We start from the raw sequence: 512,740 nt of genomic DNA on the forward strand, positions 1-512,740 counted from the left end.
GTGCAAATACAGCGCAAAGATCAGTGGAAAAGCTATTTGTCAATATTAAAAATATTAAAATTTCTAGAATGCAGCTGTTCATAAATTGTGGTAACCCAAAATTCACAAATGCAAGAAAAATATATCACAGCGCAAACAATAGTGGATCATATAAAATATTTAAGTAATTAAGGTTCTACCCAAAAAACTCATAAAGTGCACCGTGCAAATATGTGCAAAAAGGGCTGGAGTGTAAAAACCATGTAAACATATAATAAGTAAATAAAGTGCCAGTCCAGATAAAATAGTTCTTTAGGATCTCAGTAGATGATAAGATATAAAAAGTCCCAAAAAGGTGTCCCACGAAAGTGCTGGAGTGCCAGGAAGAAAGTGCACAAACATGCAATCTTTTGCGGTGCAGTGAGCAAGTGCCGGTCCTCCCCCTTTGGGTGTTCACTTACCGGACAATGATGACCCCTATGCTGTATAGCTATAGAGATCGACAGGGCTTATGTCCTAGTAAGGAACCGACTATCACAACTCCTCCAAGGCGGATGTATCTCCACAGATGTAAATACCCCGATACATGTATTGGAGAAGATTGTATTGCTCACATAGTGTAAATCCGATAAAAGGATGTTTATTTGTGCAAATAGTAAAAACAAACTCACATTTCGTTGCTGTATTTAAGGCGTATATGGTAAAAAATCTCGTCCTTCCTAGTAGCTGGTGCCGCTAGAACGCCCCGTGGTTTCGGCGTGCGTTCCACCGCACCGGAAGTGACGTATCGCTAAGACGTAGACCGGAAGTGCGTCGACGCGTTTCGCCCTCCTCTTCCGGGCGTTTTCAAATACGTCTGTGAAAACGCCCGGAAGAGGAGGGCGAAACGCGTCGACGCATCCTTTTATCGGATTTACACTATGTGAGCATCCTTTTCTCCAATACATGTATCGGGGTATTTACATCTGTGGAGATACATCCGCCTTGGAGGAGTTGTGATAGTCGGTTCCTTACTAGGACATAAGCCCTGTCTATCTCTATAGCTATACAGCATAGGGGTCATCATTGTCCGGTAAGTGAACACCCAAAGGGGGAGGACCGGCACTTGCTCACTGCACCGCAAAAGATTGCATGTTTGTGCACTTTCTTCCTGGCACTCCAGCACTTTCGTGGGACACATTTTTGGGACTTTTTATACATGAAGATTACCCAGGTATTCCGTGAAGTTGCTTCAAGTCACTTCAAGTTGCCTGGCAAAGTGGCACTATAAGTCATGCGACTTTCAGGTCACGGCAGTGTAAACCAAGCCTTATATCTGCTATTTAGAGTGGGACTCTGCTCACCTCGACTCCAATTATGTGATGTCCATGAGCACGCTCGTCAGCTGCTGACATCCTTTACCTGTCTTCTTCTGGGTTCAGATCTTCTGCTGTTTTGACTGGTTGAGTGGGGATGACATCAATCCCAGGTGTACGCTGGTTCAGCATGAGCACCACCTGTGGATCATCCACACTCTGCACCAAAGCCTTTGCAGCCAGTTATGACAACCCACCCATCACCAGGGAACCCGAGACCAAGGATACAGTTGTCTCCACCTCTACATTGACCAATGACGTTGGCTAAGTTTATTTTGGTTCCACAACTATGTGCTACACACGGGTCAACTTAACTCACACAAGAATCAAGGAGCCTTCCCACCACTCAACCACTATAGCACAGGAGAGTCCAAGGGCTCAGCAATGTCAGTGATCTCTAATAAAAGGATAGACTTCATTCTCAGTGCTGTCAGCAGTCTCTAGTGAATGGATAGGCTGTATTCTCAGTGATATCACCGGTCTCTAGTGAATGGATAGGCTGTATTCTCAGTGCTGTCAGCAGTGTCTAGTGAATGGATAGGCTGTATTCTCAGTGATATCACCGGTCTCTAGTGAATGGATAGGCTGTATTCTCAGTGATGTCACTGGTCTCTAGTGAATGGATAGGATATATTCTCAGTGATGTCACTGGTCTCTAGTGAATGGATAGGCTGTTTTCTCAGTGCTGTCAGCAGTGTCTAGTGAATGGATAGGCTGTATTCTCAGTGATATCACCGGTCTCTAGTGAATGGATAGGCTGTATTCTCAGTGATGTCACTGGTCTCTAGTGAATGGATAGGATATATTCTCAGTGATGTCACTGGTCTCTAGTGAATGGATAGGCTGTATTCTCAGTGCTGTCAGCAGTCTCTAGTGAATGGATAGGCTGTATTCTCAGTGATATCACCAGTCTCTAGTGAATGGATAGGCTGTATTCTCAGTGATGTCACTGGTCTCTAGTGAATGGATAGGCTGTATTCTCAGTGATGTCACTGGTCTCTAGTGAATGGATAGGCTGTATTCTCAGTGATGTCACTGGTCTCTAGTGAATGAATAGGCTGTATTCTCAGTGATGTCACTGGTCTCTAGTGAATGGATGGGATATATTCTCAGTGATGTCACCGGTCTCTAGTGAATGGATGAGCTGTATTCTCAGTGATGTCACTGGTCTCTAGTGAATGGATAGGCTGCATTCTCAGTGATGTCACTGGTCTCTAGTGAATGAATAGGCTCTATTCTCAGTGATGTCACTGGTCTCTTGTGAATGGATAGGCTGTATTCTCAGTGATGTCACCGGTCTCTAGTGAATGGATGAGCTGTATTCTCAGTGATGTCACTGGTCTCTAGTGAATGGATAGGATATATTCTCAGTGATGTCACTGGTCTCTAGTGAATGGATAGGCTGTATTCTCAGTGATGTCACTGGTCTCTAGTGAATGGATAGGCTGTATTCTCAGTGATGTCACTGGTCTCTAGTGAATGGATAGGCTGTATTATCAGTGATGCACTGGTCTCTAGTGAATGAATAGGCTCTATTCTCAGTGATGTCACTGGTCTTTCTGAAATTCTAATATTTCATTGCGTTACGTGCCATTTAGCGCAGCATATTTCTGTGCGTTACATGGCGTTTTCCGCAGTATAGTTCTGTGCATTAGTGCACGTTTAACGCAGTATATTATTGTGCGTTACGTGCTGTTTAATGCAGTATATTTCAGTGCATTACGTGATGTTTGGCGCAGTATATTTCTGTACGTTACATGCCGTTTAACGCAGTATATTTCTGTGCGTTACATGCCATTTAAACGCAGTATATTTCAGTGCGTTACGTGCCGTTTAAACGCAGTATATTTCAGTGCCTTACGTGCCGCTTAGCGCAGTATGTTCTGTGCGTTACATGCCATTTAACACAGTAGATTTCTGTGCGTTACGTGCTGTTTAATGCAATATATTTCAATGTGTTATCGCATGTTTACAGCAGTATATTTCTGTGCGTAGTGCACTTTTAATGTAGTATATCTCTGTGCGTTACATGCTGTGTAATGTAGTATATTTCTGTGCGTTACTGCGCATTTACCGCAGTATATTTCTGTGAGTTACTTCTATCCAACGTCTGCGGGAGAGACACCAGAATTTATCCAAAAAATCTCTCAAGCCGTTGCCTGCAAAATAAAGAAAGCTTGCAGGAAAAATGTCATAATTTTTTTGGCTTTATAAATGCAATTATTTCTGCAGCAGCTTCTATACACATTACAGATGCGCCACTTTACAGGTAGACTAAGAGGACCCCCCAGGCATTATATTTAAAGGAATTTTTCATTTTTGTTGTTATTTCTCATTTTGATGCATTCACTTTAGGCATCAATAAAACACTGCTCATTTAAAAATGACGTTTTTTACAAACCTTTTTTTCATTGATAGATGTCCCCAAGGGCAGTACCCGGACCCCCATAACAATTGTATGCCCAATTACTTGCATATAAACCTTCAAAATGGGCACTTTTGATTTTTCCAGTTCTGGTCCCATAGACTTCACAGGGGTTTGTTACTCGGTTCCAAACTTTCGCGATGTTCAAAAGTTCTGGTGCAAACCGAACAGGGGGTTGTTCGGCCCATCCCTACTATAGACCTGTGAGAGAAACCTCAGATAGAAGTTACCATCCTTTGCCCTGAGATGTGACTTCAGAGCCCTCAAACTGAAATAAAACCTAGCAAGGCATGGCAGCTTCTATCGGAGGCTTCTCTCACAGGTCTAAAACTTTGTGGAAGTTTCACTTAATGCCTTGACAGTCATGATGAAGGCCGGCTGGGGCTTGGTCACTTCCTAGCTTCAGTCAGGTTAGGTTGTACTCTGAAAAGACAATAGGTCATTGTAAATGCTACAGCTCAGTGATTTGTTTAAAGGAAGATTTCAGTTATAAAACATTGCTTTAAAATTGTCTCTCTCCAGCTGAAAATCTGAAATGCAGCAGTACTCATGTATTATAGCTGTGCGTGTAATCTGAGCTCCAGCTATTTAGTTACATAAACCGGCTACAATACACATTCAATTTAAAGTGGACCTTTCACAAAAACATCAAGTTCCCCTAATTTAGTGAGGGACACCTTCCCCTTGCTGCATACAGTAGGAGGCAGTGCTGCATACAGTAAGGTGCAGTGCTGCATACAGTAGGAGGCAATATAGCATACAGTAGGGGGCAGTTCTGCAAACAGTAAGGCGCAGTGCTGCATACAGTAAGAGGCAATGCTGCATACAGTAAGGTGCAGTAGGGGATATGGTATACCTGTGCTATGGAGTTATACCAACAATTCATCACCCCTATTTAGTAAGGCACAGTGCAGCATACAGTAGGGGGCAGTGCTGCATACAGTAAGAGGCAGTGCTGCATATTGTAGTGGGCAATGCTGCATACTGTAAGGTGCAGTGCTGCATACAGTAGGAGGCAGTGCTGCATACAGTATGGGGCAGTGCTGCATCCAGTAGGAGGCAATGCTGCATACAGTAGGATGCAGTGCTGCATACAGTAAGGTGCAGTGCTGCATACAGTAGGAGGCAATACTGCATACAGTAGGGGGCAGTGCTGCATACAGTAAGGCACAGTGCTGCATACAGTAAGAGGCAATGCTGCATACAGTAAGGTGCAGTGCTACATACAGTTGAGAGCAGTGCTGCATACAGTAAGGCACAGTGCTGCATACAGTAGGAGACAGTGCTGCATACAGTAAGAGGCAATGCTGCATACAGTAAGGTGCAGTGCTACATACAGTTGAGAGCAGTGCTGCATACAGTAAGGCACAGTGCTGCATACAGTAGGAGACAGTGCTGCATACAGTAAGGTGCAGTGCTGCATACAGTAGGAGGCAATATTGCATACAGTAGGGGGCAGTGCTGCATACTGTAAGGTGCAGTGCTGCATACAGTAGAAGGGCAGTGCTGCATACAGAAAGGCGCATTGCTGCATACAGTAGGGGGCATAGAAAAGTGATGGCAGAAAAAGACAGAGTAGCTCATCGAGTCTGCGCATTTTTTTTTTCGTTAACTTTTTTGTCTGAGTATAGATCTATGTTTGTCCCAAGTATGTTTGAAGCCATTTTAGTGTGGACTGTCTCGCTACTGCTGGTATTTTATTCCAAGCATCAACTACCATTTGTTCTTGATTTTGGATTCATTTTGAAAAAACTGCCCTCCTGAACCTTATTCACCCACTTGATGTATTTAAAGGTTTCAATCAAGTCTCCCCTTTCCCCCTTTCCCTTCTTTCCCCAGACTGCCATTTTATGCGGTTGCAAGGTGGTTGTGGCTTGCTCCTAATCACTTGAATGTTTGCATGTTCTCCCTGAGTTTGCCTGGGTTTCCTCCGGCACACCGGTTTCCTTTCCCACTCCAAAGACATGCTAGTAGGTTAATTGGATGGATCCTACTAGCATCCCAGTCTTAGTCCGTAGGGTTTAATATTGAGTTGGCCCACCCTTTGCAGCTATAACAGCTGCAAAGAGTAGGCCAACTCAAAGGGCTGTCCACAAGGTTTAGGAGTGTGTCTATGGGAATGTATGAGCATTCATCCAGAAACGCATTTGTAAAGGTCAGGCACAGTCTCCGCTTTAACCACTTGCCGACCGCCGCACGACTATCTACGTCGGCGGTCAGCCCCTCACAGGCAAAGTGACGTAGGGCTACGTCACTAGCTTGTGAGGGTCTAGGGAGCGAGCGCGCGCCCCCGGAGGCGCGCTCCCGCTCCCGAGTGGTCACGGACCCCCCCGCGCGTGTGACCGGCGGACCCGATGTCCGCCGGCCACTCTGCGATCGGCGGGGGAGAGGGAGAAAGTCAGGCAGCTTGTGTAAACAAGCTGCCTGTCATTCTCCTCGCTGTATGAGAGCTGATCACATGGATCTACTATGTAGATCCGTTGATCACTCTGCATACAGCTGAAGCCCCAGCCAATCACAGTTAGAATCACGCCCCTAGGGACACACACAGCCCCTCCCTCTCAAATAAAGTTAACCCCTTCACTACCAGTGTATTTTTACAGTAACAGTGCATATGTATAGCACTGATTACTGTAGAAATGTCACTGGTAACCCCAAAAGTGTCAAAAATGTCAGTCAAGGGTCCGATCTGTCCGCCGCAAAAAAAATCGCAGATCGCCGCCATTACGCGTTAAAAAAAAAAACAACAAAAATGACAAAAATCTTTCCCTTAGTTAGTAAACGCAATAACTTTTGCGCAAACCAATCAAAATACGCTTTTTGCGATTTTTTTTTACCAAACATAGGTAGCATAAAACAAATTGGCCGAAAATTTTAAAAAATTTTGATTTTTACATTTTTTTTTGGGGGAATTTCATATAAAAAAAAGGGAAAAATATTGCTATTTTTGCAAAATGGACGCTCTTTTTTTGTTTATAGCGCGTGATCAAAAAATCGCACAGGTGATCAAATACCGCCAAAAGAAAGCTCTGTTTGTGGGAAAAAAAGGACGCCAAATTCGTTTAGGTACAGCGTCGCACGACCGCGCAATTCTCCGTTAAAGTCACGCAGTGCCGAATCGCAAAATACCCCCTGGTCGGAATGGGGGTAAAATCTTCCGGGGCTTAAGTGGTTAATTCATCCTAAAGGTGTTCTATCGAGTTGAGGTCAGGACAGTCAAGTTCCTCCACCCCAAACTTGCTCATCCATGTCTTTATGGACCTTGCTTTGTGCACTGGTCCAAATCATTTGGTGGAGGGGGGATTATGGTGTGGGGTTGTTTTTCAGGGGTTGGGCTTGGCCCCTTAGTCCCAGTGAAAGGAACTCTTAAGGTGTCAGCATACTAAGATATTTTGGACAATTTAATTCTCCCAACTTTGTGGGAACAGTTTGGGGATGGCCCCTTCCTGTTCCAACATGACTGCACACCAGTGCACATAGCAAGGTCCAGAAAGACATGGATGAGCGAGTTTTGGGTGGAGGAACCGGAGTGGCCTGCACAGAGTCCTGACTTCAACCTGATTGAACACCTTTGGGATGAATTAGGGCGGAGACTGCGAGCCAGGCCTTCTTGTCCAACATCAGTGCCTTACCCCACAAATGCGCTTCTGGAAGAATGGTCAAACATTTCCATAGACACACTCCTATATCTTGTGGACAGCCTTCCAAGAAGAGTTGAAGCTGTTCTAGCTGCAAAGTGTGGGCTAACTCAATATTGAACCCTATGGACTCAGACTGGGATGCCATTAAAATTCATGTGTGTGTAAAGGCAGGCGTCCTAATACTTTTGACAATATAGTATATATGTAAAGCGCTGCGTAAATGCAACATGAAGTATAATTTTTGTTGTGGCACGTGTGCAATCTTCTTCAGTCAATGTGTTCAGTTAAGGGGGTGATAAGATCGCAGCTCAACCACCTGTTTTCACTACCATCCGGTGGCCGCAAGTGTAACCTAAGCCTAAGTACAACTGAAAAGCACCCTGATGTGTATTATAAATATGCGCTTTTTTGTTTGGTATGGCTGCTGTGTAAGTTTAAGGCAATTTTTATACTAGATACACAATGCTATTCTGGTCACTGGATTTTTTTGCAGAAAATACAGTAAGTCCCCTACTTACGAACGAGTTCTGTTCCGGGAGCTCATTCGTAAGTCCAACAAAGATCAGTGCTTGCAGACAAAGGCTGAGAGCGCTGATCACTGGGTACTGGCGGGGCGAGTCAGAACACAATAGCACAGCTTGGGAGATCGCTGCATCAACATTGCTTGTGTTGGTACGGCGATCTGTCAGTTTCTTTTCGTTCAGAAACCACATGTTCGCATCTTTGAAAGTTTGCAACTCAAAAGTTCGTATGTAGGGGAACTTACTGTACTAAGTAATTGAAAGTAAAAGCAGGGGAAACAGATACTGCATTATGCCCTGTGATTGCACTGCCCTCTTGTGGTGCTTCACAGATTGTGCACTTAGATCATCACCTGCTATCCTCAGAATGTTTCATTGATGTGAGGTCAGGTTCATTTCTCCCTAGATAACACTATAAAATCATAGAAATGTTCCTTAACAAATTCCAAAATGAAGCAAGAGATTTGTGGTGAAGGGTTATGCCCCGTCCGCTCTGCATATTAAATAGACAGTCACAGGAGGTCCTCTTTTTGAAAGTTACAACTGTGATTGAATCAGCAGAGGAGGACCCCCTAAAGCTTTTTGTTTTGAATAGCATAGGGAAGGGTTAGATCCTCTGTTAGTCCCTACTGAGGACATTTTTTACCACTTCCTGTCCCCACCAAAAAATATTTTAATAGTGTGAAGAAGAGTTAAATTTACTGACATATTTTTATTGCTTGTGTCCCAAGGCAGGAAGTGAGGGAAAATCTCCCCAACAGGATCTCAAAAAACAACATAACCAAAATGTTAAATCTGACATTTTAGCTGGAGCTGAGCTTTTTGGAATGGTATGATAATAAAATTAAGGCTCCAATGCTAGGAAGCTTTGCGTCATGTTTCAGATCCAGTCCTTGACATGTCTCAGCTCCAGTCATTGACAGTTCTCAGCTCCAGTCATTGACAGGTCTCAGCTCCAGTCATTGACATGTCACACGTCTCAGCTCCAGTCATTGACATGCCTCAGCTCCAGTCATTGACATGTCTCAGCTCCAGTCATTGACATGTCTCAGCTCCAGTCATTGACATGTCACATGTCTCAGCTCCAGTCATTAACATGTCTCAGCTCCAGTCATTGACAATGTCTTAGCTCCAGTCATTGACATGTCATACGTCTCAGCTGCAGTCATTGACATGCCTCAGCTCCAGTCATTGACATGTCTCAGCTAAAGTCATTGACATGTCTCAGCTCCAGTCATTGAAATGTCACATGTCTCAGCTCCAGTCATTGACATGTCTCAGCTCAGTCATTGACATGTCTCAGCTCCAGTCATTGACAGGTCTCAGCTCCAGTCATTGACATGTCTCAGCTTCAGTCATTGACATGTCTCAGCTACAGTCATTGATATGTCACATGTCTCAGCTCCAGTCCTTGACAATGTCTTAGCTCCAGCCATTGACAGGTCTCAGCTCCAGTCATTAACATGTCTCAGCTCCAGTCATTAACATGTCTCAGCTCCAGTCATTGACATGTCTCAGCTCCAGTCATTGACATGTCTCAGCTCCAGTCATTGACATGTCTCAGCTCCAGTCATTGACATGTCTCAGCTCCAGTCATTGACATGTCACATGTCTCAGCTCCAGTCATTGACATGTCACATGTCTCAGCTCCAGTCATTGACATGTCTCAGCTCCAGTCATTGACATGTCACATGTCTCAGCTCCAGTCCTTGACAATGTCTTAGCTCCAGTCATTGACAGGTCTCAGCTCCAGTCATTAACATGTCTCAGCTCCAGTCATTGACATGTCTCAGCTCCAGTCATTGACAGGTCTCAGCTCCAGTCATTGACAGGTCTCAGCTCCAGTCATTGACATGTTTCAGATCCAGTCATTGACAAGTCTCAGCTCCAGTCATTGACAGGTCTCAGCTCCAGTCATTGACATATCTCAGCTCCAGTCATTGACAGGTCTCAGCTCCAGTCATTGACATGTATCAGCTCCAGTCATTGACATGTCACACGTCTCAGCTCCAGTCATTGACTTGCCTCAGCTCCAGTCATTGACATGTCTCAGCTAAAGTCATTGACATGTCTCAGCTCCAGTCATTGAAATGTCACATGTCTCAGCTCCAGTCATTGACATGTCTCAGCTCCAGTCATTGACAGGTCTCAGCACCAGTCATTGACAGGTCTCAGCTCCAGTCATTGACATGTCTCAGCTCCAGTCATTGACATGTCACATGTCTCAGCTCCAGTCCTTGACAATGTCTTAGCTCAAGACATTGACAGGTCTCAGCTCCAGTCATTAACATGTCTCAGCTCCAGTCATTAACATGTCTCAGCTCCAGTCATTGACATGTCTCAGCTCCAGTCATTGACATGTCTCAGCTCCAGTCCTTGACATGTCTCAGCTCCAGTCATTGACATGTCTCAGCTCCAGTCATTGACATGTCACATGTCTCAGCTCCAGTCATTGACATGTCACATGTCTCAGCTCCAGTCATTGACATGTCTCAGCTCCAGAGATTGACATGTCACATGTCTCAGCTCCAGTCCTTGACAATGTCTTAGCTCCAGTCATTGACAGGTCTCAGCTCCAGTCATTAACATGTCTCAGCTCCAGTCATTGACAGGTCTCAGCTCCAGTCATTGACAGGTCTCAGCTCCAGTCATTGACAGGTCTCAGCTCCAGTCATTGACAGGTCTCAGCTCCAGTAATTGAAATGTCTCAGATCCAGTCATTGACAGGTCTCAGCTCCAGTCATTGACAGGTCTCAGCTCCAGTCATTGACAGGTCTCAGCTCCAGTCATTGACATGTCTCAGCTCCAGTCATTGACATGTCACATGTCTCAGCTCCAGTCCTTGACAATGTCTTAGCTCCAGTCATTGACAGGTCTCAGCTCCAGTCATTAACATGTCTCAGCTCCAGTCATTGACAGGTCTCAGCTCCAGTCATTGACATGTCTCAGCTCCAGTCATTGACAGGTCTCAACTCCAGTCATTGACAGGTCTCAGCTCCAGTCATTGACAGGTCTCAGCTCCAGTCATTGACATGTCTCAGCTCCAGTCATTGACAGGTCTCAGCTCCAGTCATTGACAGGTCTCAGCTCCAGTCATTGACATGTCTCAGCTCCAGTCATTGACAGGAATCAGCTCCAGTCCTTGACATGTCTAAGCTCCAGTCCTTGACATGTCTCAGCTCCAGTCATTGACAGGTCTCAGCTCCAGTCATTGACAGGTCTCAGCTCCAGTCATTGACATGTCTCAGCTCCAGTCATTGACAGGTCTCAGCTCCAGTCATTGACATGTCTCAGCTCCAGTCATTGACATGTCTCAGCTCCAGTCATTGACATGTCTCAGCTCCAGTCCTTGACATGTCTCAGCTCCAGTCCTTGACATGTCTCAGCTCCAGTCCTTGACAGGTCTCAGCTCCAGTCATTGACATGTCTCAGCTCCAGTCATTGACATGTCTCAGCTCCAGTCATTGACATGTCTCAGCTCCAGTCATTCACAGGTCTCAGCTCCAGTCATTGACATGTCTCAGCTCCAGTCATTCACAGGTCTCAGCTCCAGTCCTTGACATGTCTCAGCTCCAGTCATTGAGATGTCTCAGCTCCAGTCATTGACAGGTCTCAGCTCCAGTCATTGACAGGTCTCAGCTCCAGTCATTGACATGTCTCAGATCCAGTCATTGACATGCCTCAGCTCCAGTCATTGACAGGTCTCAGCCCCAGTCATTGACATGTCACACGTCTCAGCTCCAGTCATTGACATGCCTCAGCTCCAGTCATTGACATGTCTCAGCTCCAGTCATTGACATGTCTCAGCTCCAGTCATTGACATGTCACATGTCTCAGCTCCAGTCATTGACATGTCTCAGCTCCAGTCCTTGACAATGTCTTAGCTCCAGTCATTGACATGTCACACGTCTCAGCTCCAGTCATTGACATGTCTCAGCTCCAGTCATTGACATGTCTCAGCTCCAGTCATTGACATGTCACATGTCTCAGCTCCAGTAATTGACATGTCTCAGCTCCAGTCCTTGACAATGTCTTAGCTCCAGTCATTGACATGTCACACGTCTCAGCTCCAGTCATTGACATGCCTCAGCTCCAGTCATTGACATGTCTCAGCTCCAGTCATTGACATGTCACATGTCTCAGCTCCAGTCATTGACATGTCTCAGCTCCAGTCATTGACATGTCTTAGCTCCAGTCATTGACAGGTCTCAGCTCCAGTCATTGACATGTCTCAGCTCCAGTCATTGACATGTCTCAGCTCCAGTCATTGACATGTCTCAGCTGCAGTCATTGACATGTCACATGTCTCAGCTCCAGTCATTGACATGTCACATGTCTCAGCTCCAGTCCTTGACAATGTCTTAGCTCCAGCCATTGACAGGTCTCAGCTCCAGTCATTAACACGTCTCAGCTCCAGTCATTAACATGTCTCAGCTCCAGTCATTGACAGGTCTCAGCTCCAGTCATTGACAGGTCTCAGCTCCAGTCATTGACAGGTCTCAGCTCCAGTCATTGACAGGTCTCAGCTCCAGTCATTGACAGGTCTCAGCTCCAGTCATTGACAGGTCTCAGCTCCAGTCATTCACAGGTCTCAGCTCCAGTCCTTGACATGTCTCAGCTCCAGTCCTTGACATGTCTCAGCTCCAGTCCTTGACATGTCTCAGCTCCAGTCATTGACAGGTCTCAGCTCCAGTCATTGACATGCCTCAGCTCCAGTCATTGACATGTCTCAGCTAAAGTCATTGACATGTCTCAGCTCCAGTCATTGACATGTCACATGTCTCAGCTCCAGTCATTGACATGTCTCAGCTCCAGTCATTGACATGTCTTAGCTCCAGTCATTGACAGGTCTCAGCTCCAGTCATTGACATGTCTCAGCTCCAGTCATCGACATGTCTCAGCTCCAGTCATTGACATGTCTCAGCTCCAGTCATTGACATGTCACATGTCTCAGCTCCAGTCATTGACATGTCACATGTCTCAGCTCCAGTCCTTTACAATGTCTTAGCTACAGCCATTGACAGGTCTCAGCTCCAGTCATTAACATGTCTCAGCTCCAGTCATTGACATGTCTCAGCTCCAGTCATTGACATGTCTCAGCTCCAGTCATTGACATGTCACATGTCTCAGCTCCAGTTATTGACATGTCTCAGCTCCAGTCATTGACATGTCTTAGCTCCAGTCATTGACAGGTCTCAGCTCCAGTCATTGACATGTCTCAGCTCCAGTCATTGACATGTCTCAGCTGCAGTCATTGACATGTCACATGTCTCAGCTCCAGTCATTGACATGTCACATGTCTCAGCTCCAGTCCTTGACAATGTCTTAGCTCCAGCCATTGACAGGTCTCAGCTCCAGTCATTAACACGTCTCAGCTCCAGTTATTAACATGTCTCAGCTCCAGTCATTGACAGGTCTCAGCTCCAGTCATTGACAGGTCTCAGCTCCAGTCATTGACAGGTCTCAGCTCCAGTCATTGACATGTCTCAGCTCCAGTCATTGACAGGTCTCAGCTCCAGTCCTTGACATGTCTCAGCTCCAGTCCTTGACATGTCTCAGCTCCAGTCCTTGACATGTCTCAGCTCCAGTCATTGACAGGTCTCAGCTCCAGTCATTGACATGCCTCAGCTCCAGTCATTGACATGTCTCAGCTAAAGTCATTGACATGTCTCAGCTCCAGTCATTGACATGTCACATGTCTCAGCTCCAGTCATTGACATGTCTCAGCTCCAGTCATTGACATGTCTTAGCTCCAGTCATTGACAGGTCTCAGCTCCAGTCATTGACATGTCTCAGCTCCAGTCATTGACATGTCTCAGCTCCAGTCATTGACATGTCACATGTCTCAGCTCCAGTCATTGACATGTCACATGTCTCAGCTCCAGTCCTTGACAATGTCTTAGCTCCAGCCATTGACAGGTCTCAGCTCCAGTCATTAACATGTCTCAGCTCCAGTCATTGACATGTCTCAGCTCCAGTCATTGACAGGTCTCAGCTCCAGTCATTGACAGGTCTCAGCTCCAGTCATTGACAGGTCTCAGCTCCAGTCATTGACATGTCTCAGCTCCAGTCATTCACAGGTCTCAGCTCCAGTCCTTGACACGTCTCAGCTCCAGTCATTCACAGGTCTCAGCTCCAGTCATTGACATGTCTCAGCTCCAGTCATTCACAGGTCTCAGCTCCAGTCATTGACATGTCTCAGCTCCAGTCATTGACATGTCACGTCTCAGCTCCAGTCATTGACATGTCTCAGCTCCAGTCATTCACAGGTCTCAGCTCCAATCCTTGACATGTCTCAGCTCCAGTCATTGACATGTCTCAGCTCCAGTCATTGACAGGTCTCAGCTCCAGTCCTTGACAGGTCTCAGCTCCAGTCATTGACATGTCTAAGCTCCAGTCATTGACATGTCTCAGCTTCAGTCATTGACATGTCTCAGCTTCAGTCATTGACATGTCTCAGCTCCAGTCATTGACAGGTCTCAGCTCCAGTCATTGACAGGTCTCAGCTCCAGTCATTGACATGTCTCAGCTCCAGTCATTGACATGCCTCAGCTCCAGTCATTGACAGGTCTAAGCTCCAGTCATTGACATGTCACAAGTCTCAGCTCCAGTCATTGACATGCCTCAGCTCCAGTCATTGACATGTCTCAGCTCCAGTCATTGACATGTCTCAGCTCCAGTCATTGACAGGTCTCAGCTCCAGTCATTGACATGTCTCAGCTCCAGTCATTAACATGTTTCAGCTCCAGTCATTGACAGGTCTCAGCTCCAGTCATTGACATGTCTCAGCTCCAGTCATTGACAGGTCTCAGCTCCAGTCATTGACAGGTCTCAGCTCCAGTCATTGACAGGTCTCAGCTCCAGTCATTGACATGTCTCAGCTCCAGTCATTGACAGGTCTCAGCCCCAGTCATTGACATGTCACACGTCTCAGCTCCAGTCATTGACATGCCTCAGCTCCAGTCATTGACATGTCTCAGCTCCAGTCATTAACATGTCTCAGCTCCAGTCATTGACAGGTCTCAGCTCCAGTCATTGACAGGTCTCAGCTCCAGTCATTGACAGGTCTCAGCTCCAGTCATTGACAGGTCTCAGCTCCAGTCATTCACAGGTCTCAGCTCCAGTCCTTGACATGTCTCAGCTCCAGTCCTTGACATGTCTCAGCTCCAGTCCTTGACATGTCTCAGCTCCAGTCCTTGACATGTCTCAGCTCCAGTCATTGACAGGTCTCAGCTCCAGTCATTGACATGCCTCAGCTCCAGTCATTGACATGTCTCAGCTAAAGTCATTGACATGTCTCAGCTCCAGTCATTGACATGTCACATGTCTCAGCTCTAGTCATTGACATGTCTCAGCTCCAGTCATTGACATGTCTTAGCTCCAGTCATTGACAGGTCTCAGCTCCAGTCATTGACATGTCTCAGCTCCAGTCATCGACATGTCTCAGCTCCAGTCATTGACATGTCTCAGCTCCAGTCATTGACATGTCACATGTCTCAGCTCCAGTCATTGACATGTCACATGTCTCAGCTCCAGTCCTTTACAATGTCTTAGCTACAGCCATTGACAGGTCTCAGCTCCAGTCATTAACATGTCTCAGCTCCAGTCATTGACATGTCTCAGCTCCAGTCATTGACATGTCTCAGCTCCAGTCATTGACATGTCACATGTCTCAGCTCCAGTTATTGACATGTCTCAGCTCCAGTCATTGACATGTCTTAGCTCCAGTCATTGACAGGTCTCAGCTCCAGTCATTGACATGTCTCAGCTCCAGTCATTGACATGTCTCAGCTGCAGTCATTGACATGTCACATGTCTCAGCTCCAGTCATTGACATGTCACATGTCTCAGCTCCAGTCCTTGACAATGTCTTAGCTCCAGCCATTGACAGGTCTCAGCTCCAGTCATTAACACGTCTCAGCTCCAGTTATTAACATGTCTCAGCTCCAGTCATTGACAGGTCTCAGCTCCAGTCATTGACAGGTCTCAGCTCCAGTCATTGACAGGTCTCAGCTCCAGTCATTGACATGTCTCAGCTCCAGTCATTGACAGGTCTCAGCTCCAGTCCTTGACATGTCTCAGCTCCAGTCCTTGACATGTCTCAGCTCCAGTCCTTGACATGTCTCAGCTCCAGTCATTGACAGGTCTCAGCTCCAGTCATTGACATGCCTCAGCTCCAGTCATTGACATGTCTCAGCTAAAGTCATTGACATGTCTCAGCTCCAGTCATTGACATGTCACATGTCTCAGCTCCAGTCATTGACATGTCTCAGCTCCAGTCATTGACATGTCTTAGCTCCAGTCATTGACAGGTCTCAGCTCCAGTCATTGACATGTCTCAGCTCCAGTCATTGACATGTCTCAGCTCCAGTCATTGACATGTCACATGTCTCAGCTCCAGTCATTGACATGTCACATGTCTCAGCTCCAGTCCTTGACAATGTCTTAGCTCCAGCCATTGACAGGTCTCAGCTCCAGTCATTAACATGTCTCAGCTCCAGTCATTGACATGTCTCAGCTCCAGTCATTGACAGGTCTCAGCTCCAGTCATTGACAGGTCTCAGCTCCAGTCATTGACATGTCTCAGCTCCAGTCATTCACAGGTCTCAGCTCCAGTCCTTGACACGTCTCAGCTCCAGTCATTCACAGGTCTCAGCTCCAGTCATTGACATGTCTCAGCTCCAGTCATTCACAGGTCTCAGCTCCAGTCATTGACATGTCTCAGCTCCAGTCATTGACATGTCACGTCTCAGCTCCAGTCATTGACATGTCTCAGCTCCAGTCATTCACAGGTCTCAGCTCCAATCCTTGACATGTCTCAGCTCCAGTCATTGACATGTCTCAGCTCCAGTCATTGACAGGTCTCAGCTCCAGTCCTTGACAGGTCTCAGCTCCAGTCATTGACATGTCTAAGCTCCAGTCATTGACATGTCTCAGCTTCAGTCATTGACATGTCTCAGCTTCAGTCATTGACATGTCTCAGCTCCAGTCATTGACAGGTCTCAGCTCCAGTCATTGACAGGTCTCAGCTCCAGTCATTGACATGTCTCAGCTCCAGTCATTGACATGCCTCAGCTCCAGTCATTGACAGGTCTCAGCTCCAGTCATTGACATGTCACAAGTCTCAGCTCCAGTCATTGACATGCCTCAGCTCCAGTCATTGACATGTCTCAGCTCCAGTCATTGACATGTCTCAGCTCCAGTCATTGACAGGTCTCAGCTCCAGTCATTGACATGTCTCAGCTCCAGTCATTAACATGTTTCAGCTCCAGTCATTGACAGGTCTCAGCTCCAGTCATTGACATGTCTCAGCTCCAGTCATTGACAGGTCTCAGCTCCAGTCATTGACAGGTCTCAGCTCCAGTCATTGACAGGTCTCAGCTCCAGTCATTGACATGTCTCAGCTCCAGTCATTGACAGGTCTCAGCCCCAGTCATTGACATGTCACACGTCTCAGCTCCAGTCATTGACATGCCTCAGCTCCAGTCATTGACATGTCTCAGCTCCAGTCATTGACATGTCTCAGCTCCAGTCATTGACATGTCTCAGCTCCAGTCATTGACATGTCTCAGCTCCAGTCATTGACATGTCACATGTCTCAGCTCCAGTCATTGACATGTCTCAGCTTCAGTCCTTGACAATGTCTTAGCTCCAGCCATTGACAGGTCTCAGCTCCAGTCATTAACACGTCTCAGCTCCAGTCATTAACATGTCTCAGCTCCAGTCATTGACAGGTCTCAGCTCCAGTCATTGACAGGTCTCAGCTCCAGTCATTGACATGTCTCAGCTAAAGTCATTGACATGTCTCAGCTCCTGTCATTGACATGTCACATGTCTCAGCTCCAGTCATTGACATGTCTCAGCTCCAGTCATTGACATGTCTTAGCTCCAGTCATTGACAGGTCTCAGCTCCAGTCATTGACATGTCTCAGCTCCAGTCATTGACATGTCTCAGCTCCAGTCATTGACATGTCACATGTCTCAGCTCCAGTCATTGACATGTCACATGTCACATGTCTCAGCTCCAGTCCTTGACAATGTCTTAGCTCCAGCCATTGACAGGTCTCAGCTCCAGTCATTAACATGTCTCAGCTCCAGTCATTGACATGTCTCAGCTCCAGTCATTGACAGGTCTCAGCTCCAGTCATTCACAGGTCTCAGCTCCAGTCATTCACAGGTCTCAGCTCCAGTCCTTGACATGTCTCAGCTCCAGTCATTGACAGGTCTCAGCTCCAGTCATTGACAGGTCTCAGCTCCAGTCATTCACAGGTCTCAGCTCCAGTCATTGACATGTCTCAGCTCCAGTCATTGACATGTCACATGTCTCAGCTCCAGTCATTGACATGTCTCAGCTCCAGTCATTCACAGGTCTCAGCTCCGGTCCTTGACATGTCTCAGCTCCAGTCATTGACATGTCTCAGCTCCAGTCATTGACATGTCTCAGCTCCAGTCATTGACAGGTCTCAGCTCCAGTCCTTGACAGGTCTCAGCTCCAGTCATTGACATGTCTCAGCTAAAGTCATTGACATGTCTCAGCTCCAGTCATTTACATGTCACATGTCTCAGCTCCAGTCATTGACATGTCTCAGCTCCAGTCATTGACATGTCTCAGCTCCAGTCATTGACATGTCACATGTCTCAGCTCCAGTCATTGACATGTCACATGTCTCAGCTCCAGTCCTTGACAATGTCTTAGCTCCAGCCATTGACAGGTCTCAGCTCCAGTCATTGACATGTCTCAGCTCCAGTCATTGACATGTCTCAGCTCCAGTCATTGACAGGTCTCAGCTCCAGTCATTCACAGGTCTCAGCTCCAGTCATTCACAGGTCTCAGCTCCAGTCATTCACAGGTCTCAGCTCCAGTCCTTGACATGTCTCAGCTCCAGTCATTGACAGGTCTCAGCTCCAGTCATTGACAGGTCTCAGCTCCAGTCATTCACAGGTCTCAGCCCCAGTCATTGACATGTCTCAGCTCCAGTCATTGACATGTCACATGTCTCAGCTCCAGTCATTGACATGTCTCAGCTCCAGTCATTGACATGTCACATGTCTCAGCTCCAGTCATTGACATGTCACATGTCTCAGCTCCAGTCATTGACATGTCTCAGCTCCAGTCATTGACATGTCACATGTCTCAGCTCCAGTCCTTGACAATGTCTTAGCTCCAGTCATTGACAGGTCTCAGCTCCAGTCATTAACATGTCTCAGCTCCAGTCATTGACATGTCTCAGCTCCAGTCATTGACAGGTCTCAGCTCCAGTCATTGACAGGTCTCAGCTCCAGTCATTGACAGGTCTCAGCTCCAGTCATTGACATGTCTCAGATCCAGTCATTGACAAGTCTCAGCTCCAGTCATTGACATATCTCAGCTCCAGTCATTGACAGGTCTCAGCTCCAGTCATTGACATGTCTCAGCTCCAGTCATTGACATGTCACACGTCTCAGCTCCAGTCATTGACATGCCTCAGCTCCAGTCATTGACATGTCTCAGCTCCAGTCATTGACATGTCTCATCTCCAGTCATTGACATGTCACATGTCTCAGCTCCAGTCATTGACATGTCTCAGCTCCAGTCCTTGACAATGTCTTAGCTCCAGTCATTGACATGTCACACGTCTCAGCTCCAGTCATTGACATGCCTCAGCTCCAGTCATTGACATGTCTCAGCTAAAGTCATTGACATATCTCAGCTCCAGTCATTGAAATGTCACATGTCTCAGCTCCAGCCATTGACAGGTCTCAGCACCAGTCATTGACAGGTCTCAGCTCCAGTCATTGACATGTCTCAGCTCCAGTCATTGACATGTCTCAGCTCCAGTCATTGATATGTCACATGTCTCAGCTCCAGTCCTTGACAATGTCTTAGCTCCAGACATTGACAGGTCTCAGCTCCAGTCATTAACATGTCTCAGCTCCAGTCATTAACATGTCTCAGCTCCAGTCATTGACATGTCTCAGCTCCAGTCATTGACATGTCTCAGCTCCAGTCCTTGACATGTCTCAGCTCCAGTCATTGACATGTCTCAGCTCCAGTCATTGACATGTCACATGTCTCAGCTCCAGTCATTGACATGTCACATGTCTCAGCTCCAGTCATTGACATGTCTCAGATCCAGAGATTGACATGTCACATGTCTCAGCTCCAGTCCTTGACAATGTCTTAGCTCCAGTCATTGACAGGTCTCAGCTCCAGTCATTAACATGTCTCAGCTCCAGTCATTGACAGGTCTCAGCTCCAGTCATTGACAGGTCTCAGCTCCAGTCATTGACAGGTCTCAGCTCCAGTCATTGACAGGTCTCAGCTCCAGTCATTGAAATGTCTCAGATCCAGTCATTGACAGGTCTCAGCTCCAGTCATTGACAGGTCTCAGCTCCAGTCATTGACAGGTCTCAGCTCCAGTCATTGACAGGTCTCAGCTCCAGTCATTGACATGTCTCAGCTCCAGTCATTGACATGTCACATGTCTCAGCTCCAGTCCTTGACAATGTCTTAGCTCCAGTCATTGACAGGTCTCAGCTCCAGTCATTAACATGTCTCAGCTCCAGTCATTGACAGGTCTCAGCTCCAGTCATTGCCATGTCTCAGCTCCAGTCATTGACAGGTCTCAACTCCAGTCATTGACAGGTCTCAGCTCCAGTCATTGACATGTCTCAGCTCCAGTCATTGACAGGTCTTAGCTCCAGTCATTGACAGGTCTCAGCTCCAGTCATTGACATGTCTCAGCTCCAGTCATTGACAGGAATCAGCTCCAGTCCTTGACATGTCTCAGCTCCAGTCCTTGACATGTCTCAGCTCCAGTCATTGACAGGTCTCAGCTCCAGTCATTGACAGGTCTCAGCTCCAGTCATTGACATGTCTCAGCTCCAGTCATTGACAGGTCTCAGCTCCAGTCATTGACATGTCTCAGCTCCAGTCATTGACATGTCTCAGCTCCAGTCATTGACATGTCTCAGCTCCAGTCCTTGACATGTCTCAGCTCCAGTCCTTGACATGTCTCAGCTCCAGTCCTTGACAGGTCTCAGCTCCAGTCATTGACATGTCTCAGCTCCAGTCATTGACATGTCTCAGCTCCAGTCATTGACATGTCTCAGCTCCAGTCATTCACAGGTTTCAGCTCCAGTCCTTGACATGTCTCAGCTCCAGTCATTGACAGGTCTCAGCTCCAATCATTGACATGTCTCAGCTCCAGTCATTCACAGGTCTCAGCTCCAGTCATTGACATGTCTCAGCTCCAGTCATTCACAGGTCTCAGCTCCAGTCCTTGACATGTCTCAGCTCCAGTCATTGAGATGTCTCAGCTCCAGTCATTGACAGGTCTCAGCTCCAGTCATTGACAGGTCTCAGCTCCAGTCATTGACATGTCTCAGATCCAGTCATTGACATGCCTCAGCTCCAGTCATTGAAAGGTCTCAGCCCCTGTCATTGACATGTCACACGTCTCAGCTCCAGTCATTGACATGCCTCAGCTCCAGTCATTGACATGTCTCAGCTCCAGTCATTGACATGTCTCAGCTCCAGTCATTGACATGTCTCAGCTCCAGTCATTGACATGTCACATGTCTCAGCTCCAGTCATTGACATGTCTCAGCTCCAGTCCTTGACAATGTCTTAGCTCCAGTCATTGACATGTCACACGTCTCAGCTCCAGTCATTGACATGTCTCAGCTCCAGTCATTGACATGTCTCAGCTCCAGTCATTGACCTGTCACATGTCTCAGCTCCAGTCATTGACATGTCTCAGCTCCAGTCCTTGACAATGTCTTAGCTCCAATCATTGACATGTCACACGTCTCAGCTCCAGTCATTGACATGCCTCAGCTCCAGTCATTGACATGTCTCAGCTCCAGTCATTGACATGTCACATGTCTCAGCTCCAGTCATTGACATGTCTCAGCTCCAGTCATTGACATGTCTTAGCTCCAGTCATTGACAGGTCTCAGCTCCAGTCATTGACATGTCTCAGCTCCAGTCATTGACATGTCTCAGCTGCAGTCATTGACATGTCTCAGCTGCAGTCATTGACATGTCACATGTCTCAGCTCCAGTCATTGACATGTCACATGTCTCAGCTCCAGTCCTTGACAATGTCTTAGCTCCAGTCATTGACAGGTCTCAGCTCCAGTCATTAACACGTCTCAGCTCCAGTCATTAACATGTCTCAGCTCCAGTCATTGACAGGTCTCAGCTCCAGTCATTGACAGGTCTCAGCTCCAGTCATTGACAGGTCTCAGCTCCAGTCATTGACAGGTCTCAGCTCCAGTCCTTGACAGGTCTCAGCTCCAGTCCTTGACATGTCTCAGCTCCAGTCCTTGACATGTCTCAGCTCCAGTCCTTGACATGTCTCAGCTCCAGTCATTGACAGGTATCAGCTCCAGTCATTGACATGCCTCAGCTCCAGTCATTGACATGTCTCAGCTAAAGTCATTGACATGTCTCAGCTCCTGTCATTGATATTGTCACATGTCTCAGCTCCATTCATTGACATGTCTCAGCTCCAGTCATTGACATGTCTTAGCTCCAGTCATTGACAGGTCTCAGCTCCAGTCATTGACATGTCTTAGCTCCAGTCATTGACATGTCTCAGCTCCAGTCATTGACATGTCTCAGCTCCAGTCATTGACATGTCACATGTCTCAGCTCCAGTCATTGACATGTCACATGTCTCAGCTCCAGTCCTTTACAATGTCTTAGCTCCAGCCATTGACAGGTCTCAGCTCCAGTCATTAACATGTCTCAGCTCCAGTCATTGACATGTCTCAGCTCCAGTCATTGACATGTCTCAGCTCCAGTCATTGACATGTCACATGTCTCAGCTCCAGTTATTGACATGTCTCAGCTCCAGTCATTGACATGTCTTAGCTCCAGTCATTGACAGGTCTCAGCTCCAGTCATTGACATGTCTCAGCTCCAGTCATTGACATGTCTCAGCTCCAGTCATTGACATGTCTCAGCTGCAGTCATTGACATGTCACATGTCTCAGCTCCAGTCATTGACATGTCACATGTCTCAGCTCCAGTCCTTGACAATGTCTTAGCTCCAGCCATTGACAGGTCTCAGCTCCAGTCATTAACACGTCTCAGCTCCAGTTATTAACATGTCTCAGCTCCAGTCATTGACAGGTCTCAGCTCCAGTCATTGACAGGTCTCAGCTCCAGTCATTGACAGGTCTCAGCTCCAGTCATTGACATGTCTCAGCTCCAGTCATTCACAGGTCTCAGCTCCAGTCCTTGACATGTCTCAGCTCCAGTCCTTGACATGTCTCAGCTCCAGTCCTTGACATGTCTCAGCTCCAGTCATTGACAGGTCTCAGCTCCAGTCATTGACATGCCTCAGCTCCAGTCATTGACATGTCTCAGCCAAAGTCATTGACATGTCTCAGCTCCAGTCATTGACATGTCACATGTCTCAGCTCCAGTCATTGACATGTCTCAGCTCCAGTCATTGACATGTCTTAGCTCCAGTCATTGACAGGTCTCAGCTCCAGTCATTGACATGTCTCAGCTCCAGTCATTGACATGTCTCAGCTCCAGTCATTGACATGTCACATGTCTCAGCTCCAGTCATTGACATGTCACATGTCTCAGCTCCAGTCCTTGACAATGTCTTAGCTCCAGCCATTGACAGGTCTCAGCTCCAGTCATTAACATGTCTCAGCTCCAGTCATTGACATGTCTCAGCTCCAGTCATTGACAGGTCTCAGCTCCAGTCATTGACAGGTCTCAGCTCCAGTCATTGACATGTCTCAGCTCCAGTCATTCACAGGTCTCAGCTCCAGTCCTTGACATGTCTCAGCTCCAGTCATTCACAGGTCTCAGCTCCAGTCATTGACATGTCTCAGCTCCAGTCATTCACAGGTCTCAGCTCCAGTCCTTGACATGTCTCAGCTCCAGTCATTGACATGTCTCAGCTCCAGTCATTGACAGGTCTCAGCTCCAGTCCTTGACAGGTCTCAGCTCCAGTCATTGACATGTCTCAGCTCCAGTCATTGACATGTCTCAGCTTCAGTCATTGACATGTCTCAGCTTCAGTCATTGACATGTCTCAGCTCCAGTCATTGACAGGTCTCAGCTCCAGTCATTGACAGGTCTCAGCTCCAGTCATTGACATGTCTCAGCTCCAGTCATTGACATGCCTCAGCTCCAGTCATTGACAGGTCTCAGCTCCAGTCATTGACATGTCACAAGTCTCAGCTCCAGTCATTGACATGCCTCAGCTCCAGTCATTGACATGCCTCAGCTCCAGTCATTGACATGTCTCAGCTCCAGTCATTGACATGTCTCAGCTCCAGTTATTGACAGGTCTCAGCTCCAGTCATTAACATGTTTCAGCTCCAGTCATTGACATGTCTCAGCTCCAGTCATTGACATGTCTCAGCTCCAGTCATTGACAGGTCTCAGCTCCAGTCATTGACAGGTCTCAGCTCCAGTCATTGACAGGTCTCAGCTCCAGTCATTGACATGTCTCAGCTCCAGTCATTGACAGGTCTCAGCCCCAGTCATTGACATGTCACACGTCTCAGCTCCAGTCATTGACATGCCTCAGCTCCAGTCATTGACATGTCTCAGCTCCAGTCATTGACATGTCTCAGCTCCAGTCATTGACATGTCTCAGCTCCAGTCATTGACATGTCTCAGCTCCAGTCATTGACATGTCACATGTCTCAGCTCCAGTCATTGACATGTCTCAGCTTCAGTCCTTGACAATGTCTTAGCTCCAGCCATTGACAGGTCTCAGCTCCAGTCATTAACACGTCTCAGCTCCAGTCATTAACATGTCTCAGCTCCAGTCATTGACAGGTCTCAGCTCCAGTCATTGACAGGTCTCAGCTCCAGTCATTGACATGTCTCAGCTAAAGTCATTGACATGTCTCAGCTCCAGTCATTGACATGTCACATGTCTCAGCTCCAGTCATTGACATGTCTCAGCTCCAGTCATTGACATGTCTTAGCTCCAGTCATTGACAGGTCTCAGCTCCAGTCATTGACATGTCTCAGCTCCAGTCATTGACATGTCTCAGCTCCAGTCATTGACATGTCACATGTCTCAGCTCCAGTCATTGACATGTCACATGTCTCAGCTCCAGTCCTTGACAATGTCTTAGCTCCAGCCATTGACAGGTCTCAGCTCCAGTCATTAACATGTCTCAGCTCCAGTCATTGACATGTCTCAGCTCCAGTCATTGACAGGTCTCAGCTCCAGTCATTCACAGGTCTCAGCTCCAGTCATTCACAGGTCTCAGCTCCAGTCCTTGACATGTCTCAGCTCCAGTCATTGACAGGTCTCAGCTCCAGTCATTGACAGGTCTCAGCTCCAGTCATTCACAGGTCTCAGCTCCAGTCATTGACATGTCTCAGCTCCAGTCATTGACATGTCACATGTCTCAGCTCCAGTCATTGACATGTCTCAGCTCCAGTCATTCACAGGTCTCAGCTCCGGTCCTTGACATGTCTCAGCTCCAGTCATTGACATGTCTCAGCTCCAGTCATTGACAGGTCTCAGCTCCAGTCCTTGACAGGTCTCAGCTCCAGTCCTTGACAGGTCTCAGCTCCAGTCATTGACATGTCTCAGCTCCAGTCATTGACATGTCTCAGCTTCAGTCATTGACATGTCTCAGCTTCAGTCATTGACATGTCTCAGCTTCAGTCATTGACAGGTCTCAGCTCCAGTCATTGACAGGTCTCAGCTCCAGTCATTGACAGGTCTCAGCTCCAGTCATTGACATGCCTCAGCTCCAGTCATTGACATGCCTCAGCTCCAGTCATTGACAGGTCTCAGCTCCAGTCATTGACATGTCACAAGTCTCAGCTCCAGTCATTGACATGCCTCAGCTCCAGTCATTGACATGCCTCAGCTCCAGTCATTGACATGTCTCAGCTCCAGTAATTGACATGTCTCAGCTCCAGTCATTGACAGGTCTCAGCTCCAGTCATTGACATGTCTCAGCTCCAGTCATTAACATGTTTCAGCTCCAGTCATTGACAGGTCTCAGCTCCAGTCATTGACATGTCTCAGCTCCAGTCATTGACAGGTCTCAGCTCCAGTCATTGACAGGTCTCAGCTCCAGTCATTGACAGGTCTCAGCTCCAGTCATTGACAGGTCTCAGCTCCAGTCATTGACATGTCTCAGCTCCAGTCATTGACAGGTCTCAGCCCCAGTCATTGACATGTCACACGTCTCAGCTCCAGTCATTGACATGCCTCAGCTCCAGTCATTGACATGTCTCAGCTCCAGTCATTGACATGTCTCAGCTCCAGTCATTGACATGTCACATGTCTCAGCTCCAGTCATTGACATGTCTCAGCTTCAGTCCTTGACAATGTCTTAGCTCCAGCCATTGACAGGTCTCAGCTCCAGTCATTAACACGTCTCAGCTCCAGTCATTAACATGTCTCAGCTCCAGTCATTGACAGGTCTCAGCTCCAGTCATTGACAGGTCTCAGCTCCAGTCATTGACATGTCTCAGCTAAAGTCATTGACATGTCTCAGCTCCAGTCATTGACATGTCACATGTCTCAGCTCCAGTCATTGACATGTCTCAGCTCCAGTCATTGACATGTCTTAGCTCCAGTCATTGACAGGTCTCAGCTCCAGTCATTGACATGTCTCAGCTCCAGTCATTGACATGTCTCAGCTCCAGTCATTGACATGTCACATGTCTCAGCTCCAGTCATTGACATGTCACATGTCTCAGCTCCAGTCCTTGACAATGTCTTAGCTCCAGCCATTGACAGGTCTCAGCTCCAGTCATTGACATGTCTCAGCTCCAGTCATTGACAGGTCTCAGCTCCAGTCATTCACAGGTCTCAGCTCCAGTCATTCACAGGTCTCAGCTCCAGTCATTCACAGGTCTCAGCTCCAGTCCTTGACATGTCTCAGCTCCAGTCATTGACAGGTCTCAGCTCCAGTCATTGACAGGTCTCAGCTCCAGTCATTCACAGGTCTCAGCTCCAGTCATTGACATGTCTCAGCTCCAGTCATTGACATGTCACATGTCTCAGCTCCAGTCATTGACATGTCTCAGCTCCAGTCATTCACAGGTCTCTGCTCCGGTCCTTGACATGTCTCAGCTCCAGTCATTGACATGTCTCAGCTCCAGTCATTGACAGGTCTCAGCTCCAGTCCTTGACAGGTCTCAGCTCCAGTCATTGACATGTCTCAGCTCCAGTCATTGACATGTCTCAGCTCCAGTCATTGACAGGTCTCAGCTCCAGTCATTGACAGGTCTCAGCTCCAGTCATTGACATGTCTCAGCTCCAGTCATTGACATGCCTCAGCTCCAGTCATTGACATGTCTCAGCTCCAGTCATTGACATGTCACAAGTCTCAGCTCCAGTCATTGACTTGCCTCAGCTCCAGTCATTGACATGTCTCAGCTCCAGTCATTGACATGTCTCAGCTCCAGTCATTGACAGGTCTCAGCTCCAGTCATTGACATGTCTCAGCTCCAGTCATTAACATGTCTCAGCTCCAGTCATTGACAGGTCTCAGCTCCAGTCATTGACATGTCACAGCTCCAGTCATTGACAGGTCTCAGCTCCAGTCATTGACATGTCTCAGCTCCAGTCATTGACATGTCTCAGCTCCAGTCATTGACATTTCTCAGCTCCAGTCATTGACAGGTCTCAGCTCCAGTCATTGACATGTCTCAGCTCCAGTTATTAACATGTCTCAGCTCCAGTCATTGACAGGTCTCAGCTCCAGTCATTGACATGTCTCAGCTCCAGTCATTCACAGGTCTCAGCTCCAGTCCTTGACATGTCTCAGCTCCAGTTATTGACATGTCTCATGTCTCAGCTCCAGTCATTGACATGTCACATGTCTCAGCTCCAGTCATTGACATGTCACATGTCTCAGCTCCAGTCATTGACATGTCTCAGCTCCAGTCATTATCATGTCTCAGCTCCAGTCATTGACATGTCTCAGCTCCAGTCATTGACATGTCACATATCTCAGCTCCAGTCATTGACATGTCTCAGCTCCAGTCATTAACATGTCTCAGCTCCAGTCATTGACATGTCTCAGCTCCAGTCCTTGACATGTCTCAGCTCCAGTCATTAACATGTCTCAGCTCCAGTCCTTGACATGTCTCAGCTCCAGTCATTGACATGTCTCAGCTCCAGTCATTAACATGTCTCAGCTCCAGTCATTGACATGTCTCAGCTCCAGTCCTTGACATGTCTCAGCTCCAGTCATTGACATGTCTCAGCTCCAGTCATTGACATGTCTCAGCTCCAGTCCTTGACATGTCACAGCTCCAGTCATTGACATGTCTCAGCTCCAGTCATTGACATGTCACATGTCTCAGCTCCAGTCCTTGACATGTCTCAGCTCCAGTCATTGACATGTCTCAGCTCCAGTCATTGACATGTCTCAGCTCCAGTCATTGACATGTCTCAGCTCCAGTCCTAACATGTCATGTTTAAAATATCCCTCAGATGGGACGGTTGTGTTCATTACTGAACTGATGTGGAATGGCACAATGTAAAGGGGGCCTATAAAAAAATATTCAGATTTATTTTTAAAGGGGTTAGAGGAGCTACAGATTAAAAAAAAAAAAAAAGAAATCACAAACAGGCCACATTGCAGGCGCTTTCAAATAAGCCATATCCTGTATAATTGTTTAGAGATGGTCAGTGTCTTGTGGAAAAACACACGTACTGTGCGATGTGCGATGTGGGAAGGCTGCGAATATGCAGCGTGATCCCGCATCGCAAACGCACCCCTGGCAGTTCACACTGCCATATGCAATACGCAGGGGGTGTCAATTAAATGTTAACGACACCCCCAGTTTGATCGCATATCGCAGTGCGATCTGACAGTTCGTAAAGGATCGGATCGCACAAGTGTGAACCACTGTGCGATCCGATCCTGATGCGGCTGAAAAAAAGGGTCCTGTGCGACTTTTTTGCGGGTGCAGTGTGAATTTAGCCATACAAAGTGTATGGCTGAATTCGCACTGCACATCCGATCGCATGTAATGAAGGAGCAGTGCGCTCTGATATTACATGCGATTGCCGCACACACTATAGTGTGAACCGGCACTAACACTCTCTATTTGTCCTGTTTACTGTTATCCCTGACAGTAATAGGAAATCCCAAATTTCAGGTAGTCACCAGCACAAGAATAAAAGGAAAATCTTCCAAAACTGTCCCTAATTCTGTAACCACCAGGAATCCCTCATTTTAGAGGGATTTCCTCTTCTGGCTATAGGACAGGAAGTAAAGAGAAATCTGGCCAACAGAACACAGATGGCAAAAAGAAACTGACAGGGGTTACATCCTCCCTTACACTATCCAAATTGGAAAAAAGTGTGTGTTACCCCAACATTTCATATTCCTGATATGTGCCTGCTGTACCATGTTCTTGTATAAAAAAAAAAAGGATCATGTTGTCTTTGTATTCCTTTCTTTATGTGAAATCCCTGGTGTTCCTGCCAGTCTCTCTGCTTTCCTATTTCCCTGCACAAGCTCAGTGTGCTGCTGTTTCTTCTCCCCTAGCCATTATGCAGCTGAGAAGACAGAGAACAGATGGAATGTGATCAGTTATAGAAAAGGGGAAAAAGGTATGCATAATGTTTTTTTTATCTATATCTTATATATATTTTATCTATACACAAATGTTTTGCTTTTCATTTCTATTTAAACAAAATGAGTTGCTTTACAAAGTGATCATTTACAATCACTTTAATTCTATTTTGATTCATGTGCTGGTTATAGGTATCATACAGAAAACCTCATCGATAGGAACAGATATACACTATATTATCAAAAGTATTGGGACACCTGCCTTTACATGCACATGATCTTTAATGGCACCCCAGTCTTAGTCCGTAGGGTTCAATATTGAGTTGGCCCACCCTTTTGCAGCTATAACAGCTTCAACTCTCCTGGGAAGGCTGTCCAAAAGGTTTAGGTGTGTGTCTATGGGAATGTTTGACCATTCTTCCAGAAGCATATTTGTGAGGTCAGGTACTGATGTTGGGAGAGAAGGCCTGGCTTGCAGACTGCGCTCTAATTCAGCACAAAGGTATTTTATCGGGTTGAGGTCAGGACTCTATGCAGGCCAGTCAAGTTCCTCCACCCCAAACTCGCTCATCCATGTCTTTACGGGCGTTGCTTGTGCACTGGTGCGCAGTCATGTTGGAACAGGAAGGGGCCAAACATGTGCTATATGTTTTTTTTTTTTAACTATTTACGATCGATTTCCCTACTAATGTTTAGAAAATTGTTTGATTATGCAACAAAATTCCGAAATGCCGGATCTTTCTTTTGGCATAAAAGTGCATTTCGAGAATTGAAACGCAGCCACTAAAGTCAAACAATCGGGCTTATCAAATGCTTTTTTAAACAATTTTCTATCCATGTATGGCCAGCTTCTGTCTCTAAGACCAATTTACACCTATTCCAGCATGTTATGGCAACACACTATGTACCTGTTAGGCAATGAGCCTCCAAAACATACATGTAGTGCACCACAACACATGATAACGCACTACCGCACATTGTGTTGTGCTGCAGCAGACAAAATGCTGAATCCTCTTTATAATGGGCTGCTTTAACCACTTCTGGAGCAGAAGGTTTTTTTTTGCGATACGGCATTGAGTTACTTTAACTGACAATTGCGCTGCTGCGATGCTGTACCCAAATAAAATTGATGTCCTTTTTTTCCCACAAATAGAGCTTTTTTTTTTGGTGGTATTTGATCACCGCTGCGATTTACCCCGTGTGACCCAGGCCTTATATGCAAGAATAACAGCAGTTACTATATACCCCTACAGGGCTAAGGGTGCGTTTAAAGCTCTGCCCTGTTTGACCATCTTATTAATTTAGGTTCTCAATGTTATAAGGTAAGTCCATCACTATTTAGGTGTCCCTGAGAGAGGAGTGGTAACCAGCTGGAATAATTGGAGGGGGAGGGGGGGTATGCCATCTTTGTCAGGACCTTGATAATGACCTTGGCATGTGTTGGACACTGATTTGCACTGGAATGCTTTTATATTTAAAATTAAAGTGATTGTAAACTATCCCCTTGTAAAAAATACCCATTTAATTAAAAATAGAAATGAACGGTAAAACATTTGTGTATAGATATAAAAAATGTTATAAATACCTTTTTCCCCCTTTTATAAGTGATCACATTCCCTCTGTTCTCAGCTGCATAAGAGCTGGGGGGGGGGAAGAAACAGCAGCACAATGAGCTTCCGAGTGAATAGCTGTGAGGAGGAGGGCGTGTCAGGAAAAGTCTGATCATTGGAGGAGAGCAGCATAGCTAGAGAATTGACCATGGTCTGCTCTCCTGCTTAGTGTGGTTGGTTTTTAATAAGAAAGCAGAGGGACTGACAGGAACACCAGGAATTTCACAAAAAATAAGCAATACAAATAGAACAGGATACTTTCTCATACAAGTGCATGATACAGCAGGCACATATCAGGAATATGAAATGTTGGGGTAACAAACACTTTAAAGTGTTACTAAACCCACAACAGTAAAATCAGTCTATATGTGCAGTAAAGCATGCTTGTTATATTAACTGTTGAACCTAAGGGGTTAATCCTCTGCATTGTGTAAAAAAGGCTGTTTTATCCGGTCTTCTCTTATCCTCCCCTTCTTTTACTGTCCTCCCCATCCATCTCCTGACAAGACAGAGCCTTTGGAGTCACTCTGCACATGCTCAGTTTGGTGTTTATTGCTATAGATTTTTTTTCTTGGGAAGGGTGCATGTAATTAGCACAGGGCCAATCAGCACTGTCCAGACAGAGGGCCAGGGGTCCTGCAGCCTCAGAGGACAGTCAGAGGAGAATGAAAACTAACCAGACACTGATAGAAGTCACAAGACTGCTATATACTGCTAATGAGAAAATGTATTTAACAGTTTATATTTATTAAAAATATTGCATTTCCATGTTCTGTGTACTGTGGGTATAATAATAATAACTCACTATTAAAGAGTCTAGTGTCTAGCTCAACATTTCATATAGGATCAGAACAAAAATGAGCCCCCCGCCCCCCATGGAGTAAGGACTTTTTCATCTTTTTCCCATTTTGCTATATCGCTGATTCGTTTTACCACACTGGTCCCATCTGGAACTACACCGGCTTCCATGACATAGTATATTGGTATAGCCTCTTCCCCCCATGTCAGCTTGGTGGGAACCTTTTTGATGCCTTAAACATTTATTGTTGTAATGTGCAATGTCACAGTATGTGCCCCTTTAATCGTATCCTCTACCAACAGAAACAATATGAACGCATACAATCTCCTTATGATACACCCCTGATGAAGGGTATGAACCTGAAACGCGTCAGATGCCATGGAGACAAGTGCACTTTCATTGTCCTAAACAACCAGAATGTGTAATTTTACATTTTTTATGAATTGTGGTATATTTTTTTGTATTTGTGTCAATATGACATGTTATCCATATTTTTTATGTGAATTAATAAATGTATAAACTTTTTATTATGTTGGTGCCTTTATTGCCCTTAAAGTCCCTACTCATAGGGGGGGATCATTTTTGTTCTGTGTACTGTGGGGGACCAGATATAGTGAATGCAGGCTACTGGGTTTAGTAACACTAAGAATGAATAGAAACGATATACTGGGTTTGGGCTAAATATATCAATTTAACTGGCATTTTGTATGTATTTACCTCTTCCTGACCGTGTAATGCATATGTAGCAGCAGAAAAAGTGGACTTTAATGCCCATCTGCCGCACATTTGCGTATATGGTAGTCTGAGGTTGTTTGCTGAGAGCATGCTCCAAGTACACTGGCTGAGCTGTCTCTGACAGCTTAAGGTCACAGCTTCTGATTGGACGGGCTCCTAATTATGTGAACACTGTAAGACCCAACTGCAACGGTCGCATGGTCGCATGGTCGGGAAACTTCCAATATCAAAACCCACCTAAAGGGCTGCCGGGAAGGGGTTAACCTTCATTATTTGTTTATTCATATAGTTATTAGCATCATATAGTCCTTTTATTTGTATTATCCACAACAGTAAAGTGCCTGGAGTGGCCAATCGGGTTTTCTGTTTTTCCAGGGAAAAAGAAATACAACATCTGGTTGGTCAATATAAGTTCTCTGGTCTTCTAGGTTTTCCCAATTTTTGGGGGATGAGATTTGAGTCCTGAACTAGATAAAGAATGCAATTTACAGTGTGAAGTGCACTTATAACACAACAAAAATGAAGGGTATGGTTAACTTGTCAACACACAAATACTTATAGGCCTTCTAGAACAGCAAAATACACTACAAAGGAATAATATGGTTTTGGTGTCCACACTCATACAAGTTACTTATAGGCCTTCCAGAACAGCAATATACACTACAAAGGAAGGATAAGGTTACGTTGTCCACACACATACACTTACAGGCCTTCCAGAACAGCACTATACACTACAAAGGAAGGGTATGGTTCCGTTGTCCACACACATACACTTACAGGCCTTCCAGAACAGCAATATACACTACAAAGGAAGGGTATGGTTACGTTGTCCGCACACATACACTTATAGGCCTTCTAGAACAGCAAAATACACTACAAAGGAATAATATGGTTGTGTTGTCCACACTCATACACTTATAGGCCTTCCAGAACAGCAATATACACTACAAAGGAAGGGTATGGTTACGTTGTCCACACACATACACTTATAGGCCTTCCAGAACAGCAATATACACTACAAAGGAAGGGTATGGTTACGTTGTCCACACACATACACTTATAGGCCTTCTAGAACAGCAATATACACTACAAAGGAAGGGTATGGTTACGTTGTCCACACATATTCCTTTTATAGGCCTTTCCGGAACAGCAATATACACTACAAAGGAAGGGTATGGTTACGTTGTCCACACACATACACTTAAAGGCCTTCTAGAACAGCAATATACACTACAAAGGAAGGATATGGTTAAGTTGTCCACACACACATACACTTATAGGCCTTCCAGAACAGCAATATACACTACAAAGGAAGGATATGGTTACGTTGTCCACACACATACACTTATAGGCCTTCTAGAACAGCAATATACACTACAAAGGAAGGGTATGGTTACGTTGTCCACACACATTCCTTTTATAGGCCTTTCCGGAACAGCAATATACACTACAAAGGAAGGGTATGGTTACGTTGTCCACACACATACACTTAAAGGCCTTCTAGAACAGCAATATACACTACAAAGGAAGGATATGGTTAAGTTGTCCACACACACATACACTTATAGGCCTTTCCGGAACAGCAATATACACTACAAAGGAAGGGTATGGGTACGTTGTCCACACACATACACTTATAGGCCTTCCAGAACAGCAATATACACTACAAAAGGAAGGGTATGGTTACGTTGTCCACACACATACACTTATAGGCCTTCTAGAACAGCAATATACACTACAAAGGAAGGGTATGGTTACGTTGTCAACACACACACACATACACTTATAGGCCTTCCAGAACAGCAATATACACTACAAAGGAAGGGTATGGTTACGTTGTCCACACACATACACTTATAGGCCTTCTAGAACAGCAATATACACTACAAAGGAAGGGTATGGTTACGTTGTCCACACACATACACTTATAGGCCTTCCAGAACAGCAATATACACTACAAAGGAAGGATATGGTTACGTTGTCCACACACATACACTTACACTTATAGGCCTTCCAGAACAGCAATATACACTACAAAGGAAGGGTGTGGTTACGTTGTCCACACGCATACACTTATAGGACTTTCCAGAACAGCAATATGTACTACAAAGGAAGGGTGTGGTTACGTTGTCCACACACATACACTTATAAGACTTTCCAGAACAGCAATATGTACTACAAAGGAAGGGTATGGTTACGTTGTCCACACACATACACTTATAGGCCTTCTAGAACAGCAATATACACTACAAAGGAAGGGTATGGTTACGTTGTCCACACACATACACTTATAGGGCTTCTAGAACAGTAATATACACTACAAAGGAAGGGTATGGTTACGTTGTCCACACACATACACTTATAGGCCTTTCCGGAACAGCAATATACACTACAAAGGAAGGGTATGGTTACGTTGTCCACACACATACACTTATAGGCCTTCCAGAACAGCAATATACACTACAAAGGAAGGGTATGGTTACGTTGTCCACACACATACACTTATAGGCCTTCCAGAACAGCAATATACACTACAAAGGAAGGGTATGGTTACGTTGTCCACACACATACACTTATAGGCCTTGCAGAACAGCAATATACACTACAAAGGAAGGGTATGGTTACGTTGTCCACACACATACACTTATAGGCCTTCCAGAACAGCAATATACACTACAAAGGAACAGTATGGTTACCTTGTCCACACACATACACTTATAGGCCTTCCAGAACAGCAATATACACTACAAAGGAAGGGTATGGTTACGTTGTCCACACACATACACTTATAGGCCTTCTAGAACAGCAATATACACTACAAAGGAAGGGTATGGTTACGTTGTCCACACACATTTCTTTTATAGGCCTTTCCGGAACAGCAATATACACTACAAAGGAAGGGTATGGTTACGTTGTCCACACACATACACTTAAAGGCCTTCTAGAACAGCAATATACACTACAAAGGAAGGATATGGTTAAGTTGTCCACACACACATACACTTATAGGCCTTCCAGAACAGCAATATACACTACAAAGGAAGGGTATGGTTACATTGTCCACACACATACACTTATAGGCCTTTCCGGAACAGCAATATACACTACAAAGGAAGGGTATGGGTACGTTGTCCACACACATACACTTATAGGCCTTCTAGAACAGCAATATACACTACAAAGGAAGGGTATGGTTACGTTGTCCACACACACACACATACACTTATAGGCCTTCCAGAACAGCAATATACACTACAAAGGAAGGGTATGGTTACGTTGTCCACACACATACACTTATAGGCCTTCTAGAACAGCAATATACACTACAAAGGAAGGGTATGGTTACGTTGTCCACACACATACACTTATAGGCCTTCCAGAACAGCAATATACACTACAAAGGAAGGATATGGTTACGTTGTCCACACACATACACTTATAGGCCTTCCAGAACAGCAATATACACTACAAAGGAAGGGTGTGGTTACGTTGTCCACACGCATACACTTATAGGACTTTCCAGAACAGCAATATGTACTACAAAGGAAGGGTGTGGTTACGTTGTCCACACACATACACTTATAAGACTTTCCAGAACAGCAATATGTACTACAAAGGAAGGGTATGGTTACGTTGTCCACACACATACACTTATAGGCCTTCTAGAACAGCAATATACACTACAAAGGAAGGGTATGGTTACGTTGTCCACACACATACACTTATAGGGCCTCTAGAAAAGTAATATACACTACAAAGGAAGGGTATGGTTACGTTGTCCACACACATACACTTATAGGCCTTTCCGGAACAGCAATATACACTACAAAGGAAGGGTATGGTTACGTTGTCCACACACATACACTTATAGGCCTTCTAGAACAGCAATATACACTACAAAGGAAGGGTATGGTTACGTTGTCCACACACATACACTTATAGGCCTTCCAGAACAGCAATATACACTACAAAGGAAGGGTATGGTTATGTTGTCCACACACATACTTATAGGCCTTGCAGAACAGCAATATACACTACAAAGGAAGGGTATGGCTACGTTGTCCACACACATACACTTATAGGCCTTCTAGAACAGCAATATACACTACAAAGGAAGGATATGGTTACGTTGTCCACACACATACACTTATAGGCCTTGCAGAACAGCAATATACACTACAAAGGAAGGGTATGGCTACGTTGTCCACACACATACACTTATAGGCCTTCTAGAACAGCAATATGCACTACAAAGGAAGGGTATGGTTACATTGTCCACACACATACACTTATAGGCCTTCCAGAACAGCAATATACACTACAAAGGAAGGTTATGGTTACGTTGTCCACACACATACACTTATAGGCCTTCTAGAACAGCAATATGCACTACAAAGGAAGGGTATGGTTACATTGTCCACACACATACACTTATAGGCCTTTCCGGAACAGCAATATACACTACAAAGGAAGGTTATGGTTACGTTGTCCACACACATACACTTATATGACTTTCCAGAACAGCAATATGTACTACAAAGGAAGGATATGGTTACCTTGTCCACACACATACACTTATAGGCCTTCCAGAACAGCAATATACACTACAAAGGAAGGGTGTGGTTACGTTGTCCACACACATACACTTATAGGACTTTCCGGAACAGCAATATGTACTAAAAAAACACAACTTTATTAATTCTGCTATTGCTTTTTATTAGAATGAAGAGTTACAAATGTTCAGGCATATAAGAGGAACTATTAATTACCTTATTAAAAAAAAAATAATAAATATGCAACCTAGTAACAATTTCAGTAACAGTGTTGTATATTTCTGTGTGAAACATTACAGGGTAAATACAACATTTTAAACATTTTATTAAAATAAAAATGTAACAAAATATTTAGCTACATAAAAGCTCTGACCTCAGAGGACAATTTAAAGTGATATGAAATATTGCAGCATACCAATTGTAAGGGCTCCGCTCCCCTTGTGTGACTTATCATGCGATTTGGACTTTAAAGTCGCATGACAAGTCGCAGCGTATTCTTTTCAATGGCACCCGTTCAAATAGGTGCAACTTATAAAGTCCCAGCAACTTTGAAAAGGAGCCTGCACTACTCTAATGCAACTTTTGATGTGACTGATCCAGAGGATGTAACGTCAGATCAAAGTCGCACTCAAAGGCGCACTGGAAATTATGCAACTTTGGACTTGTGCTAGGTTGAATGGAGCCTAAATTTTATGGCTCTATTGGTTTTCTTTTTTTTTTTCCCTTTATTTTCACCTAGTGATCCAATCAGTAACACACTTAGGGTGTCTCCACTCTGGATAGAGGGGGAACGGAGACACCCTTGGACAGCAGCATTGTTACCTCGGGGAGAGGGTAGTGTTAGAACCACTAACTGATTTAGATGGACTGGACTAATAAATTGAATTTGAACTCCAACTAACACATTTTAAGCAGTCACAGACACAGTGTTTTTCCTTTTGGGATAAAGGTTTTATATAAATCAATAAACGTTGATCATTGTAAGCACTCATGTCAGTGTTAAATGGTTTGTCTCAACACTCTGTTACTTTTGCTGGGCGGCTTGTTCTGGTAAAGGACATTGTAAAATAACAGACTTACTGGCCAGATCATCAGGTAAAAATATAGGAAAAAAGACTAAAAAAAGAAAACCAAAGCAGCCACTACATTTACGAACTGATAATCTGTAATATAATACATTTTTGTTTTTTTGGTTTGCTACTTTAACTTTTAATGAGGTCTTCTACAGACAGGCTTACAAATTATTTATCATTTATTTATTAGAGATAATTAGGACATGTTTAAGGTTACTAATGGCCAAAGATTGATCATTATTTTTGCTACCCATGTTACTATTAAGAAAAGTCCCCTTAGCCTCCTGTTTTGGTGACACCTCGGCATTTTCTGTGATCTAAACTTCCTGTTTCTTTCCTCCGTAATGCATTCTCTACATACTGCTTTTAGTTCTAAGGCTCGGTTCACATCTATAGGTTTTTTGGTGTCTTTTGCAGAAACGCACTACAGTCCATTTAAGATAGTTTCCTATGGGACACGTTTACATCTGTGCTTTTTTCAGCCACCGCGTTTTTGGAAAGGGTCAGGGACTGTTTTGAAAGCAAAAGGGTGCGTTTTTGGTTCAATACACTTCAATGGAGAAGGCGCAGAACAGCATGTAGTGTGTTTTTGTTGTGATTTTGCCACGATTTGCGTTTTAGGACCAGGCCCATTTCAGACATTTGTTGTTTACAAGTTAAAATCAGTATTTTTTGCTAGAAAATTACTTAGAACCCCCAAACATGATATTTTTTTTTAGCAGAGACCTTAGAAAAAAAAATTGAGATTGTTGCAATACTTTATGTCAAAACATATTTTGCGCAGTGGTCTTTCAAACGTAATTTTTTTTGGAAAGAATACACTTTTTTTAATTAAAAAATAAGAAAACAGTAAAGTTAGCCAAATTTTTTTTCTATAATGTGAAAGATAATGTTACAGCAAGGAAATTGATACCTAACATGTCATGCTTCAAAACTGCGCACGCTCATGAAAGCTTTGGTACTCAAAAATCTCCATAGGCGACACTTTAAAAATGTCTACAGGTTACCAGTTTAGAGATACAGAGGAGGTCTAGAGCTAGATTTTACTTTTTTTTTTTTTTTTTTTATACGATCGCTTTAAAAAAAGCTTTTTTGATCACTTTTATTCCTATTACAAGGAGTGTAAACATCCATTGTAACAGAAATAAGTAGGACAGGTCCTCTTTAATGTGAGATCTGGGGCCTTTAAGGCAGTTGGGCGGAAGTGACGCTTGACACCGCTTTGGTCCTCCAAGGGCATAGATCAGGGGTCTTCAAACTATGGCCCTCTAGTTGTTCAGGAACTACAATTCCCATCATGCCTAGTCATTTCTGTGAATATCAGAGTTTTACAATGCCTCATGGGACATGTAGTTCCACAACAGCTGGAGGGCCGTAGTTTGAGGATTCCTGGCATAGAGGACCACTTGACTGCCTTCCCATCAGACAAGGTGATCGGATCATTTTCCCCACTACTGACAGCTCCAGTAAGTGGGAAAAATGACCAGGAAGGGGTGGGATGGGGGTGGGCCCCTCTTTCATTGCCCATAAAAGCGATCTGCCGCTGGGACCACTTTTATGTGAAAGAGGACCTCCAGCCATGTAAGTAAATACTGGGTTTATGACAGCTATTTGCTGCCATAACCCTGGTATTTAACATCAAAGTAGCAACATAAATACACGGTGGGCGGTCAAGTGGTGGTTAATCCATCCAACAACAAGTTGGCCAAAAAAAAGCATAGAAAATGCAAAACGCATCAAAAAAATGTATGAAAAAATGCATCAAAATCAGGCGTGGAAAATGCACCGCAAAAAGCACAGCAGAAACAGATCAAAAGCAAACTGCATAGGTGTGAACCGAGCCTTATGCAACTAATGAATTAATGCAAAGACAGAGGAATTTGCATTAGGTCAAGTACTGATTGTCATGGACCTTTCCAAGGGGACAAATTTCAAGGCACAATTCTTTATAACTTAAGAATGTTTCTAGAAATCCTGGACGGTTAGCAACCATGGATAATATTGTATGCACAGTATGGTTAAATAATAAGGCATAGGCAATTAACTTTATTAAAAAAAAAAAAAAAAATATTCTACTGTGTACATTGTACTATAAGGGAGAAAAGTGACCATCTATGGCAGAAATAAGGCACCTGGCTGGATAAAAAACATTTTGGTAGATGGATAAACATGCTTCAAAATCTCTCTAGATCCAACCAGCATCTATGCATTCCCTAATCTACACTGAATGCACCCACAATGTGTAACAATATCCTTTTTCAGCTACAACGAGAACGTTCTCCTTTACCATGAACTGCAGGGGATTTATGCAAATACAAGGCTCGCATACTCTAACCAGAAAACTGAAAACAATGTTGGCAGCTTGTGACTGAGCTCAGTCACTTGGCTTCTTGACCTCAGGGCCGTCTTTAACACAGGGCAAAAGGGGCAGCTGCCCTGGGTCCAGTCATTGTTGTGGGGCCCAAAGCAGCTGCCCCTTGAGCCCGCACCGGCTGCAAATAGTTAAAGCGGTTGTAAACCCTATTAAAAAAAAAAAAAAAAAACCTGCAAGACAAAGGCATAATGAGCTAGTATGCATCGCATACTAGCCCATTATGTTTAACTTACCTTAAAACGAAGCCCCGACACGGACCCCCAGACATCGATGCGGGCGCTGCCATGATCCCTCGTCGTCTCTTCCGGGTTCGGCGGCTCCGGCGCGCTGATTGGCCGAAAGAGACGGCTCCAGCGCGCTGATTGGCCGGAGCCGCGATGACGTCACTCCCGCGCATGCGCGCGGGAGTGATTTTTCCGGCAAGCTCCCGGCAAGTTAATTGAAGGTCCCCCCGGACCTTCAGAGCGCATGCGCCGCTCGCGCGAGCGGCTGCATGCACTGTAAATATCTCCTAAACCGTGCCGGTTTAGGAGATATTATTTGTACCTACAGGTAAGCCTTATTATAGGCTTACCTGTAGGTAAAAGTGTCAAAAAGCGGGATACAACCGCTTTAATAAGTGGTTTTGGGAGGGCCCAAGAAAATATTTGTCCAGGGTCCAATCATAATTAAAGACGGCCCTGCTTGACCTACAGTGCTGCAAACCCTAATGGTTCACATTCATTGCATAACACTCTCTCCTGCCACCTACTAAATGACATACTCAACAAAGCTAAACACTATCAGGCAGTGATGGCGAACCTTGGCACCCCAGATGTTTTGGAACTACATTTCCCATGATGCTCATACGCTCTGCCGTGTAGTTGAGCATCATGGGAAACGTAGTTCCAAAACATCTGGGGTGCCAAGGTATAAGGCGTATTCTTCAAGTATTTTCAGGAGGTATTCATCCTGTAAAACTGCATGTACATACAATCTGTGTGAATGGAGGCAAATCCAAACATACACAAGCTATTTTCTCTCCAGGATGAATGTTCTTTCTTAAAAAAAATAAAAAAGAGTTGGTCATGAAAATAACACATTTTGGCCAATAGAGGGAAATGGCAATTATAAAAAATAATAGTAATGAAAAAATAAACTGAGCTAAACTATGTGTGTTCTGGAGCAGCAACTATAAAGTGAGATATACACCAAAAAAAACAAAAATCAAAACATAAGTTGCGCTAATACTGTGAATATTGAAAATCATAAAACATAAAAGTAATAAAACATTGAAAGAAATGAAAAATTGTTGTTGGATTAGTCCAAAAAACAAAAATTTGGGATGTTTAAATTTTTTTATTACTTTTATGTTTATATAATCTTTTATGATTGTCAATATTCACAGTATAGTCCATTCACATTGATCCGACTTGTCAGGCGACTTGTCAGCCTGACAAGTCGCGGTCCTCACGCTCCCACTGTGTAATACAGGAACCGTTCTAATAGGAGCGACACAAGTCGCTCCAACTTAGAAAAAGGGTCCTGTACTACTTTGGGGCAACCTGAAGGCGACTTGCATAGACATTCATGTTATGAAGTCCGTGCAAGTCGCGCTGAAGTCACGCTGCATGCGACTTCCCTAAGTTGGAGCGACCTAATGTGAACGGGGGCTTAGCGCAACTTATGTTTTGATTCTTATTTATAGAAAATAAGTATTTCCTATAAGCACAGACTCCATCTGCTGGCCATAATGCTGTATGTTCCTGATTCACCTGGAAAGAAAATAGCCTAATAACATTCAAATTTGTCCTCATTCACACAGAATGGATGTACATGAACTTTCACTGGACGTATAGCCATTTCTTTAAATTTATACCCCAAAATGGTATGATCAGAAGCAACCAATAAGAGTTCACTTTACTGAAGCTTGCCCAGTATAAAAGGCATTCTTACTGGTACACCGTTTTACTAAACAACCCAATAATGATTTATTTGAGCAATTCAGACTTGCAGCAAAGAGACTGAAGGAGGTAGGTGGTGCATAGTAACATAAAGGGGATTCTTTCTGGCTCTGAGGTCAGGTCACAGAAATCAAGATTCAAGGCACCTTACAAAAAAACACTGTATGGTATCAGCACAGCAAAATGTACAAAACCCTTAAAGTAAGAAAGTAAAATTAAACTAAAGAACCTGTACGGAGACAAAAACAGGGGCTGACATTGTTAGCCTATTTCTATGATTTATAAAGGAAAAATAAGCAGCGGTCCTTTTTTTTTATTTTTCCTTTAAGATTTATTAGCTGGTATCACTGTTTGTTAAGTGGCTGCTATTTTTCCTTATTTACACCAAGCGTGGGTTTTACATTCTTTTACTATTTCTATGATTTAGTCGCCTGGCCATCGCTGTCTGATCAGTACATGCAGGCAGATTAGAAAAATGGAGTGAAGTCAGCTCTCCTGCAAATTTAATTCAGGTCAGTGTGAGAAAATATTGAAGCCTTTGGATCAGCATGACCACCAGGAAATTAGCAGGTTTAGGAGGTCAGCAATAGCAACCCTGTCTTCTCTCTCTACAAGCTTTGGAAAATTTGATATGACGCAGGTACAATTTGAATACATTGCCTGGAAAATAGATATTTGATGCTTTTTTTCAGACCAGTCTATGGGATCACTTTAGATGTATATTATTAATGCATGAAGATCTTTGTATAGGTTTTTACTGTTTTGCCAGCAACCAAACCTCATTGTGTCTATTTAACAGTTTAAATGGGCTGTCGTAGCCAGCAGTGTAGTAGACATTCTCATCAAAACCTTTTCCATCCCGTTTAAGGCATTCGGAGAGCTGTAGGATCTGCTCCTGGTTTTTTGCTGCACTCGTAAATCCTGAAAAAGTCCTTTAAAGAAATATAATGATGGATTAGTACCGTTTTTTTTTATATACATATACACACACAGTATTTCACAAAAGTGAGTACACCCCTCATACTTTTGTAAATATTTTATTCTATCTTTTCATGTGACAATACTGAAGAAATGACACTTTGCTACAATGTAAAGTAGTGAGTGTACAGCTTGTATAACAGTGTAAATTTGCTGTCCCCTCAAAATAACAACACACAGCCATTAATGTCTAAACCGCTGGCAACAAAAGTGAGTACACCCCTAAGTGAAAGTGTCCAAATTGGGCCCAATTAGCCATTTTCCCACTCCAATGTCATTTGACTCAGTTACAAGGTCTCAGGTGTGAATGGGTATATTATATATATATATATATATACATACATACATACATACATACATACACACACACATTATATACAGTATATATAGTTTTCTAGCTTTTGATATAAAAGCAGGGTACATTCTATATAACATATGCACCATAGTTAAAAATGTAAAAGCTTTAATTGCAATTGAGCTGCAAAACAAGTTGATAAAATAACAAGTAAATCCGTGAAAAAGGTGCTATGCCAAAAATATGTTCTAACACATTTTAAAAGGATTTAAAATGTTCATTTATTTTTTAAATAAATAGAGTTATCCCCTCCCCTCCCCTAGCCCCTCCTTCCCTTAGGGTTAGGGTCAATGTGCCCCCCCCCCCCTTACCTGCAATAAACCATAGTGCCCAGGGCAAACACCGCTCCTGCCCACCCCTTGTCCAGGCCCTGCACAGAAAGGTTACTTTCCCCCATCTTTTGGCAGTCCCCTGCAGTGCTGTCGGCTTCTACCTCCCCTAGCTGCCTCCTGTAGCAAACCAGGTGCTAAGGTGGCACATGTGCATGCATGCATGCTCCCACTGGGTCCCAAGCATTTACAGATGCCTGTGTGCATCTATAGACACCCTGATACTGTAAGCCATGTCCTCACTCCCTCATCACAGGAGTTACCTGTGCAAGCAGGAAGCAAAGGGAGCGGTGAAACAGCACCAGAATAGTGACATAGAGCCAGGTAAGTGTTTAGGGACAGAGAGTGTTAGGACAGGTAATGGGACATTTTTTGTCTTATTGCAGAGAATGCATTAGGGTAAAAAAAGGTTTAGAGTTTGGTACCACTTTAAATCAGCTCATAAAGAATATCACGTAAGTTTCAAACTTTTTGCATTAATCAGTGACTAACATGGTACAACACCTACTACTGCCATTATAAAAATGATGTAACTTATATTGATTGTCTACATAAATAAAGTTATGAAAAAAAAGAAACAAGTAAGTTTACCTGACATAGACAGTAATCTCTGGCCTTTCTGTAATAAATACATTACTTTCAGTAGGTTTGGGTGGATCACTCTGGTGCTCGGATGGGATATAAAATGAAACGGTAATAGTGGATTCACATGCTGGCCCTTCTCCTGGCTGTACATATGTGGTCACAGGGGCAGTCATGGCAACACTCATTTCTGCATAAAATAAACAGAAGGTTTACATTTTTTCATAAAATATAACATAATATACATCTTTCACTTCAAATATTTCCAATATTAAGTAGTGTGAGACAGGGGAATTGGAAAGATCCTGCACAGCAGATCATCAAGGATGGCACTGGAGAGCACAATGCTGCCATCTAGTGCTGCTACTGAAAACTGCTGCTCTCTTACACTATCATACAATATAGAAGCAGCAACAAGCAGGTATGGCCAGTTTCACTAAGAAAAAGCCAACTTCACAATTTTTCTTATCTGTTTCTCGACAAATACGTTAGCAGCCAAATGTGAATGGGGTGTACTATCTGAAACACCACAACTGCTGACAACCCAGGACAGATGATGGTGCCAGTCAGATAGTATGCAAGGAAGAATTCAGAAAGATATGCAGTTGTCTTTTTTTTTTTTTTTTTTTTTACAATGCATAACATTTTTCTACTCCATTAATTATTTATTTTCCATAAATATAAAGACACAGAATCTAGATGTGTATACACATTCGTTTACAGCCACATAACTTCTGGTACCGCATAGCAGTTTTTTTTTTTTTTTTTAGATAGTATTTTCTCTGCTTATTTAATTTTCAATTAATTTAAAACCAAAATATATATATATATTATATATATATATATATATATTTCTTCTTCTTCTTCTTCTGGAAATTGATCATTTTAAAAACAAAATTCCTGTAGCTACAAGGTTGAAATTTTATACACTGACCTGTCTCGCAACGCTTAAATTATGTAGCGGGTACATATCTCTTTACAGAATAAATAATAGAAATTCTTTGCAATATTAAAAAGAAAAGAGAAAAAAAAAGAATAGCAGAAGAGAAAGAAGGTAGATTGGATTTTGGGTTATTTATGACATACAAAAAAAAAAGAAAAAAGTTAATTTTTTTTTTCAGTTCACAGAACACATAATCTGCCTTCGCTTCTAGACCAGAACTGCAACTGTCAAGCTGACAACATAGATATTGTTGGGGCGGGGTGTTGGCGTGCACTCAGCAAGGGGGAATCAATGAAATCATATAAGCATCCAGGACACATGTATACTGTGCAACGTCCTTAAGTAATTAACTCAGCATATTTAATCAGCCGTTTTGCTCTTCCTAATTAGTGCATTAATAATATATGGATTAGAGGGTAGTTACTTTTTTCATTGTTCCCCTGAATAAAGTTGAAGAGACGCATGAAGCCTGTACTAACAGCGTTGTCCCATTCTTTCACCGATGACACCTCAGTGCTCACCCACTTTGCAGGCTCATATTGTCGCAATTCATAATCTGAAGCCTGCAAGAAGAAAAAGAAAAAGGGATTGACTCAACACAATTTGTCTTACATTTTAAAAAGCTGCAGATTTAAAAGAAAACCAGCAAGAAACGGACATTTGTAAAACTCTGAATATCAACACTTTATATTAGGACTCATTTACACATGAGCCACCCTCTGAAGAGTGATTCATTGTAGATCGCTTTTTTGAGGACTTTTGACAGGCAGTGAGGAGGCGTTATGCTGCCTCTGCAGCACCTGTTTTAACCCCTACAAATCTGCGCCATAACCACATGCATTGCAGGCCACGGCTTGTTTACACACTGCTTTGCAGCTTACAGGAGAGGCATTGGGGTTATACAAGGCATTATAGTGCATAGTGCAGCATTTCCTCTAATGCAGAGGTGTGTGCTGCATAAACAAAGTCTCCTGTCAGGCTGTAAGGCACCTAGAGAGGCTAACCTGACAACTGACATGTTTTTCAGTGCTGCTGGAGGATAGTAAACCTGACAATTATTAGGGCCCTTGGGACCATTTTACACAAGCTGTGTTAAGCTAAACTGCTCAGCACAGCCCAAGCACAAGAACAAGGCAAATTGCATGTTTCTAATGTGCTCATTACATTTTCAACCCAATTTATGTGCGATCAAAAAAAGAGAATATTGAATTTAAAGAGGTTGTAAACCTTCATTTTTTATTAAAATAAAAAAGAAGTTTTACTTACCTGCTCTGTGCAATGGTGTAGCACAGAGCAGCCCTGAACCTCCTCCACTGGGGTCCCCCCACTGATGCTGTCTGTTCCTCCTTCCCAGACTGTGCCCCCATAGTAAGCTGTGTGATATGGTGGCACATGTGCGGGTGTACTCCTCAGCACACACAGCACGGCCCAGCCACGTAGCCTGCTCCCTCCTCCTATGATTTGATTGAAAGCAGCAGGAGCCAATGGAATCCCTTATCAGGTAAGGATACACTATTGTAATAATTTAGAAGTGGAGGCTCAGATTATCATGCTAGGGAAAGAAAAAATAGAAGAAGAAATACTAGGACTGTCATTGCTGACCTGTTTCAGAAAATGCTAGTTGTCATACTGATCTTCTGACATCTGAATTTTTAGTTAGTGACCCAGGACCAACATACTGTTTTTTTTGTTTTTTATGTAATTATATGTGTATGTTGATAAAATCAATAAAAGACTTAATTAAAAAAAAAAAAAAAAAAAACATACAGCAAGTGAAATTACATTAATACAAGAACTTTTAATCTGCATACTTATTCCAGGCTGAGTCAGTCACAGGGAGGTATTAGCAAGCAATGCCTTCCCAAGCACCCTTCCTTGCCTGGGATTCCAAACATTGGTAAGTAATTGTACTGTAATGTATGGAAAAGCATCACTCGCAGTCGCAGAGCAAGCTGTTGAACTGGCAACCCCTAATTACAAGAGATAAGAACTGGTGAATCAGAAGTGACCCTACTGTTCTATATTGCTAGAGTTCTATCACCAAGATGTGGCCGGTTCACTGAAGAATTGTGAGTGCTGCTGTATGATACATTACAATCTACTGATCTGCTGCCTATTTACAGTTAAGCGTAACCTTCATATCACCATTTTCATATTACATTTTTCATATTTGCTGTAAGTCCCGGTTCGCACTATAGCAATGACAGACATTGCATGTGATTCGGAGCGCACTGCTCTGAAAATCACATGCGATGTCTGTGCGATGTGAATTCAGCCATACAGATTGTATGGCTGAATTCACATTGGAGAACACGCACAGGACTCCTTTATGGGTCCGCAGTAGAATTGGATCGCATGGTGGTTCACACAAATGAGATCCGATTCATGTCCGAACTGTCAGTTCGCACTGCGATATGCAAACTGACCTGGGGGTGTCATTAACTTTGTATTGACACCCCCAGCGATTTGCATATGGCAATGTGAACTGCCTGCGATTTGAATGCGATGCGGGAACCCGCAGTGGATTCGCAGGGTTTCCGCATCGCATATGTGTGAACCAGCACTTAAGGTTTTGTTTACTATATATACCCGTTTTCTATTGTTTTGAGAAATTTGCATATTTTGCAAATCATAAAATGAACTTTTATTAATCTTAGCCTATGTCCCAGGTTAAATAGTTACATAGTTAGTCTGGTTGAAAAAAAGACACAGGTCCATCTAGTTCAACTAATAAAAAATGACTAAGTTGGTGCAGTGACTTCTGCTCTAAAACTTCTGTTTTAGGGGGCTTCTTTCTCTTGCTGCATCTTATGGTGTCACCTTTGAATGCAGGGACTAAAGTTGTGTCTCCCTACGCTGTGTGCATCAATAGAAATGCACATAACCTAGGATGGAAAAGCACACCCCTTCTCCAAACTAACATATTGGCTGCAGACTGTACTGTCCAACTGTTGAAGAACTATAGGCAAAACTTTTTTTTCATGTTGGACAGATTAAGGGCGGGTTATAACCCCTGTAAGGTTTATTTTTGCCATCTTTGTGCCATTGGGGAGAATTACCTTAACTTCCTGTCCCATAGCCTAAACAGGAAGTGAGGCGAAATTCCTGCAAATTAAGAGAATCTATTGGGGCCCCCAGGTCTCCAGAACTAGTGTCCCCATTGGAAGATTTCCCCTATATTAATTTTGAGATTTTCTTTAATTTTCACTATCAGTGATAATGGTAAACAGGATAAATAGACAGGGTGCATCTACTTAAGCCCTCATTCACATTGGATGAACTTCATCTGAAATCGCACAATTTCAAAGCCCCATGTCAGTGCGACTTTAGGTGTGACTTGAAAGACATCTGTGCGGCTTCATGCACAGATGTCTATGCAAGTCGTACCTGAAAATGCCAAAAGTAGCGCAGGAACTACTTTTTCAAATCGATGCGGCACCGCAAAGTCGGCGTCGCACCGATTTGAACACTGCCATTGCCGACAATAGGGTGCGACTTGTCATTTATCTATTTTATTTATTTCAGGTACTTATAAAGCGCTGTCAATTTATGCAGCGCTTTACATATACATTGTACATTCACATCAGTCCCTGCCCTCAAGGAGCTTACAATCTAAGGTGATTTGACCTGTCAAATCGCATGCCAAGTGGCTCCAGTGTGAACGTGGCTGCAGTGTGAACGGGGGCTAACAGACAGCAAAAAATGCTGATAGGTTTTCTAATCCCTCTCCACTTTATCCGAATTGAAAAAAAAAAAAAAAGATTTGCCTTTAGTTATTCTTTAAATTGGTTGTAAAGGCAGCTAGTTTTTTTATCTTAATGCTTACTTAATCCCACTCTCTATCCAGCGATGTTGCACGAGGCTCAGCTGCCCGGAACTCTTTTTCCTCATTGGCTCCCCTGCTGTCAATCCAGCAATGCTGTCAGTAAGCCAATGAGGAGAGAAAGGGGGCACAGGCTGTGCCACAGCTCCGTGTCTGAATGGACAAAGGGAGCTGCAGCTCTGCTCGGGTGCCCCCATAGCAAGCCGCTTGTTGTGGGGACACTCAACAGGAGGAAGGGGCCAGGAGCGCCAAAGGAGGACCCCAGAAGAGGAGGATCTGGGCTGCACTGTGCAAAACCACTGCAACAGAGCAGGTAAGTATAACTCTTTCCTGTGACGACTGGAAGTTCGGGGAAGCAACACTGAGAATGCAGAAGCCAGCTGAACTGAAAGTTGTAAACTGCAGGTGCTGGAGTAAGAAATTTTTATTTTATTGTGTTTAATTTGTTATGCTAAAAACACTGAGGGTTTAATAGTGCTTTAACCACTTCCGGACTGCCCCACGTACATGTAATCTGGCAGGGCGGCCCTTCAGCGCGAAAATCACGTACCTGTACATCATCTTTACTTCCGGGTCTGGAGCGCACATGCACGCTGCCGATGACCCACTTCCACTGTGATTGGACATAGTGGGAGCCAATCAGCAGAACCATGTTCGCCGGCACCCAGCGATTGTTCATTAGAGAGGCAGAGCGGCGGTCTGCCTATGTAAATGAGGCAGGTCTCCGTTCTGTGAGAAGAGATACTGCACTTCTGCTAAGCAGGAACACGGATCTCTGTCTTTCCCCCAGTCAAAGCATCCCCCACACAGTTAGAAAGCACTCCCAGGGAACACATTTAACCCTTTGCACTCCTGATGTTAACCCCTTCCCTGTCAGTGTCATAAGTACAGTGACAGTGCATATTTTTTAGCACTGATCACTGTATTAGTGTCAATGGTCCCCAAATAAAGTGTCAAAAATTTCACTTAGTGTCTGATTTGTCTGCTGCAATGTCGCAGTCCAGCTATAAGTTGCTGATCGCCAACCATTACTATTACATAAATAAAAAAAATTCCATAAGTTTGTAGACGCTATAACTTTTGTGCAAACCAATCAAAATACACTTATTGGGATTTTTTTTTTTTTTTACCAGAAACATGTAGCAGAATACATATTGGCCTAAATTAATGAAGAAATTTGATTTTTTTTCATTTTTTACATTTATTATTGGATATGTTTTATAGCAGAGAGAAAAAAATATTGTTTTTTGGTTTTCAAAATTGCCGGTCTTTTTTTGTTTATAGCGCAACAAAAAAAAAAAAAATGCAGAGGTGATCAAATACCACCAAAAGAAAGTTCTAATTGTGGGGAAAAAAAAGGACATCAATTTTATTCAGGTACAGAGTCTCAAGACTATGCAATTTTCAGTTAAAGCGGAGTTCCACCCAAAAGTGGAGCTTCTGCTTATATGCTTCCTCCACCCCCCCTCTGGTGCCATATTTGGCATCTTTCATGGGAGAGGGGGGGAACAGGTTCCTGTTTTTGACAGATAACCTTCCCCTCTTTCTGCGGGGGAAAAAGCGCCGCAGCGCTGTCCCTCAGAAGTTCCTTCTTCCTCCACCGCCGGGCCAATTAGAAAGCGCAGCGCGCTTTGCGCATGCGCAGTAGGGAACCAGCTGTGAAGCAGAAAGGCTTCACTGCCAGGTTCCCCTCACCCTGAATGGCGTTGGCAGCACCTGAGACCCAATACGAAAATCGGCTTCGGGTGCTGACATCGTGGGAACCCTAGACAGGTAGCTGCTGACTTAACTTTTTCTCGAGGGGGGGGGGGGGAACTCCTCTTTAAAGTAACGCAGTCCTGTTTCGCAAAAAAAGCTGGGTCAGGAAGGGGGGTAAACCTTCCAGGGCTGACGTGGTGGAAACCCAACTGCAGCCAAGGATAAGAGCTTGGGCTACAGGCTCTGCCAGGTTGTTTGCCATCTGTATTTCTATTACACCTCACCTTACACAGGTTACCGCTTGGTTCTTGGAAAAGGAGAAATATATTATTATGTGTTGGTGGATAAGTACCATTAAATAATTAAAATGTGGGCAACTGCTTTATTTTAGAAACATTCAACTGACTGTACCTGAGTCTCCAAAACTTTCCACTTTGGGTTCTCAATTCCAGAGGAAAATAAAACTTGCTTCATCGTCTTAAACATTTTTGGCTGAAAGAAAAATATATATATATATGTTATATAAAATCTGAAAAAATATACTCAACACAAGTTACATAATTATGTAAACTAGATAATGGAAATAAACTTTATATTACAATAACAGGAGCCTTTATATATATATATATATATATATATATATATATATATATATATATATATATATATACACACACACACACATATATATATATATATATATATATTTGTATACTTTGGTAAGGGTACATGGGTAATGAAATGGAATTTGCTTTGTTTCAGGTGTAGTTCATTCACCTTAGGATGAATAAAGTTCAGCCAGTATAGAAGGTAGATAAGAACATTTGTCGCTGGCACTCATGGATCCATAACCAATAGTCCAAACATTCATTAAAGTCACCACAGGAGCAGAATTTTGAGGCTATGCAGGACCTCTTCATCAGACATGTGAACCATCACATTCCTAAAAGAGAGAATCTGCATGACCCCGAAATTTTTCACTTACACTAACTGTGATGAGCTCACTTTATTAAAAGTTTAGACTATTGATTATGTGGTGTATTGGCAACATACAGTGGATCCGGAAAGTATTCACAGAACTTCACTTTTTCCACATTTTGTTATGTTACAGCCTTATTCCAAAATGGATTAAAATCATTATTTTCCTAAAAACTCTACAAACAATACCCCATAATGACAACGTGAAAGTAGCTTGTTTGATATCTTTGCAAATTTATTAAAAATAAAAACCAAAAAAATCCCATGTACATAGTATTCACAGCCTTTGCCATGACACTCAAAATTGAGCTCAGGTGCACCGTTTCCACTGATCATCCTTGATTGGAGTCCACCTGTGGTAAATTCAGTTAAATAGACATGATTTGGAAAGGCACACACCTGTCTATATAAGGTCTCACAGTTAACAGTGCAGGTCAGAGCACAAACCAAGCCATGAAGTCCAAGGAATTGTCTGTAGACCTCCAAGACAGGATTGTATTGAGGCACAGATCTGGGGAAGGGTACAGAAACATTTCTGCAGCATTGAAGATCCAATGAGCACAGTGGCCTCCATCACCCATAAATAGAAGAAGTTTGAAACAACCAGGACTCTTCCTAGAGCGGGCCGTGTGGCCAAACTGCGAGATCGGGGGAAAAGGGCCTTAGTTAGGGAGGTGACTAAGAACCCAATGGTCAGTCTGACAGAGCTTCAACTTTGCTCTGTGGAGAGAGGAGAACCTTCTAGAAGAACAACCAACTCTGTAGCACTCCATTAACCTGTATAGTAGCGTGGCCAAATGGAAGCCACTCCTCAGTAAAAGGCACATGAAATCCCACCTGGAGTTTGCCAAAAGGCACCTGAAGGACTCCTAGATGATGAGAACCAAATTCTCTGGTCTAATAAAACAAAGTTTGAACTTTTTGGCCTGAATGGCAAGCTTCATGCCTGGAGGAAACCAAGCACCGCTCATCTCCTGGCCAATACCACCCTTACAGTGAAGTATGGTGGTGGCATCATCATGTTATGGGGATGTTTTTCGGTAGCAGGAACTGGGGGACTAGTCAGGATAGAAGGAAAGATGACTGCAGCAATGTACAGAGACACCCTTGATGAAAACCTGCTCCAGAGAGCTCTAGACCTCAGATTGGGGTGAAGGTTCATCTTCCAACAGGACAACGACACTAAGCACACAGCCAACATAACAAAGGAGTGGCTATGGGACAATAATGTGAATGTCTTTGAGTGGCCCAGCCAGAGCCCAGACTTGAACCTGATTGAACATCTCTGGAGAGATCTGAAAATGGCTGTGCATCAACGCTCCCCATCTAACCTTATGGAGCTTGAGAGGTCCTGCAAAGAAGAATGGGAGAAACTGCCCAAAAATAGGTGTGCCAAGCTTTGTAGCATCACTCAAAAAGACTTGAGGCTGTAATTGGTGCCAAAGGTACTTCAACAAAGTATTGAGCAAAGGCTGTGAATACTTATGCACATGGGATTTTTTTATTCTAATACATTTGCAAAGATTTCAAACAAACCTCTTTCACGTTGCCATTATGGGGTATTGTTTGTAGAATTTTGAGGAAAATAACGACTTTAGTCCATTTTGGAATAAGGCTGTAACATAACAAAATGTTCTAAAAGTGAAGCGCTGTGAATACTTTCCAGGTGCACTGCATGTTCTTATCTATGCTGATTCCAGTCAATTTGCTAGCAGTTGTAACTTAACCCTATTACCCTAGGCCACATATTAGTTGTTATTGGTTACTGAACTGAACGTATTTCATGAACCAGAGTTCACTTCTTCAGAAGGAATGGTGTGTATATATATATATATATATTTATATTTATCACACACACGCTCACTATATTACCAAAAGTAAAGTCACTCTGTCATCCCATGGACATGTGTACTCAAAGAGCACCTTGTAATGGATCAGGCTTTTTACATACGTTTCCAGCAGCCTGTTTACTAAAATGCTGCCACTTTGCCTCTACGCAGTATTTGACACTTCATGTTGGTTGAATACCTGTTACCCGCGCCATGCACTTTCATTCTTCCCGTCTCTTTGTATATCCTGTAGCAAGGTATGAACTGGCAGGAGGAACCACAGTGTTTGGAGAGGGAGTAGGTAATCTATGCATCTGGAAGTCTGCAATACCTTCTGTAGCCAAGAGAGGGCAGCATTTTAAAACAGAGGCTGGCACATATAAGCCTGATTTTACAAAGTGTTCTTTCGGGCAAGTGACCTGAGGTCACTTGGGGACAGGGTCACTTTCTATGCAACGCAAGTTTCAATCAGTAGCCGTACAGGCAGTTTTTAAAGTGTATCTAAACTGAAGAACAAAAATGTAATATATTGCAGCTTATCTGTCCATATATGTGGTGTCTGCTTAGTTTTCCTTTATTAGTCTTTTCTCCTTTATTTTCACCTGGTGATCCTGCCAGTAACACACATTTGCCCTTATGTATCTATGAAGGAGCAGCATTGTCACTGTAGGCTGCTCGTCCGATCTGGACTACAAATACCTCCCTCTCTCATCTCATCTCATATGGGGGAGGTGCTCTGTAGTTCAGAACATATAGCTAGCTGATTACATTGTCTGAGATTTCATCTCACAGGAAATTACAACGACAGGTTATGTCTGGTAGGATCAACAGGCTTTTTTTCTGTACTTGCAGAAAACATACATAGACTAAAAAAACGAAAACTAAAGCAAACACCACATCTAAAGACAGGTAAACTGCAATATATTCCATTTTCCTTCTTGGGGTTAGATATCCTTTAATACAATAAAAGCAGTAAATGCTTATTGTGTTTATAAACTCTAACAATACATTTATCCTATTTGCCCCCTTTTGATCTGTTGAATATACAGTTGAAAGTGTTTTATGATTTCTGTTCAATAAGTGCAAAAAATATATGTTCATCCAGGCAATAATCTGATAACTTCCCGACCTCTCTGCCTCTGGCATTGTTCTCTGCTGTTTCCGTGGACTACAAAAAACTAAGCAGGCTTTCAAAAGACTCTTAGACATACATCTCAAGGATCAGAACATTCAAGGGTATGAGAGATGATTACGGCCACACACACCTACACAGGTTGAACTGGATGGACTATTGTCTTTATTCAACCTCACCTACTATGTAAAATACCTCTCCCTGGGTGGGATCCAAGAGGAAGGTGTTATGTAGTCCCGACAAACTCCCTGCCCTAGAGTGACAATGCGGATCGGTACCATTGTCACCATAGGGCAAGAAGTGACTTATTTGTAGGATTAAAATAAAGGAAAAAAAGCAATTGGCCCTTTGCCTGTCACTCTGTTCCTCCTCTCTTCTCATTCCGACTTATATATTTTTTTCCCCTTTTTTCGGACCTCTGCTCCCTTTACCCACCTTAGTGCCAGTTCACACTACAGCTATGTCAGACATCGCATGTGATTCGCAACGCACTGCTCTGCAAATCACATGCGATTTCTGTGCGCTGCAAATTCAGCCATGCAGATTGTATGGCTGAATTCGCATCGCATTCAGGCCAAAGTCGCGCAGGACCCTTTTTTTGGTCCACACCAGAATCGGATCGCATGGGTGCGATCCGATTCCTGTCCAAATTGACAGTTTGCACTGCGATATGCAAACCAATCTGGGGGTGTCCTTAACTTTGTATTGACACTCCCAGCAGTTCGCATATGGCAGTGTAAACTGCCTGCGAGTTATGTGCGATTCGGGAACCTGCAGTGGATTCGCAGGGTTCCCACATCTCACCAATGTGAACTAGCACTTAGCCCCTGAGTCCTAAGGCTCAGTAACTACCGTATGCATTGACCCCTGACCTGGGTCATTGTTCTTTAATAGTTTACACTCAATGACACATTTTTTCCTGTGTTTTCGCATGAAATCCTGCATTGCGCCTAATGTTCATATCCCCTGCGTTGGAATTTTGCATCCGTTTTCTCTTTATATTTCATTAAAATAATTGTTCTGAAAATAAATGAAAAAAATAATTGTTCTGAAAATAAATGAAAAAGGGAAACAAATGCAGCCATCACATCACATCTAAGGACCAGTATGCTGCAATACTATCAGGTTTTGTTCTCATGGTTCAGATAGGCTGTAACTTTGTGCTAATGTAGCCATCAACAATATAAAAAGTTGCAGAGGATCCTGGTAACAAATGCTCCAGGCTCGAATGTGTCCCTGGAAATCCCAGCCTGCTGTCATCATGCACACAAACAACCCCTCGCCCCTGAAAAGTATATCCCATTGTAGTGTATAAGGTCTGACCTGCAGAGCTGACACCCGATGAGATCGTTCCTGTTAGTGACTCGGTGCTGTGGGCGGGGCAGCTGTCACTGCTGTCTTATAGATTGGGCTGAGGGGGCGGGGCCTGTGTGGTTAGATAAGCTCTGCTACACCGCCCAACTCTCTGCTCCTTACATAAAGACAGGCGGGGCCGCGCCCCCTCCCCACTCCACCCAACTCCTCTGTGTCACTGATATAGGCCATTGTCAACAGAGAAACAGACGAAGGTTTGTGTACTCTGGTGTTGTGGGATCCTTAACCACTTAAGGACCATGCCGATTTCTGACACTTGTTGTTAAAAATCAGTATTTTTTGCTGGAAAATGACTTACAACCCCCAAACATTATACATATTTTTTTTTAGCAAAGACTTTGACGGCCGATGCAATATTTTTCGTCACGCGGTATTTGCGCAGTGGTCTTTCAAACGTAATTTTTTCAGAAAAAATACATTTCACTGTATTAAAAAAAAAAACTAAACAGTAAAGTTAGCCCAATACTTTTTCTATTCCGAAAAAAATGCATTTGAAAGACCGCTGCGCAAATACCATGTGACAAAAAATATTGAAAGATAATGTGACGCTGAGTAACATTGCTTCTAAATTGCGCACGTTCGTGGAATGGCGACAAACATTGGCACTTAATCTCCATATGGGGATGCCTAAAATTTTTTATACAGGTTACCAGTTTAGAGTAACAGAGAAGGTCTAGTGCTAGAATTATTGCTCTCACTCTAATGATTGCGGCGATACTTCACATGTGTGGTTTGAACACCGTTTACATATGTGGGCGCAACTTGCGTATGCGTTCGCTTCTGCGCGCGGGCTCGGAGGAACGGGGCGCTTTCAATTTTTTTTTTTCCTTATTTATTTTACCTTTTATTTTTACACTGATTTACATCAAAATGTTTTTTGATCACTTTTATTCCTATTACAAGGAATGTAAACATCCCTTGTAATAGAAATAAGCAGGACAGGACTTCTTTAATGAAAGATCTGGGGTCAAAAAGACCTCAGATCTCACATCTACACTAAAAAGTAGAGATCGACCGATTATCAGCAATGCCGATATATTGAGGGCTGATATGCACTTTCCCCGATATATCGGAATCGGCCCCTGAGGTTACTGGTATTGCTGATATTCCAGGAAAGTGCTTGTACCGGAGTGATGCCTGCAGCTAGAGGCATCACCCCGGTACCGGCGTCCATAGGCGACGGTCGGCTGTCTTGTAATGACAACCGATGCGGCTGAGAAGCCGCTCGACTGTCATTACAAGGAGCATTACAAGGAGCGGGACGTCTCCCCCCTCCCGCCGCCTTCCACGACTCGCGCGGGTCTCTCGTCTCACCGGGAGACCCGGGCACCCTACCTCCACCGCCACCAAAGAGAAGACCCGATCAAAGCCGCATTCGGCTGTGATTGGGTCTCCATGTAAAAAACCCGGAAGTAATGTCATGACATCACTTCTGGGTACTCGGCAGCAAATTAAAAAAAATGTGAGCATTCACAACAGCCAAACTTGGCGTTTTGAATGCTTTTAAGTGCAGAGGAGGGATTTGGGGTATTTTAGACCCCCAGATCCCTCCACAACAGTACCTGTGTTAAAAATAAAAAAAAAACATTTTTTTTTAAATGTCCCAAAATACCGGCCAATATCAGCAGATACCGATATCCGAAGACCAAAAAAACCCGATACCGGTCGATCACTACTAAAAAGCAAACAAAAATGTAACGTGTCATTTTTTTTCATCATGAAAAAAAAATGGGCCCTTTAAGGCCGTTAGGAGGAAGCGTTGTATGGCATGGCTCTGGTCCTCCAAGGCCATAGAGTAGAGTGGGGACCAGCTTGCCCTCACTCAACTTCCTGCCTGGGAGGGGAAAGGAACGGATCATTTTCCTTGCTACTGACGGCTATGGTAAGAGGGAAAAATGACGAGAGGGGGGGCACCTCTCCCGCCACCCATAAAAGTGATCCCGCGGCGAATCCTTCACTGGGACCACTTTTATATGAAAGAGAAACGCCCGCCCTGTAAAAAAATACCGGGGTTATGGCAGCTATCTGCTGCCATAACTCCGGTATTTAACGTCAAAATAGCAACATAAAACTGCGGCAGGCGGTCAGAAGTGGTTAAAGCCGGTACACACAATCAGAAAATCATACAAAAAATACAGCTTTTGAAGCGATCGTACAATAATCTGATTGTTAGTACACAGCTTTCGTCTGAAATTTTATAAAGGCACAAACACAAAAAATTTTCTCGTGACTCGTCTGATATCAGATCGTATGAATTCTGTTTAATCAGTACAGTTTTCATCTGAAAATACAATACAAATACACTACAACACATGACATCACTTCCAAATTTTTATTCTGTCCTATTAGAATTGTCTTACTTTAGTAACCTATTTATTTTTGATCTAGAGATTAGCATGCAAAAATAACAAAACGTAATGATGCGGCCTGCAGGAGCCTCGGTTCTCTCCCTCTTCTCCCTGCGGCTCCGGCATATCTAGTGTTGGCACCCGGCTGTGACAGCTTGCGGCTTCACAGACAGGTGCAGACTGTGCGAGTGGCACTGCGCATCCTGAGTGGATGGGCAATCTTCTGGGACCTGTGAAGTGCCCCAAAAGATTGCAGAGAGGGAGGGGAGAGGAGAACTTCCCCTCGAGCCGCATAGGCAGCCTGAGCGGAGGTGGTAGCGGGTACCTGACAATTCTAGGTACCCGGTCCCCCCCCCCCCCCCAGTAAAAATGACATGCCAAATGTGGCATGTCATGGGGTCAGGAGGCCCTAGAGTGGAAGTTGACACCGCTGACATCCGATTTTGCATCCGTTCCATTTTTTAAACGGAAGAAAAATAGGGTTCTGTTCCGTTCCAAAAAACGGAAAAGAACTGAAAGGACGCAAATCGGATGTCAGCGGATGGTCATCCACTGACATCCGCAATCCCATTGACTTACATTATCTCCGTATATCATCCGCAAACGGATGGGGTGATATACAGTCATACGGAACGCCCGTGTGAAAGAGGCCAAAGAAAGACATTTGATTTTTTTACATTTTTTTCATTGGATATGTTTAATAGCAGAAAGTAGAAAATTTTGGGCTTTTGTTCAATATATTGGATCTTTTTTCATAAATAAAAAACCCAGTGGTGATTAAATACCACAAGAAAAAAAGCTATACTTGTGAAAAAAGAATGATACAAATTTTGTTTGGGTACAGCATTGCATGACCACGCAATTACTAGTTAAAGTAGCGCAGTGCCGAATAGCAAAAAAGGGTCTAGTCATGAAGGGGGTAAAATCTTCTGGAGCTCAAAAGGTTAAGTTAAGGACAGCTACATGCAGATCACAAACGCAGCACGTTTGTCCAATACTGAATCGCATGATACAGAATTAACCATGAGATCCAGTTGCAGTGAGTTTCCAAAAGTTGGAAATGCACTATTTTTCATGCGGTATGGTGCCCAAAATGGTCAAAATGAATGGACAGAAATCACACCGCACAGGACTGCGTGTGAATCACACAGGAACGCACGGCACGTTTCGGTGTGAACCGACTACTTATCGCTCCCCATCGGAGTGCGTTAAGAGCGATGTTATTACACGCATTGTAAGCAAAAGCTGAACATGTTACGTCAGTGAATGCCTGAGAGATCTTACATTTCTATTGTGACTTGTTCACACTAGACTGAACACTAAACTGCGTGGACACTAGTACATTGTATAGGGGGGTTGCGATGTGTTGTTACTTTTTTTTTTTTCAGCTTTATTAAAATGTCACAATGTGTAAAAGAAGAGTTGACAGATACATAAGGATATCCATCACTGGTCTGGTATTAGCTGATATCCACTTGACAACCAGAGACGTGCCAGTTTGTCGTTGGATTTCAAGTGGTTATTCTGGGATGATGCTTGCATCATCCTGGTATTGTTTTTTAGAGCCGACAGTCAGCTTTCTTGTAAAAGCAATCTTAGTGGATAACTAGCCACTTGATTGATTTTACAAGCAGCAGGAGGGACTCCCAGACCCCTCACCCCCTGCAGCTTTCCCCGGATCTCTCATCCCACCTGGAGTCCCGACTGACCAGCCAGTGCTTCCACCAGCTGATGATATGGGCAAACAGAGTCCGGTATGGCTCTGTTCGCCTCTATGATATAGGAACCTGGAAGGGATGAGCATACATCACTTCGGGTGTCCCCGGATGTAGACGCCGACCTTTTTAAAAATTAAAGCATTTGAGCACACTGATCTTGATCAATTGCTTTTGAGAGCAGAGTAGGAATCTGGGGTCTAATAGACCCCAGATCTCTCAAAAAAAGAGTACCTGTCACTGCCTAGTGCGATCACAGGAGATATTTATATTCTTGGTGATAATAATAAAAGTGATTTAAAAATAAAATAAATTTATGAAAAAAAAAAATAGTGCAAAAATAAAATAATAAATATATTTTTTTTAAATGTTAAAGCTCCCCCGTTCTCAAGCGCAAAGACGAACACACATAAACAGCCATCATGCCACACATGTGAGGTATCAGCGCGAACGCCAGATCATGGACAGGAATGCTAGCACCAGTACTCCTGTGTAAATCTAAAATGGTAACCTGTAAAGGTTTTTAACGCATCACCTATGGATAGTAAAATTGATGTCATTTGTCGAGTGTGCCCAGTTTTATAGCGTGACAGGTTTGGTACCTATTTACTCGGCAATTATCTTTAAAGTTTTACCAAACAATTGGGTATAATATTGCGTTTTTGTGCATTCAATTTTAAAAATGTTATTTTTTTCCCAAAAAAATTGTGTTTGAAAAATCGCTGCGACAATACCGTGTGACATAAAAAATTGCAAACCCACCCATTTATTCTCTAAGGCCTCTGCTGTAAAAATATATAATGTTTGAGGGTTCTAAGTATTTTTCTAGCAAAAAATACTGATGTTTACATGTAAACAAAAGTGTCAGAAAAAGGCTTGGTCAGCAGGTGGATATTTGGCATGCAATTTGTTCAGTTTCAGTTCAGTTTCCAGTTGTTTTCTGCTCGGGGTACATCATGTGTAATTATACTGTAAGCTGACATTGTGCTTTTTTTCTACACAGAGCTTGTCCAACATGCACTGGAAAAAGATAAATTAGTAAAGGATGTTTCTTTCATTTCATTTCATCATGAGCACACATATTATGAACGTACCACCAGTTTGGGATTGTCAGCCTACAAATCCAAGCTCTTCCTATGAGAGCAAAAATGTAGCAGCATAGGTTACTTAACAGGAACATCAAGTATACAGGCGAGGCCGATTATTTCCATAGGAACCTGTCAGCTAGTTACCAGAAAAACCTGAGAGCCACTACTCGGCACATGGGAATTTACATGACAGCGATGTCAACATTATATAAGGAAGGTTTTTGATTCACACTGCTTGATGTTACACAAGCTTCCATGCTAAAATGGTATGTAATTCATGAATTACTGGAATACATTCTGTAGGGATTACCTGCAGATAATTATTAAATTGCCAGAAAATGGGAACACTGTAAATAAGCCTTTCTCATGTCTTTTTTACTACGAAGGAACCCTTGAAATAATTTTCAGGTCTTTGGGTGCCCCTGCAAAAAAGTTTAAACCTACAACTAGGATGTAGAAATTTTTAAATATAAGATAAAGGCTAAGGCCTAGTTAGCGTATTAAAATTACATTAAGGTGTAGCTATGATCAAAAACGTAAATCTAAATTTCCACATTGAATTTCAATTATTTCTAGCCTACCCTATTAATCTGAATGATCTTTAAAGCCGTAGTATCAGAGTATACTTAACTGTTACCTACAGGTAAGCCTATAATAAGGCTTACCTATAGGTAAAAATAATATCTTCTAAACCTGCACGGTTTAGGAGATATTCGCCCTGCATGCAGCCACTGACACCAGCAGTGAATAAGCTCTGAAGGTCCGGAGTACCTTCAGAGCTCCTTGTCAGAAAGTGATCTCCAGCACGCATGCGCGGGAGTGACGTCATCGTGGCTCAGCCACTCACAGCGCCGGAGCCGACTAACCCGGAAGAGACGCCGAGGGAACATTACAGCTCCCTCAGCGGTGTCCAGGCGACCGTGTCGGGTTTTGCATACTAGCTCATTATGCCTTTGTCCTGCTGGGTTTTTTTTTTTTTTTTTTTTGTGAGGATACAACCGTTTTAAGTGTAAATTTTCTTTGCGACGATCCACACATTTACTTCCTTGAATTCTGTGACATGTATTTACTATGCCCTGTGGGTAAGTACTGCTGTGTCACGCATTTCACAGAGGCTACCTTCTGAACTACAGAGGTGCTGACAGGAGAAGTTTCAGGAGGCGGAGTTAGTACAGGAAATACTGCTTGCAGGCAGCATGTAAGCAGGTGCTTACAGTGTTGGTGGTGTTCAGTTAAGTGTATTTTCTTCTGTGTTAATTGTACTGCTTAATACTGCCAGCAGAAGTGGTGGTTCCTGAGAAGCTGGGGTTAACTCTTCTAGCCAGACTTTCCCGGGCTTTTTCTGCAGAGGCTTGCCCCCTTCTGGAGAAGAATATAAAAAAGAGACCAGTGTCCCTCCAGGTAGCAGCTTCACTCTTCAGTGTACAAGTGAGTCACTCTGCTTGTACACTGAAGAATGAAGCTGATACCTGCGCCCGGGACAGAGGCCCCTCCCCTCTCCACTGTACAGGGGGGGGGGGTTGGGGATACAGATGTCAGTTTTTCAGGCGGACCCGATTGGTCTATCCGTAGCTCACCATGGAGCAGTTGGTGTCGAGCTGAAAAAAAGCTAAAAAAGCTTGCTGGGCGTATGAAAGCAAACTTGGGGAATAAAAAGGATTCTAGAAGGTGCAGAGCTATGTGGGGGTGTAGAGGTGTGCTGGGGTGGGGTTCAGAGGTTGCTAGGGGATGTAGAGATGTGCAAAGGTGTATAGCAGTAGATGGTTCTTGTAGATCCACGTGCATTTTAAATGGCGTACAATGGCTGGCTGAACACATAGAAAAAAAGGTGTACCTGAAATTTTTTTGGAAAGGTTGGCAACTATGCAGGAAGGGGTCACGCTAGAAAACACGTGAAAGGGTCCTGCTGTAGGACAACAATAAAGGACCCCACAATGGGAGTAAGGGGCCCTGGATCAGTGGCAAGCGCCCTGGGACAGGTTCAGGAGGGCCCTTCATGGTTTCTTGCACTGGAGCCCTAAAGGTTCAAGTACGCCTCTGTCTGGAAAATATGATTTGAGCAGCCTAAGGTAAAGTGTTTGTAAATAATTCTGTTTGCCAACTCTGTGTATTATAGACATAAACAGACCTCCCTACTTTTCTCGTTGGTTTTCTTTCTGGGCCCAAAGAATAGAGTATTGCGATCACTCTGCATTTAGCCATCTGTCCTTATACTGTACCCCCAAATGTGGAATCTGTGTTGTAATTCCCTTGCCTCTAATTTAAAATCTTTCAGGTCAGAGCTATTCCTTTGGGCCCTCAAGTATTCCCAACTTGATCATCAAAACCACCAACAAGGGGGGCAAAATTGTTGTGATGGATAGGGAAAAGTATATTGTCATGTGTAAAAAGATCTTGAGTAACCCATCCAAAGGATGTTTGCATGATTTATCGGCAGCTGCTGACCAGTGACTTAACAGTGATAAAGTTCATTTCAAACCATCCACACATTCTGTTTAGGAAGACAAACTCACTGGCTGATCTACTGGTCTACAGTGATTTACAGGGGAAGCCCCCAATATGACATAGGAATGTTGGGATGCGCAGGTGTGGTACATGTGATTATTGTACTAACATGATAGAGGGGGACAGGGTGGTCTTGCCCACTCGAAGGACCCTCAGGTGCAATTACCAAATGACATGTGACACCACGGGGGTAGTCTACGTCATTTTATGCACCTGGGGTCCCTCTGTGTTGGGAAGAGCATCCGTACTGTCTGAAATAGTTTACAGAAACACATTTGTGAGATTTCAACGTACCATCTGAAAGCCCCCTTTGCCCTTCATGTATGTTTACAGCATGATAGGGATCCAAAATGCATGAGCTGCTGGGTAGTGGGAGTAGTCCCCTGTAAAAATAAGGGGGGGGGACTTTAATTGCTTATTATTACAACATGGGGCCAGGTAGATCTGGGAGCTGGAGGCAGCCAAACCACCTGGCCTCAAGAACAGTCCAATGTTAATTTCGTCGACTAAAACCGACTAAAACGTTTTAGTCGACTAAATTCGACTAAAACGTTTTAGTCGACTAAATTAACACAATTTTAGTCGACTAAAATACGACTAAAACTAAAACAATTCAGATGACTAAAATACGACTAAAACTAAAATGGCATTTTAGTCTTAAGACTAAAATACGACTAAAACTAAAATGGCATTTTAGTCAAAAGACTATAACTAAAACTAAATCGAAATTTGCTGCCAAAATTAACACTGGTGTAGTGCTGTGCTAGTGCATGCTCAAAGCTTAATACCATAAATAATAACATATTAGATTTTTCACTCCAGGACCAGCAGTAGTATATAATGAGTTTGGAAATTGTAGAGAAATGCTTAAATAATGCATTACAATTTACAATTGAACTACACCCCCCATTCGATTACAGATGACTAAAATGAGTTTTAGTCGACTAAAATGTAGGACGTTTTTGTCGACTAAAATGTAGGATGTTTTAGTCAACTAAAATGTACTGGAGTTTTAGTCGACTAAATACAACTAAAACTAAAACACTTGCAGAAGACTAAAATGGGACTAAAACTAAAATGCCATTTTAGTCCTAAGACTAAGACTAAAACTAAATTGAAATTTGCTGCCAAAATTAACACTGGAACAGTCTACATTTTTTCCCATTTTTATCTTAAATATCTTTTTTTTTTTTTCTCTGATGCCCTGTTTTTGGGTCAGTGTTTATAGAATAGTTTTGAGAAGTTTCAAAATTAATGATCTGGCTGACACGGAAATTACTTTTGATTAAACAAAAAGGCATACACACAGTAAATAGAGGGAAAAGAGTAAATGTGAAAGGTGGTCTGCTCCCATTTTTTATACATCTATATGTTTGCAATGGATGTGGTATTTTGGGCATGAGGAGCATGAGTGAGCCTTTGGGGAGGATGAGCTATTGTATATGATAGAAATATGTATATTTGTAGCATTTTCTACATGACAACAGCAATGCATATGTCTATGATAACAGCAATGCGAATATCTGTGGGGAGACATCTAGTGGAAGGTTGAGCAACAGCTTCTCCTCCCCTCTGGCTCTTTCCTCTCTCTTTCCCTTATGCTTTCTATAGGTTGACATTGTCAGGTATCAAAGAGGCGTACCAGCATACATCAATGACAGTTTCAAGTTCTTACTTTATCCTATATTGGCTCACTCCAATAATCAGTCCATGGGGTATTTGTTTGCTGTTTTTGTTTTATTTTGAAGGGGATAGGAGAAGGGAATAGTGGGATACTCCAACATGAACTATAGACAAAGTTGAGGACTCCTATTTTACGATATAGTCAGGCTGTTGTTTCACCCTGCCACTATGGATGAACTTAGATTGAGTCTCTTTCCTTAAGACGACTTGGGTGAACTGACAATTATCTTCAGGACACTCTCACTAGCGTCCTCTTTCTTCTTCACTGCTGACACCAATCCACTGACTATCCTACATTTAGGGGTGGCCTCCCTCAGGTCAGACCTCCTGACACAAATCAATGTACTCATGATACTGTGGTTCCAGGGTCTCCAGTGTCTCCCCTCTCAGTCAGCTCTCCTGGACCTCCGGGTTCAGCTCTTCTCATCTATTCCTCCGGCCCTCAGGACGACCTCCTGGCACCTCTACAGAAGAGGAGGCAGCCGCCCCCTCCCTCCAGGACTCTGCTTTCCAGCCAAAGACCCCACAGCACATGTGCTCCTGGCTTTTATACAGTATCCCAGAATGCACTGAGGCAACCTGCCCTTTGCCAATCACCAGGACTGTATCAAAAGCCTATGCACCCATTTGTCAGGTTTCCTTCCACTGTCCAACATGCCTCCCTATTGGACTAGCGTGAAACACTCTCTAGACTGAATGAATAGCATATTGAGCACAACAAGCAGACCTTACTAACAGATCCTGCTCTCTGGTAGGCAGAAAGCAATATAGATTTGCAGCCCCTCTGGTAAGCAGACAGGGCTCAAAACTATACTCTCTCACTAGCACCTACCTAGGAGGGTGCTACATTTTTTTGTACATTTTTTTCCGAAAATTTTTAATAAGAAATTGGCATATCAAAAAGCACAACAAATCCCTACTAAAGAACTTTTATTGTCGGGGTGACAGGCCTGTTATAAAAATTGCTTATAGCTATGGGCGTCATTGAGGCCAGGTGGAGAGGTGGCATTTAATTTAAATATCCACCCCGCCTCTCGTTGTAATAATTTTCTATCAAAATGTTCTCTTCTTGGGTCTCCCAAGACTTTTCAGGTTAACTGAACCATGGACGTATCATGTTTATATTGCAGTACTACGTGTATCCTATCGGGGTATATAGGAGATTTTTAATGGCACATAGTGAGGTTGTGTGTGGAGCAGTCTCACTTACCTGTTCCTAAAGGGCGCCGCCCGGCGCCAAAAAAAAAGGTATGCGGCCGACCTGACATGCACACTGCGCATGCCGCCGCTGCTCAGTAAAGTCCATACATGTTCGGCTATTCCCGGAAATAGCCGAACGTTTACGGGCTTTTCCAAGCGGCAGCGGCGCATGCGCAGTGTGCATGTCAGGCCGGCCGCGGACCTTTTTTTTTTTTTTTAGCTAGCCGACAAAGAGAAGAGACGGCCGGGGGCCGCCCCTCTCTAAGTGCCACCTGGGTCCCATGGTCCCACCGGGACCCATGGTAGGGCCGGACCTGTCTGTGTGCCTAGCTAATGTTTCGGTGTAGCGGGGGAGGTGCTTTTACTATTGGAAGACATGGATTGGTATTTCTGCTTTACAGAAATACAGGATCCATGCCTTCTGTACTCACAGAATCTCTGCCTTGTTTACATAGGCAGACTGGCATTCTGTCAGTGAAATGAACAATTGGTGGGTCTGTGGCCCTGCTGATCAGCACCCACTCGCCCCCAAATCCCAGAATTGCAGAATATATATACGTGATTCTGCACGAAGCGGCCACCCTGTAGCAGTAAATCTGCTATGGGGCAGTCAGGAAGCGGTTAAAGAGCATTTTCTCCCAAAAAATCGCTGCGCAAATGTAGTGTGACATAACAAATTGCAACACCCAACATTTTTCTCCAGGGCCTTTGCTTTCAGAAAATATGTAATGTTTGTGAATTTTAAAGAGGTTGTAAACCCTGGGGAAACACAGGGAACGGGAGCTGCCGGTCATGGCACAGGGCTCTGAAGAAACAGCACGGGTGACCGTTCCTTCAGAGCGCATGCTCCGACGTAATCAGCGGCGTATACAGTAAATATCTCCTAAACGGTGCATGTTTAAGAGATATTTACAGTACCTATAGGTAAGCTTGTAAGCCTTTCACACGGGCAGTGCGCCCGGCGGACTCCGTTTTGCTCAGCGGGGATCGATCGGCCGATCCCCGCTGAGCAGGCGGTTGACAGGTCCGTCTCCGCTTACTTTGCAGAGATTGACCTGTCAGAGCCCCACTCTTCTCTATGGGAGATCGGATGATAACGGACCGCCTGTCCGTTTTCATCCGATCTTTTCCGATCCTCCAGACAGATGGAAAGTAGGGTTTCCATCCGTCCGGATTTTACAGACAGGATCAGATCGGAGAGCAGCGGGTGTCAGTGGAGATGTCTCCGCTGACATCCACCTCCCCATAGAGGTGCATGGAGCATTGGAACAGGTCCACCTGAAAGACTGACAGGCGGGCCGGATAGGAAAGCCTATGTCAAAGGGGCCTTATAGGCTTACCTATAGGTACAAACAAACCAGGAAAGTTTACTTCCTCTTTAAGTAATTATCTCAACAACATCCTGATTTTTACATGTATGTGAGAAGTGTCAGAATTGGCCTGGGGGTCAGGTGGTAAAAAAATGATTCAAAATCACCATGAACACGCTCTGCTCAGGAGTGAATGATAAGAGTTGCACACATTGCCTTAGGCCAGGGCTTCCCAAACTTTTTTGGGCTGAGACCCACTTCTGAATACAGTTATTTTTTGGGACTCACTTGCTTGTAATTGAATATTGTAAAGCGCTACAAAATTTGTTGGCGCTATATAAATGCAAATATTAATAATAATAATGCATATTTTAAAGGGAGGGGGGGATGTTAAATTAAAAATATCAATTTACTACTTTTCAATTTATCAATGAATACACTTGCCAGATGTTCTAAGTGAGCAGTCAGAAACCTGTGGCATGTGTGGCATAAAAGCGGAGTTGTAAGTAATCAGCACCCTCATAGACAGTATAAGGCAGGCAGAGGACAGAAATCAACCAACCCAGGACAGTGATCAGCAGGCTATATGGCACTCACCCTCCTTTCTCTCCCAGCGATCCACAGTGAAGGTGAAGCCCCTGTTTGCCCTCCCCAGGGCCCAGCACACCTCACCTAGAGTCTCCATGATGAGGAGCTCTATGCTGGTCTTGGTGTCCTGGCTCTTCTCCTTCAGATCCTCTACTGGGGTCACAAAAGCTGCCATGAACTCCTGACACTGCTGGGCCACCTGGTTCTTCTATGACACCGAAGCTGCCTTCTCTACCCACTATAGCTGAGAGAATCCCGCCGCCAGTCTTGCCACCACCGCTGCCACCAGCAGGACCGAGGAACTGGCTCTGCACCCCATGAACATATCCTACATAACAGCCCACATACGTACTCACTGGTGCAAGTATCCGCCTCGCGGGAAATGCAGACCAGCCTCCGTAATCCATTGCGATTTGACTGCTCTGGCTCTCTGTAATTTTAACGGGCTTGCACAGCACAATTTAAGAGGGCCGCGCTCAGTGATTTCCTGTGACCCACTTAAATGCAGCTCCCGACCCACATTTTGGGAACTCCTGCCTTAGGCCATTGACAGGACACCTTGCTTGACAAATGCCTATGGCCAACATCTTGTTAACAACTAACATATAATCGGCCTGCCTGAAGGATCGGAGGGAGAGTCCCCGGCGGAGTTTGCGGAGGGGTTCTTCAGGCAACTTCTATACCTCCGGGAGGTGTCGCTACCGGCAAAAAGATCCCCGGAGCCCCCCCGAGGCCCTTCCTGGTTCGATTCCTAAACTACCGGGACCGGGATCGCATTCTGGGTGAGGCCCGAAAACACCCGGAACTGCGATTCGAGAATGCCTCTATCCAGCTCTATGCAGACTTTTCGGCGGACCTTCAGAGAAAGAGAAAGTCCTTCACCGATGTGAGACGCCGGCTACGTGAGAAGGGGGTCCAATACGGCATGCTGTACCCGAGTCGGCTTCGGGTCACTCATGGTGGCACAGTGCGGTTTTTCAACACCCCGGACGACGCGGATGCCTGGCTGCTGACCATTCGTTGAGCGGCGTGAGTAATGGCTCCTGTCTGCAATGATGTCCTTCCCTCATCCTGTCTGGATCCGAGCTGCTTCATCTCTGTTTTTCCCCTTCCTTCCCTGGATGGCTGTTTTTCATTATTTTTCTCCCTCCCGGATCCTTGGATTGTCCTCCCCCTGTTTTTGCTCTGTCCCCATTTTGTTTCCTGGCTGGACTTGTTGGACTTGTTGGAGGCTGGGCACTAGATGGCTGCGGGATTCTGGAGTGGAGGAGGCGATGCAGGGCAAGATCTCTCAGTATTGGGAACTTAATGATAATACCTCCTCACCTTTGATTTGCTGGGACGCTTTTAAGGCCACTATTCGTGGGGATTACATTAGTGCTATCAAGGCGGCCAGGGTGGAGGGCGCTGCGGAGCTGCTGGCATTGGAGGAGGGGGTGTCGCTAGCTGAATCCGAATTTGCCTTGGATCCGACTCCTGGGGCGCACTCCTCCCTGGCCCAGGCCCAGAGGGCGCTACATCTGCATGTGTCCTCGGCCGCGCTGGCTGAGGTTGGCTCACTCAAAGCTAAAATATTTGAAAGTGGAGACAAGAACGGGAGACTCCTGGCTAACCTGGTGGCGGATTCTAAATCACAGACAGTTGTTCCCCTCATCCGAACGGAGGCGGGGGGCACCACTGCTGATCCTGATGCTATCTTGGAGGAATTTCGGACATACTATCAGCGGTTGTACTCTGTGCCCTCCTCTCTGCGGGACGTGGTGGACCTAGGGGCTCTTGGGGATCTCTCCTTGCCGCACTTGGATGCGGAGGAGGCCGCTTCCTTAGAGGCGGACTTCTCCCTGGAGGAGGTGGAGGCAGCCATTCGCTCTCTCCCCCCTGAGAAGACCCCGGGTCCGGATGGCCTGCCGGGGGACTGGTACAAAATGTACATTGCGGATCTGGCCCCCAGGCTGTGTAGTCTATACCGAGCGAGCCTGGAGGCTGGGGTGCTGCCAGACTCATTGTTACAGGCCCACATAGTGTTGATTTTGAAACCTGGCAAGGACCCCACACTTTGCTCGGCTTATCGGCCGATTTCCCTACTTAATTATGATTTAAAGATCCTTACAAAAATCCTCGCCACCAGGTTGATGAAGGTGCTTCCACTCTTAGTCGACATTGACCAAACGGGCTTCATGCCGGGGAAATCCACTGACATCAATATCCGCCGGGTTTATACGCATTTGCAGGTATCTGCGGAGGAACGGAGTCGGCGAGTCTTGGTGTCATTGGATCTAGAGAAGGCCTTTGACTCTGTGGCCTGGCCCTATCTTAGTGAGGTACTCCGATCGTTTGGTTTTGGTCCTACATTCCGTAAATGGATTGATATTCTATATAGTCAGCCTCGAGCCCGGATCAAACTGGGGGGCAGGGTCTCTCCTGCATTTGATATCCGGCGCGGTACCCGCCAGGGGTGTCCACTGTCACCGGCGTTGTTTTCGCTGGCGGTGGAGCCCCTGGCGAGGGCTGTTCGGGGGTCCGGCGAGATCGGGGGGATTCGGGTGGGGTCCCTGGAGGAAAAATTGGCGTTGTACGCGGATGATATCATTCTGTTCCTCCGGGACCCGGGCCCCTCCCTCCGGGCTGTCCTGACCCTGCTGTCGCGCTTTACGGAGATATCGGGTCTCCGAGTAAACTGGAAGAAATCTCTCTTGCTCCCGGTGGACGCGGATTCCCGGGCGCAGGCGGACCCCTCTCTTCCCTTGTGCTGGGTGGACAGTGTCAGGTACCTGGGAGTTACGATCTCCCCGAGGGTGCAGGATTTCTGTGCCCTAAATCTCTACCCTCGCCTTCAGTCCTTCAAGGACAGGCTCCGGGCGTGGGCGAACCTCCCACTGACTTTGATAGGGCGAATAAATCTCGTCAAAATGAAGCTGTTGCCTCCCCTGTTGTATATTCTGCGACAGTCCCCAGTGTGGATCCCGAAGTGGATCTTTAGAGCATTTCATTCCCAGATGACCACCTTCATATGGGGGGCTCGCCCCCCGAGACTGCGGCTATCTTTCTTGCAGCGGCCCTGGACTCATGGGGGTCTGGCTGGACCAGACTTTTTCATGTACTTCATTGCTGGTCTACTGACCCAAGCACACAACTGGCTTATATCTGATGATACGAACTCTGCGGTGGTGCTCGAGGCGGCGCTGCTGGGGTCTTACGAGGCACTACGCAATGTCCTATTCCGTGGCCCCCGAGCTCCCTATCCCCTTACAAACTCTATGAAGGCGGTCATTAGGGCTTGGACACTGGTCTCTCCCTATGCTAAATCTGACCCACGCGGGCTCTCTCCGAACACTCCCCTATGGCGCAATCCGGAGTTTTTATCCATTCCTGACCCGTCTCTGTGGGCCTCTAGGGGTATACGGTATCTTTCCCATATTTGTCAGGGGGATGGCCTACTGAGCTTCGATGTGCTGAAAGACAAATTTGCTCTACCTAACTCCTACTTTTTCAGGTTCCTGCAGCTCCGCCATGCCTTCCGGACTCAGTTTGGGGGTTCTCCCCCTGATGTGACTCCGACGGATTTCGAGCTCCTCCTTCGGGATGGAGACCTTCAGAAACCGCTGTCCTCAATCTACAGATCCTTGATGCCGAGTGTGCATGTGGGTCTGGAGAGATTGCAGGAGTTCTGGGCGGCTGAGGTGCGGGAACTGGATTCGGAGGACTGGGAAGACGTCTGGGACTATCCGTTCAAGTATTTGGTCTCCTCGAGGGACCGGCTAGTCCAATTCAAAATTGTTCATAAGTTCCACCTTACGCCCTCCAGATTACACAGGGTGTCTGCTGACATCCCGGATGCCTGCTGGCGCTGTGGCTCTGGCGCCCCGTCCTATACCCATATGATCTGGCACTGTCTTTCCTTACAGGGGTTTTGGTCTGAGGTCTTGGGCTTCATAACTAGACTAACTACTATCTCTATTCCGGCTGAGATTGAGACCTGTATCTTGGGGCTTGTGAATGCGTTGGCCCATACTGTTGCTACCCGTACCCTTCTGGGGCTTCTGCTCTTTTATTCTTTTATGCCAGGAAGCTGGTGGTGATGCGCTGGAGGGCACCTGGGGTTCCGACGTTATCACAATGGAAGACGCTGGTGAATTCCATGATACCTTTGTATAAAGCAGTGTACAAGTTCAGGGGATGCCCCAAAAAATTCCACAAAGTGTGGGACCTGTGGTTGGACGCTGCTGATACTGCAGATGATTCCTCGGCTCCGGCCGTTGATGGGTCCCAGCAGGCTATGTAGGTTACTCATGTGTATACCTTGTAATGTGTTCATTCTCTGTTTTACTGACCACACCGGACCATAGTTCCAGGAGCACCAGTGATTAGATGTCTCTGTACTTTAACCTGTGATACTTTTGACTACCCTTGAGCTGCAGCCACCGTTAGGGGGTTAGTGGGGGTTGTTTTTCTTTGTTGTTCTGTGTTTGTTGAGCCTGGGTATGCCCAAATGGCTCTGTTTTGTATGTTGTTTATAAAAATTTAATAAATATAATTTTCAAAAAAAACAACTGCAGCGTCCCACTCATGACACGTGGGAACTGCAAATGTATTATTTCTTTGTCATCGCTGTATTGCATGTCATTTTGCATTTGACATTTGTTAATCCCTGTTCATAGGCTGGTCAAGTGTGCTTCATACTTCCCACCACAAGATGGGGATAGCACCACTTTGGGATATCTATCCCAGCTCAGGTTTATCTGTGGTCAAGTGTTCAGTTCAGGAAGTCAGTGTACAGGAGAGAAGCACCATGTAGAGGTTAGTGAAGGTCAGTCCTAAGAAGGGACAAATTGGAACTGCTTAAAATCAAAGGGTAAAAGCCACCAAAAGGCAGCAAGACCTTTGAGAATAAAGGTGAAGGATTTCCTTAGCCACTGGCAATCTCACCAAATTTCCCTGGATTTAAAAGGTACCAGAAACCAAATCACTTACAAGTAAGCACTATACTGAGTCACAGCCTGAGTCCAGCATTACTAAAGCCTATTAACAGTGGATCAGCAGAATTCCTCTATTTACCAAGAGACTGTATTCTATCTGGATGTTTATGCTGCAACCAAAACCAGTCACAGTAAAAGTTGTGAGTTGTATCCTACCACTGTCTACCTCATTCTTCACTATTGCTATTACAACTGGTTGTACCACCATTAACGGTACTGGCGTCACGACAAATACCACCAAGGGACCCAGCCACCACAAGCACTCTAAACACCCCTGTCATCATGGGCACCTCAACCACCATCTTGGCTGGCGTTTCCCTATCACAGAGCGTGCCCCGGAGGATTTCGTGCTGTCTTCCTCTTCACTGTGCGACCGGCCCAGGGAGGCTTTCTGCTAACCGTGAGTAAACCGATGAACTGTATTATTGCTGTCTCTCATCGGCCCACCGTGCACCTCACGTGTCGCCCCTGCGGTTCTGGCTCGTCGCATAAAAATTTGGCGTCACGAACAGGATATTAACCCCTGCGCCTTATCTAAAAGACTGTCGCATCAGAATAAGCCCCTTTGCTTTATTGAGAGACTGTTTACTTATTGCACACTATGTGGGGCCACAGAACTGTTTAAACTGTTTCAAAGTCGCATGGAAGTGTTTTCCCAGTTATCAGCATAAAAATCGCAGCATCCAAAGTGAGAAAATCAGACGTTTGTGTGTCAACAAAACTGCTTGCTGTATTTGAATTGACTGTTTCTATTCACTTAAAATGGCTGCCGGAGGCCTTCTTGTTTAAAAATTTCTGCGCCATCACTGTGGATAAGTTAGTGACACTCCCTGAAGAGCGGGAAATTTTGGTGCCACCCATTTATGCAAAATTGTCCAGCCAGCCCGCCTTACCTTTCCTGTGTCAATCCTGGGAGGAGAGTGTCACAAGCGCACGTCCCAGAAGTCACGAGACTTTGCAGGCGAGCAAAAGAGAAAATAATCGCATTGCTTGCCGTCCGAGCAGTAATCGCAACCTGTCAGCTGCCTCTACTAACTATAAGGAGCACTAATAGCAGGAACTCTGCCAGAGACCCAAAAGCAACATTGCTGCAGCAGTGTATTCAGCCAGCATTAAATTCTTAAAGGGCCATACACCCGCAAGACAGCAGTCGCCCATAGCAACACCGCACAAAAAGTGTCTAAAAACGCATTTGACTTACCTAACTATGATTCACCTGCTGTCACCATGTCTGTGCAGGAAGATGACGTGCAGCCTGACCTCAGCGGACCCCCTGCATCAGCCGCAGTAAGTCGCAGTGCAATACCAACCGCTGCAGCACCAAGCTTAATGCCTTTAACCATGCCTTATTATTTTGGGGCCCCCTGGTTCCCACGATATTCTGGAGAAATTCATACTTTAAGGGACTTTAAAGAAAAAATTCTTGCTGTGTTCAGATTGTACCCTGTATCCTCAGAGCAACAGATGGAGATTCTTCTTGCGCAATTGGAAGGAGCTGCGCTCAGAGAAGTGAAATCTTGGCCGAGCTCAGAGAGAAAGACCATGGAGCAGATTTTTGAACGTCTCTACACCACCTTTGAACCCAGAACCGTGTCAGAGGTCAAGATGAGGTTCTTCAGCAAGAAACAGCAATCTGGTGAGTCACTCAGAGACTTTGCATTATCTTTGCAGGAATCCCTTAGAGCTGTTATCCAAGTAGACCCCCGTGAGGCAGAGAATCAGGACAAAACCCTGAAAGAACAATTTATTGAAGGAGTCAATACAGACAATCTAAAGAGCCAACTAAGAATGTTAGCCGCCCAACATCCAAGAGCTACCTTCTTAGATTTTAAAGAATTAGCCATCAGCATACTGGGAAAAAGCCCACCAACAGAACCTGTTAGATCTGTTGAAGTGCCTGTATCACAGCTGGTTACCCCTGTAAAGTCCTTACCTATAGTCAGTCAGGCAACCCAAGCTCCAGTTCCTGACGCAGTTGCCGCCTTGACTGAGCAAGTCCATTTCCTGACTAAAAGTCTGGAGAAAGTCCACCAAAAGTTGGAACAATGGGAGAAACCATTAATGCTAGATGATGAGAAACCTGTGTCCAGAAGACTCTTCCCCTCTAATTATAGAGAGACTTATTCCAGAAACTCTGGCGGACGCCCCCCTGACCGCACTAGTACCCCTAAGCGGCCAATCTGCACGTACTGTCACAAACCAGGCCATACAGAAGCAACCTGCTGGCAGTTAAACGGGAAACCCCCGAGGCCAAGGACCACCCCTCGGGAGGTAAACCAATAGGTCCAGAAGATCCCCACTGGATGCCAAGATACGTAGGATCCCGTCCAGAAGTGGCACTTCAAATAAATGGAGTTCCTTTTATTGCCCTAGTTGACACCGGATCCCAAGTCACCACTATCCAACAAGCAGCCTTTGAAAAATACTGGGATCAAAATCAGCTTACCCAGCCTCCAGAATCCTGGCTGAGTCTCATAGCCAGTAACGGCAAACCCATACCAGTCCATGGTTATTGGGAACCTACCATCCAAGTAGGAGGAACTACACTACCTCAACAAGGCCTTATTGTGGTACGAATCAGCGACAATAACCCTAACCCTCCAATAGTCCTAGGAATGAATGTCCTCAGGAACTGTTATGTTGAGATGCTAGAAGCCTTGCACCAGTTAGTGCCTACTGCCTCTCCTGATTCTAAGAAGGTGATCCAACAAACCATCCGTGTACTAAATGCCCAACAGAGATTCGCCAACGAAAAAGGAGAAATTTGCTGTGCCCGCATCCGGGATAAGCAACCTGTGATCCTCAAACCCAACACCGAAACTCTCCTGTGGTGCCGAGCTGTAGTCGGAATTCAAGGTCAAGACTACCAAGCCCTGGTAGAGCCTGTTGTTTTGGAAGACTATCCTCTAGTTAGAGCTGCAAGGAGCCTAGTAACCGTCTCTGAAGGTAAAGTGCCTATTCGACTCCTAAACTTGAGTGATAGCAGTGTAACACTAACAAAACACCGTCCTATCGCACAGCTAATCCAAGTCACTTTTCAAGATGTCATCAGTGTGGCTACAGCTACCACAGAAGAAATTACCAAGAGACAGAACCCACAGGACAAAAATGTAAACACATCCTGGTGGAAAGAACTTCATGTGGGAGATGCTTCCACACCAGCAAACCAAATTGAGGGAGTACTAAAAATTGTGAAGGAGCTTCACCGTGCCTTCAGTAAGCATTCCACAGACTATGGAGAAGTGGATATCATCAAGCACTCCATCCCTACAGGTTCACACCCACCGATCAAGGAAAGATATCGGCCTATACCACCAACTATGTACCAATCAGTAAAGCAAATGATCCAAGAGATGAAGGACTCCAATGTCATTAGAGACAGCCATAGTCCATGGGCTGCACCTCTAGTCCTTGTCCGTAAAAAGGATGGTAACATCAGATTCTGTGTGGATTACAGAAAAATTAACCAAATCACCCACAAGGATGCTTACCCTTTACCACGCATAGAGGAATCTTTGACAGCTTTAGGATCTTCAGCCTACTTCTCTACCCTTGATTTAACCAGTGGATACTGGCAAGTACCAATGGCACCTGAAGATCGTGAGAAGACTGCATTTACCACTCCTATGGGCCTATTTGAGTTCAACTGCATGCCTTTTGGACTTTGCAATGCGCCCGGAACTTTTCAAAGATTAATGGAGCGTTGTTTAGGACACAAAAATGTTGAAACCGTCCTGCTGTACTTAGACGATGTCATCATCTACTCCAAATCTTATGAAGATCACTTGAAACATTTGGCCGAAGTTTTTCAAGTCCTCATTAAACATGGACTCAAAGTCAAACCATCTAAGTGCTATCTACTGAAGTCAGAAGTCAAATACTTAGGGCATATTGTAAGCTCTGAAGGTGTTAAACCGGATCCAGAGAAGATAGCCGCAGTCCGAAATTGGCCTACTCCTACTACAGTGAAAGAAGTGAGGAGTTTTCTCAGTTTCGCAGGATACTACAGATGCTTTATTCCTCATTTTGCCCAAATTGCGGGGCCAATACTAGAACTTCTGAGAGGACATCCTAAGAGGTACCAAAAGTCTCCAATACCAGTTGAATGGAACACAGAAAGAGAAATTGCCTTCCAGCTCCTAAAGAAGAAGTTGACAGAACCACCAATCCTAGGCTATCCAGATTACCAGCAGCCATTTCATCTTTACACAGATGCTAGTAAGAAAGGTCTGGGAGCTGTCCTGTCGCAAGTACAACAAGGTAAAGAAAGAGTTATTTCCTACGTTAGTAGATCTCTTAGAGGTACTGAAAGAAACGACCAAAACTATAGTTCCTTCAAATTGGAATTCCTCGCACTCGTGTGGGCTGTTACAGAAAAATTTAAAGATTACCTTGCCGCAACACCATTTGTGGCCTTCACAGATAATAACCCACTAGCACATCTTAATACCGCTAAGTTGGGAGCATTGGAACAAAGATGGGCCTCACGCCTAGCCAACTACGATTTCACCATAAAATACAGAACAGGAAAAGCAAATGAAAATGCGGATGCATTATCCCGTCTGCCTACCCAAGAAGACCCTACTACACAGGAAGATGTTTGGGAAGAGGTAGAAATGCCAGCTTTTTACAAAAATTTTGCCCAACAAGACATTATCACCATCAAAGGAAGAAAAGTCCTTAACCTTCAACAACAAGTGGATCCAAGATCCCAAGTGGACAAAGAAAGGTGGATCAAGCTGCAAAATGAAAGCAGAGTGTTGGGAGAACTGCAAGATTTCTTCACCAGCGGAAGAACACCTGAAAGAATTCGCAGAAGAAATGCTGATCCAGAATTGTCAAAACTTTGGAGACACAGAAAACATCTCTTCCTACAGAAGGGCCTACTATTAAGAAGAACTTTAGACCCAATTACCTGGGATCGTCTATACCAAATCTTAATACCACGCCGAGATGCAAGAATCATTCTTGAAATGTATCATGATCAATCAGGACACTTTGGCGTGCAGAAGACAGAAGCTACCATCCGTAGAAGATTCTATTGGATTGGGATGAGAGGAGACATTGAAAAGTGGTGTCGAGAATGTTCCACCTGTGCTGTTGGAAGAAATGAAAAACATGACCAAAAAGCACCCTTACATCCCATTGTAAGCAGAACACCGCTAGAAATAGTTGCAATTGACCATGTTAAGCTGGAACCAAGTCGCTCAGGTTACACATACGCCATGACCATCATTGATCATTATACCAAATTTGTTGTAGCCGTACCTGTCAAGGACTTGACCGCTAAAACAACTGCAGATGCTTTCTGGAAACATTTCCTATTGCCATATGGATGCCCAGAAAGAATCCTTACAGATCAGGGATCTGCCTTTGAGTCGCAACTCTTCAAAGAACTGTGTACACTTCACAATTGTCAGAAAATCAGGACCACAGCCTACCACCCCCAAGGGAATGGACTTTGTGAGAAAATGAACCAAACTTTAATTGAGATGTTAAGAGCAGTACCACCTGCTACAAGAAGTGATTGGCCTACTCTATTGCCTCAATTGATGTACACCTACAATAACACCATTCACTGTTCTACTGGATATACACCTTACTATCTCATGTTTGGCCGACAAGGTAAACTACCTGCTGACCATACTTTGGGCGTACAAGTGCCTGATGCAATCAACCCTCTACCAAAGACTGATTGGGTGAGTGAACACCAAAGACGTTTAATTGATGCACAAGAAATTGTTCAACATCGCATGGAACATGCTCATGAAAAGCAACAAAAAGATTATAACCAATCTGCCAAAGCAGAACCTCTCAAAATTGGTGACCATGTATGGTTAAAAAACGACCATCGCACCAGCAAGTTAGATAGCAAATGGGAGAGAGAACCTTACACCATTACAGCTATTCTCAATCCAGAGACTCATACTTATGAGATCACTAAAGAAAACAAATCACGTGTAGTACATCGCAATCGCCTTAAGTTATGTCTCAAGGAAAGTACTCAAGAAGAAACTCTTCAAGAAGAAGCTGTCCAAGAGGAAACACAATCCATAGAACCAGAGCCTACAAAATCATCCGATTCAGAGGGTCCACTACAGTCTTTTGGAAAAGCATTATTAGACTCTGATCCTTTACAGTGGTTCCTTACACCATGGTTCAATATCTTAGTGCCTGCCAAGACCAATACAACCGCACTTCAACCAGAAGAGCTATCTCAAGAAGTGTCTACGACAGCTCAAGAGACACCAAGTTCCCTTGAAACAAGGCCTGTAGAAACTCAGCCACTACGAAGATCTGACAGGACTACAAGAGGACAACCACCTGTCCGTTATAAGGATTTCCTACACCAGCAGCGGAGAAGACAACTACCAGCCCTGCCATCTCATCGTTAAATGCATCCTTACATCGTTTGAAGTTCCAGAGTGAGAAGAAGACTTACTTGTGATATGTTCATTTCCTTTAAAGGACTTTTTAAAAGGACTACTTACCTACTGTTTTGCAACGTTCAAGCTTGCACCCGGAGATAGACTTTCACGTACCTGAGCCTCCGTGATATTCGTCTGTTGACATTTTCCTGTGCCCAGGGAACGGACTCATTGTTTTCCTTTTTCCATCTCATCGTGGACTATTCTGGTTTTGCCATACATCACCAGTCTTCAGAGGAAAAACTACACCCCTTTTTGTCACCTTTTTGACACATTCCGTTGTTGCCTGAGATATGTTTGCCTAACCCATTTTACTTTCAGATACAAGAAGTACAAGAATGGGGTTATGTTGTTATTTCCTATGCATGCATGCTTTTCCCTTTCTCTTATATCTTACAGGAAGACACAACATCGAGTCAAAAATGTGTCGAGGTCGACACACGTTTTACCATGGGGGTATGCAGCGTCCCACTCATGACACGTGGGAACTGCAAATGTATTATTTCTTTGTCATCGCTGTATTGCATGTCATTTTGCATTTGACATTTGTTAATCCCTGTTCATAGGCTGGTCAAGTGTGCTTCATACTTCCCACCACAAGATGGGGATAGCACCACTTTGGGATATCTATCCCAGCTCAGGTTTATCTGTGGTCAAGTGTTCAGTTCAGGAAGTCAGTGTACAGGAGAGAAGCACCATGTAGAGGTTAGTGAAGGTCAGTCCTAAGAAGGGACAAATTGGAACTGCTTAAAATCAAAGGGTAAAAGCCACCAAAAGGCAGCAAGACCTTTGAGAATAAAGGTGAAGGATTTCCTTAGCCACTGGCAATCTCACCAAATTTCCCTGGATTTAAAAGGTACCAGAAGCCAAATCACTTACAAGTAAGCACTATACTGAGTCACAGCCTGAGTCCAGCATTACTAAAGCCTATTAACAGTGGATCAGCAGAATTCCTCTATTTACCAAGAGACTGTATTCTATCTGGATGTTTATGCTGCAATCAAAACCAGTGACAGTAAAAGTTGTGAGTTGTATCCTACCACTGTCTACCTCATTCTTCACTATTGCTATTACAACTGGTTGTGCCACCATTAACGGTACTGGCGTCACCACAAATACCACCAAGGGACCCAGCCACCACAAGCACTCTAAACACCCCTGTCATCACGGGCACCTCAACCACCATCTTGGCTGGCGTTTCCCTATCACAGAGCGTGCCCCGGAGGATTTCGTGCTGTCTTCCTCTTCACTGTGCGACCAGCCCAGGGAGGCTTTCTGCTAACCGTGAGTAAACCGATGAACTGTATTATTGCTGTCTCTCATCGGCCCACCGTGCACCTCACGTGTCGCCCCTGCGGTTCTGGCTCGTCGCACAACTAACATATAAAATGACCTTTTCTCAACCTCTTTTTAAACATTTCTTCCACAGACCGGTTTTTCCTGTGTCACTACTGGGCAACTAAAAGCCACATCAATTGTAAAGAACAAAACTGTGAAATGTTGAAAAAACACAACAATACAAAATTAAACATCATTCTGAAAAACTGTTTGCTTATTGCTTGGAGCTTCCATGATTTTTTAATTCTTTTTCATAAACTTTCACATATTATTCTAAACTTTTAACTTTTTTAATCACTTTGCTTTCCTTACAAGTAAATTCCCGTTTTAGGTGTCTGTTTTCAAATAAGATGAATATGAACTGAGAAGGGCGGATTTGTACAAGTCTATTTTCTGGATTCTTTAAACAGCTCATGAAAACCATCTTCCATTTGTTTCTCGTTTTTTAATGCTTTCTTGATATTTTTAAAGGGAGTGTATAGCAGTTTTGAGCAGATTTTTTTATCTTTATGTACAACCCCCTAGTGTTGTTAGAGTACTAGAGTTCATTTTTTTGTACAGAGTAGGTAAATTGTTCAAGCTTGGCTGGTAGCCAAGCCTGCGTTTTTTTTTTCTGGGTTGGATGAGTGTCTCATCTCTAAGACCTCCCCCTACTTCTAGAAACATGGAGAAGTTTCTAGAAGAATGGGAGTGGAAGGGAGGAGGAGCTACCTGGAGTATTCATGAGGGCCCTGACCAATCCCCAACAGATGGGTCAAACACTGAGGGCCAGCCCAGAGGGCAGTGGGGTTCACGTGGAAGATGGAGATGGAGTGTAAGGATGTTGGAGGCCTTTGAGAGTAACCCCCTAGTCTGGGGGGGTGAACTCAGACCTGGGCTCGAGTGCAGAAGGGGCCCCTTTTCAAGACACACAGGGGGATCCTGACCAGGAGGCATGGGAGCAAACAGAGGACAGCTGGAGGACACTGCCGGGCAATTCTCCAGGGAGGAAGACAACCAGGAGGGATTAAGAGTGATACACAGTCAAGAGGACTGGGAAAGATCAGTCTGGGATGGATGCAGAGTCAGTCAGGAGGACTGTATGGAACGGGCGGGAGAAAGGGGCAGCTGCAGCCAGGTGGGCTGGCAGTGCCTGAAGAGGTGGTACTAGGATCAGTAGCCACAGGAATAGGACAGCTAAGCACTAAGACCTCTTTTCTGCTACACTACCAAAGGGGACCGCGGTCCCCGCCTGCAAAGGACAATTGCTCTGGATCTGACTGAGTCTGCTTTGGATCATCTTTTCAGTGCTAGCTCGTCTTGAGTGTTGCAGTTCCATAAGCAAACTCCAGTTGTGCTGTAGGAAAAGGAGTAGATCTGCAAGCAAGTTTGTGCAGGAGGCAGAGACGTGTATATACTGGATGTATATACTGTAGTTGTCCCTGAAGAATTGATTACCTTGATCAAGTGGGCATCCCATAATCCCCTTAACCCTATCCAAGTTTAAATCCCCTAATAAAATACAAAAACAAAGCTGCAAGGACTGTTTTCTGACTACAGTGTGCTTGGAAGATTTGTGTGTCTGGCCATGCAGGGTGGGAGAGGCCATATTTACCAGTGGCTCCTACAGGGGTAGCGCGACATTTATTATGGCCAGCTCAATAGCACAAGCTGAAACGTACACACAAAAGTAAAAGGTTATACAAAGTTTTACCTATTCACACCAATAGCACAAGCTGATGCACATGGTACTGCAATGTGTGGAAATACAAGTCACATAAGTTGGTGTTCAATTTGAATGGCAACCCAACACAGCTCCACAATAAATTTGTATTGTGGCATATGATATTGTGCACTGTGGTTTGCTGCGTTGGAAAAAATACCTCAGGTACATCTAACTATCTGCTCTGATAGCCCATTGAAAACACACATGCATTAACCACCTCCCACCCGGGCCATAGTACATATACGGCCGGGTGGGAGTCTCGTCCTTCTGAATGGACCTTCCGGAACGTCCTTCAGAAGGAGAGAGATCGCGCCGCCGCGGGCACGAGCAGCGGCGCAATCTCGATGTGCCTGTGTCCCTAGGACACAGAGCAACAAGACTCGGCAGGAGGGCCCTGTGATTGGCCCTTCTGATCACATGACGGCTGTGACCAATCACAGCCGTCATGTAATGTCAATACAGCCGTTGTAACGGCTTCGATCTCTTCTCCTCCTGACAGATCCTGTCAGTGAGGAGAAGATCAGAGGATCGATTCTGCAGCCGGGGTGATCAGTGAGTATTTCTAATTACTCACTGATCACAGGGGGGGTCTGTGCTGGTAATCAGATGATTGATTACCAGTGCAGCCCTGGGGGGAGGGGATGCCACTAGAGCCACCAGGGATGCCCACCATGGCCACCAGGGATGGCAAACAGGGCTCAGAGAGCCTGCCAGTGGTGCCCCCCTATCAGTGCTGCCCACCAATGCCATCTATCAGTGCTGCCCACCAGTGCCCGTTATTGCCATCTATCAGTGCCGCCCACCAGTGCCCATTATTGCCCACCAGTGCTGCCTATCAGTGCCCCCCATCAGTGCCGATCAGTGCCGCCCATCAGTGCCACCCATCAGTGCCCATCAGTGCCGCCTATCAGTGCCCATCAGTGCCGCCCATCAGTGCTGCCTATCAGTGTCCATCAGCGCTGCCTATCAGTGCCCACCAATGCTGCATATCAGTGCTATCTATCAGTGCCACATATCAGTGCCCATCAGTGCTGCATATCAGTGCTACCTATCAGTGCCCATCAGTGCTGCATATCAGTGCCACCCCATCAGTGCCACCCCATCAGTGTCTCCTCATCAGTGCCTGTCTGTGCGGTGTCATCAGTGCTCATCAGTGCAGGAAAAAACTTATCTATTTACAAAATTTTATAACCTAAACAAAAAAACTTTTTTTTTTTTCAAACTTTTCAGTCTTTTTTTATTTGTGCACCAAAAAAGAAAAAACCTGGCGGTGATCAAATACCACCAAAAGAAAGCTCTATTTGTGGGGAAAAAATGACATACATTTGGTTTAGGTACAGTGTTGCATGACCGCGCAATTGTCATTCAAACTGCAACAGCGCTAAAAGCTGAAAATTGGTCTGGGAAGGAAGGGGGTTTAAGTGCCCAGTATTGAGGTGGTTAAAGTGGTTTTTAAGCCACTTTTTTTCTTTTTATTGTTCCCTCTATTGGATAACATTAAGCTCCCCAGTGAGTGTCATTTATAAAAAATATGCTGTATAATACCTAATTTACGAGTGGCGCTAAGCGCTCACGTGACTGCCTGCTGGCCTACTCTCCCAATCTGATAGCTGCAGGGGGAGGTGCTGGGTATCCCCCGCTGACGTCAGATGGCATGAGGAGAGGAGGAGACTGGCGGGCAGTCACGTGAGCGCCGAGTGGCGCTGGGAAAAAAGGTATTATACAGCATATTTTTAAAAATGACATCCACTGGGGAGCTTAATGTTATATAACAGAGGGAACTATAGAAAGCGCAAACTGTTTTTTTTACAGCAGGAGGGGAGGATTGGGGAGCTGACAGGCAGGGAGGGGAGGGGGGAGGAGGACAGAGGAGACAGAGAGCAGGGCTGCGGTTGACGGAGGCATGTACACTGACCACGGTGTCAGGGCTCAGCAGCCATGATATACCGTGGTCAGTTTACAGAGGGGAGGGTATAGTTAGGCAGGATCAGCCAGGAATTACAGGTGTTACAGGGGGCCAAATTACACAGCACAACCACTGTGCTATATAGCATGCTTTAACCGGTTAAGGACCGCCCGTCGCAGTTATACTGCGGCAGGCAGCCCCTCCTGCGCGAACCGGCGTAGGTATACGTTGGTCGCACGCCTGCAGCTAGGGGGCGAGCACGGGGCAGACGGCTCCAATTGCCATTGTATAGGAAATGGTTTGACAGCACTCCAGTGTCAGCGGATAAAAAGTCTTTATTTCTCAGTGGATAAAAAGTCTTTATTTCTCCAAAAACATAACAGCACAATGAACAGATGCCTCAAACAGCAGATGCATTTCACAAATCAGAATAATGAATAAGCAAACCTGATTCGTGAAACGCATCTGCTGTTTGAGGCATCTGTTCATTCTGCTGTCATGTTTTTGGAGAAATAAAGACTTTTTATCCACTGACACTGGAGTGCTGTCAAACCATTTCCTATACAATTACTACTTCCATGGTCCACGGACTAGACGTGCACTGCGCACAGATTGGATACTTATCTCTCACCTGGAGCGGCATCAACCCCTTTGTGATAGTGGCTCCAATTGCCGCCTGACACCCGCGATCCCTCCCTGCTGAGAGAAAAAGACTGGCAGCTGTTTTAAACACAGCTGACCATTCTTCTCCCTGGAATGATCACAGAGTGCCTGTGATCCTTTTATGTAGGATTACAGGTCTCTATGATCATTTCACAAGCCACACCCACTTACAGTTAGAATCACTCCCCTAGGCTCACATTTAACCCCTTGATCACCCACAGTGTTAACCCCTTCCCTGCCAGTGTCATTATTACTGTAACAGTGCAAATTTTTAAATGTCAGTTAGGGGTAAAAATCGCAGAATGCCGCCATTAATAGAAAAAAAAAAAAACAATAAAAATGACATAAATCTTTCCCCTAGTTTGTAGACGCGATAACATTTTTTTTTACCAAAAATATGTAGCACAAAACAAATTGGCCTAAAATGTTAAAAACATTTTGATTTTTTAATTTTTTTTTTTGGGAATGTTATATAGCAGAAAGTGAAAAATATTGGTTTTTTTTTCAGAATTGTTGCTCTTTTTTTATTTATAGCGCAAAAAAAATAAAAATCGCAGAGGTGATCAAACACCACCAAAAGAAAGCTCTATTTATGGGAAAAAAAGGATATCAATTTCATTTAGGTACAGCATCGTACGACCGCGCAATTGTCCGTTAAAGTAACGCAGTGCCGAATCGCAAAATATGGCCTGGTCATTAAGGGGGCAAATCCTTCCGGTCCAGAAGTGGTTAAACGAACAGGATCTAATTTTTTTTGTTTTTTAGGGTAACAAACACTTTTACACAACACACCAAAGTGGACAAGAGAAATGGTCAATTTAGTTTTCTTTAGGTCCCCTACACATTTGTGTGTTTCACTTCGTGTTACCGCAATGCACAGTGATGTTCACACCACAGTGTGGTACGTTGTGGTACCATTTATTTGGAATGGCTCCCCCACACAGATTCATTAGTTACCATGCATTTCTTTGGGGTACATTAAATGAAAAAAGGGTCAGCCAATTCAAAATGGATGGGCTGCTTTAACATGGTTGCACGCATACGAATTACATTAACGTTTGAGTATTAATGTAACAGCGGGGGCCTTAAAGGGAGTTTAAACAATCACCTCATAAAACAAACCATTCAGTTTAAAACAGAAATGGAAGGGAAAATATTTTAGTATAGATATAAAAAATAAAATAAAAAATAAAAATACCTTATTTTCCCCCTTTTTATAAATGATAATGTACAGTGATATGTAGAAAAAGTGCGCTGGAACATAGCGCTGGAAAATAAATAAAAAAGCTGCACTTGCATGTTGGATTCATATGGACTTTCATATTCATTTATGGACTTAATTTTTGAATTCACCATTGTAGCCAATCATATTATTGTTCACTCTTTGTTCACTTATTGCTGAAGCACATGTTATCTACTGTTTAGTTTTTGATTTGTTTTGATGTGGAGGGAGTTGTCCTCCAATCTATATTTCACTTGTTCATTATATCATCAATTTTTATCATTGATATATCACTATATTATTAGCTATTAGATATAAGTTAACAGTGAGTAGCCCCGGATGTTATGCGGTTTATATTTTTTTATTACATGAGATGTATGTTCTATACCCCCCCCCCCTTTTTTGGGGGGTGGGTACCTGGAGGTAGGGGAAGGTGTGATTATGGTTGTGTTGGTGTGTATGGTGTGGTTAGTCTTGTTGGTGTGTTCTTTTCTCCCTCCCCCCCCCCCCCTCCATCACTGTGACAACCGGTTGGTAGTGATGTCGCGAACCTAAAATTCGCCGTTCGCGAACGGTGAACGCGAACATCGGCAAATGTTCGCGAACCGGCGAGCCGGGCGAACCGCCATAGACTTCAATAGGCAGGCGAATTTTAAAACACACAGGGACTCTTTCTGGCCACAATAGTGATGGAAGTGATGTGAAGTTGTTTCAAGGGGACTAACACCTGGACTGTGGCATGCCGGAGAGGGATCACGCAAAAAAAAGTTCTTAAAAATTATAATTTTTTGATAGAGAGCCAATTATTGGAAAAATTAAAAAAAAATAAAAAAAAATAAAAATAAAAAATTTCTTTGGATTTAGCATCTGGGGGGTCTAAAAAGTGTACCTGTCAAGTTTCAGCTCTGTAGCATGTCCAGAACCCCTAAAAAACAGCATTTTTCTTATATTTTCAGGAATACGGCTTCTCTGCGGCTGGCTTTTTCTCTTGCAGGCATTTTTTTAGGCAGGCATGTCATTTTTTGTATTTAGTGTCTGGGGGGTCTAAAAAGTGTACCTGTCAAGTTTCAGCTCTGTAGCATGTCCAGAACCCCTAAAAAACAGCATTTTTCTTATATTTTCAGGAATACGGCTTCTCTGCGGCTGGCTTTTTCTCTTGCAGGCATTTAGCGGGCATTTTTTTAGGCAGGCATGTCATTTTTTGTATTTAGTGTCTGGGGGGTCTAAAAAGTGTACCTGTCAAGTTTCAGCTCTGTAGCATGTCCAGAACCCCTAAAAAACAGCATTTTTCTTATATTTTCAGGAATACAGTTTCTCTGCGGCTGGCTTTTTTTCTTGCAGGCATTTAGCGGGCATTTTTTTAGGCAGGCATGTCATTTTTTGTATTCAGTGTCTGGGGGGTCTAAAAAGTGTACCTGTCAAGTTTCAGCTCTGTAGCATGTCCAGAACCCCTAAAAAAACAGCATTTTTCTTATATTTTCAGGAATACGGCTTCTCTGCGGCTGGCTTTTTCTCTTGCAGGCATTTAGCGGGCATTTTTTTAGGCAGGCATGTCATTTTTTGTATTTAGTGTCTGGGGGGTCTAAAAAGTGTACCTGTCAAGTTTCAGCTCTGTAGCATGTCCAGAACCCCTAAAAAACAGCATTTTTCTTATATTTTCAGGAATACGGCTTCTCTGCGGCTGGCTTTTTCTCTTGCAGGCATTTAGCGGGCATTTTTTTAGGCAGGCATGTCATTTTTTGTATTTAGTGTCTGGGGGGTCTAAAAAGTGTACCTGTCAAGTTTCAGCTCTGTAGCATGTCCAGAACCCCTAAAAAACAGCATTTTTCTTATATTTTCAGGAATACAGTTTCTCTGCGGCTGGCTTTTTTTCTTGCAGGCATTTAGCGGGCATTTTTTTAGGCAGGCATGTCATTTTTTGTATTCAGTGTCTGGGGAGTCTAAAAAGTGTACCGGTCAAGTTTCAGCTCTGTAGCATGTCCAGAACCCCTAAAAAAACAGCATTTTTCTTATATTTTCAGGAATACGGCTTCTCTGCGGCTGGCTTTTTCTCTTGCAGGCATTTAGCGGGCATTTTTTTAGGCAGGCATGTCATTTTTTGTATTTAGTGTCTGGGGGGTCTAAAAAGTGTACCTGTCAAGTTTCAGCTCTGTAGCATGTCCAGAACCCCTAAAAAACAGCATTTTTCTTATATTTTCAGGAATACGGCTTCTCTGCGGCTGGCTTTTTCTCTTGCAGGCATTTAGCGGGCATTTTTTTAGGCAGGCATGTCATTTTTTGTATTTAGTGTCTGGGGGGTCTAAAAAGTGTACCTGTCAAGTTTCAGCTCTGTAGCATGTCCAGAACCCCTAAAAAACAGCATTTTTCTTATATTTTCAGGAATACGGCTTCTCTGCGGCTGGCTTTTTCTCTTGCAGGCATATATATCAGTGGTGGGTGGGCAGTGGCACAGTACACTCTCTGTGGACCTGACAGCAGTCACTGGCACCCAGGCAACTGCAATTTAAAAAAATATATATTTTTTTTTACTTTGCAAGCTGCTGTGCCACCTTATATATCAGTGGTGGGTGGGCAGTGGCACAGTACACTCTCTGTGGACCTGACAGCAGTCACTGGCACCCAGGCAACTGCAATTTAAAAAAATATATTTTTTTTTTTACTTTGCAAGCTGCTGTGCCACCTTATATATCAGTGGTGGGTGGGCAGTGGCACAGTACACTCTCTGTGGACCTGACAGCAGTCACTGGCACCCAGGCAACTGCAATTTAAAAAAATATATATTTTTTTTTACTTTGCAAGCTGCTGTGCCACCTTATATATCAGTGGTGGGTGGGCAGTGGCACAGTACACTCTCTGTGGACCTGACAGCAGTCACTGGCACCCAGGCAACTGCAATTTAAAAAAAATATATATTTTTTTTACTTTGCAAGCTGCTGTGCCACCTTATATATCAGTGGTGGGTGGGCACACAGTGGCACTGCAGTGGGCACAGTACACTCTGTGGACCTGACAGTCACTGGCAGCCCAGGCAACTGCAATAATAAAAAATATATATTTTTTTTCAATTTATTGCAACAAGATGCTGTGCCACCGTATATATATCAGTGGTGGGCAGTGCACTGCAGTGGGTACAGTGCACTCTGTGGACCTGACACAGCACTCACTGCAATTATGACAGAGGAAAAAAAAAATATTTTTTAAAATGCCAGGTACTGTGCCTGTGCCACCCGAAATGAGTGTGGTGTGCACACAGTACAGTCTGTGGTAGGTCTGTGGCCTCTCACACACAGCGGGCAGGCAACTGCAGTGTACAATAGATATATATATATATATATATATATATATATATATATATATATAGGAAAAACTCTATTACCAGTTACCAGCCCTTAAAAGGGCTTTTGGGGACGCTAAATATATATATATGTATATATATAAATAAAAAAAAAAAACCTCAATTACCAGCCCTTAAAAGGGCTTTTGGGGACACTAGATAGATAGATATATATATATATATATATATATATAAGAAGAAACAACTCAATTACCAGCCCTTTAAAGGGCTTTTGGGGACGCTAGATATATATATATATATATATAAAAAAAAAATTACACAAATACCAGCCCTTAGAAGGGCTTTTTGGGGTGCTGTCCTTACAGCAGTAGTGGACCAAGAACACTGCAAGACCAGGAACACTGACTAACTGTCCCTAGCTTAACAGCAGCAGCAGCAGCAGCAGCTCTCTCCCTACTCTCACTACACACACTGCTTCAGAATGATCTAAGATGGATGCTGCCCTTGCTTATTTATAGGAGGTGGGAGGGTGTGGGAGGGAGGTATGCTGATTGGCTGGAAATGTGTCTGCTGACTGTGAGGTTCAGGGTCAAAGTTTGCCTCAATGATGTATTATGGGGGGCGGACCGAACATCGCATATGTTCGCCCGCAGCGGCGAACGCGAACATGCGAAGTTCGCCGGGAACTGTTCGCTGGCGAACAGTTCTATACATCTCTACCGGTTGGGAGTGTAGCCTCGCAGTTGCTTGGTCCTCCTGGCTCTTTGTGGTACGCATCCCATTTTTTCCCCTTTCCCCCCCCTTGGTTTGGGCCGTGTGGTCCCTCTCTATTCCCCCCCTTCCCCCCTCCTGTGGTGTTAGGTTAAGATGTCTTCTGATACCCTTGTGTAATTTACATGCTTGCCTTACACTTGTTTTATGGGCGATGTTTGCACTTGTGTTTTCTTTTTGTTACTGTTATGCAAAAATTTAAATAAACACCTTTTAAAAAAAAGATATAAGTTAACAGATTAGCGCACCTGATACACACTATTCATTGATAATGTACTTTAGCACCCTACAGGTAGGTGCTAGGTAAATGTATAGTGGGTCTTGTCTGCTTAACAGCATGGCCATGATTTCTTTTGGTTAGGGTGTCATGGTTTCCAGGCATGCCTGCTGAAGGGGAAGTCTCCCCACTGACTCCTGTGAGAGGCTTCTCATAGGGCAGTGGAGGAAACCCAATTAGGGGACACATTCAAGCTTGTAACTACCCCAGAAGGCAGATTATGCTGCAAAGGATTCTGGGAGTGGGTATAAGTTTGGGGAAAGCGCGTGACCCGGCATCTTTGGCGGGAGCAGTGTCCCAGGAGGGAGAGGAGTACGGCTGTCTCTCCTCCTGTCAAGAGTGTCGCTCGAGAATCCAGAGAGTGCTGAGTTGAGCTGAGGGGATCCAGTGTGCCGAGAACCTGTGGAGAGCGAGAGGGGTCCAGTCCCAGGAAAGCCTACACAGGGCGTGAGTACTGAGGATTGCCCCTGGGGGTCTGCCTGGAGAGTTAGAGGAGACCACTCCGGAGGAGGTTCTGGGATCCAGTGTCAGCTAGCAATAAAGGGGGTGCCTAGGTTGAGGACCCTGAAGTAGCAAAGGGGGTAAATAGTCAGTGGACCCTGAAGAGCTAAAAGTGTAAAGGGGGCGCCTGCGGTTGGGGCCCTGAATTGTACAGAGTACCAGTTGAGAGTTGCAGTCATACAGTAATTCACAGCAAGCTACCTCCAGCCAGTGCCAGGCTGGAGAGAGTGGTCAGAGACTTTGCATTACAGCAGTGTCAGTAGTTCTATGCTCCACAGTCCTGAGTCTTCTGGACCTAGAGTCGAGGATTCAGCACTTCAGTCAAATTACAGTGTGTTCTGAGAGTCAGTGAGCGCTGGCTGGCGTCAAGGCAGCGTTAACAGACATTTTTCTGGATAAAGTCCCGAATTGTATTTCCTTAGGCCTAAAGGAGTATCCCACTCATTCCCTTCTCCCATCCCCTTTATCTACAATAAAACCACAAAACCAAGATGCCGGAGTTGTCAATGTCTCAGTTCTCACACCCAGGGTCACAGCTCACATGGGTTGGAGAGGTAACCGGTAACAATGGCAGACCCACATCAGGCCACAGGCCTGGAAAACCTGCTACAATAACATTTCCTCTTTTCTCAGCTCCATAAGAGCTGGGGGAGAAGAAGCAGCGTCACACTGAGCTTGCCAGTGAATGGCTGTGCAGCGGGGGTGTTTTAGGACAAGTCTGATTATTGGAGGCATAGCTAGAGAACTGACCATGCTGTGTTCTCCTGCTTACTGTGGTCAGTTTTTAATAGGAAAGCAGAGGGACTGGCAGGAACACCAGGGATTTCACACAAAGGCAGCAATAGAAAGAGAACAGGATACTTTCTCATACAAGTACATGGTACAGCAGGCACATATCAGGAATATGAAGTGTTGGGGTAAAAAATGCTTTAAGCTGCCCTATGTTGATCCGTGTGTGTCCGTCCCTACCATGCTAGAAAATTGTATATGTTACAGTGGGGGGATTCCTCCATCCACCTTTTTTCTTTTTTTTTTTTTGTTCAGCCCACTGGCAGAGCAAAAATAAATTACCCATCTCTGGCCAGCTTTAAAGTTTGCATTACATTTGGACTCTTTACTAATTCAGTGTATCAAAGTAAATGTACGCCTGTGAATTACAAATCATCATTACATGTTTAATTCAGTGCGGTTCACATAGCTCACTGAATTTGTTTTCATTTTTGCACAGGAAATTCCTACTTTTTTTTTTTATTCCTTTTGATCAGGTGTTCAAATTAAAACAGGTTAATTTAGCTGTGTGAAAAATGCACTCATTTAGTAAATAAGCCCAAATGCTTTTAATAGCAGGGTCCATAAAGTGATGATTTTTATATACCATTTTTCTGTGATATAATGTGCGAAAGCTTATGCAGAGCAATGAAAGTTCATATGAGTGTTAACCAGGGATAGACAAACAGAGTTTGAGTACAGTCCAAAAGTTCACCCAAAGTAATCAGTCTGGTGTTGGACAGAACCTTTGATCGGACACAAGTAGAATGTCTATTTAAAGCCGAACTAAACTTTTACAAAATGCTTAGTGCTTTGTAAGTAAAACAAGATCACACGCTTTTTGTCAAAATAATAGTTTTCCTCTGAGGGCTTGTTCACACAGGTGCCCAGGGTGCAGTAAAAGCAGGTGGTTGAGCCCTGCTTTTACCGCTCCCGCTCAGTCACCTATACTCTGACATGTGGTTGCTCAGGGCTGTACACATGCTGCAGCTCTGATACTTTGCTTCATGGCTGCGGCAAAAATAACACCTAGTCACGTCAGCAGGCAGTACCACAGCCAAACGCAACCCATTCAAGTGAATGGGGAAACTACACCACGGTTGCGGTACAGTGGTTCGGCCTTTTGAGGGTTAAAGCAGGCTTCCCAACCATCTGCAATCACCTCTGAAATGCAAACCATGGTGAATCTCTTTTCAGAGGGATAGCAAACGCTGCCACATGTCTAAAGAAGCCTTACTATGTTCAGATATTCTCTCCTTGCTTTGGACACATCCTGTAAACTGTTTATATGGATTACCTGTGAATGGGTACATATTCTAGCAGTAGCTGAGCATTGCAGTTTTATTGCAGTGACTACAGCAGAATGTATCAGGGCAACTGTGCATTGGGCATGGCTGTTTGTAGTACAACTCAGCTGCCTGCATTGTCTACCTAGGAAAAAAAAAAAGTCCTTCTGAATACAATACCTTTGTTTTACATGTGCAATAATATACAGGTTCATCTCATAAAATTGGAGCGTGCTTACAGCTAGTTGTTTTACATATTGCAGTTTATCAATAGACAATGTAAGGACGGTTTGGGTTTCCCAAGGCACTTCAGGGGAGGATACTGCAAATGTTCCCTGCATGGTGCCCCCCAAAACATGCTTTAAAGCATCATATTGGCAAATCACAATATATGCACATTTCACAATGTTTGTACTATTCAGTGTTTGAAAAGTGCATGCTATCCTGCTAGAGATCCAGTGAGCTTCCTGTAGTGTTGCCTCTGCGGCACTGAAATTCACCTAGTATTGTCCGCTATGCTTGAGTTATTCCCTACTTGGACTACAGAGCAGCTTCCCCTCTCCTACTTACCATAACATATGAGAAAGGAGAGGTGCTCTTTGGCCAAGAAGAAAAGATCTGGGCAGGGCTACCAACACCGATTGAAAATTAATTGCAGTAGAGGCAGCATTGTTGCTTGGAAAATAGCAGTGCAAATGTGATCAGGCTCCTTAACCACTTCAAGAGCAGGCAAATTTCTGACATTTGTTGTTCACAAGTTAAAATCAGTATTTTTTGCTAGAAAATTACTTAGAACCCCCAAACATTTTATATATATACACACAGTATCTCACAAAAGTGAATACACCCCTCACATTTCTGTAAATATTTTATTTTTCATGTGACCACACTGAAGAAATGACACTTTGCTACAATGTAAAGTAGTGAGGGCACAGCTTGTATAACAGTGTAAATTTGCTGTCCCCTCAAAATAACTCAACACACAGCCATTACTGTCTAAACTGCTGGCAACAAAAGTGAGTACACCCCCTAAGGGAAAATGTCCAAATTGGGCCCAATTTACAATTTTACCTCTCCGGTGTCATGTGACTCGTTAGTGTTACAAGGACTCAGGTGTTTTTGGGGAGCAGGTGTGTTCAATTTGGTGTTATTGCTCTCACTCTCTCATACTGGTCACTGGAAGTTCAACATGGCACCTCATGGTAAAGAACTCTCTGAGCATCTGAAAAAAAAGAATTGTTGCTCTACATAAAGATGACCTAGGCTATAAGAAGATTGCCAAGAACCTGAAACTGAGCTGCAGCATGGTGGCCAAGACCATACAGCGGTTTAACAGGACAGGTTCCACTCAAAACAGGCCTCACCATGGTCAACCAAAGGAGTTGAGTGCAAGTGCCCAGCGTCATGTCCAGAGGTTGTGTTTGGGAAATAGGTGTATGAGTGCTGCCAGCATTGCTGCAGAGGTTGAAGAGGTGGGGGGTCAGCCTGCCAGTGCTCAGACCATACGCCGCACACTGCATCAAATTGGTCTGCATGGCTGTTGTCCCAGATGGAAGTCTTTTCTAAAGATGATGAACAAGAAAGCCGCAAACAGTTTGCTGATGACAAGCAGACTAAGGACATGGATTACTGGAACCTTGTCCTGTGGTCTGATGAGACCGAGATAAACTTATTTGGTTCAGATGGGGTCAAACGTGTGTGGCAGCAACCAGGTGAGGAGTACAAAGACAAGTGTGTCTTGCCTACAGTCAAGCATGGTGGTGTCATGGTCTGGGGCTGCATGAGTGCTGCCGGCACTGGGGAGCTATAGTTCATTGAGGGAACCCTGAATGCCAACATATACTGTGACATACTTAAGCAGAACATGATCCTCTCCCTTTGGAGACTGGGCCGCAGGGTAGTATTCCAACATGACAACAACCCCTAAATAGTAGGAACACAGGATCCCTGTGTTCATCTGTGACAGAACGGCAGTCTGCTTTGTTTATATAGGCAGACCGCAGTTCTGTCTCCATGGGGAGAGATCGTGTCCGTCAGACCTGCTGATTGGCTCCCCCTCTGGTCAATCACGGCGCGAATGCATGTGCCCCCCACTGTCTTTTACACAAAGCGATGTACAGGTACGTCATTTTGCGCAATAGAGCCGATCTGCCACAGTAAAACTATGGCAGCTGGTCGGCAAGTAGTTAAAATCTTACAAAAAAGGAGCGCGATTGGCCAGCTATAAGGGGAGGAGGAGGCTGTTTTTTTTTTTTTTTTTTTTTTTTTTACACTACACCATATCCTTATTTTTCAAAGATAATTTATACACATCCACTAGTTATCATGTGGGCAGGAGTAGGTGCAGGAATCTGAACGCACACGATGTACACCTGGAATTAAGTTATAAGGAATTCTTAAAGAGGAACTCCAGGCCCCCCTAAAAATTAAAGGTTAGCAGCTACAAAAAAATGTAGCTGCTTACTAATTATTCAGGCACTTACCTGTCTAGGAGTCCAGTGGTATCCTCACCTAAGACACCAGCAGATAATGCCCAGCGTCTCCATCCCTGTATCAGGGAGTATATGTTGAGTTATTTTGAGGGGACAGCAAATTTACACTGTTATACAAGCTGTACACTCACTACTTTACATTGTAGCAAAGTGTCATTTCTTCAGTGTTGTCACATGAAAAGGTATAATAAAATATTTACAAAAATGTGAGGGGGTGTACTCACTTTTGTAAGTTACTGTGTGTGTTTTTATCATAGGTATATTTTAAATGATAGAGACAGAATATCAACCAAAAATCCAGAAAAAACACACGATACAAATGTTAGAAATTTAATTGCAGTTCAGTGAGTAAAATAAGTATTTGATCCCCAAGTAAAACATCACTTAGTATTTGGTGGAGAAACCCTTGTTGGCAAGTACAGAGGTAAGATGTTTCCTGTAGTTGGTTACCAGGTTTGCACACATCTCAAGAGGAATTTATTTCCACTCTTCTTTACAAATCTTCTTAAAATCATTCGCTTGGCAATTCAAAGTTTAAGCTCCCTCCATAAATTTTCTATAGAATTAAGGTCTGGAGACCTAAAATATAAAAACATGAAGTGCTTGATATAAGTCTGTGAGACAAAATATAAAAAAAAGTACTTGGGGAAAAAAGCCGTAAGAGAGAGTATCCCAGTACCAGCCTCGGTGTGACAGATGGAGCCACACACCACCACAGTGATCAAGCAATTCCCCTTACTGGAAAAAGTGGACCCTCATAATATAGAGAGGTCAAACTCACTGGATGAAGATCAGATGGAACCCTCAATCCAGAGGAGCAGTGACACTTCATATGGGAGACTCCAACAGGGATAATAAAGCCAGTACCCTAAGAACCAGCTCATAAACCTCCAACCTTCAGCAGTCAAGCACACATCCACTCCTGATAAAATTGCAATTTACCTCATAAGAGCATAACAAGTATCTTTGCGCAGTATGTACTAAAATCGATGGTATCTTCATTGCAAAAAAATGCACACTCACGTGTAGTACAATCAATAAGCAGTTTGTATAAAAAATCGTAAAAGACACGGCACCTGGCATGCTTGCGTCATGCGTAGGGTCCCACTACACGTTTCGTCATGAAGTGACATTGTGAGATGTGTGCCAAGCACTCGCAAGCATGCTATAAATAACATGAAACCAGAAGTGACTAAACCAGAAATTATGTGCAGCCACAGATGCGTTCCAAGGACAGGATGAGGGATTCCATATATCTCTTAGGATCATGATCACCAGAGACCAGTGGCGGCCGGTCTATTGAGGGCGCAGGGGCGCCGCCCCCCCATCCATGCGTCCGGCCCCCTAATCTGCATGCAGGGGCGCCGGAGGCATGGAGCTTAATGTTTTTTTTTTTTTATTTAAATCACCTGATTAGAGCCAGAGGCTCTAATAGGGTGATGCAAAGGGTGGAGCCGGGGTGCAGAGCAGTGTGCCCTGAACCCACCCATTCTGTGACAATAGCGAATTAAAATTCGCTATTGCCACACCGTTCCTCCTCCTGGCCAATCAGGAAGCGCGTCCGATACGCGCTTCCTGATTGGTCGCAAGGCAAACCCCATGCCATTGGTCGAGGAGGAGGCGGGAGCGAGAGGACCCAAGGAGACGCGCCGCCGGGACTGATGAGAAGCCAACGCCGGGACACTGATGAGAAGCCGCCCGCCACCGCTGCTGCTCCAGGTAAGTAAGGGGGCACGCACGCTGATCTCTGCATTGGAGGCATGTATGCTGGTCACTGCATTGGGGGCATGTATGCTGGTCACTGCATTGGGGGCACGCACGCTGATCTCTGCATTGGGGGCATGTATGCTGGTCACTGCATTGGGGCACGCACGCTGATCTCTGCATTGGGGGCACGCACCCTGATCTCTGCATTGGGGGCATGTATGCTGGTCACTGCATTGGGGCATGCACGCTGATCTCTGCATTGGGAGCATGTATGCTGGTCACTGCATTGGGGGCATGTACGCTGGTCACTGCATTGAAAGGGGGCATCTACGCTGGTCACTGCATTGAAGGGGGCATCTACGCTGGTCACTGCATTGAAGGGGGCATCTACGCTGGTCACTGCATTGAAAGGGGGCATGTATGCTGGTCACTGCATTGAAGGGGGCACGCACGCTGATCTCTACATTAGGGGCATGTATGCTGGTCACTGCATTGGGGGCATGTACACTGGTCACTGTATTGAAAGGGGGTATGTACGCTGGTCACTGCATTGAAAGGGGGCATGTATGCTGGTCACTGCATTGAAAGGGGGCATGTATGCTGGTCACTGCATTGAAAGGGGGCATGTACGCTGGTCACTGCATTGAAAGGGGCATGTATGCTGGTCACTGCATTGAAGTGGGCACGCATGCTGATCTCTGCATTGGGGGAATTTACGCTGATCACTGCATTGAAAGGGGGCATGTATGCTGGTCACTGCATTGAAGGGGGCATGCACGCTGATCTCTGCATTAGGGGCATATATGCTGGTCACTGCTTTGGGGGCATGTACGCTGGTCACTGCATTGAAAGGGGGTATGTACGCTGGTCACTGCATTGAAAGGGGGCATGTATGCTGGTCACTGCATTGAAAGGGGGCATGTATGCTGGTCACTGCATTGAAAGGGGGCATGTACGCTGGTCACTGCATTGAAAGGAGGCATGTATGCTGGTCACTGCATTGAAGTGGGCATGTACGCTGGTCACTGCATTGAAAGGGGACATGTACGCTGGTCACTGCATTGAAAGGAGACATGTACGCTGGTCACTGCATTGAAAGGGGGCATGTATGCTGGTCACTGCATTGAAAGGGGGCATGTACGCTGGTCACTGCATTGAAAGGGGGTATGCTGGTCACTGTGCATTGAAAGGGGGCACGCTGGTCACTGTGCATTGAAAGGGGGCAAGCTGGTCACTGTGCATTGAAAGGGGGCACGCTGGTCACTGTGCATTGAAAGGGGGCACGCTGGTCACTGTGCATTGAAAGGGGGCACGCTGGTCTCTCTGCATTGGAAGGGGGCACGCTGGTCACTTTGCATTGAAAGGGGGCACACTATACCTTATTTACTGAGGGCCCCTTTCACACTTTTGCGACTTCAAAGTCACGCAATTTTTTACAGCGGTTTTTGCCGCAAAGCAATGCCTATTACATTTTTCTGTTTGCGCCCCCCCCCCCAAAAAAAATTTTGAGCACCAGCCGCCACTGTCAAAGACATCAGAAAGAAAAATCATTCATGATGTCATTGGCTATATAAAAATCTGTGATCACTGCTGATCAGAAGAGGAGAAGATCAAAAAGTAAAAAAATATATAATAAAAAAAAAAACAACAATAGATAATCTCTTCCTCATTCAAGACCACATAGAGGAGATCCTTTTGGCGCCATCTTGTGGATGCAACATAAACTACCTCGCCTTTATACAATACAAATTTAATAATGACATCAAAATTAAATCATGCCATCAAAACTAAACAAACTAAACATTTTATTTACATACCCTACTAAGAAAGAAATAAGAATAAATAAACAATAGGTAAATGGAAAAAAGGTAAAATAATGCAGACAGTGAAAGATAATAAAATATATGAAAACACATGAACCTATAATTAGCTTAGCGGTTATACAGGAAACAATTAACGTCCTATTCTACATTGAGCCCAAATGGAACATAGGAGTTCATAAATCCAGCGGGTTTCATCCTAGAAATCTCCCGCTGGATAAAGCTCCCCCTCTAATGAGGAGTAAACCTATCTAAAGCAAGAAAAATGGTACCCTCAGGATTTTTTTTTTAATCATTTTTATTGTTTTTTATTTAAAACATAAAACTGTACAGGTATACCTCAAATAAGACTGTCAAGAGCAGATAGAAAGCCCACACAGGGGCACAAAAAAATAAAAATAAACAATACAACAGAAGTAAGACAAAATAAATTTTGAAGGTCATTAAGCTATGCAATCCAAACGAGTGGATAGACCTGTGTCTGTGGGTCAGCGTTTGCAATTTTGAGCAAAGACAATATGTTTTATTGTCAAAAACAACTGTTAACCGCCCACAGCCGCGAAGGGCACCGCTAACCATATGGCCCAAACTCTATCATACTTTTTAGGGCAGCACCTATGGAAATATGTTTCTTTGTAGAAGGGGAGAGCGTTATTCACTAATTTTTTCCAGTAAGGTTGACAAGGAGGGTTCCATTTTTTCCAATGAAGCGTGATTGCTTTTCTCACATAAAACAGCAAGAGTCAAGAGACCAATAAGAGTCCTATCTGCCACTCTGGGAGCCAAATCTCCCACTAGACCCCAAAAAAAACCTTCGGGGAGGGAGTGACGGAGATACAGTATTAGTCACTAGTTGGGTCGTTTCTAGCACCTGAGACCAAAACACACTGATCGCAGGGCAGGACCAAAATATATGTGTAAAATCTCCAAAAGAAAGCTTACAGAACCCACCGAAACCTAAAGTAACCAAAAGTAAGCCGCCCCAAGCGCTAGATAAGGACAATACTCAGATAAATTTAAATGGCAATGCTGCTACTTGACAAAAAAGTATGGGACAATGGAAAATTAGAAGGCAATCAATGATAACCTCTAAATGAACCAGTAGCGCAAAACTAAACCAGAGGTTAGTGCCGTATATATGTATATGCTAAAACATACACCACTAGTAAGACTATACAAAGTCCAATACTGCACAAATGTCACAGAAGCATCAGAAAAATAATATTGATCTCAATCAGTCCATGAATCTTCAACATAAATCCTGGGATGGTTAGATTAATAGGTGTAGCTTTCACAGGGTCACCACCACCACCGTGCTCCAAGGGGGGAGGAGAAATTCCCACTCACCAGATGCTGTGGCCCAAAACACTCTCGTGCCTGAGCGATAAAAGCCTGAAGGATTAGTCTTTGAGTGTGGGATAACTGTAAATATCGAAAAAGGTATAGAGGGCGGACGTTGTGAAAAGAAACAAAGTAATCAAAATAGGCTGATGGATAAATCTGAGGAGATGTCTTGAACTATGATGAAGGAACATATGATTCTTCCATATTGGGGCTTTTGGAGAGAATGCGGTGCGTAGGTAGCACTTGGAGTTAAGCCCAGCCCTCCAGGCTGTAAGGGTAGTCATCATAAAGGGTGTGAGGTCATAAGGAGCTTTAGGACCATGGAATGGAAAACATCTAAGGGCTTTCATTGGCCCTACCACCGCAGCCTCCAGGACAGTAGAGGGGTTGAACAAATCTACTAGGAGACAGTAACTAATTGGGCCGCTAAGTAATATTTGTGGCAGTCTGGAAGCGCTAACCCACCTTGGGAGGTGGGAAGTATCAATATGGACATCTTAAACCAAGGAGAGGGTGAGGACCCCACAGAAAAGATAAAAAGAAACTATTCAGCTGCGAGAAGAAGGACTTAGGGATCCACTGTGGGGAGTTTCGAAACAAGTAGCTTAATTTGGGAATAATATTCATTTTAATAAGATTAATCCACCCCAGGAGGGACAGAGGGGGGTTCTGCCATGCTTTCAGTTTAGCTCTAACCTGCTAAACCACCAGAGATAAATTCTGTGACACGTAGTCATTTATATCTCTACAGATTAGTACCCCAAGATATGTAAATGTATCTACCTATTGCAATTGCAGGTCAGACATCACACTGTCCCTAGCCTCTGAGTCAATAACAAATAACAGGGACTTTGACCAATTCACCTTGAGACCCTTCACCTCAGAGAATGAGTTTAGAATCCCCAATGCACCCTGTAAAGATGGGCCGGCATCATTGAGAAATAACAGGAGGTCAACAGCGTACAGAGCTACCCTCTCCTCCAGCCACTCCAGCCTAAGGCCCCTAATAAGGAAATATATATATGAAGAGCTTCGGCTACTGGTTCCATGGTAATAGCAAAGTGAGCTGGAGAGAGAGGACAGCCCTGCCGGGTACCTCCGTGTAGCAGAAATGGGGGTGATAAAAGACCTCCCAGCCTATTGACAGCCGTCGGGAAGCGGTATATCACTTTTAGCCATAGAATGAAATCTAAGGGGAACCCCATTCTCTGAAGGGTCTCCCACAGGAAAGGCCACTCCATGGTATCAAATGCCTTCCCTATATCCAGGGAAGCGATGACTCTAGAGCCCTGATTGTCATGTTTGGCATGAATATTTGTAACTGGCCTGCAAAAGTGGATATCAGTTGATTTATGAGCCATAAATCCAGTTTGATCTGAATCAATTATGGAGGGTAGAACGTAAATTTAAACACAAGGAGTTCAGTTAAAATCTTAAGATCGTTATTGAGGAGTGCAATAGGTCTATATGAGGCACATTGTTTGGGATCCTTAGGGGATTTATATATGAGAATAACTTGAGCTGACATTGAAGGAGGGAGGGCACCCTTTGCTAGGCAGTGTGAATAAAGGGAAGCAAGTAAGGGGGCTAACAGAGCACTGTGGGCTTTATAAAACTCAGTGGGAAGAATGTCAGTGCCCGGGGATTTGCCCCCAGAGAGGGATTGGATTACTGATAAAACCTCACCCAAGGTGATCGGATGCACTAAGTGCAACCACTCCTCATCGGAAAGCCATCCCAGAGCTACCAGGTCCAGTAGTGAGGCTAAAGAGGATGGGTCAAAGTCAAATGGTAGCGTGGAATTATAAAGGTGTTGGTAGAAATTTTGAAACTCACTAATGATATTTACGTAGGAGAAGTAATGGCTTCCACTGTGGGGGAGGTAACCTCAGAGACCACTGTGAGAGGGGTATCACAATGTGACAACATGACTAACAATTTCCCATTTTTGTCCCCTTGTTTGAATATTCGTTGTTTGGATGATATAACTCTGAACGGGTAACCTCTAACATATTTGGATGCAATGCCCTCTTAGTAGTCTACAGTATATAAAAATTAACAGTTGAAGGGTCTGAGGCATATCCATCAGACATGTTCTGAACTTTACATATTCTATAACAGAATATGTAAAAAGGAAATCAGGTACGCAAAAATTCAGAATGAACAACAGATTGCAAAAGATAGGACAAACCCCCAAAAATTCTTCAAATATATTAACAATAAAAAGGTTTGGTCTGAGCATGTAGGCCCTTTACAAAATAATCAGGAGTGGGTGACTGGGGACAAAGAGAAGGCAAATGTATTAAATACTTTCTTCAACTCTGCATATACAAAGGAGCATGGGGGAGCTCATGACGATAATGAGGATGGTATTGACACAGCCCCAAATGATCCACAATAGCTCAAAAGTGATATGGTCCAGAAATTTTAGACAGAATAAGAGTGGATAAAGCACCTGAACCAGATGGCATTCACCCACGCATCCTAAAAAAATTGAGCGCTGTAATTTCAAACCCTTTGTTTCTAATTTTAGGGACTCGTTAAGGACTGGAATAGTACCACTGAATTGGCGTAGGGCCATTGTGGTGCCTATATTTAAAAAGGGAACAAAGTCTTTGCCAAATAACTATAAACCTGTTAGTTTAACTTCTATAGTCGGGACGATATTGGAGAGTTTAAAAAAAAGACCACATAGATGAGTTCTTGCTGAAAAAAAATATTTTAAGCAACAGACAGCATGGATTCATAAAAGAAAGAAGGTGTCAAACAAACCTGATTTCTTTTTATGAGGTGGTAAGTAAAACCTTGGACAGAGGGGTGGCTGTGGACTTGGATTTTGCAAAAGCGTTTGACACAGTTCCCCACACACGGCTAATGTGTAAGGTAAAGTCTACTGGCTTGGAAAGATTGGTTTGTAATTGGATAGAAAATTGGCTAAAAGATAGAATTCAGAGAGTAGTGGTTAATGATTCTTACTCTGAATCATCTAGAGTTATCAGTGGTGTACCCCAAGGTTCAGTGTTGGGACCCTTACTTTTAATATCTTTATAAATGATATACTGTCTAGGATTAATTAATTACCATTTCAGTCTTTGCAGATGACACCAAGCTTTGCAGTGGAATAACTTCTTTACAGGATGTCTCCACCTTACAAGCTGACCTCAATGCAATGTTTCATTGGGCAACTATGTGGCAAATGAGGTTTAATGTTGATAAATGTAAAGTTATGCACTTGGGGCTAAGAATATTCATGCATCATACATACTAGGTGGAATAGAACTGGAGGAATCCATAGCGGAGAAGGATCTGGGTGTTCTGGTAGATCATAAGCTTGATAATAGCATGCAATGCCAAGCTGCTGTTTCTAAAGCAAGCAAAGTCCTTTCTTGTATTAACAGAGACATGGACTCCAGAGAGAGATATCATTTTGCCCCTGTACAAATCATTAGTAAGACCTCATCTGGAATATGCAGTTCAGTTTTGGGCACCAGTTCTTAAAAAGGATATCGGGGAACTGGAGAAAGTGCATAGAAGGGCAACCAAACTGATAAGAGGCATAGAGGACCTCAGCTATGAGAAAAGATTAGAGGAACTGAATTTATTCTCTCTTGAGAAGAGGAGATTAATGGGGGATATGATCAACATGTATAAATACAAAAGGGGTTCATATAGAAAACTTGGTGTTGATTTGTTCACTTTAAGGTCAACACAGAGGACAAGGGGGCACTCTTTACGTCCAGAGGAAAACAGATTTCGTCTCCAAATACGGAAAGGTTTTTTTCACCGTAAGAGCTGTGAAAATGTGGAATGGACTTCCTCCAGAGGTGGTTCTGGCTAGCTCACTAGATTGCTTTAAAAAAAGGCCTGGATTCTTTCCTAGGTGTACATAATATAAATGGGTACTAACATTTTTTTAGGTAAAGTTGATCCAGGGAATATCCGATTGCCTCTCAGGAAGGAATACTTTTCCCCTGCTGTAGCAAATTGGATCATGCTTTGCTGGGATTTTGTTTGCCTTCCTCTGTATCAACTGTGGGTATAGGGTTGTTTATATGGGATTGTATCTTTGGGTTTTCAATACAGTTTTTTTTAGGTTGAACCAGATAGACTTGTGTCTTTTTTCAACCTTACTAACTATGTAACTGTGAACTTCTGCTTGTAAGGTAGGTGTGGCTGTTTGGTTATTCAGCTTGACTGCCTTGATGAGCAAGATAAAATTACCTCTAGTGAATGCCTTAAAGGCATCCCAGACTGATTCTGGGAAGGAGGACCCCGCATTTATGTCCCAATATTCTTTCAAGGCAGGCGGGGATTGATCAGTTATGTCGGGATGGGAGATCCAGTGAGCGCCAAGACGTCACTACTCACCGAATGGGATCTCAGAGTCAAGGCCAAAGGACTATGGTCTAATAATCCACTGGGTAGGTAGTCCATGGACACAATAACAGCTAACATAGTGGGGTTAGCAAACGCCAAGTCAATTCTAGAGGAGGTCTTATATGAGGTGGAGAAACATGAATATGACCTGGTAGTGGAATGTTTCCATCTCCAGACCTCCGTCAGATCCACTGATAAAGCACATCTGGGTAAATCACCAGTGGATGACTTTGTGGGATTGGGTTTATCTAGGTCTGGTGATAGCACATTATTAAAGTCATGCATTAGAGGTTAATTGGTGGGACAGTAGGGGGCGATCCTCTACAGAATCAAGTACAACAAAGCTGGTTGAAATGGTGGAGGGATGTAAATACCAACAAAAACATAGCACTTATGCCATAATTGTACCACTAATATTACGTATTTCCCTTGTAGGTCTGTGTGAACTGCTTCAATCACACAAGCCAATGATTTGTTCACAAGTATAGATACACCCCTAGCACAAGTGGAATATGAAGCATGAAATGCCGTTTGAACCCACAGTCTTTTGAGCATAGCCCCCAACAATCCCTGATTTTGAGGGACTATCCCTAATTTGGAACAAAGTCCCTCTTCCTCCTCATTTGTCCCTCATTTTGGTCTGATCTCCATTGTTGTATATAAAATGCACTATTTACTGTATCTTTCAGAAAGTCTTTCCCAGTGCTAAACCTTTCATTCAAATTCTAAATTGCTGCATTTGTAAATTTTAAAAGCCAGGATAAAAGAATAGTAGTGGCAAAAAAAAAACTTGTGGGTTTACCTAATATTTTTTTATATAATTCTCCTTTAAGGGGGCGTGGCAGGGTGTGTGTCCTGACTACATACTTTTCCTAATAGGTGTCCCTCATTCCCATCTCAAAAAGTTGGGAGGTATGTTTGAGAGTCATCAACTTACTGCCCATCAAGTGCGTCTCCTGTAAGATAAGTATGTGGGGGTTATATGTTTTGACATATTGAAAGAGCAGTGCTCTCTTGAATTTGGAATTGAGGGTTCTTAAGTTCCAGGAGAGAACCAAAATCATCTCAGCATCACGGGGTGCCATAGATATCCGATAAATAGCCCTTTTGCAGGATATGACATGGACAGGGTGCAACGGATCAAGCAAGTGGCATCTGAGAAGAGGGCCCAGAAAGTTTGGTGCCAAAACAATAAAAAGGAGGTAGAAAAAAGGAAAAGGGGGTCACCATAACAGAACCAAAAAAGGTGCCCTAGAGCCTCAATACTTGCTGTAGCCCCTTGCGTGGAAAACCACTTGTTAGGAGATCATGTGGGAATTCCGTTTCAACGACCATCCAGCCAGGACACTGCTGCTGCAGGGGGGTCAATGAATCCCTTTGTTGCCGTCAATCACTAGGTAATAGGAAACTGTATTTGAGGCATTGATCATGGAGTCACTTGCGAACTTCTGTGAAGGAGAGGTGTCTCTGTTGGATTTCAGGTGAGTAGTCAGGAAAGAGAAGGATCTTTGCATTCTCATAACGCAGATCTTGTTTTGTGCATGCCCCAGCTAGGATTCGATCCCTGTCCCGATAGTTAAGTAGTAGGAGCAGGAAGGGTCTTGCTGGTGCTCCGGGAATTTGAGGAGCCGGGGGAACTCTTTGGGCCCTTTCCACCACAAAATTGGATAGCATGGCAGGGAGATCCAGTAGCTTGATTAGGAACGACTCTGTAAACTCAGCAGACCTGAGGCCCTCCGCCTTTACTGGCACAGAAAGCGAATATTGTTCTGTCTAAGCCTATTTTTGGTATCAACCACTTTTTCTTGCGATGCTTTTACTTGCAATTGTAGGGCATGAAGCTCCCAGGAGTCTGATCTAGTGGAATCATCCAGCTGGGATATGAGCTCCTCAACTTCAGAGACCCTGGATCTGAATTTATCCGTATAAAGGCAAATCAGACTGATATCGGTCGCCAGGTAGTCAATCTTAGTAGTGAGGGATTCTTACATGCTTTGATAGCCTCTAGGATGTCAGCTGAGGTAGGGCCAGTCTGTGCCCTGGGTTCTGGGGTAGTCTGCGTGCTCACCGATATTGCTGGCCTCGTGTCCAAGATGGCCGCAGCTGGAGGAGAAGAGCGAGGGATACTCGCAGCGCTGGACGATTTCAGTCTGATGGGTGAGTGCGACAAGCCTGACACCTTCCTGAAGCCCAGGGTGAAGATCGGTGCCGCTGTGAGGAAAAGATGTGTCCCAGGATTATTGTAGGATTACCGTCAGGATCGGAGCTCAGCCGCTGCACGTCTTCTCCAGCTCACATCCCAACCATGCCCCCTACCCTCAGGATTTTTTGCATGATACTGGGCATACTGCCCGGAAACACCGTGCCCAGGAAAGCCCTTCCTGATGTTAGCTATGTGTTCCTTCACTCTGACATGCATCATTCTGCAGGTACGGTCCCCATCCTGTAAACCACAAAGGTAGAGGATAAGATAGACCACATTAAGGGACAAGCAAGTTATGAAAGAATTAATATCGTTGGACTTGCGATTGAAACTTGCACACTCCTCTCTCATAATATATTCAGTTGACATACCGCACATTTGCGGCATGGAAAATAACCCTTCAAATCTTGGAGGAAATAAGTTCTATTAGGGACATGTACCACTTAGGGAGCAACTTGCAGCCTCAATGGTGATACATCTTGATAAATAACCTGATGTCCAGGAGTCTATCATTTTTCAAGATCTTCCAATGTTTGGAAATAATATTTTTCATGGCATAATACTGATGTAAGTAGTTATTTATCCTTATTTCTTTGCTAGTAGGGTATTTCTATTTAATTTTTGGTTTGTTTATTTTGATGGCATGTTTTAATTTTGATGTCATTATTTAATTTATATTGTATAAGGGCGAGGTAGTTTATGTTACATCCACAAGATGGCACCAAAAGTATCTCCACTGTATGAGGTCTTAAATGATGAAGAGGTTATCATTAAGAGGTTATCATTAGTTATTTTATTATATTTTTTTACTTTTGATCTGATCTTCTCATTCAATATTTTTCACATTCTGCTTTATAACATCCCCCCCCCCAAAAAAAAAAATGTAAAAATCAACATTTTTTTTACATTTTAGGCCAATTTGTTTTCTGCTACATATTTTTGGTAAAAAAAAAAATCGCAATAAGCGTATTTTGATTGCTTTGTGCAAAAGTTATTGCGTTTACTAACTATGGGAAAGATTTATGTCATTTCTATTGTTTTTTTTTTTTTACTAGTAATGGCGGCGATCTGCGATTTTTTGCGGGACTGCGACATTGCGGCGGACAGATCGGATCCCTAACTGACATTTTTGACACTTTTGGGGGTACTAGTGACATTACTACAGTAATCAGTGCTAAAAATATGCACTGTTACTGTAATAATGCCATCGGCAAGGAAGGGGTTAATACTATGGGTGATCAATGGGTTAAATGTCAGCCTAGGGGAGTGATTCTAAATGTGGGGGGGTTGGGCTTGTGAGATGAACATAGAGACATGCAATCCTATATAGCAGGATTGCATGGTCTCTGTGATCATCTCAGGGAGGACAGACGATGTGTTTACATCAGCCGTCCGTCCTTCTCTGTCTGAGGGGGGAGATCGCGAATGGCCAGCGGCCATCGGAGCCACCTGTCACACGCACTGGCTCCCCAGCTGACGAGCGGGGGCGCGTTGAAGAGCGGGGGCGCGCCGCCGCATGCTCGCCGGCGCACGCTCGCCCTCTAGCTCCTCCAAGGCCAGCGCCTTACATGTACAGGACTTTGCCTGGGAGAGTACATCTGCGGCGACTGGACATAAAGTGGTTAAAGGGCTGGAGACTGGCTAGGCCCCTTCATAACCTTAATCTTACCATATATATATATATATATATATATATTATTATACACTATATTGCCAAAAGTATTGGGACATCTGCCTTTACACCCACATGAACTTTAATGGCATCCCAGTCTTAGTCTGTAGGGTTCAATATTGATTTGGCCCACCCTTTGCAGCTATAACAGCTTCAACTCTTCTGAGAAAAAGACTGTCCACAGGGTTTTTTTTTGTCCACAAGGTTTAGGAGTGTATCTATGGGAACGTTTGGTCATTCTTCCAGAAGCGCATTTGTGAGGTCAGGCGAGAAGGCAGGGGAGAGGAGAGGATGAGAAGGCCTGGCTCGAAGGCCTGTTCTAATTTATCCCAAAGGTGTTCTTTGAGGTCAGGACTCTGTGCAGGTCAGTCAAGTGCCTCCACCCAAAAACTGTTCAACATAAATTAAAGCTGCTCATTGCAAGCACCCCTGCTGGTGGTAAATGGTTTGTCTCATTCTTGTAACTGATATATCTGCAGGAGAGATTGTTCTATTGAAAAACATACTAGCAAGATCACCAGATAAAATTGGACAAAAAAAAAAAGCAAATGAATGCAGACATCGCAATTTATTATTGGTAAGATGCAATATAACTTTTGCTTTTGGGTTTAATACCTATCATGTATATCTATATCTAAACGTTTACCTCTAAAAAAACAAAAAAAAAGCCCTTAACTCTAAGCCCTGGTTTATGCCAGTATGAATTGTCATACACTTTGGCGATTTAAAATCCCATGACATTCTATCTGTGCCTATGGAATCAAATAGGTGCCGCTTGTGCTGAACTTCCAGTGACTAGTATGAGAGAGTGAGAGTGATAACACCAAATTTAACACACCTGAGACCTTGTAGCACTAACGAGACACATGAAGGAAAATGGCTAATTGGGCCCAATTTGGACATTTTCACTTAAGGGTGTACTCATTTTTGTTGCCAGCGGTATAGACATTAATGGTGACGTGTTGAGTTATTTTGAGGGGACAGCAAATTTACAGTTATACAAGCTGTACACTCACTACTTCACATTGTAGCAACGTGTCATTTCTTCAGTGTTGTCACATTAAAAGATATAATAAAATATTTACAAAAATGTGTGGGGTGTACTCACTTTTGTGAGATGCTGTGTGTACCACCAATAGCCTTCAGGGGACTATCAGCCTCAGGTCAGGAGCTGACAGAGCGTTAGGGTCCATTCACATGGGAATATGCATATGTAGCAGGTTTTCCAGGCCTGTGGCCTGATGTGGGTCTGCCATTGTCACCGGTTACCTCTCCAGCCCATGTGAGCTGCGGCCCTGGGTGTGAGAACTGAGACATTGACAACTCCGGCATCTTTGTTTGGTTGTTTTATTGTAGTTTTATGGGATGGGAGAAGGGAATGAGTGGGATACTCCTTTGGCTCGACTATGTACAATTCTGGGACTTTTATAGTAAAAATGCCCGTTAGCACAGTCTTGACGCTAGCCAACGCTTAGTGACGCTTTGAACACACTGTATCTCCGAAAGCTGTGCTGGAACTCCGACTTAAGTCTAGCAGATCCAGGACTGTGGAACATTGAACATTTGACACTGCTTGCACTGCAAAGTCACTGACTACTCTCTCCAGCCTTGCCCTGGCTTGAGGTAGTTTGCTGTGTATTCCTGTATGGCTGTAACTCTCAACTGATGCACTCACACTGTGCATTAACTCTTTAGGGCCCAAACTGCAGGCACCCCCTTTTCCATTTAAGGGTCCTCAACCTAGGTACCCCCTCTATCACTTCAGGGTCCTCTGACTAGGTACCCCCTTTCAGCTAGCTGACTTTTGGATCCTAGAATCTTCTCCGGAGTGGTCCCCACTGACTCTAGGCCAGTGATGGCGAACCTTGGCACCCCAGATGTTTTGGAACCACATTAGCCATGATGCCCAACTACACTGTGGAGGGCATGAGCATCATGGGAAATGCAGTTCCAAAACATCTGGGGTGCCAAGGTTCACCATCACTGCTCTAGGCAGACCCCCAGGGGCAATCCTCAGTACTCACGACCTGTGTAGGCTTTCCTGGGACTGGACCCCTCTCGCTCTCCACTGGTTCTCGGCACACCGGATCCCCTCAGTTCAACTCTGCACTCTCTGGATTCTTCTCTTCCTCTGACAGAAGGAGAGGCAGCCGTCCTCTCCCTCCTGGGACTCTGCTTCCCGCCCAAAGACAATGAGTCATGCCCTCCCTCAAAATTATACCCACTCCCAGAATCCTTTGCGGCAGAATCTGCCTTCTGGGGTAGTTACAAGTCTGAATGTATCCCTGATTGGGTTTCCTCCACTGCCCTATGAGAAGCCTCTCACAGAGCCAGTGGGGAGACTCCCCCTTCAGCAGACACACCTGGAAGCCACGACACCCTACCAAAAATAAATCATGGCCCTGCTGTTAGGCAGACAGAGCCCACGATACATTTACCTAGCACCTACCTGTAGGGTGCTACACATACTTTCTGCATGAACGAATAATCTGCATGTAAAGTACTCGCATTTAGACTAGGGATGATCGAACGGTTCGGGTCGACCATCGGTTCGACCCGAACATTGGATGTTCGATATTCGGCCGAATACCGAACTTTTTGCGGCAAAAGTTCGGTATTCGGCCACCAGAACCGCCCAAAATGCACTGGGACAGGAACTGGGCTTTAAAAGCCCGTGATTGGCCCAGAAACGTCTGCAAAAGCCAATGAGGGGGCAGGAGTCTCCTAGGAACGTGATTGGAGTGACTACGGGGACCAGAGGCCAATCAGGAGTGAATACGCCCCACACTATATAAGATGGCCCCGCCTAACCCCTAGCACAGTTATCCAGAGCCTGTTGAAGAGAGTTGAAGCAGTTCTGTCTGACTCCTGCTTGCTACACTACATTTCCTACATATCGAGTGGTTCTAAAGCTCCATATAGCAGAATTGTATTTAGCTTACAGCCAGTGTAGTTAGATACAGCGATTGTGCTGGTTCTTAGAGTTAAAAAAAAAAAAAAAAAAAAAACTTAAGGGACAGTGTCAGTCTTCTGCTGTATGGAGCTTTCTATTTAGTGGAAAGGGATATCTAGTGTAGTTAGGGAACTTTGTACTACATTAGTTAGATTTGAAAATTTAGTTTCTTTAGGGAAAGTGTGAGGGTTCTGTTTAGTGAGCACGTGGCACAGTGCTGCTGTATCACAGCAGGTATACGTGCTTGCTAGGCAGCAAAATACAGTGACAACTTAACGCCTGTTGTTCAAAGCGTTAGGTGCACTGTACAAAAGCCTTTGCAACTGTGCGTGACACGCAACTGCTGTGCTGTATCCAGCGACAACTGTGGGTCGCATAGCAGTGTGCGTTTTTCACCGCACACAGTTGCCAACGCATCAGTGACAACCTAACGCCTGTTGTTCAAAGCGTTAGGTCCACTGTGCAAAAGGCTTTGCTACTGTGCGTGAACCGCAACTGCTGTGCTGTATCCAGCGACAACTGTGGGTCGCATAGCAGTGTGCGTTTTTCACCGCACACAGTTGCCAACGCATCAGTGACAACTTAACGCCTGTTGTTCAAAGCGTTAGGTGCACTGTACAAAAGCCTTTGCAACTGTGCGTGACACGCAACTGCTGTGCTGTATCCAGCGACAACTGTGGGTCGCATAGCAGTGTGCGTTTTTCACCGCACACAGTTGCCAACGCATCAGTGACAACCTAACGCCTGTTGTTCAAAGCGTTAGGTCCACTGTGCAAAAGGCTTTGCTACTGTGCGTGAACCGCAACTGCTGTGCTGTATCCAGCGACAACTGTGGGTCGCATAGCAGTGTGCGTTTTTCACCGCACACAGTTGCCAACGCATCAGTGACAAATATGCCTGGTAGACCAAGAAAAGGCATACGTGGCCCTGCTGCGGAAAGGGGCACAGCTTCTAGGGTGTCTAGAGGCAGGGGTGGACGTGGTGGTCAGTCCTCAGCCAGGCCACCATTTGGATTGTTCTCCGGCAGTGGCCAAGCTATACGTCCACAGTATGTACAGGAGGTGGTGGACTATATGAACAAACCCTCATCATCGGCATCATCTGCAACTACAGTGACCCAGGCAGAGAAAAGTGGTCAGTCTTCTGCAGTTGTCAGAACAAATACAGATGAGTCCATGTCCACCTCATGTCCTCCCTTAGACCCAATTTCAGACATGGCAGAGGAGTCAGCTGAGCTGTTTGACCACAGTGTCGGCCATCTACTCCAGCCTGATGCTCAGTCCTTTATGGAGTCTGATGTTGGGTCTGAGTTTGAGGAGGAGGCAGAGCAAACAAGAGGGGAGAGCAGACGGCCCGCTCCATCTAAGGCCGCACCTGTTGTCTCCCAGGCCAGGCCTGATGCTCAGTCTTTGATAGAATCAGATGTTGGGTCTGAGGTTGAGGAGGAGGCAGAGCAAACAAGAGGGGAGAGCAGACGGCCCGCTCCATCTAAGGCCGCACCTGTTGTCTCCCAGGCCAGGCCTGATGCTCAGTCTTTGATGGAGTCAGATGTTGGGTCTGAGGTTGAGGAGGAGGCAGAGCAAGCAAGAGGGGAGAGCAGACGGCCTACTCCATCTAAGGCCGCACCTGTTGTCTCCCGGGCCACTATACACACCTCATCTTGCTGGGCCTTTTTTGAGACATCCCATGCAGATAAAACAGTTGCGATCTGCAAGATTTGTAAGAAGGGTATAAAACGTGGCAAAAATGTCAACCACCTGGGTACAAGCTGCCTAAACAGGCATTTGACAACCCACCACTCGGCCCGTTGGCAGGAGCATTTAAAGAACCCACAAAAGGGCCAAAGATTGGTCAGTCGGCCTCCTAGTTCTCCTCGCGCTCCTCCTCATGCTCCATCTGCTCCACCTGCTCCACCTGCACATCAGTCTGTTCCTGGCCCTGCTATAGTCACTCGTCACCTGTTGGCAGCCTCCACTGGCAGGGATGATGATATAGCAGGCAGTGTCGCATCTACCTCCAGCACACCACCAGCTGTATCATCTAGACGCCAAATTTCGATTCCACACATGCTGGAACGAAAAAAAATGTATACTCCCCGCCACCCACATGCCCAGCGTCTAAACAGTAGTTTGGCTAAACTACTGGCTCTGCAACTATTACCATTTAACCTGGTAGAGTCTGCTCCCTTCCGTGACTTCGCAAAATGTGCAGTTCCACAGTGGCAGGTGCCAAGTCGGCATTACTTTTCCCGTAAGGCCCTGCCATCCCTATACCAACATGTGGAAGGCAATGTAGTGTCATCCCTGGCCAAGTCAGTCAGCCGTAAGATACACTTGACGGCTGACACTTGGTCAAGCAAACATGGGCAGGGACGGTACATTTCTGTCACTGCTCACTGGGTGACACTGCTTGCCAGTGGAAGGGATTGTAGCCAGGGCTCGGTGCTGCAGCCAGTGTTGCCCCCACGTCTGCAAACAGCTGGTGGTGTCGCTGATCCGGGTAGATCGATCACTTCTACCCCCTCCTGCTCCTCCTCCTCTACCTCCTCCATGCCCTCCTCTGCAGAATGGTCCTTTGAATATGATGAGATACCACGTAAACGTTCAAAGGGCTATTCTATGTCTCAGGCCAAAAGGTGTCACGCAGTGCTGCAGCTTGTGTGTCTAGGGGACAGGCAGCACACTGCCCCTCAGATTCTTGGGGCTCTGCAGGCACAGGCCCAGAGGTGGTTGACACCACGCCAGCTGCAGCCAGGGATGGTGGTTACTGATAATGGGTCAAACCTCCTGGCCGCCCTTCGTCAGGGAAAGTTAACCCATGTGCCATGCCTGGCGCATGTCCTGAATCTCGTGGTACAGCGGTTTTTGAACTCGTACCCGGGAATGCAGGATGTGCTAAGGATGGCAAGAAGGGTGTGCAGTCACTTCAGGCGGTCGTACAGTGCCACTGCACGTTTGGCCGAAGTGCAGCGCGAGTTTCACCTGCCGGTACACCGCCTCATCTGTGACATGCCCACCCGCTGGAACTCCACCTTGGCTATGCTGCAGCGCCTGTACACGCAGCAGAGGGCCCTCAATGAATACCTATGCGAGTACGGCACCAGCACTGGCTCTGCGCGCCTGGGCTTCTTTTCACCACGGCAGTGGCTTTTGATTAAGGATGCATGCGCTGTCCTCTCGCCATTTGAGGAGGCCACAAGGATGGTCAGCCGGGACAGCGCATGCATCAGTGACACCCTACCGGTACTGTTTTTGTTGGAGCACACTCTGCGTGGCATTATGGACAGGGCACTGGAGGCAGAGCAGCAGGAGGAAGAGGAGGACTTCCTTGCCTCTCAAGGCCCCCTTTATCCTGAGAATCCTGACCCCATTATGCCTAGCTCCCAGAGGCCCGAGCAGGATCCAGGGGTGGAAGAGGAGGAGGAGGACGATTCTGCGGGAACTTTTGCAGGGTTTGAGGAGGAGGAGGAGGAAGACATGCGGCAATCTGCAAGGCCTAGTTTGACTCCCTCGGGACACTTTGGAGTAGTACGTGGCTGGGAGGAGGAGGAGCCCGTTGAAGATAATGTCGTTATGAGTGACCCCGAGGAGTCAGCTTCTCAGGCCTTCGCTAATTTGCGACGCATGGGAAACATCATGCTCCAGAGCCTGCGAAAGGACCCCAGAATCAAGGCCATTAAAGAGACTAACCACTATTGGTTGGCCACCCTACTTGACCCCCGGTACAAGTGTAAAGTCTCGGAGCTTTTCCCATCCACCCATAGAGTCCACAGGATCAAATCCCTTGAGGACAGTCTCAAGAGGAATCTGGTGAACATGTTCCCCGACTCCCGTAGGGTGCAGGGGCGGGGACAACCTACCATGGATTCTACTGGTGGTCACGAGAGGAGCGTTGGAGAAGGCGTGCGGTTGACGGATGCCTTTCGGTCTTTTTTTAGTCCTCACCGCCCAGGCCTCTCAGCTGCCACATCGCATCGACAGCGTCTGCATCACATGGTGGACGATTACGTGAGGGCACAAAGTGACACAGAGGGCTTTTCATGTGACGAATCCGATCCACTGGCATACTGGGTCTTAAGATTAGACCACTGGCCAGAACTGGCCCAGTATGCCATGGAGTTGTTGGCCTGCCCTGCTTCCAGTGTCCTATCGGAACGGGCATTCAGCGCAGCAGGAGGATTCGTCACAGACCATCGAACTAGACTCTCCACCGACTCAGTCGACCGTTTGACATTCATTAAGATGAATCAGTCGTGGATATCAAGCTTTGATGCACCTGATGCAGACCTTGTAGACTAGGCTATCGTTGTGATGTGGCAGTTGAGCCTCAGTTTAAGCCTGGACCATGGTGCCACCCTCAAACCCTCCTCTCATTCTCTTTACGTTCACAGAACCTCATTTTGGTTATGACAAAAACGACAATGTTTGCGCACCTGTTCCACAGGTGCACACCTTTACAATTTTTGGGCCTCCTTCAACACCAGCTCTTTGGGGTTAAGGTGGGGAGGCTATGCTAAAACAAAAACGACAATGTTTGCGCACCTGTTCCACAGGTGCACACCTTTACAATTTTTGGGCCTCCTTCAACACCAGCTCTTTGGGGTTAAGGTGGGGAGGCTATGCTAAAACAAAAACGACAATGTTTGCGCACCTGTTCCACAGGTGCACACCTTTACAATTTTTGGGCCTCCTTCAACACCAGCTCTTTGGGGTTAAGGTGGGGAGGCTATGCTAAAACAAAAACGACAATGTTTGCGCACCTGTTCCACAGGTGCACACCTTTACAATTTTTGGGCCTCCTTCAACACCAGCTCTTTGGGGTTAAGGTGGGGAGGCTATGCTAAAACAAAAACGACAATGTTTGCGCACCTGTTCCACAGGTGCACACCTTTACAATTTTTGGGCCTCCTTCAACGCCAGCTCTTTGGGGTTAAGGTGGGGAGGCTATGCTAAAACAAAAACGACAATGTTTGCGCACCTGTTCCACAGGTGCACACCTTTACAATTTTTGGGCCTCCTTCAACACCAGCTCTTTGGGGTTAAGGTGGGGAGGCTATGCTAAACAAAAACGACAATGTTTGCGCACCTGTTCCACAGGTGCACACCTTTACAATTTTTGGGCCTCCTTCAACACCAGCTCTTTGGGGTTAAGGTGGGGAGGCTATGCTAAACAAAAACTACCATGTTTGCGAACCTGTTCCACAGGTGCACACCTTTACAATTTTTGGGCCTCCTTCAACACCAGCTCTTTGGGGTTAAGGTGGGGAGGCTATGCTAAAACAAAAACTACCATGTTTGCGAACCTGTTCCACAGGTGCACACCTTTACAATTTTTGGGCCTCCTTCAACACCAGCTCTTTGGGGTTAAGGTGGGGAGGCTATGCTAAAACAAAAACGACAATGTTTGCGCACCTGTTCCACAGGTGCACACCTTTACAATTTTTGGGCCTCCTTCAACACCAGCTCTTTGGGGTTAAGGTGGGGAGGCTATGCTAAACAAAAACTACCATGTTTGCGAACCTGTTCCACAGGTGCACACCTTTACAATTTTTGGGCCTCCTTCAACACCAGCTCTTTGGGGTTAAGGTGGGGAGGCTATGCTAAACAAAAACTACCATGTTTGCGAACCTGTTCCACAGGTGCACACCTTTACAATTTTTGGGCCTCCTTCAACACCAGCTCTTTGGGGTTAAGGTGGGGAGGCTATGCTAAACAAAAACTACCATGTTTGCGAACCTGTTCCACAGGTGCACACCTTTACAATTTTTGGGCCTCCTTCAACACCAGCTCTTTGGGGTTAAGGTGGGGAGGCTATGCTAAACAAAAACTACCATGTTTGCGAACCTGTTCCACAGGTGCACACCTTTACAATTTTTGGGCCTCCTTCAAAGCCAGCTCTTTGGGGTTATGGTGGGGAGGCTCCGCCAACACCAAAACTACCATGTTTGCGCACCTGTTCCACAGGTGCACACCTTCATAATTTTTACGCCTTCTTCAACACCAGCTCTTTGGGCTTACAGTGGTATGGCTCCGCCAACACCCAAACAACAATTTTTGCGCACCTGTCACACAGATGCATATCATTGTAATTTTTTTCCTTACAAAGGCAATTATTGCTTTCATTACCAGCACTTTCATAGGGATATGGTGTCAAGGCATCGTCCGCACCACCAAATGCCCAATTTTTAAGCATCCTTTACTTCTATTCAAAGTCAAGAGACAACAGTATTCATCCAAAACATCTCTAATCTTGTTCACTCTGCACTACATTGTGGCCCCTACCCCTAACCCTCAATGTATCCGTGCATATATGTCTGTTTCTTGTGAGATTTCAAGTTAAAGTGCACCAAACACCATTTTACATGAAATAAAGTGCAATTACATACATCTTTGGACTTCTTGAAACATTTGGTAATAAAAGCCCCATTGTGGAAATACACCCGTTAATTATATGCACATTTAAAGAGACAGCACCTTTTTCCAAAAAAACCTCTAATCTTGTTCCCAGTGCACTGCATTATGTCCCCATCATACACATTGGCTGAGCCGTTGATTAGGAGCAAAAGAAAGGTGCGGTTAAGCAAAAAAGTCATTTTTGAAGGTTTGGTATGCTGTAATTCTGGTTCTGGACATGCTACAGAGCTGAAACTTCACAGGTACAACTTTTAGACCCCCCAGACACTAAATCCAAAGAAATCTCTTTTTTTTTTTTTTTTTTTATTTTTTCAATAATTGGCTATCTATCAAAAACGACAATTTTTAAGAACTTTTTTTTGTGTGATTAATAGTCCCTGGGGCATGACCCAGAACCCTAGGCACTTTTTAGGGGCATTTATTGGGTTTTAGGGCTTAAAAATGGTGTTTTTTGATTACAGAAGTTCGGGTCCCATTGATTTCAATGGGGTTCTGAAATCCGAACCGAACTTTCGTGAAGTTCGGGTGTTCTGGTCGAACCGAACTTTTCAAAAGTTCGATCATCCCTACGTGTACAATTCTTCTTCCATTAAAATGAATGGCTACACATTTACTTGTGAACCCATTTAGGCGCTTTTATGAACGTACGTGAATAAAATATGCAGATGTGTGCATCCCTGGATTTAGAGGTATCCCACTTTTTTTTACTGCACAGTTAAACACAGGGACCTCCTGTGAACAAAGGAGGTCGGCCGCTGAGCACTGACGCCTTTTGGAGATCACTTTGTATTTTCTCAATGATTGCAAAGCATTCTCTGATTGGATGAGGTGAAGAGTGTGACGTTACCCCTTCTCCCTTCATTCCTTCATATATCCTCTCCTCTCCCCGCTTTATCCAAAACTCATCCAGGGCTTCCACAGCAGAACACCTTTAAGTGGCTGAAGATTATGCGCTCTTCCCCTCCCTATGCTTATATTGTTATGTTTTTGTAAACTATTGTTGGAAATTGAATACTGGCAATGACTACCTCTGTTGACAATACTAAATGGATCCCACCCTGGGAGACTCTGTATTCTGCTTTCTGCAAGCGTAACTGAACCCAAAACAAAAATGTTATATATTGTAGCTCATAAATCATTGATTGTGGTTGCTGAATTAGTGTTCATTTTTTAATTTTCATCTGAAGGTTTGCCAGAAACACACTTCCTGTATTAGGGTGTCTACATTTACTATTCCACTGTATCTATGGAGGAGCAACATAGCCACCTTTGGACAGCACCATTGTCAACCTCTAGAGAGGGTGGTTTTGGAGGGACTAGATGATTTATGGACATTACTATGTTGATTGGTATTGTGCATTGGCTTGGGTGAACAAAATCCAGAAGAGTCACTGAGGAAGGCTCTATAGATGAATGTTGCTCCTCTAGATAGGTATTGAGTCCATAAGTGACTAACAATTTAAAGCCGAACTCCAACTAACACTCATTAAGCAGTTGCAGTGCTGTATTTTGGCCTAGGCCAACAAGGCCCAGGCCTAGGGCGGCGCTTTGCAGGGGGGCAGCAAAATAGCCACCCTCGCCTCCATCTGAGACTCCATTAACCAATGGTTGCTAGAGCCGCCAGGCGTCTAGCAATCAGTGACATCACACCTTCTTCCACTCCCCTTCTTCTCTCTCCCACTCTTCTTCCTCCCACCCTCTCTTCCTCTCTCTCTCCCACTCCCATCTCTATCTCTCCCACCACCCCCTCTCTCCCACCATCCCCCCTCTCTCTCTCTCTCCCCCTCTCTTTCTCTTACCTCTCGCTCTCTCTTTTCCCTCGCTCTCTCTCTATTCCCCCCTCTCTCTCACCCTCCTCTCTCTCTTACCCTCCTCTCTCCTCTCCTCTCTCTCATCCCCCCTCTTTCTCTCATCCCCCTCTCTCTCTCCGAACACCGGTCTCTCTATTTCCCAACACCCTCTCTATCTCTCTCTCTCCCCCATCACCCTCTCTCTCTCTCTCCCACCAGCTTCTCCCTATCTCATCCTCCCTCACCCTCCCTTACCCACCCCCCTCTCTCTCTCCCACCCCCTCTTGTGAGATGGGTTCTTGCTGGGACTTGTAGTCCTTCAATTTTGGTGTTTTGTTAAACAGGAAGGGGTGGGGCAAATTTACATAGGAGGGGGGCGCCCAATTTTAGTCTTGCCTAGGGCAGCCCAAAACCAAAATACACCACTGAGCAGTTGCAATAACTTTTTTTTTCCTTTTGGGAAAAAAAGTTTTTACATAAATTAATAAAAGCTGATCTTCGTAAACACCCATCAGTCTTAAATAGTTTGTCTCTAAGGCCCTTTTCACACTTGCAGATCGTTCAGATCCACCTGTCAGTTTTTCAGGCGAATCTGAACGGATGTCCCATGCATCTCTATGGGGCATCAGATGTCAGCTGAGAAATGTCCGCTGACATCCGATCCGATCCTGTCAATCAAATCTGGACCGATGGAAACCCTATTTTCCATCCATCAGGCGGATCGGATGGGATCAGATGAGAATGGTCAGGCGGTCCGTTCCCATCCGATTTCTTCCATAGAGAATAGTGGAGACCTGACAGCTCTGTCTCCACACACAGCCTGGCGACAGAGCTGCCATCCGCCTGCTCAGCGGGGTATCCCCCGCTGAGATAAATGGAGTCCGCTGACGGAGCAGCAAGTGTGAAAGGGGCCTAAGGGTGCAGTGCGGATCTCAATGCAGCGTATTTCTGCCTGTGTGAATCTGCCTGGCTCCCATTGCTGGCTTCAGTGTAGAGGAGGGAAAGCTGACCACGGATGCCCCATAGAAAGTCTATTGGTGACTTCACCAGCCAGGCATTTCAGCTTTTGTCACTACTCTCTACCCCCCCCCCCCCCGAAGCCAGCCGCTATGGAGATCAGGTGACCAGAGTGCCCTAACAGAATAGTTAGTATAGGGATTAGAATGGGGGTGAAGCAGGTTTAAGCTTAGATAATATTTGTCTTCCACTTTTAAGTATACCTAAAGGCAAACATTTTTTTTGTTTTGGATAGAGTAGAGAGGGATTAAAACCCCTGTAAATTTTGTATTGCCGATTTGTGCTCTCGTTAAGGAGATTCCCCCTCTCTATTTGTCCTGTTTACTGAAAGTGAAAGAAAATCCCACATTTTGGGTTGTCACAGAACAGTAATAGAGGGAAAATCTTCCAATGGGGACATTATTCTGGTGACCAGGGTGGGCCCCAATGGATTACTTTTATTTGCAGGGCTTTCCTCTCACTTCCTGTTTTGGCAATTGAACAGGAAGTGAAGGGAAAGCACCCCAAAGGCAAAAAAAAAAAAAAAAAAAGACAGGGGTTGTAACCCTAACTTACTCTATACAAAATAAAAAATAGAAAAAGTTTTGCCTACAGTTCTACTTCTAACCTCCTCCCACCCTGCCACTGTATATAAACAGCCGGGTGGGAGCTCCGTTATTCTGAGTGGACATTCCCATACCTCCCTCAGAATGAGCGCCTGCTCGCGGCCGCAAGGCTACGCAGCGGCGCAATCCCCTGAAGGCTGTGATCACAGGACACAGCCAAGACGAGATCGAGATATGGGCGCTGTGTCTGGCCCTTCCGATCAAATGGCGGCTGTGTCCAACCACAGCCTTTACAATGCAAACAGAGACGCTTGTCTCTGTGACGGTTATCCCCGCTGAGCTCAGTGAGAGCTCAGTGCCAGGGGGGAATCAGCAAGATGTCTGACAGCTTTGTGTGTAAGGATGATTTTGCACACAGAGCTGTCACAGATCCCCCACAAACAGTGCACCAAGCATCACTGTCACCCCTGTCCCCATACACATCTGTCAGTGTCCCCGTAAAACATCTGTACCAGTGCAAAAAACATCTGTCAGTCCCCCATCACATCTGTACCAGTGCACAAAACATGTCAGTGTCCCATCACATCTGTACCAGTGCACAAAACATATACAATAGTGCACCGTTGTGACATCAACATCTGCCAGTGTCCACTAGGGGCCGATCAAAATCTGTCAGTGTACCAGTGTCCCACTAATAAATAAATAAAACATTTAAAGCGCCCCCATGCTCGCGTGTAAGGGCGAACGCACACGTTGGTCCCGTACGCATACGTAAACAGCAATAACACCACTCATGTGAGGTATTGCCGCAAACCTCAGAGTGAGAGCAATAATTCTAGTATCAGACCACCTGTGTAACTCTAAACTGGTAACCAATAAAGGCTTATAAAGCATCGCCTATGGAGATTTTCAAATACCAAAGTTTGGCGCCATTTTACTAGCGTACGCAATTTTTTAAAGTGTGATATGTTTGGTATCTATTTACTCAGTGCAACATCATGTTTCATATTTTACTGAAAATGTGGGTATTATATTGTCTCTGTGTGCATTGAAATTTATTAAAATGTATTTATGCATTAGTGTGTAAAATTGCGTTTGCTGCGCAAATACCGTGTCACATAAAAATTTTAAAAACCCACCATTTTTTTCTCCAGGGCCTCTGCTACAAAAATATATATATTTGGGGGTTCTAAGTCATTTTCTAGCAAAAATACAAACTTTTACTTGTAAACAAAAAAGGGTCTAAAGAAGGCCTGGTCTTAAAGTGGATTATGGCTGAAGGTGCTATTTGGATGTTGCACTTATCTATGCAGCCAGACTGTGAAAAAGTCTCACACATGTGGTATCGCCATACTCAGGAGGAGTAGCAGAATGTGATTTGGGGTGTAGTTACAAGTATGGCAATGCCGTGTCTGAGAAATAATTTAGTAATATGACATTTAAAAATAATTTCTTAATTTCTTAAAAGAATTATGGGAAAAAATTACAACTTCAAAAAACTCGCCATGCCTCTTACTATATACCCTGGACTGTCTACTTTCCATAAAGGGGTAGTTTGGGGGGTATTTGTACTGTCTTGACATGTTAGGGCCTCAAGAAATGAGATAGGCCGCCAGTACATCTGGTTTGATTAATTTTCAGTGATTGGTACCATAGCTTCTAGAGTGACTCTATAACTTTCACACAGACCAAATAATATACCCTGATTTGGGTTATTTTTGCCAAAGAAATGTGGCAGTATAAATTTTGGTCAAAATGTATAAAGAGAAATTACTTATTTGCAAAATTGTATAACAGAAACAAAAAAAAAAACATTTTTTTTTTCAAAATTTTCGGTCTTTTTTTCATTAAATAAATACCACCAAAAGAAAGCTCTATTTGTGTAAAGAAAAAAATATATAAAAATGTAATTTGGGTATAGTGTTGCATGACCACGCAAATGTTATTCAAATTGTAAGAGCGCTGAAAGCTGAAAATTGGCCTGGGAAGGAAAGGGGACAAAGTGCCCAGTATTGAGGTGGTTAAACTTCCATGACGTTACTGGTATTAGCATCTTGTATCGGGGATGTGGTGTTGTAAATATTTATTAGCCACTTTATTTTTGGGGTATATTCTTATTAGCACTGCCAATGAATGTAAACATAATCATTTTTTTCCATGTCTCCTCCTTCAGCACACCCTACAGTCGTGATGGAAGTCGACGTCCAAATGATTCATTTCCCAGTGGATAGGACAGAAAACATCACAGGTAGTTCTTTCTGTGTGTCATAAAGCATGTCTTTATTGTCTACAAGGGCTATAAGGATAAACTCCACCCAAAATTATTATTTTTTATATAATGGATGAGAACTGCCTTGCTGTGGCAAATGCAGGAAGAAAAATAGAAGGGTTGAAGTACCTACCTAGCCCAAAGAATCCACAGACGTGGGCTTCCATGGAGGCCAGTAACATGACCTAGTAAAAACATCTGGTCACATATCCTTAATAGAATGGCCATGTGAAAAATGGATTTTTGTAAAATCTTACCGTAAAATCCTTTTCTCTTAGCTCATCGACAGACGTAGTCCTCGGTGATACACCACCTTCGGGTTATGTTACCTCCGCAGGAGCAGGACTAGACAGGAAATTAAAAAGCTCTGGCCACACCCTAGGGGCAGTCCCAGAGGGTATATCCTCTCTCTCTCTCTGCCTCAGCAAATCAGTTATGTGAAAAAGCAGTGCTTAGAGAATTTAACCCAACCCAACTCCAAAACAGAGGGGCGGGGACTACGTCTGTCGATGAGCTAAGAGAAAAGGATTTTACGGTAAGATTTTACAAAAATCCATTTTTCTCTAGCGCTCATCGACAGACGTAGTCCTCGGTGATACACCACCTTCGGGACGTCCCAGAGCAGTATCACAACTGAGGGGTGGGAAAATGGAAATCAAATCCCAATCTAGAAGGCCCAACCGGTGCCAACTAGAAGTTTACAATGCTCATCCTTAATGATGAGACTCAACAAAAAAATTTTCAAACAGAAAAAAACCCTCGAGGTAGACCACCGGTCTCCTCAAATTGCGGCCTGCAAAACCTTGCGACCAAATGAGGCATCCGCCGATGCCGTCACATCAATTTTATAGAATTTAGTAAAGGTATGTACCGACGACCAAGTGGCCGCCTTACATACCTGGACCACTGACGCCTGATGGCGAAAGGCCCAGGAAGTACTGAGCGCTCGAGTGGAGTGCGCCCTAACAGGGAACGGAGGACTCTGACCCTTAATAGAATAAGCCTGTACCACCGTTTGTCTAATCCATTTGGCAATGGTCGCGGCAGATGCAGGCAAACCCTTTCTGGGGCCATCCGTGATCACAAAAAGTGAATCCGTCTTACGGAATGATTCCGTAGCTTTCAGGTATACCCTGATTGCCCGAACCACATCCAAGGAATGCAACGCATGTTCCCGATGATGCTTGGGCTGAGGACACAAGGAAGGTAGTACAATATCTTCATTCAGATGAAAATCTGAAACCACCTTAGGAAGAAAAGATGGCTTAGGATGAAGTACTACCTTATCCCTATGAATCACTAGGTATGGGGACTGGCATGATAATGCAGCCAGTTCTGACACCCTGCGAGCAGAAGTAATAGCCACCAAGAAGACCACCTTCTGGGATAAAGTAAGCAAGGGAATCTCCCTGATGTTTTCAAAGGGAGGTTTCTGTAGAACCGACAAAACCAAATTAAGATCCCAGGGCGGTAAGGGCGCGCGGACTGGAGGAGCCAGGTGCCGCACCCCCTGGATGAAATTCCGCACCAAGGATTTGGTAGCTAAAGGTTTCTGAAAGAAGATTGCTAATGCTGAAACTTGACCCTTGATGGTGCTCAAGGCTAGCTTCTGCTCAACCCCTTGTTGCAAAAAGGCCAATATTCGAGACACCGAATAGGTACGTGGAGGAAATCCTAAAGATTCGCACCACGCAATATAAGTCTTCCATGTGTGATAATAGACTTTGCTGGAAGTCGCTTTCCTTGCTTTAATAAGGGTAGGAATGACTGAAGTAGACAAACCTCTGTCCTTCAGTACTTGGGTCTCAATGGCCAGGCCATTAAAACCAGCGACTGTAAAGCACGAAGGTAAATAGGTCCTTGAGACTACAGACACTCCCTGAGACGAAGTTCCCACGGAACGTCTGCGACTAACATGTCCAAATCGGCCAGGCCGGCTTGAAGAGGCCAGCCTAGAATTTCTAGGACCACTGGCGCTGATTGGATCTGAACCAGGCGTCCCTAGAGCTATCTGGCCCCGACCATCCGAGAAAGTCTGGTCGTTTTCTGTTCCCACACATTTATCAGGTACCTGATAGTTATCAGGAAAGGTGATCTTTTCTGGTTGAACCTCAGGGACCGAAGTCACCCGACTAGAGGCTACTTGGCCTATCTGGTCAATCAGATCCGATTCCTGTGAGGTATCGGGACTAATCTTAGGAAAAGGTAAAGGAAAAGATCTATACAGGGAACGGTAACTACCGCTTCCTGTACTTAAATGTTGGAAGGGAAGAATCGCACCGGTAGTAGTGGTAGATGCTCGATCTAATGTCCTGAATACCGGTGAAAACGTCCCCCCACCCTGAAATCGGGTGGGGGCGCACCTTCAGGCTGTGTACTCCTTTACTTCGGGTTTGGCTGGGTTGGTCCTCTGCTTGTCCGACCAGCCCTTCTTGAACCCTCCTGGAGGAGTCTTGCCTTTCCCGGGAGTACCAGCCGGGCGCCCTTTATGGGCGGTAAAGAAAGGTCCTCGCTTGTTGCGAGGTCCCTTAGCTTTTGCAGCCTGTGGCAAAAAAGTACTCTTGCCCCCGGTGGCATCCTTAATGATTTCATCTAGGTTGGCTCCAAATAGACGATTCCCCTGGAAAGGGAGATTGGTCAAAGTCTTTTTGGAACCTAGGTCAGCTGACCAGCATTTTAACCACAGCACACGTCTGAGGATCACTGCTAACTTAGATGCATGCCCTAACAAGGGAGTAGTGTCCAAGGCTGCGTCACAGATAAACCGTAGCCCTTGTATGATCTGTTCTATCAAATCAGATGTCTCCTGGGGAATATCTTTTCCCCTAAGATCTTGGCGTACCATTTTCGCCCATTCCGTAAGTGTCTGGGAAACTAGACCAATAACAATTACTGGTCTAAATGCTGACCCTATCAGAGAAAAGATAGTGCGGGACTCCGCTTCTATCTTTCGATCCACCGGATCCTTAAAGGACGAAGTGTCCTCCACTGGAATAACCGTGGCTTTATTCAGCCTGGAAATAGGCGGATCCACGACTGGTGGTACCGTCCATTTCTTAATGATGGATTCCTCAAACGGATAGCGTCTAGCAATACGCTTGGAAATAGTAAAGGTACGTTTAGAATGCTCCCATTCTCCTTTAATCTGATTACCAAAACATTTAGGTACAGGAAAAGCCTTCGCCGTCTTGATGGGCTTATTAGTCCCAAAAGGCCTCTCTGTTTCAGTTGCCTCTGCCGGTAAAGCCTCAAGTTTTAAGGTTTCTTGCACTGCCACAACTAGTGCGTCCACCAATGCTTCTTCCTGAATTATAGCAGGAGAAGAAGCGCCCTCCTCACTGTCTGAGGGGGCTTTACCTGGGATAACAGCCCTTGCAGAGGAACCTGCAACTGCAGTGACCATCTCTGAATCAGAGTCAGAGGTGTCAGATAGTATAGGGGTAGGCGGGGGTCGCTTCCTTGACCCCCGTCCCTGACAGACCGCCTCCACCCGAGCCACCATAGACTCCATAATTGCTGTAAATGACTCTATACTCTGTGCACCGGCGGGTCCCGAGGCCCCCTCGAGGGAAACAGGTGGGGGAATATGTGTGGCAGGGTCCATAATAACTCCAGTTACTTCCTGGATGATATAATTCAAAGTAAAGAAAAAACTTTTTTTTTTTTTTTTTGACCCTCAGCGCCACAAAAAAACCCCTTAGTGTTACCTGCTAGGGATCCCTATCGATCGAGAGAGAGAGAGATAGACCCCCAGGCTCACCACTTGATGTTCAGAGTTGAACTGCAACAGCTTACAGCGCTGTCTTAGACAAACAGGAAGTCTTTTGGCTGGCTGCCCAGGAAGAAAGGAGGCGGCTCCGCCCCTCTGCACGCCTTCCGGCGCCTCCCCCAAGCTCCACGAGGTGTAGAATCACCTCAAACATGGCCGCCCCCATGCTGGAGACACGAGGCTACGCCAAAATGGCGGCTCGTGCGATCCAGCAAAAAAAAAAAAATGGCGGCGGCCTGTGCTGACTAGCGGTGTGCTGCAGGCACACAACACTCTCTCTGCATGGGGATATGGCGTGGTTGGCGGTACCGGCCCTGGCGGACCGCATGGCCGTTCGGGAGGCCTGCTATTAGCTGGAGATCTGACTTGGAAGGCAGTCTACATGTCCATGGCTTCTGACTGGTAGGTAGCTTATACTTAACCCATAAGATTCCCAGAATGCCACAGATTACATCTTTAAAACATGTATGTGTAGCGGGGTTAAACATGCCTAAAGACACTGTTTGATATGTGGGCAGGAACTAGGCTCCCTCTAGTGGTAGCTGCATGGAATTTCCCGGGCTGTGACTTCCTTTTCACAAGATGAAGAAACTACATCTCCCAGGCTGCTTTGCAAGATCCAGGAACTAGGCTCCCTCTAGTGGTAGCTGCATGGAATTTCCCGGGCTGTGACTTCCTTTTCACAAGATGAAGAAACTACATCTCCCAGGCTGCTTTGCAAGATCCAGGGTGCACGGCTGCACCGCACGGCACTATGGGGGAGGTTATTTAAAGGAAGAGAGAAGCGCGCGAAGGGGGGGGGCCTTTCTGCGCTGGACTCTGAGGAACCAGCGAGCAAGAGTGAAGGACTGACACTGGATATTGGGCCAGAGCCTTTTAGCCTGGAGGGACGACGTGGAACCGTCCCATCTCAAGCACGAGGCACATTCCTGGAGGTCATACTGCTGTTTGCCGAGACCGGAAGTCATCCGCCAGAAGGACCCCGCGCGGCTGGCATATAGCCAAAGGACTGAGACCGCAGTGGAAGCGCGCGAAGGAGAAACTTCTGTTGGTGAGAGGGCACATGCCCAATAACTGACTTTATCTGCTGAAGAGACAGTTTTATCTACAGATAGCGGTAGCGCAGCAGGAGGTGATAAAACCCCGGGGTTTATCACCATACTCTCTCAGGAGACTCATAGACAAACAATACGGTCTGTAAAGGAGTCGCCAGAGGCTTATCTCTCTCGCAGAAGTTATTGCTTAGTTACGCAGACACCCTGCGGTGACAACTAACAGCTCGTTGTTTTCTCTCTCTTGATCTTTATTCCTAATCTGGATTACAAATGAGCTCTCTTCAATAACCTTGCTAGCGAAGATCAACAAGAAAGAAGAGAACTCTGGGGGAGGGACTCAGATAGGCCCACCTACCTGGTACTGTGTCTAGCCTTAATGCAGGAGGAGTGTGGGGGTATTCTTTTACCTTTTTAAAGCTGTTTTAAATAACCTTTTATGGACTTGTATTGTATTGTATTGTATCTCCCCTATTCAATTTGATATATAGTAAACTAAGTTTGGTTAATTACAATCTTGTGCGTTGTTCCATTGTGTCACCCAGAAGGACTACTATTCAAGAAGGTAACAAGGTATTGTTGCATAGTGAAGTATTGTATTCCAACCTGTGTATCTATTTGATAGTCCAGTCCTATTCTGGGTCAGTTGTGCCTGAGGAGGGATCGAGCCAATTTGATTGGGTTGTTAGGCAGGGTGTAGACCCAATAATATAATCAGCAGCTCCTGCGGGGGTGGTGCTACACGTGGGGGCTCGTCCGGGATTTCTACAGTCCTGCAATACAACCCTCTCAGCCATAGAATCCCCTCCCACGCAGAAATGGATCCTGTCGCTGCTGCTGAGTGGTGCAAGGAAGAGAATGTCATAGTGGAAAATGGCCTGGTGGTTGAAATCAAGGGAGAAGCCTGGACTGAAGAAAAGCTCCTCCCTGTTTTGAGGGCACTATCCACAGACAGGAAATTTTGGGTGATTGACATGAAAACTGACACCACTGTCCCACACACGTATGCACTGTGTGAGTGGAGGAAGGGGGTCCCTGATTATTTCAACGGAAACAGTGTAAAAACTACTGACCAAACAGAACTTTTCCTGATACATCCAGGAGTTCCTATTGCGGGTCCCTCATCCACCACCCCTGGGGTATCCAGCCAAGAAAAAGGTGTCCAAGAAGGGCATCCTGAGTCATCACCTTTGTCGACTTTTAGCTCAGAACTGTGTGCTGTTCTTGGGGAGATTGTGGCAAAATGTAGTAGGGACTCCTCAAGCTATTTGATGACTGGATATAGGAAGCTCCGGACATTCTCTGGGAAACAGCCTGTGCCTTCAGCAGAAGATGGGTTCGAAGAGTGGTTAGATACCGCCACTCAGGCTTTGGAGGAATGGGAGGTACCAGAACAGCACAAGAAGCAGAGAATCACAGAGAGTTTAAGGGGACCTGCATTAGAGGCTGTACGTAATCTAAAGCTTAGCAAGAAGAACTGCACTGCACAGGATTATTTGGACATTCTGCAAGATGTGTTTGGTCGGACGGAGAACGCGGCTGAACTTCTCTACCAGTTGGACCACTGTTATCAAGAAGAGGGGGAGAAGTTGTCCGAATTCATTAAACGTCTGGATAGGATTATCCACCAGATTCTGTTAAAGAAAGGAATAGACCACCGGAAAATAGATGAGACTCGTGCACGACAGGTTCTGAAAGGGGCTCAACCTTTAGATCCCATTGCCATACTGTTACGAACTCGTCGAGATGGCGGCATTCTAGAATATCCCGATCTGATTCGAATGGTCAGAGAGGAAGAGGTTATGTTGGACAACAAGAAGAAAAGTCGGCAGTTTGACTCAACTGCCCGGGTTGGAGTGATAAGTGTGGAAGAGGGTGACTCTCAAGTTGAACTCCTAAAGACCCAAGTGTCTCAGTTGATAGAAATGGTGTCCATCCTGACTGGTCAGGTATCCACTCTACCCAAGGGGAGTATATCGGAGAGGCCAGATGAACCTGTTAGTCTCAGCACAGATCCAGAGCCACGGCCTGCAAGATTGTTAACTTGTTTCAACTGCGGGGGAGTTGGGCATGTTAGAAGGGTATGTCCCAGCTCAGGAAATGCTGCCGCGAAACCTCGCGAGCCAGCGGGAAACTTCAGAGGACACCGGTGAAGGAGTCAACCGGGTGTCCGCCAGTCTTAAGGGACTCCAGAAGTGGTGCAGGATCAGGGAAACTGAGTCAGGGGGTCAGACCCAAATATAATACCCCCAGTTCTAGACTCCGGGTTACTGAGGGAAGGAAAGTCAATGCACACCGGGTTCAGCGGGGGCCCAGATCAAGGAAGAAAAAGGAGAAGAGGGCCAGGGTACAGAGAACTGAATCAGACAACCAGGCTACATCAAGAGAATTCCCAACTAACTTGGTCGGGCCCTCCCCAGTGGTCTCGGTTCAGGTGGAAGGAATTTACACAAGAGCCCTCCTTGACACAGGGGCCCAGGTGACTCTTTTGTATAGAGACTTCTATGATAAATATCTTACCCATCTACCTTTGCAGAAGTTGGAAGATCTGGAGATATGGGGTATTGGGACCCAAAGTTTTCCCTATGACGGGTATCTGCCAATCAAGTTGACCTTTGATCCATCAGTGGCTGGTGAAGCGGAAACCTTTGACACCTTAGCGGTGGTCTGTCCTCGTCCACCAGGGGCCAACAAAAGCTCTCTCATCGTAGGAACAAACACTGACCTGGTAAGGCGCCTTCTGATACAACTGGTCCAGGGACAAGATGCTCAGGCGCCAAGGATCCATCCCATGCTACGGCAGGCCTACCAACGATTAGTGTTGGAGCAAGAGACCCCCGCAGAAGGAGTTGGACGACTCTGGAAGCTGGATAGAGCAGAAAAGGTCTTACAGCCAGGAGAGGTGGCCTGTTTTAAGGCTTCTGTTAAACTCACATGGCAACAGCCGGGTCCCTTCATTATCTTTGAATCAGGTCAAAAGGAGAGACAGAGAGGGATAGAAGTGATCCCTGAGGTGATCCCTTTGAAGGTGTTACAGGAAAACCGTGGAAGGGTTTTAGTGAGTGTCAGAAACACCTCTATTACACCAGTGAAGGTACCGGCCAGAGTGCTCCTGGGCCAAGTCAACCCGGCTACCCCAGTTGCCCCCATTGATTTCAAAGAAAAGGAACAGGGTGAAGCGGTTATAGAGGAGCTTTGCTCTGGAAACGCTGCCCTCCCGCCGGAATGGGTGAAGAGGGCCAAGGCACAACTTGCTCGATGTAGGGAAATATTCTCTAAGGACGAGTTTGACGTGGGATGTGCCAGGAGCGCTACTCATAAGATCCGCCTGAGTGAGGACAAGCCTTTCAGGGAGAGAGTCCGGCGAGTCCCCTTAGGTGACTTAGAAGATCTACGTCAACAGCTGGCAGAGCTCAAAAAGATCGGGATTATCCGAGAATCCAGGAGCCCGTATGCTTCCCCGATAGTGGTAGTCCGGAAGAAAAATGGATCTTTGAGGCTTTGTATCGACTACCGAACGCTGAACAGAAGAACCATCCCAGACCAGTATACCACTCCTCGAATCGAAGATGCCCTACAGAGTCTGTCAGGGGCGAAGTGGTTCAGTGTGATGGACTTAAAGAGTGGGTATTATCAGATCCCCATGCACCCTGAAGATCGGGAGAAAACAGCCTTCATCACCCCTGTGGGGTTCTTTGAGTTCAATCGCATGCCTCAGGGGTTGTCCGGGGCCCCTGCTACCTTCCAAAGGCTGATGGAGAGGACCGTTGGAGATATGAATTTGATAGAGGTACTGGTATACTTGGATGATGTTATCGTGTTTGGCAGAACTTTAGAAGAACATGAGGAGAGGTTGGAAAAGGTCTTGAAGAGGCTACATGAAGAAGGTCTGAAACTTTCTCCTGAGAAGTGCCAATTCTATCAGTCCTCGGTCCATTACCTGGGCCATATCGTGTCTGAAGAAGGGGTGGCCACTGACCCGGACAAGCTGGATGCTGTTGCTTCCTGGCCGAGACCCACAAATGTGACCGAACTCCGGTCATTCTTGGGTTTTTGCTCCTATTACAGGAGGTTTGTGGAGGGGTTCGCCCAGATTGCCCGACCCCTAAATGAGCTCCTGAAGAATGAAGAAGATGATGTCCCTGAGTTGGTAAAGCCGGCGAAGTCCACCATAGGCCCCCGGAAGGCTAAGGAATCCATCCAGGATCAGTGGACCCCGGAATGCGAAGGGGCCTTTGTCCAGCTGAAGGAAACCCTAACCACTGCCCCTGTGTTGGCCTATGCGGACCCCACGAAACCATATGAACTGCATGTTGATGCCAGCCGAGATGGGCTGGGGGGGGTACTTTATCAGGAGCATGAGGGTCATCTGCGACCTGTTGCCTATGTGAGCAGAAGCCTATTGCCTGCTGAAAGGAATTATCCTACTCACAAACTTGAATTCTTGGCCTTGAAGTGGGCAGTGGTTGACAAATTGAAAGACTACCTGTACGGAGCTGAATTCATTGTCAAGACAGATAATAATCCCCTCACCTATCTGTTGACTACGGCCAAGCTGGATGCAACAGGACATCGATGGTTGGCTGCCCTCTCTAGCTTCAATTTTAGCCTGAAGTATCGGCCAGGAATCGGAAATAGGGATGCAGATGCCCTATCCAGAAGGTTGCATGTTCCACAGGAACCTGCGGAAGAATGGACTCATTTGGCTCCAGAAGGGGTGCGTGCCCTATATCAGGGAACTGAATTTCGATCCCGAGGAGGGTCAAGAGCAGAAGAGATTGGGGTTTCGGCTATCGGAGTACCCAAATGCTACTGCCAGGTGACCCAAGTTGAAGGGGAGGGTTTGCCCCGGCTGTCCAAAAGGGACTTGCGGAAGGAGCAGTTGGAAGACCCTTTGGGAAAACTTCTCTTGGAAGCTCTGGAGATCCAGAGCCCTGAGTTGCTTCTAACTGACTCCCCTCAGGGGGCCCGTCTGTTGCATAGAGAGTGGACCCGGTTACAGATCAGAGAAGGAGTGGCCTACCGGAGAGGTCCATCTGAAGATCTGGAGGAGAAGTGGCAACTGTTCTTACCAGCTAAATACAGAGAGGGAGTTCTGGCCGCTCTTCATGATAATCATGGCCATCTGGGGCCCGAAAGAACCTTTCAGCTTGTCAGGGACAGGTTCTACTGGCCTTGTATGAGGGCCGAAGTTGAAGGATACTGTCATTCTTGTGTCCGGTGTATACAGAGGAAGACTCTGCCACGTCAAGCAGCCCCAATGGGCCATCTACAAAGTCAGGGACCCATGGAGCTGGTGTGCATTGATTTCCTTTGCTTAGAGCCTGATCTGAGTGGCCAGGGGAATGTCCTTGTGGTAACAGACCATTTTACCAGATATGCTCAAGCATTCCCAACAAGGGATCAGAAGGCCTCAACGGTAGCCAAAGTTCTTGTAGAGAAGTTCTTTGTACATTATGGGTTACCACAATGCCTCCATTCTGATCAGGGAAGGGACTTTGAAAGCAGACTGATCAAGAGACTGTTAGATATGTTAGGCATTCAAAAGACTAGAACCACTCCCTACCATCCACAGGGGGATGCCCAGCCTGAACGATTTAACAGGACTCTTTTGGATATGTTGGGGACTTTGAGCTCAGAGAAGAAACAGCATTGGGGCAAGCACGTAGCTGCCATTGTGCATGCCTACAACAGCACTGTCAGTGATGCTACTGGATATTCCCCTTATCGGCTGATGTTTGGAAGGGAGGCTCGGTTGCCAGTGGATTTGGCCTTTGGCATTTCGCCTGATCATACCTCTTCAGCATCGCATAGAGGATATGTGGACCGACTGCGGAAGAGTCTGAAAGCGGCCTATGACAAGGCTCAGGCCACATCTGATCAACGTGGACTGCGGAATAAAAAAAATTTCGACCTAAAAGTTCGGATCCATGACCTGCAACCAGGGGACAGGGTTTTGTTGAGAAACTTGGGTGTCCCGGGAAAACACAAGTTGGCAGACCGCTGGAAGTCCCAACCTTATGTTATCTGCAAGCAACTGCCAAACCTTCCTGTGTACCAAATTCGGCCTGAAGGAAGTGTGGGTCCATTGAAGGCTTGGCATCGGAACCATTTGCTGCCTCTCTCTGAAGCGGTTCGTATGCCCCCTGTGGAAGACTTGTCAGAGGCCCCTTCGACTTCTCGCCGGTCCAGACCAGTTACCAGATCTCAGACGACGCTCCCAGATGAGGGAGAGGGAAGTTCTCCATCTGAAGATTTGGAAGATGAAGAGGAGGTACCCGACTGGTTGTGGTCATCTCAGTTGCCAGAACCCACACCTGCCTCCCTGTCTTCATCTGACTTGGCTGATAGAGGAGCCCTTCGGGCAGAAGCCCCTGAATTCATACCCTTTCATATGCTTCCAGAAGAAGCAGCTGAGGATGAAGATCCTGAGGAGGAGGTTGCACCCTTCTCTGAAGAAGAACTGACCTCTCTTGAACCATCAGGTTCCTCTGTGTTGGAACATGAGGAGGGGGACATTGAAGAATCCTCAGAAGTGCCTGATCCTAGCACCTCTGAGAGCATGCCTCCACGGGAACAGAGGGAAAGGAGAGTCATTCACCCACCTAAGAGACTGACCTATGATCAATTGGGTGAATGTTCGGAAGAAGCTGTTTTTACCTCCAAAAGATCTCCTGACCAGCCTAGTTCCTCCACTGTAGATTTGGTGGGGGACAACCCTAGCTCACCCCCAGGCACAACTGTACAAGCCACCCAAGTTTTGGGGGGTCTGTGAGAGATCATGAGAACAAAGTATTGAAGTAGAAAACGTTTGCATTTAAGTTTGTACATAAGGATATTGGGTTTGGCCATTATAATAAGCACAGTTTTTGATGTTCACAATTTGGTTTACTTTGTGAGTTAATGTTTGCGCACATTTTGTTGCTCTGACCTCACTATATGTTTTTTTCTCTTTCTCACCTTTTGATGTTTTTTTTTCAACACAAACTTTAAGATGTAAGTGTTTAAGAAATTGCAAAGGCACATGTGCTTTTTAAAGGAGCACTATATAAAAGCACTAGAAATCAGCACTATATTAACACTGTAGAAATCACTTATTTGCTTATTAATTGCACTTTATTGTTTTACTGTTGCACTGCTATTAGAATACCAAATTGGATGTATTCAGATTGACTTATTTCAGCAAAATATTAATGTTTTTGTTGTATAATGCCAACCTATGCACTAGGGTACATACTGTTGACCTCTTTGGGGACCAAAGTTTCTCAAGTGGGGGGAGTGTGTAGCGGGGTTAAACATGCCTAAAGACACTGTTTGATATGTGGGCAGGAACTAGGCTCCCTCTAGTGGTAGCTGCATGGAATTTCCCGGGCTGTGACTTCCTTTTCACAAGATGAAGAAACTACATCTCCCAGGCTGCTTTGCAAGATCCAGGAACTAGGCTCCCTCTAGTGGTAGCTGCATGGAATTTCCCGGGCTGTGACTTCCTTTTCACAAGATGAAGAAACTACATCTCCCAGGCTGCTTTGCAAGATCCAGGGTGCACGGCTGCACCGCACGGCACTATGGGGGAGGTTATTTAAAGGAAGAGAGAAGCGCGCGAAGGGGGGGGGCCTTTCTGCGCTGGACTCTGAGGAACCAGCGAGCAAGAGTGAAGGACTGACACTGGATATTGGGCCAGAGCCTTTTAGCCTGGAGGGACGACGTGGAACCGTCCCATCTCAAGCACGAGGCACATTCCTGGAGGTCATACTGCTGTTTGCCGAGACCGGAAGTCATCCGCCAGAAGGACCCCGCGCGGCTGGCATATAGCCAAAGGACTGAGACCGCAGTGGAAGCGCGCGAAGGAGAAACTTCTGTTGGTGAGAGGGCACATGCCCAATAACTGACTTTATCTGCTGAAGAGACAGTTTTATCTACAGATAGCGGTAGCGCAGCAGGAGGTGATAAAACCCCGGGGTTTATCACCATACTCTCTCAGGAGACTCATAGACAAACAATACGGTCTGTAAAGGAGTCGCCAGAGGCTTATCTCTCTCGCAGAAGTTATTGCTTAGTTACGCAGACACCCTGCGGTGACAACTAACAGCTCGTTGTTTTCTCTCTCTTGATCTTTATTCCTAATCTGGATTACAAATGAGCTCTCTTCAATAACCTTGCTAGCGAAGATCAACAAGAAAGAAGAGAACTCTGGGGGAGGGACTCAGATAGGCCCACCTACCTGGTACTGTGTCTAGCCTTAATGCAGGAGGAGTGTGGGGGTATTCTTTTACCTTTTTAAAGCTGTTTTAAATAACCTTTTATGGACTTGTATTGTATTGTATTGTATCTCCCCTATTCAATTTGATATATAGTAAACTAAGTTTGGTTAATTACAATCTTGTGCGTTGTTCCATTGTGTCACCCAGAAGGACTACTATTCAAGAAGGTAACAAGGTATTGTTGCATAGTGAAGTATTGTATTCCAACCTGTGTATCTATTTGATAGTCCAGTCCTATTCTGGGTCAGTTGTGCCTGAGGAGGGATCGAGCCAATTTGATTGGGTTGTTAGGCAGGGTGTAGACCCAATAATATAATCAGCAGCTCCTGCGGGGGTGGTGCTACATATACAATAGATTGTTAGCTCCCAAACCAAGCCTCCTGGCTTTTTGCACACATAAAATCACACTCAAAGTAGGAGGATTTGTGACATGTTATAGGATAGAAAGAACTCTTTCTTACCATACAGAGAGGGGCCCGCGTTCACCACAAAACCCATCAGGGAAAAAGGGGGAACATACTACTCACCATACCGGAACCAGGCGGGCACCAACTCCTGACAGTACCCCTCTCCACCGGGGCGGGAGGGCTGTCGACCGATACGGACGCCGTGACTCATGGTCTTTGGCGTTTCAGCGAGACGTTTAACTCGCGGGTTCAGTCCTTTTAATGGGACTTTGTCGCGGCCGACCCAGCGCGGAGCTATGGCCTGCACGCGCTCGTAGGCTGAACTGGGGTGACCACCGGATCTCAACATCCAGCCCGTCGCCCAGTTCAGCTTTCTTGCTTGAAGATCTCACAGGAACACTGGAGAAAAAAAGCTGTCCAAAAATCCTTTTAGAAAAAAATTCTTGCCAGGACCTAAGATCCCAGCAAGGTATCTAGGTCCTTACTCCTAACTAGACAGAAAATAACTGATTTGCTGAGGCAGAGAGAGAGAGGATATACCCTCTGGGACTGCCCCTAGGGTGTGGCCAGAGCTTTTTAATTTCCTGTCTAGTCCTGCTCCTGCGGAGGTAACATAACCCGAAGGTGGTGTATCACCGAGGACTACGTCTGTCGATGAGCGCTAGAGAAATTATTTTACTTTGTATCCTAGCCATCACACACCATTTATACAGTAGACAGTAGCTCTGTTACGGGTTACATATTTAGGGACTAGGCTATTGTTTTGTTTATGACTCCGCCGTATACCATCTGAGGGATGTTATTAATGCAAAAAAACTAGAAAAGACAGCTGGTCATCCTTCTGGGGCTTCACAATCTAGTAGGACCCAAAGAAAATGCAATGTTTGGGTTGAACGGCGATCTAAACTGTATGCTCTGGGGTTGGATGACAGTCAGGTGGAGATACAATAGATCGGGATTCGTGGTACAACCTGTAACAGGTTGCGCCCTGTGGTAGAGGATAATATGCACCAGTGGGGATCCCCGGATAGTTTAGTTGTACACGCTGGAGGAAATGACCTTCACAACGTGCCTAAGGGAACCTTAATCTATCAGATCAGAAATTACTTCATGATTTTCTGAACTGTGCCCATCCCTTGTCCTTGTATGGACTGAGATTGTCCCAAGGGTGTCCTGGAGGGGGTCCAATTCCCAGGAGGCCACTTCACATGACAGAATCCTGGTGAACAGGACAGTCTCCAGTTTTGTTCATGAGACAGGTGGAGTGGTGGTGCGACACCTTTATTTGGAAGGAGACACATCATACATTGTTTGAGATGGGGCTCACCTTATAAAAGTCGGTTTGGATGTCTTCAACAAAGGTCTGTTGAAGTACCAGTGCAATCCGGTGCCAATACCAAGCTTATGAACCCTGTTTTAGAGAGACTATATATATATATATATATATATATATATATACCCTATCTCTTTGAAGGCTTCAAAGAGACTTGAGTGGGAAAAGCCTTTAATCCAGTGGCCAGGTCTTAGGCTGGCTATACTGTACATTATGCAGTTTCCTTTCCTTCAGCCAAGAGTGGAAGGAAAGAAAATTGATCGATTCCCCCATCAACACAGTCAGTGTTGATGGGGGAATCCCTCCCACAGAGCTATTGTGTTCTGCAAGCAATGATCAAACAAAACATCCTGATAGGCTGGTTGCACTGAAGTCCATCGATAGATCAACTTCAGTACAACCAGCCTGCCCATAGATTAACTGAAATTTCTGTCTCTCTATATAGGCCACTCAGCCATCACCAGCTGTAAACGGCCACAACAATGCAGGTTGCTGAATTGGAGGGCGTGACCTGTATCAAGGTGGTAAATAAAGTAAAGAGGGGAAAATGGAAAAGCAAAAAGGCATCAAGACCAAAGATAAATTAAACTATCTGAACATACTGTCTAGAACAGGGGTCTTCAAACTATGGCCCTCCAGTTGTTCAGGAACTACAATTCCCATCATGCCTAGTCATGTATGTGAATGTCAGAGTTATACAATGCCTCATGGGATGTGTAGTTCCGCAACATCTGGAGGGCCTTAGTTTAAAGATCTCTGGTCTAGAAGAATAAGAAAGAGCAAAAAAAGAAAAAAACATTTGAGAGAAAAAAAAAAGAGACACAGGAAAAGGAAGGAGAAAAAAGTGGAAAGAAGAAAATCAAAAAAAGAAGACAGAAGAAGCCCTCCTAATACCCAAGCCCTCCTGATGCCTTCCTGACACCCAGCCCTTTTGATGCCTTCCAGACACCCAGCCCTCCTGATTCCCCCAAAACCACTGTCCTGATCCCACTGTACTGTACCCTCCTAACCTTTCAGTACCGTGTTCTCCTGACCCCCCAGTACCGTTCCCCCCTGACCCCTCTGCACCAGGCCCTCCTGACTCCAGTACTACCTACTACTGACCTCTGTATGCTGCCCTACCTACTTCTGACCCCTGTACACTGCCATACCTACTAGTGTCCACTGCACACTGCCCTACATACTATTGACCCCTTTACGCTTCCCTACATCCTACTGACCTCTGTACACTGCCCTACTTACTACTGACCTCTGTACACTGGTCTACACCTTACTGACCTCTGTATGCTGCTCGACCTACTACTTACACTGGCCAGAAATCAGAGCAGATAGCCAGGTCTGAAACTAGTCAAGAAAATCAGTCTGCATTTCCAGATGTTCTGTTTTCATGATTAGATTTGTGGGGGTTTCTCGCTGAAGTTATCTTTTAAGGTAGGCTAAACGTATATTTTAAAGTGACATTAGTTTTATTCGATTTTTCTAGGTTTTCTTCATGCCTTTATTGAGGGGGGGGGGATGTACCTTGGGAAAGTAAAAAAAAAAAAAAAAAAGTGGGGGGAGGGGCACTGCACCATGGTGATCTTCGATTTCTTCAATGTTGTCCAGGTAGATCTCCATCTCTCAAAGGTTGCCTACTCCTGGTCTAATACTTCCAAGTTTCCATTGTTGTAACATGCTTTGCATGTGTTGCCTGTCTGGCCTGAGATTCGAGTAGTCACCTTATTCAAGTCCCTTTTGCAGTGTACTGTTCCTGTTGCACCAAAGCTTGGTGGTCCAGATATTTCCTCTGTAACGGTTAGCTGCATTTGCCATAACAGCCCTAGTAGTAGTGATCTTCCAGAGAGTGGTCAAGTACCATATGTACCTTGCCATGACCCAGATGCAATTACTGTGATGTTAGTTGCACTAGGGGACCTTGGTGGTCCACACATTTCCTCCTAAATGGTAGCTGCATTTACCATAAAAGCCCAGGAAGTAGCAATCGTCCCATGGTATGCCAGAGGTATGTCCTTTCTTGAGGGCCTTTGCAAAATTGAGTTTTGTATCTCTGTGAGAATCCAAGTAGTTAGACCCTGGCAAGGATGCACCTATCCACCTGCTAGATCAGAGTGGTGGGGCATCTAGCCTGTTATATGACCCGGCGGCAGAACATCCTGCTTGTTTCCAGACTTTAGAAGTAGGGAATCTGGCACATCTTCTGACAATGTGAGATTTTCTCTTTGGACTTTTTTGGCATGTGGATCTCTCATATAAACGTGTATAACCAGGTCTAATTGGGACATGTGGTGATTACTCCTTGGGGGGTTGCTGTCAGGAAATGGATCACCTGCTGGTGGCACTGTGGTTCCCAGACCTGAAGGATATAGTTCCACTGTCCACCAGTTATTAGTCTTCACCTAATCCTGGCTGCTGGGAAAGTATTTAGTTCCTCATCTACTATTCCATATTGCCATACTGTTCTGCCTGTATGCCCCATGTACTTTGCTCCCTGTGACTCCCCATTATTCCTCATCCCTTGCGCCTCAGTCTGATTCTGCTCTGCCCTGTTTACCCCATCATATGCACATAGTTTGGTTAGTTAGGTTTGCTTTATTGTTCTCACTTCCACCCATTAGGTTCACCTTGTGTATAGCAGTGTGCAGAGAATTAACTTTTTTTGGTATTCATGTGGTTCTACCTCATCGTATATAAACTTTATGGGTATATACTGTATATGTAAACTTATTTGGATTTGAGCACAGACATATTGTATCTTACTTTTTCTGCAAGTAAGTACTTGGCATTTTTTAAAGTAGAGTAGTGGAGCAGAGAGGAGAAAAGAATAATGGTGAGAAAAAAAGTGCCTAGTAGCACTAGGGTTGTCATTTTGAATCCCAAACACGGCACTACCTGCATGGAGTTTGCATCTTCTCCCTGTACCTGCATGGGTATTCTCCGGTTTGCTCCCACACTCCAAAGACATTCTGGTAGGGTAATTGACCCTAGTAGGTATGAATGTGGGACCTATAATATACTGTATATGTAAAGTGCTGCAAAAATTGATAGGGCTATACAAGTACCTGTAATATTAATATTAAAGGGATTGTAAAGTTTTGTTAAATAACAAACATGTTATACATACCTTCTCTGTGCAGTCGGTTTTGCACAGGGCAGCCTGGATCCTCCTCTTCTCGGGTCCCTCGTTGCTGCTCCTGGTCTTTCTTCACAGTAAGAGCTGTAAAAATGTGGGATAGACTCCTTCCAAAGGTGGTTCTGGCCAGCTCAGTAGATTGCTTTAAAAAAGGCCTGGATTCTTTCCTAAATGTACATGATATAACTGAATACTAATATTCATAGGTAAAGTTGATCCAGGGAAAATCCGATTGCCTCTTGGGGGAATTAAGAGGGAATATTTTCACCTGCTGGTTCATGCTTTGCCTGGGTTTTTTTGCCTTCCTCTGGATCAGCTGTGGGCATAAGATTGTGTATATGGGATTGTATGTTTTTTTTGTTTTTTTTTATTGGTTAAGCTAGATGGACTTGTGTCTTTTTTCAACCTGACTAACTATGTAACTATAGTTGTACTGTATAGTAATAGTGAAGAGAATAAAGTAGAATAGAGTAGTGTAGGGACTTGCCAGAGGGGGATTACTTTGACGCAATTGTCCAGCTTAAACATGTATTGCAATGCATGTGAACCAAAAATCCCTATTTTCATGCCATGTTCGCAAGAAATGTGTAAGAGTGTATAGCAGTGTACAGAGAGTTGATGTACATGATGGATTATGTATACCTGTATGTGTAAAGCTATTCGGATTTGGGCACAGACATATCGTATTTCAATTTCTGTTCTACAGAGAAGTTAGTTTGATAGAAACCACCAAGCTTATGTACCCTGTTTGTAGCCCCCTCCTAGGTAGGTGCTAGTGAGAGAGTATAGTTTGGGCTCTGTCTGCTTACCAAAGGGGCTGCAGGTAAATCTATATTGTTTTCTGCCTAAAGAGCAGGATCTGTTAGTGATGTCTGCTCATTGTGCTCAGTATGCGATTCATTCAGTCTGGAGAGTGTTTCACGTTAGTCCAATAGGAAGGATGATTGGCAGAAGGCAGGTCTCCTCGGTGCATGCTGTGATACTGTATAAAAGCCAGGAGCACATGTGCTTGGGGTCTGTCGTAGAGGGGTCCAAGGAGGACATACTGAGGAGCGGCTGAGAGGAGCTGAACACGGAGGTCCAAGGAAGCTGTCTGAGAGGGGAGACACTGGAGACCCTGTTGCTGCAGTATCGGGAGTACAGGAATTCATGTCAATGGGCCTGACCTGAGGGGGGGCACCCCTGCTCATAGGATAGTCAGTGGAGGGGTGTCAGCAGAAAGAGGGTGCCAGGGATAGTATCCTGAAGATAAGATATTGTTCACCAAGTTGGCTTGAGAGAAAGCAAGAGACTTAACCCCATTTAACCAAAATGGCAGGATGAATTAACAGCCTGGCTGTTCCATACCTACTAGTGGAGTAATGAAGATAGAAGTCCTCAGATATTGTGAATAGTTAAATTGGAGTATCCCACTATTCCCTTCTCTTATCCCCATTACAAAATAAACAACAACAAAAAACAGTAACCCTGGACTGTTTATTGAAGTGAAGAGCTATGAGGAATGTAAGAATTGCATTTGCTTATAACTGTGTGTTGGTAATCAGGGGAGCCCGCAGAGTTAACATTCAGCAGTCCCTACGGGGGCAGTGCTACATGTTCTACAATGAATGTACTGTAAATTATTCTAATAAATGGTCAGAAAATACATTTTACATTTATTTTTTGTGTGTGTTTATTGATCTGAAGCAAAATGTCAACATCCTTAAAATGTTCACTAAAAAAATAAATTATTACCCACAAAAGAATTCTCAGACATTTAATGATCCATACATTGGGGAATGTAAAATATTTGCACCTAGTGTGAATTGTAAAGTTAAATCAGGAATTAAACTTGACACTGAGTACAGGTTCTTTTTGGCCCCCATGACAGATCCTGGCCTACAGTAAACAGAGCTCGACATGTGCGGTTCATTTTGTTCTAAATTGAAATTAATTCTGACAAATTTTTAGTTATTCGGAAATTTGTAACGAATTTAAATAAATCTAAAATAACATAAATTCGAATTTAAATAGTTGATGAAGACAATAAAATAGAAAAGAATAGAATAAAAAAGAATAGAAAAAATAGAATGGAAATTTAAGGGATAGAATAGAAAATAAAAACAGAATAAAATAAAATAGAAAAAAAAAAGGAATAGAAGAGAATAGAATAAAATAGAAACAATATAACCATCTTCTGACATTCAAATTTCAAATAGAACAAATTTGAACTCCAATACAATGGAAAAGTATTGAATAGAAAAAAGAATAGAATAGAAAAAAAAAAAAAGAATAGCATAGAATAGAAAGAATATAACCTTCTTTCGAAATTCAGAGAATAAATAAAAATTTGAAAAGAATAGAAAACAATTAAATAGAAAATATATAAATAGAAAATATATAAAATAAAAGAATATAATAGAAAGAATATTACCATTTCCCAAAATTCAAAAAGAATTCAAATTTGAATAGAAAATAATAATAGATTAGAATAGTATAGAATAGAAAAAGAATATAGAATAGAAACCATCTTCTGAAATTCAAATTTCGAATAGAATAAAAAAAGAATAGAATAGTATGGAATAACAAAAAAGAATAGGATAGAAAAGAAAATAGATAGAAAAGAAAATAGAAAAAAAAAAAAAGAACAGGACCTAGGGCCCGGCAGGGAGATTAGGTCCTACTCCTGAACTAGGCAAACAAAAGAGTATCTCTAAGCAGAGGAGGAGGTTATGTCAGCTGAGGACGGCCTACAGGGCATAGCCAAGCTTTTGTGTTGTCTGCTAATCTGATTCCTGTAGAGGGCAGCATAACCCTATGGTGAAGAATATGGAGCTGTGTCTGTCAATGAAGAGAAAATAGATTAGAATAGTATAGAATAGAAAGAATATAACCATCTTCTGAAATTCAAATTTCAAACAGAATAAATGTGAACAGAATAAAAAAAGAATAGAATAGAAAATAGGATAGAAAAGAACAATAGAAAAGAATAGAATAGAAAGAATATAACAATATAACTTTTTCCCGAAATTCGGATAGAATAAATTAAAATTTGAAAAGAATAAAAAAGGAATAGAATATAAAAAAAAAAAAGAATATAATATAAAAGAATATAGAAGAAAACGAAAAGGCAGGGCGCTGAGGTCAGAATAAAAAAAAAAAGAAAAACACTTTATTAAAATAAGCAGCACACTTAAATAGACGTTAGCATGAAACAGCATGGATAGGGAACACCTGAGACCAAGCAGCTGTAATCAGTGTGAGGCTGTAGGCATCACTGGGGAAACAGAGACCAAGGATGACAGAGAGCCAGCCAGCTCAAATTATGGATATTAGTAGTGGTGTTCTAGGCTGCACACGAGAATGACAGCTGTCAAAATGCCTGGTGGATGTCGGGAGAGGGGGTATGCATGACGCTTTTCCAGGGACTTGCCCCTCTTCTTCAAATGCATACAATACACAGTATTAAAAACTAAGGGTGTGCAGACTCTTGAACAGGGGTCATTTCATTTGTCTACTTGTTGCCATGTTTTGTTTTAGGATTGTGCCATTCTGTACAACCTACAGTTGAAGATGAATCTCATAAGAAACAAAACAAATGTGTTTTGCCTGCTTAACCACATTTTCTTCAAAGAAAAATAGATTACTAATTCTCCAAGGGGATACAAAGTTTTGAGCACAACTGTATGATGAAAGATACACAAACAAAGTTACCCTACTATATGTAAATATGAGTAGCTTCTTCACTTGCTGCCCTCTAAATCACCTTCAGTGAGGTCAAACATAACCCCCCCTATAGGAAGATCATATACTCCTCCATAGCTAGAAGCCAATGAAGATGCGTGGATGGGCAAGTATACCTTGTTGGGGGTGAGCTATCAGGCTGCACTGGAAATGTCTTTTTAAGCACTTAAGCCCTGGGAAAATTTGACCCCCTTCCTGAGCAGGGCCTATTTTGCGATTCGGCACTGCGTGACTTTAACGGACAATTGTGCGGTCGTGCGACGCTGTACCTAAACAAATTTGACGTCCTTTTTTTCCCACAAACAGAGCTTTCTTTTGGTGGTATTTGATCACCTGTGCGATTTTTGATCATGCGCTATAAACAAAAAAAAGTGCGTCAATTTTGAAAAAATAACAATATTTTTCACATTTTTTATATGAAATTCCCCATAAAAAAAATGTAAAAATCTAAATTTTTCAACATTTTAGGCCAATTTGTTTTCTGCTACATATGTTTGGTAAAAAAAAAAAAAAAGAAATCGCAAAAAGCGTATTTTGATTGGTTTGCGCAAAAGTTATTGCGTTTACTAACTATGGAAAAGATTTTTGTCATTTTTGTTGTTTTTTTTTTTACGAGTAATGGCGGCGATCTGCGATTTTTTTTGCGGGACTGCGACATTGCGGCGGACAGATCGAACCCTTGACTGACATTTTTGACACTTTTGGGGTTACCAGTGACATTACTACAGTAATCAGTGCTATACATATGAACTGTTACTGTAAAAATGACACTGGCAGTGAAGGGGTTAACTTTTTTTGAGAGGGAGGGGTTAAGTGTGTCCCTAGGGGCGTGATTCTAAATGTGATTGGATGTGGCTAATGGTGTAAGAACAGAGATCAACGGTCCTACATAGCAGAACCGTGTGATCTCCATTCTTACACAGGGGAGAATGACAGGCGGCTTTGTTTACATTAGCCGCCCTATCTTTCTCCCGGTGTAACGGACAATCGCGAGTGCCCGGCGGACATCGGGTCCGCCGGGCACACGCGCGGGGGGGGGTCCGTGACCCGCGCTAGCTCCCCAGAGCCTCACAGGCTAGCGACGTAGCCCTACGTCACTTTGCCTGTGAAGGGCTGACCGCCGCCGTAATTGTCGTGCGGCGGTCGGCAAGTGGTTAACCACTTCCCGCCCATAGGACATCATATGATGTCCTTAGGTTGAAGTGGTGATATCTGGATGATGCCTGCGGCTACAGGCATCATTAAGATATCTTTGTTTTCAGATGGAGATTTCCCTATTTAGCTGCTGGGTTGCTTTTTCAGGCAGCGAGGGCAGACATCCCCTTCCTCCCGCCACCATCTGGTGCCTCTACAGGCTCTCCCGTGTGATTGGGAAGCCAGGGATCTGATCCAGTGACGGTTCCAGATTACCATGAAGCTGGTCCCCGGCCATCAATATGACCCTGGGAGACTGAAAGTGATGTCATGACGTCACTTCTGGCTCTGGCAGATGTATACACTACCATTTTCCCTGAAAAGCAGAGATCAATGTTTTTATTTATTTTTTTATCTCATGCTTTCCAGGGTAGAGGAGATATCTGGGGTCCTATTGACCTCAGATCTCTCCACAAAGAGGACCTGCCATGCCTCATTCCTATTACATTGAGAAAAATTTAAAAGGATAGTGTAAAAATAAAAAATAAAAATGTTAAAGCGCCCCTGTCCTCTCATGCTCGTACGCAGAAGCGAATGCATACGTAAGTTGCGCCCGCATATGTAAATGGCGCTGGCACTACATATGGCAGGTATCCCTGCGAACATTAGAGTGAGAGCAATAATTCTACAACTGGACCTCCTCTGTAACTTTAAACTGGTAACCTATACATTTTTTTTAAAGCATGGCCTATGGAGATTTTTGAGTACCAAAGTTTGGTACCATTTCACCAGTGTGCGCAATTTTAAAGTGTGATAGTTATCCATTTACCCGGCCTAATATCATCTTTTATATTCTAACAAATAACTGGGTTATATATTGTGAATTTTATGAAGTGTATGTGTTCCCCAAAAAATTGCATTCGAAAAATTGCTGTGCAAATACCCTGTGACCTAACAATTTGCAACGACCATCAATTTATTCTCTAGGTTCTCTGCTAAAGAAAATATATATAATGTTTGGGGGTTCTGAGAGGAGAAATGTCAGAGTTGGCCTAAGTGGAAAGTGGATAAGAAAGGTAGAATTGTTGGCTTTACCACAAACTGTATTATTTCTCTTGATAAAATTGCTAAAGCTTTTTCCGTTATATTTTTCACAAACACAAAAAAAGCATAAAAGACATACTCTGTTTTCTTTCAGCCTTGCTTTATTTGAAGCACAGTCACAGCATTGTCATTGTCTAGTAAATTGAAGGCCCCTGAATGTGTACAGTATTACAAAGGTTGAGGGTCACAGCCACATGTCACAGAAGTACTGAAATAAATTAAGCATTTTATGTAGCCTGCTGCAGGAGGCTTCAGCATACTGCATTGCATTATTATGTAACCTCCTCCAGCAGCCTATGGGTTAACTACACCTGTTTTTTTTGTTTTTTTTTTTCCTGTCTAAAATTCTCAAAAATGTACAAATTTTAAACGCAGGTTAAAAAGTAAGGATTTAAAAGTCCTATTATATACAAATAATATAAAAACTACACAAGACGTCAAAATTATGCTATAAAACAGTACAAAAGAAACTCAGTCTATCCAAATTGTAAAATGCCTTTTTCCACATGTAAAAACTGTTAAGAAATTGTACAGGCATATTGCTTTTAAAACTAAAAAGAGACTAAAACTATTCTTTGGTAACCAAAATTTAGCATTTTTAGATAAGAAACAAACATTGGCATTCATTTTGTTTGTTGTATTTAGTCTTTTGTGTCAGCATGTTAAAATGAATGTCAAGCAATAAAATATGTGGTTACACAAACATCTTTGTAGTGCAAGTTACACAGTCTGAGAAAAGAAACAAGTGGAAAATGTAGTGTTTATTAACAAAAACCCTATAGTGTAACTAAATGGACTAGCAATTCAGCAGAGTGCACTGCAACCTATTGCAGCATCATGTAGGGTCCTGTACATTTGCAGTATTGTTACAAAAATGCTGCACTGTATATTTGCATTTAAAATGACATTTTTTTTGCTGAGTTTTATGAAGTGGCTATATACCTCTATGGCTGATTGTATAATATTTTCTTTGCTGCATTTTTTTTTCTACATAAGTAAAATCTAGGCTTGTACGGCTGCACAGCAGCTGAAAATATTCAAGAGAGGTGACTCAACTGCGATATTAATAGAAAAGAAAAATAAAACCAGAAACCAAAAACAGTACCAAAGAAATCATAAACCAGCAATTTGATTGGGTTAGTTTACCAAGCCCACTACCAGCCCACTAAATGCACTCAGTGTAATAAACTCTGGTTGATGTCCAGAAAAAGTCGTGCCAGCAGTGCATCTATGACCCATTATACCCTGTTTAGTAGATGTCACTAAGTTTTAGAAACCTAAATACAGACAGCATTTCCAACCCATTACCTCATGCCTGGATGCATGTTCTTGGCAGCTGTTTCTTTGAGATGTGTTTTAAAAGCTCCAATGCAGGCATTGGGGTTCTAGATCTCTTTCCCAACTTTGGTTTCACCGCTCTGTCTTGCAGGTGCTGCATACTAAATCAATCCCACTAAATGCTAACTCACAGAGGCTGCAATGTTAAAGCATTTACTATACAGACACCAAGTGCATGGCAATGTGCAACATTGCTTTTGTGATCATAGCATTCTCTATGCTTTCTAGGGATTTGCTTGATACATTTCATGACACACCACCATTCCTCGGCTATTTGCTTACGAAGAGTCATTGTCTTTGCTTGGGCTGACATCTGAAAATCTACTCATCAAGTCTATGTGAACTCTGGGATTGGAACTGTCAGCACCAACAGAGTAATTACGCTCAGAGTCCCTTCTCTGAAACCTGTCCAGGCTCATTGTGTTCATAAGTGGTGCTTTTGTACAGCTATTTTCTACAGCATCAGCCGTCTCTCCTTCCCCTTCACAAATCACTGTCATGGGACTGCTTTGAAGGCGGCTCCGGACGTTGTATTTACTGCTAGCTGCAGATGGTGGTGTTCTGGAGCGGCTGTACCTAGTCCCAGAAACTGACATGCTTCTTGGCATTATTCCCTCACTCTTGGCCCATTCCTCCTGAGCTCTTTTATTCTTGCTCGGGGAACTCAATGTTGGACTGTCTGGCAGCTCCAGAGATGAATCCGATTGTGATCTTTGAAACCTCGGGTCAGTGTGTTTCAGCATTTCCGCAGCAGACATACGAAAACCACACTCCGACCTGCTTCCCTTTTTTAGTAACAAAGCTTTGAAACTATCATTGCTGGTACTAGTCTTTCGCATACTTCTTTGGATTGCTCCAGGCTGCTTAAAGGAGCTCACGTTTGGGACTCCTGCTGTTGGTGTGACTGGTGGGGAAGGCGAGTGATTTCTACATCGATCATCATCAGAATCCTTGCGACCAAGGACCTTCCTTTTGGATCTAGAAGTAAAAAAAATATATATATATTAAATGGCTGCAACAGAAAAGTTATTTACCATGTGCTACAAATATCTGTGGGTAAACATGGGCGTTATATTGTTTTCAATGTTGAACGTGCAGTTCAATTCTAGAAATGGTATATATTTTTCTTTCATTTCCAACAATATCTACACATTTTCCAGCCATTTTCTAATGCATCTGAATTCTCGACCCCCTGATATCTAATAAATAGCTGCCTGTGAGCAGGTCAGAGAACAGGAAAGGTACAGAGAGAAAAGATGTGTCCTTCAGAAACCCACTCAACCCTGACATATGTCATGTAAGTCTCCTCCAATGCCAAGCCATTGGACACTGTTTTATTCATCAGTAGTTAATTCTTTCTTCAATATCTACATGAAATATCTGGATAGAAACAGTTTCTGTTGACTACAAAATTCATTATTGTGTTGTAAAATTTCTATTAAAAATGGAAAATAAAAAACAAAGAAAGCATTAAGGGTGGGCTTCTAATTTATATTTTTTTATTTATTTTTCTATGTTACAATATTGTTGTCCACAATTACGTCCACAATTTGTACAGAACTAGATTTAGAAAACAGCTAATTGTCAGGCAAACTTCTACCACAAGATGGCGCTAAACTGCACTCAGACATTCACAAGTAAAAGAATAGCTTACATAGTTGTATAATACACTAGCTTCTGTCAAATGTTAAGGCGTGAAATTTCAACTCCACTCATGAGGCCTAAATAAGATACACAATGGTATCTCCACCACCTGCTGCTCTGCATTAAAGCATTTTGTTTTCATTAAAACAAAAAAAAAAAACCAGGCCATGCATATGAACTATAAGTTCTGGTCTTTAGAGAAACCCTATCAATGGAAAAGGTATTGGGGATGCTGCTACTGTCTTTAAATGAAAGTTCTGATGCTTGAGCCAGTCAAGTATCGAGCATTTTTAAGGAGGAGGTAAGCCATTGCCTATGTATTTCTCTCTTGAGATGTGCATTTTATCTCTAAGCTGGTACTGTAGTGTGCCCAGTTGTGTCCCCCACAATGTGCCCAACAGTCTGTCCCATGCTTTGTGCCTTGTCCCATTCAATGTGCCCTGGTGCTCTGTCCCCTGTCTCATATAATGTGCCTTGTTTCCACATAATTTGCTATGCCCTCATGTAATGTGCCTTGTTCCCACGTAATGTGCCTTGTTCCCACGTAATGTGCCTTGTTCCCACGTAATGTGCCCTACCCTCATGTAATGTGCCCTGCTTCCCCCTCATGTAGTGTGCTCTTCTGAGCCCCTGTACCATGCCCTCCTGCCAAGGCCCGGACTGGCCATAGGGCAAACCGAGCATTTTCCCGGTGGGCCGGGCTGGAAGAGGCTGTGACATGCAGAGTGGATGTGCTGCATAACTGAATGCATAAATCATAGCTGGACAAGTACACTGACAGTACACACCTGCCGCGCTACATGGCTAGTAATAGCTGCAACATGTTCCGGGTGCGATCCTGTACTGGGGCACGCCTAAGCCCAGCCCCGCCTTTCACTCCCCTGTCAGGTGGAGTAATCTTGGCCCGACAGGCACTTCCCTGTCCTGGCCAGCGTGAAATCACTGAGAGGCGGGATGGGAAAGGACTGGAGCATAGAATGCTGCTGCCTGCCGGAGCTGCGACATGCAAGTGTGATCGAGGAGGAAGCAAGCAGTGCATCACACAAGTAAGCATCTGAAGATGACGTAATTAACTCTTTGAATGGACCTCTGAAGTGAATAGTGTTTGGGGGGGACCTCTGAAGTGAATAGTGTTTGGGGGAGACCTCTGAAGTGAATAGTGTTTGGGGGAGGACCTGAAGTGAATAGTGTTTGGGGGGGACCTCTGAAGTGAATAGTGTTTGTGGGGGACCTCTGAAGTGAATAGTGTTTGGGGGAGACCTCTGAAGTGAATAGTGACAGGGGAGACCTCTGAAGTGAATAGTGACGGGGGAGACCTCTGAAGTGAATAGTGACGGGGGAGACCTCTGAAGTGAATAGTGACGGGGGAGACCTCTGAAGTGAATAGTGATTGGGGGGACCTCTGAAGTGAATAGTGATGGGGAGACCTCTGAAGTGAATAGTGATGGGGGGAGACCTCTGAAGTGAATAGCGATGGGGGAGACCTCTGAAGTGAATAGTGATGGGGGAGACCTCTGAAGTGAATAGTGTTTGGGGGGGACCTCTGAAGTGAATAGTGATGGTGGGGGACCTCTGAAGTGAAAAGTGATTGGGGGGATCTCTGAAGTGAATAGTGATTGGGGGGACCTCTGAAGTGAATAGCGTTTGGGGGGGGGTCGCTGCTTGTTTCAGGGTTTTCAGACGTATGCCTCGCTCACCTACACCCCTGTGATTGTACACAGCGGGAGTCTGTCAGCAATTTTCAGCTAATAATCTATGGCTGGGACCTGATCTGGGTTGTGAAGGTGCAGAAATTGGGGCTGATCTGAGTTGTGAAGGTGCAGGAACTGAGGCTAATTGGAGGTGTGAAGGTGCAGGAATTGGGGTGATCTGGGGTGTGATAGTGCAGGAATTGGGGCTGATCTGATGTGTGAAGGTGCAGGAATTGGGGTGATCTGAGGTGTGATAGTGCAGGAATTGGGGCTGATTTGATGTGTGAAGGTGCAGGAATTGGGGTGATCTGGGGTGTGATAGTGCAGGAATTGGGGCTGATCTGATGTGTGAAGGTGCAGGAATTGGGGTGATCTGGGGTGTGATAGTGCAGGAATTGGGGCTGATCTGATGTGTGAAGATGCAGGAATTGGGGTGATCTGAGGTGTGATAGTGCAGGAATTGGGGCTGATCTGATGTGTGAAGGTGCAGGAATTGGGGTGATCTGAGGTGTGATAGTGCAGGAATTTGGGTGATCTGATGTGTGAAGGTGCAGGAATTGGGGCTGATCTGAAGTGTGAAGGTGCAGGAATTGGGGCTAATCCGATGTGTGAAGGTGCAGGAATTGGGGCTGATCTGAAGTGTGAAGGTGCAGGAATTGGGGCTAATCCGATGTGTGAAGGTGCAGGAATTGGACTGATCTGAGGTGTGATAGTGCAGGAATTGGGGTGATCTGATGTGTGAAGGTGCAGGAATTAGGGCTGATCTGATGTGTGAAGGTGCAAAGCTCACTTGATTTCTTACTATTATTCAAGTGGTTTACAGCAGTTACTTTATATGAAGTTGACAGTTGTTTTTTATGTATCTGGCACTCCCAATTTCTTTGAAAACATTTTTCGGCACACTGTGCCCAAAAAGGTTGTCTACCCCTTGATTAGAGTAACCCTCATCTTGTGCTGCTTCATACTATTTTTAGGACTCAACCATCAAAACAGGATTTAAAGACAAAAAAAAAAAAACAGCATCATATGGCAGCTCTGATCTAAATTGGACCCAGTCTGTCAGATTAAACTAAAAAAGGTACCGTAATCGAATCCACACATCCTGGAACATTAAATACTATCATCAACCGTCCTGACGAACTCCCCCCCCCCCCCCCCCGGCTGCTCAGTCTAAAATGCCCGAGCCTATTATTTTGTCCCAGTCCGGGCCTGCTCCTGCCCCATCCACACACTGTTTATCTCAAGGACCCTGTACAAATTTCACATTAAATAGGTGCCTTTTAATAGTTATTCTTTTATTTAAAGCTATTTCTAAAAATAATTGTTATCATAAACAGCTCGCTGATCATACCAATGTTCCGTGAGCTGTAGATGTGAACATTACTCCAGGGGTTCCCCGAGATCTCTTTTTGCCAGAGGTTCCTCGAAGGTAAAAAGGATGCGAAACACTGCTCTAAACAGTATATCTAATTGATAAAGATTAATCATCTCATGTTAAATAGGGCAGGAGTCCAAAAGGAGAAAAAAACTCAGTGGTGCTTTTTCTATTATCACTTAACCACTTCCCGTCGGCGCACTGTCTATTTACGTTGGCAGTGTGGCTCTCCTAGGCAAAATCACGTTAATAGACGGCATCTGCCTGGGAGGCCACTAGGGGGTGAGTGCGCACCCCTGATCGTCAGCGAGGAAGCCAGTGCGGGTGTTAGGCAGCTCCGATTGCCGCCTGACACCGGCGATCTCTCCCCACTGACAGAGAAAGACGGACGGCTGATGTAAACACAACTGTCCGTTCTTCTCCCTGCAATGATCACAGAGACCATGTGATCCTGTTATATAGGATTGCATGTCTCTATGTTCAGTTCAAAAGCCCACAGTTAGAATCACTCCCCTAGGCTTACATTTAACCCCTTGATCACCAATAGTATTCCCAATGGCATTATTACAGTAACAGTGGATATTTTTAGCACTGATTACTGTAGTAATGTCACTGGTACCCCCAAAAGTGTCAAAAATGTCAGTTAAGGGTCCGATCTGTCTGCCGCAATGTCGCAGTCCCGCAAAAAAAAAAAAATCACAGATCGCTGCCATTACTAGTTAAATAAATAAAAAATGACATAAATCTTTCCCTTAGTTAGTAGACGCAATAACTTTTGCGCAAACCAATCAAAATACGCTTATTATGATTTTTTTTACCAAAAACATGTAGCAGAAAACAAATTGGCCTAAACTGTTAAAAAATTTTGATTTTTTCATTTTTTTTGGGAATGTTGTATAGCAGAATGTGAAAAATATTTTTTTTTTTTTTTCAAAATTGTTGCTCTTTATTTTTGTGCAAAAAATAAAAATCGCATAGGTGATCAAATACCACCAAAAGAAAGCTCTACTTGTGGGGAAAAAAATGACGTCAATTTAGTTTGGGTACAGTGCTGCACAACCGCGCAATTGTCTGTTAAAATAATGCAGTGCAGAATCGCAAGTTAGGGCTTGGTCATTAAGCAGGAAAATCTTCCGGTCTTAAAGTGGTTAACATCACAGGGTAATCAGTGCCTAATTCACTAAAAACTATGAAGAGAAAATTCATATGCAGTGTTAAGCAATGATTACCATGCTTTACATAAATCTGATCCTAAATTTACCATCAAATTTAAAGCAAGTGTCAGTCTTAAAACAAACATGCTGAGCTGTCCAAGGCTGATTTAGTGTTCTTATGAGAATATTTTTACAATTTTTACTATTAAAATTGTTTAATGGATAAGTTCACTTTTTGGAAAAAAATTATAAATGCACATTTTTTTGCAGGTAAAGAAATAGCATTTTTTGTAGCCTGTAAAGCATTGCACCAGTGATTAGCAGATCTGCAGCAGATCTCTCAGTGTATCTGCTTGCCTGTACATCCCATAGGGGTAGATTCTGACAGGAACGCAGGCCGCAAAAGCTGCTGGACCTTGTCGTTTTCCATGCACAGAGCCCTGTCATTCAGTGACGTGGCCAGGCGGGCTAGCGGGGAGGGAGTAGAATGCCTGTCACAGCAGGGATCGAGGAGGTGTGGGGGCCGTTCCGTTGGTAACATGCAACACCCTGAATATGGGTGTAACATGTTACGAAAGGTGAACTTATCCTTTAATTCATAATTAAAAGGCTGTAAAAACAAATTTTGATAAAACAAAATTAACTGGATATAAAACATATAATAAATGTTGAGAGGAGCTATCTTAGCACCCCTCTATTTACTGTGAATTTAAATACCACTCAATGTCTAAAATAAAAGTGCTAAACCAAGGCAGTTCCCCTGCACACATTCACAGGGCAACAACATACCTTCACTATGCTACGCCACTTATTTCCTCTAAATAGAACTGCACCGTTAACATGAAAACGTATTGAGAGAACATAGTTTGCATCTGCATGGTAAGGAAAATGTATAAAAACTTGTTTTTTTTTTTTTTTCTATTACAGCAAATGCATGACGATTAATGAGTGAAAATGTTCCCAAGTACAGAACTGTCTGGGGCATACAACTAGGTCCACAATGTCATAACAGAGGGAATTTTGGATGACGTTGGAATGAATTAGACATACAATAATCCAACACTGGTCATACACTGAGCAGTATGGGTCCTTGGTATATTTTTACTTGCCAGATTCAGCCATGCTTGCCAAGAGGCATTGGCGTTGACACTCTGTCCAAAACTGTGTTATAGAACCAGTAGAGAGTAGAATGGGGTATTGACAGTGGTAATTGAAAGAAGGGAGTATCAAACAGACAAAAAAAAGAAAGAAAAAAAAAAACAGAAAAATAAAAGAGAGACATGTATAATAAACATTAGCTACAAGTAAGGCATTATTTTTGTATACAGGATCATCATACATGTAACAGTTGCAATAAGTATAAAGTAAATCTAGACATGAACATCAAAAATGTTGTCATGTGTTGTATATCTGATACTGCCAGATGAATGGCCAGATATCCCAATTAAAATTTGAGAAACACAACAGACTATCTACTGGTAGGGTACAAATGACTGTCCCCAATATCTACTGCCATTTTTTTTTGCAGACTTCACTGTAGCTGCATGTTATCTAAAAAAAATGTTTTACGGCTAAAAAACGGGCACCTTGCTGCTCCTGTCATCAATGTTTATTAAAAAGGTGATCAGACTTCTGATTGATTGATATGGGCATAAGTTCCATCTTTCAAAAATCAGCTTCTATGCGTGAATAAGTTATTCGGAGTAAAATTTTGAAGATATGTAAATTCTTATTTACCAGTTACATGGTATAGAATATATCAATCATTCATGTATCGCTTAGACATAAGCAGTAAAGAAGTAAGGCGATTGGGATTACGAATAGAGAGAATATCATCTCATTTTAAAAACCCTTCGGTGAATTGGGGGTCTCACATTTAACTGTATATTGCTGGGTTTAGTTAAGCCTGTCCCCTTCCTATTAATATTATATGTGTCCCCAGAAGAGATGCCTACTGTTTGCATTGCCTCTGCCACCAAGTACGTTTAGTGTCTTTTCTCTCACCAGCTTCGGGCTCAACTAAAGGGCCCATTTCATCTGCATGGTGGGAAAACTGGTTGTGTTAAGGCACCCAAACATATTTCAAACTTTCAAAACTAAAATAATATGACCTCTTCAGTATTCCAAATCAAGGAACTAACAATGGGGGTATTCAAGGGCATTTTTTATAACCTCACTTTCCAATAGTTTATATGTCACATTTAATAGGAAACTAGAAGACAATGTTTTTTGAAATGTTTTCTCTTGCTTAAGGTATCTTAAAGTTCATGAGAGCAGACAAGAGTTGCAGAGTTCTTTATAGAGGCCCTGACCACACGTAAGTGGTGCTTGTACATTGTTAAACTGTGTTTGTGCCCACTGGAATTACAAAGTGAGTGGATTAATTGCTGAATTGGGAAGCCCTTAAATAGAACCTTATTAAATGAAAAATAGTGCATTATGTCCTTAGTACTTTTTTTTAAATAATAAATGAACTAATAAGCAGTTTAATGTAAAATGGAAACAAAGTAAAAAGCAGCATAAATATAACATACATAACAGAACACAAAACTGGAAAACATAAATAACCTTGTAAAAACGTATTGCTGTTCTTTGCAAAAAACAGATTGCATCATATAGCATGTATTTGCAGAGTTAGTGGGGAAAAAAACAAAAAAAGAGCAAAGATGCCCTCTTTAAAAACAACTAGAGACCTGACTTACCTATGGATGGCTGCAAACAGATCCTCAGTAGTCCTTGGCCTCGTTGGAGTTAATATTTCCCCACTGCCATTGAATCTGTCATTGGTCTGTAGAAGGGGTGAACTTGAAGTTTCTGCTTCAAAAACATCAGCTACAAAAGGAATAAAATGAATGTTCAACTAAAGTGTCAAAACTATGTACTAATAGCATTAGTTTAGTGGCTAATAAATTGTGAAGAACTTTGATCATTAGAGAAAACTATTTATGCATTCAGAAAAGCTTGCTAATAAGCCACTAGAGAAATTAAACATACCCTCATAAAGCTGTCATACTTTTAGGAACTAGCAAAATGATCCCATAAAGAAGTGGAATAGTATAGAAAAATTACTTCTCTTACCATTTTCATCTTCCTGGAATATATTTTGGTCACAGTTTGTGCTCCCATTCTTGCCATCTGGGACGCTGGCCTCATCAGACATTGTGAGCTGCTCCTCCTCTTCCTGGTGATTTGGGCTTTCCAGAGCAGGAGTAAAAATTGTGATGTCCTCGGCAACTTTACAGGAGGACACAGTCTCTTCTTCGGCTTGGCAATTTAAACTTGCAGACTCTTCTGAACTGTTCTCTTCTGCTACACGACCATTTACCTCCTCACAATGTTCGCTTACAGAATCCTTCTCAGAGGCTTTTGGCATGCTTCTCACATTTTCTTTGACTTGAGCTATTTTTTCTGCTGCCAAATCAAGCTGCGGAGGTGGAACGATAAGAAACAATTTGGGCTTCTTTGAAACAGGAGGAGGCTTCTTGTTGGGAGATGCATTTGGCGGACATTGGGAAGTACTTGCTTTCTCTTGTGGCGATGACATTTTGGACAACATAGTTTTGTCTCCATTGTGTGCTGAATTCTGATATTTCTCTTCTCTGCATCCACCGTTCGTATTTTCAACAGTAGTAAATCTAGCTGACTTGTTGGGAGAATCAGAGTACTGTAGCTGCTCATCTTGCAAGTTCAGATTTTTATTTTCTCTGATGCTTTCACTGTAACTGAGATCTGAAGAGACAGATGGCACGGAAGATGGCCGTGAAAATAAGGGTGACGTTTCATTCTGAAGTTTTGGCTCTTGCACCTGCTCAGCTTTATTTTCAGCTTCTGGTTTTGATGCTTTTTTAACAGACCTTAACTGCACCATTTGTAGTGCCTGAGCAGTAATAATAGGAGCTATTGGACTTAATAATTCTTGTTTATTTGGGGAGTTATTTCGTGGATTAACCAGGAAAGAGTCCTCCTTTCTTTGAGGCAAGAGCTCCTTTTTCAATTTTAGTGTTTCTGTGTTAAAAGGGATAACATTGGGAGCAGCCTTGGAGTGTAAAGTGGGAAGAGGAGGAGGGGGAGGAGGAAGAGCTGGTGGGGGAAAGGCCCGTTGTGTACATTTGTCAGTATTTTCTGAACGTGATAGCCACAGATTGTCACCAGGTGATAAAAACAGTGCTGCCTCTGGAGGTGGCGGTGGAAGATTCGGAGATGGTGGCAAAGTACCATTGTCAACCATATCTATCATGGGTGGAGGGGGTAGGTCTGGTGTAAGTGGGGGTGTTGGAGAGGATGGCAAGACCATGGTAGCTTTTCTGATAGTCTGCTGTGCAGAGTCTGATGTGTTTGATGAAAGAGAAGTTGACGATGAAGAAATAGAGACTGATGAGATCAGAGAAGATCTTCTTTCAGGCACTTTGGGCTTTACTTTATTTTTTCCAGTTCCTGGAGACATACTTCTTAAGAGTAGTGGTACAGGTGTTAGATTGGTTGGGGTGTTCGATTGGCTTGAATATCCACTAGAAGGTGAAGTGACTCTGCAAGACTTTTCAGGTGATGCATTAATTGGTTTGGATATGCCACTATGCATTTGTTGTTCAGAAGAATGTAATGATTTCTTAGGGGAGTGCAATGTCGATTTTGGTTGTTCATCAATGTAATAACTCCACTGATCAGCATACTCAGATTTTATGCTGCTTGTCTCACTCTGAGAGGGAGTAACAGGACAAATAGAGTACATGTTGGCAGCTGTGGCAGACAGCCCACTACTACTTGCACTTACTGTGCTCTGACTGCGAGACCGCAGCACCCAAGGATCCTCGTAGTCGCTGCATGGACTCTGTGATGGTGAGCTGCCACTTTTACTCTTCAAGTTTAACTGCAATGATTGCTGGAGAGTGGCAATAAGCTTTTCATTAAGCACCTGGCCATTAGATTGGAGATCTTTCTTAGGTGGACGCCTGAGAGAGTCCGTCCTTGACGGAGGCGGAGGAGGTTTTTTTGGCTTTTTCAGAGATATGCTGCGGGTAAGAGATTTGTCACTATAACTTGAAGAATCATCCTGGTTCAGAGTGTCTTTCTTATCAATGACATTGAGGACGCTGTGACGGGGATTCTGAACACCATTGTGTTGTCTCTGGTTACCAGATCCAACTCCAGAATCCATGTGCATTGAAGTGTAGTAGCCATCATGGTCCAGAGAATAGAGTGAGCTGGAGTCAGCTTTCCTGTCTGAACTACAAGTGCTCATATTACTAACAGGAGAGCCAGAAACAGCGGATGATGGTTTCCTTAAAGAGACATTACTGTAATTTTCCCTAGTTTCACATGGCCACTGGTCTGCACTGTTAATGCTGCTTGTTATGCTCCCATTTCTTTGTCGACCATCTGAGTAGCTCCATTCGCTGTGTGTATCACTGTCATGTGAGTGGCTATTTAAGGCAGCATTCATTTTGTATGGTGTTTGTGGACTATTGTTCATGCTATTTGTATTGTTGGGAGGCATTACATGATCAGTCAAGTTAATAATCATCATGGCACCTGGTGATATTGCATCTGAGGCCTGGGAATGCCTCAATGAACTGTTCTCACTCCATTTAGCACTACAGAAGCGGTGATCCCCCTTAATGTTGACACTGAGCTCTCGACATACACCTTTACTATTGGAAGATGAGCCATGGGATGTTGGTTTAAGGTCCAGTTGCCCACTGCTCTGAGATGTGTTAATGGCAATCACCTCTGAAGAAGAGGACAACATGGCATTGGGGATGACACTTGTAGAGTAAGCTGCATGAGGTGAAACTACACAAGCTGGGTTTGAAAAGGCCTCTCTTTCTGAACCCCTGACTTCTTGGGATTTTGGCCTTGGGAGTGTTCCAGTTCTATGGTTATTCCTGAGGTGAATAACACTGTCATCCACCTGCAACTTGCTTAGCTGACGTGGCAACGTAATAAAAGAATCTTCTATCCTGCTGGTTTTTTCTGTCCTTTGCTCAAGGGACTGCAAGCAGACCCGAGCTCCTGTCCTTGGTAAACTGCGGAAATTCAGATCGCCATTGGGTCGTAAAGTACATCCTGCCGGGTCACTCAGGGTAGACATATTTCCAGAAGAACTAGACATTAGAGCTGTTATGCCTTGTCCTTTCTGGGCTCGAATTCTTCGGACAGAGGGGGGTACTATCTTTATCTCTTCAGTTTGGCAACTGAAGTCCCTGGTTTCAGACCGCTGCGAAAGCGAGAGGCATGGCTCTAGATTGTCCAGTGCATTATAGCTCTCCGGTATGTGCATTGAATGTCCTCTGAAACCTATCTGGCCAGTAACCGCTGTTGGAACAGAATGAAAACAGTTAGGAGAGCTGCAAAGAAGGAATTGCTAAATTCTTTTGCTTATGTTGCTTTGTAAACAATTTACCCCAATCATAAAGCATAAAATTATATAAAGTAATATTATTCAATCAAAAATGATTTCTGAATTCAACAGGCAATGATTGAAAAGTTAATGGCAGCACTACATCATGCAAAACTAAAAGGATTGGACAGTCAAAAAACAAAGGAAAACTTTAGAGGTAGCAGAATAATTGCCCCGGCTTCAATATATTAGCAGCGTAAACAAGTAATATTATTTGTAATTGATTGCATTGTTTTGCTTTTGACTGTTCCATTCAAAAACTAAAATTTAAGATTCAAATCAGCAAAAATAGCAAGGCTAATAAAAAAAATGAATAATTCCTAATATAGCTACATACTACTTCTGTACACACAAACCAGTGACTACCACCTCATGCTCAACACATACAGTAATTACAAACCATGCCAATTTTAGGATACGTTACAGTAAAGTCAAACCCACACAGACACCACTGCTTTCATGAGAGTAGTATGTGCTAGGCTCATATATGTTTTCCCTTGCCACAGTACCATAAAGCAGAGCTGATGCAGCACATCACCAGACAGTTCAGCGGCATTTCGTAGTTGATATTAGTTAGAGTTCAGATATTAATGTGGGTCAGAACAATACAACAGGAAAGGAATTGTAAGTATGACACTTTAGTGATATATTTCAGTGTAAGTAGTTAGTAAACTTTCCATTTTACCATGACTGTAACCGATTGTTTTTACAATTACACTGTTTGGAAGGCTATCAGACTGTATTGCTTGATGGCTGGCGATATATGTAATTAGGCTGGTAGTGATGAGCAATGAGGATGATGGTTGCTGGTGGAATACAGATCTGATGAGCCATACCTAGCTCCTTTTGTATGTTGTCTGGGACGCCTGTTATAGTCTTTCTCCTTTTGACCTTCTTTGGACGTCTTACCACAGTGTCAGTGTGAATAAGTGACCGCCTCAAGCTGGCTTGGCGGTCGAAATTCTCCCCTGATACAGAGTAGTAGAATAAGCAAGGCAACATTAATTCCAAGCACGCTAACATCATGCATCGGTTACCTCTAAATTATTGGGACAATAACAGAGAAGGTATTAATGGATGATGATGTTAGTATTAGTTTCTAGCAAAGGCATACATTGAAGACCGTACACTTTGTCACAATAAGGTAGTCAAAATGCTAAGCAAGTGTATTGGTGATTTATTTATTAAATCAATTGAACATCAGTGGATAAACTGAATACCAGAATCCAGAAGGTTACACTGCCGAAACTGACATATTTTAGTTCATTCAAAAGTGGTACTTTACTTATAGTGAAGGTTGATTAGACAAGTAAGCCCTTGGTTTCTTATTTGTCTTATATTTTTTATGAGTGAAATCTCCCTGCCATTATTCCTGACTCCTCCAGTTCACTTGGGAGTATTGGGTGGGCCTTTTTATGTTCCAGAACCACATGTTGCGCTCTCCATAATATTGGAAAAAAGAAAAAACTCCTCGAAAATAAGGAACAGGAACGCCTCAGAATGGCAACTCTCCAGAATCTACCAAACATTAACTGTTTTGGGTGGATTGGGTGTCATCTTGCCCGAAAAAGGCAAGGCCACTGTGTCTCTGTATAGGGTATTCCCCAAACATTCATATACTTCCCTTGCCTGCACTCCATTAAAGCTCCTTGCAAATCTGAAGCTAGTGGTGAGACCTGCTGTTTTGGTGAAATCACTCCCCTGTTTATTTGACAGTGCTTGAGCCTAGTGATTGGCTGCTAAGACTGTGCACTGTCAGAGGGAAGCAGGTCACATGTTTCTCCATACCCAGAAGAGCTGGCAATGGCTGCAGATAGGGAAGAGGCTGCAGGGTGCACATTTAAGCCTAACTCCAGCTTTATGTCATTTGAGCTTGGATTCACACTATTGCAAACACAGACATTGCATGTGATTCGCACCACATTGCTGTGCAGATCACATGCGATGTCTGTGCATTACGAATTCACTCGTACAGTTGTATGGCTGAACTTGAATTGAATTTGCACAAAAATATGCAGGAACCTATTCCCCCCCCCCCTCGCTGGAATCAAATTGCATGGGTGTGAACACCCATGTGATCCGATTGCTGTCCAAATTCACAGTTTGCACTGCGATCTGCAAACCGATCTGGGGGCGTCATTAACTGTGTACTGACACCCACAGCGCTTTGCAGAGGGCAGTGTGAACTGCCTGTGAGAGAGATGCGATGCGGGAACTGACACTGGAATTGCGCTGGTTCAAACATCGCAATAGTGTGAACCCAGGCTAAAGGCCTGTTTCACACAGGCTTCAGCTTGTATAAGAGCAGCAAGCTCTTATGAAACTTTCAGCAAGCTTTTCCAAAGCTTTCAACAAGCTTCAAGGAGCAAACAAGCAGCTTTCTCTAAGCCTTTAAAGTGTCCTTAAGCACCTGTTTAGAAATGTTATACACAGATCCTAATGGTAGTGCTAATTGTCACTTTTAACAAGCTGCTAGTAGGCTTCAGCAGGCTTTCAACAAGCCTCAGGTAGTGTAGAAATCTGTTAGCAGCATGTTTAAAGTGACAATCAGCACTCCCATTAGGATTTGTGTTCAACATTTACAAGCTGGAGCTGAATGGTACTTTAAGGCCTCAGGGGGCGGCAAAACCCCATGGTTAAGCCACATTTTTACCGCCCCTCAATCGCTTTCCCCCTTTTTGCTGAGGCATCGGTCGGGGATGTACACATACTGTAGCAGGAATTATACCCCCTCGACGGTTGATACCATCCGCCAAGCACAACCTATTCAAGTGATTAGTGCCATGCTGCAACAGCACACAATGTGCCTGGTTGTCCAGTAATTAGGGGGTTAAAGTGCCCAGTAAGGAGGAGATACAATGACTCCTCACTGCCTGTATCTGAAGTGTGATCCCAACACAGATTGCACTTCAGAAAGCAAAGTATAAACAATGCCCAGCTTGGTCCAAATTAACTAACTTTTCCGGTTCAAATAAAAAAACAACCGACATTCGGCCTGTGTGTATGTCGATTTGTCCAACAGAAGCCAGCCAATTGGGGGGAGGGTGCCCCTGTCAGAACACAACAGCTCAACAGGGGACAGCGCTATACTAACTTCGCATAGTTAGTATACAGGTTTTTTTTTTTTTTTTGTTTAACTAGAAAAAAGGAATAGTGTGTACCCGGCTTAATTATCTATAGCGGGAAGGACTACACTTATTGTCCATAGTGGGAATAACTACTTTGATTGCTTATAGCAACAAGATCCTCCCTTGCAGTCTTCTAGAGGCAGCACAGCTCCTGCTTAAGACAATTGGACAATTAGTTATATGGTACCTTTGTAAATTGTAATGCCTGCAATAAAAACAGCCTTATTGTGACAGCATGTACTAAGGTTTTTAAGAAAGCTTAACAAGAACTTAAAGTTTATCTAAAGCCAAAACAATGGGATTTTTTGACTTACCGTAAAATCTAATTCTCTGATGTCCATTGACGGACACAGCTCCAGATTCATCTTAACCATTGGGTTATACTGCCCCCTACAGGAGTAGGACACTAGGCAGGGAAAAGCTTGAGCATGCCTATGGGCAGTCCCAGGGGGTATACTCCCACTCTCAGCTATAGGTACTCAGTTTTGTTACAAGAAGTGTCAGAAGAATTACAATTCCACAGAGGGGTGGGTGCTATGTCTGTCAATGAACATCAGGGAATTGGATTTTACAGTAAAGTCAAAAATCCCATTTTCTCTTTCGTTCATTGATGGTCACAGCTCCTGATTCTTCCTAACCATTGGAACGTCCCAAAGAAGTGTTAAACATGAGGAGTGGGAAAAAAGCTGAAAAAAATTCCCAAGGCTAACCATAGCCAACCAGGTAACATGTAGCTCAACCATGGAGCTCACCTGAAAAAAATAATACACCCTCAAAGAGGACCAGGTCCTCTAAGCAGCAGCCAGAAAAACCTTGTGGCCAAAAGAAGCATCCGCAGATACCAACACAACCACTTTACATTTTTTTTGTAAAAGTGTGCACAGACGAACAGATGGATGCCTTGCAAACCTGCGTCACTGGACGCTTGATGACGGAAGGCCAGGAGACACTAAGCGCCCTAGTAGAGTGCTCCTTGACAGGGAAAGGAGGAACCTGACCCCTGATGCAATAGGCCTGAACCACCGTCTGTCTGATCCATCTGGAAATGGTCGCAGAAGAAGCAGACAACACTTTGTGAGGTCCATCCGTGAGCAAGAATAGAGAGCTTGACTTTCAAAAAGACTCCATAGCTGCCAGGTACACCCTAATTGCCCAGACCACATCCAAGGCATGCAAGGCAATTTCATTCGGATGTTTTGCCTGGGACACAGGGAAGGCAACACAACATCTTCATTCAAGTCAGAGACCACCTTAGGAAGGAATGACGGACAGGGGCGAAGCACCACCTTATCCTTGTGAATCACCAATAAGGTGAATGACAGGATAACCCTGCCAGTTCCGACACCCTGCTCGAGGTAATAGCCCACAGAAAAGGCCACTTCTGGAGTAGCGCAAGCAGGGAAACCTCTCGAATATTTTCAAAGGGAGGATTCTGTAGAGTTGAAAGCACCACATTAAGATTCCAGGACGGCAACGGAGCCCGCACTGAAGGAACAAAATATATCAGTCACCCTGAAAAAAGGTATGCACCAGGGAGTGTGAGGCCAAAGGTCATTGGAAAAAGACCACCAAAGCCGATACATGGCCCTTGATGGTACTCAAGGCCAATTTTTGTGCAACCCCCGTGGAAGGAAGGTTAAGATCCGATCCACTGAGGAGGAGCGAGGATGAACCCCAAGAGACTCACACCAGGCAATGTACGTCTTCCATGTATGATTTCCAGTGCGGAGCTGTAGTCTGCATGCGCTCGTTGGCCAGACTGGGGAACCCTCTGGATCTAGATTATCCAGTCCGTCGCCCAGCCTGGCAATTGATTGTAGATTTCCACAGGAACAAAATAACAAAGATAGGAAAAAATTAAATTTAAAAAATAAAAAAAATAAAATAAATCGCCAGGACCAGAAATCCCAGCAAGGAACTAGGTCCTTACTCCAGACTAGGCAGAAAATAACCTCTCAGAATAGTGCCTATAGCTGAGAGTGGGTGTATACCCCCTCTGACTGCCCGTAGGCGTTGTCAAGCTTTTTCCTGCCTAGTGTCCTACTCCTGTAGGGGGCAGTATACCCCAATGGTTAAGAATAATCAGGAGCTGTGTCCGTCAATGAGCAAAAGAGAAATATATTTTTTTAATATTGGATACAGTAGTGAGGGATTACTACCACTGTCAGGTTTTTGTTGCTGTCTGTGTAAACATTTGAGTTGCCATCAGAACAAGAATAGAATGGAATTTTCCAGGGACACCTGTTCTGGTGACACTTGTCTCAGAGGAGATTGTCCACACATTGGAGAGATTTCATCTCACTTCCTGTTGTCTTCACAGGACAGGTAGTTAAGGGAAAACTTTCCAGTAGGGAAATGGGATATAGGAAACCTGAGAGGGGTTTTAATCATTCCCTACTCTACCCAAAATTGTAAACATTTTGCCTTTAGTTATACTTTAATAAGAGAACTGTCAGGGTGTGTCCAGTGACCTTGACCACAGTACAACAATGCATGCAGCAGTTTAAAATCCATTCATGGCATGCGTTTTTAATAAGCACCCTTCAATAACTATAGACCTGGTCACTTCTTTTAAATATTGAAAAAAACATGCAGTGGGTAATATCAAGCACCATAAATGCAGCATGCAAACGACCGAAAGACACCAGGAAATGGCAATGTGCTAATAGCTACGATGTATGCTAGGCCAACATGAAAAAAAAAATAAATGTTTTACGTATTGTTTCAATCTGGTGCCCACACAGTATGTTGGAGCTCTTGGAAGGCATCTGTCAATGAATTTCACTTGCAGCAGTAGCAGCAATTTCCCAGAGGAGGCATGAGCTATATGCCGCTCTCCAATAACCCAGCATAGTCTAACAGATGGTGAATTACATAGCTAGCTGAGATTTGTAGTTCCTACAGGTGCACTCACACCTGTGTATTTTCATGCATGATGAGCTAAGTGTCATTCTTCTGAATTTAAACATTCTAACCTTTAGGTTTTAGGCTCTGTTCACATGTAGGCGTTTTGGGGGAGATTTTCTGCTCTAGGATCAGCTCTCAAAACGCCCAACAAGACAAATCCTATTCATTTCAATGGCCCCTGTTCACATCTGAGCATTTTGACACTGTGAGCAAAACGCCCAACGCTCTAAAAAGTACATGAGCTTCTTTTTGGGCAGATTACAGACGTTTTCCATTGGTCTCTATTCAATCTAAAAACACCTGCACAAAAAACACCTGTAAATCGCAGTAAACATCGCAGTAAAAAATGCGCGAAAACGCTACGCTCAGGTGTGAATGTAGCCTTAGTGTGGTGTGTCAAAAATGATTAATAAATGTCACAGAAGTCTTAACTAAAACAGCAACCAGTTTTTCTACTAGTGTTAAACATTTAATAACAAAATACTAATGCCTCTTGCACACTGGCGTCATAATTTACTGATGTTTACCTAGGAACTTAAGACGCACGAGTGCAAGGAGCCAAAAACTGTGTGTAAAGACCTGAGTATTGTTGAGTATAAACGAGTAAGCTATCCTTCATATTGAACGCGTGTTTGTAATTGTGCAAGTTCAGCTGAACTCGAACCATTTTAAACACACATTTCCATGCGAGTTTGAGGGCGATTTGAAAGACATCTGTGCAGGTTCATGCACAGATGTCTACTGAAATCGCCCCCCAAGTCACCAAATATAGTGCAGGAACTACTTTTGGAAATCGGTGCAGGGCCGCAAAGTCGGTGTTGCACCGATTGGGACGTTACTGGCAATTGGCGCAATTTCACATGTCGAATCGCAGCCTATGTGAACAGGGGCTAAAGGTACGTAAGCTTATAGACCAGTAAATTTCTTCTTCATTGCCAGTATTGTAATCTACTCATTTATACTCGCATAAACATGCTTATAGAACGCATTAAACACGTGTATGCAAGTAAATGACTGCACTCAAATGTAAAATTTTCTATTTCTGTTTTACTGCTCTGCCGCTAGTAAGCTGTATTACTGATCTTTACTCAGCTGTGTGCAATGTTCCAAAGGCTTGGTTCACACTTATGCATTTTGCTTTTGATCAATTTCTGCAGTGCTTTTTGCCTGTTTTTGATGCATTTTTTAATGCGTTTTGCATCTTTTATGCTTTTTTTTTGGCCAATTTGTTGTTGTGTAAATTAGAAAATGCAAATCGCTGCAAAAATGCATTACATGCTGTTCTGCAGCTTCTCCATTGATGTCTATTGAACCAAAAATGCACTGCTTTGCTTTTAATAAAGTCCCCGACCCTTTCCAAAAACGCAGCGGCTCAAAAAAGCATAGATGTGAATGTGTCCCTTAGAAAACCATGTTAAGGGCTCTTTCACACGGGCGTTCCGTATGTCCGTTTTTCATCCCATCCGTTTGCGGATGAAAAACGGACATAATGTATCTCTATGTAAATACGGATGTCAGCGGATGACACCACTGACATCCGTTTTTCGTCCGTTCAGTTCAGTTTTTTTGAACGGAAGAGAACCCTATTTTTTCTTCCGTTCAAAAAACGGAACGGACGCAAAAACGGATGTCAGTGGTGTCATCCGCTGACATCCGTATTTACATAGAGATACATTATGTCCGTTTTTCATCCGCAAACGGATGGGATGAAACACGGACATACGGACCAGATGACACACGTGTCATCCGTGTCAGTTTCAAAAAAAAAAAAAAAAAGGAACTCATCGGGCATAAAAAACTGAACGCCCGTGTGAAAGAGCCCTAAATGAACTGTAGTGCGTTTTTGCAAAAGGCAATAAAAAACACATAGGTGTGAACCAGGCTATAGACAACAATGCATCTCATTTCAGATCAGTAAAAGAAAAAACTCCCATGTGCAAGAGGCCTAAATATTCCAATCCTTGTAAAATATTTTTATGTATCATTGCAAATCAAACCCAACGAGTTACATTTTGACACTTGATCAATATTCTATTAGTTGCCAAGCTCTTATATATAAAAAGTGTGCAGACAATCCTTATTTTAAACCCGGTACTACAGAAATGACAGTTACTATAGGCAACAAGCTCTTTTCTTGATAGCACACTTTTCATGCATAAGGCCCCAGACTCCTGATCTATATAAAACTGTCAAAGGAAAGACTTATTTCAGACAATTCAAAGCAACGGAGCAATCACCAATTGTCACTGTCTAGTGCAGACCTGAATTTAATTATTTTGCTGCGATTCAGCTGATACAGGTATTCATTTGGACGGTTCAATATTTTAATTTCCCATAGCATACCTCTATTACTAAAATAGAACATATCACATACCACTATGCCTGCATGTTAAGCTTTCATTCTCAATATAGTATTAAATCTGTCAATATCCTTTGATGGCACAGCTTATAGATCTGAAGCTTTATATTGGGAAATATGCCCAAACCAAGCTGGTGGTGTAATGGTTGTCAACGCCATTGGTATTTAAAACAGATCCTTCATTTTTTTACCTTTTCCACAGGGCTACCCTTTCATTTTATATGACATTGTGATAGTATAGTGTGTTGGGGGAGGGCAGGAGCGATACATTAGTCACTACATTCTGGCAGTGTGTCAGCTAGCCCTGGGTCCTATAGAATGAGCATACACACAAGGCCTCACTTCTCATGCTGCACAGCTGTCACCCTTCCCCCAGTATTAAAACCACTCCCAAAGCTCAATTCACACCATTGTCTTTTAAAGGGAACTGAATGAGCATGCATTCTAAATGCAGCTCCATAAAACAGCCCTTCAATGTGCAATTCTTCTCTATTTAGACTAAGAAATATATATATATATATATATATATAGCGCTAACAAAGCTTACATTGACCATTTAAGTATTTTATGTTACCCAGAAAACTGGAAAGACTGATCTCCGTTAAATATACAAGTGTCATTGCACTTTGCCAATTTTATTGTGGGCACTGCCACATTCCAATCATGACTGTTACTGACCCGTTAAAAAAACCCATTCTCTTTATTTTTACCGCAGGCATAGTCTACGAAGTTTCATGTGTTGCCCATAGCAACCATTTATATTCAACATGCATTTTCTAAAGTAAAACTGAACCTACAAGGAATTAATGGGGCATTATTTCAACCTACATCAACAATGGGGCATTATTTGTCCCACTGACACCAACGATGGGGCACTATTCCTTTAAACTAGTATCAATAATAGGGAGTATGGGCAAAACCTCTTGATTGCCATACACTTATTACACTACACTTATATACGTGGTTCTGCTTATTTATTAGTTCTGTATTTTCTGTTACAAGTCAATGTATACTGCGGCACTGTACTGCATGCGTTTATTGATTTTGTGTGTATGTGTCTTTCTCCCCTTTTTGCGTGCCTTGTTACTAGGATCCAATCATCTAATGCCTCGTACACACGCATCGATTATTGGCCAACGTCCGATCGGCCGATTTTCGGCTTGTTAGTATGATGCTTTCGACAACCGACTCCGACTTTTCGGCCAAATAAAATCTGGTGTGCAGGCTATAAAATTTTTGTTGGCCGTCAACACAACGGCCGATTTTCCGTCAGTCAGCACAGATTTTGGCAGACAAAAATCTGATGAGCAAGACTGGGCATGCTCAGAGAAGAAAAAACACACGGAAAGTAAACCAGCACATGACATCACTTCTGAAGTAGAATTTTGTTGGCCGAGAAAATTCGTGTGCAGTCTAGGCACATTCCAACCAACAAAACACAACTTGGACAAAAGACGGCCGATAATCGTTGCGTGTGTACGAGGCATAAGTCAGTGGTCTCCAAACTGTGGCCCTCTGCTTGCCTTTATCCGGCCCTTGGAGCACTATTCCTCCCCACTGACACCAACAATGGGGCATAATTCTCGCCACTGGCATCAACAATGGGGCATTATTTGCCCCACTGGCATCAACAATGGGGCATTATTTGTCCCACTGGCATCCCCAATGGGGCATTATTTGTCCCACTGACACCAACGATGGGGCACTATTCCTTAAACTAATACCATTAATGGGGAGGTATTCCTTCCACTAATACCAATGATTGGTCACTAATCCTCCCACTTATCAATGGTGGGTTGCTAATCCTCCGACTGACACCAATGATGGGAAACTATTCCTCTCACTGACACCAATGATGGGGCACTGTTCTTTCCACCGACACCAAAAAAGGGCACTATTCCTCCCACTGATATCAAAGATGCAGTCTAATGTCTGAGGGACAGTAAACAGGCCCTTTGTTTAGAAAGTCTGGAGACCCCTGAACTAGGCCTATAGTTTTTAATCAGGCGCTGGATCCCCAAAAATATAGGACTACATGGGCTGATCACTAATTCTGAAAATTCTAACTGCCTGGCTGTCATGGTGATCCAAAATACCACTTTTTGATTAAGTTACCTGGAATATGTATACAGAGCAGAATTCCTGACTTCACTCTAATATTCTAATCTGCACTCAAATTTAGCATTTGCAAAAGGTCAACAATGGCAGCCCCTATGCTTCTCTCATGAGCACCTCATTTTTTATCTGTTATTTTCAAGGCCTTTTATGCTGATGCTGAGTCACTGGAACACACAGGCAGAATAGGAGTTGGGACTTTACTGGTTGCAAGCTTGTTGCAGATCAATGACTCACTAAGTAGTGATGACAGGGCAGGGACTCACACCTTAAGAAAGGAAAAACTTCTCAAAAGGTTGCTTGTAGCCTTTGGGGGTTATTTACTAAAACTGCACGGTGCAAAATCTGGTTTCTATGCAGAGCTGCACCAATCCGCTTTCAGGTTTTATTGGTAAACCTTAATTGAACTAACTGCTTTTAGAAGCTATCTGGCTACCATGCACAGATGTAGCAAATACTGAGTGCACCACTTTTAGTAAAATTCCCTGTGTGTGTGCTAGCTTGGGTTTTTTGATGGGATCCATGCAGTTTCTGTGGGTGAACAACAGTAATGACGTAAACCCAAAGGAAGTGCCTTTATAAGCTGTATGGAAATCACAGTGAGCTGTACACATTGCAATCCTACAGAACCCCTATGCACTACATTTGTATTGTTTAGCAAGTTAAATCTGCCCCATTTGTTTTACCTTACTTCTAGGATGTATATACAGCATGTGGAATTTAGATAACTACTTTTAATGCAGCTAAGATTCTATTTTCACCTTTTGTGTGTGATTTTTGTTGTCATAGGTGTGCCCATTCATTTTCACTGGGCCCTTAACACATTAAGCCCTGGTTCACACGACTGTGGTTTTGTATGCATTCCAGAACGCATAGAATGGCATGACAAGTGAAATAACATGACTTTCTATGGTGGCTGTCCACATATTTGCAGTCCAAACGCAATGTGATTTTTAAAAGGGCCCTGTGCATGTTTGGTGAGGTACAATGATATTTTTATCTTCATAGAGTCTAATGGAAACTGCATAAAAAAACCCATAGGTGTTCAAAGACTAAGCGATCAGTTGTGGCTATAGTGTTTTTCTGAGCGGATTTACAGAGAGAATCACAGCTGTATCTAAATTGCATTGAAAAAAACACTAAAAACCTTAGCCAAATCGCACTGCATAAGTGTGAACCTAGGCTTACAGGTCCAAAAATGTACCGGTCTAATTCTTTTTCAGCATTGTTTGCTGCATTTGTGTGTTGATTGCACCTAAACATGGGCACACACAGCATATTGTTACACTACACATTAATAAACACACAACAGTGTGAATGTGGCCTAAGGTACATAGCTGCAGGTTGTTTCCTATCAGGACTGCAGTATCACCAATACTACAAATTGGAATTCCCATTAGCCACTAATCAAATGCAGACAAGCTTAAAGACACAGATGATAAGAAAATCTGTAGGGAAAATTAGTCCGATGACCGATCTGTCGATTTTTGGCTTGTTAATATGGTGCTTTTGACAGCCGACTCCGACTTTTCGGCTGACAAAATCCTGATGTGCAGGCTATATCATTTTTGTCGTCTGTCAAAACAACGTCCGATTTTCGTCTCATTAGTACAGATTTTGACAGAAAAAAATCTTAAGAGCAAGACTAAGCATGCTCAGAGACGAAAGAACACATACAAAGCAATCCAGCACATGACATCACTTCTGAAGTAGAATTCTGTCATACGGGAAAATTCGTATGAAAATAACCTCTTCACTTTCTACACCAGACTAGCATGCTACAAAAAACGGACGACAGATCGTTCGATAATCTGATCGTGTGTACGGGGCTTTAGGCTGGGTTCACATATGTGTGGCCTGGGCTCCAGTGTGTTCCTGTTCACCGGATTTTTGCCTTAATTCGCCCCTGAAGCGGACCCAAAAAGGCACAGGGCCCTTTTGGAATTCACACCGCAGCCATCATATTTGCAGAAGATGCGGTGAAAACTGAATCCAATTCGCACATATGTAAACCCAGCCTAAATCTAATAAATGGTTGTGGGAGTGTAATTCACAGACTCATAGATCCCACTATCTGTTATAAAATGTATACAGAGAGGCATTGTAAAAGCTGAAATGAGTATCCTCATTTCTCTAATAGCTGTGTTCCCCAGCAGAGGGCTCATGGAAAGTGGGGTTTATTTATTAAAACTGGAGTGTGCAAAATCTGGTACAGCTGTGCATAGAAACTAATCAGCATCCAGGTTATATTGTCAACGCCTAAATGAACAAGCTGCAGCTGATTGGCTACCATGCACAGCTGCACAAGATTTTGCACTCTCCTGTTTTTAGTAAACCCCACAATGTCTGACACTTAAATGTTTTTTTCTACAAACCTCACCTAGAATGTAACTGATATCTACTATATTGCATACAATTATTTTACTGAATGGAAACTGATCATGCATTACCCTAGCTGAGCCAATAGTGAGTCATTAGGAAGAGATTTGGAAAGTGAAGATCTTTTTATTAGATCTGGAAATCTATCCAAGAAATGTTGCACTTGCATTGGCGGATTCTGATTGTACTATCTGATGCGTGACACAATAGAGTAGTTCCTATCCAACTCATTGCTCAGATAATATTGTGCTTTCATTTATGGTGATTTTCAGATCCGAGAACGTTGTTTTGCACAATATTTGACTAAACAAGACCTTTAGCAAACTCACCTTCTAGCTAGACTAATTAGGCTAAGAAGAAGAAAAAAGGAATATAACGGAACACTGTTAATAGGAAGAAAATGATCATACCAGTAACATTTATGGGCACCACATCAGTCTGTATTGCTTGTGCCTCTTGACGCATTTTCTCTTCTGGAGTGGGTAATGGAAGCGCCTTGGACCAGTTGGTATGCGTGTCAGAGAACTCCTGAGGGACTGGGGTTTTAGGTCTCTTCCCAGTCAGGAGCCTTTCCTCTTCATTTGAAGAGACTGAAAACTGTAAGAAAATAAGGTTCCATTAGCTGATCTACCAAAGCAGATGCATGTAAGGTGGACTTGTATTTATAAGAAGGGAGCTTCATTGGTTCGGTAATTGTGTTTAAAAATGATGCAAAGGAAGGTGGTCTCTTCCTCGTAAGCTAGTCAGATGAGTGAATTTGTGTATCTGTACCTCATGTAATATTTTCTGCTATGGCAATACTTTTTATTGTTCTGCTTTGAAAAAATGAGCCTTGTACTTCAAATGTACAGTATTATAAAACCAATTACCGTAAAAGTAACTCATTTAATATGTAGTAAATACACTTTAAGAGTCCATGCACACTGGGCATACAGAATCGCTGCTTCTACAGACGTTTTGTGTTTTGATTGTAGAAGCAGCTCAATGCTGTCCTAAGTGATCATGCACAATAGTACGTCTAGAGGCATATGTTAAGCTCCGCATATAGATGAAGAAATAAACTTTCTGGTCTGCATTTTTCAGCAGAAAAAAAGGCCTCCTAAACACCTGTACAAGAACGCTCTATACGAGCCTTTTTTTTGTGTCACAAGAACTGGCGTTTTTTTTTAGTTTTTTAAGCCCAGTGTGCATGGACCCTTATACCTCGTACACACGCATCGATTATTGGCAGAATTTTCGGCCAACGTCCGATCGCCCGATTTTCGGCTTGTTAGTATGATGCTTTCGACAACCGACTCAGACTTTTCGGCCAAAAAAAATCTGGTGTGCAGGCTATAAAATTTTTGTTGGCCGTCAACACAACGGCCGATTTTCCGTCAGTCAGTACAGATTTCGGCAGACAAAAATCTGATGCGCAAGACTGGGCATGCTCAGAGAAGAAAAAACACACGGAAAGTAAAACAGCACATGACATCACTTCTGAAGTAGATTTTTGTTGGCCGAGAAAATTCGTGTGCAGTCTAGGCACATTCCAACCAACAAAACACAACTCTGGACAAAAGTCGGACGATCGGTCGGCCGATAATCGTTGCGTGTGTACGAGGCATTAGGCCCCTTTCACACAGGCTCCAGATCAGTTTTTTTGGCTGATCTGAACAGTCACCCCATACATCTCTATGGGGCATTGGATGTCAGCGGAGACATGTCCGATGACATCCGATCCGTCAAATCTGGAAGGATGGAAACCTGATGGACTCCGTGTGTGAATGGGGCCTTAACCAACTTTTTTAGTAAATTTCAAAGGCAACATTAACAGAGGTGCATGAAACCATAAGTATGACAGTTAGCAGTCATAAAGTATGTTGGTTACAGGGTGTAAATACACTTTAAATACAGCAGTTGCACAATTTTCCTAATTACCATAAAAATACCTAACCTAATATTTTGTAAAAGATAAAGTGAAGAGTTTCCACACATATGTCAGCATTTTGATTGTTCTTTTTTTTCTTGAAACCAACTAGCTATCCTATCTCGTGTAAGAATCCAAAGGTTCATATGAATCTACTCTCCACTGGCCAAAAAGTCTAGTCATATGTTAAAAGAACAAGAGCGCTGCCAAATGAGACTTTATAGAAGACCTCCTAAACAGAAGTTTACATAAACAGTCACTAGCTTGAACATGGGTAGAAATGCTTAAAAAGGGCTCAGGAGTACTTGTATGCAGCTTTTATTAATGTAGAGTTTACTGGGGACTCGGAGGTACAGAAGAACACATCCTAGTCACCTTGTTCTTGGCTCAGGACCATAGATGCGTGTACATAGGACAAATAAATAAATGAAACAGAGCTCTGGTGCCAGTATTGTCTATTTTTTCCAAACAAATGGTCCAGTTCTCAGATGTTCCAGATTAATAGCTAAAATGTTCTCATAATTTGACTTGCAAGAAGCTGTTTCGGCATCTCAGACAAGTTCGATAATCTTTTTAGCCATCTGCAAGAGGATATTCTTCCCTATGACCACAAATGTAAGGAGCATTCTTCCCACTGACCATCATGTACATGAAGCTACACATAAATCTAGTCATATTCAACAGTGGTTCCCCCTGAGACCAGGAAGTCATTTTAAGGGTTCTTCTGTGTTAAAAAGTTTGAGAAATGCTGGTTTTGGGCTCAGATGCCTGGGGGGGGGGAGAGATGGGTGTTACAGCAGGCTGTGAAGCCACGGTTTTATTGCACACCACCTGTCAAAGTGGCCCACTGAGTTCAATAGGGCTGCACAGCGCAACCGCAGGAATCGCAGTTTCGGAGTGGTCCTGCAATGTAAAATTGCGGTTAAGCTATATTAAAAAAATAAAATGGGCATCAGGGGCGGGCAGTAATACCTGTCACGGAACACCCTGTCAGTCGCTGCTATACCACCCTCTGAAAAGTGATCCTCTTTGTATTGCTTTTTAGAAGGCGGTAAGCTTACCACCTGACAGAGATACATTTGAGTAAACGGGCCATTAACCTGAAGCCTGGGATACTTTTTGGCTACTTGAGTTCTAGCATTGAGAAAATGCTGAACTATCATTAGTGATCTTAGCTGCTTCCCTTGAATAAATAACGGTCTATGTGAAAACAGAACATTACTTATATTTACTGTAAGGCCACTTATTGTAGTGTTACTTTAAAATGAATGTATTCCCATTAATAAAATAAATGAATATGTTCTATGATGGAAAACATAAGGAGGTGTTTTGTCACCAGTGTTTGGAGTCCTCTGGGATTTGTAACTGTTCCAGCATTTGCTTATTAAATCTGATTGCACATGCTGGCTCGTGTCAAGCACAGATGGAGACAGGATTCGGGATACAGGACACAAACACCTTTTTAAATTATTTTATAATGCTTTTGGGCAATTAAGACTATGTTGTAATTCATCTATTACATTTTGTTCCAAAAGGTTAATTTATACATTTATGAAACGTTTTTTTTTTGTGTTAAATCACAAGCATTGTGATTAAAGAACACAAGATGGATTATATTAGACAAATGATGTTCCAGTGTAAGATGAACAGTTTGCATAAAGGCTTTTACTTGTGCAAGTCACAATTATAAAATCACTTTGTATTATGTAAGTTCACAGACAGTGCTCTTTAAAACACCTTTCAGCTCCAGTCCAGGAGTGGTGAATACAGATTTTTATGGTGGTGTTGGCTTTAAACAAGCTTTCAGCAAATTTCAAAAAGCATCAAGTACGGATAGACCCTGGATGTAAGATTTTTTAAAACTATAGACAACACTGCCCTAATATAAAATATAAATAATCCACAAAAACTGCTCAAAACTAAAGCCTATTAACGTTTACAAGCAAGCAAAGACTATAATAAGCCGCATGCTTGCGACCTTTTGTGCACCAGCAGAGGGCACTGTTGTCTTAGATGCTTTCTGAAAGCTTTTATAATGAAATGTGTACAAGTCACAAAGTACGCAAGGACTGTTCACTTTACATAGGTAAATTATTTGGTTCAATCTTTACATAGGTAAATCTAGTTCAACCCATCCAAAGACATGTAATTAACATGCTTGTTGATCTGACGTTTCCTGTCCTTTTAAATGCTAATTGACCGGTTATGTGTATGCAATAAGTCTGACTCAGAAATAATGATGCAATCTGATAAATAACACACAAGACCCAAAATATAATCTAATAGTGCTTGACTGGGGGTTGATTTACTAAAAGTGGAGAGTGCAAAACCCGGTGCAGCCTTTGACAAAAAAAAAAAGCAGCAGGAAGCTGATTGATTTCTATGCAGAGTTGCACCAGATTTTGCATTCTTCAGTTTTATTAAATTAACCCCATGATTTCTCATAGGCCCTTTTCACACATTTGCCTGTCTGTTTTTGATGTGGATCTGAACGGATGCCCCATGCATCTCTATGGGGCGTCGGATGTAAGCGGAGACATGTCCGCTGACATCCGATCCGTCAAATCCGGACGGATGGGAACCCTATTTTCCATCCGTCTGGCGGATCGGATCGGATGAGAACGGATTCCCCCATAGAGAAGAATGAGGACCTGACAGCTCTGTCTCCACACACGCGGATTGATCCCCCGCTGAGAAAAACGGAGTCCGTCTGACAAACTCCCTGTGTGAAAGGGGCCTATTCCAAGGGGCATGAGTAATCAAAGCAGCCCAACTGATGGTCTGAGTTGCCTCTGATGCCTGCCTTCCATCCCATATTTGCCCAGATTTCAGAACTACGCTCCAGCTGAAAAATATAGGTTGTAGATCAGTGGTGTTTAAGTGCCGATTCACATTTGTGAGATGCAGGAACGATGCGAATATACAGCGTGTTCCTGCATCGCATCCGCACCCCCTGGCAGTTCACACTGCCATATGCGATACGCTGGGGGTGTCAATTAAAAGTTAACGACACCCCCAGATCAGATCGCATATCGCAGTGCGATCTGAAAGTTCGCACAGAATCGGACTAGTGTGAACCACCATGCGATCCGATTCTGCTCCGGACCAAAAAAAGTGCCCTGTGCGTCTTTTAGTGCGATTGCGGTGCAAATTCAGCCATACAAACTGTATGGCTGAATTTGCACCGCACAGAGATCGCATGTAATTTAGGAGCAGTGCCCTCCGAATTACATGCGATCTCTGTGATCGCACTAATGTGAACCGGCACTTACTCTGCTATACAAGGTTGGCCAACCCTATCCCCACTTCTGGTTGTGAGGTTGTCCACACACTACCAAAAGGAGAGCAGAGGGCAACTGTAACATTTCTGCTAGAGAGTGGATAAACATGCACTGCTGGTGGTCCATGAGGACCAGAACCGAACACACTCTGCCGGGAGTTAGAAAGTTCTTCGGATCTCAAAACTGCCATATTTATGGAGGTCAAGTAATAAACACCATTTGTTATCCTTAATGGGGTATTTTTTTTCGAAAATTTTTACCAAAATTCTACTAAAATATTGGGATGCTAAAATTGTGTTGAAGTGTTTGTAAATATAACATCAAGGATCATCTATTATTTTTTTTGCCAATACTGAAAATTTGCATAGATTGTCATCACTCTCCCATATACCTTGTAGTGGGAATTGGCCCCAAATTTACCTTATTGAATACCTTATTGATTTTATTGAGCATCCTCCTACTTCTGAAACTCGAAAGGACTATGAAGATTAAATCCTTGCAAGAATATTGTGGATTACCAAGGGGTAGATTCATGCTATTGAGTTATTTTTAAAGCAATACATTATTATATTGTATACTAATGACAAGCACAGCAGCATTCCTAGAAAAGGGTCAAGACTGAACTAGGCAATAAGCATCACTAATTGATAAACTAACTACTAATTAAGACTGAAGATTGCTTTTTGCTCTATAATTTGATCCTGCAGCAGTGTATGCATTAGATAATATAATCCACAACCAGTGTATGCATTGGATAATATAATCCACAACCAATCTGAATCTTCCTTTCATCTCCTATGCTACATAAGAATAATGAAAGGACAGAGCCTGTTTCTCTCAGATGCTTTGATAAATGGAATTCATATTGATAAAGATTATAGCTATGTACAGCAAATCGTGTTTTGCAACATAATGTATGATTATCAAGAAAACAATGAGGAACATAAATATTTTAGAGGTTGTAGTAAAGTTTCCCAATTACAGAGGAAAGAACTTCAAGGCCATAGGCTATTACACAGGCCACAGGTCTCTTTACTGCTCTTCAAATACAGGCAACATCACTGTGCTTCAAAGTAATTATTATATTTTTTTACATATTTTTACAAAATAATTTAGTATATCTACTATTAATAACACCACAGGATCAAAAAGTAGATTAATATCACCAAACAGTGCTTTTAGGGTTAAAGGACCACTAAACCTAAAATACAAGTTGTCATAGATAAAAAAGACATTTCTAATAATGTCTTCAAATTTCAATACAATATGTCATTCAATTAGAACAAAAGAAATAGAACATTAGGTTTACACTATTCAGCGCCGAATGACTGACGTTAAAGGACAGCTGTATAAGTTATTATGTGATTGTGACTCTTTTTTTCCATAGGCTCGGAAAAAGTTTTAGTTAAGTTAATAAATTTTTTTACTATAAGTTATATATTGGAATTACTACAAATGACCACTATGGGGTCTCTTTATAATGAGCTGGCGTGCTGATGTTTATAAGTCACTTTTTTGAGCCAGTAGACCAGCAATATCTGACCATGAACTGGCATGCTGGAAAATAGTGAGCTAGTCCTTAAAAACTGAGATGGGATCATATACCACTCATGAATAGTCCATGCAATGCGTTGAAACTATGGTATGTACTTTTACCTATACTTGAATCAATGCAATATTTATTTTGGGATTAGTGGCCCCTTACATTGGTTAAATTTTGAGGGTGAATTATTAGAAAAATGAAAGCATTGTAGATTTTCTAATTCTACAGCCCTTACACCTATCTGACTAGGTGTGTCTAAGCTACTGCCTCTGTACCTTAATGTTCCAGGGCACCAAGCAACAGCATACACTATGGCAAGATTGACAGATGCATCCTAACACATTAGACTGTGTGGAGAAGAGAGAGAATGTAAAAGCATGCCACAGACAATAGTTTATGAAATAAGCTAAGCATTAAATGTTCAGTGTGTGTATACCAAAAATGTGTTCATATTGGCTATTACTGATTAAGGTCAGAGACTGATTTAGGGCAGAATGGGGCCCCTATCCCTTAAAAGTGGCATTGACAAGGATTGCAATAGGTATAGAGCAGTGGTGGCGAACCTTGGCACCCCAGATGTTTTTGAACTACATTTCCCACGATGCTCAACTATACTGCAGAGTGCATAAGCATCATGGGAAATGTAGTTCCAAAACATCTGGGGTGCCAAGGTTCGCCATCACTGGTATAGAGAATCTGCTTACTGGCATAGCCTGCTCCAGCAGACACCGCTGTCTGCCAAAGCATTCTCCCGTGCGAAGTGACAAGCAGATGCACAGCCTTGACTGAATACGCTATGCCCCTTATTTACTTCAAGATTATAAAAAGCTATGCCCCTGGTTTACTCCAAGAGCATGAAGAGCTATGCCACTGGTTTGCTTAAATAGCATGAAGAGCTATGCCCGTGGTTTGCTCAAAGAGCACGAAGAGCTATGCCTCTGGTTTGCTCAAAGAGCATAAAGAGGTATGCCCCTGGTTTGCTCAAAGAGCACGAAGAGCTATGCCCCTGGTTTGCTCAAAGAGCATGAAGAGCTATGACCCTGGTTTGCTCAAAGAGCACGAAGAGCTGTGCCCCTGGTTTGCGCAAAGAGCATGAAGAGCTATGCCCCTGGTTTGCTCAAAGCGTATGAAGAGCTATGCCCCTGGTTTGCTCAAAGCGTATGAAGAGCTATGCCCCTGGTTTGCGCAAAGCGTATGAAGAGCTATGCCCCTGGTTTGCGCAAAGCGCATGAAGAGCTATGACCCTGGTTTGCTCAAAGAGCATGAAGAGCTATGACCCTGGTTTGCTCAAAGAGCATGAAGAGCTATGCCCTGGTTTGCTCAAAGAGCATGAAGAGCTATGACCCTGGTTTGCTCAAAGCGTATGAAGAGCTATGCCCCTGGTTTGCGCAAAGCGTATGAAGAGCTATGCCCCTGGTTTGCGCAAAGCGTATGAAGAGCTATGACCCTGGTTTGCTCAAAGAGCATGAAGAGCTATGACCCTGGTTTGCTCAAAGAGCATGAAGAGCTATGCCCCTGGTTTGCTCAAAGAGCATGAAGAGCTATGACCCTGGTTTGCTCAAAGAGCATGAAGACCTATGCCCCTGGTTTGCTCAAAGAGCCTGAAGAGCTATGCCCCTGGTTTACTCCAAAAGCATGAAGAGCTATGCCCCTGGTTTCCTTCAAGAGCATGAAGAGCTAAGGCCCTGGTTTCCTTCAAGAGCATGAAGAGCTAAGGCCCTGGTATCCTCCAAGAGCATTAAGAGCTATGGCCCCTGGTTTCCTCCAAGATCATGAAGAACTATGGCCCCTGGTTTCCTCCAAGATCATGAAGAGCTATGGCCCCTGGTTTCCTCCAAGAGAATGAAGAGCTATGCCCCTGGTTTCCTCCAAGCTTATGAGGGTTGTAACTGGGTCTCATAGACATAGTTGGGCACTATGATTCAGCCTTGCATGTCTTGTGGATGTTCTGGTTCAGGGTGTTACTTTACAAAGCTTCTACTGCAGTTATCATTTATCAAACTGTTATTTTATGGTATGCAAAAGTTGTCTCACCTACAGCTGCCTCATCATAGGCAATACAACCGCTTTTAGTTAGTAACTGGATTGATGTTTACGCGTTGCTACATTTCATCTTGGAATATAGCTTTAGCCAGTGTAATTACAGATCAATACCAGAAATGACACAGCTGTTGCTGTGGCTCTTGAAAATATCACACTAAAGAGAACCTACACATAGTTCATCCTTTCTAAGGTTAATTTAACTAATGGAAAAAACCCTGCTCCAAATGAAGCTTTAGTGATAACTGTGTACAATGCATACCAATCCCATCTGTCACCAGACAGGAACTGAAAACAGCAGGATGACCGGCTAAAAACCAGCGAAAATAACACGACAAAGGCACCTATCAGGATTTAAAATGCTTTCCATAAGCTCGTCTACCTGTTAATTTCTTACCCAAATCTCTTCTATCCTTCCATCACACCCTCCCCCAGCCCTCATTCATCAGCTATACAGCTTGGTAAAATGAGTTCTGGAAAAAGCTGCGCACACAAAGCAGGTGTTTCAATATATTCAGATGTGCATCATGAAAGCTCATCAAAGAATTCTTTAATGAAAATAAAGCCATCCTTTTTAACCACTTCAAAATCAGTGATTAGTAAAATATACAAAGGTCATGTCAGTCGATAAAATGACAGCTCTGTTCTACAGTTTTGGATAGCAGGTAGTTCGATTCATTTTTATTGTTTCTTTTTTGCCATGAACCACTCTTTTTCCACCACTCTTTTCTACCAAAGGGCTGTTTTAGTTTGAATGCTACAAAAGTAGGGTCCAGGGCGGTAACATTTTCAGACCAAGCCTGCTTAACTGGATTCCAATGTTATCCATTACCTTACTGGAGTGTTATACGAGTTGTATTGTTAATATAATATGTATCTCCACTAAATTAGCCTAGTGTTCCATGTGCTAATAATGAATATAACTATGGTAGTGGAATTACCCAGGGATATGTATGATTCACTAAACATTTCATTAGTGGATAAATGGTACAATAAATCATTGACTGGGATACCTTTCGACTGTATTCTTCATCATCTTCTGGATAGCTTGTGCAAACCATGTCTGGAGAGGAGGAGAATGTTGGTCCTTGGGAATAGTACTGGGAGCTGCGATAGCCATCCCTTCGAAGCTTGTCACATTCTGCTCAAAGAGGTACAAGGAAACATATGGTTACCAACCTGGTCATTACACACCACAGAATAATTTTCTTTAGTAGAACTCCTAAGGGTCACCAAGAAATGTTATTATATAAAAATTATGCAAACTGAGGGATTACACTAAAGAATAATAATCACTTTGACTTTACTTTTTCTCCCAGAGTTAAAGCAAAGGTCCAAGTACAAGGTAAATATGCTGTTGAGATACATATTTGTTTATGGTTTACCTGCCACAGAGTATGAAATTCTGTACAACCAATCCTTTAATTTACATAGGTCCAACTCACTACACCACATATGTCAAACACAAGGCCATGACGGGCCGAATGCAGCCAAACAGGCCATCTTATGTGGCCCTCGCACCCAGAACGTGGTGGAATGGAGTTCTGCCACCTCTGGCTCTCACTCCCTGCTGTCACTAATAAACACAGAAGTCTTCTGTGTTTACAATAGACCTCTTTGCACTCAGTGGCTCCTGGAACAAACAGATTCCTGCACATACTCAGGGCAGGGACAGATCTCAACGATCTAAGATAGAACAATCTCCCTGCAAGGCGAGGCAGAACTGCATACAAAGGGAGGTACTATAGCAAGGCCAGGTAGGAGAGAGAGATGCAAGGAAACTTTGGGGTTGCACACTGTGCATAGGGCACCCTAAACCCTTCACTCTGTAAATAGTGTGCCCCTAAACCCTGCCCTCTGTACATAGCATGTCCCTAAACCCTACCCTCTGTACATAGCATGCCCCTAAACCCTGCCCTCTGTACATAGCGTGTCCCTAAACCCTGCCCTCTGTACATAGCGTGTCCCTAAACCCTGCCCTATGTACATAGCATGTCCTTAAACCCTAGCCTCTGTACATAGGGTGTCCCTAAACCCTACCCTCTGTACATAGCATGCCCCTAAACCCTGCCCTCTGTACATAGCGTGTCCCTAAACCCTGCCCTCTGTACATAGCGTGTCCCTAAACCCTACCCTCTGTACATAGCATGCCCCTAAACCCTGCCCTCTGTACATAGCGTGTCCCTAAACCCTGCCCTCTGTACATAGCGTGTCCCTAAACCCTGCCCTCTGTAATAGCGTGTCCCTAAACCCTACCCTCTGTACATAGCATGCCCCTAAACCCTACCCTCTGTACTCTGTAGCGTGTCCCTAAACCCTGCACATGACACACTCCTGAACCCTACACTGGGATTGTATAGTTTGTGTTTTCTTTACTGTTTTTTTATTGGTTGAACCAGATGGACTTGTGCCTTTTTTCAACCTGACTAACTATGTAACTCAGTACGTAGCACACCCTATATACAACCAGCCCTAAGAGGGCAACCATACTGTTGATGCGGCCTATGATAAAATAGAGTTTGACACCCCTGCACTACACAGTCAGGATCATTATTGCTACTTCATGATGCAGTTTTACCACCCTGTATCACCTCCCTGTTAGGAGATAGGTTACAATGACATTGATTCCATGTCAACCAAACAATCTGGAGGCAGAGAGAAGATGTAGGAGGCTCAATTGTTGAACCAGAAAATTAATGTCAACTGCCAGCTTGTCTGTGGGGGTGTAAATCAGAAAACGGACTTACAGACCTAAAAACCTTTTAGGCAGGTTTTTAGTCAAAAAACGATATACATTTATGTATTTTAATTTTGTATTAAAGTGTAACTAAAGGCAAAACTTTTTCTCTTCATTTTAGATAGAGTAAGAGAGGGTCGTAACCCCTGTCAATTTTATATTTCCATCTGTGTCACATAGGGGAGATTTCCCTTCACTTTCTGTTCCATAGCCAAAACAGGAAGTGAGAGAAAATCTCTCCAAAGTTCCAAAGTGAGGGAATCTCTGGGTGTCACCAGGGGCAACGGTACTAGTGTCCCCATTGGAAGATTTCCCCTCTATTACTGTTCTGATGTCAACCCAAAATCTGGGATTTTCTGTTACCTTCACTTTCGATGATAATGATAAACAGGAAAAATAGAGAGGGTGAATCTCCCTAATAGGGACAAGGTGTTCTAATTCACCTCCACTCTATCCTAAACTATAAAGAAAAAAAGTTTTGCCCTTAGTTACACTTTAAGCTGTTTTTCTGTGAATCCCACTTTTATACAGAAGACGTATTCTGCTACGATGATAATGTAAGATATGAATGTCCTTAAAGTATATTTCTACATTCCGGTCAATGTAGGAATTTACAGCACATACAGTTTTGTTCAGTATATACACTATATTGTCAAAAGTATTGGGAGGCCTGTCTTTACACGCACATGAACTCTAGTGGCATCACAGTCTTAATCCGTAGGGTTCAATATTGAGTTGGCCCACCCTTTTCAGCTATAACAGATTCAACTCTTCTGCGAGGGCTGTTCACAAGATTTAGGAGTGTGTCTATGGGAATGGTTGACCATTCTTCCAGAAGTGCATTTGTGAGGTCAGACACTGATGTTGGACAAGAAGGCATGGATTGCAGTCTCCGCTGTAATTCATCCCAAAGATGTTCTATCAAGTTGAAGTCAGGACTCTGTGCAGGCCAGTCAAGTTCCTCCACTCTAGGGCTCGAGTCCTGACGGAACGTATGGGAACGGCGTTCCTGTACTTTTTCCACAGCAGGAACGCCGTTCCTGTCAGCAGCCGTGTCCTTCAGGACTGACTGTCACTGGCCTTTGTATGCGAGCTGTCTGTGGGATCTGTGTGTGAGAAGAACGGAGCCGCTCAGCCGACACTAGAGGAAGCAGAGCTGATGATTCATGTATAGCGCCGGCTCCTGTCACAGGTGGAGTGATACCAAATGTACCTCACCTCCGCCGGTGACAGGAGCGATACAGGAAGCATCAGCTCTACTCTCTACTGCAACCACAAGCTTCCTCCAGCACCACAGTGTATAAAAACCAAGGACAAGTTTGGAAATTTTCTGCTGAAGGAACAATAAATTGAAAGGTTAATGTGTTTCTCATCCAAATTGTTTGCACTAGGCATATGTGAAAAACGAACAAAAATGGATTCATTTATGTCCATTGCATGATTTAAACGTCATTACATGATGGCACGATCGTTTGCTCTCACAGCCGAGTGTTCGTTCGAACGATTTTTGGTATAGTGTATGGCCAGCATAGGACTGGGATGCCATTAAAGTTTGTGTGTGTAAAGGCAGATGTCCCAAAATTTTTGGTAATATAATGTGTATTTTAGTACATCCTAAATGCAGCTCATAGCTGTCATCTTTAATAAGACATAATACACATCTTTTGTCACTGTCCAGCAAATTTGCATCCCTAAGCCGGAAATTCTTCTTGCAAAACCCATAACATGTACTAGATGTTATGTCTGAATCATTTGTGAACGGTTGGTAAATCAAAGCCATAGAGAAGACGCTTGACCTGAACTGTGTCTTACAGATGCATCTGAATTAAATTTAATATATCTGTAAAAGCACACTAAACCCCTTATTCAATTCAATCCAGATCATTATGTCATCACATCTGTCTGAAGTAACTGAACTGGACCCTTTATGAATGGGCTCATTGTACAAATATCCAGCACTTGTATTTCCTATTGACCTATTCATAAAGATCACAGTAAGTGATACTGAATTTAAGTATACGGGTTCATGTAAGCTCACTTCTCACAAACTATGCTTGTTTTTAGGCCTGAATAATATCCTATGTGCTTAGTCACTTGGTTTCCGGCCCTTTGTAATCCAGACTTCCTCCATGCCATGTACTCCCTGGAAAAGGTTAAGTAGTGTAATTTGTTTTCTATTAGTTGTAGGTACTAAGATCTCTAAAGCATGCAGGTGGACTAAGTCATAAGAAGGTTTACAATGTCACAATTGCTTGTGGATACTTCATAAATTCCTGGCCCTCTACGGAAGTACACCTCGAGGGGATAATTGTGCTGGCATGACATAAACACCCAATGTATACAAAATAAAAGATTAAAAATCTTCCCTGTTGACAATGACATACGATCATCATTTTTATTTTATAATTCAGCAAGTGCTGTAAGTAAAGATGTTTTTCGAGCAGGTAGGTGACACAGTCAGTTCAAAACAAACTCCATGCAGATAAAGTTTTTGGAGGGAAATTAACTCCGAAACCAGTGCTACAGGATTGTTGACCCCCTTCGTCACAATGGAGATTGGTCAGTGTTTTACAAAAATTTTTTGTCTGTGAAAAATTCTAAATTGCTCAACAAAAAACCACCGTGAACAAACATTCCTATTAATTCTTATTAAAATATGTTTGCCACTGTGATAGCTCCTATGTATACAAATCTTTAGGATTCTTGTTTACCATTAAAATATCTCGCATTTGCAAATGCATATCCCTCATGCAAAGATTTCCGTCTTCCTGGGTGTTACACAGATTTGCATTGCAGATGTTGCTCTACAGATCTGACTCAGCAGATTACACAGCAATCCAGAAGTTATTTGAAAGAACAGACTTTTCAGTTTGAGCTTGAGGGAACAGGGGCATCTGGAGTAGTATGCATGATGTGTTGGTTGGTCTCCATCAATTGACCGTGTACTTACAAACAACCTAAATGATGCCATTAACCACTTAAGCTCCGGAAGATTTTACCCGCTTCCTGACCAGGCCCTATTTTGCGATTCGGCACTGCGTGACTTTAACGGACAATTGCGCGGTCGTGCGACGCTGTACCTAAACTAATTTGAAGTCCTTTTTTTCCCCACAAACAGAGCTTTCTTTTGGTGGTATTTGATCACCTGTGTGATTTTTTTTGATCATGCGCTATAAACAAAAAAAGAGCGACAATTTTGCAAAAATAACAATATTTTTCACATTTTTTTTATATGAAATTCCCCCAAAAAAATGTAAAAATCTAAATTTTTTAACATTTTAACATTTTTGGCCAATTTGTTCTCTGCTACATATGTTTGAAAAAAAATCACAATAAGCGTATTTTGATTGGTTTGCGCAAAAGTTATTGCGTTTACTAACTAAGGGAAAGATCTTTGTCGTTTTTTTTTTTTTAACGAGTAATGGCGGCTATCTGCGATTTTTTTTTTTTGCGGGATTGTTGCGGACAGATCGGACCCTGACATTTTTGACACTTTTGGGGGTACCAGTGACATTACTACAGTAATCAGTGCTATACATATGCACTGTTACTGTAAAAATGACACTGGCAGGGAAGGGTTTAACTTTATTGGAGAAGGAGGGGTTAAGTGTGTCCCTAGGGGCGTGTTTCTAACTGTGCAGGGATGTGGCTTTACATGTAACAGCAGAGATCTACGGTCCTACATAGCAGGACCGTTAGATCTCTGCTGTTACACAGGGAAGAATGACAGGCGGCTTTGTTTATATTAGCCGCCTGCCTTTCTCCCTTCACAGTGGACGATCGCGAGTGACCGTCGGACATCGGGTCCGCCGGTCACTCGCACGGAGGTGTCCGTGAACGAGTGGGGGCGGGAGTGCGCCTCCGGCGGCCACGCTCGCCCCCTATTGGCTCACAGACTAGTGACGTACAGGTACGTCACTTTGCCTGGCCGGGGCTGACCGCCGCAGTATATGTACTTGCGGCGGTCGGCAAGCGGTTAATAGGTGAAATATTATGTGGTGGGCTTTGTTGTTTTTTTTTTTGGGCACATGCTGTACATATAGGGGTTGATTAAATAAAACTGGAGAGTGCAAAATCTGGTGCAGCTGTGCATGGTAGGTAATCAGCTTCTAACTTTAGCTTGTTCAATTAGGCTTCGAAAAAAAAAAAAAAAAAAATGGAAGCTGATTGGTTTCTATGCAAAGCTGCACCAGATTTTGCACTTTCCAGTTCTAGTAAATCAACCCGATTGTGATCCTCATAGATGCTGGCCTAAATGTGCATCCACATAAGAGAACAATGATGAATCTAAAAAAGAAAAATTCCATGGCTCTATTGATTTTTGTGTCTTGTGTTGTGAGCATATCGGTTTTGGTAATTTTTTATCACTGAATGCCAAACAAATATTGGTTTTAATCAGTTAGGTTTTACTTGCTCCATGTGTATCTTCTGCAAGCTGAAACCATCAATCTTTTACCCCTTACAGCCTATGCATGCATTAATTAGCTGTTACAGTGGCCCCATTTGCCCACTTGTGAAAGAATGAGGATATATCCAGGAGGGCCATAGTGTACCTTGCCCCACCAATGTGATGCCATTGCAAGGAAGAACATCAACCGGTAGGCACCAGTCAAGTCCTGCACTATAACTCTACAACACAGAGGAGACCCCTTGTACTTTGGTGACAAGATCACTGTGAATGACCTCACCTCTTACTCTGCTTAGGTTGTCATCGGGAACATGCACAGAAACATGAGACCAGAGACCACCCAGCCTTAAAAAAAAGCCCCTCTTCTGTAAGTAATCACAGTGATCTGAGCGGAGATGGTGGGTGGAGGCACCTTCAGCTTGCGTTACAACGGTGGTACCTATCAACTTGCAAGTCTGAGTTGATATTTGCAGGGAACAAATATTTCCTATTACTCAATGGGAGAAATAAATAGATCCAACATCACTGGTTAGCTGTATTGTTGTACTACAAAGCCATGCTTTTACAAAACCTTGCTTTAGTTGGCTCCAGGTGCACTCAGTGTTGTATATTATGGAAAGAGTAAGAATAGCTAATAAACTTCTATACCTCACTCACTCAGCGCTATGGATATACAATGTTAAAATAACACAACAAATAGAATAAAATTCATATAAATAAAGCAGCTGCTATTAATGGCATATAGATCAAATAAAAGTTGTGTAAATGTTCAAAAACGGGGAGTCCCCTGAAAAAACAAATTTACACTAGCAGCGCTAAAGACTTAGTCTCTTAAGTCCCAGTAAATAATTGAATAAACAGGAGATCTTCAAAGTTAGTGATATTGCAGTCTGTAGACAGTATAGGTGAATAAGTCCTCCGTGCTCAATATTAAAAAAAAGTGCACCTTCACCGCATCTCTGTGGTCCCCCTAGGTAGTACTCACGTACCCAAAGGAAATATACACTGTGCCTTCATGGGGCTCATAGGTTTATGTGCTGGCGTGTCTCCCAGGAACCGACCCCTTTATCAGCAGCACCCGTACTAGGGCATGGACCCCTTGCCACAAATACCACTGACTCTCCCGATATCTCCCAACCATAGAAGTATCATGCAATCAAAAAGGTGGGGACTCATAGTGTAAATCGTACAAACAAATTTATTACACCAAACCCCACTCCATATACATTGCACTCACATTACTTGCATCAAATACAGGCATTGCTTAAAATTACAGCACCCTTACGGCTGTGTAATCAGACATTGCTTACGTCCCTCGTACATCCCCGCGGCTTGGTACCAGTCAGCGGAGTTCCGGGTGTGACGTCAGACGCTTGGGTTGCCGGGGTGACCGCATGCTCACGTCTAACGAGTTTCGTCATCAAAGGACTTCAACAGAGGGCTCTCCGTTGAAGTCCTTTGATGACGAAACGCGTTACAAACCATACATTATGGGGGACTAACTAAGAACAAGTCAGCAGTTCAGGAAAGTCAGAAAGCATTTTCTGTATACATGTTCCAGGTCAAACTACTGAAGCCAGGAGACCAGCAAATATGTAAGGAGAGGTGTGGCAGCCTACATGTTTCTCTGGTGTCAGCTTTGCTTTAGGCTCCATTAACACCTGAGCGTATTGTTTCAGGTGATTTTTGGGCTTCTTTCATGTGTTTTTGCAGGTGTTAGGAGGCAGGCATTGACATCCAACAAAAATGCTTGTCATCTGCCAAAAAGAAGCTCATGTTCTTTTTTGAGCTTCAGGCGTTTTGCTTCAGGCGGCAAAACGCTCATATGTGAACAGGGGTCATTGAAATGAATAGGATTTTGAGCCGAGACATTGGCTCGCTCTGGGTTGAACAAAATAAAAACTAGCAGTATGTGTACTAAGCTTAAGAGTAGATCTCCCAAAGTGAGGGCAACTTCCCTCTTAGGCAGGCCATACACAGTGCAAAATTTCCTGCCCATGGTTGCAGGAAAGAAATTTGCATGATTCCCCCATCAACACAGACAGTGCTGAATGGGCAATCCCTCCTCCCGAACAATTGTTTGCTCCCGGCGGGGGGGGGGGGTGGTAGGGAGAAGACAGTGAGAATCCAGCAGGCTGGTTGTACCCAATAATTGACTGATTTATCTATCAAATTGGTACATTCAGCCTGCCTATTAACGGCTCGAATCTCGGCTGGTTCCTGATGAATCGGAAGAGATTCGACCCGTGTATGGCCGGCCTAAGACTGCATTGGCACTGTATATGTTACTTGGGATATAGGGAACTATGATAGACATTTCATATTTTGCACTGTTATTAAAAAATGAATAAATACAATTTTTTTAAAAAAATGATGGACATTCCATCATTGGTCAGTTTATAAACTATACTCCAAACAGCCAGGACCACATTACAGAGGCCTGAAGCCAGAGAATGAGGCAATTGGGAGGTGGATAGCATGTCTGGGCAGGTGTGGTGGATTTCTTTAGGGGTATATAAAGCAATAAAACCTTTTACAATAACTCATTAGCTCATGCTTTGTGGCATGAGGCAGTCATTCCCACGCACACAAATTCCATGCCTACATACAAATGACAAAGGCCGCATGAGGTGAATATATTGTCCCTTTCTGGGAAAGCACAAACTCCTAACATAAAGACAGTTCAAAGACAAGCTGACATTTTATGTTATTGTAAAAACAAGGAATCGTTTTCACATGACAGGAGAATAAGATGAGCCTGCTTTCATGTTTGCACCTGTAAACGCCAAGAGTTTAGTAATTCTATCCCTCAGCTTCTGGCCTCCATATTATCGGTGGAAGTCTTCATCCATTTAGGGAAAGTTTTAAATACTTTAGTAGTGGGCAACAATTAAAGGGCAAATTGTGCACCTGGTGGCTTCTTTGAGTATGTTTACCTTGATTTCGCCCAATGAAAAAATTACCTTGAGTTAATCATATTGGACAAACTTTCAGTTATTTTATGGGGTTTCATTTTAATCTATAAGCATGTGGAAAATCTACATTTTACCAGAACAATTACCATTGTTCTGGTAAAATGAAGAAGCTGCGGGTTTGCTTCTTTTCAACTCCTGATGATAATTTGTTAATTCTGTAATTCTGGGGGGAGAAGGGCTTTTATAGAGATTTATAATAATCATGTTATCGCTAACATCTTCTCCCATTTTAGTCTAGCAGAACTTTAGACAAAAATAAGATAAAAATAATTGCCTATCAAACAAGAACATATCAAAACTAGCCTTTTCTGCAATACGCAGATTGAGTACAGAGGTTTCTCCTGCAGTAATTTTTTTTGCCATTAGCTGCCCACTGACTGATAACCAGCATCATTTAACCCACTTCCTCTGAGCCCAGGCTTACATGAACCCAACCCAGCCTGTTTTTGCCCAGGCTTCCATGAACCCAACCCAGCCTGTTTTTTTAGACACTGAAAAAAGAAGTAGCTCATTAATTAACTCTGTCCTTCTGATTTCTCTTCCTATCAGCATGGCTTCTTGTACTGCTTCTTTCTCTCAAACTCCAGCCCTGCTGTACAAGTACTGCAAAAGACTGATACCAGGTCACATTCAGGTACTTGCATAGCTTTGTGTCTTTCGCTTTATCTGCCTAGAGTTTAGCTTTAATATCACACAGGGGTTGATTTACTAAAACTGGAGAGTACAAAATCTGGTGCAGCTGTGCCCAATCGGACTCTAAAGCCTAGTACACATGGGCCAAATGTCAGGTGGCATTGGCCAGTTCAACAGAAACCGGCTGACATTCGGACGTGTACTGGAGACAGGCCGGCATCTGCAGAAGGGGCATGCCCAAAAAAGGTCTGCCGATCGGCTCCCAATGGCTGAAAGTGCTGACCGGAGTGTTCTGCCAGGGGCGTCCCCCTGGCAGAACACAATAGTACAGCAGGGGAGATCACTGTACTAACATCGGATTTTTAGTACAGCGGCTCTGACCTGAGCTGTCAGTTTTTTGTTTGTTTTTTTCAACCCGGGAGGTTGAAATAAAAAACTAGCTTAACTTTAGCTTGTTCAATTAGGCTTTGACAAAAAAAAAACTGGAAGCTGATTGGTTTCTATGCAGAACTGCCCCAGATTTTTTACTCTCCAGTTTTAGTAAAACAACCCCACAGTGTCTAGAGTCTGTGTATTTTTTTATTGGTTGAGGAGGCCTTGATTAAGTATTTTTTCCTGGTCTATTATATGTAAACTAAATGCTTTTTTGTCCACATAGATTTATATGTCTGAATAACTGGGTGTGCCAAATGAGAACTGGTGATAGAAAGATGCATACATTAATCAGCAGAATGACTTTATTGACACATGACTTAACAGAGGGCAGTCTGGGGCAAGTCATATAATAAAATATTCATAATCTACCCTTTCATGGCCATCCTTCTGCAGAGGAGATCTGCAAACTCTATCCTTTCCTTTAACTAAGAAAAAAAAAACATGTGCGTAACAAAACAAGAGTTGATTGATGAACCCAGAGCACAATGTCTTTCTATGAACTCCTCTTTGTGTGCTTTGGCTCTGTTTATAACCAGCATAAAGCAAAATGACAGGTAGTTTTCAGATATTGTTACAGGAGAATTACCAGAGGTTGCCAGCCATAATCAATGGTCATTTCCTGTCACTGTTGCAGTCTGCTGAACAACACAGCTTTTTTGAAAAGTCACTAAAGTTTGAGTTTTCCAAGAACAAGACTAAATCCAGGACAAGTACAATCTAAATTCTGCCAATCTTGTTTATACAGTATGCTGCATAACTGTTTGTGGCACCAGCCACAGTATTGTTAGGCTTACAAATGAATGTACAAGATATTTAACAGCCAATATTTAAAATGTGAAGTAATGCCTCGTTTCCACTGAGCGGATCGGTTCGGGTCGGTTTGGTACGGTATGCTAATTTGAGTGTTTCCATTATGAAAGTGGCCCATACAACCGAACCAAACCGCACCATTCCTGGTCCTGCTTCAGATGTAGGGCCATAGGAAATGATACGGTACGGTTAGGGCGGAGCTACTGGCGTCACACGATAGATTCCACTGATTGGCGGACAGGAAAACTTCAATGCTCACGTCAAATGAAAGAGCAAAACAAACACCACATTTAGTGTAAACCCCGCGTGGTCCCTAGTGGCCTGACTTGCAGTGGAAACGCTCACCTGAATAGACCGGACCATTCTAAGCCTTCCAAACTGTACCGACCCGAACTGTTCCGCTCAGTGGAAACGAGGCATAAGTGAACCCAAAGACTAATTAATTAAATGAAAGTTATTGTAATTGGTAATTTGCACACCTGGAGTCCAAATAATGAAGTTAGTTTGGAGGTGTGGTTTTGATAAAAGACATTCGAACATTTTAAGATTGCTGTTCATAAGAAGCATCAGCTGCTCTCTGTAGACATATGATGAAGACTAGATGGATCTGCATAAGGCTGGAAAGGGATACAAAGCAATCTGAACATATTTAGGCATCCATCGGTCAACAGTCAAATTGTCTATAAATGGAGACAGTTTAGTACTGTGGCTACTCCTCCTGGGCACCCAGCCAAGATGACTCCCAAGGCATAATGCAGAATCCTCAATGAGGTAAAGAACCCACGAGTAACAACTAAAGGCTTTGTATCCCTATCCAGGCTGATGCAGATCTCTCTAGTCTTGATCATATGTCTTCAGAGAGCTCCTTTTTGTGAGTCATGGTTTACATCAGCTGATGCTTTCAATAAACATCAATCCTAAAATGCTTGAATGTATTTATTAATGAAACTAGCTCTAAAACACACTTCCAAACTCAGTTCATTATTTAGACTCCATGTGTGCAAACTGCAGACTCCATTTAGCTTGTGTTGAAGTAATTAGTCTATGGATTCATTTACTTTTTCCTCCAGCATTGTGAGTGTTTAATGGGTGTGTTCAATAAACACATGAGAAACTAGAATTATTTGTAAATTATCAGCTTAAGCACATTGAGGTTGATTTACTACAGGCAAATATACTGTACATTGCATGTGTAGTTGCTCTAGATCTGCGGGGAAGCTATGAAATGAGGAGAAGCTCTGCTGATATTTTCAAGTATGAGCAAGCAAAAATGCTGTTTTTTTTGTTTTTTTTTTCCCCCTTGCATGGAATTGAGTATTCTTTGCAAAAAAGAAGCTTAAAGTGGAGTTCCACCCTATTTTTATACTTACCTCCATCTTCTCGCTCCGGGTCACCTGAAAAAGAAATGGATAATCGCATATTTTTTTTTTTTTTACTTACCTCGTAGCGAAGAAAATACACTTACCTTACTTCCTTCTTCCTCCTTCCTCGGCCGCGGCCCGTCGTCACTTCCTGGCTCTGCAATGATTCCTGGGAGCTGGACGTCATAGCTCCCAGGAATCATTGCGCCTGCACCGGCCCCGACGTCAGTTCCGGGTCGCGCACGTCATCCCCTTCTAAACAGCTTCTGGGCATGCCCAGAAGCTGTGGAGGGGTGACGCGCGCGACCCGGAAGTGACGTCGGGGCCGGCGCAGAGCATCGTGGGACCACAGAAGGCGGAAGAAGACGCCGAAGAGGACGCGCTGGCTTCAAGCTGCCCACATCTGAGATGGCAGCGCTGGACAAGACGTTTGCAAGGTAAGTATTTCGTCTTGCAGGTAAGTGCAACCCGGGACAGATCAGAGGCTAGCCATTGTGGAATGCACTAGCCCTGACTGTCCCGGGGGTATTAAAAAAAAAAAAAAAAAAATCCAGGGTGGAACTCCGCTTTAACCTCATTTACTAAGCTCTGGAGCAAGTGCCCTTGCAGTGCACAGTATATTTGCCTTTAATAAATCAACCCCATTGTGTTTGTCTACTGTTGTGGCTTAGATAAGGATCAGATCACATTTCATGGCAAACTACTGCAGAAAACCAGTAAATGCCAAGGTGTTCGCATACTTTTTCTTGCCACTTTATTTATGTGTGTGTGTCCATATCTTATAAGATCCAGATTAGATCAGGTTCTGCATCTGCTGGTGCATGGCAGCATAATGCTGCCAATCTTCCTATCTTTATATGCAAGCCATTGTGAATTTTTTTTTTTATCTTGTCTGACAATATATTCACCACCTGCCCAGTGAAAAGATATTTTTTTCTCTCACGGGGAACAGAAAAATGAAATGATCAGTCATGGAGATTTTATAGCATGCGACCAATGTTCAGCTTAGGGCTGGTTGCTATGATTAATGGGATTGATGCTCAAAAGGATGCATCCACCATGAAAAGTAAGTATTGTGTGATCCGACTTTTTTCATTCCAATGCCACCTTCAAAATGAATACTAAGCAAAGCCAAAATGTTGGGCAATTCAAACTAAGGAACAAGAATCATAAACAGAGGTTTTCTATAAAGAAAACAACAAATCAGAGTATATGGGGAAATTACATTAAATGCAATTAGGTTTTTTTTGTACAAGTAATGCTTGCAATTTTTATCCCAGCCACTGGAGTTGATTTACTAAAACTGGAGAGTGCAAAATCTGGTGCAACTCTGCATAGACACCAATCAACTTCCAAGTTTTTTTTTTGTTGTCAAAGCTAAATTGAACAAGCTGAAGTTAGAAGCTGGTTGGCTACCATGCACAACTGCACCAGATTTTGCACTCTCTAGTTTTATAAATCAACCCCATTGTGTCTCCATATCAGCCCTTTATTATTGAGCAGCATAACTGACCAATAGTGATGATCAGGTAGTGGGAGGGATGAGAAGAAGCCTAATGTCTTCTAGATCAGTGTTTTTCAACCTTTTTTCAGTCAAGGCACCCTTTAAAAACTTTGAACAATCTTGAGGCACCCTTTAAAAATTTTGGACAGTCTAGAGGCACCCCATTCTAAAATGTAAAAGCTTTTCTAATAGTTTTACATAATGCAGCAACATCCACAAGTCCAAGTAGGACATTCAACATTAGATATTGATATATACTATACATCACATAGTTATAGTTATTAGCGGCCGCTCCCCCCGCCCCCCCGCCCGGTGTCAGTTCATTCACACAGTACCGCTGACAGGGAAGTGAAGGATCACATAGTTATATCTATTAGCGGCCGCTCGCCCGCCCTCCCGGCCGGTGTGTCACTTCATTCATACACAGATCGTAGTAGTAGTGACATCACTGGGAGGTGGGCCGCCGGCCAGAGGCGGGACTTTTGAATGAAGTACACCGGAGGAGCACTCAGCAGAGTGAGTAGGAGATTGGATCGTTGGGATGGGGAGGGACGCTGAGCCAGAGGGGGGGAGGGTGTACTGCCGAGGGGGACGCTGAGGCAGTGGGGGGGATGGGGGAGAGCTGAGGCAGCTTGCCAATGGTATTTGTATTATGCAGCATGAGGGGTTAATGTATTGTCACTGCTGGTCACTGATGCATTAGTGACCGACCAGTTGCAGTTATTTAACCCCTTTGTGCAGCATTAGTGCAACCAGTATCAGTGCAACCAGTGTTAATTAACACTGATACTGGTTGCACTAATGCAGCACAAAGGGGTTAATTAACTGCCACTGGTCGGTCACTAATTCATCAGTGACCAGCAGTGGCAATACATTAACCCCCTCATGCTGCATAATACAAATACCATTGGTAATTAAATTAACCTCTTGCCAACCCATCACAGTACATATACTGTGACAGGGTGGCAGCGACAGGTGTACGTCGCTGCCTGTTTTTGGTGTATGCCCCTCTTCTACCTATTTTAAAAAAAAAATTTGGGGAAAAAGTCATTTTCGGTTTCGGTTTTCGGCCAAGGGCATCCTGCATTTTCGGTTTCGGCCCAGAATTTTCATTTCGGTGCATCCCTAGCATTTTGAGTCCTATCGTTCTGGTGAGCACATTATATCTCTATATCTTGTTGGTGTTGGGATCCAGTGGGCACTTCAATTATCACCGTTGTGGACTGTTTTTTTCACTTCACATATGGGACTGTTGAATTTATGTTCACTTTTATTTAGTTTGCAATTTATTTGTATTGACCTTTCTTGGTTTATATATATACACGTTTGTATTGCTAGTATTTATTAGCGCTGCACTTTTTTCCTCATTTTGTTATTCACAATTTTCTTGTCAGTTGTTTGGTGTAGCAGCTTTTTTATGGTTAGCGCAATATTTTTGCTTTTCACTTTTTAGTATTCCAATGTTTCTGTTCTCCCTCAATCTTTCTTCATCACTCAGCTAATATGATGCCAACGCTGATGGAGAGGGGCAGGGGAGGGTCAAACAAGGATGCTATGCAGACGACTGACATCCTCCTTACCAACTGATGTTGCAAATCTGTGACTTAGTGTAACTAAAAGGCTAACACGCTGGCTCATATACAATTTTTGGGCAATTTTTAGGTCTTTTGCCAAGGCACTCCTGAAGGAACCATAAGGCACACCAGGGTGCCTGGGCACCCTGGTTGAAAAAGGCTGTACTGGATTAATCAAAATTTACACAGCTGAATATATCACCAGATCTTTTGATCAACTGGACATGGTTTTCTCTTAGATAACCTGCGACCATGTATTTTTAATCACATCCTAAACTTAAGTTTCCCAAGCTTGTGGCATGTTTATTTTAAAAAGTAATATAATATGGTAAAAAAAAAAAAAGCAAAGCTACCTCTATACTATTTGCAAATATAATATTATCACATGTTGGATAGGTGTAAAATCTATTTGGTCACAGCAGTACATTCACTTTATAGACAAATACCCTATACCAGGGTTTCTCAACCAGGGTTCCTCCTGAGGTTGTTAGGGGTTCCTTGAGCAATGGGCAATTTCTACCTCTCCGATAAGTTTCCAATGACACCAATGTTCCTTTTAACTATCTGTAAGGGGGTAATTCTTCCCAATGATGACAAGAGTAAGGAGCATTCTTCCCACGGACTATCACACTAATGTGTCATGAATTGTAGATTTTTAATTTTTAGCAGGGGTTCCAGAGACCGGAAATTTATTTCAAGAGTTCCTCTGTGTTAAAAAAGGTTGAGAAAGGCTGCCCTATACAGTATAACCATATGGGCATATTTCATAGATCAGACAGGATTTTCCCAATCAATACAATTTCATGATGACAGATTTAAAACAAGTGGGAAGACAAATCTCTTCTGTGCAAACCTGACTGTGACCCCTCAATCTCATAGCAAACACCCTAATACATTACAATCCAACATTGGTCACAGCAGTTCACCCAGTCATACCCAGTCATGCATTACAGACAAATGTCTGCTACAGGTAAGCTGACTATATGTGATAACGTGGACACATTTGATGGATCAGACTGGATTTTCCAAAGCAGCACGTTTCCATTTCGACAGATTTTAAACATGTGGGAAAACCAGAGGGCATCTGTGCAAACCCAACTGACCCCTCCACCTCACAAAGAACGCCCTGTTACCTTCCAGCCCACCAATGCAATGTGAGATTAGTAATAAGACAGCATAAGCTCTTAAGAAGGATTAGAATCCACAGTGCTGAGACAAGACATATAAACCTACACAGTAGTTAGATATTCAGTATAATCAGTGACAGCTATACATGTATCTTTCTTTAAATTAATTACCTTGATTAATTGGGCTTTAACCTAAACCTAGAGCTGCAAACAGTGCATTCTACAGTGGTCTCAAATGATAAGTCATAAAAAAGAAAATCTTTTGAAAGGTGTCCTAATTTCTAACATTAACATTTACAAAATATTATCTGGTCAGCAGTTATCGGTTTCCTGGTATTCAACGACTAACCCAATTTTAAAGCATAACTTCATAATTTTGGTAAATGTGATATTATGCAAAGCGTGCAATAGTTTGTAAACACAATATCTGTTTCATTATGCCTGCAAAGCTTTTCAAGAATCCATTGTCCCAGGTGAGAAATGTAATGTGCTATAGTATTCTATCCACAGGTGTCATATATTACTATCTTTACTAGTAAGTGAAAGATTCACCCAGCTTTCCCACAGTAAAGATATTCAGTGGGTCCAAATGATACTTGAAAAACTATAAGGAAACAAGATAGTCTACGGTTACATGTAAGAAAAACAGAATGTCCTGTCATACAGAATTCTGCTCACATTTTGGAATGAGACCCTGATAAGCCACAGTTGATTGGTTACTACTTACCTCGCAGCACAGTTTTCAGGTTCACTTTGGCTTGCTTGTGCAAATCCTCTACACATGGTGGTCTGGATGAGGGAAGGAAGACATTTTCTTGTTGGTGCCAAGCTGCCGTATAGTGTACTGTCCACTTATTTTCTTCATCTAAATTGGAAACAGCTGCAAAGATGAAAAGAATGCTCTTATTAGTTATTGTTCAAATCCGATAAACACTTTAACAAAGTAGAATACTTTGACTATATAATAAATTATAATATTTATTTATCATATAAATAAGTATAATAAGTGATAAGGACTGGCAGACATCTCCCTGAGAAGGATAGATTTATCTAATGGGCTGAAGCAGAGCTTGAGCAGTGAGCACCTTCAAGTACGGGGTAAGGTTTGGCCAAGGTGAGCACCTTCAAGTACAGGGGAAGGATTGGCCAAGGTGAGCACCTTCAAGTACGAGGGGAAGATTGGCCAAGGTGAGCACCTTCAAGTACAGGGGAAGGATTGGCCAAGGTGAGCACCTTCAAGTACGAGGGAAAGATTGGCCAAGGTGAGCACCTTCAAGTACAGGGGAAGGATTGGCCAAGGTGAGCACCTTCAAGTACGAGGGAAGGATTGGCCAAGGTGAGCACCTTCAAGTACAGAGGAAGGATTGGCCAAGGGGAGCACCTTCAAGTACAGGGGAAGGATTGGCCAAGGTGAGCACCTTCAAGTACGAGGGAAGGATTGGCCAAGGTGAGCACCTTCAAGTAAAGGGGAAGGATTGGCCAAGGTGAGCACCTTCAAGTACAGGGGAAGGATTGGCCAAGGTGAGCACCTTCAAGTACTGGGGAAGGATTGGCCAAGGTGAGCACCTTCAAGTACAGGGGAAGGATTGGCCAAGGTGAGCACCTTCAAGTAGGGGGAAAGGATTGGCCAAGTTCTACAGAAACTTTTCCAATTTTTAGATGTACCACTGAATGGCTTAATCCTCATTTAAGCATCATATCCATCCATGGAGCAAGGTGAAATAGTACAATTTATGGGAAGTTTACATGCCAAAATAATAATCAGATATTGTGTACATATAGAGTCTAGGAGTCTTTTTTGTTTAGTGCTTTAACTTTAGGATGCCTAAAGATGATTTTTCATTTTCATCTCCCTAGTCAGCATTCTGCTTTATTAAACTTATAAATAACAAACATCTGGTACTATTTCCTTTAAGCAGATGGCACAACTGTCCACTGAGCTGTGGCAAAGATTTGGCCTTTGGCATATGGGTAATTTTAAAACGAATGGCCCAGGTAAGCATTTCTGCTCATTGCTTCAAGGTTATCATTTCATTATATTAGTGAAATGAAAAACACAAAACAACATAAAATATATACTAAAATGTTTCCATTGACATTGGACCACTAAATAACAGCTTACAGGTAACAACATTTTCAGAAATTTTTTTATGGATGTGCAGTAGTCCTTAGCAATCAGATTTAATTTTTCTGGAACCTGCTGAGTAAAAGCGTAATTCTCATTGGATGCTATGGGTTAATCCTCTGAGCACTTTGTCTTAATAAAGTGTATCTCTAGGTAAAACCAGTTTTTTTAAAATAATTTCAGTATCGTGATGAAGGTTTAGACCCCCTTTATGGTTTTTTTTTCTCTCTGTGTCCCAACTGAGGATTTTTACTACTCTTTTTGAACGGGTGACTATTGTTCTCTAGAAAGAAAGGGGGAATTCAAAACTGTAGAATTTTCTTCAAAACAAGGAGGGGGAAAAAGGAGAAATCTCCAATGGGAACAACTGTCGAAGGCTGGCCATATATTCAGCAGGAACTGGCCGAGATCCAAGCTGTGAATGGGCCGGTTGAATGTTGATCAATCGATCAACTGGGGTACAACCAGCCTGCTGGATTCTCTTACGATTATCGCTAGCGGCTACTATAGCCACTAGCGATAATCACTGTCTTCTCCCGGCGAGGACGGATTCCCCCTCCCGCCCCACTAGGTGCAGAAAATTGCTCGACAGGAGAAATTCTCCTGTCAGCACTGTCTGTGTTAATAGGGGAGCCGTGCAAATTTCTTTCCTGCAACCCGTGGTTGCAGGAAAGAAATTTGCACTGTGTATGGCCTGCCGAAGAGGGAAGTTGCCCTCACTTTGGGAGATCTACACTTAAGCCTAGTACACACTGCTAGTTTTTTTTCTTTCAACCCAGTGGGCTGAATGAAAAAAAGCTGACAGCTCAGGTCGGAGCTACTGCACTAACAATCCGATGTTAGTACAGGAATTTCCCCTGCTTTTCTATTGTGTTCTGACAGGGGGTGCGGTCCCCTCGTCAGAACACTCTGGTCAGCGCCTGCAGCCATTGGCTGACAGCGCTGACCGGGAGCCAGCCTGCAGACCTTTTTCAGTCATGCCTCTTCAACAGAGGCCAGTGAGCGGTCAGCTTCTGTCAGACTGGCTGCAGCACACACAGGCCAAATGTCGGGCGGTTTCTTTTGCCGCCCGATATTTGGCCCGTGTGTACAGGGCTTAAAGCTGTCCACTTAGGATATGATTTTCTTCTTGCAACCACAGGGGGAAACACCTGCGGAGTTATTGCGTTCTCCCGGTCGGGGGGCGGGGATTGATGGATCGACTAGGGTACAATTTGCCTGTCCATACATGGCTTGAATGTCGGCTGGCCCTGCTGAACCGGCCAAGATTCCAGCCATCTATGGCTGGCTTTGCTTTCTGCTGAATTTCTGGGAAGGGAAATTTCCCCAAGTGTATATAGACAGCGAATAAAAAAAAAGGGCAGCGGTTTTAACTCTTGCCTACACTGTCAAAAACGTAAAAAAAAATTTGACCCTTACATACATTTTAAATAGTCACAGTTGTTACTTTAGTACTAGGATTCGATAGTAGAATTACAAATCCCCCCATGCACATTAACCTTTGTCCTATTAAATTTGCCAAATAAAGGTATCCTAAAAGCTGATGAACTGGTTAACTGTGAAGAAACTAGATAATTAATGCAATTACACACTAAAACCAAGATTAGAAGGATTAAGGGATGGAAGTGGGCCAGCATCCATTGCCTCCATTTCTATAACCAATCCTCGGTCACAAAAACAACTTTGTTTTAACTTCATTTAGTACATAGTGCATTGTCAATAGAACTTTAGCTTTCTAGAGCACTGTTCTGGTATAAAATGAAGTATGTGCAGTTTCCTTGCCAACAAAGTAGCAAGCACATTATGCTAATATACTACAGAGAACAAAGATAGATTTTAAACTGAGCTGTCATGTACTGAAGGCTTAACATGTTCCTGAGACAGCTCCGTAAAGTGATCATACCAAATTATTTCTCAAGACCAACAATACCATCTGCTACAACATTCTCTCCAATAAGACAACTGATATGAAATGAGGAACAAAGCATCATACTCAAGGAAGGCCAGTTTCATTTGCTTATAAAATTGTCACCTCCTCTGGTGCCTAGGTAACAACACTAATATCCTTTTCACAAGCCATGCCTGAAATCTGCTGCCATGGATATACACAGCAAGAAATGGAGCCCCACCATCCCCAGGGACACGTGTCAGGTGCAGACAGCAAGTGGCAATACGTGCTAACATGTAGCCATATGGATACAAAGATAGAGGTTATCATATTGCATTACGTAATGGACAGCAGCATTGGACTGAATTAAACCAGCTGGAAAATAATAAAAGCCGTATCAGTGAACAAATGAGTTTGTTCATAAGGAGACCTGCGCCCAACAAAGGATTTGCATTGTGCTTGTTACAAGCTCCTCCATATTTTACGACATAGCTGAAAAGTTTTGCAACTCCATAATGGTTAAGCTGGTTGTAAAATGGATACAAAAGTAAGTTCAAAGAGAAGAAGCTTTAATTGTTTATCATTAAAAGAGATAAAGGTTAATCATTAGGATACAGAAGCAAATTATCAATTAGCCAACAACAACAGAGGGATCAGCATGGACAAACCTCAGACTACTAAAACCACAGGAGGGCTAAAGAGCCTCTGGACATTCACTACTTCTTTTATTCATGTTTATTATTCCTTTTGCCCAAGAGACCCATAGTTAAGTGACAGTGGTAGGAAAGATTAACTGCAAAACAAATGTTTTTTATAAAGAAGAATCCATTGAACAAACTCAAGCACTTTAATGGTCAAAGGTGTGTACATTCGTAGTGCTGACCCCTTCCTGAAAGAGAAATAATGATGGTGGTAAAAATCCAACCTGGGCAATGGATTCCTTAGGTCCACCAGTGGGTTATGCAGAGATAACATGTAGATGTAATTTCTAGATTTTGCAGACAAGTAGAGCAACCCTAGTATTGTATGTTGCTAGGCAGTATTGGTCAACCCATAGTATGGAAGCTGAAAAAAAAAAATTGGAAAATTGTATTCGCTATCAATATGTGCCCTTCATGGCTGGCCACATATTAAACCTCATGGAGTAAATCCAAGGGGATGAATATTTTTTGTCCATTATAGGTGGAATGTTGGACAGAAAATGAAAATACACCCCTATGTTTTGTAGCCTGAACATGTAAAGGGATCATTCCAGAGACACAGCTATATCTTCATGTATAGCTACTACTAAGGTAATATATCATGTGCTACTAACCAGAACCACAATGAGTACCTCCAGAGCCTCTGTAAGCATAAGCAAGGTTGAAGAGATATGTCAGTGTTGACACAATGAAGCCAGTACTCTAGACGCTCTCGTCAGGGTGGCTCTTACCCTTTGAATCCAAAGGTTAAAGTGCTTAAATCGCAGAAACGCCATGCACATCACTATGGCAACCTTTACCATTACATTTTGTGATTTCTATTGCTAAAAGCAATACTAAATTATACAATAAGGAAAAACAATCTCTTAAAAATATTGCTAGTTATTGTAATTTAGTCATTTTTAGGCCAATTAATGTTACATCAATGATACGAATGACAAGTCTCCTAGCAAGTGTATGGTCCGTTTTCTGTAAAGCTTTCAATAGCATGCTGCTCCCACTCTATTGTTCAATAACTTGTGCTTAGGCTAGCTCTCAAAACAGAGCTGGTGTAAGCTGCAGTACAAATCCTAATTCAACAAAGCTTTTCCTAGGCATGTTGAGAGGATCGGGGGAAAGCCTGCAAATTAATTACAGCTATTAGTTATCTGCACTGCAGAAACTACACAATTCCGACATAGACACTGAGGAAGAAAAAGGCAACCTCTATTAACAATGTTTTAAACCACTACTCAATACTTTACATTGAATTCAGTAAAGGTCTACAATATTCTATACAGAATAAACAATAGTACAAAACATTGACCTTGATATTTACCAGGGTAACTGTCAAAACTCTGTTCATCTAGAAGCTTGGTATAAAAGGAATTGTTCTATTCTACAAATATAGCAATGCTTATCCTAACAACACATAAAAAATGTCTGCAACCGCAAACACAAAGAACTATGAAAGCCAGAAAAGGTTTTTTTTTTCTTAGGAACTCTCCAGATTTCAAAAGAATAGCCATAACATTGTAAGTTGAAACAACAGAATGTTAGCTCAAAGAGTTTAACAAAGGCTTGTGCATCCTGGGAAAAAGACTGCATGCCAAGAAAGCGCAAGGTGGAGGAGTGCTTGTACGCAAACACATGACAGCGACTCCTGCAGATCTGCATTGCCAAGCAGTAATTCAACACAAAGTATACTAATAGTATTACGCTCTAGCATGCTAGGCAATTTCACCACTTAAAAAATAAAGAGTATGCTGCATTTGTATAGCTACTTACTCTTCTTCTTGAAGAGGCTAATGAGAGATTTCAGCTTCGTATTGATAAACACCACCATTTCCAATGAGTTAGTTTCCAAGTTAGAAGGCCATAGAAAACATGCAGGTTTGCCAAGGTCTGGTGTCCACAAGCGTCTTCTGATGATCCTTCCTGGCAACTTCTTGCTTCTGTTATAACACTACAGTATAAAGATTCCTGCTAAGCCTTGACCCTGAAATCCCTCTTCCATAGTTTAATCTCCGAGCCAAAAGAGCAGATGCGGGGAGAAGATGCCTGGATGTGAAGATGTGACCCATGTACTAGCTCACTTCAGACTTTCTGCCTCATTGCATCTTCACTGAAGACTTCTTTTTCTGTCTTGTAGAAGATTGTCATTTCTCTTCCTCTTTCCCCACCTCCCTACCATTCCCAGATCTGCCTGTTTGCTCTATTCTCTGTTGAAGTTCCTAAGCTATAGTGCAAGGCTCAGCACTCTGAAAGGGGCAGTATTGGCTTTCAGCTATTGTTATTCAAACGCCCCCACCTCCCTGAAACCCTGCCACCGAAACCAATGAGAAGCACTTTGCTCAGTGGGGCTGTTAAAAGATGATTATTTTTCTGTTTGTTTACGTCTACACTTACCTGGGCACAAAGGTATTGTTTGGATTGCTTTTGCTTTTTTGGCTGTTGTTGACAATCTTTAGTTGTTGCACAATGGTCATGCAAGTTGAGCTAAGTAAACCTTGTTTAAATACAATGCACTTTTAATTCATAATTCTCACTTTCAGACTCAAGGGAAAAAAAAGTAAGAGCCCCTCCCTATTTATTAACAGACGACAAAATTTCACCAACATAAACTCGATCTACATACAATGGTACATTAATTGATTTTGCATACAAGATCTAAATAATACAGTGTTTATTAGGTAGAATTTCCACTGTGCCTTCTGGCTATATGATTTGGTCTTTTCCATTTCTTCGTGAAAAAAAAAAAAACATGTTTGTATCTGCTTATCTACAGTTATAAGTAGGTAACTATTTTTAAGCTGTCATAATAATAAATTACACAACACAGTTATTTTTTGGCATATTAACCCAAGATGAAGCTGAGTTTTTGAGTAATAAAAATACAAAAATAAGCCCCACACGTGCTCTGAGAAGAAGCTGATTCTTTACACGGTAGCTGGGCTGCAATGCATGTGTCACTCAAACAGTTGGGAAGCAATGGATTCCCAGACAGCGAGGGGGCACAAGGTCAACCAAGTAGACCCATTCTGGCAAGTGCAAGTTTCTTGGTGCATAGCTAGACATGGTGAGACAAGTGAGGCTTTTCTTTCTTTATCAAACTCCATTTATTTTCTGATTTTTAAGCTTCTAGACTTGAAAATGTTCTTCCAATAGGACCAATCTTCTCTACTACAAAGACTTTAAGAATACACATATGACGGTACCAGCAAGATTTAAACCATGTTTATAGGTAGAGGAAATGTGCGTGGAAATTGCAAATTATCATTTAAAGATAATAAATTGGATAGGTGAACATATTACAGAAAAAAATTGTAGATGCTCAGAACAGACTTCCAACAGAGGTAGAGAGTCAGACAACAGTAATAAACACACTTGGAAAAAAACATAGATCTATCCTCAGACAAAAAAAGGGAAAAAAAAAGGCAGGCCCTTTGAACATTAAAGTGGAGTTCCACCCTAAAATTGAACTTCCGTCCATCTTCTTGCTCCGGGTCACCTGAAAAATAAATGGATAATCGCAATTTTTTTTTTTTACTTACCTTGTTTTAGAAGATAGTATACTTACCTTACTTCCTCTTCCTCCCTCGGCGGCCACGGCCCGTCGTCACTTCCTGGCTTGCAATGATTCCTGGGAGCTGAATGTCATCGCCCCCAGGAATCAATGCGCCTGCACCGGCCGCGACGTCATTTCCGGTGCAGGCTTCGTCATACCTTGCTGAACAGCTTCTGAGCATGTGTATGGATGACGCTGCAGTGGGGCCGGTGCAGTGCATTGTGGGACCGAAGAAGACGGAAGAGGACGCAGAAGAGGATCGCGATGGCTTCAAGCTGCCCACACCTGAAATGTCAGCGCTGGACAATACATTTTCAAGGTAAGTATTTCTTCTTGCAGGTAAGTGCAACCCGGGACAGTTCAGAGGCTATCCATTGTGGAATGCACTAGCCCTGACTGTCCCGGGGGTACTTTTATGTATTTTTTTTTGGTTTTAGGTGGAACTCCGCTTTAACTTTAAAAAAATACAATCTCTCTACGATCTATCTGGGAAAAGTATTTTATTTAAAACCAAACGTTTCTAAACACTCTTTGCTTGTCTATGGCTAGCCCTAAAGGCTAATACACACATAGAACTTTCGTACGATTTTCGTGTAGTGTGTACACAACTTTCTACAGCCGATTCTGACTAAAAATTGCCAAAAGGAACAGAACAAACAATTTCCATTTAATGTGTACCGGTTTCATACTATTTTCATACAAGAAAAGTCAGAAAAGTCAGAAAAGAAAGACTGCGCATGTTTAGAAGCAATAAACAACAACAAAAAAAAGCCTTTGCCGTACAAGAATCTTCGTACAAATTTTCATTCATTGGTTTCAATTTGCTGTGAAACAACGAGGAAAATTGGACGATGGTTCACCCAATTTTCTTATTGTGTGTACCCCATCTAAGCTACCCACAAACATTAGACAGCAATCTGAATAAACGTATAATTTCGAGCCGAAACCTGCTATGTACTGCCATACATGGCACCATAGTTGCAAGTGCTGCAGTTAAATTGGAATATGCAACAGGGAAGTGGGTTAACGCCAGGGAATACTGTATACAGGTATGTGCATTTGTTAACATTTTAAATGTTTGTTATCAATTGCAGAGATTTTCCAACATGTTGGAGAATTTCTGAGACCAATAATTCCCTTTTCTCTATAGTCCATCCACCCTAAGTTCCTTGCACTAGTGTGGAGACAGCACATGCATTTTTAATGATGCCTTTGCCTGGTAGCATTGATAATGTCACACACATTATCTCTTCTCCCACCCATCACCCCTCTCCTACAGTCACATTTCCAGTTGACCTACTCAGTGCAGCCATCTGGGGCAGACACTTCCATAATCATTCACACTGGATGCCTGCAGCCTGCCTATGTGAAATGACAATCGACCCAGCAACAGTGCAGCTAGTAGATTCAGCAGGTTGCTATGTGCTACCCCACCTCAAGTGTTCAACAAAAACCTGACAATAACTGTGGGAATAACAAATAACATAAGTGGAATGTAATCTTAAATCTCAAGAAAAAAAAAAAAAATTCAAAGGTATAATAAGATTAGTAGTAGTATATGATAACCGCAATAGCATAATCATTATACAGTACATGTTGCATATCCAACTAAACGAAACAAGGCAACGTTTTAATATTTGCATGTAACAATTATTAAATAATTAATTAATTGTGGCCGACTCGTTCCATCTATGTGTTTATAACTGCCCATTCATCTGCAGAAGAGTCTGATATATCTCCTTTTCAGCAGCAAGTATCCCGATCTGGAACAGATTTAGCCTTCCATAGCCAATGGAAAATAGAAGATTACTTGAAAGTCATGTATAGATGCCAATCGCATTCGTCATCTTAGGGATATCTGAACGAATAATTATCAAACATGGAACATAGTCCACAAAAATGCTAAATGTTTGCAGGTATAATATCAAATGAGCCAAATCTCAAATGAGCTGACTTGTGTAGAACATTTGCATATACACCTAAGAAAAGGCAATTTACTAAAATGTATGTATATATTTTTTTATATCTGTTCAATAGGTGCAAAAAAAAAAAAAACTGTTGATCCTGCCAGAAATTTTATCAGCTATAATTCCTGTGCACTCCGCCTGTGCTACTCTTATCATGTAGCATTGTTCCCAACTTTCTCTGAGAACTTCAAAATTCCTCCCTCTATGTTATAAAGGAGAGGAAAGGGGGAAGTTATTGTAAAGCCGGCCATAGGTATAGATGGATCGAATCTCAGCTGGTTCAGCAGGGACCGCTCGAGATCCAATCCATCTATGGGCAGGCTGATTGTACCCAAGTTGATCCGTTGATCGACTTGGGTACAACCAGAATGTTGGATTTTTAGCATGCGATTATTGCTAGTGGCTATAGCCACTAGCAATAATCACTGTGTTCTCCTGTCAGGGATGGCTCCCCCCCCGCCAGCAGAACACAATAGTTCTGCAGTCAGTGTTGATGGGAGAATCAAGTGATTTTTATTCCTGCAACAGAAAGAAAATCGCATCATCTATAACCTGCTTAATCCTCAGATGACAACATTGCTTCTCCATTGATATAGTACAGTGAGTGTTGTCACCCTAGGACAGGAAGTGCATTATTGACAGGATCACCAGGTGAAAATAAAGAAAAAAAAATCTGAAAAAAAGGAAAATGGATGCAGCTACATCTAAGGACTGGTACGATTCACTATATATATTGTCTTGGGTTTACATGCACTGTAAGATAGACATGCAGAATAACTGTAGAGCTGATTCAACGTAGTCCTTCTGTGTAGATAGTTGTCACATGTATGGGTTTGGATTGCTCCAGCTTTGTTTATATGGAAGAAACGTTCATCCATATGGCCATCAGCAGGGGAGGACTGGGCCAGGGGGCAGGGGGGCAATTGCCCCCTGGGCCACTCTGATGTCCTGTAAAAAGGCTGCACTGCTTCTGCCACAGACATGCCTAAAGGATTCCTGGTGAAGAGAAGTAAAAATTCCCCACCGCTGACCTACTGAGTGCGGGTTGAAGACAAGGACAGAGCGCAGGCCTCCCCCCCCCTAGCATGGATAGTGTAAACTTTGTCTGCGAAGAGGTTAGTTCCATGCCCCACTGGAGACTCTCCTCCCCTGGCCAGCCCCAACCGAGCTGTCCCAGCTCCCCCCAACTACCCCCTGCTGGCCAGGTTGGGAACCCGGATTCAGCCAGTGAGTAGAGAGAACCTGGAGAAGGGCTTCAGCTTGGGGGTCAGGAGGAGGACGGGAAGAGGGGGAGTGGGAGGGAGCCCGAGTTGCTGCACCATGGGCCTCTGGTTTGTACCTGCCCCCTGGGCCGAAAGTTGCCAGTCTGCCCCTGGCCATCAGCCAATGCGTACAACTCCCAAATGACCGTTTATATCATTCCCTGCCTGACATAGATGGTTGGAACTAGTCTTGATATACCTGTTAATTCTGGACAGTTTTATAAATGCTCAGATGACCACATGTCACTGAGAAGGAGACTCCTCAGAGGGTTTAACCTGAATGTGTATGGCAGCTACACAAATGCTCTCTAGATTCGGCTGGTCCCTTATCACCAATGTCAGAGGTCCACAAAAGCCTCTTTCATATCACATCCCCCATGTTTATATTCATTCTGTGAGTATCCATGCCTCTGACAATTGACAAATCACAAAAGCAGCACTGAAAGGGAGTGAGTGATAAAGGAGAACTGAATTAGTTATCAGGAAGCACATGCAAACCAAACCAAAAGACTTCTTGTCTGTTCACTATGGCAATAAAGATATACAGTATTTCCATTGCTCTGCTAAGAGATACTGAGTATGACTGTGAAAATATACGTCATTTATCAACAGTCATGAGTCACCTATTATTAAAACTGAAATTAAGAATCAATAACCTTTTGGCAGTATTTAGAATTTAAGGATTTTCTCAATTTATGTTTTCCCATTGAATCTCACCTGGCCTACAAATGAAGGCATCAATAGCACTCTTCTGTTGCCAGCACATGCCAGTGGTAGATGCCTAAAATGTCCTAAGTTCCATACCAACAAAGAACCAAGAACGCACAGGTGTGAAAAGAGCCACATGCTGGCTATTTTGTGCTCAATCCATGTTCAACTCAATGAAAAAAAAAAAAAAAACTGAAGCGCTTGGGAGGAGATCCTGTACTAACAATCCGATGTTAGTACAGTGATCTCACCCGCTGAGCTATTGTGTTCTGATAGGGGGACAGCCCACCAGCCATAACACACCAGTCAGTGCTCTCAGCCATTGGCTGAGAACGCTGATCAGACACCGATCAGCAGACCTTTTTTGGTCATGCCCCTTTGACAGAAGCCAGACGTTCGGCTGGCTTCTGTTGGACCGACTGCGGTACATATGGTCAGAGTGTCAGCCGGTTTCTATTGAACCAGCCAATACCATTCGATATTCGGCCCGTGTGTACGGCCCTGAACTGCACAATTTCCATTAAACTGAAGAGCTTGGGAGGAGGCTGTGTACTAACAATCCGATGTTAGTACAGCAATCGCACCCACTGAGCTATTGTGTTCTGACAGGGGGAAGGCCCCTCCAGCCAGAACACACAAGACAGCACTCTCAGCCATTGGCTGAGAATGCTGATTAGATGCCCATCAGCAGACCTTTTTCAGTCATGCCCCTTCGACAGAAGTGGCATGACTGACAGGGGGACGGCCCCTCAGCCAGAACACACAAGCCAGCGCTCTCAGCCATTGGCTGAGAACGCTGATTAGATGCCCATCAGAAGACCCTTTTCAGTCATGCCCCTTCGACAGAAGCCAGGCATCTGGCTGGATTCTCTCAGACCGACTGCCTTACATACGGACCAAATTTTGGCCGGCTTCCACTGAACCAGGCGATACCATCTGATATTTGGCCCGTGTGTACGGCCCTGAACTGTACAAATTCCATTAAACTGAAGAGCTTGGGAGAAGATCCTGTACTAACAATCTAATGTTAGTACAGCGATCTCACCCACTGAGCTATTGTGTTCTGACAGGAGGACGCCCCCCCCCCAGCCAGAATACATTTGTCAGTGCTCTCAGCCATTGGCTAAAAATGCTGATCAAATGCCGATCGGCAGACATTTTTCAGTCATGCCCCTTTGACAGAAGCCAGATGTTCGGCTGGCTTCTGTCGGACCTACTGCCGTACACACGGCTGAATGTCACCCAATGAACCTGCCGATACCATCCAATTTTCGGCCTGTGTGTACAGCCCCCAAGTGTACAATTTCCATTAGATCTGCCAACAACCATGTAGTACAAGGGCCTGTCTGACTGAAATTGCCTAAAACTGAAAAAACTGTTAAGACAGACCCTCATATTATATAGGTTTCGTAGCTCTAAAGGATACCGTACAATAGACACAGCAAGTCAAAAGTCATTCATTTCTATTTGGCCCGTTCTAACTGCCGAGTTGTTTCGACTTGAAAAGTAGTTTGTGCACTACTTTTGGGCCGACTTCAGTGCGACTTCCTTCTATAAGGAGGGACAAGTCGCACTGAAAGCCGTGAACAAGTAACACTACAGAGTCGGGCTAGAAGTAGCACGACTCTGTAGCCGCAGCAGTGGAAACGAAACGCTAAAGGCCAACAGGAACACGCTGGCACCTGATTTAAAGCACACAGATGGATGAAAAATTATAACTGTTAAACTATAGACAAAATACAATATAACACTATCAGACAATAATTAGCTAAACAGATATAGCAGTTCTGTTTTTCACCAAGGACTAGACCCTTTTCCTTCTGGCAGCAGAGTTTTGCCAGATAAAACGATGGACACTTGTAAACTCGTGCAACGCGTTAAGGTGCGTCAAGCATTCAGACGGTTATTCATTTCATTGGCCATAATAATAGTTAATAAATTATTATCTATGGGATTTTTTCTGCCTCTAAATGCCTATGTGTGCATGGACACATAGGCTAATATACAGGGTTTTTTTGGAGCAGGGAAAAATGCGAAAAACCCCTAGGAGCAGCAGAAAAAACGTCCAGGGTGCATAAGGCTTCTTCTTTCAGATTAAAAAATTAACACATACCTACCGTCCTTTAATACGCGACTATAGACTATTGAAGTCTTGTTTATTTCTGTGTATATTTTGTACCAGTCTAGAGACGTTACAACCCCTCCTGCTGCACTTTGTGCAATTTTGTAATGTTTTTGTATTCAATTCTAGTAAAATTGCAAACTTTCAATAAAAATGTACTGAACCAAAAAAATAAATAAATAAATGAACATTTCTAAATAGCTCTATAATCAGCTTAAGAAATTGGAATTGGCGCCAGTGTTCCCAACCCCTATTGACCAGTTAAGATGACGATAGCAGACCTGACTTATTGCATACGGTTTATCTTGATATAAAGCATCAGTGATGCATGCCATCATTTGAAACATAGTGTTTGTGCCATTGCATATCTTAATTGATTATACACAGACAGGCACAGAGTGGTCACGTCATAGATGAAAATCACGTTGTGTCCCAATTTGATCTGAGAAGCATTTAATTAACACAGGCAGCAGGAAAGGTTATGTGTCCTTTAAATGTCAGAGCCAGTATATTCGTGCATTTAAAACAATACAACCATGGTTAAGCACTACACTTTTAAACTGAATATGAACAATAAAGATGTTTTCAGTAAATATTAAATCCGTGATTATGGCTAGACAAGGTGCAATTCAACACTGAATAAACAGAAAATGGATCACAGAACCAGATACGGGAAAAAAATATGTCTTCTAAGCAGCCAGGAAAGCAAATACAAGAAACTTGTGAAGTGCCACATAAAGTACAGGTAAAGGAACCCATTATCATTAGATAAAAAGCCAACTGATACTGATTCAAAATACTCAGATGATAAGTACTCTTGATGCAAATGATTGCAACAGATAAGTTTGCGGCACCAAAGTTGAAAGTAAGTTCAATCACTCAGACTGGAAATGTATTATCAAATTTAATCTGTAATCAAAGATAACCAAAAGATAAGGCTGCTGCCTTTTTTTCCAGTGTATACATCAGATATCTGCCAGTCTGTGACCACTTATGTGCTAGACATAGAAGTTAAAGGTCTTTCTTAAAAGGAAAAAAAAGTGTTTCAATTGGAAGTGGTTAAAGCGGAGTTCCGGGCACAAAAACGATATTTTTTTTTTTGTGCCCCTCCGCTAGTTCGACATTACCTGAAAAGGAATTGGATAGTTATTTTTTTTTTTGTTCACTCACCTTTTAATTGCAGATCGTAAATACTCACCTCAGAGTACTTCCTCCCTCTGCGCCGCGGCTCACCCCATCACTTCCTGTCTCGCTATGATTCCTGGGAGCTGAATGTCATCGCTCCCAGGAATCAATGCGACGGCACCGGCCCCGCTCGTCACTTCCGGGCGACGCCCAGAAGCTGTGGAGGAATGCGGCGCCGCACCGGAAGTGACGAGAGGGGCCGGTGCAGGCGCATTCTGGGACAAGAAGATGCGGAAGAAGACACAGAAGAGGAACGCGCCGGCTTCAGCTGCCCACAAGAGAGATAGAAACGCTGTGGAAGAAATTTTATAAGTAAGTATTTCTTCTAAAAGGTAAGTGTGAACCGGGACAGATCAGAGGCTAGCCATTGTGGAATGTGCTAGCCCTGACTGTCCCGGGGGTATGTTTATTAAAAAATGACTTCTGTGCCCAGGACCCCGCTTTAACCAGACATGAGTCGCCCTTCCATGTGCTCCTTCCTGCGAAGGCCAGGTATAGGATGGGGTGGTTGCCATTTGTTTGTACTTTGGTGAATCAATGAGGGAACGCACTGGATACCTTCACTGCCATTGTGTTATTGCTGGGTGTCCAGTGTGATCCTATACCTTTAGGGAGGGGTGGGCACTCTCTGGTAAAACCTGCCCTTAATCTGTCCATTTTTTTTATATGTGCTCCAATTCTGGAAACTCTCAAAATTGATAGGACTGCAGTACACTGTCGTGAAGTGGCCCTCCAGTTTACGCATATATATTTGCAAATGTGTGCAAACTAAACCCCTGATTTTAACGTGAACTGTTAAAACCAGTTAAGAGGACAATTCATTTGTTGCAGGCTGGTTGGCAAGTGAGCTGGGAATTTTTCCTTTGTTTTTTTTTAACCAGAAACAAGTGTCTACTAAAATTAGATTGGTCCTAATCTTCTAGATACTGACATTTTAAAAAATAACTAAAGGCAAAGAGTAAAAATCAGCATATTAATGTAGCATTATTAAAAAACAAAGTTCCAAAATTGCAGCCCAGGTTTTGCGCCACCATCTTTTCCTGGCAAACCCACTGGTCACTGCTCAAGCAGCTTTTGAGATATGTGACATGGTACATGGAGCTGGTACATGTCATTCTCGCCTAGGCCTTAATGGTGGCAAGGGTCGGTGACAGAATAAATAAAATGTAAAGAAATATATATATATATATAGTCAGGTTGAAAAAAGACACAAGTCCATCTGGTTCAACCAATATATAAGCAAAAAAATAAATAATTAAAAATTGCCATTTAAGATTGTACATGATGGGGGGATGTTGCAGAGGGGAAAACTCCCTTTTGAGACTGAAGGTCCTCTTTAAGTTGCTTAAGCTCCTTTATTCTCCTAATAAATACGTGGTGATCCTGTCTATTTAAAGGGCTTTTTTTCTGTAGGGCGACCATGCCATTTGGCATGCAGTTGTCACCCTGTGCAGCAGCATTATTACTTAAGCTGATGAATAGGGTTATTAGCATTGTCACTCTATCTCCTTGCCAATTTGCACAGCATATATATAATACAACAGGGGACCCTGCATTCTGCAGTAAGTGATGTAGCACCCTCTTGAATCCTGCCTATTGGGTTCTTGGTGGATCTTGTAATAATGTCACTGGGGCAAAAAATAGAGAATTTATTACTCCTTAGGAATGTAAGTATAAAATACAGGATGGAATTTACAGGGGAGTGAGAGAATTTTAGAAGAAAACTGTTAAGACTATACATTGACCTAAAGTCTATAGGTAGTATTATTTCCTAGAAGGCAACACAAAGAAGGTAATTCATGGGTCTAGAACAACTGGAATGGGCAACTTTAGACAGCAGCAAATGATTAGCTTCCTGATCTTCATGACTTTGTTGCTGACAAATGTGTCTGACAACATCCTCCACATTTATAAAACACATCCGCCAAGTAGAATCACCTCCATGTTTGAGCCACATTCACCTTTGTGCAGCATCTGGATTTCCTATTTTTCACTAGGGAGACTAAATCTAATTAAGGGTTAAGGTATTCATCCTACAACCTAAATTACATTCATCAGCCTAAATCTACCACCTACTCCGACAACTAGATCCTCATTTGTTACATATTCAACAAACTGCAAAGGAAGATTTTAGCATACAGCCCTAATCTGCATCTGGTCCTGCATCACATATTGCTACAAAGAGTATATTTTTTTTGCATACTGGAACCAACCATATGGTCAAAAAGGTGCTGCACTGACTCCTGAATGGTCATGGTGGTTAACATAAATAAGAGGTCTTCATCGCCCCCAGAAACTTGTTGAAAAGTGCAAAGCTTTTCTTTATTGCATGATCACATAGAAGGACAAGGTCACAAAACCATGTTGGGAACTGCAATGGCCGATGTAGGATCTATGCCCCATCATATCTTAGTATGCAATAAGAAGGAGCTTTGCGCCTAATGTTTCAATTCCAGAATACAGCAGAATATAGCAGGGCTAAAGCAGGAGAAGGGTATATTTTATATATGCATCTATGAGACAGGAAGACATCAGGTACTAGAAAATTCAGTTTACAGTTTATATGTGATAAAATGCATGTTTCAAATGTTTGCCCTGTTATACCTTGTGATTATAATCTTTCTTAGTTACTAATACCATTTTATTTCTCACTGGCTCTTATGGACAATGATGCACACCATTTATTTCAACAAAGTGCAAATTTTTATAAAAGCTGGTGATACAAATGAATTCACTGTGGGAGAGCTGACATCAACAAGAAGAGTTTAATCCTAGGAATGTCTTGTTTGAATCAAATTGGTGGAAAAAATCAATGATGCAATCAGTGTGAATGAACTTTCAACCTTACAAAAAAAGAAATCAATAAGGTTTTAGCTCCTCTGTCCCAAGATATAGCATTTCTAAACCACTCAGACCTATGAAGTAGGAAAGAGGTTTATTTCTTCTATAAATAATGAAGCTCGTTCATACAAACATGCTTACTTAATAAGGTAGCACAAAGAGTAACGACCATGGAAAAGTAAAGTAACTGATAGCAAGCAGTAAAGAGAGAATGGAAGGAATCCCCGATGCCCACATCTATGCGTGTAGTGTAATGGTGAGTGTAAGGGTGGAAGAGACAACCTCAGCCTGGGCTCCTGCCAGGCCGCGCTAGAAATGATAGCAACAGTACTGTTGAAAATAAATAACTTAATACGTTTAAGGCCTAGTTTACACTTTTGGTTGGGGGCCGAGTTTTTACCACACCATCTGACCCTCCTTCCCCATTCCCAACTGCAGAGGTCCTGCCACGGAAAACATTTTGGCAGCTGCTTGATCCCTACTAAAAATTTGGCCATAATTGTGAATTAAGAGATTCTTCCGCCGCTTGAGTCCCAGGGCTGGGGTGGAATCAGCTTATTTTACTGGGTTTCCTTCCTTCCTTGTCCCTTTTCACTGGGTGGAGCAGCTGATATCTTACTGTATTTATGACATATTATTGGAATCTCCTCATTGTTTCACAGAAGCTGAAGAAGTTCTGAACCCACAAAACACATTGACTATCTGCCAACAGGGCCCCCCAAATTCAACAGCATGGAGGAAAAGGGGAGATACCTTTTTTTTTATTTTAATAAAGGATAAATATAAACAATGCTGGAGGGTTTGGGCATTGAGGGCAGAGAGTGAACCTTTTTTTACACTTGTGGTGGAATTCATTGCTTTGTAATATTGCATTGGCCTTCGGTGGCACATATACATGCATTTTAAAGATTTAATGATCATTTTTTTTAGGTCAATATGAATCAAAGTATAAAGAACTTTACGCTAAATGAAGTTGATGTCTTATACCATGGGTGGCCACCTTTAAAGTGTTTTATTTATAATGTTATGAGGGCAGCTGGGGCCTGATTGTGTGATCCCAGCAATCTCTGACTGCCCATAAAATAAAAGATGAAATATGAATGGTTGATCATGACAACAGTTTACATCTTGGGCTTATTTTCTTTTTTCAAGCTTTTAAATAGATTTAAGTCCTAACTAGGTCCTAATTTAGTTCGCCAAATGTTGTGCATCATAAACAATTGCATTTTTTTAATATATTTTTTTACTTCTTTCATCCTTTTTGCATCCCAGTTCTGCTTTCCAGCCACTTCCTATCCAGCGTCAGCAGCAAATCATTGCTTTGAACTGGCTTCCAAATTGTGACATCAGTGGACCATGTTTGTTCAATGTGTGTAAACCCAGTCACTCTAGCCCCATCATGAAAGCATGTGACAACTCAAGAACACAGAAGCCAGTTGCAATTCTTAGATTGTAAGCACTAATGAGCATAGCCCTCTGATTCCTAAATGTATTGTATTGTACTGTCTACTCCCAAGTTGTAAAGCGCTGTGTAAACTGTCGGCGCTGTATAAATCCTATATAATATTATTAATAATCCCACAACAGAAAGCGCCTGAAAAGGGGTCTCCATGGCAGAATCACCAGGTATTCCTATTATGCATTCTGCAGACTTAAAAGGACTAAAGGAACATTTGAACTGGCGTAAAACTTTCATGAAATTTTAGGAATTTAGATCCAATCTCTAGGTGTGTGTTAAATGTAAGGTCACAATGACAAGTTGAGCTAATAAATCATTTGCATAAGACAGAACCACGAACACTTAGGATAGACATTTATATAGTGAAAGAAATCCTGTCCTGAGCAAATGTTCATTTACATATAGCTGAATGTGGCAGGCCTGGCAGGTCAAGATTCCAGCACATTATAAAAAGCTTTGAAAGGGTGGGCAGGCCATTCAGGTCCTGTGACTGGCGAGCGCCATCTATCACAGCTAGCACGCCGTAATTAAATACACTTACTTCAACAAAGCTTTTCACCTCTTCTCTGACTGTCTAATCATTTAATGTGTTTGTATGCTAACCATCTGCTCATCATGTGTTTTAGGATGTTTTCCATTACTGGTATTTATGCCAAAGTGAGGACAACCGAATCAACAAAAGCACTTGTCTTACGGTGTGAAGGAAGAAAACTGACTGTCCCTGTGTCTGGAGGAACACACGTAAAAAAAAAATTAGATAAAAAAAGGATAAAGAATACATATGCTGTGTTGGGGATGTTAATATAGCCAATGAATGAAGCCATGGCATCTTCTCTATCATGCATGTCAGATGGCTTCTAAAGTTGGAGCACAGAATCTGGAGCAGCCGTACATAGTAACTAATCAGCTTGTAGGTTTTATAGTCAAAGTTTATTTGAACAAGCTGAGGCTGGAAGCTTATTGGTTACTATGCAGATTCTTTGTTCTTCAGCTTTAGTAAATCCCTCCTGTAGTTAAACTAAAGGTTTGTGCTTTGAGTCTAAATATGAATCTGGCTACGAAATGAATAGCAAATTATTCAGAGCTGAAAAACAGAAAGGCACGCTAAAAAGACAAATTTGGGTCTTGGTAATGGTGTAGTTAGAAAACTTTTGCATCTGCCTGTTGTAGGAATATATTACATTGACGTTCACACGAGCGATTAGGAGCAGACAGTGGAATCTTGCTGCAGGAGTCACAGATGTATGGGAATAGCTGCAGCTTGGATGTGTAAAGCAATGAAAGGCTGACATCGACCACATCTGTCCACATATAATTGCACATAAACCAATCACCTGTGCTTCAGGTGATCATCCCTGAATGCAATCCAAAGCTGAACCACGGGTAATCTCTCCACATGCGGTTGCCTGCCGTCAGCAATGGACGGATACAGCCGCTGTCATCCTGTCATTGCTTTGCATGTTTCCAGGCCGCAGCTTGTTCACATATACCTGTGATTCCTGACGCAGGAATCAGTTCTCTGTTCCTAATCATCCATGTGAATGTACTATCATAGCAGAGTAGTATCGCCATGTACACACTGGGGTAAAGTGTGCCCTGCTATAATATTTTCCACTTAGAGCTGTGAATGTTTATATGACTGCAGGTAACACAGAACAGTAAAAAGGACACATGTCCTTTGTCTGCATCCAGCCACGATAACTACAGTAATTGCTAGCTGTGTGAACATTCACAAATAGCTGCGGCTGCCGACAACCTGTCATTGAACTGTACAGGCTCTGTGGCTGCAGCTATCCACACACAGCTGTCAATTCCAGCTTCAGGATTTAGTAGATTCTTACTGCTGGGATATGCCCATGCAAATGCAGCCTTAAACACAGTAGTAAGGCAGCAAACTAAATTTGTGAACTTTAATTGCTTTATTATTAAGAATAATAAACATTATATACCTTATTCTTTTGTCTTTATTTGGCAGTCATGTGACTGCCTCCATCCTGCACATCACAAATACTGTAATTGCTGACTTTTAATATGCTGATTTTTAATATAAGGATACTTACCTGTCCAGGGATCCAACTTTTAATATGCTGACTTTTAATATAAGGATACTTACCTGCCCAGGGATCCAGCACCATCCTCATCCAAGCCAGTTCTTCACTGGGCTTTGGGTCCCTAGCACCAGCATCTTAACTAAGGGACACCGGCTGTGAAGCCTTGCAGCTTCACACACCTACGGGGGAATGTGTGAACTCCTGCTCAGATCACCTAGGCCAGTGATTGGGAACCTTGGCATCACAGATGTTTTGAAATTACATTTCCCATTGTGCTCAACTACACTGCAGAGTGCATGAGCATGATAGCAAATGTAGTTCCAAAACATCTGGGGTGCTAAGGTTCGCCATCACTGACCTAGGCAATCCGGCCCACAGATGGATCAAAATTCTGCCGGTTCAGCAGGGATGGTAGGAACTTCAATCCATCTATGGCCATTCCTGCTCAACATAAGTGAATGTTGGAAAACTTTCATTTAATAAGTGGCTGCAGAACTGATCAGTGCATTCTGACAGCAAGGGAGTCTCTGCTGTCAGAATACAATAGAACAGTGGGGAGCATTCCTCCATCCGCCTCATTTGTGTGGATGGGGGAATCTGTTTTGTTTTCTTTTTGATCAGCCCACTGGCCGATCATAAAAACATCTAATACCAACCTTACAATGGGAGGCATGGCTCTAGAGCAGCAAGGCTGCCAGAGAATTATATCATACAGTACATAGCAAGGAAGTACACTCCATATCTGTGTTGCTGCACTCCTAAAGGCTGGGGAAGCAAAAGACTGGGTGGGGGGACATGGCCTTCATACTGACTACAGTAGATGCAGGAACACTGTGTGGGTATAGTGTCCTGAATCTCCAAGAAGGGAGCTCTGATACGCCAACTGATTACACCAGAATGGATCTGCTTCCTTTCTTGCTGTGGTCAGATTGCAAAAAAGAGTTCTGGCAATTGACAGGTATTGACAGCAATCAAAGATATGAAAGAACATAGAAAAAGAGCTAAAATCCTCAGGAAAAAACAGAAACATATATAAACACTTGGATTTTGGAGTAACATACACTTTACGTTATTAAAGATGCAAGTCATGATAATGGCTGTGGTCTCTTCCTCAGGCCCCTTTCACACATACGGTCCGTTTGTCCGTTTTTCATCCATCCGTTGACGGATGAAAAATGGACATCAATGCATCTCTATGTAAAAACGGATGACAACGGGTGATCATTCGTTAACATCCGTTTTCATCCGCTTCCGTCAATGTCTGTTTTTTGGAACGGATGAATGCCCTATTTTTCATCCGTCAAAAAAACGGATCGGACGAAAAACGGATGTAAACGGACAAACGGTTTTGCATTGGTAGTGGTTGTAAAAAAAACGGATGAAAAATGGATGAAAAACAGACGAAAAATGGATGAAGAGTGGATGAAGAACGGATGAAAAACTGATACATTTTGACGTGACTGAACTGATGAACTGAACGGACCGTATGTGTGAAAGGGGCCTCACACTGAAGAAGTGGTTTGAGCAAGCTATGAAACACCTTCAACAGTACACTAGTAGAAGGCCATACACTAGTAGATTTTCAAGTGAACATTCGTAGGAAAACTCTCATCAGAACATTGGATGGCATGACAAATGTCATTCAAGGTCCATGAACGCTAGCTTAAAAAAAACACCAGTGCTCTTGGCAGATAAAAATGCTAATTTGTAGCGTTTTTTTAACTAGCGTTTAGGAGCCTTTAGCGTTTTTTTTTCTGCCAGAAAACTGTTCTTAAAAAATGCAAAACAGAAGGGGTTTTTTATCTGCCTCTTAACGCTGAGCTTAAAACATGCTTCCTCAAGATGTCCATGGACGCATAGGATAACATAAGTTGCTTCTACAGGTAAAACGCTAAACAGGGTTTTTTTTTTTAGCCAATGTGCGTGGACCTTTAAAAGTACTTCAAAAAGTTTTCTTTATATCAGTTTTGAAGTTAATGAACTTTCCCAAATGAAACCACATTCACTGTTAGAAAATGTGTTCATGTGAAAATAAATCTCCATTCTCCTCCTTTTAATTTTCCATCTGACAACTACAACGGTTAGAAAAGCAAAAGAATGTTGCTTGGGTTTCCTCCAAGCACTCGGGTTTCCTCCCACACTCTAAAGCCATGCTGGTAGGTTAAATGGCTCCTGTCTAAATTGGCCCTAGTATATGTATGTATGAGTGTTAGTTAGGGGCCTTAGATTGTAAGCTCCTTGAGGGCAGGGACTGATGTGAATGTACAAAATGTACATATGTAAAGCACTAAATGTATAAATTGATGGTGCTGTATAAGTACCCATAATAAAATAAAATAAATGTCCCTAAAATTAACATTTTTAAACTAAGCTCTCCTGGTCTATTGGCCAGCTTATGTCCAGTTAAATGTAACTTAACTTATAAAACTTAGATCCCTTCTTGAGAATTGTATAAAGCCTGAAGAAGATATCCAAGTTATTCCAAAACTTGCATCTTTAAGGTCCCTTTCAAATGCTTTTTCTGGGAAATGAAAGCACATGAAAGTGTGAAAGGGCCCTAATAGCGTAAATTGTCCAATAAGGAGTATCCCTTTAACTCCAAACTTTCGGACTCTCTGTCTTATAAACATTCTGTGAAGGCAGATTGAGTGTTCAGCACAAAGCCCATCAATCCTCTTCAAGGATGATGTATTGCTTGGTATATCATATCACATCATTCCCTGCTCGTTCACCACTCGGGTCTTTAGACTTGAAAAAACAAACAACATATACTGAGTAATGACATTAGTAGTAAGCTTTTTATACTGCTACAGAATGAGACTTAACAGTAATACAACAGCTTCTAGATCACTTTGCCTCCAGTTAATTCATGCTTTTACCATCTAAAATAGAGCCATCGAAAATGTTAAAATGTAGCGAAGTGAACTCCTGCCATCTACAGGCCATGTTCTGTACTGCAGAAATTCAAAATCTGCTGGGTAATAATGATCTGTAACCCTGGTGCATACACATAGTCTGCCAGTATTCCCTTCACGCACTTCATTCAATGTTTAACCTCCTGAAAACATATAGTAATTACATGAGTACTGATAACACAAACGTTTATTCCTAATAAAAAAATAGAAAAATAAAGTATAAAAATGTTTCATGCAAAGCGAAATAAATTTTAAAAAAGACATCGCTTTCCTCCAGTTTGCTAAATACTAATTAAATACTGTACCTTAAGAACTTACTCACAGCATTTTTTGTAATGCATTGATATTCAATGTGTTAAAATGATCCTCAATGCATGAAAACTGTACCTGCATTATTTTGGGGCACGCCATTAACACCTGTGTGTTGTGATAAGCTGAAGGCCCAGACCGTTTCTTTATTCTATATAGGTTTATATATGCCCTGGGGTGCTATTCAGAACAGCAATACATCACAATTAATGTATAATGCACATATAGGTGTGAAGGAGCCTTAAGGGGACCTATTCTGTGCAAATTGTTGACCTGCCAATCTGGAAATGCTAGTTCCTTGGTTTGTCATGCTCATCTAGTGACTTCAGTATTTAATATATCACTGACTCTGAATAAGCATGTTCTGATCTCATTACGATATACCTGATCTGCATTCTAGTTTTGGGTCTATGGCAAAAAGTATCAGGGCTCATTTAATTCTATGTTTGAGCATAGAAGTGTGTTTTTTGTAGCATTAGGAAGGTGTGTTTTCATGCATCAGTGTGTTTCCTCTGTGCATTAACATGACTTTTGATGCATACTGACGTGCACTTTTAGGCCCCTTTCACACATACGGTCCATTCAGGTCATCAGTTCAGTCACGTCAAAATGTATCAGTTTTTCATCCGTTTTTCATCCATTTTTTTTTACATCCACTACCAATGCAAAAACGGATGAAAAACGGACCGTTTGTCCGTTTACATCTGTTTTTCGTCCGATCCGTTTTTTTTTTTTTTGCCGGATGAAAAATCGGGCATTCATCCGTTCCAAAAAACGGACATTGACGAAAGCGGATGAAAATGGATGTTAACGGATGATCATCCGTTTTTACATAGAGATGCATTGATGTCCGTTTTGCATCCGTCAACGGATGGATGAAAAACAGAAAAACAGACCATATGTGTGAAAGGGGCCTAAGAGTCGGTTCAGACTAAGGCAACACGACTCCTTACTACTTCGGGGGCGACTTGTGCATTACCATGCACCACGACTTCGGAGCGACTTGCAGGGACTTCACATAATGGAAGTCTATGCAAGTCGCTCCGAGGTCGTCCCAAAGTAGTACAGGACCCTTTTTCTAAGTCGGAGCGACTTGTGTCGCTCCTATTAGAACGGGTCCTGTAACGGTCAATGGACAGCGAGGGAGTGCGACTTGTCAGGCTAACAAGTCGCCTGACAAGTCGCGCTAGTGTGGACCGGCACTTATAGTTGAATATATATATATTCCTTATTAATTTTTTTAAATAAAGAGTTCACATTCTAAAACATTCATCTTTTCATTTTTTAAAACAGAGAAAGAGAATAATACCACGGACCTCACATAGGCTAGCATGTAAATGAACAAACATCAATCCAGTGAATCAATGCTACCTTGATTTCTGAAAATGTTACATTTGATCTTAAATAAAAGTTCTCATAATGAACAAAAAAGGTACAGGACCATAGGAAATGGGTTTTTCTTGAATTTTTGAATTTAAAATCTGAATAGTGTTAACAGTCATTGACACAGTTTTGTTAGTACCTGTTGCCAACACATCAAAACCCGTTATACGTGTTTGATGAACTGCCACTGACTTTAAGGGGCTTCCCAACACACTAAAACGCATTAAAAATGATATGTTGCATTTTTCAAAACACGCTGATCTGCAGTACTTAGGTGGTACAGATCTTTATTTTGGCAAACCATGATGGCAAAAATTGTAGCTGCTAACTTTTAATAAACAGATACTTACCTGCCCCAGGATCCAACACTGTGCTCACCTGAGGGGGCACCAGGGACCATTTTCGGTCTCCGGCGTTGGCATCTTAACTGTGGGCACCTGGCTGTGACAGCTTGCGGCTTCACAGCTGGGTGCCCGCTGCACACATGCGAGCACCGCTGCGCATTGTAAATGGTCCCGTAGTCTCCTGAGACCTGTGGCGTGTCCAAGAAGACTGCAGGAAGGGGGGGGGGAGAACTTTGTTTGAGATTCCCTAGGCAATCCCAGTGGAAGTGGGAGCAGGTATCCATCAAGTAGAGGTATCCGCTCCTCTCTTCCCCCCCACACCAAAGAAAATTTACAAAATGTCAAAGAGAAGGGATGTCAAAGAGGAGGCCTTAAAAGCAGAACTTCCCCTTTTGGGTGGAATTCCGCTTCCATAAATACTAATATGAACCTAGTATGGTATGGAAAAGAATACCTTCAAACAAGTTTCAAAAAAGAGCTTCCAATAGTATTGCCCTGGATTTGTAGCTGCTCTAGAAAAAAAAATTGGAATCTGAATGGCCACTGCGGGCAAAGTATACTAATAAGGAATTATTCATTTTTGCTGCATTCTTGTTTTGGGTCAGTGACTAATACTGAAGCCAGGCACAGGCAGGCAATTAGCATTTTCAAGAAAAGCCAGCAACAGTGACCTCTACATTTCTATCATAGCAGGTGCTTTATGTTATTAGTGAAAATGGGAAAGATGTGATATTCCAGGGCAAAATGTACTTAATAGAAATAAGTGACAACTGAAAACTGGGTTTTTCCTGATTTAATGAAACTAGAAAACAAATCGATTCTCAGGAATGTGCTACAAACCTAAGGGCTGGGTTCATTTCTATACAAGAACTGCTGAGAATAAATGGAGTGTTCATATGCATGGATCACCCTATTCATATGTTAATTAGTTAGCACCCAAGGAATGCCTGAAAAGATGTACACATGCCTGGAATACACAAGCATCAAACCATGTTTCACTTTCTTCCCCTTCAAAACACTGTTGGGTTAGGATTTTAATCTTTAGATAGTATTAAAGTGGAAGTAAACTTCCATCGATTGTATGTACTTATAGGTAAATCTATAATAAAGGCTTACCTATGGGCACTGTAAATATCTCCTAAACGTGCACTGTTTAATTGCACTAGAACAGTAACAAAGAGAAATATTCCACTGGGGATAAAAGTTCTAGCAACAGCTGTCTAAGGGGAAGGGTTACAACTATTCTGAGACCTTAGGACCCTTCTGACCATAGAAAGTAGACCTGAAGTGAACCTTAGACCTTCTGACCTTAGAACCCTTCTGAGACCTTAGGACCCTTCTGACCATAGAAAGTAGACCTGAAGTGAACCTTAGACCTCCGGACCTTAGAACCCTTCTGAGACCTTAGGATCCTTCTGACCTTAGAACCTAGACCTGAACCATAGACCTTCTGACCTCAGACCCATTCTAAGACCCTAGAACCCTTTTGGGATTTTATTCCAGTCTCTGTCCTATTTGAGGAGCTTACCATCAACTTTTTATCCCAGTGACAGTAAATCAGAGCACCAGGAAGTGACGGTTAATCTCTCCAGTAAGGACAAAATAAAAACACAATTTAGTACAGTGGGGAAAGCTGAGGCTCTCAATCAGGTTTTTATTGCTATCTATTGCATCCTATTTTAATGACACCTATTCATATTTCTTGTCCTGGTTTTACAGGGATGTCACTGAGAGACTTAAGCCCCGTACACACGCTACGAATTTCCGCCAACCGCTCGTCCGTCTTTTGTGGCATGCTAGTCTGATGTGGAAAGTGAAGAGGTTATTTTCATACGAATTTTCCCGTACGACAGAATTCTACTTCAGAAGTGATGTCATGTGTTGGATTGATTTGTATGTGTTCTTTCGTCTCTGAGCATGCCTAGTCTTGCTCATAAGATTTTTCCCCGTAGAAATCTGTACTAATGAGGCGAAAATCGGACGTGTGTTGACGGAGGACAAAAATTTTATAGCCTGCACATCAGGATTTTGTCAGACGAAAAGTCGGAGTCGGCTGTCGAAAGCACCATACTAACAATCCGAAAATCGGCAGATCGGTCGTCGGACGAAATTTCCCTTCCGAATTTATTATCGTGTGCACAGGCCTTTAGTGAGATAAAATTTGCCTGGTGGAATTACAGACAGCAGTCAAACCTGAGGTCCTAACCCTTCCCCACTCTATTCTAAAATTTCAAAGAAAAAAATGTAATAGGGGTTGAGCTTTTTGAACTAGCATTCCCAAGATGGAAACAAAGTGTCATAGCATGCACAATGGCTGCCTCTCCTGAGCATAGGCAGTTCTTAGCAAACAGATTAGGCATATGCTGCATTGAAGATAGGTAATATCTAGATATAAGTCCCAAATTCTCTGTTCGTGTACCTTGTATTGCTGCTCCAGTAAGTTCGGATAGGTTCACTTCACATTAAAACACACTCACTTCAAGATAACTTAATCATGCTTTAAAAGAAGTTTTGCTGTGCATGGACACATCATAAACACCGCTTGTTTACTTCACTTATAATAATTAATCGCTCTCGATTTTCAGTGACAAACTAGACAGTTTGCGTGTGAGTAGCCTCCAGTGACCACAACAAGCGATACCATATTCATTCATGGATAACGAGTCATCTAGGACATTAAAGATTTATAAGAGGATATGCAAATATAACTACTGTACAGACTACGGATATACATGATTTCCTGCCAGGACACTTCATGTTCAGTTGGCTGGATCTAAAAGGAACAATTTCATTACATGTAAACCTGAATGACTGCACATTGATAAGAACATAAATTATATAGTTGTTTAAAAAGCTCTCTGTATATAATAATGTCCAATTTGTGAGAATTTTAAGTTTTAAAACATACAGATATCTAGTTTGTCTAAAATGTAGCATCACTAAATGGCAGACCGTGGTCCGGATCTGGACTGAGTCACTGTCCCATCCGAACTGGGAAGGGGGTAATGTAAAGGGGCAGGGTATGCTACTGCGTGTGGGGAAGGGGGTGTGAGGGGGGCAAAAAGGACTACTGGGGTAGGATGAATTAAAGGGGCAGAGATCTCTACCGTGGGGGGGTTCTGATGTAAAGGGGCGGGGAGACTCACTGCTTACTGATGGGGGGGTGATGTAGGGGGGCAGAGAGCCTCACTGTGGGGGGGGGGGTGATGTAAGGGGGCTGAGAGCCTCACTGTGGGGGGGGGGTGATGTAAGGGGGCAGAGGGCCTCACTTTGGGGGGGGGGGGGTGATGTAAGAGGGCAGAGAGCCCTACTGTGGGGGGGGGAGGGATGTAAAGGGGCAGAGAGCATTGCTGTAGGAGATGTAGGGGGCAGTGTTATTAAGGGGGTAATGTAAAAGGAGGAGTGATGTGTGGGGGCAGAAGACACTACTGAGGAGGGCAGGTGACACTACTGTGGGGGGGGGGGTAATGTGAGAGGGGTAGTAGAAGATACTGCTGTGGAGGGAGGGTGATGTGAAGGGGGTACAGAGCACTACATAGGACACTGATGTAAGAACAGCATATAAGAGTAGGGGGCTGTGATGCTAAGGACCTGAGTCATTGGACAAACATGCAATTCGGACTTCTGCTGGAAGAAAATTTTAATGATCGGACCTCCGTGAATTTTAATTCAATACCCCTGTAGCAGAGTCTTATACTGTGTTGTCCATTGACTATCATATATTTTATACAGAGTATGCAAAAATTATCAAGTTAGAACTCCCTTAGAGACACAAAAAAAGATTGCATAATTTTTCTAAAGTTCTTCCTTCAGAACATAAATTCCTGGTGAGCCTGACACCCTACAGGCTTTCCCTTCTGCAGGCTGACACCACCACTATATGGCATGCAGTATATTTACTGCAGTGTTGTCCCCCTGAGCAGCTGCTGTAACTGTTTTTCACTGCATGGCTGTGTTGCACACGGTCACTGCTGATAAAACTTTTTTTTAACTTAAAATCAGCAGAGGAAATATAGGAGTTGATTAACAAAGCTCACGTTCACATTGGTCCGATTTGGGACGTGTCAAATCGAATGTCAAATCGGTGCCAATTGCAGGTAGTGGTATCGTCCGAATCGATGCGACACCGACTTTTCGGTGCCGCACTGATTCCCAAAAGTAGTTTCTGTACTACTTTTGGCAATTTGGGGGGGGCGATTTCCATAGACATCTGTGCAGGAACATGCACAGTTGTGTGTGAAATCGTCCCTGAAGTCCGACTGAAATGCCAGCTTGAACTTGTGCGAGTTCAAAATGGCCTCAGTGTGAACCTGGACTGGAGAGTGCAAAATCTGGTGCAGCTGTGCATAGTAGCCAATCAGCTTCTAACTTCCGTTTGTTCAGTTAATCTTTGACTAAAAAAAAAAAACTGGAAGCACTCTCTAGTTTTAGTAAATCAACCCCAAAGTCTAACAGTCTGAAAAAAGTAACACGGGGTGCCCTCTTGAATCCAGCCTCCTAGCAGACCGATGACTGCAGCAGAACCTGAGATGATGCCGCAGGGGTAAAGAATTCTAGAGTAAGAAGGGATCCTAGTTTAAATTGACAAAAATTCTATCTGACTTCAGAGACTTGAATGCAGAAATGCAGAAAAGTTGGATATTTACTGTTGCCATCTTTCCAAACAAACACATTGGGTCTCTACAACTGTATACTGATTGAAGAAAAAACCTGTTTTGAAAGATTCTTTAATCACCTAAATTAGCCGATAAAGGGGGTCGTTAAAAACTCCAAATCGTTAAAAAAATTTCCATTTTCATTTAAAAAATTTTACTTGGTAATTTTTTTAATACAAGTATTTGAGAAGACTTTTAAATGCTTGGTGAGAAATAATTGTAATGATCATACATTTGGCTTACTGTATTGGAAAAGTGTATTCAGCTATTCAATCAAATCAAGTAAAATTTGGCCCAGGAAGCTCCACATATTTCGATCCGTATAACAGTTCTAGAGAGACAGGACTGTACGAGTCATTCCTAAACTGTCCTGCTTACAATATTGTACAATATACTGTATTGTTCCTGCACCTCTCACAGTATGTTGCAGGGTTTCTCAATCAGGATTCCATGGAACCTCCAGAGGTTGCTAGGGGTTCCTTGGGCAAGGAGTAGTTTCTGCCTTATAGATAAGTTCCCACTAAAAGCAATGACCTTTTAAGCTATCCAAAAGAGGGATTCTTCCCAATGACCACAAATGTAAGGATAATTTTTCATGCTGACCCTCACACTAATGTATCTCCAGCTGTAAATATAGTCATTTTTAGCAGGGGTTCTCTGACATTGGAAAGTTATTTCAGAGTTCCTCTGCATTGAAAAGCTTGTGAAAGGCTGGTATATTGAAGCCAAAATCCAGACATTAAAGAAAAGAAAGGCTTAAAACAACTGATAGGCTTTTGTTAATCTGTGAGCCTTTACAGAAATTTGTTGCAACTTCCTGTCCTTGTGACACCTTGCCATCAAGACAGGATATGTAATGAAGCTACAAGCAGCAATAAAAGCCTAGCAGGCTATTTAATCTTCTTCATCTAAGCAGTTTTATGGGATAAGTGGAAAACATAACCTTTTTTATGTTTTGAATAGAGTGGGAAGAGTTACAACCTCTGTAAAAATTGAATCGCTGCCTCTTTCCACTAATTTCCTACATGTCCTGTGTTGCCATGGGGACAGAAATTAGCACTGGAGGTGAAGTGAAATTTTCCCAGGAGGTACAAACACAGCATAAAAAATCAGCAACTGCTCCTCCTTCAAGGACCATGTGCCAAAGGCCAGTATCATAAGATCTCCAAGCAATAATTTTAATGCCATCGACTCCTCAACACAAACCTAGATCTCTTTCATAGTTCTAACTGAAAGACCAGGACTAGCTGACAGATTCCTGCATCTACACAAGTGATGTGGATGCGGGACGTCACTGTCAGAATAGACTGATCAGGGCTGCAGCTCATTAGCTGCAAGCCACTGATCGAAGAATGTTTTCCAGCAGGTTCATTCGACAGAAGCCATTCTAACAATCAGCTTCTGTCAAACAGGGAGGGCTACACATAGAGTGAATTTTGGCCATCCCCTACTGAACTCCAAGCAATAATTTTAATGCCATCAACTCCTCAACACAAACCTAGATCTCTTTCATAGTTCTAACTGAAAGACCAGGACTAGCTGACAGATTCCTGCATCTACACAAGTGATGTGGATGTGGAACTCTCCACTGTCAGAATACACTGATCAGGGCTGCAGCTGATTAGCTGCAAGCCACTGATCGAAGAATGTTTTCCAGCAGGTTCATTCGACAGAAGCCATTCTAACAATCAGCTTCTGTCAAACAGGGAGGGCTACACATAGAGTGAATTTTGGCCATCCCCTACTGAACTCCAAGCAATAATTTTAATGTCATCAACTCCTAAACACAAACCTAGATCTCTTTCATAGTTCTAACTGAAAGACCAGGACTAGCTGACAGATTCCTGCATCTACACAAGTGATGTGGATGCGGGACGTCACTGTCAGAATAGACTGATCAGGGCTGCAGCTCATTAGCTGCAAGCCACTGATCGAAGAATGTTTTCCAGCAGGTCCATTCGACAGAAGCCATTCTAACAATCAGCTTCTGTCAAACAGGGAGGGCTACACATAGAGTGAATTTTGGCCATCCCCTACTGAACCGGCTGAATTTTGATCCATCTGTAACCAGCTAAATGCTTCAACATGCACCTGACTCCAATCACCTCATCAGCTTTCTGCATTACCCAACATGATGCCATCTGCAACAATAACAGAAATTCCAAAGTATATCACAGCAATAACTGAATGCACTATAACAGGAAATATATACAAGTAACCACCAAGATACCATCAAGGTTTACAAAGCTGAAATTTTACATTTATTTTTACAAAAACAGCCTTCCAAGAAGGACACAACCTTTAATTTTCCAGTAGGATAATCAAAGGATTTGATGACATCCAATCCCCTAGAGGTAGCACTTTCCAACATGAAATCATATGCAGAAAACCTGTCAATGTATTCGAGATGCCACATCTGAGCCTCCAGAGGCAATCAATGAGAGGAAGCAGCTGGGGAGAGGAAAGCAAATGATAATGCATTGATATTTGATGGAATTAGCACACAGGGATGTTATCTTAATGATTGTACCGCAGTTTGTAACACAAGGTAAATCATTTTATTACTTCCAAGCCTATTCAAGAGCTGGATGTTACAGAGCTTCTGTCAATGTAGCATGACAGTACTTCTAGGAAATGTCATGTTTACTTTTTTCTGCTAAAGTTAGAACAAAAAGGAATATTTGAATGCATTTAAAAGCAATTGAAAGTACAAAAGATGTTGAATGCGAGGCACAACTCTCAGAGGGGCACCCACAGAATAATGCTTACAGTCCCATTTTATCCACCTTAATCCTCAAACAGTAGCATGTCAACAGCCTTTGTGCCCAGAGAACTTTCCTTTTAATCCATTCTTATTCCTAAAGCAGCATTGGCTCACATAGCTCATTCTTCTGGAACACAGAGAGAAAGCTAGGCATGCCTCAGCAGAAAGTGCTCTCCTCCATTATTCTTTCCTTCTTTTTTTTTACTGAGTGCTATTCAGGAGGACCAGTGAATCCTTACAAATGAAAACTGAAAGAGGGGCTTGTCTTCCCATGAACAAGGTTAAAGTTCATGTGTTCTGACAGGAAAGCTTACAACATGCTATATTAAAATAAAGTGCTATTATGGCAGTGGGACACACATCACTGTTATATAGGATATAAGAAAAACTAGATGTTGATTATGATAACATCCTTGGAATTGGTTGGCTGTTTATTTCTAGACTCACAAAGAAAGCCCTCATTAAATATAACTGGAGACGGGAGGAATGTAAAGTGTTTGAGAAGGCTAAAGCCATAGAATGATGGCCAATCTGTGTTCCACTATTTTGACCTATATTAAAAGAATGATAGCTGGGATCTTGGTTGCTCATTTCCCTAGACCGTCTTGTTGTCTAGAGCAAAAAAAAATCAGCTTTCATTTTCCCATATAACATTAAATAGATCAATCATCAAGAACAACTCTTTCTTTAGATACATTGTCCAAAAAGGACTACTTATGATTACTTTTGGGCCTTATGGCCCCTTGGTTTCGCTGATTTAGATCATGTAGTAAATGCAAAGCTGTGTACATATAGTCAGCTTATGCCCCGTACACACGCACAGATTGTTGGCCGACCGATCGGCCGTCTTTTGTCCAGTGTTGTTTTTTGGTTGAAATGTGCTCTAGACTCGCACTGGACTTTTGTTGGCCAACAAAAACCAACTTCAGAAGTGATGTCATGTGATGGTTGACTTTCCGTGTGTTTTTTCTTCTCTGAGCATGCCCAGTCTTGCTCATCTGATTTTTGTCTGCCAAAATCTGTACTGACTGAGGAACAATCGGCCGTTCTGTTGTTGGCCAACAAAAATTTTATAGCATGCACACCAGATTTTTTTCGGCCGAAAATTCGCAGTTGGTTGTCGGAAGCATCATACTAACAAGCCTACAATCGGCCGATCAGACGTTGGCCGACAATTTACGGCCAACAATCTGTGCGTGTGTACGAGGCATTAGCTTATTCATTGGTTTTATCTCTTTCCTGTCATTCGTATATGTGAACTATGTATTGACTTATTGTATTTTTGATAAGACCGGAAGATTTTATGAGACGGCTTGATATGTTGTATCTGAGAAGCTTTGCCACAATAAAAAAAAAATGACTACTTATTTTAACTATATCAGCATCATCATCCATTATTAAGAATCATAGAATAATTGGGATGCTGCCCATGAAAAAAAACAAAAGCCATTCTTCTTATGGAAAAAATTAAAGAAAACGAATTAAACAAATTTTCCCGAACAAACACATTTGATTGTAATGGTCCTACTAATCAGCAAGGGCATCATGCCAAAACACTCATGGGTTCTTGGTTTGCCCATTATTACAGAGTCTGGTTCCACCATCTCAGTAGGTTGTTGGAAGGAGGCTTTCTATCCTATATGCTGGTTTCTCTCATGGCTTCCTGAGCATCCACTATAAGAGCAGCAGGATATATATTAGAGAGCAAAGCACATAAAGAGAGCTGGCCCATACACCTAAAAGCAACCAGCTGAGCTCATTCATTTACCCCTCCTCCTCCCACTCCCCCTCCATCTCTCAGCTGTAACGGTGCACCAGAGCCTAGGCAAGGATTTCAGCAGCTAGCCTGCATCTAATTCATCTTATTATATTATGTGATGAAAACTATAGAATCTATTTAAACGCCATCACCTTATACATTGAAAGAGGAAAGTTTTCATCTGCTGCATGACACACAAGACTTACAAGGAACTTACATGCTCTTTTTCATGCAGTGGCACGTCAGTATCAGACGATCTAAGCAATCAATTTAACCTAAAGAAGGCATTAATAAATATGTGATAAACACCGATTTTACAAGTTGTTTCCTGTGTATGCATTGAACAATTTACTGCTCTAGATCTGCTATTTTGATACATTCATCCTGGTCTTCTGTCAAACAGATCTGTCATTAACTGCCAAAGAATGTAGTACTATCACAGACACATCAGATTTATATCAGGCCATTTAAAAAACCTCATTTGTAAATAAATTGCTCAGAATAATATTAATTAAAAATCAAACACAGACCCCATTCAGCTCACACGCACCCCTACTACAATAATAAATGCTACATAATAGGCCAACATGATATAATCTGCACTATAATGCTTACATATAATACATGTATTAAATTAAATAAACCACTATTTTGCTAAATGATATTCTTACTTGGCCAGAACTCATTTCCATCCTCAATGGGTAACTTTTTCCTGTTGTGCTTCTTGGTGACAGAATTTCCCATTTTGACAGTGTAGAGTGGGATGAGTTCCTGGTCTTCCTCATCGCAATAGGCCTGCCACTTGACTCTGTGTAGGCAGCCCACCATTGGGTCTGCAGGCAAGCAATGAATGTATGCAATCATTCTGAAATGTTCCCAAAGCCGAGGATGGCCTGCTATTCCCAGTGGGAGGCCAAAGCAGGAGTGGCTCAGCTTTTCCTTTTTTATGTTCACAAATCCAAAGACAAAAGGAGCAGGGCAGCTTCAGAGATCATAGATTCCTTCAATAACCTGCATCCTTCAACTCTATCCACTGTTGTCTTTCCCAGTATCTGTCTTTTTTCATTTTGTAGAGAAAAGACTAAAATATAGTGAAAAATACAAATTTCATTCACTAGGTTATACAACCTTCTTAAAAGAAAATGGCTTATATATTTTGTTCCATGAAAACTCCATCGTACTTTGTACTTGGATTGGTGGTCAACATTCAATGTCCTTTTCTAAAGCAAGTGCTTTAGTGATCCTAGTCAGTTCTCCTTTATCAATTAATCCTAATCTGAGATTATGCAGCAACATCCCTAATAGTTATTAGCAGGACCATGTCCACAGATGGCTTTACTAGAGAAGATTAATCAGAACTAAATAACTGACATAAGAGAGATCTAAAAGGTTTGTAGGCTGAAGCTTCCTTTCACTTTACAACTAACCAGTTAAGGTAAATATGCATTGATTTTGTGTTAAAACTAGGCTGCAGAGAATTCTGAAAAGCTAAGAAAGTACTTGAAGTGGTAATAAACTCCACTTTTGAACTTGTACCTACAGGTAAGCCTATAATAAGGCTTACCTGTAGGTACAGTGAAAATCTCTTAAACTTGCAGTGTTTAGGATATATTCACACTGAATGCAGCCGATGATGTCACCAGCACTAGTATGCCGCCCCTTCAGAGCTTGGTGTCGTAAACTATGACTCCCGTGCACATGCGCGGCAGTTACGTCAGCTTGGCTCAGCCATTCACAGGAACGGAGCCTGCGAACCCGGAAGGAAGCCCTGTCAGCAGTGACAGCGCACTACTGGAGGGCTTCATTCTAAGGCACGTATTTTATAATATGCCATTGCCTTGCAGGAGATTTTTTTATTTTGAAAGTCTGCGGTTTACTACCGCTTTATTAAAATAGATGTAATCCTAAATCTGTAGAATGATCTCTTCTAAAAGTGTCGAAACACCATATGCTCTGTAATTTCAATGTAGACAGAGTATCAGTAACAATTAAAGTATATCTAAAGGCAAAAATTTTTTTTAGTGGAGAGGGATTAGAACACTTTGGGTCTGTCTGTTTCTCCATTATAGAGATTTACCCTCTCTGTTTGTCCTGGTGACCATTATCACCAAAAATGAAAATAAAAGAAAATTCCAAATTTTGAAAAGTCACCAGAAAAGGAATAGGGGGGAAATCTTTTTGACATTAGAACACTAATTCTGGTGAACCTGGTGACTACCAGGGATTTTTCTCTTTAAGGGGACTTCCCTGTTGTGGGGGGGGGGGGTTATAACCTGACAAGGGTTATACCCCTCCCCCTTTACACGACCGGCCCGATCAGGTCAGCTTGTCAGTTTTTCAGGCTGCCCTAATCAGACAGTCCATGCACCTCTTTGAGTTGTGTCTGTTTACACCTGCCCACCTGCAACCCAATTTGGTAGGGATGCAACGAATATTCGGCGGCCGAACATTATTCGGCCGAAAATAGAAAAAATAGCACTTTCGGTGTTCGGCCGAATAAGTCAAAAGGCCGAATAATTTTGTGCCGAACAATAGGGCTGAACGATAGTCGATATGATATCGACTATCGTTCTGTGGCCGTAGGCGATATTCATATCGCCGAGGTCACGATATTTACAGGGGGAAGGGACTCGGAGGAGGACAGGAGGACTCACAGACTTCCGTGTTAGGCAGGGGAAGCCGGGACACTTCAGCGGTGAGCATACATACATTACTCACTCGTGCACTGCAGCCCGCCCCACACATTCAGTGAGTCTTACTCTCCTCCCTAGTTTTTTCAATGGCACATTCAGGAAGCCAATCACGCCGTGATTAGCTGCACAGCGAACCAATCACGCGTGCCTGCACACCTGATTGGTTCCGCTGTGCCGCTACTCACGGCGTGATTGGCTTCCTGAATGTGCCATTGAAAAAACTAGGGAGGAGAGTAAGACTCACTGAATGTGTGGGGCGGGCTGCAGTGCACGAGTGAGTAATGTATGTATGCGGCTGTGCTCCTTTCCAGGCTCCTACTAGTCCACCTCCAGCCTCCTACTACCACCACTATGAGAGACTGTCTGTCACTGTATAATCTGATCGAGTCCACACTGACAGTGACTGACTGTCACTGAGTAATTGATGTTACCATATTAACCCTGACCTGCCCAGTGCCCTGTATCTGCAATTAAAATTTACAAGGCTGCCTGCATGCTTCCTGATTTCCATTCCCAGCATCCTTCCCAATCCCTACAGTGTCACTAACATTAACCCTATGGTACAAGGCTGCAGTGTGCACTGAATCCCATTCCCTACAGTAACATTTAGGGAGAGAGACATGAGAGGACAAGAGAGAGAGAGAGAGAGAGAGAGAGAGACATGAGAGGACAAGAGAGAGAGAGAGACATGAGAGGACAAGAGAGAGGACAAAAAATTGGCAAAATAAATGGAAAAAATGCGAAACACCGCGTTCGGTATTCGGCCTTCGGCCAAACATTTCATTATTATTCGGCTTCGGCCAAGAATTTCATTTCGGTGCATCCCTACAATTTGGTCTACTAAAAAAAAAAATGGAAGAGAAGAGAAGGAAATATGTCCCCTTCCGTCTAGGCGGATCACAGAGGGCAGTCAAGTATAAATGAACAGCGTTTACACCTGGCCACCCATAGAGCAGAGCGGGCTCTGTCTGTGTCCGATCTGCATTGAATTCTCATCCTCCAGATCTGCTCTAAATAGCAAGGGACTAGCGACCAGATTACCTGGTGATCATAATGGAGTCCACCCCCTGTGAAAGGGGCCTTACTCTAAAAATGTTTAAAAAGTGTGGCCCTTAGTTCCACCTTAAACTGAGCTCACACATAGTTGTAATACATTATATCATGCACAAGACAAGTGCTACTGACTTATTAATGTAATAATCTTCTTATTATGGAATGTGAACAATCATATCCACATTTATAAGGACATTAGAGTTGAAGGTCCTGGAGTAGTTAAAAGGTCACTAAATCAGAGATAAACAGAGGTGTCCTAGCAAGCCCCCTTACTGTCTCATAGGGGGGGGGGCAACAAGTACTGAACAGTGTGTGTATGCTAGATGAAGAAGCAATCATTTGAAAGCATTCATACAGATCCCTCCATGTGGACCAACCGGAAAGATTTGGCCACCAATATTTACATCTAGAAGATGTATACAGGGTGCCCCGGTGTAGAATTCTAGTATTGCATAGGTAACAGTGAAAGTTCTAAATATGCTATTATGTATTGTAACTATAAAGTCATACATCATTTTCAAAATTTTAGCTTGTTGAAAACTTTCTTGTGGAGAAGAGGGTGTGTTCTTGTTAGGCATAAGCCATTCCTGGCTTGCCATTCTTGTTTATTTTACAGATTAAGTAAAAAGATAGAATATTGAGCTGACTGGCTTCAGCGTGTTTACTATTTCCAAAGCTTCTAATGGCTCCAGTAAGCTTCTAAATAAGCTTCAGCAAGCTAGTCATAGGCAGTGGCTTCAGGTGTCCATAGAGATGAAAATGTAATTCAATCTGTAGTCATATTTGGCATGGATCATCTTAAAGCATAACTGCTTTAGATACAGTTCTCATTTTAAAGTTGAACCCCCCCAACCCCCATAGCCCAAAGCAACTCCATTGAGTCTTAAAATTACCAGTCCAGGTTTCAAAAACGCATTAAAAGTATAGTTATGCTTTAAGTCTGTGGCTCTTTTAGGTTCATCCACCTTGGAAAGCATAGCCGTTCTCCCGTAAAGTGGTCAAATTACGTGTCTCAATCCAAAGCCCTAGGGGTTGATTTACTAAAAATGGAGAGTGCAAAATCTGGTGCAGCTCTGCAAAGAAACCAATCAGCTTCCAGGTTTTATTGTCAAAGCTTATTTGAACAAGCTGAAGTTAGAAGCTGATTGGCACCCATGCACACCTGCACCAAATTTTGCACTCTCCAGTTTTAGTGAATCAACCCCTACAGCCTGGTACACACGATCAGATTATCGGACTAATTTTTGTCCATTTTTTGTTGCATACTAGTCTATGGAAAGTGAAGAGATTATTTTCATACGAAAATTCACGTACGACAGAATTCAACTTCAGAAGTGATGTCATGTGTTGAATTGTTTTTTATGTATTCTTTCGTTTCCGAGCTCTTATGATTTTTTTCAGATGACTGTTATAATTAAACGAAAATCGGACGTTGTGTTCACGTACGATAAAAAATTTTATAGCCTGCACATTCAGTTTTTGATGTACGAAAATTTGTAATCGGCTGTCAAAAGCACTATACTAATGATCTGAAAATAGTCAGGTCGTTCGTCGGACGAAATGTTACTTCCAATTTTCTTATCGTGTGTACAGGCCTTAAGGCTAGGTTCACAATGAATGCAGGGTTGAAATTTCAGTCTAACTTCAGGGGTGATTTGAGAGACATCTGTGCGAATTCGTGCACAGATGTTCATTGAAATCACCCCCGAAGTTGTCAAAAGTAGTCCAGGGACTACTTTTGGGAATCGGTGCAACGCCACAAAGTCGGCATCGCACTGATTCAGACGGTGTCGTTCCTGGCAACAGGCTCCGAATGGCATACGATTTGACATGTGCAGCCTGTCCCCTAGCTCTGTAAATATCAGGAGATGGATTGGGGACAGTGGAAGAGGATAAACAGTGAGAATAAAAAGCATCCTTTACTGCATATACAGACTGATTTTACTGTTCTGGAATTGTAAGTCAGAAGGTTTTTTATCTTAATGCATTCTATGCATTAAGATTAAAAACCTTTTGTGTGCAGCAGCCTCCTCAGCACCCCTAATACTTACCTTAGCCCCATCTCTGTATAGCCATGTCTACGAGTGTCTCCCTCCTGATTGGCTGAGACACAGCAGTGGCGCCATTGGCTCCCACTGCTGTCAAAGTCAGTAAGCCAACCAGGAGAGAGTGGGGGCAGAGCCGTGCCACAGCTCTGTTTCTTAATGGACACAGGGAGCTTTGACTCGGCTCGGGTGACTCCACAGCAAGCTGCTTGCTGTGGGGGTACTCAACAGGAGGGAGGGGCCAGGAGAGCAGAAGAGGGACCCGAGAAGAGGAGGATCCGGGGTGCCCGGTGCAAAACCAACTGCACAAAGGAGGTAAGTATAACATGTTTGTTATTTTTATTGAAAGAAAAGCGAGACTCTACAATCACTTCAATACATTCTCTGTATTAAGGTAAAAAAAACTTTAAAAAGCTGCTCCCACCCAACCCCCTTAAATACTTACCTGAGCCCCATCTTGATTCAGCACTGTGCTCACAGACTCAGAGACAGAAGCAGGAGCCAATGGCAATGTCAATCAAATCCTATGAGGAGGGAATGGGGGTGAATCAAGTGGTGCTGTGTGTGTCCATGGGCACACATAGCCCAGCTCGGGATTAAACCCATACATCTGACACCCTAGCAAGTGCTTGCTATGGGGGCAGACACAGATGAAGAGGAGCCCAAAGTGCTGCCGGGGGGTCTCAGAAGAAGAGGTTTAGGGTTGCTCTGTGCAATACCACTGCAATGAGCAGGCAAGCATAAAATAGTTATTATTTTACAACCACTTTAAGGTAATACCTAGCCCAGGCTTCTCCAACTCTAAACATTATTTAAAAGGTTGAGGGAAATCATATTCTGGTATAGAAAAAGCCAAACAAAAATAAAAATCGAATTCTCACTTTCACTGAATGACTGCATGCTGTTAAATGCTCTGTCTGTCCACACCAGGGACTAATTTATTTAAAGCCATACTTATGTTCTAGGACAAAGGATTTACATACTTAGATTTAGTTATTATTCCTGGACCTAAAGCTCTCTCCTTTTTAGTTTATTATATACAAATCTTTCTTCTGCCTATTACACCAATGAATTGATATTTAACCACTGCAAAGACATAAGAAAATATTATGTGAACAAAAAGGTTTCCTAGATTGTGATTATACATGATAATTGGCTTAGTCAAGCAATCCTCTTGCATAAGGGTAATTACCATATGTTCAGAATAATTATAACTGTCAATCTGGTAACTAAGGAAACTTTTTTTTTAAATAGCCAATTGTGAGAAGATTTACAAGTACAATTAGAATAAATGTTGCTGTAACTGGTAAATTTTAAGACGTGCAATAAAAATACATAAAAAGACACTCTGAGACGGCAAACGTAGAATTGAGTATAAGAAAGGTAAAATATTTTACATTAATGGAATCCTGTGCTGGGAGAAATATGGGCTCTGTCATTTCTGACCTGCTTCTGATAATGCTACTTGCCGGCATATTATCCAGTCCCTCCGGCTCCAATGTTTCCTGAGTCACTTACCCTAGTTGCATACTTTTTTCCGGTCAGTGACTTTGAAAGTATTGAATCCGGGCAGTCAGTCATCTAGCATTTTCAGGAGATCAGCAGCAATTGTAAGCACTGTATTACAGTCAAAGTGAGTTTTCTTTTAATGTAGAAAAATAGTAGTTCGCCCTTTTTAGGTCTTGGACTGTGTTAGTTATCAAGCTTTAAGCTGCAGTACACGTTTTTGAGTTCCTTTCTGAGGCTTTATGCAATTTTGAAAATGGTTCTGAAACTCACATATTTGTACCCATGGTTACAAAGAGCAGTAATAAAATACAACCAATTTAAAAGCAGTGCTGTATTGGAATGGATAAGGATGAGTTTGACATAAATGCCCATAGACTAGATCAGGGTTTCTCAACCAGGGTTTCCGTGGAACCCTAGGGTTCCTCCTGAGGTTGCTAGGGGTTCCTTGAGCAATGGGCAATTTCTGCCTCTCAGATAAGTTTCCAATGACACCATTGTTCCGTTTAGCTATCTGTAAGGGGTTAATTCTTCCCAATGATGAGAAGAGTAAGGAGCATTCTTCCCACTGACTGTCACACTAATGTGTTATGAGTTGTAGATTGTTAATTTTTAGCAGGGGTTCCCTGAGACCAAAAATGTATTTCAAGGGTTCCTCTGTGTTAAAAAGGTTGAGAAAGGATGGACTAGATGAAAAATTGTTTGAAAATCTGTCATTTTGACAGTTTCTCTGCTTTTCGTCCAGTTAAAGGGCACAAATCAAAAATTGGTTGTGACATTTTTGAGGCAGAAAATCAAAAGGAAAAGTTTAGAAAACTTTTACTGAACAGACAATAGATTGAAAGGTTAATGTGTTTATCTCCCATTAAAAATTGAACTGTTGGTACTGCGCATATAAGACCCAGAAGCAAAAAACATACCACAAACTGATTCATTTATGTCCAATGAACGATTTGTCATTCAAAATCCAGTCATTATATGATGCAATATCCTTTGCTCTTAGGAACATGTGTTTGTGTTTCGAAAACATGTTAGAATGATTTTTCAACTGGTGTATGGCCAGCATTAAAGACTATGGATGCCACCAAGTACATACCATGGGTATGAGTGGGAGAACCAATTCTAGGTAAATGCAGATCAATCATAGTGCTCTGCCAATAGGAACCACCACTTTCCTCAACTCGAAAGACAAGGAATGATCATGACTTGGCCAAACAAAGATTTCACCACAAATTGGGAAGGAAATGCATATTATGGTCACTGTACGTCTCAACAAATGCAAATTTCCTTCTTATTTACCTAACTAACTTATTTAGTTACCCTAATGCCTAGTACACATGAGCCCAATGTTGATCGATATTCAGCCTGTGTGTATGGCAGCTGTTCTGACAGAAGACTCATGACCGAAAAGGTCTGCTGACCGGCAACCGATCAGCGCTCCAAGCCAATGGCTGAGAGCACTAACTGGACTGTTCTGGCATTCCCCTGTCAGAACACAATAGCACAGCAGGGGAGATTGTTGTACTAACATCGGATTGTTAGTAAAGTGGCTCCAACCTGAGCTGTCAGTTTTTTTCGTTCAACCCCCTGGGTTGAATAGTGGTGGTATGTACTAGGCTTAACTCTAGGTTTAATCAGCCAATCTAAAGCAGCTCATACATGATCCATTTTTTACATTCAAACAGTGGGTTGAACAAAAAAAAAAAAATTGACTCCATTCCCCCATCCAGATGTCGGGGCGACTTCCCTGGTGTCAGAATACACTGATCAGCACTGCTGGATATAACCAGCGGCGCAGATCATTAGGAAATTTTTCAACAGGGCAGTTGTACAGACATAGATCAGCAGATTGCCATCTCTACAACCAGCCTGCTCATGCAGAAATTGAAATTCAGCCATTTCCGGCTAAACCGGATGAATTTCAATCCATGTATGACCGACTTCGCTTTAACCTCTTTATCACTTTATCTATGCAAATGATGCTGGGAAACCAAAGCTGGCCATATACCAGTAGAATTTTGTTTAAACTTCCATAAGGAAATTCTAAAGAATTGTTCTTCAGAGCATTTGAACTTGCCATTATTGAGTCAACTAATCTTGTTCAAAAACCCTTAAAATGTTATCCAAACCTGCTACTTGAATGGAATTCCACACATATTAAACATGTTTCTTTCGTGCTTATACCATGCACATTACAATATGTACAATTTTTACATTTTACAATAATTAATTTGATCCTACTAACTTTTTGAAAATGAAAGGAACATTCCGAAAAAGAAAACGGTCAACCAAAATTCTACTGGTGTTTGGTCAGTTTTAGAGATGGAAAAGAACCAGATAACAAAAGCATAGCACTTGTCATTGATAACCATGTAGACATACAAGTAGAGCTCTAGACTGTTATCAAGCATGTGTCACTGTCATTAGACATGAGTGCCACAGACAGGAGCTCACTGCTGGTAAGTAAACATGATTTGTTTGTAGAGAGCATCCCCCTTCCTCTCTAGAATAGCACCCGCACCACTATGGAAATAATAGACCTACCATAACACACACATCCAATATCCTCTTTCCTACATATTTTTTTTTTATATATAACAGTCCTAAGAAAGCACACAGTTCCTTTTTTTCATACAATTGCCATGAAAGAAGAATTCATCTAAAAAATGATAATGAGTATGAGGAGTATTCCATCTCTTGACAATCTAAATTGTACAGAACAACAGAAATGCCAACCATGCATATAATCAAATAGGAGTTATCAAGCTTTTTGTTATAGGTGTCCACTACAAATCAAAAGAAATATTAGAACATTATTATGGCATGACCTTTAGACCCCGTTCACACTGCCACAATGCCACGTTCTAATCAGAGCGACTCAAGTCGCTTCAACTTAGAAAAAGGTTCCTGCACTACTTGGGGGCTACTTCGGAGCGGCTTGCATTGACTTCTATTAGAGAAGTCGTTTGCAAGCCGCGATGAAGTCGTGCTGCACGGGGCGGCTTCAAAGTCGGGGCGACTTTGAGTCGCCCCAATGTGAACCGGCTCTTAATCAAATCTAAATTATATCAATCCTATCCTCACACAAACTAGCGAGAATAAAACGTTTAATGATTTCCTCTGAGTTTCCCAGGATTGCAGGTGCAGGGGTAACAGATACACAAAGAAACTGCAAATCCTTTGCTGTGGGTGGCACCCTTATTTCAGTAAAGGGCACAAATAAAGAAATTGTTACAAATAATTTACTAAATGTGAGGAGGCTTGATTTACAAAAGTCTCTCTGTGTGTTTCTGTATACATGCCTCCCAACTTTGTGACATGGGAAAGAGGACACGTTATAGCACACAAAGTATATAGGCAAGGGGTTTCCAAACTTTCTAAACAAAGGGCCAGTTTACTGGCCTTCAGACTTTAATGGGGCCAGACTGTGCCCAATTGGAGTAAACAATGCCCGATCTTTAGTATTAGGAGGAGACATAATTGGTATTAGTGGGAGGAATAGTGCCCCATTCTTGCTGTCGGTGGGGGAAATTATGGCCCATCATTGGTGTCAGTAGAAGGAATAGTGTCCCATGGTTGTGTCAGTGGCAGGAATTATGCCTGATTGTTGGTGTCAGTGACAGGAGTGGCCAGCTCTAAAGGCAAGCAAGGGGCCACATCTCACCCCAGGGCCGCAGTTTGGAGACCACTGATATAGGCAAATGACATCTCCCAGCCATCCCTCTGGTAACACAGACCATGAGGATTGATAAATATTTTCACTTTATTTTGGCTTTTTAAAACAACAAAATTAATAATTAAAAAGTTAATAAAACACTTCAGTGTAGTAAAACACTTTTGTATTCTTCATAGTCATCTTAAATCGAGCCAAAGATGGACACCGAAGATAGAAAAAAGGACAAGAGGGGTTTGGTTCCAAAAGAGGGAAAGTCCCGTGAAATTAGAGACATTTGGTAGATATGCTCAATATAACAACACAGCACTATCTAGAACAGCCTTTCATAACCTGTTACTCCAAAAGAAACTATAAATTATTTTGAGGTTTGGGGAGCTCCTGCAAAACCAATTAATTGGCGGTCAGATGGAAAAATGCTTCTATCTCTGGTGGCCAGTGGGTAAAATGCAAGATCATTGGTGTCATGCAATTGGCATTACCAAGGGGTATTGCAGAAGTCATCGAATTCAGAATCAGTCTGCTGCAGGTCAAGGAGCAACTAGCAACTTCTGCTACCCTGGTTGAGAATATCACATTTAAAAGTGATCAGGTTTGCAGTGGAATAACTAGGACTAAGGCAGGCTATAGATGGTGCGGTTATCTATCCTGCTACTAGGGGTTGCAGGAAAGCAAATTGCTCGATTCCAACATCAACACAGCCAAAGGTAATGGGGGAATTCCTTTCTTGGAGCTATAGTGTTCGCCTGGCAGGAAGATGGCAGGGGGGCCGTCCCTGCTGGGAGAACACAGTGATTATTACTAGCAGCTAAAGCCGCTGGCAATAATCACATGCCAAATATCGGACATGCTGGTTGTACACAAGTTGACCCATTTTACATTCAGCCTGCCCATACATAGTTTGAATATCGGTTGGTTCTTGCTGAACTGGCCAAGATTGGAACCATCTACAGCTGGCTTTAGGCAAGCAATAGATGATTTATTTTAATTTATTTTCTTTGCTCAACCAGTGGGTTGAATGAAAAAAAAAATATATATTTAGTTCCCTCATCAAAACGCCAGGTGTGGATGAGGGAATCCATCTAGCAAGCTATTGTATTCTGACAGCAGTGACAGCTCCCTGCTGTCAGAATACAAAGATCAGAGTTGCGGGATATAGCCGGTGGCATTGATTGAGTGAAAACCACCCAACAGGCTGGTTGTACAGAAATTGATTAAGAGATTGACTTGTGTACATCCAGCCTGCCCATAGATGGATCAAAACTTGGTCCCTTCTGAACAGGCTGAATTTCGACCCATCTATGGACAGCTTCATCCTAACTCAACAGGAGACATCCAGCTGATAGGATAGCAATTTTTACACCTTCACCAACCTATACCAACTGGATATTACCTGCCATCTTCCAAACAACAGATCTAGGAGTAGAGTAGTCTCATTGTTTATGAACAGGTTTTTAGTCCCTCAGAGATAAGAAGGTTTTTATTTTTTTAAATCCTGTTAAAACACTGAAGAATAAAAGCTAATCGAGACGGTAATCTACGGTAATAAAAGAATAAAAGCTAATCGAGACGGTAATCTACCAATAAACACTCCTAATACGCCTAAAACAAAACAATCCTCAGGTTACTGTTTGGCAAAAATGACGGTATAATATGTTCTTTGTGTTCAGTTTTCTGTACCAATCAAGCAGATCTTTTTATGAATAAGCGAGTGTATGTGTAACGTTACCATCAAATTTCACAAGACTTCTAGAGAAGCAGCTGTATAAAACCAGGAGGAAATGAATATAATCCTCCAATCACTTCCCCCTTTTCTAGCTTCACACAAAGGAACCATGCCTGTTGCTAGGACACAGTATTATAATGAATTACACCTTACCTACAAGAAATCTTCCCTAAACAATTCACACTTTCCATTCACAACAAACCGGGCAAGCAAATGTGACGTGCACACATTTTTTTCATGTTATTAGTGACAAGATTTTTCTGTTTATTAGCAGTATACATTTTTTTTACTTGCTTTATATACAATCAGTTTAGCATTTTCCAACGTGATTGTAATACAAAAGGAGTTTGGTCCTCTTTGCTGTGTTTTTGTGCTAATGGGCACTGGATGTAAAGCCTAGTACACACAATGAGATTATCGGACGAATGATCGTCCATTTTTATTGTGCATGCTAGTCTCCATATCGAAAACGAATAGGTTGCTAAAGTATGAAAATTCTCGTACGACAGATTAAAAATTCCAAAGTGATGTAATGTATTTATAACGTAATTTCGGACGAAAACTGTACTGAATCTGATTAAAATAAAATTGAATGATCTGGTATCGTACGGGAACATTTTTCATGTTTGTCCCTTTGGAAGATTTCGGATGAAAGCTGTGCAGTCAGATTATCGTAGGATCGATTTGAAAGCGATATTTTTTGTATGATGATCATTAAGCTCTGTCCAATCCAGCAGTAATGCATTCCATTGGAGAGCCAAGAAGGTGAACAGGATTTGCTGTATCTGAGGCTGTTCATTTTAAAGGCAATGCATAAGGTTTTAATATTTATAATGGACAGGACTAAAAAAAAAATAAATGTGTTTATATCAATATAATAATATAAAGCATTTTTCTATTCAGCCAGCAGATGGAGCTCCAGTCTCCTTTTAACATGTGAAGTGATGTATCACTCTCAAGGCAGTGATAGAAGGCTAGGTTCATATTAATGCAGCTGCGACTCGATCCGATTTTCAGTGCAAGTTTGTAGGTGTGTTTGTAGTGACAAATTTTTCCGCACTTTATTTGAAGGAGAAGGAGACTGGATTTTATATACAAAACTCTGCCAAAAACACACTAAAAACACATGTACAGGCATTTTACAAGTGTTTTTGGTGCGTTTCTATTAAAGTCTAAAGGGGCCAAAATCGTACTGCAAGCACACCAGATCAGCACATGTACTTTTTTCAAAAACGGGCTGCACTGTGTTGATGTGAGCATGAACCACTAAAAATAATGTGCTTTCCAATGTTGTGCAATTATGTGCGACTGAAGTTGCATCTGAAACTGCATTAATGTGAACAAGGCCCTATATCTTATCACCCTGCTCAGTCCCAGATTACAAATAGACAAGCAAAGGTGCAAAAAAGCTGCTCTGCTGTGCTGTTTCTTTAGCTAACATTATGCACTTGTTATCCTTTGTCATGCATTATAAATCTTTTCCAAAACCTGCATTGTATATATATATATATATATATATATATATATATAAATATATATACTCTATATGTGATAAATAACAGGTATACACCAACAGTTTCAGAATTAAAAACTTTTGCCTAGCAGTCTCTGGCTTTTAATGAAGTGAAGTAAGTGTAAAGTCAAAACTCCTGATCTAAATACTCGTTAGGAGTCTTTGACGTGGAGAACAGATGCGTTTGGCTCAACCAGGCATTGAACATTTTCAAATGAGTTCAACAATGGTAGCCTATGTATTTTCTCAACAGCAGTTTCATTTAGGCAATGAAGCAGGAACGATGCAAACACCAAGTGCTTTCCTGGTGTTCCATCCAACCCTAGCTTCTATATCAAGTGTTGAGGTGCCATCCAACTCTATCTTCTAAATCTAATTTTGGGATGTGCCATCTAACTTTAACTTTTATACCAAGTGCTGGGGTGTGCCATTCAACTTTAACATCTATACCAAGTGCTGGGGTGTGTCACCCATCTCTAATTTCTATACCAAGTGTTGGCGTGTGCCATACAACTCCAGACTGAATACCAAGTACCAGGATGCGTCAACTAATTATAGCTTCCATACAAAGTACCAGGGCATGCCATCTAACTGGAGCGTATATACCAAATCTCAAGGTGTGCCATCCAACCCTAACTTTCATACTAATTGAGTGGGTGTGGCAAACAACTTCAGCCTTTATAAGAAGTGCTAGGATGTGCCATGTAACTCTAGCTTCTATACCAAGTGCTGGGGTGTGCCACCCATCTCTAACTTCTATACCAAGTGTTGGGGTGTGCCACCCAACTCTAACTTCTATACCAAGTGCTGGGGTGTGTCATCCAACTCTAACTTCTATACCAAGTGCTGGGGTGTGTCATCCAACTCTAACTTCTATACCAAGTGCTGGGGTGTGTCATCCAACTCTAACTTCTATACCAAGTGCTGGGGTGTGTCATCCAACTCTAACTTCTATACCAAGTGCTGGGGTGTGTCATCCAACTCTAACTTCTATACCAAGTGCTGGGGTGTGTCATCCAACTCTAACTTCTATACCAAGTGCTGGGGTGTGTCATCCAACTCTAACTTCTATACCAAGTGCCGGAGTGTGCCATCCAACTCTAACTTCTATACCAAGTGCTGGGGTGTGTCATCCAACTCTAACTTCTATACCAAGTGCTGGGGTGTGTCATCCAACTCTAACTTCTATACCAAGTGCTGGGGTGTGTCATCTAACTCTAACTTCTATACCAAGTGCTGGGGTGTGTCATCGAACTCTAACTTCTATACCAAGTGCCGGAGTGTGCCATCCAACTCTAACTTCTATACCAAGTGCCGGAGTGTGCCATCCAACTCTAACTTCTATACCAAGTGCTGGGGTGTGTCATCCAACTCTAACATCTATACCAAGTGCTGGGGTGTGTCATCCAACTCTAACTTCTATACCAAGTGCTGGGGTGTGTCATCCAACTCTAACTTCTATACCAAGTGCTGGGGTGTGTCATCCAACTCTAACTTCTATACCAAGTGCTGGGGTGTGTCATCCAACTCCAACTTCTATACCAAGTGCTGGGGTGTGTCATCCAACTATAACTTCTATACCAAGTGCTGGGGTGTGTCACCCATCTCTAACTTCTATACCAAGTGTTGGGGTGTGCCATACAACTCCAGACTGTATACCAAGTACCAGGATGCGTCAACTAATTATAGCTTCCATACAAAGTACCAGGGCATGCCATCTAACTCTAGTGTATATACAAAATCTCAGTGTGTCATCCAACCCTAACTTCCATACCAAGTGAGTGGGTGTGCCAAACAACTTCAGCCTTTATTTAGTACTATAGTACTAGGATGTGCCATCCAACTCTAGCTTCAATACCAAGTGCTGGTGTGTGCTATACCACTTTTACTGTTATACCAAGTTCCAGGGTGTGCTTGGTGCACACCTGGTTGTTCAGGATACTGCACTTTACCCAGCACTGCTGTTGACACCACCCTTTTAAAAGGAAAAATGAATAATGCAAGTTATCATTTACTTTACTAAAATAAGTATGTCATATCAACAAATGAACTAAGCACAGCTCTGTCTTAAGACTCCACATGGTGTCTACCTCTGGTGTACTCTCACTAACAATTGAACAGTTGTTGCCAGGTTTCCTCCACTAGAGGAAGCCAGACAAGTTTAATGACTCAGCAACAACCACAAGACAGAGCACAGAAAGGACATTAACCGTTTACCTCTGGGAGTCTATCCTGCACACAACTCTGTATTACCTTCTGCTTTTCAAAAATATAACAATGTCAGTATGTATTTCCCTAGTTATGCTGCTTTACAGATCGGCTATTTAAAAAAAAAAACCTTAAAGGACCTTCAAGACCCCAATATCCAGAATTTAGGTATAAGAAAAACAGCAAAAATCTATTAATTTAGAGGGTGATACAATGAAAACAGTTTAGACAAGAAGAAAACTCCACTTACACATGGCATCTAAAAATGGTTTGGGGAAAGGCAAATTTATACAAACATGTATGGCACAACAGTAATTGTAAACTGTACTGTCCACAAAGAAACATGTAGTCTTGCAAAGATCCATTTTGCTCAATGACTATTTTACATTTTGTATACATGAATGCGTCTGGCAATGCAGACACATGAAACCTAACTTCCTCATCTGTTGTGTCCTTTGATCATATGAGTGGCGTACAAATGTTGTCCTTTCATACAGTACTGCAGCACACCTGTCATTCATTTTATTTACTATAGCATAGCTGTTTCAAGATGCTGTCATGTACCTGGTGGGTGACCATCAGTCATCCAAAGTTTGAGGCTGAGAAGGAAAATGTATTGGTATGCTCAGCTTTAGTCTAAGGCTGGCCATAGACTGTTCAAATCCTGGCCAGTTCAGCAGGAACCAGCTGAGATTTAAACCATGTATGGGCAGGCTGAATGTACAAAGTTGATTAATCAATCATCTTGGGTACAACCAACCTGTCATATTTTACATGTGATTATGGCTAGCAGTTTGTAAAGCCGCTAGCAATAATCACTGTCTTCTCCCAGAGGGGACGTCTTCATTGGGACAATACAATGACTCAGCAGGAGGGATTCCTATGTCAACACTGTCTGTGTTGATGGGGGAATCAAGCAAATTTCTTTCCTGCAACCCATGGTTGCAGGAAAGAAATTTGCACCGTGTATGGTCGGCCTAAACCATCCATTATCAGCAAGGGTTCCATCAGAGGATACCAAGGGTTACATATTAGTTGAGGTTGAATAAAGACAATAGTCCATCCAGTTCAAACCTGAGCTGTGGCTGATTGAGCTCCTATCTGATGGTGCCTGCAGAGTTCCAGGGTAAACTCTACTTGGCAAAATCAGCAACATGCCAATAAGGGTGGCATTCTGGCAATCACTGTATGGGTTGCATTCATCCTACGGACCACCAATGTAAGGGGCATTTCCCCATTATCCTCAGATGAATTGGTTTTAGTAAGGGTACCCTGGTACCTGAAAATTATTTTAGTTGTTCTTCTACGGCGGCCTTTCTCAACCGTTTCAACATAGAGGAAATGAAATGAAATAACTTTCTGGTCTCAAGGAACGTCTGCTAAAAGTTATTGTATCTGTAACTCATGATACATTCCTGGGATGGTCAGTGGGAAAAATGCTCCTTACACTTATGGTCATTAGGAAAAATCCCCTTCTTACAGATAGCTAAAAAGATCAATGGTGTCAGCTAAAACTTATCTGAGAGGCAGAAATTGTTCATTGCTCAAGGAACCCTTAGCAACCTCTGGAGGAACCCTAGGATTCCATGGAACCCTGGTTGAGAAACCCTGTTAGCCTAAACTATACTAAAGAAGATGGTTTGCGTTGTTTAGTGGGATGGTCAGTGGGAAAAATGCTCCTTACACTTATGGTCATTAGGAAAAATTCCCTTCTTACAGACAGTTAAAAAGATCAATGGTGTCAGCTAAAACTTATCTGAGAGGCAGAAATTGTTCATTGCTCAAGGAACCCTTAGCGACCTCTGGAGGAACCCTAGGATTCCATGGAACCCTGGTTGAGAAACCCTGCAAGCCTAAACTCTACTAAAGAAGATGGTTTGCATTGTTTAGTGGGATGGTCAGTGGAAAAAATGCTCCTTACACTTATGGTTTTTAGGAAAAATCCCCTTACACTTATGGTCATTAGGAAAAATCCCCTTCTTACAGATAGCTAAAAAGATCAATGGTGTCAGCTAAAACTTATCTGAGACGCTGAAATAGTTCATTGCTCAAAGAACCCTTAGCAACCTCTGGAGGAACCCTAGGATTCCATGGAACCCTGGTTGAGAAACCCTGCTAGCCTAAACTCTACTAAAGAAGATGGTTTGCGTTGTTTGGGAAAAATTAAATAATTACCAAATATGAACATTTAACAATCAGCTGTCCATAAAGCTCTTACAAGGATTAATATATGTGCTTAAGTGAATCACTGCTACAAATTCCTATTATTACACATGGTTTCACAGTGTGTTAGGTGGGGTTGCCCTTGAAAGGAAAAGACTGATAATTTTCCAGGATAAAAGCAAAACGTATCCATAGGTTAAGTCTCAGAAAAAGCTCAGCGATCTGTCACCCTTGAACTCTACTAATGAATCAGACTATTTAAACAGAAAAGGATAGCTTGGTTGCTAGCAATAACAGAGATTACTGGGCCATAAATGTCTGCAGGATGTCTGTAAATCAATGTCTAGTGGGAGAACGTGTCTACTTGGCTTAATCAGCAGTCAGAATGACAGTAGCAGCATTCAGCATTTTTAATCAAACCATACCTGGAACTTGTATAACACAAAGAAACGGGTCTTACACTAATACAAATGTCAGCACTAACTTTCAGAACATTCCTAATATGTTTTATACTGGAAGTACACCGCATTAGTAATACAAATTTAAAATACAAAAATATAAGGATAGTTCAATGGAAGTACCTGCTCAGCAGTAATGAACGATTAGTTGGCTGCTTAGTTTTACGCCCCTGGGGTTGATGCATAGGCTTCAAACACCACAATGGCAAAGGGGTCAGTTTACAGAGAAAACAGCTTAGCCCAATTTTTATGGTGCCGATTACAAAGTGCATAGCAATTACCATCCAATAGATGATATAAGTTATGGCTGTCAGTACCATGTACTTATGGGAAAAGAAAATTAGCAGCTATATTTCAAGAGCTGAAAACGCTTGAGGTTATGCTGCTGCGCCAAAAACAACCAGATCCATTTACACAAGGCAGTAATCAGTGTACCTGCTCGGTACATAATGCAGAATTAATGGTTTCTATAGGCCAAACTTGTGTTACAAGTATAATGCAAAGATTAAATAGAATATAAATAATATCTTAAACTTTAAACTGCTCATATATAATCTTGTAAGGCTGTTATATATTCAAGTATAGCTCATGCATACTTAAACTAGTTTAGGCTTGGATAAGGGTTAGAAAAGTCATTTGTACTGACTCTTTACCGCAGTCCCTATCGGTATTGAACAGAGTTCCCCATACCTCTTGTTCTGGTAAGCAATCTACCGGAGTCAGAAAGCAAAGGAAAATCTCCTAAATGTGGACTACACTTGACATGGGTTCAAACACGTTTCATTCTTGCGTCACCAATCATATTAAAACCTCCAAGCCAGGTCTATATCTAATTGGTGGATGTGAAAAACCTGTTAGTACTGGCCTATTGTTTTTACATAAGAATTATAAGGATTCTTTTTCATAAGGATTTCTGCAGGTGAAATGAGCAACCACAATAGAGCATGTTCCTGGATAACAATAATCAGCTTGTTAAAAATGGGGACTGGTAATAAATATATAGTGGGTTTCCTCTGGGTACTCCAGTTTCCTCCCACACCCCAAAGACCTGTTGGTAGGTTAGATGGCTCTTGTCTAAACTGGCTGGGCTTAGGATAAGTATATATGAATGAGAGTTAGGGATCTTAGATTTTAAGCTTCTTAAGGATGAGGGACTGATGTGAATGTACAATATATATGCGTAAATTGATGGTGCTATAAAAATATCTGTGATAAATAAATTATCTGTATATATCAGGGCTTGACAAATTTGCTTGAAATCTAGGAGCCAACCAAAAAAGTTAGGAGCCGGTATTTTTTTTGCGCATGCCCGACGGTTGGCTTGCGCCAGCGTGGCATCTTAGTCCGCGCACCCACGGGCCGCATGGGGACAAGACACCTGCCACAGTGTAGCCCAGGCGCCAGGCCACTAATTCTAGTCGCCAATGCAACCTGGCACCTGGGGTTTGTCGAGTCCTGAGATATATATATATATATATATATATATATATATATATATATATATATTTTATTACTATAGTAATGTCTGGATGAAAAATGAAAGAACTTGAGCAGGTCAGCAATATTCTCTGTATGCAGCTTAAGTTTTTTGTTCTGTCTGGATAATAACTCTAACATTATAAAACGGAGCAGTCTACCACTGACAAAATCCTTTGTTTAGACACCACGGGGCAAATAGGCTGTTCACTTTGCAAGAAAATTTGCTCCAGAGCTTAAAGCAGTTCTAAAGTCAAACATTTTTTTTTAACCTTTGCATTCCCCAATAACTGTCCCTCCCCTTCCCTAAACACTTATCGGACTCCTCTTACTGTTTCAGCGCTGCAGCACCATTCTGTTCTCGTTCTGTTTTCACAAGCGTCACTGAAGGCAACGGGAGCCAAAGGCTGCCAGTCAAACACTAGAGAGGAAGGTGCAGGGGCGTGGCTTACCAGCTCTGTGTGGGTCTATGAATACACATGGGTCAGGAGTGCACCCAAACAGTGTCCCTTAGAACCCGGTTTACCGAGAGGGCACTCGGAGGAAGAAGGAGCGGGGGACAGTCAAAGAGGAGGTAACAAAGAGCAGGTAAGTATAACATCTTTTTTATTTTTAAAAAACTAGCCTTTGATGGATCTGGTGAAATTTTGTAAAGAATACCCAATCATGTGGATTTTGCTTGCACATAATTGGATGATGAAGTCAGAGCTTGACTCCTTTCACTAAGTTCTGAGCAAACTTTCCTTGAAAAGTGCAACTTCAATTTGTCTTCAATAAATCACACTCAATTAGTCTGCCTTCCACAAGCTCTATGAGGTTAATTTTCTAAAAGCAAATAGACTGTTCACTCTGCAAGGGAAGGTGCATTTCGCAAGGGGAATTTCCCCAGAAGTTAATGAATAAGGTATAATTCTGCCAATGTACATCAACCAGTTATGTGCAAGCAAAAATGCTGTAATTTTTTTTATTTTCCTTGCACGTGGTTTGAAATTTTTTGCAAAGTGAAACTTCACCATAATCACTAAGCTCGGGGGCAAATTCTGCTGCAAAGTACAACTTCCCTTGCAAAGTGAACATACTGTTTGCCTTAAAGAGTAACTCCACTTTAGAGGTGGAAAAAAATAACAAATAAAGAAAAAGTAATATAGCATATACAATGGCGACACAAGTCATATTGTAACTGAATGTTATTAAAAATGACCTTTCCTTTTCAACCTGCAGCCGCTGTAATTTTCAGAAAATGCAATATGGCTACTTGGAGTTGTTCTGTACAGGGAATATGTACTGACCACACCCCAGAAACATAATTTCCTGCTTGTGTGATTGGCTCACTAATGTTCCCAGAAGTCTGCCTAAGATTGCTGGTATCCCCTGGAAAAAAATGTCATTTTTGGTGAGATACTCCAAATAGGAACACATCTAAAGGGATGCAGGCCCAGCAGATTTCCTCTTTAGTGCTCTGTAGCTTCACAGCTGATTGATAATTATGAAACCACTCCCATTAGACCCACTCAGCACAGGGGCACAGAAGAACAAGCAGTGATTTTTTCAGAATAACAAATGGTAGGAATCTGCAACAAAGGTTGTTATAATCCTTGCAATGTACAGAGATCACCCAGAGGGGAATGTTTTTTTCTCAACAAAAGTGGAGTTACGCTTTAAGAAAATCAACCCCAGTGTAGCCATGTATGCACTTTGAACACACATCTTCTGCAACTTACAGTACAGAAAATCAAATTCCAAATAGGAAGCTGCTCCTAACACATACCAAGATTTTCTTAGAAAAGGAATTTCATCAGCCATGCAGTCATGCAGTTTTACAGTTCTTGGCTTCCAAACAACCAACATCTGGATTTATTTGCTGTCAGCTGTTTTGTAAGACATGTAACTCATCCTATCCTACATTCCGTTCTCCATTTCACACTTTAACCCCAAAGCACTAACTGATAAAAAAATATATATCACCAGATCTAGATAAATACTCATTCAGTATTAAAGGCAGACCAAGAAGTCACTCTACACTGTGCTCATCACATTGTAAATGCATCTAATTCATCTCCAAACGTTGTGTAATTAATTTAATTTTCAATCATTTTTATTGATTTTTAGAAAAAGTACAACAGAGTGTAACGAGCCAAAATGGCCCAACCATAGACATTGAAAACAACATGGAGCACATGGTGCAGAAAGCATTAAATGTGTACAAGTAAATATTGTGGATAGCAGGAGTCGAGAAAAAAAAAAAACAAATAATAATAACAATGGCAGTCAAACCAGTGTGAAGCAGGTACTGATCGCTCTCTTCAGTGCTTAAAGGAGCGGGCCGTCCAGGCCCCCCCCCCCCCGGGCGCCCCTTACGGGAACACACTGCGCCCCCAGGGGGAAGCGGAACCCGACCCCCACCCGCAGTCTCATGGACCTGACTACAAAATACGACATCCCGCCATCAATACACAACAAAAGAAAAGAGAAAGCAGAGAAAGGGAAAAGGAAAGAAAGGAAGGGAAGTCAAGGAGAGCGGCAGCGGCTGGTTAAGAAGGAAAAAAGTCGACATCCAGGTTCAGCACCCTCCCAGGGAACGAGTCCCCGGAGCGTGCGGTCCGGCAATAGTAAAGAGCCGGAAAAAATCCCCCTAAGAGGGGCCTGCCAAATAGCGAATCCACGGTTCCCAGGTCTTGTCAAATATTTTCATCTTATCATTCAATATGGCTACCATCCGTTCATTTATCATAATCCAAGACAGCTTGGCTTTGAGCAGCTCGAGCGGCACTACTGAGGTGCGCCAGGATCGTGCGATTGTAATCTTGGCCGCTATAAACACGAAAGCTATAAGGCGTTTGTTATGCTTAGAAATCCCCGCTATCGGTTTGCCCAGGAGAGCTTGCAGGGGATCCTTGGTCAAGTTGACTTGCGTCAATGAGTAAATGAAATTGTAAACACGAATCCAGAAGCGGCGCACCTTAGAACAGGTCCACCAAATGTGGAGCACCGTGCCTGCCAGACCACATCCCCGAAAACAGTTGGGAGACGCAGTGTGGACCGCTGCAGCCAGCCTGACCGGGACCATGTACCATCTCAAAAGTACCTTGTAATTAGCTTCAATTAGAGAGGTGTTAAGGATGGATTTAGAACTACAGTGAGCTAGAGCATTCCAATCAGCCCGGTCCAGGTCCTCACCCAGGTCCTCCTCCCAACGCTGCATATAAGACAGTTTAGTGTCATCGCTCTGCAATATATTATAAATCGTGGATATGTAACTCTTTTGTTTATCTAGCGTTCGGCAGAGGTTCTCCATCTGAGAGGAGGTGGTGATATCACTGGTACGTTTAAGGGAGGCAGCAAAATGGGATATCTGGGCATAGCGATAGCTCTCACCCTCAGGGAGGGAATGGGTTTCTAGTAATTGGGCCCTGGTGAGGAGGCCCCGATGGTCGCATAGATCCGCCAGCCTGAGGAACCCCTTGTTTGTCCACCATTCAAACGCTGAAGGGGTCAGGCCCGGTGGGAACAAGGGGTTGCCCAGCAGGGGCGCCAATGGGGCATGGGGGGACCGGAAGGCATGCCTGCCCGACAACCTATCCCAAAGACCCAGGGAGAGAGACAGGGCGGGACAAAGTATGCCCGGTCTGTCTCTGGCCCGCAGCCACATCGCATGATGAATGGGGACCCGCAGATGGGCCGCCTCCATTTGCATCCAGATGGGGAGAGGGTTCCGGGAATGGAAGCGAATCAGATGAGCCAATTGGGCTGCGTAATAGTACTTGCCCAAGTCCGGGACCCCCAGACCCCCTCTCAGCTTTGGGGTGAAGAGAGTGCGCCTATTGACTCTGGGCCTCCTGTCCCCCCAAATAAACCGGAGAACTATCCCCTGAAAGTCCCTAAGATCAGGCATATTAAGCATCACAGGTAAGGTACGAAATAAGTACAACAGTCGAGGCAGAATATTCATTTTGACCGAATTCAACCTTCCGAACCATGACGGGGGATTGGCTGTCCAAGCAGCCAAGTCCTCCCTCATTTTTTTGTACAATGGCGGATAATTGTGTGTGTAGAGGGTGGCTATAGACGTAGTGAGGTGTATCCCTAAGTAAGGCAACGATCGTTCTTGCCAAGCAAACGCAAGTGTAATTAATTTAAATGAAGACCACATGCTTAGTTCTATGCTGCCTCCTTTCCTTTTCCTAACCACATGAAGAAATACTGTACTAAGCATGCACCAATGAACTACACTTAGACACAGTCAGGTCTAGACTGCCAATCAAGCAACACTGGTGTTTGCCAGAAGGGTTAGTATTATCGGATTGGTCTGGGGTTCCAGGGTGCATTGGGTCTCAGGAGAGGAACAGACACATTTTTTTTTAGCCAATGGTGTGTGAACACACTCAGACTAGCACCCGGTGCATAAAAAAGTGCGCACACGCAGACGTAGGAAACACAAAAAGTGCACAGGGTGTGCGAAATGGTCCACCTCCAAAGAGGACGGACCCTGACCTTGATCCCCCGAGGCGCAAGACTCCTGACAGGGACTGAGGTACTTACTATGGTCTGCCCGGCCGAAACCAGGCAAACCCCGTTCTCTGGGAGGACTGCCGAAACAGCCTGTTCAGAGGAACAGACAAATGGGTTAATATGTTCTGGAGTGCGTTCTCCTCCTTTGCTGCTTTTAATTTCCGACCCCCTGTATTCTGCATGCAGCCACATGGTTAGAGTTATGGTGACCGCATTTAAAAAACAAATGTTCTGTTTCAGAATGTTGTTAATTTTCATAAGAGGCCTGCGTATAAAAAGTCCTACCAGGTGTAAAAGAAATGTCATATTTGCAGAGAATGTGACAAGTCTGTGCTACATGTCGCAGGCATTTTTATCGAATGATAATGAGTTCAAGATGTATCCCATATTGCAGTTAAGTAAAAGCAATATATGGTGTAGTGACACGTCAAAGGATGAACTGAGACTGATGCACATTGAAATGTTTTTCACATCCACTAGTCAGATTCAAACCTGTCCTGTGGAGAAAAGACAGGATTTCCAGAGCAGAGGCTTTAAGAAGTATACTCCACAATCCCCCTGTTGACCCTCTATGGAGCTGTGCTTATTTAGCAGAGGATTACTCAGAACGAAAGATTAAGGTAAACTTAAGGAACTTTCAGAGTTTTGCCCAGCTGCAGTATTTACTGGATACCAATAGCACTTCACTTATGCCTCGTTTCCACTGAGCGAAACGGTTCGGGTCGGTACAGTTTGGAAGATTAGAATGGTCCGGTCTATTAAGGTGAGCGTTTCCACTGCAAGTCGGGCCACCAGGGACCATGCGGGGTTTACACCAAATGAGGTGTTTGTTTTGCTCTTTCATTTGATGTGAGCATTGAAGTTTTCCTGTCCGCCAATCAGTGGAATCTATCGTGTGACGCCAGTAGCTCCGCCCTAACTGTACCGTACCATTTCCTATGGCCCTACATCTGAAGCAGGACCAGGAATGGTGCGGTTTGGTTCGGTTGTATGGGCCACTTTCATAATGGAAACACTCAAATTAGCGTACCGTACCGAACTGACTCGAACCGATCCTCTCAGTGAAAAAGGAGGCATTAGAGTGCGCTCACGTATTGCCTGGTTTTTAATTTTTGTATTCTATGAAATCTCTTCTTAACCAAATTTTTTTTATACTGAAACGTACACAGATCATCAAGGCCTAGATGTGGGCCTTATTGGTCCTGTGAATTTTTTCTCCAGTGCAATAAACTAATTTGTTTTTTGTTTTTTATCAACTATAGTTGTTGTATTTCTGGAGGAAAATAACTGATAAAAAGTTGACTATTTTGGAAAATTTTAGGCCATTGCAAGTTTAACTGTCGCGTGATTGCTGGTTTACGATCCTACAATACACTCTTTTGTTGGTGCATTCAAGTATGTTTGAGAAATAATGGGTCTACCAATGGTCAGATTTCTGGTAAAACCAACCTCAAAATGTTGATGTATGGATAGATTACACAGTACATAGGAAATATCCACAAATCCTACACAAAATCAAATTCAATAAAACAGTTGGCTGAACAAATTGGAAAAAGACTGCACAGGGCCACGCTAGGCCCATAAATAAGAAAATCCACAAAAAGATGAAAGCACTTTGATAACTACCAATGTTATGAGGTTATGATAATAATTGCAACTTTTCAACATTACAGAACAAGTCTAGTTATATGTGACAAATGTCTACTAGCTTTAACAACCTTTATTAACCATTTTACCAGAGAAGAACCTTTGAAATAATTTGAGGTCTAGGAAACAGCTGCTAAAACAATTCCCCAAGGCCAATTAGAAAAATGCACCTTACATTCGTTGTTGGTGGGAAAAATACCCCTCTTTAGACAGCTAAAAAATATCATTGTGTCTTGCCATTGGCTCTTTTCAAGTGGCATCTGTCCCAGAATTAGGCAGGTACAATCAAATGGGACATTCAAAAAAAGGAAGCCGTGCTTAATCTGGAGTCCCAATGGGGAGTTAAGGTCTTGGTGCTCAGGCTCAGAGTGTCTTCCACTCACTCAAACTAAAGTGATCATGGGATAAACAGCCAGCAACCCGAAACATCAAAATGTGTTAATAAGGGTAAGTACAGGATAAAAAATCTTACGTGTATCGGCTGTGAGGCCTTTGTCATAGCATTTTGTCCTCTGAACTGTAACATCCATATATACAACTCTCCACCCACAACATTCAGGTGCAACTAACTAAAATCAATCAGTAATGACCATCAAATGGGAGGTCAATCCACCACTGCTCAAAGAACCTCTAGCTTTAACTGGGTGAGCCCTGGGTGGGAATAGCCAAGCAATATCATGCGCCTGATAAATGAGAATTTTCACAGGCACACTGTAACTGTAAACTACAATATTGTATTCTTGAGAAAGGGTCCAAAAAAAACAGGGAAATGATTTACTAGATAAACTATATTAAATCATTTTTGGCAAAGGGCTCAGGCACACCCTTTCAAAAGGCTATTGTTCTTTTGCGCAAACACATCACCTTTTGTCTACAGCAATGTTATAAAAGAAAACTACCTAGTAAAAGTAAATGTAAATAGAAATTCTCAGGGTTGTGCACTGGTGCTGTCCTATCTTCCTTCGCTATCGTAGGCATTGGCCCAATGGATGCAAACTTTGGACAATTGTGATTCAGACCCTTGAAATAATTGTGTTACCTATGTTCACTTAAGCTAGCTATCAGGGCCGCTATCAGGGGGGTACAGGCGATACACATGTACGGAGCCCCAGTGTCAGGAGGGGCCCGGGCACCGGCAACCAGGAAGTGTGCAAGAGAGAGGAGTCAGAGGAGACATGAGGCAGGAGAGACGCTGGAGGCTGCTGGTCCGGTCTTTGTTATTCCAGCCCTCCCGCCCGCATAGCATAGGAAGCTAGCTGGCAAGGTTGGGACTCAGTGGCCATACACTAGTAGAATTTTGTTTGAGAATTTTCTTATTGCTTGTGGGGTCAAATGAGCGTTCGACTGCAGTGATAATAAAATTTGAAGGAGCGGCATAGAAATGTTTTCTTGAATGTTCAAATTTCTTACATTGAATGTGGCTTTTGCTTGGCAAAGTCAATTTGTTCCAAAATCGAATGGTCAAAGCAAACAAAATTTTGAAGTGCTTTCAAAAGACATTCGCCCAGTCATTGAATGAACCAATAGGAGTTTTTAATTAAACTCTGCAGAAATTTACTAGTGTACGGCCAGCTTTAGGCTAGAAATAGATGTACAGAATGCATAGACTACAATAGATTATTACTTATATCTTTGCTTGGCTTATTATTCCATATGCTTTTATGGCCAGCTTCATTGTAGTTCATTGTTAGCAAGGAAGCTTTTGTTTCTCCCTTTGTCAAGCTCTCCATGGATTAGGAGCAACAAATTATATATACGCTATATATTTAGATCATATGTGAGAAAACGGTTATCACTGAAGTGTAGGGCAAGTATAAGAATACCATTTCTGGTTCTAGCTCCAAAGTAGTGAACATATGCATGGCCCCAAATTGTTACCCTTTCTAAATATCTCTTGCACGTGTTCATTATAGAATGAAGGAAATACCCTAATATGATGGAGTTAATACAAGAAAGTGAACATATTAATTATTTTGAATAATCACCCCAGGGAGAAAATGACAGAAAGACATCATCTGACTCACATATGTCGGAGTATACAACGTGGATGAAGAAATTCTTGCAGAGGGAACCGCCATTAGGGGAAAAGAAAATATCTTCCAATAACAGCAACTACAGTTTTGCTCTATAGTTAATTGCAAGTAGTAGCATTTCCCTGCTGACTTTTTACTTGACTGCTAATTTAATCAATGATCAATCATTTAGATCGACCTTAATATTTAGAGATGAGCATCTCTCCAAACTATTATATTGATTTTGGATGGAGATAACTGGAAAATCTGTTTATGAACTTTTGCAGCTAGAGGTGATCCTATGAAGTCAAGTTCATCTATCAGGCTCCATTCACACCTGAGCGTAGCAAATTACTGGCATTTTTCGGGCATTTTTATTTTGTGTTTTTGCAGCTTTTTACAAGCGTTTTTAAAGAATTTTAGAATCATATTGCAAGCATTTTACAGCCTTAGGCATTTTTGTTTAGCCTTTCTATTACTGTATTTTCTGGCGTATAAGACTACTTTTGAACCTCAAAAAAATCCCCCAAAAATGGGGGGTCATCTTATACGCCGAGTATAATATCTCCAAGGTAACCTAAGTATAAGTATTACCGGTAGATGTAATCTCTCAAGACGCTGGCTCAGTGGGAATTGTGTACCGGTATACCGTATGTGCCGTAGTTTCGGCTACATACAGTATACCGCGCTGAGCCAATCAGGGAGAGCGATGTATTCTATTATTGAATGCAAAGCCTGCTCGGATTGGCAGAGTAACATTAGCCCGCCTCTCTGACTCTGCCAATCCGAGCAGGCTTTGCATTCAATATTAGAATACATCGCTCACTGTGATTGGCTCAGCGCGTAATACTGTATGTAGCCGAAGCTACGGTACATACGGTATACTGGTACAGGATTCCCACACAGCCAGCGTCTTGAGATTACATCTACTGGTAATACTTATACTTAGGGTACCTTGGAGATATTATGAGAGATTACATGTATTACAGTACTTGGGGTACCTTGGAGATCTATGAGAAATCTGATGTTTTTCAATGGTGTTGCCTTGCTTCCGAAGGGAGGTAGACTTATACGGCGAGTATAGCCCAAAACCTATGTTTTAACTTGAAAATTAGGGGGGTCGTCTTATACGCCGGAAAATACGGGTAGTTTATATTCTATTTGTTTCTATTAGTTTAATAGAAAGCACTAGGGGGAGGAGAGGGAAAGGAAATTAGGGGTGGAGAGCTGCTGTTTGAGCAGAAACGAGAGACAAAACGCTTGAAAAATACTCAACTCAGGCATTTCTATTGAAGTCTATGGGGCCAAAAACCCTTGCAATCTACCAAAAAGAAGCTTGTGTACTTCTTTGAGCGACAGGCGTTTTGCTTCAGGCGAGAAAATGCTCAGAATGTGAACAGGGGCCGCTGACATGAATGGGATTTGGCTTGCTGAGCATATTAGAGCTACAAGCTTCAAGAAGAAAATTGCTCAGGTGTGAACGGGGCCTCGGTCCTGTCCCCCTCTGCCTACACTACTGCCACCACCTATCACAGTTTGACATTGTGAATTTCAACAGGGAAACCACCAGGGAGCCATTGGCAGTTTCATTGTTGAGAAGATCACCAAAGTCATTACACATTGCAGACCATTTCAGCTCCAGCCAACATTTAATTTTACGATACTGCCACCTCTACCAAACGAATATTCTATTAATATGTGTTGTAGCACCATACAAAGTGTCATTACCAATATGCACTTTCAGTGTTCTAATGGTACCCCACTAAACAAAGCTGATGTCTGATTGGCAACTTCTCCGCTGATCTTTGTGTGCTTCATATACAAGCATTAACTCCTCAGTAGTGACAGCAACACCAATTGTCACCATAAACTGGTAGATCATCTGGCAAAATCATTTTTAAGGGATCACCAACACCCGTTCTAAAAAAACAGCAGAACTGGCAGCAGATCCACTTCTTCACAAGAACAATGAGAACAATGTAAGCCTCGCTGTAGTGAGCCTCTGCGAAAAGTTGGTCTCATCGCTAGACCTGTTTAGAGTCAACAGAAAGGCAGGAAGAGAAGCTTTTTGCATTCTAGTGAACAATATCCAAAAGAAATATAAACAGCTCACCTTTCAGACAAAACATTGTGCGTCCATTCCATAAAAAGCCGGGGAAGAGGAGATCTCTCCAAGTGGATAGCGCTGCACTACATACAGCTGTTTCCTAGCCCCCTTCATTCAGCATACACACAAAAACCGTGGCACCACTCCAGCTCGTGCTGTGAAAGGAAGCTGCCATCCAATCCTGTGTTATCCGAGCCAGCCGTTTGGCCTGTAACCCTCTGCTCTCCTCTCCAGCTGACTCCCCTCCATTCCAAAAATAATAGCTAAGGAAAGACAGAGAAAAAAAAAAAAAAAGGAATGTTGCAGCTTCTCTATGGTTAGAGATAGCAGTGGCCCATATCCAATTGTACAACTTTATCTGTCAGCATTTTTCACTGTTGTGTGCACAGGGCTTTGGGATGTCAAATGGCAGAGGCAGGGCTGCTAAATCGCTCCTAATCCAACTCAACTGTTTGTTGTGAAACACTAACGCTGCGTTTTGTGGATCATGTTTTTTTTGTTTTCTTGTTCTGGAATGCCTGGCTTGTTTTCCAGTTCCCCCCGGGCACATTTTTTGGCATGTTGCTTTTGTAAGATTTTATAAGGGCCGGTTCACAGCAGAACGCGGCGCAGGAAATGCGCGATCCATGCATGTTTCCAGCACTGCGTTCAAACGCACTTTCCATAGCAATCTGCACATGGTTGCCATTGTAAAATTAACAACACCCCAAGCGCAGATCGCAAACTAAGTGCATTATCAGGAATGATGTATATATGTGAAGAAAGGGGCGCTTTCAGAGCCCATTCACATTAGCGCGACTTGTCAGTCTGACAAGTCGCGGTATGTCGCGGTCCATTGAGTAGTACAGGACCCGTTCTAATAGGAGCGACACAAGTCACTCCGACTTAGAAAAAGGGTCCTGTACTACTTTGGGCGACCTCGGAGCGACTTGCATTGACTTCAATTATATGAAGTCTCTGCAAGTCGCGACAAAGTCGCAGTGCACGCGACTTCACAGGTCGCCCCCCCGAAGTCGTGTCGCCTCAATGTGAATGGGCTCTTACGGAGTCCTAATATCAATACAGATAAACAATTACATAAACATATATATATATATATATATATATATATATATATATATATATATATACACACAATACTTAAATGTTCAAAAATTTAAAAAGTCAAAAATCAGTTTAAAAAAGTCCATTGTTATTGGTGATTTCCTTCAAATATTACAGTTCCATCATAAATAAAGTGATGTGGTGCCACTGCCAACAAATGCTGGAAACAAAATCGGTGCTCCCCTCCTATGTGCCCACTCACTCACCAGAAGTCATAGACTCCCATAACAGAACTAGTCATGTACACTTTGCAAATCTGCTAGGATTAGTAGTCCTCCAACGAGGCTCCTTCTTTGTAGATAAAGATTTTCTCTCTCTCTCTCTCTCTCTATATATATATATATATATATATATATATATATATAGCATATTGGCAGAAAAAAGGAAGAGTATATAGCATAATTCTGTTTATTAAAATAGTAATATAAAACACAGTATTCTTTTCGCTTTGTACAACATAAAACAAGCTTAAAAACGGAAACTGGGAGTACCCTGCGACTTGCATGTCCCAGGCCGGATCTAATGTCACCACCCGGGTCACAGGACGCGTTTCGTCCCTCCCACAGGATGTTATCAAAGGCTAGCCTACCAAGAACCAAATCGTATGGTACCACACATTTTTAAAAGTAGTGCATGCGCTGCTATTTCTATTAAAAAGAATAGACTCAAAAATCAAACCACATGGGAATGTGCAGGAGTTGAACGGGAACGCATTCCTGTCAACAGTAAATATTAAAAATTTTATAAAGGCAGGCTCACACCAAAATGTGGCACAGGAAATGCGTGATCCATGCGCATTTCCAACGCTGCGTTCAAACGCACTTCCCGTGCGATCTGCACGCGGGTGCCATTGTAAAATTAACAACACCACAAATGCAGATCGCAAACCCAGTGCATTTTTAGGAACCAGATCGCATTGGTACCGCAGTACAGCACATTCTTCAAAAGTAGTGCATACGATGCTATTTCTATTCAAACGAACGGACTCGAAAATCACACCACATGGGAATGTGTAGGAATGTGCCCATCATTGGTGTCAGTGGGAGGAATGTTGTCTCATCATTTGTGTCAGTGGGAGGAATGCTGGGCCATCATTGGCATCAGTGGGAGTAATGTTGTCCCATCATTGGTGTCAGTGGGAGGAATGCTGTCCCATCATTGGCGTCAGTGGGAGAAATGTTGTCCCATCATTGGTGTCAGTAGGAGGCATTCTGTCCCATCATTGGTGTCAGTGGGAGGAATGCTGTTCCATCATTGGGGTCAGTGGGAGGAATGTTGTCCCATCATTGGTGTCAGTGGGAGGAATGCTGTTCCATCATTGGTGTCAGTAGGAGGCATTCTGTCCCATCATTGGTGTCAGTGGGAGGAATGCTGTCCCATCATTGGAGTCAGTGGGAGGAATGCTGTCTCATCATTGGTGTCAGTGGGAGGAATGTTGTCTCATCACTGGTGTCAGTGGGAGGCATTCTGTTCCATCATTGGTTTCAGTGGGAGGAATACTGTCCCATCATTGGTGTCAGTGGGAGGAATACTGTCCCATCATTGGTGTCAGTGGGAGTAATGTTGTCCCATCATTGGTGTCAGTGGGAGGAATGCTGTCCCATCATTGGTGTCAGTGGGAGGAATGCTGTCTCATCATTGGTGTTAGTGGGAGGAATGCTGCCCCATCATTGGTGTCAGTGGGAGGAAGGCTGTTCCATCATAGGGGTCAGTGGGAGGAATGCTGTCTCATCATTGGTGGCAGTGGGAGGAATGCTGCCCCATCATTGGTGTCAGTGGGAGGAAGGCTGTCCCATCATTGGGGACAGTGGGAGGAATGTTGTCCTATCATTGGTGTCAGTAGGAGGAATGCTGTCCCATCATTGGAGTCAGTGGGAGGAATGCTGTCTCATCATTGGTGTCAGTGGGAGGAATGCTGTCCCATCATTGGTGTCAGTGGGAGGCATTCTTTTCCATCATTGGTGTCAGTGGGAGGAATACTGTCCCATCATTGGTGTCAGCGGGAGGAATGTTGTCTCATCATTGGTGTCAGTGGGAGGAATGCTGTCCCATCATTGGTGTCAGTGGGAGGAATGTTGTCCCATCATTGGTGTCAGTGGGAGGAATATTGTCCAAACATTGGTGTCAGTGGGAGGAATGCTGTCCCATCATTGGTGTCAGTGGGAGGCATTCTGTTCCATCATTGGTGTCAGTGGGAGGAATACTGTCCCATCATTGGTGTCAGTGGGAGGAATGCTGTCCCATCTTTGTTGTCAGTGGGAGGTATGTTGTCCCATCATTGGTGTCAGTGGGAGGAATTTTGTCCCATCATTGGTGTCAGTGGGAGGAATGCTGTCCCATCATTGGTGTCAGTGGGAGGAATGCTGTCCCATCATTGGTGTCAGTGGGAGGAATGCTGTCCCATCATTGGTTTCAGTAGGAGGCATTCTGTCCCATCATTGGCGTCAGTGGGAGGAATGCTGTCCCATCATTGGTGTCAATGGGAGGAATAGTGTCCCATCATTGCTGTCAGTGGATGGAGTGGTGCCCAAAGGGCTGAATAAAGGTAAGCAAAGGGATCCGTAGTTTGGAGACCTTTGCTTTATAGGTTAAAAAAAACCCCATTCACTGCAGTAGATTAGATCTGACATTTAGATTGCCCTCCATATCTGATTTGAACTGTAATTATATCAGATCATATACAGCACATATGAGGTGCTCTTAATTATAAGGGCAACATAGGCACCTGTACCTACTGAAAGACACATTTACATTCTAAATCCTACAAAACCTTTTACAGACCAGTGACAGCAATATTCACTTCTACTAAGGCAGGCATGTCCAACCTGCGGCCCAGAGCCCCAGGCAATGCGGCCCACTGCCCCCTGACAATTTTTTTTTATTTTGATGGGGAAGAAGGAAGTTGGGTCGGGTAAACGGCCACAGCGGCTTCCAACTAACTGTAGGCAGAGACTGCCTCGGGAGGGGATCATCCTCTAGTTGTGTTAAATTAGTGCTTGGGGGGGCAGCAGCGCGGGAAGGGCCCGGCGGCATTTTATTACTTATATACCTTAACTATAGTTTATATTTTATATGCGGCCCGAGAAAATTTCTCTACACTCAAAGTGGCCCAGAGAAGCCAAAAGGTTGGACACCCATGTTAAGGTATAAACAGTATATTTAACAGTATTCCCAATGTTCAGAAATATGCTGAATTAAGAAATGTTACATTTACTATCCTGCTACATAACAGTTGCCTTCTATAGACGAGCGTGTTATATGATGAACTGATGGCGCCATCTGACAAAGAATGGAGTCAGAAGGGCAGAAACGTAAAAGTTACAGATCAGTAAATGCTCATATTTGAACAATGCAAGAAAGCCAGACTGCACAGTTCACTAATCTGAGTTTATCCTCATTATTTGCATTTAAATGTAATCTGTGAGAAATCTGAAAACACAAAGTTGAACTGAAGAGAGTAGTTCCTAAAAATAGCCTAGTTCCCCAAGAATAGAATACTGTTACCCATCCAAACTTTAGGCCAATCTTTAGAAATAGTTCAAGAGCAACTGATTGCATCACTGCCATTAGCAAAATAAGAGAAGTATTTAATGCTCGCAAACCATAAATGGTACTTCCAAGCCAAATGAAAAGGGGAATGCAAATATCAGTGTAAGCTATAAGTGCCGGTTCACACTATAGCGATGTCAGACATCACATGTGATTCACACTGCACTGCTCTGCAAATCACATGCGATGTCTGTGCGTTGCAAATTCGTTCAAAGTTGTGCAGGACCCTTTTATGGTCCGCGACAAAATCGGATAGCAATGGTGTTCACACCTATGCAATCTGATTCCTGTCCGAAATGACAGCTCGCACTGTGATATGCGAACTAATCTGGGGGTGTTGTTAACTTTGTATTTGCACTCCCAGCAGTTCGCATAGAACCATGGTCTATTTGCAGGGTTCCCGCATCGCACCAGTGTGAACCGGCACTAAAGAATAACTAAATGCAAAACTTTTTTTTCGTTAGTGTTAGATGGAGTGGAGAGGGATTAGAACCCCTGTCAGTTTTTATAGCCGTCTGTACCCCTGTTAGGGAGATTCACCCTCTCTATTTCTCCTGTTTATTATTATCATTGAAAGTGTAAGTAAAAGAAAATCCCAAATCTTGGGTTGCCCCCATAAAAGTTACAGAGGGGAAATCTTACAATGGGGACACTGGTTCTGGTGACCTGGGGGTCCCCAAGGAATTCCCTTTATTTGCAGGGATTTCCTCTCACTTCCTGTTTGGCTATGTGAAGGTAAATCTCAGCAATGGGACACAGATGGCGAAACAAAATCTGACAGGGGTTATAACCCTCCCTTACTCTATCCAAAATGAAAAAAACTTTTGCCTCTAGCTCTACTTTAACTTATGTTTATGCTATTTCCCACACCTATACAAAATTTCCTGTATTGCAATGTACCCCCAACAGGTCATGTTTTCAGGATTTCCCTCAGATGCAATGGCTGTGGATATTATGAAAGTTGGGTGCACACTATAAGAAAACCGGGTGAATGATCGTACAATTTTCCTCTTTTTACAGCAAATCGGAACCGGATAATTTGTACGAAAATTCTCGTACGACAAAGGGTTTTTATTTTGTTGTTTATTGTTTCTCATCATGCGCAGTCTTTCTTTTCTGATTTATCCTGTACAAAAATCGTACGCAAACGGTACACATTAAACATGTAAAATTTTTAAATTGTTCGTTTTAAATTTTGGAGTTTGTCCCTTCGAGAATTTTTGAACGAAAATTCGGAATCGGCTGTTGAAAGTTGTGTACACACTATACGAAAATCATACCAAAATTCTTTGGATGAAAATGTTCGCCCGATTTTCTTAGGCCCCTTTCACATGAGCAGTGCACCCAACCTACTCCGTTTTGCTCAGCGGATGACAGCTCCGTCTCCGCTTACTTTGCAGAGACGGAGCTGCCAGAACCCCACTCTCCTCTATGGGAGATCGGATGAAAAGGGAACGCCTGTCCGTTTTCATCTGATCCTATCCGATCCTCCAGACAGATGGTAACTAGGGTTTCCATGTATCCGAAATTCACAGACAGGATCAGATTGGATAATAGCAGGTGGCAGCGGACATGTCTCCGCTGACATCCACTGCTCCATTGGGCTGCATGGAGCATCCGATCAGGTCCACCTGAAAAACTGACAGGCGGACCTGATCGGAAAGCCCATTTGAAAGTGTGTACTTAGCCTTAGGCTCCTTTCACACACTCCGTCCGTTGGACGGAGTCCGTTTTTCTCAGCGGGGGATCGAGCCGCCGATCCCCCGCTGAGCAGCAGGAGGACAGCTGTGTCTCCGCGCTGTGTGCGGAGACACAGCTGACAGTTCCCCATGCATCTCTATGGGGGAAATCGGATGTCAACGGACCGTCAGTCCGTTCTCACCCGATCCCATCCGATCCGATCCGCTGGACGGATGGAAAATAGGGTTTCCATCCGTCCAGATTTGACAGATCGGATCGGGTCGGATGTCAGCGGACATGTCTCCACTGACATCCGATGCCCCATTGGAATGCATGGGGGGACCGTTCAGATCCGCCAAAAAAACGGACAGGCGGATCTGAACTGATCGAATCACCTGTGCAAAATAATGGAAAGCCTGAAAACATGACCTGTTGGGGGTACTTGAGGACTGGCGTTGAGAAACATTGCTGTATAGCACTGAATTTCCATATTACTGGAACTGCATTCCCAGTTTAGCGTCAAGCATAAGAGTGCAGTTAATACCCAATTTTAATGTACAGTAGGGTACTCCAATCAAACGGATTCCCCCATGCACACAGACAAGGTGGATGGAGGAAACCTTCCTGCTGTGCCATTGTATTCTGATAGGACTCTGCTGTCAGAATACACTGATCAGTGGCTGAAGCCAATTACCTGAAGTTGCTTATAGACAAAAGTTTTCTAACACCCCCATCATTGATTATTTTCTAACACCCCCACCATTGATTATTAGATCAACTCCTGTTAAGAAGGAACAGCCATATATGGATGGAAATTCAGCCGGTCCCTGCTTAACTGGCTGAATTTTGATCTATCTATGGCCAGCTTTACCCTTTATCTCTACAACGAAATCTACCATATACTAGAATGTTGTCTTTTTAGGAGGTGGATATCCAACGCAATCTCCATACATTATTTAAATTTCATATTTTAAAGTCTGTAAGTTACAGTACCTACTTGTGATTTGGAGATGTCATGAACAATGGTCAATCATGAATGCAATAAATCGTTAACACTGTGCAAATCTTGGCACAGGAGGCAATTTGTTCTCAGTGACAAGCTACAGCTATTTGAGTTTAGGCCAAATGCTAGTTAGAAATGCGATCCCCAATATAATGACTTCAGGGCTTTGGTCATTATACATTTAGCTGAACACCTGCTGCACACTTGCCCAAAAATGAGAAACCTCTGCCCCCGCATACCACAGCAGATATATTACAAGAAGCATCCAATGTGTTCGCCTTATGTCAACACAGCATACGTATCGTAGCTCTTCAGACAAATGTATCTACCAGAAGACAGAGTTTGCTGCTACCCTATCCAGGGCTGTTGTTACCATTAGCACGTATGGGCCAATAGCTAGGACAACAGGACACAAGGGAGGGAAAGGGGTTCACTAAGCCTCAACATTCACATACTGGGGGTTATTTACTAAATCTGAAGAGTGCAGAATCTGGTGCAACTCAAACCAATCAGCTTCCACGATTTTTTGCCAAAGCTTAATTGAACAAGCTGAAGTTAAAAGCTGATTGGCTACCATGCACCAGCTTTAGTAAATCTACTCCACTGGGATAATCATTTTCATATATTGTTTCTCTCTCCTGGCCATTTATTGACATTTTTAGCTAGATTTAGCAAATTAACTTGAGTAGGAAGTCTGTGTATAGCATATTGAGAGGACTCGTAAGACTTCTTATATTTTAATTCTGTTGGTATAATAAAACTAACCCCTGCAAAGAAGACATTTTGTACTCCCCAATAGTCTATCAGGTGTGAGCTTGTTTGGTTTCTGGCATGAATACCTTTTGGAATATTCAGGAAAGTATTTGTACATCTCTGACCACTGTGACACCCTTTCACCTTCTTGGATGTTTGCCTGCCTGGCTGGTCCCCTCCCCTCCACAGCCCCCAGAGAGAACTACATGGACCGTTTGGGGATCTCTTTCTGTTTTTCTACATCTTCATCTCCAATGGGGAGTCCAATGGGAACCATGAATCTACTTGACTGTTTACCCTGGTTTGGAAGTTTGTTAGGACTATTATATACACAATTGCGTTTATATGTTTCTCCTGAGGAAACGAGCATGGTCTCCCGAAACGCGTAGAGAAACTTTTACCATATATACATTTACACCTTGGATTGTCAGTCATATTTTGATTTATGTAACTATGGAAACCCATGCATATATCTCTGTACCTATGGTTATTAGAATTATTTCAATTGTATGTACTAAAGTGTTTAGAATTTAATAAATGTTGTACATTTTATACAATGTGGTTTGTGTCTTACAAAGTCCCTTGGGTATTCTTTTTTGTAGACATTTTGTACTCGACTCTTCTGCTGCCCATGTCACCATTCTCTGCAGTAGTGTAGCAAGCTGGGGGTCCTACAGAATCAGACTCCTCTAAGTCTCCGTTTCCACTACCGCGGCTACGAAGTCGTGCTACTTCTAGCACGACTTCGTAGTGAAAGTAAACTGCGGCTTTCAGTGTGACTTGTCCCTCATTATAGAGGGAAGTCGCACTGAAGTCGGCTTTAAAAGTAGTGCACGAACTACTTTTGAAGTCGCCGCAACTGAAGTCGCGGCAGTGAAAACGGGCCCGATTGAAACAAATGGCTTCTGACTTGCTGTGCGACTTGACATGTGTCAAGTCGCACAGCAAGTCACACTAGTGGAAACCGGCCCTAAAAGTGTCAGAATCATGGTCCCGTGTCGTGTAGATTGATCCATCAGCCCCTACATCCCTACTGTGTCCTGTACCAACATATGGGCTGAAAGGAGGAACCAAAGCATGAAGCGGGAGACCAGGATTCCATGATTCCCGGAAGTGCCTGATTCTGCAGATTCTCTGGTTTCTGTTTTTAACTGCAGAAAACAGTGGGATGGGCATCAGAGGAGCAGAGTACAAAATGTCTTCTTTTAGGAGTAACAGTACTGTAAAATTTTATTTTAGCAACTGTCACTTTAAGAAATATTAAGTCATAAAATAATTGCATGCTATAAAAGAACGAGCCTGTATAAAAGGCATCATTGTAATGTGTCTAGGGTACTTTGATATAGAACCTCCATTACAGATATTGTTATAGGAACAGGCTCAACTGGTATTGGCAGAGGAAAACCATGCCAGAGACAGGAACAGTCCAAGCAAGTTTGTCTTATTTTTCAGCAAGGCAGTAAACAAATACACTTTCAACGCAGGAGAGATTCGTCCGTAGCAAGACTAATAAAAACATGCTTTACTGAGCCAATAACCAAAATCCGGTCAGTTCCTAAACAACAAGAAAGTTGATTTACTAAAGGCAAATACACTGCACTTTGAAGTGCAATTGCTCTAGATCTGAGGGGAAGCTCTTCTGATTTCTATCCTGCAATCATGTACAAACAAAAATGCTGTTTTTTTATTTTCCTTGCATGTGATTGGGTATTCTTTGCAAAGTGAAGTTTTTATCTTATTTACTAAGCTTTGGAGAAAGTGCACCTGCAGTGCACCATATATTTGCCTTTAGTAAATCAATCCCATGGTGTCTCCCTAGTGGGTATAACAAAACAAAAAGGCAGCACCTGTACCTTTTTAGTGTTCTATAAGCACTCAGCCATTTCACCCTGCAGCAGGCTCCCATAGAGGAGAGACTGAACGAGAGAGCCCTGTATATCATTTAGCTTACATAAAAAAGCCTGGGGATAGTGGAGAGGAGATCTAGCTATCAGGTAAGATATGGACCTAGGAATGGAGGCTTTATTGCACCAAAGCTCTACCAATCCTCCGGGCTCCAGGACTCAGATCAGAACTCATTAAGTTTCTGAGAAACCAGAAAAATGTGTTTTCCTCACATCGGTCAAAAACCTCAGAGCCCCTCACACACATTTAACCCCCACAACAATGTCCACAAGTGGGTCACAATAGCAAAATTATTTCTTAACATTTTTTTTTCAAAAACAAAAACTACACAAATAGTAACTACATTTTATTGATTTAGGCCCCTTTCAAATCAACAGGTCTGCTTGTCAGTTTTTAAGGTGGACCCAATCAGACCTCCCATTGTCCTCCATGTCTGCTGACATCCACCGGGCATCCCATCAGACAAAATCCACTGAAAACAGGCGATACGTTTGCCATCCGTCCAGCAGATTGGATAAGATGACAATCGGATGAAAATGGACATGGAGTCTGTTTCTATCCGATTGCCCCATAGAGGAGAGCGTGCTGTGTCCATAACCGCACTGCATAGCTTGGATTGATCCGCCTCATGTAAAAGAGGCCTTATGAGGAATATTCCAGAGCATACAGCATGAAAGGAGCAAAAGGCACCTTCTATTGATTATTATAGTAAAATAATACAAAGATTTCTTTCTTTTAAAAAGTTTACAGCTCCAGCCACCCACAACAGCTATTAAAAGTAGATCTGCCTGTCCCAGCTATTTTGCTAATTTTTTTTTTTTTTTATAGCAGCATGAAAAGTTAGACTCAACATGGCAGTTGGATTGACAAGACTCCAATGAGGGCTCTGACCCCAGGCCACATGTTTCTGGACACCAAGCCACCTGTTCAGCTTCACTGCAGCTGACGTGACTCTCCTAGAACAAGCTTGGAGCCCAGCAGTCACTGTATGCAGACCTATATATTAGGAGTCAATTCACATCTACTTTACCATGCCAGAAAAAAAAAAAAGAAAACTGTTCATTTATAGAGCGAATTTCATCTGATTCCTGAAGAACCAGACAAAATTTGAGCTGTGTGTGGTCACATTGAAACCCCCTGCCTGACGTCACCTTTTGCAAAGATCTCCCAGCATTCTTGTGTTTTGGCGCAGAAGCTCCTTAAAGTTACGCAAACATTAACAAATATATTAAAGAGACACTAAATAATATCCTTATTTTCCAAAAATAATCTATACACATCCACACTTATGGCACTTTTCCACTGCAAGTACCGGCTCGGCTCTACCCGGCCCTGTTTGCTTTTCCGCTGCTGGTACCGCATGGTACGGTGTTGGAACAGTTCGGTACGGTACCGTATGGTTTGCTTTTCCACTAAAGTAGTACTTAAGTTAAGTGGGTGGGATAACAACGGGGTGGGTGGGATTCTCTGACCAATCAGTGGCTAGTAGTGACTGCATGCAAAGGATTGTGGGATGTGGTACTGGGTATGGTACCTCTTGGAACCACAATCGAGGTGGTACTGTTTTTGAGAGCCGTACCGTTCGGTTCCATGCAGTGGAAAAGCGCCGCCGTACCGTACCGAACCGTTCCTACGCCATACCATGCGGTACCAGCAGTGGAAAAGCACAAAAGTGAGCCGAACCGTTCGGTTCCATGCAGTGGAAAAGCGCCATTAATGGCCCTGTAATCTATTTTTCATGAAAACTGTTTTTCTACTGTGTTCTTTTGCCCCCTTGTAATGTTCTATGTGAGCCTGCAAACCTCTCCTTTACTCCCTCACTTTTGTTTGGTTGGACTGAGGCACACTACAAATCCCCTAAGGCCCCTTTCACACGGCTTTCCGATCAGGCCCGCCTGTCAGTTTTTCAGGTGGACCTGATCGGATGCTCCATGCAGCCCTATGGAGTCGCTGATGTCTCCACTGACACCCGCTGCTATCCGATCCAATCCGATCCTGTCCGTGAAATCCAGATGGAAGGAATCCCTATTTTCAATCCGTCTGGAGAATTGGATCGGATAGCAACAGATGAAAAACGGACAGGCGGTCGTTTTCATCCGATCTCCCATAGAGCAGTGCGGGGATCTGACAGCTCAGTCTCTGCAAAGTAAGCGGAGACGGAGCTGCCATCCACCTGCTCAGCAGGGATCGGCGGATCGATCCCCGCTGAGCAAAACGGGGGATCAGAAGATCGATCCATGCTAAGCAAAATGGAGTCCGCTGGGCGCACCGCTTATGTAAAAGGACCCTAAGCCAGAGTCCATAGTCCTTCTCCAGAGTAAACAAGAGAGGGTGGCTACATTCCTACATGCTGTGGAACCATGGAGAACAAATGTAGCCACCCTCTATTAGAAAGTTTTATCACAACAACAGCAAAAAAAAGGAATTTGGAGACTTGGGGAAGGCTGAGAGCAATAAAAGGCACTTTTTTTGAGTTAGGAATGCATACTTGTAAAGAAATAATTTTGTTTATTGTCACATTAACTTGGAAACAATTTGTAAAGTTCTAGAAAGATAACTTGCCAAGTTACGGCTTTTCCCAGTGTTGTACACAAAGAATTAACACAAAAAAAAATTCTTAACAAACGAGGAACACAGAAACACAAACAAGGCTACAAATGTGATAAAACATTCCAATGGATGAGTAAGGACTCTGGAAGAAAGTGCATCCAAGGGCTAAGATTTCAGACATTTCCTGCTGACTGTGCGTTCATGCATCACCTATTACATGGCCAGAGGGTCCAGACAAAGGCAGGGCTCTAGAAGCCGTCCAGGCAGAAGAGACTTGCTGAAACCTTTTACACGTAAAAAGGATTTTGCCAAAAGACACACTGAATATGGATTAATATTCTACAATTTGTATTTAACGTATATATACCATGAAGGTTCACTTTACAATAGAAATTAACTAAGAGAAAAGATTTCAGCAGTGGGGCCAATACTTTCACAGTAACTATAAGGATGAAACAATGTATAGGTAGTTCTTCTAGATTGTAAGCTCTAATGAGCAGGGCCCTCTAGTTCCTCCTGTTTTGAATTGTACTGTAACTGCATTGTCTTCCTTCACATTGTATAGCGCTGCGCAAACTGTTGGCTTTATATAAATCCTGTATAACAATAATAATAATAATAAGTTCAACTCTTTCTACAATTATTAGGCAATAGCAAGCTCAATGGGATTTCAAGGTTTTAGGTATATTCCCTAGGCCAGGGGTAGGCAACCTTTCAGAGGTTGAGTTCTACCTGGACAACATGGGGAAATCAAAGATCCCCAGGAAGAAGCAGGAGTAGGGGGGCAGTTAGGGATGGGGGTGGATCTAGTTGGTGTCCTTTTATTAAATATAAAAAATATAAAAAATAGCCCCCTTCACATAACAACCCCCACAGTAGTATCCTCTGCCCGCCTTCACATCCCCCCCCCCCCCACGGTAGTGTCCTCTGCCTCTCCATAGCAGTGTCTGCTGCCCCCTTCACATCACCCCCACAGCAGTGTCCTCTTCCGCTCTGCCCCCCCCCCCATAGCACTGTTTTCTGCCCCCTTCATATCACTACCCACAATAGTGTCTTCTTCCCCTCTGCCCCCCCCCCTCACCCATAGCAGTGTCCTCTGCCCCCTTTACATCACCTTCCCACATAGCAGTGTCCTCTGGCCCCTAAAAGCAGTGCCGTCTGCCTTTTCATCCCCCGAAGCACTGTCTTTTTTTCCCTTTTTCATCACAATCCCTCCCATTTGATAGTAGTGTCCTCAGCCCCCATTCACATCACCCACCCCCCCGCCAACGTGGGATCCTCTTACCCTCTGCCCACCCTCCCACATAGCAGTGTCCTCTGCCGCTTCAAATCACCCTTCCACTGTAGTTTCCTCTACTCCCCCCAAGCGGTGTCCTCTGCCCCCCACAAAGTGTCCCCTGCCCCCTGAAAGCAGTGTCCTCTGCCTTCTCATCCTCCAAAGCAGTGCCCCTGTCCCTTTTCTATCACCCCCCCTCCCCATTTTAGGGTTCTCTGTCCCCCCTCTAACAGTGTATTCTGTGTCTCCTTCACATCCCCCCAACAACATATACACACACACACAGTGCCGTGTAGATAGCACTTGCTACCTGACAGCATGTGTATGGCAGAGTGGAGATCAGGAGAGAGCGTAGTGCTGGGTGGAAGGTGGGAGCGGGAGCTGCCGGAGTAAACTTTTTTTTATAATACCAAGCTGGTGATTGGTTGCTAGGACTGCCTATCAACCAATCACTGAAGCAGCTCCTGCCCCTGTCCTCCATCCCGCACTATGCTGCCTCACACTCTCCGCTCTGAAGTGGACATGAGATTAGCAAAGGCTGGGGGGGGGGGGGGGGGGAGGCAAAGACATGTTCACGATCTGCCTGTTGGCTTCCCACGGTCAACCAGAAGATGGACAGCTTGCTGACCTCCACAATACGCTAAACATACCAACATGACCTGAAAGTTACATGTTCACATTCTGGGGCTCATGCACACAAGTAGTGACATTTACCCAGGATCTTGCTGGGAGAAAGATCCTGCATAAAAATGGTCCATAGTACATTTTAACCCGCATGGACATACATGCGTATTTGATATGTGAATGGCCTCTTACACTTTCTTTTATGATAACATCTCCCCCTGGCCCTGAATGAGTCATTTATTAGGCAGCAGTGGTAGTGCAGACGTAGATTGACCTTGGAATTCAGTAATCTTAAATGATTAAAGGCTTAGGTCATTCTGTGCCCTAACCGCTGCCACTGCCTACACATAGTTTATGTTTACATCTCCTCTTCACCTCAAATGAGTCATTAACTAAGCAGTGGCAGCAGCATTTACACGTTATGCATTGGAAAAGTTGGACAAATGTTTACATGTGCACCATGTAAAATAGAGTCAAAATCAGACCGTGGATGAAAAATTTGCTACGTAGGTTTTACGCAGGTCAACACTATATGGGAATACAGACCAAAATGCAGCTGTTTGAGTCCATAGCATACCATGCTGCGTTCAGATCTGTATAAAACCGTATGCGTATGAACATTGCATTTTATATGTCCATGTGCCTGAGCGAATTAACTCTTTTGGTGATTAGATTACACCTTGAAATTAGTTGAAGATGATAATGTAAGCCCATATTTACCCTTCAGTTACAACACCCTTGCCATTATGAAGCAGCTTATGTGCAAAGTAGATTTTCCTAAGGCTGGCCAAAGATGACTCTTTTTTGCAATCAGTCAGTGGGCTGATAATAAAATAATAAACAAAAAATGGATTCCTTTATCCACACAATGAGAGCCCATTCACATTGAGGCGACATGACATGGGGGGGCGACCTGTGAAGTCGCGTGCACCGCGACTTCGGCGCGACTTGCAGAGACTAAACATAATGGAAGTCTATGCAAGTCGCTCCAAGGTCGCCCCGAAGTAGTACAGGACCCTTTTTCTAAGTCGGAGTGACTTGTGTCGCTCCTTTTACAACGGGTCCTGTACTACTCAATGGACCGCGACATACCGCGACTTGTCAGGCTGACAAGTCGCCTGACAAGTCGCACTAATGTGAATGGGCTCTAAAGGTGGATTGGGGAATCCTCCCCACCATGTCTTTGTTTTGTGACTGCAGGACTTCTCTGCTGTGAGAATACACTGATCAGTGGCAGCAGCTGCTAATCGTTAAAAGTTTTCCAACATTACCATTCAACAGAAGTCGATCGTTAGAGTGCGAGTGACCATATATGGATTGAAATTCGGTCGGTCCCTGCTTAATTGGCTGAATTTTGATCCATTTATGGCCAGCTTAAGGCCTAATGCACACTGCAGCTCAAAGAAGCTGCTCCTACAGGCGAATGAGCTGTTTTGAGCTTTTACTTTTCTCTGCCTTTTAACTCCTCTCCATGTTAGCCTATGTGTCCATGCACACAAGGAGTTTAATGGCAGCGGAATTTACAGGCAGAAAAAATAGAAAAAAAAAAAAAAAAAAAACATCACTTGGGAGTTCAGGAGAGGAGTTTGTGAAAAGAAAATGTGCATTAGCACACAGTAATGCATTGTAAGAGCCAGAATTCTGTCCAAAATAATGCTTTAACACCAGCCGCATATTAATCCGCATTAACGCGCATGCAAAAACTTGGCTTTTTAAAACTCCTGTGGCTCAAAAATAATTTTTGGGCTTCTCAGTTTGCATGAGGCCTAAAGCCTGGTACACACTCGAGGTTTGTTTTTCGTTCAACTCAACAACAATCTGATGTTAGTACAGTGAACTCCCCCACTGAGCTATTGTGTTCTGACGGGAGGATCCCCCCCCAGAATACACTGGTCATGCTGATCGGGTGCCGATGGCAGACCTTTTTCGGTCATGCCTCTTTGACAGAAGCCGGCCAAAAAGACCAGCTGCCATACAGACAAGTCGAATGTCAGTCGATTTCTATTGAATCGGACGATGCCGCCCGAATGTTCGGCCTGTGTGTACGGCCCTTTAAGCCTGGTACACACTAAGAGTTTTTTCCGTTCAACCCAAAAAACGTATCTCCAGTCAGAGCTGCTGTACTAACGATCCGACGTTAGTATAGAGATCTCCTCTGCCAGAATACTCTGGTCACCTCTCCCTGTGATTGGCTGAGAGCGCTGATCGGGAGCCAGTCAGTTGCTAGTTGCAGCATGCTCGGCCGGCTTCTATTCGGACCGGCTGCCAAACGCACAGGCCGAATGACGGCTGGCTTTTATTGAACTGGCCATTGTCGTCTGGCATTCAGCCCGTGTGTACAGGGCTTAAGGACCTTAAGTGGAGTACACACTAGTAGAAAATCTGCCAAAAATTCCCGTCCGAGGTAAAATTGTACGATTTTCGGCTAGTGTGTACACAACTTTCAGCATCCGATGCCGACATTTTCAACAAAAAAAAATGGAGGGACAAACACCATAATTTTTATCGTCCGTCCCCAGACAACTAATTTTCGTTTAATGTTTATGCAGTATGTCCGTGAAAAATCGGATACGAAAGACTGCGCATGATCTGAAGTTGCTGACAACCCGGAAGTCTAGGAACGAATGTCCCAAAAAAAAATAATAAATCGGACGAAAAAATTTCGTGAACATTTATGCACTGTCAACTAAAAACGGTTATGAACGCTGAGCAAGAGAGAGAAAAATCGGAGGATATTTCGTCCGATTTCCTTCAAGTGTGTACGGCCTTTTAATGCTTTAAAGCGTTTTATATTGTCTGTACTCAGCTGTATCAAGTGATGAGAACTGAACTACTCTGCAAAAGAAACACATACACATTTATCTTGTTCTACAGCAGTAAAACAATTAGATGAGCAAAGAACACACTGCGTAAACAAAGGTCTGGGTGTAAAAGGAGAACTTAGATTTGCATAGCACTGTCCTGTTCAGGAAGAACCTAGCAAGCGATTTTCATTGCTTTCCGAAATGGGTGTAATTGCAGCCAAAAAGTGCTGTGTGCTTTTCTGCATAATACAGCCCTTCTGAACGAGGTGTAAACTGGAGAATAATATACAACAAGACCCAATTTTTTGTAGATGTCCTTAAAAACATTTTTTAAATTAAAATTTGAATTTAAACAGAAACAGGATATAACTTTAAAATGATAAATAGCTAATATGACTAAATATAATATATACAGCATAGTTTTAAAATACGGTAGTTTTTTTTTTTCTCTCTTGCAGAACAACTAAGATCCTGGTAGCTGACAGCGCAACAATTGTCGAGTCCCAGGAGGACCGCACACCTCTCCTACCACCATGAATCATCCTCGGGAAAGCTCAAGCTTACTCATGAGTCAGTCTGCACAATGATAACAATTTAAGAGTAAAGGGTCTAATTACAAATATTTTTACAAAAGATTCACATAACCTCTTACTCAGGATTTCCTTTTTTCCCAAATGTGTCCAGAAAAAAAAGTGTAAACCCTGGGTGAAAGCTGTGTGAATCTTCGGTGAAAACATTTATAAATAGACCCCTAAGTCCCCGTTCACACTGGGGCGACCTGTGAGGCGACCTGGTCGCCTCACAGGTCGCCGTAGGTCGCCTTCCATAGAGAAGCTGCGGACCCGTTCTAATAGGAGCGACACAAGTCGCTCCGACTTAGAAAAAGGGTCCGGAGCTTCTTTGGGGCGACCCGGAGCGACCGTCATAGACTTCAATGTTATGAAGTCCGTGCCGGCCGCTCCGAAGTCGTCGCCCCGGGAAGTCGGATCGCCCCAGTGTGAACGGGGCCTTAGTGTTCAGATTCTTGTAATATTTACTAATGTCTGGTTCACTTTTAGTTGAATTTATAATAATAGTCAATAAGGTTATTAGTGAGGTTTGAACTGACACAGATGCGGAAGTTAGTTAACAACGTTCCTCTTACAAGCGGAGTCCTATTTAGTGTAGACTACTGCACAAAAAAGTGAAATATGAATTAAAAAGGAAATGTGGGGCAAGCATATTGCTGAGTATCTGTGAAATGATGTCTTTACACAGGAATGTCCTTTGTCAACACAGCAAAATATCTGATTATAGATAAACGTACAATGGCAACAATTTGTTTGTCCTGACCGATCTGAAGTTTTTCAACATGTGGTTTTTCAGAAAATCATATTACAGATCTTATCTTTTTTTTCGGGTTTGTGTTGCAAGAGCCTCAAATCCATGACTCGGCTTATAGCTAGTTTTAGGAAAAGATTGGCTGTTTAGGACCAACAACACAGATTTTGGTAATTTTAAAGGCATAGTTTACAACCTATACCACAAAAGTGTAAAAAAAGCCAAGCCTAAATAAAATTGTCTGAAAAACTGTTCCAGAACATGTTTATTGGGGGGAAAATGTGGTCAATCAAGACAAAAAACAAAAGAAAGCATTACAAAAAGTATCATACTATAAACGCTTGTTATACTAAAGATTTGCTTTGGATGTCTACATGGCACTGTAAATAAGTGAGTATGAACCGTGAAAATATTTAGGCTAGGTTGACACTTGTGCGGGTGGTTGTGGGTATGGGATAACATGTGAATCGCACCTGTCCCACAACCACCCACAGCCAAACGGCGCTGCTCCTTTCATTCTTAATGGCAGCCCAATTGCATCTGAAACCGCAACTTGTTTTTGTGTGCGGGAAATCCCATGGTGTAAAAGCACCATACGAGTTCCGTCTGGGTTGCGTTTTGAAAAAGGTGCAGGAACCTTCTGCATGAGATGAAGACACAGCAGCCCGTTCAAACGAATGCTAGCCTCTACCGATAATTGAAAGTAGTATTGCCATTACCCTAAAGCTGATACCACCAGTCTATAAAATAAAATTAAAGTATTCAAGAAATAAAAAGCATAAAGCACACATGATAGAATCTTACCTGCTCTATCAAACAGATTATGAATTTCCGGCTTCTTAAAAGTCACTTAAGAAAGACAGTATATAATGTAACAGTGGCTCCAACGTTTTCCAGGAATGCAGTATACCCTTACAGGGGACAGCATAAACCAACCACATACAAAGAATCTTGCTCACCCTGTTGACCAGGTAAAACAAATACCTTCTATGCAAATCTAAGTCTCCACCTCCTCTTTGTCTTAACCCAACTGTGAAAAGACCACACACAAATTGCAAGTTCAAGACTTGGACTTTAAAAAATCCTCATCGATGGTATATCTTAAAAATAGATTTATATCATGATATTAAAGACCATTATCAATATTATTTAGAAGTATATAGTATATGTAAATAGAAGGATGGGTAGAATTACTCCGAAATAACAGGTGCAATCCAACCAACAGGAATCTGCATTCTTTAAAAGGTATCACAAAAATGTACTGTTTATATTATGTACCAGCAAAGGCATCTGTAAAATAGATTTTCTACAGAAAAATGCGCACTTCCCATGTAAGCATGAGATTGCTTTTAAAATTCTTTCCGAAATACTAACCTAAAATGGTCCATGTATGTTAAACAGAGCATTGAGTAAAATGTGTGTCTTTGCCTCTTATCAAAACTCAAGCAGGCTAGTTGTTTAAAGTATTTTGGCACAAGAAAACATACTAATCCCATCAATACTTTTCAGCTACAAAATGTTCAGAGGGCATTGCTTCCCACAATTATGTGCTTATTTCAAGACGTGTGTGTTGATACTGAGAAGAAATACCACTCTGTCGTGCTCCAGATCATTGTCCTGTGGAGTTATCAAACCATGGAATACAATGGGTGCACTGATTTTTTTAGCCTTACCTTTCTTAAGGTGTCATTACACCAATAGAAGTTTGTTTAAAAAAATTGCCACCATTACCTTTTTCCAATTAGGTTTAACTGACGATAGTTTTTGACTGAAGTGACGAGGGAGATCGAAGGAAAAGAATGCTTGGTGTGTGTGGGATAGCATTGGACCAGTACATGAAAAAAAATGGTTCTAACTGGTCTACCATAAAGTGATTCCTCCTTAAAAGAAGCAAAAACATGATTGAAGTCTGGTTTAGGTGGACCCCATTCTGGTCCTAGGCTGCTACCTCTCTGACAGCAACAGTTTTCGACTGCAGTGACAAAGTAGATTAAAGGAGAAAGATGCCTGATGTGTGTGATAGCACTGCACCCATAAATCTAAAAAAAATTGGTTCTGATGGGTCTGCCGTGAAGGGATTCCGCCTTAAAAGAAAAAAAAACGTGATTGAAGTCTTGTGTAGGTGGAACCCATTCTAGTCCTAGGCTGCTACCTCTCTGACAGCAATACAATGAAGCATTTGCCAGATAGTAGATTTTTGAATGTGTATGGAGGAGAACCTGGTACAAAAGTTCATCTTACTAAAAATACTTTTTAAAAAAAGTAATAGTTAAGAGCATTGAATACAGCCAAAGCATTTTGGAGGAAAAAGCCTCCCCCTTGCTTGAGCCCTGAAGACAACAGAATGTACAAAGGAACCTGTGACAAGCCCTGTACACATGGGCCGAATGACGGGAGACATTGGTTGGTTCAATAAAAACTGTTCAACATTCGGCCCGTCAATGTCAATCTGTCCAACAGAAGCCGGACATTGGCTGGCTTCTGTCAGAGGAGCATGTTGGAAAACCAGCAGCCAACTGACTCCCAATCAGCGCTCTCAGCCAATGGCAGAGAGCGTGGGTCTAAGTGTTCTGTGGGGGGCAGTCCTCCTGTCGGAACACAACAGCTCAGCGTAAGAGATTGCTGTACTAACTTTGGATGGTTAGTACAGCAGCTCCGATCAGAGCTGTCACTTTAATTTGGTTCAACCTACTGGGTTGAACGAAAAAAAAACTTGTAGTGTGTACCAGGCATTAAAGTTTGATGAAGGCTAGTGTCTCTTAATGGCACTGTAGTCAGCTGGTTGTGTGCAGAACAGAAATTTTTTCTCCAAGAAAGGAAATTCTAACTGTGAATCTGATTTCAGCTCTAGGAAAGTCGTACCTATTGTAATGTGTCTCCTGAAATCAAATGTAGAATTTAAAACATTGACATGACAATTAAACGAAAATGTTCAGGGTTTCATAGGAAATTTGTGAAAGGTCTTTAGAGTACTATCCAATGCTTTGATAAATGATTTTTCAGAATTTCCATAGGAATATTCAAACAAAAGTCTACTGGTGCAGTTAGACTATACACAGAAGACCATTCAGTGCAATAAAGGCTACAGTGAAGTCTGTTAGTCCCCGTTCACACTAAGGCGACCTGTGAGGCGAACTGGTCGCCTCACAGGTCGCCGTAGGTCGCCTTCCATAGGGAAGCTGCGGACCCGTTCTAATAGGAGCGACACAAGTCGCTCCGACTTAGAAAAAGGGTCCGGAGCTTCTTTGGGGCGACCCGGAGCGACCGTCATAGACTTCAATGTTATGAAGTCCGTGCCGGCCGCCCCGAGGTCGCGGCGCACTGCTCGCACCGCGACCTCGGAGGTCGCCCCCCCAAGTCGGATCGCCCCAGTGTGAACGGGGCCTAATAGTCTTCCAATGCAAAGGTGCCACTTATCTAAACAAGCACCTCCAAACAACGGAAAATGGAAACTAGAAGCATTACATGAATACATTTTCCATTATTTTGGAAAGAGTTTGCATGTGACCAAGTCACAAAAACAAAGCAAAATGACACAGGAGGCTGTTCACATTGGATTGGGTTCATTGACTTCCTGCAGAGGTACCATTAAAAAGGTGCAAATATTTTATCTCCATACTACATGAATGAATTCAGTTAACGCTTGTAGCATTTGAAATGAAACAAGCAGCCCTTACGACATACTTACATAACAATGTCCTGGGTTTAGACTAAACCAGTAAGTGCGTTTTGTGTGTAAAGTGGATGAGAGAAAGGTCAATCTTCCACAAGCTGAAACAATTGTTTGCAGGACATGCCTGGACAATCATGGTTTTCTTTTCACCAAGAATAAAGAACCCAAAGCTTTTACATTCAGCCATGTCTACATATTTAAGGCAGGAACTATAACAGAGATCTTCCAGGATAATGGCAAATCATATCTGCAACCAATCGTTCAGTTTCTTTCTCCCATAAAAATCCTTCTACTACATATGCAACATTTTACAAGCAGGGAACTTTATGTTCAGTTTTTGTTTTAAAGGTAGAAAGCAATTTACAAGAACTGTCTGCCTATGGTCATGATCCAACTTTAATTCACTGTAATGCAGCTAAATGGAGAGCAGACTAATCCCTGGACAGGGTAGGCCAGTTTTTCTCAACTACGGTCCTCAGGGCACACTAACAGGCCAGGTTTGCAAGAAAGCTGAAATACATCACAGGTGATATAATTTGCTGCTCAGTGATTGTAGTATTCTAGTCTGCATCTCCCCAAGGAAATACTTAAAATCTGGCCTGTTAGTGTGCCCTGAGAACCGGAGTTGAGAAACACTGGGGTAGGCAATGCACCAAATATGAAAACATTTAATTCATATGAGTTTTCACTATCTTCGATCTTAACTCTTGCATTACAACAAGGTAATTTTGGTTGGTCTTGGTTAACTGGCCAAAATTCGCTCAATAAATGACCCCCCCCCCCCCCCCCCTCCAGTGGCTGTAAGACTACAATAGCCCAGAAGAGAGAGTTGTCTATTGGTGCTGTTTAGCGTGGCTAGGGGAAACTGTTAGAATTCTTTTGTTCAGCCCACAATTTACCTAGCTGCCTCCTAACTAATACTTTATTTTTCTTAATTTCTAAGAATTCCACATATAGATACTTTTACATTATAATAGTTCAGCTTGGATCATATACCATGCCTGGCAGGTCCTCCTGGAAGCTGGGAATAAATGTAGTAGACACCACTAGCTTCCAGGTCCCGTGGCAAGTAGCCGTCCTGCTGCCCTGTGAACACAGGAGGTCACTTGCTCAGCACAAGTACCATTCAGACATAGCTTTGCAATTTTTCATCCCTCCCCTGTCTCTCCACTTTACCCAATCATAGAATGCATTGCATTCATTGAGAAAATGCTAAACAATTTCTGAAAGTGCCAAGCGAAGGACCTCCTGTATTCAGAAAACAGCAGGGCAGCTGATCAATACTGCACCTGGAAACTAGTGGATATCACTGTAGTAGAGGTGCTTACTTACTACATAGATTTCTAGCTTCCAAAGGTTAAACTAGGTATTAATGGTTTATACCTGAAATTGAATCACAAATCGACATTCGGCTGATTCCTCATAAATTACTGAAATTTGTTTAATGGGTGGCCCTGTCAGCATTACATGGCCACCTTTAGGCCCCTTACACACAGGGCGGGCTCTGTTGGAGTCCGCTTGTTCAGTGGGGAATCTGTCCTCTGATCCCCACTAAGCAGGTTCATGGCTGGTCCGTGTTAGCTCTGCCTATGCAGAGCAGACACAGCTTACGCTCCTCTGTGGGTGGTCTGTCCGTGTACACCCAGCTGCCATCTGATCCTCTAGATGGATGGGGAATGGATCTCCATAAGTCTGTTTTTAGAAGATAGGACTAGATCGGGTGTTGGGATTGACACCCGCTGCTCCATAGAGGAGACTGGAGGGTCCGATCAGGTCCGTCAGAAAAAATGATAGGCAGACTTAATCGCGAAAGGGCCCTTAGGTGTGGATCTTGATTTTATAATTGTCAAGGGTTTTTCAAAATGCCTTGAGGAGAACTGTCTGTATCTTCCATAGCAACCAACTGGATTCAAACCTTCATTCTAAATATCTAATCTTTCAGTGCAGTTTTAAATGTGATTAGTTGCTCCTAGTACTTTACAGTTCTAATAGACATTTTTATAAATACGATCCTAAAATCTTAGTGTAATAAAAGCTTTGCCAGTCAATTTAAACAGGAAAGCAAAAGATACACACACAGTGTAATCAATTTATACTAAAACTTCATTATAACATAAGCTATGAAGCTGTGGTCTTTCTGCTTCAGTGGATAAACTTTCATATTTGATTACTTTAAGATAACAGTATCTGTGATAAAAGACAGCATGACAGAGTATATTTATATTGCAGGAGTGCACTGCCTAGGCAGGTACATTACAAACTCTCCCCCAGATTGCATATTGTGCAATAGGTTGTGCAAGATGAGTAGATGATATAAAACCCTACTCATTTCAATGTAATTCATAACATAGCTCCTCTCTACAAGGTTTCTGTACAACATTCTGAACACCAGAGTAATCCTCATACAGAATAAACATACACGTCTGATCACTATCCCTCTATTTTACCATTATTTCTAAGGGAACCTGCTCATTTAAATGCACCATTATAAATAATGACCCACTTTGCAAAACCGTGCCTGTAGAAGAGTATTACTCAGCGGCACGCCTAGCCCAGATAGTCAATCCTGTGCAATGATTTACAGACGTCTGGGCTGATATGAGCTTGGACATTATTGCAGTGCAACAGGAAAGATGGGAGTGACCAGATGAGTGTGTAAAAACTACACAAGAGATAACCTGAGAGCAAACAAACACATAAAGCCATGGGTTTCCTCATTCTGACTATATGCCAATAACTAACCTGTCTAAGGTAATGGCAAGATTATTCACAACCTCTTACAGCCTCCAGAGGGCAAAAATAAAAAGTAATGATCACGTACTTTTTTTTAAATACCCAATTTCAAATGAAAAAGATAAATCTTACACCTATTGTAAACTTTAAAAGGTGGTGCTAAAAAATTAACCAGGGCCTTTAGTATCTGGTGACTTCTTCACCTCTCGGTCCTTTCCAGTGATTTCTTGTCCCATTTTTTGTTTTCAATGATTTTTATTGAAAAGTTTTGAACTTCCAGTGACCAGTATGAGAAAGTGAGAGGGATAACACCAAATTTAACACACCTGCTCCCCATTCACACCTGAGACCTTGTAACACTAACGAGTCACATGACACTGGGGAGGGAAAATGACTAATTGGGCCCAATTTGGTAATTTTCACTTAGGGGTGTACTCACTCTTGTTGCCAGCGGTTTAGACATTAATGGCTGTGTTGAGTTATTTTGAGGGGGCAGCAAGAACAAAGAAGGTATAAAAATTCAACAAACAGTGCTACATCAGATCCGATTGTCTTCCATCATGCAATACAAAGGAACCACTAAACAATCACAGTATACAATATTCCAAATTGCATAGTGTATATGCCCTAAGATATTAAGAGGGGCGGGTATCCCCGTGTCATCAAGAAGAATCCAGTGACAAAAAAAAATTGTCCCCTTTTTTATACATGGACAGTAACACTGCCAATCATCAGGTGATAGTATTAGAATAAGGCTAGGCATACACACATCAACAGATTTCTCCATCCACATTTACCATGGGTGGAGGAATTTGTATTGCACGCTATTATATTAACATAAACGTGACACCTGCTGCTGTCTGAATACCTGAGCAGTAAATGCACTCACTGTTTGGCAAATAATTTTCCACCCGAGTCAGTAAATTTTGAACCACTTCAGCCCCGGAAGATTTTACCCCCTTCCTGACCAGGCCCATTTGGTTCTGCATGACTTTAACGGACAATTGCGCGGTCGTGCGACGCTGTACCCAAATGAAATTGACGTCCTTTTTTTCCCACAAACAGAGCTTTCTTTTGGTGGGACTGCGACATTGCGGCGGACAGATCGGACCCTTGACTGACATTTATGACACTTTTGGGGGTACCAGTGACATTACTACAGTAATCAGTGCTATACATATGCACTGTTACTGTAAAAATGACACTGGCAGGGAAAGGGTTAACTTTATTAGAGATGCAGGGGTTAAATGTGTCCCTAGGGGCGTGCTTCTAACTTTAAAGGGTTGTGGCTTTTCATGTAACCACAGAGACATACGTTCCTACATAGCAGGATCGTATGATCTCTGCTGTTACACCAGGGAGAATGACAGGCGGCTTTGTTTACATTAGCCGCCTGCCTTTCTCCCTCTCCACCGGGAGATCGCGAGTGACCGGCGGACATCGGACCCGCCAGTCACATACGCGGGGATGCACGGGAACGAGCGGGGGCGGGAGTGTGCCTCCGGCGGCGCGCGCTCGCCCCCTACAGGCTCCTGGGGTAGCGACGTAGTACTACGTCACTTTGCCCAGGAGGGGCTGACCGCCGCAGTAAATGTACTTGCGGCGGTCGGCAAGCGGTTAAATCAACTTTTGTTAAGGCGGATGTGCCGCCCATGGTTTGAATTTGGTACAATTCAATAGGAATTGGATAAATGTTAAGCCAGGGTATGGTCATCTTTAGGGTAGCCAACACAAATCATTTGTTGTTTCTTATTGCTGGCATAACTACATATTATTAAACTTTTCTTCACCTAATATCTGTTATTAGTAAACAGGGATTTTTTTCAGCTGGAACTTGGTGGAACTCAGTTCCACCACCTCTTGCTCAGGCTCTTGGTAACCTGTTCACCACTATCACTAGTAAACATAGAAGTCCGGCTTGTCTCCCAGTGGCTCCCACTGAGTGCAGGATGGGGGCAAGGGAGATGTTGACAACCCCACTAGATGATCTCCCTGCAAATGAGAGAGGCAGAGCCACCTACAGGTTGGGTGCTAGAGCCTGTTGGGTGCTAGAGCCGGTTGGGTGCTTCAGCTTAATACAGCAACAAAAGTAAGACATGTGGAAGATGGTAGAGCTTTTAAGGTGTCAGAGCAGAAGAGGGGTGAAAGTGAGATGTGGATGGGGGATGCAGAGGTAAGCTTCGGTGGATGAAGGCTGAACTCTGCACTCAGTGTGTAGTGCACCCTCAAACTCAGAACTCTGTACATAATGCACTCCTGGTATTTAATGCCCCTTTAAGACCCTCGCATTGTTTGTGAAATTTGAACACACCCACTATCTGATTGGTTTGCAGGGTGTGTGGGGGGGGAGAGAGACGGGCTTTGGGGGGGGGGTCATGGTTGAGTTCTTGCACCTATTTTTTTTAAAAAAAAAACCCTGTTTGTAAAGCAAAAAACATTTTTTTTCATACCACCAATGCAGTAAAACACACCCTGTCTTATTTAAACCTTGCATTATGGCTCTGTCCCTTGTTTGCGACCATCTCTAACCAAGAAAATAATCATTGAACTACATAACACCAAAAATATTGCTATAGTTAGAGTTGCAATCAACCATGGGAATGAAACGGACCACGTGGATGAAAAAACAATTAAGGGAAGAGCGTCTCTAAGTGTAGACCAGGCATGTCCAACCTTCAGCCCGGGGGCCAAATGCGGCCCAGAACCCCAGGCAATGCGGCCCACTGCCCCAGAACAATTTTTATTTTGCTGGGGAGGAAGGAAGTTGGGTCGGGGGCATGGCCACAGCGGCTTCCAACAAAGGGTAGGCAGTGGCTGCCTCGGAGGGGGGGGGGGGGGGGGATGTGAGCATGTGCAGTGTTTCTGACTCCTACCACCATGACCACTTCAAATCACTGAAATCACTGAAGTGGTCATGGTGGTTGGAGTGTTCCTTTAATATCTCTCAGAAGAAGTAGTCCTCTGTATACTGATTCCATTTCATTTGATCATCCTTTAGTTGTGTTAAATTAGTGCGGGGGGTGCGGCCGCGCGGGAAGGGTGCGGCGGCATTTCATTACTTATATACCTTAACTATAGTATATATTTTAGATATGGCCCGAGAAAATTTCTCTACACTCAATGTGGCCCAGAGAAGACAAAAAGTTGGACACCCATGGTGTAGACTGATAAGACACTTTATTAAAACCCCAAAAAACGGCCATTCACATTTGTAAACTAAAAAACAAGCTCATCCGTGATATGCTGAGACTCTGATAGTGACATCCGCACATGGGAGAATGCCGGGGTCCGCTATATGTGTCTATCATGGAGAAGAAAGCCATCTGTGACCATCCAGGATGATGATGAAATTCAGCATGGGAAGCAGCATCTGTGGAGTGAAAATACCAGAGGGAAGAGGAGAAGGATGCCTTTCTGAGCATGCGCAATGCCGAATCTGGGCATGTGCGCTCCTTTTTCAAGCTACAGCTGGCTTCCTCCATCATAATAGACACATATAGCTAGCCCTGACGCTCTCCTATGTAAGGATGTCACCATCAGGGTCCTAGCATATCACAGATGAGCCTGTTTTTAGTGTACAGATGTAGGTGGCCATTTTTTTTGTTTTAATAAGGCGTCTTATCAGTCTACACCTAGAGGCGCTCGTCCCTTTCTTGTTTCTTTGTATAACATAGCCAGCTTCTGCTCCTTGAAACAGCCTGTCCTAGTGAATGGAGTGTACGGGACTTTTTATAATCACAAAAACATAACTATTACACATTACCAGTTTTACTAGCGAGATGTTTTACGCACCTACTTCTCTCTGTTTTACAAATAAAAAAAAAACACTACTTCAACCTTAATACAATTAGAATCACACATGACTGCGATTCAACCATAAAGCTTTGCTAGGGTAAGGTAGAGTGTGTAAGTTACACTTACCTCCATGGAAACCATTGCTAGATGGGCTGATGCAAAAGCTGGGTTCTCCCTATTGCCTAGCACACTTCCCGTTCCAGCACTTTACTCTGCAGTGACCTATAAAGGCCTTTATGAGGACAACTTTTTCAATTTATATCATGTCAAGAACAGCAAGTGGGACCATGAAAGCAGCAGGAGAACAAATGCACGGGCACAACTTTTGGAGCAACATATCTAGCAAAGGACACTAGGAAAATAACTAGCAAACATTATGCAGACTAGCGTAACATAAAGGAGTTGTAAAGGCAGAAGGTTTTTTATATTAATGCATTCTATGCATTAGGGATAAAAATCCTTCTGTGTGCAGCAGCCCCCCCTCAGCCCCCTTAATACTTACCTGTGCCCCATTCCTCTTCAGCGATGTCCACAAGTGTCTCAGCCATCCAAGATGACTGATTGGCTGAGACACAGCAGCGGCACCATTGGATCCTGCTGCTGTCAATCAAAATCAGTCAGCCAATCAGGAGAAGGTGGCGCCGGGCCGCAGTTCTTTGTCTGAATGGACACAGGGAGCTGTTACTCAAATTGAGTGCCCCCATAGCAAGCGGTTTGCTGTAGGGGCACTCGACAGCAAGGAGGGGGCAGGAGCACCAAAGAGGCACCCGAGAAGAGGAGGATTAGGGCTGCTCTGTGCAAATTCACTGCAACAGAGCAGGTAAGTATAAAATGTTTATTATTATATTATTATTTTTATTATGAGACTTTACAATCACCTTAAACCTTATACTTACTCCTTCAAAACCTTATAATGAACCTTGCTGGTCCATAGTAGTTTGAAGACACTTTCAATTGGCCCCTGTAATGTAAAGAATGATTTAAGAATATAATCTGTAGAAAAAAGTATTCCCTTGGATGAGAATATCAGAAATGTTCCTGATATAGCTAATACATAGTGTTCCAAGGGAAATTAAAAACACATGCATGTGGGTTAGGCCCAGAAAGGATTCTACATTATAGGACTCAGGGTAGCTGCATACAGTTATGCTACAGTAATAAATACATTGTGATATTTATATCATTCTACATTGTGTGTCTATACATACAGAAAAAAATCACAACACATTTCTCCATAACCCAGCAACAAATAAATGTAAGGAGGTAACAATTTATAGGCAGCACTTTGTTAACCACTTGCCGACTGCCTAACGACGATTTACGTCGGCAGTCAGCCCCTCACAGGCAAAGCGACGTAGGTCTACGTCGCTAGCCTGTGAGGGTCTAGGGAGCGGGCGCGCGCTGGCGGAGGCACGCTCCCGCTCGGTCACAGACCCCCCCCGCGCGAGTGACCAGCGGACCCGATGTCCGCCGGTCACTCGCGATCGTCGGTTACAGCGGGAGAAAGGCAGGCAGCTAATGTAAACAAAGCCGCCTGTCAGTCTCCCCTGTGTAACAGCACAGATCATACGGTCCTGCTATGTAGGACCGTTGATCTGTGCTGTTACACACAGAGCCACATCCAATCACAGTAAGAATCACGCCCCTAGGGACACACTTAACCCCTCCCTCTCAAATAAAGTTAACCCCTTCCCTGCCAGTGTCATTTTTACAGTAACAGTGCATATGTATAGCACTCATTACTGTAGTAATGTCACTGGTAACCCCAAAAGTGTCAAAAATGTCAGTCAAGGGTCCGATCTGTCCGCTGCAATGTCGCAGTCCCGCAAAAAAAATTGCAGATCGCCACCATTACTCGTAAAAAAAAAACAATAAAAATGACAAAAATCTTTCCCTTAGTTAGTAAATGCAATAACTTTTGCGCAAACCAATCAAAATACGCTTTTTGCGATTTTTTTTACCAAACATATGTAGCATAAAACAAATTGGCCTAAAATGTTAAAAAATTTTGATTTTTACATTTTTTGGGGGGGAATTTCATATAAAAAAAATGTGAAAAATATTGTTATTTTTGCAAAATTGACGCTCTTTTTTTGTTTATAGCGCATGATCAAAAAAATCGCACAGGTGATCAAATACCACCAAAAGAAAGCTCTGTTTGTGGGAAAAAAAGGACGTCAAATTAGTTTGGGTACAGCATCGAACGACCGCGCAATTGTCACGCAGTGCCGAATCGCAAAATACCCCCTGGTCAGCAAGGGGGTAAAATCTTCCGGGGCTTAGGTGGTTAAACAGCTTAGATGGATTCATCTTCCATGCCATACACGGAAGTACGCAACGCTGCCCCTTCAAACTTCCAAACAAGTTTCCCACATACAATCCAATATAGTACACTCCCAATATAGCCATTACCCTTCTAGCATGTGACCCCACAGCACAGAAACACCTTTGACCTTTCACACCAGCATAAGTGAGATCACATCAAAGGCTTAGTGACCTCTAAACTGAGCTAGAGATGTATCCAAAATACCCAGAAGTGTTCTCCTTGCAACAGTAAATAAAAAGAACACAAATAAGTCCATTCCTATCATTCTGACTGTAGGAAAACCTCAGTGTTCTGAGCTACCCAATTACTGGCTCGTGCCATAAATGGAAAAGTCACTAGAAAAAAAAAAAAAATAAAATAGATATATATATATGGGTGGCCAGGGGGTGGTTAAAAAATGAAATAAAGTGTTATTAAACCCAGGACCCTGCATTCACAATATCTGGTCTCCCACAGTACACAGAACATGGAAATGCAATTATTTTAGTAAATTTAAACTGCTAAATAAATTTTCTCATCAGCAGTATATAGCAGTCTTGTGACTTCTATCAATGTCTGGTTAAAGCTTGTAGGAGGAGTTTTCATTCTCCCATGATTGTCCTATGAGGATGCAGGACCCCTGACTCTCTGTCTGGACAGTGCTGATTGGCCCTGTACTGATCACATGTACTCTCCCCAAAAAAAAAAAAAAAAAACTCTCTAGGAATACACATCAAACTGAGCATGTGCCGATGAGAGCAACCAAGGCTCTGTTATATCAGGAGATGGATTAGAGACAGTAAAAGAAGGGGAGGATCAGAGAAGACAGGATCAAACAGCCTTTTTACACAACACAGAGGATTAACCCCTTAGGTTCCAAAGTGAGTATAACAAGCATGCTTTACTACATATACACACTGGTTTTTCTGTTGTGGGTCTAGTAACACTTTAAAAAGGTGTTTTTGGTTTGTGCTGCTCAGATGCAGTGTAGTGCCACTTTAAAGCGGGGTTCCAGCCACATTTTTTTTTTTTTCAATAAAATTACCCCCGGGACAGTCAGGGCTAGTACATTCCACAATGGATAGCCTCTGTACTGTCCCGAGTCGCACTTACCTTTTAGAGGAAATACTTACCTTGAAAATTTCTCCAGCGCTGCCATCTCGGATGTGGGCAGCTGAAGCCAGCGCGTCCTCTTCTGCGTCCTCTTCTCCCAGAATGCGCCTGCACCGGCCCCACTCGTGACTTCCGGTGCGGGTACTTCATCCCTCCACAGCTTCTGGGCATGCCCAGAAGCTGTTTAGCAGGGAATGAGGCGCTGCACCGGAAGTGACGAGCGGGGCCGGTACAGGCGCATTGATTCCTGGGAGCGATGACGTTCAGCTCCCAGGAATCAGTGCAAAGAGGAGGTGACGGCGCGGGCCGAGGCCGCAGAGGGAGGAAGTGGAAGAAAGGTGAGTATATTTTTCTTCAATAACAAGGTAAGTAAACTAAAAAAAAATCGTAACTATCCATTTATTTCTCAGGTGACCATAAGCAAGCGGATGGCCCAAAATCGACTATGTCGATTTTATGGCCGGAACTCCGCTTTAAGTAATAACTCTGGATCTCCCTCTTTTCAAGGGACTGGTATAAAATAATCTACTATATATTGTACCTGCGATATACGTTTTCCTAATGATTTCCTGACTTTGCATTACACCAAATACTTGTAATCAGTTGTATAGAAGGTGATCCTGTTAAAAAATACATATAAATGCACATATTTTTATCTGCAAAAAAAATGTGCATTTTTTTTTTATTTATTTTTTTGTTGAAGGTGAACTTTTCCTTTAAACTACATCCCATTTTGGTTTTCTCTCTACAATACTCGTGGTGAAAGTTACAATTTTGTGTCTAGACCGATTGACTGAGCGTTCTACTGTACCCATCAATCTTCACCAGCCTTTCAAGGTGAGCGAGCTGGAAAGACTTTTTGAACTTGTCTTTAGATACTTGCCAACACTTCAAAGCCACATATTCAATGAAATTTAATTCAGCGAAGCAAAGCATTAGAGTTCACCATGAGTGGTTTTGGATAGTTCAGTGATGCCATATTTAGCAAACTACCGTACATTGTATTTAAATAAATTGAAGGTCATTGTTTGCCAGCTTTTAGGCTTTGCCAAGACGGTTCTCGTGTATTTTCTTTATTAACGTAATGCTTAAAAGTCACTTTCATTTCGCTGGAAAATCTACAGCTCACCCTTTCTAAGTGCAGCTTAGTTTTATTATACTTCCAATATAGTAACTGAACTAGCACGGCACATGACACAAGCCTGCCAAATACCACATATGTACAATATTGGGGAACTCGTTTTTAGGAGGTATGCACAGACGGAGACAGAACCAAACAGAAAAAAATATACAGTGTAAATAATGTATAATCTCTTTCTGTAATTTGTAAAGAGATGTCCAGGATTGAGATTTAACAGGAACATGAAATGATAAATGGCACAAGGCTTTGTTTATACAGATGGTGACATCCAATGAGAGAGAGGTGGCACAATACTTAGTGCTGAACCTAGAGATGACATGTATGTGTGACTGTTTTCTCATCCCGTCATAGATATTTATTCTGCCACCCAGTGTAACTCTAAACTGACCAGAGATTTAAGGCTGCTTTCACACTTGAGCCAAGCAACTTTCTTTTTTTACTTTTTTATTTTTTTAGTGTTTTTGGGGTTTTTTTTTAGGTGTTTTTGTATGTAATTTCTATTTTTTTTTTCAACCAATGGAAAGCTAGTTACTGGGGGAGGGGGGGGGGGACTTAAAGCTGTATAAAGGAAATTTGTACATCCTGTATATTATTGTATTATATTTTGTATGTATTGCACACTGCACAAATGGATTTCTTTCTTTCGAGTCCTGATTAGAATTTAGCCTGCCTATGTTACGCCCCTTGTTACCATAAAAGTGCAATTATAATATTAATGTGATACCTACGTAATCATGTGTATAAAAACCTTTAATTGCGTCAATTTTTGAAAGATGCGGAATGTATCTTTTTGTGTCTGTTCCCTACTGCAGTAGTTATTCATTTGGAACCACTAATCAATATGAGGATAGGAGTTGCTTATCTATAAAATGTCCAGAACAGAAGTAATAAACCCAAAAACAAACATTATGTCTGCCGGTGTAACGTTAGAAAACCATACCTCGTTAGAATTCCATACCCACGTCACTTCCTGTCCGAAACAGCTGAGCAGCGTAGCAGTGCGCATGCTCAGAGCCCCGGAAACATCATTGAACAGCAGAGAATTTGACAAGTGCGCATGCTTGGAGGGAATGAAATTATCACGGTAGTGTGAGTAATGTTACACTTGCGGTGGTTACATAAAACAGCTCGGCCGTAACATGAGTCATCTCCGCTCCTATCCCTGTCACTTCCCTGATCACGGCTAGTAAATGTAAAAGCGGCGGCGGGTGCATGAAATGTAAATGACGGAGATCTCTGCTCCGTGATCCGCTTTTATATTTATTAGCCGAGATCAGGGAAGTGACAGGGGTAGGAGTGGAGATGACTCATGTTGCAGAAGAGCTGTTTTAATGTAACCGCGGCAAGTGTAACATTACACACACTACTGTGATAAATCCATACCCTCCGTAGGTGCACCGGAAGTGACAAGGGTATGGTTTTCTCACAGGTATGTTTTTTTCACGGAACACTGGTCACTCGCGATCTCCCCGTGGAGAGGGAGAAAGGCAGGCGGCTAATGTAAACAAAGCCGCCTGTCATTCTCCCTGATCTAACTGCAGAGATCATACGATCCTGCTATGTAGGATCGTATGTCTCTGTGGTTACATCACTAGCCACACCCCTTTACAGTTAGAAGCACGCCCCTAGGGACACACTTAACCCCTGCATCACCAATAAAGTTAATCCCTTCCCTGCCAGTGTCATTTTTACAGTAATAGCACTGATTACTGTAGTAATGTCACTGGTACCCCCAAAAGTGTCAAAAATGTCAGTCAAGGGACCGATCTGTCCGCCGCAATGTCGCAGTCCCGCAAAAAAAAATCGCAGATCGCCGCCATTACTCGTTAAAAAAAAAAACACCAAAAATGACAGAAATCTTTCCCTTAGTTAGTAAACGCAATAACTTTTGCGCAAACCAATCAAAATACGCTTATTGCGATTTTTTTTTACCAAACATTTGTAGCAGGAAACAAATTGGCCTAAAATGTTAAAAATGTTAGATTTTTTACATTTTTGGGGGGAATTTCATATAAAAAAATGTGAAAAATATTGTTATTTTTTTCAAAATTGTCGCTCTTTTTTTGTTTATAGCGCAAAAAGTAAAAATCGCACAGGTGATCAAATACCATCAAAAGAAAGCTCTGTTTGTGGGAAAAAAGGATGTCAATTTCATTTGGGTACAGCGTCGCACGACTGCGCAATTGGCCGTTAAAGTCACGCAGTGCCGAATCGCAAAAATAGGGCCTGGTCAGGAAGGGGGTAAAATCTTCCGGTCCTTAAGTGGTTAAAGAAAATCTGTAAGGTGACCTTACACTGGACCCCCCATCCCCCCAATCTGACTGTACCAGTGTCCTGCGATCCCCCGCTGTCAGGCACTAGGACGCCGTTTCACCGGTCCAGGGATTTGACCGGTTATGCTTATTTATCTCCTATCTGTACCCCTCAGCGTGTACAGACAAAAGGCATTCTAATTGGTCAGCACCGTCACATGGATGAGAGAAAGCCAGGAGGATCTCAAATCCCTGGACTTGTACAGCAGCGTCCCAGTGCCTGGCAGCGGGGAGCGCAGGACACTGGTACAGCGGGTCTGGGGGGGGCTGTGGAGGGGGTCCAGTGTAAGGTCACCTTACATATTTTCTGTAAAGGTGAACTTAAACTTTAAAGAGGAAGTCCACTTCGAAATAAAGAGTCAGCAGCCACAATTCCTGTAGCTCCTGATGTTTAATAAAAGGACACTTACCTGTCCAGGAATCCAGTGCCGTCCTTACCTGGGCTAGTTCTTCACTAGCCTTTGGGTTCCCGGGTCCAGCATCCTATCTGTGGGCAGCCAGCTATGCAGCTTTCCGCTTCACAGCCGGCTGCCCACTGCGCATGCGCTTTGTAAATGGCCCACAGTCTTCTGGGACCTGTGACATGTTCTAGAAGACTGTGGAGAGGGAGGGGGAGAGGAGAAATTCTGTTCAGATTGCCTAGGGGAAGTGGAAATTGGGAGCGGATACGTGTCAAAACTAGGTACCTGGTCCCCTTCCTTCAAAAAATAATGACATGCCAAACATGGCAGGGGAGGAGGATAGGGGGACTTTTAGGTGGAGTTCCCCTTTCAGTCCAACCAGCCTGCCCATAGATAGATCGAAATTCAGCAAATTCCTGCTGAATTGGAGGAATATGGATCCATCTATGGCTGGCTTAGGGTAGTGACATTATGCAACGATTTCTGTAATGAATATTTAGCTCTTTCCATCACCACCCTATGTTTACTGCATCTAAACTTCAGACACTGATGCGGACTCTAACAGTCATTTAAAAGCACAATCATTTACTTTTCTCTTCCAGCATGGTCCTAGCAGATGTTGAATCTTGTCCTATTTATATTACTACAACTGTAAAAATAGTAAGTCAGCTGTCATTATGAGGTTAAGGCGTGTTGTATGTGTGCTTTTATATTTACTCTGGGTGCACTTTATCTAGCCATCAGTTCTTCGTTTGCATAGCAACATCAAGCACAGACAAAACAATTAGTTGTTTAGCTTGGATAAGCAAAGGTTTGTCTATAATAGGGGATCCTAATGCTAAACACAGAGTTTTGTGTGCTCAACTCAACATCAATTTCCAGCTTTTCTTATTAACGCAAGCTTAAAGTAGATCTCGTCTTGTTGGCTCCATAGAAACCCATGCTTTCCATACACTGCACTGATGATGGCCAAAAAACATGAAACAGTTGTATTCAGTTTGCAAAAATGACTCTGTAATATTAGGATTTATTTGTAGCATACACTAGTTGTTCTGGGTATCCATGTGGCTGATAACATATAAAGGAATGATTTGCATGGCTCTGCCCACTGTCCTGAAATGAGGGATAGTTCTTTAGTTTTCAGGATATGTGATGGAATGAGACATGTGAATACCTTCTGCTCCAAAGTTGGCCATAGATTAGTAGTTGTTTTTTTTGTTCGGGCTCCATCCACACAATCGAGGGACATAGTATACATAGAATACACTTGCTGGTTGCAACTGCCGAACGACAAATGGTTTCGGACTTGTCCGTTTGACAGGTGCCGATCTGACAATTAACTTCTGTCAAAAGATATGGCCTATAACAGTGATGGTGAACATTGGCACTTTAGATGTTTTGGAACTACATGTCCCATGATGCTCAACTACACTGCAGAGTGCATGAGCATCATGGGAAATGTAGTTCCAAAACATCTGGGGTGCCAAGGTTTGCCATCACTGGCCTACACTGATCAAAATGTGGCCAGTCCTTGCTGAACTAGCTGAATTGCGATGCATTGATCCAGCCTAAGGTATATCTAAAGCCAAAGCCTATTTTAGTTTTGAATAGACTTTTGGAAGATTTTTAGATTACTTAATTTGTCCTATATCTTTGTTCTATCAGGGGATCCCCAGCGACAACTGTTACAAATGGAATTCACATTAATGCCTATCTCAGTGGCAATGGTCACCAAGACAGAGAGGGTGATCCTTGGTTCACCCTGTGGTGTGAATTTAATGCAGGTTTTTGTCCAAGGTGAGGTGCGAATTTACGTTGCGATTTGCGGTGTAGAGGTGCGAACAAATTTGCATTGCACCATAGAAGTTCTCATCGCACCCACACCAAAGAAGCACAGGAATCTCTTTTTTTCCCGACATCAAATTCGCAACACTGGTATGTGAACCAAACACATAGAAATCCATTTTTTTCAATTGACAAGCGAATCTTGGTCTCCCTAACGGCATCTAAACTGCTCAGGATTCACAGCAGTGTGAACCCAGTCTGAATCACCCCAGCAAAGACACAGAAATTAAAATTTAACAGAGAATTTAAAGAGTTTATAAACCGCGGCTGTTGTGAAAAAAAAAACACACCTGTAAGGCAATGGCATAATGTGCTAGTATGCATCACATCCTAGCACATTATGAAATACTCACCTTGGAACAAAGCCCTCCAGCTCTGTCCTGTCACTGCTGAGAGGGCTGACATCTTCCCCTGGTCTTTCTTTCAGGTTTGTGTGTTTTGGCTATGTGACTGGCCGGAGCCATGATGGCATCACTCCCGTGCATGCGTGCGGGAGCCCTCGGTTCCGGCACAAAGCTCTGAAGGTCCGGGAGGGTATGCCGGACCTGCAGAGCGCATGCACCAGTGACATAACTGGCTGCATCCAGGGTGAATATCTCCTAAACATTGCACATTTAGGAGATATTACTGTCACCATTGTGTAAGAGAGAGAGATGACTTTTCAAGAAAATATTCACAAAATGTCTTCAATGTAATGCCCCAGACATCTGAAAAAGCAAATGTCCATGAACAAAGGTGTTAAGGGCTCTTTCACACGGTCCGCCTCCGTAGGCAGATCCGTGCTGCTCAGCGGGGATCAATCCGCGATCCCCACTGAGCCGGCGGATGACAGCTCCGTCTCCGCTTGCAGTGCGGAGAGAGAGGTGTCACAGCCCCCGCTGCTCTCTATGGGGAATGGGATGAGAGCGGACCGCCTGTCCGCTCTCATCCGATCCGATCCCCAGGACGGATGGAAAATAGGGTTTCCATCCGTCCGGATTTCACGGACAGGATCGGATGCGGATGGCAGCGGGTGTCAGCGGACATGTCACCGCTGACATCCGCTGCTCCATAGGGCTGAATGGGGCATCCGAGCAGATCCGCCTAAAGAACTGACAGGCGGATCTGATCGGACCGCCCGTGTGAAAGAGCCCTTAAGTGGCCTATCTTGGTGCAACTTTGTTGCAGGACGTGGTTGGGTTTAAAGGAGCCAGGGTTAATAATATTTACCTCTCAGGGCTTTTTATATATATATATATATATATATATATATATATATTTTTTTTTTTTTTAAACCAGAAAGTTATGTTTTGTTTTTTGTTTTTTTTATTTACTTTACTTTGCTCTTTAAGAGCCGGTTCACACTGAGGCGACACGACTCCTTACTACTTCTGGGGCGACTTGTGCAGTCCCGTGCACCACGACTTCGGAGCGACTTGCAGGGACTTCACATAATGGAAGTCTATGCAAGTCGCCCCGAGGTTGCCCCGAGGTAGTACAGAAGCCTTTTTCTAAGTCGGAGCGACTTGTGTCGCTCCTATTAGAATGGGTCCTGTAGCGGTCAATGGACCGCGAGGGAGCGCGACTTGTCAGGCTGACAAGTCGCCTGACAAGTCGCGCTAATGTGAACCGGCTCTTATGCAACAGTTTCCTAATATGCACATACATATGGAAGAAGAACCCTTTCGGTCATTTAAAAGAACATCTTTGGGGTCTAATTATTGATGTTTTCACTTGATGTTCCCTATTTTTCTAATTGAATTGTATTTGAAAGTTGAGTGGTAACAAGACCCTTAATATGTAAGAACATCATCATTTTCTGCAAATGATGCTGCAATGTGTTGCACAAATAATAAGCATTATCCAGGAGTGACTTCATTCAAGCTATACTTTTCTTTGTAGCAAATTACTACATGGTAATAACAATAATGATCACTTCATACACAAATTATGTAATGAGATGTTCTAGGTGAAGCATTATCCTCATACGAAAAAATAAATCTTACTCACACAAGAATACATACACGCTTTTATATTTTACCTTTTCTGCTGTGCCTCTGATACCCCCAATATTCGGACTCATCCTCAACCTTCTTACTTCTTTTGAAAAGGTCTTCATCACTTTTAAATATCTTCTTGGTTTTTTTTCGAGACAAAGAAGAGAAGTTGATCCAACTCACAGGTCGAGAGAAGGGACCATGCGAGTTTCTCTTGATCCTAAAGCTTCCAGAATTGGACTCCTTTCTCATTTTGTCTAACGGTGGGTTGACATATATAAATTCTGCTGGTATTCTTAACCATCAAGTAATCATTGTCTTCCTAAAAAACGTATGAGTCAAAATGATGTGAAAACCTAAACCCTGCCGTTTGTAGCATTATACGAAGAATTATCTCAAGTCTCTGTCACACTAGCAATCTTCGAACGCAAGGAGCAGATTAACAATCCACGTTGTTTTATATATCCAAACAGCTTCAGCAAAAATGTTCATTTATCAACGGTCTGCAGCAGCCTCTCAAATGGTAAAAGCCATTCAAATCCATCGTGTTGAGATGATAAGACTTGAAAACGTTCAGTGGTGGAATCAATGTATATTACGACCCCTAGACTGTGAAAGGTGAGCAGTGATTTGGCGTCTCCAGTTTACAAGGAACAATTCAGGCAGGTATACATAGTATACACTATAAATATAGCCTGATCTGCTGGAGCTGATAGCACTGTGCTTCCTCTAGTGTGAAGTGAGCAGAGTGATCTCCCCACTGGGACTGTCAGTACATGGTGCAGGACACTCCCTGTTTAGTCCCAAAGCACAACACTGACAGCAGCCTGTGCCTTTCAAAATGCATTGTAAGATCACAAGCCTGGCACCGCACAAAACACTTTTACATGCCTGCAGAGTGTTTGAAAAGCAACATTTGCATCAGCATTCTTGTCACATTAGTCACCCTAGTAGTGTCAAACTCTATAGAAGACCAGCATTCTCTTATAACCTTCTGTTACCATTAAGTGGGGTACACACTAGTAGAAAATCTGCCGAAAATTCCCATCCGAGGTAAAATCGTACGATTTTCGGCTAGTGTGTACACAACTTTCAGCAACTGATGCTGACATTTTCAACAAAAAAAAATGGAGGGACAAACACCAAATTTTTTTATCGTCCGTCTCCAGCACGACCAATTTTTGTTTAATGTGTATGCAGTACGTCCGCCAAAAATCGGATAGGAAAGACCGCGCATGATCTAAAGTTGCTGACGACCCGGAAGTCTAGGAACAAACGTCCCAAATAAAAAATCGGACGAGAAATTTTGTGAACATTATGCACTGTCAACTAAAAACGGTTATGACCGCTGAGCATGAGAGAGAAAAATCAGAGTATATTTTGTCCGAGTTTCCTCAAGTGTGTACGAGCCTTTACTCTCTTGGTAAGTAGTAGGGAACAAACTATTCAGCTAAAAGGAATATAAAAGGACTTGCGGCCATTCGCTAAAATTAGAAGAAAAGTGGTTTAACCTTAAACTGCATAAAGGGTTCTATACCGTCAGAGTGGTAAGGATGTGGAATTCTCTTCCACAAGCAGTGGTGTCAGCGGGGAGCATCAATAGTTTCAAAAAACTATTAGATGGGCAGCTTAACGACCACAACATACAGGGGTATACAATGTACTATTGACATAAACACACACACTTATCGTAGTGGATGCACTGGTGTCTTTTTTCAACTTCACTAACTATGTAACTATATTAATGGAAGTCCAACAACTTGTACTCATGATGTTTTGAAAACTCTCCTAGAAGCCTTTTCTCCTGGCAGCAGCTTTTGGCAAAAAAGACGCCTGACACTTGAAAAAGTGTCTAATGCTTTTACAAGCATTTGAGCGTGTTTACAGGCAGCAAGCGCTTGGGTGTAAATAAATTTCATTCTCCACTGTTTTGTTCGATGAGCAGTACAGTGGCATGGTGGTGCAGGCTTTTAGGGGTTAAAACCAACAGTAAGGAGGCAAACTTTTGCCTCCATGCCCCTGGAGTACCTAACACATCTGTATCCCGGGCCCCCAATAAAAGGCATATGGGTAAATAAAGTGACACACACTGAATTGTGGGTGTGGTCAAATTGTGGTAACAGCGGGAGACAAAGGGGCATAGGTAAAGAGAAACTCCACCCCCCTCCCAAAAATTAAACGTCAGCAGCAAATAGCGCATCCGGAAAGTATTCACAGCGTTTCACTTTTTCCACAATTTGTTATGCTACAGCCTTATTCCAAAATGGATTAACCACTTACCGCAAATCGACGTAGCCCTAGGCTCTAAAAAATGGTACCGCAGGCATCACCCCGGTAGAGCCACTTATTGTAGCCGACGTAGGGCTACGTTGATTTGCGGTAAGTGGTTAATCCATTTTGGAATAAGGCTGACAGCCCATCCGGAGTTTGCCAAAAGGCACTTGAAGGACTCTCAGACCATGAGAAATAAAATTCTCTGGTCTGATGAAACAAAGATTGAATTCTTCGGCCTGAAAGGCAAGCGTCATGTCTGGAGAAAACCAGGCACCGCTCATCACCTGGCCAATACCATCCCTACAGTGAAGTATGGTGGCTGCAGCATCATGCTGTAGGGAGGATTTTCAGCAGCAGGAACTGGGAGACTAGTCAGGATCGAGGGAAAGATGAATGCAGCAATGTACAGAGACACCCTTGATGAAAACCTGCTACAGAGTGTTCTGGACCTCAGACTTGGTTGAAGGTTCATCTTCAAACAGGACAACAACCCTAAGCACAAAGCCAAAAAAACAAAGGAGTGGCTACGGGACAACTCGGTGAATGTCCTTGAGTGGTCCAGCCAGAGCCCAGACTTGAACCCGATTGAACATCTCTGGAGAGATCTGAAATTGGCTGTGCACCAATGCTCCCCATCCAACCTGATGGAGCTTGAGAGGTCCTGCGAAGAAGAATGGGAGAAACTGCCTAAAAATAGGTGTGCTAAGCTTCTAGCATCATACTCAACAAGACTTGAGACTGTAATTGGTGGCAAAGGTGCTTCAACAAGTATTAAGCAAAGGTTGTAAATACTTATGTACATGGGATTTTTTTTCGTTTTTTATTTTTAATATATTTGCAAAGATTTTAAACAAACTTCTTTCACGTTGTCATTATGGGGTATTGTTTGTAGAATTTTGATAAAAATAATGAATTTAATGAATTTTGTAATAAGGCTGTAACATAACAAAAAGTGAAGTGTTGTGAATACTTTCTGGATGCACTGTACTATAGCTGCTAAATTTTAATCTACTGTAACTTACCTGTTCAGGGATCCAGTGCTATCCTCACCCAAGCTGATTCTTCAATGAGCTTCGGATCCAGGTGCTGGTATCTTAACCACTTACCGACCGGCCGACCGCCGTCGATTTACGTCGGTCCTTTGACGCTAAATACCGGGGTTATGGCAGCAGATAGCTGCCATAACCCTGGTATTTTATAAAACGGCGGGCGATCGGCTTTCAGGTAAGGGTAGTCCCAGCGGCGGATTCGCAGCGGGATCACCCTTACGGTGCGGTGGATTAGGTGACACCCTCCCTCCCTCAGCGTCCTGGTCCTTTTCCCCGATCCCGGATCCTCTTCGACAGAAAGTCGAGTGAGGGCAAGATGGCCCTCACACGACTCTATGGTCTTGGAGGACTGGAGCGACGTCAAATGTTGCTGCCTAGCAACCGGGTTAAAGAGACGATTTTTTGTAACCATTTTTTTTTTTTTAGTGTACTCGTGAGGTCTGAAGTCTTTTTGACCCCATATCTCACAATAAAGAGGTTCTGTCATGGCTATTAATATTACAAGGGATGTTTACATTCCTTGTAATAGGAATAAAAATAATAAAAACTATTTTTAAACTGTGTAAAAATAAAAAATAATAAATAAAATAAATAGGAAAAAAAAAAAAATTAAAGCGCCCTGTCCCCGTTAGCTCGTGCGCAGAAGTGAACGCATACGGAAGCCCCGCCCACATATGTAAACGGTGTTCAAATTACACATGTGAGGCATCGCCGCGATCATTAGAGCGAGAGCAATAATTTGAGCCCTAGACCTCCTCTGTAACTCTAAGCTGGTAACCTGTAGACATTTTGAAAGTGTTAACTATGGGATTTTTAAGCACCAAAGTTTTTTGAAGCATGACATGTTGGGTATGTATTTACTCGGTGTAACATTATCTTTCACATTATAGAAAAAAATTGGGCTAACTTTACCGTTATCTTATTTTTTAATTCAAAAAAGTCCAAATTCCAAAAAAATTGAGTTTGGAAGACCGCTGCTTCTAGGAGCTGTGATGTGTCCCAGAATGCTGTGGGCGAAGGGGAGGGGGGGTAAACTTCTGCTTGGTTCGCCTAGGCGATCTGGGGGGGATGTGGAAGCGGTTACCAGTCAAGAGCGTGTACCCTCTCCATTCTCCCCCCCAAAAAGAAAAGTGGCAATTGTTAAAGGGGGGGGGGAGGAGGCAAACAAGCGGAACTTCCCTCTTTAGATGAAGTTCGGCTTTAAATAAAACCTGAGCCTACATCACCCATACTCAGCACACGCATGCTACAGTTCTTTTACCCATAAAATATGCTTTAATGACTGTGTACGTCTGTGAGTCTGTAAGTATGACTGTGTGATGACGCAGTGTGATGGCTGGTTTACACTAGGGTTCATCTCTGAAGAGCAATGTGTTCACCAGGTGTGGATCGCATCTCACGCACCCCATTAGTACTCCACTGCTCCACACTTACCTGTCAAATGCTCTCTGAAAAGCATATTGAAAAGTTGCACTCTTTAGAGGGCAATGCTTGTTTAAACAAGCCCTTACTGTTATGTTTTTTTGGACAGGAAGTTAAGGACAATCTTCCCACACATTTCATGTCAATATCCTCTAACTTATCAAGGCCTTGGCAGATTACATCAGAAATCCTATTTCACTAGAAAAGCATCCTATCTTCTGACTTCATTACAAGATCAGTAAAGCTGATAATGTATTGGCTTTACTCATGTTACAGTACATTCATTATTTAACCACTTCTGGACCGGAAGGATTTTCCCCCTTAACGACCAGGGCATTTTTTGCGATTCGGCACTGCGTTATTTTAACGGAAAATTGCACGGTCGTGCGATGCTGTACCCAGATAAAATCGATGTGCTTTTTTTCCCCACAAATAGAGCTTTCATTTGGTGGTATTTGATCACCTGTGCGATTTTTATTTTTTGCGCTATAAACAAAGAAAGAGCGACAATTCTGAAAAAAAAAATATATTTTTCACATTCTGCTATATAACATTCCCCCCCCCCCCCAAAAAAAACTAACAATTAAAAATGTTTTCATCATTTTAGGCCAATTTGTTTTCTGCTACATTTTTTTTTTTTTTAAATCGCAATAAGCGTATGTTGATTGGTTTGCACAAAAGTTATCACGTCTACAAACTAGGGGAAAGATTTATGTCATTTTTATTGTTTTTTTTTTACTAGTAATGGCGGCGATCTGCGATTTTTAGTGGGACTGCGACATTGCGGCGGACAGATCGGACCCCTAACTGACATTTTTTACACTTTTGGGGGTACCAGTGACATTACTACAGTAATCAGTGCTAGAAATATGCACTGCTACTGTAATAATGACACTGGGAGGGAAGGGGTTAACACAGTGGGTGATGAAGGGGTTAATTGTAAGCCTAGGGGAGTGTTTCTAACTGTATGGGGGCGGGGCTTTTGAAATGATCACAGAGACCTGTGATCCTATATAGAAGGATCACAGGCACTCTGTGATCATTCCAGAGAGAAGAACAGTCAGCTGTGTTTACAACAGCTGACCATTCTCCTCTCTCAGCGGGGAACGATCGCGGGTGGACAGCGGCAATCGGAGCCGCTGGCTCTGTGCATCGGAATCCCCGCTGCAGAGTGGGGGCGGGAGTTCACCATTGGGGGCGGGAGTGCACCACTGGGGGCACGTGCTTGCCCCCTAGCAGCAGACGCTCGACCGACGTAGGGCTACGTCAGTTCGCACAGGAGGGGCTGCCTGGCGCGGTAAAACTGCTGCGAGCGGTCCTTAAGTGGTTAATTAAACATTTTTTGCTTTTACTTACAAATACTGTTTTTCCATTTCCTGACTGAGTGAGGCACTGGTGATGTAACCCTGGCCTCACAGATGCATCTTGGTAAGTTCCTGTCTCAAGTTCCGGGGGGCAGACCCTAGTTCCAAGTAATAAAGGGAGATGGATATACTGTATATGCCCCTAATAAAATGGCCACCATGAGAAGAATGGGAAGGAAAAGAAAAACAAGGTATATAAAGAATAAAAAGCCTGCAAATATATACGTTTCTGTTTGTAGATTGCAACTACTAAACATTTCTAAAAGTGCCTTCGTTGTCCTTTTTATGATAAGGGCAAAATTCATCTTTAAAAAGATCGGTCATTATTTTTTCACAGTTTTGTACTCCATAGGACAAAGTTTACACGTAGTAATTTGTCCCATGCTTTTAAAGTAGTAGGAAGCTCACGTGTTTTATTTTTACCTATAATAAGGCTTACCTATAAGTACAGCAAATATCTCCTAAACAAAGATTTACTTTACCGGCAGCCTGTGACGTCACCGACGCATGCACACTGGGCTCCGAATAGACTGTGCCGTCCATTCAGAACTCTGTGCTGCGGCCGTGACTCCTGCATACATGGGCGGGAGTGACGTCATCGCGGCTCTGCCATTTATATGGCCGAAGCCCGAAAACCTGGAAGGTAGACCAGGTAAAGCACATATGGAAGCACCTACAGCCGTTGACAGTGATCCGCTGGAGGGCTTCATTTTCAGGTAAGTCTGCCATAATGTGCTAGTATGTGCTGCATACTTGCGCATTATGACTTAAACTGCCTGGGGCCCATTTTTTTTTTCTTGTGCAGTTTACTACTGTCTTAAGTGTCTTCTAACCCTTGCTCTGAGGTCAGACCTGCCCCCATTTTCCCTCCTGCTGTGGCCGATCCAACAACAGCTATGAAAGAGATGCCCGTTTCATAGCAGTGGCTTGTCTTGTTTCAGAAGACTTTCCAGAGACAAGCAATGGCAAGAGAAATGCAAAGGCTGATCCGTCCCCCCTGCCTCTGCATTCCTCTTGCCGTTGCTTGTCTTAGGAAAGTGTTCTCAACCAAGACAAGCTGCATCTACAAATCAAGCATCTCCTTCATAGTTATTATATTGACCATAGCAAGAAGGGAGGGAGCCAAGTCGGACCAAATTACTAGGGTTACAAAGCACTTAGGGTGTTTTCACACTTGGTGCGATTGCCTGGTCCGACCCCGAGTTCGATTGCTCCCCCCTCCCCCTGCCCCCGATGGACTGTGTTCACATTTGATTTTTGTATCCGAACCACGGTACACTTGTGTCATTAAGCTGCAGCCGGCGCATACTCATGTTGGCAACCGCTGTAAAGGAGAAGGTGCCAAAATGGATAGAATTGCTTGCTTTGGTACGATTGCGTTCTCATCAGAAGCGAACCGTACTGGAGTTCACATGAAACGTACCCCAGACCACCCTTTTTAAGTGGACTCGGGTACGGTTCGCGAGTGCGCACCCGAGTTCAAAGACAGTGTTCACATCATCAAAAAGAACCGAATTCTGACGTCAATCGAACCCGGGTCCGCACAAAAAGTGCTAGTGTGAAAACATTTTTTTTTTGGATTGAGTGGTGATGTATTAGAACACCTGTCAGTTGTTATTGCTGTCTGTGCCCCTGTTAAAGCGGAGTTCCGGGCACAAAAAAGATTTTTTTTTTTTGTGCCCCTCCGCTAGGTATGCCGCACCTGAAAAGGAATTGGATAGTTATTTTTTTTTTTTTGTTTACTCACCTTTTTATTGACGATCGTAAATACTCACCTATGACAGCTTCCTCCTCCAGCGCCGCGGCTCACCCCGTCACTTCCTGCCTCGCGATGATTCCTGGGAGCTAAACGTCATAGCTCCCAGGAATCAATGCGCCGCACCGGCCCCGCTCGTCATTTCCGGGCGACGCCGCATTCCCCTGCTAAACAGCTTCTGGGCATGCCCAGAAGCTGTTTAGGAATGCGGCGCCGCACCGGAAGTGACGAGAGGGGCCGGTGCAGTGCATTCTGGGACACGAAGACGCGGAAGAAGACGGAGAAGAGGACCGCGCCGGCTTCAGCTGCCCACAACCGAGATGGAAACGCTGTGGAAGAAAATTTCTAAGTAAGTATTTCTTCTAAAAGGTAAGTGCGAACCGGGACAGATCAGAGGCTAGCCATTGTGGAATGTGCTAGCCCTGACTGTCCCGGGGGTATGTTCATCCAAAAAACGTTTCTCTGCCCGGAACTCCGCTTTAAGGCGATTCACCCTCTCTGTTGGTCCTGTTTACCATTGTCATTGAACATGAAAGTAAGAGAAATTACCCAAATTTTGGGTTGTCCCCAGAAAAGTAAGAAATCTTCCAATGGGGACACTAGATCTGGTGACCTGGGGGTCCCCAAGGAATTCCCTTGATTTACAGGGATTTTCTCTCACTTCCTGTTTGGCTATGGGACAGGAAGTGAATGGAAATCTCCACCATGGGACACAGATGGCCCAATAAAAAATCTTCCTTGCTCTATCCAAAATGGAAAAAAAAAGGATTTGCCTAAAATTCTACTTTAAAAGCTAGCCAAACAAATGTAGATATGTTTTAAGCTTTCAAATATAATATGTAAAAGTTGTAAACTGTATTTTTCAGAAAAATCTCAAAGTAACCAGCATGTTGGCAAAAATCTGCAATCAACACTGCTCAAAATACTCAATGTATCTCAGTCATAACTAATACATTTCCTGGTTACTGTAACCTATAATCAGAATGAGAAATGTACATTACAGAGTAACTGGTTGAAATTTTACTAACATTTTAGGTATTCTAGGTGCAGCCACCTGCTCTGTACTTCTGAATCCCTAAGGCTGGGGTGTCAAACTCAATTTAATTACGGGCCGCATCAGCCATATGGCATTATGCTCCTCAAAAGACTAAAAATGTATCTACTCTGTATCATACTAAATAATTGCCTCTGCACTCCATTATTACTGGTTTTAGTAATAACCTAAGACTTAAGCTGTGAAGGGCAGGTGCCAACCAGCACAGGTGCCAACCAGCACAGAGCCCACTCACACTCCTGTACCAGATGATGCAAGTCTGATACAGAGGGTAGCACACAGCTGGTATCATCTACACAAAAAACTTTATTAGAGTCTGAGCAGTTTCCAATAAATTCTTGTGGATGATACCAGCGGTGTGCTACCCTCTGTTTCAACTGGCATGGACTTGTATTATTCTCATAATAATTATAAGCAGATGTTCAAAGCACCCCTCTCCTTACTACAGATGTCAAGAGCCTCCCCCTTACCAGAAGTCAAGATTCCCCCACCCTCCCTTACATCACAGTGCACCCCCTTGCCTTGTGGTGCTGCTGGGAAGAAGCTGGTGGGGACAGAGCTGGAAAGCAGAAAGTGCAGGGTCTGGAGGAGTGCCAGAGAAGAGCTGGAGTCTGTTTAACGCTATAACCAGGGGAGGCGGGGCTGAGGGGGGTGCTGCAGCTTCACAGAGAGGCGTGGGATCTGTAGGAAGAGTTCTGTATTCTTCCTTGCTGCTGACTGGTGAGATGGGGGGGAGAGAGAAACAAGCCACTCTACAGCTGCATGGAGAAGCGCAGTATCCGGCAGAGTAGTTCTGCACTCCTCTCTGCTGCTGACTGCTGAGATGGGGGGGGGGGGGACTAGGGGAGAAAAACAAGCGTCTCTACATCTCTATAGCTGCATGGAGAAGCGCAGGATCTGGCAGGGTAGTTCTGTCCCCCTGTCTGCTACTGACTGCTGAGATGGGGGGAGAGGGGGGGGGGCAAGCCTCTCTACAGCTGCATGGAGAAGCACATGATCTGTCAGGGTAGTTCTGTCCTCCTCTCTGCTGGTGACTGCTGAGATGGGGGGGGGGACAAGCCTCTCTGTATCTCTACAGCTGCATGGAGCAGCGCAGGATCTGGCAGGGTCGTTCTGTCCTCCTCTCTGGTGTTGACTGCTGAGATGAGGGGGGGGGGCAAGCCTCTCTACATCTCTACAGCTGCATGGAGAAGCACAAGATCTGGCAGGGTAGTTCTGTCCTCCTCTCTGCTGCTGACTGCTGAGATGGGGGGGGGGCTGAAAAACAAGCCTCTCTACATCTCTACAGCTGCATGGAGAAGTGCAGGATCTGGCAGAGTAGTTCTGTCCTCCTCTCTGCTGCTGACTGCTGAGATTGGGGGGTGGGGGAGAGAAACAAGCCATTCTACAGCTGCATGGAGAAGTGCAGTATCTGGCAGAGTAGTTCTGTCCTCCTCTCTGCTTGCCAACTGCTGAGATGGGGGGGGGGGGAGAGAAAAACAAGCCTCTCTACATCTCAACATCTGCATGGAGAAGCACAGGATCTGGTAGGGTAGTTCTGTCCTCCTCTCTGCTGCTGACTGCTGAGATAGGGGGCAGGAAAAAAAAAAAACCTCTCTACATCTCTACAGCTGCATGGAGAAGCACAGGATCTGGCAGGGTAGTTTTGTCCTCCTCTCTGCTGCCGACTGCTAAGATGGGGGGCGGGGAGGGGGGGTAGAGAGAGAAAGAAAAAAACAAGCCTCTCTACATCTCTACAGCTGCATGGAAAAGCACAGGATCTGGCAGGGTAGTTCTGTCCTCCTCTCTGCTGCCGACTGCTGGGACAAGGTGGGGGCAGTGACGAGAGGGTGCTGCAGGAGAGGTGCAAGGGCCACATAAAATGACCTGGTAGCCCGCGGGCCTTGTGTTTGACACATGTGCACTAAGGTATCTGAATCTAAGTAAAGGGCAGCCACAGGGAGGAAGACATTTATAAAACATTAGGTCTCCTGTCCTACTAACTAGACCCCTAAGGATTTGCTGCATGTTAATCCTTTTTTTCATTAAAATTTGTAAGTATGGCTTATGAATTATTTCATGGGCAGCTTTTATAAAGCTGCTATCTAACACCAGGTACAAGCCTCCGGGAACTAAAGTTCTCAGTGTATCCTGATGGAAATTCTCTTCAACGTTTTCTGTCATATTTTAAAAGACGCCCAAGGAAGTAATAAAGGTATTTCTCAGTTTGTACTGCGAATAATCTAAGTCTAGGTATAAAGTACTGACCTTTGCTCTATGGTAATGCTCTACAATGACTCCACCAACTGTCATCTTCTATGAATCATTTAGTAGACTGGCTTTGCAATGGAAATCGCCCTATGAGGTAACACTCAGCAAACTTCACAGGTAAACAACACATTTCCAGTGAGCATACAGTGTCCAGGAAGTCAAAGTGTCAGGACACACAGATGGAAGTATCAAGTATTCCCTGACATACCAAGCGAGTCACTGCTTATTACACAACTGTGTAGTGATTAGGGACTGCAGTTGTACAGATACTGCCAGATTTTTATGTTTTTCAAATAATATTTGCTAAAGTCTATGTCAATATTTGTCAGTCTGCGTCAAAATCCTTGCCTATAGTTCCAAGCGTTGGGAAATAACTGAACAAGGATGTAAGGCCCCTTTCACACTTGTAGGACCTGAAAGTTACGCGACTTTGACCTGAAAGTTACGCGACTTTGACGCAGCTTCGAGGCGACTTGAAGTAATGCCTGTGTAATCTTGAAGTCTATGGACCTCAAGTCGCACCAAAGTAGTGCAGGGACTACTTTGAAGTCGCACAGATATGAATGGTACTCATTGGAAATTATGGGGTACAACTTGTCATGCGACTTTGCAGTCCCAAGTCACAGGACAAGTCACACAAGTGTGAAAGGGGCCTAAGTAAAAGCAGAAAAAATGTAATTGTTTTGTTAAATAGTGAAAAGCATCTGAGGTGATTAAAAGGTAAAAATTGCACCCAAGGTGTTTGCAGATAGATTTGGGCCTCGTGCACACTAACGCCAAAAACTGACCATTCAGGTCCGCAAAGCGAATATCTTTGAAAGGATCTGAATACCGCCTATGGTCTTTTATATACGTTTGTAAACTAGACATTCAAATTTGTTTACAAGCCCAACACTTAGATACATTTACCATATGCAGAAAAATGTGCATGCACGGTCTGTTTAGTGATGGTTTTGTGGAGGTGAATGGATGTAAACACATGTAAACAAGGGCGAATGTGACTAAATGTGCCTGAACATGGCTAAACCTGCTTTAGAGCAGGAACATCTAAATATAGGGAAAAGTGACCTAGGAGGCATACAAGGTGTTTATACTTGCCAGATACCTTCTCCTTCATAAGTCCCCTTACACACTCCGTTGGAGCCTGCCTGCTCAGCGGGGAATCTCTACGCTAATCCCCTCTGAGTTGGCAGATGGCTGGTCCGTGTCCACTCCATTTATGCAGAGTGCACACAGACACAGCCCGCTCTCCTCTATGGGCAGTTGGATGTAAATGGACTACCTGTCCGTTTACACCCGACTGCCATCCGATCCGATCACCCAGACGGATGGGGAACAGATCCCTATCCATCTGTTTTTAGCAGATAGGATCAGATCAGATTTCTGTGGGTGTCAACGGACACATGTTCATCAACTCCCACCCCTCCATAGAGGAGACCGAAGGGTCCGATCAGGTCCACCTGAAAAAGGACAGGCGGACCTGAACAGTCTGCTAGTGTGAAAGGGGCCTTAGGGTTACTTTCACACACGTGTGGGTGGTTGCCACTGCTGGACCGCACCTGTTCCTGCAGCCACAATCCCCCGCACAGAAAAACGTGCTGCCGCTCAGGAGATTAGGGTTAATAGCACCCCCATGCACTGGAAACCAAAAGTGTGGCTTCCCGGGTTGGGAACCGTACTGCGTCGGCAGTTTCCACGCTGACAGCGTTCTTAAAAATGTAACAGGAACCTTTTCCCTGTGTTTTCAGAAGGCATAGCAGCCCATTCATATGAATGGGTGGCGTTCCCGCTCAAAGCTTGGCTCGCAGAGCTGCACAAGTGTGAACCTAGCCTTACCCTAGAATAGGTAAACACAGGAGTGCCAGTGTGAACGAGGCCTTGGACATCTGTTAGAATGCACCAGAAGTCTTGATAAGTAGGGTGTTCTGTTATGTGACAATAATTCAGTTCCTGAAATCAACTTTGGAACAACATTCAACAGCCCCCTGCATCCCAACAGTGAGTGTGGCTGCCTATCATTCTTACGGATACACTATCACAAAGGGGTTGATGCTGCTCCAGGTGAGTGATAAGTATCCAATCTGTTCTGGGTGCACGTCTAGTCCGTGGACCATGGAAGTAACGATTGTTACTACATTTGTCAGCTGTCAAACCATTTCCTATACAATCGTATCATTCTTATGGACCCATAGGTCAGGAACTGGAGCTAGTATTTGCTTGATAAAGCACCAAAGTATCTGGGGTTTCAGGAGTGTCCCAGTAGATATGTAACAAGACATGCAGGCATCAATAGATGTACTTGAAAACCAACAAATGGCTAGTTCCCCTATCTCTTGGATACATAGATGATGGGAGCACTGCGCTTTGGTCCGCGTTTTTTGGTCTGTTCATCTTCTGCATCTTTATGGGAAGTTCCAGTCAGACTTTTAAATGGTTCCGGTGAACACAGAAATACAGGACCTGCCAATGGTTACTTGTTTTTGGAATCCATGTTCTGGGGGGTGTCATCCTCATCCTACCCAGAGAGTCAATACCAGAAACAAGTATTCAGGATAGAAGATTAGACTTTTCAGACATCACTGGTTTCCAGTTTATTTCAGACAAGTGATTAACTGGGACAAGTGAAACCAAACAAGTCCCATATATTATCCTCACACATTTACTTTCATCTAATTTATATGTTGAAATATAACCAAGTGGAGTGGAAATATCACAAGATGTGCTTGAACATTAAGATGAGCAAAAACAAAGGAGTATAAGAAGACAGCAGATGACTTATCCCTCCAAACATTCCCCAAAATGTAAACTATTCTTTAGGGGATTCACACTTCTCTACCTGTGACTGAGAGGCTTACTCAGCTCATTATGGAGAGAAGATCAGTGGTCTAGGAAAACCCATAATTGGGAACAGAAAGCTGAGTTGGGTTTCTTGTAATTATATTCCCTTGCGTAATATCCAGCTGGAAGAAGAAACCCACAGAAAAGCTTAAACCTATGAGTAGGCTATATGGGTTGGCCTGCTCAGCCTAATGTAATTGTATTAACATAAAGCCACCAATTAAAACGAAAAAAATAAAAACAATGTGTACTGTTTTATTCTCCTCACTGGGGAAATTTTCCTTACTTCTTGTCCCTGTGATGCCCACAAAAGCATTCAGAGGTTCTGTGGCAACTGGGATAAGATTACACAGACAGCAATAAAGAAAAGCATTGTCGGAAGTTGTAACCCTTTTCCACTATAATACATTTTTTTTTAAAATCTATGTCATCATTGAGAACATTTCACATTTACTTCCTGTCTTGATTTCCCAAAATAACAAAAAAAAGTACAAATGCTCTTACCTTTCCCAGCTTCATCCAAGATGAGATTAAAGGAGAAGTATGGCTAAAGTCCGCTGAAAACGGAGTATACACAACCTATCCAGGCTCCGCAGGGATCCCGAAAATAATGTCGGGATCCGCCCAGATAACTGAGTGGCATCTGGCTCAGCCTCTCAGCATGCTGCTGAGAGGCTGAGCCAGACGCTCCCACCCCCTCCACAGTCCGATGCTCCAGTGAGTGTTGGAGGGGGCAGAGCACAGAGTGGTAACTGACTGTCACTGCTCTGTAGTCAGAGCAGACCCAAAAACTGAGCGATAGGCAGTCTCTGATCACTCAATTCTCCATGTAGAGCTGGCGGGGGGGGGGGGGGCAGCTGCAGCATCAGATCAATGCTGCAGCCATCTAGGTGCGTATGAATGTTTATTTATTTATTTATTTATTTATTTTATTTCCATAATTCTTTTTCAAAGGTTTTGTTCTGAGTCAGATCTTAAAAATAAAATTTGATTTATCATTATCCATACAGGGTAGAATACATCATTTGTAAAGGGATTATAAGATCAAATTGGGTCAACGTCAAGAATAGTTTGCCAACCATGGTGTACACATGTATAATTATTTTATCCATTTATATATATAACTGTGGCTAGAACATCTGCACAATGTCAGAACAAGCCAAGAACACCATATAATTCAGTTTCCAGCCCTGAGCCAATGGTCTTGTAAAAAAAAAAAAGTATGTGCCGGTTCAACAACGTGTATCTTTTAATTTAATCCATCCACTCCCTGTAATTTCAGCTTGAATGACTCAGCTGGACCTTGCAGTACGAGCCTCACCCATGCTAGCTATCACTGCTTCACAATAACATTTGGACAGTGCACGGAAATACAGCAAATGTGTAACAGTCTCAGTGATGCATATGACAATGTTCATTTGAAGTTAAAAATAAGATTGTCCAAAACTGACATTTTCTGTTTAATTTTGGGTGGACCTTGCCTACACAAGACAGGGCCTCCATTTTTCTGCTGCAGACCACTCCGAACATTTTCTAGATTGGACCTGCCAACTCTGAACATTTATACCAATAGGGAGGTGGTGGGGGTGGTACAAGCAGGTACTTATATTACTGCTTTATCACAATGATAACAGTAACTGGTAAAATAATATATTACAGGATGAAGGGTCTCGGCCAGCAGGGCTGATTTACTACAGGAGTTTATAATCTCCAAACCATAAATTGTGTGAATATTCCCTTTTATTTATCAATCCCATCAAAGACAGACCCCCTTTGTTGAACTTTGAAGATTTTTTTTTTCTTTTACTACCCATTGGATTTTCATAAAAAAAAAAAAAAAAAAAACATTTAGAAATCACTTGTAATAAGTGTACTTCAAGACGTACTTGTGGCTCACATGGTCAGGGGGTACTTTGTAATACTGATCTTTACAAGCAGCTGTGAATTTTAAAATGACTCGGCCTCTTGAAAAGAAAAGAACAGCTGCCTACAAAAAATAAATCTCTTTATACTCATCGCACCAGTAGGTGGCTGTATGTAGGACCCCCCAATATGGGATTTTTTAAGGCAACAAGTAATGACAGGATGGTTAAAAATATATACATTTTAATTTACATGTACAAAGTGACAATACATTACATAGATTCCATAAAATAACATAACATAGCATAGCGGTTGACAAATATTAAGAAAAGGGGGGCTCATTTAGCCCCACTTTTATATGGGATGGTGGAAGGGAGAAATTATTTAATATGATAGAGAAAAAACCCAGTTAATTTAATGGAGATGGCAGCCATTTTATACATCACATATTTGACTGAATTTGAACTTTTGACTTCTGGTTCCTCTCAATAGTTCTTCCCGCTCACAATTACCGCCTTTTTGAAGTATCTAGGCAGTTCTGGACCTGTATCTGGGTAGTTTTGCTGATACCGCTATTTTTAGAGCGGATGGGGTACATTCCCGCTCTTTTAGCACACCTAGAAAGCCCGCCAGAACGGGCTTTGGGGGGATATTTATACAGCAGCCTCAGGTAGAAGGGCTCAATCTTTTTTGAAATCCCTCATCAAGCGTTCCCCTCCCTCCCCTTTTGTTTGTCGCGGCCACAATTATTACGTGGTTAGGTCACCTCTGCTTTGCAGAGGGGGACAGTCCTTATATTATGGTTGGTGGATAATATTGATTGATTAAGATATTTATTTATTCAACCCGAGTTGTTTATGACTGGGTTGTGGTTTAGGGTCCATTCACACTAGCGCGACTTGTCAAGCGACTTAATCGCCTGACAAGTCGCGGTCGGTCGTTCGCCATAGAGTAGTACAGGACCCGTTCTAATAGGAGTGACAGAAGTCGCTCCGACTTAGAAAAAGGGTCCTGTACTACTTTGGGGTGACCTGGAGGCGACTTGCATTGACATTCATTTTATGAAGTCCGTGCAAGTCGCGCCAAAGTCGCGCTGCACGCGACTTCACAGGTCGCCCCCTAAGTCGGAGCGACTTCAATTATATCAAGTCCGTGCAAGTCGTGCCGAGGTCGCGGTGCACGCTGTGCACTGCGACTTCACAGGTCGCCCCAGCAAGTCGTATCGCCCCTGTCTGAATGGGCTCTAAATGTATTTATGTTTGGTTATTTATTGATGTTGTTGTAAACCAGTAATAAACGGCTGCGGCCTTTTTTAATTCCAAGCCAAATGTCTGTCGTGTATTATTTAATTATTTAATGGTTCTGGTAAGTATAATTAAGCTGACTCCTTCCTGCCATTCCATATAGTATTGTTAGTAGTGCTTCGTTACTACACTTGTTTTGAGGTTGTGCTCACACAACAATACCATATTTGTCAACCGCTATGCTATGTTATGTTATTTTATGGAACCTATGTAATGTATTGTCACTTTGTACATGTAAATTAAAATGTATATGTTTAACCATCCTGTCATTACTTGTTGCCCTCAAAAATCCCATATTAGGGGGTCCTACATACAGAATCTAGAATTTAGGGATGTGGGCACTATTTTTCAGAATTTCCATATTACCAGTAGGTGGCGAGCCATTCCTACTCATCACATGCCTGACGAAGGGGTCCTGCGTGACTCCGAAACGTTGCACTGTTTCTGATGTGATCTTCTCTGCAATAAAAAGCTTTTAGACTGCTTTTGCAAGATCCATGGTGTGCTGGCGAATACTTATGTACCATTCCTACTAGCCTCTAGCTGGGATCTCCAAACTACGGCCCTCCAGGTGTTGCGGAACTACATGTCCCATGAGGCATTGTAAAACTCTTGACATTTATTTTATTTTATTTCAGGTACTTATATAGCGATGTCAATTTCCGCAGCGCTTTACATATACATTGTACATTCACATCAGTCCCTGCCCTCAAGGAGCTTACAATCTAAGGTATTGACATTTACAGAAATGACTAGGCATGATGGAAATTGTAGTTCCTGAAAAACTGGAGGGTCATAGTTTGAAGACACCTGCTAGTTTGAATCTTTAGCATCTAACACTCGATATCTGCATTCCTCGCCATGTGCTATAGTGTTCCATCCACCATCCATTATATCCCTACAGGACACAGCAGTGGCAAAGCAGCCAGCGAGAGGAACCACAACAGACAGCGGGGACCAGATATTCGTCACAGTTCTGTGAAGATTCTGCCAGTGGCCGTAGTTATTGAAACCTGATGGAGAAATAAAAGTCTTTTTGCAGGGGACTCTTTTTAGAAATGTTTTTCAAGTGACAGTCACTTTATTATGCTTTAGAAATGAGAAAAAGTAGCCCACAACAATTGGTCCAGTATTTTATTTTATTTTAAAATAAGGATCTAATTATTAGTAAAAAAAAAAAAATGTGCTACAAGACAAACTTCACTTTTGTAAAAAAAAAAAAAAAAAAAGACATAAAGCGCAACTAAACCCTCCTAACCTTTACAGACAAGGGAGCTGCTTAGCCTTGATTCTACTTCAATTATGATCAGAATTCTAATTGCTATTAAAATCATTTTTATTAAAATAGTCATTTGATCGAATGATATTCAACATAACCAATATTTGCTTCAGTTCTGTCTTTACAAACGAGCTAAAAATGAATAAATGAAAGAGAAGCTAAAGGCTCCCCCTCCCCCCCCAAAAAAAAAATCAAAAGTCAGCAGCTACAAATACTGTAGCTGCTGACTTTTAATATTCGGTCACTTACCTGTCCAGGAATCCAGTGGTGTCCTCACCCGAGCCGATTTTTCAATCAGCTATCACGTGCTGGCGCTGCCATCTTGACCAAGGGGGACCTGCAGTGAATCCTTGCAGCTTCACAGACAGTTTCCTGCTGCGAATGCACAAAGCAGGCTGCACTTTGTGGATGGGCTGGCTGCAGGGGAAGGCGGGGGGGCCGAACTTCCTGCACTGGAATTGGGAGCAGATATCTGTCAAAACCAGGTACCCTCTCCCCCCCAAAAGGTGCCAAATGTGGCAGTCCAGGAGGGAGGAGGCAGACAAGTGGAGCTTCCCCTTCTGGGTGGAGCAGAGTAGCCTACTAATGATTTGATTTTTGTGTTATACAGTCACAATATTTTTATGATCAGATTATCAAACCAGAAATTCGGCCCCCATCCTTCCCCCACAGCCCTCTGGGTCACATCACAGGTCCCAGAAAGCTGCAGGACTAATCAGATGGCGCAGCATGGCTCGCACATGCTCAGTGAGCAGCTGAATCCACAGGTAGTCACAGACAGCTGTTAGTATGCTGGTCCAAAGCCTAAGCCCAGTGAAGAAACTTACTTGGGTGAGGACAGTGCTGGATCCTAGGACAGGTGAGTATGTTTATCAAAAATCAGCAGCTACAGTTTTTGTAGCTGCAGACTTTGAATTTTTCAAAATATGACTGAAGAACCTCTTTAATGAATAAGACCTTTGGTGCTAAAGGTCCCTCTATCCCATGCCACAAAGTTGAACTGTATGACTATTGGTATGTTACACTTTGTAATATAAGGCTAGTCCACAGTTATATTACACAGCAGTCAACATTTCTAGTGTTTAATGTATAACTTTAAAGGCACGGTCCATCCACAAATGATTCTACAGAATAAATCTGTTCTATAGGACACCAGCTGCAAAACACTGGTGTAGTATATGCAGAGCTAAGTACCATAAATTGTAATACTATCTGTATCAAATCATTTATGTGATCACTGAGTATAACTATGAAGCAAGACTACAATTAAATATAATTGAAAAAATTAATTGAAACTCAGGTAGTTGTTATACTAAAATGGCAGATACAAAGTAATATATCAATACATTCTACTATTTAAATATGTCATTTCAATAATCCAGGGAACAAGCCATTCATCGGTATGTCTCATTTTTGACCACTAGGTGGCAGAGTAGTCCACATTATGTAATGCTCTGGGTCTCATACAGCTTTTTTTACAATACAACTTTTAAAGCAATAACAAAAAAAAAATAAATGGAAGTGCCTGGATGCCAACTGCCCAAAACAGTTATCAACTGTTATAAAGAAAAAAAAAAATGATTCAAAAGTTATACAATTGAGAAATATAGAATGATTTCTTATATCTATAAAATGCACAATCACAATTTAAATGTGATAGCCGAAAAAAACATTTGGGGTCAATTCACTAAGAGTTAAATAACGGCAAATAATTCAATAATCAATTGTTCGATAACTACTGCATTTTCTCATGCGGTAATTTATCGCACATGTCGGTGGTTAAGGTTTGTTTAAGGTCATCGCCTCGATGTTAAATTTCAGCCAATGTTTGCATTTAATTTGCACTGCACATCATGCCTTTTTGATTTAAAAAAAAAATAAAATACTTGTGTACTCGTGATGTATAATGCCACATTTTTGTGTGTCCACTGCTTGTAGAATAGTGTCAACTTTCTGTGGGTCCTCTGTCGGTGAAATTAGACCCCTCTCCGATGGTGGTATTGCACCCCTTCCTGTGGGTGTTCTGTGGGTTGAATAGAACCCCTTCCTGTGGGTAGAATAGAACCCCTTCCTGTGGGTAGAATAGTACCCCTTCCTATGGGTGGAAAAGTACCCCTTCCTGTGAGTGGAATAGTACCCCTTCCTGTGAGTGGAATAGTACCCCTTCCTGTCGATGGAATAGTACCCCTACCTGTGGGTGGAATAGTATCCCTTGCTGTGGGGTTCTGTGGGTGAAATAGTACCCCTTCCTGTGGGTGGAATAGTACCCCTTCCCGTGAGTAGAACAGTACCCCTTCCCATGTGTGGAATAGTACCCCTTCCTGTGGGTGTTCTGTGGGTGGAGTAGTAACCCTTCATGTGGGTGTTCTGTGGGTGGAATAGTACCCCTTCCTGTGGGTGTTCTGTGGGTAGAATTGTACCCCTTCCTGTGGGTGTTCTGTGGGTGGAATAATACCCCTTCCTGTGGGTGGAATAGTACCCCTTCCTGTGGGTGTTCTGTGGGTGGAATAGTACCCCTTCCTGTGGGTGTTCTGTGGGTGGAATAGTACCCCTTCCTGTGGGTGTTCTGTGGGTGGAATAGTACCCCTTCCTGTGGGTGTTCTGTGGGTGGAATAGTACCCGTTCCTGTGGGTGTTCTGTGGGTGGAATAGTACCCCTTCCTGTGGGTGTTCTGTGGGTGGAATAGTACCCGTTCCTGTGGGTGTTCTGTGGGTGGAATAGTATCAATTCCTGTGGGTGTTCTGTGAATTGGGCTCTTGGTGGGTGGAATGCCCTTTTCTAAGGGTATGAATAGGCCCCTCTTTCTAGTACCACACTGGTTACTGCCACCAAAAGGGTGGTGTTAAATATAGCACATTTTTTAATTCCTGTTTCATTTGTTAATTGGACTTAACAGATTACCGCACAGTTTTTTGCAAAATTTCCCGACAAAGCTTTTTTTTTCGTTGTTCACCTCAAAATCATTATTTTTTTTAACAAATTGGACTTTATTTACCATACCACATGCAATAATTTATGCAAATGAGTAACATGATACCCTTAACACATGCAGTAAAGCTTAGTAGTACCGCCATACTTAGAAATATATAGGGAAAACCAATGCGCTACCTGAGGGGTAGGACTAATGAGCAAGACCAATAGTTAGTGCCAAAAAACGTGGTAAATCTGATATAGGAAAATAAATAGAATAGAACAGAAAAAGCAGCCAATTCTATTCGGTGTCTCCACCGTGTACAGTAAGGTATGAAAAATTGAAAAATCGGCGCTAATTCATAAAGCATTAAATTAATAAATGGTGCAAAAACGATGTGATGTACTCAAACATGCACAAAAAGGTATGATGCATATGATAATCAAAAAAACTATGATACATGAAAATGAGTCATAATATATAATGTTCAATCCAATAAAGTAAGTGGTGGGTGCACAAATGAATAATAAAGTCTGATGATGAAACCGTGCACAAGCAATAAGCCAATAAAAGTGTCTGAAGTACTGGTTCCTCAAATAAAACAAGTGAAAATGTAATTCAAAACAATGTTGCTAGAAGAAAAAATGTGTCACTCCTGTGAATAAACGAAAAATGTGTGCAGTGGCCGCTCACCTCAATACACACTCAAGTAAGCGTGTTTAGAAGCTCCTTAAAATGTATCCTAGGCTTCTTATACTGTAGGATGGATGGTGGGATAACAGATGGAGCGCCTCTTTCCCCTCTGCGAGCAGTCCACAGTAATCCTTGCTAACAATCAGCCGTTGATAAGCCTCGCAGGTGTATGGATGTATCTCATAGGGGTAATTAAATAGAAGCCATTATGGTGTAGTACATTAAACGAAAATTTAATAAAAATAAAGACTTATATAAAGGTACAGGAACAAACGCTGACTGCAGATGCGGTGTAAACACAACTTCCGGTTACGGCCGTAAACCGGAAGTGACGTCACCCGGCTCACCCCGACGCGTTGCGTCATTACGCACGTGACTTTCTCAAGGGATCCCTTCTATGTTAGTGCCAATAAAAAAGGTATCACGGACAGTACTCAATTTCTTCTAGCAACATTGTCAAACTGAGCATGTGCAGCCTGACTCCAGTAACTCTGTCTTATCCAGACATGTTATAGGGACAATGCAAGAAAAGGCGGATCTGTGCATACAGGATCAAACAGCCCCTTTATACACAATGCGGAGGATTAACCCCTTAGGTTCCACAGTGACTATAACAAACATGTTTTCCTGCATATACAGACTGATTTTACTGCTGTGGGTTTAGTAACACTTTAAGTGTTGCAACTTAAAGACTATCAGAGAATCTACATTTATCTCTATCAGAGCACAAATACATAAGACAATATTCAATCGCGTGTCATAGTAAAACGGAAATGAACTATAAAGCACCCATTTACTACTTCAATTTAGGTGGGAAATAGAAAATACTGCCTCTGTACATCAATGATCTACCAGCAAACTCAACTATTCAGCCTGAATACATGATTAATAGACTAAACCATTCAGAAAAGAACTTTGTCCATAAACCATGTTTGTTAAACAATAAAATCCATTGTGCGAATTTGAATTGGGCAGTGCTGACACTCCAGATCACAGCCTTCGGCAAACCTTGACTGTTCTTACGTCAAGAGTTACCCTTGAATAGCGAGAGGAGACTAAGTCTCACTCACCCGCTGTAAACGAAAGGCCAGAAATATCAGAAAACCGGCTCTTAACATTCCCTGCAAATCATCCTCAATTAGAGGGGAAGAGCCAGCTAACCAAGGAGTAGAAAGAAAGGAGCTTTTGTGGGCACATATTCAAATAAGCATTAGCTGCTATTCAAATTACACAGGTTTTGAATTATAGATGTTGTCTCAGCCAGAAAAACCCAAAGTCCTCATGAACAATTCATACAGTCATTACGTTTATTTTAAAGTATTATTTACCTGGAAATCTACAATGGGCTGATTTTTTTTATCCCTTCAACAAATTATAAGCAGAATTCCTGCAGATTCATATACAGGCGGTCCCCGGGTTAAAAACAAGATAGGTTCAAAAAGGGGGGATAGGTGGGACTTTAGGCTCCGTTCACATGTAGGCGTTTTGGGGCGTTTTTGGGGAGTTTTTCTGCTCTATGATCAGCTCTCAAAATGCCCAACAAGATAAATCCTATTCATTTCAATGGCCCCTGTTCACATCTGAGCGATTTGATGCTGTGAGCAAAACGCCCAACGCTCAAAAAAGTACATGAGCTTCTTTTTGGACAGATTACAGGTGTTTTCCATTGGTCTCTATTCAATCTAAAAATGCCTGCACAAAAAACGCCTGTAAAAACGCCCATAAAAACGCCTGAAAAAACGCCCATAAAAACGCCCGTAATAGCAACGTCATGATGTGAACGTAGCCTTATATGAGGCAATGACTGGGTAGAGTCATATGCCTCCATCCCCATAACAAATAAAGGAGGAGGAAGGTTTGGGACTTTAAATGAAGCACACGGCTATAAAGTGATGAAAAATCTATGTTTAATATCATGTTTATATGTACATATACACATACTGAGTTGTTTCAAAATACAATGACTAAATAGTATTGCTCATAAATAACACATAGTACATATATATACTCAGACAAATCGCCACATCACTGTGGTGTGGGTGGTGTTATTAGATGACCTAGACCTCTCTATCAAGATACATAGATGGATAATGATTGTAAAAACGAGTAATCCATCAGATGGTAGTATTAGTGTAGCATCGAAAAGGGTTCTACGCGTTTTGTGGGTTCTTTCCACTCATCAGGAGCTGATGCAGGGTAAATTTGCTTGTATCTGCAATAGAGTGCATATATATGTAGTCTAATGTAAAATACACAAAAAAAAAGGAGACAGAAGTGAAAAGGGGAAGAGAACCCCCCCGCCCCCCCCCCCCCCGCCCTCGGTTACTCAGAGGTCAGCTAAAGGTTCCAAATGAGGCTCTGGAAGATGGAAACATGGTGGGGGACTCCCCAAGTACAAACCAGATAGGGTCTGTAGGTTTATTCTTAAGTTGAATTTGTTTGTGTAGCTCAGGCCCAAAACATTTTTGGGGGATAATATAGGGAAGGGTTAACACCCCTGTAACATTTGTTTTGCTATCTGTGCCCCTGTTCAGAAGATTTCATCTCACATGTTGTCCCTATGACAATTGAATTTTGAACATTTTGGGTTGTTGCGGAAGTAAGGATTGGTGATAAAGCTTCAGTGGAGACACCTTTTTCCCACGAGAACTCTTACAGGAGTGAATTTCCCTTCCTAGGGGTAGATTTCCTCTCCCTTCCTGTTATCTCCCTCTGTTAGTAAGTAGGAGTCGTTTGTAAGTCGGATGTTTGTAACCCGAGGGCCGCTTGTAAGCATTAATACCCTACCTGATTCTAACATACCATTGCCTTTGTTTAATTCACTGTAAAGCCACATATTGCTATTCACTAAGATTACCCTGCCAAGAATGCATCGCTGCCTGCTTTTGGTGCAGGAAAAGTAGGTTTCAGCACCAGTGTTGACCCAACATGCTTTCGGAGATGTTAGGGTAAGTGTTAATGTCAGCTTATGGAAAGATTAAGTTTCCAGTTAGAGGTTAGGGTAAAGGGGTAAGGTTATGGTTAGGTTTAAGGGGATAAATGTTGGGTTAAAGCAGCCATTCTCAACTAGGGCTCCTCAAGAAATTGCTTGGGGTTCTTTGAGCTGTGCCTAATTGACCTCCCATCTGATGGTACCTACATAGTTCCAAAGCCACTAGGATGACACCAATGATCTTTTTTTTTTTTTTTTTTTTTTTTAGCTCTTTTTATTGCAAAAGGTATAAATACAGTTTACACTACAGAGTAAAATCATTTTTATTATCAGTTACAAAAAGGATATTGCAAAAAATGAGCAAAAAAAGGAAAACAGCCTGTCTCACAACAGTAGCGTCCAAAAAAACATTAAATAGGTCAGATATATCAACATTTGAGATCAGTGGGTGCATAATTAGATGTACAGTGGCTATAACTGAAGAAGTGGTAATTACTAAGTCGGGGTAATAAAATCGCAGTACCATAATGTAATGGTCTATGCAGTCAGTGTTGGAGAGTTCCAGATATCCAAAATGTTGTTATATTTTTTAGGACAACCTCTATGCTCGAATAGTAGTTTCTCATAGGACAAAATTTGGTTAACTGATTGTATGCATTGGTGTACTGAAGGAGGAGTAGGCTGGATATACATCTAATTGCTAAATTCAGAAATTGAAGAGGAAAAAATGAAGAAAAAAACAGAAGAAAAATGAAAACCTTGGTGAAGTTTAAAACACCTCTCCCTTATATTTTATGTTACGGAAATGAGTGACAAGGATGTTCCTCTATATATACAGTACAATGAGGGAGCCTTGTAACCCTATTGACAGGATCACCAGGTGAAAAAGACAAAGAGCCTAGAAAAAAAACGCACACCACATCTAAGATCTAGTAAGCTGCAATATTCTTTTGTTCCTGGGTTTCAATTTACTTTGGGTTTTAGGGTCAAGGTTCAAGGTTAAGTAATAATTTGCAAGGTTAGGTTAAGGGAAAACATTAGGGTAATGTTAAGGGTTAGGTGTGAAGGTAAGGTTGGGTTTTGGGTTAGCATGAGGGTTAAATGTTGGGAGGGAGGTGTTATGGATTAATCTAGACCAGGGTCTCCAAAAATTCAAAGCAAAGGGCCAGTTTACTGTCCTTCAGGCTACATTCACACCTGAGCGTAGCGTTTTTCGCGCGTTTTTTACCGCGATTTTGCAGCGTTTTTTACCGCGATTTTACCGCGATTTTTACCGCGATTTTCGTGCAGGCGTTTTTAGATTGAATAGAGATCAATGGAAAACGCCTGTAATCTGCCCAAAAAGAAGCTCATGTACTTTTTTGAGCGTTGGGCGTTTTGTATACAGCGTCAAAACGCTCAGATGTGAACAGGGGCCATTGAAATGAATAGGATTTGTCTTGTTGGGCGTTTTGAGAGCTGATCCTAGAGCAGAAAAACGCCCCAAAAACGCCCCAAAACGCCTAGATGTGAACGGAGCCTTAGGCTTTAGGGGGGCCAGACTGTGGCCAGAAGGATTAGAAAATATTCCGCCATCAATTCCCCTTTATGTGTTATGGGAGGAATAGTGTCCCATTGTTCATATCAATGAGAAGAATAGTGCTCCATCACTGGTGTCACTTGGTGGACTAGTGCCCCAAGGGACAGATAGCCAAGGGACAGATAGAGGCAAGTGAAGGGCCACACCTGTCCCCCTTGGGTTTTTAGGTTTGGGTGAGGGGAAAGTATAATGGGTAGGCTAATTGTCAAAAAGGGGCTTATCTACTAAAGCTAGAGAGTGCAAAATTTGTCACAGCTTCCAGGTTCAATTGTCAAAGCTTAATTTAACAAGCTGAGGTTAGAAGCTGATTGGTTTCTTAGCAGAAATGTGACTAATTTTGCACTCTCTAGCTTTAGTAAACAAACCCCAAAGTGTTAGAAGCAGATTTTTTTTTTTTTTTTTTGCAGTGGACGAAAAAGGTTAAGGTCCGGTTCACACTGATGCGATGCGGGAAGGCTGCGAACTCGCAGCCTGTTCCCGCATTGCACACGCACCCCCGGCAGTTCACACTGCCATATGCGATACGCTGGGGGTGTCAATGTAATCTTAACGACACCCCCAGTTTGATCGCATATCGCAGTGCGATCGTGCAGTTCGCACAGGATCGGATCGCACAAGTGTGAACCGCTGTGCGATCCGATCCTGATGCGGCTGCAAAAATGCCTCCTGTGCGTGTTTGCTGCGGGTGCGATGCGAATTTAGCCATACATTTTTTATGGCTAAACTCGCACCGCACAGCCGATCGCATGTAATGTCGGAGCAGTGCGCTCCGACATTACATGCGAACCCCGCACACGCACAAGTGTGAACCGGGGCTAAATTGCTGAAAAATTGCTGTTAGTATGCCATGAGTTCAACACTCAAGGTACCATCTGGAGCTTTATGGTACCTACTATTTAAACCAACTTTATTAAAATACATGATTACAAGTTCACATTAATTTTAGAGAACAAATAATACCAGTGTTCATTTGAGAAAGTCCACCCAATTATTTGCAATCTAAATTCACTTGTATTAAAGCCAGGTTTGGCAGAACTTTTCATATGTGAGATGGAATAGTGTGCGCCCCAAAAGCCTGTGCTGAGTAACAGAATACGGATAAAAGGGGCACTGTGACCTGCTGCACTGTGGTAATGGTTCAATGAAATTCTGGAGTGCAGCTTTAATTACTGAGCAGCAGTTTTGTTGCATTAACAATTTGAAATTATAGACACATCAGCATTTACACAATTGGGTAAAAAAATTTGAAAGAGGTATGGCATGCAAATAAACCATGAGTTTCCATTATGACAGCCGGTAGAGGGCAAATGTAAACCTCCTTAGGTGTATATGTGTCAGGAAATCCCTTCACATATTGTACAAACGTGTAGTATAGAAAATATGAAACTTTGTTTTTAGAAGATGTTTGGTATGAAACACAAGCGTCTCAAGACATTTGGAGGCGTAGACAATTTGTTAAAATTGCCGTTGACCCTATGCTCCCTTACTCGTCAATCAACTACAGACTTCACACCTAGGAAAGTGGCAAAGAATTGTTTCTCTATTCCTCAGCCAACACTAGACACCATCTGCTTTCACATTTCAACACCTAGCTGCACAAAACAATGGTGGATTCAAATTCCTTCTGCAAACCGTACAATCTTTATTTTCGCAATGCACTTCGTCTTTGTTGTATACAATTATGAAAGACGGTCAGGGAACTATCGTAGTTGACCACGTTGCAAAGAAACAGGTTAGAATTGTGTGTTTGGCTTTATTTCTATTATAATTGTTTTTACTGAAATTTAAAAGCACTGTTCGGTCTTGTTTAGTCTCCAGATACGTCACCATCCCAACACAAGACGTTGGGTCCCATTTACACCATTTCTATGCCAGTAAACTGCAAGCCAAGCAGCTTCTAATACCCTGAAGCCACACATGCCAACTGTCCCCAGTAGACACATTGTGCTATGTACTGTATATAGGATGGAATGGGACTTAAAGCAATATTAAACCAAAAATGTACTATATTGCAATTTATCAATCAATAGAGGCGGTGGCTACATTAGTTTTCTTTTTTTGGCGTTGTTCCACTCCTGTATTACAGTGCCCCCACTCTGGATGAACACAGGGGGGCAGCAGACAGCAGCATTGTCAGTCTGGGGGTGAGGATAGTGGTAAATGTACTAGCAGTTTGAAATACACAAGTGGTCTCCAAACTGTGCCCCCCCCCAGGTCGTATGCGGCCCTTTGCTTGCCCTTATCTGGCCCTTGGGGAAATATTTCTTCCACTGTCACCAACAAGGGGGCGCCATTCCTCCCACTGACACCAATGATGGGACACTATTCCTCTGACTGACACCAATGATGGGACACTATTCCTCCCACTGACACCAATGATGGGGAACTATTCCTCCTTCTACTGACTACAGGCACTATGTAATTTTTTTACTCCCACTGACGCTGGGGCCTTTCCTACTTCCATTGGCCATCCAGCCCCCCTAAAGTCTGACGGATGGTAAACTGGCCCTTTGTTTAGAAAGTTTGGAGACCTCTGAAATACACTAACAAACTGAAGCCAAACTCCAGCTCATAATTTATAATCAGTTACAGTAAACAGTTTTTTCCTTTTGGGATAAAGATTTTACATGAACAAATAAAATCCGATCATTGTAAGCACCCCTGCCAGTTTTAAATGGTTTGTCTTATCTCTATGTTTTTTTAATACAGAACACAGCTTTTCATAATTTCTAAATAGGGGTGCTGATCACGTGAATACAGTAAACCCCCCTCCATTGCGGGGGTTACGTTCCGGACTCAGCCGCGAAAAGTGAAAATCCGCGAAATAGAAAAACCCTATTAAAATACATTGTAGGCATGTTTTATTTACTGTCACTGTACGTGTAAAAGCATTTTAAGGTCTTTAACAACACTTTTAAAACAATAGAAACTCATTTAAACACATAAAAGATACTGAGAGACATAGCAAGAGCTATGGAAAACACAAAAATATTTCATTTTCAATGATTTATATAGTAAAATAACATTACAAAAAAAAAACGCAATATACCGGGACCGCAAAAACTGAACCGTGATGGAGCGGGGGTTTACTGTATAGCACATGTTTGGCTTATCATTCAGGAAGGTAAGCTGTAAGCGCTATATATCTGGTGCAGAAAGCAGGAGATCAAGGGGTTAATATACAAAGAATCCCTTGTTAGGGCATTGTCCTAGCTCTTATAGGGTCTTTAAACTTGCAACTAGTTTTTCGTGTAGAGTGATGGTAGATGTGCTCGATCCCCCGGATGTTCTGGATCAGAGGTCTGCCTCAAGTAAACTGACAAATATGAACAAAGTGCACACCTAGAAAACATGGATAGAGTGCTAAAGTCACCCACTGGTTTGTTATGTTCATGTACTAATTAGGAGACGTCAATGCAGTACTACCGACTTTTCAACATATGTCAAAGCTTTACCCAAATCCCACACACAAGTCTATCTGTACGGAAAATTGATCTTCCTTTTGTTCTATCAGAAGTACTTTCCAGCTGGCTCCAGACTTTTATATGCTTTGGAAATAGGTAGGTGGATAATGGCTTGAGCAGTGGAAAAAAAGGATATTTCCATTAAAGTAGAGATTTGATGACTAAATATATCCAAACTGAAACAGAACTGAAAAAGAGATTTGACTTATGCCAGACTGCCCTGCAAAATCTGCATTTAAAACATACTAACTGAACAGAGGTATGTTTTTCCAGCTTCCCCAAGAAACAGTACACCATCCGAGATCCGTCTATATAGTTGCAGTGAACAATTTTGATTAGTAAAGGTCACGTGATGGTAGTGAACAAGATGTCTAGATACAGTATGTCACATGTGACTTGTTAGTGTTACAAGGTCTCAGGCGTGAATAGGAAGCAGGTGTGTTAAGTTTGGTGTTATTGCTCTAACTCTCTCATACTGGTCACTGGAAGTTCAACATGGCACCTCATGGCAAAGAACTCTCTGAGGATCTGAAAAAAAGAATTGTTACTCTACATTAAGATGGCCTAGGCTTTAAGAAGAATGGCAAGACCCTGAAACTGAGCTGCAGCATGGTGGCCAAGACCATACAGCAGTTTAACAGGACAAGATCCACTCGGAACAGGTTGACCAAAGAAGTTGAGTGCACGTGCTCAGCGTCATATCCAGAGGTTGTCTAGACGTAGAAAAATAGGAAAAGTAGGAAATAGACGTATGAGTGCTGCCAGCATTGCTGCAGAGGTTGAAGGGGTGGGGGGTCAGCCTGTCAGTGCTTAGACCATACACCGCACACTGCATTAAATTTGTTTGCATGGCTGTTGTCCCAGAAGGAAGCCTCTTCTAAAGATGATGCACAAAAAAGTCTGCAAACAGTTTGCTGAAGACAAGCAGACTAAGGACATGGATTACTGGAACCATGTCCTGTGGTCTGATGAGACCAAGATAAACTGATTTGGTCCAGATGGTGTCAAGCGTGTGTGGCGGCAACCAGGTGAGGAGTACAAAGACAACTGTGTCTTGCCTACAGTCAAGCATGGTGATGGGAGTGTCATGGTCTGAGGCTGCATGAGTGCTGCCGGCACTGGGGAGCTACAATTTATTGACGGAACCATGAATGCCAACATGTACTGTGACATACTGAAGCAGAGCCTGATCCCCTCCCTTAGGAGACTGGGCCCCAGGGCAGTATTCCAACATGATAATGACCCCAAACACACCTCCAAGATGACCACTGCCTTGCTAAAGAAGCTGAAGGTAAAGGTGATGGACTGGCCAAGCATGTCTCCAGACCTAAACCCTATTGAGCATCTGTGGGGCATCCTCAAAGGGGAGTTGGAGGAGCGCAAGGTCTCTAACATCCACCAGCTCCATTATGTCATCATGTGGAAGAGAACTCCAGTGGCAACCTGTGAAGCTCTGGTGAACTCCATGCCCAATAGGGATAAGAAAGTGCTGGAAAATATTGGTGGCCACACAAAATATTGACACTTTGGGCCCAATTTGGACATTTTCACTTAGGGGTGTACTCACTTTTGTTGCCAGCGGTTTAGACATTAATGGCTGTGTGTTGAGTTATTTTGAGGGGACAGAAAATTTACACTGTTATACAAGCTGTAGATTCACTAATTTACATTGGAGCAAATTGTAATTTCTTCAGTGTTGGCACATGAAAAGATATAATAATAAAATATTTACAAAAATGTGAGGGGTGTACTCACTTTTGTGAGATATTGTATAACAGAGACGCAGGAAGGTTTTGACAAATGTATTAAAACCTTCTATGAATACATTTTAGTAACAGACCCAGAAGCCAAAATTGCGATTGTTGACAAAGTGCAGCTGCACTATAAGTCGCTAATTGCCGCCATTACTAGTAAAAAAAAAATCAATAAAAATTTCATTAAAAAATATCCCATAGTTTGTAGACACTATAACTTTTGTGCAAACCAATTGGAATTTTTTTTTACCAGAAATATGTAGCAGAATAATAATTTTAACAATAAAATTGATGAAGAAATTCGATTTTTTACATTTTTTTATTGGAAATATTTTAAAGCAGAAAGTAAAAAATATTGTTTTTTTTTCCCCAAAATTGTCTGTTTTTTTTTTGTTTACAGAGCAAAAAATAAAAACTGCAGAGGTGATAAAAGAAAGCTCTATTTGTGTGGAAAAAGGACATTTTTTATTTGGGTATAGCATCGCACGACCGTGCATCTGTCAGGTAAAGTAACGCAGTGCTGTATCGAAAAAAATTGCCTGGTCATGAAGGGGGTAAATCCTTCCAGGACTGAAGTAGTTAAAGGACCAAAAGCAAAGATTCGCAGGGGGGGTCAGACTTGACCTTGATCTTCAGACTTGACATGATCTTCAGCTGCCTCTTTTGTTCTGACCTGCAGTTTTCATTGAAGCTTATGCATTTTTTGATTACATGTGCAATCGAAATTGCCCAGGATTGTCGTTGGTTTATTTCAATGTGCCAAAACTTTCTCGAATTTTACAACACCATGTCTTACCACTTCTCCCATGGCAGAACTCTACATTTGAAAACTTTCTTTTCTACAGTAAATACTTTTGGGTCTATAAAGTGACAAGGAAATGAAAACAGAAACAAATACATTTTATTTATGTTATAAAGACTATAAGGCTACATTCACACCTGAGCGTAGCGTTTTTCGCGCGTTTTTTACCGCGATTTTACCGCGATTTTTGCGGCGTTTTTTACCGCGATTTTACCGCGATTTTTACCGCGATTTTTGTGCAGGCGTTTTTAGATTCAATAGAGATCAATGGAAAACGCCTGTAATCTGCCCAAAAAGAAGCTCATGTACTTTTTTGAGCGTTGGGCGTTTTGTATACAGCGTCAAAACGCTCAGATGTGAACAGGGGCCATTGAAATGAATAGGATTTGTCTTGTTGGGCGTTTTGAGAGCTGATCCTAGAGCAGAAAAACGCCCCAAAAACGCCCCAAAACGCCTAGATGTGAACGGAGCCTTAGCCAGAAAACTATTGGCAATCGAATATATCTGTAATGGCTGTATTTGGCTGTACGAGGGCGGTAGACATAGGCAATCACTGTCACCTATGTCAGAGACACACTTCAAACATAAACACTATATAATAAATAAAAGTGCATGACAGCCATCGGCACAATTTTTTAGATGTATACCAAAAGAAAAAGAAAAAAAAAGGCAAGAGATTAAGAGAAAATAAATCTGCTAGGCTATACATGAATAAGCACTAAATACTCAAGATAACATCTTGATGATTATGCTTTAGGGAAGTACAAAATAGGAATCGTGTCAAGTTGCAAAGGCTTTAAAAAGCAATAATATGTAATATGCACCAATTTAAAAAGTCAGGTGTGTTTTGTATCCATTATATATTATAGCTATGAAAATTAGCTGCTTCAGTAATATGTAAAGTATATAGGCCCAGTACCGCAAGGTGTACAGCATAGAAACTATCCCCATCCTAGAAACTAGAATAGCAAAACTATTATGAAGATTGTTAAACATAGTCAGAGGACGAGTGACTTACTAAAGCTATATATTTCCTGCTAACAACAAATCTGTGCTCACTTAAAATGTCATTAAACCCACATCATACCAAACTATCTATAAATGCTGTATTACATGCTGTTCATACTCACTCATTCACTATGAGATTTGTTTTCTGGATTCTGCTGCTCTCTTTCTCCCCCTTCTGTCCAAGTCCCTAATTCAGTTGGGATTTTGTAGCTGTGGTGACAACTCTGTACATGCTCAGTTTTCAGTAAGTTTCTATGTTGAGCATTTCCTCCCAATCACATCTGAACAGCCCATGTAACTATAGAGTCACAGATGTGGGTGTATACACAGTGGTAAATGACAGTCCACTCCCTCCCTCCTCCTCCATGCCCACGATTCACCGAAATACAATGGGGGCGGGATATTATATGTAGATTAATGGTGGCTTCACCTCCCTACTATTTAAAGGTACCGGCTGGTGGGGCCTGATACAGCCTGTGACTGGCAGAAATCTGTCCACACCATGTTATTTTCACAAAATAAAAAATATTTGATTTTAAATATATTAATAAATGAGATATGCCTTCAGACAGCAGCAATCTGAGCATATAGAAAAATAGTGATCGTGCCAATCCTAGAGTTTACTCAATAGAAGTCATGGAAGATTGGGAAGGAAGGATTTTCCAGGCACATAGAGTACTTAAAAACTATTTTTATTCAAATTCCATATCATATAAAAAGGATATGATATGGAATTTGAATAAAAATTGTTTTTAAGTACTCATGTGCCTGGAAAATCCTTCCTTCCCAATCTTCCATGACTTCTATTGATTTTAAATATATATTTGTATGTCGATTTAAAACAGTTTATTGATATTATTTATTTATTTTTACTCTGTATTCCAAAGGCTGTTTTTAAATTATTATTATTATTTTGAACATGTGACCAGCAGCAGAGGACTAGAAGCTCCTCCTGCTTATGTTTACCTGCAGACAGGCTGGGAAAGAGCTGGGCATTGTGACAGCTGCATATCGATTAGAAAAAAGGTACATCAATGTTTTTATAATTAAAATACAGTGCCATCATCCACATACAGAAAGAGAAGGGAAAATGTAAACTAAACAGTGTGTGTTTAGTATTACTTTAAAGCCCCCAACTGACTTGAATGGGGTCTTCTGATTTTAGATAGTAAGAAATTCCTTCACTCTGTATGATTGGTGGAGATCATTATTGCATGAGCAAAATCAGCAGAGTAACACCTCATTCACTAAGCTAAGGTAAAATTCCTATGCATGCGTTTAGTACATTAACTCCAATATCTGAAAAGTCTGAACCCCTGCCATAAATGCTTGTTTCACATTCTAATTCTTGTGCAGTTACATTTTCAGTGCAAGTGTTTTAAATCTGTAATTGTTGTGAATAAGCAATTCATTTGTAAAGGGCATGTAGAGTCTAAATAGTTCCAGCAAGTATTAATTCATTCATACATACAATACAAAGAGCCTTTAAGTTGCTGAGCATGTATTCTATTTAGCGTAATACATTGGCCTGTACATAGCTATGAAATGACCCCGATTTCTAGGCACTGTCCAAAAACGTTGTAGACTTGCACCTGAAAATTTCTATCCTTGAAAAGGTGCCTAGTTTTTAACAATATTATAATAATACCCCCTTTTTTGCTCCCTATCATTACATTTAGTTCTCTACATCTATATATATATATATATATATATATATATATATATATATATATATATATTTTTTTTTTTTTTTAATATAAGCATTAATATATAAATCAATTAATATTTTACTTAAAAATGTGTGCTGTAAACCCTCACATGTAACCCCAGTGAAGTGACAAGAATCAGGTGATATACAGAGGTGAAACAAATCTCCCTACATCAGCTGTACCTGTTTATCTGCAGCTATTTATCCTGTACAGCCTTCTAAAAACACACAGATCAAAGGACATTTCTCAGCTCTAGCAGCAAGGAACCCATGCACTGTATGTGTATGTATGTATCAGAGCTCTAGTCAAAACTGAAACCTCAGTGGAGGAAAGGGACACAGGCTTACAGGCTCATAGAAAAACACAGAGCTAGGTGAGAGGGTTACCTTCTGTGTGCTGGAGGTGCGGCTGTCTCCTTGTAGGCTGCTATGCTGGAAACAACTATCAGCAGTGACAGATAGCAGAGAGAGAAGAGATCAGGGAGCAGCCAGAGTAAGTGCATTGGATTCAGGTTAGTACACACTATAGAGGGATGTGCGTTGTAAATTTTTCATGTCTGAAGTTTACAACCTCTGTGACAAGTTTTTACCTACACTATTTTGAGCGCAAAGTGTCCATGGAAATTTTTCAAAAACTTGTCATTATTGTATTCAGGCAGAACTACATAAGTTATAGTATATGGAACATACACTCTGAAAAGTGAGCACCACTCAGGGGTGAAAAATAGGAAAAATATATTTGGGTGAACTCTCAAACGCATCACGGGAGAGAAAGCACGGGAGTGGGGTAGAATCAGAGAAATAGCTTGCTCCTGTGATGAAGGTGAGCAGTAACACTAGGCTTCTCTTAGTAATGGCCTAGAAGTAATACAATGCATATATAGCCTACACCTATAGGGGCATTATTTAATTTTGGTCAAAGCTACACAGCTTGTTTTTGCTGTAGTCTTTGGCCATATTCTGATGCATGACTGCAGTCTTTGACAGCTTTCTGAATAAAATGGCATTAACTGAATATTATTTGAGGTCCCTTGGTGATGACAGGGGCCACACTTGCAGCTCCCTATATTAATTACGTTGACCACTACTTTAAAGTATCAATGGATACTGATGATTGTGTTTTTATTATAAAGGGCAATTTAATCTATTGCAGGGGCCTCCAAACCTTCTGAACAAAGAGTTCTTGAGGTTTGGGGGGCAGGCTCTGGCCAGAGGGATTAGAAAGTGCCCCATCATTAGTTTTAGTGGAAGGATTAGTGATCTATTGTTGGTATCAGTGGGAAAAATAGTGCCCCATCCTTGGTGCCTGTGGGAGGAATGGAGCCCCATCATTGGAGTTTGTGGGAGAAATGGTGCCCCATCATTGTTGTCTGTGTAAGGAATGGTGCCCCCTCATTGGTATCTGTGGGAGGAATGGTTCCCCATCATTGGTGTCTGTGGGAGGAATGGTGCCCCATTACTGGTTTGTGTGGGAGGAATGGTTCCCTATGACTGGTGTCTGTGGGAAGAGTGGTGCCCCATCATTGGTGTTTGTGGGAGGAATGGTTCCTCATTATTGGTGATTGTGGGAGAAATGGTGCCCCATCATTAGTGTTTGTGGGAGGAATTGTTCCCCATCATTGGTGTCTGTGGGAGGAATGGTGCCCATCATTGGTGCCTGTGGGAGGAATGGTGCCCCATCATTGGTGTTTGTGGGAGGAATGGTGTCCCATCATTGGTGTCTGTGGAAGGAATGGTGCCCCATCAATGGTGTCTGTAGGACAAAAAGGCAAGTACATTAAGGCAAGCAAAGGGCCATAATCGGCCCACAGGCTGCAGTTTGGAGACCCCTGATCTAATGTCAACACTTTAGCATTTTGAACCGTGGAACTACTAAAGAGTAACTTAAATTGCCCCATGAAGTTTCTTTTTAAAATCCCTTTTACCTTTTTACAGTGGCATCTACAATAAACACTAAATACAAAAAAATAAACTGAGCAAATCCAGTGGTGCCACTCTGCTGCTGCCCACCAGGTCCTGCACCACCATTTTCCTTTCCTACATCTATTCTGGTTTCTTGCAGCAGGCCCCCTGATAACATAAAATGGAGCATGCGCATCTGTTTCACTTTTCCTCAAAGCCTTGAATATGTGCTGTGAGTATACTATTAATCTGCAGTCATAAAGGCCTATGGTATAGAAGGAGGAGGTGTGGGCTGATATTTACTAAAAAGACATTTGCAAAAAACATTTGCAATAACGTAAAGGCTTGGGTAAAGGAGCTATATAACGGAAAGTGAAAAAAGAGGGTGAAGGTCTGCTTTAAGTGCCAACTTAATCAGAATGATTTGGTCAAATCAGAAATGTTTTTTGTAAAACCTTTCATAATGCTGTACATTGAGGGCTATTTCACCCACAATTAAACTCAGTTATGTATGGATATTATCAGCCAAATACCCTCTTGGGCACTCCAACAGTGATGTACAATGCCAGAGTTTGTATCTCCACCAACCTCTACCATAGAGTGCTACAGAAGGAAGAGCCTTTCAGCCTATACTGCCTTTTTATAATGTAAAAAAAATGAAAACTCAAACAAGGTGAGTGAAATATCCTCACTATGGAGGATACATCTGCAGAAATCCTATCAGCAATTCCCAGTGCGCAATATTCACTCCAACATCACCTATGATAAAGCATCAGATTGAAGGTGAGTTACACCTCATGTTTTTTTCATGGATTACAATGATCCATTATGCCACAAAATACAATATAGTCTCATCTGGAACAAACTCTCATCTGATCATTTGATGACCTCGGTGCGCTGCTTCATTCATACTAATAAAAAAAAAGAAAGAAAAAAAGACATTGCTCCAAATTTTCTAAAACACACAAATAATATAGAGTACAATAAGAATGGAAAGGGCACGTCTATAACCTGGAATGTGTTTGACTAATCTCAAATTGCCCTGAAATTAACAGCAAACCATTCCATCTGTTGAAATCTACATTAAATGTAACAATACACTGTGCATGGTACGAGAGCTGTACAAAAAAGACTGAAACTCCATTAGAAAATCTCCTGAGGATTTCAAATACGTTACGTCTGTTATATCAGGCAGCCAGGTTTATATGGGCCTGGCAGTGTGCCTTGTGGAGGTACCTAATAAAAGAAAACATACGCTTCAATAGGCTCGTGTGGTTTCAGAAAAACTAGCACCCGCAGGTTGAGTTACCGACAAAACTAAACTCGATTAAAGCCATAATACTGTGGGAATACATGCCAAGGCGCTACAGTGTTTTAAGGCCAATAACATTGCCTACAGTAATCCATAAATGATGTACAGAAGAGATCATCAGCACATCATAGTAGTATTTAATTAAAAGGTCACCCTTAATCCACTATGAACTAAAAATAAAAGTATATTTGGGCCATTTGAACTTTAAAGAAAACCTGTCATGAGAAATAGATGGCCTCTATAATTCTGAAAGAGATCTTTCTCTGGTTGAAATGATAATCTCTGTGCTTGATTTACTAAAGGCAAACAGGCTGTTTACCTTGTAAGGGAATTTGGGTTTTCAAGAGAGTTTTAGTGAATGCGGTGAAAATTCACTTTGTAAAAAATACCACATGCAAGAGAAATGAATGGATGATGAACGTCAGCAGAGCTTAATCTCATTCATTAAGCTGAAAGAAAATTGCCTTGCAAAGTGAACAATCTATTTGCCTTTAGTAAATCAACCTCTCTTGCGTTTAAAGAGGTTGTAAACCCCCTTCATGACTTTTGCCTATAGGTAAGCCTATAACCACTTCCCTACTGGCATATAGACAAATGACGCTGGCAGGAAGTCTTTACCGATCCGGGCGGCCGTCATATGACGTCCGCTCGCTCTCGCCACTACAGCGCGCCCCCGGGGGGCGCGCAGCGCGGCGATCGGGGCTGAGCCTCATCCCTCGGACTGAGCCCAACCCCGATGAAGGTAAACAGCCAATTAAATTGGCTGTTTACCACGTGATCGGCTGTGTCAATCACAGCCGATCACAGCCGATCACATGAGCGGCTCCAGCGAAAGCCGCCTCTTTCTCGCGGCAATCGGGGACGACACTCGTCCCTCGGACAGAGCCCATCCCCGATCTAGGTAAAGAGCCAATGAAATTGGCTTTTTACCACGTGACCGGCTGTCAATCACAGCCGGTCATAGAATGTCAACAGAGAACACGGTAACTAGCTGTCACCGTGTTCTCCTCCTCACACAATGATCCTGTGTGAGGAGGAGATTGTGGTAACAGCTAGTTACCAATTACAGTGCACCCCAAAACACACTGATTCCCCCCCCCCCAATAAAGAGGACCTGTCACTAGCCCATCAAAGTACCTGTCACTAGCCCATCAAAGTACCTGTCACTAGCCCATCAAAGTACCCGACTACCTGTCACCAGCCAATCAGGTACTTGGGTACTCTGATGATGGGTACTCGGGTACTCTGATGACAGGTACTCGGGTACTCTGATGACAGGTACTAGGGTACTCTGATGACAGGTACTCAGGTACTTTGAGTATCTGTCACCGGAGTACCCGAGTACCCGTCATCGGAGTACCCGAGTACCTGTCACCTACCCATCAGAGTACCCGAGTACCTGTCACCTACCCATCAGAGTACCCGAGTACCTGTCACCTACCCATCAGAGTACCCGAGTACCTTCCACCTGCTCATCAAAGTACCTGATGCCTGAAGTACCCGAGTACTTGCCGCCTGCTCATCAGTACCTATCACTACTCATCAGTACTCATCAGTACCTATCACCTATCAGTATCAGTACTGATCATCAGTACCCATCAGTACAGTATCAGTATCACTTATCAGTATCAGTACTACTCATCAGTACCTATCAGTACCTATCACCTGCCTGTCACCTGCCTATCGGAATACTCGAGTACCTGCCACCTGCTCATCAGTACCAGAGTACCTGTCACCTGCCTGTCACCTGCCCAGCAAAGTACCCGAGTACCTGTCACCCATCATACAGCCACCATGTCCAAGTCCAAAAAGGTTTATATATGTCCTCCGTTTAAACCTAAATACCGGTGTTATGGCAGCAGATAGCTGCCATAACCCTGGTATTTTTTTTAAACAGTGGACGGTTGGCTTTTCGATAAGGGTGGTCCCAGCGACAGTATGCATGTAAAAAGTTTGAAAAACTGAATTTTCTGCATATTCGATTCAGACCTCATATTAAAGATACGGAGAGAGGTCAACAATGATAATGAGTGCATTCACACAAAGCAATGGGAGGCTACCATCTCTGGAAATCTGCGCCCAGGGTCGATCATTTGCTTGTGATCACTACATGAGCCTGCAGCCTCTTATTGTTTTCAATGGGGATGCCTCCCGCAGCTAATCGCAGGTACTTCCACTGAAGTTCTCACATATAACCGCAGGCAGGGTGCATTCGCAATTGGGAATGCACCTTTAGGCCCCATTCACAATGGGGCCATTAGCGATTATATATGGAAGACCCAGCTGGGGTTCCTGGCAATTAGCTGTGGGGCAGCTGCCCTATTGAAAGCAATGGGAGGCTGACAGCTCTCCCAGCAAATCACAGATAATCGCATGTTATCGCTCAAGTAGTGATTACCTACAAATAATCAGCCCTGAATGCAGACTGTCTGCGTCCAGGGCCGATCGATTACGGGTAATCGCCCCTTCCTCTTGCAGCGTTCTATGGAGTCACCCTTGCAGTGACTACAATTGTGTCTCCCTACGTTGTGTTCATTAATACATAAAAACACAGACCCAGAGCCTATAAGAGGGTGCTCCCCTCCTGCTCCCCCTTCCCTCTCCAAGCTAATGGACTGACTGCAGACTGCACTGTCCACTGGTAACTCTTTCCTGCGATGACCAGACGTTCGTGGAAGCATCATTAAAAGAGCAAGATCACCAGCATTAAACATAGTAAGCTGCGAATGGTGGGGTAAGAATTTTAACAAATAGTTTATTGTGGAATGTTAATTTTATTGCGCTCAATGGGTTTAATACTACTTAATATTTGACTGGGAATACACTTGTATGGTGTTTCTATATCCATGTGCATGCCAAACATAATTGCTCATATACTCATCCAGCCTAATAAAATAATTGCTCTAATAACAGACACTTTAATTAAACACCGGAATGCTTCTTTTATATGCCTGCTTTTACAAACACAAGCAATGATGAAGTCAGCATTAAGCTGAATAAAAATATACTGCTCAAGTAGTACATAGCAGAGATTGTTATATATATGGTAAAATCAACCATATTCTTTGCGGGATGCTCTTAGCTGCAATCACCATGTGCTGAATCAGTTAAAATACTCTTCATGAGAACACTGATCTTTACTGTAACAAAGTTACATGTACTGGGGAGTGCATAAAATCCTGACCTTGAAGTTTCTAATGTGGCCAGCATTTGCCCCATAAGGCCTCTTGCACACGATACTCCTGTTTGAGCATCTACTTTTTCATCAGTTTTTTTTTTTAATGTATTTGTGCGTATTTTCGCGCATATGCATTTGCGCAATTACGCGCAAATGTGTAGAAACGTATTCTCATGTTCTTGTTTTGTGCATTATGTAAATGGCCATTTACGCACACTTGTGCGCATTCGTGTGCATGAGGTGTAAATTACTGCTCAAAAAGGCAGATTTTTCTTTTTTGTTTTTACTGAGGAATGCATGGCACTCGTTTATGCGCCTGTGTGCATGGGTACATTACAATGAATGGGTTGTATTTTAGCTCTGTAAAAAAAAAAAAAAAAAGCTGTGCTGAGCTTTCTTAACCACTTTACCACCGGAGGATTTTGCTGTCTTACGTCTGGGCCACTTTTTGCGATTCGGCACTGTGCGACTTTAACTGACAATTGCGCGGTCGTGCGACTCTGTACCCAAACAAAATTTACGTCCTTTTTTCCCCACAAACAGAGCTTTCTTTTGGTGGTATTTGATCACCTATGCGATTTTTACTTTTTGCGCTATAAACAAAAAAAAAGTGTAAATTTTGAAAAAATAACAATATTTTTCACATTTTTTTTTTATATGAAATCCCCCCCCCCCCCCCCAAAAAAAATGTAAAAATCAAAATTTTTTTAAATTTTTGGCCAATTTGTTTTCTGCTACCTATGTTTGGTAAAAAAAATCACAAGCGTATTTTGATTGGTTTGCGCAAAAGTTATTGTGTTTACTAACTAAGGGAAAGATTTCTGTCATTTTTGGTGTTTTTTTTTTTAACGAGGAATGGCGGCGATCTGCGATTTCTTTTGCGGGACTGCGACATTGCGGCGGACAGATCGGACCCTTGACTGACATTTTTGACACTTTTGGGGGTACCAGTGACATTACTACAGTAATCAGTGCTATACATATGCACTGTTACTGTAAAAATGACACTGGCAGGGAAGGGGTTAATTTTATTGGAGAGGGAGGGGTTAATGTATGCCTGGTGCTTATTAAAGTGTGGGGGGGGGGGAGGTGACTGAGTGACACAGGGATAGATCGCATGTTCAGCTATGCTGAACCCTGCAATCTGTCACTGTTTGTCACTTAGGAGATCCGCCCACTTTGTTTACACATGCGGGCGGATCTCCAGACTCGATTCCCCTGACGATCGGGGAAGAGCGGTGGCGATCGCCGCCGCTCCTCCCCTGGCCCGACTCCCGCTGTGACTGAACACAGCGGGAGCGAGCCTCCGGCAGCGTGCGAGCGCCGCCCAGAAGGGGAGGAGTCCAGCGACATAGGTCTACGTCACTGGACGGAATCGAGCCACTTTGCCGCAGTACAGTCCCAGTGACTGGTCGGCAAGTGGTTAAGCTGCAGTGTGCAAGAGGCCTTACAGTCAATATTCTGCTTTTTGCCATTCAGAAGATATATATATATTTATATATATAGGTATGTAATAGGCTATTGGGTTATTTACTAAAGGCAAATAAGCTGTTCCTTTGGATTTTCGCAATGCAAATTATTTTTTCCGTAGCTTAGTAAATGTTATAAAAAAATTCACTTTGCTAAGGCAACCCAGTTGCGTGCAAGGAAATAAAACTGTATTTTTGCTTGCACATGATTAGAGGATGGGAGCCAGCAGAGCTTCACTTTATATACCAAGCTAAGGGAAAGTTCCTCAGCAAAGAGAATAGCTTGTTTTCCTTTAGTAAATCAACTCCTGTAGAAGCTGATTGAAATGATTGTATTTTTTTGTCCTAATTTTATGTATTTTAATATCTTTTTTTTATCATCCAGTTCTGGGTTATAGAGTCATATTAAATCTCCTCAATGTATGAAAGAAACACTTCATATTGTACTAATCACAAATCCCCACAGACAAGTGAAAATAAACTATACACCCACATGAGGAAAAGCAGCATGAATAGTAAACAAGGGTCTGTACATATAATGAAACACAATGGGCCATTTTATACGAGTAGTAATTATTTATGAAGTTGTTTAGAGCTGCTCCTACTCATATTACACTCATTATGGTAGGGCTGTTCTCCATTGTTTTGGTATATTTTGGGCTTTACACATCAGGCAGCTAAGAATGACAGATAGTGAAAAACTTTTTACTATTATGGTATAACTATGCTGAATTCCATAGTAACCAATAAGGTGTTTGATCTTGCCACTTTCCTGATGTTACCATGAAAGTACCTGTACAGCATTGGGTTGCGCTGCTTACCAACTGACTTCCAGCGCCATCTTCTATAGGGTACATTTACTATTACTTAGGAAACTGAATTTAGTAACTGCATTTGCAATTGTCGTACAGTTGGGTATCCTCTCCTGGCCATTGGTCAAACACGGGCTGACTAAAGGTTATTTAAGCACAAACAATCTTACTTGGCTATAACCAGCCTGTCTAGAGCTAGTTTACCGGTAAAATTGTGAAGGACTGGAGCTTGTCAACCAGTCCCTAGTCAGTGGTTTTAAATATATCACTGGCTTTAACAAGGATAAACTATATAGCCAAAAGTTGGTGGACATCTGAGCATTACACCTACCTATATGACCATAAATATGTTGACACCTGTGACGTGAGTCACTTTGGTTGGTAGGCTTGTGGAACCCAGATTGCTTTAGGGAGGTTGGGAGACTACTTGTCCAGCTTCCCCAGCCCCTCTTATGTGTAAGTCACCCTGTGTCTATTAGGGGCACAGGGTGACCAAGAACCCCAGTCGGGTCTGCACTAATCAGACTCGCTGTACAACCACACTGGACTCAGCCTTTCATGTTACCCCGGTTATCCTGGGTTCTATATGTGTGGTTTGTGTTGGGGGAGTGAGGGGCTCTTTCACTTGGGACAATAATATTTCTGAACAGTGTCCCTCAGGAAATATATGAAGATATATTGCAGATTGCTAGGATATTGCAAACGTGTTTCATAGACCCTTGCTAGTGAGGTGGTGGTTTGTTATTGTTGAATACCTGCATTCCATTGTTCTAATGTTCCTGTCTGCCTTGAGCAAGCTTATTATGGGATGTAGGTTTGTGTGGATTGGTTCTAAGGGGGACGGGTTGTTGCAGAGTGTTTATCTCCTTGTGCTTTGTGTTTCAATAAACAGTTTGATTCTGGTTTGACTCCAAAACATGTACTGTTGAGTGTTTGGGGTATCTATAGCCATATTCATTCTTTTAGTAGGAAGCAGGTTCTCGGTGGAGATACCCAGTCGGGGTGTCTGGATTCCGTCACATACACCCTTTCAAATTATTGCATTCAGATGCTTGCAGTGAAAGGCAAAGTTATTGCTATGTCGTACAGTACAAAGACAGGGTATCGTTCATATCACAGCAATTAAAGATATTTTAGACAACTACAAACTTTGAACATTTTGGAGATGGCCATTTTCTATTTCAACAAGATTGTGTCCCCTGTACACAAAGAGAGGTCTATAAAAGCATGGTTGGATGAGTTTGATGTAAAGGAACTGGAGTGATAGACACAGAGCCCTGACTTCAACCTTATTGAACACCATTGTCAAGTAGAGTGCCGATAGCGAGAAAGGACTTCCCATCCAACATCAGTACCAGACCTCTCAAATGCTCTTTTGGCCAAATGGGTACAAATTCCCAAAGAAACACTTCAAAACATTGTCTTCCCAGAAGAATAGGGGCTATTAAATCCTCAAAGGGGGCCGGCTCCATATATAGGTCAATGGTTTTGAAAGAGGATGTCCAGCAAGTTTATATAGGTGTAATTGTCAGGTGTCAACAAACATTTGTGTATTAGTGTCTACAAAATTCTTTAAATTCAAATCTGACCAGTAGTTTTGATAGTTCTATACAACATTTTATGTACACATGTGAATACCTTTTGGTTATATAACTGAAATGGTGCTAGCTAGTAAGGTTTGCTTTAAAAAGTTAAAGCGTATTTCCACTTTTGCAGTTGGGTTTGACAAAGCCCCACTATACTGTATGTTTGTTCTGTGTTCCCATTCACACAGCATTCCTTTTAGATTTCTCAGGTGAAGGTGTCATAACTGATTGCAAGGTTTTTTTAAACAATGTTAGAGTGAGCCTGTCCCAAGTCTGCCCCCATTAACATACAATGCAATAAGCCTAGCCCCTAAACCTTTAACCCTTTGCTAGGACAGATGGTGTTCAAATCTAGTTACAGTTGATAATAAAGATCTGCCTGCACAGTACAGACAGGGTTAATTATGGCAATGACAGCTGCCCAACTAGTAGGGTTTTTCCTTCCTGTAAAGTGCAGAATAGAGAATAGAGAATAGAGAAAACAAAAAAGGTAGGTTGCATTTTTTTTTAAAAGTTTTTCTTATGTAAATGGGGACATGTAACAAATATAAAGTGTCCCAATTTGGGTGTAAAGGTGGAAATACTCTTTAGGGTCAGAGTTAAAGCTGAACAAAAACCTCTTGTTTAAATATTTTCATCATAGGCCACAGAGGATATAAATACACTTTGTGTTCACCAAATAAATTTGTAAAACCAGATTTTACCTTGTAAAAGTAGCAGTGGTATTAATGGACTGCATAGAGTATAGCCTGTGCAGAGAACAGAGCTGTGGGAGGGGCTGGTAGATCCCTCCTCTACAGGCTAGTTGCAGAACCCTACAGGAGGGGTGGAGACAGACCAGTCACTCTGCATAAGGAGATGAGAAGAAGGGTCTGGTCTATATTATAGAAAAATCCTGCACAGAGGTGATATTTGGGAGTTGTTTAAAGATAAATTGCTGCACAGATCTGAAAAAAATGCACGAAGAATGCCAAGATTCAAGTAAGAATACACATGCCGCTTGTATAAAAGACAATATAAAAATAAAAGAACCTGGATTTACTTTATATCATCTGTCATTGAAATATTGCCAGCAGCCAACGTCTGAGCCAAATATTTCTCCAGAGATAGTTATTAATTTCTAAGTGTGGGAACTATAAAAAATGCATTCATCAAGAAATAATTAAAAAAGTAGTTGTGAAAATAGCCAGGTTACAATCCTCCCAGTGAAGGAGGGGTTCATCATCTCAATGTATGCTCTATAATTTAAATGATTGAAGTAACAGGTCACATGAGACATCACTGCAATGGTTGTGGTTGGTTAATGGGCTGGTCTCACCCTCGGGGTTGCAGAGATATTAGAAGCTGCTAAGTGAAGAAACCTGCCATCATCTGTCCTAAACCAAAATTGGAATCCTGCTGGGACTAGCCCTTAGATTAAATCTCCAGACTAAAAATTGGATTCACAATTTAGAAAGATGTGTGTAAAAAAAAAAAATTAACATGATAATGAATTACTGTTCTTTTAAAGTGTAATTTCTCCTTTCCACAAAAGATGAGAAGGTGAGCAAATACCCTACACCACATGTGTCAAACACAAGGCCAGTGGGCTGAATCCAGCCCTCTATGCAGTTTCATGTGGCCCTTGCTCCTCTCCTGCATTTGCTGCATCTCCCTCATTTCTGCCCCCAACTTGTCTCAGCAGGTGGCAGCAGAGAGGAGAACAGAACTCCTCTGCCAGATCCTGTGCTTCTCCATGGAGCTGCAGAGAGCCTTGTCTCTTTCACACTCCCGTATCAGCAGTCGTCAGCAGAGAGTAGGACAGAACTCCTCCTACAGATCCTGCACCTCCCTGTGCAGCCGCAGCACCCCCTCCTCTCTGCCTCCACTGATCTCAGAATTCAGCAGACTCCAGCAGCTGACTCCAGCCCTCCTCTTGTCCTCCTCCAGACCCTGCAGTTTCTGCTTCATGGCCCATTGGGTTGAACCAAATAAAAACTTACAGCTCATGTCGAGCCACTGTACTATCTGATCAGATGTCAGTACAGCAATCTCTCATGCTGAGCTATTGTGTTCTGACAGGGGGACAACCCCCCACCCAGGGCACTGATTGGCAGCCAGTTGGTAGATCTTTTTCGGTTATAAGCCTTCAACATAAGCCGGCTGAACGGCTGGTTTCTGTTGGACCAGCTGCCATACACACGGGTTGAATGTCGGCCGGTTCAATAGAAAAATTCAGCCCGTGTGTACGAGGCTTTATGTTGATGACACCTTATCCCAACACCTATTAATACAGATACAGAAAAATTGCACAGAGCAATTGGACAGGGCTAAGGGGAGGGACAGATAATGTCACAATTTCCAATTTATCCAATCAGAATGCATTGTTTTCAAACTGTGTACAATATACAGACAGCAAGTTGCTTGAGCAGCACTCGGAAGAGACCAGCACTGACTGTAAATAACAAAGGCTACTACAGTGAATTTCTGCATCCCCAGCTTCCCTCCGGATGTGGGAATGGAAGAATTAGATGTAATCAAGTTGGACCAGTGGTAATTAAAAAAAAAAAAAGATAACTCCGAGTATGAGTTTTAATAACTTTCTCTGCACATTTTTAGTTCCTCAACATTCTTTTATGATATTGTTGCCCAAAACTGAACTATATACTCAAAAGGCAACCTGTTTTCTGTCCACATCTAATATTTTAGATACAGTTTGTCATTTATTCAACAGTTTTTTGCTTAATTAGATTCAATGTCTGCTAATCTGAGAGGTAATAGGGTTGAAGCAGAAATGATCTCTTTTCCTTCCATATACAGTATCTACATATAATCCTTTGTGCTATATCAAGCCAAAGCTAGCTTTTTGCTGGACAAATATGCACTCCACAATTAGGAATATCAGAATATACTTGCACAAGATGTGCTGTAAACAATTTATCATTCACTTCTTGCACTCTAAATTTCAAGAACTTTTACTATCTATTTCATTAGATAAAAAAAAAAAATATATAGACACAGAAATGCCATAAATACCAAATGAAGGATTCTTTGTCCTGTGTTTTCTCGTCTTCTTAGTCCAGAAAGGTAGACCTCTCACCGGCATTCTTCCACTCTACCCAGTTACAAAAAAGAGCCTTCTACGTATTACAATATTACCAAAATTGCTCCAAATAATTCTAAGTACACACTGAAGACAGCAATGACAGGACAAAGCCGCGCACGTGCGTTTTCCTTTGGGAGATGGAGGAGGAGAAGATCAAGTGTATTTCTATTTTAACAAGGCGTGAGATTTCAAACCAACACCAAATCCGTGCTTCTTAAGGATTCAAACAAAAGACTGTGCGCTCATAATAAGGAGTCTGTAAATCTTTAGAACAACGTGACTGACAAATAATAAGTACATGAATTAGGAGCTGAACACAGAATCCATTAATGATGATATCAATATGCTTCTGATAAAATGATGAAATAAAACGATTAGTTCCAGCTCAGTGATAATTATGCTATTGTAAAGCTCTCTTCTGCTCATTGTGGTTCACTTTCTTGAGTCTAATTGAACAGGCAATTTATTGTCACTAAAGATACCCACACAGATGTTAGATAAAAGTCAGTAATGCTCCTCTCACACGGTCCGCATTCAGTTGCGGTCCGTTCTCTGCTCAGCGGGGTTGGATCCGCCGATCCCCGCTGAGCAGGCGGATGACAGCTCCGTCTCCGCTCTGTGTGCGGAGAGGGAGCTGTCAGGGCCCCGCTGCTCTCTATAGAGGATTCGGATGAGAGCGGACCGCCTGTCCACTCCCATCCGATCCCCTGGACGGATGGAAAATAGGGTTTCCATCCGTCCGGATTTCACGGACAGGATCGGATGCGGATGGCAGCGGACATGTCTCTGCTGACATCCGCTGCCCCATAGGGGTCCATGGAGGATCCGATCAGATCCGCCTAAAAAACTGGCAGGCGGATCTGATCGGATCGTTCATCCCTAAGGGACGAATGATTGTTCCTGCGACTGTCTAATGGCCATACATTATACAATTTTCTTATCCAATTTCCTTTACATTTACCTTCAACTATGTAGTGCAAGGGCCTGCCTGATTACATACACATTAAACACTTCAGCCCCGGAAGTTTTTACCCCCTTAATGACCAGGCCATTTTTTACGATTCGGCACTGCATTGCTTTAACTGACAATGTCGCGGTCGTGCGATGCCATACCCAAATACAATTAATGTTTTTTTTTCCCACAAATAAAGCTTTCTTTTGGTGGTATTTGATCACCTCTGCGGTTTTTCGTTTTTGCGCTATAAACAAAAAAAGAGTGTCAATTTTGAAAAAACACCAATATTTTCTACTTTCTGCTATAAAACACTCCCAATAAAAAAATTAAAAATCTAATTTTTTTTATCAGTTTAGGCCAATTTGTGTTCTGCTACATATTTTTTGGTAAAAAAAAATCCCAAAAAGCGTATAATATTTGGTTTGCGCAAAAGTTATAGCATTTACAAACTACGGGATAGATTTGTGAACTTTTTATTTTATTTTTTTGTAATGGCGGCGATCAGCAATTTTTATCGGGACTGCGACATTGCGGCGGACAAATCTGACACCAAGTGACACTTTTTGTGAACCAGTGACATTAATACAGTGATCAGTGCTAAATAATATGCACTGTTACTGTATAAATGACATTGGTAGGGAATGGGTTAACACTGGGGGTGATCAAGGGGTTAAATGTGTTCCCTAGATGTGCTTACTAACTGTTTTGGGGGTGGATTGAACAGAGGCACAAAGAGATCATTGATTCAGCTTAGCGGAATCACACAATCTTTCCTTGCCTCTTTGACAGGAGAGCCGTCTTACATTGTTTACATACCAGAAGGCTCTCCTGTCAGTTTTGCTGAAGATTGGGGAGGCCGACGGCGATCGAGCCCGCTCCTCCCACGGTCTGCCTGTCTAATCACAGCGGGAGCGTGACTCTGGCAGCCCACTCGCGCCGCCAAAACCGCGCGCACATAATCAGGTAGATCTACGTGATTATGCGCAGCTGAGCTGCCCTGCCGCAGTAGATCTGCATGGGGCAGTCGGCAAGTGGTTAAAAGTGTTTAGGTTTAAACTCATATTAGATGATTTAAGCAAATCTAAAGGAAAATTGTACAAAAAAATTGTATAATGTATGGCCAACCTTAAAATGTCTGCAAAACATTTAAAGCAGAACTTCAATTGTCAGCGACTGCCTTGTATTGCAAGTGTTGAAAGGTGTTAGAAAACCCTTCACTTCTCATTTCTAAATTCATATTTGATTGCGGATGCCTTATGGCTTCTGATGTTTCCCTTTCACCCAAAGCTACATCAGTAACATTGTAAGGATACTGTGTGGCGCCTGTATTCTTTTTTTGTTGTTTTTTACATATTGTTTTGATGGCTTTATATACTCATTTTTCTTTTTCCTGTCTTACTCTGTTTTTTTAATTTTTCTTTTTATACAAACTTAAAGAGTTAAAAAAAAAAAAAAAAAAAAGCTTTAACAAAATGATTTAGCACTTGTTATCACAGATGCCCTTTCATTTCCTATAAGGTCATCACCTTCTTCTGGATTGAATTGCAACTTAAAAAATGAATCTGCCCCAAACTTTACTTGTACTACCAGCTGTGCGACAGACGGCTTTTTCTTTTCACTGTCACCTGTCATTTCAATTCCCTAATGTAGTTCTTTAGACTACATGGTGTCCTAAAGTGGCTGTCAGACATAAATGAAATATGAACTAAGCATGTCCCCTATAGTGTGAACTTATCTCAATTAAGAGCACTAAGTGTAATTTCTGTCTGCTGCTTTGTTCCTCTGTTGTCAGCATGAATCACTTCTGACACCAAGAGAAAAATGGTGACAGGGGTGGGACCTCTAGTTGTTTGACAGCCTCAGCTTTGTTCCTGTGTGCGGTGTAGAAAGGGGTGTGTCTCTGCCCTCCAATCAGCTCTCAGAGCTCTCCTCACTGATGTAACTTCAGCGCTCTGCCCCCTTTTTTATGAACTCTCACACAAGCTTTACAAAAACTGGATTTTGAACGGATGTATAGAAGAGAAGATTGCAGATAGACATGTACAAATTATGTGGTAGGATTTGTTTAATATCTGTATATCATCTGAGGCCAGTCACTTCACTAGGTATATGTAAGGGTTTACAACCAGTTTAATTATGTTTCCCATGCAGAAAGTGGGCAATAGCAGTGTCCGATTAGGCTTCCTTGGGGCATGAATGGCTCACCTTACTTGGACTATGCCCAGACACACACTTGTAACACACCTCTTAATGCCGGAGGTGCAAGGCAATATGTGGAAGCTGTTCCCTGCCCATTGCCAGAGAAAATACTGGATCGGCCACATGATCTTAGGTTTTTACTTATTTCTGGGGACTTTATTATTGTAAGACATATGGAATGTATAATTGACGGGGGGGGGGGGGAGGGGGGTGATACTGGGGTTATAAGTTTCTTACTCACTGCTTTAATGGTCCGAAATCTGCAATCAAGCAACCTATAATGTATATTTTTGTAAATTTCTCTCTACTAGTCACTTTTTGTGTGAGAACGCCAACCAACAAATTATCAATTCTAGAGAGCACAAGTGGAAACATTTCAGTGATATGTGTGTAGATTGATAATCCAATGTAAAGGCAGATCTTGTATGATACTTTCATGAAGACACTGGTTGTACAAATCATTAGACCCCATTCACACTACCGCGACTTGTCAGGCATCTGGTCAGCCTGACAAGTCGCGGTCCATTGTGTGCTACGGGAACCATTCTTTTAGGAGTGACTCAAGTCGCTCCGACTTAGAAAAAGGTTCCTGTACTACTTCAGGGCGACATCGGAGCGACTTGCATAGACATTCATTATATGAAGTCCGTGCAAGTCGCGCTGAAGTCGCGGCGCACGCGACTTCACAGGTCGCCCCCGAAGCCGTGCCGCGTTAGTGTGAACCGGCACTTAGCCATTAATAAGCAGTCATTTAATATACAACAGATCTATTTTTTTTTACGTCTATTAAAATTATATTATAAAATGCTAAAGCCATTAGATCAGTATACAAGCATTATTAGAACAAGATTAAATATAACCCACATATTTCTACAGGAAAGGTCTCCTATTTATTTAGTTACACCACTTCTGCACTTAGGCTGCCCAAAGAATGGTAGATAGCTCATCATTTCCAATAGGAAAATAAGAAGTCTTCACATCTTCTAAAGCAGCCTTCCTCAACATTTTACCCCAGAAGAACCCTTAAATAAATTCAGGTCTCAGGGAACCCTTGCTAAAATAAATTCAATGGTGGTCAGTAGGAAAAATGCCCCTTACATTGGTGGCTAGTGGGAGTAATGCCCTCTTACAGCTAAAAAAGAACATTGGGTCCATGCCAACAGAGAGGCATTAAACCTGAAACTATGCAAGTAGCATCAAATGAGAGGTCAATCAGCCCGAGCTCAAGAAACCCCTACTAACTTCTGGAGGAACTCTAGGGTTCCATATTACCCCATATTAAGAATAGATGTTCTAAAATTTCACGATCTCAGGTATATTACATCTCTAAGGGCCGGTTCACACTCTTGCGAGTGTGGCGATCGCATGTAATTCGGAGCGCACTGCTCCTTCATTACATGCGATCGGATGTGCGGATGCGAATTCAGCCATACACTTTGTATGGCTGAAATTCGCACTGCACCCACACAAAAGACGCACAGGACCCTTTTTCCAGCCGCATCAGGATCGGATCGCACAGTGGTTCACACTTGTGCGATCCGATCCTATGCGTACTGTCAGATCGCACTGCCATATGCGATACGCAGGGGGTGTAAATTAAATGTTAACGACACCCCCAGTTTGATCACATATCGCAGTGCGATCTGACAGTACGCACAGGATCGGATCGCACAAGTGTGAACCACTGTGCGATCCGATCCTGATGCGGCTGGAAAAAAGGGTCCTGTGCGTCTTTTGTGCGGGTGCAGTGCGAATTTCAGCCATACAAAGTGTATGGCCGAATTCGCATCCGCACATCCGATCCCATGCAATGAAGGAGCAGTGCGCTCCGAATTACATGCGATCGCCGCACTTGCAAGAGTGTGAACAGGCCCTTAGAGATGTAATATACCTGAGATCGTGAAATTTTAGAATTCGCAGCCTTCCCGCATCGCACAAGTGTGAACCGGGACTTAAGCTACTCGCCTATATTACAATGTGTTCAATTTTCTTAAGGTTTACAAACTATTGTAAGGGCCTCCCTAATTGCATATACATTGACTGAAGTGTTAAGGTAGGGCCTGACATGACATAGTTTTAGTAAATGTAAAGAAAAGTATATGGAGATTGTACAATAAGATGATAACGTGTGTGACCATCTATAAGTGGGTAGACATTTTCAAGTTGAACTCCAAGAAACCTAAAAATCCTCCCTTGCTGTGGGGCTGCACCTGACTGCAAGGGTTTACTAATTGTTTACGTCTACAGAATTAAGTAAAACATTTTTACCTTCCTGATCCACTACTTCTGCAGGCCCCTCTGCACTGTTAGATTAGTCTCCACAACCTCATCTCCTTTATGCCCTGGTGGTCTAAGGTCCTCTGATGTAATCAAAACCATTTCAGGAATCCTAGCCTCTCAATGAGGCTGCTAAGGAACAATCAAATGCTAGAACATGAGGGAGTGGAAGATCAGGTAAGTAAAAATGGGATTTTTGACTTACAGTAAAATCCATTTCACTCATGTTCATTGACGGACACAGCTCCTGATCTTCTTGACCATTGGTTTATACTGCCCCCTACAGGAGGACACTAGGCAGAAAAAGAACTTGACTACGCCTATGGGCAGTCCCAGAAGGTATACTCTCCCACTCTGCTATAGGTACTCAGTTTTGTTACAAGCAGTGTCAGAAGTAAAACAACTCCATAGAGGGGTGGGTGCTGTGTCCGTCAATGAACATCAGAGAAATGGATTTTACGGTTAGTCCATTGACACCAATGAAGGGACACTATTCCTTCCAATGACAAACGATGGGGCACAATTTCTGCCAATGACACCAATGATGGAGTACAATTCTTCCCACTGACACCAATGATGGGGCACAAATATTTCCACTGAAACAAACTATGGGGCAGGGCTCGACAAACCCCGGGCGCCAGGTCGCATTGGCGACTAGAATTAGCGACCTGGCGCCTGGGGTGCACTGCAGGAGGTGTCCTGTCCCTTTTGCGCCCCCCCCCATCCACTCACCGAGTGCACGGACTACCGCGGCATCCGATAATTGAGGCCGCGGCTTTTCGGCCTTCTTCAGTGAGAGAACGGGGAACTGGCGCCCTCTTGTGGTGGCCGGGAGTTTGACAAGCAGTCACTAATGGCTGTTTCCCCTGCCTGTCCTCAATGCCTGTCCATCTCCTTCCCAAGAGGAGATGAGAGGGAAATTTTTTGCAGGCTTCATCTCCCTGTCCACTTACCTTTGCTTAAAGGTAAGTGGACAGGGAGTGTGGTTATTATTATTATTTATTTATTTTTTAAATTATTAAAAAAAATATTAATTATTTTTCTTTTTTTAAATTATAAAAAAAATAAACTTTTTTTTTCAATTATTATTATTTTAAAAAAATGTTTATATATAATTTTTTTTTTTCCTCATCGCCATGCCACAGCCACACAGCCGAAGGTCCCTTTCACATGGGCTGTCTGATCAGGTCCACCTGTCAGTTTTTCAGGCAGACCTGATCGGACCCTTCAGTCTCCTGTATGGAGCGGTAATCTGCCGCCATCTGATCCTGTCCGCCAAAAACAGACGGATGGTGGTTCTATTTTCTATCCATCCCGTGGTTAGATGGCATTGGATGGAAAGAGACAGATAGTCTGTTTCCATCCAATTGCGCTATAGAGGAGAGTGGGGTTCTAGTCGTCTTTATGTGTAAATTTAGTATGTTATTTTTTTGGAAATAAAGCTTGGTTGTTTATTTAAAAAAAAAAAAAACTGGCTCCTAACTTTTTTAGCTCGCTCCTAGATTTCAGGCAAATTTGTCAAGCCCTGCTATGGAGCATTATTTTTTCTCGCTGACTTTAGGACCTTTTCTACTCCCAATGGCCGCAGTCTGTCCCCCCTAAAGTCTGAAGGACAGTAAGCTGACCCTTTGTTTAGAAAGTATGGAGACCCCTGATCTAGCGGATGAAATACTGCATAAGAATATTCATTTGCAATGTAATTGCATTTAATATCTACTGTTTCTTAGTACATTAGAACACAAAATAACTGCAATAATATAAATATATACACATACCGATATGCATACAGCATTTGTGGAAGAGCTGTTTCAGAGTCAAACTGCTAATATGCAACACAACAATCACTTTACAATTCAAGTGGTGCCCCCTTAATATAGGCCTCGTTGTCATGACAACTGAGAAACGCTGCCTACATTTTGGAATGGTTTAAATTAGGAGGCATACCAATGAGAGGCATTCTGTTACTGCAGCAATATTAAGGGAACACGAACTGGAAAAAAGTAAGTCCGTTTGTTTAGTAATCAAACATATTTCCTTGTCTAGGCCAAGAGAATGAATATGGGGATTTTTTTTTATTTTAATGATGAGAATTTAATAGTGACTATTACATAATATCAATGCTATGCGCAGCAACTTTTATAGCCCAGGTTGATGTGGATTTTAAAATACAGTAAAATAAAAATTCTAATAACAGGTCTATTTTTGCCTCTCGGTTTCCTCCTGAGGACTTTAGCTTCGATATTTGTTTTTCATATGAAGAAACCCTCTTGCAGAATATTCCGTATATAATAATGGTTGGCGTTAACATTCGATTTTATTGCCATTTCATAGTAAGAATGAGATTATAGGCAACAGAAGACAGGATGTCATTAAAACAGAGAAAAGAAGTAAACATTGATTAAAACAGGTTCCAAAGATTAAAAGTATTATGAAATGCTGGGCTGATTGCTTTAAGCACTTCCGGACCAAGCCTATTTCTGACACTTGTTGTTTACAAGTTAAAATCAGTTATTTTTGCTAGAAAATTACTTAGAACCCCCAAACATTATATATTTTTTTAGCAGAGAGCCTAGAGAATAAAATGGAGATCATTGCAATTTTTTTTTATCACACCGTATTTGCGCAGTGGTCTTACAAACGCAATATTTTAGGAAAAAATACACTTTTTTGAATTAAAAAAATAAGAAAACAGTAAAAATAGCCCAATTTTTTCTATAATTTGAAATATAAAGTTACGCCGAGTAAATAGATCCCCAACATGTCATACTTCAAAATTGCGCACACTCGTGGAATGGCGACAAACATTGGCACTTAAAAATCCCCATAGGCGGTCTAGGACTCAACTTATTGTTCTCTCTCTAACGATCGTGGCGATACCTCACATGTGTGGTTTGAAGACCATTTACATGTGGGCGCCACTTGCGTATGCGTTCGCTTCTGCGAGCGAGCTAATGAGGACAGGGCGCTCGTTTTTTTTTATGATGAAAAAAAATGGGCTCTTTAAATCCGTTGCTAGGAAGCAATGTATGACGTTGCTCCAGTCCTCCAAGGTCAAGACTCTTAAGGCCCGTACACACGTACCGATCGTCGGCATACAAACGTCGGCGGACGAAAGATCTGCCGATTGTACGAGTGTTAGTATGGTGCCTCCGACAGCTGTCTGCGCACAATCCGCGGACAAAAGTCGTTCTTGCAAACATGAAAATTTTTGTCTGCGGACACCAGAACGGACGATTGTTCGCCTGTCAGTACAGAATTCGGCCGACAGACCGCAGATTTGCAAGACTGGGCATGCTCAGAAAATAAAAAACACAGGGAAAGTTAACCATTACATGACATCACTTCTGCAGTCAGCTGAAGTCTGCAGACAAAATTCTTGTGCTGTCCTTGTGCTGTCTTTGCACTTTTCAACAGACACCGACATCCCGGGGAGAAAAGACGAACATTTGTATGACGACGATCTGCGTGTGTGTACGGGGCTTTAGACTTACATCTCAAGGATCAGGAGATTGAGGGCTATGTTAGATGATTACAGTCACACACACCTACACAGGTTGAACTGGATGGACTATTGTCTTTATTCAACCTCACCTACTATGTAACTATGTATGAGTGAGGGCCATCTTGCCCTCACTTGACTTCCTGCCTGAGGGGACAGCGGACCGGATCGTTTTCCCCGCTATCGACGGGTCCGGTAAGCGTGAAAAAACGACCGGGAAGCGGCGGGAGGGGCACCTCTCCCGCCGCCCATAAAGGTGATCCCGATTACGCCGCTGGACGCCGGACCACCCTTATGTTAAAGCGGACCACCCACCATTTAAAAAGATACAGCTACCTGCTGCCATAACCCCTGTATTTAACGTCAAACTGATGTAAATACACGGTGGGCGGTCTGTAAGTGGTTAAGTGCAGTTTCACACTATAGCGATGTCAGACATCGCATATGATTCGCACCGCACTACTTTGCAAATCATATGAGATATCTGTACGATGCGAATGCAGCCATAGCCTCGGTTCACACTGGTGCGATGTGGGAAACCTGCGAATCCACTGCGGGTTCCCGCATCGCACCCGATTTGCAGCCAGTTCACACTGCCATATGCGAAAACTGCTGGGAGCATCAATACAAAGTAAACGACTTCCTCAGATTAGTTCTCATGCGATCTTATTCTGGTGCCGACCAAAGAAAGGGTCCTGCATGACTTTGGTCCGAATGCAATGCAAATTCAGCCATACAATTTGCATGGCTGAATTTGCATCGCACAGACATCGCATGTGATTTGCAGAGCAGTGTGGTGCGAATCACATGCAATGTCTGACATCCCTATAGTGTGAACCAACACTAAAAGAAGACAAATGATGTGAGGCGTTAAAGGCTAGATCAGGCAAACAGGTCTCTTTTTTTTTTTAAATGAAAAAGCTAAAATTAGAATCTCACATCAACAGTCGTGTTGACTGAAACATGGTTAAACCCTCCTGCAACTATACAGTTGGATAAAAACATAATATATATAATCCAATAAAAAAAAAACAAGACTTGTCAGTCCTAGGAGAAAACATTTCAGATAACAGGTCAAGTGGGACTTAATTAATCAGTTGCTCATTATTTACTCCTGACATAAAGATCAAGCCTAGTATGGGTGGAAATGTCATCTTATGTAACCTGACAAACCAGTTGCTGCACTTCCACCTTTAGATATGTGTGTTATCTACATATGTCCTACACCTGGGACTAGAGGGAGGAACCCGCCAGTATGACAGCTTATACCACAGACCTGTTCTGCCACTTTAACACACAATATCCTTTTGTCTATCCCATGCCTGAGAAAAATTATAAAAGTTTTGTATTAATAAATATCGTACCCAATGAAAGATCTCTGGCCTAGGACGATTCAGGTGCCATCAAGACCAGGTGGCCTTATTCAATAAAGATTTATTTATTTTATTAACCACTTAAGGACCAAGCCTTTTTCTGACATTTGTTGTTTACAAGTACAAATCTCTATTTTTTGCTAGAAAATTACTTAAAAAAATATATCATGTTTTAGGGTTCTATTAGCAGAGAACCTAGAGAATAAAATGGCGGTTGTTGCAATTTTCTGTGTCACACAGTTTTAGTGCAGCGGTTTTTCAGACGCAATTTGTTTGGAAAAATTAATTTAAAAAAAAAACAAAACATAATATATACCCCAATTTTTTTTGTATAATATGAAAGATGATGGGTAAATAGATACTTAACATAACATGCTTTAAAATTGAGCGCGCTCGTAGAATGGCACCAAACTAATGCCTCTTTTCCACTGAGCGGATTGGTTCGGGTCGGTTCGGTACAGTACGCTAATTTGAGTGTTTCCATTATGAAAGTGGCCCATACAACCGAACCAAACCGCACCATTCCTGGTCCTGCTTCAGATGTAGGGCCATAGGAAATGGTACGGTACGGTTAGGGCGGAGCTACTGGCGTCACACGATAGATTCCACTGATTGGCGGACAGGAAAACTTCAATGCTCACGTCAAATGAAAGAGCAAAACAAACACCTCATTTGGTGTAAACCCCGCATGGTCCCTGGTGGCCCGACTTGCAGTGGAAAAGACCGGACCATTCTAATCCGTCCAAACTGTACCGACCCGAACCGTTCCGCTCAGTGGAAACGAGGCATTAGGTACTCAAAAAACTCCATAAACAATGTTTTAAAAATTCCTACAGGTTACCGGTTGGGAGTTACAGAGGAGTTCTAGTGCTAGAATTATTGCTTTCACTCAGAAGTTTGTGGCAATACCTAACATGTGTGGCGCAAACACCATTTAAACATGTGGGCATGACCTACGTATGAATTCACTACTACGTGAGAGCACATGGGGACCGAGGCGCTTCCTAAAAAAAATGTTTTTTATTTATTTACTTTATTAATACATTTTTACACTTTCCCTTTTAAAAAAATAATTTTTGATCATTTTTATTGCTAGCGCAAGGAATATCCCTTACGATAATATAGCATGACAGGTCCTCTTTTTGGAGCGATCTGGAGAGACCCCAAATCTCTCCTCTACCCTTAAAAGCAAAAGATCAAAAAATATATATATGTTTTTTAAGAAAAAAACAAAACAAAACATGTTTAAATGTCTCAAGAACCGGAAGTGACATCATGAAGTCGCTCCAGTCTTCCAAGGGCATAGAGATGTGCGGCAGCCATCTTGTTATTGCTTATCTCTATGGGAAAACACTGCCGATGTCAGGTGATTCTCAGACTCAGCGATCGGTAACGCAAAGCAGTGGAGGGGAACCTCCCTGGCCGCTTCTAAACGTGATCCCGTGGCAAATCCGCCCCAGGGACTGCTTTTATCTGAAAGCCGACCACCTAAGGGGAAAAAAAAGATACAGGGGGTTATGGCATCTAGCTGCAGCCATAACTCTGGTATTTAACAAACATGCCGTAAACTCCCAGTTAGGCGGTCGGCAAGTGCTTAATTGGTACGTGCACAGCAAAATTATTTTCCCTTTGTTAAAAGCTATGTCTTACTACATGTAAAGCATATGTCAAGACAAATTAAAAAAAAAAACATATTTAGTATACCTCTGGAATACATGCACATTCCCTTATGTTTTATCTCTAGATACCCGGAATATGGACAATAAACAATTTACAAATTCCTAACAAGCAGTAAAGGAGGTTAAAAACAATCCCTGCCCTCTCTAGCTGCTTTTATTGTAAAGTAAATCAGTCTCAGGGCTTTTTCATGCCAAGTGCGGTGGGACAGCATCTGGTGGCTATTTCAGAGCAGTCCGACCAAAAGACAAGTCAAAATGGCTGGTTCAGGTGTGTAGGTGGTGTGCACAGTATGGCGGGCTGTGCTTTTTTCCAGCACAGCACAGTGTAAGGCGATCCACCGCCTTGCACCGTGTAGCATTTAACAGAACTGTGTGACATTTCTATAAAGCTTGCTGGAAGGAAAAAAAATAACCAATGTGATGAGCCACGATTGGCGCATCGGTACTGCTCCAACTCAGGAGACTCTCAAAGTTATGGATTGCCGTGACGTGGCCGCTGCAGCTTATGCATATATTTGCAAATGTGTGCAAAAGAAACCTTTTGGTTTTAACATGAACTGTTAGGCCGGGTTCCTACATATGCGGCTGTGGTTTCATGCAGGGGGTCCAGTGCGTCCTTTTTCACCGGTTTAGGTGCAAATCAGGTCTGAATTGTTGCCTGAATTTGCACCTAAATCAGACACAAAGACGCACAGATCTTTGTTTGAATGCAGACCATGGCCACCCTGGCCATGTGTGAACCGGCTCTATTGAGAGCCGGTCACACTCGCCTGTCATGCGACTTGGATGCAGGGGAAAACCCGCATCCAATTCACATATATGTGAACCCGGCCTTAGACAGGTCTGAATTGTTGCCTGAATTCGCACCTAAATCGGACACAAAGATCTTTGTTTGAATGCAAAGCATGGCCACCCCAGCCCTGTGTGAACCGGATCCATTGAGAGTCGGTCACACTCGCCTGTCATGGGAATTGCATGCGGGGAAAACCGCATCCAATTCACATATATGTGAACCTGCCCCACACTCGGGCCGAACCCATGCTCCATGTCTGAATAGACACACACAGCTGCAGCTCGGCTCGGGTGCCCCCATAGCAAGCTGCTTGCTGTGGGTGCACTCAACAGGAGGGAGGAGCCAGGAGCACCGAAGAGTGAGGAACTGGGCTGCTCTGTGCAAAACCACAGCACAGAGCAGGTAAGTATAACATGTTTGTTACTTTTATTAAAAAAAAAAAAAAACAAGACTTTATAATCACTTAAATATGTGCAATAGATAGAACTATAAAAAAAAGAAACAATGGTATTCAGTTCATATAAGCCACACTGGGCAGTGCTTCCAAAGTCTAGTGATGTGTGAGCCATGCCATGGCTTGCAGCCTTCAAGCTGGCACACAAGTCATCTTTGCCATGGGCAGCCTCATGCTCGGGTGTCTCTTTCAACATTACCTACTTCATTACCTGCTGGTTGTTTGAGTTGTACCAACCATTGAGCGACTGGTACCCCCATTGAGATCTGTTATTCAATGTAGGTGTGTTACATTGAAGTGAGTACATGTTGGGGGGGGGGGGGCATTGCACATAGTGGTGGAGCACTCGGATTGAACATTGGATTGCATAATTTTTGGAATTAACACTGAATTTGGAATTTTATTACAGCACCTTTACTAGGAAATGTATTTATCATTGGTGTGGCTCACACAGCACTAGACTTTGGAAGCACTGCCCAGTGTGGCTACAATGGACTGAATACCATTGTTTCTTTCTTTTATAGTTATAGCTATTGCACATATTAACTTATATTGTACTGTTTCATAGATAAAAAATATAATTTTTATTTTTTTGTTTCACTTGCATTTACACGTATAGATTTCGGGCCACTCCATTGTGTTTTAAATGCCATTTAGTGCTACCCAACAGGAGAATTTCCTCACCATAAAGACCATAAAGCTCAATAAAAATCAAGTAAACATTTATTTTCAGATGTCAGAACAAATAACATTTTTAAATTATGTATGAATTTCTTTTTAGTTGACGAAGCAAGCTATACAGTAAATGTAAAGAAACAGTTAACAGAAACAAAGCTGTGATACTCCATGAGCTCCTAAGTAAAGATAGCTTTTTAAAGCGCTGTAATTAAATACACAACACATCAATCAACAAGGACCAATTAAAGCAATGTAGAGGATGAGACTACTTTAGTGAACACTGAACCCATACACAATACACAAATTATTGCATTTTAGTCAGCATTTCTCAACTAGGGCTCCTCCAGAGCAGCCACCTTTCTTGATATAGGGGGCCTCAAGTGTGGCCCCTGACATCACCAAAGGGCCGCACATGATATTCAGTGAATATTCAATGTCAGGAACAGCAGACACAAAGCAATATATTGTCAAAGGCAATGGGAAACACACAGTTGATGGTCAATGACTATGGGCATGCAACAAGAGATGGTCAGAGATTGTGGACATGCTACAAGAGATGGTCAGAGATTGTGGGCATGCTACAAGAGATGGTCAGAGATTGTGGGCATGCTACAAGAGATGGTCAGAGATTGTGGACATGCTACAAGAGATGGTCAGAGATTGTGGACATGCTACAAGAGATGGTCAGAGATTGTGGGCATGCTACAAGAGATGGTCAGAGATTGTGGGCATGCTACAAGAGATGGTCAGAGATTATGGACATGCTACAAGAGATGGTCAGAGATTGTGGGCATGCTACAAGAGATGGTCAGAGATTGTGGGCATGCTACAAGAGATGGTCAGAGATTATGGACATGCTACAAGAGATGGTCAGAGATTGTGGGCATGCTACAAGAGATGGTCAGAGATTGTGGGCATGCTACAAGAGATGGTCAGAGATTGTGGACATGCTACAAGAGATGGTCAGAGATTATGGACATGCTACAAGAGATGGTCAGAGATTATGGACATGCTACAAGAGATGGTCAGAGATTGTGGACATGCTACAAGAGATGGTCAGAGATTGTGGGCATGCTACAAGAGATGGTCAGAGATTGTGGGCATGCTACAAGAGATGGTCAGAGATTGTGGGCATGCTACAAGAGATGGTCAGAGATTGTGGGCATGCTACAAGAGATGGTCAGGGATTGTGGGCATGCTAAAAGAGATGGTCAGAGATTGTGGGCATGCTACAAGAGATGGTCAGAGATTGTGGACATGCTACAAGAGATGGTCAGAGACTGTGGACATGCTACAAGAGATGGTCAGAGATTGTGGACATGCTACAAGAGATGGTCAGAGATTGTGGACATGCTACAAGAGATGGTCAGAGATTGTGAACATGCTACAAGAGATGGTCAGAGATTGTGGACATGCTACAAGACATGGTCAGAGATTGTGGGCATGCTACAAGACATGGTCAGAGATTGTGGGCATGCTACAAGACATGGTCAGAGATTGTGGGAATGCTACAAGACATGGTCAGAGATTGTGGGCATGCTACAAGACATGGTCAGAGATTATGGACATGCTACAAGACATGGTCAGAGATTGTGGGCATGCTACAAGACATGGTCAGAGATTATGGGCATGCTACAAGAGATGGTCAGAGATTGTGGACATGCTACAAGACACGGTCAGAGACTATGAGTATGCTACAAGACATGGTCAGAGATTGTGGGCATGCTACAAGACATGGTCAGAAATTATGGACATGCTACAAGAGATGGTCAGAGATTATGGACATGCTACAAGAGATGGTCAGAGATTGTGGACATGCTACAAGAGATGGTCAGAGACAATGAGTATGCTTCAAGAGATTGGTTTAAGGAGCCACAGACTGGAGACAGAGTAGTGGCTACAAGGCCCCCAAGGGCTGCACGAAAGGTGCCAAAGGACTGCAGGTTGGGCACCAGAGCTTCAGAGAATGGAAAGGGGTTCCTTGAGCAATGAGCAGTTTTTACCTCTTAGATAAGTTACCACTTACACCAGGGGTCTTCAAACTACGGCCCTCCAGTTGTTCAGGAACTACAATTCCCATCATGCCTAGTCATGTCTGTGAATGTCGGACTTTTACAATGCCTCATAGGATGTGTAATTCCATAACAGCTGGAGGGCCGTAGTTTGAAGACCCCTGACTTACACCATTGATCTTTCAGTTATCAGTAAGAGGAAAACTCTGACACAGTTGGCCAGCTTGAACATGTATTGCAAAACATGTGAACCAAAAATCCATTTTTTTATCCAAATGTTTACTAGAAAAATTGAAGAGGGTATAGCAGTGTGCAAAGCGTTAATTGAGGGTTTTCAGAGTGCTATAACTTTCTACAATGTAAGGGGGGAATTTTTCGAATACCTTTAACCACTTTAGCCCCGCTCACATTGAGGCTACTGCGGCAAAGTGCCGCGATCCCGTCCAGCGACGTAGACCTACGTCGCTGGACTCCGCCCCTTGTGGGCGGCGCTCGCGCCGGCGGAGGCTCGCTCCCGCTGTGTTCATTCACAACGGGAGTCGGGCCAGGGGAGGAGCAGCGGCGATTGCCGCTGCTCTGCCCCGATCGTCGGGGATCGAGTCTGGAGATCCGCCCGCTGTGTGTAAACACAGCGGGCGGATCTCCATAGTGACAGGGACTGACAGATCGGAGTGTTCAGCATAGCTGGACATCCGATCTGTCCTTCTGTCACACAGTCACCTCCCCCCCCACACGTCAGTAAGCACCAGGCATACATTAACCCCTCCCTCTCCAATAAAATTAACCCCTTCCCTGCCAGTGTCATTTTTACAGTAACAGTGCATATATATAGCATTGATTACTGTAGAAATGTCACTGGTACCCCCCAAAAGTGTCAAAAATGTCAGTCAAGGGTCCGATCTGTCCGCCGCAATGTCGCAGTCCCACAAAAAAAATCGCAGATCACCGCCATTACTCGTTAAAAAAAAAAACACCAAAAATGACAGAAATCTTTCCCTTAGTTAGTAAACGCAATAACTTTTGCGCAAACCAATCAAAATACGCTTATTGCGATTTTTTTTACTAAACATAGGTAGCATAAAACAAATTGGCCAAAAATTTAAAAAAAATTAGATTTTTACATTTTTTGGGGGGGGGAATTTCGTATAAAAAAATGTGAAAAATATTGTTATTTTTTCAAAATAAACGCTCTTTTTTTGTTTATAGCGCAAAAAGTAAAAATCGCACAGGTGATCAAATACCACCAAAAGAAAGCTCTGTTTGTGGGAAAAAAAGGACGTAAATTTCGTTTGGGTACGGCGTCGCACGACCGCGCAATTGTCAGTTAAAGTCGCACAGCGCCGAATCGCAAAAAGTGGCCTGGACGGAAGACAGCAAAATCCTCCGGTGGTAAAGTGGTTAAAGTTAGGGATCACTAGAATAGTCATAGACTGCATTTCTTTGTCCTATTTCATTATTATTACCGTCAATAGTTTGTTGTATGATGCGGCCCCGGGTGTCAGATACACAAAATATGCCAATTCCTTATTCTTTTATTTACTCTTATATCCACACTTTACTGTTCACACGAATGTCCCATGTGCTATAGTTATGGTAATTATTAACAGGGGCTCCCTAAAACCTTAAAGTTATTTTAAGGGTTTCTCCGTATTAATAAGGTTGATTTAAAGTGATTGTAAACGATCATCTTGTAAAACAACCCATTCAGTTTAACATAGAAAATCAAAGGCAAAACATTTTTGTATAGATAAAAAAAAAAAAAAAACATTATAAATACCTTTTTTTTCCTTTTTTTTTATAAGTGATCACATTCCCTCTGTTCTCAGGTGCTTGGGGGAGGAGAAGCAAAAGCACACTGAGCTTTCCAGTGAATAACTGTGCGGCGGGGGCGAGTCAGGACAAGTCTGATCATTGGAGGAGGGCAGGCTGAGTTCCCGGCATAGCTAGACAGTTGACCACAATCTGTTTTCCTGCTTAGTGTGGTCAGTTTTTAATAGGAAAGCAAGGGGACTAGCATGCACAACAGGGTTTTCACACAAAGGAAGCAATACACAGAGAACAGGATACTTTCTCATACAAGTACATGGTACAGCAGCCACATATCAGGAATATGACGTTTTGGGGTAACAAACGCTTTGTTGCCAGTTCACACTATAGGGGTGTCAGACACATTTTGTGTGATGCAAATTCAGCTATACATTGTATAATTGAATTTGCATCGCATTTGGTCCAAAGTCATGCAGGATGAGTGCAGGAATCTGATCGGATGGGTGTTCACACTCATGCGATCCAATTCCTGCCTGAATTGACCGTTTGCACTGTGATATGCGATCTAATCTGGGGGTGTCATTAACTTTCTTTTGACACTCCCAGCAGTTGGCATACTATATACTGCGGCAGTCAGCCCCCTACAGGCAAAGTGACGTACCGGTACGTCACTCGCCCACGAGCCGCCATGCGCCGCCATCGGCGCTCTCACGCCCCTGCTCATTCACTAACATCCCTGCGCGTGTGACCGGTGGCTCCGAATCCGCCGGCCACTTGTGATCTCCCTCAGGAGAGGGACAAAGACAGATGGCAGATGTAAACACAGCCACCTGTCATTCTCCCTTAGATCATGACAGAGGCTATGCGATCCTGCTATGTAGGATCGTATGCCTCTGTGATGAACTAATTAGCCACGCCCCCTGACAGTTAGAATCACACCCCTAGGGACACACTTAACCCCTTGATCACAAATAAAGTTAACCCCTTCCCTGCCAGTGTCATTTTGACAGTAACAGTGCATTTGTATAGCACTGATTACTGTAGTAATGTCACTGGTACTCCCAAAAGTGTCAAAAATGTCAGTCAAGGGTCCAATCTGTCCGCAGCAATGTCGCAGTCCCGCAAAAAAAATCGCAGGTCGCCGCCATTACTAGTTTAAAAAAAACAATAAAAATGACATAAATCTTTCCCGTAGTTAGTAAACGCAATAACTTTTGCGCAAACCAATCAAAATACGGTTATTGTGATTTTTTTAAACCAAAAATATGTAGCAGAAAACAAATTGGTCTAAAATGTTAAAAAATTTAGATTTTTACATTTTTTGGGGGGGAATTTCATATAATAAAATGTGAAAAATATTGTTATTTTTTTTCAAAATTTTCGCTTTTTTTTGTTTATAGCGCAAAAAATAAAAATCGCACAGGTGATCAAATACCAACAAAAGAAAGCTCTGTTTGTGGAAAAAAAAAGGACGTCAATTTCATTTTGGTACAGCGTCGCATGACCGCACAATTGTCCGTTAAAGTCACGCAGTGCCGAATCGCAAAATAGGCCCTGGTCTTTGAGCAGCCAAATCCTCCGGGGCTTAAGTGGTTAAGTAGTGCATATATGAATAGTGGGTACCCAACTCGTTGTCCCACTGTTATTGTACAACAAAAATGCAACCAAAAAGCGGGTAATATGATATAGCATGTGTAATGGTAGTAAGTCCAGCAGGAGGCTTGGCAATTCATTATGTAACATGTAAATAACAAACAATGCACAATATTAAACAAACAACAAAACCTGCAGTTTGAAAACAATACCATGTGTTCCAGTTTAAGCCGAACCCATGAAAAGAAATGGCTGGAAAATAAAACAAACACACTGAGTGAATTTTTTAGAGGGGTGTGTATCACTTTCTCTGACTCCTTTCACGCTAGCAGCAATGTTTACTGACCCCCTGAAAAGCAATTACATTTCAAAGGACAGTGAAAGGAGGTTTGCAGGCCTCCAGGAGCCTCTTGCTATGGGGGCACTCGAGCAGGCTCACTCCCAAGCTATTTATTCACACACAGAGTGCAGCTCAGCTCTGTCCCCCGCTCTCTCCTTATTGGCTCACTGGCTGTGATTGACAGCAGTAGGAGCCAATGGCTGGCACTGCTGTGTGAGGAGAGAGAGACCCAGGAGAGCCACTGCTCTCATGCACATTGCTGGATCAAGATGGGATGCAGGTAAGTATAAGGTGGGGGGGGGGGGGAGCTGCACCCAGAAGGTTTTTTTACCTTAAAGTGGTTCTAAAGTCTCAAGGTTTTTTACCCTAAAAGTCACTAAACCCAGGACCCTGCATTCACTATATCTGGTCTCCCACAGTACACAGAACATGGAAATGAAATTATTTTAGTAAATATAAACTGCTAAATACCTTTTTTTCATCAGCAGTCTTGTGACTTCTATCAGTTTCCAGCCCGAGCACTGGTTAAAGCTTGTAGGAGGAGTTTTCATTCTCCTCTGACTTTCCTATGAGGCTGCATGACCCTTGACCCTCTGTCTTGACAGTGCTGATTGGCCCCGTGCTGATCACATGCAACCTCCACCGAAAACATAAAAAAAACCTCTCTAGAAATACACAGCAAACCGAGCATGTGCAGAGTGCCTTCCAGGGCTCTGTACTATCAGGAGATGGATTGGGGACAAGGAGGGGGGGGGGGTGTCAGAGAAGACAGTATCAAACAGCCTTTTTACACAATGTGCAGAATTAACTCCTTAGGTTTCACCGTATAACAAGCATGCTTTACTGCATATACTGACTGATTTTACGGTTGTGGGTTTAGTAACACATTAATGCATTCTATGCAATTAAGGTAAAAAAAAAAAAAAAAACCTTCTTTGCTGCAGGAGCCCCCAAGCCCCACCTTATTCTTACCTGAGCCTGATCTAGCGATGTGCACAAGATCAGTGGCTCTGGCCACTGTCTCTCTCCTCATTGGGAAGATTAATAGCAGGGGCAGCCATTTGCTGCTGTCAATCAAATGCTGTGACAAGGGAGGGGGCGGGGCAGAGTCGACCAGTCTGTATCAATAGACTGGGCGCCTTGGGAGTGAGCCCACATGGTTGCCCCCATGGAAAGTGTCTTTTCATGTAGGTACTCGCCAAAGAGGAGAGGCCTGGAGCGCCGGCAGGGGACCCTTAAAAGCAGGTAAGTATAACATGTTTGGGATTTTAATTTAGAAAAAACAAAACGTTTAAAGTTACTTTAAGGCTGCATTCACATGTCAGCATTTGGATCGCGGGCAGAACCGCCGCGGTTCCGCCCGCGATCCGGAGATTATTGCAAATCGCGGGACGCGGCAACATCGCTCGGCATTTGGGGGGCTATTGCAAATCAACGGGCAACGCTAGGCGTCCCGCGATTTGCAATAAATCTCCGGATCCATAAGCTCACATGTGAACGGAGCCTAATGCATAGAATGAATTAGGGGGAAAAAAAAAAACTTCTGCCTTTAGAATCATTTTAAATAATCAGTTCACCCAAAGCTGATATTTTAGAACGGTGTGGATACAGGAGTGGTAAACCACCTGTTTTTCTATAAGCTAACGGTGATGAGATCTCTGACACCGCATTCACACTTGTGCGACATGTCATATGACTTTGGACATCAAAGTCACATGACAAGTAGTACCATGTTTTCCAATAATAGGAAATTTGAGGGCCATAGACTTGAATGTTAACCCTCAAAAGTTGCACAAAAGTCATACCTGAATCTTTTACATGCAACAGTGGGTCCGACTTTGCAAAGGGACAAAAAGTCATATCCAAGTTGCACCCATCCAAAGCTGTGTCAATGTTGCACTCCAAATTTGTGCAACTTTGGAGTGGTACAAGTGTGAATAGGGCCTAAATCTGCACATCTGCTGCACCCATCATAAAGTGTTCCCGGTCTTTCTGTTGGATCTTTCATTTGTTATGTTATACTTTGGCAAATGAAACAGGAGGAGCTTTACCACAAAAGGTGGCTAGGGAAATAAAAAACTCAGTTGTCAAGGAACAGAATTGGGAGCTATGGCAGGATGATCTAGTTGTTGGAGAGTCCAAGGAATATACAAAGTCAGGGGATGACTCCTTTGGTAAAAAATATTATGTAGGTGGACTGGCTCTTGAAATAATCCAGTTACCAGCTGCAACTATTTTAGGTACACTGGTTAATTAGCTTTGGCATAATTGCACTTTGACACTTGTTATCAAAGAAAGCCAAACAAAGGAGCTGATAAGTGGTTTAATTACCCATTCCAACTCTATAATATAAACACTTTAGTACATAGGTGTTCAACCTGCAGCCCTCCAGCTGTTGCGGAACTACAAGTCCCATCATGCCTCTGCCTTTGGGTGCCAAATTCCATCATGCCTCTGCCTTTGGGAGTCATGCCTGTGTAACGTTAAAAAACTCTACCCGTGAAAATTCCCTACCCTCGTCACTTCCTGTGCACCTACGTCATGGAACAGCTGAGCAGCTTACCACTGCGCATGCTCACAGCTCCGGAGGGTAGGGAATTTTCACGGGGTAGTGTTTTTTAACGTTACGTCGAATCAGCTGTTGCCGCGGGTACATTAAATCATCTCCGCTGCAACATTAAATCATCTCCGCTCCTACCCCTGTGACTTCCGTGATCTCGGCTACTAAATGTAAAAGCGGCGGGTGTATGAAAATATAAATCACAGAGATCTCGGCTCTGTGAGTTGTATTTTCATAGACCCGTCGCCGCTTTTACATTTAGTAGCCGAGATCAGGGAAGTCACAGGGGTAGGAGCGGAGATGATTTAATGTTGCAGTGGAGATGATTTAGTACCCGTGGCAACAGCTGATGCGGTGTAACGTTAAAAAACCCTACCTCGTGAAAATTCCCTACCCTCCGGAGCTGTGAGCATGCGCAGTGGTAAGCTGCTCAGCTGTTCCATGACGTATGTGCACAGGAAGTGATGAGGGTAGGGAATTTTCACGAGGTATGGTTTTTTCACGGAACACCTGCAACTGTCAGCCTTGCAATGCCTCATGGGACTTTCCTAGCAATGCTTCATGGGTCTTGTAGTTCTGCACAAGCTGGAGGGCTGTAGGTTGGACACCTATGTGCTAGCAGCTGATGTAAGTGGAAGTATCCAAAAACATCAGAACACCTCTACTTAATTAGGGAATATTTTTTTATTCTATGTAAAGGTAGCCTTAGAGCACATGGTAGCCAATCAGATTCCAGGTGTTATTTCCTTAAATAATTGCCAGTGATTATTAACAATAGTTATATATAGAAGCCTTCTCTCCTATACTCAAACACAAAGCACAGAGCTTGACATCAAAACGATATTGTCCACATCTAGCGGAGATGATACCAGTCACCAGCTCCTTTCCAGGCTGCTTGTTTTTTCAATGTGCTATCAAACTTTTGTATGTGGGAAATATGTGATTACAGCTGGGAGATGCTGGAACAAACTATACAGGAACCATGTCTCTTCCTGAAGCTCAGTCACCAACTAATTAGAGACCCTTCTCTTTCTAAACCATGGACTTATTATCCCTCTACTTTCACACACAGTACTAAAAACCTTTATTTTTGGAAAAATTCCCTATGGGGTGGGACTTTTAAGGTCACTCAAGATAAATAATGTAAATATAAAGAAAATACTTGATAATGATTTTATTATATGCAAAAAAGAAATAGAAAATTGACATACAACATTATATCATTAAAAATGGACAGAACTGGTGTGTATAAAAAAGATGAACATATGGATTCAACCGACTATTTCAATGTGGTCCGACGTTTCGAGGTGAAGACCTCTTCTTCAAGGACTGTATTAGAAATAGTATTTATCTGTAAGTATTAAAGGGATATTGTAACAAATGGTTTGTTGATACAAAAGACAGCAGAAACAAAATATAAGTAAATGCGTCTTAAATATATATACATATTTGTTACATTAGATAATATTTGAACATACATACATGTTTGTTATGCTCGAAATCATTTTAGAGATTATAATATATGTAAATATAAAGATTGAAATTGAACTTACATGGTTGAAAGAGATATGAACACCAATATGTTTTGTCCTTTAAATAAAAGCATGGATTTTTGATCGCACCCACAGAAACTGATGGTAGTTTATTCTGTGACAAGGAGGTTCATTGTAAGCAGGCAGTCAGAGTAGTATTAATGGACTTATCTCAGAAGTGAGGTGTGCACCAAAAGGGCCCAATGCCACAACTGGAGTCCAGTGATGGCTCAAACCAACAAGCAAAGGCCAGTCAACAAATGCTGTGAATAATAAATACATATAATTACTAAAAATTTATCAAAGGGGAAAGGGTTTTTTTTAAATAGCAATTTCCTTTAGAAAAAGTAACCATGTTTGTTAGTTGGTTTGTGTAATCCAAACATATTTTTTACATATATAGGACCACGAATGTAATCCTGTTTACTCCAACCAATCAAATGATCGGTGGAGATCAGAATCATGGTCAATAATAAGTATGTGATATAGGTAAAATAAAGGTACTAAATGTTGCCCAAATGACAAAAAATAAGTCCAGATTTTAAAAAAGATATATATAAGGCATTTGAGATTACTCAACAATAGTGAGGGTGAACACTGACCTTAGACAGATATCTCGTGGCAAACCTCCTCCCAGCAATGGATGCACAAAGTGATCCACGTCGGGAGTGGTGCCTATAAAGGGATACTGTCAGGTGGAGGCGATCATACTGATTGCCTCTCAACCTGTTGGGAGCCATGGGCTCCCCGGGAGGTGCTTGCCAGGCCCGCCCTCGGAGCCAGCCCCGACGCGCACAAGAAGTGCGTCACCAGGGGGACGGGAGCGCAGTCGGCAAAGCGTCTCCCACCAGCACGGGATGTGACGTCGCCACCGCGTGGTTACGCAGGTAGCAGCGTATCCCGGAAGCTGGGTGGACATCCGAAGATGTCAGCAGTGGAGGTACCCAGCTGCCGGAAAAAACCACGGGACCTAAAGAACGGTCCCGGACCCCGTGCTGGGTTGGGCAGAGGGCTCAAATAGGTGCACAAATATACACACAGGTCCACAGAACTATGGGACCTGGGAAATATGTACATATATATAATAAAGCAAAGAATATATATTAAAAAGAGAAATGTATGGCAAACTTTTATATTTTTAAAGAATTTTTAGGTAGACATTGTAATGAATTTAAATGTGAGTACACATGTTATAATAAATTTAAGTGTGAGTACACATATTGTATATATTAGCCTGCAATAAAGGGGACGAGATTGATAATAACTATAGAAGTCACCAATGAGTACCCATATATTATCGATTGCATATGGATATCCACAGCCATCAGCAAATGTGGGTGGAACCAATGCCATGCCTTTTTAACAATTTAAACTTAGATATGCACAGACATCCACCAAAAAGGAATATGATGATATAAAATGGACAAATATAGGTTCCTATATGGAAAAATGGAGAAGAAGAGAGATGCACAGACATGCTATACGCCACATGGAATGGTGAGAGGTAGATGGTATAGTCATTTCTCAATGCCCCCAGATACAAAGCCTTCCAAAAAGGGCCTGAAAGATACCATATCATTGAGGCCCGGGGGTTCCGTTGCCTTCAAAGTGTGGATCCATCTCAGCTCCAATTGGAGGAGGCGCTTGTTCCAGTCGCCCCCTCTGGAACTGGGATGGACTCGATCCAAAGCCAGAAATTTTATTTTGGGAAACTTTCCACCATGCATAATAGATACATGGCGGCCCAAGGGTAAGTCGGGATCGCGTTTCCGCATACTCCTGATGTGTTTATACATACGTTTCCATAGTTCTAGCTTCGTTTTGCCAACGTAAAAGCATTTACATTCGCAGATTAGGAGATATACAATTCCGATAGTTCTACAATTTGCAAAATGTTTGGCCTTAAACTTTTGGCCATTGGGGAGGATAGGATCACGTGTGGTATGCATAAAATCACAATAGTGGCATGCCCCACATGAAAAAGTACCTTTGTACTTACATGGATCGACATTGGACTGGCTTTTAAGTTCACTACGAACTAATTTGTCCCTAAGGGCTGGTGCTCTCCTATATGTGATTAATGGTCTCTGAGGTAGATGTCGACTTAGAGTTGGATCCAGCGCTAAGATATGCCAATATTTGGCAATTATGTTTCTTAAATCTTGGTGTTGATGAGAATAACTGGTGATAATTCTTAGTGCATTGTCGTTTTTTCGGACCTTGGGAACTAAGAGTACATCTCTGTCACTAGCCAATGCTTTCTTATATGCAGATTTTAGCAATTTATGGGAATATCCTCTTGCCAATAGTCGATCTCTTAGGCCGGTAGCTGCTATTTTGAAAATGTCTACGTTGGAACAGTTCCGACGCAGACGCAGGTACTGGCCTGTTGGAATTGAGCGAATCAAAGGTTGGGGATGAAAACTTGTGGCATGGAGGATGGTGTTCCCCGCAGTGGGCTTGCGATAGAGCCCACTGTGGAGAACACCATCCCCATCGCAGAACACCTCAACATCCAAAAAGGTTATCCTGGTGGCATCGGCTTGCATTGTAAATTTCAAATTGAAATCATTTCGATTTAATCTTTCGATACATTTGTCCAGAAGTTCTCTGGGGCCGTCCCAAATTACAAATATGTCGTCGATATATCTCATCCAGGTGCGTATGCAGTCTGTATACATCATGAGATCTTCATCTGTCAAAAAGGTTTTTTCCCATTCCCCCAGGTACAAATTGGCGTAGGATGGGGCACAGCATGTCCCCATCGCTACGCCTTGTACCTGGAGGAAATGGGATTCTTGAAAACAAAACACATTATGTGTCAAAATGAATTCTAATAAGGACAACATAAATTCACCATATGCGTCCAAGCCGGAACTGGTGGCGATCGTGTGGCGTACAGCTGCGACCCCCCTAGAATGAGGGATCGAGCTGTATAGTGCCTCAACATCGATCGCCACCAGAAGACACCCAGGAGGTAGGGTGAAATTGCTGATTTTTTGTAAAAAATCTATGGTGTCGCGTATATAAGATGGAAGTCTTGCAACAAAAGGCTTCAAAAATTTGTCAAGGACTTTACTTGCACTATCCGTGATTGATCCACACCCAGAAATGATGGGTCTACCTGGGGGGTCCCTGGGGTCTTTGTGGACCTTTGGGAGAGCATATAGAGTTGGAACTACCATACAGAACTCCAACATAAACGCCTTTATTAAAATGGTTTCCAATGATGTAGATAAATTGAAAACTAAGTCTCCGCCTGTACCTAACATCACACCCCAGCAGAGACAGGCTGTGAATTCCCTTGCCAATAACCAATCATTGATTATTAAACCAGCAGACAAGGGGGGCAATATCGTCCTAATGGACGACATACAGTATATCCATATGTGTCATAAAATCCTTCAAAATCGTGAATGGTATAGACCCATCACAAAGGAGATCATTAATAAATATAACAAGGATTTTTATGAGTTGGTAGATGCAGCCTATCTACACAACATCATTCCCAAAGATACCTGGGAATATATTCGCCCAGCCTTTCCGGTAGTTCCAACTCTATATGCTCTCCCAAAGGTCCACAAAGACCCCAGGGACCCCCCAGGTAGACCCATCATTTCTGGGTGTGGATCAATCACGGATAGTGCAAGTAAAGTCCTTGACAAATTTTTGAAGCCTTTTGTTGCAAGACTTCCATCTTATATACGCGACACCATAGATTTTTTACAAAAAATCAGTAATTTCACCCTACCTCCTGGGTGTCTTCTGGTGGCGATCGATGTTGAGGCACTATACAGCTCGATCCCTCATTCTAGGGGGGTCGCAGCTGTACGCCACACGATCGCCACCAGTTCCGGCTTGGACGCATATGGTGAATTTATGTTGTCCTTATTAGAATTCATTTTGACACATAATGTGTTTTGTTTTCAAGAATCCCATTTCCTCCAGGTACAAGGCGTAGCGATGGGGACATGCTGTGCCCCATCCTACGCCAATTTGTACCTGGGGGAATGGGAAAAAACCTTTTTGACAGATGAAGATCTCATGATGTATACAGACTGCATACGCACCTGGATGAGATATATCGACGACATATTTGTAATTTGGGACGGCCCCAGAGAACTTCTGGACAAATGTATCGAAAGATTAAATCGAAATGATTTCAATTTGAAATTTACAATGCAAGCCGATGCCACCAGGATAACCTTTTTGGATGTTGAGGTGTTCTGCGATGGGGATGGTGTTCTCCACAGTGGGCTCTATCGCAATCCCACTGCGGGGAACACCATCCTCCATGCCACAAGTTTTCATCCCCAACCTTTGATTCGCTCAATTCCAACAGGCCAGTACCTGCGTCTGCGTCGGAACTGTTCCAACGTAGACATTTTCAAAATAGCAGCTACCGGCCTAAGAGATCGACTATTGGCAAGAGGATATTCCCATAAATTGCTAAAATCTGCATATAAGAAAGCATTGGCTAGTGACAGAGATGTACTCTTAGTTCCCAAGGTCCGAAAAAACGACAATGCACTGAGAATTATCACCAGTTATTCTCATCAACACCAAGATTTAAGAAACATAATTGCCAAATATTGGCATATCTTAGCGCTGGATCCAACTCTAAGTCGACATCTACCTCAGAGACCATTAATCACATATAGGAGAGCACCAGCCCTTAGGGACAAATTAGTTCGTAGTGAACTTAAAAGCCAGTCCAATGTCGATCCATGTAAGTACAAAGGTACTTTTTCATGTGGGGCATGCCACTATTGTGATTTTATGCATACCACACGTGATCCTATCCTCCCCAATGGCCAAAAGTTTAAGGCCAAACATTTTGCAAATTGTAGAACTATCGGAATTGTATATCTCCTAATCTGCGAATGTAAATGCTTTTACGTTGGCAAAACGAAGCTAGAACTATGGAAACGTATGTATAAACACATCAGGAGTATGCGGAAACGCGATCCCGACTTACCCTTGGGCCGCCATGTATCTATTATGCATGGTGGAAAGTTTCCCAAAATAAAATTTCTGGCTTTGGATCGAGTCCATCCCAGTTCCAGAGGGGGCGACTGGAACAAGCGCCTCCTCCAATTGGAGCTGAGATGGATCCACACTTTGAAGGCAACGGAACCCCCGGGCCTCAATGATATGGTATCTTTCAGGCCCTTTTTGGAAGGCTTTGTATCTGGGGGCATTGAGAAATGACTATACCATCTACCTCTCACCATTCCATGTGGCGTATAGCATGTCTGTGCATCTCTCTTCTTCTCCATTTTTCCATATTGGAACCTATATTTGTCCATTTTATATCATCATATTCCTTTTTGGTGGATGTCTGTGCATATCTAAGTTTAAATTGTTAAAAAGGCATGGCATTGGTTCCACCCACATTTGCTGATGGCTGTGGATATCCATATGCAATCGATAATATATGGGTACTCATTGGTGACTTCTATAGTTATTATCAATCTCGTCCCCTTTATTGCAGGCTAATATATACAATATGTGTACTCACACTTAAATTTATTATAACATGTGTACTCACATTTAAATTCATTACAATGTCTACCTAAAAATTCTTTAAAAATATAAAAGTTTGCCATACATTTCTCTTTTTAATATATATTCTTTGCTTTATTATATATATGTACATATTTCCCAGGTCCCATAGTTCTGTGGACCTGTGTGTATATTTGTGCACCTATTTGAGCCCTCTGCCCAACCCAGCACGGGGTCCGGGACCGTTCTTTAGGTCCCGTGGTTTTTTCCGGCAGCTGGGTACCTCCACTGCTGACATCTTCGGATGTCCACCCAGCTTCCGGGATACGCTGCTACCTGCGTAACCACGCGGTGGCGACGTCACATCCCGTGCTGGTGGGAGACGCTTTGCCGACTGCGCTCCCGTCCCCCTGGTGACGCACTTCTTGTGCGCGTCGGGGCTGGCTCCGAGGGCGGGCCTGGCAAGCACCTCCCGGGGAGCCCATGGCTCCCAACAGGTTGAGAGGCAATCAGTATGATCGCCTCCACCTGACAGTATCCCTTTATAGGCACCACTCCCGACGTGGATCACTTTTTGCATCCATTGCTGGGAGGAGGTTTGCCACGAGATATCTGTCTAAGGTCAGTGTTCACCCTCACTATTGTTGAGTAATCTCAAATGCCTTATATATATCTTTTTTAAAATCTGGACTTATTTTTTGTCATTTGGGCAACATTTAGTACCTTTATTTTACCTATATCACATACTTATTATTGACCATGATTCTGATCTCCACCGATCATTTGATTGGTTGGAGTAAACAGGATTACATTCGTGGTCCTATATATGTAAAAAATATGTTTGGATTACACAAACCAACTAACAAACATGGTTACTTTTTCTAAAGGAAATTGCTATTTAAAAAAAACCCTTTCCCCTTTGATAAATTTTTAGTAATTATATGTATTTATTATTCACAGCATTTGTTGACTGGCCTTTGCTTGTTGGTTTGAGCCATCACTGGACTCCAGTTGTGGCATTGGGCCCTTTTGGTGCACACCTCACTTCTGAGATAAGTCCATTAATACTACTCTGACTGCCTGCTTACAATGAACCTCCTTGTCACAGAATAAACTACCATCAGTTTCTGTGGGTGCGATCAAAAATCCATGCTTTTATTTAAAGGACAAAACATATTGGTGTTCATATCTCTTTCAACCATGTAAGTTCAATTTCAATCTTTATATTTACATATATTATAATCTCTAAAATGATTTCGAGCATAACAAACATGTATGTATGTTCAAATATTATCTAATGTAACAAATATGTATATATATTTAAGACGCATTTACTTATATTTTGTTTCTGCTGTCTTTTGTATCAACAAACCATTTGTTACAATATCCCTTTAATACTTACAGATAAATACTATTTCTAATACAGTCCTTGAAGAAGAGGTCTTCACCTCGAAACGTCGGACCACATTGAAATAGTCGGTTGAATCCATATGTTCATCTTTTTTATACACACCAGTTCTGTCCATTTTTAATGATATAATGTTGTATGTCAATTTTCTATTTCTTTTTTGCATATAATAAAATCATTATCAAGTATTTTCTTTATATTTACATTATTTATCTTGAGTGACCTTAAAAGTCCCACCCCATAGGGGATTTTTCCAAAACATATTCTTCATACTGGGATGTGGCACTCTCATTTAGGAACACAGCGGGAACACACCCACTAAAAACCTTTATTGGGTCATTTTTAACAAGGCACCATAATGGGCTAGAAATCATATCTACCAATGTTTCCTTTCAAATCAAAGGAAAACGGGTCAAACGCAGTTTTTAAAATTGTCATTCATACTACATCATTGAAGTAAAGGAGAATTCTTTGATCCATAATGCTTGTCTAACACCTGTAAAACAACATTGTCTACACAAGCCCTATTCATCCATAGACTACAAAAAAAATCACTTTCCTGCAGAATACTATGAATAGGTTTTTCCCTTTCAATTAAGGTGGCCATAGACAATAAAGGGCAGTCATATATGCAGACACAAACTGACAACCCTATGAGATATGTGTCTTTGGTTGGGTCCCTAAACACAGCCAGTTGCCTCAGGTGTGGAAATAAGCATACTAAGACTCCTCAGATACTAGCCTATTAGAGAGAAAACAATATCACAAGGTTTTGTAATCATTCTAAAATCTAATGGAGAAGGGAAAAGTCCTAGGAGTTGCACATCTCTACAAAACTCCAAAAGAAGGTGTATGACAGCCTCAGCATTGCCTGGTTGGAGCCCGGCCTGAGGCTGTCATACATCTTCTTACTGGATTTTGCAGAGATGTGGGACTTCCAGGACTTTTCCCTCTTCCATTAGATGTCTAGAGCTGGGGCGAGCTCTGTCGTTGTCTGCACTGTAAGTGGTTCCTACATAATAGGACCCGATGGAGCCTTGAGCAGCACCTCTCAATTTAATTTGGGTCAAACTGGGTCTGAAAGCTATTGGCTTGAAGGGACCATGACCAGTAGACATTAGATTGTTGTATGGGATGGTCTTAGCTCTGCAGATCATTTATAGACATCTTTGGACAATGATACATTCATATTTTTATTAATATTATTATTTTTCAGGATTTCTATAGCGCCAGCAGTTTATGCAGCACTTTACAATGTTAGAGGGAGACAATACAGTTAAAATACAATAAAATACAAGAGGATTAAGAGGGCCCTGCTCAGAAGAGCTTACAATCTAATGGGGTGGGGCAGGTGAGTCTAGGATGGAAAGGGACCTGGGGGTACTGGTAGACAACAAGCTTGGCAGTGGCATGCAATGCCAAGCCGCTGCAAGCAAAGCCAACAGAATACTGGGTTGTATAAAAAAGGGGATTCACTCCAGAAATAAAGAGATTATTCTTCCACTCTACAAGACTCTGGTCCGGCCACATCTGGAGTATGCTGTCCAGTTCTGGGCACCGGTCCTCAGAAAGGATGTGCTGGAACTGGAGAAAGTCCAGAGAAGGGCAACAAAAATAATTAGGGGAATGGAGGACATCAGCTATGAGGAAAGACTACAAGCACTGAACTTATTCTCTCTGGAGAAGAGACGATTGAGGGGGGATATGATATCAATGTACAAATACTGTACTGGCGACCCTAGCATAAGGAACAAACTATTCAGAGAAAGGAGATACAATAAGACACGTGGCCACTCACTAAAACTTGAGGAAAGGCGGTTTAACCTTAAAGTGCGTAAGGGGTTCTTCACTGTAAGAGTGGTAAGGATGTGGAATTCTCTTCCGCAAGCAGTCGTATCAGCAGGGAGCATCGATAGTTTCAAAAAACTATTGGATGGACACCTTAAAGACCACAACATACAGGGGTATACAATGTACGGTTAAAAGCAAACACACACACACATCATAGGTTGAACTGGATGGACTTGTGTCTTTTTTCAGCCTCACTAACTATGTAACTATGTTACTATGTAACTAAGGTGGTACAAGAGGTTGTAACAGTAGGGAATGAGCTGATGGAAGATTAGTTGGCGGTGTGATAGGCTTCCCTGAAGAGATGAGTTTTCAGGGATCGCCTGAAAGCAGCTAGAGTAGGAGATAGCCGTACAGTTTGAGGTAGAGCATTCCAGGGGATGGGAGAGGCCCTGGAGAAATCCTGGAGACAAGCATGGGAGGAGGAGACAAGGGAGCTTGAGAGTAGGAGGTCTTGAGAGGAGCGGAGAGGACGGTTTGGGTGATATTTGGAGACAAGATTGGTGATGTAGCTCGGGGCAGAGTTGTGAATGGCTTTGTATGTTATGGTTAGTATTTTGAATTTAATTCGCTGGGCAATCGGGAGCCAGTGTAGGGATTGGCAGAGAGGGGAGGCAGACACTGAGCGGTTGGTAAGGTGGATAAGCCTGGAAGCAGCATTCATGATGGACTGAAGAGGGGATAGCCTATGAAGTGGTAGGCCTATGAGAAGGGAGTTGCAGTAGTCGAGGCGAGAAATAACAAGGGAGTGAATGAGTAGCTTGGTGGTTTCAGTTGTTAAAAAGGGGCGAATTTTAGAGATGTTGCGGAGGTGAAGTCTACAAGTTTTTGACAATGATTGGATTTGGGGCTGAAAGGACAGGTCAGAGTCTAGGATTACACCTAGTACCATGGCATGAGGGGAGGGATTGATGGTTGCATAACTAGTTTTGATGGAAAAGTCATAGAGGGGGGCACGGGCGGGGGGGGGGGATTACCAGCTCAGTTTTAGAGAGATTTAGTTTGAGGAAGTGGTGCGACATCCATGTTGATATGTCAGTAAGTATGTTAGCAATGCGAGAGGAGACTTAAGGAGTGAGGTGAGGAGTAGACAGATAGATTTGAGTGTCATCGGCATAGAGATGGTATTGGAAACCGTGGGCGGTTATCAAGTGACCGAGGGTGGCGGTGTAGATAGAGGAGGGGTCCAAGAACAGAGCCTTGGGGAACCCCCACAGAAAGGGGCAATGGGGAGGAGGAGGTAGAGTTGTGGGTAACACTGAAGGAGCGCTGCGATAGGTAAGAGGAGAACTTATACTATGGACAAGATTTTCTCACACTTTTAAAACCCAAGGAACCCCTAAAAACATTTTTAGGCCTAGGGTAACCCCTGCTAAAACCAATTTATCAGGGGTCAGTGGTAAGAATGCCCTTACATTAGTGGCCTATGGGAAGAATGCTCTTTACGGCAGACGGAATGCCAGTGTCTTTGCTCGAGTGTTATTGGGCATGGTACTATGCAGGCACCATCAAATGGAAGGTCAATCAGCCACAGCTCAAGGAACCCTTAGCAACCTCTGGAGGAACCCTAGGGTTCCACAGAACCTTGTTTGAGAATGGCTGCTTTGGATGCATCAATGGTATAGAGATCACTTGTGAACAGCTTCAAGGCTATAGGATGATTCAGAGCTACTTATTTTATTTTTGTCAAAACAGCATAATTCCAGTCTTGAAAACTAAATTAAACCGATGGGTTTCCAATTTCAGAGTAACATAAATTCCCCTTTGGAGGTGGTTTCCTTAGCTTTAAAAGAATTACAAAGATAAGTCAATATTTGCAACTACAATGAAGTATCTTTCAGAATCAGAAGTTTTTTTATATTTTTCTAGTGATTAGGATTAGCATCCTGGTGTAGCTCCTAGCCTCATTTCCCACCACAATCTCTGTATGGTTCTTGGAAAATCAAACGTTATGTGAATGTTAGCCTGATTCTCCTCCGCAGATCTCCGGTTGCTTGCTCCAACTATTGTTTGTTCTTCCTGCAGTAGATAACTGCTTTAGTAAGTTTCCTCCCATATACAGATCACAGATCTGTTCTCTTTCCTTTTCTCCTTTCGGTTATTTTACTTAGTATTTACAATGTTACAGTACTGAGATACTTACATGTGAATAAAGAACTTCAAAATCCAACACCAGCAAGCTGAATGAGAAAAATCACTTGATTTTGCCATCCACTCTAAACAGTGTGGATGGAAAAATCTGCAGTGCCAGCTAATTGAATGGAGTCATTGTTCAACTGACAATGTCCTACCTAAATCCTTCAATTTTTCACTCCACTTTGGTGGAGCTGGGTGGTCCTGAAATAGCATGCTTAAGGGTACTTTCACATGGGCGTACCGATCGAGTCCACCTGCCAGTTTGTCACCTGGACCCGATTGGACCCTTCAGTCTCCTCTATGGAGCGGCGGGTGTCAATGGTCATGAGTCCATTGACACCCACCAACATCCGATTCTGTCCGCTAAAACTAGACGGTTGGGGATCCATTTCCCATCTTCTACAGGAGATTCTACAATCATGTGACTGGCTAAAACCATACAAAACCGGGTTAATTTGAGCAATTTATGTTTGTTGTAACAATTAAAACAATTATAAAAAGACCTGAATGTGTAGATCAGTGTTTCTCAAAAATTCTTTCAGTCAAGGCACCCTTTAAAATACCACAGAATCTCGAGGCACCCCTTTCTAAATTTTAAAAAACGAAGCAAATAGTTTTGCATAATGTGCCTACATCCACATGCGTAGGACACCCAACATTAGCGGTGATTTATTCTTCCAAAGCAAATACACCTTTGCACACTGATACTGACTAGTAGTTCAATGTTGCTCTGCTACCTCGGTTTCTCTCCCTCACTCAGCTAATGTGAACCCAGTGCTGAAGGAAAGGGGCAGGGGAGGGGCAAACAAAGATGCTGTGCAGGTGCCCAACATCCTCCTTATCAACCGATGACATCATTGATTGTTAGGAGACTGAAGGTTGTAATGGTACACAATGAAAACGTGTGGCTTTGCGTAATAGGCAGACTTGGATCTACCCACTGACTTGTATGCAGTTATTGGGCAGTTTCTAGGTATTTTGCCAAGGCACTCCTGAAGACACCTGAAAGCACCCCGTTGTGCCTGGGCACCATGGTTGAAAAAAGCTGGTGTAGATATCAAAAGTTCAATATCCAAGCAAGTATCTTAGGTTGCATGCATCCTGAAATGCAAAGTACTGTCAACGGACATTTGCTGACAGAAAGAGAGAGTAGAATTGGGAGATTTGTATTAGAAGATTGATTTTTGTTTCCCAATCAGCTTTTGCGTTTGAGCCTTCAACTAAACTGTACTACCTAACGCCAAACTAAGGTCTAAAATAAAAAATGATCTGTTGTTAATGTGAAGGCGCCTGGTTATTATTGGTTAGATCTATAATGCACCTGCTGCCCCTTTAATTGTGTAAATACAATGACTAATATTGGTAAAAAAGGTAAAAAGGCGCTGGTATAGATAAAATATTGTGTTGATAAATGTAATAGTAAAGTGCTGCTGGCTCTTGTTTTGCACAACAAGAGCCAGCACTTTACTATTACATTTATCAACCCAATATTTTATCTATACCAGCGCCTTTTTACCTTTTTTACCTAAAATAAAAAATGTATGATCACACAAGCTTCTTATTGCAGATGACATGTCTTTTCTGCAATAAAATAAACTTACCTTCCCGTTCTCATGTTCTTTAAAATGTATACTAACCTGCATAAAGGCACCTCAAGGTACATTATCAGCATGGTGCCTGGGTGCCAGCATTAATGAATTCCTGGGCATTACATTACCCGACGCTGGCAAATCTAAACAACTGAACACCTGGCACCCGGAAAAGGTCAGGGAAAAGATGCTGGTGTTGGCTCTTGCAGATGGCAAACCGTTGCATAGGTGGTGAGTATTGAGGACTTTGGTTGCAGTTTACCTGTTCTCTGTCCCTGCTTTACTAGACTGACTGAATTTTACACCTTTTGGCAGGTAAGGTAGCGATCCGATCCTGATGCGGCTGCAAAAATGCCTCCTGTGCGTGTTTGCTGTGGGAGCGATGCGAATTTAGCCATACAGTTTGTATGGCTAAACTCGCACCGCACAGCTGATCGCATGTAATGTCGGAGCAGTGCGCTCCGACATTACATGCGAACCCCGCACACGCACAAGTGTGAACCGGGGCTTAGACTTACCAAAATCATATAATATGAGGTCAAACCTAAACACTTTCAATTTGTATGCAAATTGGCAGGCCCTTGCACTACATAGAAAAGGTAAATCTGAAGGAAAACGTCTTCAGAAAATCTTATAGTGTGTATGGCCCATAAGACTGGGATGCCATTAAAGTCCATGTGCATGTACAGGCAGGCCTCCCAATACTTTTGACAATATAGTGTATATGTTTCAACTACAAATTCAGATGTTTGCCATGAGTTTACCATTACCTAGTTAGGCCCTCATTCACAATGTCAGGCAATTTGGGAGTGGATTTGTACAGTTTGCCAGGCGCTTTCAGGCTTGAGCATTTTTGTTTTATCTTATAAAACATTCGTTACTAGGAGGAGAGGCAAGAAAGTGAGTGAAAACCACCCAATACTTGTGCTTCTAGGTGATTTTCAGGGGCTCCCACTGAACTGTACAGGCATCAATGAACTTAATGGGAATGCTCATGTTGAGTGCAAAGTGCTTCGAGAAATGTGCTTCAAAAAGCTCCGTTATGAATGGGGTCTAAATATGGGTGTTTTTTTTTGTAACACAGAGGATGTTGATAAGTGTATGCATTCTGCCAAACATTTCATCAACATAGGCATATGTGGTGGTAATACATCACTTTTAAAAGGTAACTGCAGTGATTCGTTGGAACTTGTTCACTGAAGACCGCCTAAAGGGAAGGTGTGAATTCAAGCCGATTTCTTCAAGCAAGCTAAAATTAAATCTTTATGATTTCAACTATTCCAGCTGTGCGCTACAACACCCCTGTGTAATATTTTACGCATAACAAGCCTTTATTATTAATAACCGTGCCAGTGACATTTAATGAAAAAAATTAAGCCACGCACTTATAAAGAAAACATAACACATACAAAATGTAAAGATGCATCAATGACACATCATTCTTCAGTCTGAATGCAAAAGATGACCAGATATTTTAAATTGCTGAAGGCAACAATTCGGAATTCTTAAGAAATGGGTCGGTCTCTAGAGTAGGCATTGATTCTGAAAGATCTAAGCAAAACTTTGAGGTAGGTCATGCATATTTATACATTATGGCGTACTTCTGAATGACAAGGCCCTTTAGCACAAGATCTTATTTCCTAAGTATAATGCCTATTTGCACTTCTGCATGCTTATACATCTCCAATCACAGAGCAATTGAAGATAGTGCCAGAGCATTTGAAAATAATCTACTAGTACGATACAAATATAAGTACAATTAAGCATATGGCAAACAACAAAAACAAAGGGCACAAATGCCTAGTGCATTATACACCTACAGCACCTTATTGAAGAATAAAAGATACTCACAAACCCAGTGTGAATAACAGTGCGTCACAAAATCCAGAAACCATTAGCCAGCCCTATATCGATTTGAATGCCTTTAAATGCATGATGCTACGAGCTGACGCATTTCAGGGGACAAATCCCTTTCCTCAGAGCAAAACACGTTGTTTGCACATTATGAGATTCCCCTATCTTAGGAGGGCTGCAATGCCTAGGTCATCCAGTCCAGGTGCACAGTGGTTATTACACCAAAACACTGTGTTCTGCTTCTCTGGGAGCTCTTAGCCCTATGGTATCAAGTTTTCACTTTCTCAAGTCACAATTAATTATATACTTAATTATCTCTAGCTAAATCTGTTCAGTTTTGGAAGGGTTAAAGCCTGTCAGGTTTTGAGGGTTGCCAGGCGATCCACTGGGGGGATTCCCCTTGCTCAGGCATTCTCAACTAGGGTTACTTCCAAAGGGGTCCTTGAGTTATGGGTGGCTGACCTCCCATTTGGTGGGGCCCGCACAGTTCTGGGGCCAATGCCACTAGGCAAAGCCAGAAAGAAGACACCAATGACTTATTTAGCTGTCTGTAAGGGTGGCATTCTAAACACAATGATAAAGGTTGCATGTTTCTACTGACCACCAATGTAAGGAACATTCTTCCCACTGACCACCAATGTAAAGAACATTCTTCCCACTGACCACCAATGTAAGGAACATTCTTCCCACTGACCATCAATGTAAGGAACATTCTTCCCACAGACCATCAATGTAAGGAACATTCTTCCCACAGACCATCAATGTAAGGAACATTCTTCCCACTGACCAACAATCTAAGGGGCATTCTTCCCATTACCACCAATGCAAGGAGAATTGCTCCTATTGACCACCAATGAAATGGTTCAAGCAATGGTTCCTCGAGATCTGAAAATTATTTAAGGGGTTCCTCTTGGGTTCCTTTCCTCAAAGGTTGAGAAAAGCTTCCCTAGCTTCTTAACATTGTGACAACATTCTTACCAGGACAGACCATTAGGGGGAAACTCCAACAGAGGCATAGAAAGCAATAAAACACTTTCTTCTGTAGACTAGTGTAGAGTAGGGGAAGGCTACCAGTTTTAGGCTTCATTTACACACAAACTGGGTCGACTGCCGGAAAACCCAAAATGCAGCAAAATCGTGGTTTTGTGGCCAGCGGTCAAAACGTTCCTATCCTGAACGCGATTCAGGAGAGGGAGGTTAGGGAAGGTTGAACATCCCCTAACCGCAGCAGCTTCTAAACTACTGTGAAAGCCTATTTGTACATGGACACAGGCTTTTATGGAGTTGAGTTTAGGAGCTTTTTTATGTAAGCAATCTCCTCTTTTAAAATACATATATCAAGCTATGAGCTATAAAAACATTCCATGGAACTCATCGTATATGAAGTGACAAATAATGACATGGTGAGATACAAAGAATAAGCATGAAATAGTGATATTTCCCAGCTACCTAAAGCTTGGTTCCATCTTTAGTAGATAGCAACCAATAATGGTTCCAAGTAGGTGGGGATATCCAACACGTTTCGAGTGAATACAAACAACATCTTCTTCAGGGATATCATAACCACTGTCTTGACCAGATAGCTCCCAGAGCCTTATAGATTCACTATATTATCACTGGACAATAATGTTCACTCCATACAGGACCGCTGGATGTTAATCCAAAAAAAGTTTTGACACCCCAAATAAAAGGTGCCTGCACATTGCCAACTTAATGGTAAAAGGAAGAAAGATCCATTTCTCAATGTGAATTCCCGCAAAAGTATAAAATAACTCTCAAAGAAAGGTATATCTGTCTTCTCCCAACATGTGAGTAAAGAAAATGGTGTGTACATGGACACATAGGCTTTTATGGAGTTGAGTTTAGGAGCTTTGGCAAAATAACGCCAAAAGCTACTAAACTGACGTTTAGAAGCTGTAGTGTACATGAGCCCTTATAGTACTTTCTGAGTCCCCAAATCTACATGTTTTCATGACTGTTAAAAAAAGGCAAAAAAAAAAAACATGTGGCCTGCATTGTAAAATACAAGGCATAGCCCCCCAAAGCCAATACACAATGGAACATTAGCCTGCATAAGAAAACAGGTAATTTTTCTCTGCGGGTAGTGTGAACCTGATCTAAGGCCTTGGTCACATGGACAGTCGGGGGATGGCAAAAAACAGACTGTTGATCCATGTTTTTACAGCCAAACTGTAATGGCGCCACAGGGGGTAATACATATTGCAGTGGCTACAGGCTATACCACAGTACTGCAATACCACTGCCAAACGTAACCCATGAAAATGAAAGGAGCTGTTTGACTATTTCCTGTGTTATTACATCAACATACCTGCAACAAAGGTACAGTAATTCCTTGTTTCATTTAAGTGCATTTATATATTACTATTGCACAATATTTCAATAGACAATACCTGTTTGGCTCAAAAAAAAATAGTCAGAGCACAGGTTTACTTTAATGATGGAAATATGGCACAACAACAATAAGAGACAGGGTTCACGCCTGTCTAATGCATTAACGGGCATCACATAGGCAAAACAATTACATTTTTGACCAATGGTTCCATTTGGAAGAGTTTTGTAAACAGATTCCTTTTATTTGAAAAAGAAGATTGCTTGTTCTCCATTTATAATGCATTTCTTTGATGTGCTTCATTAGTGAGGCCTGAACGTATCAAATGACCCTCCGCTGTTGTATCCTTCCGAAGACACTGAGTCACCTCTTCACCTCACACACATTCCTAACAACCATTTATCCTTAGAAGGAGGAATAAGGTTGGCCATACAAAACCAGATAAAATTAGACTGATTTAGGCATTGTTAGTGACAGAAATATGCAACGCCATACAATGCCATCCAGTAATGAGCACTTCTATCTGTCTGTAAGCAATCGTTAGGCCACAATAGACAATAACGTAGAAGTTGGCTTTGCAATCAACACTAGATTATTCTCTTCACCCACTGACCAAGACGTTTATTGTATATCTAAAGACTTTTTTTTTCTCTAGTTTCCATAAAATAGATGTTGGATAAACCATTGTTAGTTTTTTTTCTGCTGTCTTTGTCCTTTTTGGGAAGATTTTCCATCTCTTTCCTCAACTTGTACAGGGACAATTAGAAGTATCACTACCTATACTTCTGGTGAAGACACTTAAGCCTCGTACACACGCAACCAATTTCCGCCGACCGGTCGTCCATCTTTTGTCCAGAGTGGTGTTTTGTTGGTTGGAATGTGCTCTAGACTGCTCACAAATTTTCCCGCACGACAAAATTCTACTTCAGAAGTGATGTCATGTGTTGGTTTGCTTTCTTTGTGTCCTTTCTTCTCTGAGCATGCCCAGTCTTGCTCATAAGATTTTTCACTGTCGAAATCCGTACTGACTGCATGAAAATAGGACGTGTTTTGACAGAGGACAAACATTTTATAGCCTGCACACCAGATTTTTTTCGGCCGAAAAGTTGGAGTCGGTTGTCGGAAGCATCATACTAACAAGCCGAAAATCGGCGGATCGGTCGTCGGACGAAAATTCCCCGCCGGATTTTGACACGTGTGTACGAGGCTTTAGGCCAACCAAACAGGGTTCAAATTTCGGCTGGTTCAGCAGGAACTGGCCGAGAGTCGAATGTTAAAGGAGATGTACAGCCAAAGTTTGTTTGGCTGTACATCTCCTATGGATCACAAGAGTACAGTTCGTTCTGCACTCCTGTGACCTGTTTTCAGCAGAGAGCGGGCTGAAGTCTGCTGTCGGCTAACGTCACAGAAGTCGGTCCAGGCACCGCGTCATCACGACAATGGAAGTCGGGATCCGCCAGGTGCCTGGACCGACACCCGGCTCAGCCTCTCCGTGAGCCGCTGAGATCCTGAGACGGCCACTCTGCCCCCTCCACAGCCCAGTGCTCCAGTGAGCGAAGAGGGGGCAGAGCAGAGAGCTGCTGACTGAAAGTGGTGGGGTTCGATCACTCGGTTCTCAGTGTAGAGGTGCCGGGGGGCCTAGGTAAGTATAAATGGGGGAAAAAAAAGAATCCCATACTTCTATTTTAATGGGCAGGCTGAATGTATGGTTGGATCAACTTGAGTACACCCAGCCTGCCGGATTCTCTTGCGATTATCGCTAGCGGCTTGCCCCCACCCCCCGACGCCAGCAGAAAATTGTTTAGCAGGATGGTATCCCCTGTCAGCACTGTCTGTGTTGATAGGGAAAACATGTGGTTGCAGGAAAGAAATTTGTACCGTGCATGGCCTGCCTTACCTGCCTGCTCATGGCAATCCAAAAGCATAAGAAATGTTAAAGCATTGGTCAGGACAAGACAAAAAACATTTGCAGCATATCTTTATAAGACATTCACATATCTTCATCTGTTTATCCCTTTAAATAACCCGCAAGCACACAGATATAGATGTTGATCTTTTAGAATTGTACTCCCAATCCTGTTGTGAGCCGACAACACACAGCAATTGTCTGGACTGAGTGGTATCAGCACTACGATCATCTTTTACTAAACTATTTAACCAATCTCAGTTCTCGTTTATTTGCTAAAACTGGAGAGTGCAAAATCGGGGCGCAGCAGTGCATAATAGCCAATCAGCTTCTAACTTCAGCTTATTCAGGTAGGCGTGGTATACACCAATGCATATTTTGGTGCTTTTTGCAGAACAGTTACCGTAATTTAACATGGTTTCCTAAGGGACACGTTCACATCTATGCTTTTCTCAGCCGCAACATTTTTGGAAAGGGTCAGGGACTTTTTTAAATGCAAAGCAACAGTGCTTTTTTTGTTCAATAGACTTCAACGGAGGAGCTGCAGAAAAGCATGTAGTGTTTTTTTGCCAAGATTTGCGTTTTTTTAATCTGGCCAACAACAAATTGGCCAAAAAAACGCAAAAAAAATGCAAAAACGTAAATTGCAGCAAAATGGCAGGTAAAATTGCGTGTACAAAAAGCACCGCAGAAGCGATAGAAAGCAAACTGCATAGGTGTGAAGGGAGCCTTAGGCTGTGACAATAAAACCTGGAAGCTGATTGGTTTCTATGCAGAGCCGCACCAGATTTTGCACTCTCTAGTTTTAGGAAATCAACCCCAAAGGCTTATAATTCTGTAGTTCATGATAAAACCTAGAAAGGATAAAGAGCCTCTTTGAGATAACATGGGAAGTGTGGAGAGGCCACGAGACAGCTCTGAATTTCTGGCAGGATCAACAGTTTGTTTTTTCTATGCACTTATCGAAGATACATAACATAATGTTTCCAATGCTAGATTTATCAAAAGAGAGCAAATAAGAGAAGTTTTTGTTAAAATCTGTTTTATTACAAATCTTCACGTTACATAAAAAGGTAACAATAAAGACAAAAAGTAAGGCAGGCCATACACGTTATAGTGTGTAAAATAGTTCCCAGCTCTAGTTTATTTTACACAGTTTTTCAGGCGGACCTGATCGGATGCTCCATGCATCCCTATGGGGCAGCGGATGACAGGGGAGACATGTCCGCTGACACCCGCTGCTATCCGCTTCCGATCCTGTTCGTGAAACCCTATTTTCCATCCAACGGATCGGATGAGAACGGACAGGCGGTCTGTTCTCATCCGATTCCCCCATAGAGGACAGCGGGGATCTGACAGCTCCGTCTCCGCACACAGAGCTGAGACAGAGCTGTCACCTGCCTGCTCAGCGGGGATCGATCCCCCGCTGAGCAGAGAGCAGACTTTGTCGGACATCGCATCCTGTGAAAGGAGCCTTAAGCCCCGTATACACGCGTCGAAAATTGGCAGGGAATTTTCGTCCGACGACCGATCTGCCGATTTTCGGCTTGTTAGTATGATGCTTCCGACAACCGACTCCAACTTTTCAGCCGACTATAAAAATTTTGTTGCCCGTCAACACAACGGCCGATTTTCACGCAGTCAGTACAGATTTAGACGGGGAAAAATCTGATGAGCAAGACTGGGCATGCTCAGTGAAGAAAGAACACAAAGAAAGCAACCCAACACATGACATCACTTCTGAAGTAGAATTTTGTTGGGCGAGAAAATTTGTGTGCAGTCTAGGCACATTCCAACCAACAAAACACAGCTCTGGACAAAAGACGGACGATCGGTCGGCCAATAATCGTTGCGTGTGTACGGGGCTTTAGGCTGGCCATAGATGGTAACTGCTGAACCGGCCGAGATTGGAACAGTGTATGGGCAGGCTGAATGTACCAAGTTGATCGATCAATCAATTTGGGTGCAACCAGCATGCCAGGTTTTATCTGTGAATATCGCTAGCGACTGCTATATGTGTCACATATTGTATGTGCATATTGTCATTTTATTTTTTCTTATTTGCTGTTACTTTCCCACAAAAGTAAGGGTCTGTTCCCTGCTGAGAGTATGGGTAACTTTACAATCCAGTGGTCAGTCACTTTAATGGTCAATATTATATTTCTCTATTTTTTTTTTTAAGTGGACACTGCTTCCTCCTTCCAGTTTGCTTTTGCTGTCTGGCCATCCCATACACCAATTTAAGCTTTAGGCTTGTTTGTAAAACCAAAGTACTGTTTTTCTCCAAAGCGTTGGCAGAACTATTTAGCATATCTGTGATTCCGGGTTCAAAACGGGCAGATGACCAACTTTAGAAAATTGAGTATTACGCCAACCAAGTAAGCCACTACTTACATGCTATATATACTCTACAATCTGTAATACTTACTCTTTTACAAGCTTAGAGCCAATTCACACCTACGTGTGCGTATTTTAGCGCACGTGGTATTGCAAACACTTGTAAATGGGTCCTTATAGCTTCCCTTTAAAAACACACTAAACTGCAGAGCAAAGGTGGGAACCAACCACATAAGGAACAAGGAGATTGCATTCTCATGTGATTGACTGTAGGTAAACAAGAAGGTGTGAATAGGTCCTAATTGTCAACTATTATCTGATACATAGCTCTTAACTTTGTTTCCAATATTTTTTATTGAAATTTTTGAAAAAGCGTACAAAAGGTTGAAATTTGAACATTTGTCAAGATAAGATTAGCGACATCAAAATGTAATCGTATTATTATTATTAATATACAGGATTTATATAGCGCCAACAGTTTGCGCAGCGCTTAAGATCAACTACTGGATTTCAAAGAATTATGTATACAATATTACAAACCCAATTATATAGCAATATGCGTCTTATAACAACATCTGGAATTAGTAATCACCAACAATATACATGCATCACATCAGTATAATAGACGTCAACTGGAACCAATCTATCCGGTACATACCGAACTATCCTGTTCAAGTAAACATAGCTCTTAACTTTGTTGCGCATCCTATAAGAAGAAAAGTAAGTATACATTTATAAAAATATATAAGTATATGTGTATACATGTTATAGACACTTATGCTGGCCATACACGTATAGATTTTATTTCCGGAAATTTTCGTTTTAAGAAAATTTGTTTAGTTAGTGGGGTCAAATTGATGTCCGTTTTCGACTGCAGTGATGGCAAAATTCAAAGGGGCGGGAAGGAAAAACTTTTCTTGATCAACAAATTTTCGGGCAGTGTATGTGGTTATCGCTTATAAATGACATTCATTTTTAAAATTGAATGTTAATAGCAAAAGACAATTTTTGAACGACATTTGTCCATTCATCGAATGTTTAACCTCCTCCCGCCCGCGCTATAGCCGAAAGACGGCTACAGCGCGGGCTCTAATTTCCGGGAGGCCGTCTTTAAACGGCCTCCCAGTAACAGGCTTCCCGCGCGCTCCTGCGAGCGCGCATCTGGGAAAATCTGTGTCGGCCGTGTCCCTTGGACACAGCCAATCACAGATCGTGGTGAATGGCCAATCACAGCGGCCATTTACCACGTGATCGGCCCATGCAATGAGAGATGATCTCAAATGTAAACATATGAGATCATCTCTCATCGCCAGCTCTCCTTCCTCACACAGAGACTGCGTGTGAGGAAGAGGAGAGCCGTCAGCGGTAAGGGGAACACCGAGAAATGTAATCAGGGCACTGATCACCAGTGCCCTGATTACACAAGAGGGAAAAAAAATGCCATAACTGCCCACAGTGCCCGCCATCTGTGCCCCCATCAGTGCCCACAATCAGTGCCCATAGTGCTGCCAGTCAGTGCCCATCAGTGCCTGCTCATCTAGGCACTGATGGGCACTGACTAGCAGCACTATGGGCACTGAGTGTGGGCACTGATGGTGCTGCCCATCAGTGCCGTCCATCAGTGCCACCCGTCAGTGTCCATCAGTCCCACCCATCAGTGTTCATCAGTGCCACCTCTCAGTGCCCATCAGTGCCGGCTCTCAGTGGCCATCAGTGCCGCCCGTCAGTGCCGCCTTTCAGTGCCCAGCAGTGCCACCTATCAGTGCTCATCAGTGCGGCATATTAGTACTTCCTCATCAGTGCCACCTCATCAGTGCCCATAAGTGCCACCTCATCAGTGCCCATCAGTGCCCATCAGTGCAGCCTATCAGTGCCCATCAGTGCCGCCTCATCAGCGCACATCAGTGAAGGAGAAAAATGTATTTATTTTCAAAATTTACTCACAGAAAATAAGAAAAACTTTTTTTTTTCAAAATTTTCTGTCTTTTTTCTTTTTTTTTTGTAAGAAATAAAAAACCCAGAGGTGATTAAATACCACCAAAATAAAGCTCTATTTGTGTGAAAAAAATGATAAAAATTTCATATGGGTACAGTGTAGCATGACCGCGCAATTGTCATTCAAAGCGTGAGAGCGCTGAAAGCTGAAAATTGGCCTGGGCAGGAAGTGGGTGAAAGTGCCCGGTAGGCAAGTGGTTAAAGAATTTTCGTTTGAATATTCTCGTCCTAAAATCTATACATGTATGGCCAGCGTAAGGCCCGCTTCAGATCTGTCCAGTCCATTGCTGTGCATTACCACTGTCAATGCACCACAGCACATATAAAAGCGGACATGCACTAATTTTTTTTTTTTATGCACTGCATTACAACGCACAGATGGTTCATGTGTGTTGAAGTGCATTGGCATGCCATTGATAATGTGTTACAGTGCATCATGGTAATGCACAGTAATATATGCATTTATTGCGAGTTACCTTAACACATACTGTAGGTGTAAAGCCAGACTAAATATATACTGTACAGCTAAATGTGTATGTGACCATAGCATGTAACAGCTAAGAATATAATAAAGCAGCCCATATACAGTACATTTGACAGGCAAATGAAGTATCTGTCAATGGCTTCCACTCTAATTAATCAGAGTGAAAAGGAAGTGGATACTTCTTAGCTGTCATCTAATACACTATATAAACTGTCGGTGGAATATGACAGTTTTAAAGTACCCAAATCAAGAAAATGTTCAATGTACCATGGAGCCTAAAAATGCCTTTCCCTCTTTCTGTTTGAAGCGACCCTTTTTGATCTGTACACAGAAAGGAAAAACTCATTCACTTGATTGATTTGTATTCATAATGCATTTAAGCAGATGAAGTCAATTAATCTTAATCTTAGAAGTAAAAGACCCATTTTAAAGCGGCAAACAAATGTTATTACCCAGTAAACACTTAGCTGTGTGCCTCCCTGATTTAGTTTCACCATTTTGTTGTGGGCCTGATTCGCCTGACCTATGGGCCAAGCTCTGCTGAATTTCCAGTGCCTTGAACAGTGTGTACAGTCACGTTTATTTGAAAGGAAGGAGGAAGGTAGCTAGGACTTAGCCAGGAAAGTCAATTCCCTAAAAGCAAAACTAAACCAGAGATATGCACATATACAGGTAATAGCAGACATGGTATAGTGTACAGTGTTAGGTCCCTCTCACACCAGCGAACCGATCGGGTCTGCCTGTCCTTTTTTTCTTGGGCCACCCATTGTTCTCTATGGAGCAGCGGATGTCAGCGGACATGTGTCCACTGACACCTGTCGGCATCCAATCCGTTCCCCAACTGTCTGGCGGATCGGATGACAGTTGGATGAAATCAGACAGGTAGTCCATTTGCACCTGACCACCCCATAGAGAACAGCAGGTTTTGTCCGTGTCTGCCTACTATTCACCCCTTAAAGTCTCTTCAAAGCGGAGTTCCACCCAAATTTGGAACTTCCGCACATTTGCTTCCTCCCCCCTCTGGTGCCACATTTGGAACCTTTCAGGGGGGAACGGGTACCTTTTTTTGACAGGTACCCTTCCCCCTCTTCCAGGAAAAGGCGCACCAGCAAAGTTAGGTCCCCTCCTCCTACCCCCCCGCCGCCGAGCCAATCCGAAAGCGCAGCGTGCTTCGCGCATGCGCAGTAGGACCCCACCCGTGAAGCCGCAAGGCTTCACTGCTGTGTTCTCTTACTGGCAATGGCGGCGGCAGCACCCAACAGCCGATGGAAACATGCCAACATCGCTGGACTTCAGGAGTGGTAAGTGTACTAATATTAAAAGTCAGCAGCTACAGTATGTGTAGCTGCTGACTTTTAATTTTTTTTTGGTGGGGGGGGGTGGAACTCCGCTTTAACAAGGGTAGACCAATCAGGTCTGCCTGTCAGTTTTTTTAGATGAAACCGATTGGACCATCCATTGCCCTCCATGGAGCAGACAATTGCTGATATCCGATCCACTAAAATCAGATGGAGAACAGGGAATCTAAAGAAAATCTCCCCAGTGGTGCACAGACAGCATAAATATCCAAAACATTTAAAAAAATGTACTTTACATCTACTTGAAGGTTAAAATTGTCTGACAGGTTCACTTTAAGTTAACATCTTAACACATTCCTTGACATATGGGAGAATTTCCTTCGTTTAGACAAATCCACTGAGGCCAGGAAACAGATTTCAAGATTCCCCAGTAAATGAAAGTCCAGACTTGGTCAAACAAACATTAAATCCCTCAGGGGTCAATTTACAAGTAGGCATGATGCCCAAACTTGTGTGAGCATGGCACTGTGCCCATGTGTAAGATTAAAGAGCAGTCAACACTGGGAGGTTTTGTACAGTACTTTTCAAACAGCATATGAATAGCGAAAGGATACATTTTTTTTAAAAGAATTGAGATTTTTAAAGAAAAACGCCAGTCAACCCTTTGTTTGGAGAGCCTGGGGAAGGTTTAGGACTGATGTATATATCCAAAACATATAATAGTAGTAGAGTACAAGAGTTAGGCAGGCTATAGACAGTGCAAATTTCTTTTCTGCAACCAAAGATTGGGAAAGCTGTCCCTGCCGGGAGAAGACAGTAATAATTACTAGCGATAATCGCTAGTAAATCCAGCAGGCTGGTTGTACGCAAGTTCTTCGATCAACCAACTTGGTGCATTCAGACTGCCCATACACAGTTCAAATCTCAGCCGGTTCCTGCTTAACCAGCTGAGATTCAAACCATCTATATGGCCGGCCGTAAAGCGGAGTTCCACTCATTTTTATGTTGATTAAAAGTCAGCAGCTACAAAAAGTGTAGCTGCTGACTTTTAATAAACACACACTCACCTGTCCCACAGTTCAGCAATGCGGCCACTCGAAGCCTTGCTTCTCTCCCTCTCCTCTCCCCGGTGCTGGCATTGCTAGTGTGGGCACACAACTGTGACAGCTTGCGGCTTCACAGCCGGGTGCGAGCTGCGCAGTGCCTCCCCATTAGTCCGGCAATCTTCTGGAACCTGTGACGTGTCCCAGAAGATTGCAAGGAGGAAGGGGGAGAGGAGAACTCTCCCTAGGCGGAAGTGGGAGCAGGTACCTGTTAAAACTAGGTACCTGTCCCATCCCGTCCCCCCAAAAAATTACATGCCAAATGTGGCATATTTGGGGGGGGGAGTGCTTAAAGCGGAACTTCCCCTTTTTGGGTGGAGCTCTGCTTTAAAGGGTCAGTTCACCTTTATAAAAAAACTACCTATGCATATAAGGCCCCTTTCACACAGGCGGACCGTTCAGATCCGCCTGTCCGTTTTTTTTAGCGGATCTGAACGGTCCCCCATGCATTCCTATGGGGCATCGGATGGCAGCGGAGACATGTCCGCTGACATCCGACCCGATCCGATCCGTCAAATCTGGACGGATGGAAACCCTATTTTCCATCCGTCCAGCGGATCGGATCCGACGGTCCGTTCCCATTCGATTTCCTCCATAGAGATGCATGGGGAACTGACAGCTGTGTCTCCGCACACAGCACGGAGACACAGCTGTCATCCTTCTGCTCAGCGGGGGATCAGCGGATGGATCCCCCGCTGAGAAAAGCGGAGTCCGTTTGACGGACATAGTGTGTGAAAGGAGCCTAAGGGGTGTCTGTAGATTAAGATAAGCTGTGCAGTTTTGACTAAGGCTGGACATACACAGTGCAAATTTCTTTCCTGCAACCACGAGTTGCAGGAATGAAATTCGCTCAGATCCCCCATCAACACAGACAGTGTTAATGCTGGAATCCCTACTGCTGGGCTATTGTCTTCTCTCGGTGGGGGGGAGCCACCCCACCCCGGGAGAAGACAGTGATTATTGCTAGTGGATAAAGCAGCTGATAGCGATAATCGCAGGTTAAACCCGGCATGCTGCTTGTACCCAAGTTTGAACGATCGATCAACTTGGCAAAATTAGCCTGCCCACACACGGTTCAACTTTCGGCCAGTTCCTGCTGAGAGGGCCGAGATTCGAATCATATATGGCCTGCCTAAAGTTGAATAATACCCTCGAATAATGTAGGCTATTTACATACCTTATGAACCGTGGATGGAAAACTCCCAGGATGTTGTGATAAGAGAGGCCTAGCTGCAACTTCACCATCACAGGAGTGACCTCTCAAATACTAAGCTCAGAGCTACTGCATCAGGGTAGAGAAAGAGCATGTGAGGGGGTTTGAACCAGAGAAAAAGCTCTCTCCGCTGATGGAGGATGTGAACAGTAACAGCTAGACCTCTCTTAGCAATGTCCTGGGAGTTCTCCAGTCAGGCTTCATGAGATACATGGTACACCTATAGCAAGGGCATTATGAAACTTTAGTCAAAGTTGCACAGTATGTTTTTATCTACATACATCCCTTAGCGCCGGTTAACATATGAGCGACACTACTTGCAGGGGCGACCTCCGAGATCGCGGTGCGAGCAGCGCGCCGCGACCTCGGAGCGGCCGCCACGGACTTCATAACATTGAAGTCTATGGCGGTCGCCTCCTGGTCGTCCCAAAGAAGCTCCGGACCCTTTTTCTAGGTCGGAGCGACTTGTGTCGCTCCTATTAGAACGGGTCCGCAGCTTTCCTATGGGAGGCGACCTGCGTCGACCTGTGAGGCGACCAGGTCGCCCTAGTGTGAACCGGGGCTTATCTGTATAGGTATTTTTGTTTTTGTAAGGGTGAACTATGCCTTTAAATTATTTGTTGATTTCTGTGTCCTAATTTTGGAGATTTTAGCTTACTTCCAGTGTAGTCACCAGTAAAAAAAAAGGTATAGAAAAATATCCCCAACGCTGACAGCAAAACTCAACAGAGGTTCTCGTTCTAGCCCTTTCCAGTTCTAACTTAAGCCAAAAAGATGTCAGTTTTTCCACTTTAGGCTCCACCCATTTATTTTTCTTCCTCCAAAAGAGTTTCAACTTCCATAACATAATGCAATCATGTACAAAGGCCAATATTAAAATCCCGACATTAGTAGCCTGTCTCCTAAAAGGCTACTTAGCCCTCGTTCACATTGGAGCAACTTGTCATGCGATTTGACTTTGCAGTGCTGCATCTATTGGAAAAAGTAGTTCCTGCACTACTTTTGCCGATTTTGGGTGCGACTTGCATTGGCACCTGAAGTCACACTGACATGCAGCTTTGAAATCGTGCAAAATTGATGAAATTGCACGATTCAATGAGAATAAGGGCTAAAGGCAAAATATTTCCACAAGAATCTACAAATGATTGCTCTTTGTATATTATTCAAAATTAGTAATGCACCAAAATTTTGGCAGCCAAACAATTTCGCCCGAAAATTGTGTTTTCGGCATTCTGCCAAAAGAGAAAAGATTGCAGATACACGAAAAACGTTTTTCAAAGATCATGTGACTAACGGGTGTGTTATTGATGCGCTGTTGCTGCATTTTCAATGCATTTCAACAGGGAGGTGTTTTTTGGTGCGGTTTTTTTAACTGACCAAAAATGCAGCAAGCAAGATTTTTAACATCAGAACAGAACCAGGGTGAAGACAACAAAATAATTTTAAGGGATGCATTTTTCTTGAGCTTTTTTTGCACTAAATGTGCTGATGGCAGAAAATGGGGGAGTGGTCTGGCTGCAATCCAGGCTGAGGCTGCCATTCATCCCACTTCATGCACATGGATCTGCTTCATGATGGGCGGCTTATGGATCTTATGGAACAGTCATTTTCGGTTTCCATTTCGGCCAAGTGCATCCAGAATTTTTGGTTTTGGTTCCAAAATTTCTATTCGGTGCACCTCTATTGAAAATACCCATTAACCTGAAAGGAATGACCTGATTTATATAAGAACACCTAGCTAGTTGAATAGACATGACCTAACACTGTCTTCCCACATTCCGGCAGGCCTGTCAGGAACACGCTTTCTAGCCCTAAGCAGTTGGATTTAACTGACGGGAATATTTGGTCGCTGAGAGATACGATCCAATGTTCCATTGAAGGGCCGCTTAGGTCTATATTCTTCTGCTCAAATAGGTCAGATTTTTTTGGCACTATAAATTCTCCTATCGACAATACATTTTTCTTTTAAAAAATAAAACATATTTAGATAAAGCAGAGAAGAGAAACGAAGACATTTTGAAACATATGAGTAATATTTAGAAGCGAAGTCTCATTAGGAATAAAACCTTACTTTCTGCTCTGTAGATTTCTTTTTTTCCCCTCTGCTGCCACATTTGGCAAGTTTTGGGTGGAGGGGAGTGCGGGTACTTGTTTTTGACAGGTGCCTGTCCCCACTTCCAGGAGACCTCGCCGTGGCAAGGTCCCTCGGAAGTTCAGCCCCCCTCCTCCTTCCTCCGCCGCCAGGCCATTCACAAAGCGCAGTGCGCTTCACGCATGTGCAGTAGGGAACTGCCTATGAAGTCGCAAGACTTTACTGCTGGTTTCCCTTACAATGAAAGATGGCGGCAACACCCGAGAGCCGATAGGAAAATCTACTGGGGTACCTATATGACAGGATCACTGGACAGGTAAGTGTCCTAATATTAAAAGGCAGGAGCTACAGTATTTGTAGCTGCTGACTTGAATGTTTTGGTGGGGGGGGGCAGAATTTCTCTTTAAATACATCTCTTTGGTTGGGAAAAGAAACACTAGATCAGTGGTCTCCACACTTTCCAAACAAAGGGCCAGTTTACTGTCCTAAAGACTTTAGGGGGCCAGATTGTAGCCAGTGGGGGTAAAAAATGTCCCGGATGGGGCATCAGTGAGAATAAACATGGCCTCAGGTTTGGTCATCAGTAGGACGAGAAATGATGCTCCACAATTGGTATCAGTGGAAGGAATAGTGCCCTATCATTGGAAGGAATAGTGCCCTATCATTGGTATCAGTGGAAGGAATAGTGCCCTATCATTGGTGTCACTGGAAGGAATAGTGCCCTATCATTGGTATCAGTGGAAGGAATAGTGCCCTATCATTGGTATCAGTGGAAGGAATAGTCCCCTATCATTGGTATCAGTGGAAGGAATAATGCCCTACAATTGGTGTCAGTGGAAGGTATAGTGCCCTATCATTGGTGTCAGTGGAAGGAATAGTGCCCTATCATTGGTGTCAGTGGAAGGAATAGTGCCCTATCATTGGTGTCAGTGGAAGGAATAGTGCCCTATCATTGGTATCAGTGGAAGGAATAGTGCCCTATCATTGGTATCAGTGGAAGAAATAGTGCCCTATCATTGGTGTCAGTGGAAGGAACAGTGCCCTATCATTGTTATCAGTGGAAGGAACAGTGCCCTATCATTGGTATCAGTGGAAGGAATAGTGCCCTATCATTGGTGTCAGTAGAGGGAACAATGCCCTATCATTGGTATCAGTGGAAGGAATAGTGCCCTATCATTGGTGTCAGTAGAAGGAACAATGCCCAATCATTGGTATCAGTGGAAGGAATAGTGCCCTATCATTGGTATCAGTGGAAGGAATAGTGCCCTATTATTGGTATATATATATACAGTGTAGGGCTGAACGATAGTCGATGTGATATCGACTATCGTTCTGCAGGCACGGGCGATATTCATATCGCCAAAGCCACGATATTCAGGCATTAGGCAGAGCGGGGAGAAGTCAGGACTCGGGGGGAGGAGGAGGACTTACAGTGACTGCGTCCGTCCCACACTTCCCTCCCAGCTCTGCCTCTAGTATCCAGCCGACCATTACTCCGCCCTGCTCCGCCCATTGTCTCTCCTGGCTGCATCGGGGGCGGGATCAGGCTGTAATGTTTTTCAATGGAGAGACAATGGGCGGAGCAGGGCGGAGTAATGGTCGGCTGTTGACTAAGAGGGAGGGCTGGAGTACGGGGCGGATTGCATGGCGGCGGAACAGTGTTTGCAGCAGGAGAGGGGGGAGACGTCCGGAGCATGGCGGAGGAGCACTGCGGGACAAAGGCTGCTACCGACAGCCCGCTTCCTCTACACTCTGGCTCCGACAGAATGCTCGGGCGGGAGAAGTTCTAGGAGTGTGGTGGATCCCCTGGCAGAAAGCTGAGCTCTGCTAACTGATCCCTCCTCCGGAGACTGAATGGAGAAATATCGCGATATATATCGTTAAAAACGGAATATCGCAATATACTTTTTTCCCCAATATCGTGCAGCCCTTATACAGTGCCTTGCGAAAGTATTCGGCCCCCTTGAACTCTTCGACCTTTTGCCACATTTCAGGCTTCAAACATAAAGATATAAAGCTGTAATTTTTTTTGAAGAATCAACAACAAGTGGGACACAATCATGAAGTGGAACGAAATTTATTGGATATTTAACAAATAAAAAACTGAAAAATTGGGCGTGCAAAATTTTTCAGCCCCCTTAAGTTAATACTTTGTAGCGCCACCTTTTGCTGCGATTACAGCTGTAAGTCGCTTGGGGTGTGTCTCTATCAGTTTTGCACATCGAGAGACTGAAATTTTTGCCCATTCCTCCTTGCAAAACAGCTCGAGCTCAGTAAGGTTGGATGGAGAGCATTTGTGAACAGCAGTTTTCAGTTCTTTCCACAGATTCTCGATTGGATTCAGGTCTGGACTTTGACTTGGCCATTCTAACACCTGGATATGTTTATTTGTGAACCATTCCATTGTAGATTTTGCTTATGTTTTGGATCATTGTCTTGTTGGAAGACAAATCTCCGTCCCAGTCTCAGGTCTTTTGCAGACTCCATCAGGTTTTCTTCCAGAATGGTCCTGTATTTGGCTCCATCCATCTTCCCATCAATTTTAACCATCTTCCCTGTCCCTGCTGAAGAAAAGTAGGTCCAAACCATGATGCTGCCACCACCATGTTTGACAGTGGGGATGGTGTGTTCAGGATGATGAGCTGTGTTGCTTTTACGCCAAACATAACGTTTTGCATTGTTGCCAAAAAGTTTGATTTTGGTTTCATCTGACCAGAGCACCCTCTTCCACATGTTTGGTGTGTCTCCCAGGTGGCTTGTGGCAAACTTTAAACGACACTTTTTATGGATATCTTTAAGAAATGGCTTTCTTCTTGCCACTCTTCCATAAAGGCCAGATTTATGCAGAATACGACTGATTGTTGTCCTATGGACAGAGTCTCCCACCTCAGCTGTAGATCTCTGCAGTTCATCCAGAGTGATCATGGGCCTCTTGGCTGCATCTCTGATCAGTCTTCTCCTTGTATGAGCTGAAAGTTTAGAGGGACGGCCAGGTCTTCGTAGATTTGCAGCGGTCTGATACTCCTTCCATTTCAATATTATCGCTTGCACAGTGCTCCTTGGGATGTTTAAAGCTTGGGAAATCTTTTTGTATCCAAATCCGGCTTTAAACTTCTCCACAACAGTATCTCGGACCTGCCTGGTGTGTTCCTTGTTCTTCATGATGCACTCTGCGCTTTAAATGGACCTCTGAGACTATCACAGTGCAGGTGCATTTATTCGGAGACTTGATTACACACAGGTAGATTCTATTTATCATCATTAGTCATTTAGGTCAACATTGGATCATTCAGAGATCCTCACTGAACTTCTGGAGAGTGTTTGCTGCACTGAAAGCAAAGGGGCTGAATAATTTTGCACACCCAATTTTTCAGTTTTTTATTTGTTAAAAAAGTTTGAAATATCCAATAAATTTCGTTCCACTTCATGATTGTTGATTCTTCACATGTTGATTGATCTCATTAGCCATGTAGCGAAGTTCCATGCAAGAGATGGCACAGACTATGCAGTCCTGCAGGACACCGTACAACATGTTTATGTTCTCCGGGCAGTCCCGCTCACACACTTTTCTTTTTAAACCTTTATTTAAAGGAGTTTTGCATAGACAGGAGACAAGCTACAGGGTTACAATATTCATGTATCAAAGCAGCCCATATTAGCTGCCGAAAATCAAATGCAGCAGATAAACAGCACTCAGTATTTGAACCACTGTAAATACAGACTTAACAGTTACATCTAGTTGGATCCATACCTTTCCTGTCTGAACAATTTTCTCATAAAACAGAAACCAGAAAAGAACAGAAACCCAGTGTCTGGGACCACTAAGAGAAAGGATAAAGAAATGTAGAAAAAGAAAGAACGGGGAGACAAAAAGAGAAAAAATAGGGAAATGGGGGGAATAAAGGAGGGGGGGGTAAAGGATGTGGAAATGGAATCCAGCCCCTTCCCTGTGAGGACAAAACCATATTCTTCAGAACATGTATACACTGACCAACAAAACCACTTCCCTCTAAATGTATCTTTCTTGCCTCTCAGTGTGACAGTGATACTCTCCATAGAGTCAATTTAGCAAGCCACATCAAGAGTGGAGGGGGAGATTCCTGTTTCCACATTCCCGGGATACAGGCCTTTGCCACATTCAGCAAGTGGATCAACTTGGAGTTCTTGTATCTATGATTTGGGAGATCAGAATGCTCCAGAAGGTACTTGGCTGTGTCTGAACCCAGGTCAAAATCAGTAGGCCGCCATATGTGTCCCTATACTTGGGTCCAAAATCCTTCCAGTTGCTTACATGTCCAGAAAATGTGTAAAATAAATCCTTCATCCTTGCAACACCAACAGGTGCTCACCACTTCAGGATAGTACAGGAACCTTATACCAGTGAGAAAAGCTAGCCATAGATGGTTCCAATCTCGGTAATTTTCTGTTGAACCATGTATGATTTGAACTATGTATGGGCATGCAAATGTACCCAAGTTGACCCATCGATCAACTTGAGTTCAACCAGCCTGCCGGATTTTACATGCAATTATTGCAATCAGCTGTTATAGCCGCTGTGACGAGACCCTTGCTCGCTCGCTTCCGCTCTCCCAACACTCCTCTGTTTCTAGTGAGCCAGCTTGCCGATCGCAACGTCTGATGGTTCGGTCAACCAAGGATCTGGGATCCGAACTACAGCTATGTGCCGTTCGGAATCCATTAGAACAAACACCAAGCAGGCTGTATGTAAGTTCAAACAGGAAGACATTTATTGGAAGAACACAGCACACTTTTATACAGAATTTGGAACATCCTGCCCCCAACAACCGCCCTCCCATTGGTCAATTGCAAAGTACCTGCAGTTCCCCTTCAGGTCCTCTCCAGCCATGCAAATGAGGACTTGAAAATGAGTCAGCAGGGATTGGTCCAGCTTGGATAGCTTGACCAGAAGGACTGTTATGTGCAATGAGACAGAAGCCCCAGGGGGCAATCAATGTACACAATAGCCAGACACAGAACAATGGTTCCCTAACGAGCCCCCAATACACATTACTCTGAGTGTCAATACATCCCCTAGCAGACAACAGGTGAGTTCATTAGCACACCCAACAATACGTGAATGGAAAGCCACCTCAGACAAAAGCAACATTGCCAGACAGAACGTCTCCTCATTGAACTTCCTGGAATGACCATATTAGGAGTGGTACTTCCTGATCAGAGACCTTGCTGACAAATATGAAGCAATCCAAACCATCACCCATCTGTCCTTAAATTCCAGTGACGATGAACACCGTCACAGCCGCTAGCAATAATCCCCGTCTTCCCCCCGCCGGGAGAACACAATGGCTCAGTAGGAGGGATTCCCCTGTGGTTGCAGGAAAGAAATTTGCTCCGTCTATGGCCAGCCTAAAGCCTAGTACACACTAGTAGTTTTTTTTTTCGTCCATCTCAGTAGGTTTGAACAAAAAACCTAACAGCTCAGGAGGAGCAGCTGTACTAACGATCCGACATTAGTACAGTGATCTCCCCTGCTGTGCTATTCTGTTCTTGCACAACACTCTGGCCAATGACTGAGAAGGTTCTTCGGGAGCTGATCGGCAGATCTTTTTTGGTCATGCCTCATTGAATGGCCGGCTTCTGTCGGACCGGCTGCTGTACACATGGGCTGAATGTCTCCCAACATTTGGAACGTGTGCACTAGGCTTTAGGATCTTATAGCTGTCCATTTCTAGTTATGATCTCCATGTATGTTAAAACAATTCAAAGTAAATTATATGTTCTTTCCAAAGGTAGTGCTTTGACTGATGATGCTTTGATTTGGAAAATCTAAGATGGTACTACTCATATGTTATAATTTAAAATTTAACATCTAGACAAAACCTGAGTGCATTTGGGATAACAAATCAAAGTAAAGCAAATATAAGTGGCCTTCAATATCCTAATAACACTGACTTTCATGTAAACATAAGGCCAAGCATGCATCAAGCAGACAGAATCCTAACACAGCCTTCTGAAAAGTACTCATGTTGTCCAGCACTGAGGAAAATGGAGACTGTGACATCTGGTACGACTAAAACAATATGCATCTGTCAAAATATACAGCAAATGCAAAGAAAATCGGTTTTTATCTGGTGTCTGTAGATGATACTAGTCTTCCTGAGTGACACGTTATGTAAACAGTCTCTATCTGATCATGACAGATACAACCCATGTAGACAATGGAACGCTTGTGTCTGCTTTTTAAAAAAACTGGATCCCAACCAACATACCTTTAAGAAACCAGAACGCTGTTGCTGGTTCTTATATACCCAGACTCAAAAGAAAATATACAGCAAAACCAAAAGTATTCTGGAGAAAATTCAAGTATTGCTTGTCCACGTCAGAACCTTTTCTACTGCAGGTCTTAAGCGAAAAAATACAAGTGCTGTAAGGTGGGCAATATCTGTCATTTAAAGTGAACCTTCATCCATGGAATGAGTGAATGAGTTGTAGCCAACCGCAGACGGTCAACTACTGATGATCAGGAGCCAGTTAGAATTGCTCTGTACATGAACTGATCTTGCAGGCACCATACAGTCAATAACAGTGCTGCAAGATTAGCAGCCCTGCCTACCTGTTGGCATAAGGTCCCTTTCACATGATTAGACCAATTGGGTCCACCTGTTCATTTTTCAGGCGGACCCGATCAGGCCACCCGTTGACCTCTATGGGGAGGCCATTTTCAGCAGACACCTGCCTGGCATCTGATCCAACAAGATCCACTGAAAACAGATGTATGGCGATACGTTTACCATCCACCCAGCAGGTCGGATCAGATGGGGTCTGATGAAAACGGACAGGCTGTTTGTTTTCAACCGATCTCCCCATAGAGGAGAGCAGGACTCTGCAGTGAGTGGAGATGGACCTGTCATCCGCCTGCTCAGCAGGGATAAACGGAGCGATCCCCGTTGAGCAAGAAGAGTCTGTCTAAACAGATCCCCCCCCCCCCCTGTGTGAAAAGGGCCTAAAGGAGTTAAAGATCTTTTTTTCTGTCTGGCCCAGCACTTTCTGATTCCTTGCCTATATGAGGATGACCTATTGGCCAACTGCAGCCCCCTGGAATGTTCACGTCATCCCAACAGGCAGTGTTTTGGTGTGACCAGGTATTGTTCTATTCCCCTACACATGGGCAAATATGTGTCGTAACTCTGCCAGTTCCCACTTACCTGGCAGAGACTTGCAGTGTGTCTGCACATACATGGGATACCACACATGCGCAGACACAAGGCAAGTCTCTACCAGGTAAGAGGGAATCAGAAGAGTAACATCATGTCTGCGCAGGTCTCTGCCAGTTCCCAAATACCTGCTAATGCGCAGAAACCAGCAAGTAACAGGAACAGCAGTTTCAAGTGACGACACAGAAGCATAGGAGTGCAAGGAGAACTTTGGCTGCAAAGATGATAACGCTGGACTCCGCTGGACTTTTTTTTTACAAGGACATACAGTTTATTAGAAAGAGAATTTAATTTTTACAGAAGTAGGATGAACTTCCCTTTTAACCGTTAGTGATGATTCACACTGGTATGACTTCTGATGTGACCTGAGTCGCACACAATCACAAAAAATCCCATTATATTCAATGGTGCCCATTCTAATCAATGCAACTCAGCAAGGTGCGATTTTGGAAAAATTCCTGCACTACTTTGGTGCAAATTAGCCCCATAGAATATGCAAAGGCAGAAGAACATCACCAGCACACCGTGGATCTCCAATGTGGGTCCAAAGCTTTATTAAGCAAACACATTGTTACAGCAAGAGCAACATTGTAGAGCATTGCAGGGGCCCATCATCAGGCATGTGACCGATAGAATATGCAAAGTCGCGTCAAAGTCGAATTCTATTATCGCACTGAAGATTTCATAAAATTTGCATCGTAGTAGTGAACTGAGCCTTACTGTAACATCACTGGAGCTGTTTTGTTTTTTTTCCTAGAAACTGCAGCAAATGTCAAGCAGTTACACAGAGCAACCAATCAGATGTCTTTTCCTATTTAAAGGACCTGAATTAACTTTACTGGCTGCTATGAGCAGCTCCTCCACTTTTGCTCCTTTTTCTCCAGTATTCTTTGGTAAAGTTTTTATTTATTTCTTTTTATAGGAAATGTTAATAAATGTACAATGGTGAGCTGTTCTCAGCAAAGAGCTTTATTATCCAAGTGGGCAAAGTTTTATATTCCCCTCATGGAATGAAAAGGGAATTGTGTTTCAGATATGATCTGTCGGAACAGCAAAATTTACCAACAACTATGCAGGGCAAGGGTCTATCTCCATTCAGGATCAGCCGTACACTATACATTTTGCTGATCTGATAAAATGTGATCATGTGCGACCCGCATTATGGTCTTGGATCAAAAACTACAGTCACCAAACTAAAGGTGTATCGTTTCCGGTATAAAGAGTAATAAATTCTACACAAACCAATATAACAACAACATGTAAAACTTTCAGTAATAATAAGTAGATGTCTGTCAGACGTCTATGAACAGGGCTAGCCAATATACCGAGTCCTTTCCCCTAGCATTCCAAATATATTTATTCTGTACTTTGCCCACAATCATTTCAATACTTTGCATAAAGAGACCCCTTCCCCAAATATTTTTATTCTGTACTTTGCCCACAATCCTTTCAATACTTTGCATAAAGAGACCCCTTCCCCAAATATTTTTATTCTGTACTTTGCCCACAATCATTTCAATACTTTGCATAAAGAGACCCCTTCCCCAAATATTTTTATTCTGTACTTTGCCCACAATCCTTTCAATACTTTGCATAAAGAGACCCCTTCCCCAAATATTTTTATTCTGTACTTTGCCCACAATCCTTTCAATACTTTGCATAAAGAGACCCCTTCCCCAAATATTTTTATTCTGTACTTTGCCCACAATCATTTCAATACTTTGCATAAAGAGACCCCTTCCCCAAATATTTTTATTCTGTACTTTGCCCACAATCCTTTCAATACTTTGCATAAAGAGACCCCTTCCCCAAATATTTTTATTCTGTACTTTGCCCACAATCCTTTCAATACTTTGCATACAGAGACCCCTTCCCCAACTTAAATACTTAAACTAATAAAAGTGTTGAAAAAAACGAGTATTTTAAATTCTTGCAGTGTTTTTCCTTTCCATTATTATTATTATTATACAGGATTTATATAGCACCAACAGTGCACTTTACAATATGAGGGAAGACAATACAGTTACAATACAATTCAATACAGGAGGAATTGGATGGCCCTATTCGTTAGAGCTTACAATCTAGAAAATTTCCATAAGCTACTTACAGTATTATTACTGCAATGTGCCTTTGAATTTTCTATAAAATCTGACCTGTCAAGCACAGCCCTCTCCCTTTTTGTGTGTCATAACCTTCTCCTCTTTTGGGTATGTCTAATAACTCTCTGTGCTGGCCCAGCTCCTTAGTCCCACCTTTCCCATCTTAGCATTTTACGTAGCAGTCAAGGGAGGGGCTTTTTCCAACATCTATGTGCCATTAGATGAATCTTCTTTTGCTTCTTGTCCTGTAGACACAACAGGAATTGGGGGCTACAATTGTCCTCACTTAAAGATTTCTTCTCTATTCCTGTTCTGATGTCAGAATGATTTCTCGAATTTTGGATTTTCCCATCGCATTCAGTCCCAGTGACACTTGTAACCAGGACAAATAGAATTCCTCTAGCAAGGACATAGGCAGCTATAAAAACCTGGCTCCTAAATCCTTTCTACTCTTTCGAAAACATAAAAAAAGTTTGAGCTATAGACACACCTTAAATTGGCACACATCCTCTATGTTAAAAAATTGTCCCCCTGAAAGCATGGTAATGGTGCTAATCCAGCTAATGGGTGACTATGGAAAAAAAGAGGGCTAGGGTTCTGCTTCTATTGTCACATGTCCTCCCCCTGTCTTCACATTGCTGGCTATCTGGCACCTAAAAGTGAACTCTAGTCTGAAACGCAAAAATAACCTTCAAGTAGGACTTAGGGGGGACCCCCCGCAAGAGATAAATGCTCGTTAGGTTTTGGGGTGCTGGAATAACGAGAAATACCTTATTCCATGTTCCAGCAGGCTTCCTCTATCTGTGTGACCGGGTCAACACAGCCTCTGCATGCTTGGCCCTCCACATACAATGCAAGGTTAATAGCCCCTAGGCTGGAGGTCTGGGGAGAATGGGCAGCATTGGAACGAAGAATAGGGTAAGTAATACTGCCTTTTCCTCTATTCCAAAGACGCAAAGAGCATTTAAATCTTTCAATGCAGGGTTGTCCCCTTACAAGGGTATTTTTTCCCCCAGTCCAGTTGGGAGTTCCTCTTCAATTTCACTCCTGCTGTGTGAGACAAACCGCTTTACAACATTTATACTCATAAACACTATGGGACGCCTGCCTTTACACCCAGATAAACTTTAATGGCATCCCAGTCTTAGTTTGTTGGGTTAAATATTGACTTGGCCCACCCTTTACAGCTATAACAGCTTCAACTCTTCTGAAAAGGCTGTCTGCAAGGTTTAGAAGTGTGTCTATGGGAATGTTGTTGGTACTGATGTTGGCCTGGCTCACAGTCTGCGCTCTAATTCATCCCAAAGTTGTTCTATTGGGTTGAGGTCAGGACTTTGTGCAGGTCAGTGAAGTTCCTTCACCCCAAACTCACTCATCCATGTCTTTATAGACCTTGCTTTGTGCACTGGTCCAAATCATTTGGTGGAGGGGGGATTATGGTATGGGGTTGTTTTTCAGGGGTTGGGCTTGGCCCCGTAGTTCCAGTGAAGAGAACTCTAAGGGCGTCAGCATGCCAAGACATTTTGGACAATTTCATGCTCCCTTATTTGTAGGAAATTACTGCGCACCAATGCACAAAGCAAGGTCCATAAAGACATGGATGAGCGACTTAAGGGTGGAGGGACTTGACTGGCCTGACCTCAACCCGGTGGGCTAACTCAATATTTAACCCAACGTACTAAGACTGGGATGCTATTAAAGTTCATGTGGGTGTAAAGGCAGGCATTTCAATACTTTTGGTAATATAGTGTATATGAGTATAAATGTCGTAAAGGGGCATGTGATGACCCTGCAGGTGGCCCCTAACGTTCAAACACAGAAGAACAGTTTCGCAGAAGATGGTACTGTTAGGTAGGTGTTACCTTCTCAACATCTCATCGATCAATCTTGAGTGATCTCTAGACATATAGCCTAATGCCCAGTACACACGATCCGAAAATCGGACGACTCTCCATCCGTTTTTGTTTGGTTGCTAGGAACTCTCAATTATATTCGCAAATGGGAGAGGTTACATACGATATGAATTTTCTCGGACGATGATTCAAAAGCTTCCGGTATGCGTAACCACGCTGTATCGTGTGAGGGGAAAATTATGTCTACTGCTCATGCGCGGTCTACTGCTCACCATTTTTTTCGGACGAACAACATACTGATAATACGATTATCGTACGATGTGTTATAATACGATCAAAATTTTTATGCTTGCACGACCGGATAATATCGGGTGAACTGTCGTGATCGCCTCTCGTAAGCTGTGTACTAACGATCAGATTATCGTCCGATCCTTTCACAAGCGTTAATTTTCGTCCGATTTTCGGATCGTGTGTACGGGCCATAAGAGATCTTCCACAGACTGAACACTCATTCACGAACACAAAAGGAAACAGGTACTGCATCCTACATAAGCTAAGCTGGCAGTGGAAACTGTAGGGGCCCCTACCCCTCACCCTTCCACGCTTTTTACCTCTTTTTTCCGATCCTTCTCTTCTTTGCCACAACTTGCTGGCTTACTTTCTTCTCCATGTTACCTTTTCATTATTGCTTGCTATTACCTTATTACCTCTTGAGACCCAATATGTGTTTTTTTTTTTTTGTTTTTTTGGGGGTCCAGGATTTATCCAGACGTTCCTCAATATACCCCTATGCAGTAACCAATAAAGGGGCCACCTAATCGTGCCTACAAGTCAAGAATTCTTTCAGATTCCCACTACCAATATTTGTTTAGTGCCATAATAATATACCTGATAAATATGTAAAGGAAACTCTTCACTATTTTGTTCATCTGTAACTCCTAAAGTCTTTATGACTACAAAAATCTAAAATAAAAAATGTTTTAAAAAAGTTGTTTTGTTTAAAAATGGTACAAAAAAGTGGTCTGCAGCTACCTATAAAAATGAATGACAAACCAACAAAGTCCTCACTAGGCTGCTAAAAGTTTATCTGCTGCTGCCATTGCATGGCATGCATTGTGCATATAAACTATATTGTTAAATAATACCTATGGCCCTGTTTAATGTGGGGAAAAAAACCCCATTAAATATTAGTAGGTTCATAGAAGGTAATAAACAGACACGCCACTAAAGAATGACCCCGGCAGCATGCTAGTATAACTAATACCTCTCTGTGTGTGTTTGATGTACTTTGTATAATAGTCACCTCCATTTATTTTGGTGACAAAAAATGCAAAGCTAGTTAATGACATATTTTAGTAATATAAAACCCATCCTGGGGCTAAACTATAAGCCAGCTTTGGTTCACTGCCTGTAGATTTCAAGAGTCTCAGATTACTATTTAACACAAGCAAGACCTTGTCAGCGCTCTTTCCCTGACCCCATGCAAACCACTTCAGTTCCAGACAAATTCAACACTGTCCTGTCCTCGCTGTCTCTCTACAGCTTTCACAGTGGACTTGGAGTAACCTATTCTTTACGTCAAGTATTTACTAGAGATGGCATATCAGTTCCGGCCTCGTGTATAGACACACCACAAATATATCATATATACATTTTACAGGAATGGGTGTGTGTGTGTTCACAATGATATATGGCCACAGTTAAAGCATCTTGTTGTTTTCTGCCATAAATTAACCAGTTCTGGGCCGGAAGGATTTGCCCCATTAATGACCAGGCCAAGTGGTTAACATAGTCTGCAGCTAAGTGCCGGTTCACACTGGGGCGACCTGTGAGGCGACCTGGTCGCCTCACAGGTCGCCTCCCATAGGGAAGCTGCGGACCCGTTCTAATAGGAGCGACACAAGTTGCTCCGACCTAGAAAAAGGGTCCGGAGCTTCTTTGGGGCGACCCGGAGGCGACCGCCATAGACTTCAATGTTATGAAGTCCGTGGCGGCCGCTCCGAGGTAGCGGCGCGCTGCTCGCACCGCGACCTCGGAGGTCGCGGTGCGAAGTAGCGTCGCCCCTATGTGAACGGGGGCTAAAGCTGGGTACACTCTGATTTTTATTGATTCGTTTTTTCCCTGCATCCACGAAAGCGAAGGTGATAGAGGAATCCTCCTTGCTGTGTCATTATATTCTGATGGCGGGGACTCCTCCACTGTCAGAATACACTGATCAGCACTGCAGCCGATTGGCTGCAAACTGAGGATCAAAGCAGGTTTTCCAACAGGGCTGTTTGACAGAAACTGGTCTAACAATTGGCTTCTGTTGAACAGGGAGGGTTACACAGCTATCGGAATTTGGTCGGTCCCTGCTGAACTAACCAATTTTCGATCTGTGTGTACCCAGCTTAAAGAGGTTGTAAACCTCCGATTTATTTTTTTAACCACTTGCCTACTAGGCCTATTTTTGACATTTGGTGTTTACAAGCTAAAATCAGTTGTTTTTGCTAGAAAACTACTTAGAACCCCCAAACATTATATATTTTTTTTAGCAGAGACCTAGACTGATAGTGATACATTATGCTGCTGGCAATGTTTTTTAAGTAAAGTATTCAGAAAAGCATCATCTTGTACCTGTCTATGTGTCCACTCTTGCTATGGAGTCTGTGCACTGTAGACCATGAGTCACTCTACCTATCCTAAAGCCTAATTCCAGGAAATATGAAAATTCTCCCTTGCAGAAGGGCTGCACCCACACTGCAAAATTGAACTGCATTTTTAGGTCAAGGAGAAAGTAAAAGCATCTTTACTTACCAGATCCTCCGCTCCTCTGGCAGACGGCACTCCTCCATGATCCAGCAGAACATTCTCCCTCGGATCCTCCTGTTCAGTGCAGGGCTATGGGATCTGATGATGTCAGCATCTTAGACTGTTGGAGCATGGGGAGAAGATGCTGTGGGTGCTGGTTTGTCAGCATGGGGGGGATGGTAAGTCAGGTAAGTAAATCTCCTTTTCCATGCTCCCTAGACCTAAGCAAACAGTTAATCCATGCAGGCACAGCCTCACTGCAAGGGAGAATTTTTGAGTTTCCTGGAGTTCAGCTTTACTAAACCCACAACAGTTAAAAATAGTCTGTAAATGCAGTAAAGCATTCTTGTTCTACTCACTGTGGGATCTAAGGGGTTAATCCTCTGCATTGTGGAAAAAAAAAGGCTGTTTGATCCTGTCTTCTTTTACTGTCTCCAATCCATCTGCTGATAGAACAGAGCCTTGGTGGCACTCTGCACATGCTCAGTTTGGTGCGTATAACTAGAGGGGTTTTTTTTTTTTTTGGGAGGGTGCATGTGATTAGCACAGGGCCAATCAACACTGTCCAGACAAAAAGTCAGGGGTCCTGCAGCCTCATAGGACAATCAGAGAAGAATGAAAACTCCTCCTACAAGCTTCAATCTGACACTGATAGAAGTCACAAGACTTATATTACTGCTGATGAGAAAAGATATTTAGTAGTTTATGTTTACTAAAATAATTGCATTTCCATGTTCTGTGTACTGTGGGAGAACAGATATAGTGAATGCAGGGTTTAGTATTACTTTAAACACTCAATGCTGTACTAGGTGAAGATGTATTCAGATGTTATTAAGAAGAGTCCTTAACCGCTTCCAGACCGACTACTGCTTATATACTGCGGCAGGGCTGCCCAGCTGCGCAAAATCATGTACCTGTACACCGGTGACCCGCTCCTGCCGTGATTGGGCAGGACTAGGTGTGGCCAGGGGCTGACTGACAAGCTGCAGGCTTGTGATTCAGCAGTGATAATGTGGATAGCCACACCCCCTGCACAGGGCCATCTTTAAAGAGGAAGTAAACGCACATAAAAAAGGGTAAAAAAAAACCTGTAAAGACAAAGGCATAATGAGCTAGTATGCATCGCATATTAGCTCATTATGAAATACTTACCTAAAAACGAAGCCCCCGCAGTGTCGCCCGCTCAGCAACAGGGCGGCCGACATGTCCGGCCGCCCTGCTTCCTTGCTCGCGTCATCTGATTGGCCGGAGGCGCGATTACATCACTCCCGCGCATGCGCATGGGAGCCGCCGTTCACGGCATAGGGTTCTGAAGGAACGGCATGGGTGGCCGTTCCTTCAGAGCGCATGCGCCGATGACGTCACTGGCTGCATGCACAGTAAATATCTCCTAAACAGTACATGTTTAGGAGATATTTATAGCACCTATAGGTAAGCCTTAATATAGGCTTACCTATAGGTAAATGTCAAAAACGTGGGTTTACAACCTCTTTAATATCGATTTGACCCTGGGCAAACATGTTCTTGGGCCCTCCCAAATCCACGTATCAACTATTTGCGAGCAGTGTGGGCTCAAGGGGCAGCTACTTTGGGCCCCACAACAATGCCCTTTTGCCCTGCCTTAAAGACAACCCTGCCTCTGCAACATTTTTTCCTCCCCCTGTGGTGAAGGCAGGGACAGCCTACATGAGAGTGACAACTCTGCTCTGAATTCAGGAGCAGTGCAGCATTGTTGCCACACCATCACAGGAAACTGCATGGACCACTGGCAGTATCAGCCGTTATTTGTGGGACTTTGCAGGGGACTTAATGAAAACTAACAAACCAGATGCACCTATAGTGTGCTGCACCACATAATTTTTTATAAATGGAACGCCAGAGTTCTACTTTAATGGCATCTACGGGGGCCTGGCCTCAAAAGCCCCACATTGATTACAGATACATGACACATTTATATAAGACACAAACTTGTGTTACACAGTGCAACAACGAGTCTTAACACCAAAGTACTCTCACAGAAGCTGGTATTTAACCACTTAAGCCCCGGAAGATTTTACCCCCTTCCTGACCAGGGGGTATTTTGCGATTCGGCACTGCGTGATTTTAACGGACAATTGCGCGGTCGTGCGACGCTGTACCTAAACGAATTTGACGTCCTTTTTTCCCACAAACAGAGCTTTCTTTTGGTGGTATTTGATCACCTGTGTGATTTTTTGATCATGCGCTATAAACAAAAAAAGAGCGTCAATAACAAATAACAATATTTTTCAAATTTTTTTATATGAAATTCCCCCCAAAAAAATGTAAAAATCAACATTTTTTAACATTTTCGGCCAATTTGTTTTATGCTACATATGTTTGGTAAAAAAAATTGCAAAAAGCGTATTTTGATTGGTATGCGCAAAAGTTATTGCGTTTACTAACAAAGGGAAAGATTTTTGTCATTTTTGTTGTTTTTTTTTTTAACGCGTAATGGCGGCGATCTGCGATTTTTTTTGCGGTACTACGACATTGCGGCGGACAGATCGGACCCTTGACTGACATTTTTGACACTTTTGGGGTTACCAGTGACATTTCTACAGTAATCAGTGCTATACATATGCACTGTTACTGTAAAATTACACTGGCAGTGAAGGGGTTAACTTTATTTGAGAGAGAGGGGCTGTGTGTGTCCCTAGGGGTGTGATTCTAACTGTGATTGGCTGTGGCTTGAGCTGTAGGAACAATGATCAACGGTCCTACATAGTAGAACCGTATGATCATTGTTTTTACACAGGGGAGAATGACAGGCGGCTTGTTTACACTAGCCGCCTGCCTTTCTCCCTCTCCACCGACGATCGCCGAGGGCGCAACATCTGGGGGGGGCGCATCTGCAATGTCACTCTGTCTGTCTGACTTTGACATACACAGTTCACACACTGTCTGCGGCTACCTCCATCTTTAGGCTGGGAGATGTCCAGTGCGGCCGCCCTATGGCTTAAAATTGCGGGTCGGGGCGGGGCTGGACTGTGCCTCACCTGTCCATTGGTGTAGGGTGGGGTGGCGTTGCAGGCCAAGCCCCGCCTCTCCTCACTGCTCAGTCAGTTTAGCAGCAAGTGAGTCAGCAGCCTGGCGCTGGTCTGTCTGCATTGAAAGGGGGCACGATGATCTCTCTGCATTGAAGGGGGCATGCTGGTCATTCTGCATTGAAAGGGGGCACGCTGGTCATTCTGCATTGAAAGGGGGCACGCTGGTCACTCTGCATTGAAAGGGGGCACGCTGGTCATTCTGCATTGAAAGGGGGCATGCTGGTCATTCTGCATTGAAAGGGGGCACGCTGGTCACTCTGCATTGAAAGGGGGCACGCTGGTCTAAAATCCTGCGAGTTAGGGGGCGCAAATGACTTGCCCTGCCCCCGGGTGCTGACAACCCACGCTACGCCACCGCGTACCCATACGTCACTTTGCCTGTGAGGGGCTGACCGCCGCAGTATATGTACTTGCGGCGGTCAGCAAGTGGTTAACAGTTCTTTTAATCTTTTCTGAAAGGAAAGCGCTGTTTATTTTGTCTTGGTACACAATTGGAGGAGTTCTTTGTAAAGCCTGCCTATGTGGATACAAGTGAAACGTGTATTAGTAAGGCTAAGTGATTCTGCAAATAACTCTTCATTAAGAAGCTTGAAACAAAAGATTGCAGAATGTTGATTTTGATTATTCAGTTCATTAACGGACGACCTGGGTGACAGCAGTATAGCAACCATTTCATCTACCAATCTAATGGCCCCCATCCTGTTTACCTATATGGCTTCACTAATGGCTTTGTATTTTTTTATGGACTGGGTGTTTATAGTCTATTAATGAAGTTCACTGGGATGTCAAAAACTGTACGCTTTGATATCTGATTGCTCAGAACCAAACAGTTGTATTCCCCGATAGAGCAAATTGGTTATAGTGGTTGTAAACCTCCGACACCAAATATGGTGATATATATAAAAAAAAATGAAAAATGTGAAAAATATGAAATATGCGCAAAGTATATCCCTCTATAGTGTGTACTTGTCTCAATTAGGAGCACTAAGAGCCGGTTTACATATATACGATAACAGACCTCGCATGTGATTCGCGGCGCACTGCTCTGAAAATCACATACGATGTCTGTGCAATGTGAATTCAGCCATACAGATTGTATGGCTAAATTGGCATCGCATTCAGACACAACTCGCACAGGACCCTTTTTTGGGTCCGCACCAGAATCGGATCGCATGGGTGTTCACACCAATGCAATCCGATTCATGTCCGAACTGACAGCTCGCACTGCGATATGCGAACTGATCTGGGGGTGTCGTTATCTTTGTATTGACACCCCCAGCGATTCGCATATGGCAGTGTGAAGTGCCTGCGAGTTGAATGTGATGCAGGAACCCGCAGTGGATTCCCAGGGTTCTCGCATCGCATATGTGTGAACCGGGACTAAGTGTCATTTGTGCCTCGTTCCTCTGCTATCAGCATAAATCACTTCTGACAAGTTTTTCCTGACACCAAGTGAAAAAAAGGAGACGGGGAGGGAGCTCCAGCTGATTGACAGACTCAGCTCTGTTCCTGTGAGCTGCGTGGAGGGGGGTGTATTCCTTCCCTCCAATCATGTCTCAGACCTCTCTCCACTGAGCTCTGCAGTGTGTAATTTCAGCTCTCTGCTCCATTCTTCGATAGTTCAGAGATCCTTTATAAATTCTGGACTTTGAACAGCTGTAGAGAAGACAAGACAGCAGATAAACGGGTACAACCTATGTAGGAGTATTTGTTTCATCTCTGTGTATCACCTGAGGCCAGTCACTTCACTGGGTATATGTAAAAACTGGTGCATCTAAAGATTTGTCCAGTCTCCCACACATCACATAATGCCTGAAACATGGTAACCCAAATTCCTAGAATTACATAAAACTGATTTACATAAAAACATTCACGTATTACTAAACCCAAGACCCTGCGTTCACTATATCTGGTCTCCCAAAGTACACAGAACATGGAAATGCAATCGTTTTAGTAAATATAAACTGCTAAATACCTTTTCTCATCAGCAGGATATAGCAGTGACTTCTATTAGTGTCCACCAAGCACTGATTAAAGCTTCTAGGTGGAGTCTTCATACTGCACTGAGCTGTCCTATCAGCATGCAGGGCCCCTGACCCTCTGTCTGGAGAGTGCTGATTGGCCCTGTGCTGATCACATGCACTCTCCCAAGTAAAAAAATAATACACACCAAACTGAGCATGTGCAGCCTGACTACAAAGTCTCTGTCTTATTCGGACATGTTCTGGAGTCAGTGGAAGAGGAGGAGGATCTGTGCATACAGGATCAAACAGCCTTTTTACACAATGCAGAGGATTAACCCCTTAGGTTCCACAGTGAGTATAACAAGCATGTTTTACTGCATATACAGACTGGTTTTACTGTTGTGGGTTTAGTAACAATTTAGGGCAAATAAAAAACATGCAATCCACCATATCCTCCCCAAACCTCGACGACAGGTTTTCTGAACTAGGGGTTTTCCAGGGGTTGCTAAGGGTTCCTTGAGCAATGAGCAATTTCTGTCTCTCAGATAATTTTCCCATTGACACCATTGATCTTTTCGGCTATCTGTACGTGGAATGTCTTGACAATGACCACAAGTGTAAGGAGCATTCTTCCCACTGACCATCACACCATGAATTGTAGATAGAGCTGCACAATTATGGATAAAATGAGAAATTTTTTTGCTTAGAATAAAGACCACAAAAAAAGATTCTCTGCGTAACCTCATCTTTCACATTATACAAAAAAATTGGGCTAACTTTACTATTTCGTTTGTTTTTTAATTCATCAAAATGTATTTCGATGCAAATACAGTGACAAAAAATATTGCAACGACCACCATTTTATTCTCTAGGGTCTCCGCTAAATATATAATGTTTGGGGGTTCTAAGTCATTTTCTAGCAAAAAATATTGATTTTAACTTGTAAGAAACAAATATAAAAAAAAGGCTTAATATTTAAGGGGTTAAACTGACCTAATTTGCAGACAGAAGTTTATCCCTTTGTTCTCTAAGGCTACATTCACACCTGAGCGTAGCGTTTTTCGCGCGTTTTTTACCGCGTTTTTTACCGCGATTTTACCGCGATTTTTACCGCGATTTACAGGCGTTTTTTGTGCAGGCGTTTTTTGATTGAATAGATACCAATGGAAAACGCCTGTAATCTGCCCAAAAAGAAGCTCATGTACTTTTTTGAGCGTTGGGCGTTTTGTAAACAGCGTCAAAACGCTCAGATGTGAACAGGGGCCATTGAAATGAATAGGATTTGTCTTGTTGGGCGTTTTGAGAGCTGATCCTAGAGCAGAAAAACTCCCCAAAAACGCCTAGATGTGAACGGAGCCTAAAAGAACAGAAGGATACAATGTTTATTTTTATCTCTTTTTCAAGTGATTGTAAAGTCTCATTTTTTTTTAAAATAAAAATAACAAACATATTATACTTCCCTCCTCTGTGCAGTTGGTTTTGTACAGAGCAGCCCGGATCCTCCTCTTCTCGGGTCACTCTTTGGTGCTCCTGGCCCCTCCCTCCAGCTGAGTGCCCCCACAGCAAGCAGCTTGCTATAGGGGCACCCGAGCCGAATCACAGCCCTGTGTATTCATGCAGACATGGAGTTGTGGTTTGCCCCTGCCCCATGTTTCTTCTGATTGGTTAGCTGACTTTGATTAACAGCAGCGGGAGCCAATGGGGGCGCTGCTGTGTCTTAGCCAATGAGGAGGAGGGTCCCAGATGGCTAAGACAGTCGTGGACATCGCTGGGGCTCAGGTAAGCATCATGGGGGGGACTGCTGCACACAGAAGGTTTTTTATCTTAATGCATAGAATGCAATAAGATAAAAGACCTTCAGACTTTACAACCCCTTTTAGTGGCTAAGCAATGTTGCTGAAAAATATTGCCGGCTGCTTTTTTTTTTTTTGACAGCTGTGAGCAGGAGAACTGCTCTGCACTTGTTGCATTCATTAATGGAATTGTTGGATTAAGATGGTAAGGAGGGTTGAATCGAGATTGCGATTTTTTTTTTAATGATTAATCGTGCAGCTCTAATTGCAGATATGGCAATTTTTATCAGAGGCTCCATGACACCAGAGAATTATTTCAAGGTTTCCTCTGTGTTGAAAAGGTTGACAAAGACTGCTCTACTGAGATAGATACGGGCTGTCTTTGCTGACCTTTCACTAGAAATGTGAGTTATCTTGTTATCAATACTTTAAGTGTCGGTTCACACATATGCGATGCGGGAACCCTGCGAATCCACTGCGAGTACCTGTATCACATTTAAATCGCAGGCAGTTCACACTGCCATATGCAAATCGCTGGGGGTGTCAATACAAAGTTAATGTCACCCCCAGATCATATCGTAGTGCGAACTGTCAGTTTGGACATGAATTAGATTGCATTGGTGTGAACACCCAAGCGATCCGATTCTGCTGCGAACCAAAAAAAGGTCCTGTGCAAGTTGTGTCCGAAGGCAATGCGAATACAGCCATACAATCTGTATGGCTGAATTCGCATCGCATGTGATTTTCTTCAGAGCAGTGCACTCCGAATCACATGTGATGTCTGTCCTTGCACTAATGTGAACCAGGACTTAAGCCGCGTACACACGTACCGATCGTCGGCCGAACGTTCGGCCGTCTTTTGTCCAGGGCTGTCGTGTCTGTTGAAAAGTGCAAAAGACTGCACACGAATTTTGTCGGCCAACAACAGCCGACTGCAGAAGTGATGTCATGTGATGGTTAACTTTCCGTGTCTTTTTTCTTTTCTGAGCATGCCCAGTCTTGCAAATCTGCTGTTTGTCGGCCGAAATCTGTACTGACTGGCGAACAATCGGCCGTTCTGGTGTTGGCCTACAAAAATTTTAATGCCTGCACGACAGATTCTTTTCGGCCGAAAGTGCGCTGTCGGCTGTCGGAAGCATCATACTAACAAGCCTACAATCGGCCGATCGGTCGTCGGCCGAACATTTTCGGCCGACAATCGGTACGTGTGTACGGGCCTTAAGGTCTTGTTTACCTGGGTGGCCAGGGGGTGGTAAAAATAGGTGGTGGAGCTATTGTTTTACCACTTCTTGACCTCCCAGAGTTAACATAGCAAACCCCCATGTTAGTATACAATGCTGCGGTTGTCGTGCGGCATGGCAGGTCGTGTTTGTCAGATAGTATCGCCACCAAATGTGACACAAGGTTAAATCAGGTGTCCAGGAAGTGACACATCACCTCCGAGTCGCCTGTCCCCTGCCTCTGATTCAGCGCGGACCACCTTTCAGAGGGGCTGTGAGCACTGCTGCAAGTGTCAATGAGTCATTAGTGACTGACTGAAAAAGCACACAGAAGTTGAAGTGAGTGTAAAGTCAGATCTCCAGATTTGTTCTGGCTTAGTGGCTCAGAAAGTACATTTGTCAGTACAGGTTTCCTGCACATCCATAATTTGTGCATACTTAGTAATCTCTCTGTTTCGGCCTATGTGGGAGCACCATGTGGCCCCAGGCTATTGCTAATCATCAGCAGACTTCAATCAATTCTGTCCCATACAGCTTGGTAGAAACTCACATCCCCATTCAGTCAATTATGTGATATAAACAGTTATTGTCACTTGATCCACTTTACCTTTCAACAGTATAGCCGGCCATACATGGATTGAAACTCAGCCGGTTCAGCAGGGAATGGCCAAATTTGAATCCATGTGTGGGCAGGCTGATTGTACACAAGTCAATCTAACAATCAACTAGTGTACAACCAGGCTGGTAGGCCCCTTTCACGGCCTTTCCGATCAGTTTTTCCGGCAGACCCGATCGGATGCTCCATGCACCCCTATGGAGCAGCGGATGTCAGCGCTGGCACCCGCTGCTCTCTGATCTGATTCTGTCCAGACAATCCAGACAAATGGAAACCCTAATTTCCATCCGTCTGGAGGACCTGATCGGATAGGATCAGATGAAAACGGACAGGTGGTCCATTTTCATCCGATCTCCCATAGAGGAGAGCGGGGATCTGACAGGTCCGTCTCAGCACAGAGAGTGAAGAGGGAGCTGACATCCGCCTGCTCAGCGGGGATCAGCGGATCAATCATCCGCTGAGCAAAATAGAGTCCCTAGGGTGGAAAGCCCGTGTGAAAGGACCCTTAGAAAATTTTCTCTAGTTGCTATAGCCGGCAGTGCTGATAGGTGTATTCTGATGGCTGGAGATCCCCCCCGCTGTCACAATACTCAGCAGGAGGGATTCCCAAATCCATTCTATACTTGTTGAAGATGTTCATAGCTTGAAAAATGAAAAATAATGCAGTCACCACATCTGGTAAGCTGCACTATGTTCATTTTTTGCTTTTCGCTGTCCTTTATTTTTTTTTTTTATATTTCCATGTTTGAGTATGGAATGGTCAGCCTCTGTCAGTTTTGCCATTTGTGTCCCATTGACTAACACTAAACCTGCCCTGTGCCACATTCTAACCCAATCTATCTAACCCTGTAAAGCAAAAACCACTGTACTTACCTATTCTGCAGCCAATCCGTTCTGATCACCAGCGACAGAAGCTGCGTGCAGGAGAGGACCGACAATGGCTGTGAAATGAATGGGAAGTGACGTCACCCATAGACTTATTATGGGGCTTCCATTGTTGAGTGCCTCCCCTGCCTCCATGCTGAAGCCGCCGCGACAGCTGATGCTGGGACCAGAGCAGATCGGCTGCAGATTGGGTAAGTACAGCGATTTTTGCTTTACAGGGTTAGATAGATTAGAGTTAGAATGTGGCACAGAGCAGGTTTAGCATTAGTTAGGTTTTGCCTGGACTTATTCTTTAGGTCTTAGTATAGGCTTACCTATAGGTAAAAATTAACAAAGTGAGTTTACTCCCAAAGTAAACGTCAATCGATTGTTTGTACCTATAAGTAAGCCTATAATAAGACTTACCTATAGGTACTGTAAATATCTCCTAAACCTGCACCATTTTAGGATATTTACTGTACATGCAGCCAATGACATCACCGGCGCATGCGCTCTGAAGGAACGGCTGTCTTCCGCGATCATGTGTGGGAATGACGTCATGCTGCTCCGGCCAGTCACACAGCTGGAGTCTGAGGACCTGGAAGGAAGACAGGTGAAGATGGATGCAGCCTCCAGCTGTGTCAACGAGGGCTTCGTTTGCAGGTAAGCTTCATATACTGTATGTGATGCATACTAGCACATTATGCCTTTACTTTTTCAGGTCAGAAAAAAAAAATAGCAGCTCTTGAAAGTGATTGTAAAGTCTTGTTTTTTATTATAAAATATGAATTCATGTTATACTCACCTTGTCTGTTGCAGTGGATTTGCCCCGATCCTCCTCTTCTCAGGTCCCTCTTCGGTGCTCCTGGCCCCTTCCTCCTTTTCAGTGTCTCCTCAGCAAGCAGCTTGCTTTGGGGGGCACCCGAGCCGTGTCACAGCTCCCTGTGCCCATTCAGACACGGAGCCCCCGACCCAGCCCCCTCTCTCTCCTGATTGGTTAGCTGAGCAGCGGCAGCCAATCAGGAGGGAGAATCTCAGATTGCTGAGACACTCATGGACAGGGAGGGACCTCAGGTAAGTATTAAGGGGGCTGTTGCACACATAAGGTTTTTTATCTGCCTTTACAACTTCTCTAAGTCCACTTGACATGATATACCATCTTGGACTCAATGTCAACTAATCCAGCAGCAGACTTTGGTGTCACCCTGCTCTATGGTGATCCTGCGCATGCAGAATATTGCTGGAGCCAGGTGCATGCTCCTTGCACCAGTGCCATCTTAAGCGCATTATAGGCCCCCAGGCAATGCAGTGCACTGGCTCCCCGCCTTCACAATCACCCAGGAGAATAAAAGGGCAAATTATCAATAAGGCGCTATTTATTGGTACAGCAGTGCCAGGCTAATGACAGCTTCCAAGTTCGGTGGCTGAGTCCGATGAACACACACACAGAAGGGAGTCAGGCTCCACTGTCCTGTGTGTGCCTGTTCACGTGGATGCAGACAGGGGTTCCTGCAGTTGTGGGCTCTCCCTCCATGGCCCAAGTGGTCTGACAGCAGCGCAGGGCCGACAGGCGCTTGCCACCTGCTAAGTTTGGTGGCGGGATGCACATGGGAATCGGGACTAATGCTTGGCTGGGTCACTGGGCAGGTGGGGCCCCCCGTGCAACTGCCCAGCGAGCCCATTCGGTAAGATGACCCTGTGCAACTTACAGCATATGACCTATGATAGTCACATGACTATACTAAAAGTCAGAAGCAGCTTCATGTACTAGAGTTACTGCAGAATTAGCACGCTCACCGCAGCCATAGCATCCCGATTTTAAAGTGCTGGCTGTCACTTGTGTTCTCCTGATGTCAAGCTCAGGGAAGTGTTTTTATTTGCTAGTTCTGTATGTGTTTTAACACACAATTAACACACATGTGCAAAGGATTGCCATTGTTTTTGTTGGTGCTACTTCATATCTTTGCGGTGTGTTGATGTTCATTTGCCCAAAAAGTTAATGTCCGTTTTGCGCTCTATTGACGCCCATTATAGGGGCTTATGATGGAAATGGTAGCACATATCAACACATGGCAGTGCGCCTGCCCAAAGCATTAAAGAAAAAAAACAGGGAAAAAGAGATATATAGGTGTGAATACAGCCTGAAAAAAAATGCATTTTGTTCTTGTTTATGAGAAGAGAATAGAAGCAAAGTTAGTTTTTGACTCAGCGTTTCACAGCTGGGCCGCTGCCCAGAGTGAGATGTTTAGCATGGCACTCTTCAGTGTTTTGCTGTCCAACAGTGTTTGTTTTATGTCCCTTCATTTCATCAAGGCTCTGTGCATTTAATAGAATAAAAGAACAAATTAAAATGCTCCGCACACATCAGAAGGATTGCTGGAATAGAAGCATAAAAGGGCTGGGGTATTTTTGTTAGTAAATGCTTGTTTATATAGTTCAAAGTATCATTTCTATTCTTCCAGAATAAAGTACTTATACTTGGGCAAATAGATTGCACTTAGTTATATTATTTTTCTACAATACTTTGTGTAAGATAAAATATGTAAAGCCCAACTCCAGAAATCACAAAAACAATTTGTATGGCTGAATTCGCATCGCACAAACATCGCGTGTGATTTGCAGAGCAGTGCGCTGCGAATCACATGCGATGTCTGTCATCTCTATAGTGTGAACAAGGACTAATAATAAAAAGTCACAATCACTTTATCAAGTTCCAGCTTCTAATGACCATTAGTGCCGGTTCACACATATGCGATGTCAGACATCGCATGTGATTCTGAGCGCACTGCTCTGCAAATCTCATGCGATGTCTGTGTGATGTGAATTCAGCCATACAGATTGTACGGCTGAATTTGCATCGCATTTGGACCAAAGTCGCACAGGACCCTTTTTTTTTGGTCCGCACCAGAATCAGATCGCATGTTCACACCTATACGATCTGACTCATGTCCAAACTGACAGTTCACACTGCGATATGCGAACTGATCTGGGGATGTCGTTATACTAAAAGGAGAAAACGCTGCTCCAGGTAAGTGATGGTAACTTGAGGTGGAATATCTCATAGAGTGCCAACCCCGGCCCGCCTCCGTGGAAAACTTGTAAGAAAAGAAACGGCTGCGCATCCAGGAATTTCAATAGCCTTTAATCCCAAAGTGATGACACCAAAGACACCAACATAGGGTCACGTAGACACGTTTCACACATACATCTTGTGCTTAATCATTAATTTGCCTAATTGTTAAAGAGGTTGTAAACCCCCAACATTTTTTTTTTTTTTTGCCACCTGCAAGAGAAACACATAATGAGCTAGTATGCATCGCATACTAGCTCATTATGCAATACTTACCTTAGAACGAGCTCCCGCCGTGCTGTCCGCTTACCTGCATGACAGGCGACATGTCCAGTCGCCCGTCTTCCGGGATCGCGGCATCCGGCCATCTGATTGGCCGGAGCCGCGGTGACGTCACTCCCGCGCACGCGCGCGGGAGCCAACGGTCACGGCACGGGGCTCTGAAGGAACGGCACCAGCGGCCGTTCCTTCAGAGCGCATGCACCAGTGACGTCACTGGCTGCATGTAAGGTAAATATCTCCTAAACGGTGCAAGTTTAGGAGATATTTACAGTACCTATAGGTAAGCCTTATCATAGGCTTACCTATAGGTACAAGTGTCAGAGGAGGGTTTACTTCCTCTTTAACTTTGTATTGACCCCCCCAGCGATTCGCATATGGCAGTGTGAACTGCCTGCAAGCCGAGTGCGATGCGGGAAACCGCAGTGGATTCACAGGGTTCCCACATCGCACCAGTGTAAATCGCCACTTAGTGACCAATAGAATTTGTATACAGAATTCTATTGTGACTTTGTTTTAGTATGCGATGTCAATGTGTAAAATTGTCCAAGGTCACTGTCCACAGCTTAGGAAATGAATGTTAGTTTTTAAAGTCATAAGATACTATTAATCATGTCTTAGTACTTCAGTGCTTGTGACTTGTCGGAGGCCGTGATTACAATAGATAGAGTCCTATATATACAGGAAGATGTGTCACTTCCCATTTCCACTTCCTAGCCATGGTAGAAAACAATAACCGCACGTGGGAAACATGTCCCCAGCCTAACTTAAGTAGACTACGTTATATTATCTTACACGGCTGATATCTTCTTACTGTTTCTATTATTGGAACAAGTGTTAATTGGTTTAAACTACTTGCACTCTAAACCTATGCCAGAAGCCAAGGGATAACATAAACGACAGTTTCGTTAAAGCCGGCCATAGACAGTGCAATTTGAAGGAAAGAACATCACTTGTTTTCCCCCATCAACACTCCCTCCTGAGGAGCCAATGTGTTCTGTTGGCAGGGGAGCCGTACTGGCCGGGAGAACACGCTGGGATTATTGCTTGAGGCTTTAGCCACTGGAAATAATCACATAAAAGGTCTGATAGGCTGATTGTACCCAAGTTGATCCATCGATCAGTACAATCAGCCTGCAAATACGTGGTTCGAATCTTGGCTGGTCCCTGCTGAATAGGCCGAGATTCAAACAGTCTATGGCCGGCTTCACAGTGTTGTAATGGACTGCAGTATGCTTTTTAATATAAATTTCCACAATACAGTATGTATCATGGCAGTCATCTGAGCACCACAAACTAAAAACGCTTTAAGACCGGAAGGTTTTACCCCTTAATGACCAGGCCATTTTTTGCGATTCGGCACTGCGTTACTTTAACCACTTAAGCCCCGGAGGATTTGGCTGCTAAACGACCAGGGGGTATTTTGCGATTCGGCACTGCGTGACTTTAACGGACAATTGCGCGGTCGTGCGACGCTGTACCTAAACCAATTTGGCGTCCTTTTTTTCCCACAAACAGAGCTTTCTTTTGGCGGTATTTGATCACCTGTGCGATTTTTTGATCATGCGCTATAAACAAAAAAAGAGCGTCAATTTTGCAAAAATAGCAATATTTTTCCCTTTTTTTTATATGAAATTCCCCCCAAAAAAAATGTAAAAATCAAAATTTTTTAACATTTTCGGCCAATTTGTTTTATGCTACCTATGTTTGGTAAAAAAAATCACAAAAAGCGTATTTTGATTGGTTTGCGCAAAAGTTATTGCATTTACTGACTAAGGGAAAGATTTTTGTCATCTTTGTTGTTTTTTTTTTTAACGCGTAATGGCGGCGATCTGCGATTTTTTTTGCGGTACTGCGACATTGCGGCAGACAGATCGGACCCTTGACTGACATTTTTGACACTTTTGGGGTTACCAGTGACATTTCTACAGTAATCAGTGCTATATATATGCACTGTTACTGTAAAAATACACTGGTAGTGAAGGGGTTAACTTTATTTGAGAGGGAGGGGCTGTGTGTGTCCCTAGGGGCGTGATTCTTACTGTGATTGGCTGTGGCTTCAGCTGTATGCAGAGTGATCAACGGATCTACATAGTAGATCCATATGATCAGCTCTCATACAGAGGGGAGAATGACAGGCAGCTTGTTTACACAAGCTGCCTGACTTTCTCCCTCTCCCCCACCGATCGCAGAGTGACCGGCGGACATCGGGTCCGCCGGTCACACGCGCGGGGGGGTCCGTGACCACGCGGGAGTGGGAGCGCGCCTCCGGCGGCGCGCGCTCGCTCCCTAGACCCTCACAAGCTAGTGACGTAGCCCTACGTCACTTTGCCTGTAAGGGGCTGACCGCCGACGTAGATCGGCGTGCGGCGGTCGGCAAGTGGTTAACTGACAATTGCGTGGTCATGCCATGCTGTACCCAAATAAAATTGATGTCATTTTTTTCCCACAAATAGAACTTTCTTTTGGTGGTGTTTGATCACCTGTGTGCTTTTTATTTTTGCGCTATAAACAAAAAAAGACTGACAATTCCGGATAAAACAATATTTTTTACTTTTTGCTATAAAACATTCCCAATAAAAGAAATTAAAAAATCTAATTTTTTCATCAATGTTGGTCAATATGTATTCTGCTTCATATTTTTTGGTAAAAAAACACAATAAGTGTATATTGATTGGTTTGCGCAAAAGTTATTGCGTCTACAAACTAGGGGATAGATTTATGTCATTTTTATTTTTTTATTTACTAGTAATGGTGGCGACCAGCGGTTTTTAGCGGGACTGCAACATTGCGGCAGACAGATCGGACCCCAAACTGACACTTTTGGGGGGACCAGTGATATTACTACAGTAATCAGTGATAAAAATTTGCACTGTTACTGTACTAATGACACTGGCAGGGAAGGGGTTAACACCAGGGGCGATCAAAGGCTTAAATGTGTGCCTGGGGGGGTGCCTGGGGGGTGATTTACTTACTGGATGAACACAGACCTGTATTGCTAAATAGGAGGAACACAGGATCCCTGTATTCATTACTAACAGAATAGTATTCTGCCGTGTTTACTTTGGCAGACCGCCGTTCTGTCTACATGGGGAGTGACCGCCGGACCCGCTGATTGGCTCCACATAGGCAGAGGAACGAAGATACTTGCAGAGCTGTGCTGTGAATAGATCAGCTCTCCGCTAATCTATCTAAAGCAGGGGTGGGGAACCTTTTTTCTGCCAAGGGCCATTTGGGTATTTATAAAACCATTCGGGGGCAAAATTACCACCTTAAAAATTAGCCTGTTATATTTGGTCAAACATTTAATTAACTCACCCCTAATGTGATGGCTGCAACTGCTTCTCTTTGGTGAGGTGTGTGAGGTAAGCTGGTATTGATGATGTTGCTACTCGCAACAGGTTTCCCAGGTTTGCGTCGGTCAGTCTGGAGCGCAGTCGACTTTTTTGTGGTGGTAAGATTTGAAAAGAACTGCTGGCAGGTACTGCTGGTGGGTACTGCTGGCTCAGGCTGGTACTGCTGGCTTGTACTGTGCTGCGCCTGCGAGTACTGCTGGATGGTACTGCTGGCTCAGGCTGATACTGCTGGGGGTACTGCTGGCTGGTACTGCTGTGGGTACTGCTGACTCAGGCTGGTACTGTGCTGTAGGTACTGCTGGCTGGTACTGCTGTGGGTACTGCTGGTTCAGGCTGGTACTGATGGCTGGTACTGTGCTGTGGGTACTGCTGGCTGGTACTGCTGGCTCAGGCAGGTACTGCTGTGGGTACTGCTGGCTCAGGATGGTACTGCTGGCATCTACTGCTGGCTGGTACTGTGCTGTAGGTACTGCTGGCTGGTACTGTTGTAGGTACTGCTGACTCTGGCTGGTACTGCTGGTTCTGCTGTGTGTACTGCTGGTTCTGGCTGGTACTGCTGTGTGTACTGCTGGCTCTGGCTGGTACTGCTGGCTAGGAGAAGTGTAGCAGCGCCACGCTGGAGGAAGAGGTGATGTTTCCTGTATTGGTCACAGGCGGAGTGAATTTAATATCACTCCGCCTGTGACTCACTCAGACTGTAATAACGGAGCAGGAACTATATAGGAAGCATCGGCTCCATTCTGACAAATCAGCTGAGAGACACAGACTCAGCTGCATGGGGGGCCGGACCAGATGACTTTGGGGGCCGCATACGGCCCCCGAAACGTAGGTTCCCCACCCCTGGTCTATTGCAAGCTCTTCTCCACATTAATGTCTCTCCACATCAACACAGATCCAGCACAGACTCTAGGCCAGGGTTTTTCAACCAGTGTTCTGTGGAACCCTAGGGTTCCTCCTGAGGTTGCTAGGGGTTCCTTGAGCAATGGGCAATTTCTGCCTCTCCGATAAGTTCCCAATGACACCATTGTTCCTTTTAGCTATCTGTAAGGGGGTAATTCTTCCCAATGATGAGAAGAGTAAGGAGCATTCTTCCCACTGACTGTCACACTAATGTGTCATGAGTTGTAGATATTTAATTTTTAGCAGGGGTTCCCCAAGACCAGAAATTTATTTCAAGGGTTCCTCTGTGTTGAAAAAGCTGATCTAGGCACTGGTAGAGTTAATTACTATGCTCATTCCCTGACTTCACTTTACCTAGAGCAGATTAGGACCAAACATTTGGGGTTAAAAGAGTGGCCAACTCTCTCAGACTAATGCCTCGTACACATGCAACGATTATCGGCCGACCGTTCGGCCGTCTTTTGTCCAGTGTTGTTGTGTTGGTTGAAATGTGCTCTAGACTGCACACTAATTTTCTCGGCCAACAACAACCAACTTCAGAAGTGATGTCATGTGCTGGTTTACTTTCCGTGTGTTTTTTCTTCTCTGAGCATGCCCAGTCTTGCTCATCTGATTTTTGTCTGCCGAATTCTGTACTGACTGACGGAAAATAGGCCGTTCTGTTGACGGGCAACAAAAATTTTATAGCATGCATACCAGATTTTGTTCGGCCGAAAAGTCGCAGTCGGTTGTTAGAAGCATCATACTAACAAGCCGACGATCGGCCGATCCGACGTTGGCCGAAAATTCACGGCCAACAATCAGTGCGTGTGTGCGGGGCTTAAGGAACCAGCTTGGCCAGAGATGTTCCAGGCTCTTGTTCTAGTGGCATCCCACTGGGCAGCAATCACACATCTCCTCCAGGCTGTGCTATAAGCTACACTATCTCACCCACCTGTGGTATACTGGCATAGAGTCACCCTGGGGCTGGTGCACGGATCCCTGTCCACACGAGCATCCACACATGCAGTTGCGGAGCGCTAGTCCAGTGAGCCTCCTCACTGCCTGCCATATCCTCTCTGAAGAGCGATCCAAATGCTGACCGCTCTTCAGAAAGCAACGCACACATGAATGAGGCCTTGAGTTTTTTTGATTTTTTTTTATATTGTTTTTTTTTACAATATTATTTTTTTCAATGTTTTACCAAACGAGCTAGTTGGGGGGCTTTTCTAAAATATCAGGAGTCCAACCCAACCTCTGATATCTCACTTTTGAGACAGAGAAAGGTCTCAATCTTTGCTGCCTCAGCTGCACTGGAAAGTGAATAAATGGAAAGTGCTCTGTGCTGAGCGGCTTCCTGTTCATTCACAAATTGAAGCATAGTAAACATAGTTTACAATGCTTCGGTGATAAATGAACACTAGAGAGATCAGTACCAAATCGTTCACCGTGTTCATTTAGGAAAGGAAGGGGCTGGTAAATATGAAATATTTACCAGTCTCCTCCCCGCTCTCCATCCTAAAACTGATCCCCCTTTGTACCCCGCAGCAGCTTCCAGCAGAAGAAAACAGAAGGGAAGCCGGTAGCGCTGCGGGAGAGGGGCGATACAGGGGGACCAGACAGTAGGGGGGTGGGGTGATCAGAGCAATGGAGGTGCAAATACTGCAACTGATTCCCCTGCAGCACAGCAAGAGGAATGGAGTGGAGGAGAAGCCGACAGTACAGCAGGGAGAGCCACAAGAGAATCAGTGTTAGCAATAGGTCAGTGCAGACAGCAGGTAGCCCGGGCCCCCTGTTTGAACTGATGGGGCCCAGTGCAGGAGGGCCAGCTGTACTGCCTTATCAGCGGCCCTGCGCCCCCCTCATCCTGGCAGCCTAAGCAGCCTTATGTTGGCGCAGGCCCTGCTTCCCTCATCAGTCATGGGCAGTGTGAACCTAGGGGGGCGGTTGCTGAGGAGCTATGTAGGAAATTGGTGTATGACCAACTGGCCATTTAATTTGGGATCAAAAAGCAGGAATAAAGAACAGATTATGTATATTTAAATATTTAAGGCATTTTCAGTCACTTTTGATCCGACTTGATAAAATTAGCATTATTTTTGAAGATATCAGTGTCAAGTTTTAGTAATTACTATATGAACATCATTTTGAGGATTTTTTTTTGGCTAGTAAAAAAAACTATTTTCTGCTTCCTAACAGACACTTTCCATGTTGGTGTTGGAGACCGTAACTGAATAGCTGCATTTTGATTGAACTGGATGCTGCCATTGAACAGCTCATCACGGTCATCACCTTACCAACCCCCACTCACCAACACCATCCCCCCCCCACCCACTAATTTATTCCTTTTATTATCCCGGAATGTTAAATCCTTAAAAGAATAACTAATCTCTTCAAACACTACAATCAACCTAGTCGTATCAGGAGGACAAAGCTCACAAAATGGAATAAAGAAAGACGTGATTCAAGCCATAAAAAAAAAAAAAAAGCTAAAAAAGACAAAATAAAAGAAAAACATATGCAGAACATCTCTACAATACACCCACATTTCCACATGTTTTATCCCTGTAAAGACCCTGCAAGTTCAGAAAACGACTTGTTGATTTCCCAGAAATGCACTCCGCTTCTAATTTCCTGTTGTGGAATAACACATTCATTTTTCTGGTCTGAAATCACAAGATATAGTGTCAGCTCTGCCCTATTATAAAGCTACTGAATCTCTCCCCTCTCCCTATCTCCAAAACCTTGGGAGTAGTTGTTCTGTAGTCCTTGGCAAGAACTGGGAGGGCTAAAAGGACTCATTTGGGGAGATTTACTAAAGCTGGAATACCCAGAATCTGGTGCAGCTCTGCATGGTAGCTTTTAAATTCAGCTTTAAGACCAGGCTTTTTCTGGCACTTTTTATTTAGAAGTTTAAATCAGTATATTTTGCTAGAAAATTACCTGGCAATCGTTGCAATTTTTTATGTTGCGTGATATTTGCGCAGCAGTTTTTCCAAACAGAATGTTTTGGGAAAAAATACATTTAAATGAAAAGAAAAAATAAAACACAATATATACCCCAATTTTTTTGTTAAGACCCCATTCACACTAGCGCGACTTGTCAGGTGACTTGGTCGCTTGACAAGTCGCGGTCGGTCGCCCGGCATTGAGTAGTACAGGGCCCGTTCTAATAGGAGCGACACAAGTCGCTCCGACTTAGAAAAAGGGTCCTGTACTACACTTTGGGGCGACCTGGAGGCGACTTGCATTGACTTCAATGATATGAAGTCCGTGCAAGTCGCGCCGAGGTCGCGGTGCACGGTGTGCACTACGACTTCACAGGTCGCCCCAGCAAGTCGTGTCGCGCCAGTGTGAATGGGCACTAAATGTGAAAGATTATGTTACACCGAGTAAATAGATACCCAACATGTCAAGCTTTAAAACTGCGCACGCTTGTGAAATGGCGATAAACTACGGTACTTACAAATCTCCATAGGTGACATTTCAAATGCCTTTAAAGGTTACTTGTTTAGAGTTACAGAGGGGGGTCTAATGCTAGAATTATTGTTCTCGCTCTAACATTAGTGGCGATACCTCACATGTGTGGTGCAAACACCATTTACATATGCATGCGCAACTTAGAGATACGTTCGCTTCTGCACGCGAGCACGGAGGGATAGGGGTGCTCTACTTTAATTTTTTCTTATTTACTTTACTTTTTATTTTTACACTGTCCCTTTAATTTTCTTTCTTTATCACTTTTATCTTTTTAATTCCCTTCTTTACCTTTAAAAGCAAAAGAACAAGAACATTTTTTTTTGATCTTTTGCTTTAAAAAAAAAAAAAACTTAATAAATTATATATATTATTATTTATTTTTTTTATATATATATATATATATATATATATATATATATATATATATATATATATATATATATAATATCCAATGACTACCACCACACAAAAATCAGGAATAAAAAATGGCCCCGGGTGCAAAGCAGAGTCTGCAGTGCAGATAAACCGAAAAAGAGAGCGGCACTCACGGGTCTTGAAACGTGAACGCACAATGACGGTTTTAATCGACGTTTCGACGAGGCACTGAGATCCTGAGGAAGACGAGCTTGTGCCTCATCTAAATGTAAATTAAAACCATCATTGTGCGTTCACCTTTCAAGACCCGTGAGTGCCGCTCTCTTTTTTGCTTTATATATATATATATATATATATATATATATATATATATATACTGTATATAATATTTATTTATTTTAGCCTGGACCAGAAGTCACTCTGACCCTCCAAGGCTATAGAGTCCATCAAAGAGTATCTACTCTTAGATCACCTATGGGAGAAGCCGACAGCACCGTCAGAATCTCAGAATCCTTTCTCAGGTGAACTGGCAGAAACAGTAAGCCCTAGAAGCACTGGTAAACAGTGGGGGGGGGGGTGTCCCTGTCCCCTCCCGCCCCTTTGGAAAGCGTTCCAGAGGCCCATGAGCCGCTCAGACCGCTTTTATGAAAAAGTCAGCCGCCAGTTGCAAAAAATGTATACCAGGGTTATGGTTAATATTTTCAGCCATAATCCTATTAAATCATTTGCAAACTGCAACGTATATATACACGTATTTCAAAAGGCAAGTGGTTAAGCTTTGGCGAAAAAAAAAAAATGGAAGCTGATTGGTTTCAATGCCCCCCTATTGAGATAACACATTACATTACATGCACAGTTATATTATTTCAGCTTGGACCTCTGTAAGTAGGCATATCTCATACCTGATGGATCCTCGTGGAAGCTGGAGATCGTTGTAGTAGTTGGCGCTACTATAGTGATAAGAAGAAATCCAATGTCAAGCAGCTTTCTTCTGCATTGTAACCACATGAACTTACTGACTCGCCATTCAAAGAACAATGTGACCGCTGTGTCCGGGGGACACCCCTGACTTAACGTAAGAAACCCAACTGACTGTTCCAGTAAAGTGTTACAAATATCATCATCTAGTTTTCTTTGCATTGTTTTTATTTTCTTTGAACCGCCTTAGCCTTCACCTGAGAGAGTAAAGGATTTTAGCCAGGGCCCTCACCTCATGACCTGGTCCGATGACTCACCTCTGGTCAAAATGAAGTCCCTTTAATGCAAGCAATTACCAGGCTTTTTTTTTACCTCTCCTATAGTATTAGCTTCTCCTTTGATTCCTCCAACAACATACATTTAATTATAAAGGTTTCTCTCCCTTTTTTTTTTTAATCCTCCTCAGAACAAAAGTTGCAGCTTGTGGCAGCCTGCTGGGTTTCTCCACAAGTGCAGCTGCGTTTTTCTTCGACTGACACCCATCTGTTCTCAACACTAGTACCAGTCTGAGTAGCAAAAGGCTAAGCAGATGCTAGGCCTAAGTGACAAAATCTCCTTTTCAAAGAAAGGGAATAAAGAATTACTGGACAGGGAACCGCTCAACAAAACCAGAGGACATTTGTAGAATATGTTGTGATCTTAACAGCTCATAAATCAGATACAAGTGTACCTAGGACCTGACAAGGATAAGGATCACATTTTATTAGGCATAACTGATGTGAAGAGAAAACTATATTCAAGCCAATTCATTTGTAGAACTTTGTCTGATGAGAATGTTCCAATGTTGTCACTTCACATGTGAACCAAGGTTACAGTTTATCCCATAACATTCCTTCTGTGAGGAAAACGGGCCAAACTGCTACTATGTATGAGGCCTAGTCTGATAAAATGGACTACATGACAAAGAAATCCTCTGTTTATCTGTGTATACAAAAAGGCTTCCATTGATAACGTCGTTATAAACTAAAAATCCCCGGAAATTATAAAGAGCGGTGTAGATACTCTTAAAAATCTGCCTTCTGTTTGTGCAACAAATGGTGCCACTTACCACAGATTTATGTCAGTAAGGTGTGAATAGACCTGTTGTGGAACTGACTTAAGCAGAAATTTACCCCAAACAAAATTTTGTCTGTCACACAATATTTACATGTGAGACACAATTGCGTACATGTGTTGCGTGCATCCCTGTGCCAGCGTCCCATTTATTTTGTATTGGGACACGCAGCTGAATGGACAAAGCTGCTGTATCCTAATATGACATGCTGGTCATATTACATGTGGCACCTTGTATGTGTTCAGGGACCCACACTCGCACTCACGTCATATTAGGACACAGCAGCTGTGTCTGTGAAGTCTTGTGTCCCAATAGAAATGAATGGGGCACCAGCACGGGGATGCACGCAACACCTGTGCATCCCCATGTTGGAAAAATATGGACCTGCACAGGGCCCGCAGTAAAGCGCCCCGTGTGACCGAACCCTTACTCATGGGCAGGGCTGCTGTCAGAAATCACTGGGCCCCATACAGTCTACCTGACAGGGCCCCTGTTCTGCCGAAAACTCCAACTTGCCGAATTCTAGTTACTTCTGGTGAGTGTACACCAGGAATATATGGGAAAAAAGGGGAAGGGGTTTCAAGGCCCCCCTTATCCGATTTTTCCTCATGGGAAGGCGGCAGCTTTAGACAGTTTCAAGGTTCCTCTTTTTCCAGTTAGGAGAGTGGGGGGGAGCCTTGTAACGGGTCAGTTGTGGTACTCTTTGACCTGATTGATTTGAGAGAAGGAAGGTTCTGGAAGGCAGGGAACCTCTATAAAAAGGGGGCTCCTCGGGCACGGGGCTGCCAGTCACCTCAGGAGGTTAGCAGTGGCAGAGCGACCCTAGCTCCCTCCCTCCCTAATTATGTTGTGGCCTTATTTATATGGTGGGTCACATTTGAAAAAAGGGGGACAAGTTTTATGGTGATTTATTAATGTTTAAGATAACCCGAGCGTCAAAAGCTGGGTTGGGTTCTTTGGTTAAATATGTTGGTTGTGTGAAAAAAGATTTATGATGAAGTTTGATATTTTATTGTTAATAAAACGTATTTAAACCAATAAATAAAGGCCGTGGCCAATTAGTTATCCAAGCTATGTCTCTGGGTATTTCTTTGACGTCTACATAGATAGAATTAAATAGCTGCCTGCTTTCCCATAATTATAGATTTGGACCACTTGGTGTTTTCACAGAACACCAGCTGCCTTTACACTCTGGTAGATGCGATAATTAGTAGAGATTGTTAGTCTGCCCGCTAGTAGCCAAAAACATGGCCGCCTCTAAGGCAGCGACAACTAGCGGGCGGAATAACAATCTGCACTATTTATAGCATCTACCGGAGGGTATAGGCTGCCGTTGTTGTGTGAAAATACCAAGTGGTCGAAATCTCCAATTATTTCTGGTGTACACTCACCGACAGTAACATCGTTGGAGAATTCGGCAAGTTGGAGATTTCAGCAGGACACCCCCCTGGCCAAAAGTGACTGAGGACATAGATTTATCAGTCTCCTTCTCTGCAACCTCAGTTGCACAGATGAATGATTAGGAAGGGCTCTGAGGCTTCCTGCTCATTCACAGACTGAAGCAAAGTAAACACAGTTTGCTATGCTTCAGCGATGGACACAGGAGTGACTGGTACCGATCGTGCACTGTGTTCATTCAGGAAAGGAAGGGGCCAGAAAATTACATATTTACCAGCCCCTTCCCCCTGGTCTCCATCCTGAAACATCCATCTGTGTGCCTACAGCAGCGGGAGAGGAGAGGAGGAAAACCAGCAGTGCTGTGAGGGAAATGGGCACACAGGGGTGCCTGGACAGCAGATGGAAGTGGTGCATGTACTAGAACCAATCTCCCTGCAGTGCAGCCGAAAGGAGAAAGAGGAGGAGAAGCTGGCAGCGCTGCAGGGGGGGCAGAAGAGGATCGGTGTCTGTACAGTCGGGCCACCTACTCAGCAGGTGCCGGGCCCCCCTTTTAAACTGATGGGGCCTGGGCCCAGTACAAAAGGGCTGGTTGTACTGCCTTCTGCTCATGGGAAAAGTCCTGTTAACCTCCACTTCTCTCATCGTTGATAAAGCAGTATTTCTTTGTTAACAAATTTGTTGCAGAATAGGACCAGGATGTAAAAGTGTCACACATAAGAACTACCTGAATTTGTTGCATGTCTTGGAAGGAAATGGTTGGTGCGGGACTTTCTAGTATGTCCATAATTGCCTATACACACATACACATTTTTTTATTTTTCTAGTTATCAAATGATATCTTCCCTTTTCAGTACTAAGCACAAAAGCAAGTTACTTTAGATTTAGGTTGGATTCACACGGCGTAATTTGTAAATAGCATTAAATGCAGTTGTGTTGCCCTGCATTTTTTTCCACAGCAGAAGCCAAATGACTTATTCTGTTATTTTAACGTGCACTGCAGAATGCTGTGTTGTGCTGCAATTTAAATGTAGCATGATCCATTTCACATGAATACAGCATGTTGGTGTAAACTGGACCCATTGGAAACAATGAATCTCCAGTTTTTGCATATTTTATTTTATGGAATATTCAAGCATACAAGAAGCCATGGTCCATCTATACCAGAGGTCTTCAAACTATGACCCTCCAGTTGTTCAGGAACTACAATTCTAATCATGCCTAGTCATGTCTGTGAATATCAGAGTTTTACAATGCCTCATGGGATGTGTAGTTCCGCAACAGCTGGAGGGCCGTAGTTTGAGGAACCCTGATCTATACCAAACATATTATTACTGGCTGGGCAGCCCCTTTAGACCTGAGCTAATAAGTAAGTAAGTCCACCCTAAAACTAAAATCCCTGCATCCATAGACATCCATGATCTAACACTAACCTAACTAGCCCTGTAAAGAAGAAATCCGTATATATACCTTTTTTAGAAGCCGATCCGATCCTGTGTCCAGCGGCGGAAGCTCTGCAGGGGACACAGCCGTCACCCATAGACCTACTATGAGGCTTCCATTGTCGGCTGTGTCCTCTGCACCCACCTACACAGCAAAGCCACGGCTGACATCTTAGCGGGTCGGATCGGCTTAAAAAAAGTATACTGATTTCTTCTTTACAGGGCTAGAAAGGTTAGTATTAGCTTGTGGAAGTCTATAGATGCAGGGATTTTAGTGTTAGGGTGGACTTCTACTTTAGGACACCCCCAGTTGCGATCGCATATCGCAGTGCGATCTGCAAGTTCGCACAGAATCGGATCGCACTAGTGTGAACCACCATGCGATCCAATTCTGCTGCGGATAAAAAAAAGCCTCATGTATGTGTTTATTGCGGATGCGGTGCAAATTCAGCCATACAAAGTGTATGGCTGAAATTCGCACCGCACATGAGATCGCATGTAATTTAGGAGCAGTGCGCTCCGAATTACATGCGATCTCCGCAATCGCACAAATGTGAACCGGCACTAAGGGTCCTTTCACTCTGGCTTTCTGCCCGTCAGACTAAGTTTTGCTCAGTGGTGATCGATCGGCCGATCCCCGCTGAGCAGGCGGACGACAGGTCCGTCACTGCTTACTTTGCAGAGACGGAGCTGTCAGAGCCCCGCTCTCCTCTATGGGAGATCGGATGATAATAGACCGCCTGTCCGCTTTCATCCTGTCCGATCCGATGGATGGAAAATAGGGTTTCACACAAAGGATTGGATCGGATAGCAGCGGCTGTCAGCGGAGATGTCACCGCTGACATCGGCTGCTTCATAGGGGTGCATGGAGCATCCGATCAGGTCTGCCTGAAAAACCGACAGGACCGGATCGGAAAGCCGTGTGAAAGGGGCCTAACAGAGATTTGATTAAAAAGTTTTATAATGAGTTGCATGAACCACGTAGTTTATCTGTAAACACATACAATATAAACGCCTGTGATTTCCCAAAAGCAAATAATAATGAAAGTGTCAACAATGAACACAGTATGAGACAACATCATATGATCTGTCTTGCACTGCAGTTATACCATGTGAGCTCTCTGAAAGAGAAAAAGCAACTACTCAAGGGAAAACATCTGTTGTCACAAAGGATGCAAGGTACTACTTTCACCAGTTCCGGACCGCACACACACACACACACACGCACACACACACGCACGCGCGTATATACTGCACCAGGACGGCCCGGCTGCGCAAAATCACATACATGTACGTGATTTTGTGCAGGAGATGTTGGGGGCGCTCTCACTGTGATTGGACACAGTGGTAGCCGATCACCAGGTCCGGCATCCGCGATGGCCGCCAGACCTGCCAATCGTTCCGAGGAATGACAGAACATATACAAGGCAGACTGCTGTTCCGCTAAGGGAGGAAAAGAGAGGTCTTGTGTTTCAGCTAGATCTCTCTTTTCCTCTAGTGCAACCACTCCTCCACACAGTTAGAAAGCACTCCCTAGAAGCACACTTAACCCCTTGATCGCCCCTGGTGTCAACCCCTTCTCTGCCAGTGTAATTTATACAGTAGTGGTGCATTTGTTTTAGTACTGATCACTGTATTGGTGTCACTGGTCCCCAAAAAGAGTCACTAAGGGTGTTTTCACACTTGGTGCGATTTGCCTGGTCCAAACCCGAGTTCGATTGCTCCCCCCTCCCCCTAATGCCCTTAGTGTCATGTATGTCTGGACAGCCGCACTCCAATGCAAATATTTATTGAAAAGAGGATAAAAATACCACAGCACGCAGCGGTACAGATCAAAAACAGTTGACGCGTTTCACACTACTAACAGTGCTTAATCATAGCTATCACTTAGTCACCCCGTGTCAGATTTGCCTGCCGAAATGTCGCAGTGCCGCTGATCACCACCATTACTAGTAAAAACAAATCAAAAGAAAAGAAAAGGTCCATAAATCTTTCCCCTAGTTTGTAGAAGCGATAACTTTTGCAAAAACCAATCAATATACACTTATTAAAATTTATTTTTCCAAAAATATGTAGCAGAATACAAATTAGCCTAAATTTGTGAAAAAAAAATTAGATTTTTTTATTTAATTATTGGAAATATTTAATAGCAGAAAGTAAAAAATACTATTTTTTTTTTTTTCAAATCTAGGATTCTTTTTTTGTTTATAGCCCCAAAAAATAAAAAACGCAGAGGTGATCAAATACAACCAAAAGAAAGCTCTATTTGTGGAGAAAAAAAAGACATAAATTTTATTTTGGACCAGCGTCGTACGACCGCGCAATTGTCAGTTAAAATAACACAGTGCCGAATCACAAAAAACGGCCTGGTCAGAAGGGGGTAAAACCTTCCGGAGGTGAAGTAGTTAAATAAAACATCTTTATTTATAAGTGAGCAAATGTGCTACATTCTGTTTACTGGTCAATCGAATGGTCCTAAAGCAGATCTCTAACCTTACCTTCAGTCTCACACAGTGTTACAGGCTTCTATTCTCTACTGAAAGTGCTTACTCAGATTTCACTGCACACTGTGAGCCTCTCGCAGTGTCCATTAGAAACTGCAGCAGGTCACACAAAGCCCTCCTCAATTCCTCACTGCAGGACACCCAGCATCTTTTAGCTCTTTCCTCCCCAGCCTTACCATCTATGACCTGCCTCTTACATTTATTGGATTTCAGTTCTTTCAAGGGGTTACCTAGGGCAGCCTGCATGCACATGCAGCATACCTGGAAACACCTATAACTTGATTCTGACATCCCTCCATCAAGGCATTTTGAAATTTGCATAACTCTTCCTAAGAGCCATCCCACTGCTTACATCAAGGGATCTTAAGAAGAGTACTAAGGAAGAGCACCCTGACAGCCCTGCCACCAGCCATGATCTGTCTGCATTGCATATAGAAAAACAGAGATTCAGTTATGATATCAGAGTCTTAAATAGGGTAGGTAATGAAAGCAAAAAGGATTTGTTTCAAAATGTTGTTAGAATATTGATTGGGGTAGAAACAATAGAAGGCTAAATATAAGCAGATTAAGCTTCAGCTTTATTTTGGATGAAAAAAAGCTTCAGCTTTAAGGCCCTGTTCACAACTGAGCATATTTCAGCTCGTAAAACGCTCATCTCTAAAGTCCCAAAACGCCCAACAAGCAAAATCCCAAAATGTTCACATATAAGCGTTGAAGCAAAACGCCTGAAGGTCAAAAAAAAAAATTGCCTGAAAAAAGCCCAAACAAAAAGGGCTGAAAAAGACACTGGCAGTGAAGGGGTTAACTTTTTTGGAGAGGGAGGGGTTAAGTGTGTCCCTAGGGGCGTGCTTCTAACTGTGATTGGCTGTGGCTTGAGGTGTAGGAACAGAGATCAACGGTCCTACATAGTAGAACCGTATGATCACTATTCTTACACAGGGGAGAATGACAGGCGGCTGTGTTTACATCAGCTGCCTGCCTTTCTCCTGCTCTAACGGACGATCGCGAGTGACCGGCGGACATCGGCTCCGCCGGGCACACGTGCGGGGGGGTCCGTGACCACGCGGGAGCGCGCCTCCGGCGGCGTGCGCTTGCTCCCTAGACCCTCACAAGCTAGCGACGTAGCCCTACGTCCTTTGCCTGTGAGGGGCTGACTGCCGACGTAAATAGTCATGCGGCGGTCGGCAAGCGGTTAAAGCGGAGTTCCGGCCTCAAATACCTTTTTTAACTAAAAATACCCCTATAATACTAATCCATCGCCCTTTATAGAACCGCTATTCTCATACTTACAAGGTGTACAGTATTGGATTTTAGTCAAAATCTTACTTTTAAAAACGCTGTCTTGGGGTGGCCATCTTGGATGTGGGCATCTGAAGCCTCAGTGTAATCTGCTGTGTCCAATTTCCTGATTCCAGGGAGTGTTCTGGGAGTTCTTCTCCTCCGGGGAGTGATGACAAACAGCTCCCAGGATGCAATGCAAAGGCGGAAGTGATGTCGGTAGCTGTGGCCACAGAGGGGGGAGAAGGAGGAAGTACAATAAAAAATGCCCTGAAAGGTAAGGGACCCCTGAAAAAATTGAAAATGCCCAATTGTTGATCAGCATAGCGAGCACTCCAGGAATCACTAAAGTTGCAAAATAGGCCGGAATTCCGCTTTAAGGGCGAATTCACAGATGTATCGCAGAGCAGCCAGAGCATTGCCAGCTGGCTAGGGGGCAGTGTGGTGCACGATTCAACACATAGTACTATCCCTTTTTTTTGCACCAGCTTTATTTGAAGTGTACAAAATGTACAAAATGCGGCTAGGCTGCGTTGCAGTGTGAACGGGACACATAGGAAACATAGGAAACATAGGACCAGCAGGATAAAGCAGTACAGCCAGCCCTTATGTACTGGGCCAAGGCCTCATCTGTTCAAAAGGGGGGCCCGGCAGTACAGCCCTACTGCTGGCACTTGTGACTTTTGTGCAGTGCTGCCAGCTTCTACTTTTCTTTTCTCCTCCAGTTGTGCTGCAGGGGGATTGGTTCTAGTCTCTGCACTCCCTGCTGTCTGTGACCCCTGTCTACCCCTTTCCCTGCAGTAGTGCCGGTCTGAGTCCTCTCCCGCTGGCAGCTGCTGAGGGCCCACTGGGGGGTTATTTTTCAGAACCGTGAGCAGGGGGTGCTCACCATCCTGAATGGACACACCATCCTGGATGAACACAGCGAGTGATTGGTACTAATTGCTCACTGTAGGGAGGCAGATATTGCCTCCGTGCCACTATTCACTTGATTGGGTCTTGTTCGATGGGGGTATCATATTTTTCCATGGCTGCAAAGCATAGCATCATTGCATTTTAGTCAAAATATAATTTGATATTTTCAGAGGAGGGGGGCCCTGTCAGGCTGTAAGGGGCCCCGTGATTTCTATCAGCAGCCCCAGGGACCAGCCTTCTGCAAGGAGGATCGGAGGATTAGGTAAGTATATCTGTGTTCTCCCATCCCCTAGACCAGTGATAGCGAACCTTGGCACCCCAGATGTTTTGGAACTGCATTTCCCATAATGCTCATGGACTCTGCAGTGTAGTTGAGCATCATGGGAAATGTAGTTCCAAAACATCTGGGGTGCCAAGGTTCGCCATCACTGCCCTAGACAAAAACAAGCAGTTGACCCATGCAGTGTGGCACAGCCCCACTGCATGGGAAAACTTTTTTATTGCCCGCAGTTTGGCTTTAACTATGGATAATGGCAAAATCTAATACAACACTGGAGCCCTTCATTAACGTGATGACTTTGCTTTCTACATGGATGCCACTAATTACTAGCTGCTATCATGGTCATATGGAATAAAGAGGAGATGAAAACATCCTTTTATACAGCAGGATGTGAGCAGAGGAATAAGTCTGCAAAGTCAAGGAAATGAACCAGCCGGAAGCATCTGATGGATAAAGCTTGAAGTAGGCCCTGGCTCTTTCATTTACTTGGTACATGCCCTCTACACAATGTAATAAACCTTTGCCCTTTTCCTGCTGCTCTCCTTTGAACTAAATGCTTTCATGTATATATCTCAGGTACCAGAAAAAAAAAAGTATGGTACTTTTGTTATGATAAGGAGTCAGATAATAAATTGATCATTACTGATCGATAAAATGACCCGATTAGACTAAAACCACCGTGGTGATTAAAGAGGTATTAAACCCCCAAACCAAAAATTTTACCAATCATTAGAAGTGGTAGCTGCATCATTTTTTTTTGTTTTTGGCTTTTTCTCCATTTTCACCCAGTAACACACCTCCTGTGTTAGTGAGACACAACTCTGGAGGAATGAGAATAGGAGGCACAGCAGACAGCAGCATTCTCAGTCTGGGGGGGGGGGTGGTGTGGTTGTGTTGACGCAGAGATCTGTCAGCGTTTTGTCGTTAAACCCACTGGTTGAGCAAAAACAAAGGCTTTTCAAAAAAAAAACCCACTGGTTGAGCAAAAAGCAAAGGCTTTTCAGGCTTCTTCCCTTTTTTACTTACTTATCCTGCCAGTAAAACACTTGGTGTCCTAAAGTGACAATGCTTACTGATAGAGGTGCACCGAATGGAAATTTGGGTGCTGAAAATGCAGGATGCACTTGGCCGAAAACCGAAAGCAAAAATGACAGTTTTGAAAAAAAATATATATATTTTTTTATATAAATTGTATTATATTACTAAGCATTATATACTTTTTAATTCCCTTCTAGATTGTAAGCTCTAACGACCAGGGCCCTCTATCTAATTCCTCCTGTATTGAATTTTTTTTGTAACTGTATTGTCTTCCCTCATGTTGTAAAGCGTTGGTGCATTATAAATCCTGTATAATAATAATTAATTTAAATGAATATGAAATGAATATGAATTTATTGTTGGCCAATACTATTATGGCGCTTTTCCACTGCATGGAACCGTAACGGTTCGGCGCGCTTTTGTGCTTTTCCACTGCTGGTACCGCATGGTATAGGGTCGGAACGGTTCGGTACGGTACGGTATAGGTTTGCTTTTCCACTGCATGGAACCAAACGGTACGGTACGGTACGGCTCTGAAAAAACAGTACCTACTCGATTGTAGTTCCAACAGGTACCAAACTGGTACCATATCCCACAATCCTTTGCATGCAGTCACTACTAGCCACTGATTGGTCAGAGAATCCCACCCACTTAACTTTAGTACTACTTTAGTGGAAAAGCAAACCTATACCGTACCGTACCGAACCGTTCCGACACTATACCATGCGGTACCAGCAGTGGAAAAGCAAACCGGGCCAAGCAGGGCCGAGTAGAGCCGAGCCGGTACGAGCCGGTACTTGCAGTGGAAAAGTGCCATGATAAAGCTCAAAAAAGTACATGAGCTTCCCTTTTGGCAGATTACAGGCATTTTCGTTAGATGTCAATGCCTGCCTCCAAACACCTGCAAAAATTGCCTGAAAAAAAGCCTGAAAAACAATGAAAAAACGCCTGAAAACTATACGCTCAGGTGTGAATGGAGCCTAAGGCCCAACACACAAGAAAGAGTTTGCTGGCAGTTGATTGATTTTTAATCTGTTTAAAATAACTAAAACAATAGCTATAGCTCTGCTAATATTGCTTTTCACGTTTTAACACGCGGTCCTATGACTGCAATTCACCTGCATAATATACTATTGTGCGGCTGGGTGGGTTTATAACCAAAAAACGCTCATGTCCCCTCCTGAATGTGATGTATGCCCACTTGGACATGGGTTTCCTGGGCCACTGAACACTAAGGCCCCTTTCACACTTATGCGACGCGATTTTACCGCAATTTTGAAAGCAATGGCTATGGCTATATACCTCAAAACGCATTAAAATTGTGCCAAAGTAGTGCAGGAACTACTTTGAAGTCGGTGCGACTTCAAAACGCACTGATATGAATGGGGCTCATTGAAAATAATGGAAAACGACTTGTCATGCCATTTTGCGGTCCAAAATCACGGGACAAGTCGCACTAGTGTGAAAGGGGCCTAAAGGAGATCATTTGGTACATACAAATAGATGGGAGATTTTTTTTGAGACACTCTAAACTCATGTAAAAAATATATATAGGATTGGTTACCCTTAAAAAAAATCTTTATTGCCTGAGGAATAAAAAGAATGGGTTTCAAAAACTTGCTTTTTTAAAAACTTAAGGAAACTAATAAACGGTATCATGTAAAACCCAAACTTTCCGCAGTATACTAAAAATCTAGTAATAGTGAGTTACAAAAAAGAGAACTGGTTTTATGTAAAAATATTACAGAGACAAGAAAGATCATCAAGTCATTTCTTTTAAAATACAGTTTTTGGCATAAACAGCCAAAACTGTAGATTATTCTAGCAGATTTGGTAATAAAACTCTATACATGGGGTGAAAACTAGATTTACAGCTATTTAATATGCAAGGTGATTGCTGCAAAACCGTAAAAGTGTATGAGATCACCATTCGCCATTTCTACCCTGTACAGTGTAAGCATGATGCAAGGATAAAAAGGCCCACGGTGCTCATATCAACCAATCAAATTTCATTTCTTATCTTAGATTATTATCATAAACATAACAAACTATTTACCCAGCGTCTCCTGTGAAATGGAAAATTCCCTAATCTGGCACTAATCTGGTGGTGAGGTTAACATTCTATGGTATCAGACTACAAATACAATCAAATCACATTATTAGTATAACCTGAAGCTGACTTCAGGTTAAAAGTAAAAATAGAAATGTAATACTCCATCAGATTTCTGGCTTTTCAGATTTTCCTCTGGAACAATATGGGATGCCACCCAGTACTAAGCAACTAGTTGAGCTGGAAGAAAGAGCCAATCTGACATTTTCATGTATCCTGTATGATAATCTCCCAAGGCCACGGCAAGATTATTTCACTTCTGCGCACTCCAAGGTCACAGAACAGCTGTTAGTACCTGGTCATTCCATTCTCCGTGTTAACACCAGAACAAACATCTGTTCGATTGCTAAAGCTCCAAAAACACAACTCCCATGTAAACACGACTCCACGTAAAGTTTATCGTATCTTTCTCTAGAACACTTTTTCCTGTGAGTGCATTTTAAAAATAACAAAAAGCTTAAAGCGGAGTTCCACCCTGAAAAACATTTTTTAGATAAAAATACCCCTGGGACAGTCAGGGCTAGTGCACTTCAGCAACGATAGCCTCTGAACTGTCCCCCGTTTCACTTACCTTTTAGAAGAACCTTATCACTTACCTTTTAGAAGAAATAATTACCTTGAAAATGTCTTATCCAGCACTGCCATCTCAGGTGTGGGCAGCTGAAGCCGGAGCGTCCTCTTCCGTGTCCTCTTCGGTGACGTCGGGAGTCCCAGAATTCCCTGTTCGTCACTTCTGGTGCAGGTGCGTCATCCCTGCACAGCTTCTGGGCATGACCAGAAGCTGTTTAGCAGGGAATGACGCGCCTGCACCAGAAGCGACGAACAGGGCGGGTGCAGGCGCATTGACTCCTGGGAGCGATGATGCTCATCTCCCAGTGCAAGCAGGAAGAGACGGCCCGGGCCGCGGCCGCAGAGGGAGGAAGATCAAAAAAAATAAAATTGTAATTATCCAATTCTTTTTCAGGTACATTAAAGCAAGCAGATGGTGAAAAGTTGTTTTTGAGGCCGGAACTTCGCTTTAACCACTTACCGCATACTAACGTACCGGTACGTTGGTACACTTTGCGGGGTTATACCGGGATGATGCCTCTAGTTAGAGGCATCATCCTGGTACCGTGGTTTGAAGCCGACGGTCGGCTTTCCGTCTGTAACGTCCGATGCGGCTTGGGAGCCGCTCGATCGTTACCCGGGAGGGGATGCCCCCCCCTCCCGCCGCCTTCCGTGGCTTTGCTCGGGGCTCCCGTCCCACCGAGAGCCCCGAGCACCCAGCCGGCACGTCCGCCGGCTGGATGGAGTCCCGATGAATGCCGGAAACGGCATCGATCGGGTCTCCGATGACGTAACCCGGAGGTGGCGTCCATGACGTCACTTCCGGGTTACTGTGCTGCAAAAGGCGGCAGATTTGAAAAACGGCTGTATGCAAAAATGCCGTTTTCGGCGTTTTGCATACAGGGAAGTGTAGTGGAGGGGTCTAGGGTCTTTTAGACCCTCGATCCCTCCATAAAGTGTACCTGTCACTACATATTGGTGTCACAAGGGATGTTTACATTGCTTGTGACAGCAATAAAAGTGATCAGATTTTTTTTTTTTTAAAAAACCTGTAATAAAGTTTAAAAAAAAAAAAAATAAATAGGAAAAAAAAAATAAAAATTTAGCCGCCCCCGTCACCGTTAGCTCGCGCACAAAAAAAAATGTATACGCAAGTCGAGCCGCAAATGAAATCGCTGTTCAAACCCCACATGTGAGGTATCGCCGCGATCGCAAGAGCGTGGGCAATAATTTAAAAAAAAGAGCTACACTCTAACTCTAAACTGGTAACCGTTAAATAAATGTAAAGCATTGCAGATTGAGATCTCTATTGACCGTAGTTTGTCGCCATCCCACGGGGGGGGGGGGGGGGGGGCGCAATATTAAACCGTAACATGTTGGGTATCTATTTACTCGGCGTGACATCGTCTTTCACAATATACAAAAAAAAATGGGCTAACTTTACTGGTTAGTATTTTTTAAATGCAGTGAAATTTTTCAAATTTTTTCCAAAAAAATTACGTTTTAAAGACCACTGCGCAAATACCGCGTGACAAAAAATTTTGCAATGACCGACATTTTATTCTCCAGAGTCTTTGCTAAAAAAATATATATAATGTTTGGGGGTTCTAAGTAGTTTTCTAGGAAAAAATACTGGTTTTAACTTGTAAACAAAAAGTGTCCGAAATAGGGTTAAGCTGGCCATGCACTGATAGTCTACAGGCTGAACGGAAAAAAAAAACGAACAGATTCTTTCATCCACAATATAGAGCGCGGATGAAAGCTTCTCCCGCTGTGCCTATTGCATTTTGGCAGCCAGCCCTGCCAACTGTCAAAATACCCAATGGCTGCATATGATTGGGTGCAGCCACTTTTCAGCCAACAATCTTCAACGTCAACCACTCGGTACTTGTTTTGCTCTATTGTTTTTTCATTTTGCTCAGATAGATATCAGCATCTTAGGAAAGTCTCCCTAAGCTATTCATGATTGGGTACTCTCTGTGACAAGCCTTAACCGAGTAGGGTGTACCTCATCCATGTTCTAGGTTCCCCATGTTCATATATGATGCTCTATTTGTCTGATATTCCCAGAACTTCCTTGGGGGGAAGGGGACAAGACACATATCCTCTAGTCTCATCTTCATCTAGATTAGCATTTCTCAACCTTTTCAACACAGAGGAAACCTTGAAATAAATTTCTGGCCTCCCGGAACCCCTACTAACAATTAAAAATCTACAACTCAAGACACATTGGTGTGACAGTCAGTGGAAAGAATGCTCCTTACTCTTGTCATCATTGGGAAGAATTACCCCCCTTACAGATAACTAGAAATTTATCTGAGAGGCAGGACTTGCCCGTTTCTCAAGGAACCCCTAACAACCTCTGGAGGAACCCTAGGTTTCCAGAGAACCCTGTTTGAGAAACCCTGGTCTAGAGTTTCTCTTTTTGGTTGCTTGTTGTGGATTCCCCCTATTCACAGTGCTTATTTATGGTTATGCCCTAGCTAGGATCTTTGGTCTCTACACCTTCACCGGCTTTGCGGGGCTTTGTTTGACAAATTAATGTTGAGCATTGTGTTTTTGTATATCTGTAATTTTTGCTATTTTTTCAGAAACCCAATAAAAATTTTCATTAAAAAAAAAAAGGAATTGGGACATTAGATAGGAGGTGGCTGGCTGGGCCACCCACTGAGAACATTTCACCTGGTTCCTCAGAAACCAGCTAAAATCCATACAGTGTATGGCCAGCGTAAGCAAGCTTCATTGACAACTTTTTTAGATAAAACTGTTGACAAGCCCTTTGGGGGCAGGTGGATTCTTATCAAATCCCTGAGGGGGGCATTAAATGGACTATATAGAATACCTGTAGCATTACTAATATTTTCAACCAAGGTAAACAGCACAGGTCGACAGTTCCTTCCCTACCCCTCTTCTATGCATTGACTAAGGCCCCATTCACATCTGAGCATAGTAATTTACTGGTGTTTTTTAACCACTTAAGCCCCGGAAGATTTTACCCCCTTCCTGACCAGGGGGTATTTTGCGATTCGGCACTGCGTGACTTTACCGGACAATTGCGCGGTCGTGCAACGCTGTATCTAAACAAATTTGGCGTCCTTTTTTTCCCACAAACAGTGCTTTCGTTTGGTGGTATTTGATCACCTGTGCGATTTTTTGATCACGCGCTATAAACAAAAAAAGAGCGTAAATTTTGCAAAAATAGCAATATTTTTCACATTTTTTTATATGAAATTCCCCCCAAAAAAAATGTAAAAATCAAAATTTTTTAACATTTTCGGCCAATTTGTTTTATGCTACCTATGTTTGGTAAAAAAAGATTGCAAAAAGCGTATTTTGATTGGTTTGCGCAAAAGTTATCGCGTTTACTAACAAAGGGAAAGATTTTTGTCATTTTTGTTGTTTTTTTTAACGCGTAATGGCGGCGATCTGCGGTTTTTTTTGCGGTACTGCGACATTGCGGCGGACAGATCGGACCCTTGACTGACATTTTTGCCACTTTTGGGGTTACCAGTGACATTTCTACAGTAATCAGTGCTATACATATGCACTGTTACTGTAAAAATACACTGGCAGTGAAGGGGTTAACTTTTTTTGAAAGGGAGGGGCTATGTGTGTCCCTAGGGGCGTGCTTTCTACTGTGATTGGCTGTGGCTTCAGATGTATGAAGAGTGATCAACGGTTCTACATAGTAGAACCGTATGATCATCCTTCATACACAGGGGAGAATGACAGGCAGCTTGTTTACACCAGCCGCCTGACTTTCTCCCTCTCCCCCGCCGATCGCAGAGTGACCGGCGGACATCGGGTCCGCCGGTCACACGCGCGGGGGGGTCCGTGACCACGCGGGAGCGCGCTTCCGGCGGCGCGCGCTCGCTCCCTAGACCCTCACAAGCTAGTGACGTAGCCCTACGTCACTTTGCCTGTGAGGGGCTGACCGCCGACGTAGATAGTCGTGCGGCGGTCGGCAAGTGGTTAACGTGTTTATGCAGCTTTTTACAATCATTTTTAAAGTGTTTTAGAAGCGTATTACAAGCATTTTACAGCTTCAGGCATTTTTGTTTAGCCAATAGAAAGCACTAGGGGAGGAAAGGGAGAGGAAATTAGGGGTTGAGAGCTGCGGTTTAAGCAGAAAACAAGCGAAAAAACGCTCAAATCAGGCATTTCTATTGAAATCTATGGGGCCAAAAACGTTTGTAATCTGCCAAAAATAAGCTCATGTACATTTTTAAACAGGCATTTTGCTTCAGGCAAAAAAAGGCTTATATGTGAACAGGGGTCATTGAAATGAATAGGATTTGATTTGTTGAGCGTTTTGGAGCTACAAGCTTCAAACAGAAAATCGCTCAGGTGTGAATGGGGCCCTCATTTTTCAAGATCAGACATCAGCATACATTCGGTTTACTTCTCTGACACCATCAATAAAGGAGACAAAAAAAAAATTTGAGTACAACAGGGTTGAATAAAGCAGGAAGGGAGATAAATATAATATAATAAGATATAAATACAAGTTACACTCAACTCTCTACACCACATCTTGATTTGTCACTCTTTGGTGTCCATAAAACATGCTAAATAAAGGCGATGGATATCGTGGCAGGAGGTGCATGTCCCCCAAAAACAGATCAGACCTCAACTTTAAAGTGGCTGATCAGAGAGCTAGTGATCGTTCTTTATTACCTCCATTTACCTCCTTCCCAAAAAAAATCAACCCCATTCAATCAATAAGGACTTCAATGGTCAAATATACAGCTTAACCACTTCAGCTTCGGAAGGTTTCACCCCCTTAACGACCAGGCCATTTTTTGTGATACGGCACTGTGTTGCTTTAGCTGACAATTGCGCCTTCGTGCGACGCTGTACCCAAAAAATTAGAACACCTGTCAGATTTTTAGTTCTGCCTTCACCCTCATTAAGGAGATTCACTCTCTCTATTTCCTCTGTTTACCATTATAATTGAATGTAAAAGTAAAAGAAAATCCCAACTTTTGGGTTGTCCCAAATAAAGTAATAGTATGGAAATCTTCCAATAGGGACACTGGTTCTGGTGACCTCAGGGTCCCCAAAAAATACCCTTAATTTGCAGGGATTTCCTCTCACTTCCTGTTTGGCCATGGGACAGGAAGTAAAGAAAAATGTCTGCACTGGGACAGAGATGGCGAAACAAAAACTGACAACGGTTATAACCCTCCCTTGCTCTGTGCCAAAAAGTTTTGCCCATAGTTCTGATTTTAAGGTCAGCCTGTTGAAATCAGATATTAGGAATGGTTTCTTATATAATTTAGGGGTAACAAGGTTTCTACATGAGCTTCCAGACATGCATATCTGCTGTAGCCATTACAAAGGGGTTCAACTCTTTTTAATAGATTTTCATTTTGAATTAAGTTATATTTATTACAAAAACAAGTAGGAACACCCTGCTCGTAAATCTTACCAACATTTTGGGTTGGGACATAGTTTTATTACATTTACATGCATAATTAAAGTGCACATCAATATACCTTCACTTACACTTTGTTTATTCGCCAGCATAAAAAAAATATGGATTTTTGGAATTCACATATATTAAACAAATAAAGTATGGACTGGTCTTGACATTAAAATGTTTCATTGTCTGCAGAACAAATATCTGTGATAGAGCAAGGTATGATTAAGTATCTGCCTTGTCTCTAATTTCTCTGAAATGAAGGCACAAGTCATCTATCAAGTAGCCTTCAATGAAATAGTAGGCCTTGACATAAAGAAGCATGGAGGTTAAGCCAACATGGCCCATTTCTTGTGTTAACTTGATGCAAGTGACCGTTAAGGTCACAGATGTTACAACGTCCCTGCTGTAGTAGACTTAACAAAGGAAACAAAGGGACCAAGTCATTAGGCGACAAATCCAAAGGAAAAGGGGGTGATTTTAGACAAATGTTGAGATAGACAGTCCAGCTGCTGTTTTAAATCACTGATATACTCAAAGTGGGTAAGTACATCTTAAAACAATAAATCCTGCCAAGGACACTATAATTGCTGACCAACACGTTAATTTTCAGGTCAATATCTAGACTCATTATTATGGCATTCCTTAAAATAAAGGTGTGTCGCCGCTGGTACAATTGCAATCTTCAGCAAGAAATATTCAGCCACTCCAATATCTTCCATTACTATATTTGAGAAATAAACTTTATATTACCAACAAAAGGATAGTATTTTACACTGTGAATTTAAAGCAAACCTAAAGTGGTGCTAAAGTACTGATTTTTACTTTTAAACAGCATGTGTCAGGTCCTTAAGTGATTAATCACAACCGAAGTCACCCCTTGAATCAAGGGTGACATACCACATAAAGTGCCAGCGAAAAGGGTGGGAGAGTGGGGAGCTCGCCAGGCAGCTGCCAGTCAACTGTGAATGACCCTGGTCAGAACCCCTTTTTATATGGGGGTACCAAATTTTCCAGAAGGGCATGCGGACTTCATCCTTCCCGCCACTAAAAACACGTGACAGGTAAGCTGAAGTCTTAAAAGGCCATTAGCCCAATAATTTCCTACAAAAATTATATATATATATATATATATATATATATATATATATATATATATATATATATATATATTTTTTTTTTTTTTTTTTTTTTTTATTATTACTATGCGGCATCCTCAGTCCCATGTGCGTGGGCCCCAATTCTGTGCCTTCTTTCCATTCACATCAGTCCCTGCCCTTAAGGAGCTTACAATCTAAGGTCCCTAATTCACATACAGTACACATACTAGGGCCAATTTAGACAGGAGCCAAATAACCTACCAGCCTGTCTTTGGGGTATGGGAGGAAACCCACTGGGAGAACATGCAAAATCCAAGCAGGTAGTACTGTGGTTGGGATTCAAACCAACGACCTTAGTGCTGCCAGGCAGAAGTGCTAACTACGTAGCCACTGTGCTTAACTTTTTTTCCATTATTAATATTAATATTATACAGGATTTATATATATATATATATATATATATATATATATATATATATATATATATATATATATATATATGTACTGTTATAGGAGGGCCATTACAGCTAAAGTGCGTTAAGGCCTTTTATTTTTTTGACATTTCTAGTGGTTAACCTGGTTACTTACCTTGTTTGCTGCTTTTCAGACATTCCACAGATTGCTTCTCACGTGGCCCATTCTCTTGTGGGTTCCTATAGAGCCATCCATACAGGGCTGGCCCAAGACATTGTGCTGCCTGGGTCCATGAATAAAATGCTGCCCCCCCCCCCCCCCCCAAAAAAAAAAAAAAAAAATCACGCCCAACAAATGGCCCCTTACATCCATTATTTTATATATATTTAACATGTAAAAAATATTATATATACTGTTCTTTTCTTCCGTAACTCCCCACTGGACCAGTCCACCAAACACCAACTGTCTGTCCTCAGTTCTCCTATCACTCCTGTGTCTGCCGTGCCCACCGCCCTAGAAGATCAAGCCTGCCCTGCGTGACATGGAGTACGCTGGTGTCTGACAACATTGCGCACACCACGATCATGTGAGGGACGTTACCCGGAGGAGACGCTCCACCTCCTCATACTCATCAGTTTGCACTATGGGCTGCAGTACGAGATGGAAAAATTCCGCCCATAATGCGCTGCAAACTAATGACACACAAAACTGCTGGAAAACTAATGTTGGGAGTCAATTTGTCACCCCTCTCCAAGTGCTGCCTGGGTCCAATGGTCCCAGTGGGACCCATGGTAGGACCAGCCCTGCACCCATGTGTATGTGCTTGCAGGAAAGAGAACACAGGCCTACATTAGCAGGCTGACACCATGAACAGGCAGCCAGAGAGGGCTAAATGGCACATACATGTATGGTGAAGCTTGGACTTGTGGGACATGTAGTCTTAAGAGGGGGAATTAGGAAACTTTCTGTGGAGCTGTGGGTGCATGTTCCTTGACAAGTTTGGGGAGATGGTGGATAGCAGGGTGGAGACATGGAATCATAAGCTGCGTGGCTTTTCCTAGTTCAGTTTAATTAATATAGAAAATGTGCTGCTGTAGGGCTACTTTAAAGGTTACTTTAATTTTAAAACCCCCAGATGTTTTTAAAAAAAATAGCATTGATAATAAAATAACCTCTGCCCTTTTGTGCTTTTGACAGCTTTCATTACAGGCCCAAGTCATTATAAGTACTGCTTTGTTCACATTCACCCTAGTCTAACATCAGAAATTATCAAAATTACAACTTAGACAGAAATCCCAGAACATGTCTTCTGTGAAATTAATCATGAATGATCAAAGTATGCTACACAGTGCTCATGTAATCACTGGGGAAATAGATCACAAAACTGCTTAGAACAGGGGTCTCCAAACTTTTGAAACAAAGGGCCAAGCCAGTTTACTGCCCTTCAAACCTTAGGGGGGCGGTCTGTGGCCATTGGGAGTGGAAAATGCCCTGGCATCAGTTGGAGTAAACAATGCTGTAGGCATAGTGGGAGCAAAAAAAAATGCATCATTGGGGTCAGTGGGAGGAATAGTGCCCTAGCATTGGTGTCAGTGGGAGAATTAGTTCTCCATCTCTAATGTCAGTGGGAGGAATAGTGTCCCATCATTGGTGTCAGTGGGAGAATTAGTTCTCCATCTCTAATGTCAGTGGGAGGAATAGTGTCCCATCATTTGTGTCAGTGGGAGAATTAGTTCCCCATCTCTGGTGTCAGTGGGAGGAATAGTGCCCCATCATTGGTGTCAGTGGGAGGAATAGTGCTCCATAATTGGTGTTAGTAGGGGAATTAGTTCCCTATCTCTGGTGTCAGTGGGAGGAATAGTGCCCCATCATTGGTGTCAGTCGGAGAATTAGTTCCTCATCTATGGTGTCAGTGGGAGAATAAATTCTCTATCTCTGGTGTCACTGGGAGGAATAGTGCCCTTTGTTTTAGTGTAAGTGTGATGAATAGTGCCCATCATTGGTGTCAGTGGGAGGAATAGTGCCCTATAATTGGTGTCAGTGGGAGGAATAGTGCCCCATCATTGGTGTCAGCGGGAGGAATAGTGCCCCATCATTGGTGCAGGGCCAGTGCTACCACTAGGAAAACTAGGCGGCTGCCTAGGGCGCACTGCCACCCCTAGGGCGCAGCCATGGTCAGTGCCACATTCCTCTCTTGTCACCTCCTCATCCCCGGTGGAGATCACCTCTAGAGAGGGGAGCACTTTGTATATGAAGGGATGTGTAGGCTTAAAGGGGGGTAGTGTGTATAGGAAGGGAGTGCAGGGTTAAAGGGGGGAAGCGTGTATAGGAAGGGGGTGTAGGGTTAAAGGGGGGCAGTGTGTATAGGAAGGGGGGTGTAGGGTTAAAGGAGGGCAGCATTAAAGAAGGGCAGTGTGTGAAGGAAGGAGGGGGGGCAGTGTGTACAAGAAGGGGTGTCTAGGGTTAAAGGGGAGTACTATGTATATGAAGGGATGTGTAGGGTAAAGGGGGGCAGTGCGTATATGAAGGGGGGTGTAGGTTTATAGGGGGGTCAGTGTGTATATGAAGGGGGTGTGGGGTTAGAGGGGGTGCAGTGTGTGCAGGAAGGGGAGACAACGTGTACAGGAAGGCGATGTAGGATTAAAGGGGGCAGTGTATACAGGAAGGGGAGAGTGGGGTTAAAAGGGGGGGGGCATTATGTACAGGAAGGGAGGCAATGTGTACAGTTTTTTTTGGGGGGGTGGTGCAAGGAGCTGGTTTTGCCTAGGGTGAGAAATAGTCCAGCACCGGCCCTGCATTTGTGTCAGTGGGAGGAACAGTACCCCATAATTGGTGTCATTGGGAGGAATAGTGCCCCATAATTGGTGTCATTGGGAGGAATAGTGCCCCATAATTGGTGTCATTGGGAGGACTAGTGCCCAAAGGGATGGATAAAGGCAAGCAAAGGACCACATTTGACCCGCCGGCCGCAGTTTGAAGACCCCAATCTTAGAAGAAGACAGCTCCTGCATAAGTTTAGCAAAGCAAAGTCCATTCTATGAGAGTCCAGACATCCAATTAGTAAAAGAGTCTGCACACCTAGAGGGATCCTTGACGTCTTTTTTGTTTGAAGTCCCAGTCTGCGCATGTGTAATATCTGCATTGTAGCAAAGTAATGACTGTAACGCAAGCATAAATAATTGTTGGTCTCTTCAAAGTCACGCTAAAAAGTCGCTCCTTCATGGGGCGACTTTCTGGTCGCGGTAGTGTGAACCGGCTCTTAACAGGGCTACTTGTAATATTATAACAAATATGGGTTGGATTTAACAAATGGCAACTACTGAACTTAGGATAGGCCTACCAACTTTCCCTGTAAAGGAGCAAAATATATTGTAATGTGATAATTCTCTACAGACCATAATAATTCCGACTATAAAAAAAAACAGTTGTACCTAGTAATTAGTTCATCAAAGTGTGGTTGTTGGTTTTGTTTTCTGCAAAAAAATGAATGAACTTTAATAACAGTGTAATGAGGGAAGATGAAATGTAACTCGGGAACCGTAGCTTATTGTAGGCTGTTGGGAGCCCATCTGCAGACATTTAAACCACACCATTCTGCAATATATTATTGGATTATTAGCTCCACAATTGTATGTTGTGTAACATACGCTTTTATTTCTGGAACTTTTTCTAGTTTGCATTATATGGACATTATATCCCAGGAGAAAACAGTATTTTACATGACCGGGAGGAAATGTATACCCGCACCTCCCAGGATGACAAAACTGCACACAACCCTGACTTAGCTGTGCGGTACATTTTAGAAGCTCATTTGCCTTTTAGTTCTTTTTGAAGTGGTTAAGTGGGCTAAACTTCTAAGATTTAAGTCACTTCCAAGAACTATAATTAATCTATGCATGATTAATATGGTATATTTGAACCGCACTCTGCATAGATGGAATGAGCATCCTCTGTAGCGCACATCCCTACTGGGGATAAAAGCAAACAAGGCTTACAATGCTCCGATTCCGTTTATTTTTCTTATGGACATGCTGAGGATATTTGTTCTTAGAAAAAAAAGCCATCATTTCTCTCTTGCTACATTTTTCATGTCTTACGGGGGTTAAAGGAAAGTCTCCAAATCTTCATTTTTTTCTTATGGAGCCGGAATAATTTCCTGCACCTGTGAAAATACATTCGTAGAAACTCTATCCTATCCCGAAGAGGAGTCCCGTGGTCAAGGTATGCTGCTTAAGCTCCCTGCCAGCATTTCTCGTCTGACACTTGGAAAACCTTGCTGAACCGTGTCAGCTGCTTCCCACTAAAAAGCCACACCTTGTTTTATGTTGACTTTTAAATGCTGCACAATGACAACACGCCATGCTGATTCAGCTTGGAAGCTCTTTGAATATTTATTATGCAAGGGTTTGCTGCCAGTTTAGTAGCTTTTGAATATGTATTACACCACTGGTGGGCTACTACAGAGCGTCCAGTTTTTATGAGGCCCTGTCAGATTGACATACGCTACTGTCTGAGGCCCCCCGATCAGTGCTGAAGGTTATCAATAATCAAATGCTGGAAGCGCTTCTAGTTCTTCCGTATAAGAGGTGCTGAAGATGTGTGTTGGCCCCATAATCAGCACCGCATCTTGGAATCAGACAATGGCCTTCTTCAATACCAAAAAGTGGAGCCACCGTTGTAACATTACCTATGGAATCACAGATTTAGGTTCCTTTCACACATATGGTCCGTTCAGTTCATCAGTTCAGTCACGTCAAAATGTATCAGTTTTCCATCCGTTTTTCGTCAGTTGTCATCCGTTTTCATCCGTTGTCATCCGTTTTTGGTCCGATCCGTTTTTTTGACGGATGAAAAATAGGGCATTCATCCGTTCAAAAAACAGACATTGACGGAAGCGGATGAAAACGGATGTTAACTGATGATCATCCGTTTTTACATAGAGATACATTGATGTCCGTTTTTCATCCATCAACGGATGAATGAAAAACGGACAAACGGACAGCATGTGTGAAAGGGGCCTTACAAAATACTCCTTAGCCTCCATTCCCACCTTGTTGCGCGATTCCCAAAGTGCAACAATGCTCAACATGAACATTCCCATTATATTCAAAGTGCTCATTCACACCTGGGCTTCGTGATGCTGCTTGTTTCAGTACAAGAGCTATTTATATTTTATGGCAGAACCATACATTTTTGGCCCCATGGACTTCAAAGAGCCTGAAAACGCATGACACACGTATTCTAGCATACCAACCACAATCCTCCAAGCAACCTTAAGACTGTAAACAAAATGATAGATTCAAGAGGGTCCAATCTGGATGAGAAGACTGTCATCCATCTAGTGAGAGCCTAAATACATGGATGCTCAACCTGCGTTCGTCCAGGTGACGCAGAACTACAAGCCCCACGTGCCATTGCAAGTATGACAGTTACAAACATGACTCCCAAAGGCAGAGGCATGATGGGCCTTCGTTCCCGCAACAGCTGAAGGGCCACAGGCTGCAAGGACCTTTATTACCCCAATGATACCCATTACAAGAATTATGGCAAATGGTAGAGGGTCTGGAAAGAAATTGGCAAAGTGGACAAGGCTCATGAGCTCTGACTGCACAAGAGACCACACCATCACAGAGAAAAAACAGGAAGCAGATACAAGGATGATAATATATAATGTTAGATATAACACTGTTTCGCATTGGCTGAAACAGAAATGCCTAAAGCTTGAAAAACGCTTCAGAAAGGCACATTCATGTCTGAAAAAACATGCAAAAAATGCTTCAAAATTGCCAGAAAACATTTACACGCAGTGTGAATAGAGGCCTAAGTGGGTCCCCAGTGCCTGCCCTCAACACTTTTTAAAAGCAACACATGTTGACCATGATCTGTCCAAATTCTTGCTGTGTGGCCTGTTGACCACAACACAGCCTGTCCTTGAACAAATTTACTGCCTAGGCCTGTGCCTACTGAACATGTGAGCCATGATCTCCATTCATTCTAATAGGCTTTGCTCATCCTGGTGAATATATTTTTAAGAAGAAGTTGATCAGCACTGAGCAGACCACAAAGAAAAAAGTCCAGTGGGGCAGGGACACGTAAGCATGTGGTTGTCAGGAATGCTAAGGAAGGGCATTGTGGACCGGAGGAGGTGCACTGAAAGTAAACTTAAAGCAAAAGTTTTAAAAAGTTTAATACAACCGAACAGCAATCACATTCATTGTTTTGACTGTTTTAAAGTGGAAAACAAACCCTCCTTTTGCTTTCAGCCAAGGAAGCTGCCATCTTGGCCACTGTTTGATCTTCAACTGCCATGATGCTGCACATGTGATCAGTTATGACACCAGCCATTTGATGGTTCGACAGATTGGTTGAAAGCACATCCAATGTGACAGTAAATTCCCGGTACATGTTGGGAATGTAACGGTTTTTTGAAAATGTTAAATCAGTGGGTTTAATTCTGCTTTAAAGAGGTTGTAAACCTGAAAAAAAACATTTTCTTCTTTTTGCAACCTGTAAGAGAAACACATAATGAGCTAGTATGCACCGCATACTAACTCATTATGAAATACTTACCTTAGAACGAGCCCCCACCGTGCCATCCGCTTACCCGTATTCCGGGATCGCGGCATCCGGCCATCTGATTGGGCGCGCGGGAGCCGACGAGACCCTGATAGACTTATGGTATGTGACTAATGTACCTAAAATATGCAAAACAAGTTTAAAAAAGTATAATTTCAAGAAAACTGCCTCCTGAAACATTATCCTGCTATTTAAACTATTACAAGCATGTAGTCCGACTTCCACAAGAGCACAGGCACATTTCTGTTCTTTAACATTCAGAGTAAAATAATATTAAGTATATAACAATAAAAGAATTTCAGTTTAACAAAATTATGAGTCATACTGTGGGGTTCCTGCAGTACTTTCCATAGTGAGGATCTGAATTAATCCATGCTGGCGTAACAGCAGAAGATATCTGCAGTGGCCATGCAGATAGCCCCCATCATTAAGGGATTAAGGCTTCATTCACACTTGTATCACTCCAAAATTGCGCTGACTTTGGAGTGAAAATTTGACGCAACTTTGGAGGGGTGCCACTTGGATATAACTTTGGCTCTGACCAGTGATAATGTACAAATGTTGCATTGTATACCATTCTGGTATGGCTTTCATGCAACTTTTGAGGGTCAACATTGACGTCTATGGCCCTCAAGTTGCATGAAAGTCAGACCAAAGAAGTGCATGAACTACTTTGAAGTCGTCGCAACTTTAAGACGCACAAATATGAATGGTTATCAATGAAAAACATGTTGTATGACTTGTCATGCAACTTTGATGTCCAAAGTTGCATGACAAGGTGCACAAGTGTGAATGGAGACATAGGCTTAGAGCATGGGTGTCCAACCTTCGGCCCTCCAGCTGTAACAGAACTACAAATCCCATCATATCTCTGTCTTTGGGAGTCATGTTTGCAACTGTCAGCCTTGCAATGCCTCATGGGACTTGTAGTTTTGCAACAGCTGGAGGACCACAGGTTGGACACCCATGGCTTAGAGCAGTGATGGTAAACCTTGGCACCCCAGATGTTTTGGAACTTCATTTCCCATGATGCTCATGCACTCTGTGGTGTAGCTGAGCATCATGGGAAATGTAGTTCTAAAACATCTGGGGTGCCAAGGTTTGCCATCACTGATTTAGAATATAATGGTAAGCGTCAACTTTAGTAGCCTACACTAGTATGACAATGATCAAAAAGGAGGCCCGCAATGCATGTTACGTCCAACCATGTATTTCAAATGACCCCTAATGAGGTTCAATGCACGAAGAAAGCATACCTGCCCCATATTTGGCCAACCCAGGACATAACAAAGCATGGGTATTCACAGCTATGTATTGTGGTGCGTTGAACGGTTGCATTGTTTACTGCATTGGCAGACATTCAGGGCCCATTACATCTACACAGGATGCCCCCAAAAGACATTTGAGGCTCATTACAAATACACAGAATGCCCCAAAGCACTTTAACATTAATAAAAACATGAATGCACATGGTAACATGCGTGCATAGATGTGAATCCAGCCTCAAACCGAGCAACCAGGAAACAGCTTGTTGCTGCAAGTACGAAATATCTAAGTAAAAATCCTAGTAAAATACCAAAACTGGATATAACATGACAGGATAGTGACTGCCGCCACATCTCAAACATTATAATACATTTCCATTTTATATACACACAGTGGCAATGAAAAACAACCTGCTTTACTAAATCATAAAGCCATATCTTCTCCTCCTGGACTACTCATATAGCAGGTTTCAATGTGTACATAGTAACCAAGATTAAATACAATTTCCAGGGAAGAAACAACGCAGTATATTTACATTGCACAAATTATGAAAATGAATCTTGGCTCCTACGCATGTACCTGAAGTAAGCATTCAAAGCCATATTGCTTATGGGGAACTACGTATAATTCTATCTCTTATCACAAACTTATCACAAAAAATAAATATTGTAATGTAAGCACTGCACAATTTAATCAGCAGCAAAATGTGATATTTGAAAAGTTATATACTCGGCAAAGACTCTAATCAAATATTGAGCGAGAGAGGGAATATAATGGACGCACTTGTCATTAGAACAACACCGGTGGATGGGACCTGAGCTGCCATGATAATAAATGACCTGGGTCATCTTTTTGAATTTGTGATTGTTTCCATGCTGTTAACCCAACCAGAGGAACATGTGTGAAGGATCTTGAATGCATTTGATGACAACATATTGGGCTTAGCAAGACAATGGAGTTGATTTACTAAAACTGGAGTGTTCAAAATCTGGTGCAACTCAATATAGAAACCAATCAGTTTCCAGGTTATATTGTCGAAGTTTAAAGGATAAGTTCACTTTATTGAAAAAAATAAATAAATGCAAATTTTTTTGGCAGGTAAAAAAATGTGCATTCATTTATTTATTTTGGAGCCTGTAAACCATTGCACCAGCGATGAGCAGATCGCTGGTGCCATGCAGGTTTCCTGCAGATCTGTTAGTGTATCTGTGTGCCCATACATTCCATATGGGCACACAGATACACTGACAGAATCAATAAACTACCACTGCGCTCTGACAGCGGCAAAGGATGTTGGGGCTTGTAGTTCATTCACACACAGAGCTGTGTGAATCAATAATGCGGCCGTGTGGGCGGAGCTGATTTCAAAAAGTGACAGCTAGTACAGGAACTTCTCCCTGTATGGCTGTCACAGGGAGGGAGGGGATAGGGCAGCGGCTGCAGCATTGGGAACATGTTACATGTCCCACCCTAAAAAAGGGTGGAACATGTAACGTTCCCAAATGTGATCTTATTCTTTAAAGAGGTTGTACATTTTTTTTAAAAAGCTGAAAGAGAAAGACATAATGAGCTAGTATGCATCGCATACTAGCTCATTATGAAATACTTACCTTAGAACGAGCCCCCGCCATGCCGTCCGCTCACCTCTATGACGGGCGACATGTCCAGTCGCCCGTCTTCCGGGATCGCGGCATCCAGACATCTGATTGGCCGGAGCCGCGGTGACGTCACTCCCGCGCACACGTGCGGGAGCCGACAGTCACGGCGCGGGTCTCTGAAGAAAGGGCACCAGCGGCCGTTCCTTCAGAGTGCATGCGCCAGTGACGTCACTGGCTGCATGTAAGGTAAATATCTCCTAAACGGTACATGTTTAGGAGATATTTACAGTACCTATAGGTAAGCCTTATCATAGGCTTACCTATAGGTAAAAGTGTCAGAGGAGGGTTTACTTCCTCTTTAAAATAGTAGGAAATTCACGTGGGTGATTATTTACGTTTGGGTAAGCCCATAATAAGGCTTACCTATAGGTATAGTAAATATCTCCTAAATGTGCACCGTTTACCAGATATTTACTTTAGCAGTCACATCTCGACACATACGCACTGGCCTCTGATTGGACTGTGCAGTCCATTCAGGACTCTGCGCCTCGGCCATGACCCCCGTGTGCGTGGGAGTGACGTCATCGCGACTCGGCCATTCATACGGTTGAAGCCCACAAACCCGGGAAGGAAGACCAGGTGAAGATGGAAGCAGTGACAGCGTTCCACTGGAGGGCTTCGTTTTCAGGTAAAGTGTGGCACACACTAGTAGAAAATCTGACGAAAATTTCCGTCCGAGGTAAAATCGTACGATTTTCGGCTAGTGTGTACACAACTTTCAGCAGCCGATGCCGACATTTTCAACGAAAAAAAACGGAGGGACAAACACCAAAATTTTTATCGTCCGTCCCCAGATGACCAAATTTTGTTTAATGTGTATGCAGTACGTCCGTGAAAAATCGGATAGGAAAGACCGCGCATGATCTGAAGTTGCTGACAACCCGGAAGTCTAGGAACAAACGTCCCAAAAATAAAAAATAAAAAAATCGGACAAGAAATTTTTGTGAACATCTATGCACTGTCAAGTCAACTAAAAACGGTTATGAACGCTGAGCATGAGAAAGAGAAATCGGAGGATATTTAGCCCGATTTCCGTCAAGTGTGTACGGGCCTTAAGTCTGTCATAATGTGCTAGCTTGCGCTGCATACTCGCACATTATGACTTAGGCAGGCCATAGACGACAAAATTTTGCACAATTCCCCCATCGACACAGATAGTGCTGACAGGTGAATCCCCCCTGCCAAGCAATTGTCTTCTCCCAGTGGGGGGGGGGGGGGGAGAGATGGGCTAGGAAAGCCATCCCTGCTGGGAGAAGACAATGATTATCGTAATCATAATACAATCGTAAGAGAATCCGGCAGGCAAGTTGTAACCAAGTTGATCGATCAATCAACTTGGTACATTCAGCCTGCCCATTAACCTTCGAATCTTGGCCGGCTCCTGCTGAACCAGCCGGGATTCGAACCGTGTCTGGGCGGCCTTTAACTGCCCGGGGCCCAATTTTATTTTGCTTCCCTGATGCAGTTTACTATCACTTTAACTGAACAAGCTGAAGTTAGAAGCTGATTGGCTACCACCAGATTCTGAGTGCTTCAATTTTAGTAAATCTCCTCCAATTTCCCTTTAGTAGACTTGCAATACTAACATTACTTAGAGCCAGGAATGCCTAAAGCTGGCCAAGCATCAGGAAAAATTGGTTCGAACATTCATACGGAAATTCAGAAAAGTTGTTTGTCAGAGCAATCCATAGTATTATTAATAATTTAAAAAAAATTTAATTGAAAACCCTGAAATTTTTTTGTAAATTTGTCTTGCCCAGGGCTGCTGTTAGAAATCATGGGCATACAGCCTACCTGGCAGGGCCCCTCCCCCTTGACATGACAATCACTAAAAATACACTAAAATCATTATTAGCAGACACAGAAATAACAGAGAACCAGGGTGAATTAGCCCTTTTTTAATTGTTTACATAAAAAAAAAATATATAATATATATATATATATATATATATATATATAATTTTTTTTTTTTTTAAATGTTAAAAAAAATTACATTTTTTTACATTACAGTTTTTAAAAAATATTTATTACAATAGTGAGTTTTTTTTTTTCACAATTTGTTATTTTTTACAGGACAGGGATGCTGGCAGCACCGTGGGAGGGGGGGGGGGTGGGGGCATCACAGTGACAGGGGACACACGGGGGGTCAGAAGCAGGCAGAACAGGGAGGGGGATCAGTGCCAGGGAAGCAATTACAAGAATGATGCCCTGTGTCTGTTTCTCCCCTGCAGCAGCTGAAAGCTGGCAGAAGGGGGAGAAACTGTCTTTCAGCTGCTGCAAAGAGCCGCACAGGACATCCTTCTGTAATTGCCCCTCCGCCTGACTGCACGGATTCCCCCTGCTGTTGGGGCCCCCCTGTGTGCCCAGGTCCCCTACAGGAGGATTGTTAGTCCCCCTCTATCAGCGACCCTGGTCATGCCAAAATGTTGAATCCTACATTTGATTTCTGGATGCACTTGTGCATTACAATAGGTACAATTTTTCACAAATAAAAAAAAACACATTAACTGTTGGCATTTTGTTCGATCTTGAAGAATATTCCACTCTCCACTTGTCGACTTGTCCCCATCAACTATTAGGAAATTGAACAAACATTTTAAAAAACTATTTTTTTTAATACTAAATTCTACTAGTGTGCGGGCAGGGCAGCTTAAAGTATGCTACATTTTGCCTACTTTAGGAGGGTATACATTGGGAGACTACCTTGGGTGCTAATGGGAACCATATGTGATTTCTGTGCAAGAATAATCATAGGAAATTCTTGAAAAAGAATCAGCAGAAAATAATCTATAGCTGCTCGTTGGCTGGTGTCCAAGAGAAGCAGCAGAGGGTAATAAGAGTCTGGTACATGCACCTACAAGTAAGCAGATAATTTAAGGACAGGTTGTGCATTGTGATGGGTCTAATTCACATGATTGGTGGTTAGGCGGATATGACAACATAACACAACCGTACATTTTTTTTTTTATGGGTGGCAGGGCAGGCAATAAGTTTCGACATCCCATATAAGTAGGTGTGTTCCCTGATAATTACAGTAGACCGGGTGTGTATTTAAAGAAGGAGAATTAAGAAATTCTGTACACATAAATAAGAACTGACAGCATTAAAAGTGATGGACTGGCAAGAACTATTAAAAGATTTGATTGCTTGCATATTTAAAACTATACATCCTCATAGAGAGGAACTATCTGCACTATATATATATTTAAACTAGTCAAGCTAGTTTTATTACTATTCGTTTTTAAACTGTTTATTGTTAGGTAAAAGGAATTTATGAATCAAGCAAATATGCCCTAAGGCCTGGCATGCCTATTACCCCATTTTAGATTGTAAGCTCTTATGAGCAGGGCCCTACTAAATCTAGTTTTAAATTGTTTTGTAACAAGGAATGAGCATGGGTTCCAAAACTAACGCTGGCCATAGATGTTGTGATTTTCTTTCCTGCAACCATGGGTTGCAGGAAAGAAAATCGCTTAAATTCCCCATCAAAACAGTCAGCGTTGATGGGAGAATGCATCCCGCAGAGCTATTGTGCGCTCCCGGTGGGGAGGGCACCCTGTTGGGAGGACCCACAGTAATTAAAAATGCTGGTTGTACCAAAGTTGATCAATCGGGCTGATTGGGTACAATCATCCTGCCCATAATACATGGTTCGAAACTCCGCTGATCCCTGCTGAACTGGTTGAGATTCGAACAGTCTATAGCCACCTTAAGTTTAGATGAACCCTGAAGGAAGCGGTCAGTGCTGGCCCAATCAGCTGCTGCCTGGTCTTTTCTCACCCCACAGCTGTATGTTTACAAAGAGGCGAGGGTGCTCATGATATCATTTACCTAATATGGCTACATGGTGTCCATAGTGGCCTGGGTGTACCCTGAACTCATCTCTAATCTGACCTTTGAACTCCTGTGGTTTTTTGTACTCCAAAAAGCTGTGGACCAGGTCATTCCCTGCCCTGTAGCTCACGCGAGCTGCAGGATGGGGAATGACTTGGCCTGAAGCCTATTGGAATACATAAAAGTGGGAGTTTGGGTTAGAGATGAGTTTGAGGGATGGCCAAACTTATCTTTTATATAAAACATTGACCTAATGTGACCATATTAGGTCAATAATGTCATGAGGACACCTCCGCCCCTTTGTATGGGGAATGACCCGGCCCGCAGCTCATTGGTGTACATAGTAGCAGGAATTCTGAGTTTGGGTTAGAGATGAGTTCTGAAAACACCAGAGCTCATCGCTATCAATGACCCTGACCTCATATGGCCATGTGACTATATTAGGTCAATGATGTCATGAGCATCCCCGTCCCTTTGTGTACATGCAGCTGCGGAACACCGTATGACCCTAGCTGTATCTCACTAAAGTACACAAAAGTAAGAGTAAGGAGTTTGGGTTAGAGATGAGTTCTGAAAACACCAGAGCTCATCGCTATCAATGACCCTGACCTAATCTGGCCATGTGACCATATTAGGTCAATGATGTCATGAGCATCCCTGTCCCTTTGTGTACATGCAGCTGCGGAACACCGTATGACCCTGCCTGTAGCTCACTGGAGTACACAAAAGTAAGAGTAAGGAGTTTAGGTTAGAGATGAGTTCTGAAAACACCAGAGCTCATCGCTATCAATGACCCTGACCTAATCTGGCCACATGACCATATTAGGTCAATGATGTCATGAGCATCCCCGTCCCTTTGTGTACATGCAGCTGCAGAACACCATATGACCCTGCCTGTATCTCACTGGAGTACACAAAAGTAAGAGTAAGGAGTTTGGGTTAGAGATGAGTTCTGAGAACACCTGAGCTTATCTCTATCAATGACACTAACTTAATTTGCCCATGTGACGATATTAGGTCAATGATGTCATGAGCATCCCCATGCAATGACCCGGCCCACAGCTCACTGGAGTACATAAGCATATCTCTATCAATGACCAGGACCTAATTTGGCCATGTGGCCATATTAGGTCAATGAAGTCATGAGCATCCCCGTTCCTTTGCGTACGTGCAGCTACGGAGCAAAGAATGACCCGGCCCATAGCTCACTGGAGTACATAAAAGTGCAAGTTCGGAATTTGGGTTAGAGATGAGTTCTGAGAACACATGAGCTTATCTCTTATCAATGAAATGGACCTAATTTGGCCATGTGACTATATTAGGTCAATGACATCATGAGCATCCCCGTTCCTTTGTGTACGTGCAACTGCCGAGCGGAGAATGACCCAGCCCACAGCTCATTGAAGAACACAAAATTGGGAGTAAGGAGCTTTGGATAGAGTTGAGCTCTGAGGATCCCTGAGCTCATCTAGGTCAATGATGTCATGAGCATCTCCACCCCTGCAGAGCAGGGAATGGCCCAGCTGCTTACAGGTAAATTGGGCTTCTGGGTTTGTATCAAACCCAAGTTCATCCATATTTTTATATGTACTGTCTCCTTTTATTTTATTTAGCGCTGCACAAACTGCTATATAAATGGATAAAAGTATTAATATTTGTGAGATGTAATGACAAAGGTCTACAGAGGGAAAAAAAAATTGACATGATGTTTCATAAAAGAAGGGTGCACGAAATCCAACAAAGAACAAAGCCAATGCATCAGGTAAACAAAGCGCAGAACTACTTACGGACTGGCACCTTCCGGTGGTCCAAGTGGGATACAAAGTGATGGAGGGATGCCAGGCGACGTTGTAGGTGGGCACTACGTTCTCCCAGGGTAACCGCCTGCCCATGGATGCTGCTGAAGATGTCCTCAGCATGTCTAGACAGATCAGACAGCTGTTGGATGATGCGCATCATAGAAAAGATGCTAACTTCGTCCAGAGAAGTGACCACCAAAGCTGATCCATCCTTGAGCCCATCGGTGTCCCCCAACCTACACAACTGGGTGGGCTGCACTGTCCTCAGATGGAAAGGCATGGCAGCAGCAAACTGGTAAGTTTCAGACTGATAAATCCAGGGTGTCTCCTACATCCAGTCAGATGGGATCATGTGCATGGTATGCAGCCTGACTCCAGGGATTGTTATGACATGTGCCATCCGATCACAACAAACCTCCCAGACAGTCCTATTGTGACTCACAGGCGATCAGCCTTCATTTGTATTCCTCACACAAACTTCTCCCCAAGAAGAGCCAGGGATCAATAGGCACAGATTCAAATCCACACTCCCAGATCCCAGGGGGAGAAAACAAAGCTTCCCATTGGTCAGACAAGTCAGCGCAGAGTCTTCTTATCCTGTGCAGAATCTCCTCTAATCATAAGGATGATGGATGGAGTGTGAGCTCCATGGACACAAGTGACATCTTCCCCAGGAAACTTTCCCCGATCTGCTCAGTGGGGGACTGGGCTGCTCAGCCGGTGAAACTGTGCCTTGTGTTTCTAATGGAACAGGAAAAGAGGCAGAATGGAACCCTCCCTCCAGATCCTCCTCCTCCTCCTCCTCCTATGTGTATACCGAGAGGGAAGGAGGGAGGGAGGGCTGTCTGCACACTGTCCCAGAGGAGGAGGAGGAGGGGGGGGAGACACCTGTACATCAAACACTGCGTACTGCTGGGGATAGGGACGAACACTGCACTGCACTCTTCTCTATACTACTCATCACTACACTCATCTGTATAATACCAAACAGAAAAATGTAATAGGCATTGCTTTGCGGCAAAAAAATTGCGTGACTTTGAGGTTGCAAAAGTGTGAAAGGGGCCTTCAGTAATTAAGGTATAGTGTGCCCCCTTTCAATGCAGAGTGACCAGCGTGCCCCCTTTCAATGCAGAGTGACAAGCGTGCCCCCTTTCAATGCAGAGTGACAAGCGTGCCCTCTTTCAATGCAGAGTGACCAGCGTGCCCCCTTTCAATGCAGACAGACCAGCGTGCCCCCTTTCAATGCAGACAGACCAGCGTGCCCCCTTTCAATGCACAGTGACCAGCGTGCCCCCTTTTAATGCACAATGACCAGCGTGCCCCCTTTCAATGCAGACAGACCAGCGTGCCCCCTTTCAATACAGAGTGACCAGCGTGCCCCCTTTCAATGCACAGTGACCCCCCTTTCAATGCAGAGTGACCAGCGTGCCCCCTCTCAATGCAGAGAGACCAGCGTGCCCCCTTTCAATGCACAGTGACCCCCCTTTCAATGCACAGTGACCAGCGTGCCCCCTTTCAATGCACAGGGACCAGTGTGCCCCCTTCAAAATAGTGATCAGCATGCCCCCTTCAAAACAGTGACCAGCGTGCCCCCTTTAATGCAGTGACCAGCGTACATGCCCCCTTTCAATGCAGTGACCAGCGTACATGCCCCTTTCAATGCAGTGACCAGCATACATGCCCCCTTTCAATGCAGTGACCAGCGTACATGCCCCCTTTCAATGCAGTGACCAGCATACATGCCCCCTTTCAATGCAGTGACCAGCGTACATGTCCCTTTCAATGCAGTGACCAGCATACATGCCCCCTTTCAATGCAGTGACCAGCATACGTGCCCCCTTTCAATGCAGTGACCAGCATACATGCCCCTTTCAATGCAGTGACCAGCATACATGCCCCCTTTCAATGCAGTGACCAGCGTACATGCCCCTTTTAATGCAGTGACCAGCGTACATGCCCCCTTTCAATGCAATGACCAGCATACATGCCACCTTTCAATGCAGTGACCAGCGTACATGCCCCTTTCAATGCAGTGACCAGCGTACAGGCCCTCTTTCAATGCAGTGACCAGCGTACAGGCCCTGTTTCAATGCAGTGACCAGCGTACAGGCCCTCTTTCAATGCAGTGACCAGCGTACATGCCCCCTTTCAATGCAGTGACCAGCGTACATGCCCCTTTCAATGCAGTGACCAGCATACATGTCCCCTTTCAATGCAGTGACCAGCATACATGCCCCTTTCAATGCAGTGACCAGCATACATGCCCCCTTTCAATGCAGTGACCAGCGTACATGCCCCTTTTAATGCAGTGACCAGCGTACATGCCCCCTTTCAATGCAGTGACCAGCGTACATGCCCCCTTCAATGCAGTGTGCCCCCCGAGACCAGTGCACTTACCTGGAGCCTTGGAGCAGCCGCGACGGCGCCTTCTCCTCAGTGTCCCGGCGGTGGCTTCTCTTCAATCCCCTGGCGTCTCCACGAGTCCTCCCGCTCCCACCTCCTCCTCGGCCAATGGCATGGGGTTTGCCTTGCGGCCAATCAGGAAGCGCGTATCGGACCCGCTCCTTGATTGGCCAGGAAGAGGATCCGTGTGACAATAGCGAATTTTCATTTGCTATTGTCACACAATGAGTGGGCTCTGGACGCACTGCTCTGCGCCCCGGGTCCACCCTTTGCATCGCCCTATTAGAGCCTCTGGCTCTAATCATGTGATGCCACAAAAAAAAAAAAAGGCCCCATTGAACTCCCTGCACCCTGAACGCACCGGCCGCCACTGATTAGCTCATCTCTACACTACACTCATCTCTACATTACACTCATCTCTACACGGAGCTCATCTCTACACTGCACGCATCCCTACACTACACTCATCTCTACACTGAGCTCATCTCTAACACTGAGCTCCTCTCTACACTACACTCGTCATCTCTACACTACACTCATCTCTACACTACACTACACTACACTCATCTATACACTACACTCATCTGTACACTACACTCATCTGTACACTACACTCATCTATACACTACACTCATCTATACACTACACTCATCTATACACTACACTCATCTGTACACTACACTCATCTGTACACTACACTCATCTCTACACTACACTCATCTCTACACTACACTCATCTCTACACTACACTCATCTTTACACTACACTGATCTGTACAATGCACTCATCTTTACACTTAAGTCATCTCTACACTGCAGTCATCTCTACACTGCACTCATCTCTACCCTGAGCTCATCTCTACACTGCACTGATCTCTACACTGAACCTATCTCTACACTACACTGATCTGTACACTGAGCTCATCACTACACTACATGGATATGTACACTGCACTCATCTCTACAGCACACTGATCTGTACACAGAGCTCATCACTACACTACACTGATATGTACACCGCACTCATCTCTACACTACACCAATCTGTATACTGAGCTCATCTATACACTGCACTCATCTCTACACTGCACTGATCTGTATAATGCACTCATCTCTACACTTAACTTATCTCTACACAGCATGATGGTGACACCTGATGTAAGGTGGCACTGTGGTGGGGGCACCTGATGTAAAGGAGCACTCTGATGGGCACACCCAATGTGATGGGCAATCCTGATATAAGGGGGCACTCTGATGGGAATACCTGATGTAAGGCGACACTGTGATGGGGACATCTGATGTAAGGTGGCACTGTGATGGGGACACCTGATGTAAGGTGGCACTGTGATGGGGACACCTGGTGTAAAGTGGCACTCTGATGGGCACACCTGATGTAAAGGGGCACTCTGATAGGCACACCTAATGTAAAGGAGCACTCTGATGGGGACACCTGATGTAAGGAGGCACTCTGATGGGGACACCTGATGTAAAGGGGCACTCTGATGGGCACACCTGATGTAAAGGGGCACTCTGATGGGCACACCTAATGTAAAGGAGCACACTGATGGGCACACCTAATGTAATGGAACACTCTGATGATGGCACCTAATGTAAGGGGGCACTCTGCTGGGGACTAATGATGCAAGGGACACACTGATGAAGAAACCTGATATAAGGGCTATAGGGGGCACCTGACAGTGGCAACTGATTTCTGGGGGTACCCAATGTAATGAATTACTATCGTAGGGGGACTTGATGTAAGGGGGAACACTATTGGGAACATTTACATTTACAGGGTATTACCAAAGTGGAGATAAAAGTAAAAAAAAACGCCATAAAGCGTGGCTGTGCCAAAAAAAAGGAAAGTAGGTGTGTACAATCTTTCATGGCACAGACTTGTGATTCGGAAAATTTTAGTGACCGGAGTCACTACCCCTGTTCTACACAATCTCAGGCTGCAGCCGGGACACAGACGAGGAGGAAGGAACAGCAGAATCAACCAGGATTTTTGCAATCTACAGAAAACTAATGCTCGAGTGAGTATTAACACTATGTACTATAGAATGTGTAGCACTGCCCCCTAGGGGACTGCTGAGAATTAAACTTTCTGGATTCCCCTGGGTTACCCATAGCAACAGTCTATGCAAACTTATCACTTTAAATGCTTGGCTCAGACAATGAACAATCCAGGGGATTTTGTTTTGTAGTATATTGTAGAACAGGGATAGAAGGGATGAGTGGGATACTCTATCTGAGAACTATTCACAATGTTGAGGACAACTGACTTAGGATGCGGCAAGGCAGCTGCTTCACCTTGCCACTGAAGTGAAGATACTTTAATACTTTAAGTGTTGCTGCATGAATTATGTCTTCAGGGTTCTAAACTTGGCACTCCCTTTCTCTCTTACTGTGTGTGTTGACACCCGTCAGCTGACTCTATCCACTGGAGTGGTCCCCTTCCTAGGCAGACCCCCGGCAAGCTTCTCTGTACTCACGGACACTGTTTTTCCAGAGTCACTCTGCCTTCAACTCCACCAGTCAGCTTTCCTGGACCTCCGGATTCAGCCCCACACTCTTGGTTCACAAGGCCCACTGCCTGTGACCACCATCCACAGCAACAGAAGTAGAGACAGCGGTCACCCTCCTTCCAGGACCTGGTTTCCCCTCCCAAAGACCCCCTCCCTGCCTCATGTGCCCTTGGCTTTTATACCCTATCCCAGGATGCACTTCTTACTGTGCCAACCCACTGGGACAGTTGCAAAAGCCTGTGTGTCATTGGCCAGGTTTCCTCCACTGTCCAACAAACCTCCTCATTGGATACAGTGGGGACACTCCCTCTTGCCCATGTGAATCGCACATTGAGCACATACAGCAGGCCTAACTATTAATCATGCTTCTCTGATAGGCAGAGAGAGCAACTATGTTTTGCCTGCTACTCTCCTGATAGGCAGAGCAAAACTATTCTTCCTACCTAGCACCTATCTAGGAGGGTGCTACAAATGTATTTACAGTTTTTTGAGGATTTGGGTATATGCAATGCCCACAGTTGCAGTGTGGATGGTCAAAATTTTAAAAGTGGAAACAGGCGCTGTGAAGGGGAAATATTACTTCTTCATCATCTGTCAAATGTCTCTGAAATGTTATCCACTACAGAATGCTCTTCAGAAGGGCAGCAAGGGCTGCAGTACATATGAGCGAGCCGTTAGTCTCATGTACCCAGGACAGGGAGGTGTTAAACAGGATCTTGCATGAAAATGCAAGGCATATTGTAATGACTGCCACCGTGCCAAAAAAATGTAAAAAGAGTGCCCGAAAGCAACAGCAAAACAAAGTGCAAGAGCGTATTCTCATGGATTCTCAAATACCCAGCAGGCAGTCATGAGTCTCAGTGATGACACCAATGCCTCCAGGGAGCTGGCTCTCAGTTAAGTAGTTTTTTAAATTTTTCTTCTAATGCTGCTTTTTTGGTATCCTTTGAATTTTTTTTCTGCTAATTTTGGGGAAAGCCGACGTTGCAGATCCTCTTTAAGCTGCTCTCGGTATCTGAAAGCAGACATGGATCAACACATTCAGAAAACAACATAAAGATACTATAATTAAAGGACAATATTTAAGTTGGTTAATAAAACCAAGAGCTACCAAAATAGAGACAAAAAAGACTTTCTTTTTTCAGGAACGCTTTTATGTTTTCATGGTAGACAATTTTCAATTCTGAATCAAGTCAGGGGCATTTTATTATCCACAGAGTAATGCCAAATAAAACATGAACTAGTAAAACCAGTAAGTCACCAAAGATGTGCATGCCCAAACCAGAGACAATTCCACTTATTTTTAATAGGATTTAAAATGTTTAAACTCCTAATTAAAGTAGATAGACATGCACAAGCATGAGAGCTCTACGGATTTCTCTGTTGTTAGCAGGTACAACTATTGTCCCTAACTTCTTGTCGTAAAGTCACAGTCATGTTCTTGCAGGTGAAGCTATTTACTAGTGATCAGATAGTATATACTGAGAAATTAATCTACATGAATGGTAGACAGCACAAAGATTTGTCTTGATGCCCCATGTATATATATTTATATTATATTTTGTTACCAAGCTTCAGTGGTGTATGTGTGTAGGCAGGCTCTTGAAGTCGAGGCAGCGGCGTCAAGAAGTTAAGGTAAGCAATTGTGGCACTAACCAGTGGTGTCACTATGGGGGTGTGGACTGTGGCTGGTTTGACACCCGCCAGAGGAGTGATGCCATCAAGTAGGAAGTGATATCTGACAGCGCACGAATCGGCGCGCCAGCACCGACTGCATCATTTATAGGGGCCAGTTTTGGGTGTGCACCATGACTGTGTGCTGATGGCCCGATATAAGCCTGCCCAGTCTCTACTGCCCTGTCCTGCTGGCACTATGCATTGGCAGGACAGAGTGCTGTGGCAGGCTAGGGGGGGAGAGGAGAGCCCCACTGATGCACTAGCCTGCTCAGTGCCCTAGTGCCTGTCCTGCTGTCACTCTGCAGCGGGAAGACAGAGCACTGTGGCAGGCTACCTAGGGGTGACATCATGTTATACTGCACCACATGACACCAACCCTATTGATGCCACTAAATTTGCTTTAAAAAGTTGCAGATTACCCCATACTACCCACAAGGCAATGGGGCATGTACGAGGTTCAATTACATGTTGATGTAACTGCTGATGGACTTAGCCTGCGAGAAACAAGGGAAATTAACCCATAACTTATAATAAATATGGTCTGGAAATACACCATATAGTACATTTCTTTACAGTCCGCTCACCCTACCAGGATATATTTAGCCATACTCCTGAGAAGGGCCTATAGCCCTCAATGTCCACAGACAAATTTGAACACACTCTTCATGGATTTAGGAGTAGAAAGAACGTCTGTCTGAAGTCTAACAGTTTGTTTCAGACCAGTCATGGATGGAACAATGAGAGTTGGAAGCATCAGACGTTAGCCTAGTCTGAAGTAAAGGTACACACTATCAAGGAAATTACAAACACTGTGGGAAGAAATCCCTGGAATTGTCCTACAACAACCCATTCTAGGTGTGTTGTCTACAATATGCAAAGAGAAGGAACATGAGAGAAATTGGGACATCTTCACCATAAACTCCTCAAACCCAATGAGACCTACAGAGAGACCAATAAGAAAGGATTTCAAAGAACCTGTCCAAGTTTGTGAGCCACAAACAACTGTGGCACAAGATGTTTAATGGTGGCTTTCTCCTGCAAGTCCATAATTGTCTCCAAGACACCCTGGGGAAATGGTGGATTCTAACAATCTTACAAAACCTAATGGTGACCTAGCTCAGGTTTATCCTTCTGCTGTGGAGCCTTCTGAGCCTCCATCCACCGATGCACCTGAAGATGGAGATGCCTTACCTCATGTTATCAGAATTGTGCACAGGATGAATTTTGAATGATCTGCAAACATGCCAGGAACAGCAAAGTCAAGTCTAATGGAGCATAGTGGAGTGCCTATTTACTCACCATGTTCAGATGTACAGTGGGTACGGAAAGTATTCAGACCCCCTTAAATTTTTCACTCTTTGTTATATTGCAGCCATTTGCTAAAATCATTTAGGTTCATTCTTCTTCCTCATGAATGTACACATAGCACCCCATACTGACAGAAAAACACAGAATTGTTGACATTGTTGCAGATTTATTAAAAAAGAAAAACTGAAATATCACATGGTCCTAAGTATTCAGACCCTTTGCTCAGTATTTAGTAGAAGCCCCCTTTTGATCTAATACAGCCAGGAGTCTTTTTGGGAAAGATGCAACAAGTCTTTCACACCTGGATTTGGGGATCCTCTGCCATTCCTCCTTGCAGATCCTCTCCAGTTCTGTCAGGTTGGATGGTAAACGTTGGTGGACAGCCATTTTTAGGTCTCTCCAGAGATGCTCAATTGGGTTTAAGTCAGGGCTCTGGCTGGGCCATTCAAGAACAGTCACGGAGTTGTTGTGAAGCCACTCCTTCGTTATTTTAGCTGTGTGCTTAGGGTTATTGTCTTGTTGGAAGGTAAACCTTCGGCCCAGTCTGAGGTCCAGAGCACTCTGGAGAAGGTTTTTGTCCAGGATATCCCTGTACTTGGCCGCATTCATCTTTCCCCCGATTGCAACCAGTCGTCCTGTCCCTGCAGCTGAAAAACACCCCCACAGCATGGTGCTGCCACCACCATGCTTCACTGTTGGGACTGTATTGGACAGGTGATGAGCAGTGCCTGGTTTTCTCCACACATACCGCTTAGAATTAAGGCCAAAAAGTTCTATTTTGGTCTCATCAGACCAGAGAATCTTATTTCTCACCATCTTGGAGTCCTTCAGGTGTTTCTTAGCAAACTCCATGTGGGTTTTCATGTGTCTTACACTGAGGAGAGGCTTCCATCGGGCCACTCTGCCATAAAGCCCCGACTGGTGGAGGGCTGCAGTGATGGTTGACTTTCTACAACTTTCTCCCATCTCCTGACTGCATCTCTGGAGCTCAGCCACAGTGATCTTTGGGTTCTTCTTTACCTCTCTCACCAAGGCTCTTCTCCCCCGATAGCTCAGTTTGGCCGGATGGCCAGCTCTAGGAAGGGTTCTGGTCGTCCCAAACGTCTTCCATTTGAGGATTATGGAGGCCACTGTGCTCTTAGGAACCTTAAGTGCAGCAGAAATCTTTTTGTAACCTTGGCCAGATCTGTGCCTTGCCACAATTCTGTCTCTGAGCTCTTTTAGGCAGTTCCTTTGACCTCATGATTCTCATTTGCTCTGACATGCATTGTGATCTGGAAGGTCTTATATAGACAGGTGTGTGGCTTTCCTAATCAAGTCCAATCAGTATAATCAAACACAGCTGGACTCAAATGAAGGTGTAGAACCATCTCAAGGATGATCAGAAGAAATGGAAAGCACCTGAGTTAAATATATGAGTGTCACAGCAAAGGGTCTGAATACTTAGGACCATGTGATATTTCAGTTTTTCTTTTTTAATAAATCTGCAACAATGTCAACAATTCTGTGTTTTTCTGTCAGTATGGGGTGCTATGTGTACATTCATGAGGAAGAAGAATGAACTTAAATGATTTTAGCAAATGGCTGCAATATAACAAAGAGTGAAAAATTTAAGGGGGTCTGAATACTTTCCGTACCCACTGTATGTGTAGATTAAAGAGGTTAGAGGTTGTAACCCCAAAAAAAAAAAAAGTATCCTGTTTCCTTATATCAGGTTAAACAGCACAGTGGTTGTGCTGTGTAATCTGTCCCTCTCTATGCTGTAAAAAAAACCTGGTTGATCCTGCTTGGTTCTGTGTCCCCCTTAGTGTGCTGACCACGGTAATCATGGCTGTTGATCCGTGATTACCGTGGTCAGATTATGTGTCTCCGTCATCCCGCTGCTTTCCTCTCTACCCCCTTTCCCTCTCTCCCCTCCATCCCTGCCTGTCATCTCCTGTGTGTGTGAGACGATCTCCTCCCCACCCTGCCACTCTCCTCCTGCTGCTATTAGTAGCTGGTAGTAAAGTTAAAGAAAGATTACTGCCAGCCCCTGTGTTCGATCAATCCATACTAAACAGTGTATATGTTTGTATAAAATCATGCCTCTAAATACCTTATTTCAGTTATTTTCTGGCTGGTCAAGTGACTTATGGCCGCTCTCCTCTCCCGATCTAAGGACTACAGTGGGGATGGCTGAGCAGACAGTACAGCGGTGATGTGACCTCCCTGGCTGACGTCAGAGGGGGATCTCAGCCCCTCCCGCTGTCGCCCTTAGATCAGGGGGGAGAGCAGCCTGAGGTCATGTGACTGGCCAGAAATTAACTGAAATAAGGTGTTTAGAGGCATGATTTTATACAAAAATGTACACAGTGTAGTATAGCTTGATAGAACAGAGGGGGGTGGCAGCAATATTTCTTTGAGTTTACAACCACTTTAAATTCTTCTTACCCAACTTCTTGTGTTTCTGGAAATTCCCAGGGAAGATACGTTTCTCTGTTTCCCTTCCTCAGCAGCTCAGGAGGGTCACACCTGATGAGGCAGAGGTAGCTAGGCAAGTGATCTGCAGCCAGATGAGAAGCCTTCCACTGTCAGAACGAGCGTGTTTGCAACTGGGCAGGAGATTAATAGTACACAATTTCTCCAGAAGTACCAGCTAACATATTTTTTAATAATAAAAAGAGTACTCTGCAGCACTCATAAAATACATTGTCATGCAGTGACAGGATAGTGGTACCCCTCTCTGTTGAAAAAATGATAATAAAATTGATAATATGCTCCTCTAGGTATTAGTACTTACCTTCCCCATGCTGCCCTGAATAGCCCCTGCAAATTCTCAGATACATTTTTAGCTTTCATGGAGTCTAAACTTGGACTGTGCATCCCTCGTCCCTTCCACACATGAGAGCATTGTGGCCTGACCATTGGCTGCTCAGGTTCACTGATCCACTGCACTGGCTCTGATGAAGATGGTTCGCCCTTAAAATGCATCAGCAATTTTAAAGACCACCGAGTCTTCCTACAGCACCGAAGGACTCGAACAGACCTCTAGGAAGTTCAAGTCACTTGCTATGATATGCATTTATGCTACATGTATATTAAAAAAGAATAGCGCGCAAATGCAAAAGAAATAACTACCAAATCTGAAGACAATCCATAAATAAAAATGGGGGTTTGGTCCCACCATATGGCCATATCGTGCTCAAGCCCACTACTGCGTCAAAGTACCCCATTATCAGTGGGTCCTACACTATCCATGAAAAAGAGATGAATCCAGCCTTTCTAACCCTTGGCGATAATACTCCTTGCTGGGAAGGATGTGCAAATGCACTACAGGGGACTCCTCCTATATCCACTTGATGGTGGACACTGATTGAGTACAGGTGTGTGTGGGGGGGTGGGGAGGGTTGCTCAACCTCGATAGTCTGGTCAGACCGAATACATAATAAACAGGCAAAAAATTTGGGGGAGCATACCCATGTATTTCTAAAGCTGCTGCAGCCATGAACCAAAAGACATGTATATTAAAAAAGAATAGCACGCAAATGCAAAAGAAATAACTACCAAATCTGAAGACAATCCATAAATAAAAATGGGGGTTTGGTCCCACCATATGGCCATATCGTGCTCAAGCCCACTACTGCGTCAAAGTACCCCATTATCAGTGGGTCCTACACTATCCATGAAAAAGAGATGAATCCAGCCTTTCTAACCCTTGGAGATAATACTCCTTGCTGGGAAGGATGTGCAAATGCACTACAGGGGACTCCTCCTATATCCACTTGATGGTGGACACTGATTGAGTACAGGTGTGTGTGGGGGGGTGGGGAGGGTTGCTCAACCTCGATAGTCTGGTCAGACCGAATACATAATAAACAGGCAAAAAATTTGGGGGAGCATACCCATGTATTTCTAAAGCTGCTGCAGCCATGAACCAAAAGACATGTATATTAAAAAAGAATAGCGCGCAAATGCAAAAAAAATAACTACCAAATCTGAAGACAATCCATAAATAAAAATGGGGGTTTGGTCCCACCATATGGCCATATCGTGCTCAAGCCCACTACTGCGTCAAAGTACCCCATTATCAGTGGGTACTACACTATCCATGAAAAAGAGATGAATCCAGCCTTTCTAACCCTTGGAGATAATACTCCTTGCTGGGAAGGATGTGCAAATGCACTACAGGGGACTCCTCCTATATCCACTTGATGGTGGACACTGATTGAGTACAGGTGTGTGTGGGGGGGTGGGGAGGGTTGCTCAACCTCGATAGTCTGGTCAGACCGAATACATAATAAACAGGCAAAAAATTTGGGGGAGCATACCCATGTATTTCTAAAGCTGCTGCAGCCATGAACCAAAAGACATGTATATTAAAAAAGAATAGCGTGCAAATGCAAAAGAAATAACTACCAAATCTGAAGACAATCCATAAATAAAAATGGGGGTTTGGTCCCACCATATGGCCATATCGTGCTCAAGCCCACTACTGCGTCAAAGTACCCCATTATCAGTGGGTCCTACACTATCCATGAAAAAGAGATGAATCCAGCCTTTCTAACCCTTGGAGATAATACTCCTTGCTGGGAAGGATGTGCAAATGCACTACAGGGGACTCCTCCTATATCCACTTGATGGTGGACACTGATTGAGTACAGGTGTGTGTGGAGGGGTGGGGAGGGTTGCTCAACCTCGATAGTCTGGTCAGACCGAATACATAATAAACAGGCAAAAAATTTGGGGGAGCATACCCATGTATTTCTAAAGCTGCTGCAGCCATGAACCAAAAGACATGTATATTAAAAAAGAATAGCGCGCAAATGCAAAAGAAATAACTACCAAATTTGAAGACAATCCATAAATAAAAATGGGGGTTTGGTCCCACCATATGGCCATATCGTGCTCAAGCCCACTACTGCGTCAAAATACCCCATTATCAGTGGGTCCTACACTATCCATGAAAAAGAGATGAATCCAACCTTTCTAACCCTTGGAGATAATACTCCTTGCTGGGAAGGATGTGCAAATGCACTACAGGGGACTCCTCCTATATCCACTGGATGGTGGACACTGATTGCTACTGCGTCAAAGTACCCCATTATCAGTGGGTCCTACACTACTACTGCGTCAAAGTACCCCATTATCAGTGGGTCCTACACTACTACTGCGTCAAAGTACCCCATTATCACTTGCTATGATATGCATTTATGCTACATGTGTTTGTGAGTATATCAATTGCTGTTTTTATCTTTTTGTAGCACTGCCCCCTTGAGGGTTGCTGTTAAGTGTATGTTCTTCTGCACTGCTCTGACCCTGTGAACCGTCCAGCCCTTCAGACACTCCAGACGTTGTATGCACCTTTAAATAATACACTAACACAATATAAATGAGCTTTACCTTTTACTTAGATGATAACTTGTAGAATTCTTGTCAGTCAGCTAAACCTTGCATAAACCACTTCTATGTTTTCTGGCTGCACACTGGTTTCAGGTCAGTGAAGCTGAACCTGATGAACATCATTGAGTCCTGACTCCCCTGAACTATGAGCCAGGAGTCAGGGTGCTGGTTGTTGAATGTGGGCTGAAGCTGTTTTTCTCACAGAGTAGAGAATGATCAGAACCCCTGTGAGGTTTTTATTGCTGTCTGTGCTCCCGCTGGGAAGATTTACTATCTCTGTTTGTCCATCCCACGTCTCTGAGAAAGAAAGTGCTGGGTAATCCAAAATTCTGCAGCTGTCACCAGAGCCATCCAGTTCTGGAGGGGAATTTATTTGTCACCCTATAAGATTGGAGGAGTTGTATGATCACCGGTCTGACTGCTGTCCATGACCTTTGTAATGAAGGTCCCGGCTATCTGGTAAGAGGCAGTGTGATTTCTGGGCTCGTGGAGGTTCTTTTGGTTCACAGTTTCTTACACCTTTCTGTGGAGTGGACACCTATTCATTGTAATAATAATTAGATTAACGCTACACCCTTAATGTTTGCATAAACCACTAGAGTTCAGCGAAACTGACATCAAAAGATAGCAAGAAACAGACTTGTTATAACGATATCAATAAACACAATCTCTCAATTATTCATGTATTAATATTATGCACTCAGACTAAAAGGGAACCCCAGCCCAGCCTTTACCACCTGTACCCTAATGAGAGATAGGGTAGTCTAGATACCATTAATGTGTCCCTTTTAAGAGCGACAGTATAATAATGTCCCACTTGCAAGGCCTTGCTAAAGTCTTCAACGGCAGTTGGATCTCATGTAATAACAATTTCCAGTTTGACTTAGTGTATAGCAAGAGCTGCAGGGTAGCTAATTATAACCCTAAGAGATTTGGTAACCGATTCAGTTGCAAAGTGTCAGTATTCAGTGTTAAAGAGAACTGTGACAAATATAGTTTGAACCTCTGAGCAGGTGCCCTCTCACCAAATCCTGATGTCCATCAACGTGGGTTCTGGGGAAACAAGCAATGCAATCCTCCACAGGATGGCCTCAGGATGGCTGGGCTCTGCTATCTCAGGGTGTTCCGCCAACTCCACCCGATCAGCGACAAAGCAAGGATGTCTGCAATACTGCGATGAACATCTGTTCTGCCGGGCTAAGTCTGTAGGCATGTGCAGTAGGCCTCAATCTGCTGTCTCGCTCCCTGCACAGCAGACCGATGTGCACACGATGGATTCCAGGAAGCAAGAGGCGCCAATCCTGTTTAGCGGATACCATTATAGCCTCTCCCAAGACTGTTTCAGAGCTTGCTGGGACAGATAGTTCTTAAATAATCCAGCCACATAGAAATCACTTCACAGAAGACTACAGTCCCCACAATGCTGTTCTCCCAGTCTCTGCGATATGATGATTTAATCCTGAAACCAACACTAGAGGGATGTAAAGACAATCCAAAAGAACAGAAGGTAAGTCTGCACTCAGAATATGGTAGTCCGGTCCCGGCTACATCTTATTATGTGTTTCAGTCTGAGGATACCTGAGAGAGTAGCAAGACCATCAGTGTCAAGAAAGACATTTACACTGTACACCTCTGGGTTAATCATTGCGAGCGCAGGAGAATGCTTGTTTGGAACTTAGCACTGCATTGAGGGTTAGCATACCTGGAAGTACCACATTTTAAAAGACATCTGGCTGATTGTGAGCGAAAAAAGCATTTTTGTGCAAAAAGAAAAAGGCAAAGTCGGCAAATTATACGTAGGATTAAATATACAAAAATAATATTTATATTATATCAACAGCATTTATTCACAAACATATTCAAAAGTGCAGGTATTCTGTTCTGTCTAAGTTGGGTGTCTTTGGCCTTAAAGTCGATATGTTCCAAACTAGCAAATATTTGTTTTAATGGGGTTGATTTACTAAAACCAGAAAGTGCTACATCTGGTGCAGCTCTGCATAGAAACGAATAAGCTTCTAGACTTTATTGTCAACGCTTAATTAAACAAGCTGAAGTTAGAAGCTGATTGGCTACAATGCAGAGCTGCACCAGATTTTGCACTCTCAAGTTTTAGTAAATCAACCCCAATGTTTGATCACTAGGGGTCTAAAAGTGCAAGCAGTCTTCGAAGCAATGAGGCTAGTCACCACAGTGATATCCTTCAAACCGGCAGCATATGGTAAACCTATGGATGAAATATCCATTTACTGACATTTTCAGGAAATTATTTGATGGAACCAGCAGAGCACTACTGGTCAGAGTCAAGGAGCTTAGAAACTACTAGGAAAAGACCTAGAGTTTTTACAGACAAAAACAAGGAGAAAGAAGTTGCATCATTAGAGAGTGATAAAAAAGCAGTATCTGGGAGTGCCAGTTCTACATCAGTGCCTTAAGGGGTGAGGAAGAATAGAGCTGCAAAGCTCTATCAAGCTATAATGCTTTGAGTAAACCTCATTTGAAAACAGTGAGAGACTAGACAGTTACCCATGTCAACTTGAAGAAATTGATGGCAAGAACTGAACTAAAGTTGGCTATACACTAGTAAAATTTCCTACAATTTTGTTCTTTTCTTTTTCTAAAGTTTTTTCTAAAAACATTCATTTGATTTTATAATTGTTAGTGGGCTCAAATTGACATTTGTTGAAATTCGAAGAAGCAGAATGGAAATCTTTTTTTGAATGAACGAATGTAAAAGCAAATTAAATTTTACATTATTTTTGACCACTGTCAAATGTACTGAGAATTTTTGTATGAATTTTCATTTGAAAATCTACTATTGTGTAGCCAGCTTAACCACTTCCCGCAAACCAACATACCTGTATGTAGGCTTGAAGAAGTGGTTGTATATGGGTGATGCCTGCAGCTAGAGACATCATGGGGATAACAACAGATGTGGCTCAGCAGCCGCTCAGCCAATATCCCAGCGAGCGGGAGGGGACATCCCCCTCCTCTGGCTGCCTTTCGCCACATTGCCCGGGTCTCCTGTTCCACCGGGAGACCAGGGCAACCAGCCGGCATATCATCCTTCGATCGGGATCACAACGTCACTTCAGGTTTACTTGGCTGCCAATGGTGGCGATTTCTAAAAAGTGTCAGTATTCAGAAATGCAGATTTTGGCGTTTTGAATACTTTGAAATGCAGTGGAGGGGTCTGGGGTCATAAATAAATAAATAAATAGCAAAAAAAAAAAATTTAAAGCGCCCCCGTCACCGTGAGTTCGCGCACCAAAGAAAATGCATACATAAGTCGCGTCCGCAAATGTAAACGGTGTTCAAATTACACATGTGAGGTATTGCTGCGATCGCCAGAATGAGAGCAATAATTCTAGCAAAAGACCCCCTCTGTAGCTCTAAACTGGTATTTTTTTAAAGCATCGCCTAAGGAGATTTTTAAGTACCATTGTTTGTTGCCTTTTTGCGAGTGTGCGCAATTTTAAACTGTAACTGTTAGGTATCTATTTACTCGGCATGACATAATATTTCACAATATACAAAAAAATTCAGCTTACTTTACGGTTTAGTTTTTTAAGTTCAGTGAATTTCATTTTTTTCAAAAAAAATTGTGTTTGAAAGACCGCTGCACAAATACCGAATGACAAAAAATATTGCAATGACCGCCATTTTATTCTCTAGAGTCTTTGCTAAAATATATGTACATCAGTTTACTCTTGGATAGAAAACTGGTTAAAGGGGCGTGTCCAAAGGGTGGTAATAAATAAAGCATACTCAGACTGGTCTGGAGTGATAAGCGGCGTCCCCCAAGGCTCAGTCCTGGGACCAATTTTGTTCAGTTTAGGCTCCATGTACACGGGACGCTGGAAATGGCCGTTTAGGAGCAGTTGGGCGTTTTTTTCAGAAGTCCCTGAACGCAGCTCCATGTTATCTTATCTGTCCATGTACACATGGTAGTTTACAGTCATTTGCAGGCAGTTGCGTTCAGGGACTTTTTTTAGAACGCAATTATATTGCGTTCGAACGTGTGTTTCCCGACGTTTCAAACGCAGAAACGCGGCCGAACGTGACTAAACGTGACTGAACGTGATGAACCTACGTTCAGCCACGTTATACGTTTTTTTTCTTCCATTCAAAATCAATGGTTCCCTATGGGAGCCTATTGATTTGAATGGAAGTCGCACCGCAAGTCGGATCCGACTTGCGGCACGACCTGCACTGTGAGAATCTTGAGGGGGAACTCCACGCCAAAAATGGGAAAAAAAACTGCGTGGGGTTCCCCCCCAGGTTCCAAACCAGGCCCTTCGGGTCCGGAATGGAATTTGAGGGTAGCCCCACGCCGAAAAAACGGCGTGGGGTCCCCCCCAAAATCCATACCAGACCCTTATCCGAGCATGCAGCCCGGCAGGCCAGGAAAGGGGAGGGGACGAGCGAGCAGCCCCACCCCCCCCTGGACCACACCAGGCCACATGCCCTCAACATGGGGGGGTGTTGGTGCTTTGGGGCAGGGGGAGCTCTGCACCCCCCACCTCAAAGCACCCTGCCCCCATGTTGATGAGGACAAGGGCCTCATCCCCACAACCCTGGCCGGTGGTTGTGGGGGTCTGCGGGCAGGGGGCTGATCGGAATCTGGAAGCCCCCTTTAACAAGGGGGCCCCCCAGATCCCGGACCCCCTCCCTATGTGAATGGGTATTGGGGTACACTGTACCCCTACCCATTCACCCCATAAAAGATAGTGTATGTAAATAATGACAGGAGACGTTTTGGAAAGTTTATTAAAAATCTTCATCCGGCTCTTCGGGGTCTTCTCCTCTCCGGGGGTCTTCTGCTCTTTTGCTGTCCGCCCTTCTGCTGTCCTCTCTTCTTGTTTTCTCCTCTCCGGGGGTCTTCTGCTGTCTTCTCTCCGTGGGGTCTTCTGCTCTTTTGCTGTCCGCCCTTCTGCTGTCCTCTCTTCTTGTCTTCTCCTCTCCGGTCTTCTGCTCTTGTGCTGTCGGCTCTCCTTCTTCCTCCGGTCCTCCTCCGACGACGTCTCCAGCGATTATGCCGGCCTCTGGTCTCTGCAGCTTATTATATAGCCATTAGGGGCGTGGCCGCCAGATGACGTCATCGGGAGACCACGCCCCTTGTGTCACATGTGACGTCACATGTGACACAAGGGGCGTGGTCTCCCGATGACGTCATCTGGCGGCCACGCCCCTAATGGCTATATAATAAGCTGCAGAGACCAGAGGCCGGCATAATCGCTGGAGACGTCGTCGGAGGAGGACCGGAGGAAGAAGGAGAGCCGACAGCACAAGAGCAGAAGACCGGAGAGGAGAAGACAAGAAGAGAGGACAGCAGAAGGGCGGACAGCAAAAGAGCAGAAGACCCCACGGAGAGAAGACAGCAGAAGACCCCCGGAGAGGAGAAAACAAGAAGAGAGGACAGCAGAAGGGCGGACAGCAAAAGAGCAGAAGACCCCCGGAGAGGAGAAGACCCCGAAGAGCCGGATGAAGATTTTTAATAAACTTTCCAAAACGTCTCCTGTCATTATTTACATACACTATCTTTTATGGGGTGAATGGGTAGGGGTACAGTGTACCCCAATACCCATTCACATAGGGAGGGGGTCCGGGATCTGGGGGGCCCCCTTGTTAAAGGGGGCTTCCAGATTCCGATCAGCCCCCTGCCCGCAGACCCCCACAACCACCGGCCAGGGTTGTGGGGATGAGGCCCTTGTCCTCATCAACATGGGGGCAGGGTGCTTTGAGGTGGGGGGTGCAGAGCTCCCCCTGCCCCAAAGCACCAACACCCCCCCATGTTGAGGGCATGTGGCCTGGTGTGGTCCAGGGGGGGTGGGGCCGCTCGCTCGTCCCCTCCCCTTTCCTGGCCTGCCGGGCTGCATGCTCGGATAAGGGTCTGGTATGGATTTTGGGGGGGACCCCACGCCGTTTTTTCGGCGTGGGGCTACCCTCAAATTCCATTCCGGACCCGAAGGGCCTGGTTTGGAACCTGGGGGGGAACCCCACGCAGTTTTTTTTCCCATTTTTGGCGTGGAGTTCCCCCTCAAGATTCTCACAGTGCAGGTCGTGCCACAAGTCGGATCCGACTTGCGGTGCGACTTCCATTCAAATCAATAGGCTCCCATAGGGAACCTTTGATTTTGAATGGAGGCAGAAAAACGCTGCTAAAAGCAACGTGGCCAAACGTGCAATAACGCAAATGGAAAAAGCTACTGAAAGCACGTTTAACAGCTGCTTTTTCCCGGCGTCAGAAATAGCTTTGCAGGACGTTTTTTCTAACGTCCCGTGTACATGGAGCCTTATTCATAAATACCATTGAGGACAGGATGATTAGCTCAATCTCAGTTTTTGCAGATGAGACAAAATTAAGCAGGGCAATAACTTCACATTATGATGCAGAAATCTTACAGAATGACCTGAACAAAATAACAGAGTGGGCAACCACGTGGCAAATGAGGTTTAATGTGGAGAAGTGTAAGGTATTGCACTTGGGGACTAAAAATGCAAAATACGCGTTTGGGGGGAACCTCTGGGGGAATCAAGAATGGAGAAAAATCTGTGAGTCTTAGTAGAAGATAGACTAAGCAATAGCATGCAATGTCAAGCTGCAGCTGCCAAAGCTGGCAGAATATTGGCATGCATAAGGAAGGGGATATATTCCAGAGATAAATGTATAATCCTACCACTTTATAAAACTCTGGTCCGGCCACATCTGGAGTATTCTGTCCAGTTCTGGTCGCCAATCCTCAGAAAGGATGTGCTGGAAATGGAAAGAGTCCAAAGAAGGGCAACTAAGCTAATTAGGGGATTGGAGGACCTAAATTATGAGGAGCGTTTACAAGCGCTCGATTTATTCTCCCTGCAGAAGAGATGTCTGAGAGGGGACATGATAGCGATTTACAAATACCTCAATGGTAATCTCAGCATTAAAAAAAAAACGATTCAGTCGAAAGGAGTGTAAGAGGACACGAGGCCATACAATGCGATTAGAGGAGAAGCGATTTAACCTCAGGCTACGCAAGGGATTTTTTACAGTAAGGGCAATAAGATTGTGGAACTCTCTTCCACGAATGTTAGTAACTGCGGGGAGTATGGCTACTTTTAACGGACTCTTGGACATACATCTCTAAGATCAAAACATTCAGGGGTATGGGAAATTAATATGTCCACACACACCTACACAGGTTGAACTGGATGGACTATTGTCTTTATTCAACCTCAACTACTATGTAACTATATATATATATATATATATATATATATATATGTATATGTATATATGTAGCATTGCCCCCTAGGGAGCTCTACTGAGTGTGGATTCCCCTGGGTTACCCATAGCAACAGTCTGTAAAACTTATCACATTAAGACTTGGCTCAGACAATGAACAGTCCAGGGGATATGGTTTTTGTGTTTTATTTTAGAACTTGGATGGGAGAAGGGATGAGTGGGATACTCTAACTTGAACTATGCACAATTTCTGAGGACACTAACTGTGATGTGTGCGGCAAAGCTGCTGCTTCACCTTGCCACTGAAGTGAAGTAGAAGATATGTTACTGACTGAATTTCTCTTCAGGGTCCTGACTTGGCACCCCCTTTTCACTTCCTGTGCATGATGTGTCGGGAAAACATGCCTCTTTCACCCATCTGACCCGCCCGCCCTTGCATCCTATTACTCTACCTTCTTCTCTGCGTCCCTGCTTCTTGCTCCTGAGGCCTGCTAGGTCTCCCTGTGATAGTTTGTATCCCTGCCACAAATGTGCATGCGCCGGATTTCAGCAGAACAAGCCGAGCGCTGAGCCGATACAGCCGCATATTAACCCTTAGATGACGGAGCTGCATGGATAGATGGCTACAGCGGGCGGAGAGGAGAGGAAGGTGAGCGGTGTGGAGTACAGGGAGATGGACACTGGATCAGCATGCAGGGATAGCAGCTTTCAGATAGCAGCTTTCATGGGGATACACAGTTTCATGGCTACAGCAGCGCAGAGAGGAAAGGAAGGTGAGCTGCATCGGCTCGGCGCTCGGCTTGTAGTCTTATACAGCGAGTATATCCCAAACTCTATATTTTAACTGGAAAAGTTGGGGGTCGTCTTATACGCTGGAAAATACGGTGTATATATATATATATATATATATATATATACAGATAGACACTGGGTGGAAGTAACAAGCCAGATGGACACCAATGGATGGTCTAATGCACAACAGAGACTGGGCTCAGGTAAAGCAAGGGTAAAAGGTAACCCAACACTAGAGACTAGGTAATGATACAAGACAACAAATTAGCAAAGTATTGTCCAAAAGTTATCAAAATAGGATATACCGTATATTACCAAAAGTATTGGGATTCCTGCCTTTCCACGCACATAAACTTCATTGGCATCCCAGTTTTAAGGCCTATACGCACGATGCGAAAATCATATGGTAATTTTCTTACGATGTCTGATCATCCGATCATCCGCTCGTTAGTATAGTCCTTTCGACAGTCGATTCAGACTTTTCGGATGAAAAAAATCCTGATGTGCAGGCTACAGAATTTTTGTGGTACGTGAACAGAACGTCCGATTTTTGGGTAGTGTGTACAGAATTAGTCTGTCAAAAATTTAAAATATAAACACGCATGATCGGAACCAAAGAACGACCATACACTAAGTGCCGGTTCACATTTGTGCGATGTGGGAACGCTGCGAATATGCAGCGTGATCCCGCATCGCATCCGCACCTCTGGGAGTTCACACTGCCATATGCGATACGCAGGGGGTGTCAATTAAAAGTTAACGACACCCCCAGTTGCGATCGCATATCGCAGTGCGATCTGCAAGTTCGCACAGAATCGGATCGCACTAGTGTGAACCACTATGCGATCCGATTCTGCTGCGAATAAAAAAAAGCCTCATGTGCGAGTTTAATGCGGATACGGTGCGAATTCAGCCATACAAAGTGTATGGCTGAAATTCGCACCGCACGTGAGATCGCATGCAGTGCGCTCCGAATTACATGCAATCTCTGCAATCGCACAAATGTGAACCAGGGCTTATAACATATATGAAGCTGCCTACTCCAAATGTGCCATAAAAAATAAAAAAAGATAGCCAACTATTGTGCTCACCAATTTTATTTTATTTTTTAAATAAAAAGAACATAAATCAACTTGGAGATCCTCTATTTCAGCCATCAAAACGTATCTTGCTGTAACAAAAAGTGCATTCCGTGCTCGAATATAAAAACTAAAACATACGGTAATCTGAAACGTAAAAAACACATCATAAAGTTAATTGCATTTATAAATGTGCATAGTGGTAGTCTTGAGACCATGCTGGTTGGTGGGGATCAGGTGCATGATATTGCCACTGGGTGTCATGCTGCTTGGTGGCTGTGGTGGTGGCTGTGGTGGAGGTGGAAGCTGGTAGTCCAAAAGGTGTGTGTGTGTGCCTGGATTTCGCCTCGGACACCTTTGTTTAGCACCTGGAGTAGGATTACCTCAGCCATTTGGCGTTGCTCCTCTGACATCAGGCGCAATTTGTTGGCTGTTAAAAAGCCAAAAGAATCTGCCTCATCTGGCTTTCTTTGGCCACAGAGGCATGGCTTAAAAAAAAGCAGCATCATCCCCCAGGTTTTTGGGTTTTTCTTTTGGTTCTTTTTGAATGAAGTGGTGTGAGTATCAGCTTCTCTAACGCAATGGTTCCAGTTGACTCCTCCACATTGACACTTTCCTGTGTATGAAATTTGGTCATTATTATAATGTTATGTTAAATTTGGCCATCAACAAAACCATACTTTTTTTCCTGAGGGTTTCAAATTTAATGTGTATATTTTAAAAGACTCTGATTCTGGCCACAGCATTTTTATGTGCCCTTTTAAATCTGTTATTTGACTACTGTGTTTTGAGATTTAAACTACTTTGTTAAGGCTGAAATATTGGGGAGATAATGTTTTGTTTAACATCTTTGTATTTTTTTGAGACAATATGTTCCTAAATGCTATACCTGTGTCAAAGTAGGCTCCTCTACATCTTCATCTTGGGATTTAGGACATGGGCCCTCAGCAGAAGTGGAAGGCAGAGCTGACAGGGATGCTGTTGGGTCACTGCTCAGTCAGAAAACGCAGGCTCTCAAAGTACCAGAGCCTTGGCACATACAGTGGGTACGGAAAGTATTCAGACCCCCTTAAATTCTTCACTCTTTGTTATATTGCAGCCATTTGCTAAAATCATTTAGGTTCATTCTTCTTCCTCATGAATGTACACATAGCACCCCATACTGACAGAAAAACACAGAATTGTTGACATTTTTGCAGATTTATTAAAAAAGAAAAACTGAAATATCACATGGTCCTAAGTATTCAGACCCTTTGCTGTGACACTCATATATTTAACTCAGGTGCTTTCCATTTCTTCTGATCATCCTTGAGATGGTTCTATACCTTCATTTGAGTCCAGCTGTGTTTGATTATACTGATTGGACTTGATTAGGAAAGCCACACACCTGTCTATATAAGACCTTCCAGATCACAATGCATGTCAGAGCAAATGAGAATCATGAGGTCAAAGGAACTGCCTGAAGAGCTCAGAGACAGAATTGTGGCAAGGCACAGATCTGGCCAAGGTTACAAAAAGATTTCTGCTGCACTTAAGGTTCCTAAGAGCACAGTGGCCTCCATAATCCTCAAATGGAAGACGGCCAAACTGAGCTATCGGGGGAGAAGAGCCTTGGTGAGAGAGGTAAAGAAGACCAAAGATCACTGTGGCTGAGCTCCAGAGATGCAGTCAGGAGATGGGAGAAAGTTGTAGAAAGTCAACCATCACTGCAGCCCTCCACCAGTCGGGGCTTTATGGCAGAGTGGCCCGACGGAAGCCTCTCCTCAGTGTAAGACACATGAAAGCCCGCATGGAGTTTGCTAAAAAACACCTGAAGGACTCCAAGATGGTGAGAAATAAGATTCTCTGGTCTGATGAGACCAAAATAGAACTTTTTGGCCTTAATTCTAAGCGGTATGTGTGGAGAAAACCAGGCACTGCTCATCACCTGTCCAATACAGTCCCAACAGTGAAGCATGGTGGTGGCAGCATCATGCTGTGGGGGTGTTTTTCAGCTGCAGGGACAGGACGACTGGTTGCAATCGAGGGAAAGATGAATGCGGCCAAGTACAGGGATATCCTGGACAAAAACCTTCTCCAGAGTGCCCTGGACCTCAGACTGGGCCAAAGGTTTACCTTCCAACAAGACAATGACCCTAAGCACACAGCTAAAATAATGAAGGAGTGGCTTCACAACAACTCCGTGACTGTTCTTGAATGGCCCAGCCAGAGCCCTGACTTAAACCCAATTGAGCATCTCTGGAGAGACCTAAAAATGGCTGTCCACCAACGTTTACCATCCAACCTGACAGAACTGGAAAGGATCTGCAAGGAGGAATGGCAGAGGATCCCCAAATCCAGGTGTGAAAGACTTGTTGCATCTTTCCCAAAAAGACTCCTGGCTGTATTAGATCAAAAGGTGGCTTCTACTAAATACTGAGCAAAGGGTCTGAATACTTAGGACCATGTGATATTTCAGTTTTTCTTTTTTAATAAATCTGCAACAATGTCAACAATTCTGTGTTTTTCTGTCAGTATGGGGTGCTATGTGTACATTCATGAGGAAGAAGAATGAACTTAAATGATTTTAGCAAATGGCTGCAATATAACAAAGAGTGAAAAATTTAAGGGGGTCTGAATACTTTCCGTACCCACTGTATACACCTTCTGCAGCTGCTCCTGACTTTTCTGAATCCTTTATTTTATTAAGCTCCCTTTTGAAGGTGCTGTGTAGATTTGCAATTTTGTTCCTAACATAATTTAGGTCTGCATTGGGGCAGAAGGTTTTGCATAAATGTGCAAGTTTTTGCAATGCGGCATTCCTTTTTTGTTTATCGGAGTAGTCTTTACTCTTAAATCTCCACAAACATGGCATCTGCCTGTACTAATCTATGAAATGTGGCAGAAAATCAGGTGAGGTAAACTTGTCAGCCATGATGCCTACAAGACACAACACAAGACAAAATATAGTGCAAGGTCATCTGGCTTCCCCATAAGCTGGCCCTAATAAAAAAAGTATAGGCCACTAAACACCTATGCCCCAAAATAAAGTTGAGCAAGGATGGCCATACTAGAAAAAAATGACTATGATGGCAAGCTTGAGAATTATGAAAGGCCCAACACCAGAAAAGACAGAATTCTGGATAAGGTGATTGCAGTTCTGAAAAACATATATGGTGTGGACTGATCCAAGGACCAAATAAGCAATAGATGGTCAGATCTGAAGCATCGGGAACAAAACCAGCTAGGTCACATCCATCATATCCTGAAAAGCAGTAAGCAATATTTTTGTCTAAACAATATGTATATGTGTAAATTTGGTGTATGTATATGTTATTTTTAAAAGTAGATAGAGAGAATTCTATCTACGCTCTTTAAATCTTTATTTTATGTCTTTTTACTTAAAAAACATGAAGCTAAATCTAAACTATATATATATGCAAAATATTTTTGTGTAATATTTGGATTAAATAATTCATATTTAGGCAATATTGTATTTTTAAACTTAAAACAGGAAAAAAAATGCAGCTCAAGCAAAGCCAATGCAAGAGAAGAAGGGAATCTAGCATCCCTGGCCCACCAACACTGGAGGAAACCAATAAAGAAATGCTCCCCGATGACATCCCACATTCCCAACAAACAGGTAAATGCTAACTTTGTCCCCTAAATGGAAATAAAAAGGGGTTTGAATAAGCCCCTATTTATCGATGGGATAGTGACAGGGACAGCTTAGCAACTAGGAGCCATTTTCAGGGCATATAGTGTGAGGTAAATTCTGTTGCTGGGGATAGAAATTGTAAGCAACATAGTGTTAGGCTAGAATAAGCCCCAATCAGGTAAGCCCCCCTTGTAGCTAGGAAGGTTAGGTAGGGTAACCGGTTTCTCCCTGTTTTCTCCCGCCTTCTGAGCTCGCCTAAGGAATATTTAAGGGGGCTCATCCTCACAGGATTTCACTTTGCCTCAAGACCACCTCACCTCAAGATCTTCAAACCGTGCTGTTCCCCTCCCCCCTCCCCTTTTGTTTGTCGCAGCCAGTTTTTACTTGTAGGGTCACCTTTGCCTAGTACAAAGGGGGATGATATTTTATACGTTTAAAGTTATTTATGATATTTTGATGAGTTTGGATAATTCTTTGATGTAATATTTATTTGTTTAACCTGGACCGTAGTGGTCGGGATATGTTTCAATGTTTCTGAATTGATGTTTTTAAGTTATTTATTATTTAAACAAGTATTAAACAGCTGCAGCCTTTTTAAATCCAATTTTAGTGTGCAGTGTCATCTTTTTTAGATAAGTATAAGTGTATAGTTAAAGTCCTGTCTACTATCCCATCATTAATGCAAGGCTGGCAAGCAGTGCACCAGCTCATTGCTAACTGAAAGCCACCATTGCCCGCAGCAAGGGGGGAAACATTTTTGGCCTTAAGTGCAAACACCCATCCCCCCCTCAAAGATATCCTCCTCCCACATCCACCTCTACTCTGTACCTGGCTGCTACCCTCCTTCCAGGGCTGGTACACAACTTATGTAATGTACAGCAGTGACCCAGACCCATTACTGGTGCAGGACATCCAGGTACTGGGCCACTGCAGTCGCCAACCCATGCATGATATGTCCCCACTGTCCCACTGCTCCAAGCAAACTTTTAAAGCTTCATCTAGGCTCCTCATTGGCTATTGGGAGTGTTGTGGATCAGGAGCAGGGGAGGAATAACATATTGTGTGACAACATTTATACAAACAAGGTCTATTATATAATAAGTGGCAACACATTTCTAAATGGGTGTCAGACAAAGGGTGTCAGCTGCAGGAGGTTACTAATGTTGTTGTTTGGCAAGTCCGGATAATGTCAGGATTGGTTAGCTTGCACCCTGTAAAATTGCTTAACATTCACATGCACATGTATCTTTAAGAATTTGGAATATCTTGGAAAAATGTTGTGTGTAAAAGTCAAGAGGATATAGTGACCTCATGAATAAATTAAGGTGTAATTTAACTATTGGAGCAAGTGTCAAACCAAACACACATTTTCGAAGATATCTATTACCCAGCGAGGGATAGAAAACAGTAGAGAAACACACTTATCAATTTATTAACAAAGCATCCAAAAAAAAAAAAAAGTACATATATAACACATGCTGAAAAAAAACATTGTTGCATTGTGCATTTCACAACAAAACAAACAAACAAACACCCCCCCCCCCAAACAAATTACAAAATGATTTGTTCAGGAACCTAGCACCGAAAAAAAAAAAAAAAACATTTAACCAGGATCTTCTAGGAATTTATGCCAAGAAACTGCCTCTCTCCCCACAAAATACTACATATATGTTTGGCGCAAATCATGTGCACTTTGGGAGGACAAGCCGGCATTTCAAGGGTGTCATGCACTCAACAGGCTCACATCCTTTAGCCTCTACACTAGGCCCTTGCATGGCAGGGTCCCTGTCAATTGACAGGGAGCTGACATACCTGCCTGCATGTCTGTGTAAATAGTTATGAAAGATGCAGCAGCAAAGGACAATATGATTGATCTTATATAAAGCCATATTGATGGATGTCAGAAAGAGTTGAAAACGGTTTGTCAAAATGTCAAAAGCATTCTCAATGACTCTTCTGGCATCTGAGAATCGATAACTATAAATTCTTTGCTCTGGGGTGAGGTTGTGCAGAGGAAATGGCTTTAGAAGTTGTTCCCCAGGAGCAAATGCCTCATCTGCAACAAATACAAAATTAAGGCCAGCGATATTTTGATCGCTGGAAGGCAAGTTTAAAGGGCCATTCTGTAGAGGGCGATAAAACTCGGTTTGGTCGTTGACTCCTCCATCCGAGTTTCTCCCATTCTTCCCAATGTCCAGAAAAAGAATCATAATTTGCGTTAACAACAGCAAGCAAACAATACAAAAAAAACCTTTGTAATTGAAAAAAACAAGAGCCAGAGTTAGACAGTGGGACAATGCGGACGTGCTTCCCATCTATAGCACCCCCACAGTTGGGAAAATCCCATTGCTCCAGAAACTGGCCAGTGACTTCCTGCCACTGTTCTGGGTTTGTTGGAAACTGTAGGAAAAAAAAACCTAGTGTTTGTGCACATAACATTGCAAACATATTTGGCACACGAATGCTTATGCAACATAAAGATAAGGTTAAAGTGATTGTAAAGTCTTGTGTTTTAAAAAAAATTACAAACATGTCATACTTGCCTCCTCTGTGAAGTGGTTTGGCACAGAGCAACCCCGATCCTCCTCTTCTCAGGTCCCTCTTCGCTGTTCCTGGCCCCTCACTCCTGTTGAATACCCCCACAGCAAGCTGCTTGCTATGGGGGCACCCGAGCTGAGCTGCAGCTCCATGTGTCCATTCTGACACGGTTCTGCAGTTTGGCCCCGCCCCCTCTCTTGATTTGCTAACTGAGTTTGATTGACAGCAGCTGGAGACAGTGATGCTGCTGCTATGTCTTAGGAGGGAGAGTCCCAGATGGCCAAGGGACTCGGGGACATCACTGGATCGAGAGAGTACACACAGAAGGCTTTTTATCTTGGAGAAGGAAGGAGTGACAGGTACCTGTTTTTAACACGTACCCGTCCCCACTTTTGTGAGCGCTCACCCCAGCAAGAAGCCCTAGGAGTTTGGTCCCCCTCCTTCTTCCTTTGGTGCTATGCCAGTTAGAAAGCGCAGCACGCTACCGTGCCTGCACAGTAGGGAACCGACTGTGAAGCAGAAAGGCTTCACTGCCAGTTTACCATACCACGGATGGCAGTGGCAGAACCAGACAGCCAATCTGAAAATCGGCAGGGGTGCTGATATCGCAGGATACATGGACAGGTAAGCATCATAATATTAAAAGTCACCAGCTACAGCATTTGTATCTGCTGAATTTTATTTTTAGCATGGGTGGGTGGAACTATGCTTTAACATAATACAGTAATAATAAGGCCTTATGCACACTGGATGTTTTCCCAGCTAAAAAAAAAAAAAAGAAAATGCCGCAGAGAAAAAACACTGTTACCAGGCCATGTGTGCATAGACACATAGGATAACATACTGGGGGGGTTACTGGCTGTAGGTTAAAAAGCAAAAAAAGAGCAGTAGGGAAACCTTCTAGTGTGCATGAGGCAAAAGAAGACAATGACAACATAAGAAAATATTCTTAATTACTGTATGTTACCCAAATAAAAGGAAAAAAAAGTTTACATGACAAACACATAGAATGTAATTTTACACCAAAAAAACCTACCTTGATATAGTCCTTTTGCAGCACTTTGATAATAGCAGAGCATGTTACCGGAATGATGACTCCCAGAGGTTGGGAGGAAATCCCAGTCGTGAACTTGAGATCCTGCAGGCTTCTCCCTGTTGCAAGATACTGCCTTTGCTCCAGAGTGATTGAAGCCCACTTACATGTATCCTGCTTATGTATATAGGGGGACACCAAGGCTAAAAGCCGGTTAAAACAGGGATCCATCAACCGGAGATAATTCCTGAAGTCATCATGGTTATTTTCCTGAAGCTCCCGCAACAAGGAGATGTTGGGAAATTGATCATGGTTGAGCACCACTTTTTGGACCAGGAGCTCCTCTTTTGCTTTTTCCTGCAAAGAATTCTGCTTAGAGCAATTACTTAAGGCCCAACAACAGCAAGAGTAACATCATCTGTCATAGTTTGTCCTCGAACAATATCTCGTATTGTAGCGAACCTTTGTTCGCAAAAATAATGCTAACTAAATTAGTGTAAGGGGCCCAGAGGGGTAACACACAAAAAAAATCACTTCTTCTTTATACTATTGTAGTACGTAGCTACGTTAGCCTTTGACAAACAAAAAAAATTCAGACAAGTCAATACCACATCATGGACCCTTTGCAACAGTAACAGCTTCAACTCTTCTGGGAAGGCTGTCCACAAGGTTTAGGAGTGTGTCTATGAAAATATTTGACCATTCTTCCAGAAGTGCATTTGTGAGGTCAGGCACTGATATTGGTCAAGAAGACCTGCCACAGTAATTCATCCCAAAGGCGTTCTATCGGGTTGAGGTCAGGACTCTGTGAGGTGCAGGCCAGTCAAGTTCCTCCCCCGCAAGTTCGCACATTCATGTCTTTATGGACCTTGCTTTGTGCACTGGTCCAAATCATTTGGTGGAGGGGGGATTATGGCTTGGGGTTGTTTTACAAGGGGTGGGCTTGGCCCCTTAGTTCCAGTAAAGGAACTCTTAAGGGGTCATTATATGAAGACATTTTGGACAATTTTATGGCCCCTTCCTGTCCCAACATGGCTGCGCACCAGTGCACAAAGCAGGGTCCATAAAGACATGGATGAGCGAGTTTGAGGTGGAGGAACTTGACTGGCCTGCACAGAGTCCTGACCTCAACCCAGTAAAACACCTTTGGGATGAATTAGGGCGGGGACTGCGAGCCAGGCCTTCTCATCCAACATCAGCGCCGAACCTTACAAATGCGCTTCTGAAAACACATAAACACACTTCTAAACCTTGTGGACAGCCTTCCCAGAAGAGTTGAAGCTGTTATAGCTGCAAAGTGTGGGCCAACTCAATATTGAACCCTACAGACTAAGACTGAGATGCCATTAAAGTTCATGTGCGTGGAAAGGCAGGTGTCCCAATACTTTTGATAATATAGTGTATATGTTACAAGGGATGGTAAAGCAGATTTAAGTTATAACACTTGATCTGAACATGATCCCGTGCCAGGTTAGGGTGCAAACACCCTTAAAGCAGTTTTCCAGTCTCCTGTGTAAAAATTAAAAGTCAGCAGCTACAAAAAGTGTAGCTGCTGACTTTTATTAAACAGCCACTCACCTGTCGAGGGATCCAGACTAGTGCTGTCCTCACCGGGCTAATCCAAGCTGGTTTCTTCACCAGCCTTTGGTTCCTGGTGCCAGCATCTAACTCCTGGGCTAGCCAATCCAAGGGCCAAAGACTTCAAAGCCAGAAGAAGACTTTGAGAAAATTTAAGGAGAGCTGACAAAATGAGACATGATGCCAAACATCATGAACAAAAAAAATGAGGGTTTAAATACACTGTAAATAATTTTTGTCCACAGACTTACAATATACCAGTTAGCATTACTTTGTAATGCACTGGATTTAAACTTTCTAGAACAGCTTTTCTCAAACTTTTCAACACAGAGGAACTCTTGAAATACATTTCTGGTCTCGGGGAACCCCTACTAAAAATTAAAAATCTATAACTCATGACACAGAGAAGAATTACCCTCTTACAGATAGCTAAAAGGAACAATGGTGTCATTGGAAACTTATCTGAGAGGCAGAAATTGCCCATTGCTCAAGGAACCCCTAACAACCTCAGGGGGGGACCCTAGTTGAAAAACCCTGGTCTAGAATGAACAACAGAGTTAAATATGCAGGGTAAAGCAATGGGTTTGATTTAATGTCTTTTCTCCAACACCGTATACTAGGGTGATCAGACTTCCTGGTTTCCGGAAACAGTCCCTGGACTGAGGAAAGTGTACCCGGACCAAGTCTGTCCCCGGGTTTTGTCCCTGGACTGCATGCGTTTGCCCTGTGGGCCCGGGCGGCAGGGTTAAACTCCGGGCCGCAGTCACTGCTTTTATCCCCCTGCCATGCTGATCCAGCCCCGCCCCCGAGCAGCTCACAGTGATTGCAGCATTGCTGGCTTCTCTGCTGAATGGAAGGAAGAAGCAGGGAAGAGGCGGGGCCCAGACTGACTTGAGGAGGAGCTTCAGGGGCCACACCATGACCGACCATTGGCTGCAGCTTGCAAAGAGACTACACGTGACAGGCGGACAGCCAGAATCACATTGTTGAGGTCACAGAGCCCCAGGGGGTCCAGAGAGAGAGAGAGAAAAAGATAGATCTACTATACATAGAGAGGGAGATACTGTATATATATATAGAGGGAAATTCAGTATATATAGAGAGAAAAAGATAGATCTACTATACATAGAGAGAGGGAGATACGGTATTTAGAGAGAGGGAAATACAGTATATAGAGATATGCATTGAAAAGTTTTGTCTCTGTCTTATCTTTGTAACATTTGGTAGTCATATCCCCAAAAATCCTAAGAAGTACAGGTATTATTATTTTTTTTATTTCATGGGCAAAATATGAGAAATAAAGTATATATCATACAATCATTCCATAAACACAAACCACATACACTACATATATAATTTGAGGAAAATATGCTTATAAAATAGTTTACCATTTGCCACAAGAAAAAAAAAAAAAAGAAAATGTCCCCGGATTTAATTAAAAAAATATGTTCACCTTAGCATATACTCACCT

The 512,740-nt window shown here is 43.2% G+C and overlaps 2 protein-coding genes across 7 annotated transcripts; both read right to left on the reverse strand.

The window, feature by feature from the left end:
- Positions 1–42,862: 42,862 nt before the first annotated feature.
- HEBP2 (heme binding protein 2) lies at positions 42,863–56,558 on the reverse strand. The gene is made up of 5 exons (XM_082251411.1): positions 56,507–56,558; positions 51,656–51,736; positions 46,148–46,286; positions 44,790–44,970; positions 42,863–43,468 (listed from the first exon to the last, which is right to left on the reverse strand). Exons 2-5 carry the CDS (start codon positions 51,728–51,730, stop codon positions 43,291–43,293), a joined length of 573 nt encoding a protein of 190 aa, XP_082107537.1. The 5' UTR covers positions 51,731–51,736; positions 56,507–56,558; the 3' UTR covers positions 42,863–43,290.
- Positions 56,559–149,508: 92,950 nt separating this feature from the next.
- On the reverse strand, positions 149,509–480,833 carry NHSL1 (NHS like 1). 6 transcript variants are annotated; one of them, XM_082249097.1, is made up of 8 exons: positions 480,085–480,833; positions 202,197–202,349; positions 184,919–185,046; positions 175,543–175,729; positions 163,081–163,212; positions 158,926–162,159; positions 158,550–158,679; positions 149,509–150,961 (listed from the first exon to the last, which is right to left on the reverse strand). In XM_082249097.1, exons 1-8 carry the CDS (start codon positions 480,374–480,376, stop codon positions 150,262–150,264), a joined length of 4,956 nt encoding a protein of 1,651 aa, XP_082105223.1. In that variant the 5' UTR covers positions 480,377–480,833; the 3' UTR covers positions 149,509–150,261. The 6 variants fall into 6 exon arrangements, with proteins under 6 accessions (XP_082105223.1, XP_082105224.1, XP_082105228.1 ...); XM_082249098.1 differs by lacking the exon at positions 480,085–480,833 and adding an exon at positions 308,150–308,864; XM_082249102.1 differs by lacking the exon at positions 480,085–480,833 and adding an exon at positions 268,250–268,513.
- Positions 480,834–512,740: the final 31,907 nt, after the last annotated feature.

Source organism: Pelophylax lessonae (assembly GCF_965119305.1).
Source record: "Pelophylax lessonae genome assembly, chromosome: 3".
NCBI classification, from domain to species: domain Eukaryota; kingdom Metazoa; phylum Chordata; class Amphibia; order Anura; family Ranidae; genus Pelophylax; species Pelophylax lessonae.

Excerpts from the sequence above, each read along its gene's own strand:
- NHSL1 (XM_082249097.1), bottom strand. The coding sequence starts at position 480,376 with ATGCCTTTCCATCTGAGGACAGTGCAGCCCACCCAGTTGTGTAGGTTG. Across the intron at positions 163,213-175,542 it reads GGTGCCCATAAATGTTACTG|GGGAGAATTTCGACCGCCAA; the intron begins GTATGATCATTT and ends ACTCTGTATCAG. Across the intron at positions 162,160-163,080 it reads CAACATACAAAAGGAGCTAG|CGGTTACTGGCCAGATAGGT; the intron begins GTATGGCTCATC and ends CTGTTCCAACAG.
- HEBP2 (XM_082251411.1), bottom strand. The coding sequence starts at position 51,730 with ATGTTTAAGACGATGAAGCAAGTTTTATTTTCCTCTGGAATTGAGAAC. Across the intron at positions 44,971-46,147 it reads TCAGGGGAACAATGAAAAAA|AAATGAGTGTTGCCATGACT; the intron begins GTAACTACCCTC and ends TATTTTATGCAG. Across the intron at positions 43,469-44,789 it reads GAGATTACTGTCTATGTCAG|GACTTTTTCAGGATTTACGA; the intron begins GTAAACTTACTT and ends ATTTCTTTAAAG.